Source organism: Sander lucioperca, chromosome 15 (genome assembly GCF_008315115.2).
Source record: "Sander lucioperca isolate FBNREF2018 chromosome 15, SLUC_FBN_1.2, whole genome shotgun sequence".
NCBI lineage: Eukaryota > Metazoa > Chordata > Actinopteri > Perciformes > Percidae > Sander > Sander lucioperca.
The window spans coordinates 31,301,249-31,877,964 of NC_050187.1; the positions used below are offsets into that span (position 1 = coordinate 31,301,249).

Here is a 576,716-nt window from a genome sequence, read left to right on the forward strand (position 1 = left end):
AGTTTAAGTCTTTTTTTTTTCGTTAACTAGTTTTTTGTTGTTGTAATAAACAAGTGTCTTTTAAAATAACTACTAAAATTCCAATCCCCCTCAAATAAAATTATCTAAACCAAACTGAAGCCCTAATCTTTTGTTAATGTGTTAACTGGCACGCAACACGTAACAATGTAACGTCTAATGCAGGGGTCTTCAACATTTTTTAAGCCAAGGACCAGTTAACTGAAAGAGAGATGGAGCAGGGGCCCCCTACTACACATATTGTATAAAATTAAGTTGCATATTAAACTGGGCCTACAATAACGTGTAGGGCATACCTTTTTAGTGCATGGAATACTAAGTTATTAAAATAATAATTGTTGGCATGATTTTATAAATAATGTTTTAATATTAAACATACATGTGGCACAGTGAATCATTTGGAGTTAACTGTATCTGTAGCTGGCTACCTTAGTGACTAGCTTACCTACAGGCCAGTAAGCCTATCATCAATTTTAGGACCTGAGGAGCCCCTAGGGGTCCCGGACCCCCTGTTGAATATCTCTGGTCTAATGTATCAACAATCTACGCAACTAACTTCATGCACTCATAGCAAGATGTTTGAGGTGTGCATGGGTGCATTTAGACAAAAAAAAAAGTGGTACATGATCTTGGTACGCAATTTGACAATATTGTAGTAAATATTTCCGGTGCATTAAAAAGAGTACTCGTTAAGATACCAGCTAATCCAGCACAAATTAGTGCATAAAATGTCACCAAAATTAAGAATTTGAACTTCATGATTAAACACAAGATGAGGGAAAAACTGCAAAGAAGGTCCACTTTTTGAAAATAAAAATAACCCCTCCTTCCACTAGGTTGGCTACGGGCCTGGAAGAGGATAGGGTCATTTGCAAGAGAAGTGACCAAAGGACGTGAGGGAATCAGAAGAGCGCAGGGGAGAGAAATGAAGGCTGTGGAGAGGAATGGAGAACAGGCGATGGGAGGGGAAGGGGAGAACACAATGAAAGAGATCGATGAGCTGTGAGGAGGAAGGAAAGGCTAGCGGAGGAAAGGAGGAATGAAAGACAGACCAGAGGTCACGATGCTAATCCACTAAGATTCCTGGAGGCTCCTGCCAATGTCACTGTCAGAGCACTTGGGGAGAGCAGAGGCTTCGTGTGGAGCCGTAAAAGAGGAAACTCAACTTGCCTGTGTTTGAGGGAACCCCAACCCCTGGTTTAAAAAATAATAAGTACTTAAAAGTAAGAAACTATGTTTGAACCTGAAGATTTGGGTATTCTTTGGGTGAAAGTCCCAAGGTGGCGTTGTCAACATTTTACCTCAAATATAATTTAGCCGACACCCCTCCAAATGTCCGGTTACATCAGCTATTAGCTGACATATGCTAACATAATTAAGAAGACCATTTTACCTGCTAAATATTGCTCCACGCCCTGCTATGCCCTGTTACACCCTGCTACGCTCTGCAGTGCCCTGCTATGCCCTGCTACGTCCTGCTGCGTCCTCCTACGCCCTGCTACGTCCTGCCATGCTCTGCTGTGCCCTGCTACGTCCTGCTGCGTCCTGCTGCGTCCTGCTACGCCCTGCTGCGTCCTGCTACGTCCTGCTGCGTCCTGCTACGTCCTGCTACGCCCTGCTGCGTCCTGCTATGTCCTGCTGCGTCCTGCTATGTCCTGCTACGTCCTGCTGCGTCCTGCTACGCCCTGCTACGTCCTGCTGCGTCCTGCTACGTCCTGCCATGCTCTGCTGTGCCCTGCTACATCCTGTAACGCCCTGCAGTGCCCTGCTATGCCATGAACTACTACAACTTCTGTTTCTGGTCATTGTTCCATTATCTTTATTGTGACTATTATTGCCATTGTTCATCACACCCTCAACCGGCACTGTCAGGCACCGCCTACTAAGAGCCTGGGTCTGTCCCAGGTTTCTTCCTAAAAGGAGTTTTTCCTCACCACTGTCGCACTAAATGCTTGCTCTTGGGGGAATTACTGAAATTTTTGGGTCTTTGTATGGTCTAGACCTACTCTATCTGTAAAGTGTCCTGAAATAACTCTTGTTATGATTTGATACTATAAATAAAATTGAATTGAATTGAATATCGGCATGTTAGCATTGTCACTGTGAGCCATGTTGCCATGTTAGCATGAGCATTTAGCTCAGAACACTGCCCAGCCTAAGTGCAGCCTCCCCGAGCCGCTAGTGTGGCTGTTGTCTTCTTTAAAGAGCAGCTATCATACTACTTTTCTGGTCTTAGTTTTTGATTCAGGACTCCTATATGGCAGCCTGACATGATTCAACTCACAACAAACTATGTAGATCATCGGGAAACTCTTACCCACTTTCTGCAGCTCCTCTGAAATCTTGGTTTAGGTTCCTACATGAATATAATCTTACTTCGTTCAACAATAAAACCATCTAGCCTCAAGTTTTAGCAAAGCATTTTCACTCTGAAACCACTTTAAAAAGACATTGGAAAGATTGTGTGAAACTGACAAAATAAGAATGACATGATATTGTAAGAGGAGGGAGCTTGTCGGAAACTGAATAACAGTTTGTACTGCTCTGAAAAGTTATCGCTGGAGCAAGAATGTGCTCCTCTCTCTTCTCTTGTTTAGAGAAAAGGGATAAAAGAGAGTTAAGCACAACGCCACATGGAAAACATGATACGGAAATCCACTTGGAATGTGCACTTGTTTTTGATCGGTCAAAGTGGTATAAATCGAGGGACAGCGGAGTAGGAGGAAGAGCCCCTTCCGCACCAACACAGAGTTCTCATTGAAATGAATGAGGAAACTGTGATGGTCTGAGAACAGCTATGAAGACAATGGCAAAGAGGAGGAGAAGAAGGGGGAAGTGGAGGCATGCTCAGCTCCAATCTCAAAGCCCAGCATGATTTGAGGGCAGGACATCAGTCTCCTCTGGGGTTTAAAATGGAGGAGAGATGCTGTGACGGAGACTGCTGCTCTGAGAGAGGAAGAGACTATACTGTGTGAGTGTGCGTGAATGCATTCAGTTATAGTCCATGAGTATCTGGGGACCAGCTTTAATTTCACCATGACTCTACTGCCATGACTCTACTGTGCCTAAAGTCTTTTAGCTTTTAAGAACACAGAATGTAATGTTCCACTTAAAGCCGCACACATTTTCACATCAAAATCAATCTGTTCTATCAGGACTGCATTAGAAAAAGAAAGTCTCTTTTCCTTACTGTGATTTCCTGAATGAAACAAGGACTATTCATATTATACACTTCTCTGCCCAGGGAAAGGGGCTACAGGATGAGTAGTATAAACAAGGTTAGGTATGGATGTAGTCTTGTATTGCCAGACCTTCCTCTACAGCCCCAGGTAGTGAAGGAGGCTCTGGCTAGTCCACACAGCATGCCGGGATGGGAGAAAAACGGGCTGTGGTTTATTGGCATTTCTTTAAACCAATCACAATCGTCTTGGGCGGTGCTATGCGCCGGACTGAGCCACGGTGCCACTGCAAAATAGCGTCGGGAAGAACTTGTTTTGGTGGAACGTGTATGTTCACAGGTTGTTTTAGTCGTGCAACAGAAAACTCAGATTGGACAGATAGTCTAGCTAGCTGTCTGGATTTACCCTGCAGAGATCTGAGGAGCAGTTAACCATAGTCCTCATGAATCGACCGGAGTATAAAATTACAACACAAAGAAAGCAGAAGGTAATGGACATCTTGCCGAAAAGAGTGAAATCCGATGGAATTTCCGGCACCGGAGAAGTGGAACGTCGTGGATATAGACTACTGTGGATGTAACATTCGATAGTCAATTTCAAGCATCGTTCAAGTTTCCTTAACACCTTCTATACAAATGACTGTACCAGCCCTTCACCCATTACCACATACTTCAAATATTCTGTGAAAGCTGACACTTAATTTCTCATTTCACACAATGGTGCACTAAAAATACCTCCAGCTGAATGTGGACAAAACTAAATGACTGATCTTCAGCACATCAAACACACCCCACACCTCCAAAAGAAATATATTGTACTCATTATACTCATTATAGACAATAAAGTCAGTTTCGACACATTTTCTTCTATCCACAAACGATCCCAGCAAAGACTCCATTTCGTAGGCAAACACAGAGTAGTCTGTTGCTTCTTTGCCATGTTAACCACCTCCAACAAACACAAACTTCACACCACTAGCATCACACGTACTGCATCCAAAATCATCTGCCTTCTCACACCTAATCTCACAGACATGAAACCACTGAGCCATCACACGCCTCGTGCTCAAAATAGCAAATTACACTCATCATCCCCTCGATCAACACTTTACATCACTGCCGTCTGGCCATAGATGCAGGCCTTTGAAATGGAGAAAAGCTTGCTTTTGGCAGGTGTTTCCTCCCTTCTGCCATAGCAGCCCAGAACAATCTGCCTCGTCGACACTGTTGTATAGATCCAGTCTCACTGTGTGAGTGCATATACAGTATGTTTATCCCCTATAGGTGTGGGTTGGGACACAGGCAGGGGTGGGACTATACACATATAGATGTGACCAAGTGTATATCTCATGTAGATAGATAGATAGATAGATGGATAGATAGATAGATAGATACTTTATTGATCCCCAAGGGGAAATTCAAGGTCCCAGTAGCTTAAAGACATCACACACAACATACACATACATCATAAACAGGATGATAAAATAACAAATCCACATGAATAATATGGACAACAAAAGAAAAGATACTAAATAAAAAATCCACATGAACGTACTAAGGGATGTATAAGCATGAGACGCTTGCAGTGACAGGGCAGGGACTGACCCTGTGATTCAGTATGCATGGTAAGGTGCTCTATGAGAGGGTGAGTCGTGGTGGTAGTGCAAATAAGTCCAATAGTGCAAGGATAAAGTCTAGAGACCAGCATTAAATATGGACAATATAAAAGAATATTGTATTGTATTGTGTATATGTTTCTGTGTGGAATATGAACTGGCTGTGAAAACAGAATTATTTTAGGGGAACTTTATGCTTAGATAGTGATAGTGCAGAGATGAAAATGATGAAAAGAGAAATGCAACAATGTTCCTTGGACGGATTCAAACTGTGGACGTTGCTTAGGACAACCCCTAAGCCACGTCTCACCCAGGTGATTCCAGTGCGTTGAAGGTTGCTATGACAATTGGGGGCGCTGTTGGACCAGATCACCCGGAGAATGGGAGAAACAGCTGCAGAATAAAGAAAATCAGACAGGATTTTATATGTCAAACACCTGGTAATTTCTTGGAGGAAGCTACAGTGACAGTGCCACCCTTGACCTGTCTACGATTGGATTACAAAAGACAAAGTAATCAACGATGGATTAATTCCTCCAACAACACTGGCTTTATATGATGGTCCTTGGGGAATATAATCAACCAAATATATCCAGTAAGCGACATTCTGTGTGCAGTAACCAAGGTGTTAATAGAGGAGGTGAGAACAATGGTAAAAAATCAACGAATTTCATTATGAATGTTTAATATTTATGCCTCATCTGTGTTAAAGTGACGATGCATTAAGAAAACAAATGCCTTGACAACTTATTAAAATTCTTGCCACAGCATGAGGTTTTTTATCCTTATTAGTGAAATAACACATGCATTCTGTGTGATTTACAGTCATCATGTTAAACTTACTCCTTGGTTCTAAAGTTCATATTTTTGTAATAATGCCAAGCTGCCAACATGTTACATTTTCATGTGCAGCTTGAAATAAGCAATGGTATCTTTGAGTCACTTTTCTAAAATACTGTGCTGAGATTTCTGGTCTTTCACAGCAGTCCCATCGGGCGGCATCATCATCAGAGAGACTCAGAGAAAAGAGGAAATCCAGGTGAGACGCTTCTGTCTCAACTTGACTCTCATTGAGTCTAAACTCTCATCATCAGGGATTATTTCAATCGCTTTGAAAACCGGAAAGAGTCAGTGAAATGGATCCAATCCTAATCCTTTCCCATGAATGGTACGAAAATAAGGAAAGGTTATTTAGACTCGCAGTAACAAAACCACTGCTGTTTGTTTGTGTATGTGTGCTTGCTTCTGCATGTACAGTATGTGTGTCAGAAAACCCTTCAGGAAAGTTGATTAAGTGATTTTGTTAGCGGTAGAGCCCGGTCTGCCTGAAGGTGTCCAGTAGGTGATGGGATTCTCCAACCATTAGACTCACTCGCCCAAGAATATTATTATTGATTTTGATCTTGAGCTACGGCCTATTGAATGCACCAACTTGTTTTTTCAACAGCAAACAACAGTAGTGGGAGCTATCGTTCAGCACTAATGACATCATTTTGCAAGGATGCCTTCTCTCTCCTGAACGTGCGCTGTAAATATATTTATTTATATCTTTCACAGGCAAGTTCGAGGGAGGGAGAGGAGATTGCCTGTCGAGATTATGCCCAATGATTAATGTTTGTTTGGGCACCGCGAGATAATGCACATTTGATTTAATGACTAAAATGAATCGCTGCTTTGAAACCTGCAACTTCAAATTGTTATTTTTTTGGAAGCAGGGGAGGTTGGGGGGGCTAAAATGTCTGAATTTCTAAACACAGGGAAGATTAAAAGACTAAGAAATAGGCTAAATAGACTTTTACTTCATGTAGCCTATTGTTGACAGTAATGTCTTGTTCACACTCTCGCCCATGAAAACAATATGACTACGACTAAAACATATAAAGAGAAGAAAATATCCAATGTGAAGTCATATGTGAATTCAGAAGGCTTCTATGTGAGCATGTATGTCCATTTTCATGCATATTTACAGGATTATTATGTTTAATGCTACATGCTAATTTAGTATAATATATAATGTATATATATATATATTATATATAAGTATAATGTTTGTATGTGAATAATCTGTGATGAAATCCATATGAGAGTGGACGTTAGTTGACAAAAACAGCAGCACATTTTGCAGCAAATATATATTGTTTTCAAATCTAAAAAAAAATGCCAGATGTGTATAATTAATAACTATTAATAATGTTGGACTTTGGCTCTCAGCTGGACCTGTTTGAGCTAAAAAAAAGATCTGGGATGTACAGTATTTTGGGATATGGTTCATGTAGAAATCACAACCGCTACACACTTCAGCAGAAGACACAAGCGCTGTTCAGCAAACCACCAACCATTGAGGGGACTATGCTGCAATGACTTTTATTAAAGTGACAGAATTTGTATCAAATATTCACCCCTTACACTCTTGAAAAGGTGGCTTGTTTGCTTATTTTCTTATTGCATTAACTAAAAAGACATCTCTTTAATTGTGGAATTGGCCAGCTGATGGATTGAAACGTAATTCATGTATCCACACAACAGGGAATCCTTTATTGTGCCTCGTACCATAACAGGTTTGCTATAAAATGAAATGGAATGAGATGAGTTTTCGTATAAACAGGAAACACATGCAGATAGTGTTTGTGCCTGCAGCGGAGCCTGAAACTAATTTTCCATCAGTACTCCCATGTTCTTACAACTATTTCCTCTGTGGTGTGTTCCTGCCACATCAGTGGCATTTATATTAAGTGAGCTAAGAGGCTGCAGTTAGCTCAGACAACCAGAAGTGATGGACCACAACCCTGCATCAGGCCTGCAGTTAGTCCCCCCCCCCCACATTAGAGAGAAACTACTAATACATGAGTTACTCCAGCTGGTTTGCTCCATGGTGGCTGTGCAGCAAAATCCACTTTGGATGAAATAGCCTGCCACTGCAATTAACATGTTCCTGCAAAGTGCCAGACAGACCAATCATTGTGTATGTATCTCATGGAAAGATTGTGTCAGGTAGTTAGGTGCATATAATCAAAGCAATTAGAAGAAATGGTTGCAGAAAACTGGCATGGTATTTTAAAATGCTTTTTGTAATTTTTTGTAGCAAAAGGGGAATACAATAGCACAAACCCTCAGGCTATAGACCATATTCATCAGGCTCAGTGTGGATATTGTGTGGCTGAAAAATGTAGTATCTGTGTGGCTGAAGAACGTCTTTCAGTTCATTTCTACAATCTCCACACATAACAACTAAAGTATCAGCCCAGTCTCATGGCAGTTTGTGAAATGTTTACGTAATTGAATCTATTGATTTATGAACATGACACGATTATGTCGTTTTTTACGTGGGGTGATTACGAATTTTAATGTAATGTATTTAAATGGGAAGCATATTTCGTGATCACAACATAACAACGGTAGGGAGTAGTATGAAAAGCAGAGGTTGGTCGGGGTGGTGGATGGGTCAAACAACACAGGACTTTCACCCCGGAGACCGGGGGTCACGTCCGGCGTGTTGCAGTTCCTTTCCGCGTTATTCTCTTCCTAACCACAACTGTCCTGTTGTTGTCAGCGTGTCCTGCGTGTGACGGTTCCTTTCCCAGTTTTTCTTTTCCTAACCTCAACCGTCCCGTTGTTGTGGCGTTTCATGTCCCCGTTGTTGAGTGCCACAGAGACCGCGGATTGTGTCCCTGCGCCCGGGGATCGCGTCTCCGTGTGGCAGTCTGTCCCGTTGTAGTCGCTGGCGTGTGGCATTTAATTTCACCGTTGTGGCTTCGTGTGGCGGTCCGTCCTGTTGTTGTCGCCAGTGTGTGGCATTTAATTTCCTCGTTGTTGCGTCCCCCAGAGCAGCCCAGTGTCGTGGCAGTTCGTGAAATGGTAACGTTCAAAAATTGTGACCTGTACACGAAATAAACGAGAAAATCGTGACCTGTACACGAATCAATAACTAAAAATAACGTGACTATTTACGAACTGGCGTGAGACCGGGTTGAAAGTATTGTGATAGGGTTAGACATTTAAAACAATCTCGTTAAGGTGTTGAAAGTATTGTGATAGGGTTAGACATTTAAAACAATCTCGTTAAGGTGTTGAAAGTATTGTGATAGGGTTAGACATTTAAAATCTCGTTAAGGTGTTTCATCCCTTATACTAGTGATGTCCAAATGAAGCTTTGTGATGCATTTTCTTTATTTTCTGAGCTTAATAGATGGCGCTGTCTGTTCAACAAAGGGTTGAAAGCACACTGAATTCGCATTCCTTGAGCCTTTTCTTTAAACCAATAGTGCCATCTAGTTGGGCCAACAAATACAACTAATGCTTCATGAAGCTTAATTTGGACTTCACTATCTTATACCTTTTTTTACTATGTGAAATAGTTATGAATGCAAATTCTACATAATTAGAGTTGCGCAGCTGGAAGAGAATTGTGAAGTGTAAAGTTGTGGTTTCTGAATGAAAAAAAAGTTTGAATGATCAACCAGAATCAAATACTGAACAAAGCTGTGGAGTAACAAAATACTGGTCCTGCTGGCACAGAGCCGAGCAGTTTGTCAGTGGCATTCGTGTTTCCACTTACTCTGACGACTTCTTACATCAAAGACCCACTGAGCGCAAAGCAAAAATCATTTTCTATGTGATGTCAGCGAATCGCTTTGCAAGGCTTCCGTTGGATTCCAGGCGATGCAGTACTGAGCAGTGTTTGTGAAAGAAGGGAGGGGTTGAAAGGGCACAAACATCAACTATGCAAATTAGGGTGGGCATATTCGCCCAGCTTTTCTTGAAAACATTGACAGCAAAAATGCTGTGCAGAGGTGGGCCAGTAAGATTAGTCTTTACCTCTAGATGAGCATGATGATTATTATACACTGTAAAAAGTGCTTAGTTGTATCAACCTAAAATAACAAGTGAACTAGTTGCATGAATTATCATTATCTTTCTGGATTGTGCTGCCAACAGAATGATAATAGTTGAGGGTACAAAAATAATTTGTCCCTCCAACTAAGTTTTTAAAGCAGCTAATATCAAGTTTTCCTAACAACTACGCTAAGTCTTTACAACTATTATTAAATAGTTTTTATAACAACTAATATCAACTGGCATCATGCAATTATAATAGTCAAAACAACGCAATGTTTCAAGTCCCTTGGACAAAAATATGTTTAGTTGTTGATACAACATTAAATAATATGTATTGCTGACAAAAAAAATGAAAAAAATCTTTTTACAGCAAAAACAAGAAAGTGCAGGTTGATTGTTTATGCAATGTTTGCTAATGAGTGCTCCTCCCTAGTTTGTGAGTGTGACACAGCCACAGCGATGAGTGGGAAGTGCCGGAGGGGATGTCAAATGATTTGTAAGCTTCCAATCGGTCTTCCCTCATACCCACTTTCAAACTCTTGTGTTTGAGGAAAATAGGGCCCACATCCGCAGCTTTTGGATTTGCACGTTAAGTCAAATCAATACCATATGCTACATGATCTTGTTTCCCTCCTCTGTTCTTTGCATGTTTTCACCTCCACCTCCTACTACAGCATATATGTGGATAATTGGATACTTGTATCAAAGTTTAGGAGTCAACACAGGCCAAAAAAGCCCCTATTTAGCACTGTGCAGATGGAATGTTAAGATTGATGCCAACACTGTTATTTCCATCACAACACGTGTGGAAGATGCACTGTATCTGCCCACTTTCTCTTCTTTACTGCACATTCGCAAGACACTATCAGCCTAATTACAAAGTTAATGTTTTATTGCCAATGCTTCCCAAGTGAATAAGCTACATTTTTTTTTAAATGAGGCTGTGTATGGGTGTATTTTATTGTCGTGCAGAAAATGTTAATGCAAAATTCTGTAAAAAAACGTGCAGATTTGAGTGCACCCCTGAGCACATAGGCCTTTGTGTCAGCTCTATTCGGGTTGTCCTGAAAAATGTCTTCCAGAGTGTATATTTACTGCCATTTCACATTTATTTGCAGGTCTACACATTCTATGAATAAGAGAAGATATGAAGTTAAGGTACTAATTTATGATTCTGAAATCCCTCCAGATATCTTGGTTGTTTTCAAATCTATCATTCCTAAACCAAACTGTTATTCAGCTGCATACGAATGATCTTAAAGAACACGCTGTGAATGTCAGTAAATGTCATTAGCCTATAAATAGACATTCACTAAGAAATCGACAGAACAATTAAGGCAGTGACAGTGACTTCAGAAATTTCATACAACAGGGAGGGATCTGCTGCACAAACAGGACCTTTTCAACATATCTTATATGGCCTCGAAGCTGTGGCATTATCCTACATTTCTAATCCCAGTCCACTAACAAGGCCTCTGACTCTAGAGCCTATGAGGCATTCACAGCTGCAACTAAATATAGAAACAATATGTCTTAACTTGGCTTCTTTAGGGTGTTTATTTACACTTCTTTTCTATAAAAGCGTTTGCTTTTCCAGTATTGCTCACTGTAACGCTGCACTGCTCAATACGTTTACAAAAGCTCACACTTGGGAGCAGAACAGTACAAGCCAAGGTATTTTACTGTTGGCCAAAGCTGTTGAGAGATAAATGTAATTTTTATCTTTGCACTTTCCTCACTTTTTCAAGGTGCTTGAGGTTGAATTTGAGTTTTATTTAGCAAAAGTTCAGAACACACAAGCATCAGAATAGCAACATATTGTGTAGGGAGGGGACAGAATGCCTATTCATTACCTGTACCTAAGTAATACAAAACATTATTCACAACATGAAGGTGAGGAAGATGCAGAGATTATTTATAGCAGCACATTGTTTACAACCACAATCAGAAAGTAAGTGTGCCATGAAATATGTGAGCCATTTGCTTATAAAACTATTTCTTCTGGACTAAGTTAACATCTCTGATTGTTATTTAAAGGGCAACTATTATATAGCATTTTCAGGATAATACTTGTATTTTGTGTTTGTACTAGAACATGTTTACATGCAATGTTTCTCATACTGCCCATGGCTGATGCACCTGTATGAGACGCTCTGTAGGAGCGCCTGTCTCTTTAAGTCCCCCTTCCGACAAAGCCCTGTCTGCTCTGATTGGCCAGAGTGTTGCCTGGAATTTGCGCTCTGTTTTGCCGCAGCTTCCGCTGTTGTTTCACTAGTTGAAGCTGGAGCTACTGCAATGGAGAGGCTTTATGGCAGGACTTTGTACCGTGAAAAATCACCAATAAAGGCTTCTAAACCAAATACTACCCAACTGGACACGTCCCAGCAGTAAGGTGACCCGGAATTGGGGAGAATTTAACAACACAGGCAGCCAAGATGACAAATTTTACTGCCGTTAGCATGGAGCTACATCCGACAATGTTTACACCGCAGTAGCTTAAAAAAAAACAAAAACACTCCATTCCTGCCTACCTGGAGCAGATGACCAATCATAGAAGGCCGGCTTAGAGTTGCGTAACACTTAGCCGTGAGTAGAAAAACTGTGGAAACCGGAGCGTTGAGAACAGTTGGAAATCTGTACGTTTTAGTTCACGGGAATCCTCTAAAATACGTTTACCTCATTATTTGTTTTGGCCATGTTTCACATGAAAATCGAACATTGTAACATTGTAGATATGACAGAAAATTCGGAAAAGCATATGTCCACTTTAGTTAAGTGCTTGCAAGTATTCCTAATTTTGAGGTCATATGGGACAGGTTTAATGGTTGTGTGTCGCTTTTTTTAGGGTTAGGGTTTTTTAGATGACTCATGTTTGTCATTTCAATTTGTCATCATCATGAGTAAAGTTTGCCATCGTCACAAGATGTAATGAACAGCAAACAATGATTGTCACGTACAGATTGCAAAATAATCACTTTTTGTCACAGATTGGCCAGGGTGCCAAGCGCGTCTAGCATGGCACCGCTGATTTACTCAGAACTGCTGTCCGACAAGGCCACCTAGTTTTATTAGAGAATAGGAACTCTTTAAAACAATAAAACACAATTTATTCCGAGGCTTAGGTTCTTTTCTTTTTTTTACGAGGGAGAGCAATGCATGGCAACCCAAAGGAACAACAACAAAGACCAGGTATGATAAAACTGGCTGACTTACTTTAATGGTGGTCAGTTTATGTCCTCAAAGAGGTTAATTTTCCACACGGGTGCACTACGGCAGAAACTCAAAAAACGATTATACAAACCAAAACTATCTCAAAGGCAACTAGTAAACATGCAGACAGAAATTGAATCAATAATTAAAGCACAGCAAAAAATGTAATAAAACATGCAAAACACACGACAAAACCAAAACATACTTGCCAAAAACGATAACCAAACACAAATTCTCTGCTGTGTAACATCAGAAAGTTAATATGAGAAGAAAAACACAGGCTCATGTGTGTGGCCACATGGCCTTCAATGAAAAGATGTAGCAACAGGATTCTCCAAAGATTGATTTCTTCTTCTATTTAGTTCAGTAAAAAGTAGATGCTGGACTTTAATTGGCTCCATTCAAATGTTGACTAATGTAAGTTTTTTTTTTACTGCAGCTCTTCAGCTCTAGAAATCTAGATTCTGTCAGCCCCCATTTTATTTACTCTGCTTGTCTATTAAAAATGAAGAACTTTTGAATCATTAAACCCAAAAAGTTGGAGAATATACTGCATACTTCCCCTGCCAAACTGAAACCTTTCTATCATGCTTTGCTGTTTTGAAGCAACTCTTCTGAAGGAAAACTATATCTCCCATGAAAATCCCGTCCTGCCCTCTGGATGTTATTCCAGTTAAACTCCAAAAAAACAGATCACTGGAACAGATGGTCATAATATGAAATCAATCATTTATTATCACTTGGCTTCTGGTTCGTCTTATTTTAAACATGTTGTTCTTGAAACCTCCCTAAAAAAAAGAGAGAAATATGAAAAAGAATTTGCCCCTAGCAATCACAATCCTACAGTAGCTCCAAAATACAGTATTTATCTTATGTTTTGCCTGTCAGTGGGTATATTGTATTAAAAAAAAGCACAACTTTGTGATATTTTATCAGGTATTGGAGCAGTGCAGTGCACAATGGCTATCCTCCTTAAAGCTGAGACATTTTTCTTCTCCTTGCTGCTGCTGCTCTAATACTTTTAGTCTCAGGGTGCAATTTTACACCATAGACAATGGAATCAACTCAATGTCCTGAACAGTGATTTGTTACCAGAGACACAGGTCTCAAACGGTTCAGATCACACCTTGCTGTTAGGTCACTTTCTGTTATTTCAGGGACTCCATCATCCTCTGCAGTCAGTCTGGAGTTTCCCTGTGGGCTGATTTCCACACTGTTGTGAACAAAACTGAACAAAACTTCTTTTGTTTACTCTCCAGATCCACAAAGAAAAAGAACTTCATTATCTGCTTCATCATACGTATAAGTTAGCATCCGAACTCTTGAGGTGACAGTGTTCGTGTCACGCTATATGACCCATGGATGTATTCCCGCTGGGCCTGCCCGCCAGTTCCCGCTCGGCCCATAGACTTTACATTGTTGTGACGTCACAGGCTTTTAAATTGCTTTTCTAATCTCAAGGGACGTTTTTTCAAATATGTAAAGTCCGTGGATTCAAAATTCAGAATAAAAAGAGTCATCACTGACCTTGTCTGCAGTTGGAGGTGTCCTGGCAGCAGTTTTACAGACGTCTCTTTTACAATGCACTGCATGAAAAGTGGGATTTTTGTCCCCGCAAACGCCCGTAAACACCTGTAAATCTCCCAAATTTTTGGCAGTTAACGACAATTTACGTGATTGTTTGGCAGATCACTGCCAACCAATCACTATTGGTCACCCTGGGTCATTATACTGTATATATATAAAAAATATAATATAATATAATATGCTATTATGTTGTATATTCATGTCCTTGTTATGCTATGGACTACACTATATTACCATCAAGGACATGAATTTACTGAGGAAAGGAAAATTTGCCAGGAACATGATGTTTATTCAAGAAAGAGCTTTATTAGCACAAATGCAAACATACAACTACAAAGCTCACGGAGAACCCCAAAATCCTACAGCACCGTGAAGTGTCTGTTTGCTGCCTCGGAGCTGTAGGTAACTGCTGGCATTCTGTCTTAATTCGGTCCATTTTGCAGACGTCTGTGGTGCGTTGTCCTGTACTTTTGAATTGGCTCTAATCTCGACTGCAGTGTGGCACAGAGCTCGGTGAAAGGAAAGAAAGGACGGAGGTCGCACAATCCATCCAGCACATTCTGTCTTGCTTCCAGCAGCTGTAAAAACATCAATAAAGACAATCAGTACTGCACTGCGTATGGACACAACACATCTATTAATGCACCTGAAAAATAGTCACATTGACCAAAAACGGATCTAATCTAATCTTACCCTCTTTCTTCTCGCTCGACTCCGAGCTGAACTCTTCACAGCTTACGTACTGCCTCGTCTTACAGGCAGCTGGAAAACAATTAAATGAGAGTGGTATGAATAAAAAAAAAAAGTTACTTACACACAATGGCGTCATTGTCAGAATCATGTAAATCTGGACTTGCTCCGAGCAAATAGGAGGTCACGGCCTCGTTATGAGGCGAGATTAGTCTGTGTGAACAAAATGTACGGTTAAGATCGGTATAGATCTATTAACGTATCTATTTCCTTATACAGCAGAATGAAAGCATATTCTTTAAATCTTACCCTTGCTCCGGTTCGTAGCGCCTAGCCAGGCACACAGCTGTGCTGCTCGCATTTAAGCTTGCGTGCATGGCGGGGTTTGAAACATTAACTGCCAAAGTCTAAGTAGCCTGCAGTGATGCTTACTCTAATCTGACCACTTTTTTCAGTAACGAGTAATCTAACGCGTTACTATTTCCAAACCAGTAATCTGATTAAAGTTACTTATCCAAGTCACTGTGCGTTACTATTTTTGTCATTTTCCTTAGTAAAAATATATATTGTTTTTACTTTCTTCTTGCATCTCGGGGAGTGAAGTCACGTATGCGACGACAAGTCACGTTTTCAGCATGTGGACAGGTCACGTGTACCACGCAGCGACACAAACGTAAACAACAATGGAGGGAGGAGAGAGATGCGCGTTTTCTAGCTGGAAATACAGTCACTATTTTGAGTTTGTGTCAGCTAAAGATGGCAATATTAAGGTTCGTTGTACACTCTGTGCTGGTAGCGACAAAGTGCTATCTAGCTACAAAAACACTACGTCAAATTTGAAGAAATATTTGGAGTCGCAGCACTGCAGTCAAACTTACAGAGCAAGTCCCCCCAGGTGGTGTGAAGCAGAGAGCAGGAGGTCCCCCACCACCCAAACAACAAAAGCTGGACTTCGGTGCAAAACCAGTAAGTGGGGGAGAGTTGAAGAAGTTGGTCGGGCAGTATGTTGTAGAGGAAATGCTGCCCTTAAACACGGTTGACTCGCCTTCGTTTCGTGCCATAATAAACAAGATCCCTACTACTGTCAATGCCGAGTTGCCTCACAGAACAGCTTTGTCACGGTTGTCATTTTTATGTTGAGGCTGTGGGGGTGTTGTCAGCAGCTGCTGAATGTAACTAATAAAGTAACTTGTAATCTAACTTAGTTACTTTTAAAATCAAGTAATGTGTAAAGTAACTAATTTACTTTTAAAATCAAGTAATCTGTAAAGTAACTAAGTTACTTTTTCAAAGTAACTGTGGCAACACTGGTAGCCTGTTTAACATCCAAACATCATCGTACTTCTCAAGAGTTACTAAACAGTACAGACTAGCTCGCCGTTTCATTAATAATCATATACTTACGTTGTCTTTTCCTTTTCTGTGGGCACATCTTACTCCTGTGTGTCCTTTTTAGGTGCGTGGTTTGTTGTGCTCCCGTGATAAGCAAGTGAAGGCGGGGGGAGGAGGGAGAAGAGAAGAGGATAGCAGATTAACCAGCAGGGCGCACAGGCTGATGTGGAGGTGAATTACAGTGAACCGTTTGAGACGGGAGACCAAAAATAAATAGGGGGTCAATAATAAAACAACACATCGACTACAAAAATTGCCGTCGACTTGGATTACGGACCAGTTTATTCTTTTTGGTGTTTTTCATTTGAGCGTTTTAATGGAATACTGGGAAAGTTTAATAACAACAACAGGACAATTGAAGTCCAGGTTATGAGGCCATTTCAGCAGAGCCAACAGCTTCATATGCCATGGACATGTGAATATGGTGCTGAATTTACCAGTATTTTAAGATGACAAATGGTTGTGGCTTTGTCATGCAATGACAGCTGAAATACTTTATGTGAAACACAGTGTTTTGGTGTCAGCAGAAAGACTTCTCTTAAAAAACTGTACAGTGGTGCCTCTGTCTCCATTCCACCAGACAATCTTGGATGAGCAAGACCAAAGAAAAGGTGACAACTGTGATGTTGTTAGCATGGAATGCATATTTTACCTTTGTGGCAAAGCCTGATTAAAACTAATTGTTGAAATAAATTGTTTTGTGTATCTTTTTTACATAACATTGGCCATTGCTAATGACACAACCCAGTCTCACGGCAGTTCGTGAAATGGTCACGTTATTTAATCTATTGATTCGTGTTCACGGGGACGTTTTTCTGTTTTTTTTCGTGGTGGCCAACACCAAAATGTAAAGTAATGTATTTCAATGGGAAGTATATTTTGTGATCACAGCATGAATACGGTAGGGAGTAGTATGAAAAGCCTAAAAGGAGGTTGGTCGGGGTGGTGGACAGTATTGGGCAAGTTACTTCCAAAATGCAATACATTATAGATTACTAGTTACTGTCATTTGAGAGTAATTAGTTATATTACAATATTACTGTCTCTGAATTGTAATGTGTTACACTACTTTTGCATTACTTTTGAGTTACTTTTACCAAAATAACAGGGGAAGTTTGATTTGGCAGCTAGCTTGTGAATCCACTTTAATACATCATAGATTATTCATATTTTGTATAATTAATATAAATATGCAAAGTAACTAAAGCTATAAAAAATAGATAAGTAAAACGTATAATAGGCAAGTAGGAGAAAATGAAAATACTCAAAAGTACGACATTGTTGTAAAATGTTTGTTTATAGCACTTCAATAAGAAATTCATGTTGTTTAGTTTAAAACACTCTAAAGGAAATGTTCAATTATAGTGTGATTAAAACTCACTATTTACATTATTTACAGTACTTGATTTACAGCTGATTTGTGAAAAGGTAGCCTACACAACCTTATTTAACAGTAATTTAGTTTTACTGCGAACCGTCACAGGAAGTGCTTTTTATTTTGAAGTAAGCTACACGGAAGTTGTCTGTTGTGTAGCCTACTCTTGCTAGCTTACTGAGATGCAACATGTCCGTCAGGCTCAAGTTGTTCACTTTCTTGTTTGTAAAACTGCAACATATTGAACAGTAAATGGTCACAGTAAAAGACAAGCGCTTTTGGTCGTGATTCGAAGCCATTCCACTACGGGCAGAGTTACTTTCCACGGCTGATAAAATGCAATGATATTTACGTGTAGCAAGCCTCAACATTAATTCCCGACATGTTTATATCTGTCAGCCGCTGACGTACCGTCACCTGTTGGGACATACATGCTGTCCGTACCGTCTCTGGTTCTGGCTCTGACCACGGGAACAGAAACAGGACAGCTCACTTCAACGCAGCGTAATAACTCCTGAAAATAATATCCATCTCGCAAATGTATCTGTCTCTGCAGTCATCTCAACCATCGAATACAGCGACAGGCTTTTTTTTTCCTGTGAAGAAATGTGTCGCGGTGTTGGTGAATTCTTAAAAAAAATGCACCACTAAATGTTGCGTTAAAATGCGTTGTAACTCGCGTTACTGAAATTGTAACGAGTATAATATTACCGAAATTTAATTAGTAATGCGTTATATTACTGCGTTACAGCAAAAAGGAATACATTACTGTAATTGCGTTACTTTTGTAACGCGTTACTCCCAACACTGGTGGTGGATGGGTCAAACAATACAGGACTTTCACCCGGCAGACCGAGAATTGCGTCCCGCGTGTGGCGTTTTGTTTCCCCGTTGTTTTCCTAATCAGAACCGTCCCGTTATTGTTGCGCATCCCCCGCGGCCGTCTCCCGGCGTGTGAGGCGTCCTTTCCCCGTTGTTTTCCTAATCACAACCGTCCCGTTCTTGTCGTGCGGCCGCCTCCCGCCGTGTTTCCCCGTTATGTTTTTCCTAAACCCAACCTCCACCATCCCATTATTGTCGCGTGTCCCCGCAGCTGTCTCCCGGCGTGCCGCCGTGTGAGGCGTCCTTTCATGGTTCCCATTTCGTGCTGGGCACCACGAAATAAACTAGATAAACATGTTGTTGTACACGAATCAATAGATTAAAAATAACGTGACAATTACATGAACTGCCGTGAGACCGTGTTGAATGACATACACAGTAATTAATCTAGCATACTTTCATTAAATAAATCAATTCAAGCTAAAATGCAAGAGTCTATAATTAGGCTATACTGAGCCTGATCTATTTATACCAGAGATTTTCTTAAAATGAAGTTAATACCTTTTAGTAAAATGTCACCTGGGGTAAAACTGATTTGCATTTGTACAGCTCACAGCATTTTCATTTACATGTTAAAGCCTCCCCTTGAATTAGGGGGAGGGGGGTTATGGGGGGACAACTGCCAAGCAAGGCCCACATCAATTTCCCACAATTCACGGCAGTTTTTGGTGTTGCCTGTAAATTGCCGTGTGCAGTCGTAAACCTGAACTTCCATGACAACCGCTTACTGACGAAAATCCCACTTTTCATGCAGTGATGGTGGCCTATGAGGAAAATCCTTTCTGGGTCGCAGGGGGATTTTGCCGTTGCAATGTCATGAGTAGCCACTGGACAACGTTGGTAAAAGAAGGATGAGCGCTGTTCCTGGGGGGCCGATATGAACTCCTCAAAAATGTAGACATGTAGGACAGAATCTGTAGGAATATTAAAACTATGTCACACGATGTGAGGGTGTGCCTCATTCAGTTCAAGATTATGCATCGCTTCTATTGGACTCCCTCCAGATTGTTTAGAATTGAAAGACATATCAAATTATTGGAAATGTAAGACGGAGGACGGCCAATTACTTCATGTCCTGTGATAAGGTCCAGGAATTTTGGACCGGGACACATGATAACCTATGTTGGGCTGCATGGACCCAGGTTTGTTTCAGCCCAAGATTATTTGTTCTGGGAGATGGGTCAACCCTAAGCGGGATGAATAAACACATAAGAAGCTGGTTCCGGTCCAGACTAGTTTAATGATAGCCAGACAGATTATTTTAAGAGGATAGAAGAATGAAGGGGTACTGTCAATCGAGGAGTGGGATTGTGAGATGGCTAGGGTGGCGGTGTTTGAAAAAATGTCACATAAACGGTTTGCCAGATTGGAAGTCTACACTAGAAAATGGGGAAAGTACCTGAGCTTTCTGGAGGGCTCCTAGGAATCTTTGTGTTGGGGAGAGACGTGTATGATGGGTTTATGGTGTTGCCATTTATACATATGCTTATTTGGTTTATGGTTTATTGTCTATTTTGTTACTATTTTGTTGAATGGTCTTGAATATTGTAGTGTCATCTTTTCTTGATTTTGTTCTGGATGGGTGGGTGGTGATGGCGAAAAATGAAAATTGTTAATCACAAAAAAAAAAATTTAGACGTGTTCCTAACTTTAAGAAATGGATGGACGGCTGCGTGAACTGATCAGGACAAATAACAGGAAAATAGCAAAGTGAAGAGACAAAACTGGAAATGGAACGAAGAAAAAAGGATAAGGTCAATAGCTGGGGTTAATTCCTGAAGGGAGGGGTTAATGAACACAGTTTGACATCATCTCTTTTAATTTCAGTCTTCCAAACTCATTCAAAAGTGCACCAAGAGACAATGTAACACAACAATGTATTGAACCAAACTAAACTGAGCAAGTGTTGAATGGTGCAAAATGTAAAGAACCAGCTGAAGGAAGAGAGTGACTGAGTGATGAGCAGCTTTTATACCGTGATAATCCAGGTGATCTGCATCAGCTGATTACCCTCCAGAGTCAGCTGAGTTTAACAGCCCACTAGACACAGTAGTATGTACATCACACTCACTGACAGGGAAGCCAGCTCGCTAAGTATTTTTTTAAAGAAAGCTGAAAACGTATAACTTCTCTTTGGGAAATTACTCTGTTACATGCTTGAAACTCTTTTTTTCTGTTGCACTTTGCTTTGCTCTAAAGCACTGCTGCAACTCTTTTACAATGTTGTAATGTACTTGATTTGAGACATTCTGCAGTGTCTATTCTAAAAAGTGATATTAAAAGTGGTATGATTATGTATAACTTAAGTGTGTTAAGTTAAATGTTAAGTTAAGTGGTTAGCGATTAGATTGGAGATAAAAGAAGACATAGGGGAGTTGCTAGTGCGATACTGTCACATAATTGAGTTTTATGTTACACGTTCCACCAAAACAACTTCCTTCCCGAGGCTATTTTGCAGAGGCACCATTGCTCCGTCCGGTGCTTAGCGCCTTTCCGCCGGATGACACTCTTTTCGGCCAGATGTCCGTTACCTTCCGCTTTCTTTGTGTTGTAATTTTACACTCCGGTCGAGTTATGAATACTATGGTTAACTGCTTCTCAGATCTCTGCAGGGTAAATCCAGATAGCTAGCTAGACGATATGAGTTTTCTGTTGCACGAGTAAAACAACCTTTGAACGTACACGTTCCACCAAAACAAGTTCCTTCCCGAGGCTATTTTGCAGCGGCACCGTGGCTCCGTCCGGTACTTAGCGCCACCCATGATGATTGTGATTGGTTTAAAGAAATGTCAATAAACCACAGCACGTTTTTCTCCCATCCTGGAATGCTGTGTGGACTAGCCAGACCCTCCTCCGCAGCGTTGTGGAGGAAGGTCTGGCAATGCAAGACTAGTAATTTGCCCTGGTTAAGCGAGAGGGACTTTTAGGGCTACTTGATTGGGTGTTGTGAGACAGAAGGGAGTTGCCTCTTTAGATTTTAAATCTAAAGGTTAATAGGCAAACAGGAGAATAAATGAATGTACAGAAGCCAAGGGGTGTGGCACAGAGGGCACACTGAATGTAGAAATAGAGGAGCAATAATAAAGTGGTGCTCCTGATTAAACTTTTGCCACGCTCCATTTATTTAGTTGCGTTGCGGACACACAGGATATATGACCATAAAAACAGCAGCGCTGGCAGCTAAACTCATCTAAATTAATGCTTTACAGTTACAATGAGATAGATGAAGCCTAAAGCAGAGAAATCAGACTTTTTCTTATTCGGCTCACAAAACTCAATTAGTCTGGATCAGCACAACCATGGCGGACTGTGTTAAGTTTTCTGCTGGAAATGTGATGATCTGAATCTCTTTATATGTAAATAGACCTGATTAATTCAGTCAATAAATACTGATAAAAAACACTTTCTTTTAGATTGTGCTGACCTTAAAGAAAGTTATCCTGCTTTAATTTACTTTTGCTGAGACAAGGGTAACAATTAAGCGACAGGAGAACATATCATAAATTATATGATGATCTTTTTTTTTGCATGAGTGCTTGTTTTTAGGAAACATTAATTCTACAAAAGGGGGCTCAGCCCCTAATGAGATTATGACACAGATACAGTGCCTTGCAAAAGTGTTACCCCCCCCCTGCTAAATCAGTAATTTCATTAGCCGATAATCCCTGAGCTAGCTACTGAACAACATAAGCTAATGTTTTTTGACACTATGATGGAACTAAACCTGTAACTTCATAAGTCACAGTAATAACGACCAATTTGACACAATGTTCTAACATTCAGCAATTTTAGTTGCTTACGTTTTAATTTGGGTTCTAATCTGCACCATGAAATAACCAACTTCTTCTCTGGGGACAACCCGGTCTCATTCCGAACTTGTAAAATAAGGACGTTGGGACAGTGGCTGTCAGCGTCTGATGCAACAAAAAAAGGCGTCTTTCAGCGTGTTTGTGTAACGCACTGGGGAGAGCAGCAGTTAGAGAGGATTTTGCGAGTAGTATGTAAGGAGGTTGGTTGGGGTGGTGGAGCGGGGTTCGTGTCCCGCTTGTCACGCTTGCTATAGTCGCTTTTTTCTTTCCTCCCGCGTGTCACAGAACCGTACGCCCACCCACGACCTTTTCCTTAACATAACTGCGTCAAAAGGGACGGCAATAGTCCAGACCAAGCGCGTTTACTTATAGCGCTAAAGGGACGGCAATATTCCCGACTGGGGAGTATGGCACAACCTCCTCCAATTAGTCAAAACTATGTTTCTGTTAACCCTTTCCTTGACGGTATTACAGGTACATAGCATTGGCTACAGTGACACAGGATATTAAACCTGTTTCAAGCCCTTTGAACCTGTAATTTTTTTCCTCTGTCACTAACAGACAAGTTTGCAAACTCTAACTTGAAGCACTAAATTTGATTTAAAAAAAGTTTTTTTTTTAAGTTTTATAATTTGTATGGGGGCTGAGATGAAATTTAGGAAAAGGGTCTAAAAATTGCCCTCGCTACAAAGAAATTGTCAATCATTGCAGCCTGTTTCATAAAGTGAAAGACTTTTTCCAAAGCGAGCAATATAGACCGAGAGATTGAATTGTGCAGTCCATTTACCATTGTTGAGACAGGGTTAGCAGCCTGGACATCAGAAGGAGACTGGAGTAGAACTGCTGCTGTGGTTGAGGTGGTTTGGGCATCTCTGAGATTAAATCAAGGATATATATATATATATATATATATATATATATATATATTACATCTGGCCGGGGAGCAAATCATGATCCTCCAGAAGAGGCTACCTACTTAAGAAATTAAGATGAAGTTTACCTGTAGGAAGAAATGTATGTAAGATAATGTTTCCCCGAGGCAATATGCACTCTTTACAGCACTCTTTATGGAAACTAACCATCCAGTCTACCCTTAAAAGTATAATATGCTTCTAGGGAGCGGCGTAAGTGAGAAGAAGAAAGCCGTGAATCAAAGAAATTGAAATGTTGTTCACAGTGGTGAACACCCCCCCACACTCTTGTCGCTGCATGTGTTTGGGTCAAACAAATAAGGAATAAGGTAATAAAAACACACCCTTGCACGCTGTAGGCCTAATTGATGTGAAAGGCTGAACACACTGACCCACTTGACACGCTGCATACTGAAATGTCATAATTAAAGTGCCACACACATGCTCACATTTAAACATTTTGCAAGCATGTTCTATTTGCCCTCCAACCGCTCATTATGGGCTGCTTTATTCCTGAAACCGTGTGAAGATTAGTAGCTCTGCAGATGCAAATGGATTGCTCCTGGCTGATCCTGACACCAGCAAATTTAGCCTGCAAATTAAAGGAAAAAAGAGAATAGTCCGTCTTGAATGACATGCTAATCTTATCGCTCTGTGCATGTTTGTGGGTGTTGGCCTGTAGTTATGTTTTTTTCTTATTTTTTCTCCCTGATATGTTTTGATGTTGTTTTGTTGATGTACTGCAACAACCCTTCCACTGCGACGATTCACGATCATTTGAGAGCTTTTCAGTGAAATGAAAATGGCTATAGATAAGGCCTGCATGGGGTGCTGGGAAGTGGAACATTTTGTTAAAGAAGACAAATTCCTCTGGAGGATAATATCTGGTGAACATACACGCAAACACACACACACACACGCACGCACGCACGCACGCACGCACGCACGCACGCACGCACGCACGCACGCATGCACAATTGGTGCTTGAATTACAAATCCAAAGGTCCAGTATCTTTAACATGGATTAGCTTTTCTTTCACACTACAGATTCCTGCTGTTTCAAATGCTAGCAGATTTTCATCCCCTGTTGTCTTTCTTTTCTCTTTCTCTCTCTCTCTATCTATCCAGTTCAAACAGCATTTGAACGCATTTGTGTGTTTGTTATCTAGATGTGTAGCCTTGCAAGCTGCAGGGTTTTGTGGGAAGACAGGAGGGCATATAGCAGGAACGGTAAAGAAAGATTTGTTGACACGCGAAGCATGCATGCGCGTATGTGTAGAAAATGCATGCACACCAACACACACAAAAGTTTATAGTATCTGGGCCCACCGAATAGAACTGACGTGCAGTTCAGATGAGGTCTGATCGTGGGGTTGCCTGGCCCGGCAGTCCAGCGCTTTTGGAGGATCAAAATGTAGCTCTTATCTCTCTGGCCTGATGGTCTAACCTCTATTTCCTGCCATCAGTCACAGTCTCTCTCACACACACACACACACACACACACACACACACACACACACACACACACACACACACACACACACAGGACAACCTGAAACTTTTTGCCATCTGACTGACTATAGCTGAACGACCATAAATCTGTTCTTTGAAATTGGGGAAGAGAGGTAAATTGAGTGCAGGCAGTCAGATGTTGGAATAGTACACAACCGCATGCCTGCACACACACACACACACACACACACACACACACACACACACACACACACACACACACACACACACACACACACACATAAAACATTCATGCTTTTGATTGGATTTGGTAAATCTCAGTTTAGCTTTTCTAAATACAGTAATACAAAAACAACACTGATAATAGTAGGCAGATAAATTAAAACAGAATTTCAGCCAGATATTTTGTGCCCAAAAGTTGTTATACTTCCTGCTGCAAGGCGTTACTGATCTCTTTGGTTTTTGGTTAAAGAAATAGCCCTCTTGCAACACTGAGAGACTTAGACACAGAGAAAAATAGAGAGGAAGGCAATTGAGCTGTTGATTATACTTTAGTAAATAATAAATGGTTACACTAGAGAGTGCTTGCTCTTTTAAAAGTCCTATTTTTGCCCGAAGGTCTGAATTTCAGCTATCAATGATCAAAATAAAAACAGATAAATTCCCAATTTATTTAAGAATAAAAAATGAAAAATAATTAACTGGACACACACACACACACACACACACACCTCATAATACTTTAAATACAAAATTGGACTATTATGAAGAAAGGCATATATGCTCTATAAATCTGTGACTAATAAAAAGAGAAGGCAATAAGGTTTTTCTACTTTTTCCAACTGCACACCCTCGTTTCTTTATCAATGCTGATTTTGGTCATGTTAAACCAGCAGGATGTGAAGTTCGTTGGTCTGATTGGTTGAAGGACTATCCAATTGCGTACAGAGTCATTTGAACTATTCCCGTTGATCACGCCTCTTGTGCAGTAGAAAATACAGAGCAGACTCCCCAGACTAATGTTCAATCTTAAAAGACTGAGCTTGGTCTGGTGATAGCCAGACTAGTAATAACTCTTACAGGACTGTCATTAAAAAGCAAATGCGGATTTGGCACCTGGTCTTGACTTATGTGTTTATTCCTGCTCTGTGAGGCTGCAGAGCTTTTAGAAAAATGATGTCAATGTTGGGAAATCATGTAGTCAATGAATATTCTAGTTGCAGGGCTCATCTCAGATAAGAAAACAAATCCAGACAATGCTTGCAGACTTTTATCTGTTAAAAGCTCATACACTGATCACAGTTGGTCAGACAAACAAATTCACATTTTTTTTTGCACTGTGTACGTGCACAGAAGCACATCAAGCTCCATAAGTCCCCAGTGTTTGTTCTCGTGAGGACATAAGGGATTCCATGGACATCGGTATCAAATAACCCAAACTGTTGAGGTTCAACAATTTGATATATAAAAAAGCACCTTTAAGGGGTTGAATGGCAGCATGGCAAACTCACTTTTTAAGAAAATAGAAAGAAAGAAAGCTGGGCTGATTTTTGCGTGCTAATGTGAGTTGAATAAGATTTAGCGTCTGAGGCGTTTATATAAAGAAGACGGCAGCTGAAAGGTGTATGTTCCCGAGGATCAGCCATTGTGAGGGATTTGATGAGAACAGGTTGAGAGAGTGTGAATTCTCAGGTACTGTGAACTTATCCAGAGTGTCGATCACACACGTGGGAAAGTGCCACAGAAAGGACTTTGTTGAGTACAAAAGATGATTGGAAGCAGTTTGTTGACAGGAGGCCACATTCACAAAGCTTGAAGGGCGACAGCTTTTAGTGTTCTATGTGAGATTTAGTTCAAATTTAAAACATAAAATATCCAAAAGTCACTCTTATTATTATTATTTTTTTAAAGAGACGTCAAAGAGTAATAAAAGCAACCTGCATGGACACTTTTTCAGTGATTCCGATGGAGACAGAAGCACGGTTTTCACTTTACTATTACAATGAAGTTGGCTTGTTTTTTTCCAAATCAAACACCTTTTGTTCAAATGAATTTCAAATATTCCAATTTAGTTGCAAGGACGTGAATGAATACCAAAACATCCACATTGACATGTTGCAATTTTCTGCCTGAAAAATAAATTCTTTTTTTCCCCTCCCATTGGTAGAATTCCTTAGTAACAAGTTGAGATGTTCTGTGATTTTCATTTAAAAATGACATTATCAACCATATTTGCAGGAGACAGCTGCTCTTACAAAAATGATGCTGGAATAAAAGTAAGAGATGCCGTTTACTAATGAAATTAGAACCTGTCTCATAGGAATTATAACCTTTATAGACACAAAGTTATATGGAATGGAAACATTTCTGTTTTGGATATTTTGACATGTAGGTGTCAAGATTTCATAATAAAACTCTTTCTAGGAGAAAAGAGGGTACTGCCAGGTACTTTTATGGGTAACTTTGTGAATATTGGTCTCAAGGCAGTCTAGACCAGATTGTGTGGAGGATTAGGATTAGTACGGTATATCGATGTAAACCAGACCAATGTTATCCAGCATGCACGTTGGGACAGGGTGCTTTTGAGGAGTCAAAATGTCTTCCAAGCAATCAACCAAAACAACTGTTATTTTGAAAAATCTTTACCAGAATTGCAACAATTTTTTTTAACTTTTTGTCACCAGAGACATTCGGCTGTAAATTCATACAGAGATTCAAAAGCGTCCAATTCATAGGATACAACATAGAGACATTTATTTGTTTCAATACCCCAAACAGAAAGCAGCATTGTTCATTAATAACCAAAAATGAAAAAAAAAAAAAAAAAAAAAAAAGTCAGATTAGCTCCTGTGGTGCCCCTTTAGCCCTCTGTCCTTCCTTTGTCCTTCTGTCCATTCTTATAACCAACCAAAAAAGAATGCACAAGTGAGTGTGTGCGCGCATATGTGTGTGAAAATATAATTTGTAACAAAAACAAAAATAATCTAGATTGGTTTGAAATGGGGAGTCAGCATCTGTGCTGTCTTTAAAATGATGCCCTCCCAAATCTGACCAACTGTAGAAGAAGTTGTTTCCTGTTTTTTCTTCTTCTCTTTCCTCGCTGCACTTCAGCAAAAACACACACACACACACACACACACACACACACACACACACACACACACACACACACACACACACACACACACACTCTGCCAGGGAGTTTTACTTTGTTTGTCGTAATTCCTCAAAGTGTTGTTGGTAACCACAGAGGGCTGTACTGTAATTCGTGGCTGGGTAGACAGGTTTTCAAAAGGCCAGGGGGGAGGGGGGAATAGGTGCGGAGGCTCCATCTTTGTTGTACATTTTGGATTCTGTGCAGGTTCACAGAATCCGACTCTCGGCTTGTGGACGTGCGGCACAACGTTAAATGTTCTTCCATTAAAATTGAGCCAGAACCAAAATGTGACAGTTAATACAAAAAAGGGAGAAGGAAAAAAGAAAGAAAACTAGTTACATCATTCATCATTCTTCAACTTTGTACTTGGTCACTTTTTGAATTCCATATATTTATATCCATATATATTTATATATATATTTATATATTTTTTTTTACAATTAAAAACACCATGGAGTTGACAGACTATTTGGTTTCTTTTTGCCTAAGTAGAAGTGTTTCTCTTGTTTTTGTAAATAAATGCATGTTAATATTTTTTTCTTCTCTTTTTCCATACTTTCAGTCGGTGTAAAGGCGGCCTCTCAACAAGTCTTTGCATGTTTGTATCCGTACAGTATGCATATCATCAGCACATTTTCAGAATTTCCATGACATTAATTTTTTGTTTTTTAAGTTCTGCATTTCCATTCATGTCCCACAGACGCAAGACACCGTAGTCTGTCAAACACTGTCAAACCCGAAAGTGAATGTCCTAAATCGTGTCCTTTCATTGGCTGGTTTGGCCCAGGTCTCTGTGTGATAGGCTAGGGCTGAGTAGCTGGGTCTGCGTGGGTCTGTTACAGCTCAGCGCCCCAGCACTTCCTCCGTTAAGGTTCAGGAAGCAAACAGTTTCTCTGGCCTCCACCAGCGCAGCCGTCGATCCGCTGCTGCTGCTGATCCCGCCTTCTTCCTGCTTCCTGTGAGCCAACGCCAACACCCTGAGGTGCTCCTGCGCCTCCTCCAGCAGCAGCGCCACCTCATCCTGCTGCTGACCAATGGTGGGCGAGCAGGAATAAGAAGACGGCGCGGCGCACGCTGCCTTCTCTCTCCTCGCTTCCTTGCAGGGCAAGGCGCCGCAGGCGGCTGACATCGCTGTGTTTGCCGGTGCGACGCTGGTTTGCATACAAGACACCTCGTTATCGTGGTGACACTGGACGGACGGGATGATTGGGATAGAGCAGGAGCGAAACGGAGGAGGCGGGGAGTGGCTGTGACGGCGTCCAGGCCTGCGCAGGCTGCGGGTGGTGGGATCCGGATTGTTGTGCTCGGACGGGGCGCACGGGACTGAACGCGCTACCTCCACGCGGCCGCTCCAAGGCGATGGCGACGATGTCTCCTTGGAAACAGGTGTTTGCATATGTAGGAAGGCATCTTGTCTGGGGTCGTCGCGTTGGTTCGTGACCTGCATTTGGCAACTGGAGAAGATGGGAAACAGGGAATGAAGACAAAAAGAAGAGAAAAGAGGCAAAGGTTATTGAACTGGAGAAAAACTTCCTCACTTCACCTCGAGAAGAAGTCATTGTGTCTTTCAACTAGATTGCCTTTTTAAACTCCCACACTGAATCCCTGGCTGAATACACAGCAGGACAGCTCTCCGCCCTTTGCCATCTCATAGGCTCACCGATGATAGGGAGAGGGAAGAAAATGGGCCTGACATCTTTCTTTCATCTCTTTATATCTTGAGTCAATGCACACACAAAAAAATCCAAAAAAACTCAACTCCCTTATATAAGCGAAGAGGTAACACAGAGTTCACTTTTATATTATTGATTTAATGACTTTAAGTATGTTGAAAACGAGAAGTGTTTTAAAGTTTAAGGCGTTCGGCTTCGGTCAAGGACAGCTGAGGTATAGTAATAAGGCATCACATGCAGCGATTTCTTTCGATTTTCTTTTTTAGTAGTTTCAGTTTTAGGTCAAGATTATTTGCTTTGTTTGAAAATCCTTTTTGAGTCACTCCTGCTCAGAGATTGTATAGGCTAACTGCACTGATCTTTTTTTTTATCTTAGTCATACATGCGCCTCCTTCATTCCCTCACTCAGAGCATTTTAGTTTGCTTAACTAGACATCTCGTGCTACCCTACGTGTCTCACAGATATCTTCCGTATGTTTTCATGTTTGTTTTTTTTGGTTGCTTCTCAAATCAAGTTATTAACCTATGCCCATTTGTGCATCCTGCCTATTTAGTCTGTCAATCCCTGTTAGTGTCAGCCTGTTTGTTAGCCGTCCTTATGCTCAACCTCATTGATTTCCTGTTTAGATTTTTCCTGACACAAGAAACCAGTTTACAGGGAGAAATCAGAGTTTACATGGGTAAACCCCCAGTTTTTCCTTACAGTGGGAATATAGCTGAACTTTAGTGTTAAGCACATTCTCACTCCCATCGCGTCAAAAAGTGATGCTTGATCAGGTGCCTTTGGCGTTTGTTATTGACACACAAAAAAAAAACGCTCTCGGGATTCGCGTTTAGCCCTTTGGCGTCAGATTTAGTCGCGCTTGGTCGGGACTCTTGCCATCACTTTTTGACGCTCTGGGTCGGGATGTACATTTAACTGACATGCGGCACAAGAAAAGGACAGTTATGTTTAGGAAAAGATTGTGGGTGGGGTTACAAAATGTACGTTTCAGGGACAAGAATTGGACACGAAACACGGTCTCCTGAGTGAAAGTCCTGTGTTGTTTGACCCATCCACCACCCCCAACCAATCTCCTTGCGTGGATTTTCGGTCTTTCATACTACTCGCTACCGTTGTCGCTCTTACAGCGCCGTGGTTGAGCTGCTGCTACGCCCGGTGCGTTCCATACAGATGCTAAAATGTGATTTTTGCGTTGGTATCTGACACTGAGAGCCACTGACCAAGCGCCAGAATTTTACGATATATACGTTAATGTATTAATGTAGTTAATGAAAAAGGCAAATGTGACGTCTTTGACAGAATACAAACTCTGGTCTCTTGCATGAAGTCGGACAACATACTCATCCACCACCTGGACCTGCACACCTTTTACTGTCCACCTCACTACATAAAGGACGCACTACTTCCTGCTTTGGCACTGGATGTAAATCGTAAGGTGCAGAATTGTCCAATATAAAGGTAACTCCTCGGCTACTGGGCTGATGTGTACAGTGCACAGCTTAGAAATTTGGTTTCTCAATCAGAAATCTGGCTCAATAAACGACGTTGGTCCACTCAAACCTGTTTTAAACACCAGGGGCACGTTCAATCTCAAAACGGTGTGCACCGTTTGCTACGTTTTCCTGGTTGAACGCGCAAACTGTAAATATTAACAGTCTATGGTTGAACGACATCTTTCCTCGGAACGGTGTGGAACGGTGGGAAACGGTGTGCAACGGCTTTGAGATATCGTTTGCACATAATGTTTGGTAGGTAAACTCCTATTTTGTCTTTGTCTTGTGTGAATTCAAAAAGTTCAACGGGAAAAGTTCAAGGTGTTGCCACTGTTGATTTGTTAACTGTTTCACTGTGTTTTAGGTTTAATAAATGCAACATATTTCTAAAAGCCATTTAGTAATCATGTTAAATAATTGTGATTTCAATATACAAAATAATTGAAATTATGATTTCTTTCCATTATCGAGCAGCCCTATGGCAAGCTCTGCACATTGTGACTTTAGCCTCTAATATTGTTTTGTGGTGACTTTGCGGTGTGTTCTCTGCATTTGGGTTAAGCAACAGTACAACAAGTCTCTGTTCTGTATCTGGGTCTTGACCTAACTTCACTAAGCCCAGACTTAATCTCTTTCTAAGACTGACCATGCCCTTCAGTGCTATCAGTGTCTAAATCCAGCAGCATTCTAGAGCGGAGCCTCATTTTCTTTGTGTAATAATTCATAATCCTCTGCAAAGGCTAGCTTTTTCTGCCATGTCAAAATCCAGCTCAGATTCCCTCTCCCTTGTAATACCTTATCACCCCCACTTACGCTCTCGATCAAGGCGCACAAAAATAGTGGTAGGAGGAGAAGGTGCCTTTTCAGACTCAAAGGAAATCACATCGTCCTTTTATCGCCGCAGTATTTTTGTGAGACATGAAAACCTCACCAAAAAAACCCACAGTGGAGATTTAGCGGGCCCACAGAGAGGATCCCGCGAGCGATAAGAGAGGATGATGCGAGGGTGCTAATTCCCAAGATAACATTCACAGACAAATCTCTCTTTTGATGTGTTGAAACACAATCAGATTGCAAAAATCTATGAAGCAGAGTTCAAATATAGACCCTGGAGCTACAAGGGAACAGCTAGAGGGGTATTAAAAAAAGATTGTGTGCAAGTGAGGTGAGATAAGTGACTGCTGGGCTTTTATCTCTTATAGGAGTTCATTACATGTACAAGTGTTAACAGTCATTTGTATTAATCCATTCCCCCAACGGATAATTTCTTAATATATCTCATCTGTTTGCTGCTAAAGTCAAAGTAAAATCTTGATGTATTGTGATATAGTGACTTTGTAACACTGACACACACAGAAGCTGTCTCACTGAAGGCTGTGCATATAATAGATTGCCAGACAAACTTAGACAGGGGGGTGGGGTGGGGGGAGAGAAACGAGCTAAAGAAAAAGTATACTGCAAACAGTGAATGGAAATAGAAAAATGCATGCAGTCTCTCCGTCAGCCATTTTGGAGACAGCTTTATCTTAAAATAGTAGTAACAACACAGGACATTCTGTCTCCTTGTCAGCCATTTTGATGAGATAACACAAGGCTTCTCTAACAGGCGTGGAATAGAACGGGCAACCTTTCTTTAAAGCCTTTTCCAACTGTCATGTGCTATCTGCAACCGTCTCTATCACATCCTTTTACTGCCACTGTTTCTTCTCTCACTATATTTTTGAACGCTTTCCATCAGTGTCAGAATGGATTCAAACTGGTTGTCTCTGTATTTCTGTCTCTGTCTCTGCATCCCTCCCTCAGTATCTATGCAGTCATGGTCAAATGTCTCCATAGCAACCCAGACTAGCGTACTATGGGAAAGGGAGTCTGTCGTCTGCCCGTCCATCTGCTGTTATGTGACATCGTACATAAGGGAGTGAGTGAGTAGGTGAGCGAGGGACTTTTTGAGTGAGTGGGTGTGTGTGTGTGTGTGAGAGTAAGCGAGTGGGCATGACCTTTCAGCACAACCTTTCTATCTGTACACCCTAAACGACATCTGATTTTCATGCAGCATATGTGCCTGAGCGTGTTTTTTATGAAAGGGGAGTTTTCATTCTTTGCAATGGCGCGCACAGATACTTTATGGGCAGGGGCAAAAATAAAAAAAGGGGTCTAAGCAGCGCAGTATTTTAGGCAGTAAAGGACAGGTGATCAGAAGGCATTTAGGCAAACCAGAGGACACTCAAGTGACATTTTGGCCAATGGGATTGTTTGGGCCAACGTATGTCACTTCAGCTAACCAGAGGGCCCTCTGGTTGATTAGGGCAGTGGTTCTCATACTTTTTCACACCAAGGACCCCTAAACTGACACAAATTAGACCATGGACCCCCATCTCATAAGACTTTGTCCCAGGGTCCCCTACCTGATAGGATTTTTGCTTTTAGATGTTTTATTACAGAAAGTGAATGGAACCCATGAACAAAATAGTCATACAATCTGGCATTGTGTTACTTATGGATGAAATTATAGTGAAAATAAATGATTCCCCTTTTTGATGGGGACCCCCTGGAACCCCTTCAAGGACCCCTGGGGGATACACTAGAGCTGTAACAATCCCAAATTTTGCTGTGCAATGAATTATCTCAGAAATAATTGCTATTATCAATATAATTGTCTCAGTCAAATAAAAAAAAAAATTGTTAATTTATTACTTTGGCAAACAAATTAAAGTTGTGTGTGAATGAATCCCAGGATACATCTTTTGGTTTTATATCTAACAGTCCACCCCTTGTCATTTATGTTGCTATGAACGTGTCTAGGGTCAAGTGCCAACAACTAACAATTGAAATAACAATACATATATATAGTCCGACCAATAATCACTTATGTAATTACAATTTGGCTAATCTAAACAAAGTCAACAATTACCATTCATACGCCTTAAGCCCTTAGCTAATGTTATCAATCAATTGCGGTTAAACAAAGAAACCGCGATTATGTAAAAAAAGTTATAATTAATAAAAAAGTAATAATTGTTACAGGCCTAGTATACACTACTGTACTTGACAATATGACATATGGACAACCCGGAAGATATTTGGCCCAACCAAAGTGCAATTAGACTGACCAGAAAAAGGTTGGATTAAACCAAGGACATCTGGGCAGACCCAAGAGACTTGGGACAACCAGAGGACACCTTAGCTGACCAGTGAGCCCTCAGGTTCACCAATGGCCACAGGGGCACTTGTGAGGCCTTTGGTCGATCAGAGAGCACTTATTCTGACCCGACCGTCACTTAGGGATTGACTGTGGTTGATCAGAGGGGCAGATGAGAGGAGCACTTGTGTCGAGGATATGCACACTGGAGCAGCTCAAGAGTCCCTCTATAGTGACATTCGGGGAAAAAAGGAAGCATGAAATATCCTGCTTAAATAAAGATTAAAACAAAAGGGAAACTGTAGTGATCGAAGCCAAAAGGCCACTCTATCCCCCTGTGTGCACACCAATGAATTTACTCTATGCATGCTATTTGTTTGTGCTCACTGTATGTGGGAATGTATTTTTGCCCAGCCATGTCTATCTTTCTATTAGTATGCATGTAGGTCATGCGAAGCTTTACCCTGAGCCGCGACCGCGGGGGACCTGAACGCCTGAAGTGAGGCTTTCCAATCCAGGTGGCTAAAGCACTGACTCATGACCCACCAGAAATGGGTTAAAGCACAGCGCCTTTCACACTGAATACATTTCTCGCTAATCATTCACACTGATCATTTGCATTTCCCCCGACTGCCATGCACATGCTGTTTCGCCTGAGAAGTCCAACCCTACTGTGTTACATTAAATGATAGGATTTAATTGGTGTCAAGCCATCGCATTAAAAGAAGCTGAGAATCAGAATATAGTACAGGCTTGACAAGATGTCAGAGAGGGGAAGGGAGAGTGAAGAATCTGGCTGTGGTAGTCTCTGTCGTATCCTTAAAACCACAAGCACCAGACAAAGCATTTTCTTTGAACTCATGCCACCGTACTGCAGGCCACAACATAACGTGACCTTGTCTTTGCTCAGCAGATTGGAAAACAAGAGGATGGGAGAGGGGAAACGCAGTCTTTTTTGCGCGACAAAAAAAAAAAAATCAAAGAATTGGCTTTGAAATATCCACTCTTGAAATGAAATCCGAAGCTTTGTCCATGGAAGTCCTGCATTTTTCAGTTAGTGGATTTTTATTGAAATGACTCAGCACGTGGAGGATACAGCAAAGAAGTAAAGCAGAGACAAGAGAGAAAGAGAGAGAGAGAGAAGAAAGTGAGGATAGAACCATAAAATACTCAGATCAGTGGTTCTCAACCTTTTTTGGGCCAACGCCCCCCTATCCATTATCCAGGTCCCTAACGCCCCCCATCAAATAATATGTAGGCTAATTGCCCCGATTATTAATGATTACGCCCTAATATATTATTGTTGTTACTATTGTTATAAAAAATAATCAAAAAATCATATCATTGAATGACCAACAACACATGTATTTGTTTCCCAGGTATCAAAAAAGACATGTGAATAGAAATTATATATATTTACAGGTTGTTGTTTTTTTAAATGCAACCATTTGACATTCAATTTAAACAACAGCAGCCAATCAGAACGACTAGATATGCAACATTCAAACTATAATTAGGTATTATCAAAAGGCCTGCTGCATGTCCCTGGTGTGAACCTCAGCACATTTATAAGATGACTATAATTTGAATGTCCTTTTTTGTTTGTGAAGTGACCTTGGGTGTCATGAAAGGCACTTTAAATAAAATGTATTATTATTATTATTACAAACACTACCAGTAGCCAGTCAGAAACAGCTAGCAATTTAACATTCAAATCTATTTTTCATTCAAATCTAAATCTATAATCGAATTGTTCCAACGGAAAACAAGCTGGCACTTAAGGGGTAAAAGCAGAAGGATTACACACACACACACACACACACACACACACACACACACACACACACACACACACACACACACACACACACACACACACACACAGAAAAGTATTTTGGTGATGACAAACGACTTGAAGAACGACATCCAACTTGAAGAACGACATCTACTGCAGAATGGAAATAAGTTTACAACCTTTGAAAGTTAGCGAGAGCCCTTTGTTGATGCTTAGAAGAGTATAGGTTAGAAGAGTATAGGTTTGCTATTGGCTGTCTTGCGAGTAAATAGCAGTTTGGAGAAACGCAACCCCATATCGCGCCGCGTTTTGAGGACGTGTGAGAATCCTGTAGCCTGCAGTAAACAGTACAACATGAAGGCAGCACGGAGCTGCGCTAAACAAAGCTGACAGAAGCACAGAAGAGTTATGATACCCGTCTGGTCCAGTCGCAGTGCTGTGAACTGGCAGGTTTTAATGTTGCAGACCACTGTTTTTTAGTAGTTTAAATTGTAAACATGTATTGTTATTGTGAATCTTTGGTTTAAACTAGCTTTCAAACCAACTCCCCCCAAGGGCACCTCAATGCCCCCTTTCCAAAATATTGCTTCCAGCGCCCCCCATCATCTTCTGAACGCCCCCTGGGGGGCGGTACCACCCCCGTTGAGAAACACTGCTCTAGATCTTTACGCTGTAATTACACTGAAAACAATCTGTCAGCATAGTAAGAGCCTGTAAACACAATAAGCTTCAATATAGAGGGCTGCATTGGGATTGGGTCCCGCCGGGTCCCGCGGGACCCAACGCAAATCTCGCGGGAGCGGGCAGTTTTAACTTTGCTGCGGGCGGGAGCGGGCGGCTAAAAAAAACACTGCGGGATCGGGATGTAGCCTGGAACCCCCCCACGCCAGCAGAAACCATAGATATACTGACTGAGTATATACTGTATAGGCCATCTATGAGTAGACACCAGCGTGTCTGAGCCTCCCAGGACGGGGGAGCTCCGAGCCAAGGCTCCGTCCACCCTCATCCTCGGCTCCTTCCTCCCCCTCTCTCTCCCTCATCCTCGGCTCCTTCCTCCCCCTCTCTCCCTATCCTGCTGCTCCTTCCTCCCCGTCTAACAGCAGCAAGCACCTGCCTTCTTTGCCTTCATCTTCTCCCTATTAACCTATAAAATGACGTGTTTTCTCATGCGGGACGGGAGAAGACACAACATCAATGCATCTCTAATATTGTGCGGGCATAAATTCTCAGAGGGAGTGTAACACACACGTTGCGGGTGCGGGCGGTAATGGTCAGAAATTCGCCGGAAGCGGGCGGGAGCGGGATGAAGAAAACTACTTCAATGGTCTGCAATACACAGAAATATCTATCTATATCTATATCTCTATATCTCTATCTATCTATCTATCTATCTATCTATATATATATATATATATATATATATATATATATATATATATCTCAATGCATTGTATACACACAATCAAAGACCAAATGTGACTGAAATGTCTCGCCTGAATCTGAATGATTAGGCTGTCATTCTTCAATTGTAATGTAGGCCTTCAGTACTAACTCCTCACCCTCTTTGTGCTTCAGCCTCCCTCTCAGATGAGTCCACTTCCTGAAGGTGTTGGTAGGCGTGGCCTGAATACTTGGATCCTCCAATCGGATTTAGCCTTCCCCTGGGTATGGGTGGGGTCCTGCGTGGAGCTGACCAGTGGGCTGCCCGGGTTCTCTGATCCGGGCTGTGAGACAAGGAAGCACTTCTAAGAAAAGTAAAAAAAGATTCAGGAGTTATTGTTAAACAAAGTATTTGAAAAACCATGCTGTTAGATTTGTAACTATTAGCATTTTAGCTGGCGTAAGCGGTAGACCTCTTCTCAACACAGGACCCGAGTCGGGCCGGGTCCAAATCATACTTTTAATTGTGTCGGATGAATCTGTTTTATTGCTGGGGGTTTCTGGTCTATGTTTAAATCTGTGCAATACTTGTGTGTGGATTTGACAGGGCTAACAAGCAGCTCTGGTCACATTTTTGGATTGGTCTCTCTTTTTGTTAAGAATGAATTCATGCACATACGGTTTGGGTCGGTTTTCCATTGGTCTGTTTTGACATTTTTCTGGCTTTGCTTTAGGCCTCCTGCACACTGCCTGCGTGGCGTGAGCGTGAGCGTGAGCGTGTCAGCTGCGTGGCGTGTCAGTTTTTATTCCGGCTCCCATGTTAACAGGTTAGAGCTTGCACACTGCCTGTGTGACACGCATGTCTCAGGTGCGGCTCGAGCCACGCCAAAAACGCGCGCATGCTAGAAATAGGATCGACGCCTATTTTTCAGGCGACACGCAAGCGTGTTGGAAGCGTTTCCAGGAAAAAATAGAATACGAAAAGATGTTTATGTCATTTCGACACAAATACATTTAATAAATGACATTTTGATGTTTGAAAGTCTCTAGGTTTTATCGATTTTCAAATATTGCACCTGTCAATACAGAATGAAATATTCTGTAGCCTATTTTGCCGTCAATACTGCCGACGTTGTCTTTGCTGTAATCAAATCAGTATATATTTATGTTTAACATGAAGTATATTACTGCTTGAGTGCAGGGGAAATGGGAAACATACATGTGTACAGACAAGGCTAGCAGCAGCAGCGCCACATCAGACACGTTTCTGGTGTGCAAAGACAGAAAACGCCACGCACCCGCCACGTAACAGAAACGCCATGCTCACACCACGCAGGCAGTATGCAGGAGGCCTAAGACACTACTTTTTTTCTCGCAGTTATTTATTTTTTTTTTCTTCTATGGTCTTTGTTTGACTGTGATGTTGGAGTAGATGTTAAATAGGAAACATAATGTACAGGGATTGAAAGGGAGAATTAAAAGTGGACAAAAATTTCTGAAGTATAGTTCCTGAATTCCCATATTGTCCTCTTTGCTTAGGCTACATACAATCTCTGAAAAGAGTTTTTTTTGAGCCAGAAAATATGTAAGTACATTTTGACTTGCTTTCCTGAAGTAGCAAATGTCCTCTTCAGGCCTTCATTCATATTTAACTGCTGTTTGAAGGAGAGATTTGCCTCTAAAAATGGGTTTCTTAGCCATAACAACTGGAAGCCCTACTTACAGTCTGGCACTTAATAGTGTTGACAGAGTTTTGTATAAAAGCATTCAAACAAGATATTTCCGAAACACAGAATTAGCCTTGGCCAGTTTCTTTTTGGCTAGTTCTGACTGTGGTATCCCAACACATTCTGCTATCCTGACAATAGCGCCCAAGTCTCTGCCTAAGCTGACGAGATTGCAAACATTGCTGATCGAACGCCAAGAATGTCATTTGTGGTAAGAGGAACAGACTGCCAGCCAAGGGATCTTGTGATCGACTCAGCTTTTCACTGAGAGCAAGAAATGGAAAGACAAGGAGAAAGAAAAGTCTTAGCCAAAAGGTTAGAGTGTGGACTTTGTGGTTTGAAGGTTGTCTGATCGTATTACTAGTTTGTGTGGGAAAATCTCTTTTCAACGATACTGCCTCGAAATAAAGCTGAACAACTGCCAGCTGCTTCAGTGGAGTTGGTAAGCAGTTAGAGGTAGAAACCCATGGGTGTACCGAGAGGCTCTCAGGTGTGAATGTCTGTGACTCAACAGCAATGGAGAGTGAAGTCAAAAAAGCGTTTTATGTGCATTGTATTCATTTCTCCCTGCGTCAATGAAAGTTTAAAAAAGGGTTTGTTTCATGTTGAATCCAAACATCACGCTTTCTTTTCACTCTTTCCTAAAACACAAAACTTGTGGCAAAGGGTTACAACTATAGCTCCCTTCTGTGAATGTGTTTGTTCATGTGTATTATAACAGAAAATTCCACCTTGGCAAAGATGTGAATTCTAACTCTGTCAGAGGTTGGCACACACACACACACACACACACACACACACACACACACACACACACACACACACACAATTGTGTGTTGTAGTGTGTGTTGCTGCTGATGAACATGCCAATGCTCTAACACACCACCGAGCAGTGTGAGAAAAAGCTTCCAGGGATTGACAAGGCAGTGCTGGCTCGCGAATGAAAAACCCCGCTTCCCATTTCATCTCTGTCCCATCTCCTTTGTGTTCACGACTGTTGTAGATATGCTTATTAACATGTTTATATCTTTAATTATAATTACTATCATTCTTCCATAAATCAGCAATTAGATTTGGATGTACTGTAATGCGGATAATTCAATTTCTCTCTTCACTGCATCCCTGCTGATTAAAGGAAAGTACACCAACGTATTCTATCCTATGGCTTAATTTGCATTATTACTGTTTCCTGCAGTGAACAGAGGTGGAAGCTTCACCTCGGGTGTAACATTACACCTGTGTGTCACTGTGTGTGCAATTAAATGTCATACCTGTGATGCTTCGCTGTGCCTCTGGAGCTGGTGGACGGCGTAGTGGAGATGTTGCAGTGTGCAAAGCTGGACGCACAAACGTTTCCCTGGCGAGACTGGGAGGACCGTTTGCAGTACTGCAAAGACAAACAAGAACTTGTTGTAGTTAACGTGTAACGAGGAATCCTTCGGATATCCTTCGGATAAATTAATACCAATGATGTTAAGGACGTGCTTTTTACATCACGCGATATAAAGTGTTCCCTCTCAGAATTTAACCTCTCTTCCTTCCTAAGCAAGGTCTCTCTATCTATTTCTGCCTTTTACCACATTCCTCACAATGCATTCCTGTAGTTCAATGGTTCCCAACATTGGGGTGTGAGCCACCAAAAGGTGTCGTGAGATGTTTAACCCTTGTGTTGTCCTTCCGGGTCAAAATTGAAAATTAAAACTTTTTTTTGACACTTGTGTCACTTTTTAAAAAACGTTTTTGTCTTTTTTGTCCAATGTTTTTGCAGCATTTTTCAACGTTCAACTACCACCAGTATACCTTAACTGCGACTTATTACCATTATTTTTTCACTCATTTTTTAAATTTATAGTCAATAAACCTCATTTAGCCTTCATAAAATGATATCAAATTTTTTAGTTAAAGCAGAAAGTATGAATTATTTTGACTAAGATTAAGATCAGAGGATGTTGTTGGATAATCACAGACTACAGAATAATGCTATAAACTTAAATAAAACACCCAAAAGTCCATTTCATGGAACCATCCACGTTATTTTTGGGGCAATTTGGTTTAAAGAAACACAAATTTTGAAAACGGGAGATGACAGGACAGGAAGACGACAGGAGGGTTAAAGGAATATGCTGGAATCATCAAAAAATACTTCTCTAATCATTTCTTCTTTTATGAAATTGTAGGTAGTTATACACTTCCAAGTTTCTCAAAATGATTCAAATAAAACAATTTGAGAAGAGACAATGTCTTTGGTAAGCTGCTTGTGATCTAATCTGTGTTGAGGGATCACATGTTAATGTTGCTTTGTTTTAGGGGAACATAAGCCAAAAAACTTAAAGGTGCTGTAGGTAGGATTGTGAAGATCCAGGCTTTAGCCAAACAATTTGAACATCGACAACTTCTCAGTCCCTCCCCCCTTTCTGCTTAAGCCCAAAACGCTCTCCTAAGCCCCTCCCCCCACAAGGGAGAATGAATGCGTGTGCATGAGCAGTGATTGACACGCAGTTAGACACCCCCCCCTGGCCCTGATTGGTGCATCTGAACAGGGAGCTGTGGATTTTTGCAAATCTCACTACAGGCTGTAGGTGGTGCCAGAGGAGCTGGAATTTTTTTTTTTTAATTACCTGTTTTGTGTAGTTCTACTCAAACATAGGGTCAGTTTCAGCAAATATGACAGAAAGTTAGTTTTAAAAGGCTTACCTACTGCGCCTTTAAGCCAAAAAACTTGGGTGCAATTTATACAGTTGGAACTGCAAAACAATAATGGTTAAATAACTCAAAATATTACTAATAACACTGTGCCTAAGAGCTGAGGATCCTTAAATTATATGAAACATTTAAAAATTGATTTTGTGATAACAGCCTTTATTGCAATGTATACATACACATCATTTGCATATCAACCCATCTCTCTGTCAGATCTCTTCTATACGTCTCATCGTCGAAAAAGACAGAAATGCCATGAAATGAATGATTAATAAGCCCTTCCAATGCCTGGGTTCATCACAGTGGGAACATTGATCAGCAGATCTATGCAATTAAGTTCTCAGTACGTACGATGTAATTGTACAGTGGAATAAAGAAAAATCTAGATAAAATGGAGAATTTAACCCTTGTGTTGCCTTCCCGTCGACCATGCAACTTTTAGTTTTTCTGGGTCAACATTTGAAATAAAAACTTTTTCCCAACGTTTTGGTCGTCTTTTTTTGGACACTTTTGTTGCTTTTCCCAAAGTTTTTGTCAATTTTTTTCTTCTTTTTTTACATTTTTGTCACTTTTCCCAATATTTTGGAAGCTTTCCAGATGTGTTTTTGTCACTTTTTTTCGATTGTTTTGTTGATTTTTTTTCTGCGCTTTGTTTTGTCTTCTCCCCACATTTTTAAAGCTTTTTCCAATATTTTGGTCACTTTTTTCAACGTTCTTGTATCAGTTCTTTTTTAGATGCAATAATTTTAGATGCAATAATTGAATAAAACCCAAATTCAATGAAAGTAGTGAACTGATCATTTATTTTACCTGTGAGGAGCATTGTATGGAACCATCCACGTTATTTTTTTTGACACAATTTGGTATCTGATATTTGGGATATATTTCTGATATAGAAACTTTTTGAAAATGGGTCAAATTTGATCCGAGGACAACAGGAGGGTTAAACATGTACAGAGATGGAGAATTACGTATCGCAAGAAAAGCCAATATGTTTAAGGAAAGATAGCTTTTCACATTACACACGAGCACCTCACTCCTGCAACAAAACTATCATTTGGCTTGTAATATTAAAGTTCTAGAAGTTCACATTCTTCTGTACTCTTAACAAATGTCATGGCTAGTCTTGTCTATTTTGAGCAGAGTCCATACGTCACTATGGCGATATCTGACCAAATTTATCACATGGCCTTCATTTAGTTCAGAAATGCATTCTTTCTATAATACTGCTCTATATCTTCCTCTTTATTGCTTCCGCCCCACTTGAATTTCATTCTCATCTACAATGATCCATCCTTTGTCCCTCTCTCTCTTTGCATTTTTCAAGACAGGATATCTAAACCAGCACTACCATGCTACTATGTAAGTCCCAGGTTCTCCCTTTTAACTCTCTTCATGTTGGTCTTCATGTTGGTCCCCATTACTGGAGAGACAAATATGCAATGAAAAAACAGGTCTTGTTCTTTGTTCTGCACAATCAGTTGGCTGACAAGGCGCACTCCCTCAGTTACACAGCAGTAAAGATCTGCTGTGAACTAGAAGGAACACAGGACAACACAAGAACAGTGTTTTAGGTTTTAATCTCTAAAAGCCTAACAGATGCAAGGAGACAGGTGCTGGTTTGCTTTCTTATCTACTACACAAACCTGTGAAAATCTGTGGTATGCATCTGGCAGTGACAGTTTTCTCTCTCAGCATTATCTCAGCATCGTCTCGACTTTTGTAACATAAGGTAAGAGGGACCTATTTTTGTGCACAAAGTGTTTTTTGATGTCTTTCGACAAAGTTCTGAGTTTGATGTCTGACTAACAAGGTTGTCACTGACGCAATCCCTTTTCCCTCTGCAGGACACCAGCCTCATTAGCGTCATTGTTTCTGCTTTGCTTATGTGACCACTCAAATGTTTGAAGGATTTGTTATTTATAAAACCACGACATACATGCTATCTTTCTTATCTTTTATTCATACTGTATATAACCACCTCCACCGAGGCAGGGTAGATGATTAGAAGGCAGGTTCATGAGGAACTCAGAGTGAGTGACTGAGTTGCACTTTTTCCCACACAAAATGGGACTGGTTTTACCTCATAAGAAACAAGAGCTGACCGTATGTGTTCAAATAGTGCTCGTTCTGTACTAAGGTGGAATCAGTCTGTGTTGGAAGAAGGAAAAAGGGCCTTCAATCTGTTAACGCTGACACTCTGTGGTTCAGTGTCCCTTATGTTTCAGTCTGAAAATAGATCTAGCCTTTAGAAAGACTGTTCAAGGAAAAACCGGAAACTGTGTGCACGTGTCATACAAAAATACTGAGGTCACCAATATAAATGTTATGTTTTCTCGCATAGCTGCAGGCAAAGAAAATCTGCTCTCTATCTCCATAAACACACGCAGATACAACTGAGAAAAAAAAGAGTAATCACTGCTTTGACAGGGACTTCATGCCGAGTCCGGACATTTATGGTGCAAAGGGAGCACATGTTATAGATGTATTTGTGTGTTTGTGTATTGTAATGGATGTTTTAATCTCTGAGATAGGGACTAGCATGTACTTTATGCCTCTGAGTTTTTTTTTGCACTGACAGACCATCCAGAGGGAAGCAGGAGATGTTTTTTATGATTTGTGCAGAGATGCCACCATCAATAATAGCTTTACAGCACACACACACACACACACACACACACACACACACACACACACACACACACACACACACACACACACACACACAGTCTCAGATCTAAGCTTATCAGAGGAAACTCTGAATTGTCTTGTTCATGATAGAGACAGAGCAGTTTCAATCATGTGGCAATGACAGACAGACTCTGCGGAGCACCTGTGCAATTCATGATAGGGTGGTAAAACCTGATTGATAGAGAAAGATTGGCTCACTCAGAGCTGCTCTTCACTTCACTGCTTAATCAAATACTTCCAACAAAGGCCCCTGCGGTGCTAATCAGAAGAGCTCATTTTCTACAACAGGCCACTGCTGGATAGTTCTGCTGCCTTTCTCATGACCTACCCGATAATATGGGATGTTGATCTACACGCACATGTGCTTGAACGCATCAAAATAAATCAAAATCCCTGTTAAAGTTAGATAAGAAAAAGTTAAATCCGGATTTAATTGTGGTGAAGACATGCGACAGAAAATGTAACAAAGAGTGAAAGAAATACAGCGGTGACATCCCGCTGTGTATGACACTGTGCATGCTCCTAAAACACCACTAACCCCGTGCTTGTTGCTCTTTGTTCGGGAATTTGGGTAATTGATTGCCTGCAGACAGAAATCAATGTGAGTCTGGGTGCGTAGGCAAAATAAACACATGCAATTCATTTGCATGGAAGTTCCCCAAAGGCTCTGGTAGAAATTACAAAAAATAAAACAAGATTCAAAAGCAACATTTATACACTGAAGATCAGCCTGGTTTTCCCCTCAACATTACATTCTGAGTCAGTAAACAATAATCAGTAATTCACGAGCCAGTGCTAATAGAGCAATTTGCAAAATAAGAGGCAAAAGACTACTTTTAAATAGTTTTTATTATGTTTCGGTATAATGTGATTTTATTGTTTGATTCAATTGTTTATTATTGTAAATTATAGTCTACTGTTTCTTTTCTATGCATCTTTCCATCATTAATACGCAAAATAACAGAATAATAATTATCATACATATTATTCTTATCATACACATGCAATATTAAAACCGTTCACACCAGTATTTTAAACAAAACTGATTAATTTTATATTATTTGTTCAGAATGTTAGCTGGCCAAATTCACATCCATTATAAAGTCTCTAAAAGAAGCACTATCTACAAAAAAACCTAAACTGTGATTTCTCAGAAAGTACCAAAAAGATATCACACAGCTGAAATGAAATGATAAAGTCCAGTGACCCATTTAAAGTTTGAATGGAGCTCTATAGCTGAAAGAAGGAGTTTAAAGGGCAGTAGTTTTGAACATTCCTCCCTCTGACGTCCATTATAAGAAAAGTTTAAAAAAAAAGATTAGGAAAAATATGAAAGATATTGCAGTGAAAAGTAACAGCTATAATGTCCTAAAAGGGCTAAACATTTGAAGATTTGAATAGAGTTTCAAGTTGAAAGTCTGCACATGCAGTTGAGTGTCTACAATGAAAAACGGAGGTAGAATAATAATGATGAAGAAGAACATGATGTGATTGGTCTTAGTCCATAAAATAGACCTGCCAGGTTGATAAATATACATTAATCAATTTGCATGTGCACATTAGTTTAATGGTTTGTATGTGCATAATAAATCTCTCATTTATTCCTCATTACTTTGACATTTAGGTTGAAACTGAAACGTAATATGATGCACTTCTAATGGTTGAACAACACAAGATCTAAATTCATGAAAAAGGTAGAATCGCTGCCATTCCCTTGATGTTCATGTACACTTGGGAAGCCAGTTGGTCCTTGGCAGAGTACTCAGCTTGAGGGTAATATGTGGTGGCACACCTGACACACCGACTTCACAAACTCCAGATTTTATAGATTACTTTCAAGCTTTGGTTAGCTCTGTCTCCAAGCTATATTTTATCTGAACCCTTTGTGAACTGAAACTCTAGATCCTCAGGCAAGAATGTCCTTGTGTTTCAAAGTCTATAAGCTTTGAGAAGATATATAAGATATATAATAATATATATTAAGATATTATAAGATTAAAGTCGACAGGCCCTCTGTGTGCAGTCCTCCTCCATTCAGACACATTTACTTATTTGACCTGTTGATACAAGTTAGGTTTCTAATCATTTTCTACAGTATATTGTTGCCTTATGCCTGCACTCCATAAGCATTTGTTGACCAGCCTCTCGGTGAAATAAGGTCAACATGTGCATCAGAAAGCTGGATCATGATGCTTGTAAAAAAGGTATAACTATATGATGTAACAATATTGAATTGGCAATCTAAAAAATATGTTCCCATACAACTAAACTGCATTAATTACATTTCAAGGGAAACATATTTTTTCCCGGATGTCCTTGTACCAGTGACAGACGCACGATGTGAAATGGTCACAGTTTTAAAGCTACAGTGCGTAGTTTCTGTCCCTACCATGAGGAATTCTAAGTAATGACAACAACACTGTAGGCTCATCCACATGACACAAGCCTACTGTGATCGCACACCACCTTCACCCCTCCTCCATGCAGTTGCTAGTAGCCAAGGAGGACACGGAGGATAAAAAAAATGATGGACTCTTCAGAAGAGATAGTTATCTTTACTCAAAGCTTCTGCGCACAAAAGTCGCCAGACGACACCAATTTCTAAACATAGCCATACTGAGAAATACAGAGAGTTTTGTGGATAGTCTTAATTAGTCATTTGGCAATGGTTTGAATGTAACGGCCGTTCATTACTATAAAAAAGTTACTCACTAAAGCTTCAAATACATGGTTAACGTTGTTGAAATGAAACTACTTTTGTTAAGTAAGCTAAGTACGTTATGTAAGTTAAAATAAGTCAATGTTAACTTTTGGTTTCACACAGGACAGAGGTCTCCTGGGTGAAAGTCCTGTTTGTTTGAACTATCCGTCCATTCCGACCTCCTCTCTACGCAGACTGTGATTATTAATGCCAGAAACAAACCTTAATTTGAGCGATTGAGATGGAAAATGCAGTTTAGTTGTATGGAAACGTAATTTTAAGGAGACAGGGCTGAATTGCCGTCCAGTTTAGCATAGCATAATTTCATGTCAAACTACTGCTTTAAGGTCTGGATAAGTGGAAGCACCAAAACTTCTGGATAAGGTCTGGATGAGATAAGAGATTGCCTTCATAAGGAACTAGTGTTGACTGTTGGTAGCAGATGGAAAGGGAGGCATGGTCCTCTGTGTCATCTTGACCTCCTCCGTCTGACTTTCCACCAAACTTTAAGAATGCCACATGTATTTTGTTTTAAGCTGTTTTGTCAAATGACCAATGCAGATGTTTTGCTTCAGAAGACAATCTAGTTTTTGCTTTTATGTTGATTGGGCCTAAGGCCAAATCAGGCATAATAGGCCAAGGTCTGACTTGTCAGCTGTATCGTGAACTGCCAGTGTTAATTGTAATTATCTCTACTTTATGCAAACTATGTCTCACATGCAGGATACAACTGTCTGTGCTTCTCCCACGCAGAGATTTTTCCACCTTGTGTATGTTAATGTATTCATGATGGATTGAGAGCCCTGACGTATACAGTACATGTGCTTTGCCTCATTGTAAATTTAAATCATGCCCTTGGAGGAAGCATTCATTTTATCCAATAAAGCTTCATGTCAAACCTATGTAGATTACATAGGTAACTTATATAACAAACATGTAAAAATGGTTAAAGCTAATTCATGCCCAATGGTGCACAAATGCATACATACACTCCCCCAAGGCAATGGAAGTTGTGGATTTGACTGACATTCAAATGAATGTAATGTTTTCCATGCCAGCTACTATGACAGAAACGCACATCTGGGAGAGATGCTATGACAAAGAGCGCTGAGAAGATGATGAATGACATCGCTGGCCAGCACCGTGCTCCCAAACCACTGAACGATTGCTCACTCAAAGACCTGTGAGGCTGATGCAAGTGGCCAGGTGGTGACAGGAACACAAGCTGATTCATAAGCACCAAAGAACTGCACGGGGAGATGAACTCAATGGTAGACGCTAATACTCTGAGGTGTAATATGTACTGTATATGTCTGATTTGTGATTATCTCTTCAGGGCCACTGCTACCATATATCACATGTTGACTGTTTGCAGTCTTTCTGATTCTTAACCATAAGAGGTTCAAGTTAATATAAGCCAAGTTATGCTGTCTTCTAGACATCAGTTCATACATCCAGTCTTTAAAGAAACTGAATTGGAGCACCCTGACTTACACACATTAATATGTTTTCCAGGTGTATGTACATATAGAGTATGGGTGTCCTTATAGAAGGCAGCGACACAAAGTCAAGATGGAAAAAAGGAAAACTGCAGTAGTCACCTCATGCATTTGCAGGTTCGTGTTCGGGGCCCTCATCTTGGCATCCAGGGCATTGAGGGAATTAGCAGTGTAGTTTTTCAAAGTGCGACTTTCCTTAAGGTGTGCCTGGAGCTTCTCTCTGCGCCTCCTGAAGAGAAAAATAAAAAAAGATGATGCAGAAGTGAAATGTATTTCAGGAGAGCTTTGACCACTGTCAGCTAAATTAGGGGTGTTGGGGTAACACTGGCTTTGAGTTGCAAAACTGTACAAAAGTATAAGGATTAAAGAAAACATTCGCTGGTCCAAGTACACCAAATCCAAGTAGCATCCTCACTCAGGCCAGTTGGCTCCATTAGTGATTCCAATAGTTTCCAGAAACTTCAAACACTTAGATACAGTTGAAAGCAAGCCTAAATGATACATTACAGAATACAATATTTACTTTAATTTTCTACATTAACACACAACTAAGTTCAAAGACTAAATGATTGGGCCTTTATCCTTCTTTACTTTTCTAAATATCTAAATATCATGTGTCATTCTTATGAAGGACTCTGTGGAGCAGCTGCTATTTTCACTCATCCACCAACATACTTTTTAAAAATGAGTCAGATGCTAAAGAGTATTGCATTCTACCAGTCTCATGCCATTGAGGATAAAGAAGGGGAATAAAGTGAGCTATTGACCAAAGGAGCTTTCCATCTATACTACTCCTTTTCTCCTTCAGCAGTAAAATACTTTGATAATTGAGTTGAGAATTTGAGTCTGGACTCTTCATTCCTCAGATGTGTTTTTATTAAAGTGGCTGAGAATGCTTTGTAATATGTAGTGCAAAGACACTAAAGGATTGAAGTCATTGACTGGAAAACTAATGAGCTTGGCCCTAATCTTACAGTACACAGCAGCAGACCTGAATCATGACAAGATGTTTAGAGATACATGTTGTACTCTGAGGGTTGTAATCGGATTTCTTTCATTCATCTGAAAGAGACTCTTCTGGTTTGTGTTTCTGACCAGTGTACATCACATGCTCTTAATTATTACGACACCAGTTACCCAAGCTTGTGCAATTACACTGACTGCACTAAACCCTTTTATCACCACTTTGTTGTGCTGAGGCGGAGGTATGCTCATTATCAGATACAGCCGGTGAAGCCTTTACGGTTCCGGTCTCGGAGATTCTCTGCTGAGTGACAGCGATATAATGCAGAGTTTACACAACAGCCTCATGGTAAGCTCCTATTCCTCTCCACCTCCATGTCACTTTAATTAGATTTTCTCAGAAGAAGGGTGTGCCATTTGGTACACACTATTTTTGGAACAGTGTTCACTTAATATAAAAAGTCCATTATCTTTTCAAAAGCCTTTGCACAATCTGTTTGTCTATTTGATGCTTCAGCATGAAAAAAGTTATGCCTGCTCTTTATGATAGAAGCATATGCTTTTGCTGCACAAAAATAACATCAGACTTGAATGTCAGTAAAGCCTCTAACATCCCCAACTTTTTCTAACCAACCTGATCTCCTGTATCTACAGCTAATTACCACGTTGTATTTGGCAGAAAGCTCAATCTCATGTAACATCTCCTTTGTTACCCCGTTTAATTAAAGTTAATTATGCTACACATCACACTGTCTTTAAATTATACTTGTTGGGGATTATGTGGCTTTATTAGATAGTGCCAGTAAAACGACAGGGAATGAGGGAGAGAGATCCAACAAAGGTCCTCAACCACACAAAACAGGGATGTTTGAGTTGCCATCTTAACTCCCTTAAACTACACAGCAGAGATTGGAACTTGAGTTTGCGACTTGGACTTGAGTTGCACGTCGCACACACGGTAGTCTCACATTGCCACACCTACTGTACCTCCACAGCGCTGTGGAGGAAGGTCTGGCTAGTCCACACAACATTCCGGTATGGGAGAAAAACATGCTCTGGTTTATTGGCATTTCTTTAAACCAATCACAATCGTCTTAGGCGGCGCTAAGCGCCGGACGGAGCGATGTTTTGGTCGAACGTGTACATTCAAAAGTTGTTGCTGTCTGGAATTACTCTGCAGAGATCTGATGAGCAGTTAACCATAATCCTCATAAATCCACTTAAGTTTAAAATTCCAATACAAAGAAAGCGGAAGGTAACAGACATCTGGCCGAAAATGAGGGAGATCCGGAAGAATTTCCGGCGGCACCGGCGCAGTCCCGGAAGTGGAACGTAGTGGATATAGACTACACACACAGTGATTTGAGACCTGACTTGAGACTCATCCTCTAGATTTCAGACCTGTCCTCAAAATATCTTGACATTTGAGACTTGTGAACAATCTTGATTATATATATTTTTTATTTTTGTGTTGCTAACGTTACAGCTGGAGTGTGAAACGTTTGTCTCCCCACTCTGGCAGTGAGAGTAAATACACTAACACTGTCAACGTGCTTAAGAAAAGCCTAGGGATTCATGATAACACAGTGCCGTTGTGCTCATCCCCCTTCCTGCCTGTCAAGGTATTGGGTAATACAGGTAGACTGACATACCGTGCAACCAATCAGAGAGCCAGAATAAACAGCTACGCTGTGTAGAACTGAAAGTGAGTGAGCAAGGTTGGCTGACGGCACCATGTGTATTGCTCATCTAACTTTATTGTGGAGACAATAAACTACTCATTCTGAGTACATCCTTCTGATGCTAAGCCAGGTCTTTACTGCAGCTTTTTGCCGTCAGTCTGGTCTTCAGAAAGTGAAACACACAAACAGTTGGATCGAGGTGAAGTGACAGACTTGGACAATCAAGAAAATTTCACCTTTCTGGCCCTAAACCTCTTTGGTTGACTTGTCTGCATGTTTAAGATCATTGTCTTGCTGCTGTGTCCTAAAATTGGGGGACTATGTATAAAAACAGATATGAGTCAACACCCTAAAACACACTTAAAGCTACATTGTGTCAGAATTTCTCCCATCTAGCGGTGAAATTGTATATGACAACCAACTGAATATTACTTTCTAGCCCTTCCCATTCCGAGCACGTTTTAACTTCTACGGTGGCCAAATCCGAAATTAGCTCTTAGTATCTCCATCGTTTACACGCAGCTGTTCTAGCCACTCTAATATTAACTTTGGTCTTGTTGCTTTGCCAGTCGCGTTTTCGTTTTAATTCTCTTTTTCGCTTCCCTGGCGAGTAATCTCCCCTTGGCATTCGTCACGGTGCCACTAGGTGTAAGAGGGCGAAATGCGGAGGTATGTCCCTCTTTGGCTAATGTATTTTAACGATGGAGGCGCTACATGGCGGCCATCACAAAAATTACACAATGTAGGTTTAAAGAAAGCTCAAAGCCAGCACTTTAACGTCATTGTGAAGGTGTCGGAGGAGAGACACAAAGGAGAAAATATGTCACTCTCTAAATTCATTCACACTGCATGTCGCCCTTTGGAGAGCAATGACGACAGCAATATGTTGAAGAATCATTTGTCTTTCATTCAGCTGTATCTTTGTCTGGCTCTTTATTTTCACAGTGTAAGAAAACCTTTGACATTATCTGTATTCAGGTCACTCAGATTTGCATGAACACTTCCCAATCTGTATGCATCTTCTCCATTGAGCAGGGTAGTTTCCTGACTCAATTACGGATTCATTGAAAGTGCCTGTCCATCATGCCTTTATCCGATTATCTAGTTGTCAGGCTGCTCACTCACTCACACCATTATATTACAGAGGGAAGCCTATGGAATTACAGTGCCATCTATCACAGCCTGCTCCACGGTCCATACACTCTCAATGACAGACTGCCGTTACATACTGCATGTTTCACCCATCCTGTTGAGAATATAGAATCTCTCCTGGCAAGCTATGCAAAGTTCTCGCAGCCAGGAACGGATGTAGGCCATTCATATGCCATTTAATGTGCACACACAGGTCATGCACTGCACAAATATGCTGATAGGGAGAGAAGGACAGAAAGAAAAGATGGAGAGAGAGCAAGAGCCACACGAGCTGACCTTTGGGTTATAATGGGATATGAATATGTGTGTGTGCACATAATGAGATTTACAAATTGTTGCAAATACCCAGTCTGGGATTTCATTCAAGATGTTTGATGCCTCAACATGTTCCATCAGCTTTCACTAAATTAACAAAATGTCTCCTTGGGGCATTTTGTCTGCCCACACCCAACTGAGCTTATCACCAAATATTGTCCCATTTTGCTTACTTCAGGACTTATGGCAGATTTTGCCACACATATTATTAATAAAGTAAGTTTGAAAGTTTGTAAATCCTTGGAGCAACTTTCAGATCAAATGAAAGCAAGAAAACTGATGGTTGGGATGAAATTACATGTCACTGCATTTAATTTATCTGCCATCGATTCATGAGAATAATTCCATAGGTCACATTTGTTCATGGCTGGAAAAATGGAATCCATCTACGAGTTGGGTGAAAATGTCCAATTAAAGTCTGTTAACTTTGTGTGTGTGTGTGTGTGTGTGTGTGTGTGTGTGTGTGTGCGCGTGCGTGCGCCTTGCTGTTGTCGTGTCAAAGTCAGTTTGCATATCAATTTGTGTTTCCCCATTACCTTAACCCAAACTTAGCCCTAACTCAGACCAGTCATCTTTGTAACATGTAGCCAACACCTAAAATGTCACAAGTAAAAGTGTGTGAACACATCGACAAATAATATTTTGCTGTGTTTGTTGGCCGTTTGTATAAAATGGATAGGAGTGTCTGATTTGTTGTAGCATTGTCACCATATTCCCCTTCACAATTAACTTGGTGAGCCCAATGTCAACATTATCAATAGGAGTGATGGACAACTACTGGACTGTAGATTGAGTGAAACCGGAACGTGTTCAACAAACTATATGTCTTGAAAATCAATACCAGCTGCATTCAAAACTGTTAATTGACACACTACATACAAACAGGGAATTAATATCTACAGTATACACATGTTTTTGTGTGTTTATCTTCTCACTTGTTGCGGCAGTAGAGGGCCATGCACAGGGTTCCCAGGAGGCTGATCGCCATAGCGATGGATGTGATTGACAGCACCTGTCTCTTGTACACCTCTTTGCTCTCTGTGGGGGCACAAAACAGAGCAAGGCGTCACATTGATGTTTGAACAACACACGTTTCGGATATTCAAGTCATAGATCACATACTCATCTGTCAGCATGTGTGTGAGAGAGACATAGACGAAAGGGAAAAACAGGGAGTGTGTGTGAGTGTGTGTATTTCTGCCGAGACCTCACAGTCAATATTCACAGAGACGGAGTTAATACTAAATTAATTCTATACAGATATCGCACCGTATTACAGAATTAAACACTTTTGAGATTTGTACTTACCCACTTTTAATTTCTAACATCATTATTTACAGCACCCAAACAGCCATTTCAAATCATCAAACAACCAGTTGCGGCGCAACAGCTCTCTGGAGCTTTTTTGTATCTGCCTTGCAGATCCTTTCCCGTACAAGTGTAATTACTCTTGTGATAAATAAACCAAACTGAAATAAAATAAAAACTCTAAGCCCATTTACAATACACAAACAGCTATTACCAATTCTCCAGCAACACCTGCTATTCTTAGTTACCGCACAGCCTTTTCAGCTCATTTTATCAGCTCTACAACATCGAGTAATGGTCCAATAGACGCCGACTGCTTTTGAAATGGATGCCACACGTAATGGAGCTTGAATACACGAAGAGAAGAAGAGTTATGGCGCGGACGGACGCCATTAGTGGAGAAAAATGGAAGCTGTCTTGTTGGCTACGAACAAGTAAATCATAGTTGCCTTCAGATACATTAATAGGCGATCAATCAAGTTTTATTTAGCGAGGCTCAGACCTTGGAAAAGCACAGAGATGACACAAGGTGTTGGGGTTTTACATTGAGGTGATTGAGACAAATTTTTACTGCGGATGGGTTTGAACGGCCACTTCAGTAGAAAAAAGATAAAGTTCTTTACAGCTTCTTTCTCGGTGCGTAAGCTCAGAAAATCGCTGCTGTGGTCTGCAGAATACAACCATAACCTTCTTCTTCTCCTTCTACAGAGCAACACAACTGCAGCCACTGCATCTTGCTCAAGGGCATCCTGACAGCAGTCAACGAGGAAGAGTGTAACTAATTCACAACCACATCAAGATTTTAAAGCCTGTCTGGGAATTCAAACCAGGGAGCTCTCAGCACAAGCTTACTGCTGTAGCCTTTAAGCTACTGATGCCCACACAGATATTGCATAACCAATCATACATGCAGTATGTCATACATAATCCTCGAAATAACTGATGTCACAGAGTCTATTAGTGCATTGTCAGTGCATCTTTCTCTCTCCTTTTTATTTTTGTCTCCCTCCATGCAGTGGTGGAATGTATCTAAGTTCATTTACTCAAGTACTGTACTTAGTACACATTTGAGGTACTTTTACTTTACTTGAGTCTTTTCTTTTAATGCCACTTCCTACTTCGACTCCACTACATGTCAGAGAGAAATATTGTACTTTGTACTCCACTACATTAATCTGGCAGCTTTAGTTACTTCTACTTTACAAATTGAGATTTTTGCGCACAAGCACATGTAGGTTATAAAATAAGATGTTTTATTATAAATAAAACTACCTAACAATATACAGGTCTACAAGTACAGCTGAAATGATAAGGCAACTAAACACTTAGTTAATTAACAGAACTGTTTTGCCTGTTTCCAGTTTCAAAAATGAGGATTTTTCTGCATTGAGTACATTTACTTTTAATACTTCTAAGTACATTTTCCTGACGATACTTACATACTTTTATTTTCAATGCAGGACTTTTACTTGTAACAGAATACTTGTTTTTTTTACAGTGTGGTATTAGTACTTTTACTTAAGTAAAGGATCTATATATTTCTTCCACCACTGCCTCCATCTATCGGAGTTATGTTTGGGGCCAGCGTTGTTTTGCAGCCGCTTATCAGCCTGAGTCATCACATTAGCTCACTGGCTATAATTATATCATTAGAGGGAGCGAGGGGCTGTCCTACGGCAGCACACTGAGGTCGGTTGCAGGGTAGGCAGGGAGACAGACAGGATGGGGAAATATAAACAACATAAGGAGGAATGAGATCTGGATTCAGGATCTTGTAGCATCTTGATACTGATTTTTCTGGTGTACATTCAGAATAGTGGCTGATACCTAAGACTGATACGGACGAGGATTAGGGCCACGTCTGACTTTATTTACATCATTCGGACTTTAAAACATAGCTCCTTCTTTCTGTTTTTTTTTGCTGCTCTCCTTTCACTGTATATGGCATCTTCCTTTATTAAGTTACCAAATATATACATCACTGAGAGAGTGATCACTTTAAAGGAGTACTCCAGCAATATTTATATTTTATATTGCACTTCCATAAAGAGGGGACTCACAATAGTCTTAATAATTTAAAAAGAGGTCAAAACCGGAGCAGAAGAAGCCGAGATATTCTACATTTTTATTTATGGGTCAAGCTCCAAAAACGTTTCCCATAATGCAACCTCTAGCATCTTTTCATTAGACCCTTCCTGCCTGATAAATGTCTCAAACTATGTTTCCAACTTAACGCCCTAGTTTTTTTGAGACTCCAAGCCCCAGCTGAGATATCCTAAACCCAGAAGGGTTAATTTCTCAGATGTAGAGAGCTCTCTGCAGAGCCACACAAACAACAATATACAACTGTTGTGCATCAAGTGCATTTCTGAGCTTCGAATTAATAGTCTGGCAGAATAATCTTTTTTCATCAGCATCTCTCAGTCTTCATTAGTAGACAACAGTTGTTATCAAATGTCTAAAGTTCAACACAGTACTGGTGTGTGGTATTGGAACCTGGGTTGAGATTATTTTGTGAAATTATGCAACCGTTTTTTCACAGGATGAGTAGTCTATATCCCCGACGTTCCACTTCTGGGAATGCTCAGTTGTCAGATGTCCTTCTTTTCGGGACAATGGTCCGAGGACTATGGTTAACTGCTCCTCAGATCTCTGCAGGGTAAATCCAGACAGCTAGCTAGACTATCTGTCCAATCTGAGTTTTCTGTTGCACGACTAAATCAACCTTTGAACGTACACGTTCGACCCAAAACAAGTTCCTTCCCGAGGTTATTTTGCAGCGGCACCGTGGCTCTGTCCGGCGCTTAGCACCGCCCAGGACAATTGTGATTGGTTTAAAGAAATGCCATTAAACCAGAGCATGTTTTTCTTCCATCCCGGAATGTTGTGTGGACTAGCCAGACCCTCCTCCACAGCGCTAGGGAGGAAGGTCTGGCAATGTGAGACTACAGGATGAGTGACAAGTAAACTGACCTTTATTAGAGTTCCCCTTTTGAAGAAGACGCCACTTTTTGTAAATTGTGAGGTTTCTAGGATGCTTTATAATGGTAGAAACAGTAGCCTACTTGTCTCACCTACTTTTTGCTTTCTGTTTCCCACCAACAGTCAATGTACAATTCTATGAACCATGACCTGAATCGTTTCCTAACCTTAGGTAACTCAGGGGTGTTGGATCCAAAAACTCTTACTGTATGTGTGGTTCTGCAGGGCAGTTACAAATGATGAATTTTGTTATTTAAATGCACAGCATCATAATGGGGCTCTAATGTAAGGAGGAAGATGATGGAAGAAAGGGTTGGAGGAGAGGAGTAGAGATAGAAAGTTTTCATCCACGTGCTTTTTTTACAGTAAGTGCAATTTTCTTTTGTGCCAGAAAAGAAAATAAAATCTCAAAAGTGTCTTAGGTTGGCTGAAGTGGAAAAGATGGTACTCTGACACTGTGAACTGAAGGTGACGGAAACAGATTTATTTTTTAAAAGGTGATGCTGTGGATTTCGATGGACAAGGACAAGGATGGAAGAAAACACAATATGAATTTCTAACTTGGTTATTTATCACATACAGTCAGACTTTAAGTTATATATGCACGCAGCATGCTGGGTGTGAGGTCAATCATAAATAGCCTATGTTGCCGAGGTCAAACAGCACTTCAGCCTCGCTCCCACGTCCTTGTTTGGACGCACCTACTGTATGCACAAACACACTCTCTTGATGTGAATAAATCATACGGCTCGAGAGAGGAAAAGCATGTTCATGTTCCATCTGTGGGGCTGTGACGTGAGGTCACATCTTCTATTCATTTCCACTTCAAACCTCCAGTTCTGCCGTGCTGGTTGCTTATTTACAGCAACTTATAATAATATTTTACAATAAGTTGGTATAGCAGCAGCGTTATAGAAGTGTTGCTGTGACCTTTTTGTACGTGTGTGATTATATACATTCAGAAATAAGTTAACAGCAGCCATGTTTCCATACAAGGGAGCTGGCTGGAAGGCGAGAAATCAATAAGTGATGGAGTAAGTGGTGAAATAGCCTTGCCTTATAGCCAATACAGATTAAAGCCTTATCTTTGATTGCCTCTAGTGTGCTATAACTTGTATTGCTTGATGTAATACCCAAACACAAAAATAGTACTTGCTGAATGGCTGATACAATACATGGGCAAAGAAATCTCTCTTTCTGACCAGAGAGCTACATTCATCCAGCTGTCAGACTGTGTTAAAGGGTCTACCAAATGTCAAGTAAAGACGCATTTTACTGATACTTTTTATCCAAACTCAGCTTTTAAAATATCTGTCTCCTGGATTTCAAGTGGTTAGTCTCGCATTGAAAGACCTTCCTCCACAGCTCTGCGGAGGAAGGTCTGGCTAGTCCACACGGCATTCTGGGATGGGAGAGAAACATGCTCTGACATTTACCCTGCAGAGATCTGAGGAGCAGTTAACCATAGTCCTCATAAATCCACCAGAGTTTAAAATTCCAATACAAAGAAAGTGCAAGATCATGGATATAGACAAAGTGGAAGTGAATGGCAATTTTGTTTGCTCAAAGAATATCCATGTTACTCAGGATAACCTACGGACATGACTGGCCAGTTTCTTAGGAACTTCTCTGAGACAAATATCTAACAATCTGGTCAAATAACACTTTCTGCATGGCTAATGCTACTTATAAATATGATTAATGTAATTTTGGGTGAACTGACCTTAAACTACTATCCAGTTTTCCCAACGCCTGTGTTTTTTGAAGGATGTTGTATAATTATTCATTACTATAAATACAGGAATCACCAGCTCTCTATAATAAATGCACACTTGTTCCATCAAGCACACAACGACGAGGAAAACACACAAACACTTGCAAACAAAAAAGTGCAATACAGTCAAATAGTTGGTGACAGCAAACCCACATACAATACACACAGAAACAGAGGTGACTTAAGTTTGGGGACAGGCTGAGAAGGCTTTATGACAGCGTGATTCTCAGGCACTCTGAGCCTTGCTGAGAGGGCTTAAGTCTGCATGGTGTGGTTCATGACATATAAACAGAAACACATGACACCAAACTGCACTTGGCAGTGCTTCAGCACATCTTTTCCATCATTATCAGCTTTTTCCGTATCAGAGTTTGTGAGCTCCACCCTCGAGTTGAGGCTCACATAGTAACGTTGTTTCATCAGGCTTGACTGGGTTGCACTCTTCAGAATCATCCCAAAAAGATCTCAACCATGGCAGTGCCAGTGCCAGGTTTGTGAGTCATTCAAGGATTTTTATCTAATGTTTTGGACATATGGACGAGTCAGACAGCTGGCAGGCACTGACACTGCCAAGGCCTGTTGCACATATTAGGTTAAGGTTTATTAAATTGTGTTGTATTTGTACAATTATGAAATATATTGTGGCCTCTAGTTTGAGTGCAGTAACATTTAATATTTAGTGGCAGTGCTTTGGAATTGGTTCAAAGTTGACGTAGTGGCAGAATTCGGATGATTGATGGTAACGGACATAAAGGTCAGTTTTGGCTAACTGCTACACAAACAATCACAGAGGTATATAAGCTATTGATAGTTAGAACCTTAATCACAGCTAAGCACAATGCAATTTCAGATCAATACGGTTTCAAGTTCTGTTTGGAACCATTCAGACAGCTCAGATATCATCATCCTGAGATGCAGTTCAGTGCTGCTTTTTTTGTCTATTGTATCATATCTCGTGTTCCTAACAGTCTTAATAGTACTTACTCAAAAAGGATTTGTTTTTCCTATACTTATTTATTCTTTAAGTCAGGGGTCTTCAATGTTTTTTAAGCAAAGGACCCCTTAACTGAAACGAAGATGGAGCAGCGACACCCTACTACATATATTGTATAAAATGAAGTTGCATATTAAACTGGGTCTACAATAACGTGTAGGGCAGCCTAAAGCCTTTACACATACTGTACCTTTTTGTGGTGCATACAATACTAAGCTGTTTTAATTATTGACATTCATATATTTATATGTAGCACAGTGAATCCTTCAGCTTAACTGTATCTGTGGATGTGCTACCTTAGTGGCTACATTACCTACAGTCATCAATGTTGTGTCAATTTAAAAAAATAAATCACAAATAGGCAAATTTATTTTTGCTAATAATATGTTGGGCTCATGTTTATGTATATTTTCTGACACATTACCTTTTTAACTTAAAAAAAAGAAAAAAAAAAGATTAAACAATAACTTGGGGGCCCCCCTGTAGTAACTCTGAGGACCCCCTAAGCGTCCCAGACCCCCTGTTGAAGATCTCTGCTGTACTATATATCATATCTGTCAAGAGCAGCTGAGATTGACAGGAATGGATGAACGAGAACATAAAAAGTGTAAGGAGAGATTAGAGGACACAGACAGAGAGGCACAGATTTTCCAGCGGCTGCCTCACATCCCTAAACATTAGCCTTTTCATGTGTCGGAGTGCAGACCGCTGATGGTGGATAAAAACCTGTATTTATGCAGGGTCTGCTGTGCTACAGTAAGCATGCTCTCTTGGCTGGTCACGGTCCTTTCCTCTATTACCCGAATGGCTTTATTCACCCATTTACATACTGAATGTATTTCAGTGACTGGAGCTATTGTTTTCTGGGGCATTTCTTTCTATCTTTCTCTCTTCCACTTGTAACGTGTTCACAGTGCTGTTGCTGGGCCTCCCCAGGGTTCTGGTCATGTGAGGTAAGCTGAACCAAAGCTGTTGGCTGTTCTGTGCTGAAACACAAGGGGTATCAAGCCTTTGCTTTCATGGTCACTGGACTGTGCAGCCACCTTCTTCATACTTTAATATTAGGACTGTCCTGACAATTGAGGCTTGAAAGGCCATATCAATTCTTCAGTTTTTGGACGTGAAGCATTGCCTTTTTATGTCCCAGTGTATGTTCTATATCTGAGTTACTTGTCCTTATACGATTTTTAAACTTGCCATGATACTTTTTATACACTACAACTAAGTAAAAATTATGAAGCCTGATTTTACCAAAAACTGTAAAACCTATTCCCAAGTTAAACTCTTCTTAGGTTTGTTAAAAGAATCTCTGGACAAGTTCTAATTTATTACTATGATACACCTGTTATTCTACACCTTTTTGCACAGAAAGTACTGCATTTTATGTTTCTGTCAGCAGCACTAACAGCTTATTTGAAAAGAACAAAGCTGCACCCCCAGGAATTTAAAACGAATTCACAGAAAAATAAGATAAAAACAGAAATGATGATACTGTTTGATTGAAATGTGATCTCTGGAAAGACACCAGTGTGATTGCTACTCCTCACTCCGGGTTACTTCTGTCTGTCTTTCATCTCTCCTGTTACTCATCTCCTTTTTCTTTGATATTGAGCAGATCAGGACTAATATTTTGCAGTCACGATGTGTGTTAGTCCTTAAGTTGTCAAAGTCGAGCAGAGTGAAATGAAAACTTTTTGTACTTCACCTCCACATGTAAAAGACAACTGAATGACATAAATGTCACCAACTATAGGTATATATATAATGAATATATTGTTGAATGCAAGACACACGCAAACACACACACACACACATATATGTGTGCGTATGTTTGCGTGTGTCTTGCATTCAACACACAAACACAAATGTGTCGACCTAGCTCCATTCATCTTTGCTCTAGTTTGCCAAACTGCTTCCTTCCAGCAGAAACACAAGTTAAACCCTCTGGGTGGATATTGAATATCAACACGACTTACAATCCATTGCACCCCAAAAATAGCTGCCTGTAACATTTTGCTCTTACATTGATTTACTACCAGGTGGAACATCTTGCAGTCAGAGCTCAGTGATCTCTGATGGAAAGGAAATATTGATGTCCACATGACTAACTGACAGTAAAAATGTTCTCCCCTTTTTGCCAAGCGATTTAAAAAAATGTATAAAGAGGAAGTAGGGATCCAAGAATTCTGAAATATATTCTCTGTTTTATTAAGCGCTGTGTGGGTGATGGCCTAGGTGGGAGATCTCAACCTTCAGACACTTCTTTTCTAATTTTAACTTCAGAAACTGACTCTGAAGGAGGGGGGCGGTGCATTCTCTATAAACATGCATAGGGCTTTGGGTTGGCTGTGGAAGATAACTAACATGGGATTAGACTGAGTACTTAGCTTAAACCCAATGTTAAAATAGTGCACATACAGTATGTCTCAGTATCTACACTCAGTAGGTACACCTGTAAAGTACACCTGCATGTTTTTGCTGTTTTGAATTAATTTCAGAGAATTGAATGTCTACAGATGAATGTTATATTAGGACTGCTGTATTGGATAGCATTAGATTGTACCATTCTGCCTAACAAAGTGGAGTGTATATGAATGTGATACACAGGGTTGTTCCTCAGATTCCATTAGACTAACTTAACTGATACGCTTTAGTCAGCAAAACCGAGTGCAATAATATACATAAGTACGGATGGATTCAAATAAATGGTCTTTAATAATTAGGTCTGAATTGAATAAAGCTGAGTCATATGTATATGGCCAATAATTTAGGATTATTCCACCTTGTTACAACTTGGGGTTTATGCCTAGTTAAGATTCACACTAAAATAACTGCTAAGATTTAGAAACACAGTGATGTTGAAACAACAAACTGACTGGGTAAGAAACATGAGCAGTCAGATGACCAGACAGGTTGTAAATAAAACCGAAGCTTTGCCAGATTATCTGAATTTATGTAGCGGTGTACAGTAATAAGGGTCCATTGCAGAAGTAAACTGTGAGCGCACAACTAGAGCAAGTATGATAGGTCAAGGTGATGATAGGGTTTTTGTTTTTAAAAAGTGTCGCACACTCTGGCTTCATATGCATATATCTCTTTTATTCTGATGACGTTCCGGCCCTCAGGCCTTCTTCAAATCACCTCACTACAACCCTTGGAGCGCATTACTTTCCTATATTATGTCTTGACTTCTTTATAGCCATATTGACTTGTGATAGATCTAAGCAATTACCGTTACCAATAGTAATGGTCAAAACTATTATATTATCATCATATAAGAATCACGTTTTCATAAACCAGAATTATCCTTTAAAAGCTCAGTCCACAAATAAATTAAACACTGCATTGGTTCAGGCAGAACACTGATGCCGAGCTTGCATTAGGGGTAATAACAGCTTTATTGCTTCACCATCAGTGGCTCATTTGTCAGTTGATTGACTACCAGCTGACTAGTATTCATACAGGCGCAGACGGTGGACTTTACTACTGACTACTGATGTGTTTATTAAAGGGGGATTCATTTGGCCAACAGAATCCTTGTTGCGGCTTTGATTCTTTGAGAGCTCCCTCCACGAGCAGAGCCTTATCTTATCAGAACCAAATCTACATAACTGTTAAACCATTTGATATGAATGGTCAGATCCTTGAAGTATCTGTGACTAAAATAATATCAATCTGTGGACGATAAGGGCCCTTCCAAATAATGATATCGGATCAGTTGCTATATCAGAAATAGGATGGTGTAGGAAGGAGTGTTTTAAGATTTTTTAAAACCCACACACTTTTTTTATTCATCCTCACACTTGCTTTTCCAAAGTAACCCACTTTGTACAGTATGTGTATACTTAATTGTATTGCATATTGTTTCAGTGCATTGCTATGTAAGCCTTATTCTTTTTTAAAACAGCTTTTAAAGCCACAGACATTGACAAATCAGGCTTGAGTGTGGGAGGTGCTTATCTATCTGTGCACTGCGTGACACAATGCTGGGGAAGACACTGGCAGGACTAGAGATGTTAGGTAGGCAAAGAAAATGTGGCAGCCTGAACAATGTTGCAGAGGCATAAAACCTCTCACTGAATATAAATGGGAAAACCTGCAAGATAGGGCTGTGGAGAAGATCATCTGTCACTGCCAGGTTTGCATTGTCTCAGCAAGTTTCCTGAAAAAAAGCTTTTGTTCGTTTGACTGCAAATGCAGCGGCTGTGCCACAGAAAAAGAAGCACAGTACTGCTTGTTCCTGTGAAATTTTACTTTGAGAATGTCGGAGCAGTTATGTCAAACCAGGGGGAGGCCATTTTCCTTGATGATCCATTGCATGTGGAAAGGGCCCAAATTATCAACTGAGAGAGTGAGGGGCTCCAGTTAACAACAAGCTTCCATGTCATTAACTAGTGCTCCTCAGCTGTGATACCCAACTAAGAAGCTGCAAGCAGAGCCAGGAATAGGAAAGGGGAGCTTGGCAACGACTAGGAGAAGCCGCTGGCATCCGCCCTGCACAGCCTCGCAGCCATGTGCATTGAAAACACACAAACATTCAACACACAATGACTGGAAGACTCTCATCTAACTCGTACAAGTAAAAACTAAGGACTTCAGAAACACACTTTTGAATGTGTGCCATGCATGTGCACACATACACACGCACGCACGTACTAATGAGGATTGCATATGGTAACAGAGCCAACATCATAAAAACTCCCTGACTGTACCCCGCCCGCCTATCTGTTCTCACTGTTTCCAAGGAGACAGCAGCACATTGGAATTCTGAAGGGACACTTCATAAGCAATTGTGTGCGAGAGAAACAGAGGGAGAGCAAGAGAGAAAGAAAGCATAAAGATAGGGATGGTGCAGAATGATATATAATTACATATGTGCAGTGTTGGGGAGTAACAGAATACATGTACCGGCGTTACGTATTCAGAATACAAATTATGAGTACAATTTAAATAGTTGGTATTTAGAATACAGTTACATTGTTGAAATCAATGGATTACATGACGTGATACTTTCACGAGTTTATTCACTCTCTGAATAAATTAAGGCAACTCCATGCATTTCCCAGAAGCCCCAATATGAAAACGAAAAAATTAGCTATTTGCGTGATCAGTCACAATGGAGTCGGAACCGGCACAACAGAGCCAGGGCAGGAATGTGTTTCTATCTTGGATTCAAACAGCATTTCACATTAAAGAAAGAACAGGGAGAACGAAATATAACTGTGCAGTGCAACCTCTGCTTGCCAGCAACCAACCTCCTTTCAGCATCCAAATTACTCCACCTCCAACCTGAAGAAGCATCTTAAAGTAAGTTATTTTTTTTAATTAGCCAGGGGTAGTCGTCTGCTGTAGTTTTACTGGTCACCTTGCTATTTTATAGTTGACCTGCGACTTTACATTCTCCTATGTGCTGATTTACTATCCCCAGAGCCGTTGAAAGACTGACTAGCCCCGTTTGACATGCTAGCTAACGTTAGCTAAAATTAGCTCGTGGTAGCTTAGATTGCGGTTAGATTTTTGTAGTATGCAGTTCGGGACTACAAATACAACAATCTATCTACTTGTTTAGGTACACATACAGCCAGTTGGAATAGAAGAACACACCAGAATAGGCCTGTTTAGTAAGCTGTATGTGATGTGGAAGTGGAAGTAATCCAAGTATTCAGAATACGTTACTCAGATTGAGTAATGTAACGGAATGTGTTACAAATTACATTTATGGGCATGTATTCTGTATTCTGTAACGGAATACATTTTGAAAGTATCCTTCCCAACACTGCATATGTGTAGGGAGAGACGAGAGGGATAAAGACAGTGGCTAATATTTCAAAGACTGTAGAGCATGGTCACAGGGAGAGGTTGTTGGTTGTGAAAATGTGAATGTACATTCATAGGGACGCCATTTGTTTTCAACACATGTCAAATGATATAATGACACCATATGTGATTAGGCATGTCCACGTGTGCTATTTGCTGGGTGTCATGAACAATGCATGTACTGTATGTAAGCAATTACAAAGCGCAATGTTGATCTAATATGAAGCCTGTGATGTTTACAGTCGTGACTCATGCAGATGCGAGATAAGAAAAGCTTCCTTACCCATAAACTCGATGCCCAAGTGGTCTGTTGTTTCAGGCAGCAGGGAGGAGAGGGGGAGGGGAGAGAGATAGAGAGAAAATAAAGTTATTATTAAGAATTGTGTGCGTTAGCATTGTGTCACAGCGTATAGCCAGATCATCACTGACTTGTTGTTCTTTCATGTAAGCTGCTGTATCGGGATTTTATCTGCCGTCACATGGAGTCAGAAGGCACATGCTAGTAATGTTACAAGAAATGACACCCACACACACACACACACACACACACACACACACACACACACACACACACTTGCTCCGCTGTATTTGTGAGGACCATCAGTAATATTTTAATTCCAAACCCTTACATTGACCCAAACAAACAACCCTGAACACTTCGAGCAATGGAATTATTTTACGAAAAGTTGATGTCACGTACTCCCATGCACAAGTCAAGTATTGGCAACATTTGAAGGCAAATCTGATGATAGTTGTGGGGTTGTTCACTCACGTTGCCCGGTCACTGTGAGACAAAATCTGATCACACCCACACAGTCCTGCTGAATCACAGTAGCTGAGATTTTAAGTGATAAATTCTTAAAAGATAATACCTAACAATGTTTTTTTTTCATTTTTTTTTCATTTTATGTTATAGAGAACTACAGTACTTAAAAGAGTACTGCACTGATTAGCAATGCTAAAATATTGTCGGACTCACGATAAACTGTTAAAAAAAGTATCAAAATCAGTGCTTCTTCCTTGTGAAAACCTGGCACCTACATTACCCACAATGCAACTTGATTGCTAAAAGCTGGGTGTGAGATTTTAGGTGTGTTATGCTAGCAGAGGTCCTGACTCTCAAAGCCTAAAACTCTAGTTGGTCCTCACAAAGATATAAGTATAAGAGTATCCACACACTCACACAAACACACACAGCTTGTGTGCATTCTGCTGTGTAAAACATATCGGGAAAACAAGAGGTCATGTAAAGGGCTTGCATTTTGACAGTAAAGCCACAATAAACTTTTTGCAGCAATTTTCCAGCCTAGCATTTCAAGGGGTACAGTGTAGCTGCTGTTAACAGAAACATCTAACCATTGTAGTGCAATGGTTTGCAATTCCATTAATGCATAAATTAAGACTTTTCAGGTTCGAAATTGTTTTATTTTACCTTTCTATATTATATTGTATTTTTCATAATTTCTGTTTTGTATGGTTATATTAAATTTGTTATCATTGTTTCATCTGGCTTTAATGAAAAAGGAAACAAACACAAATTGTTAAATTAAAATGAATGAAAATGAAAGCTGTGGTTTAGAGGGCTGCATTGGGATTGGGTCCCGCCGGGTCCCGCCGGGTCCCGCGGGACCCAACGCAAATCTCGCGGGAGCGGGCGGTTTTAACTTTGCTGCGGGCGGGAGCGGGCGGCTAAAAAAAACACTGCGGGATCGGGATGTAGCCTGGAACCCCCCCCACGCCAGCAGAAACCATAGATATACTGACTGAGTATATACTGTATAGGCCATCTATGAGTAGACACCAGCGTGTCTGAGCCTCCCAGGACGGGGGAGCTCCGAGCCAAGGCTCCGTCCACCGTCCGCTCGCTCCCTCATCCTCGGCTCCATCCTCCCCCTCTCTCTCCCTCATCCTCGGCTCCTTCCTCCCCCTCTCTCCCTATCCTTCTGCTCCTTCCTCCCCGTCTAACAGCAGCAAGCACCTGCCTTCTTTGCCTTCATCTTCTCCCTATTAACCTATAAAATGACGTGTTTTCTCATGCGGGACGGGAGAAGACACAACATCAATGCATCTCTATTATTGTGCGGGCATAAATTCTCAGAGTTTTGCGGGTGCGGGCGGGAGTGGACGTACACATTGCGGGAGCGGGCGGGAGTGTAACACACATGTTGCGGGTGCGGGCGGTAATGGTCAGAAATTCGCCGGGAGCGGGCGGGAGCGGGATGAAGAAAACAGTCCCGCGCAGGGCTCTACTGTGGTTTTCAAAACATAATAATTACTACAGTGTCTTGGATTACAGGTGCTTCTCTGGGCTCTATAGGACTGGAAATGTAACTCTCACTGAGTGTAAGAACATAATCTAGAGGAAGTGCTGATGTCGGTGGTGTCACTGCTGGCTATTACCACACTGACAGTGACTTTATCTCCTGAGTGGCCCTACCCTACATCTTAGAGTGGGTGAGCTGTTCTTTCTAATGCGAAAATCTCTGTCCAATCTGTCCCGAATCTTATCAGGCGATGTTAGCCTGGATGTAAGCGGATCATTTTTCACTTTACCAATGACCCCGAGACCTCTCACCACTGCCTTCTTGATTTCTCCCTTCAAAAACGCCTGCGATGTCGGACAGGAGAAGATGAACAAGATAAACGGTACTCTCACTTGAATGCCTGTGGAAAAATCTACATTTGGTTCGACATATATTTGTCAACCACTGACAGTTTCACTATAGCCCTCAAAGAAAGTTATAACAATGTTAAATTCATTGGATGAGATGAACAGCGGCTGAAAGAACAGCTTAAGGTGGGTTGAATGCAAAGTTTGCAAATCATAACGTTTCTCAAAACAATCAATCAAAATGAATAATCCAACATTTCACAAAGCAAACCAACAAAACCAAGAGAGTAGAATCTAAGGAAAGACATAAGCAGGACTAAAAAATACCACATTTAATAAAGAAACTGCACAAAAAAGAAAATGTAGTCAAATTAAATATGTACTTTTTTTGTATAATATAATATAAAATAAAATAATAAATAAAATAAATAAAAAAAATAATATAAATGCCATTTAATGTATTTGATATGTCCATAAAAAAGCAGACTGAAGTGTAAACCAGGGATGGCTTTTAAAAAAAAATTAAAGTCTGAAAAAAATTTGCCTGAAAACCAAAATATTATTGAACATAATTGCCCCCTAAAATGTGAGATTGAAAACTCAGGAAGAAGCTTGGAATTGGGCCTTGACTTTGTATTATGTTGTCATTTGTTTAAAATTAAAACCTCAATTCTAAAGAAAAACCTAAAATATTAGTTCCAGTTGCAACTTAATTGTTAAGGAATTCACCAAAAATATCAATATGTTTTAATGCTTCAGAGAAAGGGATACAACTTCCATAAGTAAAAAGAAATGAGGATTTAAAAAATAAAAGTATAACGCTAGAGTTAATTCTCAAAACATTTGCAAAATGTTGCTACTTTGTGCACTTGGCTGCCTAATTGAACGATGGGAATGTTCTTCTTAAATTAAATGACCATCCATTATAGTAATTTGATGAAAGTTTTATTAAAATTGCTTAATAATAACACAAGTGCATAAATATTGTTTAGCTTACTGACCTCTATAAAGCCAAAGGAAAATGAGAGTGTGTGATCTGTCCTTGAAATTCTGCAGTTTTGCAGCCCTTTGGGTAGAGCTATAAGTGCCGCTACTGCCAGGGTTAGAAACTCAATTTCCCAAGGAGCTCAATGAGTAGAGCCTAGCACTAAAGCTGCCAAGGTTAGGGATTTCATTTTCTGTGTAGCTTGGTGGGTAGAGCATATATCAGCACCAGCACTGTCAGGATATGAGCTTCAGTTCCCATTGGGGCCACCCATACTCAAGATGTATGCACTCCTGCTACTGTAAACCACTTTAGATGGAAGGGCCACCCAAGTGTCATATGTTAAATGTGCTCTGTGGAAACTGATGGCCTTTGAATCATTAGGTTGGCTGACAGATACCACTGCAGATGTCACATCTGAATCCAAAACAGGCTGGGAACTTTCCAAAATTGTGGGATACATTTTCACAAAAAAAAAAGGATATTGTTTTCCCATCAGAAAAGCTTTACCAAAGAGAGGCACACTAGGAGGAAGCTAGAATTCTGACTCAGAAATGATTAACTACAGTAATAATGTTGAGGTGAAAGACACGCATTAGTATTTGCCTCTGATAACCTGGGCTCAATTCTGAATTTATTCCACACAAATATGTCCTTTAAGAGTGAGGGTTTCCCTTTACTTAAGTATAAGTACAATGTAAAAATACCCAAATACAACTCCTGCATTCAAAAGCTTTACCCACAGAACTTCATTCTGAAATGCTAGAGGAGATCTCAAAGTTTCCAAAGATACCAAATATGAATTTTGGGGAAATGAGGACACACTGATGCACACCCCATCATTTGATGAAATGGTGCAATCACAAAAACACAGAGTCTAACATTTGAATATTTCACTTTGAGTAAATTAACATCACAACAGTGGTGAAGTAGCTGCAATCAAGAGCTAGAACATGCCGAGAATATGTGTGATACTCTCAAACAGAATTCTTTCAAAAGGAAAGATTTGTAAATCCTATTTTTGGATCAATATTACTGATGCATTTACATATAATCAGCATTTTAATGTTGTAGCTGGAGGAGATGGAGCTAATTTGATCTACGTTAAATAATGTTAGGTTGTTTAATCTATTATGCATCATATTTTATTAGATCATTATCGGTCATACAAGTCATAATGCGTTAGATAATTTACTTTAAAGTATAGTATAGAAGGATAAAATGAAAATATTTAGTTCAAGCACTTTGAACAGTCAATGTACTCAAGTACGCTGCCAAGCTTATTTTCAGGTTTTCATATTTAAATACAACCAAAGCCTTTGCCAAATCTTCATTTGCTATTAAACATTATGTTTCATAATGGCTCCATTGGTTGAGAAAATGAGAGTATAATGTATTATACTATTTTATTATTCTAATATTCCAGACTAGTGCTGTTAAAACTGCTGTATATCTCTGCTGTTTGTGGACATTGAAGCTGACATAAATGGACTGTAAAGCCCATTGAAATGTCCTTGACATTTCTAATCCTTCTCATTTGCAATTTTCTTGGCAAATAAACCACACAACATACAGGAACTCAGATGAAGAAACTAAGCAAACCAATAAGGCATTTTATATGAAAGTAGATACTCCTCACTGTGCGTGTGTGTACGTCTGCAGCCTGAAATGGAGGCATTTGTGGGTGGCAGGGAGTCTGAAGCATGTCGCCCTACTTCCCCTCCCTGTGGACCCACACATGGTGATGAGGATAGGCTGGGTGTGTGTGTGTGTGTGTGTGTGTGCTTCCTTCCTCCCACCTCTGGAGTGAGCCTCACAGTGAAAAACAGATTAGCTGACCTCCACTGGGACACAAACCCCACTGATTTACAGACTACACTCATTTGAAAACGCTACTGTATGTATCATATTTTGCCATGAATATATGAGAATAGTGGTGTTGTGATATCATAATGCATTATCAAACTTAATAGTAGCCCTGTGGATTTATCAAAGTTATCAAACCTGGTAAAATCCTGACAGACAAATCAAGTTATTTAAATTCTAACCATGAGGAAAGGACAGGAAATACACCTACACAAAAAAAATGAGTGCGTGCCAAAATGATCTTTTATTCCTGACGGAAACATGGATGTGCTATTCACGGCCAGCTGTGTCTATTCTTCTCTTGTCTTCTCGTCCTCTCTTGTAAAGGCTGTGGCCATGATTGGGGCCTTGCTGCTGTGCTCAAAAAATATTTCTAATGTCACCATATTGTATCAAAGCATGAAAGTGAGAGAAAGGAAGAGTTTTTGAATAAAAAGAGAAAACTCAAAATGAACCCTTTCAGGGTTCCTAATCATCTTCTGATGAATGCATACTGAAAGCGCCAACGCTGTATGACTAAACCACTGTCATCAACACAATTGATTATGTCATTTCAAGTGAAAGATTGAGGCTAGTATCTCTGGGACTACCAATACTACTACAAATTAATATCTCATACATTAGAAACATGTCAGCCTCGTTTGCAAATGATGTTTCTTTAGCATGATTAATTACATGTGGTATGCTGCAAGGCTTAGTGCTCGCTTCATAATATTCTGTTAGTTACTGTTCTTTTGTCATTTAATTAATGTCATACATACAAATGTGTTACGGTTTGGGACATTTCTGTTACCCGTTTGTTCATTTTTGTTGTCTGTATTGTTCATTTGTGTATGTTCTGTTGTTGTATATTTTATTCTGTATATTTATGCCCCTGTTTTGTAGGTTTCCTGTTCTTGTGTTTATTCTGAATTGTGTATGTTTTGTTATTCCTGTGTTCTCTGTCCTCCCTTGTGTTTAGTGTTGTGTCAAGTTTCTGTGTTTACTTGATGTCATGTTTTCTGTCTGTTGTTCCTGTTTCCTGTTTTATTTTGATAGTCTGTTTTCTGTCTTGTCCTGTCTAGTTTTACTCTCTGTGTTTCCCGCCCTTGTCTGATTGTCCTGCCCCGCCCTGATGTGTTTCACCTGTTGTCTCACCTGTTCTTGGTTTGCTCGTTTCCTAGTGTATTTAGCCTCTGTGTTTCCCCTTGTCCTTTGTCAGAGTGTTTTGTGTTTTTGTCCGGTCGGTCGGTCTGTGTCCTCGTGCCGTGAGTTTCTGTTCCTCGTACTTCTTGTTTGGTGTTCAGTCAGTTTATTTCAGCCTTGAGTTTTTTTTGCATTTTTCCCTGGTGTTTTCCAGTCGCTGTACTGCCATTTGTGGTTGAAATAAATCCTCGTGTTCAACCCTCTGCCTGCCTGCCTACTTCTTTCTGCGTTTGGGTCCACTATTCTCTGCCTCCATGCAACAAAATGTCCAGATTATTTGGGATTATTAAACTTTAAATATGATGCTGTAGGGATAAAACAATGGTCTGTTTTTTTTTTTAAAAAAAAGCATACAATTCAATATATAAATTATGCTGCAAAGAATTGTCTGCCACAATCTGCCACATAAATCACAACACAAGTCTTGTATCATTCAACCAGAACAAATCCCCCAGATACTACATTTTAAAAGTATAGCCCTGACATCATCCGATAAAGAGAATCAAAACCAAGAAGATATTTTGTCAGTTTCTTAAAATACCAGAGTCCCTGTGCATTGAAACATGCTGGTGACAGGAACTAGCACTGGAATGCAATGTGCTATGGTATGGGAGCCAATTACTAGGTGGAGGACAGGTGAGGAATGACAGGGAGTCCTGGAGGGAGACTGTGAAGTTAACATCATGAGACACCTGACATTTTAATTGGGAAATACTTCCTGGAATGATGGAAATCCCTGTCCTGTATCATAACTGTCAATCCCACTATATGAAGTGTACAAAATTTATATAGGAACCTTTTTCAAATTTACAAAATAAAAAATATTATTCAAATATGATTTTTTTTTTTTTAGCTATGTAGCCATGTTTTTTGATATCGTCAAATTATTATAGTGGGTTGAGTCATTTCTGACCAATTTCAAAGATTTTTGGTCACATCAGTTTATTAGACACAAATGCATGGGGAAATGTAGCCTGGCTCCGCCCTCCTACGTACTTCCGCTCAATTTTCATTTTCATTCAGTACACAGTCTGGGTTTGGGGTATATTCTTGGGTTTTCTCTGGCCAAATCTTTGGCGGTCCAATCAGCGAACAGAGGGAGTGGCTGAGAACGATGACGTTGAGGTCGTGCGCTAGTTTGACTTGTAGTCACGTAATGGCGACGGAGAAAGATGCGAGCGAAGCCATTCGGTCCATTGTGGCAACGCTGCAGAATATACAGAAGTTAAAGCCTGAGCAAGAACCTTTCTGAGTTGTGTTGGTGGCCATGATGTTGTGGCCCTCCTCCCCACGGGGTTTGGGAAAAGTTTGATTTTCCAGCTTGCTCCGTTAGTGGTGAAGGAGTGGCTAATAGCGATGCTAAGTCGACGTCACGACCAAACGTTAGTGATTGGTTATGGCAGATCTAGAGTGGCTCTGGGCAGATCCAATAGTTTTAAACTTCAACAGAGTACCCGCCTTCAAGGAAGTTAACACTTGTCAGTGGAGAGTGGCCAGACTAGGGGAAATGGGGCCCAGGTTGAAAAAAAAAACGGTAGTTACCCCAATAGGATGTATCTTGTGTTCAAATTCTCCAGTGTCGCCTTGTTAAATACAGATAGTGTGTGTGTCTCCAAGTGCACTGCAATACACACAAACACACATAATCTTCATCTCTTTTATATCACTCCGTCAGATAAAAAAAGGAAGTATTCTACAGATGGGCATGCATCATGTTCAACTCTCAGACTGACTGATAGCTTCGCTCTCCATGTGGGCAGAACAAAGAATGCGCTACATGCTATTTCCAATTAGTGCTCAGCAGCACTCTTTGGAGAGCGGGATTTTTTTGTTTATATTTTGACAGATGGCAGATCTGAGGGGGCAGAGGGGAAAACTAAATGATCTCCCTGCATTGTCCACTGTTCAGCCTTGATGAAATTCAATAGTCACACAATCATGTGATGTAACACAGAGTCTGGGTTTCTCGCTCTGGCTCACTCTTGCTCTGTGTTACACAATATTTTGTTGTTTACTAGGTTTTGTAGGTGCGTGTACACATCCATTGGGATCATAGCTTGATTTTGTGCAATGAAGTAAATAAAAATGTAACAGCATGCACTTATTATTGTTACCATTATCAGAGCTAGCAGTATGTGTATTCAGTAGTCATAATAGTAACATAATGCAATTTAACATTGCCCCCCAAAAGCTGCTTTTTATGTGGTAAGAAGCAAAATAACATATTTGGAACATTTATCTCATCCTACTGACAAAGCTGCAATAACTGCTGTCTCGAGGTTTGCACCCTGCAGAAAACAGACTATACTTAAATGTACCCTCATTTCCAAAAGAAAACAAAACATTGACATGCAAAATGCTCATGAAAAATAAAAAATTCAGCAGCTAGGAAAATAATAAGCATTCAGCCACAAAGTGGTTTAGTTGTTTTTCAAATCTCCTCCATTTTTTCAGGTCATGTCTGTCCTAAGTTGAGAGGAGCATCCAGTAGCACGCTACAGTCTGACAGATTAATGCCTAAGTGTGCGGAGCAGAAATATGTGTTTAAAAATCCCCAAACAATCTATTTGCTGAATGCCAGTATCAGTCATTGTTGAATTTGAATGGCATCTTTCACTGACCCGTTTCATCATTTCATCATTTGTTGTCTCTCCCTTGAACCCCTCTCTTTTTTGTTTTTGCCTGCAGTGGTTGCTATGGCAACACTATCTGTATCTTCTGACCTGACAGAAACTCATGTCTCATCTGAGCTGTCTGCCCTGCATCCATAAATCAGAGTGGTCCAAACAACTGGCCCGGGGAGGATGATCTACTTCTGGCTTACAGTACTTTCCCTAAAAAACCCACTCACAGTAAACTCTACAGGGATGAACAAGAAAACTGCTAACAGACTTTGGAGTCATTTTCATAATGTAGGATGGTGTAACTTTTAGAGAGAGAGAGGTGGAAAAAGCTTTAAAGCTCTGCTGACCAACTTTTTTTACATTAAACGTGTAATTGGAGAGGAGACTTATCACCAACTCTGCAGTTCTTCAAAGCTTTTTAGCCTCTGTCAGTTGTTTGGTTTATTTTTGGGTCCCATTTACTGTTCAGTTTAGTCTCAGCGCTCTAATTATTGTATTCAGCCTGCCCAGCACCAAACAGCAGACAGAAAAAAAGTTAGCAACTAGGGGATGAAAGAAGTGGACCAAAAGAGCTGAAGAGCCAGCTCTTTTTCCAAAAGGAGGAGCTAAAAGGAGAGTGAATTTTGGACTTAGCATGAATCAGGTAGACAGAAACACGATTCTAATTTATCTCTGTTACCAGATATGTAAACAAACTAATTATTGAGTTTTTTACTATCTGAGTAATTTAAAATATGCTAATATCACATTCAAAAATCTTTGCAATATAGAGGTTTACTCCTCGATGCAGCGGGAGTTCGACTCCAACCTGCGGCCCTTTGCTGCATGTCATTCCCCCTCTCTCTCTCTCCCCTTTCATGTCTTCAGCTGTCCTGTCGAAAAAAAAAAAAAGAAATAAAAAAAAAAGAAAAAAAAAGAATATATATATATATATATATATATTTTTTGTAGGGTGGTTTGAGGTTCTGGCAGTATTCCCTTGAGTACCAAACCAGGCGGTGTTGCACCTTTTCACTTTTTTCCCTTTATGCCTAAAGGTGCAACACAGGCTAAACTTGATCATTTTGTGAAAAGAGTTTGGTTTGGTTATACACAAAAAAAACATACATGAATTATGACTTTTGACTTTTTTTGCAGTGCAGAATGAGTATTTCCATTCAGCTCTTATTATAATTGCTTTCTCTATAACCCTCTATCCTCTTTGGATGTGCTATGAACTGCCTTATTTTCAAATTCTCCATGTTCCTCTCCATCTCGCTCTGGGATTCTGCTGCTTCTTTAGTTTGGAAACTTCACTTCATCAGTGTAGATGAAGATAGAAATGAACAACAGTTCAAGAAAATGGCAGCTTCACAGATCCAGTGTTAACCACAAAAAACTTGACACCTTTTTAACCATCACACTTGCCCAAATTATCGTCTCTGGATGCAAATGCTTCTCACATTCCCCTGACCTCACACTGACATTCACAACAATATACAGACAAAAGCAGAATAAATCAAACAAAGGAAGGAATTAAGCAGACTGTTGAGCCGATGTAGAATAACCTTTGAGTCCAATTTATTTAAATCATGCTGAAAACTTCACCTTTCGACAGGGTTCTGTTATACAGTAAACTTCAAAAAGCCTGTTAAAAGGGACTTTGAGACTTTTTATTAATGACTTTTTAAATTTTAATTTCACTCCATCCCTTCATTACAACCTTACCTACTCACCTTCTTTCATTTTGACCATTAGACATCAAAGCAAAAGCGCACACACACACACACACACACACACACACACATGATAACTCACTGCTCTTGTTTTTTTTGTTAGGCAATGAAAATGCAGTCTTCACCTCCATTTGACAGTAACATCCCTCACATTATTTCCTGCTCGCCGCACACAAAAATGAGACAGATAATTCCACCCATAACAAAGCTACTTTAAACTGACTTTGAGTTATTGGGTTCAAATCAATTTCAGTCTTAAATTAAGTGTCTGAGCCTTTTGGTGCTGCACAAGGACACATCTTACATTAGTGATGTTTTTGGGTAGCCTGACAAGCCAGACTCACATCAAGATGTTGGGTCTGGGAACTCACCATTGGCAGGGCTCAATCCGAGGGGCGGGATAAACGGTTGTCTTTCAAATTCCCTCTGCACGCAATAGGATAGCGCTACAACCAAGCAGAGCAATGAAGAAGGTAGCGGAGCTAGTTAATAGATTAAACTTTTGCCGTATCCGGTCGGCAAAACTCCGAACACATCTTCCTTTTTTAAGAATGACTACAGTGCCGTTCTTTGTTCTTTTCTCAAAGAAAAACGTAACTCCAGGTATTCCAGATTCGCGGCCTAAGCAGATTCGAAAGTCCTCTGTTCGCCAGCAGCAGCAGCCATAAGCCCGCCCACCGACTCTATACACAATGTGATTGGCCCGGCCAGAGTTTGGTTCCAGCTCGCAAGCCAACGGAGAGTTGCTAGACTGACCCTGGCTGCAAATTACATTTGCTGCCGCCAGGGTGTGTCTAGATTTCTAGGCTAGTTTTTGGGAGCCTTGAAGTTATATGGGCCTGAAGTATATTCATAATTATGATTGTTTATGAAAGCTGGAAGACAAGTTGTGTACAATCTACAGTAGAGATCACATTTGAAATGTACAGTAATACTAATGAATCAGTCTCCCCGCACCAACACTCTCAGATCTCAAATTAAAGGTGCTCTAAGCGATGTTGGGTGACGTCACTTCTTGTTGACATTCGAAGTATTGAAAAACAAAACGGAGGCTAGCTCACCCATCCCTCTTCCTCATCCCGTCCCCTCCCCCTCCCTTTCGCGCACATACATACGTTTGGGCTTATTTTTACAACTGAATTAATGTTTTTATTAGAGAAAGTCAGCTACAGAAAAAAGGAACTGGTACAGAATTCCAGGTAGTCGTATCAGTCCAAAAGTTGAGAAGGAAAACAGAGAACTCAACTTGAATGTATGTTGCTTAAATGTTGTTGTGGAGCCTGGGCTGTCTACAGAGACCGCGTTTTTTTAACAGTGTGTTCAGCTAGCGGATAGTGAGGAGATGTTTGCTGTATGTGACAAAAAATGTTGTAGCCTAAGCGTGACATCGCTTAGAGCACCTTTAAAGGCCATCCCATGCATCGCAACCACAATAGCACAGGACAACACACACCCACTCAACCGCCATTTCAGTATCCTGCCCTCTGGACGCAGGTACAGGACCCTGAGGTGCAAAAACAGCTCGCTATGGCAAAAGCCTGGTGCCTGCAGGCATAGCAGCCCTAAACAAAAGACCCAGATTAATCACAGCACTGCCACTTTGTCCGTGTTTCCTGTCTGTGTTATTTCCCTGCATATCATTCTGATATGTTTGTACTTTTGTTTCTCTATACGCATGTTGTCCATTATGTTCAGAATTTCCCCTTCGGGACACAAAAGTCTAAGTCTAATGGTGGTTTATCCAAAATTGGAACATTTGGATCGAGATGGGAGTCAGTATTATTTAGACCTGGAACAACTGGTCCAATCTGTTCAACAGGGAGAACAACTTCTGAGTCAACGTGGAAAAACGCCTACAGGGAGCTGTCAATCATCATCAGGGTCGCATCACTAAGAACATGGCCCTCAGCTAAAAACACACACGCATGCATGCACGCACGCTTGCACGCACACACACACACACACACACACACACACACACACACTGGTGTTATTTTGAGTTGATGCAATTTAATGTTTTGATGTACCCACCTTTCCTCAACATGCTTCTACTTTAGCTTGTGCTTTTTCCATAATTAGAATGGCTTTGAAAAATATCAATAAAACAGGTGAGAGCTTGTTGTGTTCAGCTGCAGGCAAAAGTGTAGAAGTAAAAGCTCCAGTTAACCAGCAATAGAATAAAAAGCAAGAGAGTCGTTCAGCTTTAGAAAGAGCACGACCTGGCCCGTTGTTCAAAAAGCATAATGTAGTGTGGATGCATTGCATTCAGGCCTATTTAGGGTCCTGTTGATACAAAATGATTAGATCCTCCTGCCTCTTGTAGAATGGATTTCTCAACCCTGATTCAGACACCAACATCGAACATTTACTGTTCGGTCGAACGCAATTCTGCTACCAAACTTTTTTCAAGCTGGAGCATCTGTCTGCTGAATCAGCGGGTAGGGCACACAGTGATTGACATAAATGAAGAAGCTGCAGAGCCGAGATCAAATGCTCTTATTTCCTGTGGTGTCGAGTTCAAACTAACGTTGTCATCATACAACTTCAGAAACAAAACTCAAAGTTGTGAGGATACCTCTAAGCTGTACGTGTTCCCGTATCAAAAGCTTTTGTGGGGAAATTCAAATTTTGCTCTCATTTCATCAGCTTCCAAGGGTACTGATCTGTCAAAGAGATACATTTAATTTTGATATGATATTTTATGCCCATTAGTCACCATGTAAATTGCAACTCCCTAAATACTCTGTAATTCATCATTACACATCACAAAATCTTCATCACAGAGAATTCAAATAAAAAACGGAATTTACAAGCTAATAATGTTTTTTTAAATAAACTTATAGGCTTAGCTTATACGCTGCATGATGATATGTCATGACGTCAAAGCATACCCGATGATGGCTTGTACGTTTAAGGACTTCATCAGCATCCTGAAGTTTCCCCCCCCTCCAGTGATGAGGTGAAAGTTGACATTTTTTAAAAAAGGTACATAGGACTGACTGAGATGACAATTGCAGAAATGTAAAGGAGAAATTGAGCCAGCCAGACTTTAGATGTAGCAGAGGAAGGTCAGCCAGTGAATCACTGATGCCTCTGGAGCTTTTGGAAACCAGGAGGAATGAAGGAGGGAGACAGAGAGACAGAGAGAGAGAGAGAGAGAGAGAGAGAGAGAGAGAGAGAGAGAGAGAGGAGGGTGGCTCGCCGCAAGGATGAATGAGTAAAAGAGGAGGAGGTAAGAAAGAGTAAACTGTTCCCAAAAGCAATGAAATGAAGAAAGAGGCAGGAGTGAGGAGTATGAGAGAGCGAGGCAGGACATGTCAAAAGAGAGTTTGGGTAGTTCTGGTAAGTGATAAGGAGAGGTTTAGTAAGAAGTGCCTGAAGGGCATGGAGGACTGACAGAAAGATAGAGAAAAGAGACGGAGAGAGTGGAAAGAGACCTGGATGGAGACAGACAGAGGGCAACCCCTGATTCAGCAGGGCAGGGCACATGTCACATTCTTAAGACTCCCCAACTCTCTCATTCTGTCTATCCTTCCTCCTTTCGCTCTCTATTTCATTACCTCGAATAAAGTCGAAATGCCAGATAAATAACCAATTCCACTACTCTCGACTTGGACATTTTAATGTGAGCTGATCTATCCGACATGAGGAGCAACTCATATGGGGCAGAGGCAGTTTAAAGAGCTGGAAGTATTTCTTGCTCTGTAAGTTCCTATTTAAAAGTTTGATTTTAGTATCTTCAATGTTCCTCAACTTAGAAAAGTAGCCAGATAGAATTGCTCCCATATTTCTAAATTTTGTCATTGATTTAAATAGGTCTGGTATTGTGCTAATAGGGGACTACTGCTTGTAAATAACAAAGACATCTTTTTGTGCCACAGCCAGAATCCATTCCAAACAAATATGGCAACAAGAGATGTTCGAGTCACACACACACGTCTCGTCTTTATATCACAAACAAGGAAATGATCAACCCGTTCTCACTCCCGCTTGGTCAGTGGCTCTTAGAGTGCACGTAGGACTGCTGTGGTTGGTTTACTCCTCGACGAAACGGCCGCGGGTTCGACTCCGACCTGCGGCCCTTTGCTGCATGTCATTCCTCCTCTCTCTCCCCTTTCATGTCTTCATCTGTCCTATGAAAATAAAGGCCTAAAATGGCCAAAAAAAAATTATCTAAAAAAAAAAAAAAAAAGATCCAGGTATTTTCTAACAAAATAGTTCATGTTTCATGTCCATCCGAGCCTCAGTCACAACTAGGGATGGGAATTGTTAATTTTTATTGATATTGATACCATTTTGCGAGACTGCTTAACAAGTCTTTATCGATAACATTATCGATACTTTTCTATTATTTGTTGGAAAGACAAGATTGCAAAAAACTGTGAGTCTGTGACTGTTTGATTTCTTCTGTCTCTGTTTGTGTTTTTGTTTTAACGAGCTGATCAAGCGGCCTACAGAGCGGTGCTCTCGGTAGCCAGTCCGACTATGTTTTGTATGATTTGCGGTGGGAAGGCGAGTCTTTACCTATGGTTTTTACGCACACACTGTGGTTGTAATTAATTTTTCCGGTTCGCGCACGTATCTATTTTTAGATATAACGTTATATGATCCAGTAGTCTTGATAACAGTATCGATAAGCTCGGACCTTATCGATTTTCGGGTTTTGAGAAATTTGGAACCGGGTCCTTAATAGAACCGGGTCTTGAGACCCGTCCCCTAGTCACAAGTGCTTCAACTGCCAGTCACCAAACATTTTCTGTTCAGAAATTAAAAGTTGAAACCTGAAGCCTGAACCAACTCATCAGCTTCAACCTCCCTGGTCTATGTGCTATGATTTTATAATTGTATCATACAAAAATGTACACATTTACATTGTATGTTAAACTTTTAATTTGTCAGGGTTGTTTGGTTGGTTGGAGCCTTTAATACGGAGAGTCAAATCACAAATCCAGTATAAATATAGTGCAAGAAAGGTAATCTGGGGATAGCTGGAGTTATATTTTTCTCACCAGCTATAAAGGACCCATGTCCCTCTTCGTGCCATGCAGTTTAATATGGCCATGCAACCCGAGCAGTGATCCCTGGTCAGCTCTCTTGTTCTTAGGGCTTTAATGACTACAGGCCCTGGAGTAGAGCCACAGATAGGTGGAGCAAAGGCAAAGCAGCGTATCTTAATGCACCCAGACACTTGTCTTCATTCAGGGTGAGCTGAGGGGGTGGAAAGCTACACGGTGCGATGAGTTCCGTCATATAACGAGAAATAAAGAGAGGAGACAGAGAAACAAGGGCATGAAGGTTGGCTGGAGACAGAAAGGAAATGGCTGTGAAGTAGAACAGGTCAGTTCAGACGAGAAGTCTGCTGTTTGTACAGAGGGGTGATGATCGACTCTAATAACTTGTCGGGGGACCGCTTTAAAGATGAATTTGAAAATGCAGACTTTTTATTTTTAACTTATATTATAATCAATAAAAGGCTGCATGCATTAACATATTATTTTGCTATTATTTTGAGGTTTAATGTTCCTTTATTCTCTCTTAAATATCACAGAGAGACCGGTGCAATGGGGCTTGGCCTCAATTATTCTTAGTACATATTTCAAGCCTTCTCAGGCCAATATAGATACGTCTGTGGTTTACAATGGGAAGTGCAGTTAGTAATAATTCATGCTATTGATGAATCATTAAATTTAGAAAAGAAATATGAATCAATAGGCAGTGAGAAGCAATAAAAAGATAGTGTGTGTATATAATGGAGAGAAAGAGACGGAGAGAGAGACTAAATTGTCGGACACTCTGGACGCTTCTGTACAGAGATGGTACTTACAGTACTAAGACTCCCATCACTTGCCTCCCATTGACGGACAATGACACTATCCTCAGTTGTCAACTGGTAAAGCTTTAGAAACGAACATTAAAAAACCATTTGGACCGCACACTTTCAAGTCATTTTGCTTCACTACCACTCTCATCCAACTGCTCCATCATAGAGGTCTGCTGGCCATTAACAGGTTTTCCACCTGCGTTCATGGCGAGTGGTCATAATCGCTTAACTCAGTGGGGCTGGTATTTGGAGGTCATTAGATGAGACAGTGGCTTACATTGCTAATGGCGTGAACACACACACACACACACACACACACACACACACACACACACACACACACACACACACACACACACACACACACATCTATATGAATCAAAAGTCAATCTTGGTTATCTAAGAAACGGCAACAGAAAAAAAATATACACATATAAAATAACAAACCAGACGTTAACAGCAGGACAAACCTTGTAGCTAAAGTATATGGGTAGTCTATATCCTTGATGTTCCACTTCTGGGATTGCTGTTTTGCCGGAGGAAAATCCTCCAGATTTCACTCATTTAGGCTGGATATCCGTTGCCTTGGGCTTCCTTTGTTTTGGCATTTTAAACTCTTTTCTACGGAGCTTAGCACCGTCCAAGACGATTGTGATTGGTTTAAAGAAATGCCAATAAACCAGAGCACGTTTTCCTCCCATCCCCGAATGCTATGTGGAGTAGCCAGACTCTCCTCCAGCGTGTTTTGGAGGAGGGTCTGGCAAAGCGAGACTACTATATGGGTATCCCATGTTTTTTTACATTTTGTTGCCCTTCTGTGCAGCAAGAAGTCGCTGAAGTAATGTTTGTTTTAAGATTTTTTCAAATTGTGATGATGTGAACATATTGTTTTATTATTTTAGATAATTCTGTTGCTTGAATTCTAAACAAAATGTAATGTATCTCTTTATTTGTTCTTTTCATACTGTTTGTTCTTTTGTACATTTTCCATATTTGTACATATCACTGAAAGAACAATACTCTTAGAATTGTGAAACTGATTTAGTAGTTGTGTGCAGTTGCGTGAGGGCCTGCTAATAATTTGGATCGCAACATGCATATCTTTAAAGCTAGCTTCATGTGATTATACTTTGCAATACATACAACATATGGTTGGGTTTTGATCAGACATTTATTGCCACAATACTCCACCTTATAATGAAATGCTAATTTTAGAAGATAAAAAGGTTATTGAGCAGTTAAAGGGGCTGTACTCAACATTCAGAACATTAAACAGCAGTAAACACATATTTGCTATTTAAAGATATAGTGGAGTAAAATGTCCTGAGCAGAGAATGAAGTCACACACAGTCTGTCTGTGTTGTAATCATAGGAATTTCACGCACTGGGGAACAGACTGTGAGAGCCGTGTGGAAGCAATCCCAGCCCAGTGTTATTACAGTATTTCGAGTACAGCCCCTTTAACACATTCATACCCACTTGTATCTATCAGTAGTATAAATATTTGTATATATATATTGATGTATACCCTCCTATTTTTACCTCTTATGAGTTTCTCCTAATGTCAGCAATTGCTGCTACAAAGTTAACTCAACCCAAATAGATTTTGCGGTAGTCTGACTTTAAAGTGCTCATAGAGGTTATGAAGGTTATAGAGGTTATAGAATAGGTTTACATAGTTTAATTTTCAGAAAACACCACATGTTGGTTGTACTGCACATTGCTGCAGCTCCTCTTCTCACCCTGTGTGTTGAGTTCTCTGTTTTAGCTACAGAGTGAGACATCACACTTCTATTCCATCTTCGTTGGGAGTCGCACATGCTCAGTAGCTAGGTAAGGACTACTAGCCAGTCAGAAGCAGAGTATGAAGGCATGCCACGCTAGCAGCTAGGCGACCATTATAACGTGTGTTACAAAGTGACCACGTTTGTCTCTGAAGTAAAGGCTGGACTACAATAGAGCTGTTTGGAGCAGTTTGTGAACAGTGTTTTCTGTTGGAGATGGTAAGTCCCTTTGGGGTGGACTTTGGGCTATTATTATTTTGTAAACCTATAACATGCACAAAAAGGATGTATAACACTATGGGCCCTATTTTAACGATCTGAAACGCAAGTATCAAACGCCAATCGCAAGTAGCTTTGTGGGCAGATCTCGGGTGCTGTTGCTATTATACCGGCGGGATAAATGACTCTTGCGCCCGACGCAAATGTGAAATGGGTTGGTCTGAAGTAGCTACAATACTCATAGGTGTGGTTTGGGCGTAACGTGCAATAAACCAATCAGAGAGTTATCTCACATTCCCTTTAAAAGCAGGCACGCTTGTTCCATGGCGGATTGCTATTATAATGGCGGATTTGCTAGGCGCACGCTCTTAATACATCCATGGGTGCACGCCAGGAGCGCTTCACAGCTGAGGAGACCGACGTTTGCTACTACCGACTTGACTTTTCTTTTTGACAAAATGTAAATAACGAAATGTCACAAAAACATACTTTCCGATGTTTGGGGCTCACTCTCACTGAATCACGAGGTTATGAATGCATGGTGATATTTTTGCAATGTAGTCTAACATTAGACCGAGATTACCTCACTATAGACGATGCAGCTCTTCTGTCTCTCCTCTCCCGTGCTGCTGCTGGGGCATTTGGGTTAAGTGGCATCGGCACATGCAGTTCAACATCACATCTCCTTAAGTCCTCTAATATTTCCTCATTTATGTCATCAACATATCCATGATTCATGAATTGTTGTGTAAAACAAGGTCATATTTTTCCTTGTATTTACAGTATGTGTGTTTTGCAAAAATGGGAACTGCTGGGTCTGTGAGATGAGAGAAGCAAAGTGTATGCGCGGTGTGCACACTCTACATTACGGCCAAGCAAGCGCCCTTAAAATAGCATCTGAATAACGCGCCACTGAATTTAGACTAGGTTTTTCCTGGTCTGTAGCGCAATTGTTTTCTGAAACTGCAAAATAGCACTAGGGAATGTTTGCGCCGGAACTCCTCTTTTGCTGAACCGCCCCCGGGAGCGCAAGTTCATTCCCTAAATTACCGATGTGAGTCTGTGAAAGGAAAAGTCCACTGTGCGTCGATTGCAAAATAGGAATGATACATGCGTCGGTGTACAAAGTCAATTGCGCTGGGTGCAAGATAGGGCCCTATAAAGCAAAGGGAAAAGCCAAAAAGCATAATATGAGCACTTAAAGGCATAATGACATTACACTTTTGTCCTGCGAATATTAACTCACTCCCTCATCCGAAGCATGTTACACAAATTGGAGCATGTGTTTCCTGTTTGTTCCAATCTCCAGCTGGCTCCGCTGGACCCGCAGGTCATTCTGATGATGTGTCATCACCTTGTTCTGTACAACATGACACTATCAGACTACAAAGTGCTGCATCTCGCTCTTACATTGTTTACAGTTTGCAATCGTTCTGCTAAATATTTACTTACATTGGGGTTGAGTGTGGGGCAATTTTGGTGATGGTACCTTTAAGTGGAAAAATATGTTTTTTTGCCTATAAATGGTGAGAAGCATGCTTTGCTCTCTGTGGATACATGCCAGTCCCTTATCCGATTGTTCCTCGCTCCTCAAGCGACCTGCAAATCGCTCCAGTCTGCCATCATGAAGGCCATTCCAATGCTTGTGCAGAGATGGTTGAGGTTTGGCATTGACCTCGAATGGTTAGGGTCATTTACCGGTCTGACAAACCTCTTTTATTAGATAATCTGTTACAGATTGGATGCTGCAGCTGATCGGAATACAGAACAGAACCAACCTCAAAACTCACAAGTTTAAGATTTTATTTGTTATCAGATTCCCTATCCAGTTAAAAATAGTGGATCTGTTGGATTGACAAAAGAACCATAGACAACCTTCTTCATTTATTAGAAAGGTTTCTCTCTTTATGAACTGTTATTTCCCCTTTCCATCCATATTATAAATAATATAATCTGGGAGTAGAGGAGAGTCTGTCTCATTCAGCAATAAACGCATTTTACATGTTTATGGTCATTTCCATTTAGTCTCATGTGAGGCTAGAGGCATGTGAGCTATATTTACATAATTTCTTTGTCTAGAACATTTGGGATAATACATCCTTTATACAAAACACAATATATTCAAATCATAAACTGGATTATTGAATAATGAATTTATAAATGCAGATGCAAATAATTATTAAAAAATAAAAACGCTTGCCTTAGAAACGGTTGATGTGCATTTAGTGTCTGATCAGTGAAGTACCTTTACACACTTTGTTTTGACTAATCTGAGCACAGTATAAGTACCGAATGCAGTTTTTTTTAATAAGTGAGACATAAGTGAGGAAAACATGGATGCAATTACGAGAATTCCTTTGTATCTGCGTCTTCCTCCAAAGAGTGAGAGAACCAACCTGAGCTAGCCTGGCACAGAGCCACACCCCCTCACACCCCACATGCAAACTCCTTTGATCATAAATTAATGTAAAAAAAAGCTAAAAAGGACACAAGCTATAAGCAGCTAGTCTATATTCACGACGTTCCACTTCAGGGATTGTTCAGTGTGTGTCTTTCATTTCGGCCGGATGTCTTTCATTTCGGCTGGATGTCTGGTACCTTCCACTTTTTTTTGTTGGCATCTTAAACTCCGGTGGATTTATGAGGACTATGGTTAACTGCTCCTCAGATCTCTGCAGGGTAAATGCAGACAGCTAGCTAGACTATCTGTCCAATCTGAGTTTTCTGTTGCACGACTAAAACAACCTTTGAACACATGTTCCACCAAAACAAGTTCCTTCCTGAGGCTATTTTGCAGAGGCACCGTGCGGCGCTCACCACCGCCCAAGACGATTGTGATTGGTTTAACGAAATGCCAATAAACCAGAGCATCCTATCCCAAAATGCTATGTGGAGTAGCCAGACCCTCCTCCACAGCGCTGTGGAGGAAGGTCTGGCGATGCAAAACTAATAAGCAGCAGACAGAGAGAAAAGGAACCGAAAAGTTGAGACAAACGAAGAATAGACAGAGACAAAGAGAGGAAGCCAGCTATGTGCTACTGTGAGACGAGGCAGGAGAATTGTCTGGCCCTGTCTGCCACCCTTGCCCAGTTAATGACCTGTGACTGGAGGGTGGGTGCAAGCAGTAAGCATACCAGCCTGCACTTCTCTGGGATAATCTGCATCCCACTGCCATATTCTTCACTAAGCACCAGCTGACAAGACCCATCCTTCACTATAAATTGGGCCTTCCAGATCCATTAGGGTCTGTATGTGGGCACAGTCACAAGTCATGCTCAGATGCTCGATGGAAAACAGGACAATAAATAAGAGAAAGCATTGCCAGATAGTGAGGAATAAAACCACAAAGTTATTGTTTTTAATATTTAATCCATTTGCTATTCACTTGTATAAATATTTTTTAGAAAGCCTAGTCACACAGGGGTGCACGCCGGATGAATAGCTGCAATCAATATGAGTTTCCGTTATTTTCTCAACCTCCTCTTTTCTGATTGCATGCTATCCCTGTCCATAGCAATAGATGGGCGGAAGGTAAATTGGCCTCAGCAATCAGGATCCATTAAGCTTTATTGCAAGAGTCATTTTGCGTTTGCTGCTGACTTCACCCGTGGAGGGAGGGGATATCATTTTAGAGGACAATATCTTTCATGTGCTTTTGTCCATTTAAAGAGAGACGAATGCAGAATAGATTATGTTGTTGTAGGCAGAGAGAAATATGAAGAAGAGTATCAGCAACTTATTGACACTGCTAATGCTAGACAGGAAGCACAATGGACCTAATTAACTTTGATCAGGCTATAGACTCAAGCACCAAATCCAATATTTTCAGCGCTGTGTTTTTTTTCCTGTATTCTAAATTCTAAAACTAATTTAATAAATTTAATTTAATTGTGTCTAATGATATGGTCGCAAAAATGGCAGAAATACACTCAGGAATCCACATATGTGCACCCAATGGCACACTATGGGTTAGTGTATAATTTAGTCTTCACTTTCACTAGCTGCAGCTCACAGGAATAGCAGCCACGCTGATGCTGTTCAGTGATACGTCTGTGATTCTTGAAGGAAATTAAACAAGCTGTGCGCTCTAATGTTGTGTGTCGCTGTGGTGAGCCAGGTGGAGACTGAGCATTGGTGGAGACTGAGCATTGGTCGAGATGCATGTGTGACAGGAGCGGCCCAGCTGGTCAATTGGACACACCTGCAGCTAATTAACCTCTGCCTATATGTGTGTGTTTCAATAGAAGCTGACAGGAGAGGGCTATCAGTAGCAAACTGCCAACACCCTGCTGTGCACCTGGAACCAGGAATGGCTGGGTATAAATGACACTGCCACTCTTTGGCCCTGAAAGAGGAATCTTTAATTAGCCTGCCAACCAGGTAAACTGTTCCAAAATCACCGATTCTAGCAGTCTCTCTGCAGTTGTGCAGCCCAATGAATGCAGGTACAAAGAGGGCACACCTTTTTTCATAGGTTAAAGTTAGAATCACACTGAAAGACAAATGAATAAATGCATGCTGGGAATACGAAATCTCCACTGGCAACCGTCCTTTTTCCAGGGGCAGTTCTAAGGGAGTTGCAAGGGTGGACAGTGCCCCTGTAATATCAAACCTCAACCCCCCTCTGGCCCCCTTAAATTGGGCAAGTATTTTCATACATTTTTAACCCCACCTTTATCCTCAAAGAGGGGATGTTATTCATGTGCAGTGATAGATAAAACTTAGGTTAACAGTGAATGAGTATTCTTGAGTTTATTGTTACATGTTTGTTACGTCCCTATCGTGTCTCCAATGTGTATCGTCTTTTGTAGAACCAAACCTATGGAGGGTTGGTGGCATGTAACACTTGTGCTTAATATATTTGGTAACCCTAAAATCACATGTGGCCCCAGCCTGGTCCCTCCATCTGAAATAGTCTAGAACCGCCACTGCCTTTTTCACCTTGTCTTGAGCTTTCCTAAAGTTCTACTGCCACCATCTACAGGAGCAATATTTGACCCATCTTTCCTAGCTCTCGATGGCGAACAAGTAGACGAAGAATGTGATCCTGTACTTGCTAGGTCTCAGCATGGAAAGACATTTGTGACACTTAAAGGTTGATCAAAATGGAAGAAAACAAAGAATTTGAAGTTTTTTGAGGCAACCCACGCCTCAGAAACATTGACTTATTTCTGCAACTTAGACACACACATCTTTGACACTCTATGATCATTCTTTGGTCACTGCAGACCCTGGCAAAGTCAAAGGTTCCTTCCTAATCCTTGTCTCCCCTGCTCCTGATTCTCTCATCTTCACTATATGCTGTATGCAGCATATTGTCTTTCATGTCCTTTCTATCTTCTCATGATCCTCTATCTCCTACCTCTACCCTTTATCTGCAATGTTTGTAGGGTGAAGCTGTGGTGGCCCTGCCGAGGGGCTCCAGCAGCCCCTCCTGTTCTTCGTTTAGGTTTGAGTCATGATGCTGTGAACTATAGTCCCTTTTCACAGCGGCCATTTTGACTTGTCAGGAATAGTACAGGTGGAACTAACACCAATGATGATAACATTTACAAGTGTCCCAGTAAGCCATTAAAGTGAGCCAACGCAATATGTGGAACTGGCAAAACATTATGCAATGCAGCCATTACTAATGCAATTCATGACACCTTTTGTTTTAGACTGCTATGGCATGTAAGTTATGTAACTGCTTGTTACATTTTCAACTTGTAACTCAAGTTATTGCCAGCAATAGGTCCACTTGATTAGATACAACTCCTCCAGCAATTACGTGGTCATAAAATTATGTATTTGTTTAATTTTTGGTGCCATGCCAATGTAAAGTTAGAGACTTACCATACTATTAGATTTGTTAATTAACATTACAAAATCCTTGTCTTGATTATTTTACACATCAGGTATCATTATTGAAAGAACAAGTCATGAACTATAACTAATTCTGTTTTAGCACTGAGGGAAATTACCCTTTAAGTAATCATCAAACTTAGCAGCTCCTATATTGACTCTGGGTGTCTGGTTTTTGTACCTGCCCTACGCCATTATTTAAAATTGCACTTGCAATCTGTGTGTAATTAGCATCTGATTTAGTTCAGTTTAACAGCAGCTTGTGGATTACTTTACTAATTGTAATCCAGTACATTGTCTTGCATGCAAGCACAAACAAATACACAATGTCTGGTGAGAGAGGAGAGGGTGGTGAACACTATGAATGTGTAAGATGGATTTGTTTCATCAGGTTTCAAAGAGACCTGCTGTCAAAGAGTCTTATTTTGTAATTGGTTTTGGGTAATCTTAATGTGAATGTTGCCATTTCCTCAACACGTTCTCACACTCATCTAGTAAAATATGGACGCTTAGTCAGGTGCCTTTGTCGTTCTTATTGACGCTAAAAGTCTCCTTTAGCGCTTTAAGTAAACGCGCCTGGTCGGGACTATCGCCGTCCCTTCTGACGCAGTTATGTTAAGGAAAAGGTTGTGGTTGGGCCTACGGTTCCATGACACGCGGGAACTATGGGACGGTTGGATTTAGGAAAGGGTCGTGGGTGGGCGTACGGTTCCGTTACACGCGGGAAGAACGGGATGGTTGGGTTTAGGAAAAGGTCGTGGGTGGGCGTACGGTTCTGTGACATGCGGGAAGAACGGGATGGTTGGGTTTAGGAAAGGGTCGTGGGTGGGCGTACGGTTCTGTGACACGCAGGAGGTAAGAAAAAAACGACTATAGCAAGCGTGACAAGCGGGACGCGAACCCCACTCTCCTGGGTGAAAGTCCTGTGTTTGACCCATCCACCACCACAACCAACCTCCTTATGCAGAAATTCGCCCTTACATACTACTCGCTAAATCCTATCTACTGCTGCTCTCCTCTGTGCGTTACACAAACATGCTGAAAGACGCCTTTTTCGTTGCATCAGACGCTGACAGCCACTGTCCAAACGTCCTTATTTTACGAGATCGCAATGAGAACGGGTTGATTTCCTTTACCCTGGACGCCAATTTAACTAAAAGTAGTCTGTGCCTCTGCAGCTAGAGCTTCATACAAAGCAAGCGATATTATTTCTAATATTATAAAGTACAATATAGAAAATCTTGATCCTGGATTCAAAGATTTCAATCTGCTCTTGGTGATTGTTAAGCATGGAAGAAACTCCCATCTTTTACATCTTAGACCCCCTCTGGCTTTGGATGTCAAGCACACAGACTTGACAGTTCTTTATCCATATCCTGGTAGGTTGGATTTGCCTTGCCACAATAAGTCAGTATAAGGAGGGCTGATACCACAGCTGATGCCAGAGATGTCAAGTACTTCTGAGCGTTAAGCCAGCTATTTTCCTTCTCATCTTTCAGATGGTGTGAATTCAACAAGATGTCTCCTGAGACGATGCTTTACACTTCCCAACACTGTGTGGGAATGCCAGCATGGAGACGCAACCATGCAGAAACAAAAATGCAAAAATGTAGAGCACAGAAACAACACACACCCTTGCACACACAAAAATATGCAATTTAGGAAATGTGCCAGCATGACTTGAGAAAACTAGACCAAGTGTGTTGGGTACACAAGCTCTGTAGCTGCAACTGCACATTAAGTAATTTTATGTCAAATTCAAAAAGGTTGTATTATTTAATCTACAGCTCCTGTTCTGTACCACCTACTGTGATACTATTTGTGCTGTTTTAAAATAAAGAAAATCTGAATATGTTTGAAAAGTATGACAATGTGTCTTTTCATCAACAAGTCCTATCCTTAAACCCCCTATGTGTACGATTTTAAAATGTCTGACTCTGGCAAATCCTGGTGGTAGTTACTGTCGGTACACGATCCGTTCTGCCTGCACGATCCGTTCTGCACATGCGCAAGATAATACTGTTTTACGTATCCATACGACCTGCACGATCTGTTCCATGCTAGCCTATGGCTAGCCTCCACCGGGAAGCTAACGTTAGTTTAGCTAACAGCTAATTCGGCTAACCGCTAGCTGACAGCTAGATTCAGTCTAAAATAACGTTAACTCAAACATAATGGGAAAAGCAGGCTACAGCTAAATTAAGACTTCACAGTAATAACAATAAAGACAAGTATTGAGTGATTGTATTTTAAATGAGCACAAGTATAAAGTAGAACTGACGTAACAGCTGTTATATATGTTAGGTGTTTGTTATATATGTCAACGTTTATTTTCAAGTTTTATTTTGAGGGTCTTTTAAAGTTATTACATGCTGTCTCAGCTAGCAGTTAGCCGAATTAGCTGTTAGCTAAACTAACGTTAGCTTGCCTGTGGAGGCTAACGGCAGACCGCTACAATCAGCTAGCAGTTAGCCGAATTAGCTGTTAGCTAAACTAACGTTAGCTTGGCTGTCGACCGGAAGCGTGGAACAGATCGTGCAGTGTTGTAAATCCTCGTACAACCGCGCATGCGCGAACATTTTGCGCATGTGCAGAACGGATTGTGCAGGCAGAACGGATCGTGTACCGACAGTTACAAAAAGACACTTTGGCAGACAGCAAAGCACAGTTCCATGTCCTCATTTTTCTACAGCTCTGTGGATTGCCTTATTGCACCAGTGTTGGTGTCCACTCCACTATCTGTGCTTGATATACTGTAACTTTTGGAGCTTTTATTGGCGGCTTTGCACTTTGCTTAGCTGCTTTGCAGTTTGTTCCCAAATACCCACATAATCTATTTGAGCCTTTTTTCTCGTGACTTTGCTAAATGATAAAGATAGATACTACTAAATGAATAGATATGTGTCTGATATTTTATTGATTCCCAATGTGTCTAAAGGTCAGGGGAAGCTACAGAACGTCATCCTCAGAGCTCATACTGTATGCGTTCCCTGTTTTGCCCAAAGACACTTAATTATTACTGTGTTCATTCATACCATGAATTTTCTGTCCTTGTACTCAACTGAATAACATTCTATTGTGAGGATCACTGCAAGGCTTAAGCTGAAATTGAATAATTTGCACAGTTGTGAATAAACAACACGCATCACTCGCTCAGTAGAGCATCCTAGGTGACTCACATTGCCCCTGCCTCAACAGTTGGCCCATGATGAAAGCATAAAGCTTAAAGCAATTGCACATTATATGCTTCCTTTATATCGTATGGATGGAAACATGCAACACGACGTGAAACACAGGCTTGCATTCTCAGTGAAATTGCATGGACTTGCATGATTACCACAGTGTTATCATCTGCGGTGCACACAAACCTGCCGAGCATGAAATCAGATCTCATAAAGATAGCGTGAATTAAATTTGTCTTCAGATTTAAATCTCTAAATCTCTCTCTGTCAATGGGGTGTAACATGATGCATGTCCTGTACTGTAGGTGACAGTATGCTGATTCTGACTCTGCCTTGCATCGTCGTAAAACTAGACTGTCTCGGCTCCCGGGCCTTCCAATCAGAAGGGCTGAATGTGTTTCTATTTGTGACCAAGACAACGATTGCAGCAGGGCTATATAGATAATGAAAGTATTGAAGAAATATATTGATGTAGGGCAGAAGAGAGAGGGAACACTATTCAAAGACAATACATTTAGAGTCTAGTCTATGTTAGTGACTTAATACTGCATTATTCCATGAAAGTTCCTCAGAATGGGTCGTGCCAATCAGCAACCTCCTAGATTCAACAACAAAAGATGTCTCGACAACAAAAGCAGAACTCTGTTTCTTCTGCAATGAAAAGCTCTGACATGCTGTATGTAAGGGTGACAACAAAAAGCCGTTGTTGCTCTTTGACAGATTCGGGGGAAACGTAAACAAATCTTTGTCCCAAACACATTCCATCATTCGAGTTGAGAGACAAACTCGGTATTGGGCCTTGTCAGCATTTTGAGAACTAAACGCACATCGGTGAGTAATGTGTAAACCCGGAGATCCTCTGTTCTGGTTGGAAGTTAGTTTTTACTAATGTTGTCCCAATGAAGCTTCATGAAGGAGGCAGGAGGCTGAGGTCCATCAGGACCAAAACCTCACGTCACATGAACAACTTTTTCCCCTCCACCACTAGCCTTATTAACAAGGCCCGGAAACCACCCTGACTCTCCACCCCTGGCTCTTCATGCCACTGTTCTCTCTCTGCTGTAATGCTCTTTATTTTTTATTTATATCTTTATTTTTTATTTAATACATACTGTGTACATATACTTATAATGTTTATATCTATACTTATATTGTTTAATATTCCATCTAGAGAATGTGTGACGTGCACCAACAACACCAAAACAAATTCCTTGTATGTGTTAAAAAACGTACTTGGCAATAAAACCCTTTCTGATTCTGATGAACTATTAGTTGTATTTGTTGACCCAACTAGATGGCCCTCTTGGTTTAAACAAAAAGGCTCAAATAATGGCAATTCAGCATGCTTTCAACCCTTTGTTGAACAGATAGCGCCTTCTATTGGGCTCAGAAAATAAAGAAAATGCTTCACAAAGCTTTTTGGACATATATTTGGACATCTGTAGTTTATTAGTCTTGCTTTGCCAGTCTTGCTTCCTCCACAACACTGCAAAGGAGGGTTTGGCTAGTCCACCCAGCATTCGTGCTCTGGTTTATTGGCATTTCTTTAAACCAATCACAATCGTCATGGGCGGCGCTGAGCGCCGTATGGAGTTCCGGTGCCGCTACAATATTCATAATATTCAAGCTGTCCATTCTGAATTTTGCATGCTCCCAAAAGAACATTTCTTTCTTCCTTTACTTTTTTAATTTGTTTTTCTTTCTTTATTTCAGCTTTAGTTATTTCGAACCAAAATTAACAATACCATATAAAAACACAATAAGTGCATTGCAACACACCAAAGGGAAAAACAATATCTACTGTATGAAGTATTATATCAATCAATACAATACAATATAATCAATCTGTCTGAAAAGGAACTGGACGAAGCCAAAGCTTATTTTTCTCACCCCTAATTCAACTTTAAATAGTTCCTGTATATATTATATGTTGTATATGTATGTATCATGTATTTTATATTCTATATTCATAGCAACATAACAAATATACATAAAATATTTATAATTTTAAACACCTGCCAAATTTATTTTACATTTTGCACGAAAAAACCCATTACCTAATCACCCACCCCAGTACAGTCAGTATAATAACCCATCCTCACAATCATCTCTCTTATTCATCCAATAAATTGACCGTCAGGCTTTGTTGATTGTGTGGCGAAGACCTTGTAGGTGGAAACATTGCATCAATAAAAAATATTCTGGGAGCTTGCAAAATTCTGTGTGGACAACCTCTCCTACCTTCGTATGCTGTTTTATGTCCTGCACCTGTACACATGTGCACACTATCCACCTTCTTTGCCTTGAAACATTCTCATACCACAGTACTGTTAAGGAATTATGATTCCTCGAGCTTTATTAATTATCATTTGAACATTTTCTATATAGACTGTGTTCAAAACTCTCTCCCTGGTGTTTGAGCTGTGTCATTGAGATGCAGTCAGAGGGCCTTGTAGAGGATTTGTTTACTATTACAGGAGCAGGTATATTCCTGGCCTATAGGCTTGGGACCATCACATAAACTATTTGCAATATATCACCTTGACCATCTCTGTGCATCTCTGTGCTTGGTGTTCGATATTTGAGTATCTATGGAGAGGTGAGTAAATTTCCATTACAGTACTTTGAGATTTATTCTCTTGGTACACCTGGTTGAAGCAGGCTGGGCCAGCAAAATCAATACAACTTTTGCATTTCTCTTTTGTTAATGTGTGTTTTATGTTTGTACCATAGAGTAGCACTTTTAATTACTTACAATGACAATAAAGTCAATTCAGATTCTAAAAGCTGAAACAGCATTTATGTTGAAATGACTAGTCTTTTATCAATGATCAGTCTACATTAGTCTATAATTAAACCCTTAACATTCAAGGTTTCTGCCTTATGTAACTTTAAGGTTGTTTTTCCACACTGACAGTATCACACATACTCTGCATTATTTTGTTCCAACTCTATATTGAAGCCGTATGATGTTTACACTGAATGAAATATTCAAACCCATCAAATGGCAATATTCTAGATGTTTTGTATATCATTTCACACACATTTCCCCTGACGTATTTGGTGTCTTTGGAAACTTTGTGATCTCCATTCGAATTTAAAACAAAGTTCTGTAGGTTTGGATCATGTTTGGCTGTGCAGAATGAGTTTTTAAATGGCCTCCCTGTGGACTAATGCTTTTCAAGGTATACATTGCTTAACTCATCAAACAAAGAGAATTTTACTGCTTTTCTTTGTTTTATATAATAAAGGATTTTGGACCGTTTGTCAGACAAAACAAGAAATCTGAGAGACTTTTTCTCTCAGAACTTGTTATAGGCATTTCCACATTTTTTTTGATATTCTAAATTAAGTCTAAATTATTAATCCATTAATTCATTAGCCACTATCTGGTTTTTCCTTCCTTCCCCTTTACTTTGTCTGTTAAATGCATTATGTACCGTCTGGCATTTATTCAAGTCTTGCATTACCTTATTGATCTTTGAGCCTTTTATTCAGTATTTTTGTGCCGTTAAAAAAAACTGTTCTAACTTGTTTAAATTGTAGGGTATGGTACTATTTGTTTTGTCTAGAAGACAAACATTTCTCTCCCTTTCTGCCTTGCCTCGTATCTCACTCTCATTATGTTTGTACAGACATTGGATCCATGGCTCTCTTTCTCTCCTCTGGGACCCTGAGACTGTGTGATAGCCCTGCTCAGAAGATGTGTCCACTTTCATCCAGCCTCCCCCTTTCCTTTCTTGCGCCCTCCTTTCCTTCCATCGAGACGGCATTGTGCCAGAGGTCCTTGGCAGCGTTTGTCTGCCCTGCTGGTGAACCTTTTTTAGCGGCCACAATTCATTGCCTCAGCCTATCTGAGGCCCGTGCCCCTTTGTCTTAGGAGATGAGTTGGACAGAGAACTGTATAGGCTAGGGAGAAGGTATGAGGTCTGACGCTTGGATGATGTGTGTTGAGGAAAGGATGGCACGGAGTAGGTTAACAAAAGACAGATGGGGGCGAGAGGGGGCTGTCTGGAGGGAAATTTGGATGAGGGAACGAGAATGTCAACACTGAGGCAAGCTTGAGCACGGGAAACAAAGGTAACTCGGGAAATTAGGATTTGATGAGCTGCGAGCAGAGGAGTCAAGGAGAGTGATGCTGTGACAAGATTATCTGAGGGGGTGCGGAAAGAAGAGGGAGGCACAATCTGCCTCTTTTCTTTTCCAACTTTGCACTTACCAACTTTTTTGAAGCAGCAAGTAGTTGAATAAAATGGGGGGAAAAGGAGGAAAGGAAAAGGTGGCGTTACTGAAAAAACAGGCTATACAACACTGTGTTTTGTAGTAGAGATCATAAATGAAGAAATAATAAAGAAATAAAGGCAGTCGAGATGGATGACCTGAAAGTCAGCCAATCAATTCTTAATATCAGAAAAGGAATTGAGGATAGACATTTGGCAGTGTGTTAGAGAAAGTTGGAAAGAAAATATGAATGAGATTAGAAATGAAAGTGATGTGAATTAAAGCTGATACAAACAGAAAGGAGTAGGGGATGTGTGTCAGGAGTTCAACTGGAATGCCAAAAAGTGAAAAGACTCTTTTTCCGAGCCCCCCATTCCTCAGTAATGACTCGGCAACTCCCAGACAAATACAAACAGAAATTTACCTATAGGAGTTACCAATTAATAGAATAATAATCAGTATCTGACTTAGGTGAGAAAACCAATTTCAGGTAATGGTTAAGATTTGGTACTTGGTTTGTTAGAGAACAACTTTGTTTTCTTGTTGTCTTGAACTTAATTCTCTTTACTCCTGGAGTTACATGGAATGAAGGTGCTACAAATAGATCACCAAGCTTGTTTTTGAGAGAGAGAAGCAACTATTCAGCCTGTTCTCATGAACCATTCATTCAAAAAGCTACGAAAGTTAAGCACTGTAATTCGTGAGCATTCCACGTTTTTGTTTTTGCTGTATGCACCACATTGACGGCCGATGTATAAGAACGCAGCAGGCCGTGCATGGAGATGGTCGGGGAGGATAGGTGGGTGTTAACATATAGGACTTTCAAGCCTGGGAGCAGAGTTCGCTTCCCGGGGGAAATTAAAGAGTTTCACCCAGGAATTGCGTGTTTCATGGGAGTGTTTTAATCCAAACCACGATCTTTTTCCTTAATCTTAGGAACGAGCGGCAGCTCGCGGTGCTCTCTACCCAGCTCAAAGTCACCCATTTTTGGCTAAAGACATCTACTAAATGCCTCTGATACGACCAAGCTGTGACGGAGGTCTGTAGTCAGCGTTGCGAAGCTCTGTAGTGGCTTAAACAACTAGCAACTGCTGCTCAGCGTCATGGAGGTCGTAGCCACCCGGCGTCACGTGACCACCCGGTATCATGTGACCACCCGGTGTCATGTGACCAGCCAGCGGTCTCCTAATTTCGTAGGATATCATACGCTTTGGTGTGCATACATTTTCGTACGATATCATACATCATCATTCATGAGAATGCGTTGAACTATTTTCTGTAATTTCCAAGTATAGATTGATTTTGATAAAATGGGTACAGATATGTAAATAGCCCCCCTCCTCCAGCAACAACACATCCCCCCTCATGGCCAGACATGTGGAGGTAAACCATAACTCCAAAATGCTGCTGTTGGTTGAAAAGTGCACCACATATAATGCCAAACATTTATTTTACAGGCGTGTAATTCCCTAGTACTTTTTGAGGAAGTTTACTGGGAAGAACTGAGTTTAATCAGTCGTGTTGAGGTTGTGAGCATATTCTGATTTACAGATGAATTTCCAAGTACTGTTCCTTTTTAAACCAAAGTAAATATGACTTCATGATTCCTTTATCATTAGACATGTTTAATTGTATGTGTATCTATAAAAACAAAGTTGTACATCCTCAGCTGACCGGATGTACTGATTGAAGACATTCCAAGTTACGCTACTTAAGCCCAGTTCAGACCAAAGATTTGCAACGAGACAAGTTGAAATTTGCAACTTCTTGCAAAGAGCCGGTCTGCAGCGTTCTAAAACCTGCCAGTTCACACCAATGAGACGAGACGATACGGTGTATCATCTCCATAGACTCTTTGTACTTCCGTTCTAACTTCCGACTTTTAGGCTTTTTTGTAGTTGGATATATCATTTGTTGCGTTTAAATATGAACGTGGATAACGTTAATGATATTGAGATGCTTGCTACAGTTGCATTTCCAGTGACGAATTGGTGAAAACATGTTTTATTTCGCTGATTCACTGCTTTGTTCTAACGCTGCTGTACATACACACCGTATAACGTTATTGTGCTTTCGGGTGGTCGTTGAGGCTCCGCCTAAAACTCTGCCATTCTACCAGCTGTTTGTAATATAACAATAAAATGGATAATTTTATTGCTATATTTTATAGCTGACTTTACCAGCTGACTTCTCTATTGCCTGTTGAAACAGGTGACGTCCCTTACGTTCTAAAACCAGCCTCTGCGACTTGACCAGCTGAGTCACAGCGAAACCATCAGCTGGTTTGAGTTGAGCTGAGACGGGCCGGTTCAGACCGCTGCAACTTTTCCCTGCGATGTTCTAAAATGGTTTCGTCTTGTCGCGAATCTTTGGTCTAAACTGGGCTTAATTGGGATCAACTGGAAGCGCACCAATTGAACACTCTCTCTATTTTTACTCTCATTAGCACCAAATGATCCAGTACTTTTAGGAACCTTCCTCATTTACAGATACACATCAGTTAACTATAGTATCCATAAAATAAAGCGTTACCCACAATATGTCATACAATAGGCAACCATAACATTTTAATTTTATACAGATTATACCTACAGTATGTTCTAAAGGCATTTATTCTACTGTCAGACATATTTTCATTTATTTACTAATTCTAATTTACAGTAGGCTAAGTATATAAAATATAACAATATTACAATATTACAAGACTCATCGGAACATTAGTTTTGACTGAGCTCTTTGAAATGACAACCCTATGGGCCAGTTAGTCTATATCCTTCACGTTCCACTTCCGGGTTTACTCCGGTGCCACAGGAAATTCCGCCGGATGAATGTCTTTTCTGTTTCCTTCCGCTTTCTTTGTGTTGGAATTTTAAATTTGGTGGATTCATGAGGACTATTGTTGACTGCTCCTCAGATCTCTGCAGGGTAAATTTGAGACAGCTAGCTAGACTATCTGTCCAATCTGAGTTTTCTGTCGCACAACTTTTTTGCAGAGGCACCATGCAGAGCTTGGCACCGCCCATGACGATTGTGATTGGTTTAAATAAATGCTAATAAAACAGAGCACGTTTTTCCCGCAATGCTGTGTGGACTAGCCAGATCCTCCTCCGCTTCGCAGTGTGTGGATGGTCTGGCAAAGCGAGACTATGGGCCAGTTGCCCCCATAGGCCTGTCGGTCAAACTGTTTTCGTCTGACATTTCACAAATTGTTTAAGTAATAAGGATGGTAACAGTTCTTGGGTACCAATGTGTTCAGGTCAGTAGGTTTGGTGTACAAACAAAGCGATGGGTGTCACTTCAGTGAACGGCAATGTTATTCTAGCAAGGACAATTACCCATAGCACTTGCTTGGAATTAAAAACCTCATTAAGGAGACTTAATTAATGATCTGGAAAGTATAGGATGTTAACAAAGATCAAGTGATACCAGTGGCGTTGCATTTGCCACATTTCATCTACATGTCTCATTTAAGGCCCATTCTCCTTTGCAATCAAGTAGGACATATTCATAATGAGAAATTTAAATTGAATAATATTACCACAGAGAGGTTTTTTTTTAGTCTTACATTGGACAATTATGGAGGTAAAAATCCCCAAAGGCACAGTACTGTCCTTCTACGGTAAATGGTGCAATTACAGCATGCGCCTTTTTGGTAGAAAAGTCACAGATAAGCTATTTTACTTCAACAACGTTAGTGCCCCAGTGACAAGGTTGCATATTTTTTTGGAATGAGAGCAACAGGGAAATCAATATGTCATTGATAGCGAGCGGTAAGGATAGAAGTTAGGGCAATTTTCATTCTTTTCTCAGGTATATGACATTTAGAAGACCATGTCTTTGGGAGATAAAGAAATGGGAGAAGTGACATTAGTCTGAGTAGGAGAGGGTATTTGAGAAAGCAGGGAATAGAAGAAAATGAAAAGGTAATATGAGAACAAATCATAAGAAAGGGCAGAACATAAAAAAGACAGAAAAACGATACCGTTGAAATGCTGTAACCCCATACATTATTGGTACTTAAACATCAAAGAAAACTCAGAAATGTTATTTTTATATTCTGCTCTGGTATTTTGCAGCACATTTGGCTTTCTAGCATTGTATTCAATGTTTGTATCTGTATGAAATGAAGAAATTCAGTTAAAGTCATTGTCAGAATTTGTTAAGGAATCATTTTTATTTTTCTGCTTTGCAGTCGTCCTACTTTACTGTGTGTATCAATGCATGTAATAGCATTGGTTTTCAAATTTAGACCCACAGTTTTCTAATCAGGGACTGCGGCTCACCTGGGATGCCAGGTAAATGCAATTAATTTAACCGCAGATCAAAAACCAGCCGTTCTGTGGCTTCTGAGGAACCGCAGATATGATCTGTGCATGTAGGTGCACAATGCACATACAGTAAGAAGTTTAGTTTTGGAGCACTTATATAATTTACTGTGCAGTATGAATTATGGTAGAGAAGAAATCTATGACTGCTTTGCTGCTGCAATGAGAGCATTTCTGAAGAAATACCATCCATGCATATTTCAAGGGAGATAAGCGATTAGAAAAAATGTCTAGATGTGAATAAATACCTTATTATACAGTATATCAACCTGTCTTGTGGGATGTTTGCACAAACAGTAGACATTGGTATGTTTGATTTTACCTAGTGCTTTATTAATGTGGATCAATACTCTTGAGAACTCCAGTTGAACCTCATCAGAATGATCAAGGGAACATGACCCGCTTCGTTTCCCTCATGTCTACTTGTATCAAGAAACTTACTTGGGTCAGACAGGATGGAGTCTGTCTTGGGGAGAAACTGGTCACATCGGATTCCCTGGTAGCCTTCTCGACACCTGGTGGAGAAAAAAAGAGGAATAAACCATCAGTCAATGAATGAATCCATTGAGAACGAATGTCTCTACAACTGATGTTGACAAAAAGCTCCTCCTTGTGTTTCGAGACGGATGTAGGCAAGGATCAGTTCTTGCGGAAGCAAACCGAATTAGCCTGACAAGCCAGACCCACATCAAGATGTTGGGTCTGGGAACTCACCATTGACGGAGCTCAATCCGAGGGGCGGGATAAACGGTTGTCTTTCAAATTCCCTCTGCACGCAATAGGATAGCGCTACAACCAAGCAGAGCAACAAAGAAGGTAGCGAAGCCAGTTGATAGATTAAACTTTTGCCGTATCCGATCGGCAAAACTCCAGTGCCGTTCTTTGTTCTTTTCTCAAAGAAAAGCTTAACTCCAAGTCTTCCAGCAGACCACTGTTCCCAGCAGCAGCAGCAGCCATAAACCCGCCTACCGACTCTATACACGATGTGATTAGCCTGACCAGAGTTTGGTTTTTCCAGCTCGCAAGCCAACGGAGAGTGCCTAGACCCCCCTGGCTGCAAAATAAATTTTCTGCCATTAGGGTGCATCTAGATTTCTAGGCTATAACCGAATGGCAAGAAAGTGAAAAGGAAGGCAAGCTGCCAGGAAGAAATTAATAGAGGTGATTTTTAAGGGTTGAAAACCTGCACTAGACCTTCAGATGTCATCAATTTTCTTGAAGACATCTGTCTTTTCAGCAAAAAAAATCACAAATTGAGCCTGCAGCAGAAAAAGAACATCCAATCCCCATTAAGTGAAACCCTCCAACCTTTCTCTGTGTTGCTGAATGAGTTTCAGGTTCCTTGCTTGGTTGTAGGAAATCTTCACAGAACACACCAAAAGATGAATCAAAATGTAAAACCAAAAAAGGCAAGGAGTAAGAACTGTGTGAAGATGGAGCTGAACTTGTCAATGACGATGCATCTGCTGTAAAAATGTTTTTTTTTTCTTTGCGTTCTTAACCCCTATAAGGAAGAAATGCCGATGAAGAATGCTCAATATATTGAAGAAACATTCCATGGTTTCTGGAAAGTCCTCAAACGTCCAACACATCTCAACAGTTGAATTGGATTGCCACATTCTTGAGAGTGCCAGTAAGTCAATGATCATTAAGCAGCTAATACATTCTAAAATGTGCTTGGGCTGCTCTTCAGAAATATGTCCCAGGAAAAGGGTGTGCAGTGTGAGGATGTGTTTTGAAATAATTTCAGGTCAATAACTACATCCTTAAGTGTAACTGTTTTACAGTGCACAGAGATAGCATGGAGACTAAAATGCCAGTATGCAGTGTAAAGCCTAATTGGGTGCCACAGTTGGTTTGGATATTACTTTTTGCCTCTGGTCATGTTTACCTCGCTTGCTGTGCTGTTTTTCTCTGTCCCTCTTGAGGAAATTGTAAGTCTCATACATGAAAATAAAATAGGAACTTCAGCAAAAGTTTGTGCTACCTCTCTAACATTTGACCCTACTGTATCTATTCAATCTATCGTTTGGTCACCTTCTTAATAATTCTCCTTCACTCTGCATCCCAATTCCTCCTGTTTACCCCTGTGGCTTTGTTTCATTGACACTCCTGGAATTAATCTGTATCTGCTCTGACAAGCTGACAGCAGAGCACATATACATATCCTAGCGGCCCCTGCCCCCAACTGACAGAACATCTACATCCACCCAGACAAAACACCATAGAGATCAAGCTTACAAATGAATGCAGTGTGACATATCCAAGATAATTTGCTCTGTGCATAGTGTATCCTTTTTTGTCTACGATGGGTGATTATCAAATATTAAATGAGTTGCAATAGGTGGGGAAAGATGCACTCAACTGTGCATGCCTGTTAGCTTTAATAGCATCTTCACTGTTGGGAAATACAGCGAGAAGTATGATGAGTCTACAAAAAAATGACAACAAAAATTGTGTTGTGACATTAAATTGAACCTCTGATATTTAAAGGATAAGTACAAAGTGTATCAAACTTTATTTGGCTTCAAAATGGGTGGACCTGCGTCCCAATTCCATATTACATACTAATTAAATCAGGTTAGGGGGTGAACGTGTCCACACTGGAATTTTAATTTTCTTTAAAAATTAGTAGTAGTACAAGAGGGTAAAGTACACTGATTTATTGCAAACTAACAATGAGTATTTAGTACATACATATGCAATTAGTATGCACTATGAATTGGACAACAAAAGTGATCAGCAATCAAGACAAATTATCAACCTTTTTTACAGAAGACTTTTCATGTCACAATAGGAAAAGAACAAGTGTAAATACATTTAATGATGGCTGAATTCCATTTAGCTGCCTAGGTTGTAGAGTACTGGTACAGATCTTTTTCACAGCAGACATGTTGGCATGTCATAGTAGAGAAAGCACAGGTGTGATTGATAACATTAAAAAAAACTGTTTATGTGGGCTAGTTCCAGGGTGCTGGTATTGTGGATACTGGCTCGCTGACATGGCTTACTGGGACGCTTGATGGAACTGAGCCATTCCTGCTATGATACTATAATACTAGTATGCATGCTGGCACACTGCCACTGCCATGGCATATGAGGAAACTTGAATAGAACAGGGCTATATCTTTTTATCCTTCTTATATTTGTATGTGTGACATGCTCCAACAACACCATGACAAATTCCTCGTATGTGCAACGTACTTGGCAATAAAGCCCTTTCTGATTCTGATTCGGATTCTGATTCTAATGTTTTCAGTAACACCTGTGACTATGGTGTCTGCCTTTCTGCAGCTTGACTTTACTACAGGTCAATATAAATTAGCAAATTGGATTTTAAAGCCAACTGACATCCATAGAACAAGTCAGATTTCTGATAAGAATGGAAAAAAAACACCCATTGTCATGGTAACCCAAGGGCATTTTGTCTGTTTGGCATGTATAGCAAACAACTGCGTGTTTTCATTACTATATGCATGCAGGCTTCTTATAGTCACATTCATCACACCACACAGATGGTAATGGCATCAACCATGCTGTCAAGGAGGCCTCAACAATGTCAGCATTTGTCAAGGCGTCCATATTGCTGCCTGTCCTCCAAGTTTGTTGTTCTCAGCTTTTACTGTTGCAAAGTGTGATGCCAAATATGTGTTGTGTGGGAGCAGGAGAACAAAACAAACACAAACAAGCACAGTTGCCTTGTTTTAAAGGTCCCATATTGTGCTCATATATTAAGGTTCAAACTTGTATTTTGGGTCTCTACAAGAACATGTTTTACATTTTTTAATGTTCAAAAAACACTTTATTTTTCTCATACTGTCTGTCTGAATATACCTGTATTCACCCTCTGTCTGAAACACTAGAGCCTGTCGCTTTAAGCTCTTCTCTGATTGGTCAGCGTTTCTGGGTCTTGTAGTGGGAATTTTATTTCAACATTATAGTTTGATATCTTACAAGATTCTCTTATATACTTTACAGGAGTTTCCTAATAATCTTTAGTTTTGTAATAGACTTTCAGACTCCAAGAGAAGAAGCAACTGGCATCATAAAACCTTGAGTCTAGGTGAAGCTATTCTCTGTGAAAGTTATTTATTGTTTTTAGAACTCAGTCACTCCTTTCATGGCAGATAAGGGTGGAAAGGGATCATAACATTTGAACTGTTGTCTCCTTCTGTTTCTTGCTTTAAACAGGTGTTTAGGCTATTAACTAGAGAAGCAGGGTCAGAGGGGAAAAGTAGTAAAGTCATTGTGACTGTTTGTGGTGTTTTTTCATCTGCGTAGCTGCTAAACTTATCCTGGAGGGGGGGTGGTTTAAGTGAGTTCCTACTATATAGACGTATGTTTTGTCTAGATGGTCAGAAGACCCTTTCAGATGTGCCATGAGTACTTGTGGAACTGTTTTCTCTGCATTTGCAAATGTAAATAAATACTCAAAGACCAAACTTTGGTTTCATCCTCAAATCGTCCTTATTTGTTTCATCTGGTGTTTTTGATATGCATTCCTGCTGCTACCAAGAAAAACTTCCACTACAATTTGGCGTTGTCGGGGCGGGATCGGATGAGATAAACAGAGAAAAGAACTCCGTGGGTCGCTGATGACTGGCTATCCAGGGATCAAAAATCGCCTGCCTCATACCTCTAACCTTAAAAAGGTATTTCAGAGAGAAGGGGGTCAGGACCACGGAGAACTCTTGACTGTTTCCACTCCGATCTAAAACGAACAGGAAGAAATTTCAAGCAGCATCGGGTAAAATCAAAATTGATTAAATGCAGTTGGATTGTGAATTCAAGATTTTGAACAAACATTCTAAACAAGCAACAATTGCTAAACAAATTAAGTAATGAAAATGTGCGAAATCATTATTATTTAAGAGGATAAATGAAACAAATACTGACATTTGGAAATTGAGTAATTTGGTACCTTTTTGTTTCTTTTGATTTTGTTTTTGGGGTTCTAGTTAAAACAAAATAGCATTGAATTTATGATTACAAGTGACATTCTCTTGCAGAGACAGGCATATATCTGATTAATTCTCTGATACAGCATGGCAAGGGAATAACAGAAGGGACAGACGTCGGGCTGATCAAGAGTTAGAAGAAGAAAACTAACTAAAATTAGGCAGAAGGCCTAAATACAAATAGACTAACATACTCCAAGGGAGTCCCTGTCTATTTAGAGACAGACTGCAGAAGGAAATAAGATAGTTTAAGAAAAAGTTCTTGACTACTGAAAGGTTTTTGTCTGCAGGGCTGTACCGGGTTTTTACAAGGTTTGCCGAAAAAAGAACCGAGCCTTGTGGTGACGATCACATTGTAAGGAAATAGTATACTAGCTTCTGTTATTATGGGTAATGAAGGCTCAAAGCCGTGCCAGGTATCGGGGCCCATTGTGGGCGAGATGGTTGGAAAAATATGGACCGGACTGCTTGAGATGTTTGTCATATTGGTAAAAATGGAACACTAAGTACAAACAAAGTTAAGAATGCTAAAACTAGATTTAGAAGAAGAGAAAAACCAAAAGGCAAAGAAAAATATTAAAACAAAGGTTTTAAAACAAATTGGGGATAACAAGAAATGTTTTAATGTGTGGATGAAAGAAGCTGATAGCAGAGAGAGAAAACAATTGAAGAACAATTAACTCTGTTGGACATTCATGACACTGATGAAACATAGAAAAGAGGAAAAATACTGATGCAAATCTCCTCTTTGAGTTCTAGTGCCGTGGAATTCCACCTCGACAGCCTTCCACCACAACCATACCACCCGCCGCCGAGAGAGGAAAGGATGCAAGAATGCTGGACAATCGTCTGCCTCAGCATCTCCACAACAAGGAGGACGAAGAGGGGGATTACATGCCGGTGTTCGAAGTACCCATGACAGGAGAAGAGATAGGGGCTGGATACAGACCCTGGACAGACACTGACATATGAACTGCCACCAGCCATTTGCCCACCTACAAAGACTCAGGTGCTCGCCTCACTGAGCTTCTCATTGAGGTTGTTAATGAACAGACAGCTGAAAAAGCTGAGGAACAAGAGGAAAAGACAAAGGAAAAATGATGAGGCCCAGCTGAGACTGCTGAAAACCATGGAACCAAGCGGAATCAGAGGCAGAAGAAGAGAAAAAGGACAATGTCATAAGAACACTCCGGCAGCGAATAAAGACACATGTTTCAACTGCAGAGAGAAGGGACATTGGTCGTATAACTGTCATCATCCCAGGAGGGATTCGTCTGGAAGGGAACACAAAGACCCCCAATAGTATGCAGTCTGAGAGGTGGCGGGGGATGGGGTGGTGGAAGTGCTGAGAGGATGGAAACCACGTTCACAACGACTGAGGACGGTAAAACAGACACACACGTACATACACGTGCTTGCAAACGAAGATATGCTTTCTTGCACGCTACAAACACTCCCCGTACGATAGACAGATACTATTAGACGCAATACAGCACATTGAACAGAAAAAGATATGCCAACTTATTCAATGTATTTTATCTGATGTGTATACAAATTGCCTACCATGGTGGTAATTATACAAGGGAAGGACATTTAATTATTAGTTGATTCAGGAGCAACAGTTTGGATTTTGCTAAAATCTTAGTTTTTCAAATCAGAAGCTCTCTGGTAAACTAGTTTTTTTTCCCCCTTATAGAAATGATTTTGTGGGATGGTTATCTCAGAAAAGTTCACCATTCTTATGATTTGTGTATATTCAGATCATTAGGATCCTGAATTAGACGAGAAAGGAAAGTGCTAATTTTCTTTTTCCTTTCAACTGTGTGTCCTGTAAATTTGTTGGACAGAGATTTGATGTGGATATTTGAATTGGAGTCATCTTTTGCCCACTGGCCTAAGGTTGTGCGTCATGATAAAAATCACTCTGGCTGATATATTTTTGTTACAGCCTAAAAGTACGCATTTTGTTTACAAATTAATGGGACATGTACCATGTCAGTCTGTTAATCTCCTGACTATGGTAAACAAATTATGACACCTGTAGCTGAGCTTAAGGAGTCACAAATATTACATTGCATTTCTTTTGTCACCCTTGACTCTGACGAAGATTATGTTGAAACGTTTTTGAACATTCAAAGGATGAGCTTGAGTTTTCTTTTGTCTACTGGCATATACACACATGTGCAGTGGCTGTTACCTTGACTGATAAACTAAATAAGTTTTTCAGAATTTCTAACTCAAAAGCTCACATTCATGTTTCTTTGTCTCCATCAGAAGAGGAGACAGACTCAGGACACCTTGTGACTACTTGTAAAATTGACTGACTGGACTGACACTGCTGATAAATAGTGTTTTCTTTTTCTCCATCGACGAGGAGATTACAGAAAACCCGTACAACAGTGTATGCTTGTAGTCACAGTGTTTACATATTGAGTGAACCTATGCGTACAAAATACACATATTTGCACGGTAAAAAACAAAAAGACATTTTATCTACTGATGTTTCACCACTTTTTGTCTCAGATACAGCGTCATCTCTGGACAAACACACAAATGTGATGTGGATTGAAAAAATTGTCAACCTGTAGTCATTAAGCTGCGTTCGGACTACAGGCCCCAGAAACATCAGTGCACGCTAAAACAGGAAGCAATTGACAGAATCCAACCGGGTTTTTTTTTTAACTCCTTATTGACGGATGGAGTTATTGTTCCATGTTTAGATTCTCCTGTAATGTACGTACACTTATTTTCTCAGTAAAGATAAATAAGGAGAATCATCTTATTATAAATGTTGAAGTTATGTTTTTGTTCAGGACCTTCAAGCAGTAAATGCAGTGGTCTATGCTCGAGCACCCAAAGTTTCCCAAACCAAAAAATAAATAAATGTTTTATTTCTCTGTTGTTCTGTCTAACGTTTTTCTTTTTCAGCGTTTCAGTGGAAAAGACAGCAAATATTGTTTTATAGTTCTGGTTGATGGTAAGCTGTACACTTTGACACACCTTTGTCAGGGGTACATTGAGTCTTTAATTAATGATGCCATAGAGCAGTTAAAGAATAACAGTGTGTTTACATGTACCCTGGAGAAATCCTTCTTTCTTTGAGAGAGGACAGCTGGAGGAGGAGCTTCCCAGAGAACACACACACACACACACACACACACACACACAGAGATAAGACACAAGCTAAAACAAAACATGAGTTGTACAAGTGGAACTTTGGTTTGAAGAAATGATTTTGGAGACAAGTTTTTGTCATAAATTATAGAATGTGATATGTTTTCCATAACAGGTAACAAATTGGATAAAGAGATGTCAAATTAGAAGTACTTAGTACCTCTATAGGCCTAAAAAACTTTGATTCATAAAGATTCTTAGAACTACCAGATAGTAAATAGTTTTACTTTGGGTTGCAAACTAAAGATAAAAATGAAATAAACAATAACTTTTTGTTTAATTTGTCTTAGTTCAAAGGTTATATTAAATAGAGGTTGATATGAGATTTCATCCTAAAAGCAGTTCATTTAATATCGTACTCTAAATGAGTTTTTGAGTTGCTATATCACAAAATTGTCTAAACTAAATTAGTTGATGTTGACGTTGAAAACACTTTTTTTTCTCTGAAAAAAATACTTTTTGAACTTTTGTGGCTGATAAACAGGGTTTTTGCTGTGTAACACAGGACAGTGTTAATGGCTGAACCATTAAACAGATTATTTATATATGCTGCTTATTGAGTCATGAGTTTTTCATGACTCAAATAGGAGGGATATAGTAGCAATAATAAATAAAGTGTTCACATAATTTTTTGATTTTAAAACTACTCTAAAGAAAGTTTAGTTTTGTTTTGATTGACTTGCACTATTTGCAAAAACACAACCTTTAAAGTAATCTAAGGAGTAAAAGAGAACAGTTTCCAAAAACCAGTTTTCCTTTTCAGCATATTTGTATTGTATGGATTTTATAGAGTTAAACCAGAATGAGGGAAAGAAATGCTGTTTTATAATTATTGATATTGACTAAAATGAGTAGAAGTTTTTCCAAGTGATAATATTGATAAAAGAACAAATAATGCTTTTTGGAGTTCTGTTTTGTGCCACACAGTGCCTCGTGTGTGTCAGTCGGGTCCATCTGAAAAGTTGATAAAAATAACTGTGGTTTTAGGTAAAGCCTGACATAAACATCAGTAAACTATTTTTGGGTAAATACAGGCATAAAAATTCCATTCAAAGACTTCCTAGAAACCAGGTTTGAAAAAGGGAATACCTTAAATTGTATTTTTCTAGTCTTTCACAGTTGCTGCATCTTTTCTGGTGAAGTGTGAAAGTTGGGTGAGGGTTTAGTGCTGAGATGGTTTGAAACCATAATGATTAAAAACCATGTATCAACAACTTTAACACAGAGATTATGATTAAGACTAACATCTAGATGAAAATGTTTAATGTTGATATGAATGCTTAAATGATGTACATTATGAGTAATGTACTGAGACAATGGTATGCACATATTCATTTAATATTTACTCTCATATGCATTGAAGTTAAGAAAAACATTTAATCATTTAAATGTTGTATTTTTGATGATGCAAAATAATACAGGAGAGAAGTTAAAGATAAATCTTATGAACAGTAAAAAAAAATAGTAATATATAATATACTAATTTACTTTTGTATATAAAAGGGATAACAATTCAGTCAGGAAAAGCTTAGAGGAAACAAGAGCTTTAGAGAGATAGAGAAGTACACTGTGTGACAGTCTATGAGAGACTGGCTCAGGTTACAAACAGGCATTTCCAGAGAGGAGGAGTCTGCCACAAGACCTCCTGTCTCTGAGCTTTCAGCACACCAACATAAAAAACTTGAATTGACTCAAATGCATTTTGGGAAAAAGTTTAGAAAAAAAAACCAAGAGGTTGCCTTCCAGTTCAGTTCCTGCTGGTACCAGAGAGCTAAATGTACTTTTGAATTAGGATAAGGGGTTTCCTATTGATGGATTGTATAGGAGTTAAATTTAACAGTCACTTTCACTCAGAAGTTAATTATAGTTGTCCTACTTCTTGCTTTTATCTGAGGGATATTTAAATGATAGTTTTTTTTTATTAATGGAGAAAATATGCTTTTTTCAAAAATGCCAAAAGCTGATGAAAATTGTGAACATACAAAAGTGAAGTGCAGAAAATCTAAAATGCTGTTGATTAGAAGTTTTAAAAAATAAAGCTGACAAAGACTATATATAAAAGTAGTAAAGTCATTGTGACTGTTTGTGGTGTTTTTTCATCTGTGTAGCTGCTAAACTTATCCTGGAGGGGGGGTGGTTTAAGTGAGTTCCTACTATATAGACGTATGTTTTGTCTAGATGGTCAGAAGACCCTTTCAGATGTGCCATGAGTACTTGTGAAACTGTTTTCTCTGCATTTGCAAATGTAAATAAATACTCAAAGACCAAACTTTGGTTTAATCCTCAAATCGTCCTTATTTGTTTCATCTGGTGTTTTTGATACGCATTCCTGCTGCTACCAAGAAAAACTTCCACTACAGTCTTCCGCATCTGCACTTTCTGAGTCTCTGCACAGTCATTGCAGCCGGGAAATGACAGTAGCAGCACTTTCTCTCTCTCTCGCTCTCTCTCTCTCTCTCTCTCTCTCTATACATATGTACTGTACAATACATAGAATAGATGTGACATCACAACTGTACGGAACTCCTGTAGGCTGGTTCGTTTAAAGGAACCATTTCCGAATACAGGCTGTGTTCATTTCTTTGTTGATTGAGCTTTCTGATACTTTCACAGTATTTAAATACCACCTCGAGCTGCTTTATAATAAAAGACTTGGACATCTCGCATTTTACATTATTGCACCTTTAAAGAAACAATTCAAATCGCATTTCAAAACTTCAGTGAAAGTTGTTTAAAGGTTGCTCTTTGGTGTTCAGACTTCGTATTCAAATGGTTCAATTTCGGGATCAAAGTGGAAGATGTCAACAGGTCACTTAAAACACAGGTGGACTTTTCTCTGTGCTAAATCTGTGCTTAACATCTCTCCATGCCATTGTGACCTACGCTGACTACATTTTGACAGGAGGCAACCTTTATCACACCAAGTGGAGAGGAAGAAGATAATTAAAAGAATAGAGGCTTAACATGGTGACACTGTCTGTGTGTCATGCTCATTAGGGGGACTGTGGAAGTGAGAATGAGAATACAGCAGCAACTACATTTAACAGTGTGCCAAAAAAACACTTAGAGGCAGATAGCACCATACAACTATGCACAATGGCATAGACATAGCCTCCTAGTTGTGTGGCCATGAGTGCCACAGAAACTGCTGTAATTTCCTACTTTATCATGTCTAGCTCTGTGCAGTATATGAAGTTATAGTATCCCAAAACCTTTATTTTGCCTATGCTGTTCCCGGAGAGATCAAAACACAGTGTTGCTTCATTAAGCTCGGAGATGTGAATCTAAGAATGGCTGAGAGACAGTCGGAGGGTATTGAAGAGTCACATGCCTTCTAATTAGCACCACAGTCATTAATTAAAAGAAAACAAGACGAGATGGCATGTGCATGTATGTGTGTGTGTGTGTGTGTGTGTGTGTGTGTGTGTGTGAGCACGCATATGTACGTGTGAATCTCTCGCAAATGTAAAAAGCAGCACAAAGCAGGGATAAAGATAAACTTGTCGCCTGGAGTATGATGAATTTCTGCGAAGTGAAGTGTGACAACACACGCGCCGGTGCACAAAGACACACAATAAGGCATAGCAGTTGAAAAATGTCTCCATGTACTGTACAGTTACATGTATATGTGGGAAAACATGCTATTTTTTCCTGTGATGTAAACTTAATGTTCCAGCTGAAGTTAAGATAAGATAATATTAAAACTGAAGCAAACATACTCCCGTTTCTAGAAACCAAGAGCCAACGTTTGGAGGTAAATGTTTGGTTTTATTTTGCCATGAAATGTTTTTCAGTACACTTTCACAGTAACGTTCACACTTTGAAGCTGCTCAGCATCCCTACAGCCTCCTACAGCTCCAGTTGGGGTTAAAATTGCTTTGCTCAGGGGCGCCTCAGGGATTGATCCGGCAAATACAGGATTTGAACTGTCTTGAGGCTACAAATTATACATAATTTAACCTCTAACTGTAAAAGCACTGTTTTAAAGTTTGGTAAAATGTCTGGTTAAAGCTTCTACACTTTTTCTCCTTACTGAATTTGTAATACATGTGTACAGATCGGTAGGAAATCTTGATGCTTAAAAAGGGCCAACACCAAATCACAGTATAAGAATCATCAAGTCAAGCTGACAGAAATTAACAATGGACACTGTCCTCATGTTAAATGTCATGACAGACCATCAGCATGCTCTGCAGTGCTGTACCGCCCTGTTATTTAGAGAATTTGTCCAATCCAGAGAGACTGGAAGCTGAAAAAATTAAGATAGAAATGTTCTTCTCTGTCAATCAAATTGTTACACTGCTCTTCCTAGGTTGGTGCAAAAGAGAAAACATTCATCATGTTCACTGATTCCCCCCTCAAATACTAAAGATGTGAGATAAATAAAATAATGAGTCAATTTGCAGTGTCAAGTATAAAAAGAAATATTAGAGATCCAAACAACTGCTTCTTTCTCCTTGGCAGGGCGACATTTGGACCAATTTAATACAGTGCAGCCACACAGCAGCGTGAGGCTCAATAGTCTATTAAAAGAAAATATGCCACAGTGCATTGGTCAGACTGTGACAGGTTGGTTCAATGATCTTCACATTGTGGGCCATTTTCTCTACATGAAATTCATTTTCGAGCAAAATGGCCGATACACATCCAGTAAACTGGCCAACAAATAACAGAAAATAGCCGAGGAAAAGTGTTGTTGCTGTCACAGTTGAAGCCTCACCTTACAACAATCTGCTCAGTAAGGGTTTCACAATGATCGTTTATACTTATTTTCCTAATCAATCACTGTTTGCCATGAAGAGTAATTCATTATTTTAAGCATGGATTCACTTTTAAAAATGACGCCACAGCAGTCACTCCACATGTGGAAATTTAGTTTTTTTCTAAAGATGCATTGTGATAAATGAGAAGATTCTTATACTGATACAAAGTGTTTGCAAAAGAGAAAGGGAGACATGGCTGTTCTCAAGGGAAACTTTCACAGTAGCTTCATAGCATTGGGAGTAAACATTCACAGCAAGACACTGAGCGAGTCAATGAACCAACTAAATAATGTTCATTTAAGAGAAAGATTTCTTGATTTAATAAGGCACTATCATTGTTACATTCACACAAGTGCTAAGACAATTCTTCACCAAGCTTTGGATGCAGTAATTAAAAACAACAGGACACGAACACATAAGATATTCTTTCATTGTTTTATTTGTAATGAGTTTTTAAGGCAAGATAATGATTTTCAAAAATTGTCGTTGGTGGTTTGTTACAGTGAATACTCAATGAAGTCATATCATTTCATGTATCAAATCCTAACATAATCTAATATGTCTGTTTGGCTTTAATAGCAACTTGCTGCTCTGAAGTTTTTTTAATCAGACCTGCAGGCAACCAAATACAATTGACAGCCCAGACTTTAATGGAGGCTGGGGAAGATTACTTTTCTTCTTTAAAGACATTACGTATCTCTTACCCGTATTTGTTTCCATTTATTCCTCCCTTTCTTGATGGGACAGAAAATTTAAATAAAAATCTAGCTTCGTTGGGTATCAAGGGAAGTCTTTTCTGTCCTTTTTCCCGGGGTGATTGAAATGCATCTGGGGCGCCATGTCTCAGCCTGACAGTTTATAGGAGGCATGATGGGAGTGAACCTGTGTGCATTCCATGTGTTTTTTTATTTATTTATGTCTATGTACATATGTCTTTGTATGTTTGTATTTCACACATAGACAAGGAAAGAGCAAGCTCTCTTGGAAGTACTTGTGAATATGCATATCCTGATGTGTGTATATGAGTGGTGGGGAACACAATCCAACAGGATCTCTCAAAGCCAAACACACGATCCAGTCCAGCTCTTCCCACAGATGGATGAAATACACAAGTGAAAATATAGTAGTAGTATATAATAAATAGTACATAAGTTACAAGAAAATGAGTATGATGGTTAGTGTGTTACAAATGCAATTACAATACCAGGAGCGTATTTGTTAAAGATCTGTTTGACTGCACTCTAACAAATAAATCCAGCTTATTATCCAGCCTTACACGAAGCTGCTCAGATGGTAAACTTCAGAAAAACGTTGAAAAGAACTTCAAAAATCCCGAGAAAAGCGACAAATGTCGAAAACAGCAATAAAAACTTTGTAGAGTGTTAAAGTGACATGGACTTCTTTAATCTCCTAAAACCAACCTGAGTGGCCGCCAAAAGTTGTCGCAGCACAAATTATGCAATTGGAAAGTAAAAAACAAAAATACAACTGTGAATCACGTTCTATAGACAATTTCTGTTAAAATATACAGTCACAACTGTTAATACACAGATATTTCTTAGAGTGTGGTCTCTAGAGTTAGGCTGGTCTTAATTATTCTCTGGGATTTTTATACTTCATTAGATACCAGACAGCAGAGAGATGACTGGGGCAGGCATGCAACAAAGGTCCCTGGCTGAGTATGAACCACAGATGTTGCAGGTCATGGTCGGTGCGTTAACGCCAAGGCCACAGTACCCCGACAAGATAAGTTTACTGGTGGAGTGGACGGACGTGCTACACAGACATGTTCTGGCTGTGATATTTTTACAATTCATCTCGTTACCTCAATCCCCATTTCTTTCCTCTGCTCCTCCACCTCCCCTTTACTTCCCACATCTCTACTTTATGTAAACCAAAGGGAGAATAGGGATAGAAAACAACTATTTGTGGAGGCCAGACAAAGATGTATGGCAGCGCATACATACAACCCCCATGAAAAGACCACAATCATTACATGTACACAAGATTTTACAATTTTTGTTTAACTTATTAGGTCACTGTGAACCCATAAAATGAATTCAAACTGAATAAGAAGAATTCTTAGGGCATTCTAACAAACAGGAGGAACATATGTGCAGCTCAGGATGCTCTTGTGGTCTAATTATGGTCCAATCTAATTCCAATTTAATTTCTGCAAATTGCCTCTATGAAGTTATAATTACTAAAGTACCTTTTTAAGTAGGCCTGAAAATTCCAGGGTGAAGAAGAACATGTTCCTTTTGCAGCAATTTAAAAGTTGGACAAACTGGATATGCACTGTATCTGGGTCTCTTTTCAGGGAAAGTGCAGGCATGACCTTCAGAATGAAATGTAAGGGGAAACTTTAACCAACCTCAATCTTAAAGTTTAAATCTCAACTTGAGTCAAGGCAGGTGTAAAGGCTGAGAAACCAACCCCCCAAAAACCCAATGATGCATATTTTCCCAATTCTGTAAATCAAATTCTGAGCAATCAGTGAGAAGTGTAGCGACTTAAATGTCCTGCCATTAATGTATCTCCCAAGTTCACAATGAGCTATCACATTTCCTGCTATTTTCTCTCTGGATGTTGACAGTTGTCAAGCAAGACTGGCTGCTGAACGTCCTTCGTTTTTAAATAAAACATGACTTCCACTGAATGTTGCATACATGCCATGGTGTTTGAATGTGTACCCTTTCCTCCATCTCAACATGAGTCCTGTGAAACCTCGACTCTATCTCTCAACCCTTTTAACAGAGGCAGGAAGTTACTCAATAATTCACAGCTTGGCCTGGCCGCTGATCCCAAAATTGAAACAATTTCCCTGATGCACCTTATATTTTGTTCTTTCTTTTTACCACTCATCTTTTAACTCACTTTCTATTTCTTTCCTCTGCTCCTCCACCTCTCCCATACATATTCCCTACTCTGTTTACCCAAAGGGACAACTGGGATAGAAGACAACCATTTGTGGAGGCCAGAGGAGGATGTTTGGCACCACATATAATTGTCTTTCACCCAACTCGTTACACATTTGACAGCCAAAAAGAAAGTAAAACTGGATTCATCTCATTATAAGCAATCACTCTTGGGAATACAGTAAAAAAGTCTACATTAGTTCATCCAGCATCTTCCAAGCAGTCAGTTGCACCAGATAGCAGAAATGAAGAGTCACATGACAGACAACAAATAAGAAAGGGTCTCTGGACGTTTGTTTAAACTGCTTAAAAAAAACATGTATTTCCTCCTGGCAAGCAAACCTTCTGTGGTTATGTAAATAATGACTGTCCAGAGAAATCACAGCATTGTCATGTTGTTCGATCAATGTCCGTTAACGTTCACTAGCAAAGGCATATGTCGTGTGAAGTAAAAAAAATAAAATAAACTGTATATTTTAAGTATCAAACATTACAATGTCTCTAAAAAGTTTGTGGCTTGCTCCATCACAGAGGACGAAAGATTAAAGCTGTAGTAGCGTAGTTTCTGTCGCCCCCATGAGGAATTCTAAGTAATGACAACAAAACTGTTGGCGCGTCCACATGATACAAGCCTTCCGTGATTGCGCACCGCCCCCACCCCTTCTTCACACAGTTGCTAGTAACCAAGGAGGACATGGAGGATTAAAAAAACATGATGGACTCTTCAGAAGAGGTCATTATCTTCACTTGAGTTTCTGCGCACAAAAGTCGCCCGACGACCCAATCTTCTGAACATAGCCATACTGAGAAATTCAGAGAGAGTTGTGTGGAGCTGATCTGAGTCTTTAATTAGCCTTGTATCAACTCATTTGGCAAGGGCTTGAATGTAACGGAAGTTCACTAATATCAAAAAGTTACGCACTAAAGCTTTAAGTCATCTTGGAAATACAAAAGGAGTTACAGCGTAGTTATGGAGTCTATGCACATAGCTGCTGTAGTCCCTCTTCAAAAATGTAACAATACACATCGAAGATGCCACATGGAGGCCGGCAAGAACTGTAATTAGTCAACATGTGCTGCTTGTGTTTCCGATGCTGGTGGGGATTGTTGCAACTGAAAGCTACACTAAGGAAGTTAAAAAAAGTAAAGAAAAAGTTAGCACTACCACAGTTAGCTGTCGCACGCAGCTGCATTTTCCTAAGTTGGTTGCGAATGACAACTGTAACTAAAACTAGGTCCCCAATGGAATTCATTACGAACACTGAGTATCAAAGATGGCTGCAGCTGATGTTCTCCATGAAGATCCACCTTTCAAGAGTATTTTCTTTAACCACAATCTTTTCTTAACTAACCATGCCCATGATCAGTGATACAGTGACAGAGAGACAACAGAAAACAAAAGTGAAGTTTCTAGATTCTCTGGCTGCTTAGTGGAGTCCTCCCTGCACACTTCATCTCTCTCTCTAGTTCAGAAGAAGTCACCTAAGTACATTTTTATACTGTAGGAGCCTATCATGTCACACTCTATAAATACATTCCTCTGTCTGCAGCGATCTTGATACGGACTGGAAATACCATTAACGGCGAGATAACACTTAAATCCGAACCCTTATCTCTTCTTCATTCTGTCCCCCTCTCTCTCCATTTCTTTCTCCCTGTCTTTAACTCTCTCCTTGTGAATATTAACACTTTATCACTTCCACTTATCTCTGTGCTTAAAAATTCCCTCTTACTCACTCTGATTACATGCTTTGTTCATTCCATCAGGATTCAGGAAATATCTCTGCATTGCATCTGAATGTTAAAGGGGGCACTGAGGTACTTAGATCAATTAAATTAGCTGTTGCCGGTTACAAGCAACAAGTTCTTACCCCCCCCCCCCCCCCCCCATACACACACACACACACACACACACACACACACTGCTCATCCAAGGAGGATAATGAAGGTGTTTTTATGTCTTAGTCCTTCCAAAGTGCCAAAATGTCCCTTAAAGACTGTAAATCAAAATGTTACTGCGATCTGAATGATTATGGCACCTTCTTCTGGACAGTTTAAATCAAACACTAAAATAATGCAGATTGAAAATGACGTGTGTTTTAAAAACAATATTGATTTCAGTTTTAAGATTCAATGACAATTATTCAGTTATTCATAATTCATACATTCTGTTTAACATCTACATGCTTCCACTGGCTCAGATTATGGAAAACAACAAAATAAGTTACCATAGTTATGCGGATGACACACAAATTTACGTAACCTCATTGTCAGGGGACTATAATCAAATACAACAACTGACTAAGTGCATTGAACAAATTAACGACTGGATGTGCCAGAACTTTCTTAAATTAAATGAAGAAAAAACTGAGGTGGTTGTTTTTGGAGCAAAAGAAGAACGATTAAAAGTCAGCACTCAGCTTCATACGACAATGTTAAAAACAACAGACAAAGCCAGAAATCTTGGCGTTGTCATGGACTCAGACCTGAATTTTAACAGCCACATTAAGACAATTACAAAGTCAGCCTATTACCACCTTAAGATATATATATATCTCAAGGGTTAAAGGACTTATGTCTCAGCAGGATTTGGAAAAACTTGTCCATGCTTTTATCTTCAGTAGACTTGACTACAGAGTCTTTACAGGTCTCCCTAAAAAATCAATCAGACAGCTGCAGCTGATTCAGAACGCTGCTGCTCAAGTCCTCACTAAGACCAAGAAAGTGGATCACATCACTCCAGTAGTGAAGTCTTTACACTGGCTTCCAGTGCCTCAAAGAATTGATTTCAAAATACTTCTACTGGTTTATAAATCACTAAACGGTTTAGGGCCAAAATACATTTCTGATCTGCTACTACACTAGCCTATGACCCACCCAGACCTCTCAGGTCGTCTGGGACAGGTCTGCTTGTTGTCCCCAGAGTCAGAACTAAACAGGGGGAAGCAGCGTTTAGTTTCTATGCTCCACATATCTGGAACAAACTCCCAGAAAACTGCAGGTCCACCACAACTCTGTTCTTTTAAATCAAAGCTGAAGACTTTTCTTTTTGATGTTGCCTTTCTTTAAACAATTGTTCATTTCTTAATTTCTTATACTGCACTGTAACTTTTATTTTCATATTTTATGTTTTTCATTATTTATTTTTTTAAACAATTGTTCTCATCTTTTATCTGTTCTTAATTATTTATTTTTTTTTAATCGTTTATAAATGCTCTTTAATGTTTTATGTAAAGCACTTTGAATTGCCCTGCTACTGAAATGTGCTATACAAATAACGCTGCCTTGCCTTGCCATTCTCATGATATGACAGACCTACTGGTATCACACAGCACTGATCCTCAGGTCAATCAATTGTAAAATGACAGAGTTACATGAAGAATTCAGGCGACCAATACATTTATACATTAGATTCCTCAATAAAGCAGAATGTATTGACTCCAGCTTGACAAAACAATTCACTTGCACTACACCACCTTGGTTTTCTGAGTAGTGTGCACAAACAATCATTATAAGCGACCCGTAGCTTATTAAAGCTTGCCTTTTTAAACTTGACCCACAAGGGGGCAGTGTAAAAAGCATTACAATACGCTCTAAAGAGGTTTATCTCTACAGCATCAGAATACCATGAGAACTTCCTGGCGAGACATGTTCGCTTGTATTCATAACATGCGGCGCTGCCTATACATGTCATTACCATCTGACATTTGACCCGTTAAGATGTGACCCAGATACTTAATTTTACAACAAACAGATAGCACTTGCCCTGAAAGATGAAAAGATAGGAAAATAAGGTCCTTATTCCCTTTCACTCCACAGATCATAAACAACTTTTTGGTATTATATTTCACATCAAATTTAGCACCATAATCAACCCTGAACTCCAGGGTTGATTATGAACTCTGAAATACAGTACTGCTGAAAGACAACAGCCAAGTCATCAGCATACATATGCTTGTTCACTAGCGTGTTACCAATCATACAACATCCTGTTTTACACTGCGTGCAAACACACCAAGAACTTGGTGTTTTTTTTTTTTTTTTTTTAACAATGTTTGTATTCAATTTTTATTGCAGTTACAATTTAAAACACCCCCGTCCCCGTCCCCCCGTCTCAACCCGCAACAACATTTCTCTCTCAACCTCTGCCGTATTACAACAATCAAAATACAAAAAGCAAATTATATGACAGTATCAAATTAGCAACTCCCCTGTCTTCTTCGTTTACAAATCAGTCAACTTGGAGTGTTTTACCCTTTGTTTTCACCCTTTGGCTGTTTAAACAATGGGAAGAGTGGACTTACCTAAATGAAATACCACAGGGGTGGCAGCTTTATCTCGCCCTAATTTCAGATAATATGCCAAAGCTCCCAAATGTCAGAGGAGGATTTATGCAGGAGAGCGTGCAGTTTATGTTGAAAAACAGTAGTCTCACGAAAGCTGTGACCTTTGGATAAAAACTTAAGCAGCAGGGTAATCAGATAATTAAAGTCGCCCCATTTGGCTTCTGTTTCGGATAATGTTGTGTCCCTTCGGAAATATTTTCTCACTGTGAAAGTGTCACTTGCATGTTGCTGCCTGATAGAGGACACAGCTAAGAAGCCATTTGGCAAAGATAATTCTTCACAAAGGAAGTTTAAGTTATAAACCTTATGGAAACTGGCAGCCTCTTCATCTCCCAAAATGGTGATGCTGTGATTTAAATTCTATGCATGTAAAATGTAATTTCACTGCTGGGACAATGTGCCATTGCTCATAGGAAACATCAGCAATGTTACTGAAAGCAGCCGCAAAGACAGTGGATATTAGTATCGAAATAAATCCACCAGAAAAGTTTGAAGGTGGGTGGTCATATTCACTGAGCATGTAGAACTAAACTGATAAGACCAACTTTCATGTGGCCTCAATTTGCATTCACAGGCAGATTGGGAACACAGTTTTTTATATGTCGATAATACATAATTTTATACATAACAATTCATATGATATCCCAAGAAATAGGCGAACGTGGCTGGTCACATGATGAGCGGTCACATAACAGTTAAGTTTAGCGGTCTTTACGGTTACATTTAGCCGATAAAAGGTTACTGGGAGCCAGGTTACTGGGAGCCAGGTTACTGGGAGGCAGGTACCAGTCACCATGAGTGCCAGTCATTTCAGAGGCCAATGCAGTTGAGTTTAGCCGACAAAAAGGGGCTGTGAGCCGAGAACAGTACACCGCAAGTTGACGGTCCTTTAAGCTGCCGATGCAGTCAAGTTTAGCCAACTAAATGTTTCCGTCATGTGTCGACAACAGTTAAGTTTAGGTACCAAAACAACTAGTTAAGATTGGAAAAAAAGATTGTGCTTAGCAGTACTCCCAGGACATGAACACACGTTACCTGAGTGAAAGTGTTTTCCCCTGAACACAAACTCTGCTCCTCCGCCAAGCCCCTGCTTTAAAGCCCTGTGTTTTATGACCCAGCCATCCACCCCAACCACCTCCCCACGTGGCACTTCGTGCTCTTGTACATCAGCAGTTCCTGTGGTGCATACAGTACTAAATATGTGGATTACATACAAATTACAGTGCATTACTTTTCATAGCAATATGTACAAATGGTTCATGAGAACAGCATGGTATATTTATGTTTTCACTCTTTGTCAAACCTTAGTTGTCACAGTTCCATGATGCAGACTTTCATTGCACAGAACAAAGTAGATCAGTCCTTCTGTTTGCAAATGATACAAGAGCCACACAAAGGCAAAAACAAGCTACAGGATCCAGTTTGTCATTATTTCTGACCTGAAGCACTGGAGTGCACGACCAGCTGAATTCGAAACTTCATAACTAGGAAGGAGCTGCTCACACAGAGTGCTTGCAAGCAGCATTACACACACTGCGAGCCAATTAATTTTTAGAGAGAGAGAGAAGTGGTCCGCATGGAACAGAGGAGAAGGCAAAGTAAATGCTGGCAAGTCAACACAGAAGCTGTGATGTTTTACAGCAGAAAACAATAGTTCCTGTCGGAAAGAAAAAAAAACAAAAACTGTGAGTAAAGGTTTAAATTTGGATTTTTTTTTCTGAAATGCACTGTTAAACATGTTGCCAGATCCAATAAAACTGCACTCAAAGTTCTGGAAAATATAAGGTCATCTTAACATTGGAACTATAATTTGTCTTCTGGAAACAGCTCAATGTTTATCTTCTGAAACACCTTTCCTGATGGTTTGTGTCAGTTCTGTAACTTATATTTCGTATCATTTGTATTATGTAACCTAGCTTTAGGCAAGATTGTTGTGATATTTATAATCAATCATAAAAATATCTGAAAATGTTTTTGTCTTTTATCCATATGACGTGCCCAAAACCCCATTACCTCCAGGTTATATGAAAAACTTTGCGTTCAATCAAAACACAACCTGAGGCTACAGGAAGGGATTATATGACAGGGCATTAAAGCGATGATAAGGACTTTGGCATTTACAGTTACCTAAGCCTGAGAGATAGATGCCAAAATCATGATTAAAAACAATTATTATCCCAGCAAAAGCCTATCCAGTTCCTGAGATATCACACTTGACAGGTGCTCATTTCAACTGTTGGATTTGGTTATTCTCCACAGCTAACATGGAAATACAAGAATGCTAAATATCGCTCAGAGAACTAACACCTTTGTTGTTTATTACATTGTAATTATACTATTACTATATTTGATTTTGACGTCTACGTTACATTACATACATTGAACTTTGGTTGTGGATTTTATATAAGTCGTTACAGGTTTCTACCACACCCTCACATGTATTTTTGTATTTCTTCAATGTAATTAGTTTTTTTATGTTCTGTGAAACAAATAAACTAAACTAAAATATAAAGTATAGCCATTTAAAAAAGCAATGATACCATGTGAAAGCAATTCACATGTCAATTCAAAGAAGTTATAGATAACACCAAGGAGAGGAACATTTATTTCTGGCAACTGAGATGTTAGATAACAAATGATCACAAAAGAAAGTTGGCAGGCACAACGGGAGAGAGGGGGATGTGACTTGCATTCATTCACACCTTAAGTGATGGCCTTTGGTGTCCTCTGGAGCTGCCCTCTGAGTGAACTCTCAAAGAAAGCAGGATTGCTTTCATGAACACAGACGTGTTTGATAAAAGTGTCAAGTATATCCTTAGCAGGAAGACGAGAATCAACGGTATTTAACAAAAAGAAGGACTGAGTTTGGGTATGGGATCCTATCTGAAATGAATCCTGATGGCTCTTTTGTGCTGCAGACAACTGAGGGATACGAGCTGGAAAAGTTCAATTTTTGAGTAATTCAACATTTTTGCAAAGTTTAACACATGGCATACTGAAACTGCTACTGAATGTGAAATGAATCACAATAAATGAATGGGTGAAAATAGAATCCCATGCATTTAATAATTATAGCTTCTGCGTCATAAGTCTACATATCACTGGTGCAGTGAAATGGTGCCCTGCAGTGTCTGGTAGTGATCACCAAATGAAGCTTCATGAAGCATTAGTTGTATTTGTTGACGCAACTAGGTGGCGCTCTCGGTATGAATTAAAAAGGCTCAAGGAATGGGAATTTAGTGTGCTTTCAACTCTTTGTTGAACAGAGAACAGTATCTATTCGGTTTAAAAAATGAAGCAAATGCTTGCTGTAGCTTCATTTTGGAATTCACTAATTACAAGCTCCCAAGATGCTTTGGACAAATCGTAAGAACGTTTCATAGTGTTTCAGTCTGTGATAGTATTGTTTTTTAAGAGTGAATCATTGAAATCCATGCTTTACACAACAGCGCTCATGTCAAGAAGCAGGTAGTATGTGACGACGACATTTCATTTTCCCTCATTTTCGGCCGGATGTCCTACACCTTCCTCTTCCTTTGGGTTGGCGTTCTAAACTCCGGTGGATTTCTGAGGACTATGGTTAACTGCTCCTCAGATCTCTGCAGGATAAATCCAGACAGCTAGCTAGACTATCTGTCCAATCTGAGTTTTCTGTTGCACGACTAAAACAACCTTTGAACGTACACATGTTCCACCAAAACAAGTTCCTTCCCGAGGCTACTTTGCAGCGGCACCGTTGTTCCGTCTGTCGCACGAATGCTGTGTGGACTACCCAGACCCTCCTCTGCAGCACTGTGGAGGAAGGTCTGGCAATGCGAGACTAAGGCCACGTCCACAAGTACTAAAAGAATATTTTTTCCCCCGTCTTCCCTGGCATCATTTCAAGAATAGTTGCTTCCAAACAGATCCATTTGTAAATGACTCAACACGCTACTTCATATTCCAGGCCTATAGGTGGCGCTGTTTCTGCTACAGAAATTCACCAAAAATGGAGAAGAAGAGGCGGAGCATGTGCATAAAGCTTGCGGGCTGTATACAAAGAGACAGTAGAAGAAGAAACCAAACACAAGAACAAGACGACGAAAATGGCTAGTGCAAGGAAACCAGAATCGTTTGTGTGGACCGATAGTGAATTGTTGTTGTTGTCGTTATGAGGCATCGTCGCGGGATAAGAGGTCGAAGGGTGTGGCGATGACATAATCAATACGCAAGTATGCGGCTTCGCCGTCCAAACGAAGCCACAAGGGTGGCGTTTTCAAATTTTTTCAAAAAAGGTTTCAAAAAAGTGCGTCTTCAGGCAGCGCGTTTACAGGATTCGCTTGGACGATCGGCCAAAACGATGCAAAACGTGCGTTTATACCAAAAAACGTTTCCGTGTGGAAACAGGTGAGACTCTTGAGCAAATGACATGAGAACTGGAATTTCATCTGGACTAATTCTGCCCTATAGACCAATATATATATATAGACCATATTTCCAAATATGCTAATATGGTGACTGATGTCAACTAGTGTCAAATGAAAAAAAGAACAAGAAAACGATGAACTAAAGAAAACATGAGGTCAGTTCAAGTCTTGAATGAGGTTGGTATTTATCTTAAGAGAAGCAATCAACCTCCAGTCTGACAATGAATCAATGAATAATGACTGGAGTAAGTACAAGAGAAGACAACCCTGCTAATTGGTGCCACTGCTTTTATCCTCATCAATTTTTAATCTTGAACAACAATACATTATACTTCACAAAAGACAGCAAGTGGAAGAAAAGAAGCTGCATGAACGAAAGCAAAAGTGAACCTCCCAAAAAGCTGTTGTCAACAGCATTCTGTAGAGGAGGGAGGAAAAAAAAAAGGAAGAAGAAGCTTTGTTATGAGGACAAGAAAGAGGCGAGAGGAAATAATTACTACATTAGAGAAGAAGCCGTTTACACAAGACTTCCTTCGTGCCGCAGGACTGGCAACATGTGGAGGCTTATGTGACCCAAAAAGACCTGAGAAACACACCCTGTCTACAGATTCATCATTTTTGGGAAGAGGAAGGAAATGAGAGTGAGGCTGCCACTGCTCCCAACAAATCTGTTTTGTTCATACCTCGCCCTAGAGTTGACAAAGAGTCTGCTTTTTTTTGGACTAACTTAGGGGGAGAGAGATAGAGATATAAAATAAAGCTCAAAACAAAGGGACAATTGTGTTTTATGATGCAAAATGTAAAATGTATATTGTGAATTGTAAATAAAATATAAAGATATTCCAGCTTTCAGAGGGTCAGCACTGACCAGTTGCTAATCAGTCATTTGGTAATCTGCAACCAAGTTCTGTAGGTGAGATACAAGCTAATACAGAGCTTTCACATTGCATGTTGTGGGAGTGCAAGGAGGCAGCATGGAAAGGAGGGATCATTACAGTGACAGATAACTCCTTCAATGTACATATGGGTATGTAACTATGGAAATCTGAACCTGTCCTTTTCTTACACAGAAAGCTTCAAAACTTCAAATGCATATCGCATTTGATTAAAGTTGGAAATGAACATCAATGTTTTCAAGTTGGGTTATATGTATTCGTAAAATTCTTTGACTTTTCATTGTATACATTTGTAAATCTTATTTGTATTGGTTTAATCATGAAAGGCAGTTTTGCGACGTATTTCTAGACGTATTGCGATCTATTTCGAGAGAGAGGCTAAGTAGATATAGGTAGACCCTATGTAATATGAACTCATATTTGCATCGCCTCCTGCAATTCTATGCATGCATGCGTGTGTTTGTGTGTGTGTGTGTGTGTGTGTGTGTATGTGTATGTGTGCATCTATGGATGTGTGTGAGTATGACAGAGAGGACAGCAGGGGTGGCAGCTGTAGTATTAATAAGGCAGGTGAGATGGGTGGACTGCAGCACCATTACATCGGCAATTAGAGTGCATTGTATTTGCCTAGCATGCCCCTGGCTCAGAGAGAGAGAGAGAGAGAGAGAGATGCAGAACTAGTTGGAAAACTGAGTGAGAGGGTGAGATGAGGTATAAAGAAGCAGAGAAGCAGGTGAGAGAGCAATTTAAAGTGCCCATATTATGAAAAAAATCACTTTTCTGGGATTTGGGGTGTTATGTTGTGTCTCTGGTGCTTCCACACACATACAAACTTTGAAAAAAATCCACCCATGCTGTTTAGAGTGAGATACAGTTTCTGAATGTGTCCTGCCTTCAGTCTCTGGGTGAGCTGTTCAAAATCGGCACGGCTTGTGACGTCACAAGCCGAAACGAGCAGGCTAACCGCAACCATTAGCTCGTAGCGTTAGCATACTAACGCTAATGCTAATGCTAGCATGCTAATGCTAGCATGCTACCTCGTTCTCAATAGCAAAGCACTGCTACAACACACACAAGTTCACCATAATCTACAAAAGAACTACTTCCATGTGCGCCCTCATTTAGAAGTCTCCCAGCTAATCCTGCCTTGTAACTGACCAAAGTTGTAGAAACAGCCTTTCTTTTACTGTCTATGGAGCTAGCTAGCTGACATGATCTACATCTGAGCTACTGGGCATGTGCGAGTGCAATCAAAGATAGTACAGAAGAAGAAGAAGAAAAGAGGTCTCACTCTGTAGCTAAAACAGAGACCAGCTGAAAAGAGGATCTGCAGCAGTGAGAGAGAGCACTGCAGTACAACAAAAATATGGTGTTTTTTGAAAATTAAACCATGTAAACCTATTCTGGTACAACCTTAAAATACAATTATGAACCTGAAAATGAGCATAATATGGCTGCTTTAAAGGGAGAAGGGATGTTATGTCCCGAGTCATTCAAGGATTTATCGCTAATCCCTCCAGTGATAGTCAGCTTCGGTGATCTCCACCAACGTGCCAGTCAATCACAGAACAATATGATATGTTAATAGAATGCAGCCGGTGTGACACATTTCCTAGATATTTCTTCTCTTTTAGTGCGTTGATGTCGTCTTACAGTTGGGTGATGTATGACTTAAACTCTTAAAGAAATGAGCACATGCCTTTGGATGTAACACCATATTTCAGTGTGCCATTCTTTTCCCCCTCCTGTGTGCACAAACACACTCTATGAAAGACATACGATATCAGCTCCAAGAAAGAAGAAATAAGACCAAGAATAATCTAAAAAGTAGGGCAACCCACTTCAGCTGGTTCAACAAAAACTGAATGTTAAATTTATGCTCAGCATCAACCCTAATCTAAAAACAACTATATTATAAGACATCAAATTTCAACGTAATTAAACATTATTTTAAACAATGCCATTGCTTTGACATGTGAAAGGAAACACTTTTGGATTACAGTTCAAGTTATATCCTGTTTTACATAAAAATGATGATCTACATCTGCAAACTGGCTCCAACTAGAGACAGATTTTCACTATTCTCATTGATTCATGGTCAGGATTGGAAGGAAGGACATGGAAGGAAGGAAAAACCTTTCTTGCTTTCAGTTGAACAGTGTTTAGTGAGGCCACACGTTGCTGGACAGGACAAGAAGCAGGAATTCTAAGGGAAGTGAACTATATGACATGATCAAAAATGACTATAACCCCCAATTTCCAACAACTGCGGAACGGCTGCGGATCCGCTCCGAAATGGCGGCAGAGTCGATAGGTTTCCATTATAGTCAATGTGTGTATTTTCACTGACTGGCTGCGTTCCAACTCCGTCCCAGCTCCAGCGATCCGCAGCCCTCCGGAGCAGATACGCAGAGCTTCTATTTTTGACGGATGCCGGAGAGCCCTGCAGCAATTCAGCACAGGGCAGATTGTGCGGGACAGGAAGTTGAGCACAGAAACAAAATAAAACATCCGGTTAATTTTCAAAATAAAATACAACGTGCTCACGGCGGATCATATTTCCCTGCACTACACCTTGAAAACGTCATAATGGGTGGAGACAGGCCTGAAGTCAAGTTTGTGGTTCTGTTTATAGAAACTACATCCTGTTATATCGCGCGATCATACGTGAATTCGCGTGATCTCGTGAGTCCTCGTGACTTCAGCTGTCAGTCATGGCCGCAGCTGTTCCGCAACAAATCCGCACCTGGTGGGTATTGAAGTACGGCGCAGCACGGAGCCGACATGCAGCGGAGCCGATCCGCAGCCGTTCTGCAGTTGGTGGAAATTGCGGGTGAGTAAAGGAATGACAAGTGGTCATGGTAGGCTATATGTAGCATAATGCCCATTGATGTATACAACTCATGAATTCTCTCTCTTATGTGTTCGTGAAACATAGACCTTGTCAGGTATTATCCTGTCCTTCTTTCATTTTGGAATCCATTTTCAGTGTCAAAGCATTTACAGAGAACATGAAACTCAGCCACAGTGGACATTCCAGTGGGAAAACTGTGGTTGGACACATAACAAGCTTTTTGTCAAGCATTCAGAGGTATTGCAGTCACTCTGAAATGTGTTGGAACAAGCTCCGGTCCTGGGGGGGGTTCCGTGGTTTGGATGAACAGGGTTGTGTCGGTGCTGGCCAGGCAGTACAGTGAGTGGGACAGAGAGCTGGAGGGAGCTAGCCAGGATGACTTTGGCTCTGTCACACCAAGGTCTCCACTCTAACTCCACTATAATGAGCCTGTCAGCACGGTGTGAGCCATAGGAGATAGGCTGCCCCACATCAACCTAGTTTCACAGTCAAGGATGAGTAGGTCTGTGTGTGTGTGTATGTGTGTGTGTGTGTGTGTGTGTGTGTGTGTGTGTGTGTGTGTGTGTGTGTGTGCCGGAATTGTTTTATGGTCAGACTTTTTTCTAAGCGCCAACAGCAAACCTGTTGTCATCCTTGCTGGTGAAGAGTGGACTGAAGTGCTTTTGTCTTTGCACAGGGCTGCTCAAGTGAGCATTATCCGGACCAAGTCCTATCATACAAACACTCTCTTGAATATGCTTTTAGGCAAAGCAACCTATACATATGCACATTACTCCTATTAGTGATCTTGTAAATTAGTGATCTTGGTCAAATAAGAACAACAAAACAAATGGCCAACCCGGAATAAATCTTTCCATCCATCCATCCTTGTCCGCTTATCCAGTTTTGGGTCGCGGGGGGAGCAGCTCCAGCAGGGGACCCCAAACTTCCCTTTCCCGAGCCACATTAACCAGCTCCGACTGGGGCATCCCGAGGCGTTCCCAGGCCAGGTTGGAGATATAGTCCCTCCACCTAGTCCTGGGTCTTCCCCGAGGCCTCCTCCCAGCTGGACGTGCCTGGAACACCTCCCTAGGGAGGCGCCCAGGGGGGCATCCTTACCAGATGCCCGAACCACCTCAACTGGCTCCTTTCGACGCGAAGGAGCAGCGGCTCTACTCCGAGCTCCTCACGGATGACTGAGCTTCTCACCCTATCTCTAAGGGAGACGCCAGCCACCCTCCTGAGGAAACCCATTTGGCCGCTTGTACCCTGCGGTCTTTCCATTTTTACTAATCAGTGTATTTTTTTTACAAATAAAAATAATCTCATTTGGAACATCTTTTAGGAATTAAAAGTGAAAAACAAATTTGCTATTTTTGCACAAAATGTTTAATTGGGATCGCTCCCAATTAAATTAAAATCGCTACTCGAATTGACCATTTTCAAGTTATCTAAACTGAATCATGTTTGGAAGTACTAATAAAAAAAGAAAAGAAAAAAACAGTAACAGAAGCACTGAGAACTGGCTATAGCTGCACAGGCAGGTAGCTGCTAACAGCCATTGCCAATAACAGGTCCTTCCTATGATCTTGTGAGTTTTCCCAACTTATTTTACTCTCACTGGAACATATTACATGTTAATCGCATTTTTCACTAAAACGAATCACGAAATATTTGGCTGCAATAATCACAAGATGCTGGAGAGACTGTTTGCTTAAACATTGCAGCTCTAAAAAAAACTATTTCTTAAAAAAGGGACAGACAACTCCAAACAGTGGGCTTGCTGGCAGTGTGCGTTTTGTTTGCCTGAGCCTGTGCATGTGCGTGCGCGTGGGTATGTGTTTTGCTCTAAATCCTCCCTGATCCAGTGTTAACCGCTGTCATAAACAAGCACCTGCCAGATGTGAGCCTCTGCCCACAAAGGACAACTAGCGTCTGGCTGTGAGTGGAATCCATAACGTGTCCTCCGTGCGTCCTGTTGTCAAAGACAGATAAGGCAAAGTCTAAAGCCAAATACAACTGACCTTTTGCTAAAGCTCAAAATTTACTGTCCACGACAGAAATATTTCTCCACTCCTGGAAAGACAGACATCAAGATAGACAGATATACAGACAGGTTGTGGCAGAAAGTGCTGTCAGGTCTCCACCAGTAAGGATTTGAACAACAGTGGTTGTACATGTATACAGTAAAGGCAAATATATACTCTCTCAAGTTCTGTTTGAAACGTTTAAAAGTGGTATAAAGCTCCTTTGAAATGGTCAGAAAGATTGCCCAGACATGTTTCTGAAAATCGAAAGATTTGATAGCCACGCCCTTTTTCAGCAGCAAATGACTGTTGTTCAAAGATGTAGAAAGGGCAGAACTTTGATTTTCATTGCAAATTTTTCCCTCAATTGTTTCTTTTCTGTAGCCTGATTATTGAGCTCTTGTACCAATAGCTACTTCCACTTGATAGTTTTCTCTCTATACGAGGACAAGCATTTCACAAAACTATGTACAACTTTGCTTTTTGGACATAGTGAAGGACATATCACCCAACCGTATTCTTGCATAATATTTAGGTCCTTGTTTTTGCAGTTTTTTGCCTATTTAGCATAGCAGTCCAATGACAACCATGGAGTGTATCTCCAAATTTGGTGATTTCAAATTTTTCAGATAAACTGAAAAACTAAATGTTCATTCATAGGATGATAAAATCTTCCACTTCTTAAGCTAAATAAGCCATTAAAACCCCATTGGATTGTTTGGTCACAAAGCCATAAACAAACAAAAGTTGATGTTTTAGAGATGCATGCTTTTCGGGGCAGCGGCGATACTATAAAAACTGATATGAAGGATAGACAAATTATTAGGAGAAAGTTTGTAAAGAAAACATGGAATCAATTTTGCTTTTTTTGTTCTGATCTCTCCTTAGTAATCTGACATTTTCCTTAACTTGTGTTTTTGCATTATTCTTTAGAACTGAGGCAGAACTGAGCATTACACTCTCTCACCTCAGTTATATCTCTCACTCCCGCCATAGTGGCATGTTCCCTGTAGCATCTAATAACTACTCTCTAAACATTGTGTGCCTGACTTATATAGCGCAGTAAAATGACAACTGGGACACATGAACATTTCTACATCCTGCTGTAGTGGTTTCAGTATTCAACGACAATTTTCTCTGAAACATGCTGGTGAAACAGACTGTCAGTGTTTCGATTAGTGTGTTTTTCTTTTTGGCGAGACAAGTGATTTCATGTTATTTCATTGACAGCAACCAACGGTGAGAGTACAAAGTGAAGGGGAATGACACATCTGTCAGGAGGAGGAGCATTCCACACACATGCATGCTTAGCTGTCACATGTACACAATAGAACAATACACACACATGCACCTACGATATGACTTCTCCAGCGTGATGTGTAGTTGGAGGATCGTTTGAATACATGCCAAAAATGTAGCTTTGTCAAAGTAACTAATTCAATCTGCTAAAGTCTCAGAAGTGCATATGGCTCTGCTTATAAACATATCACAACATAAACACTATACGCCTGCTATTGTTATTCAGCTTCTGTGAGCTGTTTATGAAACAGTCACAGCCATTTATGACCCTTTGAAAAGCAAGTCACGGCTAATTTAGGGCAGAACGCCCCACACTCATTTGGTTGTAAATGTGTTATTGTGGCATGCATGAACAGATATTCTAATATAATAGGCTGGTTGGTGGAAGGGTGCCAGAGTTGCATGGCGGCTGGGTAAAGTATTCTGGCGGAGCGAATTAGTTTCTCCGTCACACAGCAGCCAGGCAGGTTGTGTTTGAAAAGGCCTGGTGTGTGTGTTTGCTGCTCTTATGAAACAAACACACACACACACACACACACACACACACACACACACACACACACACACACACACACACACACACACACACACACACACACACACACACACACACACACACACACACACACACAGGTTTGTGGCACTATCTTTGTGGGGACCCGTCATTGACATAATGCATTCCCTAGCCCCTTACCCTAACCATAACCATCACAACTAAATACCTAACCTAAACCCTTACCCTAACCCTAACCATAACCTAATTCTATCCCTACTCCTACAACCAAGTCTTAACCCTCAAACAGCCCTTTAAAGTTGTGGGGTCCAGCATTTTGGCCCCACAAAGCTGTCGGGACCCCACAAGTATACTGGACTCCCAGTTTTTGGACCCCACGAATATAGTTAAACAAGCACACACGCACACACACACACACACACACACACACACACGCACTGCACTGGAGCGAGTTAGTGCTCCAAGTCTAGCGAGAGAGGGAGCATCCTTGATTCTTGCCACTTAGATGGCGGTGTGGTGTGTCTACATGTGTATGTGAGTTGGACAAAGACAGATGAATGCAAGAAAGAAAGCAGAGAGAGAAAGATGGAACAAGACCAATATTTGCAGGTCCAACTTTTCCTGAGTGATTGGCACTAAGTGGCATTTACTATTGGGCCCAATAGACTCGTCCTCATGAGCCTCCATTCAGGCCTCAGGACCTGTGTGACACAGTTTACTCCATGTCGATAACCCATTCCTAGGCTGAGTATCGTGCCCCTCAGTATCACAGTTTTAACTCCATGAGAAAAGAGAGAAAGAGAGAGGCAGAAAGAGAGAGAGGAGCTAGGTTTGGTTTCACATTGTCTTCAGGTTTAATTATCATTATTGTTGTGGATGCCAACACGGACTTAGGGAGGATTTTCTCTTCTGAATTCTTGACGCTCAAATCAACTTCTGACCTACAGTAGTCTGCTGGTAATTGGGCTGCTTATCAACGTCGATGTCACGTCAAGCTGCTCCCATGCTCAAACGGATGCTAACATTCAGTAACTGTGTGAAAATACATTTTTTAATAGCAAACAGGGTGAAGGCAGTAAATGTGTTGGCAGTCATTCATTTTTAAGTATTAAAACAAACGTGACTTGAATTGTGGAGGACTTGAACTGAGGTGTCTGTGCTGTAAAGTAAAGGCTAAGAAGAACTTGGTATGGGTGGATTTCCTCTTTTGGAATCAGCCTCTTTTAGATTATGCATAAAATCATATACAGTATAATGAAATGACATTCCTACCAAAAGAACATACAACTCATAAGCATGCCTAATAGGAAGTGCTAATTAGCATTCAAGGGAGTCAAATGAGACATTGCAGTGATAAGTGGCATGTTGACCGCAATCAAAAGCTTCATTAAAAATGTTCACACCAATCTTTCCCTGCCGCCATGTTCTTGAAGGTGAGAGCAGTGTGACAGTTAGTTACCCACATAACAACCGATCCCTGCAAACCTCCCACTTTCTCAATACAGCGTCTTTCTCTCCCTTTAATTGTTTTTGTTTTTTTGACTCTTTAACCTCAACGGACGCACAATCACACACAACTCCTCCGCTCAAACCCTTGGTGTTGTTTTTGATTCATCTCTGTCTCTGCAGCCACACATCAAGGCCACCGCCAGCACAGCTTTTATATTTACCACCTGGGCAGAATTACTGAACTCTGTCCTATTTTATGCAACAAATATCATAATTCCCACAGTTATGTAATTTAAAATTGATTGTTTTTTTTCTCTACATAATGCCTAAATCAGCTACTTTAGAGCATAAATGGACCAAATGTCACATCCAAATTATTTCTTTCTTTTTGACCTCTCTGCACTTGCTGATCCTACCAGGGATTACTTCTAAAGTCCTGCCTTAAATGTATATGTATTGCATGTAATTAATTTAGCCATCATACTGATGCAACATAATTAGCCCATATGTACATGTTCCCAAGCACTGTGCTGTCTCCAGAGTAATTAGGTGGCAGAGCTTTTGCACACTGCTTCAAGGCCAGTTTTCCGGTTGTTATAGCTCCCATTAGTCATTTTGGTGGTCAAACGAGAGCCATTATGATGCAATAATCTGAGCTGCATTCTAGGTTTTATTCTGCTCTGTGAACAGGACATATACAGTATATATACGTATAAGCTACCTCTGGAAAAAAGGGATACGGAATTAAAAGCAAAAGGAATATGCATAAGTCATTCTCTTGCTGCTTGCTTTAGATTTAATGTGTATTGACTGAATTCTAATGATACAGAAAGCAGGAAAAAAAACTGATTCTCTAGTCAGTCTAGTCAGCCCACTGTTTGACAATTTTACGCAATGCCATTTTTATTGACATGATTTTTTAAGAACATTGTAAGATAATGTCGTCTGACTTGTTACCTTATAGGGGGAGCTATTCTTACCTTTAGGGTTTATGCCCCCTTAAAGTCTTACAAGAAATGACAGACATATGTTTCTAGTCGCTTTAATATAAAATTGTTTCCATGGGAATTAAAGGGAGGTCTCACCCTGTTCCCCTTTAAAAGGCACATCTACAGTTACTGTGCGTATGCCATTTCATTATTTCTCTCTCTCTTTTGCAGCTCTTGAAATTCTTTGGATTTTATTACGTGCTCGATGTGCAACATGAAGTGTGTGCTTGAGCTGTTGCTATTGCTAAGCTGAGGTTATTTCTGTAGAAAGTTTTTCCCAATCTGTTCATAGAACATATATCACGTAAGCCCTATTCAGAAATTGCACTGCACACCCTCTGATACAGTCCAAATAGATCTTTCTCAGTGTCTTCAGTTTAATGAGTAAAGGCCATCAACACAGCCAGTCTGTTTTAGCGGGAGGCACAACATGATACTATAATTAGGAATTATAGTTTCAAAATAAGAACAGACAAAATAATGAAACAAGAAATCAATCACTGAATCGATAAATTTCTCTCTGTCTTTCTCAATCTTTTTCTCCCTTTCTTTTCTTGTCTTTACCTTCATCTCTCTGTCTGTCTCTCGGTGTGTCTTCCTCCTTTGAAATAACCTCCATGGCTAATGATCTGCTGTGACCTCAGCCATCTTTAATTGAATAATAAATGAGCAGCTCTTATCCCGGGCTCATCTCCAGCAGACTGAAGAACACACAGAACAAAACAAAACACACCTACACAAACACACAGAACAAACTCCAAGGTTATACATTAAGGACAAAATACTGACTGAGTTTGATCTACATATTGCATATGTGCTATATACGTGGACTAACAAAACATACTGCTCATCAAATGTAAAAAGCTCCACCAATAAATATTTCTTTATTAACAATAAAGGTTATGTGTGTGGAAGGGGTTGCTCGCAATGTCAGCGCTACAGAGAATTACCATTCAACTCTGCAACTCAATAAAGTTATTAGGCTTTTTTAGCTAATGGTTTTGGTTGTATGATCGGAAATTCTGCACTCATTCACAACATTTCCAGGGTACAAGCTCTGATAAAGCCACTGCACGCTACCTGCCTAACAACCAATGGCAGACAGTTAGTAAGCCAACCCAGACTCACGGCAGTTCGTGAAATGGTCACGTTATTTCATCTATTGATTTGTGTACACGGACACGTTTATCTCATTTTTCTAAACTAATGTATTTCAATGGGAAGCATCTTTAGTGATCACAGCACGACTACGGTAGTGAGTAGAATGAAAGGCTGAAAATCCACGTAGGAAGGTTGGTTGGGGTGGTGGATGGGTCAAACAACACAGGACTTTCACCCCGGTTTATTTACCCGGTTTAATTTCCCCATTGTTCTTTTCCTAAACCCAACCTCCGTATAGATGCTTCCCATTACGTGCTGACCACCACAAAAAAAAACGACATAAACATGTCCGTGTACACAAATCAATAGATTAAAAATAACGTGACCATTTCACGAACTGCGGTGAGACCGTGTCGAGTAAGCAACTAGTTGGGGAATAAAGATGGACAAGTAGCAGTAAAAGAGCCACATACTTTTTAGAGACCAAAAGGAAGGGAGTGAATATTGAACTTCAGGTGGACAAAAACACAACTACAAATGAATGCTAATGGTGCTTATAGTTGTGTAAATAGGTAAAACAGGTAATGCATGGACATTTACAGTGCTTCTTCTCCATTAACATTTAGCTCCCTTAACATACCATGCATGATGCCTTGGTAACATGTATCAAACGAAAGCTGCATTTATTGCACATGTATTAATAATCCATTGCTTATTCAATTTCTAAAATGACAAACCCTTGGTAATAAGTTGCAATAAGGGAAATGTCTGTGGAGTGCAATCCAGTTGGCAAAGATATGATAAGATCATCAACTGCCAAAAGCAGGCCTCTTTGAATGTCAGGCAAGAATGGAGACATTACTTAATCCAAAAACAATACCCTCCAACTTGAGTCACTCAATGACATTTATGCGTGAAAAAAAAAACCTTGCCACCACGCTGTGAAATAGTCTTGTGTAGTGTGAAGAGTGCAAATAGAAAAAGGGTGATTAAGTAGTGCTATTTGGGTGCATGGTGGTCCTTTGGTGCATGGTGGGCGTGTTTGCACTGCGACTTGATTTACATAACTTTCTCAGTAAGTAAGATGGAAGCTCTGCTATAAACTTGAGCAACTGAGGAGCAAAGAATTCTCACAAAGAGCAATATTCCTTAGCATCAAGGTCAGAACAACACTGGAGATGTAGGTTTGAATATGGAGAGAGAGAGAGAGAGAGAGAGAGAGAGAGAGAGAGAGAGAGAGTGTGTGGCCACACCAGCACTTGGACGCAGGGACTGGTGGGGAGGAAGCTGTTTTATCAGAGCTGTTCAGAGCTCACATTACAGCCCCATAACCATGCTTCCACTCCCTGATCAACTTAATGATCAGACTGGGGCTTTAGGCCCTCTGCCATTCTCCTGCACTTCCACACATGCATGATCACACATGCACAGATACACACACTGTATGTATGCATATAACTGAATTAAGCAACTGGGAACCAAAGATATCACAGGCGTCCAGGCAAACAGAATGACAGAGAGATGTCTGATAGAATGGGGGGGGGGGGAGAGAGAGAGAGAGAGAGAGAGAGAGAGAGAGAGAGAGAGAGAGAGAGAGAGAGAGAGAGAGAGCGAGAGAGAGAGATCATGAAACAGAGACAGAGAGGAAGAGAGTGAGCAAGTGTGTGTGTGTGTGTGTGTGTGTGTGTGTGTGTGTGTGTGTGGAGGACGAGCTGCCAGCTGCTGCCAGGTTTGGCATTGATATGACAGAGTGAGGCTTGCCATGGGGTGTGACAGCATCAACACTAAGTCCTCATACATACACACTAACACGGAGACATAAACAGACACACAGAGAGACACTAAACACTATTAGCAAGCAAAGCTACATACAACTTGGAAAAAAAGTAGTAAAGCTACTTTGAAGAGTGGCTAATTGCAATGAAGCTTCTTAATAAGAAAACTCTTTAAAATGTTACTCAGTGTCAGAATATTACTGCACAAGCATTTATTTTAAGCTAATGTATGCCAGGACAAGCCCAAAAAACAGCGATCTAAATTCATATATTGTAATGAACGCAAACTAGAGGCATTATCATTCCATATCATTCCTTTTCACGCTCCAAGGAATTTTCACATAAATTATTATTATTGCTGACCAGTATCAACAGCTTTAAAGCTTCCTTTTCTGAACAGTACTGAATTCAAGAGCAATGCTTTCAATTTAGCCCTGTGCATTACCAGGTTTCAACTGTCTATACAGTTATTCTTTCAAGAAGCAAACTAGAGTATTAGCTGTATAAAATGTATGAAAAACACATTTTTAATTAAGTGAAATACATTTTACTTCTAGAGATAAATAGATGTGATAACAGTATTGGACTGGTCCAAACACCAATGACACAATAAAATGATTGGAGCTAAGAGTGGTCATCCTCTCTCCAAAACTAAGTTTTTGTCAGTATAAACTATACAGCTCCTTTTCAACATGGGTTTCAATCATTGACTGTATAAAATATGGACATTGTCTTCGTGACATCACCCATAGGTTTCTGAAGAGCCCAAATTAAGGTCAAAGTGAGCCACTCCTGGTGTCTCCGGCTGTCGCCATCTTAGCAGTGCCTGACATCGCCTTTCTCCTGGCTAATCCAAAAATGGGCAAAGTGGTAGAGCGTGGATGGAGCTGAGGCAGGCTGAATGAAGCCTATAGTCCACGCTCGCCTCCTGTGTCACCACCCACTTGTCACTTAAAGCGGATGCCTTTAATTATGCAAAACTTTAAGCCTGAATATAATGTAAACAGGTCAGTTATGAAAGAATTCAACCCCCAACGGTTGTAAAGAAGGGAGAACTTGGCAATAGAGACCAAAAACGCTTGTTCTGCTAGGCGGTAAACATGTTTAATTCTGCTGTAAAGTTGGGTCTATGGGGATTGACTCCCTTTTGTAGCCAGCCTCAAGGGGCCCTTCGATGAACTGCAGTTTTTTGGCACTTTCAAGTTGAAGAAGAAGAAATGCCTTTATTCATCCCGCAATGGGGAAATTCACAAATTTCACTCTGTTAGAACAGTTGCAAATACATTAATCACAGGCCTATAATTACACACACACTCAGGACCTATTCATGCTATACACACACTAATGGAGAGATGTCAGAGAGAGAGTGCCCAAGCAGGTGAACTGGCACCTTGGTCCGTACGGGTACTTGAACTAGTGACCACCCACTTCCCCACCCAACTCCCTACGGACAGAGCTACCACCACCATTGGCTTCGTTGTTCAGCACCGGAGGTTTCCCCTTGGTTTGAATGCATGTGTGTCTCATGGTGGCTCATTCTTCAGGATTGTTAAGGTTTATTTTTAGTCCTCACTGAAAAAGCGACATCCGTCCTCAGCTGAACAAACATCTGACACAGCACCACAGGTCAGACACTCTGTACACTTTCATTGAACTGGATCCAACTATTCATCCATCAAGGTTATGTTCAATGGAAGCCAGCAGTAAACCCCCACAGTAATTGGTCCATTCAAACTCTCCTTGGTTTTCTCATCTCTAATGGCTTTTCAATTCACCCATTTCCACCATCAGGCAGTGGGCCTTGAAATAAATCACTTCCCTTATAATTCAGTGGGTTTTTTTCTCCAACATCAGCAATGTAGATTGGTCTGATTTATTGGTGCTTTTGCTTCATTTTTGCCTTCACTCTCTCTTTTGTTTTGCTTTCTCTGTTTCTATGTGGCTGTTTGGAACTTAAGTTGAAGAAATGCAAGTCTTTGGGGAACAATATTTTTTTCTTTTCTTTTATATTCTTTCCCTGTCTGTCTCTGTCTGTCTCTACAGTGCAGTAAAACTCCCCAGCCACCTTCGCATTGTTGCCATGGTAACCACCTACCCACCCTCACTTTGTACGTGTGTTTGTGTACGTACTTTCTGGATGCGAGCGCGTGCGTGTGTGTGTGTGTGTGTGTGTGTGTGTGTGTGTGAGAGAGAGAGAGAGCTTTTGAGAGAGTTGCTTGTCTTGCCACCTTGGGGCCTTTCCCTTATCAGGGGCTGTCTATGTCTGCACACGCACACACACACACACACACACACACACACACACACACACACACACACACACACACACACACACACAGTATAAAATGAGGATACGAGGGAGCTGCGCCACAACAGTAAAGAAGGAGGCTTGGTTCCTTATATGGAACTGGGTTACCTAGCTTTTTAGTTTAAATTTATCTTTAGCTGTTTTGTCAAAGCAAATAATTCTATTTGCATGCAAATGAAGCATTTAGTAGACCCAAATGGAAATGTCAAACTTTTAAACAAGCGTTGAATGGAAAATATTTTGGATAATTTTGAATAATAATAATGAAATGACATTGAAAAATGGTTTCTTCTTACTGTGTAAGTGGCTTTGGACATGAAGGAGCAAATATTTGTCAAGCGTGGCCTCTTTTGTATGTTTTTTCTATTAAAGTAAAATGCATTTTTATGTGTATCTGCATATTTCTCCTTGCAAGGCGAAAGGGAAATCCACTTTCTGTCTGTACCTTTTCATAAGAAACATGAAAAACCCGGGGATACACAGGAGACAATGTTCCGCTGGGATTCAATCCAGCACAGTTGAGGTGTTCAAGGCGCCTGAAGCTGATTTTCGCCACTGTCAGTACTAGAATACATTTTACACACTATATAGTGCCACTAAATCAGAAACCACAGCGATGTGTGTGGTTTGTCTGCAGTATAATTTGACATGTCACCATATAATTTATCCAGTGATGGTTGTGAGCTGCAACTTCTTTATGCCTTGTACTGCTTTTTACTACTGTCAGGCTATTCCCTGGCATCAGTATTATCACAAACTGTAAAATTTATATTGTATGTGATGTCACTTGAAATAATATAGTACAATTTGAAGGTTCTAGGTGAAGAAATGAATTATTCAAAGATGTACACTATTTGCAATCAAAGATAATCACCTTGGCACTGTGAGACCGCCACACATCATATCTGATGTGTGGGTGTTCTGCATAAAAAAGCAGGAACTATGAATGTACTTGCATTTAATTCCGATGTAGCCTAAAGCAGGATCAGAGAACCACGTCTGCAATGTAACAAGGCCAATCCTCAAAGGGAATTTCCCTTTGAGAGATAATATGTGTGAAAGAATAAAATACATGTAATTTAAATTGTAATTGTTTCAGTAACACAGGCGGAACAAATGTCGTAATTTACCAAATTAAAAGAAAAACACCCTCTTCTTAATGTTTATCAGCTGCCGATGCTTAAACATGTAATGTGTACGCTTCCCTACCAACCTGGTCTCACAGAATTCCGTGAAATTATCATGAACTGTTAACACCGCATTAGGTGGCACAGAATGTGTGAAAATTCCGTGTGGCCACTACGGAATAGGGATGGGCGTATCGATCCTGTGGTATCGATAGATCGATATACTCACGCTACTCATTTGGCATCGATTTCCTTAAAAAAATATCGATATAAACTAAAAAATAATAATTGGGGGTGCATGCATTACTTTCAGCTGTTTTAGATTACTTACTTAAATGACTATGTGCCGGGACACCCCTGTACCTGGCAGCGTACTGAGCTGGCCCATGTCACGTGACAGGAGACGAGCGAATGAGCGTCAACGTGCGACACAGCCGACAGCGACACAGCCAAGGGCCTGAAAATGTGTATGTTTTTGTTCATATTTAATTTATTTCATTCATATTTATGTTATTTATTTTACTTTTAATTTTATTATGTATTGACCATAATACATTTTGTATAAATGGTCTGTATTTGTCTTGTGATTTGTCTTAAATGTAATAATATTTTTACTGACAAAAATTGGCAATAAGAAATTAACGGTATCGGTATCGGTATCGATATCGATGAAAATGCAAGAAAAAGTATCGGTATCGTATCGAATCCTAAAAGTGTGGTATCGCCCATCCCTACTACCATTACTAGCATTAAGAGTGACTACGGTAGCGAGTAGTATGAAAGCCCGAAAATCTGCGTAGGGAGGTTGGTTGGGGTGGTGGATGGGTCAAACAACACAGGACTTTCACCCAGGAGACCGGGGATCGCGTCCCACATGTCACGTTTACTAAACCCAACCGTAACTGCCCCTTTCTTCTTTTCCTAAACCCAACCGGCAGAATTAAGTACATTTAGCTGCTAAAGGAATTTCTCTGAAGGGTTAGGAATATAATAGGACCGAGAAACAGTGGGCATATGGCACTACATTATATTCACCAAGAAAATGTTCTGAGAGCTCACAGCTTGTTTTCCCACAAGCCCCATATTCCTTAAATCTCCCCATCTCTATTGAAAAACTGTGCTGATCCCGAAGCGAAATGCTTTTGGGCACTCTGAGTCTGAAAGGAGACGTGCGATATTATTTATATGGACAAATGTTCAAGGAGTGCCTCTCTGGGTATTATGCTGAAACTGTGCTCTTTAGCTATCGGGCTTAGGGCTAAAAATCTAAAAAAAGGTTTTAAGGCCTTTGACTTGCAGATGAAACACCCATATATAAAGCAAATGATCTCCTTGTTTGAGCTCTTTTTGTAGGTTTTCCAATAGTGCTTTGAGCTTACTTTTGCATCTCTTTCTGCACAAATCTCTGGATCTCACACAGGTAGAGTTTGGTTCATGTCTTGCTGTTTAAGCTTGCAGGATACAGACTGAGGCAAACCAGAGACAAGCCAGAAACATAAATTAAACACAAAGAATGGATTGTTTTAGATTGTAAGGGATCCATTCCACCTTTGCACCCAAACTTTTCTACCCTCAGGAAGGTGCTATAGAAAGGTAGGAGCCACCGAAAATGTGTACAGCATGTAATTTAATCGAAATTCAATTAGAATACTAAGTGTTTAACCTCCATATGACTCTTTCATTACCTATCTTTTGCATTTTTTTTTTTTAAACGGTGTCTTTTAAAGGTTGTTTGATGTTCTGCTCTTGATGTCTGTTAAAAATTAATTTTGCTGTTTTGCTTTGTTGTTTGGCTGTCAATTCATGCTGTGTGATGAATCCAGAAACGTTTTTTCCCACACTGTGCACAATAGTTTCTAAATGAATAACTTACCAATACTAACTGCATTTATTTTAATCTACAGACACAAAATAATGTAATTTAAATACGTCATACTGTTCTTTGATTTAAATCATTCATGTATTTTTTTGTATTTTGTTGTATAATATGTAATATAAAATGCAGCCACACTGAACTCCATGTTCTGCTTTTGTGCCTTGGCCCCAGAGAGGAATGACATTTCAAACACGTGTTGGGATGAATGACAATACATTTAAGCTTGACTTGCCTTAAAAGAAACAAGTCACATCATACACCAAAACTGCACAATGCATACGTTGTAAGCATCGGTGTGATATCATAGACCTTATCATATCGTGCAGTAATACCAATATCACCTAAGCTTAATACCATCTGCTTCATGCCATTATCATATCACACATGCAATTTTACCTCAAGCATAAATCACACATGCATATATTATTGGATCAAACTCATATCATTGACACAGATTAACATGTTTGCCAGTGGATTTATCCCTTATCCTGTCACACAGACCAGAAACATTAAAGGGCTTCCCTGCTTGGGCCTCAGGAGGCCAAACACAGCCAGCCAATGGGACGATCAAGGAGACATCACGGGACCCCGCAAAAGAGATCATGTTACAGAGATGCAGATCATTAAAATCCTTTCTCTGTGTGTACGTGTTCATGTGTGTGCGTTTTTAAATCCTCTCAGTAGAAGGGGATTATACCATTCAACCGGGGGGGGGGGGGGTTATGCACGTGTCAGGTAGTTAATTACATGCAAATGGAAGAGGGACGGGCTATGCAATGGGGCTACAAACTGTCTCCTCTTCTCTTTACTTGCACTTCAACTCTGCTCATGAACTGCCACAGCCATGAGGCAAGAAACACTGTCATCTGTTTGAATGCATTGACGTGTGTGTGTGTGTGTGTGTGTGTGTGTGTGTGTGTGTGTGTGTGTGTGTGTGTGTGTGTGTGCGCTTGATAATCTTCTAAGATCGTGCAGGGTTGCATCCCCAGGGGATTTGGTGCATTCATACCTAAATCTTGTGTTTACTTAGAGGCTTCTGCCACATGCCAATATGATTCCTCTGTTGTACTGTACTACACATGAGCTCCTATTTTTCTTTCCCTCAGTTACTGTGTCAATCCTGTATTATGTAACTCGAATGCGCCAGCCCCAATTAACCAGGTCAAATTCCTTGTGCATGTGCTCTATCCCACTTGGCAAATTAAAGGACTGCTGTTTCTCCTGCTCAGTAGCCAATGCAGTTCTCTGCACCTAAACAGCAATATGTCTGCCAATAATGATGCATGCAGGCTATACTTTCAGTTTCTTTTAAATGATGTGACCTACAAAGCTGGCCAAGTTTTTGAAATTTTTATTCATAGTTTTTTTATTATAATTTTTCAAAGGAAACCGCTGTTATTGAACTGGATCCAACCCCGCCATTAAACCCAATAATTTATCTTGGAAAATAATCAAGCTGTTTGCTAAATGCAACAGGTTTACCTTCATGACAAAAATGGGTTGTTTGTCTGTGGCTGCCATTTACTACCCTTATGACGTGTGTTACAAAAAGGAGGCGCTTTCTAATCAGCCACATCTATCGTAAGGTATGGTTACGTTTATGTAACTAATCCAAATTAAGGTAAGTTGAGGTTAAGAAAAAAACCTTTTGTCAACTGTCGGGAGAAAAAAAATGACAATCACAGTCTCTGATGTCAAATTGACATGTTGTGTGAACCCACCAATTCATACTGACCTCCCTAAGATCAAGCCTGTAGAAGTCTATATCGACGAGACTAAAGGGCGCCTACACGTGATAGGCGAAATACGTTTTGCGCTGGCCGTTCCATTGATTTCCTATGGGGAGAGCGGTGCCGCCCAACTATGCGCTGTGCTACACCTGGCTCGCGCACCGCTTGGATTTGCCGCTTTGCACTGCGCTCAAAGTTCAAATTATTTCAACTTTGACCTAGTTGCCGCTGACCTTTCGAAAGCGCAACCAATGAGACCAACCAACCAATCACAGAAGATGTCTAAGGTCTTAGGCATGATTATAACACCATCTGACACCATTGTGTTGTACCAACAATCCCACACTGGTTTCTGGTGTCTTCCAGTACAGTGCCATCACAACTGCACTGTTGCACACTGATTTGCACCAAACTGACCTGATTTAAATCATATTTAAGATTTTAACTTAACATTTCGATGGGCCTTCATGTGATTAATTTAAAAAATCAATACCACCAATGGCCCATGGCCAATTGACATGTGGCAGTTGACTTTATGAAAACTCTATAATGAATAAAAGCTTTAATACATTTGCATTCCATATCAATGGGCATCTCATAAATGTGCAAATTAATCCATATTGACTCAAGTCACAGAAGTCGGGACCTCCAATCTCTCACTAATCCAACATATCAGGAGTCAGCAAGATAATCTCAGTTATATCATGTGTGATATCTCTTCCTGGCCTGATCTGGCAGTGTGCATATATTTATGATAAAGAGACAAAATAATCAGTATAATCTGTCAATATGTGTGTGATGCACACATGTGTTGATGTAACCTTTTTCTAGACGATAAGCAGCACATTCACACACTATACACACTGTATACACCAATGAATACTGTGAATAACGAGATTAGGTCATTGTTTGATTAAAGTGTTTACATGGTTCCCACTAACCTGATTTCCCCAATTTTACATGATGTGTGTGATAATCTGGTTAATGTGCAGAAAGATGGGAGATAGCCTGCAGGAATCTGATTAGCATAACAAAATAAGAGAGGGGAAATGGAGGGACTTTGTTGGTGTTTGGTTTTATTGCATTGATGGGTCTTCTTTTTTTATTTTCAACTTTGTTTTCCACTACTGTGCTGCTGTTAATGTATAGAACGCTTGGCATCTACTTCCCTCTGTTTCCTGTTTATGCACAGAATAAATACACTAAAAGGAATCAGAGTAATTGTAAAGGTGCCACTGCAATTCAAAACATTGACATGAGATTTGAATCAGGTTATGTTTACTCTAATTCAAACTTAATCTAAGACTACTTCCCCAGGGTGTTTATGTGGCATCTTAAATAATCAAAGTTTTACCTTCTAATCAAATTATTAGTCTTCATGTTAACACACTGAATGTAATCAACACGTTGATCACTAATATCTGCCTACTTGCAGTCAAAGAGGTTTGCACCACATATAGTATTCAAACAAATAATTATTATAATAGTAAATACATTATTATCTGAAACACAGATAGTTAGCTGTTAAGAAGAAACAGAAGCTTTGAGCACACTGCATCACAGAGCAAGAGGTACTGAAAACTAGTGATGTCCTAATGAAGCTTCATGAAGCATTAGTTGTAGTCGTTGAACCAACTAGATGGCACTCTTGGTTTAAAGAACAAGGCTCAAGTAATGAAGCTCAGCGTAAGTTCATTCTTTTCCTAAACCCAACCGTCCTGTTGTTGTCCCGCGTCCTGTTCTTCTTTTCCTAAACCTAACCGCCCCGTTGTTGGAAATGTAAGCCCACCCACGACCTTTTCCTTAACTTAAGGGGCTGTGTTCATTTCACGGAATTCTTCTGTGGGCCCATCACAGTTTTTTTTTTTGCGATTCCGTGAAACTGCCACAGATTTTGAGTTAAGGGGCCGTGTTCATTTCACCGAATTCTGACCGAGATCAGGTTGACTGTGCTTTCATTCTCCTCTCTTTCTTTCCTAATCTGATCAGCTGATTCTGGGCGTTCACCCTTCAGTTAAACCAACCAGAGTTTGCCATGATTCCATGAGCCAATCACATCATTGCATCCCTGCTTTAAAATCTGTTCTCCTCTCTGCTGCTGTCAATTGTCATTTCTGGCAAATCGAGCAACCCTCCTCCACCCCGTTGATAGCACCCAGGAGTCCTCCACCAGAAGCCCCGCTCCCATAACATCCATCCAGATCGTCAGGCTTCCTTCACCACCACCAGTGTCTAGACTCCATCGGGGGGATATTCCTGCCTAGTCTTGGCCTCTCTACCCCTTGTAAAGAAATTGACATAGCGATGGTACATCCGTACATTTCAACCTTGCGCATCACCAATCAATCAATCAATCAACATTTATTTATATATCACTTTGAAGCAACCAGGAGGTAATCAAAGTGCTTTACATCAAGAATCAAGAATAAAACATAACATACAATAAAAAGAATGAAACATAGAAAACACAAAAGGTTAAATAGAAACAGAAAGAGAAGAGGGAAAACTACGTACTAAAAGCCATTCTAAATAAATAAGTTTGAGTTTTGATCTACAAAGAGCTACATCTGTAATATTGCGAATGTCAGGGGGTAACTTGTTCCAGAGTCTTGGAGCAGCAACAGTGATAGCCCGATCACCCCACCGTTTATATACAGTATATACACTGATATATACACCATGTGATTAATAAAAAAAAATTTGCACCTTTCAACACAGTCTTTCCTGATTGAAATGCCAATTCAGTGTGCTTTCAACCCTTTGTTCCACTGAGACTGCCATCGTTTGGGTTAAGAAAATCAAGAAAAAGGTTTTGCAAAGCTTCATTGTGACATCACCGCTGGAAACTATAAGATGAATGCCAAGAGTAGGAGGAACTATTACTACTAATTTCTATCGTATCGGGAACCTATTATAGAAACCTATTGCTGAGGACATAAGTACATCACTCGATGTTCATACAATGAACATGATCATATTATACGCTTGAGAGCCACACTCAGTGAATCTATAAAACATAGCATGACATCCCTACACAACTATATGCAGGTACATGTCGACATGCAAGGTGGTGACAAATCATACAGCATACTGCATACATAAGTGCAGTAGAGCACTTATAATGTAGGTGAAAGGTGCTTGATGATAAAACGCACCACTTAAGAGTACATACCCTTGTACAGTTTGTCATCTCAACGAGTTGACTTTGGCCGCAAGGATTTTCTGACACGGGAGAGGAATTAGCATATAGAGTCTATGAATCATTAATAAGAAGATTAATTGATGTTTCCATTCATTAATGAGGCAGGGACGATGAACAAGGCTTGACACGTCAGAGTGTCATGGCATGAAAGTGGATTAGTCTTGTCTAAGAAGCCAGGACGCCATTATTCTGTGTACTAAGTCCCATTTAATACTAAGGGAAACATACAGGCTTAACAGTGTGCATATGTGTGTTTGACTTTGTGGATTTGTGTGAGTGTGGCTCAGCATGTGTGTGGTTCATGTTTCGGGTTGGGGTCTTTGGGTGGGCAAGGTTTCTTTCAGTGGTGCCAGAAAGAACTTTCAGCGATTTCAAGATTCAGTATACTTTATTGTCATTGTATGGACACGGCAAAATTACGTTGGTGGCAATCAGTGCAGCAGCAGTAAATAAATAAAAACAAGATAAAAATATGAATAAAAAAAAAAGAAGCTAAGTCTCTGACCAGCAGTGGGCCCCATAACAGACAAAAAAATGTGTTCTTAATAACAATTTGATGGAAGGTTTTAAAAAAGGACATCTAAGAAACAGTCAAGGTAGTTACTGTGTAATAAAAGTCATTTATGGCGATGGTATTCCACTGGTATGTGTCTATGGGTAACACTTTACAATATGGTACGCAAAAATCTGAAAAGTAATTATGGAACGACATAATGATAACTATATGATTTCTTAAGGAGAAGTTCCTTAATAACTCTGATTTGAGCCCAGAACCCTCCTTCATCCATCTGCTCATTCATAAAGCAGAGTCATATTGCATTGATGTCTGTTTGCCTGTAGTCTCATCTTTCCATTGACTTTGTATGCATCCCGCTGCCTTCTAATTTGCTTCATTCTTAACACACCTTTACACCTGTCTCAAACCATCTGTCCTCTGTGTCTAAGATATTAGCATTTTGTCCCGGAAAGTGGTGCATTTTGGCCTTGTGAATGTCACTGCATTTCAGTTGCATAGCCAATATTCTTAGTTGTCCCGACTGACTCATAAGAGCAGAATGAGGTCAAACCCTTAAATCACAAACATAACAGGTAAACACAGTTATTGAGCCCTTTTCCTGTTTGTCAGGATAATCTGCAGCAGGTCTCTGTGAGGATAATTGTCATGCATTGCTGGTGCCACCCTCGTCCATCGGCCTGCAGAGGCGGCAGCAGACCCAGGTGCTTCCTGTAGTCCTGCAGTCTTCCAGTGTTTCAAGGTTCAAGAGAGAGTATGAAGGATGTAACCGCTGAGGTCATGCTTGTCACGTTTCCCTGGCTGACTTCTGTCTCTAACCTCTATCTGCCTTGTCTCTGCCTTCCTCTTCCTCACCATCTTTTTTTTCTCTCAACCAAGCTACTCTCCTTTCAGACATGCCCGGCTGCATAATTCAAGACGGGGAGCAACCTCCGATCAGACAAAAGAAAAGAAAGAGGTAATGAATATTTAAAGCAGGGAAAAGCTGTGTGCCTTGAATTCTTTTGGTTATTTTTTTCTCTCCCAGTGAGTCGTATCATGATGGAAACAAGAGCAGCAGTTTTATTTGTTTTTTTTTTAAACAAATGCATTGTTAACATACTCTTTCTCTCTCTTCTCACCAGTTTCCACCATCAGAGAAAATGCTCAGTGCTCCGCTTGACACATTCAAAAGACTGAGCCGACGCTCTGAAGAGTGATCTACAGAGTGACAACAGAGCAAAGTCTCACAACGTCATACTCAAATCCTGTTTTCATGACAACAAAGGCAAACCCCAAGTCCGTAAGTACATAACATCATAAAAGAAAACAAAAAATTCAGGGGTACACCCTGATATTTAGGGTGTACACCCTGATATTCAACATAAAAACTTTTTTTTTTACTACAATGAATGTATTTTTTTCTTTATCCATATTTTGTTTATCTTAGATGGGGGCTCGACAATGAATTATTTTGGTTAACTGAATCACAAATGCCAACTCACTTTTACCATCTTGGCATTTTCTGTGATTAAAAGTAGCATACCCAAATGTCAACATGATCCTTTGAGACTTAAAGTATATATATATATATATATATATATATATATATATAAAATAGCAGCATTTGAACATAATTCACAGGGAGCATGGCAGTCACAGGGGCATCACAGCAGTACAAAACCTCCCTCTGACAGAAGGGGCCTGTATTGAAAACGTACTTCTCAAAAAGGAATTTTTCTTGATACGGACACTGAATTCTCAAGGCCAAAAGACAAGTTAATATTCTTCAAACTGTCTGGTATGCTCACAAATTTTTTGTATAACCAGTATACAATATGTATGCTAGCACAATGGGATAGCCTTTCATGTCAGACATCAGAATATAGAAATTCTTAGACGAATCTTGACCAATGACACCTAGCATTTATTTTTACTTAGTTTACTAAGTGAGGTGTTGATTGATAAAGTACCTAACATTCAATACATAACCAGACAAAGTTCAATCTTTGGATCAAAATATTGTTTGTAAGTACATTTTGAAATGAAGCCTGGTGTTTACAAAAACTTTATCTTGCAAGACATCTAGACTCAAATTACTGACTGCAAATTATACGAGATCACGCGAGAATTGCGGGATCACATGTCAAATCCATCTTGTCAGGCTACAAGTACTGGGTTTGTGTCCGAACTTCCAGGACTGCAGCTACGGGCGTAGTTTAGGTGTGTGTGACGGCCGCGACTGTTTGTTCAAAGCAACAATGGCGAACATGTTAGACAGCTGGTTCATCCAATCACCTGCCAGGTATTGTAATGAAAGTGCCTGCCATTTTCCAAACTTTCCAATGAAAGTTTCTCATATGGTTTCTGTGTTACCAAACAAAAAGCGGAACAGCATCAGCAACCCACATCCGTAAATTGATTGAAATTGATTTGTGATTGTTGCATTCATTGTGCTTGGAAAAAAAAGCACTGCGTGTCAATCAGCGAGGAGGTGCAGTGTGTTCACGCTGGGGCAAAAGCCTTAGGGAGGTTTGGACGAGAGGCAGCACAGTAGAGCTGAGCTAGACCAATCTCCTTCCCAGCAGGAGTCCTATTACATGGCATTTCGCTTTTTTCTCTTTATGTGCGTGTGTCTATCTAATAGCTTTTACACAGTTGCATAAAAACTCAATCACAACCGGTCCCCCATTCACTTTTGCATAAATCAGTCCAAGCTCACATCACATATCGAATTAGAAATGACTGCATGGCTTGCAGGGAGAAGCTGGAGCAGAGAGTTAGCTAGTAAATGGTTTTGTCACTGTTTATATTTTCAAGTCTGCCTTAGACACAGATAGATCAAATTGTTGGCCTGCAGCAATGGCCCTAACCACTTGTTTATTTCAGACAGCATCTGAACCAAATTGAGAGATAATTCTTTAGATCTGTTGTGCATCTCTTGTCTGCAGTGACATATTAAGACAGCAGCCACTTTGTCCATCACTCAGTCTGACATTGCTTCCTTGTTTTCTTGTTCTGTTCATTGACCATGTGAACCGAAACACAAATCCAAAATTAATGCACCTAGATAGGGAAGTCTTTGTGAACACATTAGCCTAAACAATTTATTGTTATTATGCCCCCTAGTGGCCAAAAAACATTGATTGCAGCTTTAAGCAAGTTTCCAGAGAACAGTGGTGAATACCTTTTAAAAACGTCACGTTATTTTGATTTATTGATTCGTGTACAGGTCACGATTTTCTCGTTTATTTCGTGTACAGGTCACAACTTTTGAACGTGACCATTTCACGAACTGCCATGACACTTGGCTGCTCTGGGGGAAGCAACAACGGGGAAATAAAACACCACAACGGGGAAATTAAACGCCACATGCCAGCAACAACAACGGGACAGACTGCCACACGTGGGGCGCGATCCTCGGGCGCAGGGACACGATCCGCGGTCTCTGTGGCACGCAACAACGGGGAAATGAAATGCCACACGCCGGCCACAACAACGGGACGGTTGTGGTTAAGAAAAGAAGAACGGGGAAAGGAACCTTCACACGCAGGAGACGCCGAAACAACGGGACGGTTGTGGTTAGGAAGAGAATAAGGCGGAAAGGAACTGCAACACGCGGGACGCGATCCCTGGTCTCCGGGGTGAAAGTCCTATATTGACCCATCCACCACCCCGACCAACCTCGCTGCGCAGATTTTCACCTTATCAATACTACTCGCTACCGTAATCGTTCTGTGATCACGACATATACTTCCCATTGAAATACATTACTTTAAAATTCGTGCTCACCACACGAAAATAACAACATTAACATTTAAATAAATAAATTAACATTTACCGTTTTCCAGTTGTGATTCGCACAGAAACTTCAAGATTGTGAGGCGAACAGCTCGTTTTGGATAAAATGGCTTGGATATTCCATTTTCTTGGACTGTTTGCGAGTTATGAAAAAAACGTTTCTGAGACTATATCACCATTGTGGATAAAGGGAGAATGAAAAAGGTATGAACTATCAATTGTTGTGTCGCATGACCGTATATTTTGAAGAGTTAATGCTTTAAAGTTATAACAAAGTTTATGAGTGGAGGTAACAGCGACGCCACAGCGACGCCACAGCAACGCCACAGCAACACCACAGTGACAAAGTGTGCTGTCCACGGTACACTGTTCTTTTAAACAAAAACTATATTGTTGCTGTCCAGTGGAAACCATGTATCTCCAAAATGTGTTTTCATGAGCAATGAAAAACAGCCCTGTTGTTACAATGAATTCTCACATAATCCAGTGGGTTTTAAAATGGTGTATTTAGCATAAGAAGTAGGATTATCATCTCAAAGCAACACATAATTCCTTGAGTTAACCTAAAAATACCAAATAACAACATTTTGAGAATGCATGTTTTTTTTTTACTGGACAGCAATAATTTGCTTGTTAAAAAAAACTATATTCAAGTGTCCTGAGCTGCCTCCACAGACTGTTTTTCTGTACCATAGACACCATAAAACATGAAAAGCACACTAAGAACCAATCCAGCCAAGTTTTGCAACAAGAAATATGACCTTGTTCTTAAGCCTGTCAAACACAGCTGCAGCCTGCGGCTACTCAAGCTGATCTGTCACAGATTGGCCTGGGCTGATTGACCATGAAAGTCAATAATCATCAGGCAATCATGGTATATCTTTGCAGAGACGGGTCGGACTCTCAAAAGTGCGTTGCCAGATTGCGATGCTAATTATATACCAATAATTGGCTGTACTGGTGTGACATACATGCCCACCCACCCATGCACAACCTCTTCTCCTGGCTGCCTCTGGCCCAAGCTTGTCCGTGAACCATGAACCCCCCCCGAAGGACCTCATCAGGTCAGTCAGCTGAGATTTGATTTATTGACCTCTCTGAAGCTATCAAATGCTTGCTGTATCGGCCTCAACGCTTGGGGTCAACTCATCCAGCTGGCTGGGGAGATTGAGCTTATCAGAGAGGCTAACGGTTACGCTGGGGTCACATTGGGCATCTCACACTGCCTGTGTACTGATGGTGGTGATGCTGCGAGGCTATCTTTTATAGAGGGGTTTGAGATATAAATTGCTACAGGCAATCACTGCAATATGACCAACTTGATCGCTCTTATCATGAAGAACATGCACACAAATACCAGTTGAATAAAACACCTCAATGACAGGTAGATGTTGGGACAGGTATGCACAACTGCTTAGATTGATTTCTGAGGAATGTATATGGGGCATTATTTTGCAAACAACCTTGGATGCTCTAAATGAAATTGTAAACCCATGGTAATCTATGGGTCATGCATAGCAGTTGACATTTCAGGGCTGTGTAGATCTCCTTGAAATGGCTGGATTCTTATGGGACGTAAGCCTGTGATTTTGTGAAAGCTGCACTGCCTACAGCTTTTAATCTAATAAAAATGGTTAGCACCAAACTCAATTTCTGCTCCCTGGGCATCTGCTGCTCTTTGGGCTTTACTGCGGTTCTCGGGGCTCCTGGCTGTTTTAATAGCTGTGAGAGTGAATCTGGAGGACAAAGCCTGTTTCAAAGAAATACCATGTTTTTAAGCTCAGCTTTAGAAGTCTTTGCCCAAGCAGCCATTAGACTGGTAATGTCTGATGTGGGTTTAAAAGATGCAATTCTTAATTTATTTGGAAAAAGCCACCACTTTTCTGTCCTCTATATTCCCATGGACAGTGCTTATTTTTCACACATGCTTTTGTGTTGACTTTCTTTGTCATACAACACAATGGCTGAACGGCTAAATGGTCCCTCTCAAAGCCTTGTAATGTACTGTATAGTCAGAGGGGAGTTGGTTTGAGCAGTTGTTTCTGGGTGTGGGTGCTGTAAGGTAGCAGGTTGTAAGGGAGCAGCTGGGGGAATACTCAGCAACAACTGTTGGTCAACAGTAATTTAATCAATGAGTGTCTGAAACTATCACAAGCCTGCCAGATACTTTACATAAACCAGCCTGTGTTGAATAAGACCCAGGCCTCTTCTATATCAGGCATTCTCACAGCTCAGTTGTATGAGGTGCCTGGTACATTTTGTACTAAATAGTCCTCATGACCTTTGTCCACTGCTAATGTTCTCTTTCATGTCACTTTCCATTGTGTAATATCTAATAAAGCAGAAATATGTTTCAAAAATCCCTTCCGTCCCTAATCTTTACACTTGAGCTGGAGCTGTAAATGCAAAAAAAGCTGGCACTTGTGCTAAGTGAAATAGCATATCCTGACTGGTGACACACAACTCAAGCCCAGTACCCTTTTCGTAGTAGTTCAGCTGAGCCATGCAATACTGAGATAAGACGCAGGAAAGAGGAATCCTACCCCACGAATCCTTCATTTGTAAGTGATTTCATTAATTTCAAGGTTTTGTGGAGACATAATTAAACTAAATACAAAGTAAGATAGGAATAGAAAAGAGGGTTACTCCTCAAGAGAGCCACATCGTTGTCCAAGAACCCCACATTTTCCAAATTTTAAATGGTTTCTGTTTTTCATTGCACACCACGCTGCCCAAAAACATCTTTTGCAAGCAGAATAATGACAATTTAAATGGCAAAAGACAAGTATGCACATAATAACTGGAAGAGAAGAGAACATCTGAAACAGAATGGCAAATAAAACAATTATGAGATTTGTCTGATTAGCTCATGTGGAGATGAAACTAATATAGTGGGTTTAGAGTAGTTTAAGCAAGAAAGATACTGTGACACGAGAGAGAGAGGAAATACTGCGCTGATAAGCTGCAGTAAATGTCTTGTTCCCATCGTGCAAATAAAGAATATTTGAATTTGAAAGCAGGAGAGGAAGGAGGGGAGGAGAGCGGTGTTATCAACAGAGAGTGCTACCATTTTTTTGCGAGCTATTATACCATAAACTACTTTTGCATTCCAGGAAGCTCTGCAGACATAAATACAACAAAGAAAAAATAGAACACATTCACACAAAGCTAGGATTTATGCACGTGATACAAAGTCACACATGCACAGATATGCACAGGGCTCAGTTTATATGACTATACGGGAGTGACAGTGAGAGCGAGTGTATAATTGCAGACAACGATAAAGTGTTTCATGAGCAGGGTGATGAAGTGCATATTAAATTAGCCTTAGCTCTATCGATCGCTGCACTGCAGCAGAAATGGATGCGGTGCATATGAGAGAGATTCAATTATACTCATATAATCAGCTTCAATTCCTAACGGCGCGCGAGTCGGACGGGAGGAAAGGGTGAAGGGAAAGGAGGAGTAGAAAAGGAGGCAGAAGGGAGGGAATAATTTGCATAGACTGTATGCAATATTGCTACTTATGTGCAGCATGACAGTTAAAAATACTTATCGGTTTGAAAGAGAATTACAAATTAATAGAAGCAACACTTCCAGTCTCATGATAGAAGACTTCTTTTTCTGCTTCTCTTCCTCTCATTCATGCAGTGGTGTAGTCTATGTGATATGCAGGTACTGGGTACATTAGACTACACCATAGTACAGTATACCCACTACAATACAGTAGACTACACCATAGTACAGTATACCCACTACAATACATTAGACTACACCACTGCATTCATGTCCTTTTCTACCCCCCCGTGCTCTCCATTCCTTCCTGCTGTTCTTAGTATTCATCCCTTTACTTCCCCTCCCCACATTCCTCCTTTCTAAGTCTATTTCCTCTCATTACTAATTCATTAGGCATATTTATTGAAGGGGCTCACTCTGAGGGGGGATCAATGTCTTATTTACACATTTAGACAGTCTATGGACTGAGCTGCGATTAACAGACCTATAAAACCTTTACCAATACCGCCGTAAATCTGCCATCAGGGACATTTGCCTCCTGATAATGTGCATCTCTATGAAAACAAACAAAGAAAAAAGGCATCTTAGGCCCAAATATGCAACAAGGGTGCATTTTACGGAGGCACTTATCCAGCTTTGTAACATTTAATTTGGAACTGGCACAGATACGACAAATATTGGATTTATATAAGGCCATATGATATGATGAGGTCTTCTGTTTTGTCAATTGGGTGATTAGGGCTAATCATAATTGCTGTTTAATATTAGTTGATTTTGTTGTTGCAAAGTTAGGAAAATAACCTTTAAGTGTGTCGTGCTGTCCAATAAGACTCTGCTTTAAATGGTTTATACTTTACTAATGGCGTTATTAGTAGTTAATAAATCATTTATCGATGCTTAGATCAGTTATAAACCATTGTTAAGAGCTAGCTGAAAATGGTACAGCTTGATGTTTTTCTTGTACAGAATTTACAATGTGTTGCTTATGTACGGAAGAGGATCAGTGCCACATGTGAAAAATGTATTTGAGTTCTGAGTTTAAAGTCAGGATTCTGAGAATAAAGTCAGAATTCTGAATTTTCTTAAAAATTAAAAACAATTTTTTTTAGACTTTAAAAAAAGTCAGAATTCTGAGATTGACTTTAATCTCAGATATTCTGACTTTAAACTCAGAACTCAATACATGTTTTTACATGTGGCCCTAATCCTCTTCTGTACTTATGAAAAAAAAAAAAAAAAAAACTCTTTAAAAAATTGCACTTTGAGTGCAGTTACTCATAAGGCAGACCTCACAGGACATTTTACCTAGAGACACCATCTACTTATTTGTTTTGCTCTTGCTGCTATAAAATGGCTGACAGATGATAGAATCTCTACCATGACTGATTAGTGTTAATATGCTGTGATTGTGTGTCACTTTCACGTTATACCATTTTCACATCCATTAAGTGTCACACAAAACATATGACCTAAGACACACTGCATATATTCTGGCATAAAGTACACATCTGTCCATATATTTGTATGCAGCTCATAAACCAGAGGAAGATGACAGAATATTTTGTGCAGACTACTGAGTAATAACATGTTTGTGTTGTTGAACACATAGTAGAATTGCATCATATAGGTTCATTTTCACCTGCTTTGCTGTCTTTTTTGTGTCATGAATCAGCATCTGTTTGGATTGAAATTGAAAATTGAAATAATGAAAAGACCACTGGAAGCTTCTGCTGATATTATGTCCATGCTTTTTTCTTCTTCTTTGTCTTGCCTCCCTTTTCCATCCTTTCTCTTGGTTCTGCAACAGAATTCAATTACTCTGATACTCCCATATAATCACTTTTTATCCCCAAGGCTTGACAGTTTCCGTGGTCTGACAGAAAAAGCCTAATTACTCTCTGACCTTCTCTCTCTCTCTCTCTCTCTCTCTCTCTCTCTCTCTCTCTCTCTCTCTCTCTCTCTCTCTCTCTCTCTCTTCCTGAACAACCAGTCCTTCTCTCTCATTCCTCCTGAACAACCAGTCCTTCTCTCTCATTCCTCCTGAACAACCAGTCCTTCTCTCTCATTCCTCCTGAACAACCAGTCCTTCTCTCTCATTCCTCCTGAACAACCAGTCCTTCTCTCTCACCTTTATTCCGCAACACATAAACACCTTTTCAAACATGTGAACCCTGGACATCCTACATGTTCACTTTTGGCTTGCAAGCCCGCTCTCACAACTGCACAAGAACAGACACACAATGTTTCTGATATCATTCCACTGGTCTAGTGAATCTCTGCCTACCCAGCCTCACCACATAGGCTTTTAACTTCAGGTCTTAATTTCCTTCAATTTCATACCACAGATACCGATGCTCTTAGAGTAATTTAAGTCTTTCATGGTCTCAGGCAGTATAAGAGGCTCATCTTTTTTTAGGGAGACCCGGGCACTTAACCTTGTTGCTGTATGGCTTCAGCTTCCCTGTTAGAACTTAGTGGAGGATAATGTGTGAAAGTTGAGAAAGAATTCAAACAGTGCTGTCACTGCAGTCATGCCTCCTGCTCCCCTTAATTTTCTTTTCCATGTCAAATTAAATGTAGACTAGAGAGCTTGGCAAATGGTTGATTAGTTGTAGAAAGGAAGACTCCTTTCTTCTTGGTGTGGTTGTTTGGCATGAATGCCGTGACGAGCATGACTCATAAACATACCTGTGTCATCATGGAAGGAGAATGAATCATTTCGTTTTTAATAATAGTAAACCACAGTAAACAGCTACAGAAAAAATATGTTGGAAAAAGTCTGAAAAATTGTAAAGATGCATTATGTTATGCTTTTCACCTGTAATGGTTCCATTATAAGAACAAAAATACGTGAAGTGTGGTTCCTAAAGTATTTTAAAATCATTCTTCAGGTACTTTTTTTTGTCTTTGGAATCAACATTGTGCAGCAGTTCGCTGTGCCACATTTCATGGACATTAGATGACTCTTTATCTCACTTTAATTATTGGAAAAAGTGGTAAATGACCCGAAATGCTTGGACATTTCTCTCACTTGTTGCTAATTGTCTTCAATGTTCAACTGGATTTAAAACATTAACCATCTCCTTTAAACCAAAAAAAGTTGCTTGATCCTCATTAGGCACATTCCTACAGGCATTCTAATGCACAAGCATGCATGCAGGCAAAAGAGCAACAAGGTGTGTGTTATTCTGCAAAGGCAGAGAAGTGAGCCCCTCACCGACATATGTGCGGTGAATATCACTGCACAGCCAAACATGGTTCAGTAGATCTAAAGTATTCATAACATCCACTCGTTTCTGTCACTTCTCAGGACATTTTGCTATCTCACATGTTCATTTAAGACTTAGGTACAACATGCACCAGCTGCATCATGTCACATTGTGTCAATTTATGCTAGTCAGTTGACACCTGCAGCACTCACATGATGTGCCTGCTGACATGAGAAATGCTCAAGTCACAGTATTCGTAATGTGCTGGTCTGGGGACTAAATGTGAAAATGGTGTGAGTTGACGCTCATCGATGTCATCGAAATAGGATGGCTGCGTTTCCAAGACGCACACCAAGCCGCAATGACATGCGTCAAGTCGCCACAGGTGTTTGGGCTTACATTGAAAACAATGTGTGTATGTGTCCCCAGGCCCGCCGTCAGGAATCATGGACAGGGGGACAACATTTTTATCAAATTTGGCCTTATCCAACCCACTCCATCATAGACTTTTTGCATGCCCCCCCCTCTGCCTTTGACGAGGGTAATCTGTACCCTTTGACTTGACTCCCTCTGACGGCAGGCCTGTGTGGCCCTACACTACAAATACAACAAGACTAAAACCCAGACCTAAACCTAACACTACTCAATAAAGTCTGCTGGAGCTGCTGCCCCTGTGACCCGACCCCGGATATGCGGCTGAAGATGGATGGATGGGTGGATGGAAGTCTAGGTCTAAAGTCACTAAAATGCAATGGTTAGCTTGTGTGTCCCCAAAATGTGACTGTACAAACAGTTTTTTTGTCTTTAGGCTAAATCATCTAAATTGCCTGTACTTGTCCTACGAACCAAGTCAAGTCTTAACGCTAACATAAATAATTAACCTCACGGGGATCCAGGTCATGTCCATAGGAGGTAGGAAAGTCCCCACAATGTGAGTGGGTGAACTGTTTTTTGTCGTAAGACCTAACCTACTACATTGCCTAACTACCCTAACAACCTTAAGCTTAACCTGAAATACAAGTCCTAACCCTAACATGAATGATTAACCTTATGAGGATCCATTGTATGTCCCCAGAAGGTAGGTGAGTCCCCACAATGTGACTGTGTGAACCACTGCAGGTTATCCCACATTTACAAGGATGGTCTGCAATCAATTCATTTGTTAAGAAACATTTGCTGAGAATCAAGATTTTGGTTTGAGATGAAGACACAAAAGTCAGTGGTCAGCTTCAAAACCTCTGTATGTTTCCGTGTGTAAGAATAGATGTTATGTACACAGAAAGTCAAAGTCTTGCTTGATTGCCTGCAGTGAGGAAAGTTGTTACTCCTCTTCATCCCCTATGGGACATAAGGCTTCAATGAGCACTCTCCATTGCATTCTGTACCTGGCAGCATGTTGGGCCTCTCCCCATGGCAGGTTCATCTGTTCCAGCTCTTGAGTGAGGAAAGTAGCCTACAGTGTGAATAATGGCGATGACTTAATTCACTGTGTAGATTCAAGGCTGGGCAAATTATTTTCCGGAGAGACATTTTTATTCCCTAGTTCACCTAAACTCTAAGAATTCTGATTGAAATGAAAGAAAACAACTAGTAGTATGTGCACCATTCACTACAGGCAGAGTGGGCTTGCACATATTTGACATTATTTTATCACAATCTCTAGAGAGGTGAATAAAGGCAAAACATTGCCGTCTGACTCAATCAGAGGAGACTTACTATACTCTGAAGGGGCCGGCATCAATATTTTCGGGGTGGGGGGATGAGGGGGGGGGCGGAGTAGTCAGATGTGCCTCTGATCTCGCTTTGGGCGTTTTGCTTTATGTCGTGTCAACTTGCTTTGCTGCATGTTTCGCGTAATTTTTGCAAACGACTCCATCTAAGCAAAAACAGTTACTAAGCACACTGATAATTAATGGTGGTACCCCAGAAAAAGTGCCCTTTACAGACTAACCACACACCATTACTGGACTAAATATCTAAATAGCTCTGCAAATAGCTCTCTTGCATATCATGCTATAGTTTGACGTGAACTTCAGATGGTAGCAAAGAAGAGCATGCCATATATGGAAATATATACTATGATGTCCTAAAATACAAACATCTGCTTTGTCTACAATAATAAACTACATTGGCTGGAACCAGCGAACAGTCTGTCTCATCCCCCATGAAATCCATTTTACCATTAAACACTCTCACATAGATATGCATAACACAATATCCTTCAACAAATGTCCTGTTCTTTCCCCTGAGCGCTGCACTTGGCCGAGGTCTTCATTCTTTAATTAGCTCTCTAGGAGTGACCGGCTGACCTGATGTAGGTTTTAAACCCCTCACTTTCTCTCTCACACGCACACACACACACACACACACACACACACACACACACACATATCCACACTCACTGTCTCTGCTGCTCTCCTCTGGATTAAATACTAACCTGATCTCTTTGCACATATTTACCCATATGAATACATATTTATGATTCCCTGCTCTCGTCTGGTCTGAGTTGCTGGACACTGTGAGTTTGCATGTGTGTGAGGGACATTTCTGCGCCGTCAAATGGCTTCACGTTCACATTTGTTAGTTCATTTGTAATGTGTGTGAACACAAAAACTAGAACTAAAAAGAACAATAGTTCCATGTTTATTTGGTCTGGACCATGTGAACCGGCACCTATGCAACTATGAAACAGAAGAAGTAAATGCAGCTGTCTGCCATTTATTTAATAATAGCCTTAGTATAATGGTCTTGAAGACCAAAGTTAAATGGTCTCAAATTCTTTTTCTATGTTCTCTTATTTATATACTCTTATTTGTGAAGATAATTATGAGTGTGAGTATGAACATTTATTTGTTTATTTAGAAAATTATTTTTAAACTCAGCACAAAAGAGATGTGTGATGTGCGTCTATGCTGTTTTTTTATTTTTTATTTCACAGGGACAATGCTCATTGATAAACAGAAAAACAGCTGTAAAGAAACCAGAGGGCATTCATCTGTTGTCCGTGGCCAGCTGTTAAACAAAGGCATCCTAAAACACAATGAAACAACATATCTTATAACAATCATATGTAGAACATAATAAACAAGCACAAAATAGTGCAGTGCGTACCAGTAAATAATGACACAGAATAGCACACAGTTAGCTACGAACCACGTGAAAAAAAGTACAACAATAGATTTGCCTTTGCACAATGCAGCTCAAATGTATCTTCCATTGTTCTTACAGTACAACACAATTAAAAAAACAAAGAGCTACTTCCAGCTGTAGAACTGAAATGTAGAACCAAATTCCTCTGAGAATTTATTAAGGTACAGTAAAGAATCCACCACCCTGCATCATTTGTTTATGTTTCATTTACCATCCCTATAAGCTTTTAGTAATTATATCTCAGTAGTGTACAAAGTTTGAAAATATGCTATAATCTGTTGTGTATGTATATATATATATATATGGATGCATAATTATCTAATGTAAGGCAAGTGGAACGAGCGTCTTAAGTTGCAAAAAATAATGAGCTCACAGTAAATCTCTAAACATCATATGTGAGTGTGTGAGCGTGTGTGCCATTATAACATTATATCAGCAAAGAGATGTTATAGTATCACACAGGGAGACATTAGCAGCCACTCTTGCGAGCTCGGCAGTCGCGATCAGCTGATTTATGACACATATCAAAGCTAATTCCACTGACTCCATCTGTAATGCTGATCGATCTGCCCTTTGTATCTCCATAAGCCAGCCTGCCGTACACTAATAGAGGAGGTATAAAGTTACTTTGTGACCTTAATAAAACCTTCACTTTGTTCTTTAGCTCGCTGCCGCCTCCTGAATCAAGCGGCTCAGCGCCACGTCGACATTGAAGCAAACATCCCGACCGGCTCTGGACACTGTGAATCTGTTCAACACTCAGATCCTTATCCTTCCTACTTTGACATTCGGTTTGCTCTGCATGATGCTGTGTCACATAAAAATGCCAGACCTCTTCTAACTCAGGAGTGTGACAGAGAGTGCGAGAAAGTAAACTAGAGGAAGGAGGAGGAAATCACTCAGTAAAAGGGAGGTAAGGTTGGAAGGTCACACAGGAACTACAATAAATGATTCAGTTTGAGTACTTTTCAATAGCCTTGTTCAAAATGCTGCATGGTCTTTCCCTGGAAGTATATAATGTTCCACCTTAAGAAAAGGGCCAAAGTCAAATGTCAAGTTGTGTCAAGAACACAATTTCTCAGCATGACGTACCGCAGGGAACATTCTAAGTGTTGAATTGTTGCAAGTTCTTTATATTTAGTAACGTTTTTTGAACATTTCGTAATTAGCAAGTTCCACCACTGGGGCCTTCAACAAAAGCCTTAATAGTAAAAGTTATTTCTTTGGCACTTCCCTCATTCCCAAAGCACATCAAAGCGTTTAGGTTGTATTCACCGCTGACTTTTCGGGGGGCTTTGTTTTTGCCGTTTCACAATGCAAAGCCAGTACCGGGGCTCCATTTGAGAATGAAAGTTTGATGAGCACTCTCTTTGCCTTTACAAATTATTCACTTTAAGCCCAATGCAGAAATACATTAAAACAAAATCAGAATGGGGCATGTCAGTGCTGCTAATTAAGTCAGCGTGGATCCCATGTGTGCTCAGTGGGAACCAGCTGGGCATTTGTTTAGCAACACGATAACGCTCGCCTGAGCGGAATTGAAAAACTTCATGCAAAAAACATTTTATTTCTGCAAGGTTAACATGGGAAATGTTGAATCAGTGAGCATGTGTTTGCTTTTCCACTTTTACTATTAGACAAAATATCTTAATTGTGCCTCGGGCATAGACTGGGTAAACCCAGCCTGATCTGCTGCCGATTTGATTTCTCCCTGCAGCTCAGGCTGGAAACCTGTACATTTTTCTAACCTGCTTCCATTACAAATCTGCCGGAACCAATCACAAACTGGCTTATCCACCTGGCGCTATTGGCGGGTTTAACACGATGACGATAGAGAAGCAGTGGCAAGCAGCTTTTTGTTTACATTCAACAAGCCGGCCACCTAAGCGCAGCAACCCGTTGATGCCGCTGTCGCTGCTACGTCACCCGGATCGTTGGTCTGATTGGTTGAAGGACTATCCAATTGCATACAGAGTCATTTGAACTATGCCTGTTGATCACGCCTTTTGTGCAGTAGAAAATACAGAGCAGACTCCCCAGACTAATGTTCAATCTTAAAAGATTGAGCTTGGTCTGGTGATAGCCAGACTACCTCGGGCATGGACTGTAGAAATGAAATCTGTCAATTTTGGATTTTGAACTCAAAGTGGTGTTTTTCTTTTTAAACATGAATCTTGTTTTGAGTGCCTGCAGGAGATAAAAGTCTTTGACCCTCCACCTCATGTTGCTTCAACGTCTTTTCATGTTCTCCTGTTTTACTCTCTCCCGTGGTTCAGTTAGGGATGGGGAGACAAACACAGGTTTTAACAGGTTTAATGTGAATTGGTTGAGCAAAAGGTTAGTTCAGCTTTTGCTAAAAGCACTACAAATGTAGCTATTTACTTCACATGATTGTTTTCTTCAGCGTCGTTATAGTTGGTCAGAAAGGAACCATCACAGGGAAAACTACCTGAAACATGTTCAAATCATCGGCCAATAAAGCTTCAGAAGTCATCTTGTGGAGTACACGATAAAAGGTACAGTGTGTGAAATGTTTTAGAACATCAACAGGAGAGTACTTTTTAACTGTTGTGATATCCAATGAAGTCGCTGCAGCAAAAAGAGAAACACTGTACATATGAAAAAATATGATGCATACGATGCAGGGTAAAGCAAAGTTTAATAGGCCTCTGGTTTCTGTCTCCAAACAGCTTAGGTACACACAGAAAGGAACACAGCCTTGTTAAATAGTCGTAGCGGGGTGTTTTCGGCAGCTGTGTCCCAATTCTATACTACATATTAATTGTCTCCGGGTTTTCAGTTGGCAGAGCATTCCCACTAAGGAACTGACAAAAGGAAGTTACTTAAAGATGTCAGCATGCAGACTAAAGTTGTTTGATTTTTGAAAAGCAGAGTTGATGGATGCTTTTGTCCCATAATTCAATGTGAAACTGAAATGGGGGAGCTAAAATTATAAAGCAATTATGGATGATGGATGACACAAGTATAACGGATGACTTGGTTGGAGTGAAAACATTTTGCAGATTTGTCACCGGAAGCATAGTTCCAAAACTGGTTGACTGAACCTGTACTTCGATTTCTTGCATTCTAACGGCTAGAATGAAGATTAGTAAACAGTGCATCATTATACAGTGTGAAATTAACAGTTAGTACAGTGATGTCACTGTAGGTAAACACCACTCAGTGACATTTAATATACAGTATGTAACACATTTATGCGTGTTGTTTTTGTGTTAGTGTGTTTCTCTTGAACTTCTTTCTTTGTAAAGCGTCAATTGTATACCATTGGAAAGGGACATTTTGGGGGTATAGAGTACACTTTGGCTGATCCTCAGTCCTTATCTCTCTAAGGAGCTTTTGGGGGATTTGGATATAGGTTAAGGTTAAGGTAAGGTCTTAAGGTCTTAGTGAGTCACTGCAACTGAAACACTTACCTAGCATTTGTGTATATTTGTCTATTCCTTCATGTGTACTTTGTGTTGACTTTGGCGCCTGTGTGCATGCATGTTCCTATTTTTCTATAAGTGAATGTTTACAGGATGTGTGCTGGTATATGTTTGTGCCTTTGTGTGTGTGTGTGTGTGTGTGTGTGTGTGTGTGTGTGTGTGTGTGTGTGTGTTTGTGACAGGTTGCGCTCCAATGACATAAGTGCTAGACTTTGTCACAAGAGCTCGTCTGCATCCATCAATATCACTGCCATCATCTCCCCACAGCCCCACACCCATGCACTTCCTCTCCTCTCCTCTCCTCTCCTCTCCTCTCCTCTCCTCTCCTCTCCTCTCCTCTCCTCTCCTCTAGATATGGCAATTGTGCTCTGGAGATACTGTCTCTTTCACTCACATTTGAGAGATGTGCAAAGGCAAACACAAATACACCTACCTCCCTCCCTTCCTCCTTCACTCACTCCATCACTTTTCTCTTACATAACAAGCTGACAACAGACAGACAATCGGATGTCAGGCAGACCTACAGTACATCATGATCTGCTGACAGATGCTGGACTCAACCTATGGCAGGCCCACATGACTGTAGCTGGAAGATGGAAGGACTCTTATATGCTCAGCCTTAAGCAAAGCATTGTGGGGCTGCAACCTTGACATACCTTCGTCACTCTTGGCCAGGCACAAACAGCCCCGCAGTAGACCAAAAAAGAAAGAAAATATTGGCTCCATTATTGGCTATGTTTCTGCAGCACATGATTATCTTTTTATAGCCAGCAGTGTTTATGTACACACATAAACACAACCCCCCACGCTCACACTTAACTCTCACACCCTCATGTACACGTTCTAAGAAACCATTATATGCAATGACAAACATACAATATGCAAATGAGGGAGCACTGATTAGAAATCATTTAGAATGTTTAATTAATTTAAACGATTCAATTGAGACAAATTCTTTCAGCATTCGTCATCATTCCCAGCTAGTAATCATATATATATATATATATATATATATATATATATATATATATATATATATATATATATGAAGCCGACAGGTTTCAGTTTTCATGACTCAAACTTTATTATTACATGTCATTTAGCTGACGCTTTTATCCAAAGCGATTTACAATTGTTATATATATCAGAGGCCACACGCCTCTGGAGCAACTAGGGGTTAAGTGTCTTGCTCAGGGACACATTGGTTGATGTATTGCAGTGGGAATTGAACCCAGATCTCCCACACCAAAGGCATGTGTCATATCCACTGCGCCACCACCACCAAACTCAAATGACATATTTCTTTATTCCTACCGATTCTATAAAAACAATACAATGTTACATGATGTTTTTCTAAAAGTATTGCTGCTATTAATATGTGTTGGAATGTATGCCATTGAATTCCATTTTCTCCCTGCATTGTGAGTAGGCTACAGGAATTTGACTCCTTAAATGAACACATCACCCACACTGTGCACATTTCCTAAGATTATTTGTGGCATACTTTGTAAACACAACATATGTGTTCATTGTTCGTTGCAATTGTGACCAGCAGATTAAAAACTGTTTAATAAGACCCAGTTACGTTTTTGAAATTATAATACAATATAATGATGTCCAAAAGGCAGAATAAGCGTGTATTGTTTCCTGCCTCAGTCTCTTGATACTAATAACCAAAGAAAAATGCAAGTCCTCTACATATTGGCAAACGTATATTTCTGGTTTATTATAACGTCACAAGCATTATAATCTGTGGCAATAACACAGTATTTAAAATGGAAGTCTCAACAGTACACCACGTGAAATTGTGGGATATTAATAGCTCTAAATACCACTCTTTTTGTTAATGGGAGTTTGTGTTACATGACCACTTACACATTAGGTTGTTCAAATAAAATGGACAGCGTGTACTTTTATTTAATTAGAGTTTGGATGGAGACGTTGGGAATAGTAGCTTTTCCCAGAGCTTTCAACCATAAGTCACAACCTTCAACAGTGAATAGAGATTGCTGAAGTTTGACACTTTTCAAACACATCAACAACTATTTTAAGAGCTTTGCAGAAAAAAAGAAATACCTCAAAAGGGATTGAAAGGCGTAGTAAGAACTCATGGAACAAGAGCATTTCAACAGGCGATTTTTGGGCTTCAGGTAAGATTTAATTGTTAGTAATTGGGAAAAGGCAGCCCAATAGGACAACTACGGGGCCTCTAGTTGGAGATGCCGAAATGTCCATCAGCTGAGTGTCAGCATGACAGTAGTCTCGCTTCGCCAGACCTTCCTCCACAGCGCAACGGAGGAGGGTCTGGCTAGTCCACACAACATTCCGGGATGGGAGGAAAACATGCTCTGGTTTATTGGCATTTCTTTAAACCAATCACAAACGTCTTGGGCGGCGCTAAGCACCGGGCAGAGCCGCGGTGCCGCTGCAAAATAGCCTCGGGAAGGAACTTGTTTTGGTGGAACGTGTACGTTCAAAAGTTGTTTTAGTCATACAACAGAAAACTCAGATTAATCTGCAGAGATCTGAGGAGCAGTTAACCATAGTCCTCATAAATCCACCAGAGTTTAGAATTACAACACAAAGAAAGCGGAAGGTGACGGACATCCGGCCGAAACGAAAAATGTGAAACCCGGCGGAAGTTGAATGTCGTGGATATAGACTAACGTGACAGTGACCTTGACCAGATTTTGAATCGGGAAAGCATGAAATATTCATGAACACTTAAGGGAGGAGGAGGTGCACGAGGGAGCGGCTGTATGGAGAGATTGTGTGTGAGCCCTTGTTACATTTGCGAAACATCCATGTGTGGGTGCCTTGCTATCTTGCAAGAGGATACATTCGCTATGTGTGTGATCACGTGTGTGTAATCAAGCCCTGTTCTTCTGAAAACACACTGACGGAGAGCTGCTTCGTGTTAGTCAGAGTGGGAAACATACATGTCTGGGCTCCAGGCGCCGCTGCCATTTCTGAGTGAAGTGCAGTACAGTGAAAAAACAAAACCCATACATCAGTGGGCTGGTATAGCTCCCAGGTAGCACAGGAACTCCAGACCTGCTTAATATTGCAGACACAGCTCGTCTTCAGTTATTCCCCCTCTCTGTCTCTCTCAATCTCTGTCACTCTTCTTTTCTCAGCAATCCTTTATGTAAATATATATTTTACTCTGCGTCTTCCTCTTTTTTTACGGTCACATTTATTTTCCCTCTCATTCTTGCTGAAATTCACCGCTGTGCCAGAGTTCAGTCGCTGGGGAAAGATTCCCGAAGGTAGGCGTCGAAATTTACAGTGTCTTTGTGGCCAGCTTAAAAACGTTTCCTCATTTTTATGTCCTGAAAAAAAAAATAGTGCTTCTCTGTGCGCGCTCTTTGTTTTTATTGAGAGTTCATCATCCTGAAGGAGGGGGCAATGCAAACGCAATGCAAGTCAGAGTTTTGGAGGGAAAAGGAGCGATCATTTGCATACATTTGCATCCTATTAACACATCAAACCTGCTGACTTGAAAGGGATGCCTTGATTAGGAACACCACCAAATTACTGTATGTCTACTTCCTCACTGCTGTCTTCCCCTTTGTCCTCTCCCTATCTCCTTAGCTTACCCTCCTGGGCTTCACCGCTGAGTAATGTTACTGTGCAGTTCACATCCGGTGTGTATTTGTGCATCATCATAGAGAATTATGCTGGAATATAACTCACCCTTTTGATGTGCCAAACACTCCCTATAACACCATCTCTCTCTCTCTCTCTTTTTTTCTGCCTTTCACTTTTGTCTCTCACCATAAGGTCATGCTTCTCCCTCTCTGTTTCCTCAGGGCATTACTGACAGGTTGGGCAAAGCTGTCAAACGTGTGCATGTGTATTATGTCTCCCAGCACACCTCAAAATACTCATGACCAAATGTATTATGAGCATCCTAAAGATGAGCCGACTGTGTGGGTGTTGGAATATAAATGAGCTCCCGTATCACAGCTCACTGATTTGTATCACTGATTTATGTAATAAAGTACATCCTGGCTGTCACTCACTTCAAAAGCATAGCAGGAAGAGAAACGAGCGTTACTAGCCCTACTACCGCTTTCACTGTGTAAAATGATGCACAGAATGAGAATATATATATATATATATATATATAACTATTAACTATATATATATATATATATATATATATATATATATATATATTATGTTTTTGAGCATTTTCTGCCTTTATTTGGATGCTGCTGCGTCGAGGAGTAAACCTCTATATATGGGCGCCCCCTCTACCAACTGAGCTATCTGGGGGCCCACAGAATGAGAATATTGACATTTGATGGCATGGTGCAACCACACAAACATGTAGTCTTGGGTTTTCATATTTCATTCAGACCAAAAGCTTCTTTGTACAGTGAAGTAACACTGCCGACAGTGTGGACTAAGAGGATTTTGTTTTCAAACCTTTGAGGGAAAAAAGAAAAAGTGTATTTCAAGGTGTTAATAAATTCCCGAGGAAATTATAAAGTGCTCATGATCACAATAGGTCTACGTTGATAGTATACTGTCGCTACTATAATTTGCAATATTCAAACACTATTCAATCAAAAGGCGTTTATCAGGAAGTCTACAGCAACGATAACCTTAATACAAAATGGCTGCTGTAGTTTGTTTCTTTTCACAACAAGCACACTAATTCATGTTGCAAGTTAATATAGAAAAAGTAAAAATGTATTTATCTACGGCTTCTCTCGGTACAACAAACTTTGGTTGACATAATACTGTTTGTTTTTTATTTGTATCCAACTTTATTATTTTAATGCAATTTTTATTCTTTGATGGCCACTATTGGTGTTGTGCAAAAGATATTTTTACTGCCAAGAATTAATGCGATCTCTGCTGTAGAATCATAAAGAAACCATAAATTAAAATACTAAAATACTGTATTTTATCTGACTGCTTTAGGATATTCTTTATCAAACAGTCTTTTAGAACCTGCAGTTGGCATAGGCAGGCTCCAAATGCTACAGGCTGTGAGAGTCATTCACAGGAGACCGTCATTGTGAATAATGATCGTAATTAGTCTCAGTACTAATATTCCTATACAGTGTTGAATTTGACAATTCTTTAAAGCTTTCAAGGATTATCACCTGCAGTGCACATCCCAATTATCTATTTCCTGTCACTTTATGTCAAAATCATACTGTGTGCATTGCTACACCTACATAACACCGCAGACTCCAACCACAGACAAAAGCTTCTAGTCCTATACTATGAATTATCATGACGGCTTTGACAGAGCCGTCACACTTTTCCCAAATCAGCATATTTACAACATCATGTTTGTCATAAGGAGAGTTGAGTATTCTTCCACCCACGCACACACGCACACACACACACAGTATACTGTATATGTGTATGTTTGTGAAAGAGCCTTAATCGGATACTCTGTGCTGTTTACCAAACTGAGTGAGCTAATGCAATTGCACGATTAAATCTTGTTAAATCTTGCTAATTAAAACTAACAAAGATGTCAATACAAATCAATGGCAAGCGAGAAGTTGGAGTGCCTAGGAAATGGTGTTGAGAAGTCGGCTTGAGAAAACTCAAACAATTATAGGAAATGACACACTAATTAAATATAAACGCTCCTTTGCGTTTCCATAGAGAGCAAAAAGTCATGCACATACAGCTATAAACTCTGTTTCACACAGGATACTTAAGAATTAAACCCCAAATTGGTGCACAGTCATAGTGCACTGCCCATGAGAGGGTCCACATGATCATATTTTAATTGCTTGAGAGTCCTCATGGTCTGGTTTGGATATACAAAGGGATACATGAGCTACATGCTTTGTGTAATCTGAGAGTTGGATAGAAATATTGGGTTTATGGTTAGCAAACACATGGCTATTTTGACATCAAGCAAAAAATAGCAAGATTAGAATTGGAGTTGTGTTTCTCCAACTAATGAGTGTACTTCTCTCTGCCATTTAGTACTCGGCAGGTAATGTACAGTGGGGTAATCAGAACTATTTTGCTGGAATTGGGTGCATGCTGCTGCTTGACATGAGTTAATGAGAGCAATGAGATGAGCCAAAACGGCAAATGTGAACCAAAAACAATGGGCTAAAAGAGGCCGGCAGCTCTGTCAATGTAGTCTCTGTAGGTTCAGTTAGTCATTCAATTAATTGTAAATACAAAAAACGTATGTTGATTTATATTCAATTCAGTTCAATTCAATTTTAATCATTATGTAAAATCATAACAAAAGTTATCTCAAGACACTTTCCCGATAGAGTAGGTCTAAACCACACTCTATATTTTACAAAGAGCCAACAATTTCCCACGAGCAAGCATTTGGTGTGACAGTGGCGAGGAAAAACTTCCTTTTAGGCTGAAACCTGGGACAGACCCAGGCTCTAGGTGGGCGGCATCTGTCGCTGCCGGTTTGGACACAGACACTTACACAGATACACAGACATAGAGAAATATGATTCATAATAATTATTGCAGTTAGAATGATGAACAGTGGCAGTTCTGAAGGTAAATTATTTTTTATAAGTTATTGTATGTTTACTGTCCGAGTTTGTTTTTGCACAGTATGCTAAGCCACGTCTAAGATGATTTTCTGTCATGACAGACAATAAAGTTTTCTGAATCTGGATCTTTAAAGCAAGATCACAAGCCACTGTTGCATTTTCTTTTCTATTCAAGCACAAGATGTAGCTCAGATAGCTAGAAAAAGAATAGAAAACATTGAGGATGATGAAAAACAGAAAGATGATGGCTGATCTCTCTGTACTGCAATGACTTCCTTTTATGTAACACCCTGACTGAGCTGCCAAGAGATCATTAAGCCTTCATTGTGTGCTAATTAAATCGCCTCAGAGGGACATACTGATGTTTGGCCTCCATCGCTCACACTCAACTTCTCTCAGTCGCCATGTCACCAGAAAAAAGCCCTCTCATCGGCTGTTTCCTGGTTTGTATTCATTTTCCTCCCTCCTTGGCTCTCTCCCAGCGTTTGTTGTCTATTCCCAGGCATGCTAAGTGCTCCTCTTGGTGTCTTGGAGGATTCACTTGCCGAAAGCGGCGCCTTCGTGCCACAATATGCGGTCTCTTATCTATTTAATTTTCTCCCACCTCGAAAGCATGCCACGGCATCAGCCTTGTTTATTACTGTCAGAGAGACACCAGTCAAACTCCCACTGGTGTGCCATTATTATTGCACAGATGGCGATGAGGGTTGAGCGAGATCGATGGAGCAACAGAGATAGAGAAAAAAGAGAGAGGGAGGGAAGGGTAAGGGCGAAAAAAAACAGGAAGAAAGCGAGAGAACGAGTGAAAAAAATAGCTGTTTTCTATTTTAACCACAACCAGATGGTTTTCTAAAAGTAGGCTTGAGTAGATTTTTTTCTTCCTGTAATGATAATACACCTTTACACTGCTGTTTACCACTTTATATAGCATTAGATAGCATTCGACACACCCATCTCAGAGGCTTTTCCCTGTCAAGGTAGATTCCTGCTGTCAGAAACAATAATGCACAGAATGCATTGACCTCTCTATATATTCCTTGACTCCTGTTATGCTCACTGATGGGATGTTGTGGGTCTCTTGGGGTGACAGACACTCACATGTGTGTGTTTTTTGTGTGAGGGGATGCATAGAGTGCCCTTCCAAATGCCCAGAGACTGTTGGAGAATTCAGCACCTTGGAGAGCGACATTTTCTCACTCTTGTTTATTTCTTATTATTTATTAGAATATTAATTATTAGATATTTACATACAGTTTTTCAGTATGTAGTATGTTTACAACCTAATAGCACTAATTTGATGATTTGGCTGTCAAAATATGTCTGGATGTCTTAGTTAAATCTGGGTGAAATTTTGGTTGAAAAGTAGAAGCTTTTCGGACATGGGTTAGACAACCAGCTCTCAGAAGATAGCACAGTCACAGTTCAATGCCCGTTGATGCACAAGTTGTATAATTTTCTTTTCCATTTGTAAAACATATATACTATGGAATATTGTATAGGCTACATATATAATAATATTAAGAATATTTAGTATGGCACTGGGATGCGGTCATTCCCTTCCAGATGCTTCAGGTGCCTGTTCTTTTTAAATCTCCTTGTTTACTGGCAGCTTAGATGTGTGTTATTGCTGCTATGTTTTCAATTGCATGCCTGCTTCTGGTTAATTGGCTCGGCAGTGTGTGTATGTGTGTATGAGCGGGAAAGGCAATGTTATGCTTTCAACTGAGCAGCCGCTCGTTGCACCTGTGAGGCCCAAGTCAGTCTGGTGGCACTAGTACGTGGCTGAACGCTTTGAAAAAGCCTAAGGTCACCCAGGAAAGGAACTGGAGTCCAGCGAGACAGGAAGGAGGATGAGGAGGATAGTGAGTGAGGGAAGGAGGATTACACTTTAGAAATAAGTGGTTTGCTTGCTGCACAACCTCCCCCCACCTTCCTTGTTATTTACCTTGTGCAGGAACCATTGTTGTCAAGTGATTTACTTGATTATCTTTGTTTTTCTAGCTATTTAAGTCACAACACTTGTCTAGCTCTTTCTACTTGGGTTGTTAACCTTTCAATTGAGTTGCCGGGAGACATGTTGACATGTTGTTTTGTAAAATATGACGCTCGTACAGAAGTCCCTATCACTCTAGCAGGAGGAATCTGTGATGAAATAGGTGGATAATGTGAAAGAAGAGGAAGATGGATGAATAGCAAGCAGATAGAGAAGCACACGCTGGGCATGCACAATGTCAGTGAGGGCAGCAGTGCTTTTTGTTTCAAGCCTTTGTTAGACGCTCTCATGAAGCAAAATTGTTAAGCTGTTATTGCTGCTTATCATTTCTACCACAAATATCCTTGAGTCAGATACTGTTGATTAATTTAAGATATGTGTGCAATGAAAGGGTGTAGATTAAACCCACATTTCTCACATGAAGCCTTACAGCAGCAAAAAAAAAACGTCAGCCTTGGACTTGCAGGAGGGTTTAACAATATCCTCCTGAAAAAGACCCTCAGTTGGTGAGAGGTCAACTTTTCGACCTGCAACACAGTCTGGGCCAACATCTTAGCACAGAAACTCTGACACTGTGTGTGTGTGTGTGTGTGTGTGTGTGTGTGTAACCCTATATATCTGTTTCTGCCCTCTAGAGAGTGTCTGTGTCAGACCCAGGTCTCATTTGCGGGGCTTTGCAGGGATCTCCTTCAAACCCCCACTACCTCCACCTGCCAGGTGAGATTGCCTTTCTATTGCTCTGAAATAGCCTCTGACAGAGGCCGATGAGATGGGCTCAGCTAGCCCACGTTTCTAACTAGACCGAGGGAGACCTTTTCTGCCCAGTCACACCGGCAGGAGGAAATGAATAATAAGCGGGCCAGAAATCGAATCCATCGCACCTTTGAAAGACAGACTAAATAAACAGTGTCCAGTAAGAAGAGGTAAAGCTAAATCCCCAGGTCCTTGGGCTCAACAGAGAGACTGAGACAATTAAGAAACTGTGGATTAGTTAGTCAGAGAGCCACCGCAAGACGCAGAATATAAAAGTAAAGATCGAAACGAGAGTAAGAGTATATACTTCATGCAAGTAGTGAAGGGGATATATTTAAGTAGCCATTATTTGAACCAGTAAACTATAATTAGAGTTTCTATTCTTTTTCGGGAAAATCCCACTAAACTTAGGAAGTAATTAATCAAATTCAGCATCACATACTTTTATAACTGAATGCCTTGGCCTCTTGCCATGTTCTGAAAATATTATCTTAGCAGAGTGACTAATTTACTGGTTAGCTGAGCACTAATGATTGAATGCCTGAAAATGTTGCCCGAAGCAGTGAGCACTGGTGTGTGTGCATGTGTGTGCCCGTGCACACACACACACGTGCATGTCTTTTTGTCTGTGTGTGTGAGAGAGAACGAGCAAGCCTTATGACTCACATTGAGTCCTTTCCCTCTCTGCATCCATCCCTGTGGGCTGACAAACACAACCGTCGCACACCGACAGCACTAAACAGCGCTCTGGGGGACATTCGGCGCTTGTTTTACAACTGGTTAGAAAATGGCACTTGATACTTGAGTTAAGACTCTTTGTAAAAAAAGAAGGAAAAAAAATCATTGCAAAAAAGGATCAAGCTTCATCTCGCAAATAAAAAGTGATTAATTTTGTGACAAATAATGCCACAAATGATCACCCTTTTACAACCTGATTTGTCTCAATTTGTTGCAAACACAAATTGAATCAGATTATGCATTGATCCTGTGCCTGGGGTGAAATTTGTCATTCTTTTGTTAATGAGGATAAATTAATGTCTAACAGCATGTCAATTGAAACACAATGTGTCCTCTCTTTTTTCTTTTATGGTTAATTGTAGAAGTTCAGCATTTATTTTCTAGCCTTTAGTCACTTAAGAGCCTCACTCAGAAAGTGCATCAGTTTATAAAATATTCGTACGAAGGATTTGATTCCAAACAGACTGAGTCATTACCTTAGTTCAATTCCTAACTTCCAAACTAGCAAATATTACCCCTTCTAAACTCTAAATGTTATTTTAAAGCGAAAACACACTTCATAGTTTTACAGCATGGTCACACCAGCTGTTATTGGAATTAAGAGCGGATGTCATATTGTTTGATGGTCCATGTCTTTCATTTTGAGAGCTCATTGCCACGCGATTAAGCAGTAGAGATCAACTCGGTGCACATTTTTCTCTCCTCCATACTTCAACACACACATTAACATGCACAGACAGTGTGTTCAAGGCCCTCACAGTGTAAAGTACATCGCAAACCTTCGCTCTTTAACAGCTACGCTTGTCCACAGATTATGTTGTCATAGCGACGGGAGCAAGCATGGGAGGAGGGCAATAGCCCTCCCCCATCTTCGACTCCTCGTCCGCCTACACCTCGCACTTTCTCTGCTGCTCTCTCTCTCTCTCTGTTCTCTGCCTCTCTCATCCTGCCTCCCCTCCTCTCTTTCAACTATCATCACTTTCTGAAATAAAAGAACAGACTGCGTGCCGTGGATTTCGGTTGACTTTTGACTGGATTACACAGCGGACAATATACTGAACACTGCACAAGACAGACAGAGGGCCCTATTTTAATGACCCAAGTGCACGGCGTGAAGCGCATGGCGCAGGTGCGTTTAGGGCTTGTCCAAATCCACTTTTGCTAGTTTGACAGCGGAAAAAAATATGGTTCAAAAAGGTTGTACTTAGTGTCTTCATTACTTCATTAATTCATAGGTGTGTTTTGGGCGTAACATGCAATAAACCAATTAGAGAGTCATCTCCCATTCCCTTTAAAAGCCAGGCGCGTTTGGACCTTGGCGCATTACTGTTATGATGGCGGATTTGCACCGTAATATTTTTATTTGTAATCTTTTGCATGTGTGTGTGCTGCTGCGCTTCCCTGTGTGTGTGTAACAAGCATAGTGTGCGAGCGCTGTGCACGAGCCTAGGAGCATTTTACTAAAATGCTGTTAAAATAACAATGAAATGCTGCGCTATTGACTTTAGACCAGGTTTTTGTTGGTCAATGGGGCGATCACTTGAATGCAAGAATGCACCTGAACACACCTCCCTGTAAGACCAGCACGCCCATGGGCGCAAAGATGGGCGCAGGTGCATTTGCTTTTTAAACGACGTGGGCGCTGGACGGGAAATTGACAACTGCGTCGGTCTTAAACTAGCAAAGACACTTGCGTCGGGCTTTGCGCTGCGTGCAAGATAGGGCCCTAAAGTTGTTGAGTCTTTTAGTGCATTTGCTTAAGGAACCAGTTGTCCGGCCTGATTTGAACAGTAATATGATTTCTTAAATTACATATAAACAAGAGACGGTTTCTATCAGGGTAGGGGATAAGAAAAACCTGCTCAGCGCAGGTAGTTTTCTGGTGCAGAAACCTAATTGTGTTGCCAAATAACCTTTCTTCTCACTGTATTGTCAGTCCACTTGCTCCTACAAAACAAAAACAAAAAATCCACAGGGAGCAGTATCTTGTATCACTAAAGTCCAAATTATACTTTGGCTGCAGACCCACCCAACTGTGTGGATTTTTCATTTGGTCATGTCTATAAGCATAGTCTGTGTGCCGCCCAAACTGTAAGACTGGGTGCACTATAGAGCTGGGCGATATGGGGAAAATCAAATATGATGATATTCTTGACCAAATTCCTTGATGTCGATATTGCGGCGATATTGTAGGGTTGACTATTGGTGTTTTTACAAAATATCTTTACAATTAGATATTTGATAAATAATCATCAGTAATGTGGACATAGTGACTAAGTGGGTAAAGGCAAATAATAGAACGGCTAGAACAGTTCAGAAAATGACATCACTTTACTGTAATGCAGCCTTTAAAACCAGTAAAAGACAAGACTTACCATATTACGACATCCCAAATTAAAGACGATAACTAGTCTCATATCACGATAGCGATATAATATTGAGAAATTGCACATCCCTAGTGCAATATATGCACCTACAACTGCGCTAACTTGTATGCAGATACCCAGTCTGTGTTGGTTTTAGAGCATATCAAGGACTTGATCCAACTCAAACAAATATAGTTCCAAAATAAAGTTAGGGATAGGGAGGAAATCTGATCCTGCAGCATGCAAGTGGATTTCATACCAAACCTAAAAAAGTTTACAGTTAATTAAAAACATCAACACATTTCCTCTGTAACTGGATTTCTTCCAGGATTCTGGTCTCTTGTCTTCATGTAAACTAGGGGTGGGAAAACAAAATTGATACAGCATATTATCGTGATATTTTCCGAGGCATTACTGTGTCAATACAGGGATGCCAACGTATCGATCTTTTATTATATAAATTGCACATTAGAATTTAAGTTTTTGGTATTAGAATAATAAAATCACTTTTTTCAGAGAAATGTATCTTTTTAGATAGCAGATGTTGACAGTAGTCAGTAGTAAAGTTTTCCTTTAGGGACATAATTTGAAGATGGAAAAAAGATAAAAAAAATATATCACAGAATATCGCAATATGTTTAAAATCGCAATAATATCACATTGTGACATAAGTATCGTGATAACACATTGGTTGCCTGTGTGCATGTGTGCACATCATGATTGAATGTGTGTTCACGTGCACTGGCATCATTGCGTCTTGTGTTCAACTTTGTCTCACTTGCATTATTGAGCCAAAACCCAACCCTCATCATCATCATCATCATCATCCACACAATCACACTGTACACACTTGTGCACGTATACAGATGAATACTAGCACCCCAGGGGGGCAAAACAGGCCCTTTGAAAAACAGGTCGGGTGGAAGTCCCGCGGTTAGATTGGGAAGAAGTTGTTCTGGGACTTAATTAGTAAAGGGCCCCACATTTGAAGAGGCTAAGTGCCCATGAGCTCTACTCTCAAATCTGGGACAAAGAAGGCACACACACACACACACACACACACACATACACACAGATTTAGAGCAGTTACTACGGATTCTAACAGTGACGCAGAGTAATGGGAAAAAAAACCTCTCTATGGATCAAAATCTCCATAGAAACATTTCTAACATTATCTGTTTAATCCACCTCTCAGCTGTTGATCCGTATGTTTGGTATGTTCCAAACAAACATTAATTTACTAATACTTTTCCAAATACGCTTCCAGCACAGTTGCAGGATAGCAAAAGATGGAAAAAATGTGTAATGATCTTAGTGGAGAAATTATGATGTTTGAACATGCAGATCAATGGCAGAGAAATAGATTTATTTAGTTTTAAAACTTTGAATTGAATGACTTTTATTGCAATGACTCACTCTTAAAATTCATTGTAACAAAGCTACCCTACTCCCTGAAGGAGCAAGCAAACTTTTTCAGAGCCACCTCACAAACATACAGTGAGTGAGATGAGTGATTGATATTCAAAAGATAGATTTGGGATGAAAAACCACTTAACTAAAGTGTTATTCCTTGATTCATTCACCATTCTTTCATTTTAGCGTGTACTTTTAACACAAATTGTCACATCGAATATACCTAATCTAACAAATGTATACACATGCCATGACCAAAAACAAAAGTACATTTCCCCCCCCCCTTTTTTTTTTTTACAAAGGATAAATGAAAAAAATAAAAAACTTCTTGTGTGAGCACACAGCAAAAACACACATAAAGGTACATTTCATATTGTCCAAATAGCTTTAAACATGTTCTTGAATCGAATAATCATATTCAAACAGCATCCAATCCAAAAAGTCTAACAAGTCTCATCTCGGCGAGATACAAGGCAACCATACCACAACTACTACACAACTACTCTCAGCCCAACACATTCTCACTCCCATTGGATTAAAAAGTGATGCTTGGTCAGGTGCCTTTGGCGTTTGTTAGTGACGCAAAAAGTCTCCTTTGGCGTCATATTTAGACGTGCTTGGTGGGGACTCTTGGCGTCACTTTTTGATGCTCTCAGGGCTCTCGTCTAGCCGTTTGGCGTCATATTTAGACAGGCTTGGTCGGGACTCTTGGCGCCACTTTTTGACTATCTGAGTTGGGATGCTGCACAAGAACTGGACAGTTAGGTTTTAGGAGAAGATCGTGGCTGGGGTTACAAAATGTACGTTTCAGTGACACGCGGGACAAGAACGAGACATGAACCCAGGTCTCTTGGGTGAAAATCCTGTGTTGTTTGACCCATCCACCATCCCAGCCGGGATTTTTGGTCTTTCATACTACTTGCTACCGCTGTTGCTCTTAATACCACGACATCTTACAGCGCTGTGGTTAAGCTGCTGCTTTGCCCTGTGCGTGCCATACAGACACTGAAGGGTGATTTTTGAGTTTGTATCTGACGCTGAATGCCACTGACCAAACGTCAGTATTCAACGAGTTGGGAGTGAGAACGGGTTGCTCAGCCACACCCTGACCATTCCTCTTGGATTCTCTTAGAAAGAGAAAAATAAAGAGCAGGAAGAAACGGAAAACATTCAATAGAAGAGGAGGCATTTAAATAATAAGATCAACAAAAAACGCAGATCGTCACTTACTTGCAATGCTTGTGAGGCCCACTAAGCGTCTCGATGACAAAGCATTCGCCACCGTTCAGGCAGTAAGCCAGGTCCTTCTCATGACAGGGTTTGAAATGCTCCGAGTGCAGCGGAGGGACAGTTGGAGATGCTGCAGGACAAAAAGAAACTCTCATTACTCATAATCAACCCGTAAATAACGTGTTTTTTTTCCATGAATGCATTCGCACTGCAACAATCAGGCTTAGTGACAGCGTTAAGTCTTCTAGCAGCCCTATTACTTCTCAAACTTCAGTATTGTCTTTTTACCCCTACAATTCTGCAAATAAATCATCATATCATCCTAAATTGCAGCAGTAAAAAAAAGTACAGCAAGTCAGTTTTCCAGCAGAGGCTACTCACTCTCCATCCGAGGATCCGTAACGAGTGTCTGCCACTGCCTAATAACATACTGCACATTGTGGACAATACCAACACACTATTGTTTGTTTAGATGCTGCAATGTCACCAGCAAAAGATGGATGGAGGACAGGTAATAATCTGTCCTGCTGTGATTAATACTCCGTGGTCACAGTAGTGCTGTTGGAGAGCTTGACTTCTCCCAGCGATTTATCACAACATGCATGGCTGAATGTGGACAGTTCACACTTCTGAGGGAATCTGCTCAGCGTACCTTAATGGATGATCTTATCATTGAAATTAATAAGTATAGCGCCAGTTGCTTAAGGGGAAATATGGAAATGACGTTAATAACAGTAAAACAATGGTGCAAGTAATGGCATTCGGGGCATTTTTATGTGCTTGTTGAAGATAATTTTGAAAAACAAGAAAGATAAATGAAAATTTAGAGATTGTAGAGAGTTCATGGACAGTCATCCATCTGCAGGGTTTTGAAAGCCTGAGATGCAGTTGGTTGGGGTATGGCTTTCAGACATGTGGAGAAATCAGATCTGCACCACAGATGATGTTCTTATTAATACCAGACCAGACTGCTGACGGCTTCTTTTGTGTGTACAAATGAAAAATGAGTCTGCTAAGGGCTCTCATTAGCCGATCCTCAGCTATGTTTTTTAAAGTAGCAGGATGATGAGCCAGAACTTAATGCCTCAGTGAGTAAAAATCTGTTGTACTCGCAGGATGCTGTTATTACCACTAGTACGGATTGCTGTATTAGGTCGACATTTCATGGTGCGTGGAAGACATCCAAATTAACTGAAGCTTTCTCAATCAAGAAATAATGAGATATTATTATTGAGCAGTGTTTGGGGGGGAATGGATGGGTGAAGAGAGGCGAGTTATTTGAGTTTGCCCTCTCAGATCCTTTAATCAGCAGTATGATGTGTGTGTGTGTGTGTGTGTGTGTGTGTGTGTGTGTGTGTGTGTGTGTGTGTGGTGTGGGTTAGATTATGAGATGCTTGGTGGTGACAGGGCTCCGGGGATCTTATACAACCCTTGGTAATTGGCTGTTGGGGGACTAATTTCCAAGTGAGAGCTAAAGTTAGGTCAGAATTTGAGTAAACAGCGAGACGTGTTTTTATAAGAGGATGTCAACAGGTTGGATATGACGACAAGAGGGTCTTAATCAAAGCGGTAGCTAGTAATGGGTTGTGTAAACAATTCTTCACTCACTTTTCAGCAAGTCAACACTTTTAATTCAAATTCTCTCATTCAAAACAACTGCTGGCGCTGATGATGCGTTTTCTAGCTTTTCTTTCCGCTACAGTAACTGCTTTTCAACAGATGACAGTGAGGCTTTATTCCCATTCAGGTGACTTTACGTTTGGTGATGAATCCCTAACCTGCTCTGGAAACACAAGACAATGTATTGTAGGATAAAGTGCAGATTTGATACAAATGAAATGCATTACTATCCTATTTTTGCTTTCATTGAATTCTTGACCACTAGCCTCGTTTTCCCCTCTGTGGTGTTACACGGGCAGTGGAGCTGATAAGTGACAGGGCAGGCTGTGTGGTCGGTGCGTCATGCTGCCTTTGCTCGCTCCAGACATTTCCAGAAACTGATGATTTGAGTAGAGTTTGCCTCGTGTCACAGAAGAATTGACTTTTTTTCATAACCATAACCACAATGGCTGGCTAATCTCAATCATGCTTTAGTTGCCATGAGCACATAAATGAATCATTTAAATGTCCTTTTGCATTTCATCCAACATCAACAATTGTCTTGCTATAGAGTTGGAATTCTACTACCATAGGTAGTATTATGCAAACATGGTAACGAACGCTAGACAGGAATTACAAAATCAGCTTAGCAGGACAACATTTCAGCATTATGATATATATTTGAAGTGGCCAATATGCCATAATTAAATACTTGAAACACATTTTCAAATGAGAGGAGTACCAGTTCCCTCTTACTTTTCCTAATACATTGAGACAATATTTGATTTTTCTGTGGCTGTATTACCAATACTGCAGAAAGTTCACATTGAATCAGCAACAATGCAACCATCAACTGGCACCTCGACTCAAGCTTTACATATGGATTCACAAGTGATTAATGTCAATTTGAAGAATGAATTGTCGTCCTTAGAACATCTGTCAACTAGAACGAGAAAGAGAAAAAACTTATAATAGAGTAAGAAGGAACTCATAATATAACAATGCCATGTGGTATGTCCTGACATGACACATTTGACTTGCAGAGCCACGCATTCTGCACACAGAGACACTCAAACAAAGGCCAGAATTACAAAGCATTGCTGTGCTTTTAACATAAAGGATTTCCCTCCAGACACGATTTCATGCTTGGACTGGGCTGTGCAGTTTTGTTTGTCCTGGCGCTAATTGACAGAAGTGCCATTTGTCGTCCTCTCCCTTTGTTCTTTGTTGACAGAGTTGTCACAATGCACTTTAGGTTGTTTAGCTTAACATTCGTCAGCTCAGACGGAGTACGCACTCAAACAATTGTGTCATTTTGAGAGGGGAGAGCCAGAGTCGACCGCAAAAAAAATCTTTTCTGTCTGCTGAAAATATCACTGCAAGTTAGAAAATGTTGCTCACAGAAGGCAGACGTCAATCACTGCAGATGAAAACACACAATTTACTCCACCCTACTGTGAAGAGAGAGAGGGAGCGGATCAATAAACCATCTGACGCTGGATAACATAACCCTCCACTTCAATCTCTCTTTTCTCCCTCTCTCTGCTTACAGGAAGAAAATGAGGAAGGAATAATGAATCTGCTGATTTTTACTTTTGCATCAAGGCGCCGCTTGGTTGTACTGGAAAAAAAACACAGCAGGCATTTATGTAACACTTATATGCTAAGGAGATCGACACTGAAATGAATCCAATCACTGCTGGGTGCAGGTGATGCAGTATTCATGATTTAATTATCGTTCTTCCGTTTTGTAAATCCAGATCCGCAGGGGAATATACAGGCTGAATTTAAGCATTTACAAAACAAGTAGCAATCTAAAATTGGGCCAGCTGGGCCGTGACAGGGCCCAGGCTGAGGTAGATGCTAGATCAGATCTGCTAGACGTGTCGATGTCACAGGACGTTCCTCATGGCCCACCTCATTCTGCCTTATTTTGCCTCTGATTGGCTTACCCTGGTGTTCTTACCCTAACCCTAACCAATCCCCACTCCCCATGCCTAAACCTAACTACGTCGACTATTCTAGCTGATTGGATTTAGGATCTACCCCAGGCTGACCCACGGCTGATCCCCGCCAGCTTCCTGCCTGGCCCTTGCCAAAAAATGAAAACCAGCAGCTGATTGGACGAACGCGTCACGTGGGTTTGTTTTCTCCAGAAATTCAAAGCTGAACTGTCATGGCGGCTTGTTCAGAATACAATCTCATATTGTACCAAAATAGTTCACTGAAACGTGTTTCTGAAAACATTTTAAGCGAGAAATAGGCCATGCAGTTGCTGAATCTGTCTTCATTTCAGATCGACAAAGGTCAGTTTAAAAGATTTTCGTCAGACCCCCGACTGCCCTGTCTCCGACTAAGCATGTAAGGTCGGCCAAAATGAAGGCCGACAGCTCCTCCAACGGACGACGGCACGGAACACACCAAACAGACTCGAGTCACTGACCACGCCAGAGTCCGACGGCCGATAATCGGCCCGGTGTGTAACTGCTTTAACCTTAATCTTAACCCTGACCATAACTATTGCCTAATCCTAGTGCCTTCCAGGCAGCGCTGCCTGGAAGGAGACGTTGGGGGCTTAAAACACTGATAAACGTTGCAAGCAGTATAAATACATCTTTCCCCTGTCTTTTCACCAGAGAGCCCTGAGTTTGGCTAACAATGGGTCCCGACTCCCAAAGTATCTCGTCAACAAACACTTTATCAAGCAAGTCAAATATTTCCTTTTAAAATGCTCTACGAGAAGACACTTCCAGAATATTAGTGAATGATTTGCAGTACCCCTCCACAATTCCTTCTACATGCAGAATTTTGGAAACCTTTTGAAAAGTAAAGATCACTTTCAATTGAAAGTCCTTCTCTAAGTTGGCATTAGTAACTTAATGGACTTCTGAAAATATATTTTCACAGATGACATTGCCAATTCCTATTCATAACTCAAATTTCTGTTATTGTTTAACACAGTAATTACTTTGTGTAATCTGTGTCTTACAGGACAATGGTCTCTCTGTGGTTATACCTTTCTTTGTGTTATGCTGAGCTACAAACCAAAGACAATGGCTTGCTGAAACTAACCTGTCTCATTATTTTTCACAGAGAATTTGAATAAATGAATGTTTAAATATGCTTAGTGCAGAAAATGTTGCTGTTGGTCTGTTAGAATTGTGCAGTCTAGCCAAAAAAGAACATCTGCAAATTGGTCCAAATGAGGCCTTTCTTTGCTGACATTGCAATATATATTTTTTAAATTACCTTCAGCAAAATGTGCTTAAGCACAATTCAAGTCATATTTTATCAAGAGCTAACAAAACACTAATTAGGCAATAATCAGTAAATGTTAGAATATTTGTATTAGGATTATCAGATAGGTCACGTCCTCTCTCCCCATCTCTCAGTCACCTCTTCATCTTTGCTTACTTTCCTCCCTACTTTCTTTCCCCCCTACATGCATGTGTACCAATGCACAGATTGGTTTGAGGGGGTTAAAGCGTGACAGTCAAGCCTGTAATGACGTCCTTCACGGATGACATTTCCCCAGAGTGGCAGACCGACCGACAGGCAGCCAGCCAGCCAGCCTGCTAGCCAGCCAAGCAGCCATGCTAACTGCTAGTGAAGGTCTCTGGCAGGATGGTTCTGGCCTGCCTGATTATTGATTGGCCTTGAGAGCAGGAAGAAAGACCAGAGACACAGGGACTAGAGAAGAAAGGATACAAGCAAAACAAGGACAGGGTGTTTTCTGGTGCAGAAAGAAGGGCTATTAGCTGTATCAGGTGGTAGATGTTTGCGATGTAAGTTGTGGTGTAGAGGGGTAGCAGTTCACAAACAGAGAACAGAGACATTTAACCCAGACGAAGGTGGCAGAACTGACTCAAACAGGCAACATTTTTCAGTCAATAGTCCCAAGAGTTGTGTTGGTGCTTTTCAATTTGTAGTGGAAGCACCACCCAAGGAAGAACTTGGCAACTTTAAAATCAAACCTCAGCTGGGACAAAAATTTGCCCAACCATCCAAATATTCGGCCATATAGGTTGACTGTGTGTGTTCTTAAGACCAGTATGAATGTTTACTGTTAAGCAGTGACCTCAGTAGTTATGGCAGGAGCAAAGGAGGAAGTCAAGTGAGAAAGTAAAAAGAGCACCAAAGTCTATTTAGGGAGAAGGGTAGGAGGGTGTGGGAGTGGTGGATAGGTCCAACAAACACAGGACTTTTACCCTGGAGACCGCGGCTTTTGTCCTGTGTGAATCCAATAGTCAACGTTGACTGTTTTGAAGTTAACCAACGTAACTACGTTAGTACGTTATGTAGTTACATCACTAACCCTAACTACATGACAGACTTGCCAAGACCGTCTGTGACAAACTAACCCATTTTAACCCCAACCATGATCTTTTCCTAAACCTAACCAAGTTAGCCTGACAAGCCAGACCCACATCAAGATGTTGGGTCTTACCATTGGCAGGGCTCAATCCGAGGGGGGGGATAAACGATTGTCTTTCAAATTCCCACTGCACTCAATAGGATAGCGCTACAACCAGGCAGAGCAACGAAGAAGGTAGCAGAGCTAGTTGATAGATTAAACTTTTGCCGTATCCGGTCGGCAAAACTCTGAACACATCTTCCTTTTTTAAGAATGACTTCAGTGCCGTTCTTTGTTCTTTTCTCAAAGAAAAGCTTAACTCCAAGTCTTCCAGAGTCGCGGCCTAAGCAGATTCGAAAGAACGCTGTTCGCCAGCAGCAGCAGCAATAAGCCCGCCCACCGACTCTATACACAATGTGATTGGCCAACGGAGAGTTGCTAGACTGACCCTGGCTGCAAATTACATTTGCTGCCGCTAGGGTGCGTCTAGATTTCTTGGCTATAACCAAGTAGTTTTGTTGCCTAAACTATAAACCATGTTTTTAAAACTGCGACCGTTTCACAACGTTAAATAAAACGGTCATATATGTTGTTTTGGGAGTCATTGGCAGCAACCTTGTCTGTCGTTTAGGTATGAGGACGTGTGTCTCATCTGAAAGGAGTTGTCATTAAAAGAACCAACAGCAAACACAGCCTTCAGAAAGGTTGAGTTTAGGGGGCTGTGAAGACAAGTCAAGTTGATCCACACAAAACTTGGAAAAGCATGCCTTTATGGACCTCACTTTGTGCACAGGGGAATTGTCATGTGAAGCCTCTCCAAACTTTGTTGAGTGATTGTACATTTACATTTCTTACGTTGCTAACATTATTTATCCAAGTTTCAGTGCATGAAAGGTAACAGCTGACCTCACCTGGCAGCAAATGTAGTTAAAGAGCTTTAGCTAGTAATCAACTGTGGCTGAATGTAGAAAAATGTTCTTCCTAATTAACTTACTGGTCTGCTGTGTGGCTGCTCCTTCCAGAAGTGTATGACATGTCAAAACACCAGTGCCGATTGTTTTCTGTACACGCCTGCTCAAAATGCTCATTATCGCTTTACAATGAGCCACTGTCCTATTTACCGGCTTCAACACTCCAGAGAGGCAGCAATTTTTTCACATTTGCTGCTTGAATTGGAACTGTGCCTATAGACTGTACCCTGGCTACTGCAACTTGAATACGTCTGCTGCCTGTAAGAAGGCTGTGGAATGTGGCTTGTGTATGTTCCCATTTAAACTAAAGTAAATCTCATTTGAATAGTAGGAAGAGAGTCAAAACCACTTCTCATCTCATTAACCAGCACTCATACTTGGGTTTTTGGATAACCGAGACCACCTAGCCACAAAACGTGGTTAATATACCAACTGTCTCACACCTGTCTGACCGCTATTGTCTCAGCATCCAGTTGTCCCACAAGTTATGAAATAATGTAGATTGATAAAGAGATTTTCTGTTGGCTCTGAAAAACGTTTTAAACAAAACACATGTACTGTAATCAAACTGCAAAATCCATGGGAGGGATAGAACTTGGTTGCGCATTGCGTTCTGACGAGACGCATAATTCTAATACAGTTATATCTCCTTTTCTTTTTATAAATGATGATGCTGGGTTTCCTCGGCGAACAGAGATAGGGAAGCAAACCCTGAAGAGCCTTTTCTTAGCATTTAAAGAATTCTACAGGCTTTTATCTTGGCTGCCAGTTAGATACTTCTGGGTCAGTTCACTCAGTTTGGAGCTTCGCTAATCAAAAAAAGACTTTTCGAAAGCACCACAGGCCTGCTCAGCAAACAATGCCTCTGTAAATAAAAAGGTCAAAAAGCACATATTCCCCTGTTGTCCATCTCATTCTGCCCTTCCTTTCATTTCCTTCCCACTCACTGCTCCAGTATCTTTTAATGCCGCCTGCTGCCCTCCATTGCAACAGCAGGGTCACTAGCAAATTTCCTTTTTTGAAAGCAAGGGCACCTCTTCATTCTTTCTCAACAGAGTAAAATAAATAAATATCTATGGGTGCAACACATGCATACCCTGCTAGATTCTGCATCTATCATATACATCTAAAGGATTTAACATCTTTGTGTGTGTGTGTGTGTGTGTGTGTGTGTGTCTATGTGTGTGTAAGTGAGTGGAAGAAAAAGCACACAACTGCACATTATATTATAGCTGAGAGAGAATCTACATCCATTCCTTTCAGGAGCACAACATGCTGTATGTAGAAGTTGTAGTCAGAACAGACAGGCTCTTCACTTACTGCAGGCATAACGCCTCATTTCTTGTCATCCGAAATGCAATCTTGTCAAGGACTTGCACGGTTATTAACTTGTTTTACACTGTAAATATATTTCTTTTAATTTTGCTGAATTTGTTAAATAGATACCTTTCACTGGACATACTAACTAGTATGATACTATATTAGGCTAGTAATCTAGTTGGACTGAAAAGTGAGACTATGTAACATTTGAGAGAATAAATAACACATTCTTCCTCTTACAATTGAAAGGTTAATTTCATAAGCAATAAAAACTCACCTTTGCTCACATTAACACTTTAATGTAGGATGTTTTTGTTGTTGTCATAGCCTTACTTGGTCTGGTATTAACACTTGTGGTCGCTATAGCAACATGGGTTAGGTTTGGGTTAAAACAGGGTTAGGGTTAACCTAACCAACAAGGTGATGTCGCTGAATAAACGTTTATTGGTGTTTTAAGCCCCCAACGTCTCCTTCCAGGCAGCGCTGCCTGGAAGGAGACGTTGGGGGCTTAAAACACCATCGAGCTGAACAAACTGCATTCAATTCATGAACTTTATGACTCCCCTCGATTTGTGCTACTCTTTTATGTTTTAACATTGACCATTGTCCTGTAATAGTCAATAAAAGATACAGCAGTTTGCCTCAGATCCCTGAACGTAGTATTAAGAACAAATGCTTAATTTTTCTTGAAACTAGTACAGACCTTGTATGTAAGATTTACTGTTGACCGCATCCGTGGTGCATGGGTATGATACGTGGCTACCACTGGCAACCCCTACCTTAACGGAGGAGCGTGTGATGAGAGGTGGTGTGAGCCTTTGTGTGCTTCTTCCTCCTGGTGAAGCTTATTACTGTCATGTGTAAAGAAGCACAATAATTCATGTCATAACTTCTACATTGAACTAAATTAAAAGGCAAACAAAAACCGGACCCTCATTGGCATTCCCTAACCACTAAACCTTAGATGTAACCTAAACTAAACCTCATGTTTAACATTTAAAACCAAGTCTTAACCTTCAAACAGTCCTTTGAAGTAGTGAGTTCCATCCAAAATGTCCTCAAAATGGAGAAACGTCCTCACCATGTTGGCTTGAAACGCAAATTGGTCTTCACAAAGAAAGCCGCCCCCCACCACTGATTTACTGTGACGCTGTCATTCATCCTATTTCTCAAATTCTATTTCTCGTTACTGTTCCTTACAGCCTCACTCAGAGAATCCATGGCAGTTTTCTGAAGCAGGGTTGTAGCTGCAGTAACACACAGGGTGGCTATGGTGGACTGAGGGTATCATTATTGCACAGCATGATCCAATAAAGATAACAGCACACCTCTCTTCTCTGCTGCCCAATAAATATCCACCAAATCACCTTCATAGATACCAGGGCCATTTTGAGAAAAGAGCACCAGTCTATGATGTGATGTCTTTTTAAAATCACTTTGAACACCTCTATTGAATTTCTTTTATTTATTTAATTGACCATGCATCATCAAACAGATGAAAAGCAAGCATTTAAGAATTTGGGGAATTGCACGCAAGCTATAAGTGGAAAGTTTTGGCCACGAACATTTTATCAAAATTGTTCTGCCACCTGCTTACGATGTACGCAGGAAAAGTGAGGGAGAAAGAATGAGCGGCTTGCAGGGAGGCGGCCTGCCTGTCTGCTTTTAGAAACAAATCCTTGTTCTTACACCTTGCTGGGAGATGTGTCTCTCCCATTGAACTCTATATTCAAATCAATGGGAGACAGACAGCATGGCCAAGCTGGTCAATAGAGCGAGGGATGGGTAGGAGAGAAAAGAAAAGCAAGAAAGTGGCTGGGGTTGGGAGGGTTAGGGAAAGAAGATGAGAGAGAGGAGATGGGATTTACTGGAATGATCTCCCCCGTTGAGTAAAGGTGCAGCAGCTGTCCAATTCAATCCAATGCTTGTGTGTGCCTGCATGTGTATGTTTTCTTACATTTGTGTGTGTGTGTGTGTGTGTGTGTGTGTGTGTGTGTGTGTGTGTGTGTGTGTGTGTGTGTGTATGCACATTTCAATCTGTCTCTGTGGACTCAGGGGTGTTGCACAGAGGCAGCAGAGTTAAGCAATGGCAGCCACTGCATTGCAGATACTTGGCCCGGTGTGGCATGGCACAGATAGATGTATGTGAACAGGTCTCTGTGCTCTGACTGTACAGCCAAACAAAAAAGAAAATGTCAGTGTGTCAAGATAGCTCTGCGGGCAACACCGAGCTCATGGAATCATGAATCATGGAAATATGATACTACCTGTTTTCCCTTCCCCTCTCTCTCTCTCTCTCTCTCTCTCCTCATGCACACACACAGGCATGAACACACACACAAAAACATAAACCAGTGGCTCGTTTTAAGCACACCTGCTCGGTGCAGATAGGCACGCTGCCACAGCTAATCTGTCTGTGTGTCGGTCAGCCCAGCCTGGCCCATAAGGTCCCGCCACTCCTTCTTTGCGCAGATCGTATTCGCAAGGCACCTCCAGGGGTCGCCAAATAAATAGCGCTAAGTATTCAGCCTCATCCAGTCCCCTGGCCAGTATAGTGGAGAAATTCATTACTCTAGGTGATAACTCCAGCACGCTCTCTTTGGATTGGCTTTGTATCTCTGCAGGCTCCATTCTGACACTGGAGATCGTAATCAAAAACTGGCTGCTAATGTGAATGTGAATGAGGCTCCTACTAATATTCCATGTCCTGCTAGTATTATAACTACAATTTCTACAAATACTGCAGCACCAAAACCTCATTCTACTTCTACTACAGGACAGTGCTGAAAATACCTTACATCACATGTATTATACATCAGATTACACATTTCACATCACATCTGAATGCAATATCAAATCTGAATCCTTTTGAATGCCTTATCAAATCTGTTTTAATGTATATCATTCAACAGTCTAAAGCTGTAGACAAAAGCTGATAACATCTTATAAGAAAAAGGTTTCGTCGGATTTTTCATGATCTTATAATTTCACATTTTGTGTCTCGTCTCATGGTGTCCATGAGTTTGTATGTTGTCGACTGTACAGGTTGATTGTGCAAGCAGGACTCGTATTTATGTTTGTTAGATTGAGACCACTTGTGGCTGTAGTACTTATCGCGGGAGCAAACGAGGACGCGAGGAAGTGAGGTGACAAAGTATAAAAGTGCCCAATTCCGTTTAAGGATGCAGGTTGGGGTGGTGGATGGGTCAAACAAACACAGGACTTTCACTCAGGAAACCGGGGTTTGTGTCCTGTGTGAAACCAAAAGTCATCATTCACTTTTTGAAATTAACAAACTTTTATGGACCATTGTTCGTGATGCAGTTATGTCATCATTTTAGTAGTTTTACGGGACAAATTTTAAGCCAATCCCTGGTGGTTTACCAACCCTAATTATTTGTGTTGTGTAAACATAACTAGTTCCGCTTCACAACGTTAACGTGTTTAAAACTGAAATTGTTACGTTTAATAGAACGGTCATATTTGTTGTTTTGTGAGTCATTGGAAATCGACCTGTCATTTTGTTACACCTTTCTGTTTAGGCATGAGGACGTGTTGTTTTTGTGTATCATTTCTGACTTAATAACTACTGCTTTTTGAGCTATATAAATAAAGTTTAACAACATATTGGCTTTATTTAATGATGATGTTAAACTGTTTCCTTCTAAGTGTTAGTTACAGCATTTAGAGTCTAGTCAGTATGAGAGACAGAAAAGCCCCACACAAGATTGGATCATTGGGATTGTATTCAGGTCAAGTGACTCACCGTTACTTGATTTTGCAGATGAAGGCACTTCTAAAATGGCACAGCATCATGCCGTATATCATTCTGGATCTTTGCTCTCTCTCCTGCTCTCCTGTGCATGGCAAACGTGCCAGCTAGCAACCATCCACAGACTTATTTCTACTATTTCTTTTAGATTATTGATTTTATGGGCTCCATCCCCAGAAACCAATGCGTAAAGGTTGGCATCTCTCTACTCAGAAGGCAGAAGCTACACCAAAAGGTCTGTGACTTTTTGTTTGACACTTGAGCTGTGTCATGCATTTTGCTAATTTGGCTCGTCAATATAACATTCCAGATGGTTGAGCATGTGCCCCATGTACAAAGGCTCAGTTCTTACAGCAGTGGTCGGGGTTCGATTCCAACCTGCTGCTGCACGTCATTCCCCCTCTTTCTCCCCTTTCCTGTCTTCAGCTGTCTAACCAAAAAAACACATATATAAACAGATATAATCATCTATTCTATCTAGTAATAATGTGGGGACCTAATGGATACCACTGTAATTATCCCTGTTTGTTCTTGCTTCTCTCCTGCGGTCACTCCCATTCCCTCCCATGTCAACAAATCACTTAAAGGTAATTGTTCCGGTCTGCATTCTTTAATGGATATTTTAAGCTACATACAGCATCATACAGTAGATATTATAATAAATGACCTGGCAAAATCCAGATAAACCTCCACAAGTCACATTCATATGCCTTCACAATCTCTTAGGACACAAATCTAAAAGAATATGACAGAATTTAATCCCAAAACCAGTGGTGATGTATAACTGCAGCACTCTATCACAATACTTTCTACCAGCTCAGTCACATTATAGAAATATCTCTTCATCATGTCAGCTGGGCAACATAAGATGCTGTGCATGTACCTATAATAAGACTATATATATGCTGGCACAGTACCCACCTCTGTTGTATCTGGCAGCTTAATCTCAATAATGTTTACATTTATTTAGTGAACTCTTACAGCATGTAGCCACATTTCACGGTCTTTGTCCATGGCACCAGGTGGTAAAATACTTAGTTTACTGCCAATGTCGGAAACAACCACCCCTGCCACTTATTCATCTGTTGTTTTCTCCATCTGTCAGTTTAAATGCTAGTGTCAGTTAAAACACTAGTCATATATTTTATGTCTGTTCCAGCACATACCCATATAAGTATCACTTAATAGGCTTATGAATAATACAGATCAAACAGTACAGTTCACAGGTTACTGATCAGGAAGGGCTTTTGATAGATTTTTTTGTGCTCTGTACACAAATGTGATCTCACTTTGTTTCCCCAGATATATTTTCTATCCCACTTTTAAATTCCTCTATCAATCAAACTCTAAATGATTATTTAAGATCTTGAATCACTGTTTGACTATAAAAGCCACTACAGGTGCAGTCGTCGGAAAAAAATCATATCATTAAAATAATAAATAATTTATAAATCCCGCAATGGAAATTGCACTGTTTTCCACACAGGCCTAAAATACACACACATGCTCAGTACCTATATATGCACTAATGGAGAGATGTCAGCATTCCTGAGCAGTAGGGGGTTCGGTGCCTTGCTCAAGAGCACCTTGACAGTGCCCAGGAGTGGAACTGGCACCTCTCTAGCTACCAGTCCACCACCGTAATTTGGTCCGTATAGGGAATTGAACCAGCAACCCTCCGGTTCCCAACCAAAGTCCCTACAGACTGAGCTACTGTGACCCCCAAATATATAATAAATACAGATATACAGTCTGAAAACTGGTTGGATTTTTACTTCATGCTTACAGGGGATTTAATAGGATCTATTGTCGAGCTGTATTTTAGATCCAACAGTATTGGAACTTTTATTGCATTTCTAGGACATTCAAACAAAGTTGACACATTGAATAGGTTATTGCTCCCAAAGGACACTCTGTCAGGATTTAGAGAAAATACAATTATTGATCTTCCGATGAAGCCTGTGCATATGTGCAGCTCATGGCCTATGGATATAACTAGTTATAGTGCAACATGCAATAGAGAAGGAAAAACACTACACCCAGAGAGTAAATCACTGTACAGTAAGTTAATGTTTACCACTACATCAGCAACTCCAGTATGATCCCTGTGAGCTCCCCTTGAGTAAACCATTTAACCTGTAATGGTTGCAGTGGAGAGCCAACAATTGAGAACTGAAGTAGCACTGGGCAGCTCGAGGTTAAGAGTCTCTCTGACGGTGAAAAGGAGCAGCTTTTCTCAGCAAACACTTTCTATTAAAGTCGTCAAGATTCTTGTCTTTCAACAACTAGCTTTTTACTGTTTACACAAACTTCTTATCTGCCCTTCACATGAGCATCCCCATTTTTCTAGGATGCACAACCTTTCTGTACTTAGTACTTCAGATAGTCTCGTCTCTGGGGATACGGACACGAGTGTTAATACTTTCCAAACAAGGCTTTCACTTTCTCCATTTGGTGCCAGAGTAAGCATAATTTTGAGAATCCCATTTTTCTTCTGATGATCACTCTGTTTATCAAGTGTTTCTCAAGCTCATTACGCAGACCTCGACACAAAGTTAGGTCAACAGTCAAATTACCATTTACAGCTCTAAACTATTCTATACCATCCGACATCTGCAATTCATACCGCTCAACATGCAAGGATATTCAAAGGAGTAGAAAAAACATGTTTTCTTTGGAGACTAAACAGAATTTTTGCAAGATGTTTCCAATCTGTAATCCACAAACAGCAAGACACAGATCTGTGGGCGGCGTGCCACATGTGTACCCACACACAAACTAGCAGAGTCACTTACATGGAGTGCAGAGTGAGTTCTTAATTAAGTCGAGAAGAAGCTATTACTTTTGGGACAGACTCGATTGTCCTCGCACTGTGGCACCAATGGCTCTGGGCTTCTAATCACATCATTCAAAAAGAGAGAGAGAGAGGGAGGAAGCTTGACTGCTTGCCTGACAACAATTAACCCTCTCTCAGTACGAGTCTACTACAGTACATGTCTGTGGATTCTGAGCTCATTTCAGTGTGTGGAGAGCCTGTAATATGTCGTGTAATTACATTAGTGGCACCATTTGCATTGCAGAGCACATATAGGGGCACATATGCTCAACACAAGCAGAAGGCAGGGCTTGCAATGATCAATTTAAACAGTTTTGAATTTTTTTTGTCGCTGGTTAGATGTTATAAGAATCTTCATGGGTTCAAATCCTTGAGTGTGTAGTTTTTGGTCTTTATGTAACAGCAAGTGATGTGCCTTTAACATCTAAATTAAAATGCTAAAGCATTTATCACCAGATTACAATGATGTGGTTCCTCACAACGATGCACATCTTTTATATTTGTAATGGCATTATAATTATTTCTTGACCACTTTTAGGCAGAAGAACTCCCCAACAAACACACATACAAACACACAAGGCTGACATATTGCCGCCTTAAAGTTGTTACCAGCAAACGGTAAAAAAGGCTACTTACACATTGAACAGCAACATCAGCATTCACTTGAAGCTGTGTCTTTATCCACGTCATTCAGTGTTGATTTACTTTGGAATGTAATGCATGCTTAGTATGAAAAAAGGTCCTGAGGTGTGGGCAGAGCTGCAAAGTAATACAATACTGACTCATTAAACCCTTTTAAAGGTACATGAGTATATCCATTTTGTGCTACTGTATACTGTCACTGCAATATATTTCAAACTAAAACATCTTTCCTTTTTATTAAATACATGTATTTAGTCATACATACTATTCACTTTGCTGTAAAAAATTGGAAACATATGATCAATTTGGGAATACTGGTATGCAGTACTTTTGCATTGTGGTATTGCTACTTTTACTGATAAGGACCTGCCTAGAAAATAATCAGATGCCTGAGGTGATGCTAAATTGATGGGACTCTGAAAGTTAAATTATATATGCATTTATTTACTTTCACAAACATATTTTAATCCAGCAACAAACACATTTTTAATATAGAAACAAGCACAGCATGAGCACTAAGCCATGAAGGAAAAAAACTCAAAATACCAGCTGAGGCCATGATAATAACTGTAGGAAAATGACTCAGAAACCAGTAAGGCATACGTCTGAAATAATTGGTTTAGCTCTAAAGTTCACGCTCACACCATAGATTGTTCTCAGCAGTCACAGTGCCTAACTCTTAGATCAAAATAGCTCAGTTTTCATGGAAACAACTTTACATTTCAAACAGGGTTTCCGTCGTCACTTAGCAACAACTAGAAACATGACCAGAACCTTCCCCTGAACAGCTGTTTAGTAGTGCTAGCTATCACTGAGGTTCCCATAGGACACAGCGGCTCAGTTGTGTTACGCTTAGCTCAGGCTGGGGTCACTGAGAGGCCACTATAAGTTCTAAATGTTTATTAGAGGAACAGAAAGTTATCAGAGGACTACAACATTCTGCTTTTACACTGTGATTGTCTATGATAACAAGCTCTAATCCCATTTATTCGGCTTCCTGTGGAGTCGCCACAAAATGCTCAATGTGTTTTTTTTGTGCCACATCTCCATGGATATTAGTCTTGATTCTGAGTCAATCGGCAGTAAATAAACAATATTCATAACAACATCTGTTAACCATGACTTTGTAGTTTCCTCCCGGGCCGGCCTCAGCACAATGCGATGCGAGTGTAAAAACAAACATGACAGCGAGTAAATTGGTTTTCCATATAGAGTTCAAATTCTATAAAACACACCACATGAAAACCTCAAACATTGCAGCGGCATAATGCTGCAGCCTGAGGGCCAAATAAAAGATAGTCAAGCACGATGAAATAAAACACTGTCTTCTCACAGAGCTTCCACCTGCCAGAGCTGCACCATATCTTAAGAAAAAAGCACAAGTTAGAACGTTGATCTCATCTTCCTCTGCTTTGTTTCTTCTTGTTCTCTCCATCTCTTGCTTGTCCTCTTTCTTCTCTATCTTGTTTCTTTATCCAACCCTTGTGCTCTCTCTCTCTCTCTCTCTCTCTCTCTCTCTCTCATTCTCTCTCTGTCCATCTAGCTTTTATTTACTCTTCTTCCTGTGCTTCTCTCTCGGAGAACAGGATTCTAAATCAAAAAGGAGAGGTGCCCAGAGCACACACTTCCACACACTCGCACAGACTCGCACACACTCGCACAATCAATACAAACAACTTCATTGCCAGTGAAGAGGCCGTGTGATACAAAAGCACAAACGTGTACATGAGCATACAAAACAAACAAGACACATATTTGTCTGCTTGTCAGCACATGATAAGAGAACAACCAGGCCAAACATCTGGCAGTGTTGTTGGGTCTTTGTGGCTTTCTACGTTAGGAAGAGCAAGGTTTTGAGGAGAAGCACGAGGTGGTTGCTTCTGTCTGAGGTGTTAAAAATCAGAACAGAAGGAACACAAGTGATAGGATGCAAGAAAGACGGAGAGACAAAACCAAATGTACTTTAAATGTCTGAAAATCATGATCAAAATCATTATCTTTGGCAACCCCATAGGTTTCTTAGTCCAAAGAAAAGATAATGAAGCTGATGTGTCAAATGTAACAAATCCAGCATTATAAAGAGCTTCAACAAGCATCTGTGCATACTGCAAGTGTGAGGCACAGCTAACAATTCAGTTCCAAGTCCTTTTTTGTCTTTTATAAAAGATAGTATTCATAACTTTACACAACATATATTATCTCACGAAGAATTAGCTTTTTAAGACCCGAGTTCAAATCAACCGGACAAAACATTTCATTTGTAACTGGCTGCAAAAACTGTCGTAGTGCAGTCATTATAGCTACTCACAAGCAAGTGTGCTTGTTACTGAGCAGCATGTGAGCACATACTGCTGTTGCATAAAAGTTGTAAAATTCACCTCAAATCTGAACTCGTGCTACTATTGCACCACAGGGGCCACAAAAAATTCAGTTACATATAGGCTGCAAACTAACAGTTTTTTACCGGTAGACAAGTGGTCTATTGTCACTGTTTGCAACAAATTCATTTTCATTACTATTTAAATCCATATTTTATTTCATTTATTTTTATTTAACTTACATTTTTATTACAGTTCATTAAAGGTGCTGTAGGTAGGATTGCGAAGATCCAGGACTTACCCAAAAAAATTCCAATCTCAATCTCTCAATCCCTCCCCCCCTTTCTGCTAAAGCCCAAAACGGTCTCCTAAGCCCCTCCCCCCAGAAGGGAGAATGAATGTGTGTGCATGAGTAGTGATTGACACGCAGTCAGACAACCCCCCTGGCCATGATTGGTGCATTTGAACAGGGAGTGGTGTATTTCTTTTGCCAGAAGAGCCAGATTTTTTTTTGTAATGACCTGCTTCATGTAGTTCTACTGGAACATAGGGTCAGTTTCAGCAAATATGACAGAAAGTTAGTTTTGTAAGTCTTATCTACTGCACCTTTAATGTTTGTGTTGTATCGCATTTCAGGTACATATTAATCTCTTCTGTTGACAAAAGATGCAGGCAGTGACTGTAAAATCTCAATACATTATGCTGTGGTTTACCAACACAAAATGTGTAGACAGCTGAAAGGATTTCAGAATAACTCAGTTGGCTCTGTCTGTCCATATTCTGTCAGTTCAGAGTAGATTTAAATACATCAACTTGGGCTAAACCTATTTAAGTTCCAGGATGTATTTTCCATCTTCTAAATGCATTAGTAACTTTGGGAATGGGGGCACAGATACATTATCTTTACGGTCTATAAAATTCATGAAGCAATAACTCACGATCACTCACTTAGCTCCGACGGCAGACAGATTTCATTTTAGGTATGCTTTACAGGAAATAAGTCGTACAGTACAGTTTGTTTTTCCAATAGCTAGGTATGTCAAATGGTTGTTAATGAGGAGTTTGGAGAGCTGCTGAGTCACGTTCTCCTCTAAACGTCTGCTGATTTGTCTCTTACGTAGACTTGTGGAAGAAAACTGAAGTGTCAAGATGTCTGGCTGGGTGAGTCTTTTTAAAAATTTTGGTGACATCTTGTCTCGTGGGAGAAGCTATCAGACTGTCTTCATTTCCTATTTGTTTCGCTGTGTACCTATCTGTCTCTCTTTCCTTGTCAGCCTCCAGATGCCTTTATGTCTGTCTCACTCTTTTCCCCCTGTCAGTTTGTCAATACGTCTTCTTTTTAATGCTGGGCAAAAGTTCTGCATTCATTGTCTCTCTTTTTCTTCCCTTCCCCATTTTACCAGTCATGCCTGCAAATGCAATGCATGTCAGAGAATCCACATGGACCTCTCCAGAAGCCATAACTTCCTCTTTATCACCCCGACTGCCGTCACACATGCACACAACACACATACACACAAATTGATTAAATTAATGATCTATGCAGAACTATCAATGTATACAAATATCCACCTCATACTCCCTCCCTTTGTCCTCCACCTCTTCACCCCTGTCTTGCTCTTCCTAGTCCCCTTTTCTTGTCTTTATGCTCCTGCACCAAGTATACACACACACACACACACACACACACACACACACACAACACACACACACACACACACACACACACACACACATACACACACCTTGCCTTTGCTCCTTGCCAGCAAAGGGAGATGCCAGGTGGAGGAGATCCATCACAGTGACAGAGGCAGAGTGCTGCTGAACAGCCATGTGTGCCTCGGTCTTTGCGTTTGGAGACAACCTTGTCAGTCAGTCATTCACACAGGCACCATTAACATATGGCGATCACACGGGGCAGATTGATTATTATTAATGTTCCACAAAAGAGGGCAAGGTAAAGTGCAGTTTAGCTGTTGTTACACAATGGACTCTTTAATGTAATTTAGGCGGTAACTTTAAAACATTCAAACGGATTATGTGACACCAGTAGTGGAATGTAACTAAGTACATTTACTCAAGTACTGTACTTAAGTACACATGTGAGGTACTTGTACTTTACCTGAGTCTTTTCTTTTCATGCCACTTTCTACTTCTACTCCTCTAGATATCACTAAATATTGTACTTTTTACTCCACGACTTTCATTTGACAGGTTTAGTTACTAGTTACTTTATAAATTAAGATTTTTGCACACAAAACACATGTAGTTTGTAAGACAAGGTGTTTCATTATGAATTTAACTACCCAACAATAACCCCCTCTGTTATCTAGGGCATTCTCTTCTCCCTTCAGCCAATGGAGTGTTCTAGATTAGATTAGTTGTAAATAAACAACCTGCTCTGCCTCTGAAAAGGTTAATGAGATAATTCAAAATGCAGACAGGTACGGCAGCAGCTTCAGTGCTGGGTCACGTTAACACCGAGCTGTTGTCCGATGGACGTTCCCACAGATGGCATGAAGAATACACTCATCTGCTTGGTGAAGGGAACATGGAGGACGGATTAGATTCATGCTGCATTTAGTTCAGCCACAGAACATTTCAGACCATCCAGTGGACCTCAAACACTATAGGCCAGTTCCACCTCTTTGGCTGAAGTTACCCTAGTCTATATCGACAACATTTCATTTCCAGGACCGTTCCAGTGCCACCGGAAATTCAATAGGATGTCCCTCATTTTCGGCCGGATGTCCGTCACCTTCCGCTTTCTTTAAGTTGGCATTCTAAACTCTGGTGGATTTCTGAGGACTATGGTTAACTGCTCCTCAGATCTCTGCAGGGTAAATCCAGACAGCTAGCTAGACTATCTGTCCAATCTGAGTTTTCTGTCGCACGACTAAAACAATTTTTGAACGTACACGTTCCACCAAAACAAGTTCCTTCCTGAGGCCTCTTTGCAGAAGCACCGTCATTGAGTCCGGCGCTTAGCGCTCCCCATGACGATTGTGATTGGTTTAAAGACATGCCAATAAACCAGAGCACATTTTTCTCCCATCCAGGAATGTTGTGTGGACTAGCCAGACCCTTCTCCGGAGCACTGTGGAGGAAGGTCTGGCAATGTAAGACTAAAGTCACCCCAACCCCTCTTTCCAAAACACACTCACTAAAACACACAAGAAGCAAAATCCTCTTCAAGAAGCCTCTGCTGAAAAAACCCTGTGGATCCCTGAAATGAATATGTCTTGGATCAAGACACCCATACCATTCAGAGAAGAGGGACAGATGGAGGGAAGAAGACCAATGAGTCATTTTCTCTACCCTGATTGAAGTCCAGTGACTCTATATTCATGGATCTTGGAGTTGCAAGGTTGTGAGTCACTTTCTGGATAAATAATCTCCAAATGTCATTGATACGTTTTTCCCCCTTAAGAGAGCATGAAGGGATTTTTTTCTTGAATGATGTGAGTCATAACAGAGTCCAGAGTAATGCAAGTGCATAAGATCAAAAGCTTACACTCAAAGGGACGAAGGCTGGCATCGTGACAAGTGTCTGCCACAGCAGGTGGGGGTTAAGGATTTAAAGGCCACATGGACTGTTCAAGAATTCTAATCCCACATGAAAAAATTATCCTATACCAATGTCAAATGTCTCTTGTTAAACCCTACATATCTGGATCCCTTGATAAAATATTGCCCATCTTTGATGGGAGGTTCTGCAGGAGATAATGAAATCCATTCAGGTGTGTTTAATTTGCATGCCATGAAAGCATCTTCACTGTCTGAAGATTATGTATTTGCTGAGGGCGAGGAGGGGGATCATTTCAGAGGCCACTGCTTGCTGGTGTGGAAAATCACTGTTAGAAATTTCACAACGAGAGGCAAAATAAACACACAGGCATCAATCCATTACATTTTCTTTGGAGGATTCCCCCCCCCCCATCTCTGTCTTTCAGTGAACTGGAGGAATCATTTTTCATAGTATGAGCGAACGCCTCATATTTTCCCCCCCGCATATCATGACTTTGGAACACATTGGATTTCTGGAAAGAATTTGCATCCCATCTTTCTTTCCCTGTCCGTCTGTCTGTCTCTCAGGATCTCTCTCTTCTATCATCCTAAATAATTAAGAGATGAAGACGATGATTGCTATTATTTATAGAGAGGGACACGCTGATGGATGGATCACAGATATATTAAACGTTAACTTGACAAAAGCATGAAAAGCCAAACAAAAAGTATCAAAGTAAAAAACAAGATAGAGTAGAATATTCTGTTGAGCGTGTGAGTATGTTTTTAAGGACAAGTCTTTCAGATATTCAGAAAACATTTGATTTGACCAGGATTAGAAATACTACTAAGGAGACCCAGGTCAGGTCTTCCATGTTTCTTTCATGTCTGTTTCCATTTCTCACACAAAGATGCACTTCTTAAAGAGGTGAATGAATAGATTTTCATATTTTCTAAAATCTAACACTGTTGTAATAATTTCATATAAAGATAGTTATAATGTTTTTTATTTACAATTTTGCAGTTGACAAGAGTTACACAGCATTTACCTTTACTCAAGACCCTTCAGGATTGCCTATGATCTATATTGTTTGGCATGGTTCACTGTAGAGTTTAGATTAGAGTTTTAGATTCAGAACAGCTTTCTGTAGTTCAAACAACTCGGAATTGTAGTTGAGAACATCAGTTATGGCCCACGTATGTAAATTGGGCTCGGGCTCATAATTACAGTTAATGTGTCGGGCCGGGCTCGGACACAACGTGCACGGGCTCGGGTAGGGTCAGGCTTGATTTTTTGGGCCTGATCTAAGCTCTAGTTCACTTGGTACAAAATCCTAATTCTGCACAGAAGGTGATGTTTTTTGTTTATGATGAAGAGAATTAATGACAAAATGTCAATCCATTATCATCTGCAAGAAGCACATGCTTGTTTATTGTTTTTGCAAAAAATAATAAAATAAAATATGAAAGCACAATAAGTGCATAGCAACACACCAAAAGAAAAAAAACAATATCTATAAAGAGTTACAAACAATATGTTCAATGTGTCCGAAAAGAAGTGGGACGAATCTGAAGCTTGTTATTTTTCCCACCCCTCATTCAACTCTATGTAGTTACTGTATATATATTATATATATACACTGTGTAACGTCATCAGAAATGCAAGGTCTGATCATCTCTTAAGGGTGGCGCTATTTTGCCAAGTTATGATAGAGTGGTTCAGGTCGCTTTCACGCCATGATTCAATTGGTCCAAATTAAAGAAAAACATGATATACTGTTACTTTTTAATAAGGGAAAAACAAAAATAAAAGGTGTAAGTGACAGTGATTTGGACTAACACATTAATTTTGTTGACTGTCACCCTGCATCACCAGCACTACATGGACCACAAGTTTATTGTAATGACTGACAGCAAGTCATCCTGCACTTTACGACACCCTAATCATGAAGAAATACATGGTTATGATTATTATTATTCAAGACTGCAACTACACCCCATATGTCACTAATATTGAGAGAAACAGGATGAAAATGAGGTGTATTGTATATAAAATTAGATGTGGGGTACTTGCTGTGTGGTCACCACAGTACATTTTACTGACTTTTTAATGAGTGAAATGTACTGCCAGTGAGGCAGTGTAGCAAAAGCACAGCACACCTTGCATGCTGTCACGCATATGTGTTACCATGGTTGCCATGGTGAATAATTACATGGGAGATGTCTTCCTTGCCACGATTTGCAGAGTAAATCACAATCTTACTGCACTAGAATTTTCTGACCAAATACTGTATATTCTGTGTGAAAGCACTTCTGAGATGACAGCATGTGTACAGTATATTAACTGAATTGTATTATTATGACTAAACTAAAAAAGATCAGTGATTTGAAATCATTCACTGTGGAATTGAGGAATGTTACTGAAGTGACTGTCCCTGTGCATAACAGTGCAGCATGCACATATTATTCCAGGTGGTGCCATCTAACGGAGCTTCTACATCACAAGCTGATAATAATAATAGCTTTTTAATGAGCTCTTTTTGCAGCCATATGAAAGGCACATTATGATGAGACGTTATCAATGAGTGTCTCTTTTGGAACAAAGGCTTGGCTCACATATTCACATTTGCGCACTAAAACCACAAACGCACGAATGCAGGGAGACACGTTGCATGTATGAACACACCACACACACACACACACACACACACACACACACACACACACACACACGCACGCACGCACCCACACACACACACACACACACACACACACATCAAGGCAACCAAAAAGACACCAGAGAGAAAGTGACTTTTTTAGCCTCAGACTTCTCTTACCCCCTCCACATGCACACAACATAATAATTCCCTAGCCTGGAAACCAGCCCAATCTGCCAGCTCATGTTTAATTTGCTCTGGCAGATACGTCTGGCCCCCCTCCCATTCAAACAGATGTCCAGCCCTCCAGAAACAAGACAGACCAATCACAACCGTTTATCTCACATTGGGCGGGTTGATGACAATAACTGACAGAGGATTGTCATGCTTGAATGAAGTACACTAACTGGCATTCCCTCCATAGTGTGTTCCTCCAGCACAACACACCAGGCTCACGAAACTCAGATCAAACTGTCAAACTAGACGATGCTGATCAAATGTAAATCAATCGATCTCTTTTGAATATTTCTCACCCCACATGTTTTCCAAAACACATTCTTGTGTACTGTTTAGCTGCAATTTCAGAAAGTGTGTGACCCGGCCGCCATTTTTTCCTGGTTCAAAACAGACCAAGAACTGCCACAACTTGCATGGGCTGCTCTAAGCCACGTCGTTTCGTTGCTCTGATTGGTTGTAGGTCATGTTTCGTTGCTCTGATTGGTTGTAGGTCTATTGAATTGCATTCTTCATTGATAGCGCCCCTTGAAAATTAAAAATAAACTGAGAGTTTCCAGACTAATATGCATTTGCGAACTAGTCTGGCTATGCCAAGGTAATAATTCCCACATTTCATCTCCAAAGCTATTCAAAAGCATACTACATTTGGACAAGTGCCCCTGTTGTGTTTAGAGTAGAAGAGCTCATTTGATGTTTTGTGTATTCAGTTTCACTTATCATAATCAAAGGTTACCAGCTGATTCAACAGAGTAGAGTGGTGTCCCCTCCCGTCCCCCAAATGGCTATGATTGATTTCCTCTATGTGCTCTCCACTGGCTGTGGTAAAAAATGTGGGAGTAAATCATGTACTATTCTCCGAAGTCAAAGGCCCCTGAGCAGGCTGGAATAGGTCATCAATGGTCCTTGGCAGCGTGGGGGAGTAGATCTAAAATTAATTGTTTCTGTCTGATGCGTTCCTGAAGTATCCGGTCTGACTCTGGAAGGCTGTGTGTGTGAAAGTGTGTCACTTGTCAAGATCAATGATCAATGCCCTGGGACATAGTTGCCCTATTCTGCCATTCACTTTGCCAATCAGCCATTTGATAAACCAGTCAATCATTAAAAATCTATTTCACATGCCGACATAGGAGCAGTAAATCTTCGTCCAACAAAATTGGAAATGTATTTGTGACCCACCATTAGCTTAATTGTGATGGGAGATGGGGTTTATGGATGTTTCAGGGAAAACCTTAGGTTGCGACTGAGTTGACAGGTGCAAGATTTTTAGCTTGCTTGAGTCAGCACCATTCCACTCTGAATGATTTCCTTCTCAGCCGATAAAGGCATTCATTTCTTCCAAGCGACCGTAAAGCAAAGTAGGTGTCTAAGTAATTTGCTGAGGAGAGAAGAAAAGAGAATAGTGCAACAAAAGACAATATATCATACCAGAAAAAAAACATTTTTACAACAAAGCCAAAGAAGATTTTTTTTTTTGCAGTGTCTCATGAAGTCTCATAAAGTCCTCCTTTCAGCCACCTTTGCTTCATGATGACATGCCAAACAGGGATTCCAGCATATTCTTTACAAATTATAAGGTATATGCATAACAAATATTCAAGATGGATGGTCTTGCATGGCCTGGTTGTATAGGGAGACTAAGAATTGACAGTGAATGTTTAAAAAAACATGTAGAAATGCTTTGTTTTTAGTACGGATAATGTAAAGCACTGTGCTACCTGTGTCAAATAAAGGTACTTTATACATTTTGTAAGCTTACTTGTAACTGTAATACCCTAATGTTTTAATATCTAAAATAATGTGCCATGCATGAGCACAAAGAAGCAACTCTTCCAACAACATGGCTTCAGGGGACATACAGTATGTATTGAAAATGTTGGTCGTAGACACATAAGCCACACGCTTAGATTAGAGGCTTCGGGTGTTTGCAGCTGACTCTGTTCTGTATATTGAAAAAGCAGATCTTTAAAGCTCCAACGCCCTGGAGATGGAGAGAAAACACTAATACATTATTCATCTATGTCCACAACAGAGGGATCTGGAGAGCACAAAGCATGATACTAGAGCAAACAAAACCAACACACTAACAATCTGTATAGGATATAATTTCATATTCTATATTTTATGTAGTAATCCACATTCTTAAATTGTAGTCAATGTTTGCAGTTTCCATGCAGGATAGGCCTCTGTGGTGGGGGGTTTTGTGTGCTGTTTGTTATTATCACACCAATTCATTTTATCGCATAATATCAACCCAAAGTAGCGCTTAAAATGCAATTATCTAGCCAACTAGATGTCGATGGACAGTCAATAGCTGCGTAGCTGTGTGTGGTTCACGCACCGTCATCAAGTTTGCTGACGACACAACCGTCATCGGCCTGATCACCGACCGTGACGAGACTGCCGACAGAGAGGAGGCCAGAGCCCTGATATCTCAGTGCCAGGACAACAACCTCCATCTAATGCCCTGTTTACACGTACATGGTTATTTTGAAAAATGGAGACATTTCCCTTCGTTTGTGCCCTTCGTTTACATGCAAACGGAGAATTCGCCTCTGAAAATGAGTCTTTCTAAAACCTCCGGCCAGAGTGGAAATTTTGGAAATATTCGTTTGCACGTTTGCATGTAAACTGAGACAAACGGAGGTTTAGGCAGCCAAGAGAGAGAAAGAGCAAGTGATTCGTTGCTGTTGTTGCTATTTTCGGGATTCTGATTGGCTAACGTGGGCTTGAGCTTCTCGTTACACTGCCACCTACAAGTTTGGCATGCTCTTGACGGCATTGACGGCATATATACGGGTACATGTAAACGAACACTTTTCTGAAAACTGACAGCTGTGCACAATGTTATTTTTGAAAACGGAGCCGGCCACGTGTAAATGTAGTCTAAACCTCAGCAAAACTAAGGAGGTGATAGGGGACCATCTCAACGTCAGCAAAACTAAGGAGGTGATAGGGAATTACAGGAAGCAGCGGAGAGAAGGACACGCCCCCATCTACATCAACAAGACTATTGTGGACAGAGTCCACAGCTTTAGGTTCCACCATCAGTGTGGACCGAATCTGGACTCACAGCATTGACACCATAGTCTTGCATTGCCAGACCTACCTCTACAGCGCTGCGGAGGAAGGTCTGGCTAGTCCACACAGCATTCCGGGATGGGAGAAAAATGTGCTCTGGTTCATTGGCATTTCTTTAAACCAAACACAACTGTCTTGACGGCACCAAGCGCTGGACGGATCAACGGTGCCTCGAGAAGGAACTTGTTTTGGTGGAACGTGTGCTCGTTCAAAAGTTGTTTTAGTCTAGCTAGCTGTCTCTATTTACCCTGCAGAGATCTAAGGAGCAGTAAACCATAGTCCTCATCAATCGACCAGAGTTTAGAATGACAACACAAAGGAAGTGGAAGATGAGGGATATCCAGCAGAAAGTGAGGGACATCCCGCTGATATTCCGGCTGCACCCGAGCAGTCCCGTAAATGAATTGTCGTCGATATAGACTCCTGACACTATCACAAACACTGCAAGACAGCTGCTCTTCTTCCTTTGCAGGCTAAGGAGGTTCAACATGGATCCCAGGATACTCTGGAACTTCTACAGGTGCACCATTGATAGTATACTGAACGGCTGCATCACTGCCTGGTGTGGCAGTTGCACCTCTCTCAACCGTAAGGCTCTACGGAAGGAAGGCTCTCACTGGGACGGAGCCATCCAGGGCGGACCACTAAACCTAGCAATGTAGAAAGAAGGATAAAAGGATTATCAGAGACCCCAATAAGCCCAGCCACAAACTGTTATGCCTGCTGCAGTCCATCAGACCGTACCGCAGTATCCGGTCCCGGCTCAGCTTCACCCCACAGGGCATCTGACTGATCTCTAGAGCTCCTGAGCTCAACACTTGTCAATCTACATTATACCTCCACTTTACCTTTATATACTTCCCTTCATGTTTTACAAACTGCTTTACAAACTCTCTTTTTTATAGATATTTAATGAGCATTGTTGGAGGGAGCATGCGGCCTAAGGTTTTTTAATTGCCAACGACTGCTTCTCTGTTATCATTGCACACATGATAAAAATAAAGAATTTGAACTGGATTTTGTATTTTAAATAGCAAGTTCCTGCCATTCATCATCTGGTTTTGGTATAGCATGTTGATTCATTCAGCATGAGATGTTTTTTTCTTTTTTAGTTGGCCTAAAAATGAAACGCTTTTTCAGATATTTAAACATGAAAACCTCTATCTTGCATTCTCAGAAAAGAAAATGTGCTTCATGAGAGCGCTTCTTTTTCAAAAGGAGAGCAGGCCAACCGGCACCCGTAAGGATATTCGACAGTACACGGTACTCTAAAGCGAGACAGAAACTTAGCAGGGAAAAACACACATCACAGCTGGAGGCAGGATTTGAACCCCTGCAATCGACGAGGATACTCTGCTTCCAGCACATCATTCAATGACAGCTAAGCCCACAGGGGAAGACCATGAAAGCATCTTTAGATACTTGTGATGCTTGGCTTGAAAGTATAAAGCTTTGATACTCGAAATCCCCTGTACAAAATATGAAAACTAACCAAGAGTTGAATTTGCTATAGGGCATTTAAAAGAAGTGCTACAATAGTCCCAGGGAGAAGATTGTATATTTACTGTCCTATAATACTGCTACCAAGAAGTACAAAGGGAACCATAACCAAAACAGCCATTGTTTCTCAATCACCTTATTTCGTTAGCTATGCTTTGCAAAATCTCCCAAAAGAAGGAAATGTTTTAACATCCTTTCTGTCATCCAAACATAGGTTGGGATTAGGATTTGACAGTCTGCAAACTACTTGGGATTGTTAGCTACAGTAGAATATATTCATTGGTTAATAGAAAAGGAAACGCGTCATGTCAAAGGTGTCGCTAACGGAGGTATCACCCAACTCTGCAGCTCTACAGAGCTTTTTAGCTTCTTTTAGCTCATTCTTTTGGTTTAAAAGCACACTTAATTAAGGTTCAGTGTCATCACTCAATCAAAACAATAACAAAAGATGGAGTTTGGTCATGTTGTGAAGTAGCGTGGGATCCTGGGATTTGTTGTCTTCACAACCATTGATGCCATTGCAGTCAGCTTCTCCCGGTTAGGATTCCTTCAGTGTTCATCGTTCAGGTTTTTTTTTTACCGGGAGCCGAATTATCTGCAGAGGTCTCCTCCTCTCCGAAACAAAGAGACCCGGCGATTAAAACTGGTAAAAACATTGAATATAGCTGTGTCACGTAAATATTAGTGTTACTCCGACGCTGTTCGGCGGACACAAGATGTCCCAGAGGGACTGTGAGCTGAACTGCTGGTAACGTTAGCTCAGCTTGTTTCTCTGGTAACTTAAGACGTCTGATGACTAAAATCTTTTATCCGTTTATAGATATAGTTTAAAACGATCAAGTTGTGGCTTGAAACTGGATAAAAAGTAAATTTTTGACAGCTTCTGGCAGACAACCACAATGCTGACGCATGCACAAAGGGGATATGACACCATTGAAAGGCAAACAAATGCAAAAGATTGCTACCTTGAATAAAATGACGAAGATTCTTTTTGGGTTTGAACATTGTTGGAAACATTTGGGATAATCTAAGTATACAACTCAACTAGACTATCTAACATAGCCAAAGTCTCTTTTACTGGAGAAAAGTTACATTTGATAACAGCATCACAGAATTTGAAGTGATTATGTTGAAACCTTCCTTAAAGGGTAACTACCGTTTCTTTCAACCTGCACCCTATTTTCCTATGTTTTTGTGTCTAAGTGACTGATGGGAACAACAATCTTTGAAATTGGTCCAGTATTAAGCAAGATCGCTGCAGTCAGCAGCGGCAAAACAAGCTACAATGTAAGTTAATTGGACAATTGTCCAGCTTGTATTTACCTTCACAAAATTGCTCCTTTTGCCACTGACAGGCTGTCAGACACTGGAAGTATTAGAAGGCATTACTCAATGAAAACAAGGACTATACTGTATTGCCTTGCCTCAAGGTGCTTCTGTACACTTAGGGGCAGAACGATAAAACACAATCTTTTTAAATTGTACAAATATAAAGATTACACACATGATTTATACAAATGGCACATTTTTTATGCAATACATAAAATACATGAAATACCAAGGGACTAAATGTTTTATATTTTAATTAAAAAAAAATAGACACAAAAAGTCAGAAAACAGCACCTAAGCTTTTTTTGTCTGACATCACTCTGTTATCACTCTTCTTCAACCTCGTCTTCATCTATTTTTTCATGCCTTTGTTCTGTGTTTATTTTTCCTGTCTACGAACTCCTCTCTGTGCAAATTACAATTTATTTGTCCACCATTTTTCTTCATCTTCATCTATCCTTGTCTCCATTAACTCTTATTTACGTTTGCTCATTTATCCGTCCCTGCTAAAAATAGGTATCATTCTATCTTCTTTCCTTCTTTTCTTCCAGCTTATTCAGGACATCAAGCTACTCTCTTGTCTTATATATCTCCACTCTCATTATGCTGTCTTCTATTATTAGTCACTACATCCCTATGGTGTCCCTATTTTTCTCATTTCATTCAGCCATCCATCCATCCATCCATCCATCCATCCATTCATCTTCGTCCGCTTATCCGGGGTTGGGTCAAAGGGGCAGCAGCTCCAGCAGGGGACCCCAAACTTCCCTTTCCCAGGCCAGGGTGAGATATAATCCCTCCACCTAGTCCTGGTTCTTCCCGAGGCCTCCTCCCAGCTGGACGTGCCTGAAACACCTCCCTAGGGAGGCGCCCAGGGGGCATCCTTACCAGATGCCCAAACCACCTCAACTGGCTCCTTTTGACGCAAAGGAGCAGCGGCTCTACTCTGAGTTCCTCACGGATGACTGAGCTTCTCACCCTATCTCTAAGGGAGACGCCAGCCACCCTCCTGAGGAAACCCATTTCGGCCGCTTGTACCCTGGATCTCGTTTTTTTGGTCATGACCCAGCCTTCATGACCATAGGTGAAGGTAGGAACAAAAATAGCTTTGCCTTCTGGCTCAGCTCTCGTTTCGTCACAACAGTGCGATAAATTGAATGTAATACCACCCCCGCTACGCCGATTCTCCGACCAATGTCCCACTCCATTGTCCCCTCACTCACAAACAAGAACCCAAGGTACTTGAACTCCTTCACTTGGGGTAAGGACTCATTACCTACCCGGAGTAGGCACCCCATCGGTTTCCTGCTGAGAACCATTGCCTCAGATTTAGAGGTGCTGATCCTCATCCCAGCCACTTCACACTCAGCTGCGAACCGATCCAGTGAGTGCTGAAGGTCACAGGCCGATGATGCCATCAGAACCACATCATTTACATAAAGCAGCGATGAGATCCCCAGCTCACCGAACTGCAACCCCACCCCACCCTGACTACGCCTTGATATCCTGTCCATGAATATCACAGGATTGGTGACAAAGCGCAGCTCTGGCGGAGGCCAACCCTCACCTGAAACAAGTCCGATTTACTGCCGATAACCCGGACACAGCTCTCGCTTTGGTTGTACAGAGATTGGATGGCCCTTTCTTCTGACTTTACATTATTCCTTTAAACTGTTCTCATTCATCCATTCAAACTTCTGCTTTCCCTTCTTCCGTTGAAATGACATACATATCTGTCAACTTTGCTTTATCCAGTGTCATTTTTCTTCTCACGTCCCCTCCCAAACTGCTCTGAAAGTGATTTCTGTGTACTCAACAACAAACGTATCATCCTTAATTACAATGTGCTGCAACAATGAGCAGCACCCAGCCCTTACTGACAAGTGTCATTTTGTTTTTCCCTAATACAATTCTGGTGTTGTAAATTTTTTTTTGGCCTCAAATCACAGCTTAAAAACAACACACAAACTGTGTCTCCATTTACAAAGAGCTGATTTTGGTGCTGTGTTTAATCTGCGTTGACACATCATACAATTTTGGGGGTTGTTGATATCACATTTTACAGTTGTGTGTTGTTGCTTTATTCCAGCCAGCAATACGAGTGTTCTCATGTGCTGCAAAGCATCTTTTTCACAGTGTAAAGCATGTAGTATATTTGACTCTATGCCCATGCCTCTCCAATATGGTAGTTGTAAACTCATGCTAAAAGCGTATAGTTTCACTCCAAAGAGTAAAGGCTTTTACAGCTAGTGGTATCTAGTTGTGTAGGTAGTTTTGGTTTAATTTGCTGAGGCACCACTGAGGCTTCTGCTGCCATACCCAATCCAATGGAGGTGAGTGGAATTTATTTCAGGTGCTGGATGGATGGCTGGATAAAATGGATTTGTGTGTCATGTGTAGTATTGGAACTTTTTCCACTGTCACACATAAAAGCAGTCACAATGAAATCACAGTGTTTTGGATGTGAAAGCTAGTCTATATCGACGACGCTAGTCACACCTTCTAAACTCTGGTCGATTTATGAGGACTATGAGTAACTGCACTCAGATCTCTGCAGGGTAAATCCAGACAGCTAGCTAGACTATCTGTCCAATCTGAATTTTCTGTTGCATGACTAAAACAACCTTTGAACGTACACGTTCCACCAAAACAAGTTCCTTGCTATTTTGCAGAGGCACCGTTATTGTGTCCGGGGCTTAGCGCCGCCCAAGACAATTGTGATTGGTTTAAAGAAATGTCAATAAACCAGAGCATGTTTTTCACCCATCCTGGAATGCTGTGTGAACTAGCCAGACCCTCCTCCGCAGCGCTGTGGAGGAAGGTCTGACAATGCAAGACCATGTGAAAACTAACCTTTAACTGGGATGCAAATTAATCAAATTACTTTCAAAATCAACACAAATCATGAATTAATCAAATCAAATGATGTTAGCAAATCCCACATTGCTGACATACATTTGAAAAGTATGTTTTTACTCCATGGATGCATCAGAGAATGACTTCCCTAATCCACAAACAATAATGTTTTTACAGCTGCTACTTGTTGCTTCCAGGCTTCAATTTGAGTTTGGAGTAGCATGCACGTGTCAATATACAAATCCCCAAAGTCCTTGTTGAAATGGATATTGACAAAAAAGGTCAAGCAAATCTTTCATGGTGCCGTAAACCTGTTCAGCTTTTTCAATTGCTTGGTTTGCTCTGAATATCACCTCTGAAAAAGTAATAACCTTGGCAAGAAAACTCTGTAAACTCCATATTTGTTTAGATGCTTAAGGCTAAACTATTCAGCTGCTCTACTTTAGTTTACTACTCTAAAATTTGTATTTCAAAAAGGTACATACTAAAGATCCAAAAGAAGTGTGATTGCTGTATTTACTTATTCTGACATCTATGAAGAAATGTTCATACATACAGCTTATTCATGTGAATAAAGCAAATTGTTGACTACTGGTTTGTTTGTATACACTCGCTGGCACCAACTTCTGAAAAAACTATGCTTTGTGTAGCTTAGATTATTCGCTCTAAACCAGTTAATGTAAACCAGCCACCGTGATTAACGCACTTTTTGTCACTCACTCCTTCCCCTTGCTCATTAAAGTGCTCATATTATGCTCAGGTTCATAATTGTATTTAGAGATTATATCAGAATAGGTTTACAGGGTTTAATTTTCAAAAAACACCATATTTTTGTTGTACTGCACATTGCTGCAGCTCCTCTTTTCACCCTGTGTGTTGAGCTCTCTGTTTTAGCTACAGAGTGAGACATCTCACTTCTGTTCCATCTTTGTTGGGAGTCGCACATGTGCAGTAGCTAGATAAGCTAGCAGCTAGGCGAGCATTATAACGTGTGTTCCAAAGTGACCACGTTTGTCTCTGAAGTAAAGGCTGGACTACAATAGAGCTATTTGGAGCAGTTTGTGAACAGTGTTTTCTGTTGGAGATGGTAAGTCCCTTTGGGGTGGACTTTGGGCTTTTTCACTTTGGAAGCCTATTACATGCACAAAAAAGATATATAACACAATAAAGGAAAGGGAAAACGCCAAAAAGCATAATATGAGCACTTTAAGCTCCACTCATACTTACTCACTTCCCCCATTCCCCCACTGACAACACCCTCAATTGAATGAAGGCCAGATTTTTCTTCCACTGTATGAGTCTATTCATGTGCTATAATCCTGCAGTCTGAACGGTCATGAGTAAGTCCGACACTCTCACTGCCATTCAGCTCTTCTTCCCATTCACTCCATTTACTGTCCGAGTGTGTCATCCTTCCTCCTTTCCCAATAACAGTGTCTGTTTACTCTACTTCACATTTATCATTTTCATTATTTTTTAACCACACGATATTTGCAGTCCAATTTATTTTGTAATCGATCTACTTTAAATTGCATCCCTCTGCTTTCTCCACAACACCAGATAGACCCACTACTTTGTGTTCTCAAGCAGGAAACAGGAAAAGATCATTGTCTTTTCTAAGGCAACAGAATGCATAAAAATGTATTTTCCTTGCAGTGAACTCAACACAATGACACGCTGATCCTAAAACTGCTGGCTAGCATTTATACCGTGGATCCATGTTGGGCCAATAGCACTGTGAGTGCGTGCCAAAGTGCATTACATACTCAAACACTCCCGAGCATAACGCCCTGGAGGAGCACAGCCAATGTCATTGTGAATTTAAACTGTAGCAATACTGAGGCTGATCTCTGTGGTTACATGTACACGACACTCTAAAACACGTGTCAAACTCAAGGCCCGCTGGCCAAATCTGGCCCCTCGCAGATTTTGATCCAGCCTATCAATTATCAATTTAGGTTCACAATAGATTTTTGGCCCACCTAGTTTTTGTTGCTTTTTCCAATGTTTTTGTCACTTTTTCCAACCTTTTGTGCACTTTTCTTCCATGATGGCTGAGGAACTTTTTTCCTGACTTTTTTAGGACTTTATGTTGACCAAACTGTAAGTGAGAAGACTATATGAGACATGCAATAATACAGTCAAACCTATTTTACATTTCTCTTAAATAAAAGCATGTCAATAAACTCTACATATCTTGCCCTCTCATTTTCCATTGTGGCCCTTAGTGAAAGTGAGTTTGACACTCCTGCTCTAAAAGAAGCAAAAGTTGTAGTCACTTACAACAGGAGCACTTCTACTCCAGGGCTTCTTAGATAAACTTTAGAGAAATTCACCTCCTTTTGCCTCTCTTGCTTTTCTATCCTCGTTTCTCAATTTATTTTCCCTAATCCCATTTTCATTCATCTATTTCATATTTAGTTTTCACCCCTATCCTCTCCGTCTCTCCCTTCCTTACTCATTTCCTATCCACTTTCTTCATTTCCTCACCTCTTTTCTCCACATTTCCTCTATCTACTCCTCTTTTATCCTTATTATCTCTCCTTTCATTTCCCTCTTTGTGTCTTGTTCTCTTCCCTCCTTATCTCATTTGGGCTCTCCTCTCCTCCTCTCTGCAGATCAGGGGCGGATTGGCCATCTGGCAAATCTGGCAAATGCCAGAGGGGCCGGACCAATTTTTTTAATGTGGGCCGGTCAGATTTTTTTTTTTTAAATATACAAATGAATTGTCTTTACAAACCGCATAGGCCGTTTTTTATCGCTTGCGCGATTTCACTATGGTTATAATCATAATAATAATATTAATATCAATAATAATTATTATTATTATTAAGAATTTGGCCAGTCGGAAATGGCCGGCCTGGTCCCGAGATGGGCCGACCGACCCAATCAGAAGTTACTTGGGACGTTGTTCAGTCAAAATCAAGCACTTCACCTTCAATCGGGATCTCCGTTTGCAGGGTTCAGGCTGTACCGGACTCTCCCAGTGATCATAATGTTCTGGGGGACCGGCTGCAGCAATGTGAAGCCGCTGCTGATGGGCGCAGAGCTTCGCCGGAGCTCTGACTGCTGTCGGTCTGCGCGTTTCATTACCGGTTAAAAACGTCTTGTTGTCGCATTAAATAGTAGTCTAATTCAGTGTTTTGGTACAGTTGGTTTTAACACCTGATGCGAAGAGGAGTAGCCTACACATGACAACCCTGAACAAGCAGCGTCGTTCTGCGCTGTCTTTCTGCTGTGCCCCATTCACGTAGTGTCACATTTTACACTTTGTAGGTTTAACTCTGCAATTAATCCGCGGTTCACATGTATGCATGAACTGTGGTGGTCCGTTACACTGTAGTCTCAAAATCCATGCACCATCACTGATCATTTTTGATCAATAGAATGTAGAAAACACACTTCATAACGTTTTGTATCCATAACATGATTGTGTTATTCTACAATTTAGGAGTAAAAGCAGCAGCCTCTGAAAGTCAATCCTACATTTTTCAACTTGGGAGCAAAACGTGCTGTTTGGGGGAAAAAAGTTACCATAAAGCCCATAAAACAACTGGACTTTGTCTGTCTGGCCCATGTCCTGGACGTGAAAGCCCCCTTACTGGACTATTGAATATTATAACATTCCAATAGCCTATATTTTGTATTTTAAATTGTTACCTGTCACCAGAATGTTGTGATTTCCTTGCCATAAATATAGACATTTTTACCATAAATTGGTGCCCAAAATGTATCAGAATGCAGGAATTGGAGTCTTTCACCCTCACAATTTCCAGGGGGAGGACCCCCACAACCCCCTGCTTTATGTGTTCCCCCAAAGGCCAATTCTGAGCAAGGAAAAACCCTGAAGTATAATCACAGACAGCCATAAAAACATTAAAATGGCAGAGTTAGAGAGTTAAAACAGATGAAAAGATGGAGAACCAGACAGACAATATGTACAGTGTCAAAAGAGAGAAACACGGACAATCGAACAGACAGACAGTGACAACAAAGAACAACATACTGTAGAGAATGACAGTAACAGCATACAAACGGCATAAACAGATTTGTTATAAATGTGTGCTCTTTAAAAAGTAGTAAGCATTGTTTGCCAAATACTTACATTAAATGTTTAAAAATCTGTTATAAGGTACTGCTTATATTATTTCACCATCTGTACACAATGTAATTAGTGAATGCCGTGGGTGGGGCTGCATGGTAATGTGGGCTGGTGTGACTACCGTGCCAGGGCTGAATTTTTGTCCCAGTCCGCCCCTGCTTCAGATGTTGCGGTTCTCCCCTACTGGCTATATAACCAGTGTCATGTCTGCTGCCCTTCACTGTCATCCTCAGGACTGACTTCAAACATTCAAGCATTTCAGCCGCCACTTCCAGCCTTCTCTGGGTTTATGTATGTGTGTGAGTGTGTCTTTTTTTCTGTGCCTATTTGTATGCATGACACAGAAGGAGTATCAACTTCAGTTAGTGTTAATCTCCCACTATTACCACTGGACACACACACACACACACACACACACACACACACACACACACACACACACACACACACACTTGTGCTTATTCCATCTTACAAAGAGCTCATTGCATGAGTAGAATATGGTCTCAAATGCATGTCTCCTTTAAAAACAATCCTTTGTTAGCAGAGTATGAGGGAGTGCCACGCTAGCAGCTAGGTGAGCATTATAACACGTGTACAAAGTGACGCACGTTTGTCTCTGAAGTAAAGGCTGGACTACAATAGAGCTGTTTGGAGCAGTTTGTGAACAGTGTTTTCTGTTGGAGATGGTGAGTCCCTTTGGGGTGGACTTTGGGCTTTTTCACTTTGTACACCTATAACATGCACAAAAAGGATATATAACACTACAAAGGAAAAGGAAAAAGCCAAAAAAACATAATATAAGCACTTTAAAGAAAAGATAAAGATTTTATAATATATCAATTTTTAGGTAAACAAGAAGGAATGAAAATCAGCAGTTTGCTTCAATATAGTATTTTGTCTCTAGTAATTTATGGAATTACTGGAAAAAAAATAAAGGTACATAACAGTAACAAAGAATAGTTTGACTAATCCTGCCTCTCTCCAGCATCATGCGGCAAGTTTTCTTCATCACATTGGATGTCTGCATCATCTCTAAATACGAATGTGGTATTTCCATTGCTTTCACCTCCATTACTTTCTGAAAAACAGAAAAAAACGCAGTTTTACTATTGTAAAGGTATAGTGTTTTTCACTTTTTTTTTTTTTATAGCTGTGTATATAACCTCAGACATCTTACAGTACCTGGGCATATTGGTATCTTTGCTGTTTCTCTCAAACAGTACAGTGTATAATTGTCTCATTCTTATTTGGTGTTTGTATACAAAAAAAGGCTTTCTGAGCTTTCTCTATATAAATACCGTATATGTTCACTAACTAGTCTAAAACAAGACATCTGCTTAGGCTTTCAGCTAAAATTGCAATCAGCAGTGTTTGATAGGCACCAGACTGAAATCTGTTCTGTTCTGAATGCGTGGTTAACAGTTTTGACAGCAGTGTGTTAGCATTTAAACAAAGTGCTGTAAATCCACAGTGTTGTGCATGTTGTGGTTAAAGTGATGGGATAAATGTGTAGAGTTTTGAAAACTGTGTTCAAGCAATGAAAAATGAACTAGAGTTTGGTCCACATGAACTGCTGCTGTGCAGACTGTAGTTCGAGTTTTGGACATGTTAATCCAGTTGTGCCCACAATTGTTTAGCAATTGAAAAAAACTGTTATCACTTGGCCATCTTGGTGACCTCCAGGTTAACCCTTGTGTTGTCTTCTTGTCGACCATGAACGTGTTGTCCTTCCAGGTCAAAATTGAAAATGAACTCTCGTTTTTGCTGCTTTTTTTTAAACGTTTCTCACTTTTTTCAAGTTTTTTTTTCAATTCATGGTCAATAAACCTAATTTACATGACATTATACCTTATTTTTGAGTTTAAAAATGCAGAAACGATGAATTATTTTTGACTAATAGTTAAGATCAGAGGAGGTTGCGTGTCAGGATTCTGTTTTAAAATAATTGAAATATTTTTTTCAAATGCTATAAATTTGAATTAAACACCCAAAATTCAATGGAAGTAATCATTAATTTTACATGCAAAGAACGTTGTGGTTCCATACAATGTACATCCATGTTATATTTGGGAAATTTGGTTGAAAGAAATGTATTTCTGATATAAAAAAAAAACTTTGAAAACGGGTCAAATTTGACCTGAGGATAACACAAGAGTTAATCAAGTACTTGTCTATATATGTCTATATTCAGATTCTTCAAGTGTACTTCTATGGGCGGGTGAGCTGCACTAGAATCAATCGAAAAAACTTCATGTAAGAAAATACTTGAGTTTATTTGGATTGTGACATGTATTTTAACCTAGTGGACAAAAAAACTGTTACAAACTAAAAGTACTTTACCCTATTACTTCAAACCTCTAATATTGACTGTTGATTTGTGTCTATCCTACTGTCTACTGTATTCCCTTTTAATGCCCATATTTAATGCTGTCTTTTTAAACTTTATCCTTGCACTGCTATAGTTGTTATATTACTATGTCTACATTATTCTCTTATATTGTCCATATTTAATGCTGGTCTCTAGACTTTATCCTTGCACTAATGGACTTATTTGCACTACCACCACGACACACCCTCTCATAGAGCACCTTACCATGCATACTGAATCACAGGGTCAGTCCCTGCCCTGTCACTGCAAGCGTCTCATGCTTATACATCCCTTAGTACGTTCATGTGGATTTTTTTTTAGTATCTTTTCTTTTGTTGTCCATATTATTCATGTGGATTTGTTATTTTATCATCCTGTTTATGATGTATGTGTATGTTGTGTGTGATGTCTTTAAGCTACTGGGACCTTGAATTTCCCCTTGGGGATCAATAAAGTGTCTATCTATCTACTGTATCTATCTATCTATCTATCTATCTATCTATCTATCTATCTATCTATCTATCTATCTATAAAAAGGCTTTTTTTTTGCAGTGTAGCTGATGTCTTTTCTCAATTTTTTTACTGCCTCTGTCGCTAGTTTGTGGTTATTTGTTTCTCACTATTCCCCCTTGCCACAAAACTCCACTGTGTTATATTTTGATTTCTTTACCATTTCTTGCTGACCTTTTTCCTCTGCCACCTCAATCTGACTAAAATATGCATATTAATTGTATCACCTCTGCATATCTGAGTCAGTGTATTCTGATTATTTTTATCTTCTACAGTATAAAGGAAGTACATGTTATCTTCGTTGTCCCCTCTCTATTTTATTGACTTCTTTTCAGACACTAATACTGCCAGAGGACAGTAGGCCAGATGAGAGCTGCATACAGATGAGAGAAGGAGAGATTAGAGGTCAGAGTATAGACTGCCTACCAAGATAATTAATTGCATTCTTCATGCTGTGGCCGGCTATCTCGAAGCATGCAACTTACAGCCATTTGGGGGGGGGTTCAGCCTGGAAGCAAAGTGAGGGCTTTAGTTTTGACCCTGGCTGCTAAAGCATATTCATCTTCTCAGGTCTTGTGTTGTCCACCTAGCACTGTTCCTATAAGCAGCAGCTGCACCTTTATCAAGTGCTGCATAACAGCTTTTTTAATTACAGTTTTTATTTTTCTGCCAATGATATTTTATTTTTGAATGAATTATTCAATCACATACATGCAGTGAAGAGAGAAAAAAATGTGGAATGTGAAGGTAGACGGCTAGTTTCATTGTTCATATTTAATTTCAGATGGGAAACACTAGATTTACAGCTAGATTTACAGACAAATAATTCAGTTGCAGGCAGTTTGTGCCATCTCATCCAGATACCTGACCCCTGCAGGTAAATGCTTTTCTTGACAACATTGTTCCATTTGTTCTTAATGTAACGTGCAAGACAATCTTTTAAAAGGAAAAGTTCTCAGCTGCAGGAATGCATTTTTTTCTCCTTTTCCTCCACAATTCCAGTTTATATGGAGCTGCAATTTGTATGCGATCAGCATGCATGAAGGCAGTTGTTTTTCTTTTTTTAGGCTTTCTAGCAGAGACGCAATGATACGCCCACGTAAGCAGTGATGTCAATGACAAACTAATGACATAACGCCTGTTGATGTTCATGTCACAAGGTGGAGACTTTCTATACTGCTAAGTCAACCAACCTGTTGCATTTTACTGGCAGCATTTTGAGATTAAAGTCCTCAATAACATGCTCTGTAGGATTACACTTCCAAAACCTTGGGGGACTTGCAAGACACTTCAAAAAAGAAGTTGCAATATCCTGACTTTTAGTCCTAATGGTACACACTCCAGAATACTGGATCCTACATTTCCCATAACGCAACAGTGTATTTTCTTAGGCACTATCTGTCTCACAAAAGCCAATGACTCTCAAATGCCAGTTTTCTGTTTACACTTTTAGTCAAGATAACCCTCATGACATCACGGCGGATATTTTCTAAAACTAAAAGTACAAGTGTGTGTTGTGCTTTACATAGCCATAGACAGTAACATGTAAATTCAGCCTAGTTCCCCTTTAAATTAGCAAAAATACAACATAAGTACTATACTATTGGAGGACTATACTGTAGATTTGTTTCTGTCCATTGCCCTGAGTGAGCTTTTGTTAAGAGGGCCCAGTGTCAACATTGTCCCTCTCTACACACACCTGAGATGGCATTGGTTGTTTGGATGAGATGTGTGTATTTAGCTTTCATGGTCACTTGGTGCTGAGGAGGAAAGAGTTTGAATAGTTGAAGACAGGACAAGGACAAGTGCTGATTGAATACGAACCCGTGACCACTGACAACTACAACACACAGTGTACATGATACAGCCAGCTGTGAGAAGCTGCATCTAAGCCAGGGGTCTTCAACGTTTTTTAAGCCAAAGACCCCTTAACTTAAAGAGATGGATCAGGGGACCCTCAACTACATACATGTATATTGTATACAATTAAGTTGCATATTAAACTGGGCTTACAATAACATGTGGGCTGCTTAAATCCTTTATTATACCTTTTTAGTGCATGGAATACCAAGCTATTAAAATAATAAGTTATTTTATAAATCCTGTTTAATTGTTAAACATGCATGTGGCACAGTGAATCCTCAGGATTAACTGTGTCTGTGGATGGCCTTAGTGACTACCTTACCTATAGGCCAGTAAGCCTATCAGGAATGTTCCCCCCCTCCCCCCACTGCAGTAAGTCTGAGGACCGCATAGGGGTCCCGGACCCCATGTTGAAGATCTCTGGTCCAAGCTCTTAGAGTTTGTGCTTGGAATTTATAAATACAACTCATCATACATGCAAAGTGCTTTTTACTAAGAGGGAAAACATAATAGATTTGTAAAAAATGTAATATTTGTAGTGCTGGTATAATATTTTAACCTTGTTTTTCCATTTTAAAGATCTTGTGCAATTACCATAGTGCTGCACAGCCAGAATGGCAGATCAAGCATCCATGTGTGTGGTCAGCTATCATTTAATGTTATTTCTACCACAGGACAAATCCTAGTTCACACAGGCACACTTTTTTAATCTCATGTTATACTATCAGTATACACTCACCTCAAGGATTATTAGGAACACCTGTAAGATTTCTCGTTAATGCAATTATCTAATCAACCAATCACATGGCAGCTGCTTTAATGCATTTAGGGGTGTTGTCCAGGTCTAGACAATCTCCTGAACTCCAAACTGAATGTCAGAATGGGAAAGAAAGATGATCTAAGCAACGTTGAGCGTGGCATGGTTGTTGGTGCCAGACGGGCTGGTTTGAGTATTTCACAATCTGCTCAGTTACTGGGATTTTCACGCACAACCATTTATAGGGTTTACAAAGAATGGTCTGAAAAAGGAAAACATCCAGTATGCGGCAGTCCTCTGGGCAAAAATGCCTTGATGATGCTAGAGGTCAGAGGAGAATGGGCTGAGTGATTCCAGGTGATAGAAGATCAACTTTGACTCAAAAAACCACTCGTTACAACCAAGGTATGCAGCAAAGCATTTGTGAAGCCACAACACGCACAACCTTGAGGCGGATGGGCTACACCAGCAGAAGACCCCACCGGGTACCACTCATCTCCACTAAAAATAGGAAAATGAGGCTACAATTTGCACGATCTCACCAAAATTGGACAGTTGAAGACTGTAAAAATGTTGCCTGGTCTGATGAGTCTCAATTTCTGTTGAGACATTCAGATGGTAGAGTCAGAATTTGGCGTAAACAGAATGAGAACATGGATCCGTCATGTCTTGTTACCACTGGGCAGGCTGGTGGTGGTGGTGTAATGGTGTGGGGAATGTTTTCTTGGCACACTTTAGGCCCCTTAGTACCAATTGGGCATCGTTTAAATGCCACAGCCTACCTAAGCATTGTTCTGACCATGTCCATCCCTTTATGACCACCATGTACCCATCCTCTGATGGCTACTTCCAGCAGGATAATGCACCATGTCACAAAGCTCAAATCATTTCAAATTGGTTTCTTAAACATGACAATGAGTTCACCATACTAAAATGGCCCCCACAGTCACCAGATCTCAACCCAATAGAACATCTTTGGGATGTGGTGGAACGGGAGCTTCGTGCCCTGGATGTGCATCCCACAAATCTCCATCAACTGCAAGATGCTATCCTCTCAATATGGGCCAACATTTCTAAAGAATGCTTCCAGCACCTTGTTGAATCAATGCCACGAAGAATTAAGACAGTTCTGAAGGCGAAACGGGGTCAAACACGGTATTAGTAGGGTGTTCCTAATAATCCTTTAGGTGAGTGTATATTTGTTGCTGCATCTTGAATTTGCTCTTGCAGCCTAACGGACTAGTGGTTTGGGCATCTGATCATGATACCCCCTACTGTATGCATTCTGGACAAGTACAACTGAAAGGAGACCCTGAGGCCTGAGACCCAGAACAAACTGGAGGGACCACATACACATAAGTATTCCACCTGGCAAGTGAGTGCCTCAGCTGGAGGAGAAAAAACATCAGGACTTTGCTCAACCTGCTGACACCCAGATAAAGAGTGGAAAGTGCAGGGATGGAGAATGGACCATTTACTGGAAAGAAATGTTAAAAATAGGCATTGTTAAAGGTGATTTCTAGCCTGTCTACTAAAAAAGTAACATCTTAACTTAATCTGAACTTTGCACTTATTTTTTCGATTTACTTTCTGTCTTACTCCGCCTATAGTGACTCCTGTCTATGCTGCACTGTCTGCTTGGGTAAGGTCATTCTCAGTGTAATACTGCAGCTATTTTGTCATCTAAAACTCAAGCTGACAGGTTAAAACGCCTTTCATAATGCAGCATTGCATTTGGAGAAGGAGAGATGGAGATGCATGCAGGGGATGTTCCTGGGATTTGAGGACATTAGGGCCTTAGACAGCACCTCTGTTGGGGGATCCGGGCAGAATCGTCCACCGGGAAGGTTTTTGAAAAACAAGCTCTATTTTTGATATTTTTCTATGCACTCTGGCCCCTAATTTGCATTCAAAGTGCTGTCTTAATTATTGAAAAAAAACAAATGCTTACGTTGTTTACTTTCCAAACGAATTGTGAATTGTGATGTTAAAATATTAGTAGTCGTTAGTATTAAGAATTAGTATTGAGTAGAAACCCTTCACACTGTATATACGTAGGCTAACTTCTTACTCTTCCTTCCTTCTCTTTTGGAGAAATCCAAAAAGAACAAGATGGGATTTTTTTTCACCTGGACCTGTACACTCTGAAACAGAGCCGCTAACTGAAATTATTCTGAGCACCAAGTCGCTAAAAGTGTCTATAAACTCAGAGTCTATTCATTAAACATTCAGGGCTGTAGTGTGAGATGCAGCTGGATGCGTGTGCTTTTCTTTGCAACTGTAAGTAACTCATTCTGAAGTTGTGACCTTCGTGTTTCCTGTCAGTTCCTTGTGTTTGTGCGTAATTAGGGTCAATGTTTTATAGATATCATGTTTCTTTGTAATTAGAGTCTCTACATTTTAGATGATGCGTGTTGCTATAAGCATGTGCAAGGAAAAATAAAATGCGAGCTACGCACTTTGTTTTGGGGAAAAAATGGAGGCCGCGCCTGCTGAGCAGTGGGGGCCTGGGCTTGCTCTAGTTAGGTCTGCAGCAATGCATTATTGAGTGTGGTCCTCTGCAGGAGGTACGGCACACACCCTCCAACACAGTCTGGGAGGTGGGGGGGGGCTTGGCAGCCAGGGGTGTGTCTTGTCTGGTATACTGCTGCTTGATAAATTAGTCTGACATCAGTGGAAACGGATTAAAAGGAGAAGAAAAGGGGGAGTAACAGAGAGAAAGAGACAAAACCAGTTGGCAAAAACCTGGAGAATACCGTGGCTAGCAAAGAAAGTAATACTGTGTGTATCTGTTAATCTTAATAAATATTGCTGAAATTCCCCTGAGTGCTACTCAGCAATCATGAGTAGAAAACTGTAGATGCACTGAAAAATGAGGTGGGTTCCTTCTGAAGGATTTGCATATAGATTGTGCATACCTTGGGTAAGTAGGGTTCTAAATGTAAAAAACATATTTAAAATATATACAAAGTGTTGTTTTTTTACCCAAGCATATTGTGTGTATAATTTAAAGCCCACCAGATTGCCAGGGGACATTTTGTGACACCCTATTGCATGCATTGCTGTCTGCCATAGTTTTTTATGATACAAACACATTTTAAATTCTGAACATAGTGGCTTAAGATGTAGGAGATAAATTAGATATTAGATCTATATTTAGATAAATATAGATGGAATCAGCTTAACGGTTTAAGTTAAAAAAAACATGTAATAGAATAACCTCAGCATGGAGAAATAGAGCTAAATAGTTGCCTGATCAAACTTTAATACTGCTACAACCTAAAACCTGCATTTGTACATTTATCTCTGCAGTCACAGAGATTTGTATTGCATCAAGTACTGGTAGATCATAAAATAGAAACAAACTCATCAAAACATTGTTCCACAGTGTCCCTAAACGTTCTTCCACTGCACTGTAACGTTTTATTCATGTATTTCATACCTGTCTTATTCTATTGTAGCTGTTTTTTATATTCTCCTTAATTGTTTTACTTAACCTAATTTTATGTAAAGCACTTTAAAATGTTGCTAAAATGTGCTGTATAAAGAAAACACCCTGGTCTTGCCTTTACAGGATTGGGGGGGATAATAAAAAATCAATTTTACTGCAATTTTATTTTTATGTAATTACATTGTCTTATCTTTTTGATTTCAACATCATATTTAATGTCTGTCTGTTCCGCTGTCTCCTTAGCAAATTTCTTCTTTTCCAAAACCTCCACCCATCCTTCATCATCCCCTCCTCTTTCCAATTCATTTCCACTTGTGCGTTACCTGCTGCCTCCATTTGTTCTGTGTCTCTGCTCCAACCCTTATTTCCTCCTACCACTCCTTAAATCAATCTGCTTTCAATCACATCGCCAGCTGACGATATTCCAACAACCTATCCGGGCTAAAATTATTGACACGAGTGAAGCGAGCTGCACCCTGCGTCCGCTGATAGCAATCTCTGTCTCTGCCTCTGCAGTGCCACTTGTTCTACCTCTGGCACTCACACACTTCGGTGTACACAGACACAAACGCATACTGTACGATCTCGCACACACACTCTCGTTTGCATGTCATCAATCCTAATCATTCTGACCCAAATAGGAAATAAGCACGGATTAAATGCAGCTGCTCGGCAGATCAAAGAGCAAACGAGAAAGATATGGGCTTCCTTGGGAAATAGAAATGACTATGACCATTAGAAAAGACGAGACGTTGGCCAAATGGCCTTCATTATGTGTGCCTGCTTTCTGACATTATGGGCAATTTGGAGTGGCTCTTTTGCCTCATATCGATATTGCTCTGTCCTAAATGCAACAATTACACCTGAGCGTTTAAAAAGCTTAGCTGGCTATTCTGCAGTGAGGAGAAAAAAGAAATCAATGCGTGATGAGGGAGGGGGGGGCGGCAAGATTTTCTACTTTGCTATGAAGCCCGGTAACATTTATTAGTGCTATTGTTAGATCGGTTTTTCTCTTCTGTCTTTGCTGTGCATAGGTCTGCGTGTTAAACAAGGTGCTGCCTGGTCAATGCAGTCTCTTTACCCAAACTGCTTTTCCCATTAGTCGGGCCACTGGTCTCATTTTAACAACATGACAACAAGTGGCATGTTATCTGTATGCATTTTGAGCTATCCGCGTGTATGTCTACGCTGTATACAGCGGACAGCAGTCTGCAACGTCACAGCGTAAACATACACGCCACGTGGCACTTTCTAAAGCCACGTGGAGGCTACGTGTTATTGCGAGGCTACGGTTGAGTTTAGGAAAACGTGACACGTGGGTTGGGTTTAGGAAAAGAAGAACCGGTTGGGATTAGGAAAAGAACAAACGTGGAAAGGAAACGTCACACGCTGGACACCATCCCCGCTCTCCTGGGTGAAAGTCCTGTGTTTTAGCCATCCACCACCCCGTCCAACCTCCTTACGCGGATTTTCGCCCTTTCATACTACTCGCTACGGTGTCAATTCACACGCAATCCCAAGGTTAGTTAGTTAGTTATGTTTTATTTCTGTGTCATGCCAAACATTTTGGCCCATACCATATGGGATTACAAGACACCACAAATTTACTTATTCAACAAACATCTTCCTGTCGCATATACAAATCATTCGGAGAAATACATGAATACAAATATATACATATACACACATATACACATACATATATGTATATACACGTACACACATACACATACACAAACAACAAATTCTCATCTACAATTCATCTCGATAAAGAGCTTTTTTCCTCTTCTCCCAAGCTTTATCTAGATAATTGGCTAATTTATATGTTTCATATGTGAACAGCCATCTCAGTCTTTGAGCATCATCCATATTTACCAAGTCAATCTCTGCTTTTATCCTACGAAAGAAAAAATCACGCTGTTCACAATAAAAAGGACAATAGAAAACAAAATGGAACTCATTTTCTATATCATTCAAACAACACATGGGACAGATCCGTTTTTCCTCTTCTACGTTACCATATCGTCCTGTTTCAACAGTCAAAGGCAAAACACCAGATCTCACTTGAGCACATAAAGATCTTTGCCTTTTTGACAAATTATATACAACATAATTCTCAGTGCCATATTCTGGTTTTATCATTATAAAAATACACAATTTTGGCTTAGCCCATATATCATCAGCCCACTGGTTTTTGTCTTTAGCAAACACAGATTCTTTAAACAAACCAATATTCAGCTTTTCATTATTAAGAAACAACTCACCAAAACCATAATTACAAAACAATTTGCATATGTCGTTAGACCAAGGACCAAGAATGTGTTAATCCCAGAGAAATATTTTCCTTGTCAACCTATTTGCGTCCATATCTAATAGACGATTCCATAACTGGGCCATACATATCTTCCAGCGAGCCTCACATGATTCCCATCCCATGTCTCCCACTATCGCCAATGTAGGGGTATATTTATGCACACCCAGAAAAAAATCTTATGGCACTATTTTGCACTAATTCACGATTAGATATATTCCTAAGTCCTCTAACACCCACAATATAATCAAGTATAGGGCACACACAAGCTTGAAACAATTTAGAATAAGTTTGAAAACTTATGTCTTTCAGATTCTTGCTTTTACCAATGATTCCTCCCAAAGCTCTACGTGCTGAATCAGCAAGAACCTTAACACCATTTCTGAAATTCATATGTTCATCAATATAGAAACCTAGATATTTATATGAGTCTACAAAGTTCAGCTTGTGTGACCCAATTTTAAACTCATAAGTGCTGCGAGTAGTTAAAGGTTTTTTAAAGTGAATTATTTCTGTTTTCTTGCTATTGATAAACAATCTCCATTTATTACACCAATCATCAATATAGGAGAGCATCCGCTGCAAATTATCTTCAGATGGAGACAGTAGTACTATGTCATCCACGTACAAAAGAATATTTATCATTTCATTTCCACATCTTATCCCACAATTCAATGCTTTAATTCCCTTAGCCAAATCATTTATATAAATTGCAAATAATGTGGGAGACAAAGCATCACCAAGGTAATGTAAGTCAATGGAGGCCAAACGGTGTTAATAAACACGCTAAAAAGCGAGCATGCGTCTTGATAACGCGCCAATAATGGCATACGAATTGGCGTGTTATACATACGCCACTTCATCAGTCTGATTTTAAACAGCTTCAGACAATTGATTTGGGTGTTATCTCTGTGCTATAACGCAACAACACACCTAGGCCATGCATCATTCTAACTTGTTATTGATCCCTGAGGGTTTGTAGTAGAAACATGCTCCTGAGCTATCCAAACTGTCAGAATATAGCTTGTTTTAAACACATAGTCCCAGGAACTGAACACAGGAACTAAATCAGCGCTAAAGGAGCCTTTTAACACTTGTTTCTGTCCACCACATCTGAAGATTTGGGGAGATTAGGGAAAATTAGAAAGTAAGGATATGAGAAGCAATGTTGTTGTCTGGTCTTTGGATGAATGTTGAAAAGAAGATATGCAGAGGTGGAAAGGGGGATTGAAAACATCCCCAAAACTGGTGTTTTACTCCATAAGGTATTCTATATATCACAATGTGTGTTACTATGCAATATATAAGGACATGTTTCTACAAAACATTTTGATTCAACAAAATAACCCAAATAAAATAGTCTAAAATTTACAAAAAAGTAAAATGTGGACACTAAGTATTGAGGTCCAATGCCAAGCTCTATAGCCTACAACAATGACCAGTGCTTTAATACAGTCCCGGTAAATACATCCGAACACGGTAGCAGTCATAAGGCTGGGTTTTGGCCAGCCCAGCAAGTCAGAACAGGAAACTTCACCTAGAAATGTTTCTTGGTAATTAGAATATTCCACCATGGGATTTTATTTGGCCCATGTGTGAAAACTAAAACTAGACTATTTTGGTCGACATGCAGACAACATTCCTTTTTCTTTCTTTAAGCGGTTCCTGGAAAAGTTCCTGCAGTGAAAAAGGGCCACCAGTTGGCACCTTGTCAAGAAAGGTATAATGCACTCTCCGTCCCTGTGTTTCATCTTCTCATCCTTGTTATCTCGGAACATTTTAGTTATGGTGAGACAGACGCAATGGCAGCATAACTGAACACAGACACAAACCTCAGCACAGACTGAGTGAATGTGGATGAGATATAAAAGGGGAAGAAAGTAAAAAAGACACAGTGAGGCAGCAGAGACACGCTGAGCTGTGAGTCTATTACACACCATGCTGCTGTCCAAATAAAAGCCTAATGGTACATCAGCACACTTTGGCTAGAAGGGTCTGAGCAGATCTGACAGCATGGGAGAGCAGCACCTTAGTTAATCTCATACACACTCCTCGCTGTCTCACTCTGTGATACACACATATTGCACTGTACACACACGTATGAATGCATGCAGACGTAGCTCAATGTCGGGAGTATATTCACTATAATAAAGGCTATCAACAGTAGCCAAAGGTTAAAGTTTGGTCAGAACATGAATCTGAATCAGAATCGATTTTTCCTCTGAATAAACAATAAAATGTAATTTTCCTTGCTGACATATTGGACACATGCAACCTTTAATCCACATAATAGCCAGCAAAGGTTAGGACAGGGTTAATGGACTTGAGATGTAGTCAGAGGCCTGAAATAGCTGAGATGTAAAGTAGTCATGAATCGCTTGTGTACTAGCAAAGAAAAGCAATGAGAAAGAAATTCTCTGATATTGCTCCAGATGGTAAACAATTTCACATTATGTCTGGGATACTTATATGTCGTAACTAACTTTCCTTTATTCTTCATTGGATCTTCTATAGATTGTGAAGTGGGTAATTATGCAAAGCTGCTGAAGCTCAGGAAGGACTCCCATAAAGCTAATTAGTCATAGTATCATCCACATAATTAGCAATGTTAGTGTTGTGATAACCTTTGTGGGCAGAGGGGTTGGTGGATGTGTGTTCTGTATATGTTTGTGTGTGATTAATTGTGTCCACTGAGAGTTCCAGCATGGCTCCACAACAGACTTCCCCAATAATCAAGCTCCCAGAATCCCCAGTGTCTAACACTAAGGGTCCATAGGCCTTAAAAAAAAACCCTAACACACATAAACACATCTCCGCTGTCTCTTGCTTTCCCTATCACGTACACTTTCCCCTATTCACATTGCTTTAAAACATGCCTACCCCAAGCCTAAATGTCTGTGTTTGCCCAGCCAACATACTTTGTAAGCTCTTTTCAGTGCAACCTTCTGTACAGATACTCTGTCATTGCTTTTCACATTCACACCCAAAGTGCACTTGCTCCATTGCAAGCTGTTAAGGTCAGAAAATGTAAGAAAGACACATTCATTTAGGACAATAAAAGCAACGTGGCCCATCAAAATGAAAAAGCAAAGCTTCTATTCAGCACCGTAGAGGCGCTGAACATTTCAGCACCAAGGACAGCGCCACTGCATTGACTCATTATTGCCTTCCCTTTTACTGAAATTGAGAAAGAATTACATTACAGCGGTACTTGTTTTAATAAATAAATAAATATAACATGTAATGTGGCTGTAGAAGAGAAATATGAAAAGTGCGAGCGAAAAGAGGGCAGTTACTGGAATAGAGAATTGCTGGTTGAAAAAAAACTGTTTTGAAAATGCTAGCTTGAACTTGTACTTCTCCTTCGAGTGTAGAGCTTTTTCTCATGAGGACCCTAATGAACATGGTGCCTAAAGGGTGAGTTCACCTAATATAAAAGAGTTCTCTTTACTCACTCACCTGTAGTGTTAACATGTTCTGCTTTCATGTGCTGAGGTTTTCAAATATTTGTCTTTGACACTTCTGCCTTATGAATGGGCTAGATAAAGTTCAAGGTGAGTGAAAAGAAGTTGCGATTTGGGTGAACTAACGCTCAACAAATCTGCATGTGAACTAACTTTCTAACGAAGAAAGAGAAAAGCTTTATTGACTCGTCACATACAATGTAGGATTATTTAATCTCTGTTTAACCCAGTGGTTCTCAACCTTTTTTGGGCCAGCACCCCCATATCCATTATCCAGGTCCCTAACCGCCCCCAATCAAACAAGATGTAGGCTAATTGCCCCGAATATTAATGATTACGCACTAATATTAGGCCTATTAAAACTATTGTTGTTACTATTGTTATCAAAAATAATCACAAAATCATATCATTGACTGACAAACAACAGATGTATTAGTTTCCCAGAGATAAAAAAAAAACATGTGAATAGAAATTATATTTTCATGTGTTTAAAAAAATGCAACCATCTGACATTCAATTTAAATTAGGTAACAACAGCCAATCAGAACGACTAGATATGCAACATTCAAACTTTAATTAGGTATTACAAACACTACCAGTAGCCAGTCAGAAACAGCTAGTAATTTAACATTCAAATCTATTTTTCATTCAAATCTAAATCTATAATCGAATGGTTCCAACGGAAAACAAGCTGGCACTTAAGGGGTAAAAGCAGAAGGATTTACAACCTTTCAAAGTTAGTGAGAGCCCTGCTTCAATTAGTTTTGCACAGAACTCTTACTCAGCAATGATTTGAAGGACTGTCAAATTGATGATTGAAACCATAATTTGAATTAGACTACTGAATAACAGAGAAATGCAGGGAAACATAATTTGTCTCCATCAAGGTGACATAAACAAGCGCACCCAGTGAAAAGAGATAATAAAGAATACATGACAGGACTTCATATGATAACATTCTCAACTTGGATACATTTTTCGGTGGATCATTACGGACTAAAGGAATATAAATAACTGAGGAATCAACAATTATTCAGACTTAATGATGCTTCAAAGTTATGAAGCTGTCACTTTTTTTGGTCTCATGTAGTAGTAGTTATCTGAACGCAGCTTCACGCTGAAGTATGGAGCTCATATAAGATGATGCTCTGACGTCCCGTTTCCATGAAGGCAGCACGGAGCTGCGCCAAACAAAGCTGACAGAAGCACAGAAGAGAAGAGTTATGATCCACTGTCTCAACCAGCTGCAGTGCCGTAAACTGTTTTAATGTTGCAGACCACTGTTTTTTGCAAGTAGTTTAAAGTGTAAACATGTATTGTTATTATGAATCTTTGGTTTAAACTAGCCTTCAAACAAACGCCCCCCAAGGGCACCTCAACGCCCCCCTTTCCAAAATATTGCTTTAAGCGCCCCCCGTCGTCTTCTGAACGCCCCTTGAGGGGGCAGTACGACCTCTGTTGAGAAACATTGGTTTAACCCATCCTAAGCATTAGGAGCAGTGAGAAACCTCATGTAGCGCCCGGGGAGCAACGTGGGGTTCAGTGTCTTGCTCCAGAGTACTTTGCAAAGGGGAGCTGGGAATCGAACCACCAATCTTTTGAAAAACCCACTCTACATCTGAGCCACAGCTGCCACAACAAGTCCATGTGACCACACACATTCATATACATGAACAGAAAAACACACACCTGTGACCAGTGGTGTATTGCTATTTGTTTAAATACTGGAACGCACCTATGACGTGCAAGTTGTGGCTCAATTCAAAAGTTATTTAACCCTGTTCCTACAGTGGTACATTGACATACGGTAGTCAACAATAACTATAAAATTAAAAGATGTTTTGATGCCTGGTCATTTTTACAAGTTAACAGTAAGCTATGACTGAGAACAAAAGGGAATTCACTGTGCTACTCAAAGGCTGCTGCAGGCAGGTATTGGAAACTTTTAAGGCGAAAGATTTTCTTGCATGTTACTCAATGAATGAGTTGGCGTCGTGAATCAACACACCTTAAACATCAATATGACAACTTTGACCATTCCTTTTGTTGGAATTGTCTCTTTTGTATGACATACACTTCAGTGATTATTGGATCTGGAAAAATATGAATTTCAACCGGATTATGCAAACTAAGAAAATTCTATGTCCTCACTTGGAGAACAAAGGTGGCGGAGCGTCGTTCCGGTGCGCTCCAAGAGCACTACACCCCTGCCTGTGACTATCATCTAGCTACACAGGCAAACACACATGTCATGGGGCTTTTAAAAATAGAGGTGGCTCAATGCTAAAATGTCAAATCACATCCTTCACTCCAGTTCAAAAACCGTAAAGGTAGCTCTGACCTTCTCCATTTTGAAGCTGCTCTTCGTTCTCCCGTCATTTCCCTCTTACCCTCTCCCTTTCTGTATTTTTCATTGCCTTCCCTCTCCCCCTATCCTTCGCTCGGTGGGATGGCATTTCAAACAGGAGCAGTGATCTCTTCCAATGACTGTTTGCTGCCTTTTCTAAGAAAAGTAGGCCTTTATGTTATGCGCTTACTCGGAGAAGGAATCTTACAGTGCCATTCTGTACATCCCAGGCTTTGGTTGCCTATCTCTCTGACTGTAATTACTGCATGCTCTTTGACCACAACACATACTGTACTCTATGCAGCTCCCCAGAGACTCTGTCAATCTCTTTAGTTACAGTCAACTCAGGAATGCAGCCATACTTTACCAGTCGCCTCAGTGCTGGGTTTTTCCACAGCTAAATACAACAAAAGTGACCACAAAGAATTATGCTGTTTATGGTTTTTATTTTTTATAAAATACATAAATGATAAAAAAAAACACCTGCTAACTGAATTGATGTTGCTTATCACATGGTAAATAACCCCCTCCTTAGTAACGAGAAATAAGGTGTTATGTTACCAAATGCTTTGTATAGAAATCAAAAATAAACTATTTTTATTTTTCACACTTGTCATGTGGTTCCCAGTGGGATCCGGAGGAGACAGATGTTTATTCTCATTAAAAATGTCGTAGCCTCTTGGGTAAAACAAATTTAGCCATGAGTCCATCATTCGGAACCCTTTATTAATACAGTGTAAAGTTTAGTTGTCTTTGTTCCCTGGCAGTTGGTATTTTTGTTGTGCAAAGTTTGTGTTGCATATACAATTATTGGCTGGATTTTGCATTTGTAGTTGCTGGATTTGAAAAATAAAACTGAGAACAGGCATCACTCTGAAGCAAACTGAAATGGGTTGAATGTGTGCATGAATAGGGATGCACACATGGGTGTGCTCATAGTATATGACAGTTGTAAATGAAGCTACATAAGGCATTGCTAGCTGAGATTAGAGACTACTGAGTGAGACAATTCTAATACTCCGATTGCACATCCATCGAAATTGGTTAGGGGAAATGCTAATAGACTGTTAGCCTGCCCATTTAGATAAGCTGATAACAATACTAAATCCAATGATAGCGAGACTGGCAAATGTGACTGTAGAAAATGACTCTGCTAATATTATGTCTGTTTAATGTGGCTGTCAAAAAAGCGTCAAGCCTTTTCTCCAATATCCTGACAGGGACAATCACATCACTCTAATATAACATGCTTGTACATCAGTATTATTCACAGGATCTGGAAACCTGGACGTTATTGTGATTTAACGCTTTGCTGTTTATATGTACTAAAGGTTCACACAGGGATTAGTTTTGAGTTTTACATTTAATCTGTGCTATATAGAAATCAGACTAAACAGAATTTTAAAGGAGAATTCTGGTCGATTTCAACACGTAGGTCTGTTGTTTGTAAATTTGGAGTGCTGTCAGTAGCGAGAAAAATGAAAACATTCGGTGTTGCCTACACCGTGTTATCCTCCTGCTACAGTTTGCACCCAGGAGACTGAAACAGGGCAAGTTTTAAATGTGCTTTTAGCCTCTTAACATGTTTGAAATGTCATTAGAAGTGCCTACCCATGTGAAGTGATTCCTTCTGAGTGAACACAGTGAATCTGACTGCAGTAGATGTGAAAGAAATGCATGAAAGTTGTGCTTATTCACAAACAAAAATATTTACTAATTTAATGATTAAATAAGGTAGTGTCTCCAAACTTACCTTAATTATAACTTGTCTCGTGCTAGTTGTACTACAGTACTTTTAAAAAATAAAAATATGCCTATTTTTGAAAATATTTTTATTGTATCTCTTTTCGGTGTTGTAGTTTGTAGACGGTCCCGAAACACTTGCCGGCTCAACACCGGAACTAAACAGAGGTATGAATAAGCACAACTTTCATGCATTTCTTTCACATCTACTGCAGTCAGATTCACTGTGTTCACTCAGAAGGAATCACTTCACATGGGTAGGCACTTTTAATGACATTTCAAACATGTTAAAAGGCTAAAAGCACGTTTAAAACTTGCCCTGTTTCAGTCTCCTGGGTGCAAACTGTCAGCCCGGTCTCACGGCAGTTTGTGTAAATGTCACGTTATTTTTAATCTATTGATACGTGTTCACAGGGACGTTTTTCTCGTTTTTTACGTGGTGGCCAGCACGAAAATGTGAAGTAATGTATTTCAATGGGAAGCATATTTCGTGGTCACAGCACGAAAATGGTAGGGAGTAGTATAAAGAGCCGAAAATCCGAGTAGGGAGGTTGGTCGTGGTGGTGGATGGGTCAAACAACACAGGACTTTCACCCGGGCGAGCGGGGATCGCGTCACGCGTGTGGCGTTTTGTTTCCCGTAGTCTTTCTAATCACAACCGTCCCGTTATTGTCGCGCGTCCCCAGCAGCCGTCTCCCGGCGTGTGAGGCGCCCTTTCCCTGTAGTGTTTTTCCTAAACCCAACCTATGCCATCCCATTATTGTCGCGCGTCCCCCGCCTCCCGGCATATGTGGCGTCCTTTTCGGCTGTCTCCCGGCGTGTGAGGCATCTTTCCCCGTAGGGTATTTCGTGCTGGCCACCACGTAAAAAAACGAGAAAAACGTCCCCGTGAACACGTATCAATACATTAAAAATAACGTGACATTTACACGAACTGCCGTGAGAATGGGTTGAAACTGTAGCAGGAGGATAACTCGGTGTAGGCAACACCGATTGTTTTCATTTTTCTCCCTACTGACAGCACTCCAAATTTACAAACAACAGAGCTACGTGTTGAAATCAACCGAAATTCTCCTTTAACTATGAAGTGGGGAAGGTATACTAAGGAAAATATTGTAGCAGAGTTGAAGGATTTAAGAACTGAGTTTGCTAAATAATTTATTTAATATATGAATTGTTTTTTTTCAGTGTATCTGTTTACTCATACGGAGATTCTATACATCCAGTTGAATGTAATACATTGGAAATATTATTATGTTCAGCCAAGGTTTGTGTTATGCAGTACTTATTTCATCAACCCCATCCCCTTATATCCTGCCAGCAGGCTATAGGCGTGGGCTGAACGGTGAGTTTGGCTGTGTTAGAAAATTGACTTCCAGTCCCTTGTTTCGTTTTGGATCCAGTCCCATTTTCAGGTTCACCAAACAACCACTGGATGTTTTCTTTACGGTTCGACAGTTCAGCTTCCACTAGTTTTCTGGTACACTAAGCATGTTTTTCCTTCTTATTCCACATATGTTTCAGCCCCAATTGCTGCAGTTTCCCAAAAGCCGAATGGATGATTTGGCAAGGATAACCAAGAAAAGAGACATGTACAGTGGTCCTTTTGAGCTATTTGACATATTTCATAGCCATAGCCCTTTTATTTGGCATGATTCCTTTTAATTTCCATACTGGGCCGTTGTTTATGCTGCCATTTGCATCGACGCTCTGAAGACGTTAGATATGTCTTCAGTATGAGAGAGTTCATATGTTTAGTACTGTAATAATCTGTTAGAAAAATGATGCTTAGAACGGTTTTGCTTTGTTTCTTTGTTAAACCATTTGCATCCAAACTGCTGTTTTAGTATTTCTGTTTTAGTATTTCTGTCTTTCATATGTTAATCATGAAAGCTGAGTGACCTTGCAAAGAGCACATGATGTATCCCTGAGGGCAGAGCGCATAATGTGGAGGAGATGTCGGGCATGACCGGAGATAAGAAGAAAAGCTACTGATTGCATGAACCGAATAACTAACTTGACTCCCAACTCCTTTAAAAAGACACTGTTGTGAACAACCGTCAGTCATTTTCTGTACTTATGCTGTGAGTGCTTTAAACTGACTCTTCTTGCAAGTAAACAAGCTTTTAAGAGAACTCCAGTGATTTTGTCCATTCTTTGATAAATAATTATCCTAACACAATCTGCCTCCAACCGGTTATATATATATATATATATATATATATATTATAAGGTTGAACTCTCAGGCAGCTACAAAGGGAAAGAAACTGATGGAAGCAGTTCAAAGAGTATTTCAAGTGCTGTTACAATGTGAAGTAATGTACAACTTTGCTAGGATCAAACTGATTTGCAGCAAAGCCATTCCACACAGAGATCTAATTACTGGCAGAGAGGGAGTATGAGTGAAAGACTGAAAGACAGTGAAAAAAAAAAGGCTATCTACAACTACCAATTAAAAGATGCCCTGTCAGGACGAGAAGCACTCGCTTATAGCCATGCACTTGTCTAATTTGATGATGAAATGGAGGACTCACACCACCTGATCGGGGTCTGGAGCCAACTACTGGCTGACGTTCCACTGTGAGGGTTGAATGGAGGATGGATGAACTGAGCAGTTATCTACTGTCAAAGAAGAGCACATATAAACCAGTCTATACTGGTATATTTTGTTTTGTTTTGAACTTGGTTGTGTATTAGTCTGCCATTGTTTCACCATTTCTTTCTGGAGTATTCGTAAAATGGAGGTACAACTGCAGGTTTCATACCCACTGGGCATGGCTAAAATATTCACTGCATATTTGGTGAGCAATAATTTCTGACTTCATTTTCCAAACGTCACTGTGACCTTTTCATCTCTTCCACGTCTTTCGGCTTCTTGTCATGTTTGGATGATACATTGCGCGTTGCTCAAATTTATATGTTTTAAATACCATTTTGTTTTCCCTGGTACTGTGCAAAGAATAAAACATTTCTTACAAGAATTTGTGTGGAAAATGAAAGTGTTCGCTGGCATGAGGGAAGCAGCTTTCCAAAGCGATTCAAACAATTCCACCTGCCCAATTTACTGTTTAAGAAAAAATGAAGATGAACGTGAAAGGTCTGACTCAATCCCTCAAACAAAGACAGCACTCACATAAACACAGCAAGGCGAAGTTGGCGAGATTAGATGGGACAGTATTTTGCGCAGTAGTAGGCAGGTGTAAGAGCATGCTTGGATATTCTGTGTGCGTGTCTGTCTGTGAAGCATTGTCCTCGAGACACACTGCATTAGCAAAGAGCCTAAATGCCACATTAATGCTGATGCTTCAATGAGTGTAATGGTGCTGTGTGGTTTAAATGACAGAATATTAGATTTGGATATGGTCTAATAGCCTGCTAGATCATCTCAGAGGTTTACTGAATGGTTCTTTACTATTTTCACCCTGGCAGAAGGTTGAATTTATTTTTAGGTTTATTTTGTTTTGTTTTGAACTTAGTTGTATATTAGTCTGCCATTGTTTCACCATTTCTTTCTGTCTTAATAGTGTTATTGGAATTTTTAGTAGCCTGTAAAGCATTTTGAACTGTAATAATCTCTTATAAAAGGTGCTTTACATGACACAAAGACAAAAAATAGGGAGAGATATGTAAATACTGGCATACTGCATGTACGTAAATCCCCCAATGCTTGTAAGAGAAAAACCAACATTTCAGTATTCACATAATTGCCAGACCTATCTCCACAGCGCTGCGGAGGAAAGTCTGGCTGGTCCACACAAACATTCCTGGATAGGACAATAAACGGACAGGGGTTGTTTGCATTTCTTTAAACAAATCACAGTCGTCTAGGGTGGCGCTAAGCTCCTGACGCAGCGAGCGTGGCTCTGCAAATTTAGTCTCTGGAAAAACCTTATTTAGGTGGAACATTTTTACTCCACAAAAGAAAACGCCACATGCAATATTAAATGAACGTGACTGTTGACACAAAATACATCACAGCATGGTTTGGAAACCGCAGTGTTCAGCTGAAAACCCAGATTGCCCGGCTAACACAAAGAGCCATGAAAATCATGAGAGTCAGGCTGTCTTTGACAATACCATCCTCAGGCAGGCCCAGAAGATAATTTCCGACCCCAGCCGCGTCCTCCACAATGAGTACCAGCTTCTCCCTTGAGGCAGACGCTTCAGAGTCCCTCGGTGCAGACTCAACCACTTTAAGAACTCATTTGTCCCCCTGTCCATCAAAGCTCTGAATGGCAAGCCAACCTAACCCCTGAAATGTTGTTGTTATCTTAAACACACACATGTACATTTTAACTTTTCTTTTTATCAGGATTTTATGTTGATAAGGCGGCTTACCCTTACTGCACATCACATGACGACTATTATGTGTTTTGTTTGCTGGCTATAATTTTGTCGGCTATTGGCAGTTTCTGCATGCAACATGAGCATGTCCAAATTTCCTTCGGGGTAATACAGTCTATCTTAATCTACTTGCCACCATTGTTGCTCTTAATGCTAAGCATCTTACAGTGCCGTGGTCGAGATACTGCTATGCCTGGTGTGTTCCATACAGACGCTAAAGGGTGGTTTTTGCGTCGTATCTGACGCTGAGAGCCACTGAACAAACGTCAGTTAAAAAGTTGAACTTCCATAGCTGTGGAAATGTCAATTTTAATTCACTTTCAATTTAAACGAGGTCATTAGCAGGACTTTGAGCTCACATTTAAATACCACATTCTGCACAAAAAGTCTCCTAAATGTGGGCACAGTTGCCTCGCCAAACTGACTCAGCGAGAGAGTAAAAGGCAATAATTAACCACTTTCTCACATCAATCAAGTTAATAGCAGCAACAAGAATGACTAGAAGCAATCCAGCAAATGAAAGACATTAAATACGACTCAACATGTATCCACAAGCTTGTAGGCCCACAGCAGGCCACAGCCAGTGCCATTAAATACTAAGCTTGGGAAGTATGCTTTGAGCCACGCTGCATGGAATGCAGATCTCCATCCTGTGTCCCTGAGTACTTTCAGAGCTCATTAAGGCCATGATTAATCATACTTGTATATGTTGTGGCGGTAATGTTCTTGATTAATACATTGACGCTTTAGATGAATGTGTTCTCAGTTGCTGTACTTATTCTCATTGTTTGCCTTTTTTCTTTGAGCCGTTCTTGTTGTCTTCTTGTTTCTTCATTGTGTTCTTTCCAAATGTTAATAAAGGCTACATTAATAGTATTATTAATATATAAACAACTAACTAAAAATGAATTACAGAATAATGCTGGCAATATACACAATTCCATGAAAAGATCAAAATCAACAATACATTGATACCAAGTAAGTATTGCCTGTGTGACGAAACCCTGATATAGATTATTCCTCTGCAGGAATACATGTGCCATAGAGCTCCATTGTTGTCCAAAAACTATGAAAAACACATTAAGGAGCCACACTATTGCTCGCAGCAAACCCAGTGACATGTTTCCTTTATTACAAGGAACATGGGGACTGTAGTTTATTTTGACTCAATTCCACATACACCTGATGCTGAAAACACTAGGTTACCAAAATGTGTGTGAATCCGCTGCAAAAGATAGTCCCCAATAAATGCACTATTCATTCCTGATTGAGTAAATAACTGCTAAAAACTACGGTGCTCAGCTAATTTAGGACGAGAATGAGGATTTTTAAAATACTGTCTTGAGTAGGAACCAAGAGGGTTGGTGCTGAGTGCTACAGACATTGTAGTTGGAAAGTATCGAGAGTCAAACTAACACATTTTTAGTTAAAGGTCTTTTCCTGAGAGTTGTTCAGAGTAAAGCCAAACAACAAAATATTTAAATTACTGAATATCCAAGTCTGTTATTCATGTTTTAGCCTTTTTATTTCTTAAATTAACCAGAGAGAATCAAGCACTCACAATCCATTATGTAGACAGGAAACAATACTCAGTAATTGAGGTGGAAGTTGTGGTCAGCATACACAGCCTAATGGTCATCAATGTGTAGGAAGACAGAACCATAAAACCAACAATGCATATTAGAGAAGAAGTACAGTCACTTTTTTACTTGTCAGTGGTTTGATCTTTGACAATGATTTGTTTGCCCAGCACCGGTGATACTTTCATTTTGAATTGCAAATTTCAAGTTTTCATTCACCTTTCCGTTTAGATGTATTGCACTGCAGAGGCAGCAGTTTTCTGAAATGAAGGGGATTTACCAGATGAATACGGTGTTTATTGATACAGTATGTCTGCTGCACACACTTCAACACAAACACAGCTCATAACAAAAGGTGATACAAGAGCATCCCAAATCCCTTGCCAACCTAATAGAAAAGCATCAATAACAACCTGGCGGGAGGAAACCCTTTTATGAGCCGATCAATCTATGAGCCTTTTATTACCACAACGAGAAAAAGAAGTCAAAGCACTTGAGACAATGAATGGAAATCTACTTACTTTTTGGACAAAGAACAAGAAGAAATGGGCAGGTGAGCGCAATGTTAAATGACTTCACAAAGATAATAAAATAGAAAAATACAGAGGAAAATCTTGTCCAATGGGATTCACTGAAGTAGTCATGGACTCAAACTTTCTGCGTGTGCAGGAAAGTTCAGTGTTTCTTCCAGATTAGTCTTGCATTGCCAGATGGGAGAAAAACGAGCTCTGGTTTATTGGCATTTCTTCAAACCAATCACAATCTCTTGGGCGGCGCTAAGCCTCAAGAAGGAACTTGTTTTGGTGGAATGGAATTCAGATTGGACAGATTTTCTGGATTTACCCTGCAGAGATCTGAGGAGCAGTAAACCATAGTCCTCATAAATCCACTGGAGTTTCGAACGCCAACACCAAGAAAGCAGAAGGTGACGGACATCCGGCCTAAAAAGGGAGACATCCGGCAGAATTTGTGGCGGCACCTGAACAATCCCAGAAATGGAACTTCGTCGAGACTACTTCCAGATTAACATTATACAGCAACCCCAGCACATGCTCATTACAACAAAGATTTAAGAAATTGTTTGTTTGATGGAGTACAGCCTTTTCGCATCCTAAAGTTGCCCATTAATCAAACTATCCAGCTCTCAATGGTTCACATCACATAGGCTCCCGTTAGTCATGCCATGTGCACATCTTAAGCAAGTGTTTTACCATTTACCAATTGTCGACAGCCCAATTCCCCAGATTGTTGCAGCAGAGCTCCTTCACTGATGGAGCTGTCAACCTTCAGGAAGTTTCAACTGGCCTTTTTCCTTTGCGAAATTAGCCCCTGCAAACAGCAGGAATGCTGTGAGGATGTGCCAACACTCTCATATTCGTTGCAGACATCATTATTGGATGGAGGGACTTTGATATGTATTTGTAGATTTAATAGCAAACAACATCAGTATTCATTCATAATTTAATTAACAATTATTATAATTAATAATTAATACATTCCTAGGGTTAGGTAAAGTACTTGTTTTCGTCTCTATGTCCACTATTGGATTTTCAGATTGTCCAATTTTGGTGCAAACAGGGCTGCCCTAGTCACCATTTACTCTAAACTGGAATCAAGGACATCGCTGCCAATTTACCCTTGATGTACGTATGACATCAGAGATATTCAATGACCAATTTGTAACACCTTGCTCATTTAAGTCTTTTATTTTATCAATTATTTTGGTTTTGTTTGCAGATTTTTTTCTCTTTTCATTTCAAGAACTTAACATAAACTGCAGTGTCATTCCAAAATTACGCTTTAATTAATGTCGAAGTAACACTCTAACCCCTGTGCATACGTTTTAAAAAAAAATATGATCCTTGATCCGAACCACCATCTGTTGTGTCTAAAAGTAGAATATCAGGATTGATTTTGATTTGTCGCATTCCGATAATGCCTGGTCCCCTCACTGTGATGTCAAGCATGACATTCAGAGATGAGTTTAGACATGATCCGTCCCTAAAGGGGGCTCCAATTTGGACAACACAAGAGCAGGGGCTGGGTGGTGGGTGTGTGGGGCGAGTGGTTGGGGGGCAGCGGATTAGTGAGCCAACGGATTGAGATTTAAGCTAAAGGGCAAAACAGCAGAGCACTCTGGTACTTTTTCAAACGTAGAAAAAACAACTCAGCCTGAAATTTTAAAAGTCGTATTCCTTTCTTCATCTTCCACTGTGGCTGCTCTCCAGCTCTGGGAAAAGATCTGTGTGTGCGTTTTCTATTTCATCTGCCACTCCCTTGATTCCCAGTCCCAAAGAGGCATTTGTGTGTTTGCCTCTTGAGTAGCACTGTCAGGGTCTCTCATCATCACCACACCCTCAGAGTACAGTACGTACCCTGTCCCAGGCATGCACTGACACACATACATATACACATAACACCTGCACCATAAACTTGTACAGTATATACATAGATCTCACAGTCTAGCACAAACCCTTTTTACCCTGTCAAAGAGCTGCAGAGCTGCTGTATAACTCAGAGCCACGTGTGCTGACGGCACCAGGAGAGAGAAATATGTAAAATAACATCACTATCAGAATGTGTTAAAAATAATATATAAAACTCACTGTCTGCATTAACAGTAACAGTATGAACTTGTAGGGTAAATGTAGTCTTTCAAACACAGCCCACAGTTTTTGCTTTACTCTCTGTGGTCTGGCAAGGAACAGTATGGATTGGATAGAACAGCAGGCGTCATTTTAAGTGGGCTGTGACAAGTGCTCTCCTTACATGATCCCTTCCAACTTCTGAACAAATTATATATTTTCTGTCATTGTTGTATGCTGCAGGTTTTGAACTGGAAAAATATGACACTGCTTCTATAAAAGACTCTCTGATTAAATTTCCGGTGGGAAATAGTTCCATGCAGTTACCTTCTAATACTTATTTTATAGCTACAGTTTGGTTGAAGTGGTTTTGTTCACAAGTTTTAAAATGCAGAGACTGGTCTAAATGAGTCCCTGCAGTCTGTCCATCGATCAGGCTTCAGGCTGCAGAGCTCAACTAACTCACAGTAGGTGTTTTATGACCAAAATGTTAATGTGAAAACTGAGCTAAAGGCAGTTAATGTGAAATGTAGTTCATGTAAGTTCCAATAACGAGATAACTTAGATTTTAGAAAGCTCTGTTCAACCACAGATGATGTTATTTAACTTTTGACAGGGTGTGCAGCATCCTTCATGGGCAGTTAACTGATCTTCATGTGTGAAATTGGTGGAATTCCCCTTTAACGCTCAGTCATCCCTATCACAAATTGTAAAAAAAAGAAACAAAAAAAAAAGAAGAAAAAAAAAAGGATTTACTATCCCTTTTAATTTTCATTCCAGATGAAACTATCCTCCTCCGAAAAAGAGAGATGAAAAGGGGAGGAAGAGGTGGTACTGACGGGGGACTTTCATCAGGGATGAAGAGTGAAGATTAATCTTGTTGTCAGGGATGGGTGGAAATGTGAGGCACACAGCACTTCCATCTATCTCTGCTTTGGCCCTGATGCCCTCCCCACAGAGGGAGAGACAGTCAAAGGGAAATAGGAAGCTTCCAGGTTGATTTCCCGCCTGTGATCCCCACTTGCAGGATTTCCTCCGGACAGAGCAACAGAGTCTGCTGTTTCAACGGTGGAGATAAACAGAGAATACAGCAGAGATGAAAGAGGGATGGTTTGAAGAGCATAGTGTGCTATCTAATGTGAACCCAAATTCTGTATCCAGTTGGCTACGAGATCAGCCCGTCCTCACCCAGAAAACAACCATATGGGTCGATTATATAAGCAGCTCATTACGACGACAATTACATTTCTCGTTAGGCGGCGACCTCTTATTGCTGTTATTATCGCAAGAGCAAACGAGGAGTGTAAGTTGGGGTGGTGGATGGGTCAAACTCACACTAGTCTATATCGACGACGTTTCATTTCCGGGATTGTTTAGGTGCCTATGACTTACTATGGTTAACTGCTCCTCAGATCTCTGCAGGGTAAATCCAGACAGCTAGCTAGACTATCTGTCCATAGCGCCATAACCCTAACCATTATATAATAAACCAGAGCTAAAGATTTTCTCCCATGCTGTAATGTTGTGTGGACTCTCCAGACCCCTACTCCGCAGCGCTGTGGAGGAAGGTCTGACAATGCGAGACTAAACAAACAAAGGACTTTCACTTAGGAGACCAAGGAGAACCATTTCATTTTGAAATGAACAGAGTTTTACGGACCTTAGTCTGTGACGTAATGACGTCCGTGGCGTCATGTTACATTCTCATTTTAATAGTTTTACATGACTAATTTTAAGCCAATCCCCAATGTTTTATTAAACTTATTTATTGTATTTCTGATGACTAAACTTAACTAGTTCCGTTTCACAACGTTAACTATGCATTTATAAAACTGCGCCCATTAGGTTAAATAGAACGGTCAGATGATTACGGCCCCATGACAAAACTGTGCAGCAGTAAATAGAACGGCCGTATGTGTTGTTCTGGGAGGCTTTGAAAATCGACCTATAATGTCGTTTAGGTATGAGGAAGTGTTGGCACAACTTATTTAGCCATCCGTGACAAGCCCTTTCTTTGCCTTCATCCATGTATCCAGCAACCTTTTCTCTCATCTTTTCTATCCTTCCATTTCAACCTATCCAACCGTTTCCACCTCTTAATCATTCTCTTGCTTTCTTGTCCTCTGTCTCTCTCGCTCTTCTCTCATTTAATATTCATAGGATGTGGTGTGTGGTCACCATGAAATCCCTTGACACTCTTGTTAAAGTGTCAATCTGAAAAGTGATTTGTTTTGCATATAGAGAGAAGTAATCTAATGTTAAGAGACGTATAGACGAAAAAGACACCAGGATGGCCCCAGGCAAGTTTTTGTTTACCAAAAGGTAGAACTAATTCTACTTTTTGAAAAACAAAAACACATAAAACACATCATATTTGTCCATATTGGGAGGGATCATGTTGTTTTTGCAGCACAAGTGGCTCCTACTGGTTCTTGTGCTCTTCCCTAGGTACATTTTGATCAATGGAAAGTGCTTCTGAAGGGACACATTTTGAGATACAAAAATGTGCATAGAAAATGAGTATTTTGAACTGCCTTGGTGAACTCTTTTTATGTTGAAAGTTTTATCCATTGCTCTGTTTTATCAGTAAGCATTCACTGGTGATATAGCACAAAGCAGAAACAGTGATGAAACTGTTCAATGATGTTGTGACACATAATTTATACAGACACCTGCCAACCAATCAGAAACAAGTACTTAATGTGGCCAAGGTCTGAGGTTTACTTCACTTGTATGAGAATTCAACCATCATTGTGTTCTGTTACTGCCAACACGATCAAAGAAATGCTGTGCAAAAGCTGAAAAGCAAAGTGTATATTGCAGTCTGGCGTGTGGGAGTCTTGCAGGTTGAATGACATGGAAACCAATGTTCTACATTCCTGTATGTCAAAGATCTATTGATATACACAAGCATGTTGTGTATTTTAATGTTGACTTTGACTTTATTAAAAGCAGTGCTGTAATGTGGGAAAAAAAGAAGAAACTGAATAAATCTGAAAGACTAAATGTGTTTTCTTGTTTCCACCAAATGATGACAGGAAAAATGGTCACATGCCACACCCTCTTTTTAATATTTGTTTCCTCTGTGGTTTTATAAACTAAACACACACACACACACACACACACACACACACACAGACAAAATTAGTGTTCTCAAGTGTATCTTGTCAAATGAAATCATAAAAGGATTCCTTGTTTACATCCCGCTATCAAAGTCCATTCTGCTTCCTCCCTGTGAGTTCTTTGTATTTTCAATATCATTTTTACTGGTCAATGTGTTTTTTGAGAGTTGAAAAGCAGTCATTTAATCTTTAAAAGGGACCATGTCAAAGTCTGTCATTCACTTGATCACATCAAACTGTATTTGACAATTTAACCTGACAGTTGCAGGAAGTATTTACATTTTGTGGATTTCAGTAGCCAGAAATGACATAATGTAATATTGCTTAACTGAACTCTCTCTCTCTCTTATTTTTTTAAGTAGAAGATTGACATACAGTTGTTCCAGCTATTGTTGGTAAGACCAGCAATCTGCAGTCATTTTGCTTTATTGTTCCTTTTTAGGTTTTGTATTTAACTAAAATATTTTTCCTTCACATCCTCCACACAAAAGGGTTCCCACTGGCAACACCGAATTAAGAAACAAGGCTGAGCTGCTGTGTCGGGATGTATATTTTTACACTACTTTTTTTTTTTTAAGTTTGTAATGACAGTTCTCTTTAAGTTATGAGGCAAAGACCATAGTCTTAATTGCTTAATTGCTGTAAGATGACATAGTATAAAGAGGTATTAACGGTATTAGTATTAATAGTATTAACGGTAGCGAGTAGTACGAAAGACTAAAAATCTGTGTAAGGAGGTTGGTTGGGGTGGTGAATGGGTCAAATAACATAGGACTTTCATCCAGGATATCAGGGTTCTTGTCCTGCGTGTCACTGAAATGTACATTTTGTAACCCCACCCAAGATCTTTTCCTAAACCTAACTCTCAAACATACATCCTGACCCGGAGTGTCAAAAAGTGACGCCAAGAGTCATGACCAAGCGCGTCTACATATGACGCCAAAGCAGCCTGGTCGCACAGAATTCCGTGAAATGATCGCGAATTGTTAACAGCGCATTACGTGGTGGTGGCACGGAATGTGTGAAAAATCCGTGTGGCCACCACGGAAAACAATGCCAATGTAAAGTCAATGAGAAGATTACATAGCATTAAGAGCGACTACGGTAGCGAGTACTATGTAAGGCCGAAATTCCGCATAAGGAGGTTGGTTGGGGTGGTGGATGGGTCAAACACAGGACTTTCACCCAGGAGACCGAGGTTCGTGTCCCGCATGTCAAGTTTCTTAAAGTCGTTTTCTTCTTTTCCGTGCCGTTCTTCCCGCGTGTCACGGAACCGTAAGCCCACCCACGACCTTTTCCTGAACCCAACCGTCCTGTTCTTCCCGCGTGTCACGGAACCATAAGCCCACCTTTTCCTTATCTTAAGGGGCCATGTTTATTTAATGGAATTCTTCCGTGGGCCCATCACGGAATGTTCGGCGATCCGTGTTCATTTTACGGAATTCTTCCGTGGGCCCATCACGGAATGTTTTGCGATTCCGTGAAACTGCCAACGATTTTGAGTTAAGGGGCCGTGTTCATTTCACGGAATTCTGTGAGATCAGGTTGGCCAAAGGGCTAGACGTGAGTCTTGAGAGTGTCAAAAAGTGACACCAAGAGTCCCGACCAAGCATGTCTAAATACGATGCTAAAGAAGACTTTTGCGTCAGTAAGAAACACCAAAGGCACCTGACCAAGCATCACTTTTTGAAGCGATGGGAGTGAGAGTGTGTTGAATTCTCAAATGCTAAGTTTTGGACCCATGCTTCACCAACACAGTTGTTTGCACTTGTTTCTTATTAGGACTCTGCTCAGGGCTGTGTGAACTGTGCTTGATTGACACCTCCATTGATGTCCCCTTAGTGTTGTTGCACCTTAGTGGGGGACAACTTACACTTTTATCATTCTTACTAGTTCATTAAGTTGAACAACCTTATGTAATTACATGTGTAAATCCACCCAACCTCAACCTGAGTTCTAATTATCCAGAATAACTGAACACACCTCTGTTCCCATGCAGGCCTTTTGCCTTTTGCCTTTTTTCCTACTTTTCCATGCATTAGAATGCAGATGCTTTTCTCTGTTGAAGATGCACTTTGTGATCTAGGCTGCAAAATAATGCTGTGTATATATTGCAGTTGAATAAAATATAAGTCAGCAGAGAAGCCTCCTGTTTGCCCATCATGCTGCATACCTTGTCCCTATTTAATTAATGAGATTTGCATCACCTCCCCAATGGATAAAAAAGAATAATTTAAAGATGCAAACATCATCAGCAATGAGGGAGGTCTGCTGGCTGAAGAGGGATGAGGGGGGAGACAATGACAGACAGGGAGGAGTGTTTATCTGAAGTAAAAAATAAATGGGGTTGAATAATAGGAGAGAATCTAAGCATCCTTCAAGATCATTTTCTCTCGATTTTTATCCAGTGCTGAGTCTTAATCACTTCTGGACTCATTCATTTCATTTTTTTTTTTTTATCTCTGTAGTTGATCTAGATTCTCACTCTCTTGGTTTTGCATCCTTCCTCTTTAAATCTTCTTCTTTTTGCCTCTTCTTGCCGTCCTGCACCCCCTCCTTCCTCCCTTTATGGCCATCACTCTTCGTGACTCCTTGGTGAGCGAGGAGGAGTAGAAGTCGACGCACAGCCCCATCCATAAAGATGTCTCCCACAGCGAGGGAACAGAAAATGCCATTAGGCTGCATTTCAGTCCTACAATCACAGTGGGCAGTTGGCTTGGGCCGCACACACATGCTCGCAGGGCAGCACACAGCAGCTTGCAGCAGGTGCACACACATTCTTGGAGATGCAGTGTGCCACTGGCAGATACTCATGCACACACTGTTGAAGGCTCTCTGGAGTCAGTTTAAATTGCACACTGAGAGACAAGTTAGTGCTTGAGAATAAGAGCCCTTGGGGGATTAAGACAGTATGCATCTTCACATAATACATTTTTTACTAGAAACAGTGTCTGAATGTTAATTCAGTGTGTTTGTAGTGTGTGCACATGTGCACACTGGCATGTATCTGCGTCACCCTCGTATCTGATTCAGTCATTCGAATCGGGATGAGATGTTGACAAAAACAGCACAGAAACAGAGTGTTGCCATAGCAGGGTGCAATTTCCAGCTCATTGGTGCTCAATGATGCCTTTCTGGAGTACAACATGTTGAAACCTTGACTGCTATTCTGCTAGCTCATCTGAACGTTTACCTGCCTTTTTAAACTAGCAGAAAAAGTCTTAAATGGTTGAGTGTACTGTACAACCATTAGCCGTAGAGGTAGCAGGTAGCAAAACACTCCCATCAATCATTCTTTGAATAACTATAAGGGTTTTTAAAGAATTATGTAATGACAAACCCCCTCTTCTGTCATTTAGATTCAAGGACTCGTTGATGAGTTTTCCCTGCATGCCATACTGTACAGTATAGTTGAAGCTAGACAAGAGGTCTGTTACTGTCAGTTCACAGAAATGACTGTTCAATCGGAGACCAAATTTGAGCAACAAATATAAATGAGAGATTAAGAGCAACAGGGTATGAATATACAAATATATTCAGACATCAAAAACCCTCTGAAACTCTTAAATTAAACTAGTAATGAAGACACAAACAACAATTAGGGAAAATTTGCTTTGGGAGAAAACAGCCATTTATGATTTTTTTTCTGTTGTTTTCCCATTTGATCCCGTTTGCGTGGTTGTACAACCGTCCACCCAAACAGAATTGTCTTAATGCAGCAACGTCTCGATCTCTAGCTGAAACGTAGCCACCAGCATGGTACCAAGAGCCCATAAACTGACATCCCTGTTTTGTAAATATAAGATTATTAAAAGACAAATGCTCCATCATTTAAGAGCTGCCATGACTGTATTTTGATATGTTACTTCCATCATTCTCATGATAAGGGAGCTGAAGATATTTTCATACAATGGAAGGAATAAAGGACTGGCAGCCAAAAACACTGGTGACTTGTTGGGCAGCACTTTTAAAGGTGTATTCTAGCATCTGGCTACTTGTAGCTCAGCTACTGAGCTAAGCTACTACTGACAGTATTAAATACACAAAAGAAATGATTTATGCACAGTTGAAGTGTGCTACGCTTTTTGTGCATACAATATTTTGCATTGTTCCCTTGCTTTCAATGTCAGGTACTCAACTAATATAGTTTGATATTACGCCAGTGACACACGCTCATGTGAGAGACTCCACAAAAAGTCAAGTTGCACTTCATATTGTTGCAGAGTGCTCACTGTCCTAAATTTGTTGTCTCATACTTCCTTCAATAAAATAATAATGCCATCCTGTACAGTATCTCAGTCGTCTAAAAGTCTTCTGATGCTCCATTTCTTTTCATCTCTTTAAAAATATGATACTACGCTGTTGTCACAGAAATCTTACAGTATTCAGAAATCTTCCCTTGATATATCTGTATACCCCCAAAACTTCTTTTGTGCTCCATCATCGCTTCTGTGCCCTCTGACATTGTTTTGACGATCAATGTGAGACATCATCCTTCATCCAGAAAAATGCACTGACTGTTTGACTGTTTGATCTGTTTCCTTTCTGCTAAAATGTCAGAAACCATCTTAATTCCCCATTCTAGGGTATGCTTGACAATATGTTTGAGGTATTTACAACTAAGATCCTGGCTGCTACATGGAAAATAAACACTCTGAATGTCACAAAACATCACTGTAGACACAAGTCGGATTCACCTTCAACTTTTCAGGTTTTCACACATGGTTGGTCCTGGTTTAAAATGGCCATTTTCTATCAAATAGTCCCAGGAACTAAGGAGCCCCATACAATAAAGTCCCTTTTGCACAATCGTTTTTTGTGTTTCCTCCCCATTGAAACAAACATGAGGATTAGGTAGATTAGACCAATAAGTGATTAACAAGCAGCTTTGAACAATACGAGAAACAATGTGTTATTGAAACAATGACACAGATATCATGTGGTTCTTTGCTGTGAGAATGTCCTGTTTGATTAGATGTTCAAAAGAGATGTGCAGGGGTGAAAAGAGACTGAAAATGCTGGAAAGATTAGTTGCCAATTATAAATTGGCTGCAATGTGCTGAATGTTCTTGGATTATTTTTCTGCTTTACTAAAGGTATGTTACCGTATTGAAACTAAACAAATTAGTTTTTGTGCACCATGTTAACTACATATCATTGTTTTGACATCAATAATTATTACATGAGATTCCTATCCCTAGCCCTTATTTTGTCCCAACTGGCAACCAGTGATTGCTTATTCTGTGAATGAACACTGTACACAAGTTGTAGCAACCTCAAGGCTTGTGTTTAACCAATCATTGACAATCAGTTTAGCAAGCTTTATCCTAGTGTTCTAGCGAGACAGGTACTGAAATGTAAACCCAGGTTCCTTTAGTAGACACATACAAACATGTTGAGTTCTTAAAGTTCAGTGCAGTGGAAAAAGACATTTGAGTTTAAAGGTTGTCTTGAGTTAGCAGTTTGAGTTAAACAAGAGATCCCATTATACTATTACAGACTTTTTATCTGCACCGAAGTTGGCAGTTTGCTGCTCTGTATGATGTCTTGAACCCTGTAACATAATTATCCATCATATTTTAATTTATCATGTTGGTTGTTACAGCACTTAAAATTGCAACTCTTTTCTCCCTACACTGCATTGAGTTGTAGTCAAAGGGCAACAGCTTGTATTTTCTCCCTATAAATCATACAAGAGATTTGTTGCTTTAACCCCAAAGGCAGAGAAAATATGAGCAAGATGCATCAGTAGGCTGATTCATGCACACAGATTTGAAGATCCCTGAATCAATATGGCATCATTCCAGGAATGCAGTAATGAGAAAAAAAAACATCACGCATATGTCCTGCATTCTAATAATCTATAGGAAAATATGAAAAGAATATGACTCATTCCAACTTTACTTCTCACCTGCATCATCTCTTTTCCTAATACCTCAGATGTGATATCATTGTACGCCCCTGAAAGGCTTCACATCAGCCTGATATGTCACATCTCGCTTTGATTTCTCATTAATCATACTGTTACTACTCTTCAGGTCACTTTGACATCACCCTCATCATTTAAGGTAACACTGTAAAGCTCAGCTGCACAATCCACAATCTTTTCTCCCACTGGGGCTCTTTGCAAAATAACTCTGTGCTTTAGATTTGTATGGAAAAGCTTTCCTTTCTGCTCACTTTAAAGCTTAGAGTAAAGGATTAGGTGTTTAAGTCTGTAACGATAACCGTGCTAAAATACTCCGGATGTGTTTCTTCTTCAGATGAGACACGCATCAGCCAAATAAGGTCACTACAACTCGGCGTCCCTAAAGCCACTTTAGCAAAGCTGTGAAAATAGACACTGTGACACCAAATATTTTCTTCTCCACATCAGTGACCACAGCTCCTGTTCAGCAGCATGTACAAGAGATCCATAACCTATCCCTCTGTCGGGTAACGCCAGGTAACTCAGAGTACACAGCACTAAATAATACTGTGCGAGGCGAGCCAATCGCATGAGTCTATAAATATGATGTGATCAAACAAACTTACCTGTTGGGCAGCCAGGAGAAATACAGTGTTTGGAGGGAGAGACACCATCCACCCAAGGCCCAGTAGAGCAGAAGGAAGGGAGAGAGTGAGAGAGGGGGGGGGAAAGAAGAAGAGGAACAGTCAGGCAGAGCTTACAACCTTTGGAAATAAATAATTGAATATGTTCTTTTTACCCCTTGGGCTCAACAAAGATGGCTCTTAAAAATACCATTTGGTCAGGAATATTGAAATGAAAGAAACACTTCTCGGTATACATTATTGAAGGAGTGTGTGATTGTCAGCAGTGGTGAGGGCAAGAGGCAAGCCGGGACTAGCCCTCCTCACCCAGGCAGAATTGCCAAGCAGGAATTGGCTGCCACAGTGTTAGACGCAGTGCTGAGGTGTGTGAGGAGTTCAGATGCTTCATTGCCTGAACACATGCAAAATCTGTCAAAAATATTGCTTCATTATGACCCCGCACAAGGCCGAGGTATGACCAGCTGCATGCAAAGCAGCTTGCCACAGTGGCATACATCAAGTTAACCAGCCATTCATTATGTATGCTGGTTCCTGGAGAGCTGGAATTACCTTTATATTCAGGGCTCTCTACTGTGCAAATGAAATACAGATCAGGCCAGTTGCATTAAAGTGGTGGCTTGGTTTGATGTTATTACTTTTTCATTAGCTAAACTTAATCACATTTCCTTTTACCGATCCCACTGTGTGCATTTTTATTCTGTATGGACCCACCGACATTTACCTTTGCTGATTGTGAACATTGGGCAAGTGTTGGACTGTCAGATGAAAATACCGGAGCTAAACTGGACCACAACCGTTCACAAGCTTCACTTGACATGCTAGCGGTATACACGCATTCATTAATGCTCGGAATTAAGTAAGCAATAAAAATGAAAGGACAAACGCTGATTTCTTGTTTCCAATTAGTCTTTATGTTGACATGACTCGGTGTTCAGCGGACCCAATGTGTTGGATAAAAAAGTATTTGTACAAAATATTTCAAGGGCTATACAAGTGTTTTTTTTTGCAAGTTGTAGCTTCTGTATTAGGTAGATTTAGATATATGTATTTATTTGGTCTATCATTCCAGGTCTTCATTGGTTTATATCTTGTCCTGCATGTGTGTAACCCTGTGCAATCTGACCAGCAGCTAAACACCTTCCACCATCAAGCACTGGAGACTTGGATCAACGTAACTCAGTTTATTGACAGAGAAAGGGTGAAACTGGGAAATGAAACTCAATGACCAGCTACTTCCATATTAATGAGTCACAAATATACAATGATAATAGTCTAAGGAAATAACAGAAAATATAACTACATGTCGCTGTAATGCGGTATACTGTAGCTAACATGTAAGCTAACGTAGCTAGCGTAAGACGATACGGTACCGCAGTTTTATACAGTGTTAGATAACCTATATCGTTTATCTATATGAACTGAAATTGACTTGGGCACAACCCAAGATAAAAGTAGCCAACTATCTGCTGACATTCTAATATGAGCTATCAATCATCAAAAGTATTAATATTTCACATCAAACTTGGTGACAACAATTAACAAAGATATGAGAACAGTATGTCAACATATATTTTATATACCGACAATGCTACCAAAGGCATGATCAATCCAAATACTGATAATATCCATACCAACGTTGGTATTGATATTGATCAATTCCAGTGTAATGAGATCGATACTTTAGTTTTAGTTTCTCTCCAGTATGCACTGCTGCGGTTTCATCAAAGAGGCGAGCTGGCTGTCTGTGTCTGTGTAAGTGCCGCTGCTTTCAAATGTCGCTCCTGTCACAGCACAGAGCAGGCACACTTTGCTCCTCCTCCCCCTTCTTGTGATTTGATGTTGTACCGTGACGTGACTCAGCGGCGCCAGGCAAACACGCAAGCAAGCAGCCAGGCCCGGCAGCAGCCAGCAGCACACACGCACACAAGCAGAAGAATGGCAGAGAGGAAGAGGAGCGCCGTGTGGCTATATTTTCAGGCCAAAAATGAAACAACAGCAAGCTGTATAATTTGTAAAAAGGCTGTAAGATACAGTGGTAACACAACAAATTTATATAAGCAAATGAAAACTCTGTCCCGGGATTGAACTTATTAGGGACCGTTTGGTATTTATGGAATGGACCACCGGAGGAAAATAGGGGAGGGTCATGTCTTTTTATTCTTTGTTGAGGGGAGGGTCACCCAATGGTTTTTAGTCGTTTGGGGTGAGGACGAGTCCGTAGTGACCAGTTCATGTGTTGAATTTGTTATTACCCAGTGTCCTTTGCTGAATGGTCTCAATGTTTTATTGTTTTATTTCACATGAATACTATTTACTAGAGGAGTAACTTAGTATTTGAAGTAATGCAGTAATGCAGGAAGTGTGCATTTAGTTTCCATGCTTATTGTGTTTCCACAACAATGTTAATGACTAAATCTACTGAAATGGCTACTATAACAGTGGAGTGTGATGTGTAAGATGAGAAAGCAGAGGTTAAGTCACGTTTGTCATGGTTGTAAAAAAATGTATCTGTACATCTTTGCCAAGCGTAAACCAGTACAGAAGGCATCAATAAATTATTGGGGAGGGTTATGCCTCTTTACCCAATCATTTTGGAGGGTCATAGAAAAATGTATTGTTGGCGAAGGGAGGGTCAAGTCTATTTTGACTAAAGATCCCAAAACTCCTCTGGTAGCCCCTTAAATAAATAACGAACAGTCCCTTAATAATCCAAAGGAAAAATCACGAAACCACTTAAAGGTCATGACAAATTCAGATTTAGTAATTTGATCATGCATCCACCTTAATTATTAAAAAATATCCGTATCGTATTGGTATCGGCAATAATGGCCCTGTGTTTACTTGGTATCGGATCAATACCAAATTTTGCTGGATCGCACACCACTAACAGAAACCATGAGGCTGTCCTGCTCGCGAAATTATGAATCCCACTATGGCCATGCCAAGACCCGACCTTCAATAGCATTTATTAGCCAGGCGTCCATGTTTACGCAAGGTAACATAACCCCATTTGTTCAGGTCCTATCCCCTGACCAATCGGCTATACTAACCTTAACCACTCAAGGTCAAATGCCTAACCCCAACCAATCAAGCTGCTTCGTAGGGCGGGTCTTGGCGTGGCCATAGTGGGAGTCGTAAATTTGCGTCCTGCTCACAATCAACTTCCTGACTAAGTCCCATGATGCAAAGGTCCTACAGTTCTTAAAGGCACTCACACGCATGTGGAACAAACTACTGCCAGCAATGGGAGAAGAAACACATTTAAGTAAAATAATGTCCTGATGGGGACGGAACAGTTTATACATATTTCTGTACATTGTTACAGCGCTCAAACTGCTTTACCACACAGTGGTGTGATTTTGACAAAATGTAATGCAGATTTACTATTCACTGATGAATGACACCACTCAGGAAAGTTTCAAAAGTCTGCTGACTGATTTTACAATACGGAAATAAATGGAAGCCAATGGAATGGCAGAGAAAATACCTCTAAAAAGCCCCAAACAGAAGCGTTTTTTGCTGAATGGCTAATTTGATTTGTAAGGTAGACATGATCAGTAGTAAATGGGCCAAAGATTTTCCTTTAAATCTATAACGATCAAAGTGTTAAGAAACCACAACATGCTTTATTGTTATTACTTTCTTAACAATATATCTCTGTTTTATACATGTTTGAGTTGTTTTGTGCTTGATTGTTGCTCGTCATTATGGTGGTGATGTGATCTTTACATGGGAATTGTGTGATCATCCTTAAGAGATGAAGCTGGGCATACTGGCTTCTGAGCAATTATCCAACTGCACAGTGATATTGAGATGGTTCGCCACTAATTGTCTATACGTATATTTATATCCTCAGCTTTACAAGAGGATGAACAGGAGTCAGTCGTGAAGGAATAGGATTGAGAACAAAGAAGAAAGCTGTGTGCTGATGGAATATTAATACAGCTGGTTTATATCGTCAGTTAACCTTCTAAGCTAAATATTTGAATTGAAATCCAACAGCTGACTTTGCTATTATAGATCATGTATTCTCATATTTTAGAGACCACAAAGAAATACAGCGGAAACTTAAGTTCAACTTGTTCAAAACTAAAAGTGAACTGGAGCCAGGCCTCCATCTGACAAGCTTCCACCTACAAGACAGATAATACATCAGGGTAGCCACAGTACAGGCCAAGTCTGTCTGTGCAAAGACAGACTATACAACATTAACAGCATACACCCAGCACAACCTCATCTGCTCTGCCACATCTGAAAAAAACATATTCCACTTCTGAGCGGGCACCTTGTTCGGCAGCGCTCCAGGCCCCTGATCAATGAAAGTATGTCCAGGGATGCTTTTTAGGAGAGTTGAAGCAGTGCTGGTGATAGAAACGTGTGCCTTACTCTCTCAGCAACTATAATTTATAAAGCCCTGAGGCAAATGGCCAGCCAGATAATCAGGACAGACTCTGTAACTTATCTGATGTTGTGTGTGTATCAAGGTGCCCAAAGGGACAAAAATAACGGTAACACTTTGTAATAATGGTACCTGAGTTATCATGAATTAATGCATGACTTCATGCATGAAAAAGCATGCATTAATTCATGTAGTACTTCATGAACTATCAGTAATGTACAAGGATTAATACTATCTCATGCATGACTTAATGCAGACAAAATACATTAATTAATGCATCAATTAAGGTATTTGGATCATCATGATTTTCTGATTTCTGATAAGATATGATTAATGGTGGCATAAAATTAAATGTATTAAGAATTAAAGTACTGGGTTGGCAAAATGATACTGAGGTCACTACATTGACACAAAACACAGTATACTGCAGAGGCATTTTATAGTTGCTTTATTCACAACAACATAAGGCACTTGAACAGTAATGCCTGAGAACAATGCTCACGGATGTAGGATATTTATGAACACTTAGAATGAACTTCTAAGTGTCTGAACACCAGAAATGTCTTGATTTTTTTATTTGAGGGGTCACAAAGATGATTGATTCATATGCCACCATTAATCATATCTTATTTATCAATTTTAAAGATGGAACAGGTCAGAACTTTATTCGAAGGGCCCCAAACATGATGAAGTAATGAAGAAGTAATGTGTAGTTAATCATAATTACAACAACTTCACTTTCTTTAGCCTGTCACTTTAACTACTGATTTACCTATGAAGAAGACATGAACATCAATAATGAATCAGAAATCCTGATGATTGAAATACCTTAATTGATGCATTCATTTATGTATTGTTCCTGCACTAAGCCATGCATAAGATACTATTAATTATGGCACATTACTGACAGTTCATGGAGTACTACATGAAGTACTACATGAATGAATTCATGCTTTTTAATGCTTGAAGTCATGCATGAATTCATGATTATTCATGTACCATTATTATAAAGTGTTACCAAAATAACATTTGATAGAGGGCTATGGAGCAATTCCAGACTCATTATGAAACTCTAATCACTAAAAGATGCAAACAGATAAAGTTACGACTTCCTTAAATTTGTTCTTACTAGGGTGAAAACAACTTTCCTTTATATATTTTAATAAATACATTTCATTTGGTGAAATTAAAAAAAGTGGGTGTCATCCACTTTTTCCAAAATCAAAAATGAATCCAGCATTTAATTAAAATGCACCTGGTAAATGAAGGGAGTCGGTAATGAGAGATTATGTATCCAACAGCACAGTTGATTCATTTTCAAAAATAAAAGCCAACACATTGAAGTTTTAATTTGTCATTCACTCAGCACAAAGTTTCAGGCATTAGTCAACTGCTCTTAAAGCAACACTACGTAACTTTTTCCGCTTCAGTCCATCTACAGGTTGTCTCATTGGAACTACAGCTGCAGCTAAAAGTTACATAGTGTTGCTTAAAGTTAAAAAAATAAAAATAAAATATAATAAGACATCTCATTTTCAAATCTCTATGTGTCAAATCTGCCCCCAGGCAAGGAGGACGGAGATAAGATTGGCTTGCATTCAAGATACTTGATTTACATAGTTTGTGTCCTGGACTTATTAAAGTTGATAAGCACATGGATTAGATTGCATACTTTAAAAAAATCGATAGAAACATGAAAACCATTGGCGCTTCTAGAGTTCTAAATATACATTTTTCTCAATATTCATCACCATAAAATGGATCACTAATTGCAGCTTTGTTTTCTCTGTCCTGCTACAAGTTGATCTCAGTAACATGTCATGACTTGTAGTTAACCCGCTGTTTGTAACTACATAGGAAATTCAGGATTTCAGACATGTATTTTTTTATTTTACACTCTTGTTTGAACAGTGCAATCCAATAGCAGTATCCTGTTCTTGCACATTTTTTATTTGTTTTGACGTCCATTTACCACTCCTATCCAAAACCCTGAATTGTCAGGAGCGAACAACAGCAAGGATGACCAATGCATTCATTCTGAACAAATTATAATATATCAGCTTTACCTTAAAGCCAAGTGTTTGAAGAAAAAATAACAAGTAAAATCATATTCTCACCAGCCAGTCAAAAGTAAATTTTCAACAGAGCGATTGTATGAGTTTGAAAAATTCATAAATTCATGAACTGTTGGAGAATGGATTTTCTTGTGACTGTTGCTGATTTACTGCTCTTGAGAGTGATGGCGGTTGGTTCTGTGTGTGTGTGTGTGTGTGTGTGTGTGTAAAAAGAGAAGGGGACTTGTTTACTCCATTTCATCACTTCTGTCCCTCCCACACTGATTGCCTCTTTGAAATCGTTTCCCCTCATCTGAATGCTTCCAGTTCATTTGCCAGTATTTGGGGCAGACTTTGTGAGACCGTCGCATACAGATGATTGATGCCAACGTTCGGGTGAGTACACATCACACCCGAGGTAAACACAACAAACAGATCAGTTTTGCGTACCATGACAACCCATCTTTTAGCCTGTTGGACATTCAGTTAGCCACTCAGTCAACCAGCCTGCCAATCAGCCATTCAATCAACCAACCAGCCAACCAGTTAGACATTGTCTCTGCCAATCAGTAAAAGAGTCAGTAGTCAGTCAACTAGATGCTATGTCCGCCAGTCAGCCATCAGCCATCAACCATACACTCAACCTGTCTTGTTTATTCTTGCCCGGTGAGATATACAAACTTCAAGCTGTGTCCCTAATGCCTGTCCCCATGTATCTGAATCCCAAACAGTGGTAGAAGATTTGATTAAACGGAATAACAGAGGGGAAGATATAGCCTACAAGCTCATTCTAAGCATGGAAGATCTTGAGGTCATGCTCTCAATATTCTGGAGGATGTTGTTGGGGTAATGTGGAACTTTCAGTTTTGGTGGTAATAACAATCAGTGACAGCATCAACTTAAGGCTGCTCTAATCAATGTCTTTTTGATTTCATTACATCATATTGTGTGTAATGTGAAAAGTGCTGGTCATAGTGACAAACCCACAGAAAATGATCACCAACTCAACGCTCTGCTAGGCTTTTTAGCCGATTTTATAGTTCATTGTATTGGAAACAGACTCCACGCTCATCAAGCCAATTTCCAGCAGAGCAAAAAAGCTTGATTACCTGACTGTATGCAACCTGCCAGGCAGCAAACTGCACTGACAAAGTAAGTGATTAGCTGGTGAAGAAGGTAGAAAATCTAGTAGCTTCGGAGGCAGATATTTTTCATAAGAGTAGGTGGGGACCAAACCAAGCTAAACATACAGTAAAAATCTAAATAATAATTATAAGGTGCCAACAAACATGACTCCAAATAAAGTCTGATGTTGTTCTGTCTCTGCTATATGTGTTAAAAGACAACTTAACATTGTAATAAAAAGGTGATATGAAAGTTATTGTGTTTTCAGCTTGTTCTGCTGCCTCTTAAAGTTTTTATAATTGAATTCAAGCAATTCAGCTTTACATTTTTCTGTTTATTTTTAGGTGGTGGTGGCCTTCATAACCGTAATTACCCAGTGGTTTTTGGTGCGGTTTAAAGAGCCAGCTGCTCCATCTCTACTAAGCACGTTATTTGTAACTTTTACGCGCATTTTACGAAGTGTGTATGAAAATAATCATAATTGCTCAACAAAACCAGAAAAACATGTCTTTCACACAAAGGCTGCATGCAGGACTCATGACCTCAATAGTTCTTAAATCCTTGCTACAACCCTGCTCCCAAAATCTGCTCTAATAATGGATTGAGATGAGTTTGCTGAGGAAAAACAATAAAAACATTGCACTGAAAATAATTTGGTTTGCTGTTTTTTTTAGCCTCCATCTGGCTAGACTTCATATTCCTCTTTTCTTCGTCACTCTTCTTTCTTAGTCATCTTATCATAGCCCAGCTATGGCCCATAAAACATTAATTTCATTATTCCACCAATATGGCTGTTAGCTAGACCCTGAGTGGGTGGTGAGTAGGGAGGGATGGGGTAACAGATTAGTTGGACAGTAAAATCAAACAGGCCGATGAGACTCAGACTTTCCAAACCATGGTTTCCTCCCATCAAACTATGAAACAATAATTAGCTACGCAGAGCTTGTCGCTGTTGTCAAATCAGTGTAATTGAATTCAAATAACTGTATCTTTCCATTTTGCCGGATACGCTTGAAAAACAAAGAGCTTCTGAAGGCTTAATGGAAAAGTGCAATGATAACACAGCGATCAAAGCGAATATTTAATGCAGTTTTTTACTCATGATGTTTCCTTATAGCCTGTTTGATGAAACTTGATGAGGAGCAAAATTGCTGATGTTAAAAGGTCGCTCAGGACACATGAGTTGTTGTGATGCGAGACACATGATAGCGCTGCTGCAGGGAATTTGGATTGTTAGGCTTTGCTCTGAAACTAGACTTCAAAGCGTAATGTTTAGTGCAGTACAGGACAGAAAGTGCGCTCAGCTCGTGCCTTGGGGAGAAGTAGAGACAGAGAAAGGTTTCTCACATTTAGAGCACAAACAGGGAGAGCTAATTAGAGCTTACCTTATTGTATAGAGCCGCCTGTCATCACACACATTTTACAGTGAAGGAATGCAAACGCTGCCAAACTAATTCCAGAGGTGTTATTTAAGGATCTGAAGGTAGTTCTCATTCACACGTGTCCACATTAATGAGTGCGAGTGTGTTACATATTTACACGTGCTATTATGTAATCATGCACTCTGACAACAATGTATGCACTTTCAAAAGATGTGTCATTGCAAACCAAAAGGTGAGGTTTTAGATTGTCTAGCTATTGATAGCTATTGTGTGGCTGTTTCATACTTGATTGTTCCCTTTGTTTCTACAGCATTAATTAGATGCAAGTCAGAATTCTCTGAGGAAGAACACCCATGTGATAAATCCATTGGCATACTGATGGCATAACTGACATAACCAAGCCATTTTCTTCCTCCACCATGTGCTCAGTACAAGGACAAGATCAAGCAGCATGATTCTCAGTGATTATAGGTGTAATTGGATTTCTAATTGGTTTTCTCAGCTCTCTCTATAGTTACACTTCACCACCTTGAATTCCAACACAATCAACACATCAGAACCAAATCAATGGTGCAAACACTGAATCCCACAAATGGATGCAGGCTTACTTGTGTCACACACAAACAGATCCACACACACACAAACACACACACACACACACACACACACACACACACACACACACACACACACACACACACACACACACACACACGTAAACATGTCTAACTAGGCTTTATGGATGATAAGGGGAAACACACATGCAGTGCTATGATATGAAAAAGGTTGAATAAATAAATATTATACAAACTATTTTCTGAAGGATATTGATATAGCCCTCAGGATGCAGAGTTGATTACTGCACTGAGAAGGTGTCTGTCTGGCTGCAGATAACAGATAAAATGTGAGTTTTAAGGGTCAGTGAAAATCCACTTGCAAACCGTAAAAAGGTTAGCCTGGAAACCATGCAGACACATCTGCAAGCTCGTGTTTCATTTGCTTTGGCAGATACGTCTGACTCCCCTCCCGTTCAGAAAGATTTCCACCTAGCCCTGGACGGACCAATCACAATCCTTTATTATCATATGGAGCAGGTTCAAGACAATGACTGAAACAGGAGCCTCACCATCCTGTAGGTCTGTCCAGCACAACGCACCAGGCTCTTGAAACTTAGATCAAACTGTCAAACCAGGCGGTTTCAGCTGATCAAATGAATCAAGATTCTGTTACTGTAACGTACCGAGCACCTCCCCAACTTGCATGCAATCAGTAAATAATACTCATTTGTGAATTAGTCTTGCGATGCCAGGCTAGGAAAAAGGTGCAGGCAGGTACAGATTCCAGAGGCACGAGCAACATTGCAACTATGACTAAGTGGCAAGGGGTGAGTGTATAAAGGTCTGCTTAAATATCTGCATGGCCAATGAGGAACGTGGAAACAGGTGGGCAGAGGAAGGCCAAGGGACTGGGATTGGAGTGAAAAGGGAACCTCTCAGTAATATTGCAGAGCAGGACGGAGTGGCTGGATGTGTGTGGTGAGAAGGAGAAAGGAGAAAAAGACAGAGGACATCAGGTGGACAGAAAGAGAGCATTTGTAGAATTACTTTCTGCTCATATCATAGTGTACATTTGATTGTACCTTATGGTTTTATGTCAAGTGTGACTGTCAGTGGTGTGGCATTACCAGACCTTCGTCCACAGCTCTGCAGAGGAAAGTCTGGCTAGTCCACACAGCATTCCGGGATGGGAGAAAAACGTGCTCTGGTTTATTGGCAATTCTTTAAACCAATCACAATCGTCTTGGGCGGCGCTAAGCACCGAACACAATGACGGTGCCTCTGTAAAATAGCCTCGGGAAGGAACTTCTTTTGGTGGATTGTGTACATTCAAAAGTTGTCCATCCATCTTCGTCCGCTTATCCGGTCTCGGGTCGCAGGCGTAGCAGCTCCAGCAGGGGACCCCAAACTTCCCTTTCCCGAGCCACATTAACCAGCTCCGACTGGGGGATCCCGAGGCGTTCCCAGGCCAGGTTGGAGATATAATCCCTCCACCTAGTCCTGGGTCTTCCCAGAGGCCTCCTCCCAGCTGGACGTGACTGGAACACCTCCCTAGGGAGGCGCCCAGGGGGCATCCTTACCAGATGCCCGAACCACCTCAACTGGCTCCTTTCGACTTGAAGGAGCAGCGGCTCTACTCCGAGCTCCTCACGGATGACTGAGCTTCTCACCCTATCTCTAAGGGAGACGCCAGCCACCCTCCTGAGGAAACACATTTCGGCTGCTTGTACCCTGGATCTTGTTCTTTCGGTCATGACCCAGCCTTCATGACAATAGGTGAGGGTAGGAACGAAAACTGACCGGTAGATTGAGAGCTTTGCCTTCTGGCTCAGCTCTCTTTTTGTCACAACGGTGGGCAACCACCTGTGGGAGGAACCGCTGGGGTCGGGTGCGCTGCTACACGGGTGGCAGTGAAGGTCAGGGGCCTCGACAGACATTCAAAAGTTGTGCAACAGAAAACTCAGATAGGACTGATGTCTGGATTTACCCTGCAGAGATCTGAGGAGCAGTAAACCATAGTAAATAAATAAATAAACCAGAGTTTAGAATGCCAACACAAAGAAAGCGGAACCCGAAAATGAGGGACATCCGGCGGAATTTCTAGTGGCACCTGAACAATCCCGGAAATGCAACGTTGTGGATATAGACTAGACTGTTAGTAATATGCTGCAGATAGTCTACGGCACATCTTAAGAAGTAGATGTACATGTTAAACTGATTTTATTCTTACTTTATTACTTCAAGTGTCTTCATCTGTACATGTACCTAACATATTTTATACCCTTAAGTATGCTTAGCAGAAATGTATTAATGTCTATATTTTAAATTACAGTAACTAGTCTAAAGTCATGTTCTTCCATTGTATATACTTTATGTATATCTATCTCTCTGGACTGAGGAGGCCAAGAGTGTGTGTGTAATGGTTGATGAGGCGTGTGATGGTGGCAGGTGTGGTATGAAATGTGGAAATGGTAGCAGGTGTGGTAAGAAATGTGGTGACTGCTAGAGTACAGTTTTCCTGTATTTGGAGCAGAGACTCTCATGGATGTATTTTGAGAAGTGGATGCTGGACCCGATTCGAGATGGCACCTATAAATGCCAATGGAAGTTGTTCACCCTGCATGAATACAGGAAAATATACATTCTTTCTTCCTGGTTTGCTTCTGTGTTGTGCACCCGAAGACATACACTCAGTGGCCACTTTATTAAGTACACCTGTAAAATCTACTGTAATCCAATACAACACCTTAGCCGTAAATTGTACTTTTAACAAGATAATTATGTTTTTAAATCAGATTCAGATTGGTATTGTTATTGAGGTTGTGGTTTGCAGCGGTGTTGAACTGTAATTATATCCAATATTTTGCCTAACACATTTAGAAACATGAGGGGGGATATTAGAAACACATTTCAATAGCCTAGCCTAACTTAACCCTAATAAACATAGTGAATTCACATCTATCTGACAGTGTTAACACAAACTGAACATTATAATCTTACTAAATGTAAAATTTGTGGTAGATCTCATGTATTGGATTGCATTCAATTCTATAGGCGTACCTAATAAAGTGGTAAAGTGTCTCCTTCCCTAACCCCTGCGCCCTTGTATCATAGACTTTACACAGATATGATATCAGACGCAAGATGGACTTACAAACGTCTCTTTTATGATGGTAGTTTATGGGGAAAATGTTTCGGGTCGCAGGGGATTTTTATTAGTTGCAGCACCACAGTGAACCCCTGGGAATAAACTTGATTACACAGGATTATAACAAGAAAATAAAGCGCAATAGAGTAGAAGAGTAGGTTATAACCTACAGCCTGCGAGCCTTGTTGTCCTTCCATGAAGAAGGTTTGTGCAGGTCGTGATACAGCTAAGGTACTAAAGTGGGCAGCCTCTCCCGAAAACATGCTCCCGGCAAAGATCTCAAGCCTTTCTGCTTTAGTCATTTTTTCCACCTCTGTTCTGTTCCCCTCTCTTCCGTCTCTCTCGCTCCCTCTCTCTGTTAATTTAGCCTGTTATGTTTTCTTCTTTCTCTCTCTTTTGTTACATGTGTACAGCACATTCCAATAACATACTCTAGTAAAGCCAGAGACTAGACTATGTTTAGTTCCTGCTCTGTATGGCTGGGCTGCCCTTTTGCTTGTCTCTCAGCTCATATATCACAGCCAGCCAGGCCCTGCGACAAGCCCGAGCCCTGCATTTGAAAACACATTACTTTTTAAGACCCCCTGAGAAATTGTGAAAAGTGGAAGAGTAATAGAGCTTCCCAACTCATTCTTGTAAAGCACCCGCTGTGCACATTTGAGATTGTGTGTCACTGTGTGTTGGTTGTGTGTGTCTAATTTGTGTAGCCGTCAGTGTTTGTGTGTTGGATGATATTTGGATTGGAGGCTGGAACAGACAATAACAACAAGCAGTAATGTCAGCCAGGTCTGTATTGTTCTTGAATTATTGAGAAATCAACACTGTAGAATTTTTTAATAGGTTTTGTGGAAAGTCAGTGTTTCTCGCTACCACATTCACCAACAAATTATATTGTTTTGGCATTTTGGTATGGCTATTCATTTCTGGGTTTATCATGGGACCACATTGAAAACATGCATTCTGACTTTAGTTAGCCCTTGGATTCTGTAGATTCGCAAATACTTCTTATAAAACAAAATATTCACGAGTTGAAGTCTTGGAGCTTATGATGAAGCGTTGAATGATCTGAACATCATTTACTAAACTGATTAATTTAAGATCATTAAGAGGCATTAGTAGCTAATATAGATAATTGTTATTATGTTCTCTCCTTTCTTCTAATGTGTTGTTCTTTTTGTTTGTGTGTGTGTGTGTGTATCTATTAACCTTTTGTGTAGGCTAATAAAGAAAAAAGATTCAGAATGCACGTATTAAGGTTAAAGTTTAGTAGAAACTGGTCTTCTAGTTAAAGAAGAATTACATGATGGTGGCTTGTTATGAGATGAGTCTTGTTATTAATATAATAGAACACATTAAGCAAACTTTAATCCCTAACCCCAAGCCTAAAGCTCTTCGGTTGCTTTTTCATCTTTCAAGTTATTCTGAGGCATATGTTTTTGACAATCTCTCGGAAAACTCTGAAAAATATAAAATAGTCCAGCTAAGGAACAAACTAAACAAACTATTTAATGCTAGTTCAGTTAACTCGATTATGAGGTTTGTTATTTCAACTTAAAGTGCCCATATTATGCTGATTTTCAGGTTCATAATTGTATTTAGAGGTTGTACCAGAATAGGTTTACATGGTTTACATTTCAAAAAACACCATATATTTGTTGTACTGCACATTGCTGCAGCTCCTCTTTTCACCCTGTGTGTTGAGCTCTCTCTTTTAGCTACAGAGTGAGACATCTCACTTCTGTTCCATCTTTGTTGGGAGTCACACATGCGCAGTACCTAGGTAAGGACTACTAGCCAGTCAGAAGCAGAGTATGAGGGCGTGTCACGCTAGCAGTTAGGTGAGCATTATAACGTGTTACAAAGTGACCACGTTTGTCTCTGAAGTAAAGGCTGGACTACAATAGAGCTGTTTGGAGCAGTTTGTGAAAAGTGTTTTCTGTTGGAGATGGTAAGTCCCTTTGGGGTGGACTTTGGGCTTTTTCATTTTGTTAACCTAATACATGTACAAAAAAGATATATAACACTATAAAGGAAAGGGAAAAAGCCAAAAAGCATAATATGAATGAACACTGTAAAAACCATCACCGTTTTACGGTGGATTTGCGTTGATTGTGCAGTGTCTGTAAAGCATTTTTCAAATAAGTAGAAAAGATGATTTTATGATCCTTTTAGAGATCTTTCAACGTTTAACATTTCTGACATTACTGAAAAGGAAGTAAACCTTGGGAGCAGTAATATCTCCCCCTATTGGCCTCTAAACAGCCTTTTAATGCCGTTAAAAACTTGCAGGTCTACATCATGAGGTTCTGCAGGGGAACGTGTCACATCAAGTTTAATATGTATAACCAATTAACTGATATTCTGTGAATATACTACTAGGGGGTATACACGGAGTACCAAGAACTGACCCCTCCGGAACAACAGAGGCCTAAAGATGTACCCCAGTGAAAAAGCCCTTTATTACCACATTGAATGTGTTTGACAGATAAAGGTGATTTTTATCCTCTCAGAGTGTCACACAGGGAAGGGAAGACACCGATCTTCCAGCGAGGCACCTCTGCTGCACCAACATTTCATTTTTACCACCAGATCTAAGATACTCAAAGAGATCTCTAACGGGTATATCTGTCTCTGGAGTGCTCTCTCTCTCTCACGAAATACTATTTTTCCTCCCTGCTCTTAATGCTCCCTCTTGTCTCCCTCTCTTCATTTCTGCAAGGGACATACGACAAAAATCATCGGTGTGGCTGGAGGAAACTCAGAGGGTGTAAAGAGACAGACTACAGCAGAGAGACGAAGAAGTCTGCAGGGATGACTTGATGAATTGAAAGCCAGGGAAAGAGGACAGACACTTAGCAGGTACACTGTCATCCACTGATCATATCTTTGCTCTAGGTTTTTAGTTGGAGGCCAAAGAATGTTAAGTGTCCAACTGTTCATAGAAAACAGTTGAAGCTTTGCAACATAGAACCATCAGTGGTGCCAGTGCTATGCACATTGCCACAAGGCAATGTTTGTTTTATCGTGAATCACATTTGAGTTACATGTTTTGATTACACCCCACAGGACATCATTAAACGATTTGTTTTACAAAAATAATAGATATATATATATATATATATATATATATATATATATATATATATATATATATATATATAAATATGATGTAAAAGATTGAACATGTATTTTAGGTTGAGGTTTTAGGTTGCCCATGTTTGTTTTGATTGGATCAAACTATTATTTCTCTGAGTTTTGTGTCGTCCGAGGCTTCTCCTGTGAGCTGGCGGTCATAAACCCGACCTTAACTGTCTTCACTAAAACAGTAGTGGAGCTTGTTGGTGGTAGTACGTAGTCTGGGAGGGAGTACTGCTAGAAGTCTACAGGCAACACTTCTTTTCAAGTCTCATTGTCATGAAGTGTTAAATAGTAAGCAAGTCAAATATAAAAGATCAAGTAAAAAGAGAGACAGTACAGTACATGCAACTAATTGAACATCATCACATTCATGCATCTCATGGAAGAGATTATAATGAACACGGAATATGTACAGAGTTAATATTTTTCTTCCAGGCTCTGACATCAATCCCCACACAAAGATACATCAACCTCAGTACAGAGATTGGGAAGAGACGCTGATTAACTTCCTTCAGGGCGCAACTTAAACTTAGCCTACAAGTGGATTGGGTCTGGATGCAGGGCATATGAATGGCTGTATGAACAGTGAAGAGATATTGATCAAAATAAATACATAAATTGATCAAAATAAAACATTTGTTTAAGGTGGAAAAATAATGGCCAGTGTTGAATATTGAAATAAAAAGCCAACATTAACAGGTCTGTGGTCTCCAGCATCAAGGCTGGATGTGTTGAATGCCCATCCACCATGGTAGCCTCTACACCTTGCTCTTTGTTGCATGTACTCCAAAAAAGTCAAATGTCAATGTTGGGTGGCATTTGTTGGGAAATTGGGCCTCTGAGCTTGAAAATGAAAGATCACTAGTAGGTCTTCATAACAGGTAATTGTATTTAATTCAAACAGCTATAGTGGCTACTACTGAGTCATTAAAGGTGCTGTAGGTAGGATTGTGAAGATCCAGGACTTAGCCAAAAAATTTGAACATCGACAACTTCTCAGTCCCTCCCCCCTTTCTGCTAAAGCCCAAAACAGTCTCCTAAGCCCCTCCCCCCACAAGGGAGAATGAATGTGTGTGCATGAGCAGTGATTGACACGCAGTTAGACACCCATCTTGGCCCTGATTGGTGCATCTGAACAGGGAGCTGTGGATTTTTTGCTAATCGCACTACAGGCTGTAGGTGGTGCCAGAAGAGCCAGATTTTTTTTTTAAATTACCTGCTTCATGTAGTTCTACTGGAACATAGGATCAGTTTCAGCAAATATGACAGAAAGTTAGTTTTATAAGTCTTACCTACTGCACCTTTAATACTGTATGCCTACCAAAGCATGTGAGTGGTGTGCAAGCAAAAGGATTTTGGATGGAGTTGGAGCGTCACCTTATCTCCCGCTCCAGTTTCGCACCAGGATTGCTCACACCAAGAGATCGAAGCATGCCTGAGTCTGTCTCTTTGTTACTGCAGCGCAAGCAGTAAATGCAAATGAACGGCGCCGGCCCCCCCTCCAAATCTCCAATGCGCATCGTCCGGCTGACTTTTGTGCTAGTGGACCTCCAGGCGCTGGCGACATGGACGATGGGCAGGTGCCGTTCATCAATTTATTCCTTTTTGTTGGAGTGAGCGATTTGAGTGGAGCGGGGTGAAATCTGAGTTGAGCATGAAGCAATATTGAGCAACTTTAAGTGGCGGAGCGGAGGGAACGAACAGCTCCATGAGCAACTAGCAGAAATTCTCACAGCTCCACTCCACTCACATGCTCTGAAGCCTACAGTGAGACTAAAATAAAGAGACAGATCTGCTGATGTTACATACATAATTAGTTTTTTTTTAGACTGCCTTTGACGAAAGAAGGAGACAGGCCTACTGGAGGGAGGGTCGGTAAAAAAAGGATTGGCAACGGAAGATAGAAGTCCAGAGAAAATGTCACCAGCCCCCGTGGAGGCCTACTTATGGTCTCAGTATGATCCGACAGACATGCGCAGATGCACACACTCAGGTATAGCAGTGATGTTGGGGAATTGAATAACCTGAAGGTTAATTAGTCGCCATGGGGTTAAACTCAAAGGGTGTCAGCTCAGCCTGTCTCCGGGTCTCAGATCCCTGCTGAGTTTTTTTTTTTATTCCAGGCTGAAAGGAAAAGACCACTTGTGATCTAAATTAAGAAGAAGAAGAAAAAAATATTGGGTTGGCTCATTACTGTGAAAGGAGGAAAATCGATGCCTGGAAACTACATATGGAGAGATTTAAATCAGTCCTTGATATGACAAATCCAAAGAAGCGGGATGTGCTCACAGCATGGGAGCAGGTCTGAGGCTTACATACACATGTATTTAAGCAGTAGTTAAGCAACACCAAAGCACTTTTCCTCTTCGGTCCCCCTACAGGTTGGAAGTGGAATTGTCCATTACCATTATCATTCGAACTACAGATCCGCTACCCGATCTGGCAAACTTGCATAGTGTGGTTATAGCCGATAGAGGGCTGCAAAGCGAATGCAGAAGTGCCGTTCACCCTGTTACGAGTTGATGAACCACTGAAACGATTTTGGAAACATTATTTTAAGATACAAAAAGAATCTTTGGTGTTGCTTTAATGATGTATAGTACTACTCGCTGTTCCCAACCCACCAATCAGTCTCGTTTGAAGTAGAAATGAGTAGTTCATAAATTTCTAAATGGGGTGGTTTTCTCTAACTAAAACAGGCTAGGAGGATAGAATGTGGGCAGATTAAGACAGATTCCTAAATTAGACATTGAGGTAGATGTGTCTTTTGACCATTGACCAATCTCCACATGTAATGTGCTATAATTAACAGGTACAAAGGATTGTTCTTCACATTTGATGTCCTGGACAGCACTGGTCCAATTATGATTAAGCTGTTTATTGTGACAGTGTTCTGACATTTAAAGAATACGTATACTGATTGGCCTAATGGGAACTCTATAATTAAAGGTCAAAAGTTAAAAGAAAAATCTCAAAGACCATAAGAGCTAAAGGATTGGTCCAGTTTTAATGAAACTTTAACAGATGAAGCATCTTGCTGCCACAACATAGCACACAATCACTGCAGCAGCAAAAGTGTCAGTGCTGCAAAATCTTCAAAACTGAGAGCTAGAGAGCATCATATTATTGCCATCTCCCACAAGACAAAAATGAGGCGTCAACAAAAACCTGAAGGACGTCAAAATATGATTAAGAAGTCCAACTTTTCTGGGTTTCTTTTCAGTTGTTCTCTAATTCAGAAAAAGCACATTTGTTGATCGTCTCATGAGCTTTTAGAGATCTTAAGTAAATAGCGGATACTTTTTCAGCCTATTAAGGAGCATGCAAACCTTAAAAGTAGACTGAATGAAACCCGGATTGCACCAACCAGTGGGTTGTCATAACCAGTACAACAGTACATAAAACCCACACTTGAAAAATGTGGGAAAAATATACTAAGGGTCCTGGGGCAAGGCCTTACAGTAAGGAATGAAGTGCAGATATTGAAAATGTTGTTGATAATACTGGGGATTACCGCTGAGTCAACATATTAAGACAGGGACAGCCCATAGAAAATTACATACTGTTATTTATGCCTGTACTCCACAGTAGCGAGACATACATATATTCTAATGGCTGATAACTTTACTCTTGGCTTCAAAATACAGTCTTAGGCCATTAAAGTAAAGTAAAGTTTCTTGATCAAATCTTAAGAAACTATCTTATCTCTCTTACTGTATCGTATGAAGATTCTTAAGATAGTTGATGTTAATGTAGCACACAGAGACATCCAACCAATCGACAAAGATAGAGGTCCAACCAGTCGACAAAGATAGAAAGCTGAAAATATTTAACATATTTTGCTGAAAGTAATATCTAATTCTAAATCAATTATCATTATTGCCAGTATGTGTGTGTGTGTGTGTGTGTGTGTGTGTCTGTGTGTGAGTGCGTATGGTTTGGTTTCCTGTAATCCATCTTTGAAATGAGCAGTAACATAAAGAAACAGCCATTGCTTTATAGCATTACATGTAAGGTAGAATGATTGATAATCAGTCCAGACAGCTTAAGTATCAGTCAACAGCAGACGTGTTCCCAGAAATCCCTTTCTAACCAGTTCAGACCTCTGTGAAGAATACTAAAATAAAATAGCTTCAGATGTATTCACATTGTCTTCTAAAGGAAAAAAAGGCTTCCTTTGGTCCACTGTGGCTCTGACTCAAGTGCAGTGCCATTAGGGATTAACACAGGGATGTCTTATCACACACTTCTCACAGGATTGAAAGATTGGTTCCAATGAAGTAAAACGCTGCAACAAATCACTGCCGCAGAATTTTCTATACGAATAATCCTAATTTATGATGTATATGCGTAGAAGCCACAATGAAAGCTTCTTCTTTACTCTGGTTAGTCTGACCCAACAGCGGTGCTCACTGCTTTGTACAGCTGAAAATAGAACGACAGTGATGGAATACATTTCTCTGTCTCTTTCTCAGTCTCTCACCCTTCTGAAAACTTGCTTCACTGTCAAGATGAGGCTCACATGCACACCCAGGCAAATAAACAAGATAAAAAAAGCTCGACCCTTGTTAAAATTTCACATATGGGCTTAATTTATTTTTCTAATGAACCAGTTCAGTTTACTTTGGGCTTAAGCCCATAGACTATGCAGCGTTGCACAGCCTCCTTAAAGGAGAATGCCACAAAAAAAAAAAAATTCACAACTTAGTCCCTCTACAAACTCACTTTCTCTTTCAGCTGTTGTTTTTTTCTTTGTGTTTTAAAGAAACTCTGTCCCAATGGTTGTCTGCTCTGCCTTTCATTATCAGAGAAGACGGAGCGTCTGAATCCAGACACCAGGCCATTAATCTGTGACTGGATCTGAGAGATGAGGGACCCTTCAGTGGCGACCCACAGGGATTTATCTGCTCGCTTCAGCCTGCCGCAGAGACCTACTGCTGGGCTCAGACTACAGCATGAGAAACACACTCACCAATGGCCACCTGGGGCAATGACTGTAGACACTGATGTGGAAAGAAACTCAACTGATGCAACACACACTTTCTGAATTTAATTGAGTTTTGAACCCCTGTTTCTTACAAGTGTGGACTTCAAACACACAAAAATGCATGAAGAAAACTTGAGTAATAAGCAAACTAATCGCAACAGCTTTTACTGAAGAAAGAAAGAGTTGACTAACATTGACTTGTGATGTCACAAGTAAGTGTCAGTGATCTTCAACAAACATAAGAAAGATATTAGTGGTTTGCCATTTACTTCAATACAGGTTGGCGGTTCAATCCCCACGCTTCTCCGGCCACATGTCAAAATGTCCCTGTGCAATAGCATTCCACTGCTCCTAATACTATGATGGGTTAAGAATGCAGAAATAAAATGTCACTACAATATACTGTGTGTATGTGCATATTAAAAATAAGATTTTATTTTTATTTTTTTTTTTTTTTATTGGAGCCACCATCTAGTGGCCATTAGAAGTGCTACACAAGAAGGCACTGGTAAGATTAAGCTATGCTGATTGTTGAATCAAAACAAGGCAGATAAAGAAAAAAAATGCTGTCAGGTGATCTTTAGGTTATTTTAACATCTGCACAATACATATTATTTTGTCACTTTTTCTTTCATGGACTACTTTTACCCATTTTTCTCAAGCATATTTTTTATTCTTTATTCATATTCTGTATTGTATTTTTTATTTTAGCATAGAAGTTTGATCTTAACATTTGTTCACTAAATGTACATTAACTTTGATACTATTCCTTTAAAATCCAACTAACCATCCAGTGTTTTAACCAAGTTAACCTTACAGTTTCTGAGGTCGATGAAGGGATGTCCACAGAAAGATAAAAGACTTGACCCATTAGACCATAATTATAAATGTTTTTATCCTCTTAATGCTGGGGTTGGGAGAGTTCTCTTCTCTCCTTTGCTCCTGCTGATCCATTAAATGCATCATCTCATTTGAAGGCACACATCATTTTTCTTGATGTTGGCTCAATTTTCTTTTCTCCTAAACTGAGCTAAGGTTGTTTGTATAAGGGCTGTTAGCTGTTGATGGAGGAAGTCATCACTGTCCTCACATGCACACAAGAAACCAAGCTATTGGGAAAATGACGTTAAGGCAGGGATTGGGACATGTTTACCTTGATTGCTGATGACTCCAAAACCAAAAAAGTGTTTAAATGCAGCTGGGTGTTATCAGATTTATGTGAAAGAATTCACAGCCAACAGTTCAGCTGTGGAACCCAACTTATTTATTTCCGTTTCAGTTCTAGCCAGAGTTTGGATGGAATTATTTTGGACACAGTTGGAAGTAATGCTCTCTTCCTGCTACTACAGTGAAACTTTCCAAGAAGACTAAAAACGCATGGTGGCAAACATCAAACCATCGTTGCAGGGATCTTAGTGGTTGTGACTGTAAAAAGCTTCTGTGAAAGTATTCTCATATTCTTATTCCTAACCGTTGCGTTGCGATCCATGTCATGTATGCATATGCAAGTGTAAGCTATTTCAGGGTATGGGTAATGCTTTTATTTTCAGCTTATGTCGACTTTACTCACAATCCTGTGTATTGTGTGGGAAGCAAACAAATATTGCCACTAAAATAAGGATAAAGTCATGACAAGGGAAATGTATGAATATTATTAATTAGTATTTTATATTAATGGGATGGGACTCTAAATCAATATTCTTATAATAGAAATACATTTGCATATATATTAAGTATTATTTCAATAAATACATGAATGAATTAATTAATTGTTACTTAAAGAGTTATATATATACATATTTCTTAAGCGGTTATTGCAAATGTTATTGATATAGGCAAACTCGTTATAGCATCACAAAACATTTGAACTTAGATGTCAGTGTTTTAAGTCTTTGTATTAAATATTTCTTAATCAATATTAGAGTAGCTACCCTTTTGTTTACCTTTTGATCAATGATAAAGTCTTTATAGCCAAAATCATCTTGCATGTTGTTGCTATTTACTGTACAGTAGAGACAGATTGATCTTTAAACTACAGCAAACCTGGCATAGTTGTTATGGAAGTCTGCTGTTTATGTGAATCCTCCAATATTGCAAAACATAAACCATGCGCCAGCTAAACAAAGTGTGATACTACAGGGCTTGGTCTGTTGATTTTTGTATGTGTGAAAATACAAATATGGCAAGTAAGCAGACTTTATTGGCATCGTCGGCGTGGACAGGTGCAAAGGGCTAATCAACATTTGCATAGAAAAGAGTGGAATTTGTCATTTGCAAGTCCTCCCTCTCCTTCCAGTATGTCTGCCGGCTTTGTTCATGTTTTCTGTGTCTGTCTTATCCTACTTTTCTCTGGGTCGTCATTCTCCTGGAGACTCAGTCAGTGTTTTTTCTGAGTCTTTGTTCCGAACTCTTTTAGCACCATGTGTTCTCTATGACTAACAACAGCACCCACTCTCATCAACTTTGGTCTCTTTCTTCTCTTTCTGTGTGAATGATAAGCTGGAGTTTGCCTCTTTCTACAGTATGTATGTGTATTGTTCTATCTTTCCATGGCACGGAGCTGGTTTTTGTAGTAGAGACTGTAACAGCTTTTGACAATATCTTAAAGTTGTCTGATGTCTACTCAAACCACGCACATTTTTGATTCTGATTCAAACCATTTAACTTAAAACACTTTCAAGTGAATGTGCAGTACTGCATGTAAAACTCAGCTTTAGTTTCCATGCATAGCTTCCATTGGTGCATTGGGACATAGTCAAAAAGGTTGTCTAAGGCCCCTTCTCTTGGCATTTGATGGATGAAGCAATGTAAAAAAAACAGGAGGGGGAAATAAAACACTGCAACAGTGAAAATGTATTTTTTACTTCAATTTTGCATTCCAATGATTTGAAATTGTTTCCCTCCCCAGTGTGTCGATCCCTGCTACCTATTCACCCGATGAGCGAGCACTATCTGAGGAGAGAATTTATGCCTGCATCATTTGGCAGTTTGTCTTTGTGATAGCAAAGTTGTGAGAAATGTGTTGCTGTGAGAGAGCAATTTATAATTATTTTTCCAGTAGGTTTCCTGGAGAAACACTCCTGATGGAGGAGACAGAGAAAATGATAATTAGATAAATAAATATGTGTGACACGTTCAACACTCTCCCTCAATTTCTCTCAGCCAGCCACACACACAGGTCTGGGGCCATGCTCCTTGCACAGTGAATTGTGTTCTCATGCACATTTCACCATGCATTTTCGACAAAATTAATGAGCCACGCCAACTTCATGTTCAAAAAACCTACCTATGTATGGTTTTCTTTCCCCTTCTGCACCCCTGCACATTACATCTAGCTTAATTAGGAGACTTCTCTCCTTATCTCCCCTCTCCTGAGATGCACATATACGTTTTCCCCTTTCGCCACAGAGGTCAATGGGCACAGTTGCTCTTTGAAGGGGCAGGTAGGGGTTCAGAGTCAAGCTCAAGGACACCAATGCATGAGCACTCAAATAGTTAGAAAATGCATTATATTTCCCTCTTCCCTTTTGTGGTACGTAATGTCCCTCTCCTTGGCCTTGCCTGCAGCCCTTCAGGGCAGGAGTGAGGCCACAATTGCCAGCCAATGTAATATAATTATTCTCCTCCCTTAGCAATTACAGAGCAGAAAGACACACACAGACAAAGAAAAAGGGAAACAGTGAAATCTAATACAATCTCATATGAATTGTGAACTGTGGACCTCTGCACCACCGCAGCTAACGCTTTCGATGAATTGTCCTCGGAGATGGTTGGAGTTCCTATTTTTAGTGTCTGCACCATATGGTTAAAAGCATGTGGACACCCTTGTTTCAATATTTATGCACATATTCATCATAAATATATATATATGTGTGTGTGTAATGTGTGTAATGTCCAGGTGTCCACACATGGTTGTCCATCCATCCATCCATCCATCCATCCATCCATCCTATCTGTACACTACACTAAGTTCATTAACATTTTCTCCTCTCCGTTTCTTTTTAGATTTAATCAATGGACTTGTAATTGCAATCAGCATATTGATTGATAATTCATACATGAAGTTTGGTTCAGAGTAATATAGTAATATAGTAATATATAAACAACCAATCCAACCAATAATAAATATAATAAATATATAATAAAAAGGGCATCCAGCATCAGACCTTGAACGGAGCGCGTACACAACCCAACATGAAGTCGAGTCTCTCAGGTTGAGTGTGGGGTTCAATAAACTTTGTAATTAAAGAAGTCACCGATGACGCTGATTATGGCTGAGATTTGTCTTGTGCTGCTGCTGCCGAGCTTTATTATTAAACCGTGATGAATTTGCTGAGAGTGCTTGTACAACTTCTCTAATTTCAGCCTACTTGGTATTCCACACTCGTGTGATATGAGAAGCGGCAGGGAAAACAAGATGATTGTTTTGTTGCCACAACTTAGGAATTACTTGTATTCACATCCAAAATGTGACGTATGAACTTATGAATTAGTCATAGATAATTATTATTTGAAAGTTGGGTTGACTATTAGAATGGAAAGGAATCTAATCATTTTAATATGTGTTGCCTTTGAGTGGATTCACATGTTTACTGCCTGTGTTCATGATGCCAAATAGGAGATAGAGTCTACAAAAATCCCCATATGTCCTATTTGTAATTACGACTAGCATCCTGCCGTTTTTTGCCCCACCTACAGCTTTTAACAGTAAACCCAACATGACATATATGCAGCATTAGGCCTCAGTTGGAGTATGATGATTTGTAGCATTTGGTATGATACTGCATTTGGTGTACTGTTAGAGGTAATTCCTAACATATGGGTGGGGTTTGCTGAACAAATATTTTTTTTAATCTAAATTTCTGGCATTTGTGGCAATAGAATGCACTCGTGTAACAGTACAGCCATCTGGAATATAAAAGAAATAATGCTACATAAAATATACAGTAGTTCTACCACAGCTCGCCTGACTCAAACGTCTGGTGACATCCTGGAGAAAGTTACAGAGCTGATTAGGATACAAATTGACATTCTTCTGCAGCTGTGGCAGAGAGAATTCAGATGCCAATAGAAAATGCGGCCAGTGTGTTTATTATGTGAAACTCTTGAGTTCTTTTTCAGCCTTGCTCCCTGAGTCTTGCTCACTGTACATCTGGTCTGAGCTGGAACAAAAGGGCAAGACGCTAACCCAACAGGCAGAACGCGCATTAGCACACTGATTACCATCCCACGCATGCCCACACGCTCACACACACTCACACACATGCTAGCCACAAAGCCTAGTGTCTTGATCGTGACTGAGATGCAGAGAGATGGAAGGAGCAAAATGAAGATAGGGAGAGAGAGAAAGAGAGGAGAGAGGCGAATGGAAAAAAACGAAAAAAAAGAAGTGGGGACGGCAGCTGGTGCTTCCCACCAACCTCCTGCTGTCTGATTTCTCTCTATGTCTTCTCTCTTTATCCTGGTCTTTCACAGCCTCATTTCCACCAGCCATTGCCCCCGCACTTAAGACTTTCATTCACCATTAAGATTTATTGTCATTGTACAAAGAATGTTGTTGTTCATTTTTGTACAATGACAATAAATCTTCTGATTCTGAAAACTCTATCTATCCATCCATCCATCCATCCATCCATCCATCTATCTATCTATCTATCTATCTATCTATCTATCTATCTATCTATCTATCTATCTATCTATCTATCTATCTATCTATCAATCATCCATCCATCCACCCATCCATCCATCCATCTATCTATCTATCTATCTATCTGAAATATATCAGATCTACATCTATCAGATATCTATCTATCTATCTGAAATCTACCAGATCTATATCTATCAGATATCTATCTATCTATCTGAAATCTACCAGATCTATATCTATCAGATATCTATCTATCTATCTATCTATCTATCTATCTATCTATCTATCTATCTATCTGAAATATATCAGGTCTATATCTATCAGATATCTATCTATCTATCTGAAATCTATCAGATCTATATCTATCAGATATCTATCTATCTATCTATCTATCTATCTATCTATCTATCCATCCATCCATCCATCTTCTTCCGCTTATCCGGTAACGGGTCGCGGGGGTAGCAGCTCCAGCAGGGGACCCCAAACTTCCCTTTCCCGAGCCACATTAACCAGCTCCGACTGGGGGATCCCGAGGCGTTCCCAGGCCAGGTTGGAGATATAATCCCTCCACCTAGTCCTGGGTCTTCCCCGAGGCCTCCTCCCAGCTGGACGTGCCTGGAAAACCTCCCTAGGGAGGCGCCCAGGGGGCATCCTTACCAGATGCCCGAACCACCTCAACTGGCTCCTTTCGACGCGAAGGAGCAGCGGCTCTACTCCGAGCTCCTCACGGATGACTGAGCTTCTCACCCTATCTCTAAGGGAGACGCCAGCCACCCTCCTGAGGAAACCCATTTCGGCCGCTTGTACCCTGGATCTTGTTCTTTCGGTCATGACCCAGCCTTCATGACCATAGGTGAGGGTAGGAACGAAAACTGACCGGTAGATTGAGAGCTTTGCCTTCTGGCTCAGCTCTCTTTTCGTCACAACGGTGCGATAAATTGAGTGTAATACCGCACCCGCTGCGCCGATTCTCCGACCAATCTCCCGCTCCATTGTTCCCTCACTCGCGAACAAGACTCCAAGGTACTTGAACTCCTTCACTTGGGGTAAAGACTCATTCCCTACCTGGAGAAGGCACTCCATCGGTTTCCTGCTGAGAACCATGGCCTCAGATTTAGAGGTGCTGATCCTCATCCCAGCCGCTTCACACTCGGCTGCGAACCGATCCAGTGAGTGCTGAAGGTCACAGGCCGACGATGCTATCAGGACCACATCATCTGCAAAAAGCAGCGATGAGATCCCCAGCTCACCAAACTGCAACCCCTCTCCACCCCGACTACGCCTCGATATCCTGTCCATAAATACTACAAACAGGATTGGTGACAAAGCGCAGCCCTGGCAGAGGCCAACTCTCACCTGAAACGAGTCCGACTTACTGCCGAGAACCCGGACACAGCTCTCGCTTTGGTCGTACAGAGATTGGATGGCCCTGAGAAGGGACCCCCTCACCCCATACTCCCGCAGCACATCCCACAGTGTCTCCCGGGGGACCCGGTCATACGCCTTCTCCAGATCCACAAAGCACATGTAGACCGGTTGGGCATACTCCCAGGCTCCCTCCAGGATCCTTGCGAGAGTAAAGATCTGGTCCGTTGTTCCATGACCAGGACGGAATCCGCATTGTTCCTCTTCAACCTGAGGTTCGACTATCGACCGAACCCTCCTTTCCAGCACCTTGGAGTAGACTTTACCGGGGAGGCTGAGAAGTGTGATACCCCTGTAATTGGCACACACCCTCTGGTCCCCCTTTTTGAAAAGGGGAACCACCACCCCGGTCTGCCACTCCTTAGGCACCGTCCCCGACTTCCACGCAATGTTGAAGAGGCGTGTCAACCAAGACAACCCCTCCACACCCAGAGCTTTAAGCATTTCTGGACGGATCTCATCAATCCCTGGGGCTTTGCCACTGTGGAGTTGTTTAACTACCTCAGCAACTTCCACCAGGGAAATTGACGACAATCCCCCATCATCCTCCAGCTCTGCCTCTACCATAGAGGGCGTATTAGTCGGATTTAGGAGTTCCTCAAAGTGCTCCTTCCACCGCCCTATTACCTCCTCAGTTGAGGTCAGCAGCGTCCCATCCTTACTGTACACAGCTTGGATGGTTCCCCGCTTCCCCCTCCTGAGGTGGCGAACGGTTTTCCAGAAGCACCTTGGTGCCGACCGAAAGTCCTTCTCCATGTCTTCTCCGAACTTCTCCCACACCCGCTGCTTTGCCTCTTTCACGGCAGAGGCTGCAGCCCTTCGGGCCCTTCGGTACCTTGCAACTGCCTCCGGAGTCCCCTGGGATAACATATCCCAGAAAGACTCCTTCTTCAGTCAGACGGCTTCCCTGACCACCGGTGTCCACCACGGTGTTCGTGGGTTGCCGCCCCTTGAGGCACCTAAGACCCTAAGACCACAGCTCCCCGCCGCAGCTTCAGCAATGGAAACTTTGAACATTGTCCACTCGGGTTCAATGCCCCCAGCCTCCACAGGGATGAACGAAAAGCTCCGCCGGAGGTGTGAGTTGAAAGTCTGTCGGACAGGGGCCTCCTCCAGACGTTCCCAGTTCACCCGCACTACCCGTTTGGGTTTACCAGGTCTGTCCAGAGTCTTCCCCCACCCTCTGACCCAACTCACCACCAGATGGTGATCAGTTGACAGCTCTGCCCCTCTCTTCACCCGAGTGTCCAAAACATACGGCCTCAGATCAGATGAAACGATTATAAAATCGATCATTGACCTTTGGCCTAGGGTGCTCTGGTACTAAGTACACTTATGAGCATCCCTATGTTCGAACATGGTGTTCGTTATAGACAATCCATGACTAGCACAGAAGTCCAACAACAAACAACCACTCTGGTTTAGATCAGGGAGGCCGTTCCTCCCAATCACGCCTCTCCATGTGTCTCCATCATTGCCCCATACAGGACTCCATTCAAGGTCTCCAAGAAGGCCGAATACTCCGAGCTCTTGTTTGGTGCATACGCACAAACAACAGTCAGAGTTTTCCCCCCCACAACCCGCAGGCGTAGGGAGGCGACCCTCTCGTCCACCGGGGTAAACTCCAACGTAGCGGCGCTCAGCCGGGGGCTTGTGAGTATCCCCACACCCGCCCGGCGCCTCACACCCTGGGCAACTCCGGAGAAGAAAAGAGTCCAACCCCTATCCAGGAGTATGGTTCCAGAACCGAGACTGTGCGTAGAGGTAAGCCCCACCAGATCCAACTGGTAGCGCTCCACCTCCCGCACAAGTTCCGGTTCCTTCCCCCACAGAGAGGTGACGTTCCACGTCCCCAGAGCCAGCGTCTGCTGCCCGGGTTTGGTCCGTCGAGGCCCCTGACCTTCACTGCCACCCATGTGGCAGCGCACCCGACCCCAGCGGTTCCTCCCACCGGTGGTGGGGCCATGGGTTGGAGAGAGAGGTGCCACGTAGCTTTTTCGGGCTGTGCCCGGCCGGGCTCCGTGGCAAACCCGGCCACCAGGCGCTCGCTGACGGGCCCTCCATCTGGGCCTGGCTCCAGACGGGGGCCCCGGGCTTCCTCCGGGCAGGGTCACATCATCTCTACCTCGTTTTTTCATAGGGTTTTTGAACCATTCTTTGTCTGGCCCCTCACCTGAGACCACTTTGCCTTGGGAGACCATACCAGGAGCACAAAGCTCTAGACAACACAGCCCTCAGGTTCATAGGGACACACAAACCTCTCCACCACGATAAGGTGATGGTTCCCGGAGAAGATCTATCTATCTATCTATCTGAAATATATCAGGTCTATATCTATCAGATATCTATCTATCTGAAATCTATCAGCTCTATATCTATCAGATATCTATCTATCTATCTATCTATCTATCTATCTATCTATCTATCTATCTATCTATCTATCTATCTATCTGAAATCTATCAGATCTATATCTATCAGATATCTATCTATCTATCTATCTATCTATCTGAAATATATCAGGTCTATATCTATCAGATATCTATCTATCTATCTATCTGAAATCTATCAGATCTATATCTATCAGATATCTATCTATCTATCTATCTATCTATCAGAAATCTATCAGAAATCTATCTGATATCTATCTATCTATCAGATATCTATATCTATCTATCTACCTACCTACCTACCTATCTACCTATCTATCTATCTATCTATCTATCTATCTATCTATCTATATACAGTATTTATCTGGCAAGTGAGCAGAATGAAAGTGAAGTACTCATACTCCTGTCAGAGTCAACTCTAATTTTAGCTCCCGCTGCAATGCAGGTGACAACCCGTAGCCAGCAGCAACACACACACACTCACTCACTCACACACGCATGCACTAACCCTAGCCACCAGCAGAGTGAAAAGAAAGCATCCCAGCTGTTTCTGGAGCAAAATGAAAAGGCACTTTAATCTGCCAGTCTACCCCACCCTGGCAGCCATTTTACCTCCTTTTTCTCTCCTCTACTCTGAAAAAGGTTACAGGTGCCATAGGACTCAAGGGCAGCCATCATGCTTCATTTCCTTTCAGATTTATCTTATTTCCTTCTCGATGTTGTTTGCCTGTATGGATTTATGACATGCCCTGATGCCCTTTGGGTAACATGATGAAATAAGGAAAAAATAAATAAAGGGATTGTGTGACTGGATTATTAATCCAATATATTTGTATTGCTCTGCCACATTACCCAGCTGCCTGCTGAGATTTTTTTGGAGTACTCACTTCTCTCCCTTTCTGCTCCCCTGTCTCTTCATCTCTCTCTATTTCTCTTTGACTCTGTCACTGTGCCAGATTAGTGACTGAAAAGGTACAATGTTCAGTGTGCCCACAATGAGAAGGAGGTAAGAGGATCTGATGAATGCACATTGCCTCTTTATATATTCATGACTATTTCCTGGAGTCTATTAGAGAGACATGACTTATTCAAGTGTAGGTTTTGATTGAAGTTCTCTCTGTCTCGGCGGTTGACTTTCCATCTTTCATTTTCCAATATACTCCTCCCCTTCCTTCTCTATCTTTTTCAGCGGGTCTGATCTCTGTCCTCCCTATTTCCTTCACTTTGTTCTTTAACCCAACCCTGCTCTCTTTTCATTCTGGAGTGCTTCATTTGATTGGATGTGACACATTATATCCAATCCGGCTCCACTTAGCTCAGTCTGGTTGTATGCGAGTGAGGGTTTTGACCCTCTATGAACTGGTGATGAGTGACGGCTTGGTTGTGACTCTCATCTATTATGGATCCCAAGGGAAATGGTGTTGTGATGATTTTAGTCCAGTGGTCGCCTGCCTGACTGCCTTTCTGTGAGGTCTTCATTATGCATTCACGGCACTGCAGGACTATTTTGGGGAGCCGAATCGCTCTGCACAAATCGAGAAGTTATGATTCTGTGCAGCTAAAAAAGTGCCCAGAACGTTATACATCACGACAGTTCTGTTCTCTATCACTACAGTTCTGTTCTCTGTGCATTATTCTCAACTGTGGCTTAGAATGCAAATGCAAAGATACAGTTTTTAGTTTAGTTTAGTTTAGTTCAATCAATCAATCAATCACATAAATACACAACATCACTTATATAACATAAATGGTAAAAAAAAACAAAAAAAAACAAAGTGTCACCTTAGTTCATGCAGTGTTCTATTAACTCGTTTAGGATCAATACTGATTGAAAAGATGTAGGTTGAAGCATTTGCTTATTACACCTACCCTTTTTACATTCTATTTTATTCTTAATTTGTTCTTAGGTCCCTCAGGATATTATCAATTTTATAAAATGTATTATCATTAAATTCTGTATTTTATATACATATTATCACACATATGTGCAGAAGTAAAAAAAAACAAAACAAAATACATTCCCATTCATATACACATTGCCATTCATGCCTCGCTTTTATATTTGTTAATCATCTTATATTTTAGTATTTTCTTTGTAGCCTGTAACACATTTTTACTTCCTCATCTAAAAGATTCCACACGTTTACTCCTTTTTCTGATATACATCTTTGTTTTACATTTGTTCTAATCGTTATCTTTGTGAACACGCACATTCATCACAGCTTTAAATCGACTCACTGAAAGTCTTAATGGTTCATGATTATATTGACATGATTCTCTTCACTTTTCACTCAACTATCCTATAGAAAGCAAATCATTTAACCCCAAACGTTTACTTGTGGCACAGCTGTTGTTTTATGCGGTCTCTTAATCCTGACTGTAGAGCATCTACAGTGAGAAGTAGGACAAGTTGTTTTCATTCAATCTATCTCCGTTTTTACTTTCTTTCTCTGTACACTTATGAGTCATAAAGCTTTAGCGCAAATTTGTCAGTGAAGTTAAAACATTTTCAACTTACATATTTGCCTAAATTTGTGCTGCCCTGCAAGTTTTTTAATTAAATTAAATGTAGTCATACGACTCTAAAACGCACTTCACATTAGTCCTGCAGTATTATTAAATGATCCAGTAGGCTCCCTGTTTCAAATGTAGAGTAAATATATTCGTATATGAGCTCAGTGCAAGAGAAAGGACAATTAGAGCTGCCTCAATAGTTCAAAATTAAAAAGGAAACATACTTGTGAAACACCAACAGGTTAAAGTACATTCCATGCAATATCTCCTATGGTGCAAATTAAAGTCTCTATATTTGTTTGCCAACAGTATGTATTGAAAGCTGTCCTAAACAAGTCTGATCAAGATGTGTTTTCTCTCCAAATTGAAAGAAAGGAAGCCTTTGTAACAGCGAGTATGTGATATGCCCTTAAGCCAAAAACTATACCTCTAGCAGCTCCCATGAGGCTTTCGGTGTTCTACAGGTGAAATGAGAACTCCCCTCAGAAACAAATGTTACACAAACCATCAGTAATATTTGGACTCTTAGTACTCAACATCCTATAGGTTGTGAACTAGACAGGCAGTATTTCTAAGCCCCGTCCCTCGATTGTGCAAAAGAGGAATTACTTAGCTCCAGACAGCCCTGAAGATGACCCGGTAAATGAAATGTCTGGTAAATGCACATCCCACTGTCAGGAGAGCTTGCTAATGAGGATGATACACTTCTTTCTTCTTTGAAACCTGGAGTGAAATTATCTTTTTTCAGTTGGACTTTGCCATCGGATTAAGATCTGATAGGCTTAATTGCCACGCTGCTTGGCAGCAGGGAGTCTTTTCTCAGCAAGAATATCACTATAAAGCCGGTATTTCATAGGATGTGCATCACAATTCTCCCATTTCAGCCATAGGAATCCCTTTACACAAAGTATATGTAGATGAACGGTGTCAGTGGACCACTTTCAGGCCTCATTCTGAGAAAATAATTTCCTGGTGCATGCTCAGGCCCTTAGATAGACCTATATGACTTAAAATGATTAGATTAGGTTCTGTGCTCTATCTTGAGACATTTTGCAGCAAAATACAGTTAAATGTGAATAAATTAACTAAATGCCAGCCTACTTTCTCCCAACTTCTTCCAAGGAAACAAAGTTGTCTCTATCTCTCTCTAGCTGCCAAGGCTGCTGGGAGCCTTTAGGGACCGTGGACAGTCTGTGGGCAGCACAGGGAGGCAGATGGCCCACAATCCTATTACACAGCTCCTTACACAATCTTTCTATTACACACTCTCTCATTTACACATTCACACACATGACGTACAGCATGTAAGTACACGGAATGCAGCTTTCCTTTGTTCTTCTCACTGCTAACATTAAGACTGCCCTGGCCAGGAATAAAAGCAACAGTATAGATCCCGTTTTTTCAAACACTTAAAACAACTTATGTTTACGATGTGTGGTGTTTTGACACTGGGAACCGCATTTCTCATCCTGTCTCCTACTCCTACAACAGTTGGTGTATTTTACCCGTGACCACAACCTTAACTAATCTTAATCAAACCAGATTTATAACTCTGTGAGTCAATTTTGGATGGCACTGGAAAAAGCAACCCAATATGATAATATTAGCTTGAGATCTGCAAGTATGGAGAGCAAGAGAGAGCTGCAACGGTTGCAATTTTGATAGCTTGAGTCTTAAAATATAGACTGAATCCTCCGAAAAAATCACTCACCAACTATAGAGCTCAGTGTTGTCACTGCCGGCTGGAAGCTTTATATAGCTTTCTATTTCCATCTTTCTTTTCATAACCAATTATACAAATGCCTGAATTACTGGATCATTATGCATCATATATGGGTCCTGGATCAGGGCTAGGCACTGAAGTTACAGTAAGTCAAAGATCCATTGCTTTATTGCCTTGTCTTCCTTTCTGCTCACTGTATATATTTCAGTTCCTTCTGTTTGCAAAAATAAATACAGACATTAACACCCCGCATTCAACAGAAGGCATGTTGTCCTGTTAAACACGTATGAGTAAAGAGTCAACACAATCATAATGAGTCATATAGAGAGGGAATGTAGTTAGTGTTGATTGAGCATGTACATGTACTCAGCGCACAACTGTTTGACTCTGTTGAACAAGTGTTGCCCATCAATTTGAGGAGAGGCGATATGTGAACACAGCTGTACTCATACGATAGCCTCTTATGCTTGTGAGCCCAGAAGCTGGAGTACTTAGACGCCCACTCAAACATACACACATTATGCCTAGGCAAGTAAACATGAAAACAGCTTTCAGCCTCTAAATGCTCCTATTCAAATATTCCATGAACAAATAACAGTAGTTGTTTTAATGGCCCCTCCTTAACAAGTCCAAAACTATAGTAGCAACACACCCAAACTGACAAATGGTTCTGTACAGTTTTTTTTCTCTTTCAGTTTCTTCAAAAGTTAATTTGTTGTACCTTCCTCTAATTAAACAGGCTGTCATTAGTCATGATCCATTAAACTGATTGATCGGTCCTGTTCTCCTCCCTTGATATACCGTTTCTACGACCAGGTTTACAAAGGTGATTCAGATCATAATTATCTAAATTAATCACTGCAAATCATAAGTTTTTTCAGCTGTTATTACACATTAAGGTGCAGCTTACAGTGGCTGCATAAAATTGTACAATTTAATGTCAACTTTCTGGTCAAAAAGTAGGTACTGCAGTGAGGAGTAGCTACTTCATGCATATAAATAACACTACTATACCTGTGACATCCACCCTAAGCTTCGTCTGACATGTAAACAAGGAAAGGTTTAAGGTCGAGTAGGCATTACATTGTACCTGTCAGTATGTGGCTCATGAATTGGCACAGCAAGAGCAAATGTACTTTTGGGCAGTGGTGTGTCAGTGCAAACATAGGCAGCAACAGACAGCAGTGCATCAAACACAAGCTAAAGCTAAAGAGTAGGCAGATTCACGTGAACTTTGCAACTTGAAGGGCAACTACCATTTTTTTCAACCTGTTATCCTATGTTTCTGTGTCTAAATGACTGATGGGAACAACAATCTTTGACATTGGTCCAGTATTAAGCACAATTGTGTTTTACAAGTGTAAAAACACATTTTTTCCCAACGTTTTTGACGCCTTTTTTTCACAGTTTGTTTTTGCTTTTTCCAACGTTTTAAAATGTAAAATTTTTCTTCTACACATTTTCAGCGCTTATTTCTACGTCCCATATTTTCTGATATAAAACAAAAATTGAAAACGGGTCAATTTGACCCGAAGTCAACACAAGGGTTTTTAATAGGGCAATTGTCCAGCTTGTATTTACGATCATAAAAGTGCTTGTTTTGCCACTGACAGGCTCAGATTGATATTTCAAGTGTCTGACAACATTATGGAAAGGATTTCTAACGAGGTCTTTCTGTTAAAGAGTAAGATTCTTTTTTTAAACATAAAAACATCCGCGAAATTGACTTTGCTAAACCCACCAGACTCCATGTAAATAAACAGTAATTTTAGCATCATAAAATATACTTCATTCAAAGTCGACAGAAAAAAAAATAAAACTATGAAAAGCCGTTTTAGGGTCGTCTTTCCACTTTTCCAACCATCACAACTCTAGTTTTGGTTGAATTAAACACATAGTTTACCTATTTACATGTGAAAATATGTTGGCTCTATACATGCTAAAAGCATTGCTTTTCAAATGGAGTCTGGTGGGATTAGCGCTAGCGACTTCAGAGCTGTTTCTGTTTAAACAGAAAGGTCTCAAAGAGCCACTTCAGACACTTATGACACTTAGAATATTAATCTGTGCATGACGAGCACTTTTGTGAAGGTAAATACAAGCTGGACAATTGCCCTATTAACTTACATTGTAGCTTGTTTCGCCGATGTTGACTGCAGCGATCTCGCTTAATACTGGACCAATGTCAAAGATTGTTGTTCCAATTAGTCACTTAGACACAAAAACATAGGAAAATAGGGTTGAAAAACCCCGTAGAAAAGCTGTCTTTCAGTTCATATAATTGGGGCATGCAAAAAAAAACACAACATACAGTATGTATTAACATCCACAGTGCTAACATTGTAAATACCACCAGTGGATGGTCTAAAGAGTTACTCTTCTATACATGTCAGTCTCATTCCCCTCCTTTAAATTTATCTTTTTCTGTCTTGTCTTTTTCCACCCCTCCTCTTTCCGCCTCCCCCTCCCGCCTCTCCATCCTAGATCTAGTGAGGAGTCATGCTGGTTCAAGACCGTCAGGAGAACAGACTGATCCTTGTTTTACTCCTTGCTCTAACTGGGGAAAGAGAAGAACAGTTGGGACTAAGAAGGAATTAAGGAGCAGTAGAAGGTAAGACCATGCCATTCCACCCACTCCACACGCAGAGGACTTAACTTTGGGAGATGGTGTCCAGAACACCTGCTATTACTGAGGCAACAAGAGACCACTGGACTATAGTCACAGAGGCACCAGTGGATCAACATCAATGTGAAACATTATGTTCCATTAAAGGATAATTCCGGCGCAAAATTAACCTAGGGGTTAATATCATATGTGTTCCGAGTCGACCGTTCTCTGGGATACAGACAATTTATTAAAAAAGATAGATTATGAAGACAGTAGCGCTCATGTTTACGAACGCCGTGTAAACAGTAACATAGCTCAAGCAGGGCGTTCGTGGTTCGACTGTTTTCCAAGATGGCGACCGCATGTAAACATGAACGCTACTGTCTTTATAATCTATCTTTTTAATAAACTGTCTGTACACTTACAAAGTTCTCAATGCTTCAGTTTACATGTAGGGACCCTCATTATGCTACCGTTGAAGTGTGGTGCTATTTTGAGCCTTGTTAGTGGTGTAGAAATAGCGATTTACCCTCTGCCCCGACTACTAGCGTTACAAGCTAATCAACGGTTTGCGATAGCTTGTTTCAAGCTAAAGACACATTCGATTAGCATGAAAACATGTCCCAGAGAACGGTCGACTCGGTACACATATATTATTAACCCCTAGGTTCGTTTTGCGCCGGAATTGTCTTTTAATGTTCCACCAAACCATGCCATGAATTATGTTTTTTAGTCCGTTTTTCATACCATATTTAGGAAGGTTAAACATTTAAGGCAATATTGTTCAGTTTTATCCGTTCTGGATTAGTGGTTGCATGTGTAACAGTACTAACTAAAACCCCACACATATTGCCTTTTTATTGGAAACACACATTAACCATGTTAAAGTTTAATGCAGTTATGTCTAAGGATTATTTATTTTTATTTCTTTGGGTTTCTAATGTTTGGTAAAACAAAAAGAAGACATTTCTTTTCATAACATTAATGCAAGTCACGTGGAGATGCAATTGACTGTTACATGATTGATGCAAACCTCACTAGGAGGAAAAGGTCACATTAATAATGGTCCTAATGATGGAACTGTCTGTTTCACTGTGAGGTGTACTCAGGTGTTTATCCAGGGCAAAGGCTAATGGCACAGCGTCTAGCACAAATACCTGTCTGCCAAATATAGGACTATAACTCTCTACGCTCTCTCACACACACACACACACACACACACACACACACACACACACACTCAGCAAACTCCATCAACCCGCCAATCACTACCGACCCAGTTGTCTGGGACCTGGTGGAAGTTGCCTATCCTCTGCACATTTATATTGTAGGTTTAAAGGAGGGATGTTATGTTTGGGTAGCAAAGGGAAGTCCATGCATGGTTGTCAAGCCTTTACACGTCAAGGACCACTTAACTGACACAAATTAGACCACGGATCACGGAAGATTTTATACAATGGTCCCTCACCTGGTAGGATTTTTGCTTTTATTACAGAAAGTGTATAAAAATCGATGACCAAATTAGTCAAACATTGTGTCATTGTGTTACTTACGGATGGAATTCTAGTTAAAAAATAAATGATTCCCTTTTTGCTGGCGACACCCTGGAACCCCCCCTAACGGACCCCTGGGGCTCCCTGGATGACACTTTGAGAACCACTGCTATAAGGCATTTAAATGTTAAGCTGCATGCCATGTATCTCTGGGCAGCAGTGTGCAGAGGGAAGCCGGGGTTAATGTCTCTGAAATGGATGCAGTAACCCTACTGACAGGGTCAGAGATGGGTCATGACATAGACACAGACCCTCGACGAGCTCCTGACGGGAGAACCTGCAGATGGTGTGCAGCAGGTAACCTCAGCCTACCGTTAGTCAGCTAGTAGCTGGCTTAAATACGGTTGAAACGCTGACAGCATGTGGCTGTATTTCACTGGAAAGGATTCCAACACCGGGACAATTGTGCACTTATTTTTTTGTTTTAAGTTTCGCTTTAGGAACTGTTTAAGCACCTGCACCGTTTTAAAAGTATCGTTTTATCACCGTTTTGGAAAAAACCCAAACGATATCCAACCTTAGTGCTATAGCCACTTCTTTTCATCTGCTGTGCCCTGACCAAGCAATAGTAGTAGCTATACTGTAACCACACAAATGTGATCCCTCAAAGGCTTCTTACTTCATGAACACTGCCAGTTGTGTTGACTGGACTACACAAACAAGATGGACATACTGGGAATCAGGCCCGGGTCTTTGTGGTAGTGGATGAGAACTTAACCCCTGTGCAAATATTATTTAAAAATAACTTAAATGGAAAGGTTTTTCACTTTTTTTGTCAAGCCTCAAGTTTAGTCAACCATGGAATGTATGTCTGTCTTAGAGCTTAGATCGGGCCCAAAAATATCAAGCCTGACCCTACCCGAGCCCATGCACGTTGTGTCCGAGCCCCGCCCGGCCCGACACATTAACTGTAATTATGAGCCCGAGACCGATTTAAACCCGACAACGGTGGGCCGTTATAACTGACGTTCTCAATACAATTCCGTTGTTTGAACTACAGAAATCTGTTCAGAATTATCTTAATGAATAATGTAACAAGGACGAAGCATGTAAACTGCGTTGTTCGTTTATTCAGAATGGAATGGATCGCAAATAGACGCATAGTGTGGGTAACAGATTAAGGCAGCAACATAATCAAAGCCCTGGAACCACATAGGAGACTTTCTTGTCTCGATCACCTAATTAATACTGTCCTTCGCCACGGTCTGCATGTCGACGCACTGGCCGACAACGCGCCGGATATAGGAGAGACCATATCTGCTGCTAAAGGATTCGTGAGATATCTAAAACAATCTGGCCTGGTTGCGCAATTATCGAAGACAGATGGGGGAGACACGATTTAGCACAGGTTACCTCACACTCAAGTCAGTGCGGGACATATACCCAGAGCTACGGGAGAAGCTGGAGAGGCATAGCTTTCTTCCCACCCAATTAGGCTAATAAAGTAATGATTAAAAAAACACAAATGCTTAATCAAGGGCCCGGCCTGGCCCGAGGATAGTGGCGGGAAATATCGGCCTGACCCGGCCCGTGGGTTCGGGCTCGGGCTCAGGCTCGGGCAGAGAATCTAAACTCTAGTCTGTCTGCAATATGTTCTTGGTTTGACCCAGTGGATTACCTTAGACATTATATCGACCCACACATTGTGGAGGGATTTGAGCTTACTCGAGCACTAAACAGATCAAAGCCAGATAATTCAGTATTTCCAAGGTTTCACCTGAACATCCCCCAGACACAGTGAAGAGAGCAGTACTACAGTATGTAACACCTTGGAAGTTTTTGTGGCCTTCGGGAAGAGCTGCTGCACCACTTGATGCAGTACAGCTCAGAAAATAATGTAGTAGCTTTTCAACATCCTTCCCGTCCCCCTGGTCCCTTATAGTAAAAATGTGCTATATTGCTTATTCCTGAACAGAGAGCAAACCTGTATAGCCTTACCTGCTGGTGCATTTTCACATTTGGATGATAACACATTCTGGTGAGAATGAATCCTTCTTTTTCGGTTAGTTAGGAAGTACAAGTTTGAAAACTCAGTATGAGTTGATAACTCTACACACAGCAGACCAAGAAGCGTTCGTTTCATTAAGCAAGTATTTGAGTGGGGCAAGGTTGCTATGGTTACCGTCTGTCACCTCAGCATGGGGAGGAACATGTTTCTCTACTTCTCAGTGGTTTGCAGTCTGTTTCTCATTTTCTTCTCCTGTACTCCCTCTCTTTCACACAACACACACCGTTTAGAAAGACACATGCACTTGCTAAAAACAGAATATATGTGAGAGAGAGGGACTGAAATAAGTTGTCACACTGTGACAGGATGTAAGAAGTGAAACTAAATAAACATGGAGCATTATGGGAGGAATGCCTCATTCTGTTTGTGGTACAACACAATTTGCTAATCTTATTGTGCATCATTCTTCCTGGCTGCTATGATCTTCAAGACACACACACACACACACACACACACACACACACACACACACACACACACACACACACTCCACATCACCAAAACAATATTTATTTTAAAAAGCTTAAGATAAAAAAGGACACTGCTACATTAAAGCTGAGCATCCTGGTGTTCTCCACATCGACAGACACAAATGGCAGCCACTCTGTTACTACACACACACACACACACACACACACACACACACACACACACACACTTAAACACTCATGTTCACTCGTTTCATTCTTTGAGCCTGCCTTTCTCTCTTTATTCACATACTCCTCTCCTCTTTCAGTTGCCTCTCTTGTGGGAGTTGAAGAACAATAGATGATGAATGAGAGGAGCCATGTAGGCTATGTGAATCAGACAGCTCTGCATTTAGTGGCAACCCACTCTCTCCATCACCAGGTACTCCACATTGTCTAGTGTGGTGATCAACGTTTAGCCAAAGTGGTATTACTCTGCCTCGAGCACATACAGTCAATATTTTACGTGTATAGAGGGATTAAAACCACAGAGGGTGACAGCAACTCATCCCTGCAGTTGTAAGAGGTCATGAACTTTCTATGTGGTGTTGACATGTCACATAGGAGTGAAGGCGAGCTAACTTCATGAACCTCACAGTTAAATATGTTGTTCCCCTCCAGAGTGACACAAAAAATATTGTAAAAAGTTAGATTTCCATGTTTTTTTTTTTATTATAAAGCAGGTCAAGATGCATATAAATACTGTGAAAGTATCAAAACGCTCCATCCACAGAGAAATGCATACAGCCTGTTTTCAGAAAACTGTGCCTTTAAATGAGCCCTCAGGACTAGGTAAAAGTGTCGCTACAGTGCAGTCACAGTCATTCCCTGGCTGCAATGACAGTGGTGTAGCGACTCCAAGAGAGCAGATTCAGAAGACCTAGAAACACCGACCAATCAGAGCATATTAGGCTTTTTTGGAAGTGAGGTCTTAAAGAGACAGGCGCTAAAAAGGAGCATTTCAGACAGTGGGTGAATACAGCTATATTCAGATAAGCAGGATGAGAAAAATAAAGTGTTTTTGAAGATTAAAGCTTGCAAACATGTTCACGTAGAAACCCCAAATACAAGTATGAACCTGAAAATGAGTATAATATGGGAACCTTTAGGTAATGGAGCGATCGTAGTCAGGGAGCAATGTTGACGTCAGTAGGAAACGGGAAGTAAACAGCACTCTACTGTCTTTAAGATGATTGAAATGTCAAACTGACCAACTGCAGTGCTGTTAAACAGTATGCCTGCCAACCAAAAAAAAAATATTTCGTAGTAGATGGATAGATGAACAGACAGAGAGACAGACAGACTCTCTCTCTCTCTCTCTCTTTCTCTCTCTCTCACACACAAATGGAATGGGAACTTCGGTAGAATCAATTTCCCAGCTGAGAGTGTGACTGAGTGTTTCAGCTGGGCTGAGAAGGCCCATTACTGCTGGACAGGGGGAGCAGGCCAGGCACTTCACCCTGCCCTGTGTGTGTGTGTGTGTGTGTGTGTGTGTGTGTGTGTGTGTGTGTGTGTAGTTCTGTTGCAACTGTTGTCGAAAGTACTTTCATGCTCTTTCTGTCTGTAAGACATGCACACACACACTCTAGGTCACATACACATCAAGGCCCAGGGCAGTGTCACCAGGTAAATTGGTTCCGTTAGGTTGCGGAGTCCAATCACCCAAAGAAGCCTGCCCTGAGGAGTCAACTGGATTCACACCATCAAACTTGATAGGAGCTGATTTCATGACCAAGGACTCCATGATGCAGTCAGTCAATGATGGTATGTGGATCTTGTCTAAATCCGGGGTGTGAGGGCTGCTAGATACAGCAGCTTTGTCACAGGCTGAGTGCATCCAAGAACTTCAGCTAGAACGACAAGAGTGGCATTTTAAGTGTAATGCATCAAATTAATTAAGTTTGATCCTTCTTTCTACATCATAACCAAAATGTACAAAAGACTGAAAAGCAGGCTTTCATATTATTTATTTCAGTCTTTCAAGTAAAAGTCTGCACTACATCCTCTACTGGCTCGGTCTTGTAGAAATCCTGTAAAATATGATGTCTGGTCCTTACAAAAACACAGTGCTCTGCCAGTGTTTTGTATTAAATGCTAGATACCCACACAGTACAGGTTATATAATTCGTATAATACAAGTCAAACAAAGGTATTGGTGCTCCTACAGGGCAGACACTGCTACTAATCCTCTTTTTTGTTTGCGAAAATACCAATGTAATCCTTTCAGAGGTGTATTTTGTATATTCTTTGTATGAGGTGATCATTTCAGGCTCAAGTACAGATTTCTTTTTGGAGCAATTCCATATAGCCTTATAGTAGCAACATGTCCTCTGCTTAATGTTGTTCTGGACATATGCTCTTTAACTTTACAGCCCTTTTTGAAAAGAAATCTAGAAACACTTCGCCAAAGGCAATTGAATTTTATGATTTTAAGATGGTTGGCCACTTATACAAAATAATTTAATTCTACTGATTTTGGGGAAGCGAATGTCTGGACAATGCTTTCCTTCAAATTCGTTACCAGTCAGGAGAACTGACAAGGCCTTAAGGATAAGTAGTAAAAAAAAAACTCTTGAATACACAAAAAGCTAACTTAGTTTTCCTTTCCTTAGTGAATCTAGGTATTGTTTGAATAAAGAAAGAAGCTGAGGTGGGTTGCAGCTGGTGAAACCCTTCGCTTTCACAAATGCAAACAGTGCTAGCAAGCCATCTTTAGAGAAGCTCGTGGGTAACTTTAGTCCCTGTGCTGTGGCTGTGCTGAAGAAAAATCACAATGTTGAGATGTTCCTTTCAGGCAGACACTTCAGGGGCCTGACTTGCTGCTGTTGCTCTAATTCCACGACCAAAAGCTCCATGGAAAATTCTTCTTTACTGCAATGACTGCACTTTCTCTGGTGATTTGTGGATTTCATGCCAGTCCTACACTTTGGTGCCAAGTGCCTCCAGCAAAGGCTGCCGTTCATATTTCGTGATATGCTCTACCTGAGAATTAAATCTTACTCTACTTAGCTCAACTTTGCTTGCTCTTTCTTAACCACCACAAAGTTAATCAAAGCACCGGCTTGTCTAGTGGAGATTTAAATGATCTAATTTCAGCACTGACTTAGAAACTGCTTAAGTGTTGACATCTTTTAAAAGGTAATTATGAATGACCTCTGCATTTGTGTGGCAAAGATTTTCTGCACAGTGATTGTAGCAGCAAAACGACAGAACTTCATTAAGAGTATATCATAGATTGGTAGTCTGTGTTTGTCATGCAATTCTCTGTCCATTCTCCGATCCATTCCTATAACCTGTGGTAGCATAATCCCCCCAGAGGAGCTCTAGCCCCTGAGACAGAGCACACATGGAGTACTCCAGAGACAAAATCAATTTTTTATCAGCCTGTCCAGACCCAGGCTTGAAAATAATGAAAAAAGAATAAATAGGGCTGTTAAAATCGTATGGCTTTTCTCTTAAACTACAACAAATAGACAAAGCTATAAAAGGAGAACTACAGAGAAATTGTGAAATTGCTCGAAACCTTTGTGGGACATTCTCAGGACATTCTGCTGATTGATAAAACACCATCATGTTTTCTGCTTGTCAAACTTGTCTCCTTATATCACTTATAGAAGTCTGTGCGCGCTTGTGCCTCTGTTTGCCTGTGGCTTTATTTCCTCACGTCAAACTACTCTCTCATGTCCCCCTTCAAAATGTGTGATTTTGTCTGTGCGCGCACATGTGCTTATGTAAGTGTACAGCTGACATGGAAAGTGTGGATGGGAGCGGATTGATAGAACATTTCTGCTGCTGACCTCTCAATGCTGTTTGTGCTCTCCTGTGAGCCTCCAGCTCTTTCTCTCGTTCCTTGTCTTTCCGGTTCTGTCAAACCGCTCCCATCAGGACACCAGTCACTATGTGAAGGGGTTAAGTGGGATTAATGCCTTTGCGGAGGCTCCACGCAAAGCTTTTGCCGTAGCCTTTGTAAGTGGCCTGAAGTTTATACTTGTGCATTGGTGTCTGCAACGATCTCTTTAAGAGAATAGCAGGGCTGGCATGTGTTTGTGCATGAGGAGTGTGTGGTAGAGCGAGTGAGAGAGTGACGGGGATTAGCTGTGGAGCGAGTACCGACTCTGGAGGCATAGTGGAAGAGAAAGAAAGTGTCTCCCCTGTGCTTTCTGACCACAGTGGGAAATCTCTAGCAGGAAAAGTTAACCCTCTCCTTGATTTCATGATGTTTACGGAGAAGGAGAACCCTGAAATGAGTAGGAGGAAATGCAACGCTACCAAGCCATGGCCAATCGGACCAATCACCGTTGTTGCGCTCTGTGTCGCGACGACGTGTAGTTACATGTTTTGGTGCACGTCAGGCTACTGCGTACGGTCCAGTGTAGGGTCTGTATCTCCACGTACCTACGTATGTACACTACCTGTCAAAAGTTTGGGGTCACTTAGAAATTTCCATTCCACTCCATTACAGACAGAATACCAGCTGATATCAGTTGGATTGTTTTTTTAATCGGGGCAGCAGTTTTCAGATTACATTATGTGCTTACATAATTGCAAAAGGGTTCTCGACTGTTGTAGACAGAAGTGGCTGATCTTTAATGCAATATCTACATAGCACATTATCAGCAACCATTCATCCAATGTTCTATGACGACGCATGATGCGGTAATAAAGGAATGATTCACATCGTATGAACAGTGCGATTTACTCAGGTGTTTTTTTTACAGCCTGGTCTCACAGAATTCCGTGAAATGATCACAAACTGTTAACACCGCATTATGTGGTGGTGGCACGGAATGTGTGAAAATTCCGTGTGGCCACCACGGAAAACTGCTAATGTAACGTCAATGAGAAGATGATGTAGCATTAGGAGCGACTACGGTAGCGAGTAGTATGAAAGCCCGAAAATCTGCGTAGGGAGGTTGGTTGGGGGGGTGGATCGGTCAAACAACACAGGACTTTCACCCAGGAGAGCGGGGATTGTGTCCCGCGTGTCACGTTTCCTAAACCCAACCGTCCGGTTCTTCTTTTCCTAAACCCAACCGTCCCATTGTTGTCCCGCGTGTCATCGAAACGTAAGCCCACCCATGACCTTTTCCTTAACTTAAGGGGCGGTGTTCATTTCACGGAATTCTTCTGTGGGCCCATCACGGAATTTTCGGCGATCCGTGTTCATTTCACGGAATTCTTCCGTGGGCCCATCACGGAATTTTTTGCGATTCCATGAAACTGCCACAGATTTTGAGTTAAGGAGCCGTGTTCATGTCACAGAATTCTGTGCGATCAGGTTGTTTTTTTTAAAGGGTGTTTTGTGACTTGTACTGTAACCAAATATCATGTTGCAATATTATGTGATTCAAAAAATTGATGATACATATCTGGAGCTGGAAAATGGAACGCAATATCAACTAAATCTTATCAGGTGGCTCTCAGCACTGCAGAGCTGGAGGAGAATGCTGTGAAGACAGACTGATTTTCAAATTTACATAGAACAGTTTCTCTTTTATGTTGCTGCAGACTCTGTCCTTTCTTCTCCATTGTCTGCACATAAACACTCAATAGAACTCAAATAAATTAATTTTACAGTTGAAACATCTTCCACTTAATGCCTGGCACCTAGAGCCAATATGAATCTATTTGTTTCTTCTTTGTCTCGACTTTGTCTGCATTTATGCTGCCTCTAAATATCACTTGCATTAGAAAGTAGAACAGCTGCATCCACTATATGCTTCGCAGATTTGATATTTGGAACTAAGCTCTTTGGAAAATAATAGTCTCACCAAATTTGTTTTTGAGGACATTGTTATTTCGGCATTTTCAATTCATATTCTCTTGTTCATTTTTATGGAGATTAGGATCTGCAAAAATCTATAATAAAAAAATATTCTTATTGAAGTTTATTTTCATTCAAGCTTTCTGAAAAGTATCATGGATCAACTGTCAACACTGAATCACAAATAAAAGCAAACTGTAATGTATTGCTGTGACAAATAGGTCAGGTCTCACGTCCATCACATAGAATTCACACACATTCACATTCACAGTTTGAAATGAAACTATGAAATATTTATGACTACACTTGAGGATTATAAAATGCACGTTAGTGCAGAGCTCCCCAGAGGCGAAAAATAAATAAATATGTGTTTTATTAATATTGCAAAGCACTGATATAAATGCTGTGGTATTCACAATTTAACACCAGTATTATTTTTTTCTTTCCAAATTGCAGGCTATGAACAAGGTGGTTGTAATGGGCTTACTACTTCAGTAGAATGCACAAGTCTATCAGTGTGACGGCAATTTAATGCAGCATCATTCTATTATGAATTTTTTTCACAGGCAGCCATTTTGAAATTACAATAACAGCAATTAAGTGCCATATTTATGCATGCACCAAGAGCAGGCTGTCCCAAGGGAGTCATAAAGAGGAAGGTGTAGTGAGGGTGGGGGCTCATACTTGAAATAAAGGCCTAATACTTCACAGACCACCAGCATTACCATCCTTTGCTCTTATTGAACACCTGTTGTGATTCAGTGTATAAAATGTGATTTTATCAAAGGTATCCTTGTATAGTTTCTCGAACAAAGATGAGCACATACACAAATACATGTATATACAACATTATTTTGCAATAAGCTATGAAGGAGAATAATGGTATACCCATTTGTGAATGAAGCACTTTACATTTGTAAGCAGAAGGGGTGGAGTTGACACAAAAAAAAATGCTGATGATGAAATTAATCCTAATTATCATTTGTTTACTTCCCAGCACATCCGGGCCTTTACAGATTATTTACATTAAAAAGCGAGCCACGCTTTATATTCTATATATAGACAGGAAACTCTGTGATAATGAGGGAGTGCAACAGCACTGGCGCTGTGTGTGTGTGTGTGTGTGTGTGTGTCTGTTAATCTCTTCCACAGTTCAGTGTGCCTGTGAAGCATCAACACTGTGTCATCACATTTTTTTTTTTTGTGTGAGGTGGGATGAGAAAGACTGAGAAGATAAAGAGGAGAGGAACTGGAAAAAAAAGAAAGAAGTGAAGCACGAGAAGAAAAGTATATGAGTTACTGTTGCCATGTGATGCACAGCCGCCTCGCACTGAATTTTCACTGTGAAGATGGAAAGGTGTGCTTGTGTTTCTTTGTCAGGGAAATTGTGTGTGATGCTGTGAACATGCAAAACAGTTAAACTGAGTTTGTCAGCAGATGTTTTAAATGGTTAAAGAGGAATTTCAGTATTGTTCAACCTGGACCCTATTTTTCCATGTTTTTGTGTCCAAGTGGCTAATGGAAACAATTTTTGTCATTGGTCCTGTAGTGAGAGCGATGCAGCCAGCAGCCGCAAAACAAGCTGCAAATTAATCGTACGGGACAATTGTGCACCATCAATGTATGTATTAATGTATGTGATAATGAGGGGGTGAGCTTTGGTGCAACATCACTGGCACTGTGTGTGTGTGTGTGTGTGTGTGTGTGTGTGTGTGTGTGTGTGTGTGTGTGTGTGTGTGAGTGACATCTGGGCGCAGGAGAAAGAGTGAAGAGCTAAATTAATCACCGTGTGGGCAACTTTCAGCGACGCACACTATCGCTCTCTCTCACGCACACAGACAGTCAGACACGCCTCTTTCAAGTCTTCTCTCTGAGTCACATCATGGCTTTCTCAGCGTCGGTTCAGTCAGCAGAGATAAAAGTATTGAGAAAGCTTTTGTTGTGTTTGCATGTAAAATGGATTTGGTGTCAGAGGGTGAATACGAGGTGAAAGAAGAAGCTGCCTGATTTTTCTGCTTGGATTTGTCTGTGTCATTGTCTATGTTCATATCACTCAAATTAAAATGCCGACACTGGCAAGATATGCTTTGAGTCACTGTTTAATTAACCCCAACAAACCCTTCTACTTGAGCAACACATCCATTGTCTTGTCAGTGAATTTCAAAGCAACAAAAATGGTTGTTTTCTGACCTACTACCCAGATTACTGAGATCTGGTGAAGTTTAAATCCACCCACTCATTTACAGAGTGAATGATTTAAGTTGGGATCTGGATGACTCAAGTCAAATTGTCAGAATAAACAATTTGTTGAAAGAACATTAATGCCTCACTACATCCAAATCAGAATCAGAAAAGGGTTTATTGCCACAATAAGTTACACTTACATTGAATTTACCTTGGTAAATGGTGCATACATAAACAAACAAACAAACATATTAAAGCTATTGTGCGTAGTTTATGTCTTCCCCATAAGGAATTCTAAGTAATGACTTAACAGCAAAACTGTTGGGGCGTCCACATGACACAAGCCTTCCGTGACCGTGCTGATAGTCTTTAATTAGCTTTGTAGCAACTCATTTGGCAATGGCTTGAATGTAACAGACGTTCATTAATATCAATAAGCTTTAAACATTAATATGAAATAAACAATAAATATAGTACATATATATATATATATATATATATATATATATATATATATATATATATACAAAATAACTGTTGCATAAGAAAAAAAGAGGAAGAATGGCAATACGTATGGAAAAATTCCACCTGAACCAAACAATAGTACATGCTTCTTGATCATACATGTATACCTAGTAAGTAGAAAAGATGTTTCAGTTGTTGAAGCTATGGCTAAGTGTATGGAGCTAAACCATGTGCCACCCATACAGGTGTTTTCACTTATTTGCCTTATTAGCCTCTCTCCTGACGCAAGTGGACTTAACCTGAGCAGAGTTCAGCCAGAATGATTGAAAACACCTGTATGGATGTACAGGGCTTTTAGCTGACTGTTGGTGAAAGTCGCTGCATCTCATGTTGCTTAAATTGCCTCCTTGAGTCGAGGTAAATCAAGACAGCTAGCTAGACTATCTGTCCAATCTGAGTTTTCTGTTGCACGACTAAAACAACCTTTGAACGTACACACGTTCCACCAAAACAAGTTCCTTCCTGAGGCTATTTTACAGAGGCACCGTCATTGTGTCGGGGGCTTAGCGCCGCCCAAAATGATTGTGATTGGTTTAAAGAAATGCCAATAAACCAGAGCCGGAATGCTGTGTGGACTAGCCAGACCCTTCTCCGGAGCGCTGTGGAAGCTGACATTGCAGTGAGTAATTAAGATATATTTGTTTGTATTGTAACAGCAACCTAGAATATGTAGTGTTCATTATCAAATAAGCCTGCCCATGTTAAGTATTTGTTCTTGAACCAGTGCAAACTAGTTACAGTAAACATCTTGGTAGCTTTTCAGCTCTGCAGTTAAAATAATTTATTTAGTGAAATGAAGAGCAAGATCACTTTCTTGAATGAGAAAACATCAGCACCCCCGTCACACACTGCTGTGGGATGGCATCCCATTCTTCAACCAGCAGTCCTGACCTCAACCCCATTGAACACTTGTGGGATCAGCTTGGGCGTGCTGTTCGTGCCAGAGTGACCAACACAACCACGTTGGCTGACTTGCGACAAATGCTGGTTGAAGAATGGGATGCCATCTCACAGCAGTGTGTGACCAGGCTGGTGACCAGCATGAGGAGGAGGTTCCAGGCTGTTGTGGCTGTGTATGGTTCTTCCACATGCTACTGAGGCTCCTGTTTGTGAAATGAATAAATTGCTCAATTGCCAATATGTCTTGTTTCTTCAAACTTCAATCATCCAATCCACCAAACACCAAACAAGTCAATGGCAGAATAAGCTGTTTGGCATTGGCAGAGAAGATTTGGCAAATTTTTCATGGGCGCAACCCACATACTCCGCGCTGCTGCTAATCCCACAAATGCATGTTCCTTACAAATGGGGCACCATTTGAAAGGGAACTAAACAGGCTTTCCAACGGTATAAGATGTATTGCCAAAAAGCATTGTTACCACAGAGAAATAATCTACCAAACACAAATTTCCTTACTTTTTGTGCTAAGTTTCTATTACTACCTTGCAATTATTAACCAACATCCTTCCTTATTCTACCTTCCCCATTTCAGCAAAGTTTTATGGGGAGCAATGGAAAGACAACATTTGTGTCTCTTTGTCTTTTTTAGGACAATACAGGAGGGACAGCATTTTTCACATGCTGTCAGTGCGAGAAAAATCGACCTCCTACTGTTTTAGATGGACCGCTGTGTGACGCAAGAATTTACTATCAGCCATACAAGCCCCTGGCTTAATCATTGAATTTTGAATCAGCATTAGGTCACACGGGAAAAGCATACCAATGTAGGTTCTCACTATTGTCTCCCACTGATGCTGAATAGAAAGGATCAATACTGCATTTCTGCAAGTGCTGGAGCCAGCGCGTGGGAAATCGGATGAATAAAATACATAACAAACCAGGATGTCGGGAGCATTTCAGACAGCATTTAAAAACTATTCATATTTAGATGACATAAACTGTCAAAAATGGATTAAAAGCTGCTGGAATCAAAATGAAAATAACAATATTTCAAAGTGCACAAAGTGTTCACACTTATAAAAAAGGGATTGACTCTTACTGGCAGAAAAAAGGATGTAAGCATTTGTGTTCCCAGTGACACAGGAAGACAAACATAAAGCCGCCCCACAAGTGCTGTCAAGACAATTCCACAGCTCTACAGCTGTGTAGCTACATCTCCAGGGTAAACATTGTGGTCTGCCTCTGCTGCAAACTAAGGGAAGCAAATGAAGAGAGGATGCAATAGCTCCACACTGAGACGCACTTAAGAGAAGCTAGCCTTGATCTTTAAATTCCTGCGCAGCTCTGTACTAACAGAAAAATCGAGGTCACGACATCCAGAGTTTGTTTCCTGGCGCTGTTAATGCCATTCGTTATGTAACGTATGTAGGGGACGTTGCGTCTCCTAAGTGCCCGTAGCGCTGCTGCAGATGCAGGAGCACTGCACATATCAGAAAACGTGGCTACAGGCACAAAACAACATCGGAAATATAGAATCCAACATAGAATCATCCACAGCTTTATCTGCAGCTGATCGGGAATTTTTTATGAACAAAGCAAAGGCAGAATAGCAGACAGACTTGCAGCTGTGGGATGTAAAAGTGTTTTGTGTGTATGTGAGAGAGCGAGACACAGAGAGATGTGTACTGTAACCAACCAGAGTTCATTACCTCTCCACTTTGCACAAAAAAAAAAAAAAACACAAATGGATGTGGACACAAAAATACAGTATTCACTCACTCAGTCCCACAATCCCCCTCTCTCTCTCATTTTATCTACGTAACTCTCTCTCCTCTCCTCTCACCCCTCTGCTGACAGGGCTCATAAATAAAGCAGGGTAAGATTGCAGCGCTTGCAGCGATAAGGGCTGCTGGCTGGGAAAGCATGGGAGCTAGTCTACCACATGGGGAGAGGGCAGAAACAGGCAGAAAGTTTGTGTGTGTATTGTGTGGATGGTGCTTTTCAGCTATGTAGTGTTTTAGGGCCCATATTCTGCATTCAAACCAAGTTATGTATTCGGGGACAACATTTTGAATGTACTGCGGTTGCCACCATCCTGCGTCAGTTCTAACACCACATGCTGCTCTTAAGAGTGTATGAACACTTTTTTTTTAACCTTTATTTACTCAGGGAAGGATCACTGAGAGGAAGCCTCTCTTTTGCAGGAATGCCTTGATCGCCCCCACACATTCACACATTCATACCTGGAAGCTGCCCAGGTCAACCTGCCCAGTCTGATCTGCTGGCTACTGAGTCTCTCCACTGGAGCATTTTGGGTTAAGGGCCTTGCTCAAGGGCACCTCAGTGCTGGTTATGAGAGAGGCACAAGTGCTGTTCTTTCACTGTCAACACTTATGTCGGTCTGTGACATGACAACGACATCCCGGTCACAAGCTCGCTTCTCTAACCTTTAGGCCAGAGATATTCAACAGGGGGTCTGCACCCTTAGGGGGTCCTCAGAGTTAGTGCATGGCGGGCTGCCAAATTATGTTAAAAAATAATTTAGTTTCTTTTTTCAAAAATGTAAATGTCAGATAATATCCAATAATATGAATCCAGCATATTATAGCAAATATAACTTGGCCTATTTGTAAAAAAAAAAAAAAAAAGGAAGATAAACTTACTATAGGTAAAGTTCCACATATATCTTTAACATTAAAACATGATGTATAAATAATATAATAATATCCATTCATGTTCATCCATCCGGCCCAGTTTAACATGAAACTTTATTGTATACAATATATGTACAGTAGTAGGGAGTCCCTACTCCAGCTCTTTTTCAGCTAAGGGGTTGAAATGTCCAGCTTCTGCCACTCCAAGTGGTGGTACAGTACAAATGTAAACTTAACCAAAACCAAGAAAGAAAACAAGCCACAAAAGACCATGACTACACATCAACAATTCCAGGATGACAATGTCTCGTATGAAAAAAAATTTTTGTAGCATTATCTATTTATAAATAGTATCAAATCACATGCAGTGAACCACATATTCACCAGTTGCAATCTTACAATGCTGCTTCCATGTTAACGCAGTAAGTCAGCAATAATGCATGATGAGTTTTACTGCTTGAGTGCATTTTGCTCATAATCTTTACTGTTACTTACAATTTCATTTGTATTGTACTATTGTATCATTGTGGTTTTGCTACTTCAGTAAAGATCTTACGTAACTACTTAAAGCTTTAGTGCATAACATTTTGATATTAATGAACGTTGTGAATGTAATGAATGCTTATATTTCTATTGATATTGATGATATACGCATGGTAAAACAACAGTGAGTATTTAATAGGTCTGTCCTCGACTAAGACTTATGTAATTTTGTGTTGATTGGTTGATTTAATAGACAGATCTGTAAAACTGAGTTTCTCCGCAAAGAATCATGCAAAAGCACCACTTTAAAACGTGTGAGATGTGCTCATAAGTTTCTTTGAAATAAGTCATTCAGCATGAAAAACACTTTAAAAAATAACTAATAGACTAAAGAAATCTTAGTTGACTAAGACCAAAATGACAGATTATTCGACTAATAAACTAAAAGGGGACAGCTCTAGTCTTTAAACTAGAGCTGCAAAGATTGATAGATCAGTTGTCAACTATTGGATTAATCGCCAACTATTTTAATAATCGATTAATTGGTTTGAGTCATTAAAGCTTTAGTGCGTAATGTTTTGATATTAATGAACGTCCGTTACATTCAAGCCATTGCCAAATGAGTTGCTACAAAGCTAATGAAGACTATCAGCTCCACACAACTCTCTCTGTATCTCTCAGTATGACTATGTTCAGAAGATTGTGGTGTCCGGAGACTTTCCCGCGCAGAAGCTCAAGTGAAGATAATGACCTCTTCTGAAGAGTCTATCATGTTTTTTTAATCCTCCGTGTCCTCCTTGGCTTGGCGCGGTCACGGAAGGCTTGTATCATGTGGACGGGCCAACAGTTTTTTTGTCATTACTTAAAATTCCTCATGGGGGCAACAGAAACGTTGCCCCCACTACAGCTTTAAGTAAAATCAAGGATCCACATGGGGATTTAGGTCCAACGTTTAGGACCTGCACTTCACAGTTCACAATCTTAATCTTGACCCATAACACATTTTATCCACTGATGACAACAATGTGATCAGAGCTGATAGCAGGCCACCTGGATCTTTTCAGGTTTAGACAAATTGACAGACACGCTCAAGATCTGTGGCAGCTTTTAGGAAACAGGTACAAAAAAAAACATCTTAAAGGAGAATACCAGTCAATTTCAACACCTAGCTCTGTTGTTTGGAAATTTGGAGTGCTGGCAGTAGCAAAAACAACGAAAACAATCGGTGCTACCTACACCGTCTTATCCCCCTGCTAGCGTTAGCACCCAACAGGCTTAAATAGGGCAAGTTTTAAAAGTGTTTTAAGCCTCTAAACATGCTCGGAATGTCATTACAAGTGCCTACCCATGTGCAGTGATTCCTTCCGAGTGGTGGAATGTAACTAAGTGCATTTACTCAAGTGCTGTACTTAAGTACAAATTTGAGGTACTTGTACTTTACTTGAGTCTTTTCTTATCATGCTACTTTCTACTTCTACTCTGCTACATTGAAAACATTGTATTTTTTACTCCACTTCACTAATCTGACAGATTTAGTCACTAGTTACTTTACTAATTAAGATTTTTGCACACAAAACACATGTAGTTTATAAAATACGATGTTTTATTATAAATTAAACCCAACACTACCCAACAATATAACGGCCTACAAGTATAGCTGAAATGATTAACGTTAGACGATTACACACGGAACGCTTTAAGTCGTTTCCATTTTCTAAAATGTGAGGATTTTTCAGCATTGAGTACTTTTCCTTTTAATACTTGAAGTACGTTTTCCAGATGATACTTACATACTTTTACTTCAGTAACATTTTCAATGCAGGGCTTTTACTTGTAACATGTTATTTTTAGTGTGATATTAGTACTTTTACTTAAGTAAAGGATGTGAATACTTCTTCCACCACTGTATGTATTCTTGTATAGTGTTCCCGTGGTCCTGTTTTTTGTAAGGGATGTTTTCGTCAATTTGACAAATTGAAAGTTCAATATGCTAAGTGTAGGAGTTGATCCCTTTTTTAGTTGATGCGTGGGATTTTAAGAGCTTAGGTTAAAAAGACAGCGGGGATGTTACGGTGACATTATCGACACTGTGTCATAACAGCTGAAAAGCGAGTATGTCGTCAATCAAGCAACTGAGTGACCCAGTTTGCACAGCTGAAACTTTCTCCGGCAAATAAGATCAGCCCCTCTCTGTGTGCAACCCCTCCAAGGCTGTCTCCCCAAGGACAACACAACCCAACACAAGTCCTCTGTCCACAAAAGGGACAGATCTCTTTCAAGGCTTCAACACCCCTGTGCATAAAGTCTGCTATGCCTATGTTTTCTCTCTCTTTGATCTCTCGCTTGCTCCCTCTATGAGTCCAGTGAGGGATCCTCTGGGGCAAGATCCCCTAGAAATTTTCCCCCATAGCTATTTTAAAACCGTATCGGACGGGCTGGCTCGGCCACTGGCTCATTTCCGCCCTTATAACTCCCTCATTATGTGACACAAATCAATTATGGATGAAAAAAAATAAATAAAAAATATGCACAGAGGCTCTTTCGTGTGTCAAACCCCACAGACCGCCAGAAGAACACAAAGAAAAGATGAGGATGAGAAGGAGAAAAAAAGAAGAATGTGGTTAGCAAGATTGTGTGTGTGCTTGCTTGTTTTTTCCTGTCTATTTCTCAGTGGTTCACATGTTGGAACTATTTATTAATGGACGCAATTCATGCATTCATTCATGAGTTGCCCATTACATTTGTGCAGCATCTCTGCTGTTGGTTTTAGTCTGTGTACAGGCATGATGTTCTAAGTCCTGACAGCGCTTAACTCACATACTGTGCACACTTTGCACACAAACATTCTTATCTCACTTTCAAAAAAGACCTCCTCAAATGACCTATTCCTTTAGGCCGCAGATCTTCTCTCACCCATCTTGTTTGAACCAAATTCTCTCCTTCACTCTTCCCACTTTTGCATCTGTTCCTTCTCTGCTGAGCTATTTTTGTCCTCTCTCCTTCTTTCTCTGTCTCTGTTTCTCACTTCTCTGCCTTCTCATACACCCTCCCGTAACCTACTGTTCCTGGTGTCTGTTCTGCCCTTCCATTTTCACACATCTGCACCTCCTGTTGGGCTCTGCTTGTCTCCGTCTACTTGCACTCTTTGCACATATTCGCTCTCAAGTCACCAAGGTTAGAAAGAGTAAATTACTGACTACTGAAATTCTCCTTGAGGATGACTCCTAACCTTCGCCGCATGTTTCCGGCTCTGCTGATCTCATGCTCTAACCTCTGCGGTGACATTTTTGCGAGTTGGGATGTTTATGCATGTCTCAGAGCGGATATGCAAAATAATTAAATTCCTGTTCCAGTGTGTGATGGCCCTGCTTGCTCAGTCTCTCCAAAGAAAAAAGAAAAAAAATCACTTTCCCTTCATCTTCCCTCATCGCCTCTCTCTCCACCAATTCCCCTCTCTTCCTCTTGCTTCAGAAGTTGTGATTGTATTCGGGGTAAAGTGGAGCAAGGGCGAGGCAAGGCCTCTTCCTCGGAGGCGGCAGCGGCTGCTGGCCATTTAGACAGCGTGGAGCATAAAACACACAGGCCTTGGCATATCGCTGGGTCCCTGCACGCTAGAGTAGCAACACCATCGATATATTATTACACTGGCTGAACATAGCGCTGAGCACAGATTTATGCTCAGTCAGAAGAGGGAAGTGTGTCCATGGGCAATAATCATGTAAAACTTCAATAGATGGATGGATGTAAGGACAGATGGATGGAAGGATGGATAGATATCACATATAGAAAATCATCACTTACCTGCTCGGTAGAAAATTAGATGTATCCAGGACCGGAAAGCAAAAGAAAGAAAAGTCAACATTAGAACAACATTAGGCATTAAATACATCCAAACAGTTTTATTTAGTGTATGTTAAGTTAGCATTGCCGGGAATTCAGTTCTGTTTAGTTGACCTCTTCTATGAGCATAGACCATTACATAATTAGTAAGTTGTTTGCTTCATTTTTTTTAGGTAAATCCGCCTTTGACTCCTCATGCCTGCCGACTGGGGTCCCTCACAATACCAATACAAATATTTTTCAAATATTAATATCACAATATGGCAAATCTAGGGTACAAACACTTACAATATGACCAAATTAGTGCCAATGATATGCCATTTCCTTCCAAAATAGCATCTGAAAAAAATACTGCTGGCATTCTACTGTGAGTTATAATAACCATGAGATGTTTTGGGATTATTGCCTTCCAAAACAAAAATAGCCTATGATCAGGTATGTTTCTGAAATATTGTACAAGGAACACCAAGGAGTGATTTCAAGCGTTAAAGGGTGTCACCTTTTTAAACACTCCTGATGTCTCCACTGATCCACTGATTTAAGTTTGTGTAGCTGCATTGAAGGAGAAAATGCCTGCACATTTTTTGCAGCATACAACCCTTTTGTTTGATAAGAAAGAAGCCGTGTGAACGGAGACCAAACAAGGCAAATGTAATGTTTTGATAATAAAATACTGGGGTGGATTTGAACTTAATTGATGCACACAAATGAAGTGTATGTGTTTCTAATCACGTTGTTTGGTTTAATGGATAAGATATGTGTGTGCATGTTTTACACACACACTGTAGCGTCCTTGTGTAGAGCAGCAGCAGGGAAAACATCAGGAATTAGGGTGGTGGTAGGATTAGACAAGGATTGTCTGTTTTTTTTTCATTTTCTGTGTGTGTATGTGCGAATGAAGACTGCACAAATCCAAAAATACAACTTTCAACCGATTTAAACACTGTAGTAGGCGTATATCTATTGGGCTGTCATGGCAAACATGCACTCCACACACACAGACACAAAGAGAGGTCCAGTTACACAGACCCAGACATAGTAAGAAGAGAAAAAAAGAGAGAATCAGGCAGCGAGAAACTTTAGAACGTGTGTATTTGCATAATATCTTCTTTGCAAAGTATCTAGGGGAGAAATACTAAGCTTGAGAAAGCTATCACACAGTGTTGAGCAAACCCTTATGTGTGCAAATGCAGCTTGTAAGAAATACAGTGGCGCTCACTATTGCTTTGCTCAATTGAATGTCCAATCTTATTCAGTTTGTGTGGGCGTCAGACATCCTGTATTTGATCTATCCGCAAATGGACATTAAAGAAAATAGCAGACTGACAATTGTATCCCTGAATATCCATTTACTCTGATCTCTTAGCTACTGCAATTTAGACTAATCCAACAGCAAGCTCTTCTCTTACTCGCTATCAAATTTACCTGCTAAACCAGCCTAATGTACTGTTTGTGTGGATCTAAATTGCCATTGCAATTTCAATCATACGGATGTTTCCCTTGGGAACGACAGAAGAGGAAACGCTGCTGTGTTTATATTAATTGACGGACATCAGTTGTCACAAAATGATAGGAGGTGAGCTTTCAGTAAAATGATTTCATGTAGGGCATACACTTTAATGTGAACAATGAAGTTTGAAGGCTGGATTACCAACAAAGCAAAATGGGCATCTCCACCCAGGGGGGCCCTGAAGGCACCAGGCTTCCTGTCTGGTGGTATTTCAATTATTTTCAGTTTAAATTAAACTGAATAAATGTATTCATTGCCAGCATTGTGGTCAAATAAAATGGTGCAAATTTAGTTTGGTAATAGGGACCACTAAAGCAGACACTTGCATTGCACCTAATTCTGAGAAACCTTCCAACATTAATACCTTGATTATTTCAGTTGATACACACATGGTGCACATTCCTAAATACAGGTTGGTTTCTGGGGGTTTTGGGCAACACATTGTAACACTTCTATGTGTAGTCTGCAGTGATGGATGCTTAAAGGTAACAGGATGCCTAAATAATGTATGCATGAGACTTAAAACTACCAATGTATGTTTGCCTTTTATGCCATAGCAAGAAGAAGAAAGATATATTCACAACGCAGCAAAAAGTCATATCCCATCCTATTGATTCTGATCCTGTCTCCAACCAGCATTACAAGTTGGCTTCTTTTGACTATGGCATGATTTCTCTCTATCTTGACCTAGACATTTTAGTAATTGTAAGTATGTGTAAATATGCCTTAACTGTAGATGCAGGCGATTTCAACCGCTGGTCACAAAAAAGGCTCATATTGGATCATTTTAGATATGAGGACTTCTTACAGATTGCATAAAGAGTGCAAAATGGCACTAGCTGCTTTAAAGATGTCCCCAGTGTCCAAAGATCCTACATCCAAGGGCAGTGTGTTGGAGCCACAACATTAGAGGCAAAGACTCCTTTAGTTCGCCGAGATTTAAAAGTGATCACACAGATCTTGAACTGGATTATGAATTTCTTGGGAAGGCAGTTTTAAAGTATGAAATCATGAAAGCTTTTTAGAATATCTGGCCATAGTTTAATTTTTTTACGGTCAAATTCAGGATCAAAAACAATTTTATTATCTTCAAAAGGCCTCTGTCAATACAAGAGCTCTTTTCTACCCATCAAAATGAGCCGGGATAGAAAAAAATTCATCATTTGATAGATTTTTCTGCAGAACACCGCTGACCATCTGGCATCTACCCAGCAGCCAGCAAGAAGGAGTCCAAAAACAGAAATAACTGGACAGAACATGATGGACAAGGACAATTAAAGGCATGCATACTGTGTCACTAATTGGTCGCTAAGTGGAAGGCTCATTAATTGTGACTGACTTCACATGGACTTGGTGAAAGGAGGAGAGGCAAATTGAGTGATATTTGAAATTAACTTGAGCTGGTGCAATGTTTAACAGATAGCTTGCAAATGAAGATTAAATCTTGGCCTTGTTTCTGGAGTTCAGCTCACTTGCTGCTCTATGATTCGGATGTCTTGTTCTGCACCCCCAGGGCCCCGAGGCAGAGCGGATGCTGCAATCCTTTGAAATCAACCGAAAAAATGGGGAATGGAGTGATATCATTGGCTCGTTGGTGTGCAGGGAGCGTATCCTAGTTTCCGTTTAGCAGATTGCTGGGTTATCTGACAGAAACCACCCTCACGAGTGCATGAAGATAGTAACACACACACATACAAACACACACACGTTTGTATTACAAAGCTTGTGACGATCTAGTGTGCATTCTCTGTACCATGAACTAAACCACTACAACTACGTTCCTAGCATTCAACCTAACCTCAATTTAAAGCGTTAACTCGCGCCAAAATGCAACCTAGGGTCTTTTTGTGAATGTACAGGAGTCAAACCTTCGTTTAAAAGCATATTTAGGATGGAATTGCCATTTTTAAGATTTACCTTATTTTCATTTTTCGGTCAAATGGCCTTTTGAATGGGAGTGCTAGGGGCACTTTTATGCTAGCCTCAAAATAGCTATTTTTAAAACACTAAGAAGGCTCGACACAACATGAAACTTTGCTCCAAGTATCACCAGGGGCTCTACACCTTAACGAAAGCATTGACAACATTGTTTGTGTACCCAGAGTTTACTAAAAAGAAAGGTTTTGATCAACTCACGTTGTTGTTGTTTACACTATCCGCCATTTCCCAGTCAAAAATAGGCGATCTCCGAATGAGAATGAACGGACTCCATAGGAGGAAATGTCACTCCTATATGAGGCTCCTTTTTCAACTACAAGGTCAATATTGTGTTTCACTAACAACAAATCAACGAATTATCTTCGTTCATCTTTACTCTCCTCCCTCGACTATTTTTGACTGGCTCGATAGACGGCGACCGGAAGAACAACAGCTACAGTTTTATGCACATTAGGAAATTCGAAAAAAAACTTTTTTCCGCTTGCTTGAGGTGGTTTTTGCTTATTTTGAAAAACAGTTAATGCGCAAAATGGGAGATGGAAACAGCTTTGATGAATAAGTTCTGACGTTGCAAATATGTAACTCACATGACTATAGTCCCGGTATCCATCGGATGGGGTAAGGATCGCGTGCGCCAAGCCAGTGCGCCGTACACTTGTGGCACAAGGTGCGTAGTGGAGTTGTGGTGCGCTATAGCCTGTGCCTCAGCCACGTCGGGTATATTGAGGAATTGGTTCAACAGCTTGAATCGTATGGCCCTGCACACCACGTATACACGGTATACAGCGGTGAACGGTTGTCCTGCTGACATCAAATGTCTCTGCCACAACCCTGTATTCTACGCGTAATGTCAACTTGTGATGAAAATACCATTTGCGTAGTGTAGTTTATTCGCTCTAAACCAGTTGATGGAAACGCTTCTAAGTTGCCTTGTTTTTCTTTTTTTCTTTTTTGCGTCATTTTAAAAGTTCAGCAAAATTCGCTTCACAATTAGATGGAAACCTGACTATTGAGACTGGGGAAAATTCCCCAGTATCTAATTTGGCCTTAAACCTCATCTGTCAAGCAGACTCCAACTGGTCATAATGGTTATGTGACGTGTGTTTAAAGAGCAAACTGGTCCCATAGGGGTGACTGTGAAGGTCATTAAACTGTATGAGGCTGTCTGTGTATGATGCTACCTTTCTAATGTTCTTTGCTTTTCTCTCTCTCTCTCTCTCTCTCTCTCTCTCTCTCTCTCTCGGTCTCGGTCTCGGTCTCTCTCTCTCTCTCTCTCTCTCTCTCTCTCTCTCTGTCTCTCTGTCTCTCTGTCTCTCTCTCTCTCTCTCTCTCTCTGTCTCTCTGTCTCTCTCTCTCTCTCTCTCTCTCTCTCTCTCTCTCTCTCTCTCTCTCTCTCTCTCTCTCTCTCTCTCTGAGCCTCTGTCTTCATCTTTAATCATGTGCGGAGATCAACAGATCAGCAGTGGTGGGGAAAAAGGGAGGGAATGCAGACGTAGGCAGGTTTATTCCACAGATGGTACACACACACACACACACACACACACACACACACACACACACACACAGACAAAAAAGCGCACACATGCAGATAAATATACATACAATAATTACAATCTTCAATTCTTCTTTCAGCTGCATGCATGCGCAGATACATGTAAACACACACACACAAACAAACATCTAAATCCCAAACCACAGTGGGTCAGTGCACTCGTCTACAACAGGAGAGTAAATAAAGTTTTGCTCATTTTATCCCAGTCTCTTACGTGTGTGTGTGTGTGTGTGTGTGTGTGTGTGTGTGTGTGTGTGTGTGTGTGTGTGTGTGCTTTCCTAAAGGACAGTGTTAATAGCCACTGTGTTGCTATCAGCTACAAAATCAAAGTGGTTGTTCACATGAAACCACACTGCAACACTTATTTCTACTCTAAACAGCAGCAACAGTCACAGTGCAGCACGACACATTATTATTTTTTACTACTCTCATATCTACTCGCCAGTATTCAAGATAATAATTCTAGTGTCTTGGTCGCATTTATATCAGTCTGCCTCAGAAAGCATAACAACAAATCCATCCAGATCTGCACCTCAATACAAACAACAGAGGGAATGGTGATTCATGTTGCAGCGTACACACCTATGTTGCAAATTGGACTCTATTGCAGCTTCATAATGCAGACACAATGTAAGGGAGGTATGTTTATGTAAATGCAAACATAAAAACCCACATTAACTCAATCTCAGCACCAATTTGCTCGCTTGCTGGTTAAGCAGTACAAAGGTAGTAATCATATAATATACAGTTAGACTAAGGCTAGAATTATACCTCTGCAACGATACATGTGCATGTCACTGCAGACCATAGGTTGCAGAAGCTCACAGAGAAGCTAACGCGCCCACATCCTTACATCTCAACTAGTAATGTGGACCTGCACGTCAATCAAGATGATTGGTTTATTCAACTCCTGTCGAGGGGCGAGTTTGAACATTGAAAGACTAAGGCTGCGTTCAGATAGCATGCGGCGGCTCCGAATTTCGCCACAGGGTTGTGAGGCAATATGGGAGTGTTGAAACATCCTGTTGTGTTTTTAACCCTCCAATGTAGCAGTACTATAGCCTGGAAATCCAGACCTAAATCCGAAAGATTAAAGGTCTGGCAATGATTAATGAAAATGGCCCAACTCGAGGGGCAGCACCAAGCATGCATTTGAAAATCTCACTGCACGCAATTGGATAAGACTACGACCAATCACAACAATACACGGGGTGACGTATCCAGAGACCCACACGCTTAGCTACCAGCAGAGCTAACTGGTAGATCAAACTGTCGTCATCTGTATAGCTCGCCTCTGGCCCGCCTATATCAGATACACAGATGTGATACAAGGGCATAGTTAATGAGCATCATTACTCAATGCCAGAGTGACTCGCTGAGCAAATTCAAATTGGGCTCTCGCGAGAACTCTGGATTTCCAGGGTTGCACTACTAGACTTTATATTTCACAATTATTGCTTTCTGTCAAAGCGTTTTAATGATCTTGGTATTTCCGACCGCGCTTAACGGCTGCTACCTTTTTATGGAGAAAGGCAGAAAGAGAGGAAGAAAAGAGACAGAGCGTCTTGTGTTTCATTTTTTACCCTCATAGTTTTTCAAAACAGCGATAGAGGCAGGGATGTTTCCTGTTTACTGTACGAGACTCTCACACCGCCTCAAAACTGACAAGTCTGATCGGCATTTACATGATTGGCCACCGCAGCGATTTGTCGAGTTAGGTTTCTCCAAATGTTGAATGTGTCTCAACTTTTCACCGCAGGTCGCTGCGTTTTTTTTCTTCTTCCCTGCGGCCGTGATCAGACCAATGATGTCCCCTATTTAAGATAAATAAAAAATGGCTGACTGGAAATCTTCATTGTCATATACAGTAAGTAATCATAGCAATTCTAGATTGAATACATTTTATCATTTTATCAAGTTACTTCTGATACCTATGTACAAATTCATACCCGTTTTAGAATGAACTACATGCATCCATACATATTGACCCCTTTGACTGATCTAATAGTTTTCTGGAGATCACTGCAAGTTATGAATGTGTATAAAACTATAAGGATCTATTTTTTCCACATATGAGTAAACACAGCAAAGAGTTTGATAATCAAAGGATTTAAGTGAATGGGAAATGATGATGGTACTTGATGGTATATTCCTTCCTAAACCCAAGTATTCATGCAGAACATGAGTTCATTCAGAATGCTAGAAAACATGACATCCTTTGCGTGACTGGGAGCTGCAAGAACACACGCATTCTAACATACACATGCTCGTATATCTGGTTGTGTTTAAAAATAAATGTCCCCAGAATCTGTGAGAGTGATACTCTTAAGTGCATCCATTACACACAGATACAGGTAGGGGATCACGTCTCTGGAAAGTGCTCAGACAAGACCTTGTCACGGCATGGGAAGGATGTCACAGAGCTCCCACTTTATGATAACAACAAGAACATACAAATGCAGTAAAACAGACATGCCCTCTGATGAAATACACACCCAGATAAACACACACACACACACACACACACACACACACACACACACAGAACCAGATTGGTTTGGATGCTCATCCCAATTGAGAGGGCCTTTGATCACACATCAAACAGATAACAACCTGGAAGACAACACGCATGCATGAACTCACACGCCGAACACACACACACACACACACACACACACACACACACAGAAACACTCACAGCCGAGTGTGAGGGTTCGTGTGCAGAACAGGTTGTTCCTGAGAATGAGTGAGAAGAGGGGTAAGAGCAGATGAATGTCGAGGAGAGATCTGAGAACAGATGGATTGAAAACATGCGAGGAGGGACAGAGCGACAGAGAGATAGAAAGAAAGGGAGAAAGAGAGAGAGAGAAAAAGAAACTGCAATTTGGCTAGGAGTGAAGAACAAGTCCCCTAGTCACACTGGGGACATGTTGGTCGTCATTTCTGGCTTTGAATACTTATCCTTGTATTTGGGGTTTTATTGTATTTTTCATGACATACATGTAGTTCCTGTTAAATGTAAATAAAAGGTGTAAAACATGACTTAACACTGGCTGCAAATTCTGTTTTTGCAGAGCCTTACTTGCTGCGGTGATGTAGACGTGTTCCCAGGGTGTGTTCAGTACATTGTGACATCACTGTTGGGTGTGGTTACAGGTTTTGAATGTATGTGAATGTAAATTCTCAAACCTTTTTTCACTTGAGTTCCAATTATACTTTGAGTCATACAAACAGAAGGTTTACTGTAATATTGCTTCAATGTGAGTTAGCTTAGGACTAAACCTAAACCAAAGTCCATATTATTTAGCCTATATTTCTTTATATTTTGCAGATTGTGCACCACAAAAAGGCTAACTCATTAGCAACTAGCAGTTCCTGTCACTGTTCACATTGACTACGTTAACATGCACATAATATTCCGGTTTTTGCCCTTATTAAAAAGACGATATTCCAACTAAGCTGTTTACAAGGCTAATGAAAGTGAATATTCCATTAGATAGATAGATAGATAGATAGATAGATAGATAGATAGATAGATAGATAGATAGCACTTTTTGTCCGTAGACACGGAAATTGTCTATAATTGTATATTCCCGTATGTAACGTTACTTTAGCTGTGCAAAATACGATTTCTTTAATTTACCAGCGGTGGCGGACTTGTTGGACCGTGTGAACACAGCGTAACCTCTTTCATTCCTTCAACCAGCTTCTTGAAAAGGTCGGCGTAGCGATGTGTGCACATATCCAAAAACCTGTCTTTGATAATGTCTAAAAGTAGCTGTGTTTCTCCTTCTTATCGGGTCTGCAGCCTTGCAAACTGTTGGCTGGTTGGTTTGTGTACAGCAACCATAGCAACGCACAGAGCTGACCATAAGCAGTAAACAGGGGCCGTAAACTGCGGTATAAACCCAGAATCGGAAAATGCTATTTTTTCGGAAAAAAGGGGCTGATTCGGAATATCCAACCAGAATATGCTGTTTACATGACCTGTATCAAATTTGGAATATTGTCATATTCGGAATAAGAGTGGAATATTGGTGTGCATGTAAATGTACTCAATGAAGTACATACACCAATGAACTAGATTCAAAATTTGATCATGATCGAAGTTATGAGTAAATAACTTATGAGTAATAAAGAATAAAGTTCTTTATTATGATGAGACAAACTGATATCACTAAAAAGAGTAAGTTCCACCTATGAGAGTGTAAAATGCATCCACCTGCTATGAAGGGTTAAACTAATCTGTTTCTCTTTTTAAAAAGTCTGGGTATTTTTCAGTGAAAGTCAATATGAAAACGATGAACCCTAGATATCCAATGGAGCTATTCACAGGGAGGCATTCAGCTTTATTTTCTATCAGAGGCTTATGGCACCGAGCTTATACCGCAGCTGCCGAGCTCTCCCACACACAGATTTGAAGAGAAGGAACTCGCTGTAACTACATCATGCCCATATTCAAAGGATTTTATTCATATCTGATTTGCATAAGCAAACATTTTCCTGAATATCAACAAACAAGCATGGACAAAGACATACTGTACATGCACATTAAGGATACAGAATTATGCACACACACACTCGCAAATTGGCATGAATGCACCCACATATTATGCACACACACAAACACTCCAGAAACAGCTCTCTAATATGAAAGCATCTGAGTCTTTAATGAGCGGGATAATGTAGGCGGCTGTTTTTGAAATTCTCGTCTGTACCAATCTCCAATTCCTCACCTCCCTCTCTACCTCCCTCTCTCCTTCGAAATCCCTTTCTTCTACCTCCCCGCTCTCCTCCTCTGCCTCCTTCTCTGTCTAGCAGCAGCAATTCAGTTTTAATTGCTTTTCTGAGTCACATAATTCCTCTGAGGAAAGACAGAGAATGTGAAGGAGAGAGCTGGAGAAAGAGACAGAAAAAGGTGGTCTTTTTAAACATTTAAAGAGTCAAAAACACACTTTGCCTCTCCCTCCCCTCCCATCTTTCCCTTCTCTTCCACCTTCCAAATGTCTGACAGCTCGAAACTTTCTTACTCAAAAACTAAGCTTCTCTTTTCCTTAAAAGTTCAGAAGCACTCTTTGGAATTGGGAAAACATCACTTTTTACCTTGACGTCTAGTACTCTTTCCGGTGCTTGAATTTGACACCCCTCGCTGACTTCTGATTCGGATTCTGAACAATTCAGCTGAAAATTGGGGATGAAACCTATACCATCCACAGTCGGAGACATGCATCCTTTTTGGTTTCAATGTGACAAGCCATTTGCATCCTTCTAGGAAAAAAAGAAACATAACCTTACTCCACCAAAGCACTTGTTTTAATGAATAATTAAGGAGACAAATGGCCCTTTCTTTAATTTCAGATTAATTTAAAATCAGCTGGCTTCTAGTTCAAAAGTCCCTAAGGTAGTCTTTTCAAATGAAACTGCAGCAGCAGCATTTCTGTGGTTGTATATTACATTGTTTAGTCCCAGCAGAGTGGCCAATTAGCCAGTCACACCCTGATTATGTCACGGATAGCCTCGTCTATCCTGTTCTCCACTTAGAGTGAAAGGCATGTAGTTCATTCTAAATATTATCTTCACTGGCAACTGCACTGCAAAAAAGATTACGTCTTATTAGTATATTCTGTCTACAAGTACATGTAGGTCCTAAAACATTATTTCCTTAAAGAAATAATTCAACATTTTGTGAAATATAGTTATTGATTTGCCGAGAGTTTGATGAGAACATCGGTACCATTCCAAATGATGGCATCAATCTAATTCTTTGCAAGAAAGTAAATGAGCACATTTTCCCAAAATGTCGAACCACTTTAAAAAGGTGAAAAAGCTAGTTGCCAGGGCGATTAGAATGATTCAACCTGTTTCCAACTGAGGTAAATAGTTAGAAAAACAAGACCAGGTTGCTGCACTACAAGTCAGGAAATAAAAATGTATTTTAGAAAATATATTTTAGGCCCACTTTAAAACCAACTAGTCCTTCAACCCATATGACAATATCGGTCGTTTATTCCTACCCTCCAAACCGACCCGCAGGAACGTTTATAAATTAGCGCCTCTAGCAGGAAATACGACCTTATATCTAAACCAGAGAACGAAGTCGTTATATGCTGTGAAATTGAAATAGAGAGGCGAAGTCCCTCACCTTCCGGTGGACCTCATGTGACTAGCCTGTGAAAACCTTGACGAACTTCCGGCAAATTTGAGATTTGCTCTGCAAGACCGTCTGGCCAAGAGCCCATTCAAGCCCATTTCCAATTTTTCCAAATTGAGGCACCAATCACAACCGTTGAGGCGGGCTTTACACGATGACGATAGCGCAGCGACGTTGAAGCGTCATCTTCTTCATCGCTCTGGTTCGTTTTAGGTCTATCCAATTGCGCCCAGAGGCATTTGAGCGCCGTCCGTTGGTCCTTTGAAAATGGGCTGTGAATGAACCTTCCCCAGACCCGCTCTCAGTTACAACTGAGAAGGGTCTGGTGTCAACCAGGCTATCATGGGACCTTAATTCGGAAAAAATATGAACGGTAGTGAACGGGGAGAGACAAATTATGTTTTGATCCCAGGATTTTTGAGCCATGGATTACAAATATGATGTTCATCAATTTAAAAGATAATTTTTCAACTGAAGAAAGTCTCAGTTTGTCATAGGTTCGTCATAGGACCACTTCACTGCTCAGTGAACTACATCTCTCGCCTCTCACGAAATACGTCACCTAGCTTGATGCTCAGCTTGCTGGCTAGCTAGCTAGCTTAGCGCTCTTTGACAACACATGTACCGTTATTTACCTGATGTGTTTTATCCAGTGAAGTTTTATCAGCAGAGAAGCGAAAGAACAAGTGAGATCCTCTGCTTTCTTGACTTGCAAAACTATCTTTTAAACTGACAAACATCATGTGTGTTATTCATTGCTCAATTCAAAAGGGATCAAAAATAATCCACCGTTCACTACCGTCCACCGGAAGGGGAGGGACTTTACCTCTCTATTATGATATGATGGATTAAACGTGTGGACTTGAACCAAACCTGAAGACTGTGTTGATGGTGTTTTAGAGGTGCCATGTCATTTCTCCGACGCTCCATTGTTCCGACCTCTCAATAACCTGAAAAATCCCTTTGGTCCTACAAAACAAAAGCCCTAACCCCTAACCCTAACCCTTTTAGATTATGGGAGGTGATCCAAAAAAGCCTATATGGTCAGAACAATGGGATGTCGGAGCAGAAGGTTTATTTTTTTTCTAAACAAAGGGACGTCGGACTAGTGGGCTGTAGGACTAAAGGGAAGTTTTCGGGTTGTTGAGAGGTCGGAACAATGGAGCGTCAGAGAAATGGGCAGTCCCCATTTTAGATTCAGTAAGACTTCACCAGAGTACAGTGCAGCCAATAACTAAGTACTTACAAAAAAAGGCATAAAAGAACTTCCAGAGAGGAAACCTGGCTGAGGTGTCTGATAAAAAGATAAAGAGGCAATAATGTAAAAAGGCAGATATGCAGTGAAGATTAGGTAAAAAGCTCAATAAAGCCGGTGCAATCCTTTCAACTGTCTTTGACTGTTTCAATCTCTCGTACTTTCTCATTTAGGCTTTGAAGTTGAAACCAAGGTCCTCCGTTCATACAGCGGTCACCAGACAGAATTGATTAGGTGTTGATGGAAGCGGGCCTTTAATGTGTCTTTGTAGATATGTGTGTGTCTGTGGATTTGTCTGCCTGTGCACAGTGATGCATCTATAAAGTCAATATGTAATATATTTTTCACAAAGGTTTTTACCTTTTTTATTAGAATACCCCAGAATTCCCTTATCAGCACTATGTATCATCATTTGGAAATCCATGCAGACAGTATGATATACATGAGAGGAAGATCTGATCATGAAGAAAAATATCTTCAGCATTTGTCCTATAGGGATTAAACTTCCGCTCAGAAAGTTCAACTTGTGCACTTTAGCCTTAATAACAAGGCAAAAAGTACCTACTTTCTGCTTTTCTTTGTCTCTAAAATGTTTGAATATTAATGTGATCATATCACCGGTGCTCCTTTCTTCTTCTCTTGCCATTTCTGCCTTGCTTTTATTCTCCACACTTCCATTTTCATTTTCATTGCATAATATCTTTGAACTCTGGCTGCTTTTAGTTCCCTGTGTATATCTTCCAGTGAAGCATTTACTCTTGTTTCCGTCCATCCGGCTTGGACAGACGCTACTGTACATAGCAGCTTCATGGCACATTAGCGAACCACTGATTCAGTCATTATGTGTGTTTATAAGGTGTTTATCACAACTGTGTCTTAAGCAGCTGTCACTTTAAATTAAAACAAATCTGACTAAATGTTTTACTAAAGCCTTAAAACTTTGCTCTCCAGAGGACATAAAAGCAGCCCTAAATTACTGATGGTCCTATGTTTTGCTGAGTCAGCCTGATCCTGTGGATGTGTGTGTTTGAATTAAGTCTGCACACATGCATGCTTCTATGTGGGTGCCTTCAGACATATAGGCTACTCCATATTCTTTTTATTGCCTGTTGGATTAAACATTATCTCTATGATCGAGCAAGGAGATTGAGTAGAAATTAAAAAAATGTCACTTCCAACACTGCTGCATAACACAGTCAATTTTTTTCATCTGAAAGCATTGCGTAAACAGCCAGACGGACGGATTTCCATCTCAATGTTATGCTGGTTCTGTCATCTGTGCACCTGTTCATCTCCCTCTGCTCTCTTCTTCCTTTTAGTCATCTTTCTCTCCTTTGTATTTTACTGAGCTGTATATCAGAAGATGTATTGTTCATTCTTCTTTGAAGTTTATGTGCGTACATGTGTGTCTGCTGGAGGATGCAGGGTAATGCCAGGCAGAGAGCCTCAAACTCAAGCTATGTTTACACATCTTCCCTTTTTTTCACTTCTTTGAGTCTTATTCTCTTACAAATTATCCTTGTAAGTGTTTTTTTTTTTAATTTCTTTGTTTTTTTTGCCCAGACACCGGCACTACTTTTTTTTCTCTGTAACATACATTTGCAGAATATTTAGATGCATGATGCAGAAGTTGAAACGTGTTCTGAGATATGTTGGCTATCCCTGATGATATCATCTGCTCACTTTCATGTTCCTGGAGACAAACTGTAAATCCTATTTATAACACATATAAGAATGTAATGTTGTTTTAAAGAAAGTAAAAATGTACGGTTAAAGGAAAATAGTTTTAAATGCAAGAACTGACATGTCTCTATGGAAATTAAAGGACATTTATCTGCACAGTCATATCAGGTAATGCCCTGAAATACATGTTTTGCTATCTCATAGCAACAATGTATGTCCTGTCAACTTTTCCACAAATATCAACTATCACCACAAATGACTGCGTGGCATTTGGAGCACACTGCTCTCCATCTGACTGATTAACTTCACATAAAGACCTGCTTAAGTAGCCACAGGTGTGCTGTCATGACCTCATCAACAGGAAATGATGGATCAACACCATCTGCCCCAAGTAAACACACACACACACACACACACACACACACACACACACACACACACACACACACACACACCCCCTTTGAGAAATGACAAAACACAAGGTATTTAAAATTAAACTATGCTACTGCCTTTTTCATGCATGGACACCACATACGGCGAAAACAAATTGGGACCTTTATGTGTACTTTCAGCATCCCCTGCATAGCCAAAAGTATGTGGACATATGGACAAAGCATGTTGCAGATTACTGCAATGTTGTTACTGTCGGGTGAAAACCTTGTATGTCCAAGACAAAAGTTGTTTTTCAGGCAATGAAAAAAGGTAAAATTAAAAACATTTCCTTGAGCTATTTTCCTCAGACGAAGTCCGATTAAAATGTCTCGTCACTGTTTAAATATTTGTAAAATCCACAGACAGACTAAAGGGTGACCAATGTGATTTTTGAAAAAAAAATTTAAATGTCGAAATATCAAAATATAAGGTTTCAGCCCATCATTGCCGAATTATGTGATTGACCGGGAACACATTGCCGTAAAGCGTAGATTCATGTCCGATCGCGTGCCTGGACGGTCATAAAGCGACCCTTCTCCTCTCCACTCTACACAACGTCTCTCTCTCTCTCTCTCTCTCTCTCTCTCTCTGTGTGAGTGTTTGGTTGTGTGTATGTGTGTGTGTGTCACTCTGTCTGTCTCTACGTCCCTCGGTCTCTCTCTCCGTGTGCCTGATTGCGTGTCTCGCTGTAGACACAGCTGAGAAGTCAAGACAGCAAAATCACCACAAACCTGGATGTTTTATTTTGAAATTTGTTTTATTTTGTAAAGTACCCAGCTTTATTGTGGCCTTCCTGTATGTGATTACCTTCCTGGCTTGACATATTGGCTCATGGCTTGCGGAAGAAATAGAGGAGATGCCGAAACGATCGGGGGTTAAGGTAACGTGATGATGAAAGGGCCTTCCCTAAACTGTTGCCACCATGTTGGAAGAGCAAAAATGATACAAAATGTATTCATATCTCATAGAAACTCAAAATCTAGCTTGTTATTTCTTAGCGTTTATACATATAGGGCTATGAACCGTGTATGTGCATGTGGACGTCATCAAGATAACTTAAAAAGATGCAAACTGAAAATAAACCATTTCAAACACATCACCTTCTGTCTCTGTCTCTCTCGTTGAGCCAGTCTTTGAAGAATCAGAGTGTGATAATAGTCAGCATGCCAGCAGTAGGGATTACTAAATGAATGCAAAGCTCCCCATGCATCTCTTCCCCAATACACAGCACAGGTGACTCGTCCAAAGGCGCAGAGAGCTCATCATCGTATAGCTTGAGGCCACGCTAACTTATCTCCTCTATCCTCACTCTGTTTACTATCTCTGCAAATAACAGGCGCCAGTGTAAAGGTCTGCAAAGCACCTTTTTCTGTTGTCTTCAAAACCAAAATAATGGGAAATGACACCAATCAACTCCATGGCTTTCTTTCTGCTTGAAGGAGAATTAAGATGCAGGAGGCACACGCTATAACACAAAACACACGGCACTCTAACAAAGTTAGTAGGACTTAAATTGCTCGTGCAATTAGTGGTTCATGTTTCTTAAGTAAGTCAGAAGAAATGCCACTTTGATATTCATTTATGTGCATGAGTGTTTCCAAATGTGCTGCTTTTTGTTTTTTTCATCCAACACATATTTAATCTTCTTTGCATGGATGCAGATCAACAGAATTTGGGCTTTCAGGGATAATATAGATGAAATCCTCTTCCTTTTTACCCCTCTGACTACTCCTTCTCTCCAATCTCCCTCTCTTTTCCCCTTCATCTGTAGACTTTCCTAGCATCTACCCTCCTTCCTGTCCTCTTTGTTTCCAAATTCATTTTCTTGCATTATAGCTATTCCTGTCTTTTATTTTAGGAGGGACGGAAATAAAACATAGACAAGAAAGAAATATATATTTTTTGGGCAATCTTACAATCCCCAATGCTTGATTCTAGCCAGAGGAAGTTCAAAGCACAGCCATAGTTTAGCATTCCAGCTGGTTGGGTAGGCAGCAGCCTTCACTGGTTTGTTAAATTGTGTATTCACACATCCTGAGTTACCATAAACTAGAACAGCACAGTGCCTGCTTCAGTTCACTTCCCTGGAGTAAAATGGGCTTTCACGGGTGAGGGAGAAAGATGGTGTGTGTGTGTGTGTGTGTATGTGCTCAAACGACCCTGCACTTGACTTTATATGTAAATTTTGATGCATGTGACACTTCCCCACATCCACAGAAAGACTAGAGGACATAGAGGAGAGAGAGAGAGCTGCACCTACACCTGTCAGGTGACTCTCGAACAGATGGTCAAATCCAAATACAGCACCACAGGCACCAAAGACAGCGGGCTGACGCTATGCGTGTGTGTTCACACGCTGGTGTACTTTGTTTGTCCATGTAAATGTGCATGTGGATGAGGTTAGCGATGAGCTCAGAGGTGGAGCGCGGCCAGCAGCCCAGCGGCAGACAGCTGGCTGCAGGTTCGAGTCCTGAGGTCTAGCCCCTACGGGTCTCGTGCATATGCCCATGCATTGTTAGCAGCAGACCTTGTTTTAATGTAAATCACTTTGAACCCAGGGCGGCTGCAAATGTGGTCATCCTTCACATTTGTATATAAGTGAACTTTGCATTGGCGGTGATAACCACCCTGGCTGAACAGACGAAAAAGCACCAACTGGAAAGTTAAAAAAACAAAAAAACAGATATTATTATTAATAATAATAATAATAATAATAATAATAATAATAATAATAATTTATACTTTATTAATCCTGCAAGGGAAATTACAACTCACAGCTTGCTTTGTGCTGTCTGAAAGTTGATACCTTAGCATCAGTCTCACAGCTGTGAAGAAGACAAAAAAGAGGCTAAACTGCTAAAATCACATGGCAGCCATTCTGTGTCAAAGCCTTGTCAGGACAAGTACCTGGCAATGTTCAGTAATATGCAAGAGTTGTTGAAGGAGTTGTCAGTGCTTTAAATCCTGCGCAAATCTGCCACGGCTGCCGGGGTATAGGCTAGTCACACTGTGACAGCGGTGGGTGCGGTGAAACTCCTGATCACACGCTAATCCTACACTAAATTTGTCCAAGGCACTTTTATACTGCAGTGTGAGAAGTGCTAACAGCATGGGGGGGTTCTATGATGGAGCATTCCTTTTGAAATGAAAAAAAGAGACGATCAAAAAAGATTTTGTTGACGAAAGTTCCGTGTTTTTAAGGAAACGCACAAAAAAGCATTACCTTGAATTTGAAAATCAAGATCACTGATTGGTCAGATGATCCCTCGCCCCACTGAATCTGCCGCTGAAAGGTTTTTCTGTAATAGTCACAATTTATTACAACAAACTTGATAAGTGATTAATCATTTAAGCAAAAATGCCAAACATCTGGTTTCCAGTCTCTGAATTGTGAGGATTTGCTGCTTTTTCAGTTTAATACTGTTGTAAAATCAATATTTTGAGTTGTGGACTGCTGGTTTAGCAAAATCAAGCAATTTCAATTTCATCACTTTGGGCTCTAGTAACTTTTGATGAACATTTTACACTACTATATAAGTATGTTATTTTACAGACCACATGATTATTTCATATATCAGGAAAATAAATCACCAGCAGCGTAAAAAGTTTTATTTTCAAATTTTGACATTTCTATCAACATTTTCTAAAGCGATACTTCAAAATGCGCATAAAAATACGTTGATGGAAACATGACTATTGTAAGTCATCAAGGTCTCCCGAATCTTCTTTACGTAGGTGAAATGAGTTGTGCTGCTCTTGCATTTTTTCCTAACAGTTCCTAAACAGGATACTATGAAAATCCCAGATTAAAAACATACTGTACATCATCCACTTTCTTTGAAATCACGAGGACTCATCAAATACATGATTTCAGTAAGAAAGTAAGTGTTTTCATCTCCTGCATTCACGACGCAGCATGTCTGAGGGGTCACATGATTGTGCGGGTTATTATCTTACACATTGTTCTGTAAGTTCATGCGGTTTACCTCAGCTGATAGTTTACAGGCTGTCGACACGCTGTCTGCCCTTCCAAATCTGTGGCTTGGAATGGAATATACAATCACTGTAATGGTAATTGAATATGACTCAGTGGTCATTTATCCGGGAAAGCATCAGCGCCCCACACACACACACACACACACACACACACACACACACACGCACAGTTTAAATGTGAAGTTATCCTCTCTAATTTTCTTCCCAGCATCAATTGTGTGTATATTCAGTATACACAGTATGTTCTTGTCCACCTAAAGACCAAAGCACAGATTCATTACAGCAATGTGCCATGTCATCAAAATAAAATAAATCCTAATGCCTAAGTCCCAATCAAACGATGAAGCTACTTTGGGCTCGTCATGCATATGCAAATTCTATGTTAAACTATTATCATAGCAAGCATGGCCGGCAAATCACCATGCATATGAATTTGTTTCTGAATCAGACAAAAATTAGTCCCTAATCTGTAAAAAATACACAGATTTAGATTGTATTCCTGCTTGGATGAAATGTTTGCTTTCATGTTTTCTGCCACTAATGCAGCAAAATGTCCCCGTACGGACAATGAAGAAGCTAAAGCGTAGTCTGATGTAGTTCAATCTTGGTGAATCTGGATCTGAAAGTCGTCAGCCTAAGAGATGCTGATTCTTCTGTGAATAGCAGCAGCAACAATAAAGACAACCCCGCCCCCCCACACTCACACACACACACACACACACACACACACACACACGCACACACACACACACTTTAGAAGAATAAAGTGGTTTGGGAAACAGTCAATTTGAGCACTTCCTTCTTTTCCCCCACAGACTCAAACAAACAACTTGTCACAAACCCTGTTATTGGTGCTTTGCTTTCAATCTCAAATGTACCTTTTAGCTGGATTGACACACACACACACACACACACACACACACACGCACGCACACACGCACACACACACACACGCACACACGCACACACACACACACACACACACACGCACGCACGCACACGCACACACACAACCACGTACGCACGCACGCACACGTGCACACACACACCCACACACTTGTGGTCAGTGACAACAGTTCCTGTACTTTCAGCTCAGTGTGGGATATTTTGTCTGCTAACATTAAAACAGCCTCACTATCCATAGCAAGCGCTGCACCAAAAGTCCCAACCAATCAACAAGCCCAAATTAACACTGGGGCCAGCATGGGTGCACTTAGTTTGCATTAATAAAACGTTGTCATCCTTGGATCATGATTTTGGCAGTTCTTCTTGATTTAGTTTAGTTTTGTATTGTGTTCTTTCCTCATGTCATTTTCTCTGTCAGAAACAAAAAGGGATGACAAATGTTTGGCAAATCAGTGTGACAAGCAAACAGGCAGAGCTTGTTTTCTTCCAGTCTCATCTTCCTAACGGCTCCCTCCCTCCTCCCCTGCCTTTCACCTCCGTCTCCATCTGTCCGTTGAAGGGAGTCTCCCGATTTTTGCAGGAAAACAGCAGGTGGAACCCAAAGGAGCTAACAAGTTACCGATAAATGAGTTCAAGTAGAGCTGTTTATCTATTTATTTCTGTATAATTTCCTATCTCTGCCTCCATTGCATTCACTTCCTGGCTGTGTGTGCTGTTTGTTATCCTCTCTCTCATCAGATATTCAGTGTTCTGCCTAAGATATTTTCTAAATTCTGCTTAGAGTACACAAAGTAAAGATACAGGAAATACATTATCAAAAATGCACCCTCACTGTTAATAATGACTACATAAAAGAATGAGTTTTTAGTGGCCTGGAGCTAACATCAATGGCAATCCACACTGACAGTGTTTTTTGAGACATTTCTAGAGCCATTAGAGCCAAATTAAGTATAATCCTCATAGGCAGCCATTCAAATCACAGAAATATACTTACATTAGTATATGCGGTGATTTGTGTAGGTTTTTAGTTTCACTATGGGCGTATTGACAGAGCAAATCAACCACAGTTATACTCTTGCATATTTCTCATGTTGCCTACTTGAAAACATTTTTTTGTGCATTTTCGAACTGATTGTTTTGGCTGTATTTCTGCCTTATTTTGGCTGTATTTCTAATTCAGCCATCAAAAGCAGATACACCAGCCATTGATACAAGCTTCTGTATTGTTTAAATGCCACTATATTTTTCTGGTATGACTTTAGATTGCAGATACTATCCTACTTGAATTTCCAAAAGAACATTTTAGCTCCAAGATTTAATTAATAATAGTCCAAATCCCTACAGCTAGAAACCCAGCATGAGTAGTGAATGAGAAACATTCCTTTTGAGTTACCTTTGAAGGGGACTTTTAACCCAAAGTAGCTCCAGTAACACTGCTAAAAGGCCACTTAAAGTGAACATGCAGCACTTGAGATATTCTTTTCTTTGAGGTTGCAGTACATAATAATGACTTTTTAAACTCATTCACCTCATTAACAATGCCCAACAATCATTTGGGGCTGAGGTGATTTAATTGAATTAAGTATGGTTTAAATTCAACAGTCCTGTCGAAAGAATGTTAGTGCTAGGCTCACAATTGGCTCAGAAGGTAAATGTGATTCCAGCATACATACATACCCAGGGTGTGATTTGCCGGGGGAGGGGGATGCATGGGATTGCCCCCTTTCTGGTCTTCATATCCCTACCTCTGCTGAATTATTTGTATCCCCGCGGACAAAATGTATCCCTCCCTCAAAGTGATCAATGCTATTTCACCAATAGACCATTATATACCTAAACTAAGTAAAGCGCTTTAAGGTGAAGAGCGGCAGTTGATGTTGTATTTGGCTGCTACAGAGCTCCGGGACACCAGCTACCAGCGGCAGTTGTTTAGCCGCCAATAGGTGACTGTGAGCAGACACAGACACAGATACAGAAACCGCCAGATGACGGTCCTTTCAGGGGTCATGGCAGTTGAGGTTAGCCAGAAAAGATGAGCATCATGCGGGCATATGAGTTAACTTTAGGCACCAAAACGACTAGTTAAGTTTAGGAAAAAGATTGTAGTTTGGATTAAGACGTTCCCGAAGAGCGTTTCCTGGGGGAAAGTATTATGTTTTCGCCGCGAAATGAACTCCGCTCTCCAGCTTGAAAGCGTTGTATTTTCCATTGAATATTGAAGTACATCTTTAAGTGTTTGGCATGTATGGTACTATATCCATAGTATTGCAAGGGGAATTTAATATATGCATGTTTTGTTTTGTTGTGCATGATCAAACCAAATGGCACCCTGTAAATACCTGAGATAAGACGGCTAACAGATCTATAACAGCAACTTGTCTTTGCGTTATTATTCTGTATTTCAACACTCCAGTGTCAGATCAAGTGACACCTTCTCTAGTTGCATAATATAGATGTGCAGGGAGAAAGAGAAAAAAGAGGCAGAGAAAGAGAAAGAGAGCATTTCAGGAAGCATCAAAAAGACAAGATGAAAGTATACGCCAGATGGGACATACAAGGAAGGAGAGATTGTTGGACCAATTTGTCTTTATTTCACTGCAGCGTCTGCAAAATAGACCACGCTGAAAGACTTGTGCTTTTTGCGCTGTCATTACCCCCCCTCCCCCCCCCGCAGGACAGCAGCTCTCAGTGTGGCCTGCTCACTATACTGTAGTTCTCCTCTCTCTCTGCTTCCACTCCTTATCCCTGTGGATGCATACACAGTCGCACAGATGGCCTTTTTTTGACTGTAAGTTTGGTGAATGAGACTGCGTGTGACATATATAGACACATTGATGCTGTCTGCTGCTTGGTATGACTAAAAAGAGAATACAAAACTATCAAAAAATGTTGGACTGGATGTGAAGCTGTAACAAGGCTGCAATCTGTTTCGGATGTAAAACAAATTGTGTGTGGGTGCACCACAGCAGATTACTTTCCTAGAAGTAGTTATACCACAATGTAAAAGTACTATCGCAAAACTTCCAGTTACGCATGTGTCGCAGAATGTGATGTAGTTTTGTTTGTTCTGCAAAGTAAAAAAAAAAAAAAAACTCGCCGTTTACTTTTATTTTCAAACGGTAACGGTCCTGTATTCATTTGACCCAACCTGCATAATGTGGCGCTCTTATTTAGATATCCTATAATTGAAAACTACTAATACAACAAAAACAACAAAAACCTGACATCAATATTTTCTATCACAAAGCACAGATCTGGTTTGTAGAAAAGCGTGAATATTCATTATCTAACAGTGACAGAACCTACCCACATTTCCTCATTGATTCTCCATGGGTTTTCATAAGCTAATGCACAAAGTCAACTGTACCTCATCAACAATGGATCATACACTCTTTGAAATAGCTCTACATTTTCCATAATGATGAGCTTTGAATTATGTATGAGGGGTTTGTATGTATGAAATTGATGTAATGTGGCATAATATGTGAAATATGAAATGAAGTGCAGTGAAGTGTGTGACGTCTTCATCAGAGGGAGAGAGAGTCTGCTTTTCACACAGAGTGAAAACTAATATAATGATGGTGCCATCTGACAGTTTTCTTCATAAATATATCACTATTAATGAATTAAATATCAAGATGTATATACTGTGCTATATTCTTTGGCACTTTGACACTCCTTTCTTAATTGTGTCTGTATCTTTTAGCTAATACATCTGCTGCAGTCTATTTCCTGGAGGCTGCCCTTTTTTTTTTTTACCAAATTGGACCCATTGAAACCACCAAGGCTGTTGTGTGAAAGTGGCGGTCACACTTTCTAACATTACAATGAGTCTTCGGATCTAATTTCACGGCAGTATATTTATGAGAAAATAGCACTGACTGCTTAATTAACCCGTGATAGTTTAAAAAATATTTTCCTGAAATCAAATCAAGTTTTGCATGATCAAAGATTGTTTGTTCTACGAACACACTGACTCTTGCTTGCCTCCATTTCCCTCAAACTGTGACTGATAATATTTGAATGCACATTATATACACTTTGCATGGACCAGTGCCTTTGTTGGCCCATTATTAATCATTACATCATCCATCATGACGTGGCCTATTTTAAGGAATGCATAACGCTCCAACATTTACCTGAACAGCAACATTCAAATTACCGGTCCACTAGCCACCAGGAGGTTGGTACCAAGCTACTGTTGGCTTTCAGCATATTATGTGTCCAGGTGTGTGTGTGTGTGTGTGTGTGTGTGTGTGTGTGTGTGTGCATGTGTCTGTGTGTCTGTGCATGTGTATGCACATTACTACGGAGACACGCTGTCACCTTCCGGAGCCCAGGTGGCCAGGGTCACATGAGTTGCCGTATGCCATCGAGCTGGTGTAGAGCGTCCATCTGGTCTCTTTATACACAGTGTGTGTATGTGTGTGTGTGTGTGTGTGTGTGTGTGTGTGTGTGTATGTGTGTGTGTGTGTGTGTTTAAAAGTGACCTTGCTTGCATTCCAGGGCAATACTTAGAAGCTGTAACATCTCAGGCTTTAATTATAACCAAGGTGTATGTTAAAAAGTTGAATCATGCCAGAACAGACTGATCACATCCAAAGCAGACAAGCAGTATGTCTGGCTTCTTCTGTTCCATCTGCCTTTTTGTGGACTTCAATTATTCAATTTTGAAAGTTTGATGGCGATTGCTTCTGTAACTAGCCTGGGAAAACCCTGATGAATTTCTGGCAAATTTGAGATTTGCTCTGCAAGTCAGTCTGTCCAATTGCCCATTCAAGCCCATTTACAATTTTTCCAAATCGAGCTTAACACGATGACGATAGCGCAGCGACGGCAAGCAGCTTTTTGTTTACATTCAACATGACGGCCACCGAAGCGCAGCAACCCGTTGATGCTGCTGTTGCTGCTACGTCACCCGGATCGTTGGTCAGATTGGTTGAAGGGCTATCCAATTGCGCCCAGAGGCATTTGAGCGGCGTCTGTTGGTGACGCCCCTTTGGAAATGAGCTGTGAATCAACGTTCCCCAGATCCACTCTCAGTTACAACTGAGAAGGGTCTGGTGTCAACCAGGCTATTCTCTAAGTATTGCGGTTTAATCAGGCTGCGCATTTCTTATGTACACTGTCTCTTTAGTTTTAGAGACAGGGATTATCCCACGCTGTCACTTTTTTTTCAGTTTCCTTTCTTTTTGTCCCACTATGTTATTTCCTGCTTTCTTAGATAACACTAAATTTAACCTGTCAGATCTTTCCACATTTTCTGGGAGCAAGTTATCAAAGTGATGGCAAATTTAGAACTCCTCCTGTGAATATCCTGCGACTATATTAATCTAGTTTTGTCTAGTCTTCTAAAGCCTTTTTCTTCCAGTTGGGAATGTCTGATTTCCAATGCATTTAAGACTTTATCATTGCTAACTCCTTAGTTGGCCTGAGAGTTTAGACGTGTGCCTTCTCTGTCAGCGCAGCTTTACCAGGAGAGCATGACATGTCTTCCCACAAAAGCCCCCACAAACAGCTAGAAATACACAATCTCTCACTGGCTTCCCACAACACTTGGAGGGCTGAGCAAAGTACCGACGATAGGGATTGATTTCATCATCCAGCATGCAGCTCACCACCCTCTGAAAAAACATTTACGTACATGACGGGGTCTATATCACATATATCTGTGACTCAGTTGAGCAATAAACATTTATGCTTTCCATTATTTTCTTCTGATTGAAATACCATTATATTGACTAAAAGACATCAATAAGTAATTTTTTTCACTGCCAGATCCTTGAAAACATTCCAATCGCTGCTGAAAAATGTATTAGGTCAAGTAGCAGCAGGTCCATCTGGAAACATCAGCATGTCAATATCAAAGTACTTTATGTGTTAACATCCACCTATAAAAAGCAGGTAACATTTCCCCAGTGCAGCTCTCTGTCAGCAGCATATGTTGTGCTGCAGTACCTCCTACAGCCAGCCACCAGTGGACATATTAACATGCAGAATGATACCAATGATAAGTGTCTATTCTCCAAACACTGACAAGTCCAGGAAGGTTTCCTTTCTTCCATGTGCACGTGTGTGTGCTTTTTGTCCTTATTTGTAAAAATGTCTTCTTTCACTTTACTCATCCATCTGTTTATTTCAGTGTCCCAGAATTCTTTCATTTGTCAAACTTATGAATGTCGGCCTCCTCTTTATTTTATTGTGAGATCCATTTCGCATATACTTTTTTTGTTCTTAATTGCCTGTCCCTTCACTTCTGGGTTCGTGACGTGGATCTGCTACAGATGCTGCTGCCACAGACTTGAACTCCAGCAGAAACTCACACTGCATGTGCGCACAGTCATAAGACAGAGACACATACAGCACTTTACACCAAAATCATTACAACTAAACTGGGTTCATTCGGTCAGATCAGAATAAAAAAAAGAAGAAAAAGAGTGTTTTCTTTCTAATCCTTGGCAATCCAATCTGATTCCCTTGACAACAAACATCTTGCTAACAAGCTAAATGCTAATGTTGAAAACTTGGCACAGCACTGGCTGGCTAAATCCTCCCTGAGTCATGCTCAGATATTCGAATATTCACTGTTGATAAGTACTGACGCTCCAAAGACCAAAAGATGGTATTCGGGACAGCCCTAGGGATCGGTCCTCGTTTTGCCTTGTAAACCACTGATTTGTTTGGATAGCGCGTTGAGAAAAATTTCGAAAATATTGGTCATGTAAATGGTTGTGTGGTGGTTGCGTGACAGATGGAGGGGACGGAGGTAGAGGGTGGTTGGGGGGACTCTATGACAGACTGGCCTACAGCATCATTAGCATTTGGCTGACGGGGTCAGTATGGATTAGGGGTGGCCCTGGCTGCCCAGAAGTGCTGATGTAAGGGAATAGAGCCCAACAGCTTGCTGATAAATACATGAACATGAAGTGAGCATGCTTCAACGCTTACAAACAGGCTTGCGACACACACACACACACACACGCACGCACGCACACACACACACACACACACCTTGTTCCCATTATAACACTGGATGTATTCCAACAAGTCCTAATACTGTACCTACACAATAACAGGTGACATATAGCCTCTGTGGCAGTGGTGTAATGTAACTAAGTACATTTACTCAAGTACTGCACTTAAGTACAAATTTGAGCTACTTGTACTTTACTTGAGTCTTTCCTTTCCATGCCACTTTCTACTTAATTAATTACTTAATGAATTAAGATTTTTGCACACAAAACACATGTAGTTCATAAAATGCAATGTTTTATTAAAAATTAAACTGCCCAACAATATACAGGCCGTTGTACAACTGAAATGATAAGCTGATTAAATAATAAAAATAATAATAATGATTTATACTTTATTCATCCCGCAAGGGAAATTACAATGTTTTCACTCTGTTGTTAGGATACACATTACACACAGGCTTGAAATACACACACATGCTTAACGGAGAGATGTCAGCATGAGAGAGCTGCAGCTGTCAAAGGGGGGTTTGGTGCCTTTGCTTAAGAGCACTTTGGCAGTGCCCAACTTGGCAGCACCCATCCTTTGGTCCGACTTGAACCAGCGACCCTCTGGTTCCCAACCCAACTCCCTACAGACTGAGCTACTGCCACCCCAAACACTTAGTGGATTGACAGAACTGTTTCGATCTTTTCCAGGTTCTATACGTGAGGATGATTCTGCATTGAGTACTTTTACTTTTAATACTTTAAGTACATTTTCTTGATGATACTTACATACTTTTACTTAAGTAATATTTTAATTTTACTTTTAGAAAGAGTATTTTGGTATTGGTGTGGTATTAGTACTTTTAATTAAAGGTGCTCTAAGCGATGTTGGGTGACGTCACTTCTTGTTGACGTTCGAAGTATTGTCAAACATAACGGAGACTAGCTCGCCCCTCCCTCCTCCTCATCCTGTCCCCTCTCCCTCTCTTCCGTGCTTCCTTAAAACAGTCATGAAAGTGCATTGTGGAAGTAGCCTACGTGCTAACGCTGCTGCAGTGAGGGCTCAACCAACTCCTTGTCGGTTATTGGCTGGAACACTGTTTTTATGTTTCGTGGTGCAGGTTGGCGCAGTTTGTTTTTGTTGTTGTTTGTGGAGCCTGGGCTGTCTACAGAGACAGTGTGTTCAGTGGACAGGCAGCTCGCAGATAGTTAGGAGATGTTTGCTGTATGTGACAAAAAATGTTGTTGCCTAAAAAACGGATGACATCGCTTTAAGCACCTTTAAGGAAAGGATCTGACTTTCCAACTCTGGTCTGTGGTTGTGGTCTGGGTAGGTTTACTAGGCAGTTAAAACTACTTGGTTAAGGTTAGAGCGAGGATGTAGCAAAGTCTGCCTGACACTTCAGGTGACAACATAGCCGTCCAAGTTATTCTCTGCAGCCTCACTGCACAGTAGCTCTGCCATCATAACGTCTGTTGTTGGATTAGAATTTAAATCCAAATGAATGTTTTGATTCTAGTCTTTCTCAGAGGAAGTGTCATTTCTCTGGTGAAGACAGTGTCCCTTACTCGTGTAAACTTCTTAGGTTCCGCCATGTACGATTCCAGACAGATGTAGGTGTTTGTGTCTTTTCTCTGTTGTGTGGAGGGTAGACATGTTCCCTCTTTCTCTCGCTCTCTGTTTTTGTCTCTTCCTGATTACATATGTTTCTCTGCAGGTTCACTGTGGCCAATTACTGCCACTGTTCCTCTCCTTTCTGGCTTCTCACGTACAGCCAGAGGCCCCTGCGGCAACACCACTGGTAATTACACCTCAGGAGAGGGATACACACATGCACACACAATGACAGCCACAGGAACACACACACACACACACACACACACACATACACACACACACACACACACAAACACAGACAGTGACTTCAGGCTTCCCTGACAGGTTGTCTAATTGCATCTCAACAATTCATCATTGAACTGGAGAAGTTCTGGTGCTATCAAAGATGTGTGTTAATGTGTGTGAACATATGCACGTCTTTATGTTTTTTTATGTGCAAAACCTCCGGAGAGTTCGTTTCATAGCTACATACATTAAAAGGCACTGAAGGAAATAGAACAGTTCCTTATTCTTTCCTACAGAAAGATATTAATTATGTAAAGTCCACGAAAAACAATTTTCCATTTTCCAACTACTGGGTGGATTCCCATGAAATGTTAGTGTCCAGAGGATGAATCCTGCCAATTTAGCTTATTCCCTGACTGCCACCATCACTGACTCATTTGACTCTGTCCAATACTAAGCCTATTCTTAACCCTAACCCTTAACCCTAGTTTACAACCTAATAATGACATCCCCATGTTTTTATTAATGACTGTAGCAGATGGTAGCGCGCAAAATCAAATGAAATTGGTGAACATAACTATTAGCATGTTAATATTTTCATGGTGAGCAAATTAGCATGCTGACATTAGCATATAGAACAGCCTCTGGGTTAGACACAAAGTGTTAAGTGTTACATCTTAATTTATGACAAAGGTTGTTTTTTCTAACTTTAACTTTGATAGTTTGTTATGTAATTTACATAATGTAAAGTTAAAACATGGGTTTCAAGACTTTCTCAACAACATGTTTTCATGTGTTAACATGAAAGCAAATTGCCAAGGCATGCAATGCTAGTATGCCTTATAGGGTTAACAAAAACGATGATGTTGAAGCCTTATAATTATTCCTACCAGCGAGAGAGCGAAAAACACAGAGACAGCCAGAGATAGAGAGACAGATAAATGAAATAGAATAAAGGATGCAAAGCGACAGAGACATTGTGTTTTCAGTTTTTCCTTGGTGCCCTTTTGTTTTTAGATCACACATGTCAAATGTAAATGTAATCAAATATGCAGCACAGTCATGCTATTTAAAAGACTATTTGTTTGATTAAAACAGAATAAGCTTGGAGCAACTTTACGATACATAAATTTTTCACATGAATCTTAAGTCTTAATTTAGTATCATTAACCTGGTTTCTACCAGCAAACCAAACAGAGGTAGCCAGGGCTGATTCATTATGGATGGCAGTCAAAGGATTTCTATAGCATCTTGGTGCTGCCATAAATGATTATTACTATACTTACCGGCAATTTCCACTGGATGCGGAACGTCTGCGGAACGTCTCCCGAACGTCGACGGAGTCATTAGGTTTCCATTAAAGTCAATGTGTGTATTTCCACTGACTGCGGAACGTCTGCGTCCCGACTCCGTCCCAGTTCCGTCAGTCCGCAGCCCTCCGGAGCAGATACGCAGAGCTTCTATTTTTGACGGACGACGGAGAGCTCTGCAGCAATTCAGCACAATTCAGATTGTGCGGGACGGGAAGTCGAGCACAGAAACAAAATAAAACATCGTTACTTTTCAAAATAAAATACACCGTGCTCACGGCGGGTCATATTTTCCTGCACTACACCTTGAAAACAGAGCACAGAGTTGTTTCCCCTCTACTCCGTAGATACATGATACGTGAACTCGCGAGATCTCGTGGTCGGCTGGCCGCAGCCGATACGCAACAAAGCCGGACCTGGTGGGTATTGATGGACGGCGCAGCACGTAGCCGTTCCGCAGCGGAGCCGGTCCACAGACGTTCTGTATCCTGTGGAAATCCACGGTTACTGTAGCTGTAACCACAACTCCTGGGTTTCCAACATGTCAACTTTCTATACACTGCATGGTGGCCTGAGTCATTTCAGGACAAAGTCTGGCCTTAAGCTGTCGGCTTTGTGTTACACTATGTTGTGCCTTTTCATGTGATATTTTAAATGTGTTATGTCAGCCTCGCTCATGCCTCTGTCGCTAAAGACTTTCTGACAACGTCCTGATAGCAAAGTATAAATTTAAGTCTTATCACTCCGTCAGATTTAAAATTGTGGAAGTGAACAGACACATGCTTGTGTACACACACATGCACACACGCACACACACACACACACACACACACACACACACACACAAAAGCATTTTCTGCAGTTTGTATACACAAACTAACAGCTCAGTCAAATATGTATGAGTTATGAGATGGGCGTATGAAACAAAATGGTGATATTTGGATTTATGGATTGTTTGCTTTTTGATAAGAGGGGAATTAGAAATGAGGGGAAGGAGAGAGTGAAAGGTGTGGGTGTGAGTGTGTGTTTTGTGTCTGCAGCAACAGTGTAGCAGAGCAGAGTGACACACACATACACACACACACAATGTTTCCAGCACACAGCCTCAAGCCACAGCTGAAATGTCACAGAGAGGCAGCCCATTGAGGATGTTGTTGGCTGTGCTTTTTTAGTCTCTTTGGTACTGCCCATTTCAGCTCTGTCCAAGCAGCCAAGCTACTGCTCTAGGGAAAGAGCAGCGGGGCCTGGTGTTGTGAGTGTTGCTGCACTGACTTTGTCATCTTTTAAATAGGGAAAACATGGGTATTTTTCTCCCTTTTTGTCTTTCCTCTATTGCAGTTGCTCTTCAATTCAGTGAACCAGGCTGAATTCAGATTTGTTCAACTTAAATTCTCCTCATGTCGAAGACATTTAGCTTTCACTGCCAATATAAAATGTTTTCATCCATGGATGATTTGAGTCAGAGACAAGCATATAACACACCATCCAAGTAATATTTTTGCTTGCTGGCTGGCTAAGTGTGGTTTTATTTTACAGAAATTGAATCAGTGCCCAAGTGTTTTAGACTAGAATTAGCACATGTAGCATGACTTGCTCACTTATAAAACATTAAAGAGAAGAGGCTAAATCCTTTGGCGCAACAGCCATAAACTGTGACTAGATTTCACAATTAACCATTGGTTCATTCCTCTCCCTGCAAGATTTTGACTCTATCATCTATCATAATAAACATCATATATTATAAATCCCAGCAATTTGGTTCCTTAGTGAACTCATCTTGATGTTCATTTGTCAAAAGCCATGTTAATTGGTGCACTCCATCTTGTCTTCCTTGATGGTAAAAACTAATTTATCACAGAGGGCAGCCCTCCCTCTGAAAGTGCCAGCTGAATAAAGTGCACACAGAGCGAATCACAAGGAAACCACACACAATAAAAGAGTTTCAAAAGTTTTTTATTTTGTTAGTTTTTTTGCACTCACTCAATATCTCTATGTAGGATCTATTTGCAACATCCCAATGTAGAGTATTATATAATATTTCCACATTTATAGTGTTACTTATATACACACAACACTATCTGTCTATGCATGTATATATGTGTGTCTGTACTGTGGAATTGTGTGCTGTGTCTCACAGACGACAGTTTGAGGATGAAAATTAAGATATACTGTAGATGTGAAATTACACTGGTTGCCCTCTTTCTCTCTCTCTCTCTCTCTCGCTCTCTCTCTCTCTCTCTCTCTCTCCATCCCTTCCTCTCACTTTCTCACAAAGTCATCTGTCAGCAGTAAATCCCATCAGTTGTCACAGTGACCCCCTGACAGCATCCAGGCTCCAAAGGACCTGCTTCACGCCAGGAATATTCATGCGGACCCAGACAAACCAGCAACACACTCTGACAAATCACTCAATCAGCCAATCAAATAGAGCGCGAGTGAGAGTGCCAACAAGAGACAGAACCACACACCATGCAACAATGTATCCTGTATACCGACAGAAGAACGATATTTACCAAAATAAAACTCTCAGACCAAAAGCCTATGCTAATTTCACCAGTGGAGCAAAATATAAAACTACACTTAGCATCTTCCAAATCTTTTTTTCTTCTTCTTTTAAACACATTGTCTCTTTTTTTCATTCAGAATTAACACACATCATTAACTTTGAAAACCTGCTTTGGCAATGATGTACTCAATTAGGGGAATGCAAATAAAGTCAATTAAAATGCAAGATGGCAAATTGAGGTGTCGATTATCAGCAAGAAGGACGAACAAAACCCACCACAATAATATAATAATATAAAAGATATTCCTTGGTTTGTTATTATGTATCAGAAAACAATAGTTATTACAATAGTTTATGCATTTTATTCTTACGTTTTGCCTACTGCCAACCTGTCCACAATCTTTCCACACAAATGAGGTAAAAACAAACTGCTTCAGTCAATACCAGAGCAAGCTGCAACTTTTTTAGAGGTCACATCCCTAAAAGCTTTCAGCTTCATACTTTTCTGACCCCATCTCTGTCTAGTTCTCCCATCTTTCTTTCTCCGTGGTGATGATAGGATTTACCAGCAAGCTTCTGAAATCTTACCTCTTTGACTTTTTCATAGCTTTTATGCAGTGTTTTAATGTAACAAAGTACAAATACTTCGCTACTGTACTTAAGTAGAATTTTCACGTCTCTGTACTTTACATTTCTGGAAACTTTTACTCCACTACATTCCCTAAATGCAATGTATACTTTTACTCCTCTACATTTCACCTAAGCATGTTAGTTACTCGTTACTACAAAATAAAATCAGATGACACTGGTTACACTGGGAAAAAGCAGTTTGGTGAATCATTGCTCCTGAATCGCCAAGATAATGCACCCTCCATTCCAGTTGGTGACCTAATGCCTGTTTGTTGCCAAGCGACAAAAAAAAACAACCATAGGCCAAAACTAAAGAAGAAGAGGAGGAAGCATAATGACTGATAGTGTCATAGAAGCACCTGCTGCAGGCTCTGCCGCCATGGTAACAGAGGATAAACACGCCGACAACAGTGGTGATGAAGATAACGTAACACACCTTTGGCCATGAAGTTCATAATCAAAGGGTTTTTTTAACTTTTACTTTTACTTCTAATACTTAAAGGACAATTCTGGCGCAAAACGAACCTAGGGGTTAATAACAGATGTGTACCCACTTGATCGCTCTCTGGGACATGTTTTCATGCTAATCGAATGTGTTTGTAGCTTGAAACAAGATAGCGCGGACCGCTGATTAGCTTACAATGCTAGTATTCGGGGCACAGGGAAAGTAAAAACAAATCGCTATTTTATACCACTAAAAAGGCACCACACTTCAACGGTTGCATAATGAGGGTCCCTAAATGTTAACCAAAGCATTGAGAACATTGTAAGTGTACAGACAGTTTATTAAAAAGATAATTTAGAAAGACAGTAGCTCCCAAGACGGCGGCTGCCTGTATACGAAAAGGCGACTGTCTTTATAATCTATCTTTTTAATAAACTGTACACTTACAAAGTTCTCAATGCTTCGGTTAACATTTAGGGCCCTCATTTTTAGTGGTATAAATAGCGATTTGTTTTTACTTTCCTGTGCCCCGAATACTAGCATTGTAAGCTAATCAGCGGTCCGCGCTAGCATGTTTCAAGCTACAAACACATTTGATTAGCATGAAAACATGTCCCAGAGAATGATCGAGTGGGGACACATCTGTTATTAACCCCTAGGTTCGTTTTGCGCCGGAATTGTCCTTTAATTACATTTACAATCAGAAAATTACTTTTGATACTTAAGTACAGTAAATATCAGATACTTTAAGACTTTACTTTACTCAAGTAATATTCTAAATGGAGACTTTAACTTCTACCAAAGTCCTTTTCTGGTAAGACACTTGTACTTTTACTCAAGTATTGCTTTCAAGTACTTTAAACAAGATTGCTTTCATGCAGTCCATGATGTGCACAGTCAATGGCGATGATGCTGAAATTGCTTTTTTGGTGATTTTCTTTCCTCTCATAAATTCTTGCCATTTTTATCCGACTCTTCTTTGCTTGAAAGAGACTCACTTGCACCATTCTCATTTGGACATTTTCCTCAATGTTTAAACGGTTAATCAATTTTGTAGAAGCTCTGTGAAAGATGTTTGAAATTCAATTCCATGTTGCTCTGTGTTTTTTGTAATGCCACATCCCTATACTCAAGCTAGCATGAAAGCTTCTGCAACTCCATCTGACACCAATTTCTGCCATTCTCCCCATCAATTCTTCTCTTCACTGTGTGAGCAGAAAGAAGGATTTGATGAATGCATATTTCCTCTTTATATATTCATGGCCATTTCCTGAAGTCTATTAGAGAGACATAATTTATTCAGGTAGAGGTTTTAATTGAAATTCCCTCCATTTTTGCCTCGCGCTGTCTCCCTAGTCCCATGATTTTCGACACAAACAAAGCCCTGTGGTCGACAGTAGGATCACCCTCTGTGCTTTCTTCCTAATGAAAGCATTATTCAGGAAGCCAATGCCAGGGCATGTACTGGCAAGAAGTTGGACAAGGTGAACCCTGTAGGAAAAATGGCTAAGAGGAGAAAATAAGTGCTTAGCTAGTCGTTTAGATAGTTTAAGAAGTACAGCAAGGAACTAGGGGAAGGCTAGTTGTAGTGGAACACAATTCTTTAGAGTAGAGAGCTAGGGAATTTGTCTTTTATTCGTCTGTTTTGAAGTGGAAGAGGCAAAGCCTTTGACATCGCTGCATCTGAACCATACCCAGTTCAAAGATGGGAGTGAAATGTTATAATAGACATCGAAGCAGCTTGAATGCACAAGAGTGATTCTTCTGGGCTGACTGGTTTCCAGTTGTCTGAGTTTGCCCTGAGTACAGAAACATCTTCATCAACCCTAGCTTGCTGGAGCCCAACCCGTCGAAGGAAACCTGTTCACTTTGAACATAAGAGTTATAAGCAAGCAGTACGGCTGCCATTTGTAGCGATGCTATCTTCAAGGCCATCCCTTTCTGTAACGGCCACATTCATCCTCACCGCTGATATCCCTCCTTTTGTCTGGTGGATTTGACAACATTAAGATTGTATCGGTCACCTCGCCCAGCTCCCTGAAGTCTGCCTTCATTATTCTTCATTCAAAGCCAGACTTTCAGTAATAGGCCCAAACAGCCGGTGGGGATTTAGCTGATCGTACTGTACACAGAGAACCTTCAATGTTTAGGCTGTGTGGCTTAAAAACTGACTAGACTGTCTGATTCATACTTAAGTCTTTCAAAGGATTCATACATATTCTAATTGAGAGGACTGTTAATCTTTTCATATGCTGTTTGTTTTGTATATTTGGAAGATAGACTTGGCCAGTGTTTGGAATTTTAATCTGTGAGACATAGGGTTTATGTAACAGTAGCCATTGAAGGTGAGACAAGGGTCAACACTACATTGAAAGTGAAAAAGTAACATACAAGTTTGGATACGTAAAAATGTACACTGGAAAGTATTAAGAGAAAAAAGTAGAGGAAACTAAAGTAACAGGGGTAAATGACAACAACAACAGATTGACAAGCGGTAATGAGCAGGTTGAAAAGTCTTCATCAAATCAGTCAAGCTGTGTTTAAGTCCTAATCGACAACAACAGTCATACACACGTGTACATAAACACTTGTGAACACACACAAGCTACAATGGCACGACCCTCGGTGGCTGCCTGAGGGTCTGGCTTCAGAAAATGCCATCACAAATTGAGATCGCTAACAATTTACGCCACACTGACATTTTCCAGCTGGCCGCTCACAAAGGTCAGGCCGCCCACCTGAAGGCAAAAGCAGAGGAAGATGGTCGTGGAGCTGTGGTCACTACTGAGATTTGGCAGCCTCACAGTCAGCTACCAGTGCATTATTAACTCTGAGTGTTGGGTGCTCAGGAAGCGGTGTTATGAGCTCAAACTGAGGCCGTTGGCAGCTTTGTGCTCACTCAGTGCCAAAGGAAATAGGTGGTGTTTGCCACTGAGATTGACAATCACGCAAATGTTGTAATTACTGCTTTTAACAAGGATTTGATGGACAGTGTGGCGCCAGAGAAAGGACCTCAAACTTGTTGCATCCCCATTAAAGCTTTATATTTAAAAAAAAGCACATGCTCACATGGACAACAATATGTTGTAAGTCTGTAAATGAAAAGAAACATGACTCCCAGAAAGCTAGGGTAACTCCATTGCTTCAAATCAATATGAAATGCAGCTTGTCATTCATCATCCTTCAGATTATTGGTTGCAGACACACTTTGCAATCAACACATGATGAAACGATTAAAAAACTACAATTAACAAACTATGATAAATTGCACTATAAAATGTGGCCATGTGTGCTCAAGAGACTTGATAATTTAAGGATCCATGGCAAATAGTGTGGTTATTAGAAAATGACACACATCACAGACACGATTAAGGCAGTTGCCTCTGCGGTCTGTTATTTTGGTCAGTTATCTTGCTTTTCATATTCAATTAATGTTTGCTTTGGCACTGTCTTTGTCTTTCCTATTACAATACTGTATGAAGGAAAAGTGTTAAGGTAGTAGGAAGTAAAAGGGATGGTATTAAGGATCCGTATAACTCTATTTATGGTGTGGATACACTATTTAGGCAAAAATGTAACGTCGTAATTAACCATGCAGACATGTACATGTAGTGTGTTTACAGGCAAACAGGGACTGACCTTGTCATGGCTCATGCTCATCCAGAACAGCAATAGCTGCGGTGCCATGATTAAATGCCATGGATAGTTTCCCTCTCACATACTGCAAATGTTACCTGATTCAAGAGGGGTGGTATAAATTCACTGCATACGTGCAAGAGTACACACACTTTGCAAATTTGCAAATCTGCATGCTACAGACATGATGTGCAGACACACACACCTGCACCCACCCACCCACACACACACACACACACACACACACAGGGTTGATGGTGTATAGCGTTTGAAGGGCACCACCAGTGTCTCTGTCTCTCAGGTATCAAGTAGATAGCAGGGTAGCTAGAATGTCATTTATCTCGCTGACGGGGACAAGCCTCTGTGACAGCAACAGTCAGTCGAGCAGCACGGCAGCAAGGCTCTCTCTCGGTAATACAACCACCCCACCAACTGCACACAACAGCAATCCATTACATTAAGCATACTGTAACATGGTAGATTTTACCGGGATAAAATTTTTTTCGCTAGTCCAATATTTCATTCAAGGCACATACCGTCTTTCTCCTTAGTTTGCTGTTGCTCTGACCTCAAACTGTCTGATAAAGCAGCAATAACCAAATGTGAAACCGTTGTACTATTCCGTTAAGCAGACAGTTTTATTCAAAGCACCTGTGAGTATACTGCTTTCATATTTGTATTGGTGCCTCCAAGAAAAATGCTATACCCACTGTTTACTCTTACCATGCTTACTCTCATCATAAAGGTTTGGCCATGTATTGAAGCTGAATATGATTTTCCAAGCACTCAATGTACAATCCAAGCACGTATTCTAAAAATTGCTTAATGGTCAGGGTGGAATTGTGATGGCTGCTGTGACAATATGGTTGCAAATACTTGTTGCCATGTTGTGCACAGGAGATTGCTGGAGTGCCTAATGAATGTAGCTGAAACATGCAGAAGCAGTCATGTTTCTCAAAGTAACTACTGTACTTTAAATCTGGTGATGCTGACTAAAATCATATTATCCATTACTGATTATTGCCTACTGCCCACAAACACCTAACAGTTGTTTTTTTATTTGTCAAATACTCAAAAGGTTGGTAAAACCCCTGGTACAGCCTTTCTTTTTTGTGATTTACAGTTTTTATTTTTTTAACAACATACAAAACATACAATTTGCAAAATGAACACCCCTCCCCCATCATCATCACCACCCACCCAGACAAAAATTAAGAAAAGATGCAAGTAACTACAATATTTTAAACCATTCAACAAATAGTAAAATAGTCAGTAAACCATAAACCAAATAATACATACATATGTATAAATAACAACACCTTAGGCCCATCATATACGTCTCTCCCCAACACAAAGCTTCCTAGGAGCCCTCCAGAAAGCTCAGGTACTTTCCCCATTTTCTAGTGTAGACATGTAATCTGGCAAACCGTTTATATGACATTTTTTCAAACACTGCCACCCTAGCCATCTCACAGTCCCACTCCTGGATTGACAGCACCCCTTCATTATTCCATCCTCTTAAAATAATCGTTAAACTAGTCTGGACCGGAACCAGATTCTTATGTGCTTATTCATCCCGCTTAGGATTGACCCATCTTGGTACAACCTTTCTAAAGGTGAATATTGAATATGAAAGGTTAACTAGCAGGTTGTTGGGCTAATCACCTAGCAAGCTAAGAAGTTTGCAGGTAACCTATCTATAGGTAGCCAGCGGCTTCAGCTACTCAACCTTAGACTTACGTGGTTTATGTCCATAAATACAGGCTAACCTACACCATTACATTGTTGAAAAGTCTGTCATGTGCTGCTATTCCCTTTGTCTCTGAAGAAACATGAGTCTGACTGTGAAGTGAAGTTATTACTGTGCAGGCAGACAAAATAAAGCTGACAGGAAAAAGCTAAATAGGTAAAGTAACCAAAATGCATGACAATTTAAACACGGTGAAACACAAACAAAAAGGGTTTGGAAACAAAGACTCAGTGATGTAGGTGTACATTTTAGTAGAACTTATACTATTTAGTTCCTGTGTCCAAACTGTGCCATATTTAGATTGGGATAAATTGCAAAAACAGCAGTATAGCAATAAGGCCTACGAAAGATCCCAACTCTCTTGTGCAAAACATATGCCCAGTATTTTCCTCTTATCTTCTGTCTTTATAGTTACAGATCCTCTGAGAGATGCATACCACTGCACTAAGGGATAGGAACAAAAGCATTTAAAAATGTTTTCATTTTGTTGCACAATTATGGGAATTTGGGAATGTAGAAGTATATGTTGTCGTTCTTCAGTGATCACGTAAAAGTAAACAGATTTGAGTTGACTTTCAAATCCCACGTGCAGTTATTTTCACATGAGCAACAATTTTGTGCTGGAAAAATGTCTTATGGTCCAAGAGTGTGCTGCTGTACTAGATAAAGTTGTTTGCCTTCAATCAATAAATTAGCTTACACAGAAAATGATAATTAAATGTAAAATATTGACAACAAAGGATATTATGAAATTTTAAACAGTGGTCTTCAACAAACTCCATGATCAATGTGTCAACTGTGACACTTTGTGTACCATTTTTTAGGTGAAAAAAAAGGTACACAAATTGTTTATAGTTTTGGGTAAGAGTTTTATTGTCTTAACATAATACACTAGCCATGTATGTGTGATGAAAGACACTGGTATCCAGAGAAGCAGGTTGAAGGAGAGGTGGTCCAGTCCTGCCTTATAATCAGCTTTCTCTCTCTGCACACTAAATCAGGTTCAGGATTACAGTCCTCATGCTGACCTTGACACTGATACGGCTGCTCGCAACCCTTCTCACCTAATGAAGTGGATGCATTAGTGTTGGTGTACAGGATGTCTGAGCAAATAAAAAAAAACCATGTTCACAGAAGCATTTTTGCAATTGTATTCTTGCAGATGATTACAAATGTAGAGATTATGGTGCAGCAACAAAAAAAAAACGTTTTACCCTGAGTCAACATATATTTGAAATTATGTTTTAATTATTTTATTATTTGTTTTTAAACTATGTTATGCCTTTATAAAATGTGTTTGTCTTCTCATGTATCTCAATTATATATTTTTGTTGTTGTCTCTGCCTGTAAAGCAGCTTGAATGGCCTCTGTGTATGAGAAAGTGCTCTATAAATACATGTGCCGTGCCTTGACTTGCCTTACTTACAACTACAGCTTTGAATGCAATTTAAGTTGGAATATGTGTTTGTTTTTTATGTGTGTCTGGTGGCCAAACCATTTGCAAGAGAAGAGGAAAGACCTAGGACTTGGATGTTGGCTGAAATTCAAGGCAACTCTCACCTATCCATCTGGCATATACATCTGTACTCAGACTATGTAACTGCCCTGCTAGGCTTTATGTAAGGGGGGATGATGAAGGAAAGATGGAGGAGGAAAAGAAGAGAGATGGAGAGAAACAGGAATGACGAAGGAAAAAATGAGAATGTTGAAAAGATGGATTGAGGAAACCAAATCGAGAGAGTAAAGAGGTTAAGGAGTAAGTTGTGATCTGTTAGGAGTCAACGACTCCTGCTCCGTCAGGCAATAATCAATGAGCCAGCACCACGACCAGTTATCATTTCATCACTTCATCATAGAAAATAACAATAGAATTCATGAATAAACATGCCCCTGGGCGCCTGGGTAGCTCACCTGGTAGAGCATGGGCCCATATACGACGCAGCAGTCATGGGTTCAATTCCGACCTGCGGCCCTTTGCTGCATGTCGTTCCCCCTCTCTCTCCCCTTTCATATCTAAAGCCCTTAAAATGCCACACACAAAAAAAATATCTTAAAATAAATAAATAAACATGCCCAACCTATAGGAAACGGGTTTGACTTTGCTGTTGCATTTGCCTAAATGAACTGACAGCCTGGCACTTTTCACCAAATGCTCCGGTACTTCCATGAGAGTGAGCAAATATTGCCAACATTGGTCACTTGATTTATTCACAGATATGTTAATTTTAGGCTGAATAGCCACAGAGCCGTGAACACCAATATTGGCAAGCAAAAAAGAAAATAGAAAAACAATTTCCATGTGATAATTGCATTTCATTATTCTGTGGGCTTGTCTCAGGAGAGCAGCGGACACGAGTAGTGACACATATATTTGCCCGACTGGCTGTAAAACCATCATTTTACCTACAGCCACTATCAAGAGGCTTTACCCCAAGAAGTCTGAATCATAGATAAATACAACGCCATTTGTTCTGCTATACAGTTTGAAGCGTAAATTACGTTCATCTCTCATGGGAAAGAAAAGAAAAAGGAAGCAAAGAGTTGCAGGGGAAAGACAGTGTGTCTAAGATAAAGCAAACATTCTATGCTGTTAAATAAAAGAATGAATAAGTGAGGCTGGGCTTCCCTCAACACAGTGAACGAAAGCCGCTACCAAACAGAAAAGTGCATTGGGTTGCAGTATAAATCAGTTGGGATTACATAACGGGCTCTTCCCATCACTGGTTAAGAGCTTGTTTCTGTCATAGTTAATCTCATCCAGGAACTAAAGGAAATCTATGGTCTCATATTCATCTAAGGTCATGCTGCTATCTGGAATTCTATTTGTTTTTCAAATGTTTTTTGAGGGCTCAGGGGATGTGAATTTGTGAGTTTAAGTATATGCATGTTTTAAAGGAAAACAGAAAATTGGCAAGGCAAGGCAAGGCAGCTTTATTTGTATAGCACATTTCAGCAACAGGGCAATTCAAAGTGCTTTACATGAAAACAGAATAAAAAATTTAAAACAGATAAAATACAAGAATAAAAGTTACAGTGCAGTATAAGAAATGAAACATTGAAGAGCAATTAAAACAGTTAAATATATAAAAGCAGATAAAATAGGAATTTCTCTTTATATGCTTATATAGATTGTCATACAGTGTCAACAATGCAACTTCAGTATAACAAATGAACAGTTTTTTAAAGAAAGGCAACATCAAATAGATAGGTCTTCAGCCTTGATTTAAAAGAACTGAGAGTTGCGGCAGACCTGCAGTTTTCTGGGAGTTTGTTCCAGATATGTGGAGCATAGAAACTAAACGCTGCTTCCCCCTGTTTAGTTCTGACTCTGGGGACAACAAGCAGACCTGTCCCAGATGACCTGAGAGGTCTGGGTGGTTCATAGTGTACTAGCAGATCAGAAATGTATTTTGGCCCTAAACCGTTTAGTGATTTATAAACCAACAAAAGTATTTTGAAATCAATTCTTTGAGGCACTGGAAGCCAGTGTAGAGACTTCAGTACTGGCGTGATGTGATCCACTTTCTTGGTCTTAGTGAGGACTCGAGCAGCAGCGTTCTGAATCAGCTGCAGCTGTCTGATTGATTTTTTAGGGAGACCTGTAAAGACTCCGTTACAGTAGTCAAGTCTACTGAAGATAAAAGCATGGACAAGTTTTTCCAAGTCCTGCTGAGACATAAGTCCTTTAACCCTTGATATATTTTTAAGGTGGTAATAGGCTGACTTTGTAATTGTCTTAATGTGGCTGTTAAAATTCAGGTCTGAGTCCATGACTACACCAAGATTTCTGGCTTTGTCTTTTGTTGTTAACATTATCGTTTGAAGCTGAGTGCTGACTTTTAATCGTTCCTCTTTTGCTCCAAAAACAACCACCTCAGTTTTTTCTTCATTTAATTTAAGAAAGTTCTGACACATCCAGTCATTAATTTGTTCAATGCACTTAGTCAGTTGTTGTATTGGACTATAGTCCCCTGGCGATAAGGTTATATAAAGTTGTGTGTCATCCGCATAACTATGGTAACTTATTTTGTTGTTTTCCATAATTCGAGCCAGTGGAAGCATGTAGATGTTAAACAGGAGAGGCCCCAGAACGGAGCCTTGGGGAACTCCGCACGTCATTGTATGCTCAGATGTATAATTCCCTATAGACACAAAGTAGTCCCTATTCTTTAAATAAGACTTAAACCACTTTAGTACTGAGCCAGAAATGCCAACCCAGTTTTCCAGTCGGTCTAGTAATATGTCATGGTCGACCGTATCAAATGCAGCACTGAGATCAAGTAATACCAAGACTGAAATTTTGCCACTATCTGTGTTTAAGTGGACGTCATTAAAGACTTTAACAAGAGCTGTCTCAGTGCTGTGGTGTGGTCGAAAACCCGACTGGAAGGCATCAAAACTGTTGTTTAGTGACAAGAAAAGGTTCAGTTGTTGAGAAACCGTTTTTTCAATGATTTTACTTAAAAATGGAAGGTTTGATATCGGCCTATAGTGTGTAGTAGTGGCAAACAATAGATGGCAATTATGACTTATGATATGTAAAGACTGGGGATCTTGCAGAGTCACACATTGCAAGACTACAACTTGATTCGTTTTGAAAGATTTAACCAAGCTAGCTAGCTACCGCTAGCATTAGCTGGTAATTTAAAGTGCTCATATTATGTTCATTTTCAGGTTCATACAGTAATTGTATTTAGAGGTTATATAAGGATATAAGAATAAGAATACATATAAGAATAGGTTTACATGGTTTAATTTTCAAAAAACACCATATTTTTGTTGTACTGCACATTGCTGCAGCTCCTCTTTTCACCCTGTGCGTTGAGCTCTCTGTTTTAGCTACAGAGTGAGACATCTCACTTCTGTTCCATCTTTGTTGGGAGTCGCACATGTGCAGTAGCTAGGTAAGGACTACTAGCCAGTCCGAAGCAGAGTATGAGGGTGTGCCACGCTAGCAGCTAGGGGAGCATTATAACGTGTGTTACAAAGTGACCACGTTTGTCTCTGAAGTAAAGGCTGGACTACAATAGAGCTGTTTGGAGCAGTTTGTGAACAGTGTTTTCTGTTGGAGATGGTGAGTCCCTTTGGGATGAACTTTGGGCTTTTTCACTTTGTAAACCTATAACATGTACAGAAAAGATATATAACACAATAAAGGAAAGGGAAAAAGCCAAAAAGCATAATATGAGCACTTTAAGGGAAGATTTGCAGATTTTCTGTACTGCCATACATGCAGATAAATGGCGGCAGTACCTAGAGGTCAGCGTTTATCTGCCGGTAAATCTCCCGTTGGATGACGCGCTTCAGAAGGGTTGAAAATTGGCAGATTTCCCTATGTAGCATTTAGCGCAGCGCAGCGCCGTAGCAACCATAAACAACACTGGCTCTAACAGTTTTCTGCTTCCTGTTTGGTGCTGGAGGGAGCGCACCCATTGGTTGTTGACAATCTTCATGTGATTTTACTTCACTGCCAAGACTTAAAACTTAAGATAATATCAAACACGTTTGATTTTGTCGGAACATCAAGATGGGAAAACGACAGACTATCGAGGCGACGGGAGCACGGCCAACTCTAGGAATACTCTAGCAAGACTCCGATATTGGAAATTAGTCTGCGACAGTGGAATTGCTTGAAAGTCGTTTGGTGTAAGGTCAGCATAAGCCTGATAATCAGACTAAATTGCCATTCGGTTCTGACGGGGCTGTTTTGTTAAGTTTTGCCCTAACCAACCAATTGTAATCAACGTATCAATTCTGCCAAGATTTATCTGTTGCTATTTTTAATAAATGAAGCATATCTTCATAGGAAGACCTTCATGTTCTTAATCCTGCCTACTAAGCTATGATTGGTCCATTGTTTCTCTCACCAGGAAAAACAGCATTTAGCAGCCCGTTGGACAAATCCTCTTCATGGCAAATCTGGCTTAAATCATCTGGCCAAAGGACAGTGGGAAATTAGCCAGCTGGCTAACACTGACACATCTACAGAAATGTTAATTAATGTGTGTTGTCCTTCATAAAAATAAAAATACATGCACACTATTTGCTTTTCTTGAATGTATATGCTGCAGTCAAAGTCAGGCAAGATCACAGAAAAAAACTAACACCTTGCGGTTTTTGAATCCAACCCCTAAGTAAGAAAAAAAGTGTTAACAAGGTGCTGGCTGAACTTTCTTAAGGATTACACTACATTATGTTAACATAGTACATGTTTGCCATCTCTCCAATGAAGATCTTTGGTGATTATGAATTTAAAAAGAGTGAGCGCACTAGGTCAGTCCTCTCTTGGACGAAAAATAGCTAAACATAATTGTTACACATTTGTTACATAACTGTAACAAATGTGCAGAATTTTTCAAATTCTGCTTTTATTGACATGATCCATGTGATTGCCTGTGGCAAATATAGCCTAGACATTATCTGTAGTTGCCACAGACTAAAATCCAAGGAAATGAAAATATAATTGATTTATGCAGGGGGAAATGACATCCTTGCACAGCCATCCACCTCTGGGATTGGTCCTTTCAAAAATCACAGTAAATTGTGCTGAATTAAAAACCTAATCACATAAGACATGCAGGATGCACGTTGAGCGCCTATTGCGAAGACAACTAGACAAAGCATGTGATACATTAACAATATTTAGAAGATTAGATGCGACTGTGAAGATGACAAAATGTACAGTTTTCCATACATCTACTTTGCTGTATTAAAACATGCAGAGAACAGGACACTAAAGCTGACATAAATCAAAAGCTTGTATTTCATGCATATGCTTAATAACACTTCCAGTGGACTGTAGAATCGATGTCAATGCGACGCAGAGCAGCTTTGACAAGGGTCTTCTGGCTGAACATGTCCACTTGGCATTCGTAAACACGTCTTAGTCTGATGCTACTTTGGGTTCAATACCATTGCTTAGCTGCAAACTGACTTGTATTTAAAAGTGAGACGTTCAACTTGTTGTTTACATTTCTCCGTAAACCAACAGAAACAAAGGTGAAGGGTGATTTTAGCAGATGGATGGGTTTGAGAAAAGAGTGCATGGGGAATTCATGTTCAGAAAATAAATCTACATCATATTTGCCAAGGCTAATTCGCAGAGCACATACATAACGAAGATTGTATTACCGTATCCAAAATAAATGACCACACATCTGTGCAGAGTTGCTAAGGTGTATGCTCAAGGCCAACGAAATTCTCTACCAGGTGTTGGGATGTCTAGATGTCAAAGCTCACTGTCTGGCTGGAATTCTCCAATGGTCAACATAACTTCCTGTTGCCAAATGAAACATGAACATAACACCTGCTCGCAAATTTTAGCCGTTTAGTGAGGACGAATGCAATGGGCGATGGACGGGCGTATCAAAGTCATTCTACAGCAAAGGCTAACAGGGTTTATCCACTTACATGATCAGCAGTACCATCTTAATTTTTCATACATTATTTCCCTTTTCATCAGTAGTTGTTGATTTCTATCTATCATTGATCGATCGATCTATCTAAGAAATCAGAACATAGTATCATATTATGTAAATACATATATACATATTTAACACATTTCTCACATATTGCGTGTGGCTGTTGCTATTAAAGGTTAAACTGTGTATGGGAGCTATTCTGGTCTGATATTCCATTGATAATTACCTCAGCCAAGGAAGGTATGTTTTCGGCTTGGTTTGTTCTCAGCCGGATTACAGAAAAGCTACTGGCCCGATCTCCATGAAACTCGATGGAAGGGTGTAGCGTAGGCGAAGGAAGAACCCATTCAATTTTGGAGCGGATCCAAATCACAAAAATCTTTTTCCCCTTCTAACGAAATAGGATATTTGTGCTGCACTCATGGTGGTGTCTGAATCATCAGAAAAATGACATTACATGTCAGTAACATTGGATAGGGATATAGGGCAGGGCTTGGCTGAGGTATGCATTCTCCAAGTTCCCTTCTAGTTTAGCAATGTTATAAATTTATCCTTCACCGTCATGTAATCCAACCACAACGCACTTATGGCTCCTCGTCCTTGCCTGTGTTGTGCATTTTGTAGCCCTTTATGCATATTGTATGCACTATTGTAAAGCTCTAGCTCTATCAACATCTCAAGTTCAACCACAGAGTTGTACAGAGGCCTAAGTGATTGCTGGAGTGTCACAAAGACCCATTTGGAGCGATCTCATGGTCTATAATGAGCTTCTTAGTTGGTCCTTTTTCACTTCTTTACTGGTTGGTGGAGAACAGAAAGCAGCCAACAGTCCTGCAGGGTCTGTTTACCTCCCAACACGGTGACGCCACGTACTTGAATCCGTATACATGAGATGCATAAATGTCATTATATAGGGAAGCCTCTTTAATGAGAGAGAGAGAGAGCATATCAAAATGAAAGCACTAACACTCGCTTGCATGTGATCTAGTTGCATCTGCTGTGTATTATGGACCCACGGGACACCACTGTCTGCTGGAATTTGCATTGCAAATAGGCCATATATTTCTTTTTTTTTTCTTCCTTTTTTTAACCAATATACTGTGTAATTTCTTCCACGGTGTGTATTTGAGTGTCTCTGCAAAGGAGGTGGCACGTGTCTGCAGAAAGCGCCATGCTGAGGGCGATGCTAACACAGACGTGTTTGCGTGTGTGTGTGTCTGTGTGTATAAACCTCAGCCATCAGTTAAAATGTAAAGCAAAAATGTGTAGATTTGGCTCGCATGAGTGTCACATGGATCTGGTTTGATTTCTATCTTATTTTCTGAAGCAGGCTGCACAAAAACCATAAATTACTGAATGTAATAATATTCATACTTTTTGTGAGTGACAGAATCAGCAACAGCAACAACAACACAATCAACATTCCTGGGCAGAAAATAGCCACATTTTGGAGAGCCCTCGCTATGTTTATCACCAAACAATGTGCTTGTCTGGAAATAATTGCCCTGGTATCTGGTTCGCGTGGCATGAATGGCGGATCTGTGGAGACAGATAAGTCAGAGAGGATGAAAAGGAGAGGATAGCCTCTTTCTCAAGGACCTCAGGATCAGGGATGGGTCAAGTCCTCTTCACAGCGCCGTCTCTAAGAGATGCCCACTCAGTTCCGTTTCAATTAACTGCATCATTTTGAGAAGAAATAAAAAATATTGTTAAATTCATATTTTTAATGGGATTTTTTTTTTTTTTTAATTGGTGAACCACTTCAAAAATTGCTTGGTCTTGGTCATACTTAAACATACTTTTGCTCCTTGAAACTAATTAGAAAAATAGAAGATACAAAGCATTCTACAATGTGCATTTATGAACATTAGTGTTTATATATTCTTCTCTGTCAGTGCATTTTAGTGCAGAGCTTACTTACATGTTGGGGCTTGAATAAGGCTTTTGTACAGTATACACAATCTAACTTATTATAATTTACATTACATGTTCTTAAAATTATATCGACCCTGTTCACTGTATGATCTCGTACAACTATTATTGCTTACAGAATACAGTTTACAGAATGAAAAGTATCCCATGGTTGGAAGATGAAAAAGCTAATTAGGCTTCTTCTAATTTCTTGGTCCACTGGCATAGTCAAAACAATTGCATGAGTATCCTCCTATAATACGCCAGATTAATCAATTCCATATTGCTCCCACAAACATATCTCATAGGCTAGTAATGGATGGGGACCATTCATATTGGTTGGTGTATAGTGACACTACAGGGCCATTTCTGTTCTGGACATGACCTTGTGTTGAACAGGCTGGAAGCAAGACTCTAAATTATTTCTCGACAAAGTGCTTTAGCAAACAATGGAGGAGTAATGGTGTGTTTCACAGAGACAGGACTAGCACCTCTCTTTTTCACAGGGGTGAATGCTCTGGATGCTATTTAGTGCTCATAAAAATGGCTTTTGGCTGCTGGCACAAGTCTGGGCTCCTCCACTGGGTGGGACCAAAAATAGACATATGTGCTTCCTAAAACATATGTAAATAATTAACTATACCTGCTGCCGTCAAAAAAAAACAACAAAAAAAAAAAACTTGACGTCTCTTTTTTTTCTAACCTGGCATCAAACCAGCACTGCAAACTGAATCACACAGCAGATGCTCAGCTTTTCTGAACAGTTTAACGCTCAGGGTTCTAGTTGGAAGATGAATATTATATTTCTTACCAGATCTATGTCATAATTGCGATGATTCTTTTTACCCTAAGTGATAGAAAAAAAAGATGTCGGGGGGGGGGGGGGATATGGGTGGAGGGAATATAGAAACGAGAAAAAGGGAATGGAGGAGAGAGAAGAGGAAGAAAGGGAGCAGCACAGATGCCAAGGTTTTCCAGATCAGTGCACTGAAACATGAGCCAACACCACAATTAGGATGTCCGGGGAGATTGTTAAATAAGACATTTATCAGAGAAAACACTGTTGCTTTCAGGACCCTGCAAACTTTAATAAGATTCTGCCTTTATTGCATCTGTGTGCAGGGAGCAGCTACATGAAAAAAATTAGGCCAAGTAAACCAAGTAAACCACCCAGAGAGTCCAGGTTTGTGTGTTTGTGCACGCAAATGTTTGCATGTGGTAACCCTATACACACCCTGACCCTGTGGAAATCAATTCCATATCCTTGCACTACCTTGAACTGACCTTATGCTGTTACAGCTCATGAAATATCTTCAGCATGTTCGTGCGAGTGCACACCTAATAATAACACAAGAAAATGCATAAATAGTAATATTAATCAAATTATAGAACATATATTAACATACCATATGCTCTCACAACCTTTCTTTACATCAACTACAGAGAGAAACAGAAAAAGCAGAGACAGAATATTTTGTTCTTTTAGTAACAGGCTTTTTTTTTGTTTCATATCCGCTCCCTTTTTAATTTGCTGTCCATGCTGTTTACTTTTAATGTAGTCTATATACACGACGTTACACTTCCGGGATTGCTCTCGTTCTGCCGAAACTTTCGCCGGATGTTACTCTTTTCGGATGTCCATTTTCGGATGTACCTTCCGTTTTCTTAGTGTTGTAATTTTAAACTCTGGTGGATTTCTGAGGACTATGGTTTACTGCTCCTCAGATCTCTGCAGGGTAAATCCAGACTATCTGCTAGACTATCTGTCCAATCTGAGTTTTCTCTCGCACGACTAAAACAACTTTTGAACGTACACATGCTCCACCAAAACAAATTCCTTCTGCACTAAGCACCGCTCAAGACGATTGTGATTGGTTTAAAGAAATGCCAATAAACCAGAGCACAGTTTTCTCCCATCCCGGAATGCTGTGTGGACTAGCCAGACCCTCCTCCACAGCGCTGTGGTGGAAGGTCTGGCAATGCGAGACTACTTTTAATGCAAACTCAAGAGTTTGTTCATATTTACTTGTTATCTTGCTACATTTGGGATGATGTACATTTTTTACAGCAAAGTCATATCCTTCCTACCAAACTGAATCTATTTTTTTAAAAGAAATGCAGTCGGTTCTACGTTGCTGTTCTTTTGATCAGTGTTAAGCTACTGTCAATGAAACTCAACACATGCTCCATAGTTATTTTACATTAAAAGCCTTCCAGTGGCTGAAAGAGCATTATGCCTCTATGTCCAGTAAGTTAAAGTGTGAAACAGCTGCAGGAAGTGTTGAGTGACAAAGACCAGCAACGTAGGATGACCATTTTTGGTCCATATTTAAAAAAAATATATATATTATTATTTTTATTATTGATGTAAGAATTTACATCAAATCATTTATTACTTTTACTTATAATTTCTTCTATTGGCGCTGGAGCACTAGCCTGGTCCTACCAGACTCTGGTACATTTCATTTGTACAGAGAGTCTGGCCTCTCTCCATTGACAAGTGTTAACTTCCTTGAAGGTGGGTACTCTGTTGAAGTTTAAAACTATTGGATCTGCCCAGAGCCACTCTGGATCTGCCATAACCAATCGCTAACGTTTGGTCGTGACGTATGCCATGCGCATGTGCAACAAGAGGGGAGACTTTCAAGGCTATTAGCATTAGCACCGCTAGCGATAGCTTTAGCCAACTACTTCACCACTAACGGAGCGAGCTGGAAAATCAAACTTTTCCCGAACCCTGTGGAGAGGAGGGCCACAACATCATGGCCACCAACACAACTCAGCAAAGATTGTTCTTGCTCGGGCTTTAACTTCTGGATATTCGGCGGCGTTGCCACAACGGACCGAATGGCTGCGCTCGCATCTTTCTAGCACACGTCCTCAATGTCATCGTTCTCAGCCACTCCCTCTGTTCGCTGATTGGACCACCAAAAACCGTCGGTCGAGAAAACCCAAGACTATACCGCGAACCCAGACGGAGTACTGAAGCAAAATGAAAATTGAGCAGAAGTACATAGGAGGGCGGAGCCAGGCTACTGGAGCACTGTAAAACTAAACTTTTAATGTCAGCAATCACCAAAACAGCCAAGCCCAATGCTGTTTCTATGGAAATGGATGTTAACGAAGGACATACTGTAAGGTGTCTCTTCCAGGATTACCGTGGCAACTGCAGGACTTGTGAGGAATTGTGATGCGGCGAAGCATCAATTCTGCTTCATCCTTACAACTTCCACTGTTTAAAAAAACAAAAGTCCTTGGATTGACTGCTGCAGGTGCAACACTTGTACGTATTTGTTCTTCTGTTCTGTGTTAGCTCACGCTCCCTTGCTGTTTGCAAGCATTTCCTCTGCAGTCAGAAAATAGAAAATTATATTTGTGCAGTTAAGATGTCAGACCTTCATGAGTCTTACATACACTCTTTTTTTAAAACATATATATATATATATATATATATATATATATATATATATATATTGTTGTTGCTTTGTTGCGTCTCTGTGCATGGGAACATAGTAGGGACAAAGTAGAAACAGATGAGAGATGAATATCTTTTTCTGTCTTTTCTCTCTCCCTCTATCTCTTTAATCTTTGTTTCAATTCATGTCATTGATGCATTATGTTTATGTGGGAATTCACCATCTGGCACACTGGTTTTGAGGCCATTTAAATACATTTAAAAGAAGAAAAAAGTCTCACGAATTGCCGTGGCACATGATGTTGTGTTAGATTTGTCATGTAACTCTAGTTCACTGATATAACAATTTAATTGATTCAATCTCAAAGCACAGGAACTCTGTATTTGAAATGTGTCGGGGGATACAGATGGTCCTAAGGGAAGCTTCTGAACTGTTCAGGCATGACGGTTGGACTTCACCTTTCAGCTGTATTTCTATTTCTAACAGCTCAAGGTGAGAGCTGGAGGCCAAGTATAAGGGAGGCAGAGGCAGAAAGCAACATATACTGTAAACATAAAATTGATTCCTTATCTAATGGTGAAACATTGGCTCTTCTCGGCTGTAATGGTTCAATCCATTAGCTCCCAGTCAAGCTGCCTCTTGCCACTGCGGGAGTAATGGCCTGCAGTTTCACATATCTCTTATCGAAATAGGTTTGTCAGTGTGTATGTGTGTGTGTGTCTGTGCAAGTGTGTGGGTGCGTTTTATTTTTCTCTATTTATCATAATCCAGCTATTTTCATTCATTACATTTATGTTGTATTTCCCTTTGCTTCCTCACTTTGCAAAATGTTGCTCTTTAGACAGCAAAACAGGCATATTTATAGCTGACTGTTTTCAAATGCCTGCATGAGGTTTTGTGGATGAATGTTTACATTTGAGTTAAAATAATGTCCATACCATATTAAAACAATGCTTTCTGGTGTGCATACATGAAGAAAAACAAAAGGTAGACAGCAAAAGATAGACATCAGAGTGTCTGTACCATAACATGTAGGTAGTAGAACCTGCAAAACCACGTGGTAGGGTCCCTTAATAATATCTTTCAATCATCCATTCAGTCTCTGACAACTTATCTGTGATGTCATGCTACATTTGCATTGCAGACATGTCCCAATCAAATGCAACATGATTATCAGTTATTGTCCCATTAATAAACAAGCAGGCAGACTCACACACACACACACACACACACACACACACACACACACGCATCCTCTTTCACATTGATACACAACCCATGTAAGTACTAAACCAATATTTCTGAAAATGCATATGCTGCATAACTTTGTTTGACGGCTAAGTAATTAAACCCATCCAAGCACAGGCTGCATATCAAATGGCGGTCTCTGCATAACACATGGCGCGGGCCTAAATTAAATGAATTAAAAGGGAATCTGTTTTGAGAGGGGTGCTCTCAAGCGAATCGCACACTAGAGTTTTTTTTTGAGCAGGATATGTATGCAATGTTAATATCGGTACACAAGGATACACAGGCTCATACACGTTCACCCAGACAACACACACATACACACACACACACACACACACACACACACACACACACACTGTGTACACATTCCTTGTGTACTGAAAATGAACACGATTCAGTGAGTCCCATTAGCTGCCCACTGTGTGGTGGTTTTTGCAGCCACACAGCCAAGCACACACAGATGTGTCAGCCGAGCATGAAGCAGAGCCACGGATGCAAAACTCACCAGCAGATAACTTTGAAAGGGTAGCGTGCCTATGTTCCCACAGCCCTATGTTCCCACAGTTCCCACATTTCAAAGATTTATTTCCAAAATTAGGCCCTATGTTCACACATTTCCTTTTTCATACATTTGTATCATATTTTATTCCCCTAACCCTAACCCCTAACCCTAACCCTAAAAAATGTGGGAGGATAGGGCTTAAATTAAAGGGAAATGTAGGAACACAAGACCTAATTTTGAAAATGTCCTAGAAATGTGGGAACATAGGGCCTAATCTTCAGTGAAAAATAAATTCTTAGAAATGTGGGAACATAGGGCTGTGGGGCCATTGGGCTTTGGGGACATAGGGCTGTGGGACCATTGGGCTTTGGGGACATAGGGCTGTGGGACCATTGGGCTGTGGAAACATAGGGCTGACCCCCTTTGAAAGATGGTGTCAAAGCTTTGCGACAGTGGAGTGAATCTCTTTAAGATTTTATAAAGTGCTTTAACTGTCAATGAATAGATTTTTTTATTTACCTTCCCTCCAGATGCACTGGTTAAAAGTTAATTCACACAAATACCTTACATAAGTACTTGTGTCTTAGTATTGCAGAAACTCTGAGTATATCTGAGTACTGCAGTAGCATTGCATGCTACGTTAAACTTCTACTCATCAATGCCGTTTCCAGCATCAGCATGCAGCAGCTTTCATTAAACAATCTCCCTTTAACCTACTGTACATACACTGTATCCTTTCAACCCCACATCAATAACATTACCCGGTCTGCCTACTTCCACCTACGAAACATCAGTCGCCTCTGCCCCTCCCTGACCCCCCACACTGCCGCCATCCTTGTCCACAGTCTCGACACTTCCCGTCTGGATTACTGTAACTCTCTCCTCTTTGGCTTCCCTCACAAATCCTTCAAATCCATCCACAACCTCAACCCCCCCCATATTTGTCTGATCTCCTCCAGGTTCCCACTCCCTCCCGCTCCCTCAGATCCTCTTCCTCCATACACCTGTCTGTCCCCTCTGCCCGTCTTACCACCACGGGGAGCAGAGCATTCAGCCGCTCTGCTCCTCGTCTCTGGAATTCATTACCACCCCAACTCAGAAACATTGATTCATTCCCCCATTTCAAATTGCAACTCAAAACACATCTGTTTAAAACTGCCTATTCCACATGATGTCAATCGCTCTGCCTCTTTCTGTTGTTTCTATTTTATTCTTTATTTATATATTTTTTGCTGCTTTTAAATGTCTTATGTATCCCTGTACGGTGTCCTTGAGTGCCAAGAAAGGCGCCTTTAAATAAAATGTATTATCATTATTATTATTATTATTATTATTATTATTATTATTACATGCCCAGCACCAAATAGCAAACAGACAAAGTCAGAAACTGGTGAAGGAATTTAAACGTTTTAGGCTAGAAGGTAGTCTAGTAGTAAAAGAGCCAGACTTGTTTCTCAGTAGTTAGAGACCAAAACCAAAGTTAAACGAACTGGACAGAAACATGACTCCAAATAATGATAATGTTGCTCCACATTTGTTGGATGAGTCAACACATGAGTTCACATGCTAACCAAAACCAAACGCATTTCAGGCTGTTCTTATGAACCATTCTTACATATAGCTATGAAAAGTAAAGCACTAAAGCAGTAATTTGTAGCATTCCACGTATTTTTGGCTGTATGCACCACATTGACTGCTGCTGTATACTCCTGCACACTGCCTGCGTGGCGTGTCCGTTTTTATTTTGGCTCCCATGTTAACAGGTTAGAGCTTGCACACTGCCTGCGTGACACACACGTCTCAGCCGCGCCGAAAACGTGTGTGCATGCTAGAAATAGGACCGACGCCTGTTTTTCACACGACACGCAAGCGTGTTCCAGGCATCAGCTTGGCATGGTTTTATTTCAGTTAGCCTAATAGCTGGTTTGATTTGCATTGATATGGATTTTATCTCAGTTAGCTATTAGGCTAACTGAAATAAAACCATGCCAATCTCTAGGTATGGTGAAGGGTATGTGATGATGTGGGGCTATTTTAATTCCAAAGGCCAAGGGAACTTTATCAGGATGCATAGTATCCTGGATCCATGAAATAACTGGCCTTTAAAAATAAAAATCTGCCTTCCTCTATGGGAATTTAACATAGGGGTATGTATAACTATGGCCCCTGTATTTCAAGGAAGAACATTTATTTATTTACAATAAATTATTCATTCACAAAAAAATTGTCCTTAAAAGGTCGGCTTTTTCCTAATTTTTTTAATTAAGGCATTAAGATCAATTTCCAAAAGATGATTTTTTTATTCCTATTTTTAGTCAACTTTAGCATGGGTATCAATACTTATGAGCAGCACTGTATATATATATATATATATATATATATACATATTGGGAGCATTGTGATGTTCTTCTGCCTCAAATGTACAGATAAGGAGTAGGTTTTCATCAAGCTGGCAACATTTTACAGTACTTCAAGAAAAATATCAATCATACTTCAACCACTGACTAAATAGTCTCGTAAGAAAAGGCAGACAGGACCCAACTGTGCATACAGGTCGCTATTATTGCAAATTACAGGGAGTGCGTTTCAACATCCTCTCCTCAAATGCACCACAGTACTCCAGTCAGTTGCAGTTAAGAATTATCTACTAAATTTCAGATGAAAACTGAGTTGAAGAATCAGCTACAGGGGGAGCATCTGGCTGCCTGCCTCAGGCTGTCCATCAGTGCCACCCCAGCTGAGGAGAGAGCTGGAGAACTCAGAACAGAACAAGGCTCAGATACCCAACACCTGCTGCACAATACGCAAGCCAGCATACAGCTAATTTGTCATTTGTGCTTTGCTTCTATTTCTTTTTCATTGAAGCAGTAAGGTTGACATACTATCTAAGAAATATGGCAGTATTCCTCGGACTTAATCATAATGCTATTTGAAGGAAATCTGATTTCATCAAAACAATGTCATTCCATGAAGCACCCTACATGAATAGCCTTTGTGTTTTCTGACACTGCAATTAAAACATTGGTACAGCACATGCAGCAATGTCTGTACAAACGCAATTCTGTCCTCTAGAGTAAAAAAAAATCTGTGATATAATTATGTGATGTAAAACCACAGTAATTGGCAATTAAATCACAATATGTTCTTATGCCGGACGGTCATAGTGCATTTCACAAAGTTTGTAATTGATTATGAATACTGTCTCTGGGTATTAGTATTAGTGTTACATTGCCTGATTGGGTATTGCTGAAACACAGTGAGCATGCTTCTTGTAACTAAAAACATTTTCAAAATGAGTCATTTTATCAGTCAAATACAAAACATTCCTACAGTAAAAGCTTAAGACACCCTCCCAAACCTGAACAAAGCCCATCTGATTCCCAAATTCACAGGCTAGTTTGCAAACTAAAAATAAGCCTAATTTGGAGATACCTGAAAGCATATTGCACCTCTTTAGACAGAGGCTAGCCACCTTCCCCACCTCGAGCACCAGTGCAAGGTAATGTGTTCTTAAACTGGCTTTCCACTGAACAAAGGTATGACATTGTGTTGCCAGGTCTGTGGTTTTCCTGCGGAATTGGGCTACTTTTAAAGTGTTGCCAGAGATTAAATTTTTTTGTCCGCTGGTTGTGTAGACATATTTTGCATGCAAATTATATAAAAAAATATCCATAAATACAAATCTATATTTTAAATGAAATCATCTATATATACCTAAATCCTATCAAACTGACTCTAGATCAGCACGTGCAGACGTATATGGGACACGTCACACGCTGAACGGTTGAAAACTGAAAACTGCTTTGAATACTGGCACACAGTAGCTTCCTGCTACTCCAATGCTGCCTCACACCGCTGCTGCTGGCAAAGCTTGCCTTCACCAGCCCAGCCTCCACTTTACTGGTTTTGTGTGTCATCATAACTATGTCTTGGATTGGGTCTACTCTTGTTTACACGGGGGTCTCAGCAGCATGCTCCCTGTGTCATCTTAGCATGCAGCTTGGCTGATCCAGGGAGCATCATCAGAACAGAGCCTTCTTCGCCAAGTATAACTGTATTTCCATTTGTTGCAATAAATGGTTAAATTTATGGCGAGAGTATTCCTGACTGAACTGGTGTTACTGTAGATATCGCAATACCTTGCAATGATGAATGGTAATGCTAGCAATGCTGTTGGACTGCAAAACCAGTGTATATGGTTTGGCAGGGGCATATTTTGAGTTCTGGTACTGGGCTGGTGTTATTGGGAGTTGGGCTGAATTTGTCACACAGACCTGGCAATCCTGTTGATATTGACTCTCCTTCCAATAAGGGAGTGGATACACTAACATTTATAACAGCAACATTATCGACCAAAAGCATTTCATTTTAATGGTGTTCCCGAAATCAGTGGAGTGCAAAGTGTAAAAAATGGAGGAAGTAATGATGTTAGCTGTGTCTCACATCCAGTTTGATATATCTCTACTCTCTATTCCAATACACGTTTTGTCTTTATATCTATTTTTCAATGAACAAATCTAACCAACGGTAGCTGGCCACTACCCGATCAGGGCATCACCATACATTTTGCTGGGCAAGTACTACGACTGGGCTATACATCAAACAAGCACACCTCCCAAAAGCACAATGTAACACAGTTTTACTGGAATTACCATCATAACCTAAAACATTGTTTACATCGTAATCCACACTTCACTATTTAAAGCAGCCATATTATGCTCATTTTCAGGTTCATAATTGTATTTTAAGGTTGTACCAGAATAGGTTTACATGGTTTAATTTTCAAAAAACACCATATTTTTGTTGTACTGCAGTGCTCTCTCTCACTGCTGCAGATCCTCTTTTCAGCTGGTCTCTGTTTTAGCTACAGAGTGAGACCTCTTTTCTTCTTCTTCTTCTGTACTATCTTTGATTGCACTGCACATGCCCAGTAGCTCAGATGTAGATCATGTCAGCTAGCTAGCTCCATAGACAGTAAAAGAAAGGCTGTTTCTACAACTTCGGTCAGTTACAAGGCAGGATTAGCTGGGAGACTTCTAAAGTAAGTAGTAAGTAGTTCTTTTGTAGATTATGGTGAACTTGTGTGTGTGAGCAGTGCTTTGCTACTGAGAACGAGGTAGCATGCTAGCGTTAGCATGCTAGCGTTAGCATTATCGTTAGCGTTAGCATGCTAACGCTACGAGCTAATGGTTGCGGTTAGCCTGCTCGTTTCGGCTTGTGTCATCACAAGCCTTGCCGATTTTGAACAGCTCACCCAGAGACTGAAGGCAGGACACATTCAGAAACCGTATCTCACTCTAAACACCATGGATGGATTTTTTTCAAAGTTTGTATGTGTGTGGAAGCACCAGAGACACAACATAACACCCCAAATTCCAGAAAAAGTGATTTTTCCATAATATGGGCACTTTAAAAAGTAATCACCTCACTGTAACACTTTACTGAGTAGGCTGCCCAATGCGTTATTACAACATTGTGCAATACACGTACACTTTTGTCCCTAGTCGCACTTTGTTTGCTTTTATCTATCCACCTTTAAGGCTAAGACACCACAGAGTCAGACCCACAAAGCATTAGGGGAATTCCCAAACATGTATTATTGAACTCCTCTTCCTGTACCCTGTCTCATCTGTTAGTCTGAGTCATCTCGCCCTTCTATTTTCTCCTTCCTTTGCACTGTTGCGCCATCAGTGCTGTCTCACTTGCCCACCCTTTACTCTGGCTTCTGTGCTTGTGTTCTGTGTCCTTCCACTCCCTCCCTCTCTTGCTCTCCCAGTAAAGTACAGCCCTCTTCTCATTTTCTCCCCCTGTATCCTACAGTGTGCTCTGCTTTGCTTCCACGTCCTCTTTGTTCCACTGATAGAGGGGTGGAGAGAGGAGATATACGTGGGAAGCACATCTGGGTTACTCATGTGAAGCAGCGATAGGAGTGTGTGTGGGCGGATGGGTGTCAGTGTGTGTCTTTACGTGCATATGTTTGTGTGTGTATCTATGGGTGCGGAGGTGTGTTTAAGTGGAGCAGAGATACGGGGTAGCAGCAGCCATTTGGGCTTTAGATGAGCCTCCCCCTCCACATTGTCTTAAAGCTGCTTAGCACTGGATCGCTCGTTATTTTTTATTTTTTTTTATCTTCTTCTCTTCCTCTGCTTCTCTCACTTTGTGTCGGTGTCTTTCACTGGCTCATTGTTGCATGACCATTTCTTACCACCACAGTCCAGAGAGAGTTGGGAGAGATCCTATATCCTGGGGAGTTGAAGGCTGCGTGTGTGTGTGTGTGTTTGTGTGTGTGTGTGTGTGTGTGTTTAGAGTATATAGCAGCAGTTTGCTTGTCAGTCTATCCAATCTACAGGCAGGTGCTCTTGTATGTGTGTGTGTGTGTGTGTGTGTGTGTGTGTGTGTGTGTGTGGGGGGGGGGGAGACAGAAGTAATTTATGTTTTTGCAATTTGTTAGGATGTGTAAGAGGAGAGATATTGGTTTTAGAATAAAATTGCCCCAAGCTATACTACAGTACCTCATTAAGACAGGTCATACATATTTAAGGCTTTAAGATTCAGGACCTGCAGTGATCTGGTTTGCAGCTTAGTAGGGATGCAAACTCATAAAGCAAGGCAAATAAAAAACTATAGGCGGGTAAGGTAGCTAGCAAAACAATTTCCAAAATGCCCCACTGCTTCTTCAGCACATCGATCTTGGTTAAAATTAGGCTGAATGAACATGTTTTTGTAAGATTTCTTTCAAACACAACTGTTTTTTTATACATTGGGTTGGTATATTTGTTGCCTGTAATCAGTTGACATAAAGCATCTGGATAGCCTGTGATGGCCCTATAAATGACAATGACTACAATCTGATTAAAATGAGTGAAAGCAGTTGAACGATAAAGCGCAAAATAGAGATTGTGAGGCACCATTTATTATAAATGCCAACATGGAAAAAATATTTCAGTTATCTGTGTGGAAGGTGGGAGGATAGCTTTGCAGAACTATGTACAGAGACTTGAAAGAACTGCCATTATCATATAAAAACACATCATTATCACTTGGCCCCTGTGTGACTTCAGCATCAGTATTTCACGCATGTCTAATGACGCTTACCCACTGCTAGTAGCATATCTACTCGGCTCGGCTCAACTTGACCGCGGTGCCCCGTCCTCCTTTTGCCATTGCAGATTTAGTACCTAACTTAGTACTAAATTACTGAAAAATGGCAGGTTTGTTCAGGACACTCCCGTCTGTCGCTAGCAATGATGACGCAGTGATTAGTGCTGACTCCCTCCGACCAATCAGTAGTCTGCAGGTTTTCACGTCACCTTTTGGTATCGCCTCAGCTCGTTTGGAACCTCGACGGAGGTGATACTAAAAAAAGTACCTGTTAGCAGGTACCAGGGACTTTTTTCATAATGACAAACCAAAAAAGGCGCATAGAGTCGATACCATGTAATGGAAAAATGCCATAACAGTCCAGATTGATGCCGCAGCTAGTGTTCCATTTAAAAAAAAAAAAGTCTGGAATGTTATTTTATTGGCTGATTATACATTATACAACCAGAGAGATGACATAAATATGTTTTACTGGGTCATCTGGAGATAGACATGGTCATTTTCACATAGATACATATATTAAAACATATGAAAAATACATAATACAGGTTAATTGTACTGTATCTACAATACTGTAATGATGTAATGATAAGTAGATAGCAGCTATCTATGCATTATCTTTGGAAATACACATCAAGAACATAAATGGAAATACATTTTAAGTTAATAAAACTCTGTTAGATTAAACTGAATGTATGCATTTATTTTTTATTTTTGTTACATATCAAGGTTGCCACAAAAGTCCTCCAAACTTTTAAATGGTCCAATTAGATTCTAACATTTGCCAAGCTTCTGTGCACAAACTTCTTTGAGTTTATTGTCTTTGCCATCCACATGTCAGCAAAGTGGGTTTTGTGCTTTGCTAGAGTGAACCAGCCCTAGTTCAGGCCTGGAGTGACACAATAGAGATGCCGCTTCAGTCGAGAAGCTTATTAGTGCAATGTCTTTACTCAAACAGGAAACCAAACTGACAGCGCAGCCTACGTCTTTGCACTGTGTGTTTTCCCACCAGAATAGCTGTGTTCGATCATTTGATTGGCTGTGTGTGGTCGTACGTTCATATTTCCATCCATGTATGCAGTCCAGAGTGCACATGCATGTGAGAATGTGAGCCGTGTTGAAAACTCAGGCTAGCTGATGTTGAGTGGGAGCGATTGGTCTCGGCAGATTGCGTGTACAGCTAGTGGGGTTCTGAGGTAAATGCTGCCGGCTGGTAAGCTAACAGGCTTTGGTGCATGGATTTGAGGAATGAAGACAAGCATGCGGTCAGGTTGGGTTAAAAGGTGAGATGTTGGTTTGCTGATAGCAGTGGTGCTTCTACAGTCTGTAGCTGTGGCTAGCTCATTATATAAGCCTGGACAAGAAGGTGAAATGTTTTTAAACCACTTTAAACGTTACTTTGCAGTTCCCTATGTGCTGTTAGACAGCTCATGGTACCCTTGTCAGAGCTGCAGTCTACTCTTTTTTTCTTTATTGAAGTTGGTCACTTTTACCTGCGTTACTGCCCTATGCACCCCCACAAACAAACCTGTTTAATTGAGTTGCCTTGACACATACTGTATATGTAGGAAGTGACAAAAACTAAACACAACTGTAGTTGTAGCAAAAACACGTTTCACAATGCAGCACCGTAGTAGAATCAGAATCAGTTATTGTAAATGAGGCCGACTGCAGTCAGGAAGAAACTGTTTTTGCGGCGTGAGGTTTTGGTCCTGATGGACCGCAGCCTCCTGCCAGAAGGGAGAGGTTCAAAAAGATATGCATGCTAGATATTTATTTAGCTTAGTCCAGAAGCATGTTTCAGCTTTTCAGAAACACTGATGCTAGCAACTCTGTCTAAGGAAGTTCATTGAGTTACAGAAGCTAGTGGAAGAGAGGAGGTAGGACTATGCATCTCTCTTCATTTTCTGCAACCATTTCACACTGGCCAGCATTTTGAAAAACTCTTAGGTTTGGTATTTTTAGAAACACAAATTAATACAAATTTAAATCCAAACGTGCAACTCAGATCAATGTTCTGTTGTATTGTGATGCACTTTATATCCCACTTGAAGCCTGGATGATGGATGTACAGTACATGGTCGCAGAGGGAGGAGGAAGGTCAGGCCACATCACAACAAACAGCACACATGCACTGCCTCATGCTAAGAGATCTAATAAAAAATAAATTCCTTTGACCAAACACCCAGTTACACACAGACACAAGCATTTACAGGACCACATAAAGTACCGTAACACGGTGTGTACACACCGACACATGCGGTGGTAAGTGCCTGTCCTGGCCTTCAACCTTTAGTGTGGAGCATCCTACCCAGGTGGCCAGCCCCTGCTCTCTGGCTGACTAATGTCCCCGGTGGAGCAGCACAGGGGTCCATCCATCACAGCTATGCTGCTGTGAACGTTACATAAACAGGTGAATGCACACACAAATTCAAACAGATTCTTTCACACCCATGCATGCCGAATGTATATACAACCGTGACCTCGCCATAAGGCAAATGCATACGCGAGCAAGTTTTGGTATTCCAGTCCTGTTTGGGTAACAAGAACAGAAAAGTGGGTCACATTAGGGGAGAACACGCAAACTGCATGTCATGTCAGTGTTTATCTGCTGTGATTGGTTCTATTCCTAGCCCTGTGTGTTCATTTGTCAGCTGGCATAGGAGTCATTTATTACCATTTGCCTTGTCAGTCAAGCCCCTGATCCCCTCCATCCATCTCCCAGAGCCGGCAGCACTGTCCCCCTCCAGCTCCTCCCTCTTTGCGAGCCCTCACCGCTTGCATAACTCTGTGTTTAGCATTCACACCCGCAGCTGAGGAGACACACACATTCAATATGTGCCATGCCCGCACCATAAGCCAGGCTAGCATGATATGAGATGAATGGCGATAGAGAGACCGAGAGGGAGAATTGGAAGTGAGAACAGGGAGAAAAGGAGAAAAGGGTTATCGGAAGGCAAGACAGATAAGAAAAAGAGGAGGCTGGGAGGAGCAAGATCAAAGGAGTAAGATGAGAGACGAGGCGACGACGGGAGGGAAAGATTCCGGTAGAGGAGCAAAATGGGATAGAAGAAAGATAGACTGAAAGAACAAGGCAGTGGAGGCTGGTGGTGGAGAGCTAAACATACTGAGATGGATAGAACTGAAGTTGTCAAAAAGCAACACTAATTGGAGAGGAGTTTGACATGAGACAGGCGTTTACAATCGTGTGCATCTGCAGTTTGGCATTGTGAAGAGCGAGAACGACAGAGATAGAGACAGGAGAGGGGGAAACGGAGGGGATTAAACATGAAAGTGCAAGCTAAGCAGACATCACACGAGTGAAATCGTGTCCAGACAAAGTCAACGTTCTTTGACGTGCTCCTTCTGGGATCTTATTAGCTAAATCCACAGCAGCCTAATTGGAGCAAATTTCAAGGTTCAGCTTTGATATCTCTCTGCAAAACAGTATTGCCATCACATTGAAATGCAGGATTTTATCAAGTCATCGCAAGTATTTGCCTTGGGTGGTTGTTGATGTTCGTGCTTATTGACGTGGAATTAGCCATGACACAATTAACAGCTTTTTTGCTTAATGCAAAATAACAAATCTATAATCTACTTCTAAATGACATAAATTAGGACTAAACATCATCTTTGGTGGTTGCTGGGCATCATCATTTCATTTTCTGCAGTCAGTGCTGAAGAAAAGCAAAAATCTTATCCATTTAGCTACCCAGATTGGCATGTCCCGGCTACCAAACCTCGACTATCTTTTATATGTGTACGTGTACCAAGTTGTTTGTAACTTTTCTTCTAATAGGCGCCGGATGCATGTGCATTGTCACTCACTGTGAGACAACGCAAACACTGATGTGTTATTATGGACGTGTTCGTATGATATCTTACGAAAACGTATGCACAACAATTTGTATGATATCCTACAAAATTAGCTTGCCGGCTGGTCGCGTGACGACCGGTCACATGACAGTTAAGTTTAGTGGTCTTCGCAGTAAATGTAGCCGAGAAAAGGTCAATGTGAGTCGGGTACAGGGCACCGAGAGATGGCAGTCGTTTCAGAGGCCATTGCAGTTGAGTTTAGCCGACAAACGGTGGTAGTCATGCAGCTACAACAGCAAAACCACTGGTATGGTCCCTTAAAGTGCTCATATTATGCTTTTTGGCTTTTACCCTTTCCTTTATTGTGTTATATATCTTTTTTGTGCATGTTATAGGTTTACAAAGTGAAAAAGCCCAAAGTAACTTACCATCTCCAACAGAAAACACTGTTCACAAACTGCTCCAAACAGCTCTATTGTAGTCCAGCCTTTACTTCTGTGACAACACTTGTCACTTAGTAACACAAGTTATAATGCTCGCCTAGCTGCTATATATAGCGTGGCACGCCCTCAAACTCTGCTTCTGACTGGCTGGAAGTCCTTACCTAGGTACTGCGCATATGCGACTCCCAACAAAGTGCGATGCCTCACTCTGTAGCTAAAACAGACAGCTCAACACACAGCAGCAATGTGTAGTACAACAAAAATATGGTGTTTTTTGAATATTAACCTATTCTGATATAACCTCTTAATACAATTATGAACCTGAAAATGAGCATAATATGAGCACTTTAATAATATATTCATAATATCCATAATATATATCATCCATTCAGTCTCTGGCAGCTTATCTGTGATATCATGCCAAATTTGCATTGCAGACATGTCCCAATCAAATGCAACATGATCATCAGTTATTGTCCCATAAATACGCAGGCAGACTCACACATACACACACACACACACACACACACACACACACACACACACAGGCACACTACACTACATGCTCTAGACTCTATTTGAGGGCTGAGTGCTAGTCATGCAATACCATCGGGTGAGAAATGATCCCAGAGTGAATCACGCTGAGAGGTAAGGCCAGGTGTTCAGGCTCTGCATCTCTCATCGGTAATTAAGACTGGAACCCTCGGGCCTTCACACCCCATAGAGGAAAAGATAGAGAGGGAAAAAGAGAGAGAGGGAGTGGAGGCCCCGGTCTGCTCTTGCTCAGCTCAGAGATTTGTGAAGCGTGACTCACACCATCCTCTTGTCCCATTTATACTTATCTCTGAAATGCATAGTCACTTGCTCCTCTCTCGAGCTCGCCCCACTCCTGGAATCCATAACACTTACGTCCCTGAAAGTCACATCCAATGCAGTTTGGGCTATATTCTAAACCCTATTTCATTAGATGGCAAATAGACACTCAATTGTCACTGCTCCATTACCGCCAATTTCTTTTGAATGCTGGTGGAACAACTGGATGTTCTTGGCTATCTTTGAGAATGACTGAATGATTGAGTGTGTCAACGCTGGAAGCGACTTAGGTGTATTCTTAGATGGTGGTGGAATGTAACTAAGTACATTTACTTAAGTACAAATTTGAGGTAGTTGACCATTTTACAAATTAAGATTTTTGCACAGTAAACACATGTAGTTTATAAAATACAATGTTTTATTACAAATGAAACTACCCAACAATAAATGATTAGCCGATTAATTTGAGATTTCTAAAATGTGGGGATTTTTCTGCATTGAGTACTTTTAATACTTTAAGTACATTTTCCTGATGATACTTACATACTTTTACTTTAGTAACATTTTCAATGCAGGACTTTTACTTGTAACAGAGTATTTTTACAATGTGGTATTAGTACCTTTACTTAAGGCTCTAAATACTTCTTCCAACACTGTTCTTACAGTAGATATGGCAATACACATGCAACCCCTTTTCTGTTAATCACTGAAAACATTCTTCTCTTCAGCATATGTTGTATAAAAATCATGCTTTTCTTGCTCTTCTTCATCCTTGCCTGCCCAGTTTTGCTTGCTTTGTTATTTAGGTCCCTAAGTGAAACATGGACGAAAAATAGAGCACAGCAAGAACGTGATGTGCACAATTCACACAAGGTTCCTGCTGTATAGTGCAAAGCTTTCCCATAGCATATGATTTTCCTAAAGCTCACACCTGCTATGGGGACTGCATTACAGTTATACTAAGCACTTGTGTTTTTTTATTCAACTGCTTGGAAAAGCAAATTGCATTACAAGAAGGAAAGAGTGGAAAGAGAGCACTCGTAAACTGTAATCAATGCGTAAAAAAGCCTAAAGAGTGGAAAAAATTGTTGTGCACACACATTGATGCACTTCCTAATTCTTCTCCCAAAGGACAGTGGGGCCTGGATCACCTCATGCAGATGGTGCACAGTCAAAACACTGTAAATTTACTCTATTACACATGTGCTCGCATTTCATATGTGTATTGGCTTTGCTTACATCTCTGACACTTATATCCTAAGAAACTCTCACCATCTTTCCAACTTAGTGATCCCTTTTCCTCTTGATGAGAGAAATCGAAGAGGTTGGGCAGAGGAGACGCCTGCTGTCCATCTTCCAAGAGGTACTTATTAAATTATTGAGCCATTCAGGGTATTTAAAGTTTCATGGCCAGGCCAGCCATTAGCATCCAAGCCAGCAGAAGTAGACTGGAAAAGGCAGCGTGCTGCACTGGCTAGTGGATGAACAATATGGGGAGATGGGGGGGATTGAGAGAGAGAAAAGGGAGGGAGTAGCAGCAGGAGGAGGAGACTAGTGAGGATAAAGATATAGATGACCTAGATAAACACGTCTTGCACGAAGTTTTCTCTCCTCCTCTGCCTCCTCTTTCTGTACATCCTCGTGCTTTTCGTCATGTTGCCTCACCTCCTACTCTTCATTGTCATCATTGCTATACTCCTCTGCTGCCCTACCCCACTTCCTCCTCCTCCTTCTCTGGATGAGTAAAAGTGAACGCCGCGTGGTCTCACAGAATAGAATATAACATCAGTTTGGCTGCACGTGGCAGTGCTATACACAGTACCTGCCATCCTCATGCTACAGGCCAGTATAATGGGAGGGAAAAAGAAAAAGTGGAGGGATGGAGGTTTGAGGTAGAGGGGAGATGTTAAGATACTTTCCATTGAATAACTTGTGATTCATCGTGAAATGTGGTTGTGTGCATGATTGGGGGGGGGGACGTATGTTTAACTGACGTGCGGCACAAGAACGGGACAGTTTGGTTTAGGAAAAGATTGTGGGTGGGGTTATAAAATATACATTTCAGTGACATGCGGGACAAGAACGGGACATGAATCCCGGTCTCCTGGGTGAAAGTCCTGTGTTGTTTGACCCATCAACCAACCCAACCTACGTCCTTACACGTTTTTTCTGTGTTTCATACTACTTGCTACCGTTGTCGCTCTTAAAACTGTCATTTTACAGAGCCACGGTCGAGCTGCTGCTATGCCCAGTGCGTTCCATACAGATGCTAAAGGGTGATTTTTGACTCAGTTTCTGACGCTGAGAGCCACTGACCAAACATCAGTATTTGATGACTTGTGATGTAATAGTGTGAATAGTGTAATGTGAGTAATGAGACCGGGTTGGCAGTATAGATGGTGTGTTTTTTATTGTGGATTTGAATCATGCCTGCTTTAGGTGGTGTGCACCTTGCTTCACACGCAATTTCAGCCTGACTTAATACTGATGCAGTATTAGGACTGCCCTTGTCATTACTTATAAAGATACACACACGGACATACATACACATACAAACCACACTTCAAGCTGAATTAACATCACAGGCCTATCCACAGTTTCTACTTCCTCTTCCTCCTTCGTTCTTCATGTAATAATAATGGACTGTGTCAGAATTTAAAATCTAACCTCAGTTTAGCTTTTTACCCTTGCATCTTCTGCTTTTCTGGCTTTTTCTGACATATACTTATACTTATACATATACCCATCAATTTACAATTGTATGCCCTTTATACTGACCTTTCACTATTCAGTTCCGTTCAAAATGTTGATCTTTGCAAGGTTTGCGTAATGCATGTGATGCTGTATAGCACCCATTTTCCTTCTCTAATACCTTTTCTTTTAAATCCTCCAATCCATTGCATGGATGGACATCAGATGTTGAATATTCAGAAAGTACCGCCATGGAGGTCAAAAGGCTGTGGCCTCCTCTGATACCAATCAAAACAGATGTGACTTGCTGTACCGTAGCTTAGGCTTAAGCTTTTGCCTTACAGCTTAATACGTCTGACAATATGTTAGCTATATGTTAGCACTCCACCACGTTTCCTCATGGTGGTGTTGGCATGCCATCACTTCATCCGTAAGCTTGATTTACTGCATCATCCTATGGTGACTTACTGAAACCAATATTTATACAGTATAGGGGAGATTTATGAGCAATGGATATGAGCAGTGTCACTCAGTTTTACATCATCGTCTTATCATATTTACATGAATCATGTAGGCAATTAGCTGAGCCGGTTTGGGTATCTTGTATGAATGGTCATCACACTTTTAACCTGTTAACATCCACCGGGTCGCCGGCGCAAGTGTCCACAGATCTAAAGGATAACAAGGGTTTTTCAAAAGAATTAATCCAGGTTATGAATATTGTCCTGTAGAGTCCATGCTAATTGTCTGCTAACTGTCTGCTAACTTCATTTGCCGATCTTGTTCCATCTGAAATAATATATTTCTCCATGCCCTGCACCGTGTTGGGTATATCTGTTTTCTTCAGGCTGCTGCCTACACAATGAAACTATCCCCAACTTTTTCTGTTCAGTTTTCACCCAGGGACAGCCCCCGATGGAGCATCAATACGCTGTGTCATCTCTCTGAGCAGCCATCTTAGAAAAAGCTGTCATTGGCTAGCAACACGTCAATCATGGCAATTGTAGCCAATCACATTCCCTTTCCAACGGTATATAGCATGATAGGAACATCCAATGGGAGCCAGTCCAAATGACAAAAGAAGAGGTGGATTTAAACAGACTTTTAAGGTTGCATGGTAGAGTCTGCTGTAGGAGTTCTATCTCTCAGCTGATCTGGGGGTGTTTGGAATCCGCCAGGAAGAGCTGTAGAAAGTTGCATAGAAAAAGGACATGTAGGCTATACTCTGCTGGCCATTTTACCACCATGACTCTAACCACAACTAGCGTCTGAAAATGCATCTTTATATGTATGCATAGATGGATGGCTTGGAGCAATATCTTACAGTCCATGAAGATAAAATAAGGCTACCTAGTTGACTAAATACTAACTACTGAATATATATCTATTCTAAACCCTATTCAAGAACTGAATATTTGGTAGACCTTCATCAGGTAAGTTTCAAGAACAGAGTCTAACGGTAGATCTTTTATCAGGTAAGATTCAAGAACTGAATCTTTGATTGACTTCATCAGAATGAAATGGAAAGTGTAAAGTGAACCAGATAGTTTTCTGACCTATCCACATTTAAATCCCTCAGATGACCCGTGAATCAAATGGGCACACTAATCTAAATCCTAAACCTGTCAATGACAACAAACTACAGTTTGGTTTTGAGCAAATCATGCAACTAAAAAGGGTTCAAAGGTTAAAAATATAACAATATACAGTATATACAATATATTAAAATTAAGAATCTTCAGTTTGTGGACAGCAGATCACACAGCTCGGCAGCAGTGTTTTAAATTAACCCCTGGAGGTTGCAGGCCGTGACCTTTGACATTCATGATTACACTGTATGATTTACAGGGCTTTACAGTTCAATTATTTGCAGACTGTGGCCCATGTAATCTATAGCCTGTCCCTAGGATTGAGTGCAAAACTTTGACCTAAATCCTATTAGTTTGATTTGTTTTCATAAACCGTCAATGTTATGAGCCTACACAGTTAGCACCTTTAACCCCGTAATCCATCCATCCATCATCAACCACAGCAAAGTGATGTTTGACAGTCTGGAAGAGCTCCTCCAGAAAGTTAGTACACTGGTATGTTTAAAGTGGGTACAATGACCCCACAACAGTATTCATCTAATGGAATTTAACTGAAAAAGTGCAGATACAACATACAAAAACAAAGAAATTGATATGCAATAAAAATCGTAGCTGTACGCAATCTTTATAACACTGTTGGTGGTTCAGGCAGGCTCAGAAGTCACTTAATACGGAATATATATACTTACAATATATACTGATGCTGCCTTTATTTAAATAAGTGTTCCTTTCTTATACTACACTCTACCTTTTATTCTTGTATTTCATATCTGTCTTATTCTATTTTAGCTGCTGTAGTTTTTAACTGTTTTTAACTGCTCTTTAACGTTACTTCGAATTGGCTTGTTGCTGAAATGTGCTATACAAATACAACTGTCTTGCCTACTCTATACACACATACAGAAAACTACTACCAGTTTTTAAGTGTGCATCTATTTTTGCATATTTTGTGTGTGTGTGTGTGTTTCAGAGAGACAGAGAGGGAGATAATGATAAAAGCATGTTTGCAAAAAAAAAACACAAAACTGTTTGGCATCTATGTGTGTTTGCGTGTTTAGTTTGATGTTACTAGTATCTGTTTCCTGTGAGCTCTTTGCCTCTATTGCAGACAGCTTCTCGGCCCGAGCTGCCATACTAATTATTATTTACTGATTTGTAATTGCTTGTTGAGTCTCACAGGGCAGCATGTAATCACACTCATTCCCCTATAAAGTAATTGTTTCTGTTCAAACTAAGGTTGAATGCACTGACTGCAGTGGTAACACATCGTGCTTTGGTTTCAAATTGTTATGAGGTTATATTTTGGGTGCTGCACTGTGTCCTGTTGTGTTGAAGGGAATCACTATATTGATTTACATTGTTTTAGAGAATATTCTAGTGCTTGGCACTACAACATGCACCAACTCTGCATCCTAAAAAAAATCTTCATATACTGTATAACTATTTTGCAGTAGCACATGTGTTTGCCACCTGGATTATGTTCTTTTTTAAAACAACATACAGTAATAAGAAGAGAGTTATAGCAAACATGTCTGATAACGGTTCAATGCCTATATATTTGTTTAGATTTAGTTTAACTCTCCCTGGTGAGGGTTAGGTGGGGAAATATTGTTGTCTTGGTTATTGATTATTTAAACAAGTCAAGCCTTAAAACCCAAACCAGGAAGCACTGCCTTTAAAAAAAATGTAAGTGTTCAAGTAGCCTAAACCAGGACTGTAGCCAGGGTTTTTGAGATAGTAATGCAACGCATTCTCATGAATGGGTTCGTATAATATTGTACAAAAAGTTATGCATGCTAAAACGAATGATATCATACGAAAACTAGGAGACTGCTGGCTGGTCACGTGAAATCGGCTAAAGAGCTCTGTGACGCCGAGCAAAAGTTGCTAGCTGTTTAAGCGCTACAGAGCTTCATCCTGCCGGCTACAGACCTCCGTCACAGCTCGGTCGCATCAGCGGCAGTAAGTAGATGTGTTTAGTCGCTTCAGAACTCTGCGACACCAGCTTCAATGCTCCGTCAGGTCAGCGGTAGTTGGTGGTTCAGTTACCCGAGAATAGGTGACTGTGAGCCGGGTACGGAGCACCGCTAGCTGCCGGCGGAAATTACGGTTAAATTTAGGCAAGAAAAAGTGAGCGTTATGCGGAGACAAAAGTTAAGTTTGGTGGTTTGGATTAAAACACTCCCAAGGAACACACATTTCCTTGGTGAAAGTCTTTTGTTTTTCCTGGGAAGCAAACTCCACTCCCTGGCTTTAAAGTCTGGTGTTTTAAAGCCCACCCATCCACCCCGACAAAATTGAAATCACACCAATTACAGTGCTCAACTTTTTGTAGCTTTCCGAACGTATGGTTCATATGAACAGACTGACCAATGTCATACTGTAAGTGCCTTGTCCAGGTCCCCCCCAATTTTGATCAGACAGAAAGTCTAAAAAATGTCTTAAATGTTTGGATTATTAATATTTAACCTAATAAATTCTTTGAAAATATAACATAAAGGTCCAAATGCTCTTTCAAAACCTTGTCTTAACTGCCAGGAGTAAAAATTATGAAATCCTGAAGCACTGACTGAATGATTAATTTGTCGATTGGCCTAAAAGTAATAAAATTTAGGCTAGCCAATAAATTACCCGCCCATGTTTTGTTTTTATTGTTGAATGTTAACTCTCACCAGTTTGCTAAAACCTACCAAGGACTAGACCTTGAGCTAAACCTAAAACTGTGTGAAGCAGGAGGTGATCATCCCTTTGACTCCAATGCAGTAGGAACTCCCACTTCCTGGACTGTGAAAAGGTTTGCCAGTAAACACTATCCATTATCCAGGCAGCACTTATGTTTCATCCAAAATGTAATTGGCAAACAGATAACATAGGAATGTATCTTTATATATACATTTCATGTCTTTCTGCATCACAATAACGCTGATTTGTTTCTGACCCAAAACTGCCCCGTCCTCAAAAATGAGCATAACATCTGCTGTTGATAATTACTGTACTGTAGTCGTTGAGCAAGAGACAGAAGGAAAATGGATGAGGGAGCGAGAAAAAGAGAAAACAGCCAATAAGAAAGAGAGAAAATGCCTTTTAATGGCCTGTCAGCAAATGCTAAAAGATGGCTATTAGCGAAATACCACTTTGCAACTTCATCAATATTTCACCAGCATGTCAAAGGCTCAGCACCAGCCAGCTCCCTCTCTCCCACAGCTCCTCTATCTTCCTCTCTCCGTTCGTCACTTTCACTGGAGGGGGGTATGAAGAGTAAGATCTAACCATGAGGGTAAACAGCTGAATGCTGTCAGGAGTCGCTTGGTTGAGTCTGTTTTTTCAATGTGTATGCAACGGTTTCTGTGCACAAATGAACACACGGACAAAAACACAAAAAAACAGTCTTCCCCTTTGCTGAACGCTCTCCCAGCTTTGATTAGCCTCAGGACAACCTGCCATGACTCACTCCTGACCAGTCCTCTGTGCTCCATGTGCCCTATCCCAAAATGTGCACCTTCATGTTGTAAACAAAACTGAATCCTCTATGCTCCTTTCACCTCTATACTGAAATCACACTCTTTGACCTTTACTCCCTCAATCTTCAGACTTTGTTCTACTGTGCTGCTGAACACACTGCAGAATCTCCGCCTAACTTGTTTTAGGGTCTCTTATATTCTTAATCCTTATCGATTTGCCTGCAGCCACTTTGGGACCAGGCTGCCCCAAGTGAATGAGAGAAATTACCTGCAACACTGAACAAATTAAACAGTAATTTGCTTCGAGCTGAAGCCAGGCTCAGTACAGCAACCAAGCAGCAAATCCAAAAAATCCTGGTTAGCCTAGGACACAAGCCCTCTCCCATCACACTACCATCTCTCTCTCTCTCTCCCCCTCAGAAGACAGATAAGCCCTCCATTGGTAGGCCTTATTTAAGATGTATTTACGATGGCTTGTCTCATAGGGATTGGGGATGAAAGCGTCAATCCTCTCTAATTGGTCACACCTATGCTGAGAGGGATGTGGCAGGTATTATTGAATAGGCAAGGGGCCTTTCATCAAATCAAATTATTGAATGGACTGAACTCAATCAGTGGGACAGTGAGGGGAATAATCATGGCTTTTGATGGGGATGAAATGCACACACATGCATCAAACACTACCAATCAAATGTACTTTGAGCTTGCACACATATACGGTACACATTCTCTTAATTACAGAGATGTACAAACACGAACAAAAAGGAGCACACATGCACAGTCAAAGGTGCTCAATTGAATTTTTTTCAGGTAAGTATGTAAACGAGGCAATATACAACTAAAACTTACAATTTATACCTTCTTTACCTGTCAGCTTTGTTAAAAAGTAAGAGGTTAATGGCAGGGTTTCTCTTAATGTTTTTTAACCAATCATGGAGAACTTTCATTTTATTTATACCATATATCTGTTTTTCTCACTCGATTATTGTATTTGGGAATAACTTTGCAAGAGTGGTTTACAAGGGAGTGGACACCATGCATGCATTACGTATTTGCACTTTGATTTGAAATATCTTTTTTTTTTTTTAAATCATCATCACACATTGTATATTTGTTGGGGCAATAAATAGTCTAGGAAACATTTCATTGTATTCGGTGACAGAAAGAAGCCAATGCTGCCAGTAATAATCTTCCTAATTTCAATTTATTCACAAATCAATTAAGCTAAACTAGTGTTAAAGCACATCATGCAGCTTTAAACGTCATTATAATAATGTAGCTGGATACAATTTTAAGACTTCCCATTATACAAATAAGAATGAGCTAAGAAAAATATGGAATTTTTTGAGTAACTGATGAAACAAATCCACATTGTATAATTCATATACAAGACTCAGACCTTCCCACCAGGAGAAAGTACGTTCCAGGTATCATTATAATTTCAAAAGACAGGCTTGGAAGCCACACATAATATGCAGTGAGACAGTGCTCAGCCAATAAGGAGCGCTGCCTCGGTTTGGAATCATCGCTTCAGCACCACACAAAGTGGACAGCTGCAGTGGAGTATAAGCACTCTGGACTGCTCCCTAAATGTTGCAGAACACCACAGCTGTCCCTTCACTAATTACAGGGGACTGAAACAGCAATATTTTGCTAACACGCAACAAAGCAACAGCACAGAAAGAGACACTTAACTGGATTCGACTTGAGTCTGCCCTTTAAGAGCCAGCTGAACATGGTGTTGCCATGAGACATGCAAACAGTATCAACAACAAGCAACGCAAAAGCATGCTGATGTGTAGAATCCCAGTCAGTTTCACATAGGACTAAAGTCTGAAGGCCCCCAAGCAGCCTTGGCAGGCCACATTGTCCACTGCAGTGTCATAAATGATGGGGCAACAACATACTCTGCCTATTATTAGGGCCTTGCAAATGTGGGATCAAGGTAATAAAAAACATTCAGGTTCATTCCCTGAAATTTAAAGGGTTCATCCTTGAGCCTGGAAAGTTCAGCAAACCTCGCAATCTGCTCATTACTATCACATTTCTTTGGTTTGTAATTGGACATTTTGATATTACAGTTGGGCAACACTGACAGCCAGCATATCACACAGCAAACTTTTTAATGTATTTAACCAAAATCTTTCTCTGAACTACACTGCTGGATGTAGAGACAGACTAAACAACTAATATCCTCTGACCTTGACACTTGCAGGTCATACATATTAGCACTTGGCTCGCTTTTCAAACACTCAAACAAAACTACAAAACGGATGTACAAAACGGATGTACAAAACGGATGTACAAAACGGATGTACGAAACATCAACGCCTTCTCATGAACGGGGTTCGTACTGTGATGCCCCTTTGGTGTCATTTTGAGTGTTTTTTGCTGTCTACATTGTGGAGCTGTGTTCTAACTTGTGCCTCCTGTTTGCAGGTTACTAATTAGGGTTAATCAGCTCACCTGGGTCTGGTGTGCTGAGGCCTCTTATGCTACGTTTACACGTGGCCAGCTGTTTTCATAAACGGACATTTCAACCTCTCCGTTTCAAAAATGACATTGTGCACAGCTGTCAGTTTTCAGAAAAGTGTTCGTTTACACGTACCCGTGTATAAATGCCGTCAATGCCGTCAAGAGCATGCCAAACCTGTAGGTGGTAGTGTAACGAGAAGCTCAAGCCCACGTTAGCCGATCAGAATCCCGAAAATAGCAACAACAGCAACTAATCACTTCCTCTCTCTTCGCTTCCTCACTTCCTCGGCTGCCTAAACCTCCGTTTGTCTCAGTTTACATGCAAACGTGCAAACAAAGTTTTCCAAAATCTCCACTCTGGCCAGAGTTTTTAGAAAGAATCGTTTTCAGAGGCGAATTCTCCGTTTGCGTGTAAACGAAGGGCACAAACGAAGGGAAATGTCTCCGTTTTTCAAAATAACCATGTACGTGTAAACGGGGTATTAAGCTGCAGTATCCTCTGGCTCTTCCTGCTGTCTCCAGAGACACACCAAGGTTTGGTTAGGGTATGTTTGGTTATGTTGTCCTAGGTTTGCCTTTTGCTGAGTTTACACTTTAAAACACGCACTCACCTCTGTCACTCATGCACACCCTACACCACTAACTCCACTGATTTCCACATCGCATTCCATATATAGTCAATTTGGTCTAATTTGGTTCAATTTGATTTAATAAAGTATTGTTTAAACATTTAACATGGTGTCCCCTCCCTCTTTGTTATGACCATTTGAGCCAGGTCATGAGAAGTGGGGGCTCGTCCGGGATCTGAACCCGGGACCTCTCGCACCCAAAGCGAGAATCATACACCTAGACCGTACGAAATTAAGGCGACCTCCGGCCACTCACATGACAACCGGTCACATGACGGTTAAGTTTAGCGGCCTTTACAGTTACATCTAGACGAGAAAAAGGGTACAGAGCACAAAAAATGTCAAATGTGCAGGGAGTGGTAAAAGACAAAATTGCACAACTGAAGACAAATACAAAAGGCAGAAAGGGTGGAGATCCACGAAGAGATTTACTATCAGAGGAAGGTGGGAAGAGAGAAAGTGAAGGAGAGGCAGTGTTAGTCAGAGGAGACTTGGGCAGTGGTGGAGAGTTGTGTGTGGGGAAAGGACTGGACCTTGAGGAACGGTCAGGTGGTGCGGAAGGCTGGAGAGGGGCAGAGGACGAGCTGGGAGAGCTGTTTAATCGTCCATTGAAACAAGGCTTGCTCACCCTCTTGACAGCGCTGCCCTGGGCCTCCCCCAGCTTGCTAAGCACCTACAGGACAGCTTACACACACACACACACACACCCAGCAGCTCTGGGCAATCTTTCTCAGTATTTAGAAGTTTATATCTTCCTCCTCATCTCTCTTTATCTTGCCTGCGTAAGGTTGGAAATGTTCCAGTACCACTTTACATCTTCAGTTCTCTTAGTTCTGTGAACAGGAATAAACAAACCACGTTCCAGCCAATCACAGACAAGATGGTTGGGGGAGGGGGTGGGGGTTAGTGCACATGCACATAATGGGGGGAGGGGGGGGCAGTGAGCAGATTTGATTGAGTAGCGTGAGTTGTTAATTGGCTGGAACGTGGTTTGTTGTATTTTGGTGCACAGCCTGTGCCCCTAGTGTTTGTTTGACGTTTACGCCCCTGTATTGTCCCCTGAGACCGGGTTTTTTTTCACAGTGTATTCAGGGGGCAGGCAGCTAGCGGATCAAGGAGAGATGCCTACGATTTGAGACAAAAATGAAATTGCGCTAAAACCATGCAGGAACTCATAGTGCACCTTTAAAGTGAAAGAATTAAAACACTTGTAAAGGCTTGAGAGCAATGTGAGAAGCAGTTTTATTCAAAATATTGCAAATGTGTGGAAGATTTTAACCACATTTATATATAATTAGGCATATCATTTACTGGGGATGTGTTTCATCCCCCCCCCCAGATGATTCAGCATGCATTTAGATTAAATTAGAAATGATCAGTTTGATGCAAAAACACAAGATACATTTGTAGCAAATATGATAATGCAACTCAAATCAGATTGGATATAGCTGAGAGTTAAAGGTACAATATGTAACATTTCTGCATTAAAATGTCTAAAAACAACCATACCTATGTTATATATTTTTTTGAGTTGTGTTCTTATACTATCCCAAATGTTTCCACCAAATGGCAAACCCAGAGAAATCTGTTATTTTATTTTCAGACACGTCACGTTTTATTTAGTCGCCCGTCAGTGGCGTCGTATAACCTTTCACCCTCTAGTTACTCGTAACTTCCGTCAAAACACAGCACCCAGATGATATGTTCAGGAGTAATTGTAAGGCATCATTTTATGGTTAACTACATGCCACTTTGCAACACAGTAATACAACAGAAACCTTATTTATTGATACATATCAATATTGATCAAGCTTAACGTTACTACAATGTGATGGTTGACAAGTAGCTAACGTTAATGCTAATACTTGGTGGATAACATTATAGGGTTACAACATCGTTCAACATGCTCATAAAGTTATTTTTAGTATGATTGTTTTGACCACGGATAAAAGCAGCTACCCACGAATAAGTTCACTAGTAACATTAACGTTAGCTGTATAGATAGATGGCTAATATAATGCTAATTTAGCCAGCTAGCTAGCACACCCCGGTCTTTCTGCCTCACTCCCCCCTGGCGCAAAGACACATTCGGGATAAGTGCTGACAACACCCCCGGGACATATATAGCTAGTTACCGTTAGCCCCTAACCAGCCAACAGCCACCCAATATTACAGCAGTCCTTATCTGGCCAGCACTTAACTTCAGTGCCAGATGCTAACGATGCTAACAGCAGTTTAATGAAGCATCGGGAAACAGGCCATATCAGAGCCAGACATCCAGTCACAACAGCAGCCATCCACAACGTTAGCTGCGTCTCCGTTAGCGCTACCGGTGTTTGTGCCAAAAATCTCCTCCCTGCCGAATTTCTCCCCCCTTCGCGTTTGGCTGTCTTTACAGTTAGCTAAATTATCCCGAAAAAAGGTGGGTTAAGCACCAAAACGAATAGTTAAGATTACAGAAACGTGAAGGGGGAGATCGTTCTGGGCAGCTTGGAGATGTTCTGCTGCTGCACTGCTGGCTAATGTTAGCTTGCTGGCTCACTAGCTAACTGGTCAGCTAGCTACCAATACAGATCAAATCAATAAAAACGTAATTATGTTGGGGACAATGCAGCTATTTTCTTAGAATGACATGAATAAATAAAATAAACTGCAACAATAAATGAATAAACTTGAATGGGTGCACTCGCCCGTGAACAGATGCATTCTAACCAGCGATGTGTTTAACAATAAAAACTCCCATAATTCCACGCAACTTCCCAACGTCATCAAATGTCTGTGTTTACAATCCATTGTTTTGGTTGAGAGACCCCTAGTGGCAGAAAGTTACATATTGTACGTTTAATACAGACTTTAGATTCAATTGTATTTGGGGATTTATTAACAAAAGAAAGTGAATTAGTTTTGAACAAACAATTTGCCAAAAGGAACATAAAAATTTCTTCCATTTTATTTCAAGTATTAGAAATGATACACCAACAATATTTTGGCCTGCCCCCAATGAGGGAGATTTTCTCTTTCAAATGCAATGTTGCATGTTGTAATTAAAACACCTAACTTGGGTTATTTCAACCAGGCGGAGTAAGCGTACTGGCACTGTAATTTGAAAGTAGCATTAGCTGCTAATGTTATGGGTTGACTTTTTAGTGATTGTAACTTTGTCCTAAATGATAAACGAAGTTTGTGGTGCTGCTGGCATATTATATGTTGGCGGATAAATACAAACGATTTTAGGCAACATCTGACACTGTAGAATCCTACAGTACCCTTCTTTCTTTTTTTAGGAAGGGACTATTGTTCTGGAAGTGATGGTTACATGTTATGTAACCAAGGGGGTAAGCTTCGCTTCAGAACGCGAACCTCCTATGGCGCCATTTTGATGCTACCAAACGCTCACCCGACGTTAGCATTCCATTGACTGCCATTCATTTTGACGTCACTTTGACAGCAAATAACTTTACATCTGAAGCGTTTAAATACTTTTTTTGTCCATTGTTTATTTCTAAAAAAATACGACAGTGTATAAAAGGCTCCATTACCTTGTGTCTCACGTTATGGCCCCTTAGTAGACGTTTTTATAAAAATAGGCTAACGATTGTGTCATAACCCTGCGACTTACTGTCGCACAGTAGACAAATTACCGTATAGTACAGGAGAAGCTTGCAGGCAGTTTCGACTTACATTAGCTGTTTAAGTTTACTTACTAATGTTAACTAGCATTTTAGTTAGCAATAATTAGCCTGTGTTATCTCGTTACATATACCTACGCTCTCTGTCTCTGCAAGATTGGGAATGATTGAGATTTCTCTTGGCACAGCTACCAGAAGACTTACAACTTTCAGACAGGTTGCGCACATCACATTTACGTCGTCTCTCTCAGTTGGAGGCTGCGCAGTAACGCTCAGCAATCACCGGAAAAGTGCTTATATCCTTCACTGGTCTCCATCCAGAGCAACGGGATCTGTTGGTCCAGTTTATATACTGCCTATGTATGTAACTGGAGAACAAGCTTGCAAAAGAAGGCTGGGTTCACACAATCACACATACACACCGTTGATGCCCAGGATCACAAAGAGAGAACACATACTACAGTATCAGTTTGTCACTGGGTGTGATTTGAGTCAGTATTCTGGCTGTGAAGGAATGTAGCTATGTCTCTTTTTCTTGTAGTGTATTATTTAGCTTTTCACCACTAGAATAAAGCTTTACAAGTTAGGAAAGTACAGGTTACATGGTAAAAAGCAATGTCATTTTTTAACCAGAATGTGAGCCTTCTTACTAGGGAGTGGTATCACACACACCCACACACAACACACACACACACACACACACACACACACACACACACACACACACACACACACACAGCAGCATTGCATAATTGTGCCCCACTGAGTAAACGATGTGAGAAATTATATAAGCATTGGATTAACCTCCCTCTGCCACACTTGGCTCTTCAATGGGGAAATCTGCTCTGTATGTGTTCAGTTGAAGGCATGTGAAGGCAGAAACATGATGTGTTGTACTGTACACTTGATGGTATGTTTGTGAATGTTTTTAATCAATATAAGGGTTTATATGTCAGTAGCGTTTTTGAGGTTAATTTAATAAGATCCTTAAGAGAAACACAATGCTTAGCTACTTGGCCTGTAAGGTTTCTCACAACCTGGGTATACATATTTAAGGAAATGCATGAGTTAAACTCATGTGCCTGTTAGAACCTTGCAGTGTTCCAACACAGTAGCAAGGTAAGAAACTTTGAAAGATTTCACCTCTGAGTTCAGTGTGCGAATGAGACACGCCGCCACCCCCGCTCTCTACGTCCCTCCTCCACTTCTCTCTGCTGCCGACAACATGACATTTGACTTTGTGCCACTGTTCTCACACTGCAGCCATTCTTTGTACACCGACATGCTCCACTCTCTGTCCTCCTAGTCCTTTCTAAGTGCTTCCATTACCATTCCTCTTTCAATTAGAAAGTGGTGAAAACACTCTCTCTTTAGAACATACTGTGAAATGGATGCCTGCTTGTATAGACGCCTACAAACGCACTCACATGCATGTAGGGTTTGACTTTGTTAATGGATGAAATGTGTTGGTCATTTACTTTGGTGTGAATGAAGCATTCCTTTAATGGACTTTTTTTGTCACTTAATTTTCAGTGGACAGCGTTTTCTTGCATGTGCTTTATTGTGAGCATTGACATTTGGTATCCATCAAAATGCCCTCCAACTGCTTCCCTCAAACCTTTGGGTTTCATATCTAAGCTTTCACAGTTTTGCCCTCCGTCTCTCTGCATTAGTCATTCATTTCATCCATCACTAAGACAACCACTCAGTTTTTCTGTTTTCTCTAGTTTTCTCTTTTAATCTCAGTTTACCCTGGCAGCCCTTCAATAGGTAAAGTACCATAGTGCTTTACATATGTTATATATTGGCACTGTATATATATATGGTGCCTTACATAAATGTGTTTTGCTTTTCAAATTATTTAATTATTCAGTTCATTAACCATTTGTACATAAAGCTATGACATGTAATGCACTGTAATTCTTAAGCAGTCCACATATTTTTTGCTGTATGCACCACAGTATGCAGTAACCCTAACCCTAACCCTACCCCTAAACGCTGTGGACCATGTAAGGAGGAGATCGGAGTTGATGTGTGTGTGTCATAAAAAACAGCGCTTTAACCCTTGTGTTGTTTTCCATTGGACCATGCACTTGTCGATGCTTTTGTCCCTATTTTCTTGCCACTTTTTTCAATGTTTTTGGCATTTTTTTTGCCATTTAACACTTCTTTTCGCTACTATGTATAAACATCACTAACACCAACTCACTACTAGTTTTACACTTTTTGGATTTCATGGTCAATAAACCTCATTTATTAAGGAAATAATACCTAATCCTTGAGTTAAAAAAGCTGAAATTATGAATTATTTAGACTAAATATTAAAGGAAAGACAATCACAGAAGGGTCAACGTTCAGTCAGGATACTGTTTCGAAACATTTCAATTTCTTTTTCAAATGCTAAAAACTTTTACAAAACACCCCAAATTCAATGAAAGTAGAGATCTAGTAGAGATTTAGAAAGCGGGTCAAATTTGACCCGAAGACAGCACAAGGGCTAAAGCTGTGGAGCTGAGTTCAATTCCCATGGAAAACAAAAGACTTTTACCCAGTCAAAGAAAAACGATTTCTTAAGCAAGTATGATTCTACTTAATATTCTACTACTTGTGAATCTACAATAACCTGGAGCATGGGAGAAAAAAAAACTAGAGAATATCATTATATCTCACATCCATCATATTTTTTTAAAGCTGTGGTCCTGCAGCAAGCAGCAAAGCAAATATTCTTGATGGAAGCTGAACAAACCACTCCAGCATCTCATCTTATTGGCTGAGCTTCCCTCGTGTAGATTAGTGTAACAGGCCTGAGGAAGCCATTGGCTATGCAGTGGCTAGGTGAACACAGAGCTTCTGTACAAATCCGACACACTTGTGTTAGCGCAGAGAAACGGATGTGAAGCCAGGCAAACATTTCAATTCATCTCCGTTGTTTAAACGTTTCAATGCAGACCTGATCCCAGATGTGACAATAGGAAAGCAGTATCTGTACTTACTAGTTTGTATAACTTCATTTAGTGCTATTTATTGTAAAGCGACAACCAAATCCTACAGATGACTCAAAATGTCTCAGACTGAGAGCGAAAGTAGTCTGCTGACATGTCTGAGTACGTCTGCACCGTCTCCACTTCTTCTCTGCTGTTTTCCACCTCGAGGGTTAGTCAGTGAAATCTTCCAACTCCTTTGAAGGTTTGCTTTAGCCTGCCGAGACCAGGAGATGAGAACACGGTTTGGCATTTTTGGGAAAATTCATTATGCCAGGCAAAGTCTGTAAACATCAAATAGGTATTTAGACACTAATACGCTGTCAAAACATGCTCAGCCATGAAAGCATGCTATCTATCCTCATTTCCACTCACACTCTACCGGCTTACGTGCAGGGGTTGGACAAAATATTTTGAACAGCTGTAATTTACTGAACTCAATATACTGTACCTACAATAGCCAAATAACTCTGCTTATGAAAACTAATTTAACTTTTTTTTTAGCCATAAAATGTCATATTCTTATGTGTACCATGTAACAATATACCCGCTTCTATACTAGCCAGAGACCTTTTTTGCATATCACACACCCCTCTCTCTCTCCCCTCCTTTTTTAGTCTCTCTCCCAACTGTTCAGAAAAGGCAAACTTCCAAAAATATAAGTGGAAGAACAATACTTGGTGGGGTGAAAATGAGTTTTCACAAAGTTTCTATATTAAAAATGTGGGTTTTTTTCAACAAAATTGTACAAAAATTACACGGATGGTTCCATAGAAACACTCTTTGAGTACAATTAGTGATCACTTCACCGCTTTCATTTAATTTTGGGTGTTTTATTCAATTTTATCCTGACTAAACTTTGACATAAACCAGTCTGGGATTCTCTCAACATATGTTCCTCTGATTTAAAATATTAGTCAAAATAATTCATAATTTCACCTTTTTGTAACTCAAAAAAATAGGTATAATGTCATATGAATGAGGTTTATTGGTCATGAATTCCAAACATAAGTGTAAAAATAACAACACTAACAACACACATTAAACACTAACATGAGTTGGTGTTATTGGTGAATCCGGTGGTAAAAAACCTTGAAAAAAGTGACAGAAACTTCAAAAAAGCATCAAGAATGGTGAAAAAACAACCTAAAAAAAAGGGTTACTTTTCGATTTTTACCCTTTAACAAGGGTTACGATTAAAAAAGTGAAAAAGTGTTTTTCACTGCGAAAGAGGTGCTATTTCAACTTCACAATGGCATTGTTCAGTCAAACAAGAGCAACTGCATTATATTAGCAGAAGATAAGAATCTTGCAGAAAAACCTTTAAAACAAAATAAGAAAACTATTTGCTGAACACCACAAAACTACTGTAGCTCTAACACTTTAAATTTACTTGAACTTCAATTTATATATTATATATATATATATATATATATATATATATATATATATATATATATGGGCCAGAATGGGACATTGGGGGGGGCATATCATATTGGGGGGTCTGGGTGGAAAGTTTGAGCGTCAAAGACTTAATTTCCTGCATTCTGATACACTTTTATGAATCAATTTACTGTGGAAATACCTTTATTTAGCCTATGCAAAGATTAAAAAAAACACAGATGACAATTCGAAATATGTCAAAAATATAATGGAAATGCTGTTATGAGCTGATAGAGGATGTAAAGCATGGATAGATGGATGGTTAGATGCATAGAAGGATCTTTGGATATTTTATTTTATTTATTTTTATCATCAATATTTTCTTTAGAAATGTATCCCTCCTGTTGTCCTCTTGGCACGTTTGACCTTTTTGAGAAATATGGGTTTCTTTTAAAGGTCCCATGGCATGAAAATTTTACTTTTTGAGGTTTTTTAACATTAATGTTCCCCCAGCCTGCCTATGGTCCCACACTGGCTAGAAATGGTGATAGGTGTAAAGCTCAGATGGGCCAATCTGGAATCTTCCCTTTATGATGTCATAAGGGGAAATGTTACCTCCCCTTTCTCTGCTTTGCCCGCCCAGAGAATTTGGCCCGCCCATGAGAAAGAGAGAGACATCATGGCTTGCAAACGAGCGAAGCATGGCAGTTGGTCAAGGCCACACCCCCACCCTCCACCTTGCCCCCCCTCTCTCCTCCTCAATAGCATTTAAAGCTACAGACACAGAAATGGCACATCCTAAGGAAAGCTCATTGTGGGACTGGCTCTAGTGGCTGTAATTCTGCACCAAGGCTGAATTTCGGGAAAGAGCCTTCAGATACAGTATTAGGGGACCACTAAGGCCTATATATAAGAGACTTCAGATACAGTATTAGGGGACTAGTAAGGCCTATATAAAAGCATCCAAAAAGCAGCATATCATAGGACCTTTAACCAAATTGCACAAAAACAACTGAATGAAGTTGGCTAGAAACCTAGGTTCAGCACAGAATTGGTTGATCATTTACAAACAGGCAAGCCAAGAAGGACAACAGGTTTGATTATGTGCTGCCATTAAAAAAAAAAAGGAATGATTTTAAAACAGTACCCTGACTAAACATTGATATAAACACATCTTTGATTATCCATTAACAAACGTTCCACTGATCTTAACCAATAGTCAAAATATTTCATAATTTCTGCTTTTTTTAACTCAAATATTATGTATACATTAATGGAAATTAGGTTTATTGACCATGAATTCCGAAAAGAAGTTTAAGAACCAGTGGTAATAAGTTGGAATGAAGTTGCCTAAAAAGGTGTATAACATGATCATTTATACTTTATGCTTTGTAAGCAGGCAAAACAGAGGAGGAAAACTGTATCATGTGGCTTTTTGCAGTTGGAGAGTAGGCTTTGCCTTCTGTGAAAGCACAAGAAAGATAAAATAGTCATATCAAGGTAAAATTGTCATTGTGGAGATGTGGAAGTGTACCATGTGTTTGCGTGTGTGTGTGTGTGTGTGTGTGTGTGTGTGCTCTCCCATCACACAGTGCAGTACACATGGAAGGTCAATACAAATACAGGAGATTGAGCTGACAAACAGAAACTTAGTCAACGGTGCAATATGATGAGTGAAAAACACTAAACCCAGTTATATCCACAATCCGCAATTTACTTAGCCGGACAAGAATCATAATTGATTATGTATCAATGATTTTTGCTATAAAATCCTATACATTTGTGAAAAAACAACAACATCTGTGAAAATTAATTTTGTGCATGGTCATGTAAGCAGTTTAGAATATAAGAAAAAAGTGTAGCACACTCTTGCTCAATATGCATATCTCTTTTTATTATTCACAAATAAAAAGAGAGCGTGCAACATGTTTTTTTCTTATTTTCAATTTTATCTCCGGTGATCAGCACCTCACTACAACCCTTGGTGGGTTAGGGTTAGTTGTTGTTGTTTCTTGTTCATTCTTAGTTTAAAAAAAGTGAAAATGAATTAACAAAACTCAAGTAGCGTGGTTGATTATAATTATGTTTATGGTCAGGGTGTCTCTAGGCTAGTCAGGCTTTAAAAAAAAGTGTTGAAAAATACAAAAAAATGATTTGCAAAGTGGAATCTTAAAATAGCTGCAGCACACCATTTGGCCATATTGACATACTGATTGTTACTTTGAAAACCTATTGCTGCATTGATTATAAGTGGCTATAGTTTGGATGGAGAATCTCAATCAACTGATAATCAAACAGCAGCAGGTAGTAGAGATCCTGTGGGGAAATTCCATTTCATTATTTCACAGCTTTTAAGTGTTAGTTGAGACAGTATGTCATTTTTCCATTTGGATTCAGCCATGACGATATGTGGAACATTTGTTTATTAGTCTGTGTTGTTCACAATGCTGTGCTGCTGACACACATTTTCTTTACTTGCTACACAAAATAAATAAAAAAATGTTTTTGCATAAGCAGAAACCAAACTGTCACTGTGCCAGTCGAGTTTAGGAGTGCACCCATTTTAAATCCTGCATATGTAATACAGTGAATTAAATGATTGCTGTAGCAGTCTTCTTCTTTGTTGCCTTTTGCTGGAGCATTGCTGTTTCTTGGTTTGCGTCATGTGCCTGTAGGAATCCAGGGTCTTAATAACTTCTAACTCCACTCCATGTAGTCATAGTTCACGAATAGTTGCTCTGGTTCTAATCCTTCCAGCATCAAAGAAACACAAAAGAGATGGCACTGATGCAGTTCCTCTAACTTCTCTTTCCAAATCTGGCAGAAGTGAGCCCGCAAGATGTTTTACACCCCATAAATCCTAGATGGAGATGGAGAGTTAGCCCACTACTGCATCCTGCAGGGAGGTGGGGAGATTTGTGTGTTGTGTTTCCTCACCTGGGAGCCAGGAGACATGATAAATTGTCCTGCAAGAACAAACTGAGTCCAAATACATCAAAAGACTCACTATCACGTGCGCACAGAGTCAAACACACAAAACTTGGCTATGTAGGATACTGTACATACTAGGAAACACGGAAAGAGCTGGTGATATGATTGACATGCTTTGGTGTGACTGATGAAACTTTAAAAAATGATGTCTTGGCATCATCAACTAAATCAGCCATTTGGTTGATGAGACATGTGTCTTAACACTTAACACTCTGATTTTAATTAATGAACCCACGACGACATGCTTCGCTGCTGCTCACCCGTCCACATTACGATCAATCTCAATAGCAGACAATTCTTAAGATAGCCATTGTCAGTTGCTGGACTTTGACACTTTAGCCAAATAACAAAACACATATTGTATTCTGTGTGTGTATTTATACTGCATAAGTACACATGCATGTATGCATGTAAAGGTTCTGCACAGAAAACGCACTAAAACTGAGGTGCTCATACTCAGAGGGATTGCCGTGGGTTGCAGTGTTGTGGTTCTCAAGATCGGTCTGAGTCTCGAGACCGTTGTCGAGACCACTTCTTGAAGGTCTCGGTTTTGGAATCAACTGCATCATTTTTACTTGGTCGTGCCTCTGTCTCAGATAAAGAGGACTCTGGGTTTTATTTCAAGACCGGTCAAGACTAGACCGATCTGCTGGCGATTTGATTTCGCCCTGCAGCTCAGGCTGAAAACCTATACATTATTCTATCCTGCTTCCTTTACAAATCTACGGGGACCAATCACAAACTGGCTTATCCACCTGGCGCGCTATTGGCGGGTTTAACGCTCGATGGTGTTTTTTGCCCCCAGCGGCTCCTTCCAGGCAGCACTGCGACTGCTGCCTCCAAGGCACCTAATCCTAACCTTAACCCTCACCCTAACCATAACCATAACCATTGCCTAATTGACTTCAAGGCAGCGCTGCGACCATTGACTTCAAGGCACCTAACCCTAACATTAACCCTAACCATAACCAGTGCCTAATCCTAGTGTCTTCCAGGCAGCGCTGCCTGGAAGGAGCCGATGGGGGGAAAAAACACCGATAAATGGGTTTAACATGATGACGATAGAGAAGCGACGGCAAGCAGCTTTTTGTTTACATTCAACATGGCGGCCACCGAAGCTCAGTAACCCGTTGATGAAAGTACAGAGCAGACTCCCCATTCATAACTGGTGGCCTGTTTAAGGTAGAGTCTTGTGTGAGGTATCATTGAACTCAGCAGGGAGTTTCCTTTTCATTGGTGACGATTTGCGGTGTCTGAGTGCCGCGCAAATGCACGGTCGCAAGGAGCGTCGTCCACCAGTAACCCCAACGCGCGCAGAGGAGCGAAGGCCCATCCAACGCTGCTTGCAGCTTTAATTTATGTTGATTTTATTTGATTTCTTTAATTTTTTTGTTAACTACTTATGGACCTCTGTAGTTTTTTTTGTTTGTATGTAATTGCGTGTTTTGATAAAGCTGATAAATAATTGGTTAAAACAATGTCTTTTTAATGAGTCATTGACTTTCAGTTAGGAAGCACCATTATTAAGCACAGCAGTCTACAGCTGTTTTACTGTCTTCTGTTTTATACTGTGTGTGTATGTTAAAACACAGTGTGTGCTCGACTGTTGCCTGCATGCTTTCTTTCTGCTATTCTTTCATCTGCTCTTGGGGACTCTGGACTTGTGTTTCATAAAGAGGCCTAAAGCCCTAAAGTTGCCATCATAGTTAATTAAAAAATATATATATACCACATTTTTCCACCAGAAGAAATGGTGAGAATTAACTAACTAATGAATATGCAGCACCCAGCTCTTAAAAGAGGCTAAAAATACACCTGTCTTCTCGAGCAGAAACACAAATAGAACAGCAAATGCTGTACATGCTGTACCCACTCATTGAGACCCTGTAGATCTGCCCTATTTGCAAGTGACAAACACAAATTGTGTCCCAAGAAGCAAGCGGTCTCTACATCCAGAAATACTAGCGTTACAGTAGATCCGCTGGCTCTCTCATCCCTTCCGGTTCTCTTAATCACAGAGCAGCCAGGGTGATAAACATGAGCAGGCTGTGTGCATTTTACTGATACCACAACAGTGATATCACTGACTTCTGGGAATTTCAGATCAGATAGTGCAGCTTTAATATGCATTATTATCAATTAATGATCTTGATGAATACATCAACTATGTATTTGCATATACATTTCCGTTGCCATGCAAAGTTTACTTTTCTGTTGGCTGATTTGACAAATAATCTGCATTTTCTGCAGTTTGTCGCCCTTTGGGCTCCATACATATACATAAAGAAACTTTCCAGTCTAATACACTCTCATATTCCCTTTGATTTCATCTGTCACCCCAGGTCAACTTAATTTCATGTCAGAAATGTGTGTTTTAATTCAAACTTTAATTAATTTGTCTGCAACAGGAAAGCAGGCAAACAGCAGACCAGTTACCCCAACCCTAACCCCTAACCCAACACCATTGTTGACCTCTTAAAAGATTACGAATAAAAATAGAAGCATTTTGATTTGTATCTTAGCTAAAAGCAGAGAAAGACAATTTTTATCAATCTCCTCCATGACCCTTTTACTGTAGATCTTTTACATTTGTCTGAAGTGGCTAAGGATCCAAAGGATAGCAAAGAGGATCCACGACCAGTTAATACAGGAACTAAATGAAGAAAAATAATCGGGGGCCAAACAAGCAGGAAATGGGAAAGAGAGATGAAAAAAAAAAGATAAAAGAACATTATTATTATTTGAACATTACTGTAGCCTACATGACCATTTCAATTCCTTTAAGGAGAAGTTCATTCATCGGTTTTGTCTAAAGATACATTAGAAGATGCTAAATGAATAACAACATTCAATCTTTCGAAAGGGATGAGAATTAAAGAGGTAAGATGGTGGAGGGCAGAAGAAGACATGCATCCATTAGAGCAGTGGTTTCAAGTACAGCTCTAATCATTTTTGGCAGAAAGAAAAGTCTATATAAAGAGGAACAGTACAGCGCTGTCAGCGATAGATTTACTAAACAAGAGCCTTGTAACTGAAAAAAAACATTTAAATACTAATGAGAAAAGGAGACAAAAACTGTAAAAAAAATAAAATAAAAAAGACAAAACCTTGGAAAAAGATGGTAGAAGGAAGGAAGGAAGTAAGGCAAGAATAGGTCGAAAATAGTATCAAAAACTTCAAAAACAGTGACATAACTTCGAAAAAAGCGAGAAACTTGTAAAAAGTAGGAGGACAGTAGAAGGAAGGAAGGCAAGAATAGGTCCAAAGAAGGCGACACAAATGTCACATTTTTAGTAGGAAAAAAAAAAGTCTACATAAAGAGGAACAATGTTCTGGACAACAGCCTTGTAACTATTAAACATTTTGTTAAATAGCTCACATACCCCTTGTAGTCCTCCAGAGTACCCCTAGGGGAACACATACCCCAATTTGAGAAGCACTGCATTAGAGTGTGTGATGTGGATTGTTCATTGTTCCATTCCACAGCTCTGTGTAGTGTGCTACTCTGATGTCTATATACTGTACATTTACAATATAGCTCCTCTCCGGCCCATGCAATTACTACCTCATAACTGTAGCTATACGCTCTGTGTGTGTGTGTGTGTGTGTACTGTAGTGTTTGTTCTGTTGCAGCCTCATGTTGCCAGCTGTGAAGAGGTCGACACCTCAGGGAGAGCCAGCTTCTGACGTTGATGGGTGCCAGCATAATGTAGCTGTAAACCGAGTGCAAAATCAATGGGATGTCTCTGGAAGATGCTGCTTAAAGTTGAGATGCTATTTTGAAAAATAAATTGAAACCTAAAAGTCCACTTTGTGCAGCTTTGTGTTAGCATTTTAACAACATCTAAGACCAGTAAAGTTTACTTGAAGCATACTGATAAAGAATTAAAAAAACAGTTTGAGATGTAATTTTTCACCAGACCACATTACATTTCGTAAAGGACAATTCCGGCACAAAATGAACCTAGGGGTTAATAACACATGTGTACCTAGTCGACTGTTCTCTGGAATATGTTTTCATGGTAATCGAATGTTTCTCTAGCTTGAAACAAGCTAGCGCGAACTGCTGATTAGCTTAATGCTAGGCATTCGGGGCACTGGTAGAGTAAAAATATATCGCTATTTCTATACCACTAACAAGGCTCAAAATAGCACCACACTTCCACGGTAGCATAATGAGGGTCCCTACATGTAAACCGAAGCATTGAGAACTTTGTAAGTGTGCAGACAGCTTATTAAAAAGAGTTTATAAAGACATTAACTTCGGGTATACAGGCAATCGCCATCTTGGGAAAACAGACATGACCAGTTGAACCACGAACGCCCTGCCTGAGCTATGTTACTGGTTACTGGTTGCATGGCTGTATTAAATCGGATGTGGAAAGAATTAGCAACTATTGACCACTAATTACTAGTTACGCCAAACATATCTTAAATTTGCTATCCTATAAGTGTATTAGTTCAAAATATCTGCAAAAACTTCACTAAGAATTTGAATGTCGTCAGAACAATTTGAAAGATGCAATTAGCACCTAACAATTCTACACATAGTGGCTTTTGGCAAGGTGATGCTTCATACATGTTCGTTTTGTTGATGACAAATGTTGAAGTGTACACACTGAAGATTTTTGTGGACAGATTGTGGTGCAAAGGCCTTTGGGTGGAGCTTTGCCAGGAAATAGATTTCATTGCCATCCACTACGAGCAATTTCAGAAAACAGAATCAATATTTGGCCCCACGAGACTTGCTGCACTGTACGTTTTTGTTCCCAGTGCAGATGGCTTGCCAACGGGACATGAAGTTATGTGTGTCCGTGCGTGTGCCCCCGAAGGAGCACAGTGCAGATGTGTAGGGGGAGGGAAGGAACAGATGTGCTGTAGTGAGGGCCTCCGTTCAGGCTGATCAGACCCGGCTCTGCTGAGGCAAGTGGCCGCTCATGTTAAGCCTCTTAGTACTGATTCAAATGACACTGGGCAAGAGCTTCTGCCCCGTATCACACAGCAACACTTGTGTGTGTGTGTGTGTGCACACGCGTGTGTGCATCTGCATCTGCTTAGCTGTACAGCATGCCTGCAAAAGCAAAGCAATGAAGCGATAAAAGAAAAGACTAAGAATGCATGTGCACATGTTCATGTAAAGTGGGTGCGCATTTTTTGTCATCTTAATATATGTGCATTCCAAGCGTTAGACAGGCATTAGCAGAAATACAGTATAGAGCATTACCAGGCATGGCTGGTACATCGTCCTGGATCAGCACCATATGCTGGAAACTGATGCTTGTGATCAGGTAAGATGGACCCGCTATTGATGGTCTGCTCATATGGATTAGAAGCTACTAATAGTAGGTAGTGGAGATGCAGCTTTCAGTATGTGGATTTAGACAGAGATGGGATGTGATGATATAGTTATATGAGTCATGTATATGTATAATTCAAGTGACTAGTGCAAAGCCTTAGAAACTGCTATAGGAATGGACATGAAAGCAGCATGATTTGTAAAATAATGCAGATCATTGGGTCCCTCATGGAATGGAGAAATATATGTAACATAAATAGTCAATTAATTGACTAGTGACCAATTATTTCTATTTTCGACTTAATGAAAAGTGTTTTCTCCTCATTTTCCTACCTGTGTATCTGTGTTTTCTCCTCATTTTCCTACCTGTGTACCTGTGTTTTCTCCTCATTTTCCTACCTGTGTACCTGTGTTTTCTCCTCATTTTCCTGTGACATTTGTCAAAAATTTTGAAAGCAACACAGAGGGATTTCAGATTGTGGTTATTTGTTGACTATAATACATGTAAATGCCACATTCTTTGTGTGGGGTTTATTGTATGTACATTACAGACATTCACACGTCATGGCATCATCCAGTGAGGTTGGACACTACAATAACACACAACTGAGTCAATTACACAATAACATAAGCACATACACTCAGACAAGCAAAGTGACAGAATGGCCATCCGTGTGGGAGAGACGTTGGTGTATTTGTTCAGCTGCCAATTTACTTGTCTTTGTCAGCTTTCTATTGTTCAGACAGACACTCCAGCTGAGCCTCCTTCAGCTCCACTCGGCTGCCCGCTCTCCTCGCCCTTGTTAACAAACCGTTCGCTCATTTATTTATTCCCGTCTTCTGCTGGTGGTCGCAGCCGGCAGCAAACTGCTATTGAGCCCCTCTGACCTGACAGAGCAAGGATGTCGCACAGCAAAGGAAAGAGGGCAAACCTGTTTTCATTAAAGGAGTTGTTTAAAGGATCACACCTCCAAGTTCTGAGTTAGTATTTTTTGCTGATAAGCGCAGGGATATGTAAATATACTGTATATGTCAGTGCAACCACACCAACAACTTGCTGATCAAAGACAGAAATGACTGATTATCAATTCAGTTTGATACTTTCAATGAATTCTATGTCTATGAAAAGTCTAAGAAGACACAAAAATAGTGCCAATCACAATTTCAAAAAGCCCGAGGCGATGTGTCCCAATTGTTTGTTTTGCTCGACCAACAATCCAAAGCTGGAAACAATAAAAATAAACTCAAACAATTGATTGTCAAACTTGGTGTTGTTTAATGAGGAGCAAGTCAGAAAAAAGCTGGTCACTATTTCAGAAATAACACTACTGTGCAAAATCACACAATTCCCAAGACCGTTATTAACGAAAATCCTTGTTCATCTCATGTCTGGATTCTACAGCCTCCTCGGTGCTTTTCTTCCAAATAATCAAAAGAAAAAATGATTCAGACTACAATTTTGGCTCCCGTTATTGTAAACTAGCAGGGCTCATTTTGTTTGGAAATTGCTTGAAAGAAGCATTTGGAGTAAGCAACATAATGCATGCAGAAAATTGACAGTTACTAACTCCCTAAGACATCGTGACACATGAATTCTTCATCTGATTGGACGAACACACTGAGCTTACATTGTGTTTTTCTTCTGATTTTCAAATTGGACAATGACAGCTGTTCTGAAAACAAATGCAAAGCACACCTGAATCATTTTCTGAATACATTACATACATTAAGAAATATATAATAGGCCAACACCTGATATATATAGCTGAGTATTAGTTCAGGAGATTTACATGTTTAAATAAGGCCTTCTTGCATTCTTTGTTGTAACGCTGTAACCTGTTTGCCACCCTCACAGAGGTATTTCTTGTCATTCTGGTGAGATCTCTGCTCAGGGTGAAGGAGATTCTAATAACTACTGAATATGAGGTAATTAAGCTGTATGTACAAGAGTGAGGAAGATGTCAATCAATACGCCCACATAGTCCTAAGAAGAGGTCCAATCAGACGACATAATGCCTACTATACACTATAAACTTTGAACAGACTTTGAAAATGACTAAAGGTTGACACCATCTCACATCTAAAGACAATCATCTCACATTTAACGTTAAAGACTGTCATAATATGTAAAGACTGGGGATCTTGCAGGGTCACAGATTGCAAGACTGCAACTAGATTCGTTTTAAAAAATTTAACCTAGCTATCAAGCTACCGCTAGTGTTAGCTGATAACTTAAGGAAAAGTTGGTCGATTTTCTATCCTGCCATACATGCAGATGAATGGCAACAGTACTCGGAGGTCTGCGCCGGTAAACTCCCATTGGTGACATGCTTCAGAAGGGTTAACTTTCGGCAACTTTCCCTATTTAGCATTTATCTTAGCGCAGCGCAATAGCAACCATAAACAACACTGTCTCTAGCCGTTTGCTGCTACCTGTTTGGTGCTGGAGGGAGCGCACCCATTGGTTGTTGACAATGTTCACATGATTTAATGTCACAACCAAGACTTAAAACTTACGATAATATAAAACACGTTTGTTTTTGTCAGAATGTCAAGACGGAAAGAAGACTGACTCGGATTGAGTTTTGTGACCACCTTAGCCCAAACGATTGAGACAACGGGAGCGCGCCCAACTCTAGGAATACTCTAGCAAGACTCTCATGATTTCATTCCGATATTAGAAATGAGTCCGCAACAGTGGAATCACTTGAAAAGTCGTTTGGTGTAAGGTCAGCATAAGTGGAGACACCTGTGTAGGTGTGCCACAGAATTTTCCAATTAGAAGCTTACATGCTTCACCTGGCAAAATGAAAGATTGTGACATGTGCTCTGGCTTTCAGAGGGCACATAGCTGCTTCTTATTGTAGCAGTAAAGGTTGAGGCTTACCTCTTTAAGATTTTGGTTCATTTTCAAGTATGTGTTTTTTCACCTCCTAGAGAAATAGGATTATACACACACACACACACAGCATCATTGTTCTATCTTAGCTCTTATCTATGGCTTGCACTATGTACTCACTGCTTATAATAAAACAATAATTTGCTGGTACTACTAAATAAGTAAAGGTGATAATTCAAAAAGATTAACTCACAGTTCATGCCGGGATTTTATTGCTAGTTTTAAGATTAATGAGGCTACATGGTTATTGTATGACTGCTAAAAGCTTTTATATGAAACCAACTGGTAAGATGTCAACACAGTTTTCTCTATGGATGTACTATTTGATTTATTGAGGCAACACAGAGAAACAGTATGTAGTTGAAGATTATGTTTATTTTATGTTTCCCATTTACAGTAATGGATGTAAAAACCTAAAATAAATAAATCAAGAGGGGAAAGATGTTGACTGCACCCATTTTATACATATTTTATTCATTTTTCCTCCTTTGTGTCATCCCTTGCTTCTCCCTCAGACTGATTCTTGGTGCACTGTCTCCCCCCCACCTGTCCCAGCCTTCCACAATGTAAATCAGCTCACTGCAGAAGCTCTCTCTGCTTCAGCCTGTCAGATTGAGGCTTTACTCTGGCCGGCTAGGGGACTCCATCCCTCTCCCTCAGCAAATACTGGGTTAGACTCATATCATGTTTCAAGCCATTACCAGCAAATCCGAGCCCCGGGAAGGCAATGAGAGCAGAGCGGTCAGGGAATGGAAAGGAGAGGGCCAGAGGAACGGCCATCCATCACTCCCTGGCCCCCTGGTCCTCTCACTGCCACTCCACTGAAACACTCACCAATAAGGCTGGGATGGAGACAGAAGGCTGCCACGCCCAGGTGGGGGGTCCAAGCAACCAGACAGAAGAGATGGTCTAGTGGATTTTATGTCAATAGAGCCCGGTGTGACAGCTTCATCTCCCCCAGCAACAGGCAAAGAGAAAAATGAATATGGGATGTGGGATGGTGTTAGTTGAAGAGGCAGACAAAAGAGGAGGAGAGAGCAATGTCATGTATGTAATGTAAAATAAAAGAACTCAAAGAACAGGAAAGTTAGATAACTAGAAAAAGAGGCTGAGCATTAGCCCTAGTGCCTGATTGCCACATTTTGTGTCAAAACACACCCCTTTTTTCTCAGTGTCATCAAATATGGGCTTTCTTCAGTACTCAAACATGCTCTAGTGGATCGTTGTACATCTATGGTTACAATGCAATCAGGAATGAAAGCAGCATTACTTGGTGATGACATGATTTGCTAAAATATAATGTTAGCCATAAAATCTGCAGCTTAGCCAGTGCAACACTCTTGTTTACATCTCTCAAAGCATGATGGGAACTGTACTGTCAAAACTTAAAACACGTATACATATCTCAAATAGAAATAAGAAAAAAAGAACAGTGGCAACATTCATGGAAGTTCATTCCAATTGCTGGCGACCACTGTGTGGTACGATCAAAAGCTCCAAAACAGCATCATTTTGTTAAACGCTGTTTCCGAGGCAAAGAATAAACTTTGACGCTCAACTTTTAAGCCAACACACGAGCACTTTACCTCAAAATAAATGTGGTGTGCTTGTACAGAAACCTGGATGTAAAGGGAGTAAAAAACAAGCAAATGGGATTCAAAAGGGTTAAGTAGAGTGAGAGACATTCAGTGAGACATAGGTAAAATAAACTGCAAAAACTGAGTATGAAGCTTGTTGAAATATTTACCAAACACCCAGAAGTGACAGCACCTGAAGTAACGGAGCTGTTCACTTTGACAGGAACGCACAGCGGTGCATTAGTGAGATATGCTGAACCCCCGAAGTACTCCACAAACAGCCTTCACATTCTCCACTCTCAAATTTAAAGTCAGCTAGCATGCATCCACCCTGTTGTAATTAAATCCCACTTCCTTCAGGCAAGTTGACAATTTACTCTTGTAAACAGGTTGTACATACTGTAGTATTTTAGACAGTGCGAGTCCTTTGCTAAATTGCTTCCGACATATCTTAAAGGAATTAGTCGAGGCAGGTTGTTAATTGGCCCCGTCCAATCATCGCCTCAATGAAACACGACCAGTATGAACAATGACTTTGGGAAATGAGAAGCATTTATCTCCTCCAGATGTGGAGCGTAGGTCTCAATTTGGCTGCCACAAGAAATGATGATGGACCTATAACAGTGCAAAGGCAAATAATGACTATCATGCTTGTGCATATCACACATCCACTAAGAAGTTTGGGAATTCAAATCAAAGAATTTAAGTATTTCAAATGTCAAACAGATTATTGTAATGGAGGGACAGAAATTATCTTCTTACAACACATACTCTCAGCGCGTCAAAAAGCGATGCTTGGTCAGCTGCCTTTGGCATTTGTTTCTGACGCAAAAAGTCTCCTTTAGCGTCTAGCCCTTTGGCGTCATATTTAGACGGGCTTGGTCGAAACTCTTGCCATAATTTTTTGACGCTCTGAGTCGGAACGTATGTTTACCTGACACGCGGCACAATAACAGGACAGTTAGGTTTAGGAAAAGATCGTGGGTGAGGTTACAAAATGTATGTTTCAGTGACATGCAGGACAAGAACGGGACACGAACCCCATTCTCCTGGGTGAAAGTCCTGTGTTGTTTGCCTCCTTACGCAGATTTTCGGTCTTTCGCTACCATTGTCATTCTTAATACTACATCATCCTACAGCGCCGCAGTCAAGCTGCTGCTATGCCCGGTGCATTCCATACAGACGCTAAAGTGTGTTTTTTTTTTGCGTTGGTATCTGACGCTGAGAGCCACTTGACCAAGCGTCAGTATTTGATTAGTTGGTAGTGCTAAAGGGTTGCTTCTTAACTGCACTGCATCAATGTACAGTATGCATCACTGAAAACAACCTGATTGACTTAATTTAGACAACTGTTCCACTTTTTCTTTTCTTTTTAAACTTGAGACAGAATTGTTCCACTGGGGTTTAACAGACATTACTTGTATAGCCTGCAGGTAAGACACTCTTTGAGACTCTCTTGCGACAAGAATGTCAGGAAGACAACCAGCTAAGTATGATTCTAATTCATCTTGTAACCCTTCAATGAGCCTCTCTCTGTGGCTGTCACAGGATCATGATTTCACAGGGACTTATTGTACTGTAGTGCTGCTTCGTATCCACCTGGGCCTTAAAAACAGTAGATATCAAACAAGTGAATCCAAACGACTTTCAGAACAACAAACTAAGAACGCTACAGGAATGTCTGTTTGCTATTTTATACATTGGACACACCTGTAAAATGAGTGCTGTGTCTTTTACTGTACTCCTGTGTAGTAAATTTTTTTTATCCAGTTAAAACAGCAGAGCTAAAACAAACAACCAATATGATGCTAACACATCCTGCAGGGATGAAAGACAAATATTTGCTGGCTCAGAGAAGGCCTCTCGACATGCCCCGCAATCTGTGGCCCAAAACTGGAAGGATGGAGAGCAAATATTAGCTAAATTATAACATGCCCTGCAGTAGGATGCCCCACACAGATTGAAACCTGTCTCTTTAATGTTCTCTTACTTTGTTTTCAGTCACAGAAAACTGTCCGTCGTACACACCGGTATATCTCCATAAACCACAGTAGCCTCATTGTTTATTAATGCAGAGCCACAAAGGTTTCAAAGCAATGTAGTTCTCTTTCCTCGCTTTGCCGCAAAGGAGCAGTAACTGCCACAGCTGGACCAGTCTTCGCATGCAAGCCATACATCAACGCAGCTGCTGCCCAAAATCCCCCAAATGATCCTATCTGGTGCCAAATAGGATGTGGAGGAGTGACTGGGAGGGAGGGGGCTGATTCAGCAAATTAAAGACTCAGCAAGAGAGAGAAAACGAGAAGAAAGCATGAGAAGAATGAGGGGAGAAAAAAAGCATTTCTGTAAAGGTTAATGTGTGTTTGGATGTTGGTTGCCTGAGGGTATCTGGCACTAATGAGTGTGAGAGAAAGTTCCAGAAGCAAGATGGCATTTGCCCTTATTTCTAATGCCGGAGGAGAGAAGGAGGCATGTTGGAAATGAAGGAAAGACTGAAGGCTGGACTTTGGAAGGAAAGAAATACATAAGTAAATGGAAAAATTGATTTTCACACAGCTGTCCTTAGACAGTGGATTTGTCTGAACTGCTTGTATATTCTACACATTACATCTAGACATGCGAAAGTAAGTGACCGTTCATAGCAGTGGACACAGACACTGATATCGTTTGCTCTGCTACAACACATTTTTTCTTGAAATGATGTTTAAGTATACATAGTATTTGTATTTTTCCAATACAAGTTGGTCTTGCTCCTCTTTGTTATATTTCTTTAGAAAAATTGCCTTGACTTATGACTTCAGATTGCAGGTTACACACTTTGTCCCAGGAAGACTTCAAATACAGTAAAGGTTTGGGTATTCCATACATTCAGAATTGCTGTATGTGCCCGGTGAGCAACTTGGATTTCTTTATTGGTCCATTGTTTAGGGACAGTGCACAATTTTAACATCAGTAATGTCAGAAAGTCATTCATAGTCATTGGAAATAATGGAGCCATCTCGGAACACTAAATGTAGTACTTGTAATACACTTACGCACTGGTGTATTTAAAGGCAGAGACACATCAATATTGACCATTTGTAACAAATGGTTATAAAATTTAATTTGGCGGAAAAGGCTCTGCTCTTCGAGGGAGCTCTTAAAATATCTACATACTGTATGTACTGTGAGCTCAGCTGGTAAAGTGGTTTTGAAAATCTTGGTTAAGGTCCTGTGTAGTCTTATGGTTCTGACCATTACGTCAGGTTTCACATTTCAATCTCAAATGGTTGTAGGGGATTAGAAAAACAACACATCATTGCATGCAAATGTTCCTCCACATTGTTATTATCGCACCACTGCTGCATTCAATTTGCCCGTTTGCGTCAGAATAGAAGGAAATTAAAGCCATTACCACAAACAATTACAATCAGGTTTATGTGATTCTGAGTCTCACATCCATGCCAATATGCCTGCTGCATTGTTGCAATGAAATAGCAACACTCTATCTGCGGGAGTAACAAGGACAGAAATTACACTGTACCATTTGACAAATTATAGAATTGACAGCAATTACTTAACATGAATCACAATATATGTGTAGATTTTGAATTAAGGGCACCATTTATACAGGAAAACCTTTTATTTGTACATGAGAACCCTTTACCCTTTTACATAGCCAGCTCAACGAGCACTTTGCAGTGTGTAACACATGGTCCAACCACAGTAGTTGGAAAGGTTGTGTGGTTAATAAAGAGAGACTCAAAGGACTAAGACAACATAAAAAATAAAAAACAACACTTTGATACAAAACTGGACGCTTTAAAGAAGTTATGAATTTATTTATTTCAGGTTTATTTATCAAGGACAATGCACACTAGTAATACATAAAGAAATGTAAAATGTGCCAGAATTAGCCTGGGTTGGGTATCTGAAACCCAGTGCCAACATGGCAGGACCTAATGCTGCATTCACTTGCACCTCATAAGCTCATGGTGCATTTAAGTGCACCTCGAGAAACTCAAGCTGTTGTTGTTAAGTACCGTTCTGAGCCGTCTAGTGGTTCTTTGTTCAGTTGTTTAACAGCAATTAACTTGTGAAATAAGTTATTGTTTTTTCATTTTAAATGCATTATTTAAATTTGACCACATGGCCTTAGCACTTAACAAACTTTCGTTTTGTGCTCTTCTTTCTTTAGTAGTATTGGTTCAGGCACACACATTTTAAAAGTATGTTTTCAGCAGTATCAGAAAACAAACAAATGATACCCAATCTTAGTTATGAATATTTCTTAAAAGTGTAACATTGAGATTGCGTGTTGTAAACTACTGGCATTATTTACTTTGGATTGGTACACTTAAAAAGAACGCAATCTCACAAGGCTCGGTATGCATGACGAAGCAGATTGAGGTCCAGTGTCACTGACGAGGCAGTGGAAAGCCTTTCGTAACTGGGAACAAACATCTGTAACATGTCGCACATGTGCTGATTTTACAACCGAGAGCGGGAGGCTTAATGGTGAGTTTTGTTGTTACTAAGAGCATAAGGGAGGAGGGGCAAGAGATCGAGAGAGATGGAGAGATGGAGAGATGGAGAGAGGCAGAGAGGGAACAGGGTCAGTAGTGAAGTCACATTAATCCCATTGAAGCCCTGTTCAGGAGGTTAATGGTCTCTCAGTGCAGTGTGACGTCTGCATAAGTGAGCCGGTAGACATTTTTAAGACCGTAATACTCAACCATACCTCATTGCTCTGACACTCAAACCGGATGACGTTTCATTTGCTTTACATACAGCTTATTTGGAATGAGATGTAGTATGGCTGGCTCAGATACAAACTGACACAGAGCCATACATGTAATCTCCTCACATCCAATTCAATTCAATTCAATTTCAATTCAATTCAATTCAATTCAATTTTATTTATAGTATCAAATCATAACAAGAGTTATCTCGAGACACTTTACAGATAGAGTAGGTCTAGACCACACTCTATAAAGCCCCAACAATTCCAATAGTTCCCCCAAGAGCAAGCATTAGCAGTGGCTATTGCGACAGTGGCGAGGAAAAACTCCCTTATAGGAAGAAACCACACAGTTCCACACAGTTCAAACCATCATGACATCAACTGGTGTCCTTGAACTCTGATTACTGTATGAGATACAAAGGCCGGGAGAAAACGTGCAGCAGGTGTGTTTCTATTTAAATAAATATTTTGAAGAGTGAATTTCAAGACGATGTGGCAAGATTACATCATTAAGCCAGCTCTGGTTATTCAAATATACCATGGCATTTCACTGATGCTTCTCATCTAAGACATAAAGGGTATTTCTGATTCAAGATGACTTAGAAATATCTGGCTATATCAGTCTGTATTGCATTCTCTTTTTTTTAATCATGCCAACTTTTGCACCAAGCATAAACACTTTTTAATGATATACTACCATTTTGTGATGTGCAAATGGAGAAAAACAAGTGATTGAAAACATAATAAAAGGGGATTAGAAGCGTACATACTGATATAGAAACGCACAAGTTTTGCTGTGAATTTTTCAGAGCGAGAGAGAATCAGAATAAAAGAACACGTGAAATATATATATATGTGTACCATATGTGGATAACCATTTCACATGTAAAAAAAATTCAGATGTGGTCAAAATGCGGTTTACAAATTATTTTTTATTATTATTAAGAATTAGAGGAGCCCTGAAAGTACTCTTGAATTAGAGGAAAACCCTGAGAATACTATTTTGTTTATTTTTCTTGGTTGACAGAATACAAAAATTTGTAGCAAAAATGCACATACTGTTGTCTGGCAAACCCACATACATACCTCCAGAAGAGTGAGAGAGAAATACTATAACAACATGTAGGCCACAGGCCAAAGATGTAGAATGAACATCTTTACAAATGAGTGGGAAGGTTATCGTTCATGTTCTCTACTCAAACGTAACCGCACGTGACATTCTCATGTGTATAGCTCCCTGTTACAGTGCACTAACAGGCCTACTGTGTCTCATTGTAGAGAAGTGAGACTTCTATGATTAATTTTGCGGTGTCGATGTAGAGTTAAAAGGCTTATGAGTAGGTTTACTCAATGTACTTTGGAATAGATGTTATACAATATATAGAAGAGCATACGCATGTGCAAGTACTACAGTGATGCGAGCTGCCAAATGTCAAAGGGAGCGCTAATGGGATTGAGACAGACACAAAACAGAGCTGACGTTCATGTAGGTCATTCGCGGTTCAGTTGACGCGCCCTCTTACACGTTTCAGAGAGAGAGACAGAGTGGTTGAGGCAGACTAAAAATGACAATTGAGAAAAGACTAAACAAGTAATGAATGCAATCTGAAGCATTAAAGCTTTAGTGCGTAACTTTTTGATATTATTGAACATCCGTCACATTCAAGCCATTGCCAAATGAGTTGATACAAGTCTAATTCAGACTATCAGCTCCACACAACTCTCTGCATTTCTCAGTATTACTATGTTCAGAAGATTGTGTCGTCCGGTGACTTTCGCGCGCAGAAGCTTGAGTGAAGATAAAGACCTGTTCTGAAGAGTCCATCATGTTTTTTAATCCTCTGTGTTCTCTCTGGCTACTAGCAACTGTGTGGAGGAGGGGAGAGGTGGAGAATTCCTCATGGGGCCAAAATTAGGCACTATAGCTTTAAGGTTATTCATGCAGATTTTTTTAATTGTTTGTTTAAATGCATTAATTATTATTTTATTCAAGGCATGCATCAAATGCAAATTCTTCCATCCTTTATGGTTGGCAGAGAAAAATATCTGACTTCTACAAAAAGTATTTTGGAAGCAATTTCTTAAAATCCTATCCCATTTAAAGTAATTTGTTTCTCTTCCCATTTAATTTTATGTGGGAAATCTGGCAATGACGTGTTTATCGTCATAGTAATACTGTTCTTCTTTGTAGATTTGTAGATCAGGTCAATATGAGATGTTAAACTCTTGAGTATCATAAACAACAATCTGTCCAGTTGCGGTCCACAGCACTACACTGGGCTGAGCAGACACCGGAACAAACTGTCTACTCTAAAGTCAGATATGACATAAAAACATATAGGTCATGTAGGTTCAGCTATTTGGGACATGAAGAGCAAACACAGTTATATGCGGATATTAAGTATTAAACAAGTGCCAGTTTTGTTTGCAATTGCATTTTTTAGCAGTCCCAAATCCATTCTACTCAGCAAACCAAAGATGTTTCCCTGAACCTGACATAACACAGTTTTGTTTCCTTTTACATACCAGAGTGAAATTAAAAATGTATGATAAAAAAGTGACAGTAGCTTTCCACAAAGTAGCACAGACAAGTCATATGAGAGAAACAATTTGAAATTTAAGTGAAAGATTCAGTGCACCTCAATGCAGACACAGGTTTGGTTAAAAAAGAAAAGGGAAAGATACAGTCACAGATTTTGTTTTTGAACCCAGATGCTCCCAAATTTTCTCTTAGCTCACTGTTGATTTTTTTCTAAATTAAGCAAGATACGTTTTTCCAGGCAAGGTGGGTGTCACTGCTCAGGATAACTGCAATTCGACAATAACTGATTTCACAAATTTGAAATGCATACTTTTCTCTACACCAGTGGATTTTTTTCAGTAGAAGCTTTCATGTACCGGGAAAAAGTTGAATTGCTTTAGAGTGATATTATCTTAGCCTGGCTCCGCCCTCCTACGTACTTCCGCTCAATTTTCATTTCCCTTCAGTACTCCGTCTGGGTTTGCGATATATTCTTGGGTTTTCTCTGGCCAAATATTTGGCGGTCCAATCAGCGAACAGAGGGAGTGGCTGAGCACAATGACGTTGAGGACGTGCGCTAGAAAGATGCGAGCGAAGCCATTCGGTCCGTTGTGGCAACACTGCCGAATATCCAGAAGTTAAAGCCCGAGCAAGAACAATCTTTGCTGAGTTGTGTTGGTGGCCATGATGTTGTGGCCCTCCTCCCCACAGGGTTCGGGAAAAGTTAGATTTTCCAGCTCGCTCCGTTAGTGGTGAAGGAGTTGGCTAAGGCTAACGCTAGCGATGCTAATGCTAAATATAAGCCGATAGTTGTTGTCGGTCTACCCTCTTGTTGTCATGCGCATGACATACGTTACGACCAAACGTTAGTGATTGGTTATGGCAGATCTAGAGTGGCTCTGGGCAGATCCAATAGTTTTAAACTTCAACAGAGTACCCGCCTTCAAGGAAGTTAACACTTGGAGAGGTCAATGGAGAGTGGCCAGACTCTCTGTACAAATGAAATGTACCAGAGTCTGGTAGGACCAGGCTAATATTATCTGGCAATACGATAACAAAACAGAAAGGTATTTAAATAGACTGTAGAACTGTTGTCGCTTTGCATGGCTTACCAAAAAACAAAACTCAACCAGTTTCAGCCAGTCATGGTCAAAAAAAGATTTATTTATGCAGGAAGAAAAAAGTAGGAAAGTAGGAATTAACTAAACTCCACAGCGCCTTCAAAACATCTATCTCTCCCTTTTATTTCACTCAACATCCTCCAGCATTTCACACCCTGATTAGGATGAGTGACTTGTGCTGAGATAATTATCATCCGATCTAATTGCAGCCGAGTTGACACTTCGCATGTGGTTCATTATTCGAAGTGAGAAGGCGACTCGGTGTCCCTGCGTCCTAACTGACAGCTCCCTCCTGTCCAACCTCCTTCTGTGTTCCTCTCAGGGTGCCAAGCCAGGAGAGTGACGTCCTGGCTGTCTGTGTGTGGGAGGGGGGTGTGTATGTGTGTGTGTGTTTGTGATTTGCAAAACAGAGAGAATACAAGAGAGAGAGAGAGAGAGAGAGAGAGAGAGAGCGGGCATTGGACATCAGTCACTGCTGACAGGTGGCGGATGGAGTGTTGACAGCTCATGGCTCTGACGTTTTCATCTCTGCAGGAGTGAAGAACATCTGAACTTGATACTACAATTGACTTCTAACAGGCGAAAAAAAGCCATATTTTTATGAAAGAAAACAAAAACATGAATACTAATATTAATGAATTTTGCAGCTAACTGTTGCAGCACTGCATCACTTAAGGCAGTGCGCTAAAGTCTTTAACTGTGTCACTGATGTGGCTAAAACATCAGCTGACCGGCTACTAGACTATTCACATTCAATTAGGGCTGCACAATATAAGGGAAATATCTAATTGCGATTATTTTTACCTATATTGCAATTGCGAATATGAATGGAATTTTTGTGCCTCCCTGCAATTTGGAAAATGCTCTAGTCCATATTGCGATTTCGATACAGTTTTATGACTAGGTCTAAGGGCGTTTTCACACATACCTCATTTGGTCCGGACTTTCGGACTTTTCAGTTTGATCCGAACCAAAATTACAGGTGTGAAACCTCCCCCGGACCACGGTCCGGATCAAAAGACCAAATTTTGGTCCGACCAAAAGAGGTGGTCTCGGTCCGGATTCGTTTACAGTGTGAAAGCATTTTTTGGATGGTTCGGACTTTCGGACCAAATACAAGAAGCTCTGGCAGGCTCTCCTTGTGTTACAAGACCGGGGAATAGCTCCTTTAAGGAATAGCTCGGTGCTTAGTGTGTAGGCTACATGAGAGTGTGACGGTGAATGCGCTCAGAGCAGACAGCTGTCGGCTATCAGAGCAGAGAATACATCAGCAGTTTATTATTATTATTAGCAGTTTATATTAAGTTGTAGTAAATGTACAGTGTAGGTTTCCGTTTGTCTCTGAATAAATTCTCCAGAAAGTTCCAGTGTCTTGCTTCTCAACATCACAACAAAACAAAAAGAGCCGCGGCCGTATGGGAGAGCAGCAGTCAGATGAAAAAACCCGAAGCCCGTCTACAAACCAATCAATTATAAGTATCTGGCGACGCAGCTCACGTATGTGATGACGGCAGGACGTAGTTTTGTCACGTTTAGATCTTTAGTACGCTTACATAACTGCAGTGTGAAACCAAATGTATACAATGTAACAAAAACATGAACCTTGGTCCGGACCTTGGTTCGGACTTTCATGTGTGAAAACGCCCTAAATCTCAATCTGAATGTGTTTTTCCCCTGAGCTGCCTAGTGTGTGTCCTATGCTGGGATCCACATCAGCCCCCTGCAACCCAGGACAGGATATGATCTAGAAAAAGGATGGATTGATGCAGGGGCGGGGCTAGAAAGGGGGCACGGGGTGGCACCTGCCCCCCCTGAAATATGATTTGCCCGCCCTGGTGCCCCGCCACCAATCCATTGGGCTAGAGTGCTGTCAATCTGACAATTGAGATTTCCATTGGATCAGAGCACCGTCACTTTGTTGCCTGTTCTGCCAATCTTCCCAACCCTTGTCACATGACCAATTCATGTTTCCATGATGATGAATTCTGATACCATGGAACCAGCACTGGAATTGTTTGTTTTTTTAAGGCAGACTGAGCCTATAGAAAATGTGTATTGTGTAAGGGTTAATGCCCGACGAGGTGTCCATTGCTGGATATTAATGGACGATGGCGAGGCGTGAACCGTCCGACGTGCAGGTCGTTAACCTGACAATGAACACCTTGAAGGGCACCCGCTTATACCATGGTCACTTGCCAGATTAAATTTTTTTTAAAACATGAATTCATATTTTAATACGTTTTACAATCGAAATCAAAACTTTTTCCAAACAATAACTCTGTTTCCCTGGTTACGCCTGAGGGTTTGACTAATACCTAGAACAATCATTCCCATCCCATAACACTGCTCTAGGGAATAGAACGGACCTTAGATACAACTTGCCACTCTTAGCAACCAGAGATATTTATACAGTCCACTCAACTCGTAGAACCCTTCAGCTCAGCTACGAGCCAGAAAGCTAACGCTTTGCTAGCAAGATTCAAAGTCAATAACATTGTGTACAGTTGGCAATCAGTATAAATAATTTGACCGTATGTTGAACATCAAGACAAGCTAGCTATCCAGCCATGTCATTGTCTCCAAAACAATATAAACGACTTTTACGAACAATTTGAGCTGCGATGTGTAACGTTACTGTCAGCCGCAACCTGAAGTAGCGACCTGAACAGTGACTGTGAAGTAACGTTATTCGCTGTGAAACAAAGTCAGTTTAGAGGGGCAGGGTAACTTACTTCTTGCAGCTTGTGTGTTAGTGCCATCCTGTGGTGTTAAGAGGACGAGGCACTGAAGCACCACTCTGGGTTGGAAATAACAGATTCACATTTCCTTTTTGTTTTAATGTAGCACATTCATTTAGAAGAGTAAACAGTCACTTTCAGTGGAACTCCTTTAGTAGGTGTCCTTTAACACTTTTTTATGGACACCCTGCAGCCAATCAGAATTGAGTATTCACCCCAGACCATGGTATAAATTTGGATATACAATAACATTGTGTTGTTCTATCCTATCCAATATTTTCTATATTTCTAAGCAGATTTTCAATGCTGTATTCTGATAAAATGGTCTCCCCCGTGCCACCCCACTTAATAAATCCTGGAATCGCCCCTAGATTGATGGACTTTTTTAGGCATACTCTGCTCTCTGTTCCCGCTGTTTCCTTTTATTAATACATTTTTGCCCTCTCTCTACAGCGCCGTCACACTGCATCTTCCACAGTCCTTCGTCTTCATTTACTTGACGCATACAGAATACTTTAGCAACAACCTGTGTGTGTGTGTGTGTGTGGATATGGTGTGTTTTTGATGCCAGTGTACATACTGTAGAGTGTATGCTACACATACATGTATACTGTAGGTTGGGAGGAGTTTTACCCAGACAGCAATATCTTACCACTTTACAAGTTGTCTGCTCAATAATGGCTGAATCTGTGAGAAAAACCTGTGTTTTTTATGTTTAATGGCTGCAGATCTGTTGCAAACAAAAAACAGTTTTGCTGATACTGTACTGCCAATAAAAAAGTAAAAATGATTGCTATACTGTACATGCTAACAACCATACTGACCACAACTGTATAGGTGAGTGGGAAACCACAAATAAAAATGACAAGGACTAACAAATACACTTTTTTAGTCAGCTGTTCAAGTACAACGATACAAAGTGAACCAAACTGTCCAGTAACAATGTGTTACATTTGTGTGGCAAGTGGATTGTCTGGGGTCTGAGCAGTGATCCAAGGGAGAACACAGATAATTCCTTTTTTTTATTTTTATTTATTTATTTATTTATTTTTTTTTAGAATGAACGGCCATCTGGTATTACACACAAAAACCCTGTTTTGACAGCATTGCTTTCTACAGGGTAGGTTGGGTCATTTGTATGTGTCACAGATGCACCCAGTGATATTAATCCTGCCTGGATCAGCCATGTCTGGCTTTCACACACCGACTCTGTGTGAATTACAGAGTGAGTACCGCTAACTTATGAATTGAAGGATTTTAATGAAACGTATAGTTATCAGATATCATAAACCTATTTTTATAATTATTATAACAATCAAATTATAAGGTACACTATCATATAAATTCCAATATGACATGCCGAAGTTCCAGGAACTAATCCTGTCATGGGGAATGAAAATGACTTCCCTCTGTAAAACTATTGCAGGTCAAATAGAGCTTTAGAAAAAGTCTATCCGCGGTATTATGGAACCCACGCAACTTCTAGGAATAGCATTCCTAGATTCAATAGCATTCACACACTACTATTGGCCAGGTGTCCATACTTACACAAGGTAACGTAACCAGATTTGTTCAGGTCCTATCCCCTGACCAATTGCCTATCCTAACCTTAACCACTCAAGGTTAATGCCTAACCCCAACCAATCGAGCTGCTTCATAGGGCGGGCCTTTCCTAGAAGTTACGTGGGTTCCATAATAACGCGTAAACACCTGCAGGCCATTCTGTTACATTGTCAGACTAATGCTGTATGTGCTAACTACTGTAGCTAGTAACCTTTAAATACACATTCCACCGCTGCAGCTAGCAGTTTAGTTGATAACAAGCAAACCATATTGTATCAGACTCGCAAACAGCTGACACCGCTAACCCCCTGAGCCCATTTCTATAAACAGCATTAGAAACTGGCCATCCATCACTCGCCACCAAATCAACTCCAGCTGGGTGTAATGTAAATGTAAATGAACTGAGTAGGCAGAGAGGAGAAGATGGAGGAGAATGCTGCTTGATGGATGAAAGAGTCTGCTTTCCTTTTGCCTTCATTTTGCCCAGTGGAAAAGGTTTCCTCCAGCTTATTCTCATCCTAACCCCTCGATACATTCCTTCCTCCCTATTATTCTGTTTTTGCACTGGAAAAAAAGGCCACTTTAAAAATAAGTTAAAAACAATAACTACTAGGTGTTTCTTGCTAGTGATAAGTGTAAAAACAAAACACATCTGTGAATGGAAAAGTGAAAATTGAAACTTTACAAATAATGCTTTTTGCAGCTTTAAAACCTTAAGAGATGTCAGAAAAAGCTTGTTTACTTTGAGATGCGACTCTTACACTTAACAAGATATTTACGATGCATCGTCTAAAAACCAGTCCCTGTATCTCACTGAAATATCACTTGTTAGGTGGTTGTGTCTTATATTAAGTGTTATTAGATATTTTTGCTAAAAATTAGATGAAAATACTTGGTAAGGTTTTGCTTTTTTGCAATGTATTTCCCCCTCTCCTCCATTTTTGGCTCTGCTCATACCCTCCTCACCTTTTTACTCAAACTTCACAATTCTACATCCTTCCATCAGTCTGCTTACTGACCTGTGTTGCTTATAGGTTGGTTGTACAATACTTTTTTTTTTTTTCTTTCTGGTATCTTCCTTTGTCCCCCAAATCCTGAGTCAAAAAGCCTGGAGAGAGAAAGCAAGTCCACCTGTCGTCTGTTGATCTGTCTCTTTCTACAACACATATACAGGCAGACAACCCACCAGTTCACCAGGCTTGTCACAGAACGTCTCTCTGAGACAGCTGTCAGGAGTGTCCCATGGCTCAGAGAGGAAAAAGCAAGAGAACAGGTAGAGTAGTGATGAAGAACATCGGGTCATAAACGATTATGTGATTGATAGAAAACTAATCGACAATGATTTTGACGAACGTTGTAGTCATTGCTCTTAGGAAGATGCCAAATATTTTTGTTCCAGCTTGTGGAAATGTGATTGTGTTATGTGTTTTATGACACTGTAAGTGGAATATATTTGTGAAATTTGTTATTTGTTGGACAAAACAATTTGAAGATGTCACCACAGGCTCTGGAACTTGCGATGCGCTTTTTGTCACCCAGCGCTTTATAGATCAAAAATAATAATCGATTAATCCAAAACATTACTGACAGTTCAATAATGAAAATAATTTTAATTACAGCCCAAAAAATATATAGTATATATATATAGACATATAAAGTGCAACAATTGGTTACAGCTTACAATTGCCTAAACTTTTACACTCCTGACAGATGGAATCGTTTCCATGGAGATGTTCAGGGTGATGCTTGAAGATGCGTTACATAGGGACTGCTCTTGTTTTTAATAGCCCTCTTATTAGCCTACATCTGTGATCCTCATTTCATTTTATTGTTTAGATAATTGTTTTATCATTAGTTTGTTTTTATTTCTTTTTATTTGCGCTGTAATCGGGGCGTCATTGGAAAACAGGGCATGCTCTCAATGGCCCCCTCTGAATAAATAAAGGTTAGAATAACATGTTGACAGAATAGTGAATATTTTTCTCTAACTCAGTCTACTGACACCATCTAGACAAACACGTATAAACCACACAACACATGTCAGGCTCCAAAAGAGAAATGGTGTAACCATCTGGCCCAAGGACAGAGCTGAGAGGACCAACATGTTTATGTGTGCATGTGATTGAGGTGTGTTTTCCATCAAGGTGAAAATGACTTTCAGGAAAGCTTCCCGTTTCCTCTGGAAACCTCCTGTGTGGTAACATAATAAGTGATGCGGGTTTAGCTCTGATTTCCTGAAAAATAGCCTCCTACATCTTCAGACTCGCAGTATTAAGGCCTCCAATTGCTGTTATGTAGCATAATAAGATGGCAATAACAATAACAATGGCAGCATCCCCAAAACAAACAACACAGGAAATCATTTTTTCACTGAGCTTAACATCCTAAATCCTCCCCTAACTGTAATGTTTCCAAAATAAAACCATCTTCCACTGACACTAAAGTATCTGTCTCGACCGTCTCCGTTGTGCCTCTTTGTTCTATTTCCTCCAGTGCTGTCAGCTCAAAGGCCTCCACCAGAAAAAGAGCCAGCTCCACGTAGCCTCCCAGAGAGAAGCTGGCAACAATCTTTGAAGCTAAAAATAACTGCAGCAAAAAATGCAGCGAGCTCGGGATAATCAGAACCCACGCCCAAATGCAGGCCCGCTCGCTCACAGGGCCGCCTGCTAAACTGCTGAGTGGCAAAAGACCAGGATACAATCACATTGGGATCAATATTGTTTACATCTCTTACAGGGCAGAGGATGGCTGAGGTAGCACATATAATGTGCATGAAAAATGTGCCACCAGACGCTGACACACTCACAAACAAAGAACCATTATCTATAACAAACTGAGAGGGAGGATCTCTTGCTGTGACTGATATCAAAATTAATGGCCAGGAAAACGGATTTATTAGAATAGCTTGAGGTACTTAAAGCTTTAGTGGGTAACTTTTTGATATTAATGAACGTCCGTTACATTCAAGCCCTTGCCAAATTAGTTGCTAATTAAGACTATCAGCTCCACACAACTCTCTCTGTATCTCTCAGTATGACTATGTTCAGAAGATTGTGGTGTCCGGAAATTTTAGTTTAATGATCTCTTCTGAAGAGTCCATCATGTTTTTTTAATCCTCCGTGTCCTCCTTGGCTACTAGTAACTGCGTGGAAGAAGGGTGGGGGGTGGTGCGCGGTCACGGAAGGCTTTGAGTGCGTGAACAGTTTTGTTGTCATTACTTAGAATTCCTCATGGGGAGAAACTACGCACTATAGCTTTAACCCTCATGTTGAACTATTTTGTCAGCATTGGGTAGTTTAGTGTAAAACATCCACATGTATAAGCTGATCATAATGTATGTAAAATCTTAACCTGGAAAACAGTTGTGAGGTAAAAAAAAAAAAAAGCCTATGTCTTCCTCTGTAAACTATTGGGACAAAGGTATGACGAACCATAGAAATACAAAAGCATCTCTACATTGTACCTCTACATTTTACTTGAGTACTTAAGTAAATTATGCATTTCCACCAATGCACAATATCACTTGTATTCTGACTGAGCATGTTGAAAGGGAACCACTGCAATCAATGAACAGGGGTAGTTCATTTCACTTAATGTATTTATTGAATTAATACAAATGCAAATGTTGGAAAAGATTTCTGAGAGTCCCCTTGTATACAACCACTCTTAATGACACTCCACCAGTGGTGGAATGTTACTAACTACATTTACTCAAGTACTGTACTTAAGTACAAATTTGAGATACTTGTACTTTACTTGAGTCTTTTCCACTCCACTACAGTTCAGGGCGATACATTGTACTTTTTACTCCACTACATTACTCTGGCAGCTTTAATTACTAGTTACTTTACAAATTACAAAAAGACATGTCTATATAAAATACGTTTATCATAAATTAAACTACCCAACATTTAAACGGCCTACATGTCCAGCTGAAATGATTAGCTGATTTGTTTCCAGTTCCTAAAATGTTTCTGCCTTGATTACTTTTACTTTTAATACTTTAAGTACATTTTCCGAATTATACTTACATACTTTTACTTAAGTACCATTTTCAATGCAGGGCTTTTAAAACAGAGCAGTTTTACAGTGTGGTATTAGAACTTAAACTTAAGTAAAGGATCTGAATACTTCTTCCACCGCTGCACTCCACCCAGTCCAGGGAACATCAGCAGCAGGAGGAATGGTAATATGAATCAGACAAGCTGACCTTGAGAGACAGGCAGTGAGAGACATGAGGAGAGAGAGAGGGAGAAAGAGAGAAGGGGGGATAGCAGGGTAGAGGAGGAGAAAATTCAATCATACGGCTCGGCCATTGAATGGAATCATGTCGGACTAGAACTGGTTCAGGCCTAAATTGTTGGGCTGCCTGCTAGCTCTGTTTACACGGAGGTTAAATAATCACTGTCTAAGCATTTTATGTACGCTAATAGCATTGTTTACTGCCAGGTGCCAGCAGTATAATAAGCAGAAGGCGGTCATTCAGACCAATGGATCACTGCTTGAGGAATACAACTAGGAGAGGGTCAAACTGTGTCATTTGGCTCATAAAATCTAATGTTGATGTTTACATATGTTAGTTAGGCAAATTTTGCATAGTATGACAACTGTCTGAGGACCTAAAAAAAAAAAAAAAAAAGTAAGTATGGACAAATAAATAACGGAGCTAAATGAGATACAACATACTGATTTTTTTCAATATTGTGTCTCTGTCCTTAACAGTAGTATTAAAATTGTTTAAGGTAGGAGAGGATGGTGGTCTTGGTTACAATGAACTAGGGTTAACTGTTGGAAGGAGACAGGACACCAACAGCAATCTCCAGTGTCAAAGTAAGAAACTTTGTACACCACGCTGAGCTCCTCCCAAAGAGGTTTCATGCAATAACAACTAGAGATGCAATGAATCTGGTTAAGATTCTGCCGAATCCGAAACCGAATACCAAATCCTACTCCCATCCTCAGTCCATTAACACGGTAAACACATTAATGAAGTAAACAAATGGTTAACACAAGTTTTTAGCTGTGACTGTCCTTCCTTTGCCGTACCTGAAGTTGCTGCATTTTGGCTGCTGTCTGTAGATTCCTTCATGCACAACTCGTATTCTTTTGGATGTTTCATACGCAAATGTTTTAACGACAGAGATGTTGTGTATTGCCACCACGAGACAAAACGGCATTGCAAAGTGAACGTGTAGCTTGGAATTCTTTTGACTGAAAGTACTGCCAAACTACACTTTTTCTGCTCACGAGTTCCATTTTCACTTTCCCACACCCTACTGCATTGAACGGTCAAACACCTCCCCGTTATCAACGGCGGCATCATTACGTCGACCAACGTAGTGCGCATAGTGCAAGCGTAGGGTTCAAAAAGCCCAATATTCGGCCGAATCCAAATTCTGGATTCGGTGCATCCCTAATAACGACATCATGTTACTTGACGTGACAGTGTCGTAATTTCCCATCAACAAGTTGCTTGTCTTGAAAATGCAAACACATGTCATTCTAAGAATTTGAAGAAATGACCAATGTTTTTCTAATGGTAAATGTACAGGTCAGTTGGGCAGTTGGAGTTTCTTGGCCCCATTTGTCACGGCCCACATTCCTCCTCTGAAATAACAACAGAGAAACAAACTGCAACACTAGCTGTTGGCTATGGTTGAACTTATAACAGTGTAATATTTATTTGCTTACTTGTGTTAAATGGTTTGCTGCTGTAAGGCAGCTGACAGATTTAATTAAGAGAGTGAGCCAAAGGTGGGCTGTGGGAGAAGGGGCTGTGGATTATTGCCTTTTTGGAAACCTCTCTTATTCAATAACCCACAAAAATATGCTTTTTGTATATGCTATCCCTGATTATAATCATACAATTTGGAAACAGAATATTAGGTTTAAAGCTTATGGAGTCTAAAGAAAGACAAGACATTTATAGATTTGTTGCCGCTCAAAACAGGTGTTTTTAACCTTCATATCAAATGAATGTGCACAAAAGAGATTGAGGAATATCTTTATATTCATAATATTTTTTTACCCCATGAGATGATGAATGTATGCCTGACAGCTGTCTGTTAAATGCCAAGTAAGTTAAGAAATCTTTGAAAAGGTTAATGCTGAACATGAATGATTTGGCATACAGTATAAGCTGTTAATGACGTCATAAGTCAGGTAGGGGCGTCGTTCTGGGTTACTACTGCTGCTGTATGGCTACACTGTTACTATGTCCCATAATTAATATGAACTGCCCTCCTTGTTGTACTAAAACTGTCTAAACAGCCAAAGCAGTCTTTATTGTCTCAACAAGAACCTCATTCCCCATGGGCAGTCAGAAACAAACACCTCCAAGAACGGGGATAGTGGAGCAGTTAGCTGGCAGGTGGCAGCCTTCCCTGGAGAGCTGAAGCAGGGCAGGTGAATCCCAAAAAAGGAATTAACTCCTCTAAGATCTTGTCAGCTGCTACTTTCCCCACCACTGGCTCCAATGAAATTGAGCAAGCCTCATCTAATCAAGACAGCTTAAACCTGAATTCATTATTAAAAGCCCCTCTGAAATTAGCCGCAGCATTTAACCACTTTGTACTTTATCATCATCTGCACCGGGCTGATAGATGTGCTCGGGAGGGGAGGGAAAACAGCAGAGTAAAAGGAGAGAAAGGCAGATGGAGAATTTTCCACATTGGCAGTCATGATTTCCTGAAAAATCTAAACATAATAACACATTTGGACTTAGTTTTCCACCGACCAAAGACAATCTCACCTAGTGTGGGGAATGAAGCCCCCCTGAACACCTTCATTCACTGAAGTAGTGCCCAAGTACGGGGAATTCCTCGGATTCCTCGGCGTTGGATAATTCGTCAAAGGGACATCTTCAATTATTTACACTTTCTGCCACATATTGAAGATGTTTCTCTTCCGCGTCGTTAATATTTCATCACTTTTCCCTCCGCAAGACATTTCATCAGAATGAATGAAGTGGCGTTAAGCTTTATTCTCACAGCATCTTCGCCAAATTAAAACTCTAATCGGGACTGCATGACAGGTTTTGATGCATTCTTGTAGTGGCCAGGCACAGCAGTCTCAAACACTGCACCAGAGATAAACCGACCGAAGTGTGTTGTCAATTAGAAAATGCCTTGATCTTTTAGGAACAACTCATGCGATTGGTTATAAGTTATCTTGGCACTCAGATGATGTGGAACATGAGGAAAGCATGGGCATTTATCATTTAGATGAGTGGAAATACTAACGCTAGGTCCCCAGACATTTTGATTATAAGAGCCTTGAGATGGGTATGTGTTACACGACATGCGTTTGGAATTCATCCAGAACCCTATACCTGTGCATCAAGGTTGACCAAAGAATTTCAGAACTGGTTGGAAATTGGAAGAGAAGAATTCACTGTAAACATTTTTAATAAGAAGTAATTTAGTCTATTATGAAGCTCTAAAATCATGGACTGTGCTAAGTTTGGAGAACCATGTGCATCATGCCATCCCTTTAAAACAGGGCTTCCTGATTGCATAATAATGCAGGATACATCTTACTGAAACTGTATTGGTGCAGATTCCAAAACAAAATTAACAGATGGCTCAGACTTTGGGGGCCATTGCCAATCACAAAGACCAATCAGTTGACGCCTTTCATATTTCTCTTGCTTTGCCTGCTGTAACAACCTGATGTATCTCATCCCATTGGCAGAACTGTTTTACTTTTTTCTTTTTTTCAAGATTCTTTTTTTGGCATTTAGGCCTTTATTTTTGTGACAGCTTAGACATGAAAGGGGAGAGAGGGGGGAAATAACATGCACGACTTGTAAGGTAGACATTTTTAAGACACTGATCAAAAGACTCATGCATTATGTCAAGATCCTGAGGGTCAGTAACCCCTCTCTAGCAGCCATTATGTTTGGGGCATTTTGGCCTTTAATTGAGAGAGCAGTTGAAGATTGGAAGACATGCAGCAAAGGGCCGCAGGAACGGAATCGAACCCTGGGCCACAGCAGTAAGGACTGAGCCTTGGTACAAGGGGCGCACGCTCTACCAGGTGAGATACCGGGCGCCCACTCTAGCAGCCACTTGACAGAGATACAATCCCAGATCTATCTTGAGAAAATATGACATGTTTTTTACAGAGCACAGAACAATATTCACACTACCGATATCAAGTGTTACAATTGAGACATGTCACATTTCGGTTACCATTTCTTCCACATATTGCTACCCCCCAAAAGCTATACTTAAGTCCTAATAAGCTCTTTTAGCTGAAAGGAAGCAATCAGAATTCAATGATGGTGCTGATTTCAGTTCTCATTCATTCACACACAAGAGGTCACAGCTGGGTCACACACATTTGATACATATAGACACACTTGCTGCTGTGGACACAAGAGTGTGTACTTGTGGGTAAGCGTGCACAGACATACACACAAATGCAAAACAAAAACAAAAAAACCCCATAGGGAACTGGTTACCAAGCAGCTCACAGAGAATTAATCCAAGTGCAATGATTGTGAACTCTACAATCTCGTTTATAAACTAAAATCTGGTTTAAAACCTAAAATCTCTCCCTGTGAGATGATCAGTGCAACACAACCATGTACACAGATGCCCTCAGTGTTGGCCAGCGTTGATAAAAGCCAACTTAAATTTTTGGTTAATTTGGTGGTATTTTTTGCCTGAGTAGATGAACTGAAATGATAAAACTAAGAAGATATGTTTTCAAGACACATTTCCAATTAAACACAAGTACAAGCAACTCGTTGAGATTATTCAATAATGGTGGGTTCAGTAATAACTTCAATAAGAATACTCTATATCTATACTTTTGCTGAGGAAATATGTCAACCGTAGTTGGGTCAAAGAATCTTGGGTATAATTATGCCAGGATCAATTATCACAACATCTGTTTCTTTCCAGTTGGTCAGATTGGGAGATCATGGCCATAATTGAGCTCAGAGACATGTCCACTACACATTAAAACCCATCCAAACATAACTTGCATTCATACTTGTGCTAAGGTGACTGGAAGGAAGGGGTCGAGACAGACTTTTGGTAGTAGGAATGTCAACAATAATGGCATCCAAAGTGTCACAGAGCGGAGCATACACGTTATTAAACTAGCTAGAGAAGGCTTATTTTCATAATGAATCCTCAAAATGTGTATTAAGATACACAAAATGCGGTGCCCAATGCTTTTTATTCCAAAAAACCTGAAGTCTGTTGGATCAGAGCATTTTGCTGATATCCGCCCCAAGTCATAATAGCTTTTTGCAGAGTTTGAGCTATATACTGATCATAAAGAATAATATCCTCATAAAGAGTTTTGGCTGAAGCAAATACCACATTTTTGGCAGAGTTGAGAAACATTTATTCATGTCATCCAAAACTTGTTTTGCTGGAAACCAAGTTTTAGATACTTTATGCTTCACCTGGTACATTTCTTCTTTGGTATCTTTTTAAGGAATTTTGCCACAAGTGAAGTTTGGTGAAGTGCATGACTCAGCATAATATGCCAAACTTGCTAGGAAACGATACAACTTCCCTACACAATACTGATGCCACAAACAGCAGCATTAAGCACCACTTTTTGTGTGTAATTTTGTTAATATATGGCTAAAACATTTCCCCAGGCACCCCTGAGGGATCCTGAAACACAGCTAATAGAAAATATTCCCTTAAACATGTCACCTTAGCATAAATCAATGAAAAACATCCTGCGACAGACCATCTATCAAAACAATCCTTCAGCAGTCATGCTTGAGTGTGTGTGTGACTGATAGGTGGGCTAATGTAATTCTGTTGCTTCCACCGTCATGGTGATGGCCTGTTAATCTGGATTTAGGTTTCGGGGCCACTGTCTGACTGAAACCTAATCCCACTGAGTGGCTCATGGAGACAAAGACCTCACAGTGCACCAGAACATATTCTGAAGCACGGACCTGGAAATCATGTAATGATCCACAATCACAGACCAGAATCTATTGGCCATAATCATACGACAAATACAGTCCCAGTGCCATCTCATCATCGAATGAACCTTTGTAGGGATTTACCCATCAGTACATTGACTCATCCGGTTCATATTTTCTTTTTTTCCAACTGACATTGTCGCTGAGGGATCACCTGACATTTTGTCCAGCAGTGCAGAGGCCACTTGGCTCCCTATAATGGTATCAGATCTCGACTTCATTCTGCATCTTATGGCACGGGGACAGTTTAAGATTTTGTAATGTCCAACCGATTTAGATATGTCAATCATGTTTTCAAAGTGACATTTGCTAGAAGTAAGACTTCTCAACTATGACATCTTCCTATAGTTGTCAGATCTTGACTTTTTGACAGTTAGACAAGCTAGAATGTCACCAAATGCCACCAGAGCTACACTACACCAGGGGTTGTGGAGGTATAAAAGTGCCATTCACTTTCTGCATAGAAAATGAGAGCTGACTAGCAGTTGGAGCACTTCCAAGGTTTGGATGACTAGGAGGTTGAGTCATTATGACAAAAGAGTATAAACTGTGTTAGGAAATACTTACAATTTCCAATAGCAAAACATACTAATGGAATCAGCGGCTCATTTCACTTTTCAACAGCATAGCCCAGTGTGAGATAGAAATCTATGTCCATCTCATTTTGTGATCCACAAAGACAGGGACGGCATCAATAAGAGCACACAGATGGCCTACTATACTTAAATTAATAGAATTTTCTCTGTTTCTGAGCACAGGCCAACACAGGCAATTCAGTAATACCGCATAACACATTCACACATAATGGATAGTTAATGTGAAAATGATGGCCTTTTCAAATCAAAGCAGCATGTGGGTGGTAGAATAGAGGGGGTGGGAGGGTGAAGGGTGTTTAGGATTATCGAACGAGTCGGCTATTCTGCAGTGGCAGAACTTTCTCAGGCGAGCTGGAGAAGGAGTGGCATTTTCCCTTGGATATCTATCAACGAGGCTTAATGGTTTTCATGAGCATTTGCTGGAGAAATTACATTCTTTTTTTAATGGTTAATTAATAAATGAAAGGCCAATGATGAATGGCCCCCATTTTTCCTCCTGGTAATGAAATGATACACACTTTTCGCCCTATATGTTTCTAATTATCAGGGGGAACATCCCCTGGTCTCTGGTGTAATCTGGGAACGTTTTCATTATCATGGACACAAAAGAAGCGGCTGCACCTTTGCAGTCAAGCAGGCAAGCCACAGCAGGTGGGATGTGATTTAGTTCCTGCCATCATGTAACTATAAATAATTCAACAAAAATAGGTAGCCATCGTGTATATCACACGTTACAACAGACTATATGATGAGAAAAATAGCAACAATAGCCAAGCTTGAATGCCATAACAGAGCCATTTAGGTCAGAACACATTAATTCATAACATACAGCAAATGCATCTACCATATCTAATTGGTCCATACCTTGACACTAAGTGGTGTAACAGTATAGCAATGTGACTGCATTTGCAATATTAAACTCCAAGAAGATATTGACAGTATAGGAGATGCCTGTAGCACCTGTTTTCATCAATAGCTTCCTGACTTGTGAGCTTTTTTTCCACTGCAGACATGGGAAAGAGCATGACGTCCCACTGTTAAAAAATATAAGCCACTCCTGTCACTCTGAAAATTGTCTGTATGTGTGTGCCCAAGCCAGGATCAGAGAAACGAACATCACAAGCAGAGAGAAGTCCAGTACATAATGTGACACCATTTTGAGAGGAGAGAGATTTATCATGGAGGAAGCTGTGTTTATACTGTGTGTGTGTGTGTGTGTGTGTGTGTGTGTGTGCGTGTGTTATTGATCGCTGCAACAAAATCCCCATAGCATTGATCAATAGCATGTGTGCTTATCATGACTTACGTCAAGGACAGAGATGGTGAAAACAGAAGTACACGAGTCAGCATCCATTAACGGATGGATAAGAACACTTTTCTTTTCAAGTCATTTTAGATGTAACAAATAAGCAGTTTACCTGGGCCACAGTTAGCTTGTTAATGTCCCAACATTATAAACATCAAGTACGTTTAAAGTTTTACAGGAACAAAACAACAACTCAATACTTCAACTTTAATGCTTCGAGGTTGCAGCAAGTTGTCAAAACCACTTAGTGTACATATTTCCATACTCTGTCTATGTTATTGTTTTTACCTAACTTAACTTATTCTACCTCATCACAAAAAAAAGATCACCTTGATTATTGAATTGCACTAATTATACAGTATTGCAAATTGTTATCTGAAAAAACAACACGTGACTGACGCTTTGTAGCAATCCTTCACGTCCAGGTTGTGTGATGGTAACTTACTATCAACAAATACCAAACAACTATTTTCTACTTTCTAAGCCAAAGTCATAGCTTACTGAATGTACTGTACCACCATTTTAAACTCATTCTATGTTGCTGAAGAGGACGTTGCAGTGCTGCTTACTATCCCTTCAGGACATGATGCACCAAAGAAGATAGCCTTACTATACCGATCAATGCTATTGATCACTCTTCTGCAATTCCCAGCCTACAGGAGTGTCAAATACACAATTTCCAAAACAGAATGGTAGTACAGAAATAAATTGCTGCTCAAATATCAACCTTCACACTTCAGTCTGTGATAAAGGAAACACACCTGTGGAATGTAATTTGTGAATATGCCCATTAATCTCTTCAACTAAGCCAACTCACAAGTTGTCATAGACCAAAGATGTTGTCCTTCTCCATTGATGTTTCAAGCCAGAAAACAAAATTGCTCTTTACATTCTGAATGTACAAGAACCTGGGCAAGCCTTTACTGATGCAAGTGACTTACGTGTCTTGCGGTGGCCGTGTGTACGCGTGGTGAGCGTGGTGGAGATCGTCTCAGTAGTAGTATGCTCCAGGGTCCACATCTGCGTAGAGTCATGGAGTACAGTTGGATTGGACGGTGAGGGGCTAGATGTTGCTGCTCCAATTATGAAGGTCGTCCGTGGCACTGCCGTAGTAGTAAAACCCGAAGGTCCTCGTCCATTACGATTTACAGGATTCCGAGGGGTGACTTGGCTACCCGAGGCTCCACCCCCTCTTGGGTTTATAGTTGTGGTAGTAGCAGTGGAACGAGTTCTTCCTTTCGCAAAAGTTCCAGTTCGAGGTGTGGGGTTCCCACCATCAACTGTCGGAGTAGTTGTGGTTGTTGTAGTATCGGGACTTTTGGGAATCCCGCTTGGCTTGGAGAGGAAGATAGGATCCTGGCCTATCCGATTAGCATCCACCAGGTCTGTTGGCACGTAATCCCGCACTGTACCAACAACAATCCATTTCAGCAGCATCAGGCTCAATCCAAGGCCAATGAAACCGATAAGTAAGGGGACCACACACAGCCATGTCTGCTGGCGTGGCCAAACGGCACAGCGAAGGGGACCCTGATCCTGGGCCTGGCCCTCACCACGGCCCCCTGAAGCCCCCGAACCCTCAGGCTCCTCCAGGATCACCGCCCCTGAAACAGCTGCCCCAGAACACTCACTCATCCTTTCTTTCCGTCCTTTATGGCTCATTGAGGATTAACCCTGTGATAAGCATCGGTAGCACATGGCAGAAAGGTTCCCAACAATGCAGAACAATGAGAACAGACAAAGGGAAAGGTGATATAATGGATACTAAGGGACCTCACGGGAATGGGACGCTCAATAACATGTACACATATATGTAATCCAAGGATAAAGAGAAAGGGAGGGGTGCAGGAGATACATGCAGACACGCTATCACAAACACACAAGCACACACATTCACACGTAGAGACACCCAGTGAAAAATGGGAGAGCTGGCGTAGACGGATAATCGCCCGATTAGTCCGTGTTTAGTCCGGCACAACTCCCGATGTCCAACTGAAGTAACAGTGAACTTCAAGAACGTTCACAGCAGGGTAAGCCAGAGGAGAAGAAGTAGTGTTCTAACAAGGAGAAAGAGGGACAGGAGGGAGAGATGGGTGGGAAGGAACAGCTTCACATCTATGAGGAATCTGTGGCATCAGTGTTCAGATGTCACTGCAGCAAAAATCCACAGCTTTTTCTACTTAACATGCATATGCGTCCCCTCCAAGCAGAATCCACGACGGGACAGTATCGTCTAACGAGGGGAGGGAAACTTGCAGGGTGGGTCTTGTTGCCTCCCCACCTTGTGCAGGACCACAAAAAATAAAGATGTTTCCCAATGCAGCCTGTTCTAAGAGCTTTAGCCGAGTCAGCGTCCCCTCAGCTCCCAAAATTGGTCTCTTTTGTAACTGAAAGAGAGCGAGAGATCTGTCGTTTATGCATCCGTCAAACACTTTCCTTGTATTATCCGCGTTTCTTTTCAACAAGCGTCTCTTTTTATTTAAAGACTTCTTTTCTTTTTTTTCCACTCTTTGGCTCCAAACCCACTTTGCTTCCTTTATGTGTGCTCTGAATCCCAGTCAGGCTGAAAATAAAGCAGTAGAATCCAAGTAATTCTCTTGATCCAGTCACAAAGCAACACTTTAGATGAGAACAGAGAGAGGGAGGAGAAGAAAAAAAAAAGAATGAGGGGTGTTGTCGTGCAGTGGTATCACAGGGCGGATAAATCTGCAACTGCGACGCGTGATCCTGCTCCTTCTCCAGTCGGCTATAATGGATCAGATTTACCCAAGCTGTCCGCTCAGTGCCCTGCTGTCTCAGTATACTGTCCGTTAATACTGCAGCAACCGCTCAGAAAGACTCTTCTCATCTATTTGCAGGGGACATTCCGCCACAGAAGGATGAAATGAGAGAGGAAGTGGATGGGATGCAGGGAGTGGATGAAATGATTAATGCAGAAAGAGCAGAAAGCAAGAGATAAGAGCAAAAAAACACAAACAGGAGGCTACAATGTTTAAAAATATCCCACTGATGCTCTCTTGTCTCTCTCTGAGTGGTGTTTTTTCCTCAGTCCGTGAAAGCCTGTGCTCTTTTAAGTCAGCTTGTGATTTGTTGGTCGGGTTGCTGGGATCCTCTGCTTGTCCTTCCCTCCAGGATGCTTTCCAGAAGATGATTGGAAATGTGCGCTCCGTGCTGGGATGAGAACTTGCAACCGCAGCAGCAAAACCCCTTGTGGGGTTGGCAACATCCGACGATGCAGATGTCTTTACCTGTGGCAATTGTTATGCAGACGCACATACAGCTGCCTCCCTGAGCTGCTGCTGCTGAGAGACAGAGACCGAATGAGAAAGGGGAGAAAAAAAAATGCAGGCACAGACAGAGTCAAGTGTGCACACTGGTTGAGCAAGGGAAGAGAGAGAGAGAGAGAGAGAGAGAGAGAGGAAGAGGGAGGGAGGAGGAGAGAGAGGCTGCACCTGCTAGATGCACCAGCACTGGGAAGCTTGCCCACCTCTGTTAACAGAGAGGGGAGTGAGTAAAGATGCAGAATGCATACAGAAAACTAGGAAAAAAAAAGAAAGAAAGGGAAAAGGGGAGTGGAGGTGTGTGTACAGATAAAGATAATGAGTGTGGGAGGGGGGGAGAGGAAGGAAGAGAAAGCTCTGCAGCGGCAGATGAGGCAGTTACGAGCGAGAAGCCTGAGTCCCAGACGGATCAGAGCAGAGGCACAATGCAGGAGCCGTCCCTCACACGGCCCCGCCCACTGCACAGCATCAGAGAAGAGACTGGGGAAAAAATAAATGAGGAAGGAGAGATGGATTATCAAACCAAAGACCAAACTTAAGAATTTATTTAATGCCATGTTTAGTATTCATGCGGATACACTGGAAATTGGTCAGAATTGCATAAAAACTATCAAACTTATATTTGGGTGAAATCATGTAGTCTTTCCAAAGATAGCTCTACACATATGAATAAATGTAGTTTTTTTTATATAATAGTCTCCTTATTTATTATGTTGTTTGAGGCCCTCATTGTATGCAATTACTATAATCGTGCAACCATCAAGTGTCAGGATGTGACTGTAGGCAGCTTTTCATTTCGTTCCCAAAGTTGCATGTTTTGGTTAATTGCCCAGTTTGAGTTTTAGCAGTGTGTATTTTTCATTTGGTTTTAGTGGTAGATGTGTTGCATGTTTTAAAGAGGCGCTATGCAGTTTTGGCCATTTCTTTGCCGTTTTCTCTCTTTTTGCTCTCAGGTTTCTCTATAGAGCTATACGCATTTTTTTCCGGCTCAGCCATGATGATAGTGTGAAAAAGTCCATCGCTACCTTGTTAGCCGGTTCCTGAATGGGCGTATGTGTGCAGTGCCGTGAAACAATTTTATACAACGCCGGCTGAAAGTTGCAAGGGTGTTTTTTCATCTCACAGGAGCTAGGGGGGAGCGAGACGACCACCATTAAACTCAAAAAAAGTGATATAACCATTCCAATGACTCCAAAGCTGTTCAGTTAAGGTAAATTAAGCTAAAAAAGCTGCATAGTTCTCCTTTAACAGTTGTTATTTGCATGGTTTTGGGATTTGCTGTGTTTTTATAATTGTTTGTTGGACTGGGAATTAGGATTATGAGAAGCAGCTGTGTTTGCCTGGACCCCCCCCCCACAGCTCATGATTGGCCGCAGGATCTAATGATGTACTTGTTAAAGGTGGACGCAAAACAGATGCAGGGGGGAAGAAAAAGGGAAAAGGAGGACAAAGAAAGAGAATCCCTCATGTGACCTGCCAGAGGAGAGTTGTGTTTTTAAGTTTTTTTGTCATATGTGCAGAAGTAACCAGTTTTTAAATAAATACATTAAAGAAACCATTCTGTGGAACTTAAGTTTTTTTAACAGTGGAAAAGAATTGTGTTGCTGGTAACAACGGACCTCACACAACCATGTGACACAAGCATTATCTTTTTTTTTTAAACTGGGGATATCTTTTGTCCTTTTTTAACCTTTATCTTAATTGAATAGTCTGCTCTTTTAATAATGTTTTAAAAGACATATTTATGGAGTAATGGACAACAAAGTTGGAAGAAATGCAGAGATAAAATACAATAATTAATAGACCCACAAGTCAAGAGGAAATAGTGTGGAGAACAATATTTTCAGTCTTGCATCACTGCTTCCTTGACTAGTATGTCAATCAGCCAGTTTGAATGGTTGAGCCTCAGTAAATCCAGCGTGGGTTCAAATCAATTTAACAGTGTACATCAGTATGTAAAACAACCTTAAAGCTGCTTGTTGTAAGCCAGTTTTCTCTGATGTACTGTGACTTTATCTTTGTGTGCATGACCGTGTTGTGAAGTGTGTCTACAAGGATGTGATAGCATCACAGGAGGACGGGCACACACATACAGTCATGCAGATAGCCATCTGCCTGTACTATAGGAGAATCCCTCAACTGGTCCCACGGGGAAACTCAAGGGATGTTGTGGATTTCCACACCTCTTTCTCTCGTCTTCTGACATTTAAATATATGGCAGCACAAGTCTGTTAAAGCAGCCATCATGACACTGTTGTGGTTTGAAAGAATCATCAATAATCACATTGGCAAACAGCCACAGGGACGCAAATTAAATGCTAACCTATCTGCACTTCTACTTATTGAAGAAAACCCTGCTACAGAACCAGAAGATCCAAGTCTCTCTTCATCTTTTAAATCAGATATAATATCCAATAGTGGAAACTTAAATTTGGATTGTTAATAGGCCTATGTATTCTTTTTTGTGTGTGGCATTTTAGGCCCTCATTTGATAGGACAGCTCAGACATGATAGGTGAGAGAGAGGGGGAACGATATGCAGCAAAGGAATCAAACCCACTGACGCTGCAGTGAGGACTGAGCATCTGTACATGGGGTACACGCTCCCATCACCCAGGTGCATAGGCCTATGTATTCTATGTATAGATAAGTAAGTAGTGAATCAAAGTATGTAAAAAGGCTTTCTTAGATGCCTGGAGTTGCAAAATAAACTGCTTTCCCTCTGAAGTAGAACAGTTTGTAATTGACTACAGAAAAAAATCTGCCGACAAGACAAACCTTAACTGTGCTTAATTAGAATATATCATGGCCTGTGCTGGGTTATGGATTAATTACTTGTCCTTACCTACAGTGAGAATAGCGCCTGTGCAGTGGAATCCAATGGTGAACAAGATCAGTACATCTTTGCACTGCACTCATGTTGACTTTGTCTGAGTGTGGCGCAGTTTTGAACAACTACATTGTCAAAATCTGAGGACTGTAACACATCGTTTGTGGAAGAAAAATGTCTAGAAAATTCAACAAAATATAATTATGCCAATGTGAATTTCTTAGAGCCCAAAGTGACATTATCAAATGGCTTGTGTTGTCCAACTGAGAATGCAATATCCAAAGATATTTCGTTTACAATAATATAACAAAGAAAATCTGAAGATGGAATTAAAGAACGTTCACCATAAAGCTTTTGTCTCCTTTGTAACATTGTAAGCATTTACATTATGTAAATAGTGTATTTGTTTTATAATCCTGCCGTCAGTTTGAACTGTCCACAATGTCACAATGCAGGGATTATATTTAGACATGTAGTTTTATTTTTAAGCTTTTGTTCTGTGACACTTAAAGTTGGAAAATACTCACTTTCAGTGCTGATATTTCCTACATCCCCATGCCATCTGTTGTTTACCACCATGCAATATAATCCTATTATATCTCATAAAATAGGTCTAGTGTTAGATTAGAGTGATGTGTTCATCATCAGTTCAACAATCCCAAAGCTTCAAACCTGGCTCAAACATATAGATTAGAATATTGTCATCCTTTTCAGTGGCCCAAAGACAGTCTGCATTTCCCCCCCATTGCAATTCCATGCAAGCACTGATATCCAGCCAGCACTGAGAAAGCACATTTGTTACTATAGTCCACTTCCCGTTCCATTACCAGTGTTGGGAAGCCCTCTCATCATCTGCTGATTCACCAGACAGAGATGTGGACTAATGTCACTTATTATCTTTTTTTTTAGAGAGGCATGCATAATTTGTATGCGTCAGATTTAAGATACCACTCTACTGGGCAGCAATAACTCACTCACAGACCAATGTCGGGAAGGATGCAGCTTCATTGACCTGCACCAAAAACGTACATTCATGTGCACAGAGCAAAACAAAGTCTGCTGACGCCTGCATGCTTTTTGATGATTTCTGTTTGGATATTATTGCTCTTCCCCATTATTAGTCCTCCCACACTGCAACCTGCTTTTTAATTAAAGGGCAAAACAAATGTATTTCCTACCAATCACAAGAAGACAACAAACAACAAATCAGCCCTATTTCAAAAGGTCAAAGTTGTAGTCATTTGTCCACAGAAAAAATGTGTGCATGAGAGAGGGATCTCAGCTTAATAAGTCCCTCCAGGAATTTTCAAACGCAAACAGCACAAATTCAATCAATCCCTGTATTATTTGCCACAGCTTGCGGCCATATTTTCCAAGTGTCATCTTCAATCATCCAATTGCAAGTGGAATATATTTTAGGAAATGGAAAGGATTTTTTTTGCTGCATTTCACATTTGTTATGTACATTTTTTCTTTTAAAACTATTAATGTCCAGATTATGTTAATTGTGCTAATTCATGGAACGCAGAAAGAATAGCGACTCTGCTAGTGGAAGATAATGGGACACTATGAACAATAGGGTTCATTATGATAAATAATTCATTATGAATATGAAATTATTGGAAGTTAAGCCTTTGCAAATGGCTTAACTATCTGTATGTGTGTTCATGATTATCTCCATTTAGAGATGTTATGTGCAATGTATGCCTCTCTAACTGAAGGTCAAAATAAGCAACCTAGTGACAGAGGATACAGACTAGTAAATATAGTTTCTAACATGTTTTATGTGTCAGGGGCCTGAGGATCAGGCAGCCATCCAACGTTTTATCTTTGTCCTAATGTCATCCATCTTACATTGAAATGGCAGTGGTGTCTGCTGGGTCAGGCAGGGTCAAGCCCCCAGGGGTTTGGAGAGGAGACCTATTGGTCACATACACACACCTGCACATGTACACAGAGATTTTCTCACTGTTGAGGTCCTGCATGGCTCCTGACAGTTTACATAGGATTCACACACAAGATTTATGGAGGCAGAGAAAAATGACTTTCAGTGCTCCCCCTAGCGCTGTAGTCTGTCTCCGTCCCATTATTCAGAGGTTAGGGTTAGCCTAACCCTAACACACTGTTTACTGTTAGTATGCTAAGAAACTTGTCTTATTCTTTACAAAATTAAAGAGGAGACTTTTTGTTTCCCCTTTTACAGCAATAACAATTTGTAACTTTTTTGGTCTCCTCCTCTAGTCAGGTAACTTCAAAAAGAACCGCTATGAGTGAAAGGTGACACATTTTCCTCAATCAAACCAATGTGGCATATATTGTAAATACTGTCTGCAACTGTAAATATTTACCAGTGGTATGACAGTTTAATAATTAGATAATCAATGGATTAAAACTCACTTGTTAGCCTTTTTTCCCCCTTCTTTCTGCTTATTCTACCGGAGACAGCAGTTTTCTCCATTACCACTCTGGCATTGAATGGAAATTTCTGCTGAATCAGTGCAAACGCAGCTCAGTGATTTTGTCAGAGCTCACAACCTGGAGACCCAATGATAAGCTCCCAAAGGCATACATTAACTCCAGTAGGGTCAGAGGTCAGTACAAACCTCATTCGGCCATTAAAAGACGTATTTGTGTTTAAAGTTTAATCAATTATTGTGTCTCACTGCCCTAAAATTGGTTGTCCCAGGTAGAATGTGCTACTAAGCCTTTAGGGCCATGTATGGTGTTAGGGTCTGTCAATCTAACAAAGGGTGGTGGAATATGAGACAAAGGGTTACCTGGGAGATTCAAGTCAGGGCAAACGACGAAGACAAATCTCCTGTGCGCCCTCCTCCATGGTGTACCTTGTTAGCTGGGCGCAACAGCTGTCAGCAGTCACATACAGTACTGATTGGAGGTTCTGTTACAGTCTTGTTAAAATCTATTCACAGGGGTCTATCATCATGCAAGAATCAATGAACAAATACATGGTGAGGTACACCCCATTGGTCAATTAGTGAAATTGTTAAAATACACATTGATTGATTGTGGAAATATGCATTGATACACTTGTTAAATGTTGAGTACATTTGCTTTGTTGAGATTCATTACACAGTTTAGGCTTAGATCAGAGGATCTCTACCTTACAAATTGATTTGGTTGATTTTCAGGATCTGGACATCAGCAGGGTCACGATTGTCTTGTCTCCCCTGTGTTGGTATTAAGTCGGCACACACTGGTTTAATTGCCATCCAGTGGTCCCAGCCTCGTCTGTGAGGCCCTGATCATTATCAAACATGTTCAATAGTTTCCCTGGCAGTCTTGTAGTGTGAGCAATCGAAGGAGCCAAACTGTCAATCAGGCCAACCCAAAGGACAAAAGTCTCAGGACATCTCAATTAACTGACTGGTAAACTATGTCCGCAGACGAAGCGAAAAGTGGACTAGTTTGAATGAATCTAATCTGAAGTTTCTATTGGGCAGTATGTCACTCTCTCAGGTATACAGTTGTTTTAAGGATTTAAGGGTGTTAGGGTTAGGGTTATGGTTATTCCAATTTTTTTTTTCATTTGTTTAACTGAGCAAATAAAATAACACATTTGAAATCGTCTTCTTTAATGGGCTTCATTACCAATGTGTAACAGCTCCCAGTCAGGACACAGGTCTAAATGTGTGAGGATTGAGAGAGGAAAAGTCTATCTCCCTACCAGAGAAATATGCTGTTCATCAGTCATCACTTACTACGTAAAAGGAATCTTACTGTGACATCTAAAATTTAAGCATGACATTAAGAAAGAATTTCATTTAATCATGTGTTTAAAAAGCTCAACAGAGCATTCATAACACATCATTTTCAGGCATAGCATTGTGTGGATTAATGATGATTCAAAGGTGCTTAGCAGGGAAAAATAAAATAACAATAAGGAATTCCACCAAAGATAACAATGATGTATTTTAAAATAACTTAAAGCTGGATTCATATATTTATTTTTGGCCACTCATGGCAGCACAACAAGCCATACATTCCACAATCTCCTGAGAAAAATATCTCTCTTTAGCATGACTGTGATCATCATTTAGCTCCTGTCTGTCTGCCATTTGATGCTGGGCAAGTAGTGTGAAGTCAGTTTATCAGATCTTTATTGCTAAAAACATGTTCTTGATGATGACAACAAGGTCCAAATAATTGAGGGAACTGTAAGTTAGTTGATAATTATCTGTGGGTCCGACACTATGAGCAACTGAATTTTGTTTTGTGAAGATTGGTACCAATTTATCTTTATGTCTCTGGCAGCTATTTGTTTGAGAATAAAGAACTGTTTTATTTTATCATGTGAATAAATTAATTATCTAATTAACTCTAAATCTTCAAAGTCCATTACAAATTGGCAGTGCAAACAAGTTTAATAATTGTATGATAACCAATTATAACCAATGTAATATTGTTTGCTTGTCTTGATTTTGGCAACACCTTGTTGATGATAAAAATTGGTCATTGTTGTCGTGTTTTGCATGCAATGAAGGTGATGAAGATGTTCAATGACACTGTGGCTTACAAATGTTGGGCAAACAAACCATTTTTTAATTAAAATGAGACACATCTGCTTCGCTCTTACGTATTTTTCACTTTGCAATCTACTTAAAAGTCAAAAACATTTCTGTTTTCGAATGAGATGGTTTAGTTTGACATCTTTTCTGCATGTGATTGATAAAACGTCTCTGAATTCCAAATCAGTCAGAGGCCACACACATCCCAAAACCTGGCTTATGGTTGATTATGCAAACAAATCAACCTCAAAATGAATTTCCCTTGCCCTCATTTTATTTGTTTGTTTTCGCCCCCCATTTCCGTCTTTTTCTCTTCTCTGAAAATGACGTGGTGTTGTTTGTGCATAGATCCTCTGTTATCTCATTATGCCCTCCAAACACTCAAGCTGCCTGACGCCTCCATTATTCCTTTTTATCTCTGATTAGGGATTCTATTAAAAAAGTAAATGAGGTCAGTGGGGTCCTTGTTTTCGCCGTCTTTTTTACCTAACAAAATGTGTCGTAACCACATTTTTAGGATTTGTAAATGTACATGGATGTAGAGAGGTTCACCTCACTGAATGAAACTATTGGCAACTAATGTCCATTCATATCAGTTTTCATCTAAGGGGTGGGCTGGTGAGGCATCGCAAATAATATTGGCATCAAACAATTTTGGACTGATTTTCAAAGCCCTTTAACGTGCAGTGAGCAGCTATACCCAAAGCTTCAATAACTGGAATCTCAGTGTGCATATTGTCTGTGAATCCAGTATGTCAGATTTATTTTAAGCCAATCACACCTATGTTGTTCACCATGGTGCAGCGTGACTAAAAAACAAACTAAATATCAAAAGAGCATATGGTTGCATGGAGGCAAAGACAAAGAGCTGTAGTGTGAGAGGGATGAGGGGGCTAAAATGGAAGGAAACAGGACATGTAGAGTTTGCAGCAGATGTAGCACTTACAGGGAAATGACAGGCATTAAAGCAGTCATTGAGCTACAGTATGACTAAATCCACAATAAGCTACAGAAAGCATATGGAAGGTATACTAACACAATGCAGCCCACACAGTGGCTTGTGGTTTTGCTTTGGAATGGTACGCTAAAGACAATGTTTATTTAATGCTAAGAAGGAAAATTTCAACAGTGCTGTAATTTCTGTCACTAACGTAATTTGACTCTTATACAAAATACACCTTCTTACGCATAAAAGAAAATGTACTGTATGTAAAGCTAAGGAAATCAGGACTGGTGATGCTTTCCCTACAATTCCACTCGCAGCAACTGAGGCATGATTAACATTTTCATGGTTATCTTTAGGCAACTTGGTTAAGATTAGGGAAAAATTCTGGTTAAATATGGATAAAGTCCTCAGTGACACTATATAGGACGTGTTTTCTTTTCCAGTATTTAATTTCTCCCAAAATCTGCAAATGTGAATAGTGTGTAGTCACAAAGAAGTCTCAAGTCTTAGCATTTAGTCCCAAGTCTTAAACATTGAGTTTTGATTCCTCAACTAACTTTATTGATTTATTTCCACTCTAGCCCCAAAGAATTTGTCACAGGATGCGTGATGGCTACATGACGATTTTGCCCTAACCAATTTAAAGCATCCACTGAAATGACACAGTAAAGCATGGTACAGCCCATCCATCCATCCATCCATCTTCGTCCGCTTATCCGGTATCGGGGTAGCAGCTCCAGCAGGGGACCCCAAACTTCCCTTTCCCGAGCCACATTAACCAGCTCCGACTGGGGGATCCCGAGGCGTTCCCATGCCAGGTTGGAGATATAATCCCTCCACCTAGTCCTGGGTCTTCCCCGAGGCCTCCTCCCAGCTGGACGTGCCTGGACCACCTCCCTAGGGAGGCGCCCAGGGGGCATCCTTACCAGATGCCCGAACCACCTCAACTGGCTCCTTTCGACGCGAAGGAGCAGCGGCTCTACTCCGAGCTCCTCACGGATGACTGAGCTTCTCACCCTATCTCTAAGGGAGACGCCAGCCACCCTCCTGAGGAAACCCATTTCGGCCGCTTGTACCCTGGATCTTGTTCTTTCGGTCATGACCCAGCCTTCATGACCATAGGTGAGGGTAGGAACGAAAATTGACCGGTAGATCGAGAGCTTTGCCTTCTGGCTCAGCTCTCTTTTCGTCACAACGGTGCGATAAATTGAATGTAATACCGCACCCGCTGCGCCGATTCTCCGACCAATCTCCCGCTCCATTGTCCCCTCACTTGCGGACAAGGACTCATTCCCTACCTGGAGAAGGCACTCCATCGGTTTCCTGCTGAGAACCATGGCCTCCGATTTAGAGGTGCTGATCCTCATCCCAGCCGCTTCACACTCGGCTGCGAACCGATCCAGTGAGTGCTGAAGGTCACAGGCCGATGATGCCATCAGGACCACATCATCCGCAAAAAGCAGCGATGAGATCCCCAGCTCACCAAACTGCAACCCCTCTCCACCCCGACTACGCCTCGATATCCTGTCCATAAATACTACAAACAGGATTGGTGACAAAGCGCAGCCCTGGCGGAGGCCAACCCTCACCTGAAACAAATCCGACTTACTGCCGAGAACCCGGACACAGCTTTCGCTTTGTTCGTACAGAGATTGGATGCTCCCGCAGCACCTCCCACAGTATCTCCCGGGGGACCCGGTCATACGCCTTCTCCAGATCCACAAAGCACATGTAGACCGGTTGGGCATACTCCCAGGCTCCCTCCAGGATCCTTGCGAGAGTAAAGATCTGGTCCGTTGTTCCACGACCAGGACGGAATCCGCATTGTTCCTCTTCAACCTGAGGTTTGACTATCGACCGAACCCTCCTTTCCAGCACCTTGGAGTAGACTTTACCGGGGAGGCTGAGAAGTGTGATACCCCTGTAATTGGCACATACCCTCTGGTCCCCCTTTTTGAAAAGGGGTACCACCACCCCGGTCTGCCACTCCTTAGGCACCGTCCCCGACTTCCACGCAATGTTGAAGAGGCGTGTCAACCAAGACAACCCCTCCACACCCAGAGCTTTAAGCATTTCTGGATGGATCTCATCAATCCCTGGAGCTTTGCCACTGTGGAGTTGTTTAACTACCTCAGCAACTTCCACCAGGGAAATTGATGACAATCCCCCATCATCCTCCAGCTCTGCCTCTACCATAGAGGGCGTATTAGTCGGATTTAGGAGTTCCTTAAAGTGCTCCTTCCACCGCCCTATTACCTCCTCAGTTGAGGTCAACAGCATCCCATCCTTACTCTACACAGCTTGGATGGTTCCCCGCTTCCCCCTCCTGAGGTGGCGAACGGTTTTCCAGAAGCACCTTGGTGCCGACCGAAAGTCCTTCTCCATGTCTTCTCCGAACTTTTCCCACACCCACTGCTTTGCCTCTTTCACGGCAGAGGCTGCAGCCCTTCGGGCCCTTCGGTACCTTGCAACTGCCTCCGGAGTCCTCTGGGATAACATATCCCGGAAAGACTCCTTCTTCAGTCGGACGGCTTCCCTGACCACCGGTGTCCACCACGGTGTTCGTGGGTTACCGCCCCTTGAGGCACCTAAGACCCTAAGACCACAGCTCCCCACTGCAGCTTCAGCATTGGAAACTTTGAACATTGTCCACTCGGGTTCAATGCCCCCAGCCTCCACAGGGATGCACGAAAAGCTCCGCCGGAGGTGCGAGTTGAAAGTCTGTCGGACAGGGGCCTCCTCCAGACGTTCCCAATTTACCCGCACTACCCGTTTGGGCTTACCAGGTCTGTCCAGAGTCTTCCCCCACCCTCTAACCCAACTCACCAGCAGATGGTGATCGGTTGACAGCTCTGCCCCTCTCTTCACCCGAGTGTCCAAAACATACGGCCTCAGATCAGATGAAACGATTATAAAATCGATCATTGACCTTTGGCCTAGGGTGCTCTGGTACCAAGTACACTTATGAGCATCCCTATGTTCGAACATGGTGTTCGTTATAGACAATCCATGACTAGCACAGAAGTCCAACAACAAACAACCACTCTGGTTTAGATCAGGGAGGCTGTTCCTCCCAATCACGCCTCTCCATGTGTCTCCATCATTGCCCACGTGCGCGTTGAAGTCCCCCAGCAGAACTATGGAGATCCCCACTGGAGCCCCATACAGAACTCCATTCAAGGTCTCCAAGAAGGCCGAATACTCCGAGCTCTTGTTTGGTGCATACGCACAAACAACAGTCAGAGTTTTCCCCCCCCACAACCCGCAGGCGTAGGGAGGCGACCCTCTCGTCCACCGGGGTAAACTCCAACGTAGCGGCGCTCAGCCGGGGGCTTGTGAGTATCCCCACACCCGCCCGGCGCCTCACACCCTGGGCAACTCCGGAGAAGAAAAGAGTCCAACCCTTATCCAGGAGTATGGTTCCAGAACCGAGACTGTGCGTAGAGGTAAGCCCCACCAGATCCAACTGGTAGCGCTCCAACTCCCGCACAAGTTCCGTCTCCTTCCCCCACAGAGAGGTGACGTTCCACGTCCCCAGAGCCAGCGTCTGCTGCCCGGGTCTGGTCCGTCGAGGCCCCTGCCCTTCACTGCCACCCATGTGGCAGCGCACCCGACCCCAGCGGTTCCTCCCACAGGTGGTGGGCCCATGGGTTGGAGAGAGAGGTGCCACGTAGCTTTTTCGGGCTGTGCCCGGCCGGGCTCCGTGGCAAACCCGGCCACCAGGCGCTCGCTGACGGGCCCTCCATCTGGGCCTGGCTCCAGACGGGGGCCCCGGGCTTCCTCCGGGCAGGGTCACTCCATCTCTACCTCGTTTTTTCATAGGGTTTTTGAACCATTCTTTGTCTGGCCCCTCACCTGAGACCACTTTGCCTTGGGAGACCCTACCAGGAGCACAAAGCTCCAGACAACACAGCCCTCAGGTTCATAGGGACACACAAACCTCTCCACCACGATAAGGTGATGGTTCCCGGAGAGGAATTAAAGTGCAATAAACATAAAAATATTTAAAAATCTATCTCTCCCCAGTACTCAATAACCTGTTGTCCTAATAGGTAGGTAAAACAGAAAACAGTGGCTGCAGTCAGCTTGATTTCATGACAATATACAATGTACCCCACAGGTAACACAAAGGTAGCAGCAGAGTAACAATCCAATCATTCATACAAACTTATTAAACCACTTATGCTCACAATTTGACTTCAAAAATCCCACCGATTCAAGGCAATTATCAAGGACTGCAGAAAATTGCAGATCGGGAGCGACAAGTTAATGATCTGGGACATTATTCTTACATGGATAATGACTTCAAACTTCCACCAAGGCTATGGCCTGGCACTTAATGTACTTAAAGTCCCTATGAAAAGGAACCTAGAGCGTCTTTAGCTTCTGTACTGTAACGTATTTCTCAGTGAAAAAGAATATTTGAGCGGTGTACAATTACAGTAGGGATTTAAATCAAATTGGTTGCATTTGACTGGACCTCTAAAATGTGGGCAGGCTTAGGTTGGCTTGAGTTCAACGCAATACAAAGCTACAGAGGACTGTTGGCTCCAAACACATCTCCCTCACCTGTTGTTAGATAAGGAGGAGGATGAGGGAGAGATGAAAGGGAAACTTTGCAGACTTTCATGTGGGCAGCACATGCAGATGAATAGTACCCGACCTCCCAGTCCCTCTATGCTGCCAGCACCCGGAGTTCTCTGCAGCGACACAGAGTCGGCTGACAGGATTAAAACTGGGAATATTTTTTTTTTTTCAGTCACTGGTACTTTACCTTTGAGAGTAAAAATGTGACCGTTTTTAAGGACTGTGATGTACCCAAACCAGTATCTAACTAGGAAGAATGCCAATGGAGCCAGCAAGACATGTATAAAGCAAAAAATGAATCAGAGTGTTAAGTCATTAGTGTTAAAAATCAACATTTTATTTCAAGTCTTGAGGTAATCAGATCTGTAGTTTATATCAATAACGTTTCTTTTCCAGGATTGTTTAGGTGCCGCCGGAAATTCCGCCAGATGTCCCTCATTGTCCTTCAGTGTTGGCGTTCTAAACTCCAGTGGGTTTATGAGGACTATGGTTAACTGCTCCTCAGATCTCTGCAGGGTAAATCCAGACAGCTAGCTAGACTATCTGTCCAATCTGCACGACTAAAACAACCTTTAAACGTACATCAAAACAAGTTCCATCCCGAGGCTATTTAGCAGAGGCACTGTTGCTCTGTCCGCTGCCCATGACGATTGTGATTGGTTTAAAGAAATGCCAATAAACCAGACGTTTTTTTCCCATCCCAGAATGCTGTGTGGACTAGCCAGACCCTCCTCCGCAGCGCTGTGGAGGAAGGTCTGGCTCTGACTCAAGTCCAAGTCATGTTACGCTTCTGACATTCACATTTACATACACTATTTTGCCTCTTATGAAATTACTGAATTTCACAACATTTCAAATCAGTTTTCCAGCTTAGTAAAGGACACACTATGATGGTCCAGAACCGTGTTACAGTGTTTCGTAAAACAAATACTGTAGCCTATTAACTTAAAATTAGCATTGGCCTTCAATTTTGCTTTTGTCCTTTTTTCTCAGTTATCTCAAAATAATGCACTGATACTCCTGACTCCCCATCAACAGTTAATTGAGCAATAAGACAAAGGAAGATCTGTGGGCTACTTAACAGGAGATAACCACCCACTCACATACATACACACACACACACACACACACACACACACACACACACACACACACACATACACAAATGTACATATACATACAACACATACAGATGTATACACACAAATGTCTTACACTGGGGATCCTTCTCTTTTCTTGCTCATGTCACACAGCCGCTGCGGCTGTTCTGAGGTGGTTGCCATGGTTTCTTCTCATGTCATGGTTTTACTAATGAAGGGAAGAAACAGTTGGTGTCTGTTCATTGACATGGGTAGCCCGCCTACTCAATTACCCTCAGCGATGACCAAAAGGGGCTTTATTAAAAGGTTACACAAGGAGGTCCTGGTTAGTGAACAGAGGAGGAGATGGAGATGCATCTGAGACATGATGGAGAGAAAAAGGAGAGAAAGCGGGTGGGACGGCATGTAAGTGGAGGTGGTGAAGAAGATAAATGGAAAGACTTGAAGAGAGCTGTAATATTACACAGTTCAAAAATAGATTAATGAAAAAAATACTTGACCCATACAGAAAGGAGGAGACCTGAATATAGTGAATTGAAATGCATTGTAAGTATATATGTATATGTTGTTGTATTGTTGTATGTGTAAGTGTTGTATGACCTACAATTCGGTATGCTGTATATGCATATCTATTTGCTTTTTCCTGTAATAACGTATGATAATTTGATATTATGAAGTAGAGGCAGGACTATATAAGCATTATGTTGCTCCTTCTCCAACTCATCCTTTTTTGTTCTTTGGTAAAAGCTGATTTGTTTATCTTTGTGTTTTTCTTTTTTTTTTCTTGTACAACACACTGTTAGAGATTTAAAAAAAGATCAATCAATCAATCAGTCAATCAAAGAGGAGTGAATGAAAGGGAAAGAAGAAGCAGGACAGAATGAGAGAAAGTCACAGTGACTATATGAGGACAAAAAAGCAACGTAAACAGGCAAATGCACCGCTTGGGAATAGGCATTTTTATCAATGTATCTATACTACATTTCAACTTGAGTCTGAGCCCTGCTTTATACTGGAGGCTAATTCCAGAAATTCATCCCGTCCTCACCCAGAAAACGACCATATGGGTTGATAATACAAGCAGTTCATAACGACCTACAATTGCGTTTCTTGTTACATCAGAAACACGCCTCACGCTGATGCACAGCGAATAGCCGCAAAGCACCGTGAAGCGTAGCTATTTTCATTTTGGCACCCCCACACACCAGCGTGTGGAGAGTGGAGAGGTGAAGGAATCGCTTTGTGACCGGCGCAGAGAAACTGCACATCTGGAATGAACAGCCAGGTGCGCGATCAGGCACAAATCTACGCTTCACGGCTATTCGCGGCGCTTCGGCGTGCTGTGTTCTGTGTTAGGAATCAAGTTTGGGTGGTGAATGGTTTAAACAAACACAGGACTTTCATTCAGGTGACTTTTTTGTGTTACGTGTCCTGTGTGAAACCAAATGTCAACTGTCATTTAGAAATGAACAGAGTTTTACGGACCTTCCGTGACGTCACGTTACGTCCTCATTTTAGTAGTTTTGCGTGACTCGTTTTGAGCCAATACCTGATGTTTTACCAACCCCTAATCTATATCGACGACGATTCATTTCCGGGATTGCTCCAGTGCCCTCTGGAGATCCGCCGGATGTCCCTCATTTTGGGCCGGATGTCCGTCACCTTCCGCTTTCTTTGTGTTGGCATTTTACTATGGTTAACTGCTCCTCAGATCTCTGCAGGGTAAATCCAGACAGCTAGCTAGACTATCTGTTCAATCGGAGTTTTCTGTTGCACGACTAAAACAACTTTTGAACAAACATGTTCCACCAAAACAAGTTCCTTCCTGAGGCTATTTTGCAGAGTCACCATTATTGCACCCGGTGTAAGCGCTGCCCAAGAATACTGTGATTGGTTGAAAGAAATGCCAATAAACCAGATCATGTTTTTCTCCCATCCCGGAATGTTGTGTGGACTAGCCAGACCCTCCTCTGCAGCGCTGTGGAGGAAGGTCTGGCAATGCGAGACTATACCAACCCTAACTAATTATTTTTGTTGCCTAAACTTTACTAGTTAGAATGTTTATAATGTCGTTTGGATATGAGGATGTGTTGACAAATTGTAATAGAAGGAAGTGAGGAGGAGCCCAAGCACACAAGCTCAGAAGACTCACACAGCTATATCTGCTAAATATCCCCCCCAATATCCACTCCTGTTTCGAAACACACTCCGGAATCAAGTTCATTTAAATGAAAACTCTTTCAAGTCAAAGCTAGTCTATGTGGTAAATGAAGAAATTGGAGTATTCCATCAAACACATTTACCCACTTTGATCTTCCTGACAGCTTTTGGCAGCAGAGTAAGAAATAGCAGGACTGTGTGTCTATGAGCATGTGTGAAAAACCCAAATGGCAGGGACTGTTCAGAGAAGATGAACATAGCAGCTCCCTGTGCAACGTTGAACATTATGTGAAAAGTTCATATGGAAATCTGGACATAATGGGCATTTTTTTAACTTTTAATCATATTATTAGTATATTTATTATACATTTTTATATATTATTTGTTTATGTTTCTGTATTCCTTGTTTATGCTTATTAATGTTTAATATGTTTGTGTATGTATGCACCAATCACCAAGGCAAATTCCACTTAGGGTAACTACTGTGGTAGTCTCGCATTGCCAGACCTTCCTTCTTCAGCGTACGCTCAAAAGTTGTTTTTGTTGTGCAACAGAAAACTCAGATTGGACAGATAGTCTGGATTTACACTTTAGAGATTTGAGGAGCAGTTAGCTATTGTCCTCATGAATCAACCGGAGTTTAAAATGACAACACAAAGAAAGCGGAAGGTAACGGGACATCCGGCCGAAAAGAGGGACATCCGGAGGAATTTCATTGAACATTGTGGATATAGACTGCTGCTGTAGCAATAAACTCCTCTTTACACCTGAAGCCCAGGAAACCTCATTGTCTCCCGTCCCGCTGGCCTTCCTTCCTCCTCTTCTTTCATGCATCTCAGTCCTTCCTTCATCTCCTCTCCTTCCTGTCTCCCTTGGTTCATTAAGCTGTGAGCAGTATACAGCTTTAATGAGGCGCCCTCTGTAGAAAGTGTTGTAACACGAGGTCTAAACGGGCCAAAATGTGAGGGGCACACTGATTCTACAGGCACTGTCCGTAGGGAATGATACTGACTACCTTACTTCACTTACCACTTACTTCATTTGGGTGTTTGGCCTTAACTGGTCAGAATGATGTATGTGCAGAGTTTGCTGAAGGGGAAAGTCTCCCTGTGTTCACCATAAATCTCAGTTTAAGACATGTGCCTTCAAACATGTTTTTTTCTGACATCAAAACTAGTTTGGAGGTCAGCTGTAATCCAATATGGAACCTATACAAATGTGTCATGGACACCTGAAACCTCCAGTGCACGTACACTGAGAAGTAGGAGACATCTTGTGTCCAGCCATTAAGCAGAAAAGGTGTGCAGATACCAGTGTGTATGCCATCTTTTTTGGAACACTAAAAGTATTAAATATGTAATGGAGTTTGAGAGACAGATGTCACTAGAGTTGATCCTATCTGTTCCTCAGTTTCAGACAGGGTAACCCAAAAAGTCACTGTCTTAATGTAAAACACGTAGAAAGAAAAAAGAAAATCCTGTTATGAGATTTGGGTTTGATTTAGAAGGAGTGATTAAGCACTTGACCTGGATTTAGATAAGATATCACACTTTAAGATTCTCAGTGAAAACAGACAGTCATCCAAAATATTCTACAAGTACATGACTTACTTTTTAATGAAAGTAGTAGTAGTAGTCGGAAAAGAAATGTTTAATTTCTGCATTTATCTAGCTTACAATCCAGACTGTCTCTTACTGATATGCCCAGTGATGCTTAGGAAAAGGTGTTTAATAACGTCATGGACATGATACTATATGTATATAGGGCCAATTAGCCACATCATGTCCAACAGATTAGTTTAATAGACATCACTTTTTTTCTGGAAAATTCGAGCAACAGCTGCCTGAGCACGGAGACACACATACATGTGAGCTGTCTGGCTGCAAGTTCATGAGTTGCTCGAAAAATAAATACGTATAAATGTATAAGGTGATTTTTTTTTTTTATTAATGGTAATGAGAAAAGTCATGTTTTAGGAAGGTTATATAAGAAAATATATACTGAATGAAGTAAACTCAAGAGCAAGTGCACACATAAAACTGCATATTGTGCATATTGGCTGTCAAAAGGAATGCCCCGAAGTTAAAACCAACCACTTGTGTACCAAGGCTCATAAGGTATAAGAAGAAACAAGATGGTTCTAGACCATTTCAAATGGAGGGGCCAGGCTGCGGCCACATGCATTTTTAGGGTTACCAAATATATTTAGCACAAGTGTTACATACCACCAACCCTCCATAGGTTTGGTTCTACAAAAGACTAACGATACACATAACAATAAACACAATAATTATCATTCAGTGTTAACCTACATTTAGTTATCAATGCACATGAATAATATTCCCTCTTTGGGAATAAATATGGGGTTAAAAATGTCAAATATTTGTCACAGTTAGGGGGGCCAGAGGGGGGTCGAGGCTTAATATTAGGGAGGTACTGGCCACCCAGAACCGCCACTGAATATGGCAAAACACTTTCATAAAACTGGAATTGGAATGGACACAAACTAACAGAGCATGATAAATCCAAAGCTATCACTGTTCACAACACTAGCACGTCAATGAATGTTCTCCAGCTATTGTTCAAGCCAGTTCATTTTCGGGTTCACACGTTGCACGATCTTTTCAGAGGTGACAGGAGCCATGATGGTGTACGGTATATGAACTTATGCTTCAATGCACATTAAATCTCCATTTGAGGGAGCATGGCTTCAATACAGAAGAAAATTGGCTTTCAGACATAATTCATTTGACCAGTCTGTCCAGACAGAGATCATATCACAAGTGCTCGATTTATGGACAAGCTATGATGGACCAACTCATGTCTGTGTAATGGAGCAATTTCCACACAACAGGCAGATAAAACACCTATTATTGTGTATTTTTTTCTTTATTACAATCTGACAGCAGTAGAATTAAGCTCAACATCCCCAACGACACGACTTTAAGGAGTGACAGACTAAAAGAATAGGATGTAAGAAGTAATGTTCCTCAGTTTGGATCCTGTAACATCTCCATACCCTGCTGACATTAACTTATTTAAGTCGATAGAAAATAATCTACACTTGTTTTGTTTTCAACAAACCAATTGACAGATTTCTTTCATGTTCCTGCTTTTCTCTAGCCTATAATGTTTGGGCCCAGTTCAAATTGGGTAAAATTATGCAGCTCTTATGCAGATTGAAATCCGCACATTAAGCTTTTCAGACTTAGACAATGCAATGTATGCATTGCAAATTTTGGATTTGCCTGTCTTTGCGTACAGATTTATTCAAGTCTGTCTGTTTATGACCTAAGAATTGATGTAAAGTAATAACATTTTCAAGTGGCATACCGTTATGCAGAGAAACTGCAACACAGTTTGCCAACATTACAATATACTACAGTACATTTTTGCTCATAATACCACGGACTACTTGAATGTACAAGACTGAAAAGGTATAGACTGTTCTTTTGGGGGATTTGTACAATGTGAGTATCACCTGAAAGTGTCTTTATACTTAGACCTTTTAGTGACTGCAGTAAAATGTCCTCACTGGACTATCCAAAATAAACCATGTCACCAATCATATGCCCACGCCTGTGTGCAAGTACCAATTAGAAAGCTATAATGTTGTCTTTTCATGCTTTTATTAATCCGTCCTTGTGCCTTAATTACCGTGATAGCCGTGCAACTGTCAACTCTAGCAACTATGCAGTGTTACAGAAACTAAGGGCCAATGGCGCACTTCTTCACGGCAGTATTGCAGAATCTCGGTGTAAAAAAAGGCTTAAGTCAAAGTGGCTTTGTGTTAGATGTTTTGCATATGCATTTTTTCCTATTGCCAAAGTGGCATGGTAAGCATACACTATCATGCATCAGCAGAAGTTGACATACACTGCCAAACCAAGGCTAATTGTGACAAAGAGTCTCAAATACTGTAGGGCTTGAAAATGAAACCAACAAAAGTGAATGAAAAGGAACAACAGAGTGAATTTAACAAAAATAAAATTACAGATTGCAAAATGACAAAATAATAAAAGGTTAGGCACAGGATACCAAGAATGTTTCAATTAAGATAGCTCAAGTGAATGTAAGACATATTTTATATCATGAGGACGGTCTGTGTGCAGCATAGCATCTGAATTCAGCATCACTGCTTGTTTTGTAGTCTACAGGTAACAGCTAGCTGACTGCTTCTGAAGATCAAAGGGGCCTACTGGGTTCATATTCTGCAAGCATATCCAAAATTGTATTGTGGCCCTGTGCCACTATGTGATTTATAAATCAGTAGCAGCACTTTAACATCTCTTTGGAGCCAGTGAGAAGATTTAAGGCCCATCCAAATTAAATTCTGTTTTTCTGCCACAGCATACAGATGTGATCCATAAATTAAATGTAGTGTACCCTCTTAATAAATGTAAGTTATAATAAATATTAGTTATTAAATAAATATATTTAATTAATTTATAAGGAGAATTTATTTAATTTCATATTTCTAAATAGGCTACCAGTTGACATGCCTTTAATTATCAGTGCACTAAGACAGAGAGCCTTTTTGCAGAGTGATGTCCAAATTATCCCTTGTGAAGCATCTTTCTTTTCAATTGAAAAAAAAAACAATCAATGATAACTTTTGAAAATAACTTTTGACAAGATTTTTGACTGCAAAAAGCAACGAAATGGGGTGATCTTTGTCATCACCATGTTCATTTGTACTAATTTAGTCAGTTTGTGTGGTTCCAGTTTGAACTCCAGCAGCATCTGAATATTCTGCAGTTCTTTCCCCAACAGTTCACAATGCTTGAGACAAAGGCATAATTGGGTGTCTCTAAATCCTGTATAGAACAATATGCAGTAGTCAGTTCACTTATAGAGTCATAATCTCCTATTGTTTTCGAAAAAACATTTGTCAGAAAACATAATGCATTGGGGCATAACTGACGAGTGTAATCCATCATTTTAAATATCATTACTGCATAACATTCCATTATTTAAGTTGCATTTTGTCTACAGTAGTTTAATTGAACCAGAATTGAATCTGAGGACATTAGTCAATGTCTCCAGCAAGTCTTTGGCTCAACACAGTAGGGTCAAAGGTAATGAAAAAGTGAAACAAAAGTTTAATCAACCGTGGTAATTAGTGCATAGTACACTTGTGTTAGAAATAATACTGCCATACATGCACTATTTAACAGATGTATTATGATGATACTGTTAGTTAAAGGAACCTTTTACCGCTCATTATGTGGATATGCAATTTGTGCTGGTGACTGGTCACCTGTGTAATCCATTAAGGCAATAAAACAAAACAGTTTAAACAAAAGCCATGGATGAATTTATATATATAATTATATATCAACCATGTATCTTCATTTTACCTGGCAGCGAAGGAGGTTGGAATGTACTGTATGCTTTTTCTCTTTGGTCCACGGGGAATTGTTGGCATTGAGGAAAAGTATCGCCCCCTGCTGGTATAGCACCTTCATACATGCGTGTAATGTCCATGCCTCGGTGAGGCAAAATGTGACACTGACACGCCAAACCCAATGGACCAGCAGGTGTATTACACGCTTAGTCGTGATCAACCTGATCTCACAGAATTCCGTGAAATGAACACGGCACCTTAACTCAAAATCTGTGGCAGTTTCACGGAATCGCCGAAAATTCCGTGATGGGCTCACGGAAGAATTCCGTGAAATGAACACGGCCCCTTAAAATTCTGTGATGGGCCCAGGCTGGGCGCGATACTGGGTTGCAATACGGTGCCATTCATATCCCACGCTTTAAGCCTCCTAGAGGTCACGTTACTCTCCTGAAAATTACTTCCCATACCACCAGACAGTGATGGAAATATTACTCATTTTTATCTATTCACCAATACATTATGTAGACTTATTTTACTAGAAGGTTTTTCTTTGATAAATCTCTCCAGTCCCAAATAACATACTTGGATTTATTTTATTATTTAAAGAAAACTGAGATTATTGGAACAGTGTTAGGAAGCGGGCGTAGTCAGTGGTGTGTACATCAATGAATCATCTCTCAAGTCTCTGACTGAAATCAGTTCTGTCAACTTGAGATATTTGTAATATAGACCGAGAGATCAGTGAAATCCTTCTCAGAGAGCATGCATTAATGTGCCCATTTGCACCAGTAGGCTTTGAAACACAATTGTCAGTGAATCCTCTTCTACTCAAAAAGTCTGGTGGTTTTGGTATAAAACGATGTTTAAAATTGTGATGCATGGAACTGTTATATAAACCAAAGACTGAAAGCTGATTCAAAAGATAGAGTGTATGCACAGCCAAGCCTAAGGGATAATTGAGATTTGTTCATGTCTTTGTATTGGTATTTTTATAGTTTGCTAAAATAAAAATATTCAAATTAAGAAAGTTTGCCAATGAGCTGTTATTAAAGTCTCATGATTAACCATGAGCCACTCTTCACCCAGCATAGTGACATAAAGCAGTATAATGTTCATAACAATGCATAACATTTCATATAGGCTACAATGGGTAAAACTCGTATCAGTAATTATGACACTTAACCTTGTATTAGGTGTTACTATCATACTTTAAAAGTCGTATGAATGTTGTTATAAGACATTATGAAGATAAAAAGGAAATACACGTTCTACTGTAGTTTGTGTTCACTTTTTGAAAATGCATTGGGACTTAACATAAAGCATCCTTCTTTCCTTTATATTCCTCTTGTATTATTGATTGTGTTGTGTGCTGTTCTGTATACATTTTCTTGTTGTGTTTTAAAGGCCCATCTTTGAATGGGCATTAAGGTGTCCCTATTAATATTAACATAAAAAAAAAATGCTGAACCTAATGCCTCAAGTTTAGGGCCTCTTGTGTTCTGTTGTACAATATACCTGTATACAATATACTTGAAGAGCCCCTATTATACTCCTTTTCGGCTCATATTTGTACTCTTGAGGTCTACTAGAATAGGTTTACATGCTTTGATGTTCAAAAAACATCTCATACTCTCAAACTGCCCATGCTTCAGCTCCTCTGTCTGAAACACTGTCTGAGCTCTTGCCCCTCCTTCCTGAAAAGCCCAGTCTGCTCTGATTGGTCAGCCGGCTCACTCTGTAGTGGTTGGTCAACCAAATTCAAACAAGCCACTGGGCGGGCTGTGCTTGCTCAGGCAGCACCTATGTGCAGCACATACGAACAACTGGGCTGGCATTCTCAATCAGTGGCATCACTAATTGAGTCATTTCAAACAGGAATGTGGGCGAGGCATTTCAGGCGGTTGAGAAAAAGTGCTTTAAGTGGGAGAGAAAGCTCCATTTGGAGTGAAATGTGTTTTTTTTGTACTTTTTACATCTATTACATACACATACAACTATGTAACACAGTAAAAGATGGTTAAAAAAAAAAAAAAAAAAAAAAAAGCACAATAGGGGCTCTTTAATGCCTATTGCCACTCATTAGGTGGTGATGGACGCTAGCTACTATTCTTATATTTTATATGTACTGTATATATATTTCATTTATTTTTTGGATTTTCCCAATCTACAGTCCTTAGAAGGTGCCAGAAACTTAGGACCCTGTTGTTAGTGATGCAATTCATCTCAAAGTGGGTGAAAAGAACTAACAGGCAAGACGTGTGGAAGAATAACGAGATCCATAACCTGCTTTTAATAACAGGAGGACATAAGTTTCATTACAGTTACCATGGTTATAGGAGAAAAAAATGTGTCACTAAAATCTATGAGAATACTTATGTTTCCATGTAACCATAGTAATAAGTCCAAACCAGCAAACATTTTTGTTTCTTGGACTTTCCGTGGGTTGTATGCAAGACTCTGTAAAGAAGCTAAGCTAAGATAGTCATCACAGTGACAGTGGGAGACAGCTGACATTTTTTCCATGTACAGTACATGACTGAACATGTAACAAATTGAAACTTTTAGGCTGTGATAGATGGTCAAATCAGCCAGATGTTACTTGTTCAGTTAGTTAGATGCCTAAGGGAGAAAAAAATACAATACACCATGGACACTGAAACAAAAACTTTCCAATTACTTTTGAAAAGTTATCACTGAGAAGCCCACGGGCGTCTCTAACCTTAACCATGTGTTTTAGTAGCCTAATTCTGACATAATGTACGGTAAAGGGGCACCAACACTTCTGCTCAACCATGCACTTTGACAACCTCCCTACCCCTTTTATAGCATATACAGTAAAGACAACAGATTTGTTGGACTGAAAGAAAAAACAAAGGTAAAAAACATTGCTATTTAATGTAGTTGAGGCAATTGTGTTTCCTCCCAAACTGTTTTGGCAAAGCATATTAGCAGTATGTGAAAATATTTTATAGGAAGATAGGGTTGCTTGAAAGGTGGACCTTCCTTGTCATTGTGAGCACGACAATTGCACTTCACAAACTGATGGGCAGTTTGTTAAAAAAAACACAATACAGACAAGCTTCCCAACCATCTTCTAAACTTCACTACCCACTACAATCCTTATTCATGCCAGTTGTAGATTTAGAAGTCTGTGCACACATGTACCACAAACACACACATTCACACATACTCACACAATGCTTAACAACAGTAGTTGGTCCACTTGTGATTGGCAGATCATCCAGAGGCGACATAAAGCCTTTCTTCTACCCTCAAACTGAGCTGTCAGTCAAACTGGAACAGGGCAGCACTGCAATATGGGTGCTGAAAATAGCCTGTCCTCACCTCAGGCCCTTCAGGGGACACAGTGGGAACATTATGTTTAAGTCAGCCACAGAACTGAGAGGCCACATTCACCTGCACAGTCTGTGGTAATGTGGGGCTTGCCACTCCTAATTTTTGTTCAGACCCTGTAAGATATATGTCTATATCTATCTTTTCCCAGGAATGTAATCTTTTACAGGGTCTGAACAAAAATATATTACAGGAATTCCAATGGGATATAATGTCTGTACCAAAAGACATTTAGTTTTTTTTTTATACAATTTAGTCTGCATGTGTTGGACTTTCACAAATAGCCTGCTCTATAACTGTGAAAACTAACTTTTGGAATCAAACTTTTCAGGTAATAACTGAACAATCAATCCAGTTTTGGGGGGGTCAAGTGTGTATTAAATCATTTTGAATAGCAACCCACAACTGCACTCCTTCCTCAGTTATACTTACATGTGAACACATTGTTATCAGGTGCTTATAAAAAAAAACTACCTTTAAAATGCTAATGATGTATTGATCTAAAAATGTACTGTACATTGCATAAATAAACCAGGCCAAGATCAAATACCACATAGGCAAAGAAAGTCAAATCAAAAGCAGGTTGGCACACAACAAGGTAGCCCAGGGACAAAAACCTCTTTGTATTGTTTACCGGTAATCTTACCAGTTATCTCTCTCTACACTTAAAAGGCTGCCTCTTTGCTGACAACCCTTGCCCTCTTTCTGAAACACCTCCCTGACAACAAGTGGGCCATTCAGGCTGATTAAGTGGATGTTTGAAGGTTCATAATAGTTTCCATTTGTCAGCTCTGCTGCTTCCTCTTTCCTCTGCTCCGCAGTCACATTTATCTCACTGCTTTGTGTTTCGAACTAATGCTTTATTTATTTTTCTGGATAGCTCCCATTCTATGTTTGTTGTGTCATTTCTTTTAAATCCCCTTTCCTGCTCACTCTCCCTCTTACCTGCCCTGATCTTGTGCTTTGTTTACTTCCAGCTCAGGTGAAGCCTGAATGCTGTTCAAGGCAACCATGCTGAAAATCTCTTCTGATGCACAACAGAGTTGAGAATGCACCCTGCTTACTGCTTTGTAAAACATGCTTCGAATTCAAATTAGCAATGCATTACAAGCGCTTGTTATATTAGGTCGACACTCTGTGCTCTTCTGGATGTCAAGTAAAACCTTTGCATGCATTCCCTTCCCAGTTGTTTGCCATAAAATAAGGATGCTTGAGTTCAGAGTTTTCTTTCATATATTAATGTGTGGCTAAGTTCCTCCACCTTCAGCCTATTTACAGTATCTATAGAGTGTTTGAAAACCTCAGCTGCTTTTCGTCCTTTCTGCCAATCTTCCCTTTAAATGCGGGAAAGAAAATCACGAAAGCACTCAGCAGTTAGTTGCAGCAAACACAGAACACACCAGGCAAGGGATTGTGCCAACACATCCTCATACCTGAACAGAATAAGTTGATTTTCAAAGACACATACGACATAGATCTATTTACTGCCGCATGGTGGTGGTTAAGTCATGTGACCATTCTATGTAATGGAACGGGCACAGTTTTAAATACGTAGTAAATGTTGTGAAATGGAACTAGTTAAATTTAGGCAACAAAAATACATATTTGGGGTTAGGGTTAGTAAAATATCAGGTATTGGCTTAAAATTAGTCTGTTAGGTTCAGGGAAGTTGAGGACCTAAAGGCAGAGAGCAGGCAGGCAGGCAGGAGAAAGTTTGAGGTGGGAGATTTTAGTCCATTAAAACAAAGTGCAAATAAACAAAGGGAGTCCTGAAAGCGGCAGGCAAAAACTAATCCATAGTGCAGAAAACAAAAACAGGGAATCCAGAAAAACAAGAGGAGAAACAAACCAGAAACTTGAGAACAAAGGAATCCAGGGAGCAAAGAACCAGACACAAACTGACACTGGGCGACACGACACACACGCGCAATCACAAAAACACACAATGATCTGACGCAGGACAAGGGGGAACACAAAGACTAAATACAGAGGGTAACGCGGTAACAAGAGGCAGGTGACACAAGGACTGGGAAACAGGTGGAAAACATCAGGCAATCACAAGAGCGGGAAAACACAGGACATGAAGTAAAACCAGACAAGACAAGACAGAAAACCAGACTATCAAAATAAAACAGGAAACAGAACATAAAACATTACAAGACCAAAAATCACACAATAACAAGGAGACAAGACATGACAGAAAACCAGGCTACCAAAATAAGACAGGACAAAACACCATACAACCGTATTTTCGGTCAAATGGCCTTTTGAATGGGAGTGCTAAGGGCACTACTATGATTGCAACAAAATAGCTATTTTTAAAACACTAAGAAGGCTCGACATAACATGAAACTTTGCTCGAAGTATCAGCAGGGGCTCTACACGTGAACTCCAGCATTGAGAACATTGTTTGTGTACACAGAGTTTACTAAAAAGAAAGGTTTTGAACAACTCACTTTAGCAGTTGGTTTTTCCGCTCGCCGCCATCTTGCCTGTCAAAAAGTTGAACATGAAATACACACGACTCAGTATTTCATACAATAGAATACAATAGTGCACCTGCTGAAAACAAGAAACAACTTACAGATACCAACAACAACAAAATTACTCAGTATTTCATATAATATTACTACACTAAAAACTGATATATTGTTTTTCTCTTTGGTGAATGCAATGCACTTCTACAATAAACAATAGACAGTGACGTCCCCATCTGTTTATTGTATCTGTAAGTTGTTTGTCATTTTCAGCAGATGCAATATTGTATTATTTGGACTAGTTACAACTTTGTTGGATATCTTCTTTCCATTGTGAAAGAGAATACATGCAAATGTATGTAATGTATTTTTCAAAAATTATAATTAAAACTCAAAATGTGTCATTTTGGAAAACCTGTTAAGATGTCCCGCAAACCATGATATATTACTATTTCTGTTTAGCATTCTCGTGAATTGCAGTATGTGTTTCTTGATTCCCATCAGATGTTCACAGGAAGCTCATAAAAGCTTTGCAGAGCAGAATTGGTTATGATTATGGCCATTTAAATTCTGCAATGATTTTCTCCAGAGTTGCAATGACAAGAACAGTTACACTTGGGAAAGCAAAGCATTGCTGCAAGTTACTTGGATGATACATTGCAATGTAAGACAACAAAGACAATATTTTATTTTAAGTAGGATGGAAATACTGTACATTGTAACAGGCCAACAAACAACGGCTGAAATCCAGATTGGAAATTGCACTTTTCAGAGGTTACTTTTCAGATAAAGGACTTGTGTCTGTGGTAAACAAATCGCAATAGAAAATAACCTTGAACTATTTCACTTTTACTGAGAAGATAAGACAACTGCGGATCACACCTATCCATTTGGATCCCAACAGCAGGCGTTCACTCATATTTAAATGGTATATGTTTGCAGTGTGATTTCCATTCAATATCTACACTAAAGTTTACTTAATTTGTTGTTTGTGCAAAACCTCCATCTCTACTGGCGAGAACCTTGCTCCTGTTTTGCCAGAAAGGCTCTTTGGAGGGCTGAAACAATTAAACTCTATATGTAGTTAAGCTCTATATGATTTGCTCCTGCTCATAACATTTGTGGTTAGCAATTCTAACGGATTATGCACATCTGTGTGGATTTGCATGCTGAGTCTTGCAAATGGCTTTAGTATTTTCTGCTGTGCTTTATTTTGCAACAACATACTGTAAGTGGATCCCTGATGATCCCTCATTATTTTATTTTTTCAAACAGCAATCATCACAAAAACCTTTTACCAGCTGCGTAAATGACACTGAACCCATTCTTGTAAGTGTTGGTTCAGTATGTTCAGGTTATGTTGTGTGTGCTCTCTCTTCATAGGTACAGTGTATTTTCATCTGGCTCTTCTCAAATGTTTGTTTTGTGTTAAGAGTTCCTTGTTGTGTGATGACATGATAGATTTTGTTTCATGTTAATAAAAATAGGTTTTCACCCTGTTAAACTTGTGGCATCACAACACACCACTTTGCCAGCTGGATTGTATGTGTCTGTGTTGATGCAATGCAAAACGTCATCATGTATCATCGATGAAATGAAGAGAAAATTCTGCAGCAACATTTCAGTGAGCTGGTTCTGAGTTCAGAAATAGCATCTCTGATTAGGTCTGGGTGGGAGCAAAGCATTTCTCCACAGCATAATTGTACTAGTATGAAGTGAAACCCAGCCCACTGTATCTCTGCCCTTTTTCACTCACTTTAAATACTTGAAACGAAAAAAAAAGGGTTACACTTTACGTGAAGGTATCTACATAAGAGTGACATGAAACTGTCATGAACGTAAACGTCGTAAACATTATAAACAAGTCATAAACGTTTATGACATAACGCTTCTTTTAGTAAGTGTCATTCGGTTTTTGTCATGATAAGTTATAGTTAGGGTTTGGGTTAGGGTTAGGTTTAGAGTTCATGTGTCATGACTGTGTCATGACTGTGTCATGTCACTCTTCTGTAGATACCTTCAAGTAAAATGTTACCAAAAAAACGTTATGCTGTTTTTAAATACAGGTGCAGGATGGTTTTAAGGGATAATATTTTTTTTTACTCTACTGTAAGCCTGCAAGTATTAGAGCCATTTTGACTTTCCAGATACAGATCTCTCCAATCCAAACTACTCCATCTGTCATTCTGCAACGCATTTCAATCAGGAGAGCCTTTCTTGCAGATATACAAAGATTTATTGTACGTATGCATGATATGAAATGTACAGTCTTTGGAGATTAGACTCAATCGTTATGAAATGATATTTTTTAAAGGGGTAGAAAGCCAAAAAATAATCCCCCGATGGAGTCTAGACACTGATGGTGGCGTGAGGAGCCCGAAGACCGAACCGGGGAGCCGACGGCAGTGGCCTGCCGGAGGAGGAACCAGGAGCCATGCATGATGAAGACCGGAGGAGCAAGGGGAGGAGGAGGAGGGTTGTGCTCTTAGCCTGAAATGACAACTGCGCAGCAGAGAGAGACAGATTTAAAACAGGGATGTCATGCTGTGATTGGCTTGTGAAATTCATGGGCGCTTCTGATTGGTTAAAATAAAAGTGAACGCCTCTAACAGCTGTTCAGTTTAGAGAGAGAGAGAAAAGTGATTCAGTTTAGAAGTCTTCCTGAAAGAATTTACGCTGAGCTCCATTCTCATGAACCGGTTTGTATGGTATCCCGCAAAATTACAGGGACTGCCGACCCGTATTCTGCCTTCATCTCAAACTCATTTTCTGTATTACGACATGTTTTTAAGCCATTATTTGACATACATTTTTCCGCTGCAGTACAATTAACATTAGCATTACCAACCAGCGTGAGTGGACAAATTACCTGATCAGAGGCAGATGGCAGACAGATGGATCCATTCCCCAGATATTGGTTCACCTTGTCATTGCTCCATGGAGGTTGTACATGTACTTTGAGATAACAAGAGAATAACTGTTGTTTTTGACACCTAAATCAAAGTGATCTAATCTACAACCTATTTAGTGGAAGCAATGATTGGAAATGGTTTCCCCGGGGTGATTTTTTGAATGTCAGTTCAATATATGAATATGAATATACAAGCTCTGACTGTGTTTGGAGCAATTTGCTGACATGATTAAATGAATCTAAAGTATTACTAATGACGGAATATCCTCAAAATTCAAGACAAATTGAAAGAAAAAAAATGAGCATTAAATGATATAACTGCCTTTGACTTTGCACCAGTTTTAATTATGACCCCTATTTTATGGGTTGGTTACATATGTGACCCAAACCACGATCTTTCCCTAAACCTGACCAAGTAGTTTTGTTTCAATTTACAACGTGAACCACTTGCTGCGGCCATTTCACAATGTGCGTCTGTCGCTGGTATGAGGACGTGTTGAAACAAACGTAATCCGAGAGAAAATACATCTCCCTCTAAACATTGAGAATGCAGTTTGGTTGTATAGGCGCGTTTTTTAATTCTATATTTTTAATGTGTGATTAACATATCACATTCAACAAATCACAGTTTCAAATGTGTGGAGATGGCTTTTGCATTTGGTGTGCACTCCAGCAGTTTGCTTGAAAAGAACCTGTCGCAGTTTAACAGCATTCACACAAACTTAACTGGAAAAAAAAACCCAACCTTCTAATCAGCTCAAGAGTAAAGAACCTTGACATTTTTTTCTCTCCACCTACCTTCACTTTGGCAACTTTAATGCAGCACACTCATTTCCTGAAGAAGGCTGGATGTATGTGAGGGAAGGTTTTGTCAAGGATTTTCTTTGTAGGAAGATAAATCCCTTTACTGTCACCAAGTGGGAGGAAGCCTTAGCATGCTCATTCTTCCCCAAGTGGATATTATTTATGCACAGTTGTGTTCAAACACCAAACATATGTCAAGTGGAAAGATTGATATATTGACGCACTTGACTAAACTTTATAACACTACATGACTGTGTGGTATCTTTGTAGTTTTCTATAGTTAACTGTTCCAAGCTTCATTTTAAATTCAGCTGTTATTACCATCATTGCTTCCCATCAAACACATGATGATGATTTTATTTTCTTGAATGCACAAGAGACAAAATGAAGGACTTCTTGCTGTGACAAATAATAAAGCATATATACTGTGCATTGCAATAAGCTTTGTTGATAGATAATAAAGGTGATAGCTGCACAATTTTCACTAGACGTACACCAAAAAAACAAATAATACAATAGGTTGTCATACTAATGTAGCAAGCATCAAACAAGTTTGACTGCCAGTTCCTTCCAGGGAAAACCTGGGGTCAGGACCTCTGAAGAGATCGCAAGACAAATCTAAAGTGAGCACGAGATGACATGAGATAGAAATTAAAATCTTTGATTTTTTTTGTGATACTTTTACCCCTTCATGCCTGCAAAATGTTCAAGCCTGCAAAAAGTTCTATGGCACTGTGTTCACATTACAGCACTTTACTTAGTTTAAAATACTTCTATTATAGGTAAATAATGGTCTATTGGTGAAATAGCATTGATTCCTTCGAGGGGGGGATACATTTTGTCCCCATTGATAAAAATAATTCAGCAGAGGCAGCGATCTATAGACCACAAAGGGGGAAATCCTACGCATCCCCCCCCCCGGCAAATCGCGCCCTGCAAATATAGATATGAGGCGGTATGGCCCTCCTCTACCTCCTAGTTCGCTCAGTAAGCTGTTATCATCTATTATTAAGCTGGATCACACATTCTCGTCAATATTAGATGCTCAGAGCAACTGCTTGACCATGGTAACATTAGTTTTGTTTGAATTCTTAACTGGACTTCCAGAGAGTTTAAAAAGTGATGCCAAAGGTGTAATGACTACGCAAACGGCTACCATGATCATGTGAATAGATGATAACGGCCTTCTGAATCTATGGTGTAGCAGGCCCCTTCTAACCCATATCTATGAGGCTGATAAGCACTGTCAACATTCAAAACATGTTAAAACCCTTCAAAATCAAGCAATCTGAGAAATAAATGTGACTCTTTGGTTGAACTGCTCACAGCTCATGTCCACAAATAGCTGGGAGGAGGGCTCACAAGTAGTTATTGCTATGTTTTAAAGGGTCCGGAGCAGAAAATTGTTGGGAATCACTGCCCTAATACATGCTATTTTTCTTCATTCTATCTAATATACTTAGCTTCTGTCTAACTGTCATTAACATAAATTACACCTGCCCTGTACCAGTTACTCATCGCTAGTGACTCCAACAAGCTTCTTATCTTTTTTTGTCTTCTTTATGTCAATTTCTTTTTCTTTCTTTCTTTCTTTCTCTTTCTTTCTTTCTTTCTTTCTTTCTTTCTTGGTACTTTGCCATCTCACTTGCAATGTTGTAATCTGATTAGTAGCCAGCTGGCACAAATGAAACAAAGACTGGGTGCAGGATTTTAAACAGTTCAAACTGTGCCATAGGATTAAATGCTTCAGATTGCCCACTAAGGGGATGTAGCTTAGTTAGTTACCAATGTCACATGTCATGACAGCATCAAAGTGGTTTCTGAGGTCAATACTGCTGCTGCTGCTGCTCCTGTTCTTTTTCTGCACCAGACTCAATAATGAATATACTAGTTAAAGTTGGCATCGAAGGACCAGTGCTTCCTCTCAGTGGTTCCCACCAGGAAACTTGTGTTTTCTACTGCCCTATTTCTAAAAGAGATAAGGCGGGTGAAATCCCATGCCACAACCAACTGTGATTCAAGTTGATCTCAGTGATACAGAAAGAAAGCATGCTGTCTCGTAAGCAGCATGTGTTATTTTCAGAAGAAATAAAAATGCACTGAATCTGGCTCAGAAATTCAGATATGAAAGAGTTTAAAAGAGAGGACTTTTGGTACCATATTGCCTTCACAGCGGGAAGTAGGGACAACTGAGGAAAACTGCCACTGTCCTCTGAGTAAAACAGTGGTCAAACAAGTAAAATGACAGACACAGATTGGGCGATTTTATTGATGAGAAGGCAAGAATCAGAGAAAATGAGAGACAGAAAAAGAATATCTAATGAATAAGGCTGAGTCAGCGATGGTTTAAAATGATGCAGGTGCAGAAGCAACCTGTTCTCACCCCCAACTCGTCGAATACTGACGCTTGGTCAGTGTCTCTCAGCGTCAGATAACGACAAAAAAAAATCACCATTTAGCATCCGTACCGCTTGCAGATAACTTTAGGGAAAGTATGCAGATTTTCTGTTCTGCCGTACATGCAGATAAATGTCTCCAGTACCCGGAGGTCTGTCTTTATCTGCTGGTAAATCTCCTGTTGGATGTCAAGCTTCAGAAGGGTTGAAAATCGGCAACTTTCCCTCTTTAGCTTTTAGTTTCGCACGGCGCCATAGCAACCATAAACAACACTGGCTCTAGTGTTTTGCTGCTTCCTGTTTGGTGCTGGAGGGGGTGCACCCATTGGTTGTTGACGATGTTTACATGATTTTTCTTCACTACCAAGATTTTGTTGGAACGTCAAGACGGGAAGTGTTTTTGACACTTTCAGGATCATCTGTTTGAAATGCAAACAGTTAAAAAGTAACTACCACAATGAGTTATTTAACTAAAACAGTGAAATTGCTCTTCCTATTGTACAGTGAACAGGCCGAGCAGCCAGATGGAGTCTGACTGAAAGAATAAATCGCGTCCAGAGAAAGTGGAAGTCTCAAAGATTGTGTTAACATGCAGCTAAATGATATATTAAGAAGAATAATGTACTCTTACTTAAGTAACCCCACATCAATATACAATAACAAACACACTACACCCAATCTCACTGAAACTTCAAAGTAAGAGCAATATTCTTATGCATATTAATGGTTAATTCAATTCAACAGTTTCACTACTTTTCACTGAAGCGGTGTGGATAATTCAAAAGCAGTTTGCATGGAAATGTCATCACTATCTCAGAGGCTGTCATGAGATAAGACAGACTTGTTCTAGTCATTTTTACATTTTAATAAGGGATTTAATAGGTGGCATCATTAAATAAAATAGTGCCAGACACATCATAAAACAACATTTATTTTTTCTTTTATGAGCCATTCAAAACAAAAGACATGGAGAATATGAAATAATGAAACTATAGCAGTAGATTGGCAGAAGGAGTGGGCGGGCACTGCAGTGGAGAGCCAGAGTAGATGCGTGACTGCCAGCATTGTTGCATTGTGCTCAAACTATTTTTACCTTTTTGCATATAACGTAAAATGTTAGTATCATGTGGACTTAACATGAAACTGAAGGGCAGTGTTTCAGATCCCTCTCCGGTTGAAAGCTTCAACTCTCCATTGCACTTGTAACTGCACCCATCAGTGATGTCACAGTGTGTATATATGTACATAACTGCAGCAAGGCTAGGAGGTAAACCACTGAAGGCCAGCAAAAAAAAATGATAATGGAACTACCACAGCGCTATAAATTAAAACTCATGAATGGACCCCAGCAGGCAACCTGTTCTCACTCCCAACTCATGAAATACTGACGCTTGGTCAGTGGCTCCAAGTGTCAGATACCGATGCAAAAATCACCCTTTAGCGTCTGTGTGGAACACGGCAGGCATTGCAGCAGCTCGACCACAGCGCTGTAAGATGACATAGTATTAAGAGAGACAACGGTAGTGAATAGTATGAAGGGAGGTTGGTTGGGGTGGTGGATGGGTCAAACAACACAGGACTTTCCCCCAGGAGTCCGGGATTTGTGTCCCATTTTTGTCCCTTGTGTCACTGAAACGTACATTTTGTAACCCATCCATCCATCCATCTTCTTTCACTTATCCGGGGTCGGGTCGCAGGGGCAGCAGCTCCAGCAGGGGACCCCAAATCCCTTTCCCGAGCCACATTAACCAGCTCCGACTGGGGGATCCCGAGGCGTTCCCAGGCCAGGTTGGAGATATAATCCCTCCACCTAGTCCTGGGTCTTCCCCGAGGCCTCCTCCCAGCTGGACGTGTCTGGAACACTTCCCTAGGGAGGGGCCCAGGGGGCATCCTTACCTATGTCCAAACCACCTCAACTGGCTCCTTTCGATGCAAAGGAGTAGCGGCTCTACTCCGAGTTCCTCACGGATGACTGAGCTTCTCACCCTATCTCTAAGGAAGACACCAGCCACCCTCCTGAGGAAACCCATTTCGGCCGCTTGTACCCTGGATCTCGTTCTTTCGGTCATGACCCAGCCTTCATGACCATAGGTGAGGGTAGGAACGAAAATTGACCGGTAGATCGAGAGCTTTGCCTTCTGGCTCAGCTCTCTTTTCATCACAATGGTGTGATAAATTGAATGTAATACTGCCCCCACTGCGCCGATTCTCCGACCAATATCCCGTTCCATTGTCCCCTCACTCACGAACAAGACCCCAAGGTACTTGAACTCCTTCACACACCCTCTGGTCCCCCTTTTTGAACAGGGGAACCACCACCCCTGTCTGCCACTCCTTAGGTACTGTCCCAAACTTCCACGCAATGTTGAAGAGGCGTGTCAACCAAGACAGCCCCTCCACACCCAGAGCTTTCAGCATTTCTGGACGGATCTCATCAATCCCTGGGACTTTGCCACTGTGGAGTTGTTTGACTACCTCAGCGACTTCCACTAGGGAAATTGACGACAATCCCCCATCATCCTCCAGCTCTGCCTCTGACATAGAGGGCGTATTAGTTGGATTTAGGAGTTCCTCAAAGTGCTCCTTCCACCGCCCTATTACCTCCTCAGTTGAGGTCAACAGTGTCCCATCCTTACTGTACACAGCTTGGGTGGTTCCCCGCTTCCCACTCCTGAGGAGGCGAATGGTAATCCAGAAGCACCTTGGTGCCGACCGAAAGTTCTTCTCCATGTCTTCTCCGAACCTCTCCCACACCCGCTGCTTTGCCTCTTTCATGGCAGAGGCTGCAGCTCTTCGGGCCCTTTGGTACCTTGCAACTGCCTCTGGAGTCCTCCGGGATAACATATCCTGGAAAGACTCCATCTTCAGTCGGACGGCTTCCCTGACCACCGATGTGTCCACCACGGTGTTCGTGGGTTACCGCCCTTTGAGGCACCTAAGACCCTAAAACCATTGCTCCTCGCCGCAGCTTCAGCAATGGAAACTTTGAACATCGTCCACTCGGATTCAATGCCCCCAGCCTCCACAGAAAGTCTGTCAGACAGGGGCCTCCTCCAGACGTTCCCAATTTACCCGCACTACCCGTTTGGGCTTCCAGAGTCTTCCCCCACCCCCTGACCCAACTCACCAACAGATGGTGATCGGTTGACAGCTCTGCCCCTCTTCACCCGAGTGTCCAAAACATACGGCCTCAAACCAGATGAAACAATTATAAAATCAATCATTGACCTTTGGCCTAGGGTGCTCTGGTACCAAGTACACTTATGAGCATCCCTATGTTCGAACATGGTGTTCGTTATAGACAATCCATGACTAGCACAGAAGTCCAACAACAAACAACCACTCGGATTTAGATCAGGGAGGCCGTTCCTCCCAATCATGCCTCTCCATGTGTCTCCATCATTGCCCACGTGCGTGTTGAAGTCCCCCAGCAGAACTATGGAGTCCCCCCCTGGAGCCCCATGCAGGACTCCATTCAAGGTCTCCAAGAAGCCTCACACCCTGGGCAACTCCGGAGAAGAAAAGAGTCCAACCCCTATCCAGGAGTATGGTTCCAGAACCGAGACTGTGCATAGAGGTAATCCCCACCAGATCTAATTGGTAGCGCTCCACCTCCACAAGTTCCGGCTCCTTCCCCCACAGAGAGGTGATGTTTCATGTCCCCAGAGCCAGCCTCTGCCGCCCGGGTCTGGTCCGTCGAGGCCCCTGACCTTCACTGCCACCCGTGTGGCAGCGCACCCGCCCCCCAGCGGTTCCTCCCACAGGCCCATTTTGTAACACCACCCAAAATATTTTCCTAAACCTAACTGTGCTGTTCTTGTGCCGCATGTGAGTTAAACGTACATCCCAACCCAGAGCGTCAAAAAGTGACGCGTAAAGTCCTGACCAAGGGCATCTCAATATGACGCTAAAGGAGACTTTTTGCGTCAGTAACAAACGCCAAAGGCACCTGACCAAGTGTCGCTTTTTGATACACTGGGAGTGAGAATGTGTTGTGATATACAATAGGAGACAAGTTTGTTTGGTCCAAACTTTTATGTCATTGTGTTTTCTTATTACACACAAGAAAGAGGTGAACATTAAACAGCTGATATACATAACATACCAATGTTTAAACTGGGGGTTATGCTTTCCAAAGCCACAGTTGCTCTTGTCAAACTGGAATGCTTCCAAATGTATGCACTATTTGTTTAAAATATAAAATAGCAGATAACTTTAGCTACCTGTAGTGCGGTAGCAATTGACTAGGGTTGGGCTTTGTTTGGATTTTAACGATTCTGATTCCAATTGCGATTCTTCCTTTCGATTCTGGATCTTATCGATTCCTGATTCCGATTCTTTGAGGGGTGGAGTTGAAACGGGTCACATGCTTATTTCACAAATAAGAGGAAAGTTTTATTTTGATTCAATGGTGGATTGCAGTTTTATTATTTCAGTTCTTTTTTAACGTAAAATGAAGCCACACTGGAGTGCTGCTTACTATGCTCCAAGGCTGCAACACAACAAACGCCTGGCTGCTACAGAAACCAAAACTTTTGCATGTTAAATTTGGAACCCATGATCAGATATGAAACCAAACCCTCCAAATGATTCCAATAAAGAAATGATTCTACTAGAATCCAAATTTTTGAAACGATTCCAAGTAGGAATCGGTTCTTGATGCCCAACCCTACAATTGACTCCCCTTTATTTTACCACGTCAACTCCTGAGTCTGCTCATCTTGAGCTTCTCCTGAGTTTGATTCAGAGTTTTCATCAATTTTAGCTAACGTGAATCAAACCCAGGGGTAGCTACAGAGGAGTAGATTCAGGAGATGACGGCTTCAAATATGAGTCAGAGGCCGGGTGTGTTATTATGATGGAAACTGTCTGGGGAAGCTTTGAGAGGAAATAACGGACACAACCACAACAGCAAGCAACACAATTATAGATTCCCAAAGCATCATGTATCAGCAAGGGCTAATCACTGAGCATCTCTGCAGAGTTCATGTCCTCAAATACAGTATTTTTAGGTATCACGTAACATAATCATAGAACTTGCACTCCATAGGCAAAGCACATAACCATATTTCACTAATCTGGTGCATGGAATCAATTCAATCTCTGAGCTTTCAGGCTACGTTTCGCCAGATAGCCAGTCAAAGTCAACAGAAGTCTTGGTCCTGGTTGGTACCAAACTGTAGGTTGTCCAAAGGTAGGTATGGTGTGCTACATATAATCAGCTGTTTCCACCATCTTTGTTTTTTTAATGTTGTTGAACATCTCTTCCTTAGCTCTTGTTGAGTATAATTGAAAGACCTGATTGATGGTTGTAATTTCAAAAAGCTTGGTTTCATTCATCCAGCAATAATAGAACATTTCATCAAGGGTGACTTAAGGGACAGTTGTGTGCAAGGTTAACATGAGAGAGGTGGAATTAGGGGAAGTTTCCATATATTTGCAGATTGTATGAGTTCATTCATACAATAGAACAGAAAAAGTCACAATGCCAATATTTACTTGTGCATACCCACAATTTTCTCTGCCTTTGTTATTGTCCCCTGGGAGACCTGATGGCAAGAGTTAGAATGATGGAGAAGAGAAGGAGAATGGAAAAGAATCAGTCAGTGAACACTGTCTGCTCTCTTCAGGGGAAAGGGGACGTTCAGTACTGCAAACATTCAGGCAGATCAATTTGACAAGGAGACTGGAAATCAGTAGAGAGGCACGCATGTCACAGCCAGAAAAAAATCACATCCAACACATACAGTACGTACTCACACATTCACACAAACAAATACACAAGCCTTCTTCTACCCACTCACTCTCATATTGCAGATTAACAAGCACACAGAGACACAAACAAAACTGAACTTTCCAAGTTAGAACAAGAATAGTTGTGTTTCTACCAATTTAATGAGGGCAGAAAACATGTCTATGTGCACATGTGCAAGCATGTTAATTTTTCCAGTGCTGTGCCGTATTATTGAGACAGATGGGGGAAAATGGAATTGCAAGATGTAAAAAAAAAAACCTGCCTATTAATGCCAATTCTTCAAACGTCGTCAAGGCATTCTAGTAAAAATGTCGTAATCAACTTATGAGAAACGTTTTCCATGTACTCACTCTACTCCACTCTACTCTACTCACTGTAGCTCTTGTTGTTTCCGGCCACTACCACCTCGGCAGTCAAAACGAGTTGATATCCGAATGCGAATGAACGAACTCCATATGAGGCTCCTTTTTCAACTACGAGGTCAATATTGTTTTTGAATAACGACAAAATAAGAAATAATCCATGCACTCATATGGAACTAAGCTTTAGGAGCTTTCCATCTTTACTCTCCTCCCTGTTACGTTGCATTCGGAAATCGATGTTTTTGGCTGCAGCCAGAAACAACAAGAGCTACGGTGAGTTGTTCAAAACCTTTCTTTTTAGTAAACTCTGTGTACACAAACAATGTTGTCAATGCTTTCGTTAAGGTGTAGAGCCCCTGGTGATACTTGGAGCAAAGTTTAATGTTGTGTCGAGCCTTCTTAGTGTTTTAAAAATAGCTATTTTGAGGCTAGCATAAAAGTGCCCCTAGCACTCCCATTCAAAAGGCTATTTGACCGAAAAACGTAAATACGGTAAATCTTAATCGTTGCGATTCCGTCCTAAATATGCTTTTAAACAAAAGTTTGACTCGGGTACATTCACAAAAAGACCCTAGGTTGCATTTTGGCGAGAGTTACGCTTTAAGTTGTGTGGGAAACCGGAACACCCAGAGAAAACCCTATGCAGACACAGGGAGAACATGCACACTCCACACTGAAACGACCGGGATGACCTGGGTTCGAACCCAGCACCTTCTTAACATGTGGCCACAGTGCTCAGCATTGGGCCAATGTGCTGCACTTCTTTAAAAAAATTCACTACACTGCACCAACCTCCTCTTCATGCTACTCCAATCTATCAGTTAATGTCACAGTATCCTTCAAAGGGAAGTATGTGGCAGACACTATATCAGTCCTACCAAGTAGAATTGAATTTAGTTCCATTCAATTGTATCACATAATGGTGTAAAACGTACGCAGAATTAATTCCCCACAGCTCATTCATTCAGACGTCTATGACCTCTTTGAATGATCCTTTGGTCTGTCCTTTCCTTCCCTGGCTCTTCACCTTTGCATTTGTTGTGCAGATTGTTACAAAATATAGGCTGTTATATATTAAATATGTCAATTTAATATATGACTATGCATTTGAGACCCTTTATTCAGTTGATAAAGTACAAATAAAATAGAAATGTCTCACCAACCTCACCTTGTATTCCTGACAATTTCTTCAATACTTCTCCTACCACACTCCATTTCTCTCCCTATCTTCTGAGTACCTGTCTTGTTCTGCAGTGTGTTGCTCTGCTCAGAATTCACATCATGTTCTACCTTTGAGTGACGGCTGACTGACAGTCCATAACCTCTTCCTGGAGTTACCAATTTAACAAACATGCTGTAATACATTGAGATGCAAAAATACCAAACCAAATGCACACAGGTATACACACAAACACACATATACATGCACATTCACTCATATACACATGCAATGGCACAGTTGACATTGTAAATGCACACTTGAGATAAAACACGAAATATGCAGATGAAAATACACATGCAAATAAATGAAACAATGTACCCACACAGGCAAGCCAATATGTTATTCATTACTGTCAGTGGAGTAGTGAGTATACAGTAAGATAAATGTAATAACAGAGGAATCTTCTCCACCTGCCATTCATCTGCAGCTGATAGCTGTGAGTCAGTTGGACAAACAAAACAACTTAATGTTGTATCATTTTGGTGGAGATGTAGAGAAAACACTATTTTAGCTTCAGGCAAACGGCATTTTTGAAAGTATGCATGGTTCACAGTTAAGTTTCAAAACATCCCTGAGATTAGAGGTGAGTTTGTGCTTTGTGTGCTTGTGTTTAAAGCCCCCAACGTCTCCTTCCAGGCGACCGTTGACTTCAAGGCACCTAACCCTAACCTTAACCCTAACCCTAACCATAACCATAACCATAACCATAACCATTGCCTAATCCTAGTGCCGTTGGGGGCTTAAAACACTGATAAACTGATTTTGTAATATTAGAGCATCATTGGGAAAAATGAACTGTCACATACTGGCTACTGCGTGGGTCCGGTGTCAATGCTGAGAACCAAATATCTATTGATGCAATAAGAAAGCAGTTATAGTGTCATTGGCCTAGGTCCTTGCACAACTGCTTCCTTCCATGTTTATATTTTCAATAGGGCTGCACGATATGATGTAAATATGCGATAAAGTTGTTGAATATCGCAACGACGATATTTCTTGCGATAAATAAACATGTTAAAATGTACTCAGTTCTGCATTTCTGCTGCTTTCAGTATTAATACAACAAATCGCTTGTCAAATTTAAAACAAATGAAAGGAAATCATTTCCAACATTGTTTTTTTGAACAAATTGAACATTGAATCAAACATAAAAGGCATCACTGAAAAAAAGAGACATTTTAATCTGCAGTTTTCTTATTTTCTTTAAACTAGCACAAAAAAAACGCGATATGTTGCAGCCTTTTGTGATATATTGCGCCAGTTGCTATTGAGATAACAATAAAAAAAAAAAAAAACGATATATTGTGCAGCCCTATTTCTAGTCCTATTCAATGAATTTAGGCTACTGTTTATGTCTGTAAATATAAACTGAAGTTTTGACAGAGTAGAGAAATGTTAGAAACAGGCTGTAACAATGGTTTGGCCTTTTAAAGTCACTCATAAGTGCCTAATGTCATTTTATGGCACCAGCTGCCTGTAGACTTGTGACCTTTGACTGCTCTGCCATCCACCATGACATAATTCTTCAGGGATGAGATTGGCCTCTGGTCTTTGGAGCTGACATGTCAAGAAGCACTATAAGTAATGGAAGTGTGTTTGTGCGTGTGTGTGTGTGTGTGTGTGTGTGTGTTTTACCCCGTTTTTTACAGTTTCAAGGTTTTTTTTGTCCCTGTAATACTTGTGTCATCTTATCCTAGCTTGCTAAGCTAACAGGTGACATGTTAGCAGGGTCTCTCTCGTGGGCTCAAGTTTTACATCAAACACAATGGGCCAATCTTGCACCCGGCGCAGCGCAAAGCCTGATGCAAGTGTCTTTGCTAGTTTAAGACCAACGCATTTGTCAATTTTGCCGTCTAGCGCCCACGTCGTTTAAATAGCAAATGCACCTGCGCCCATCTGTACGCCCATGGGCATGCTGGTCTTACAGGGAGGTGTGTTCAGGTGAATTCTTGTCGTATTGCTATCTTGATGCAGCGGAAAGTGATCGCGCCATTGACCAAAAAAAATCTGGTCTAAAGTCAATAGCGCAGCATTTCATTGTTATTTTAACAGCAAATTAGTAAAATGCGCCTACGCTCGTGCACAGCGAGTACATACTATGCTTGTTATACACGCAGGTTTTCGCCCAAAACACACCTATGATTAATTAAGACACTAAGTACAACCCTTTTGAACCATGCGCCTGGCGCACGAACCCTTTTTTCCGCCGTTAAACTAGCAAAAGTGGATTCGTACACTCACTAAATGCACCTGCGCCAGGCGCTTCACACCGTGTGCTTAGATCATTACAATAGGGCCCAATATGTTTCACTTAAACCCCCCAGTAGTCAGGGTTCAGGATAGCCTATCCTGAGGCCACAAGTTTCAGAACACATAAAGTAAAACACCACTGCCTGAGCTCTGTGTGAATCTGAAATTCCATCCTATACAAAGATCAAATGTCTCTTAGGTAAATGCCATAAGAACCACTGCATATCCATCATATATGTTTACGATCTACCTATAATTCTGTCTAATTGTTCATGCTGTAATTTTACTATGTTGGTTCATCCCCTTCTATTGCTCCTCCCGAAGTTTCTTCAATTTGTTTTCTTCCTGTTAACTGAATTTTTGGGGACGTTTTTCCTTCCCAATCGAGGGTCTAAGGAAAGAGACTGTCATACACTGTCGACGTGCTTATTAAAAGCAGTATGATTTATAATAACGCTGTGTTGTGGTGGTCTCTCCCCTCTTCCTGCTTCTCAAGGTATTAGGTAATACAGGTAGACTGACATACAATTTAACCAGTCAGAGAGCCAGAATAAGCAGCTACGCTGTGAAGAAGTGAGCAAAGTTGGTTGACGGCACTTTCATAGCCTACTGCACATGTACAGTAAAATTGTTGTTGTGGACTTAATAAACTACTTGTTCTGAGCACAAATAAGCTGTATCTGCATCCTTCCAGTGCACCAGATACTCAGGAATGTCGCCACAGACACTAGACACCACAACTCTGGTATACTGAGAAATACTGAGAGCTTTCCCTCGGGTGACAGGCTTAATCAGCATTGTGTGAACTGTTTTGGCAAGGGATGCAATGTAACAGAAGTTCTGCACTCTAGCTTCAATGTATGGTATATTTTTGGCATTATGAGTTAAGTGGAAAAACTGTAATATCCTCTTCCATTTCAAAACATGTAAGACATTTTATTTTGGCATCCTGTCATAAATGTTGTTTCCCGTCTTTCCTGAAAGGGGTTGTTTCCTTTTGTGCACTACTCTGATACTGACTTTGCTTCCCCCCTGACCTTTTTCTTTCCCTGCTGTCAAATGCAAAGTGAAAACACTTTGAGGTACAACATTTTAGACCAGAGTATAATATTCCAGTCAATTCCCATCATGTGGTGTTCTAAAGAGGTAATTTGTCATCTGGAAGTACACACAACCTCCAGTGTTAGAAAAGTAATTACAATTAATTAGATTAATTAAAGTAATTCAATTTAGAGTCATGTTGCAAATCTTGCAATTGTCCTGCACAATCAACTTGTTTGTATGTATACATACATACACTATAGGTGAGTAAGACAAGTAATCAGGATTTTTCCTTTGATTTGACTCCTCCTCCTCCCTGAGCATTCTTCTCATCCTCCTTTTAGTTAAGGTAAAATAAAATCCTGCTATCCACTGCTACTCCCTCTTTTAAAAGGAGGATGGGATAGTTTAAAGTATTAATAGGTTTTTAAAGGACAGGTAGACTGTCATCCTCCTGTGCTTTAGTAGGATTTGTAGATAACCTTTACCCTGAAGACTTCCAAATGCGCAGATATCGCTGTTGAAGAAATAGGGACATGCTTTATCTGGCCCGCAGCTACACTCACACTCCTCAGACATTTAGTTTTTTCAATAACAGCTTACCTGAGTGGATTCAAAGCATGCCCCTGACCCAAAAGAACAGGTTTTGGTGTTGACGTCAGTTTGAGCATTAGAGAGGGTCAGAGAGAGAGAGCAAGCCTTTTAAAATACTCCTCTGGCTTTCCCCGAGGCATTGAATGTATAAGAAAGTATAAAATGTGGCACGCCAACAAAGCCAGCAAGGCCTGTAGACATTTAGACTACATTTGATTAAAATATCATTGCTGACTCATTTTGGCCACAGGCCTTCTTCAAAGCATTAATGGTGTTAACGGTCCTTTCAATAGGCAGACAGACCATGTTGTTATGGCACTGCTAAATATCTTAATACTAACAATAATAATAATTGTATTCATATAGCACACACTTTTCAAGTTAAAGAGGAGGCCAATGTGGATTGTGGGCATACAAAGCCTGTGACTTTGACACGAAAGGCCGTGGTTCAGATACCGACACAAAAATCACTCTATAGCGTCTGTATGGAACCATAGACTGTATAATATTAATGGACAAAGCATCCGGTTCAGTGAAGTGCTGCAAATGCGGAAGTGCCTTAAACCTGCCTTCTATCTGAATTCCAGCGTTTGCAAAAGGTTGGTTTCTGTAGAAGTCTATGAGAAAGTGACCCACTTCTCACTTGATTTATTACCTCAGTAAACATTTTCATAATGAGTTTATGGGCTCAATTGCTAGTTTTAAGTCTTCTGCAACACAGAATGATGTTCATTTTTTTAATTAGGGTCTCTTTGATTGATTGATTGACTTTTACGGAGAAACGTAAAAGTGCTGATAACTCCTCTATATCAAAAAAGAAAGTAAGGCTCTATCTCAAGAGTAACCTCAACTTCGGTTTCAGGGGGGGGCTCAGCTTTTCTTAGACATGAGTAGGGGGGCGCCAAGGAAAAAAGGTTGGGAACCACTGTTTTAGGGCGTGGCTATGATGTGACTGCCAATGAAAGTGTGTAACGTAACGTAGAGTGTGAGCAGCTCCTCCCTCACTCCTCCCTCTCGTCTAAAATCGTCACATCCGCAACTAGGATGGTTGCGCCCGTAACGGCAAACTCGACGACTCATAGCAGATCTCCACAAACTAATGGGTGACGTCACACATGCACTGTCCATTAATATTATACAGTCTATGTATGGAAAGCACCATGTGTAGCAGCAGCTTGACCACAGCGCTGTAAGATGCGGTAGTATTTAGAGCGACAACGGTAGCGAGCAGTATAAAAGATCAAAAATCAGCTTAAGAGGGTTGGTTCAGCTGGTGGATGGGTCAGACAACACAGGACTTTCACCTAGGAGAGCAGGGTTTGTGTCCCGTTCTTGTTCCGCGTGTCACTGAAATGTACATGTTGTAACCCCACCCACGATCTTTTCCTAAACCTAACTGTACCGTTCTTGTGCCGCATGTCAGTTAAATGTACATCCCGACCCAGAACGTCAAAAAGTGAAACCAAGAGTCCTGACCAAGCACGTCTAAATATGATGCCAAAGGGCAAGACGCAAGTCCTGACAGCGTCAAATAGTGACGGCAAGAGTCCCCACCAAGCGCATTTAAATATGACGCTAAAGGAGACTTTTTGTGTCAATAACAAACGCCAAGACACTTGACCAAGCGTCGCTTTTTGACACAATGGGAGTGAATATGTGTTGACTAAACCTGACCTCACCCATACAAGTGACAGCTCATAACTCTAATGAGGGATTGTCTCAACATTCATATGGGTTGTTTTGCAGCACTGACATCGAAATCACCTAATATGTCACCTAGGTATAAGGGCTTATTGAAACAGGAGTTCATGTGAATTGTGGTTTTCTGAGTGAAGAGACTAGCTCTCTTACCAGTAAGAAGTCAAATCTGTGTCTGAGGCATCATTACAGTAGTTGGCAACGGCTTTTTACTGTCACACAAGCATTACATCTCCATAATACAAGCAAATATACTCTGCAATCAAAATCATCCGTGAGCATTGGGCCCACAGGTGCTTTAATGCTGTGTGCAGCCAAATCACAGATTGCAGGCAAATCCGATTAGCTTTTCAATTCAGATTCGTAAGACAGACAGTCCACATTGTTATTTGCAAGTGATCAGATTGGATCCAGATGTGTCCAAACATCACCAACCTATCTGCATAGGTTGCTGTGGCGACAACGTAGGTGTCTAATTCTGAATCTGAATCTGATATGAGTGTCCAGAGCGTCCGGACTGAAGAAATCTGATTGGATATGCATTTCAAACCACCTTTAAATGTGGTTTGTATCTGATTTGATGTGGTTTTTTGGCTGATTTCCTAAAATCAATCTGGATACAATGTGGACATGCCAAATATGGATTTGGGCTGGCAGTCTGAACAAAACCTAAGTGTCCCAGTAAGCGATTTCAGGGAGCCAGCATGCACACCAAGGACTCCCTGAAGTGGAATGCAGTTATTATTAATGTTATTCAAAACACCTTTGCTTTTCCTACTATGTCAAGTCAAACTTTCTGCCGTGGAAAAGGTAGAGAACTGTCTTTTAATTTCATTATGATGCCATGGTTGTAAGCGAGGTTTGGTGTCGCTAAATAAAGGTCTTGGGCTCTTCTGCTCTGAGTTGGATCCGTGCCTCTGTTACCCAAATCTGATGTACATAAACTAATAAAGACCCATTCTGAAAGTGACCTAGGGCTAATTACATCCATTTTAACCTGAGCCAAAGGACAGTCGAGCGATTAGGTCTGGCCCTATTACACCAAACTGCTGTGAGCAAGAGAGATAAATGAAGACGCTGTAATAAGAGATTAAGATGATATAAAGCTCGACCTGCTGCTGCTCAACCTGTACCACCTGTCAACAGTAAATTATTACTTACGGTACCGTGATGATGAGTGATTCGTATTATCAATTAGACCATTAGTATAAAATCACATTAGGAATTTAAATTAAGTAATCTTCAGTGTTAAAGTATTCTTGGTAAAGACCTCATCACAGTTCATTTATGAAGCAGTTACAGCAGTGATGTAATCAAAATGTATCTACATTACTTACTTTTTTTTTAAACAGTTGAGTGTGAAGCTACCAGCTCATCACTTGCTTGGATAGGTGTTGAAGAAGGGCATGTGTGCTTGTTTGTGTGAATATTCCAGTCTGTTGTCTATCTACATTTCAGTCAGACTGCAGGATGTAGAATGAGGCCCTAAGGGCCAAACTTCCTCAGGTAGGAAGTCCATAGTTGTGTTGCTGCATACCAATGTCAACCATAAGCAAACATTAAGCGTACTGAATGAAATGTGTGGCTGTTTTAGGAATTGTCTTTGGCTTATAACTTGGATGAACATGCATTTTATTTTTTTTTAAGATTCTTTTGTGGGGCTTTTTAGGCCTTTATTTCCACAGGACAGATGAAGACATGAAAGGGGAAAGAGAGGGGGAATGACATGCAGCAAAGGGCTACAGGTCGGTGTCAAACCCGCGGCTGCTGCGTCGAGGAGTAAACCTCTATATATGTGCGCCTGCTCTACCAACTGAGCTATCCCGGCCACGCATTTGATTTGATTTGATTAGGATCCCCATTAGCTGAACATCAGCTACTCTTCCTGGGGTCCACACAAAACATAAAACGTGACAACAAATAAGACACTTTCAGACAAAACAACCACATGAAATAAAAATAAGAAAAGTATAACTAACAATATTCTTTCTCGCAAACATAATTATACATATTCCTCTTCATATACACTTATATACACTATATTACACAAAATTCATAAGCACTGAATATACAAAAGTGAAATCTTTCAACATAATCATATATATATATACATCTACATGATTCCTATACTTAAAAAGTACATAATGTAGTTACAAAAATATGGTTATAGGCATAGGGCCATTACTGGACAAAATGAGTGCATACTCCAATTACTGCCTAAACATTTTGTTTGCCATTTTGAATGGTTGGGGCATTTTTTTTTTTTTTAAATCAGCCATCCTTGATGTTGAGGTGGTGGTGAATGGTTTGTTTCATGTAAAAAAGTGATACCGATGCATACCCTTTAATTTATGTTACCATATAATTACACTGCCACTGCCAGTTTTTTAACACCCCCTTATTCTTATTTATCCACTGATGGAACTACTGTTTACATGTTTTACCATAAATGGGAAACGTGGCACTACCAGTGCACTTTGAGCTACTAATTCACCCTGAAATCAAATGTTCAGTCTTCTGATGGAATTCTCAGCAGGCATCAGGAGAGGCAAATGTCAACCCATGACAGACAAAAGGCAAGCTAGTATTACTTTGAGGCACGAAAGAGTTATTCAGAGATGTTGCCAACAAAAATTACACTTTCAGAAGGCATCTGGATACGGGGTAGCATTGTCACTGAAAAAAGGTCTAGCAGATCAAGGCTGACAACTAAATCAGACAAGGTTGTCTGGTGGAACAGGAAGCTGACAGCATCCCACGTCAATGTTGAGTAAGTCGACAAAAGCACAGAAAGTAAGTGCCCCTTCGGATGTATACTGAATGTATCAGAAAACAGAACTGTGGTGAGATGTAGCAGCTCAGAAAACTTTAGAAAAATGTCAGAACAAGTAAGATTCAAGGGCCGAGGAATACAATACAACAGGGACCAGAATTTTTCTAAGCAGACACTCCGGGGGCTGGACTTTCAAATAAAGAAAATAAAATGTATTTATACCTAAAACGCTTATTCTTGTTCGATATTTTCACTTTCTTACTGAATTAATTCTATATTTTTTACATCTATTAGTGTGAGCAACTCTTAAAAACACATGGAAACTCCATAATAACTGGCTCTTTAATTAGAAAAAGATCTCAGACTAGGAGGCAGTTCACTGAGGAGTGATGGTTAAAGTCTGTGATGGTTGCTGTAATATGCAGTGTCCTGAAAGCAGAAAGAAAGGCCTGTTGTCAGGTAAAAATGTCAATGTCAAAGAGCCTGAAGCGAAAAGTCGACGTGGAAAAGCAGACTATGCATTAGTCATGCATGCCTCATTTGCAATGAAACGATGCTGTTGCAAAAGAATACAACCGGCATCATCAAGAACGAAGAACGCGAACATAACGATCGCGTCATTCATTTGTATATTAAGGAGCCACCTGCATATGTTTAACCCTTGTGTTGACTTCGGGTCACATTGTCCCGTTTTAAATTTTTGTTTTATATCAGAAAATATTGGACGTAGAAATAAGCGCTGAAAATGTGTAGAAGAAAAATTTTAAAATTTAAAACGTTGGAAAAAAGTAAAAAGAAAAAGTTTATAAGAATTTGTCCAAATTTCAAGATTCCCTGCAAGCTAAGATAAACAGTTAGGCTACAAACCCACAGCCTTGGTTCTAGCTTGTTTGTAAAAAAAATGTATTTGCAGAGTAGAGCTGTGTTTGTGTTAGTGTTGTTTTTGGCAGCCTGTTTTAATTTTAGTTTGAGTCTAGTCTTTGTGTCAAGCTGTCATTTTAGTTTGTATTAGTTTTAGTCACGTTGATAATCTTTTTAGTCTAGTCAAATTTCAGTCGACGAAAACTGACATTTTAGTCAATGAAAATTGTTTTTTAGTCTCTTTTTAGTAATGCAATTCTATTTAACCCAGTCAACATAGTATACGTACCTAGTAGTATAGACAAAACCAACATTTTCTTTTAGCCAAACCCATTTCAAACAAGGTTATCTTATTATATTATTGTTACCTTATAGACTCAAGAATGCATCCATTCCAGACACGGAAGACGTTCTGATTTGAATTTACAACATATTTATTTTACCAACTAAACATGTTAGAAGTACACAAACAAATAAAATAAAATAGCATCACATGACAATGCCAGAAAAAAATTAATACATTCAAGTTGTACCTCCTTGAGGCAAAGAAGTCCTGAGCACTTGTTGGCTTGTCCATCTTCTTGGGTGGGACTTGCTTCACTGGTGCTATTTCTGGAATCTAGCACAGGAATAGATACAATGTCAGGACAGATGCAGCCTCTGGGAAATCTAACTGTTGTAAATATTAAGTAGCATAAATCCTTGCTATGATTTTTACCATAGTAAATCAACCTCTGAGTGAGTGACATGACTGTTCGTAAAAAAGAAAAAAAAAAGTCTACATAATCAAAACAGAAGTAGTCTAAGCAGTAGTCTCAGGAGGCATGTTAATGCCAATACCATTTGTTTAAATGTATGTATTGGTCTGGAATAAAGTATTCAAAGTCATGTTGTTGATGCCAAATTCAGTTCAGTGTGATTGCTATGTGAATGACAAAACTAGCTACAGTATTTGGCCAACAAGGTCAGTCAGGTAGGAATTAAGAACCCACTTTACACTCTCTCATGCAAACACACACACACACACACACACACACACACACACACACACACACACACACACACACACACACACACACACACACATACTCACACACACTAACCCACTTTATGCTCTCTCACAAACAAATATACACACACACGGTTTTCACACACGTTTGTCTCAGTTGTTTTCAGCTCCAGTGGCTAACATTTAAAGCTAACGTTGAAATGAGACACATTAACCACAGCCTCATGAGTTGGCATGAGCTTTCTAAAATAGAAAGTAATGTTACGTTAATGTCTTGACTTACCTCAATTTCTTTCTTTCTAAATGTCGTTTCTTCTTTTTCTCCCAAAGACGAACCCCGGCTGGCCGGCCATTGGTCACTTTTTCTGTGTCAGTCCTCATTTTGTTTGTTGTCGTTTACGCTAGCTAACTCACTGCAGCTGCATCTTCTAAATAATGCTGCGTGTGGGGCTTGAGAAAGTAACGTTGCATGTGTCTGCGCAGTGCGACCTGACACAGGAAATAGAATACTGCAAAATAATGAGACGAAATAACGTTATAACATTTTGTCTCGTCTCGTTTTGGTCAACGAAAATGAAGAGACATTTTAACATAGTTTTTATTTTGTAAACCACATTTAGTCTCGTTTTTATTCGTCAACAATATTGCATTATACATTTAACTATAGTCATCGTCACATGACCAGCATTTACGTTGAGTCTCGTCTCGTTTTTGTCACGTGATAAAGGTTCATTGACGACGATATTTCGTCATCATTTTTGTTGACGAAATCAACACTAGTTTGCGTAAAACAGCGCGGTGGACTGGGTAATCCTCTCTGTATCGTTCCCAGTAATGTACTGCGTGTACACCTCTCGGCAGGGGCACGGGAAGTAGGGGTGCTGGAGGTGCTGCAGCACCCCCTGTTAGCAAACTGCGATGACAATAAAATGATAGCTTATAAATATCTCTGGTTGTTGTTTCTGTTCCACGACATTTTGTATGTCATGTATGGGGTGTGGGATGAAGAGAGGGATAATTTTAGTAACAAGAGGGCTTTTCAACGGGGTGGAACAGCTGATCTCTTCACCGTGGAACAGCTGATCCACTTGTGCCTCTGTTTACCAGTGTCTACTGCTGGCTCCGAAAGGTCTTTCTCAGCTCTTCGCCGCCTGAAAACCTGGCTCCGTAGCACTATCACTCAGAGTAGACTTTCACACATGGTACTGCTTCACGTCCACAAAGACATTTTGGATGATCTGATATTCAGGGTATCATGGCAGAGTTTATCAGCCAAACTCCAGAGCGCAAATCTTTTTAGAATTTGTCACATACTTCGCTGTTTGTTGTTCTGAGTTCGCTGTGCAGTATGCACTGTCAGCTCAGCTGTACTTCATGGAGGGGAGGGGAGAGACAGAGGTAGAGTGGTCATTGTAGTTTCTCCCATGAGGACACAGACTTGCTCTTAACAGCTTCATTTATACATTTTTACTTTGTTCCAGAAATAAGTATCTGTTTCTAATCTCTTCATATCATCAAGTTCCTAATTAACAATGTTTGCATACTTTGTTTTTGCTGGCCACTGATGTTTTCCTGAGGCAGGCACTGTTTCAGTTGTGTGTCTGTGATTATGCTTTCTCTTTCCTTTCCTTAATCAATCAATAAATGAGGAATAGGGCGGATTCTGTATCTCTATTCAGATTTCGGTAACACTGCAATTTGTTTTGGTTTTTATCTCTAGCCAGTGCCTATCACTAAACAGTTCACTGGCAATGCCCATCCGATTTCTCTCTCTTTCTTGCAGTTTCTCACACACAGAATGGTGCAGCAGTGGGGCGGTTGGAGTCAGCCGATTGAATGGAAATGACCTCACTGGTCCCTGCTGTTACCGAGGGTCCTTTGGGTCGTACCAGCATGCCCTGCAGCAGCAGAGTTAATGGGATAGCAGCAGGACTGCTGATCAAGCACACTGCTGGCACACACTACACAACACACTCTCTCAGACACACAAACACACACACACACACACACACACACACACACACACACACACACACATATAGCAGCAGAAGCAGTACCGGCATATTCAGTGACACATTCACAGAGACACACCTAGACAAGAAACCCACACAGCCATCATTATTAAAGGGAGATAGACACAAAAGAAAGATGTGAAAAATCCCACAACTCCCACAGGACCTTTCTGGACAGGTCTGTCCCACAAAGCTTCTGCCGCATAGCTTTACTACACACAGGACACTTGTATCAATGCACTTGAGCAGACATTTCTCCCCAAGCCACAGCAGTAAATGATCAACACTACTATTGTACCATCCAAATTGAACGCCAACAGAGTGCAGCATTGTGAAGATAGATGGACATATCACTGTTCTTAACCCATGAATGAATGATGACCTCAGACGTCCTGTCAAACACTCAGAGGAAAAAAAGGAAAAGCTGTCAGTACTTGGAGGAAAGTTGGAAAGTTGGGTCTAATTGTTGCTGTGTTGTTGTGTTTTTATCTATTTCTCCGCATGTGTGAGCAATTATGAGTGAGCAAATCCTGCTTTATGTTAATGAAAAGCCAGCTATAAAGCTTTTGAAATGGAAATGCCTGTGAGTAGAAAGGCGAAGTGGGTTTACAGCTACCAACAGCACACAGGGTCAACAAAAAAATGTGCATTTCTGGCTGAATAAAAAACAGGCATGACTAGAATAAGTTGGTGTGATGGAAACAAAATTTGCTCAAGGAACTCATCTGTGTCTGATGGTTTAAAAGTGACAATCGTGTTCTGCGATTTGGAATTCTTTGCCCTAAACTAGAAATGCTTTTATTGAATCTTTATGAATGACATTTATTTGTATGCGTGGCAAGAGAAGAAAATAATAAAAAATTTTATAATTACATTTTTTATGATTGACTTTAATCCAATTTTTAGACATTCTAGTCTTGATTTTTGTTTTGTGAAGAAAATATAGTAACATTATTGATATTTATGTGCGTAGATGATGGATAACATCTGCTTGTATCCCCTCCTTTGCATGGTGATGATTATTATGACCTAATAATACAAGCTTGAATTACAGGCATTCCTTTAAACCAATCACAATCATCTTTGGCGGCGCTAAATGCTCCACTAGCATCGGAGACACAATGCTGATCAATCACAGTTCTAACCGTCCCCATGCGCTATCTCTCTTGCCCCGGTGTGTATTTACAGTTTTGAAGAGGCGTACAACACCTATGGCGTAGCTACAGAGCCAACGCACATACGGTAGCTACCCCTTCACAAACAAAAAAAAGTCAGTGCCTGCCCCTCTTCAGATTTGTTAGCCTGTGTTACTGATCTCCCGGTTTTGACCCTGCCTGAACTCTTTATTAAACTGAACTTTCCTTAAAAACTCTGAAAGTCCAAGTACCAGTGAATATTACATATAAATCGACTTGGCATGTTTTGTAACTGCCTACGTCTCACATTCTATCATGTTTAAAGGCCATTTGGAAACCTAGATACCTTTGGTTTTGTCCGAAATATTAGTTGATTTTTCTATGGGCGCAACCCGGAAGGTTAAAGCAGTTTATGCCGGGGAATTGTTCTCTTCCCTATGTGCCTGTATACTTTCTTCTCAGTTTTATTGTTGAGATACCAAGAGATGAACACATACAAAACAAGTTCAATATAATGTAATAGTAAAGGCATAGCAACAATAGGCTCATGGCCACTGTTAAATCTGCCACATGACAGCAATTTACATAATTGGTTTGGAAAAGGGCTCTCTCTTAGTGCTGCAAACATTCAAACTCTGGTTCTCAATGTCTGGACGAGTTTAAATCAGCATCAAGCTGTTTTAGGAAAAACACAAATTAACAAAAAACAACAGATGTGAAAACCAAATTGAGAGAACTCTATTTGGCAGCTTCTATGGATACAACATGTTTACTATCTGAATGTGTTTCTGAAGATGCTGTTCACCTGCTGGATATACACTGAACAGCCAAACTCCCCTCGCAGCTCTGTCCCCTTTGTCATTAGCCAGAGACAGAGAGAGTGAAAGCATATCATGCAGGGTGAATAGACAACTTATTAGTCCCTCTGTACTCCTCTCTTCTCAGCAGCTGTCATCAATGCCCATGTGACTTCACACATCCACATCTGCCTGATTTTGTGTAGCCCTGCTTCAATTCCCCAAGTCCCACAGAAAAAAAGATAGGGGATCACATAATCAATTTTCAAATGAATTGGAAACAATGGACAGAGACAGGATTTGGAGCAACTTTTGAAAATAGCTGCTTTTAATTGGGAGTACTATTACAGATTTAGTCACATTCCTCGAGCCTAACAGCCTAAACGGGGCCATCGGCTAGTTTTATTTTAGTATTTTTAGGCTGTGCAACCCTTTTAACAATTTGTATTATTCTTTCTCTTTTAAGAACATCATCAAAAAACATGTACTAGGTTCTCCAGTCAGTGCCCTTGATCAAGGCACTGGCTCAGATCTGGAGTTGGTCCCCGGGACCTGTAAATGGCTGCCCACTGCTCCCTTGAAGGATGGCTTAAATGCAGAGAATGAATTTTGATACATGTATGTGTATGTGGCAATAAAGTACCTTATCTGCACTAGAGAGGAAATATTCTGTACTGGGATGGAATGTCAATTTGGACTTGAATACTGTTATGAGACAGGGATTGTATTTTCTCAGTTAATGCTACAAATCAAAACGCTCATCGAGGCACACCTCAGCAAGGTCTGCACTTTACATTTTAAAAACACATGCATCCAAAAGGCAAAAGCAAGCCGGCTGCAGTCACGGAGAGCGAGTTGGTTTGTTGAAACATAGCAGCTACACAAAGCTGTCTCCGAGCTACGCTATGTGAAAAATTGAGGAAACAGCTTGTGAATCACTAATTGCCACTTGATCAGCGGGAATTTTTGAATCTGCGCCTTAATCTGCGTTTGTACATCCCATGTTAAAGTGAGTTTGCCAGATTCCATGTACCCCCACCTCTCTGACAGCATGACACACAGGATATAATGTGATTAGACGTGACCCTGAACAGTATGTAATGGCATTAGTGGATGGCAGAGGATACAGCACAGGTGGGACTGACAGGTATGAAGAAGTGTGATGTGTGTTCAGACCATGGCTGGATGTTGGAGGTCTAACAGTTGATTTGCTCCTTATTTGTGATGTACCTTCAAAAGACTTTGGGAAGCGGCCTGTGGCCAGGTGGTTTTTGAATTTGAACATGCTCTCCTCCCTGTATTTGAATGTCTCACTATTCCTGAGTCTCATGTAAGTTAAACTTGTCAACAGCAATTTAACGTATCAACTCATTCTCATGAACAGGTTCGTATGACATCGTACGAAAAATATATACACCAAACGTAAGATGTCATAAAAATCTAGGAGACCGCCGGCTGGTCACGTGACTCCGGCTACAGTGGCCGGTTACAAGCTCCATAACGCCAAGCGGCAGATGCTAGTTGTTTTAAGCAGCTACAGAGCTTTGTGACGCCGGTTACAGACCTCCGTCACAGCTCGTCATAACAGCAGCAGTTAGTAGATGTGTTTAGCCTCTAGAGAGCTCTGCGACTGCAGATACTGTGCTCCGTATGGCGCTCCGCATGGTGCTCTGTTGTATCAGAGGTAGTTAGTAGTTGAGCTACCTGTCGTTTCGGCGGACATTACAGTTAAGTTTAAGCTGCAAAAAGTGAGCATTATGCGGCGATGACAGTTGTGTTTAGGCACCAAAACGACTAGTTAAGTTTAGGAAAAAGATCATGGTTTGGATTAAAACACTCCCAAGGAACATCCATTTCCCCGAGAAGTAAACTCCGCTCTCAGGCATGAAAATCCCGTGTTTTAACGCCAACCCATCCACCTCAACCTCCTTCCTACGAGGCCAGTAGTGATGGCCAAATGAAGCTTCGTGAAGCATTGTCTTTATTTTCTGAGCCCACTAGATGGAGCTCTCTGTTCAACAAAGGGTTGAGAATACACTGAATTGCAATGCCTTAGGCCTTTCTCTTAAAACCAAGAGCGCCATCTAGTGGGCTCATTAAATAAAGAAAATGGTTCATGAAGCCTCATTTGGCCATCAGTGGAGGCCAGCCGCGTAATCATACAGCAGCAGTCAATGTGGTGCATACAGCGGGAAAAAAGATTGAATACCTATGAATTATAGTGCTTAACTTTTTGTAGCTTTTTGAACGTATGGTTTACTGTTTTTGTTCACAGAGTAAGATGTATATAGCTTTGTATGGGTATGTGTACATATAGAAAATGTGTTTTGGCATTTTTGGCACACTTCTACCTCAACCTATACTGCATACAGACACAACACCTTTGACTGGAAGGCCCGTGTTCAAAGTGTGTGTTATCATTTAGAGCAGACTCATGGTGAATCAGAGGGTTGATGTTATACAAGGCTGCATTACAGAGCATTTTAATATGTCAGCATGGTAATATCTAAAAACATCTCATTTAAAGCTTGCTTGTTAGGTAACTGTCTCTCCAGGCAAGCACAGAGAATATGGTCTGATCTATCTTTATTCTCCATGCCAGATGAGCTCTTATCCTCTGGCAGAAGAAATAGGGTACCCCAATGTAAACTAAATATTTCTAAACTATAGGCCTAATTTGGACCTACCTCAATTCAAACTTTAAATAATGTTGCTTGAGGCTGCAGGGGTTTTACAATAGCTTCATGATATAGGGCTGTGTGTTGGTTGCTCTTGTCATTGTTTGTGAAAGATGAGCAATAGATTGTGGCTGGGATGTGCTTCAGTCTGGCTACATATCACTTTCTTTATGTTGTTTTTTATTGTAAGTATATGTCAGCTGTATGATAAAACAATATGTCAAGTGTTATGTGTGAAGCATTTGAACTCAAGGCAAATATCCCTCTGGGGACAATAAAGTATCGCCTGCAAATTGGTCTCTATGATATGTAAAAATTAAAACTTTGTCATAGGACTATAGCAAAGACATCGTTGGAAAGGTCTCAACCTGGAGCATAACAAATGTCAGTCTGAAGAGGATACATCACTCCTGCATTGAAATATTGACCTCTGAACCTTGAACCCAGTACATGTTTGAAGGCTTGTCATTTAGCAACAGAAGGACCACCTGTTATAGAAAGCTCTGGACCTCAGCTGTCACGTAGATATGGTCTCCCAAGGAACATGCATTTCCCCGGGAAGTGAACTCTCGCTCTCAGGCATGAAAATCCCGTGTTTTAACGCCAACCCATCCACCTCAACCTCCTTCCTACGAGGCCAGTAGTGATGGCCAAATGAAGCTTCGTGAAGCATTTTCTTTATTTTCTGAGCCCACTAGATGGAGCTCTCTGTTCAACAAAGGGTTGAGAATACACTGAATTGCAATGCCTTAGGCCTTTCTCTTAAAACCAAGAGCGCCATCTAGTGGGCTCATAAAATAAAGAAGATGGTTCATGAAGCCTCATTTGGCCATCATTGGAGGCCAGCCGCGTTTTAATACAGCAGCAGTCAATGTGGTGCATACAGCGGGAAAAAAAGGTTGAATATTTATGAATTACAGTGCTTAACTTTTCGTAGCTTTTTGAACATATGGTTTACTGAGAACAGGCCGAACATATTAACTCTGTTAATATCAAGCCATCCTCCTTTTTCCAAACATTTGAAAGATTTGAAAGCTGAAAGGTCAGGTGGAGTTATTGTATGCCTAGTTACTTACCTAGATTTTAATTAACAAAGGTAAGTAACTATAAAGAAATAATGTCGTTAGGAATGAAATGAGAAGCATTAGAGAAACATTCCAGACCACAGAGGCATTTATGATCCTTAAAGAGGTTTGGGATTCATTCAGCGAGTAAATGAATAGATCTAATTTCATGAGGTACTTGGAGAACCAATTTTAAGTATTGATCATCTTGACTATATAGCATTACATTAGGCCTTTCTGTTGTGTAGAAAATGAAAGAGGCTATATTACTTTTTTACTCAACCCCCTTCTAAAATATGTTTCTGTCCTGACTTCTTTGAGGGTCTGTTTAAGACTTAACTGTTGTGATTAAGTTAAAATTCAGTTGAGCTCCAGGTTAAGGTAAGGGTTGGGTTTTGACATTCGAAAGTTAGAGTGTGTGTGTTTGTTTACATGTCAGTAGACATAAGCAGACCTACACTTTTTTTAACACTGCAGCTGACAGGTTTTCAAACTGTTGAATACTTACTGTACATTCAACCCTGTCTCACGGCAGTTTGTGATATGGTCACGTAATTTAATCTATTGATTCATGTACACGGACACGTTTATCTCGTTTTTTTCGTGATGCTCAGCACGTTATTTAAACTAATGTATTTCAATGGGAAGCAGCTTTCGTGATCACAGCATGATTCTTTCTGCCAATTGGGCTGCAGCAGAGAAGCTGTATACAGCTTTGCTATTATTGGTATTTTTAGCCCAATAACCGCTGTTTTAATCAACATGTATTCACCAGATCTTATCATGGTTCATATGCATTTCTTTTAATGTTATTATTTATGTCTATTTCGGTCAGGGAAGCTGGATTGCTTTGTTATTTATATTTTTAAAACTATAACGCTACATCCATCAACAATTATTTAGATGTTATCATGGTATTCATTTCTTTATGTTAATAATATTATTTCGGTCCCATTACCGGTGAAATATTATAGTATACTGTAGTAGCCTACGATACGAGCCGAGCTGGACGCATTCAAAGCCGATATCCCACAATGCAATGCGGGCATTCATATCAGAGAATCGGACAGCGATCAGCGGGTCTTTAACAACAATATCGCTTCAATGTACATATTTAATCAGTGGTTTTGTCACAAGCAACAACACATTGCTCTGTTTTGTTCCAGTAAGTTATGCACCGTAATAATGTTTTTTTTAATATTCCGGAAGTGACGTAGTAATTACCGCTCCGCGTCTGTGAAAGATTGCTGCATGCTGTATGTGAGAATTTATACAATAAATATACCAATACTGAAAAAATAGTGTTTTATGCTAAGCACTTTGATTTCTCTTATATATACTATATAAAAAAAACTGCAGTTGAGTGTTTAGAAATACAGCCTAATGGCTTGTTTGACTAATGGGCTAGCTAATTTGACTTGTACTGTTGTGAAAAACAAAAAATTAACTATTTACAAAGAGAAGCATTTTTTATTTTATTTTATATGCATCGTTATTTAAAAATGCAATTTTCTAATTTTGCAGTTGATGTTAATAGCAAAAGACTAAAGGGAAAGAAATATGAGCATATTTATGCGTGGGACTTAGTTTGATTTAAAATCACACTGCATTATTAGTTGTTTTAAATACATAACTTTTATAAAATAATTTATGGTAGGCCTAACATATTAATTATTATATTCAGAAGATGATCCTCATATCAATCACCGTGGTTACAGCTTGTAGCCATCCTAACCTTTGTAGCCTTTACTTTCAAAATTAAGAAGGGACTAGTTTTGGGAAGCATTTTAGGGAAATTAAAAGGATGAGCAGATTGTTGACGAGGTTTTTGTTCACAGAGTAAGATGTGTATATGCTTTGTATGGGTATATGTACATATACAAAATGTGTTTTGGCATTTTTGGCACACTTCTACCTCAGCCTATACTGCACACAGACACAACACCTTTGGTTGGAAGGCCCGTGTTCAAAGTGTGTGTTATCATTTAGAGCAGACTCATGGTGAATCAGAGGGTTTATGTTATACAAGGCTGCATTACAGAGCATTTTAATATGTCAGCATGGTAATATCTAAAAACATCTCATTTAAAGCTTGCTTGTTAGGTAACTGTCTCTCCAGGCAAGCACAGAGAATATGGTCTGATCTATCTTTATTCTCCATGCCAGATGAGCTCTTATCTGGCATCTTATCTCTGGCAGAAGAAATAGGGTACCCTAATGTAAACTAAATATTTCTAAACTATAGGCCTAATTTGGACCTACCTCAATTCAAACTTTAAATAATGTTGCTTGAGGCTGCAGGGGTTTTACAATAGCTTCATGATATAGGGCTGTGTGTTGGTTGCTCTTGTCATTGTTTGTGAAAGATGAGCAATAGATTGTGGCTGGGATGTGCTTCAGTCTGGCTACATATCACTTTCTTTATGTTGTTTTTTATTGTAAGTATATGTCAGCTGTATGATAAAACAATATGTCAAGTGTTATGTGTGAAGCATTTGAACTCAAGGCAAATATCCCTCTGGGGACAATAAAGTATCGCCTGCAAATTGGTCTCCATGATATGTAAAAATTAAAACTTTGTCATAGGACTATAGCAAAGACATCGTTGGAAAGGTCTCAACCTGGAGCGTAACAAATGTCAGTCTGAAGAGGATACATCACTCCTGCATTGAAATATTGACCTCTGAACCTTGAACCCAGTACATGTTTGAAGGCTTGTCATTTAGCAACAGAAGGACCACCTGTTATAGAAAGCTCCTGACCTCAGCTGTCATGCAGTTATGGTCTCCAAAGTTTACCCACTGTAAGCACTGTCAAATATGGTAATAATCTATTTTCACCTATTTAACGGTTTGATTTTTAAAATCTGATGACACCAGTTTGTTCCCCATCCCAAAAAAACCCAGGGTGTATCCAAAATTCTACACTGCTATCTTCTACTTATAAGAAATATACCAATATATTTAAAAACTACAACGCACCCCAGAACCTGTTACAAAGCTAGTTTACTAGTAGTTCATCCAGGGTGGGTGGCTGGACTTGTTCGACTCCTGTGTTTCTGCTGACTGCCGTGAATGGGCTTCATTCCAATTCAGATTGCCGCCGCCGGCTGGCCGAGCAAACAGTCATGAGACAAATACATGAAACTGTGTTTTATTATTATTATTGTTATCTTCATTGTTTAAATCCTCAAATACAACGTTAGACAAAAACAACAATATTATGAATATTATGTATTTATATCTTTTCTTATCCGACAAGCGGTAATTACTACGTCACTTCCGGAATATTATAATTTAATATATATATATATATATATATACAGCTTCTCTGCTGCAGCCGACTGGCAGAAAGAATTGTGCTGTGATCACAAAAGATGCTTCTCATTGAAATACATTAGTTTAAATAACATGCTTAGCATCACAAAAAAAACTAGATAAATGTGTCTGTGTACACATATCAATAGATTAAATTACGTGACCATATCACAAACTGCCGTGAGACTGGGTTGGTATATTCCACTCTGGTGGGATTAATGTCAGCAGTGACATGGCATTTTGGAAGCACAAAGATCCTACAAAATAATCATATGAGGCATCTAGACCAGGCTTGGTTATGAGTGTCTCTCAATTCTCATGCCTACTGATATAGGCTGCTCTACTGACTGTAACTAGTCTAGTCTGATTACAAGCTGATTTATAAACACTGTCTGTACAAGTCTTCTGTTTCTTTTGCAGAGAAGTCATAAAGATCCTCTAAATGCAGTTACATTAATGAAATCTTCTGAAAATAAAAGCATTTGCTGTTGTTTGAATTACATTATTGACACACTACAGAGATTGACAGAGTTTGCTGAAAAAAAACAACTCAAACAGTAATTTTAACAGAGATTATACACACCTGCTGACACAAATCTGGTGACAGTCGTACAATGGGACAATTGAAAGAGAAAGGTATTGAAATTTAAAGTATATCGCTATACAATTTAAAACACATTTTTTTCTTATTTTCATAGTGCACTCATTTCTTTTCATTACTGCTTTACATTTGTCTTCATTTCCAAGTCCATACCAACCTTATGCAACCAGCTTCAGCAATACTATAACAGTCATGCTAATAAAGCAGTTTTGCACTTTTTAATGGAGGATTGAGAGACATAAAGATGTTTTAGCACCAACTGTGTTCTGCATTGCACTGCGCGTGTGTGTGTGAGTGTGTGTGTGTGTGTGTGTGTGTGTGTGTGTGTGTGTGTGTGTGTGTGTGTGTGTGTGCTGTGTGCATCCATAGTGGCTCATTTACACAGAGACCTACCAACAGTTGACACACCCATGAAAAACCCCAGCTGAACTGCCATATAATCTAATAAATCTTTGCTGAGTCTCCGTCACTGAACACACAGGCGGTAATAATATATAATATACATTAAGAACGGCCTGTCTAGGATGAGAGCATTAGCGTCCCCACCCGGCTCGGTGGCATTAGCATTAGCATAGTTGGGAGGGCACGGTTCCACGGAGCAGACCCTGCAATAAGAAGATAAGGATTGTACAGACGGCACACAGCAAAGGTCTGCTCAGTTCTCCCTACACCACGTGCTAATATTTCCGCCTTCTCCAAACTCGCTGACTCTGAAACATCCAGCTGGCCCGGGGAGAGGAGGTATTAAAAATATCTCTACCATTACGAGCAATATAAAACATACACATGGGGGTACTTGCACATGCACGAACACATTTTTCAAATGTGTTTCTGCATACACACACACTCCCCCAAACACCATTACTCTGCATAATGACTGTGAATGAACTGTGTGAATCAATTGGAGGAAAAGGGGCTGCAGGGATCTTAATATGTTTTATTACTGTGTTTGTGTCTGTTAAAGGGGCACATACAGCGGCATCATATTTTCATTAGGTTATCTGCTATTACAAGAAAGGACCCCGCCATATGGGTTAATTGTTTGGCTAATCACTGATCTGTTTTCTATTGCCTTCCATATTAGCATTTACTTATGTACAATTACGTTTACACGCAAGTATTTTGCAGGAAACTTATAATGTAAAAAAAAGGAACTGATGACGTTAGAACACTTGACAAAACTGTCATAGTGGTGTATGTTTGTTTCCTGTTTTATTTTGTAGTCTGTTTTTCTCCCTTGTCATGTCTTGTTTTACTTCCTGTCTTGTGTTTCCCTGTCTTTGTGATTGTCTGCCCCACCCTGATGTGTTTCACCTGTTCCTGTGTCACCTGTCTCTTGTTTCACCTTATTACCTCTTGTATTTAGTCTCTGTGTGGTCTTTGTCTAGTGTTGGATTATTGTAGAGTTTTGGGTGTTTGTGTGTGCTTGCATTTTCCTGTCACTGGGTTCCTTGTGGTTTTGATGTCTTGTTGAGTTTCTTGGAACTTGTTTTATCTGCCTGCTTGCCTCAGGACTTCCTTTGTTGTTTGCACCAGTTATTTTATTAAATCCTCAAGCTATCCACTGTCTACTCGTCTCTGCATTTGGATCCGTTATTCTCTGAAACCCTGACAAAAACTGAGACAATATCATTATTAATTGGTGGACACATTTTGGCATCGCCATCTCCATGTAGGTCCATTAGCATTTGTGCTGTTGATCTCATTGAGATTAAAGGTAACATGATTGCCCCTGTGATAACTTTTTAGAGTTGGACAATCTTATCTCAAAGTGTTATAACTTTACAATATGTTTAAAATATATAACACGGGGCAGTGTTTAGGTGTTTGATAAACCTTCAACCTCATTGATCTCAAACTGATCTTCCTGGATTGCATTTCACAATGTCAGAGATCCTTGAACTAACATGCCCACACCAATGCACACAGGGCTGTTTTTGATCTGAATATTGGATACTTTTCAAATCCAGGGAAAATGATGCATAAAGACATAATTTTTTTTTTGGTAAAATCATAACACACAATTCTGTCCCAGTTCTTTGATTCACACAACCAGGAATAGCCAAATTGGCAGCACAGGCATCCGTTACAGTGCTACCATGATATTTTCTATATTTACTAAAAACATCTAAATTACACATTTTATCCATCTGCCTGAGAGGTATGATCATCTGATAAGTTTTGTCTGACAATTTGACTGACATGATGAATGGTTCTTGTATCCATATGGCCCTGCTCCGCATATTTGACTAAAAGAAAGATATTGTTCAGAGGTTGGGGTGGTTGATTGGTCAAACAAACACAGGATTTTCACTCAGGAGATCGGGGTTCGTGTTCCATGTGAAACTAAAAGTCAACTGTCATTTTCAATCGAGTTTTAGGGACCTTAGTCTGTGATGAAATGACGTTTTTATTTTAAGCCAATCCCTGATGATTTCCTACCCCTAACTTAACTAGTTCCATTTCACAATGTTTACTATGTGAAATGTAATTTCCCCTTGTGGAATTAATAAAGTTCGTCGTTATCTAAAACTGCGGTCGTAACGTTAAATATAACGGTCATATGAATACAGTCACATAATTTCAACCGCCACCGTGCGGCAGCGTGAATGGTCGTATGTGTCATTTCAACACATTCTCACTCCCAGCGCGTCAAAAAGCGATGTTTGTAAGGTGTCTTCAGCGTTTGCTATTGACACAAAAAGTCTCCTTTAGCGTCATATTTAGACGCCCTTGGTCGGGTCTCTTGGCGTCACTATTTGACGCTTTCGGGACTTTCGTCTAGCCCTTTGGCGTCATATTGAGACATGCTTGGTCGGGACTCTTGGCGTCACTTTTTTTACACTCTGGATCAGGACTATTGGTGTCACTCTGGGTCGTGATGTACATTTAACTGACATGCGTCAGAAGAACGGGACAGTTAGGTTTAGGAAAAGATTGTGGGTGGGGTTACAAAATGTATGTTTAAGTGATGCGGGGGACAAGAATGGGATAGGAATCCTGGTATCCTGGGTGAAAGTCCTGTGTTGTTTGCTACATCCATCACCCCAACCAACCTCCATATGTGTTACGTTCGCATAAAATAGTGGACCCAAAATGCAGAGAGCAGGCAGGTAGGCAGGCAGCAGGTTAGAGCTCGAGGATTTATTTAAACCAAAAGTCGACACAACAAAAGGAGTACAAAAATGCAGCAGGCAAAACAAAAACTCACGGACGAGAAGCCTGGAGTGAACCCGGTTGGAAAACTGACATGCTTGACAAAGTCCAGAAGCAAAGACACACAAACTGACCGGAACGAACACAACACACAAACAATGATCTGACACTGGACAGAGGAAAGACAAAGACTAAATACACAGGGTAACGAGGAAACACAAGACAGGTGACACAAGGCTGGGAAACAGGTGAAACACATTAGGGCAATCACAAGGGCAGGAAAAACACAGAGAGTAAAACTAGACAAGACAAGACAGAGAACAGACTATCAAAATAAAACAGGAAACAGAACATAGACCCGTCTCCCTTCTTCCATTTCTATCTAAAACTCTTGAGCGTGCCATTTATAATCAACTCTCTACCTATCTCCACCAGAACAACCTTCTTGATCCCCACCAGTCTGGCTTCAAGGCTGGCCACTCAACAGAAACTGCCCTCCTTGCTGTCACTGAGCAGCTTCACATCGCTAGAACAACCTCTCTCTCTTCCATTATCATCCTTCTGGATCTTTCTGCTGCCTTTGACACAGTGAACCACCAGATCCTCATTTCGACACTCCGAAATCTGGGTGTCTCAGGCTCTGCGCTCTCATTACTCACATCTTACCTGGCAGACCGAACCTACCGGGTAACCTGGAGAGGGTCTAGCTCAGAACCTTGCCCACTTAAAACTGGGGTTCCTCAGGGATCAGTCCTGGGTCCCCTCCTCTTCTCTCTGTACACCAACTCTCTCGGGTCTGTCATTCAGTCGCACGGCTTTTCTTATCACAGCTACGCAGATGACACCCAACTAATTCTCTCCTTTCCTGAGTCTGAAACTCAGGTAGCATCACGTATCTCGGCCTGTCTGACTGACATCTCTTCTTGGATGTCCACACACCATCTGAAACTCAACCTCGACAAGACTGAGCTCCTTTTCCTTCCAGGGAAGGGCTCTCCTACCCAAGACCTGACTATAACAATTGACAACTCTGTGGTAGTCCCCACCAAGACTGCTAGAAACCTGGGTGTAACACTTGACGACCAACTCTCCTTCACTGCTAACATTGCTGCAACCACCCGATCGTGTAGATACATGCTGCATAACATCAGAAGGATACGTCCCCTTCTAACGCAGAAGGCGGCTCAGGTCCTGGTTCAGGCTCTAGTCATCTCACGTCTAGACTACTGCAACTCCCTCCTGATTGGCCTGCCTGCATGTGCCATCCAACCCCTGCAGCTCATTCAGAATGCAGCGGCTCGACTTGTCTTCAACCTCCCCAAGTTCTCTCACACCACACCTCTCCTCCGCTCTCTTCACTGGCTACCAATTGCGGCCCGCATCCGCTTCAAGACACTAGTACTGACGTACAGGGCTACGAATGGATCAGCACCCGCTTACATCCAGAACATGGTCAAACCATATACCCCAACCCGCCCACTTCGTTCTGCATCAGCCAAACTGCTGGCTGCTCCCTCACAGCGAGGGAGAACTAATCACTCAACCAAATCCCGACTGTTCAATGTCCTGGCTCCCAAATGGTGGAACGAGCTCCCCATCGATATCAGGATGGCCGAAAGCCTACACATCTTCCGCCGAAGGCTAAAAACGCATCTCTTCCGACTACACCTCGGATAAAATCTTGAACTTGCACTTTCGAACCTGCACTTTCATATGTCTCTTTGTAGCTTTGCCTATTTAAAGCTAATGTATTTGCACTTACTACTTGTGGTCTGGAGTTTGAACCTTCACAGTTGAAAGCACTTAATTGTAAGTCGCTTTGGATAAAAGCGTCAGCTAAATGACATGTAATGTAATGTAATGTAAAACAAGACAAGACAGAGAACAGACTATCAAAATAAAACAGGAAACAGAACATAAAACAAGACAAGACCAAAAATCACACAAACAGAAGGAAACAAGACATGACAAAAACCAGGCTACAAAAAATGACAGACACAACACCAAAACCATAACACTATGTGGATTTTAGGTCTTTCATACTACTTGCTACTGTTGTCGCTCTTATTACTACGTCATCTGGGTGCCCAGATAGCTCAGTTGGTCGCGCGGGCGCCCATATATAGAGCTTTACTCCTCGATGCAGCAGGCCCGGGCTCGACTCCAACCTGTGGCCATTTGCTGCATGTCATTCCCTCTCTCTCTCCCCTTTCATGTCTTCAGCTGTCCTGTCAAAAATAAAGGCTGAAAATGGCAAAAAAAATAAAATACTACGTCATCTTACAGCACTGCGGCCGAGTTGCTTCTCTGCCCGGTGCATTCCATACACACGCTAAAGGGTGATTTTTGCGTCGGTATTTGACCAAGCGTCAGTATTTTACGAGTCATTACGTCATTTTGGCAGTCTTTGGAAATCAACTGTTAATGTCGTTTAGGTATGAGGATGTTCATGAGTTCATTTGAGCTATTTCAGGGTCCATTGTGCAAACGCAGCACCCTAGTTTGTCTAATGTGAATTTAAAACATCTGCAATTCAATGTAATTATTATTCATAATGGAACTGTATTGAGTTTTGTTATTGCTTTGGTCTCAGTGTAATATAACCATGTTTCTTTATTATGAAAGGGTTTCTTTATACTTACTTTTCTGTATCCATTTTGTTCATACTGGGAAATGAAAATTGTTACAGCCAACATCTAGATTTGCATTGGAACAAGTTTAATGGTGGAGTCAGACCAAAATTATGCTTACCATTCATTACTTTGTAGAATGGAGCGAGACATATTCACTTCCAGTTGCGACCTGACCCTACTCCTTCAACGTTGACATGCAAAATTGGGACGTTCTCCAATGTTCTCCCCAGTTCTCTCCGCTCCAGTTTGGGACAGGGGATGGGATAATGTCTCAATCAGGAAATACTATTTGTATTCTTTGTAAATGCACGGTGAAATAATACAAGCAGCAGGGAAAGAGGGTTGCTGTTTGGCTGCAGTGAGTTTAAGGATGGTGCCAGAGGTTAATGACAAATGTAAACGTAAAATGTTAGATAAAGCACTGTATAACCTACAACTTTATGGAGTGCTGTTGTTAGCACGCTAGCTTCTGCAGTTTATGTGTACAACCTTACCAACGCTATTTACTATCCCCTGCTTTTGGCCTCACCACGCCAGAGAAGTATAAATGTATGTATGTCCTTATTATCATCACCTAGAATGTTTTACAATGGATGTTGGAGTGACCAAAGAAAAACCTCTAATCTAATCTAAATTGAAACCATACATACTGCAGTTCATTATGACAACTTTCAAAGCATTTTTCCAGTCAACACATTTTTCATAAGCCAATTTAACATTTTCTCCCACTCTGTTTTGGTTTTAACGTGACATTTTTTTAATATGTGTAGTTTATTTGGCTTTGATCCACTATTTGTGTTTAGTCTGACAACAGCCAGATCCTGCTGTGGTCAGATATGGGTGTTAAGGGATTGTCTGTGCCCTGAAATGTGCTTAACCTGTCTCTGTCGTAATCGTTGTAATTTGTGCTCCTGTCAAATTGCAAATGTGATCTCTCTCAATGTAAATCTCCCAGATGAGTCCCATCTTGGCCTTCCGCTACCACATCCAATCCCACAACATGCTGTGTGAAAACATTTGGTGCAAATAAATACTTTATAGCCAAGGTACAACATAGCAGGCATCCTGCCAGTACTGAGTTCAGACCCTGTGAGAACACAAATTCTCACGTGCCTGTAACAAAACAGAAATGGACTCCTGACAGTAAACAGCCATTGTTCATTTTTTGCTGCATGAAAAAGGCAAATATCAGACAAAAAAGTAGAATTAATGTGGAATGGTGAATAGAGAGAATTTGGAAACAAGACCGATAAACTCTACAGGGAGCTTGAAAAGTTTGTTAACAGTCTAAATCTATCATAATGATCATCAATCTTAATAACTATTTCTCTAATTCACACCCGTTGCGTCAACTGCCCTGCTTCAAAACATTTTTAAACCAATCTTTATGAAAATGACTGCCAGTGACTGGACCAGGTGGCAAACTGTCAGAATTCTTAAAGGCATAATGAAATGGCACCTCAACTAAATATGTTGTTTATCATTGCCTTCCAGAATGGCATATTGGCAGGACACTATCATTTATCAGTGTCTGTTTGGAAATATGCACTAAAGCACAATAAATGACATGATAAAGGCCTGAGTTTAAGTGTTATTACCTAATCTTGACAAGTCCTCACTTTATCTAATTTTAAGATCTTTTTTATAGTTTTGTGCTTGCATGTTGCACATTTCTTAATAAATATTTCAAACCAAACTACCACTCAGCGCATCTGGGGCCAGGTAGTATTCTACTACACAAAGACTGTACACATTGCACACACAACTTGTTGTTGATAATATGGACCCAGCAGCTCATTTTTGAGGTGCGCCCTAGAAGGTTTATCAAGCCATGGCCTAAATTCAACTCCTTAAGATGTTACCTGGACTTTTTGCCTGCCGCGATGCTTCCAGAGGACTGGCTCCATCCTGGTTGGAGGCCATTCTTGTGCGGTCGTACATCCAGCCACAGCCTAGCAAACCAACCAGCATCCATCACACAGAGAAAGCCTGTGACAGTCAGAACTCTTAGGCTACATTTACATTGCTACGTTTTGGTTAAAAAACGAATATCTTTTGCTACTTTTTGCACCTCCCATTCACACTGCTCTGGCGTTTCAGAGCCCCTAAACCGGAGACATTTGAAAACACTTCTGACTCCATTTTGGTTTGGAATCTGTGGGGTTGTGTTGCAGTCTCAACAGCCGCATACAGAGACCTTTGACAACACCGACACTGACGCCAATGTTTCCCCGCCTGATTGAGATTGAGATATGCAGTTTGGGCGTGTTAGTTTAAACAGAGATTAGAGCTCCTGCACACTACCTGCGTGGTGTGAGTGTGTCAGCTGCGTGGCGTGTCCGTTTTTATTTCAGCTCCCATGTTAATGTGTTAGAGCTTGCACACTGCCCACGTGCATGCTAGAAATAGGATCGACGCCTATTTTTCACGCGACAGGCAAGCGTGTTGGAAGCGTTTCGAGGCAAAATAAAATACGAAAAGATGTTCACACAAATACATTTAATAAATTACATTTTGATGTTTGAAAGTCTCTAGGTTTTGACATAAATGCAGATATTATGTAATTAAAAAAAAAAAAAAATAATTATCGATTTTCAAATATTGCACCTGTCAATAGAGAACAAAATATTCTGTAGCCTATTTTGCGGTCAATACTGCCAACGTTGTCTTTGCTGTAATCAAATCTTTATGGGAAACATACATGTGTACAGACAAGGCTAGCAGCAGCAGTACCGCATCAGACACGTTTCTGGTGTGCAAAGAATAGAAAACGCCACGCAGCCGCCACGCAACTGACACGCAACAGAAACGCCACGCTCAGGCCACGCAGGCAATGTGCAGGAGGCCTTAGTTCTTCTACTGGAGCTAAAAACACTTGTGTGCAAGTTTGCTTTTGGCTTAAAACTCCGCTTCAAAACCTTTGCTCAGAGTAGCTACGAAATGCAAGACTTTCCTGCGTGCAGAAACCCGAGACTCTATCTGCTGAGTTTGTGCAATTTTTGCTTACTTGGTTCATTGTCTGATGTTTTGCAATTTGAATTTTGCCCAAATGGCTTAAACAGTTACAACAATCAGGTTTGTCTTATCCATTTAAGTAGAAATGATCTTCAAGTGTAGCCACAACACACATCTTATTTCAGAAGCATATACATGTGAATATGAGATACATGCTAAATGGATGACTGATAATAATAAACTGATGATAATAAACTGTGTCATGAAAAGTAACACGTTCAAGAGCTATTTATGAACTGAAAAGATGTAAATGTGACGTCTTCTCCACCTGGTTTTGCCCACATTCCCTTACAGAATGAATCAGCTGTTAAATTTAGTGTATGTGGTCTCACATGTGATCGCGTGCACACACACACACACACACACACACACACACACACACACACACATATATATATATATATATATATATTGTATTATTATACTTGATCCACACACAGTGTGTGTGTGTGTGTGTGTGTGGATCAAGTATAATAATACAATTTAGGGTGACAAATTATTCTATATTTGGGGCCTGACTTTTTTCTATCTTTTCTTATTTTATTACACCAACAATTATACAAAAACAAACAAAAACATACAATCTATACATATATCTACATACATCATTAACATACATGTTACAGATATATATAATGTCAACACAACAAACATCTTTGGAGCATGACTTAATGACCAAGGAGAAGTGTAGATGCTGATGCTGGACCAGTTGAGCTGTTGAGCAGCGGTTCGCATGACTACACACACAAACACATGGCAGCAGTTAATGTTTTACAGTCTCAAAGAAAGTAATCTGTCCTACACATGATGTAAAGGAGTGGTGCATTGTTTTTAATGTGCTCCAGAGGGCCAGCTGGATAAAAGCTGCCTTGTGAGAAAAGGGAGAAGAATTTTAACTTCAAACCGAAGCACAGGGATGAGTACCGACAGCCGGAGGAAGAGAACAGTGGCAATCTAGTAAACATAAAGGCATGACAATCTCCTGTGTGAGAGTGTGGCTACATGTGTGGACATGTGTGGTGTGAAGAGTGTTTCTATGAGCATGCAGGTCAACCCATTGTATCATTTGTTAATTAGCAGAACACACACACACACACACACCTTATGTATCCTACCTGCCACTGCATACACATGCTAATGAACAAAGATGCACGTAGATTTGTTGTGACACGTCCTGTGATTTGCTTTCTCTTGAAGCTCATTTCTGGCTCCAAAAGATAATTAGTTAGCCTTCATGTCCGGTGGATAACTGTCCTAACGGATGCAGAACAGGAAGCGCTTGAAGTGGTTCCTGTCCCCTCTATGACACTTTGGTTACATGTGTAGCAGTATGAGTTTAACTGGTAACTACATGGCGTTCTTTTGGCCAATCACTGCCACAGGGCCTCCTATAAAAACAGGTAGTAGTCCTCCTGACTGCTCTCTTGCTCGTTGGTGACGGAAGTGCGTCATACTTCCGGGTTGCTCACTCTGTGTTTGTCGCTCTACTGTCTGTGCACTTATTCCACTGTTATCAGCTGCCATTATGTTTACTATGTATTGAACGCTCGTAGCTCTCCGGTTCGTTCAACGCGTGCAAATAGCGGATCTCACCGGTAAGTTGCCCTTCCTCTGGGTGCCCAAATGTTTGGCTGAAAATGTGCTAACAAACTGTTCTGTCATAGATAATTGCTGTGCGGCTTGCACGCTTTACGCTGCCTCCTTTGGGTCCACGCAAACGCTGCTTGATCGGTATGTAGGCTAAATGGTGTAGGATTTATTCTTTATTATTATTTTGTGTTAACTACCATTTTCTATAAATAACAGGAACCTGGCTGGTTCAGCTGGAGATCGTCTTCAGCCACATATAGCGGTCATCCACTGGCTGCTGTTTTGCCTAGGCTGCTGTATTTGCCTAGGCTGCTGTTTGACTTAGAGTGCTGTTTGGCTTGAGTGACTGTTCTGAATACTTACCTTCATGGCCACTGAGCAACAATGGCACGGTCATACGGTCGGTACTTGTATACGGTGAAACTTGTGAGCCACTTCTTTTATGTGGGTCTAGTGTTTTAAATGTTCGAATGTAGTGGAATGGATTAGCTCCGTACATTATAATTTGGTTGATTAAGTATTTTTCCTTTTGTTATTTTGTTTTCAATTCAGTTAAAAGTTGCACTTACATTTTGTTTGGTTTTTCATTCGTGAGTTTAGTTTTCTACCTACAAATTTGAGTTTCTTTGGTTAAGTTCCCATCGTCTGTGTTCAAATTATAATTAGTATTTTGTTTTCTTAGTTTATTGTTTAAGTTGTCTCCTGTGAGGTCTCACAGATTGAGTGGTTTCCTTATTTTCTTTGAATTAATATTGACAAGTGTTTTCTTTTGAATGTATATTATTTTGTTTTGCACTGCCTCCCTGGAACTCCCTGGTGGTTCTGGCAGTTTATATTGTGATAAGCTTCTTCCAGTTTGTTATTTTTTATTATATTTCATATATTGATTTTCTTTCTGTTGAGTGAATCCCCCTTAATCGTATGTGGGTCCCTTTTTGTCCCCATTTCATTTATTGAGAGCCGAAGGTGGTGGTGCTGGTGTCCGGATGGTGGTATCCCCTTCCTGTGTGCTGTGCTGTCTACCCCGTTTTCTTTGCTGTGTTCACTGTTGTGTGTGTTCACGGGTGACTCTCCCTGGGATCCCTCACTACTCTTGTGACCCCCTTCTCCTCCACTGGTAAGCCTCAGTGGCAATAATACTTTTCCTCTCCCCTAGGTATGAATGTGTTTTAAATTGTTTTGAAATTATCTAAATAAATTTGTTGTTCTTATTTAAATTGAACCTGGTCTCTGGCTAATTGTATACGTACCTGTGTGTCCGTATCGATTACATTGCAATTAGGAGGAAAGTTCGTGCCAGGCTCCAGTATTGTCACTGGCTGCAACTCAGGGCAGCCAATGGGTTGGCCATTCCCTACATTGGCTACTTGGAGCTCGACATTGAGCATTGTAATAAATGTATGCAGCGGTGTGGGTTGCTGGTAGTCAAAGATCCCTCTGGTAGTGTGTCTTCTCAGGTCCCTGGTGTTTTGGGGATGAATGTGATTCGCAGATGCTACAGAGAGCTTTTCAGTCGGCATGGCTTGGCCATGTTTGACTTACCTGTGGTTGCCAACAGCCCAGAATCTGTTGTGAAGGCGTTGCAAAAGTGCCAACAGGCCAGCACTCCTTCCCCTGATGAATCGCATGCCCTTTGGGCTCTGTAACGCCCCTGGCACCTTTCAGAGATTGATGCAACGGCTGTTTGGTGACCAACAAAACCTCCTTGTTGCTTTACCTTGACGACATTGTGGTTTTCTCCTCCACAGTCCAGCAGCATTTGGAGAGGTTGGAAGTGGTGCTGGGCCAGCTTCAACAGGAGAATCTAAAGGCAAAGCTCACCAAATGTGCCTTTTTCCAGCAAGAGGTGCGCTACTTGGGGCATGTGATCTCCAGCAATGGGGTTGCCACAGATCCAAGCAAGGTAGAGGTGGTAGCCAACTGGCAGCCTCCCACTACAGTTTCAGAACTGCGGTCATTTCTATTGTTGTCAGAGTGCAATTAATAATACAGAAAACAAAATAGAATAATTGTAACCCATGCTTAAAACATTGTTGATTATGTTATTTAATAAGTGTGGTGCAGTTGTTGGTAAAACATTTCACTTATGTTCGTGGTGTTCACACCCAATTATCAACCCGAGCCACAAATAGAGGGTGGATAATAAAATGTGGTTGCCAGCTTTGAGAAGCTGAAGACACTTTACAAAAGGTGCTAACAATGGAGACCATTGGTATTCAAATTTATAATAAAGGCAACCTATGCAGTACACAAAAGAGGACCCAAAAAGACCTGCACATGAGGAGACAGGGAAACCTTTTCATACTGCTCTAACTCTACAATCATTGAATGGCCATTATTTATCGTTTGCAGGCTTTACTTTGACCAGACATTAATCACCCTGGACTGTAGTGGGTAAAATGTTGTTCTGATAGGCTAATAATGGATTAGGCACTAAAGGCCTATTCACATCTACAACAATGCAAGATAACCAGAAACTATAATGATGCCTGTGCTGTGCTGCATTTCGCACAGTACTTACACTTCTTTCTTAGAACTTAACAACTTAACAAAAAAAAGTTTTATTGACATGCTGCCTTTAAATGGAACTCACAAGGTTGTAGTTTTGATATGTGTAGCCTTCAAGTGGTGTAACTTGTTAGCGTGCAGTTGACTGACAACAAAATATGTGCATTGCCTCTTGTTCCCATTTACAAAATGGTGAATGCATTCCAAACTCATGGGTGCAAAAGTGCGCAACTAAAATGACAACTAGTGATGTCCAAATGAAGCTTTACAAACCATTAGTAGTATTTGTTGACCCAACTAGATGGCGCTCTTGGTTTAAATAAAAAGGCTCAAGGGATGGCAATTCAGCATGCTTTCAACCCTGAACAGATCTATAGGGCTCAGAAAATGCTTCACAAAGCTTTTTCTAATGACAACCAAACTAGAACGTCACATTCCCAGTTCACCTTTGAGCTATCTTGACTTGGCGTTGAAATAGCCTAGTAAGTAGCCTAAAGTCAAGAATAGCCAGTCACACTTTTAAACTTTAGAATTGTGTGGTCTCGTTTAAAAAATCCACCCATCCAAGTTATGCTTTTTATTTCATTTTTCTGGGACTGAAGAAAACATTGATGTCATGGAATAGGATGTCCACCGCACTTGAAGAACTAACAAGTCAGCATGGGCCGAGGCCCCAGCATGGTGTTTGCTTTTTGCTTTGAAGAAATGAAGGTGTTCTAGAGACAAAACAAGTTATACCAATTACTAGTGACCTATAATTGCAGCAGCCTAATGTGTAATTGCAGCAGCAGCTGACAGCAACTACATCTGTTAATACTCGTGTGCAAAATGGCAGAGGTCAACTTTTGTAGTTTGTTAAATTAACTGTACCGCAAAAACTGATTCAATCACTGGCTTGGAACAAGTGGTATGATTATTCAGACAGAATAATCTTCTGAAGTATAATAATCAGGCAAAATCAATAAGGCCTACTGGCTCAACACTATTGCACCAAACCGCCTTCTGGGCGGTAAAATTGGGTTATTTGGTCTCATTTCCTGGAGTGATGAACATGATGCATCCCAGAGACATTTGTTTTGGCATGCTCCTTAAAACTTGTGAGGTCAGAACTATCTGTTGTCATGACAACCCATCCTCTGATACACTTACAGTAGCTGCCCCTCCTTTCGCTGCCTTCCTCTGCATCTCTGTGTCACTCACCTATTCACCAGCCGGCCTGGGTGAAGAGCTGCATTGGTTGCTGAGTGAAATGATAATGAAGACAGGCTAAGAGTCTTATTCCATCCCCAATATACGCTCTTACTATTACACTCATTCTCTCTCTCTCTCTCTCTCTCTCTCTCTCTCTCTCTCTCTCTCTCCTTTTACCCCCAGCACCCCCCTCCCACCTTTTCTCAGTAAATCTGTCCAAACATTCCAGCTGTAACCTTCGGACGCTCAAGAACACTGACTCAATCTGTATACATGAATTCCTTATTGTTACCAAGAAATCAAATCATTCTACAGGAAAATTGCCACCTTGAATGCCACACACACACACACACACACACACACACACACACACACACACACACACACACACACACACATGCATTTCTTCTTATTTGCCTCTCACAAGCTATTCAGGTAATATTTTTTTCCTTGAAAAGCCTTTATTAAAAACAGTGCAACTGCAATTTAGCCCACTCACCTGCTTGTTTCTCACATTAATATGTTTTCATTTTCCAAGGTTAAATGACTCAGCCAGCTGACAAACTGACAAACACACCAGCATACTGAAAGGCAACCATGACAACCAAATACCTATGATTATGTATCAAAATACCAAATCGAATCTCATTTATTTTTCACACAGAAAACTTTTACAGTCCAGCTAACAAATGTAGACCATAAGGCCTTTCTAAGGACATACCTGGTTGAATTTACAACTAGAAGGGCACTCGGAGAGTACAGACCTCCGCCAAGGCCAATAGTCCAGTCTTCTATGATATGCATGTCTGCAAGCGCAACCACTTTATATATCTGGATAGTTTTTCCAAAACTATTAGAATTAGTACTACAAAGCTAAGACGAGTGTACTGAATACTGAAAAGATTGAACACAAAAAACATTTGCAGATTTAAAAGGTACGTCCACATTAAAAAGTATCAATCCATGTCTCAAATGCATGGTCTTATTACAGCTTATGACTCATACAGCACAATTAAAAAACAAATCCAGGATGACGAAAGTCCTTAAAGTTACTAGCAGACCCTCACACGCTCATTCACAACTCACAAATCGGCAGGGGACTGAACAACCAATGGAAAAAGAATGATTGATGATGGTGACTAATGATTCAAAGCTCTCCAGGCTCTGTCCCTGCTGTAGTGTGTCTGTAGACATCAGCAACAACACAACACAGCTTAAGTGTACAGGCAAACCAAGCACAGCACATCATATGACTAACAACTGTTGGGTACTCGTAGGTGTACAGATCAGATTATTGGCATATTATCAAAGATGTTTATCAATATTAATAAAGTTATGAATATCGTTATTAATAACTTAATTAACTTATCAAATCAACAAACAATCAAAACAGGGCACCACCCTGAAACTTCAGGGGCCAATACTGAACTGTGGAATAGTCTCATTTGTCAGTGGAAGGGTGAAATCCGAGCACTGACCTGTGTTTAACCAGCAATTAATACAATAATTATACAAATAATCACAAACAACTGCTAATTAAAGTATAGTAGAATTTATTAACTTCAAAATTATCAATCGCCAATTAATAATCCTTTGATCCATTAAAACCAATATACGTTTCTTTTAAGTACAACAAAACAAAGCAAAAACAAACCAGCATGTGGGGAGACCCTCTCTGTGTGTGTGTGTGTGTGTGTGTGTGTGTGTGTGTGTGTATGTGTGTGTGAGTGAGAGAGAGTGAGTGTGAAAGAGTAGGGGGGGTGACGAGGTGTAGTCTAGCCAAAGACTACAAAAATGGCTACTCCTGTGAGCTGCACAAAACCGTTTCACCCCAAGAGGGCGGTATTGCTAGGCTAGGCCCAAGATTAGCCGTTAGCTCATTCAGGCTACCGTGTGGTTGACACAAAGGGACACCCTGAGGAGCGCAGTTGTTAAGCAGTGTGCGTTCTGTAGCTAGCTACTTGACTAGCTGTTGGCCAGCTGTTCACCTTAGCACGTGTGTGTAACTAGCTATGTGTTCATATATAGCCTACGTGTGTGAGAGGGAGATTAGAGAACGAGGAAAGAAAGAGATATACACTTAGAAAAACCAGATTTTCTCACTCAGTACAATAACTAAAAACTCTGTGAAAGGGGAGTTAGCAATGTAGCATTATGGTTACCCTAGCTACATTAATCAACAACATATCAACAATGCACCGTGATCAGAGTACATTCACAGAATAGATTTGACTCAGCGGTCACAATCCTAGATTAATACATTACACGCGCAGCAGTAGCGCTGTATTAATCAGATCACATTAATGGTAACACAAAATAGCAGCAATAGCCAATTACTCATTAATAAAACACACTATTTATCTCTGCCCAGACGTAAGCCTTCTTACTGTGTGTTCAGTCCGTTTGTCCGTAGGTTTCCACGAAAGAAACAGGGGTCCGTGTCTGCTCGTCAGCAGATCACGGAGGAAAACTTGTCTTTCTTCACGGGCAGTGAAAGACAAGCTAGAGTCGACTTTGAAGAAACCATGTCCGATTTCCTTCTAGAGAACGTGTTGTTCTCTCTGCAGTTCTGAAACATGATGTGTGTTACAGAATCCAGTAGTGTTCTTTCAGAACACCGAGAGATAAATCCACTTTCGCCAGAAAGTAGAAGTTTTGGCACAAGCTTGCGTGCTTCCTGCAGCAACGGGGTTGCTATGAAAGACTGAGATTTCTGTGTGTCATGCTGTAGTGACGAAAGTCACAGGGCAAAGACGAGAAGTGGGGGTTTACGTGAGGTTTTATAGCTCAGGTCACCAGACCTGGCTCCATGCTGGTTTTATGGTACCTCTGAACCAATGGGAGAATCAAAGTGAAGCTGAAGGTGTTGAACCTTATCTGCAGGCCCCTCCCTGACGCCATTTTACTCTTCCTATCTCCTTTTCTTCATTTAGGAGTTTGGAGCAAGGGATGTGGACTCTACCGTAGGCCAAGATCCTTTGTCTTTGAGTCACATGTTGGCTGAAAACCCTTTGCTGGAAAAAGATAATGTTTAACCTCCTCGATGGTCCCAACAAACATTAAATAAGAAAATATTTTATTTGAGGGTGATGCTGTGTAACTCAAATACTATAAATATAACCTGATTATCAATCATACAAACAAACTCACCATATAAACGTCGCTGCTGACACGGTGTCTGTCTGCTGCGTCCCGGGTTGCAGCTGCAAACATTATACGACGGCCAAAATAAACAGCTACATATAAAGCTGTAGCTTAGAGTTTCTTAGAGATTCTCTGGCCGAGCCCGAGCCTGAACCGGGCCCGACCCGACCCACAGGCCGGGCCGACATTTTACACCGCTATGATCAGGCCGGGCCCTTAAACAAGCATTTGCGTTTTTTAAATCATTACTTTATTAGCCTTATTCGGTGGGGAGAAAGCTATGTCTCTCCAGCTTCTCCCGTAGCTCTGGGTGTATGTCCTGCACTGACTTGAGTGTGAGGTAAACTGTGCTACATTGCGTCTTCCCCCCTCTGCAGCACTGTTGTCGGCCAATTAGGTGATCTAGACAAGAAAGTCTACTATATGGTTCCAGGGCTTTGATTATGTTGCTGCCTTGATCTGTTGCCTACACTATTTGGCTGAGGGAGCAGCTAGGGTCGAGGTTTTGTTTTAAGTTTCTTCATTCGGATCCATTTGCGATCTGTTCCATTCTGAATAAACAAACAGCAGTTTACATGCTACATCCTTGTTGCATTACTTGTATTTATTAAGAACGTCAGTTATAACGGCCCAAATATTAAAAAACTGTCAGGTTTAAATCGGGCTCAAGCTCATAATTACAGTTTGTGTGTCGTGCCGGGCCGGGCTCGGACACAATGTGCATGGTCTCGGGTAGGGTCGGGCTTGATTTTTTGGGCCCGATCTAAGCTCTACTGTAGCTCCATCTAGTGAAAAGGTCAATCCATTGGTTACTGATGCCTGTGACAAATTACTTGTGTATCGGCCCCGTGATTCAGATCCGCTCCAAAATTTAATTTTTTTCTTCAATGGCCCTTGCTACACCTTCCCACAAAATTTCTTGAAAATTGGGTCAGTAGGTTTCCCTTAATCCTGCTGACAGACAAACAAAATAACTAACCGAGCCAGAAACATGGGCTTCTTGGTGGAGATTAGACAGCTTTAGAGTTTGGCATAAACCAAAACACAGTAAGAGTTTAGAATACTTTTTGCAGATTAATACAAAGAAATTTGTTGGTAGATAATGTCTGGGGGAGCTATGGTTTACCTAACATATTTTTAACATTTCAAAAGTAAATATGTTGGCAGTTTTACATGTTGGTCTCATATCTAATAAGCGGCTGACTCACTTGTCATCTGACAAGGATCTGACTAGGGCTTGTGACTTTGCTTAGCTTCCGTGTTGATACTCCTGCCTGAGTCTCCAAACTGGGGGCATATAAAAATATGAATCTTATACAAACCCACTTCAAAAGATCTAAACTATCGGGCACCCAGATAGCTCAGCTGGTAGAGTGGGCGCCCAAATATATAGAGGAGGTTTACTCCTCGAAGCAGCGGGCCTGGGTTTGACTCCGACCTGCGGCCCTTTGCTGCATGTCATTCCCCCTCTCTCTCCCCTTTAATGTCTTCAGCTGTCCTATCAAAATAAAGGCCTATGGGACTGTTCGTCATTTATTTAAGAGGCCACCGGAGGAGTTTTGGGACCTTTAGCCAAAAAAGACATGACCCTCCCCTTGCCAGTAAAAAAATTTCTATGACCCTCCAAAACAATGTTGAAAAAAGGAATGACCCTCCCCCAACAATTCACACATACCTTCTGTACTGGTTTGCACTAGGCAAATATATACAGATTCCCATTGTTTTCTTTTTCTTTACAGCCATAACATACTAAACCTCTGCATTCTCATCTGACGCATCACTCTCCTCTGTTATGGTGTGGTGGCCATTTCAGTAGATTTACTCACTAACATTGTTGTGGAAACACAATAAACATGGAAACTAAATGCACACTTCCTGCATTACTTCAAATATAAGTTACTCCTCTTAATCTAGTATTCACATGAAATAAAACAATAAAACATTGAGACCATTCAGCAAGGCACTCTGGGTAGCCTAACATTCAACACACAAACTGGTTGCTATGGACTCGTCACTAGGCTTTCTCCACTTTGCTGTTTAAACAAAGTGGAATAAACGTATAAAAGTCCAAATCTACACAAAACCCGCAATCAATTAGTAAGCTGACATCAAATGTGGCATTTAGGAAACCTTTATTGCAAGGTTGGCACGGCAAGATGTCCAGACTAGTGCAACAGTCATTTTCGTTTTTTGCGTCCTGCTGCTCCCATCGTCAGCCAGGTAATATTTTTTTTACTAAAGCAGTATATGAAATCTGATGTATTACCTACCACCATTTAGTTGTTTTGTTTTATATAAGATATTTATAAAATATCTGATCATGCCAGATGTTATAATTCCACTCATTTTTTAAACAATGCAATTATCCATTTCAGCCTCCAGGAGGGCAGCTCCCCCTGCCCCACAGCAAACTCATGGGTCAGACCATCTGGTAGCGAAGGAGGGCCGAGACTGAGAAAGCTACATGGAGCTACATGGAAAAATATGCACCAAACAAGCCACTTTGAAATTTTGCTGTTTCATGAATACAAAAGTTGGGTGACCCCCCCACCCCCTGGACTGAAAAATGTTGGATGACCCTCCCCTCAGCATAAAATAAAAAGACATGACCCTCCCCTATTTTCCTCCGGTGGTCCATTCCATAAATACCGAACGGTCCCTAAAATGCCCAAAAAATAATCTTTAAAAAAGATCCAAACTATCCCTTTAAGGGTCAATCAGGCACTGAACACCTCTATTGTCCAGGAGATTCCTGTGTTTCTGTTGAGTAAAAATGAGGATGTGTCATGGTTGTGGTTTTCTGTTGTGATTTTTCCTGTTTATTTTAGTAATTAATTCCCTGTTTCCTTGTTGTACTGCCTCGTGTGTCTCTGTAGTCCTTACCTGCTTGTCTCACCCTTGTCAGCCTGTCATTGTGTTATCAGTCCTTGTAGCATTGTTCCCACTGTCTTGTCATTCAGTTTCCTGTTTTACTTTGTAGAGGGTTGGTTTCTCCTGTGTCATGTCTTGTTTTACTTCCTGCTTTGTGTTCTCCCCACCTCTGTGATTGTCTGCCCTGAATTGTTCCACCTGTTCATCAGCCTTCATGTCACCTGTCCCTCGTTACTACCCTCGTTACCTTGTGTATTTAGTCTCTGTTCTTTCTTTGTCTCTTGTCGGTTCATCGTCTGATGCATTGGTGTGCCATGGACAGTACACAGAAATGGTCCCAGCTGAGCCAGCATGGTCCTTACAGTGACCCAGCATGTTAAAGCCTGCACTACATAAGGAAGATCAAATGTCATATATAAAAGTGACAACAAATGCTTGAGCTACTGAATGGGCTTCTCTGCTCCCATAGTGGTTGCAGCTGGGGCGCTCCTCTGGGGCTGATCTGGGGTCAGGTGCAGACAGCTTCGTGTCATTGTGTTCATGTTGTGCTGCTCTGACAGATGATCGCTGTCTGGGGTCCTGAAGGGGGTTCACACTATCTTCTCACACGGTTCTGGAGCAGCACTGATACAGCAGAGGTCAGCTTTAAATACAGTGACTATTCCTTTAATATTGCTGATTATTAACACAATACGTTGGGAATATATGTGTGACATGTTTTCTTTAGTAAAACATGAAACAATTACTTTAAATACATCTAAAATATTGTTGTGTTACTCGTAGTAATGAGTGCAGAAGCAAGTTGAATCACTTAATGGTAGGTTTAAAAAAATAATTCATGTGTTCGGGTTGTTTTGTTTTTCAAATAAAGGACTTAATAAGCTACATGTATTTCCTCTGGCATGTTGCTCAGGGTTTGTTGCTCAGATTTTAAGAGTTCTGATTGCAGGAGCTTAATTGTTGTCTTTTGTCTACATGATTTGTGTGTAGATCTAGATGGTTTTGATATTGATGTTTCCGAAAATAGGCTAGTGTTGAGTCATGTGTCTCTAATTGAAGTATGTAATGTAATTGTAACTTTAAAATCTATAATCTGACTGGCAGCCACACAGATTATCCTGAAAAAAATAACCAGTAAATGTAAATTAAATAGAAGAAAATAAAGTAATAAAGGGTAACTATCTGTAGGATAGTTACCCTTGTTGGATGTATTTTAGGAGCTATATTCAGCAATCATTTTCAGACTAATATTTAATGCCTGCTTTTTTGAATATAAATTTTTAAAATGTTCGTTTGTTTATGGAAAAAGGCTGAGACGTAGAAATGTGTTTCCTGTAATTAGTCTGGGGAAGACAAACTGTGGACGAAACAATACAAATGTCTTACTGTAACTGAGTATACAATAAGGCTACATTTACATTGCTATGTTTTGGTTTTAGTTGTGAGCCAAAAGCGTACTCTGTGCACACAAGTGTTTTTAGCTCCAGTAGAAGAACTAATCTCCATTTAGATGAACATTCTCATATACTGGACATGAACAGGAGGCAGCATGTATATTCTCAGAGAACGAGACGTCATGACAGATAAGACCCAATCAGGTGGCGAAACAGTGGCGTCTGTGTTGCCAAAGGTCTCCGTTTGTGGCCGTTGAGACTGCAACACAACCCCTCGGATTCCAAACCTAAACGGGTCAGAAGTGTTTTCAAATTTAAGTCTCTAAAGTCATTCCCACTCCCTATTGTACTTTCAGTCAACCTGAACAAACTGGAACTTTCCTGCATATGGTCTGGGAGTGTGAACAGGTGCATGAGTTTTGGAATAAAACAACATCAATAATATCTGATGTGATAGGATGTTGATTTCCTACTGACCCGATTGTTTTGTTACTTAATGACAACTCTAAGTTACACCTGCTTGGCTCAACTGCAACCAAGAAAATGATAGCTCAACGCTGGCTCCCTCCTCACTCGCTTTGTATAAAACAGTGGGTGGAGTATTTTCTGGACATAGTTATGCTTGAGCTCTCTACAGCTAACAAAGCCAAATCATCAACTATCAACCAATGGAAAAGCACAGCAGCACTAATATCAGACTTAATGACCTCAGCCCCACAAGAACTAGAGGAGAGTGTATAGGTAAGGTGTGGTTTCTGTTTGTTTGTTTTGTTTTGTTTTCCTTGAGACCACAGAGGGTGGGGGGTGGGAGAGGGTCTTTGTTCTTGTTCACTTTGTGTTTCTTTGTTCTGTGTGCCATCTGACCTGTCACACATTGTGGAATTTGTTTTGTATGTCTGAAGGTGCTAATAAAAAATTGATCAAAAAAAATTGAGCGGAAGTACATAGGGGGGCGGAGCAAGGCTATGTAAACGTAGCCTAAGTGTACAAAACAATGTAAAGAAAATAGAAAGGAACACAGAGAGTTTAAGGAAGTGACTCAATAAAAAAAAAAGACTGGAGAGATAGTTTTGGCAGTTGTGAAGTGACTTGCAGTGTACAGGCCATACATCTGTCTAATGGCTGGAACTGTGACTCTGTGTAAATGGCTGGATGTGTCACACAGCTGATTTAGAGGCTGGGCCGTAGTAAATGAAGCGTGGCACTAATGGTCCTTCCCGCCACAGCTTTAATAGACATACCTGCAAAGCACCGGGCACAGAGCACCAGCCTGCCAACATGCTGGGGCTAGGAGGTAGTGAGGTGGTGGGGATGGAGGACAAAATCAAATAACAGAGGAAGAGGTGATTAAGAGGAGGTGATGTGGAGAAGAGAAAAGTGTGGTGAGTCTAGTGCAGGGGGCTTTATAGGCCAAGGACCCCTTAAGGCAGTGACACACCAACCCGATAAACGGCTGTCTGACAGTCTGGCGAGGTCAGTGACTCAAGTCTGTTCGATGTGTTCCGTGCCGTCGTCCATCCAAGGAGTTGTCGGCCTTCATTTTGGCCAACCTGACATGTTGCGTCGGAGGGCGGGCAGTCGGACTCCATGACCAATCTGATTGGTGGAGTGCTAACCCGAGCGGGATGAGTGTGATTAAGCCTCTCAAAATCTGACGAACATCTTTTAAACTGACCTTTGTCGATCTGAAATGAAGACAGATTCAGCAACTGCATGGCCTATTTCTTGCTTAAAATGTTTTCAGAAACATGTTTCTGTGAACTATATTCGTAAAATATGAAATTGTATTCTGAACGAGCCGCCATCATGCCCGGTTAAAAAATCCGGGAGCAGCCAGACCCACGTGATGCATTCGTCCAATCAGCTGCCGGTTTTCATTTTTTGGGCGACAATACAGATTAGCACCGCCTGCTATTATGGAGACGTATTACACGCTCAAGTCGGCGTTGCTTCGGTGTGTTCTGAGGCACTTTTTGGACCTCGGGGAGCCGACTGATCAGTCCGACTGCCTTTTCTGCCAACGTTCGGCCATCAGGTTAGTGTGTCAGGGGCTTTAGCTGAAAAAGAGACAGAGTAGCGATCTCCTACTACATGTACTGTATAAATGAAGTTGCCTTCAACTGGGCCGGATGGATGAAAATGAATGGCGGTGAATGCTTAAGCTTAACTGTACAGCTACCATAGTGGCTACCTTACCTATAGTAAGCTTATATTCAATGTGTAAATGTAAAGTGTGTGTTTTTTCCACAAATAGGCCAATTTATCTTTGCTATTAAAATGTTGGATTGATTTTATTGTATCTTTTCAGACATATTAGCCCTAACACTAACACCCTAACCCTAACCCCATTTTCGAAAAAATAAACTTTCAACACATTATTTTTTAAACAACTTGGGCCCCCCCTGCACTAACTCTGAGGACCCCCTAGGGGTCACAGACCCCCTGTTGAATATCTCTGGTCTAGAGCCTATCGTCCTTTGTGCAGAAGATGGCAAAACATGGGGCGATGTCCATATCTCAACAGGAGAATAATGTTACAGATTAGTTTTACTCAACTCAGCCCTAATTTACTTACCTCATTCTCATTCGCTCTTCCCCTCTGTCCTCCTCCTCCCTCCTCCCTGATCACCACTGACCTCTAGGAAAGCATTTTGAGCACCCGGGAGGGTTTTCCTTTGACAGATACCATTAATCCTCACTCGGAATCTAATTCAAGTCAACTTTTTGAGTCTTACCTTCAGTGGTAGGTGGCTTTCCCAGATGGATTTAATTAATGATTACTGATTAAGGTTTGATTACTCCTGATTGCATGAGGTGGTAGAGTAGACTGGGTAAACCCAGCCCGATCTGCAGGCGATTTGATTTTGCCCTGCAGCTCAGGCTGGAAACCTGTACATTATTCTATCCTACTTCCTGTTACAAATCTGCAGGGACCAATCACAAACTGGCTTATCCACCTGGCGCTCTATTGGCGGATTTAACACGATGACAATAGGGAAGCGACGGCAAGCAGCTTTTTGTTTACATTCAACATGGTGGCCACCGAAGCACAGTTCTCTTAATACATCCATGGCAGCCACCCGTTGATGCCGCTGCCGCTGCTACGTCACCCGGATCGTTGGTCTTGGTCTTGCTCTTGTGCAGTAGAAAATACAGAGCAGACTCCTCAGACTAATGTTCAAGCTTAAAATATTGAGCTTGGTCTGGTGATAGCTAGACTAGTGGTAGAGTTTACCTGCAAACACTGAAGGCTTACACATACTCAATGTACAAACATATGAGGGCAACATTTTTTTTTGTTTGTTTAGTTTTGAGCCAAATCATTACATCTAGCATTCAGCACTGCTCGCTAATGAAAAACGAAGGTACATTATGGACATTGGACGTACCAGTTTGAAAATAAAAGTCTTAACGCAAGGCCCACTGACTGGAAACTTTTTGAAGCTTTCTCACTTGTAAGTGGACCTTATGCTAAGAATATATTTGCTTTTTTAAACATGTTTTATGATTTTGTATTTGTATTGGTATCAAATATTTTATTGATTGTATTTTTTGTCTTTGATCTATAATAAACTTATAAAAGCTGTTTTGTGAAGCTCATGCAGTCGAGGGCAAAAAACAAACAAAAAATATTCACTTGTTGATAGTTTCCACATTATGTTTGACAGGTCTAAGCTGCAGGCTAGCTGGCTACAACTCCATTTCCATCCTTGGTAACACATGTGTAGAAGTTGCTAATGATGCCCAGTGTTTGTTTGTCTTTGGCTTTGTTTTGTAGCCCAAAGTCCAACATTCATAGGATTCTGTGGATGTTTTGCTTCCGCTTTAATGCCTCTGAGACCTGTTGGACTGTTTACATGGCTTTTGCTAATTACAATTTTAATGCTGTTTCCCTGCCTGTCTGCTTAGGTTGCACTCAGCTGCATTCATGTATGAGTTGTTTGTGTGCATGTGGGTGTGTGTGTGCACGCCATCATGCCCTCAGAGGACACTGGCCCACCTCAGACGCTCCTATTATTCATGTCCATTGTGCAGGAAGCAGCCAGTGACTTTCCTGATGGGAGTTTTGTAAGTTAACAAGCTATGCAACGTGCAGCGCCATCACTGCACTCTTCCTGCAATGAAATAACTTTCATTGAAATCCCCCTAAAGGTAATTTACTCCAACAATGTCAAACTGAAAGTTATTAAAATGAACATGAAAGGGTAACGGTATCCCTATATTCCGCCCTGCGTCCCAACGAGTTTGACGAATACAACAGAAAGGAGATGACGAGAATGACATAGTCATATCAATTACATTTTACAGAGGTTCAAGTCTCAAGTTAGTCGCAACGAAGATGTTCCTTAGTTTGACATCTAACCTCACCAAACTGTTGGATAGATTTCCTGTACAATTAATCTTAATGACTTTGGTTTATGATCAAAAACCTGCAATTAATGACATTCCCATCAGCTTCAGTTGTAATTTGTTTTTTTAATAACCTTATTTAATTTGGGTCAGCATGTGTGCATATGTACTGTATGTGTGTATACAGCCTGGTTTATGCATGTATAATATACATATGTAACATTTTTTCAGTCACTTTTTCCCTTTTGCCCTTGTGAAGCCTTTTGCAATCTTTGATTTAAATGAGTGCTGTATAAATAAACGATAATATTAATGAATAAGGTGTGTGTTTTAGGTGAAAGGCGAGTAGCATTTTCCTGATGATACTTACAGACTTTTACTGAAGTAACATTTTGACTGCAGAACTTTTACTTGTAACGGAGTATTTTTACAGTGTGGTAAGTACTTCTCCGCCAGACTCACCGTGGCCAGCGTAAACCTCTTTGTGGATGTCACTGGAGTTGAACCTGATCTCGCGGATGTAGAAGGGAAGCTTGCCGTGTTCCTCCGAGTTCACGATTCCTTCGTCCGGTCCCAGAAACGTGATGATGCCCTGAAATTCCCTTCTTTAATAGCATCAGCTTCGTTTAGTTACGTACAATCCACTAGGGTGGGCACCTAAAGCGGACCAAACGAGCGGGGTATGCTTTCAAACCAACACGTGAGAACCTGATCCGACACTTTTGTCCACATTTTTTTTAAATCCTTTTCCATCGTTTTTTTTACTTTTTAATGCTTTTTTGTCGCTATTTTTTTCACCGCTTTTTACACTTCGTAAGTAGTACACATTTTGGTCGCTTCTTTCGACGTTTTTCAGCTAAAAGAGCCTTAGGGTGCTTTCCCCACCACCTCCTTTAGTTGTGTTGAATGTCTCTAGAGTTGGTTTTCCCTCTTGGGGCGGTTCAAACAAACACAACATTATATGTGTTAGCTTAACCTACAGACATATAGTTAGCCTAAAACTGTCTATCTCTGTACGGATCCTTTCCATAATGTCAGACGCTTGGATTTGATCATGGTCATGATTAAAAAAAATCAAGTGGGGGTCTGAGGAGGGACACAAAAGAAAGTCTCAAATGAAAGTCAGACGCGCTACACATCCACACATTACTTTACACAACAGCACTGAATGTGGCCAATAGATTTATAAATCATGTGTTGCAGACATCCAAAATCAGAATCAGAATACTTTATTGATCCCCTCGGGGAAAATGTTCAGTTGCAGTTGCTCACAGTCAGATTCAAGGTATAAGTAAGAGTAAGAAAAGAGCTAGTCAGTAAGTGTACAAAGAGTAACAGCTACAGTGCAAGAAATAAAAAGTTAAGTAGAAGTAAAGTAAGATTAGGTTTAAATATAAGATTGGGTTAAAATATTATGTTGCTGAAACAATGGATTGTGCAAATGCTATTGTAGTGCAGTGTGAACATAAATAAGTACATGAACAATAATAAAGTAACATGGCACAGTTCAGCAGTACATATGGACGGACATCATAGTGTGGACAGATCAATATATGTTTTACACAAATAAATTCAAGGAATACAGACTAATTTATATTTTCAATACCCACAGGCAACTGTCATTCCTAAAGGCGTTTCCATTTAAAGGCATACTATGTAACTTTTCCCTCTTCGGTACCCCTACAGGTTGTCTCAATGGAACGACAGCCGCGCGAGCTGTAGTTCCAATGAGACAACCTGTAGGGGGACCGAAGAGGGAAAAGTTACATAGTATGCCTTTAACTTTTTCATTTTCCATCTTCTATCAAAGGATTAGGAACGTGACTGTGGATTAATGAGGAAATAGATTCTGAAGCTGTCGTGTTATTTAAATATCCATTTTGCCTTGCCGAGACACATTAAAGTCTTTGAAAAGGTTCGCTACCTTCCATATTTCCCATGCGGTGTCAGAGGGCTTGCTCATGTGTGAACACAATGTGCATTTTGTTCTGTGTCAGTGTGGTTGTATAGTGTGCTGACACATTTAGCATCCATAAATTATGCATTCAGCCATCTTGACTAGTTAATGTGAAAAATGCTTCTCGGTGCTTCCTTTAGAACTGCTGTACGCTAACAGTGTTAACACAGTGCAGATTCTGGTTAAGGTTGTATCTATAAAAGACTTTTTAACAAAGACCCAAGGTAAATAAATAGTCAGCATGACACGATTATGGCTGCTGGCAGCTCAGCATGCAGGCAGATGGAAATGGGGAAAAAATAAGAATTATTTCTGTGGGAGGGTACTCAAAGCGCATCATTGGCACTTGTTATATTCACTTAAGGAGAGGATCTGTCACATGCATTCTGCCATCCACAATTTGTGTCCTGCACTTGCTGAATATATTTATTCACTTACTCTTCGTTCGTATTTATTTTCATATTGCTTCATCCCTTCATTCAGCCAGACTCTGTCTCTGGAGGTTGACAGGGGGATAGGAAGTGGGATGACAGGTGGGGTGTTATAGAAGTGCCACTGTCATTAGCAGCAACACTGAAAATTGTCATCTCAAAAATTGAAAAAAGAATTGCCGTACTGCGCACACTGCAAGATAATTTTTGTCATGTTCACATGCAACCCTGTCTCCTGTAAATTAAGTTGATATAGTACTAGATTGCTTTAGTCATCACGCTGTGGTGATAAATGTAGAGGCAACACTTTTCTTGAGTAAATGAAGAATGAATGTATGTATGTATCTATGTAGCATTGGGGGGGATCGGGGTTAGGCAAGCAAGTGTGGTCTGGGTTCAGGCAATAAAATCCCTTTGGCTAAGGTTAGGGGAGGATCATGGTTTCGGATAATTGTCTCAAGTCTATTCTGTTTTGTACCGGACCAAGAATATTCCTAAACATAACCACAACAAGGTTTTTTTAATGCTTTAGTCAGCAGATGTTGAATTGCAAGAGCAGATCATTTGGCAGAAACCAACAACATATTCATTGACATTTTATTTGACACGTTCAGTATCAACATTTTTGCAATTTGCTAGATACGTTAATATGGTGATTGTGAGCCGCTGTTTGAATTCAGGAGAAAAAAAGGAAATGGGTGCTATAAAAACACTTAAAAGACAGATGTCGGTCGGGTGGCAGAAGCGTTGAAAGCTCTCTGCTGTGTTCATGATTCGACTTCAAACATACTCAAACCAGCCTAACTGAGTAGCTGCAGATCAGCAATAGTCTCTATGAATGGTAAAAATGAAGCTTGTATCTGCTTAAGCAAAAAAAAAAAAGAAATTGGCAGGTGATAATTGAGCAGAGTTATACCAGTCTTACGTAATCGTTAATGCAAAACGTTAATGCTGCAAAATGTAAATGGTGGCATTAACTGTCTAACTGGGACGTTTTGGGACTGGCGGGATTTGCTATAGCAAATGAAGTTTAACCATGTGTTCAGCTAATTTACATAGCTTACGTAACTGGATTGTGTGAACATTTAACTTAATTTGATATTGTATGTGGCGTTTTCTTTTGTGGGGTGCAAATGTTCCACTAAAACAAGTTCCTTCCTGAGACTATTTTGCAGAGCCAAGCTCGCTGCGTCCGAAGCTTAGCGCCACCCAAGACGATTGTGTTTGGTTTAAAGAAATGCAAACAACCCAGATCGTTCTTTTCTCATATCCAGGAGTGTACATGTGGAGGGGCCAGACCTTATGCCACAGCGCTAACCCTAACCCCTAACCTTAACCCTATTAGGTCTGGCAATGCGAGACTATGTACATGGTGCTTCTCATGTCGCTTAAATTGCCTCCCTAACTCCTCCACTTGCCTCCCTTCCTCGCGTCTTAGTCCCTCCCACCTAGGAGGCACGGGAGAGACGCGAGGAAATCATGGGAGGAGAGAGGCAACAAGAAAATGTGTTTTAGAGAGATGAGACGTCCTTTACTCTGAAGCGTCACATGAATACGTCACATGAAGCTGTTTGGGCGGAAGTAGCAACTCCTTCAGCTGCTCGGCTTCCAGGAAGGCTGCTCTCGTGTTTCCTCAGCTATAGCTCCTTTATGATCCCTCCTTCATGCACGCTCCTAGAGGCAGAAATAAAAGCTTTAAGACGGCCTTTACCGAGGAGGGAAAGAAAAACTTCTGGTTCAGCCGAGGACCGAGGAGTCGAGGCGCCATCAAATAAGCAACATGAGAGCACCCATAGACTATGTACAGCGTTGACGTTTGGTGTCTCTGACCTCAGGACTTCCCACAAGTAAACAACAAGCTCAGCACAGCGGGGAAGTGATGATAATAACCCCGTCCAACACCTACTGTAAACCGAACTGAACTGGAGCGCCAACTGCGAGCCGGTACTTTTTGGCTATCAGTGTCCAACCACATTAATGGTGACAATTTGGAAAAAAACAGTAGACAGTAGAAACAAACGAACCAAAAATAGCAATGACATTAACATATATAATACTGTTATGGCCTTTCCTAGAGAGTTATCTTTTCAGCTCTCTTCCATTGGTGTTCTTTACTGTCAGAACATTTCAATTTTCTTTCTGCTGTCACCGCCATGTATACTTGATAACCTGTGATTGTCTCTCTCCAGTGTGAGGGCATATGTTTAAGCTTGACAGCTATCATTATGTGGTTGTCGACAAAATGAAATCAGAACAGTGTTAACTGTGAGGAAAGTCAATTTCCTACCAAACTGTCATTCATGATGGAAGAATTAAAGGGAAAGAAACAGAAATGTCCTGAAATGACTGTAACAGAGATTCAGAATGCAGAGAACACTTTGAGCCGTTTTTCCCCGGCCAAACAGATCGGTAGTCCACCCAAGGGGATGCCAAACATTTAGAGCAGGGAGGGATGGACCATATTTATCGATGCCAGTTAGAGCATCTCACTGAAATATGAAGCCAGGGGACTTAGAACAATCAACAGTTTAAATAGGGTTGTTATTGCATACAGTATTAAACAGTATGTTATTGGATAACCTTTATTGGTAGAACACTTGTTTTTCTTGGGTACAAAATGCATCAACAACCTAACTCGTAAAATACTGACACGGTCAGTGGCTCCCAGCGTCAGATACCGACACAAAAATCACCCTTTAGTATCTGTATGGAATGCACCGGGCGTAGCATCAGCTTGACCGCGGCACTGTAAGATGACGTATTATTAAGAGAGACAAGGGTCCAATCAAATTCGCCTAAGGAGGCAGGTTGGGGTACAACACAGGACTTTCACCCAGGAGGCCTGGGTTTGTGTCCCGCGTGTCACTGAAATGTACATTTTGTAACCCCACCAACGATCTTTTCCTAAACCATTCTTGTGCCGCATGTCAGTTAAACTGCGTCCCAACCTAGAGCATCAAAAAGTGACGAAAAGAGTCCCGACCCAGGGCGTCTAAAAATTACACCAAAGGGCTAGACTCTGAAGGAGACTTGTTGCGTCACCGACAAACGCCAAAGGCACCTGACCAAGCATCGCTTTTTGATGCACTGGGAGTGAGAATGTGTTGGCATCCGACACAGTGTTTAGATTAATTGAATCACCCTTTTAACTGGCTTTTTATATTTTAATTCCTTTGCCCAGTGAAAGTGTTACAAACGTCACTATTATAGTAGAAACAGGTAATGGTTTAAAAATGCTTCACTCTGAGAACATATTTCCACATTTGCTACTTCAAGTACCACCTAAATAAATAATACAGCTAATTTGCTGTTATTTTGTATCTATTTTTAATATTTATCCTGTAGAACAATAGGACAAACAAGACTAAGGCTATTTAAACAATTTCAAGTTTGATGTCCACAGCTTTATTGTGTTTCTGTTTCTGTGTCTTTTCTTCTACTATTAGGCACACAGTGTCCTGAGTACAAACAGATCCCTTCATGATTGCACAAAGTGGAGCCAGACCACATAACTCCTCCATTTCCCTACTTTATGCAGTGGAATTGATGAAATTATTTCACTTTGTCAATGTAGCGCTAAGATTTGTATTGACAGGACCTCTCAGTCCAGAGTAGCAGTGCTTGGCCCGCTATTCAAAAATCAATACCTGGCAGAGGGATAATCACCAAGCTACAGACCACTGCCAAAAAACTGAAAGCTAGTGGCTTTCCTCATTGCAACCTATTGTCTGTTGAGTGTATCCCATGTGTGCACGCCTCTATTTGTACATATTACAGTTCTGTACAGCAGGGTCAGTGCATGTGTTCTTGGGAGTCTAAATAACACCTTGATACCCAAAAAGACTTCTTACTGTACCTGACACAACTGGGAATCTGCATTGCTTGTAAAAGGAAACATGAATTGCATTTAAACAGAAGGCTTTTTTAGTACATTTTTTGAGAATGACCCTTCCTTATGTTACTGTACATCCTGCTGCTAACACAAACTCCTCTCCACGAAATCGACAGCATCAGTTGTTTGTTCAAACAGAAATCCAAAGGTTTGTTCTTAGTGCCAATATAGTGGAAATTAGTGTAGCATCCTCATAGTGCAGGGAACTACAACTACAACTGCAATCTGTGCACTTTTAAAGAATTCAGACTATAACGATGGGGTCAAGGCAAACTTTCTTTCTAATAACATATTCCTTACTTCTGCCGGTAAGTTTCTTTTATTTTTGGCGTATTACTGCCGCAAGTTGTCGATTAGTGGAAGAGTGAAAAACCCTCAGCAGTAATGTGTATGCATGTGAGCATGCACAAACCAAATGGAGGCCCGCTCATACAAACATTGCTCAATAGAGCTACAAGTGGCCAAATACTCCTTAACAATTACATTGCATGCAATCAAATGGAATCTAAAACAAGACCTCGATCTTAAAACTGATAACTGGAAGTTGGAATGAAAAACCTCTTTGACTGACTGCCAACTAGAATTAATTAAGAATTTAAGTTTCACAAGAGAGTATTTAGAAGACTGTTCTCCTTTGTACAGGGTTTTCTACTTTTCTGGTCCTTCTGTGTAATCCTGTTTGTCTTTACCTAAACAGCCACTGAGACACCAGATAGATAAGTAACACTTGAACAAATAAAACTGACAAATACAGTTGTTGTGTTACAGAATAACTCAAGGCAAGCCACTGAACGGCCTGTCCAGCCCTTCGAACTCAGCTCCCCCAAACATTTCATTAGATGAACGATTCCCTTGCACCGCTTTAGAGGAGCAGTTTGTAGCACCTGGCCAAGGTGAGAGCCAGCTCTGGATTTATAGTGGAACGTGCATAACCTCAAGGTAAACTAGCTAGTAATGACACTATTTCTGGGCTCAGAGTCCCTCTCCCTCATCCTCCCCCCCATTCACATTGAAAAGCCTGTGATGTTGTTGAATCATTCTACGAGTCTTTCATTCTTTCGATACCTTTAAATCTAACAGGGGAATAGCGAGCCTGGAGCATCCGGGACGTAATGGGGGTGAGTTATTGATAAGACAGAATCACATAAAATAGACAGATGACTGGTCATCAAAACTGAGCTGGAAGATAAAGGGGGAACATAAAATAGATTTTGTGGATTATAGGACACAGGCTTTAAAGTTGTTTGTAATGTGTGTGCATGCATAGATGCATGTAGCTCTGTTAATGCATATTTTTGCCCATCATATAGCTGACCGGTGATGTACTGTAGGTTTTAAAAGTAAGAAAGATATTAAAAGTCATACGATCATCACCTTGTCCTTTATTACCTTTACAATATGACAGTCATAGACTTACTATTTCATTCTCTGATGACTTTCTCTCAGACCGACAATGTTCTCAGGAGAGCTTCAGGAATAATGTTTGCTTTCATCTTTGTATACATGCACAGTGCATGCTGGGAACACACTGAAAGCCCTTCTAAAGCAGTTCTTCTTCATGTTTTGAGTATTAAATAATCACCTTCTCTAGGCTAGAACAGCAAAGTGCACTTCTTTGCTGTCCACACATATGTTAAGCATATTCCAGACACTTCATGATAGTATGCCAAAAAATGGCTAGTACAGTTAACTTTATATTTGCTTATGTCACTTGCGACCAACATAAGCAGACATATAACCCTTTTCCACCAAAATTAACACATATATGCAGGTTGATGTTTATTTATTTTATTTAATTATCCATGGAATCATTCTAGTTATTGGATTGATAATTGCATGTCCCCACCATTGCTGCGTTGTTGATGTTGTCGTTGTTTATGTTCTGTTTTTCTGTTTTCCAGACTTTATTGTTGTCAGATGTTTGGTGTGGTTTTTATTGTTTTTATTGTTTATGGTTATTTACTGTTTACTGTTGTATGTGCTTAATGTTTAATGTTTAATGTGGCTCCCTTGAGTGCAAAACAAATTCCCCTCAGGGCAATAAAGGTTTAATTCATTCAATTCATGTTGGAAAATCCGCTTAAAGCAATAGACTCCTTTCCCATTTCCAGTAGACAAGTATGTGTAAATAATCTGTTTTTTTGGTGTTTCACATTCAATGTCACACACAGTAAAACAGGCAGTAGAAAGCAGCATGGGGGCCAGTGAAAATGTTATGGTGGTTTACCTCTTTTTTTATATTTGTTACTTATTTAGTTTCTCTTTTAAATGCCAAAGAGTCCCAGAAGTTACAGAAGTCATAGTCGCAGCAGTGCGCATATAAAGGGGCTAAAAATGTGCGTCTCCACCTGGGTGTCATGTTAGCATCACTGCCGATCGGAGCTGTAACCGAAAAATACCTGTGACTTTTTCATAATGCCGATTGTTACCTTTCCCACTGCAGACAAAAGCCAGATGTTCATGGATGTTAGTGTGTTTTTAGCCAGTGGAAAAGAAGTGACTGTAGTAAAGGTAAACAGCTGATAACAGTAGCCTCAAAAGCCGGCTGTGTATTACGCTGTTTGCCAAAAAATATGGTATATAGTTTTTCAAACTAAGCTGTTACTGTAAATGATCAAGGTAATGGATGGGGGAATTACTCTTAATGTTCAATCTCTTGACCCTTGACGTGTTACCGATGCCAGGCTCTGTATTCATTTGGGAACTTGCTCTATCCAGCATGATATCCACATTAATAGTATGTGGATTGCTATGCACTGCAAGAGAACAAAAGGAAATTACACAAAATGAGAATTTTGTCACATCTTTGGCTGATGATCATCCAGTCAGTGCTGTGCAGTCTTAAGAAAGGTTGACGCTGAGATGGTTGTACTGAGGACATGTGTTCCCAACTCATTATCCCCTTCCCGTTGTTAATTTGTAGAATTAAGATAACTGTTACGTCCCTAATATGTCTAGGGGTGGAGGACGCAAACAATTTAAAATAATAAACCCGGGAGGTCTGAACAAAGAAAAGATAATTTATTATACAAAAAAAACACAAGACAATCTTCAGAAGGAAGACGATTACAGGCTCTTAGTCACTGGCTTGATTTAGCTTCTCACAGCAGCACTCCTCAGCAGCACTCCTCAGCTCACTCTGCTCAAAACACGGCTGGCTTTCACTGCAGCTTCCCCACTCTTTCACTCTCTGGCTTCCACTGAAGCCACACCTCACTCTGGCTTGGCACAGCCATTTAACACCTTCCCTCATCAGCTGATCAGCTGCAGCTGCAGGAGTCTCATCACCAGAACACACCTGAAGAGAATCTCTCACACACACACACACACTCACACACACACACACACACACACACACACACACACACACACACACACAGAACACAGCAAAACAAAACACGGCACGTAACACCCCCACCCATAAAAGGAAACCCCTCCCCTATATGCATGTCATCACGAAATTATGACGTCACTAACATGGTTCACCGTTAATTCCACGTCACCAATACCGACCCACTAGTGTAATCAGAATCTCACTTATGTTTCTCAAACTTGTCTCACCCACGGGACAGTGCGTCAGCCACAATGTTGTCGGCTCCCTTCTTATGTTTGATGCAGATGTTGTAACCCTGGGCCAGGAGTGCCCAGCGCATCAAGCGCTGATTGCTGTTGTACATCTGGGCTAAAAAGACAAGCGGGTTATGGTCAGTGTAAACAGTGACTGGATATGAACTGCATCCTACATACACTTCAAAGTGCTGTAGGGCAAGGAGCATGGCTAAGGTCTCCTTCTCGATGGTAGAGTAGTTAAGCTGATGGCGTTTGAACTTGGTGGAGAAGAAACAAACAGGATGACACACATCCCCATCACCGTCCTGCAACAGCACTGCACCAGCTCCAGTGGCGCTGGCATCCACCTCAAGCTGGAAAGGTCGAGTAATGTCAGGCGCAGCCAGCACAGGAGCACTACAGAGGAGAGACTTAGCAGAGTTAAAAGCATGGTCACACTCATCATTCCACACAAAAGGAACCACAGGACTACACAACTTAGTCAGAGGAGCAACTACTACCGAGAAGTTCTTACAGAAACAGCGATAGTAACCTGCCATGCCTAAGAAACGCCTCAGTTCTCGCCTAGTGCTGGGCACTGGTAGTGATACAACAGCAGCCACCTTAGCGTCCACTGGCCGGACCTGCCCCTGACCAACCTGCTTACCAAGGTAGGTAACAGTAGCCTTACCAAACTCACACTTGGCCAAGTTAAGGGTAAGAGAGGCGTCCGCCAGCCGCCGGAATACAGTTTCCAGACTGGACATGTGACTCTCCCACTCACTGGAGTAGACCACCACATCGTCAAGATACACACTGCAGTTAGGTACATCTCCTAATACACGCTGCATTAGGCGCTGAAAGGTGGCAGGCGCGTTCTTCATGCCGAAAGGCATCACGGTGTACTGCATAAATGCATCAGGAGTGACAAAGGCTGATACCTCAGAAGCTTGCTGTGTCAAAGGAACCTGCCAGTATCCTTTAAGTAGATCAAGCTTTGTGATACACACTGCTGGTCCAACCCTGTCAACACAATCATCCATGCGGGGCAAAGGGAAAGAGTCCGACACAGTAACAGCATTCACTTTGCGAAAATCAGTACAGAAGCGAGGACTACCGTCAGACTTAAGCGCCAACAAGCACGGAGAACTCCAGGGACTATAGCTGGGCTTGGCAAGGCCATTCTCTACCAGATAGCTAACCTCTCTTTTCATGGTTTCCCTTTTAGCGAGCGGACAGCGATAGGCATGCTGTTTAATGGGAGCGGCATCGCCCACATTAATGTCATGCTCCAGCACACTTGTACGTGATGGTACATCTTGTAGAATACCAGGGTACCTGCCAAGCAACCTAATCACATCTTGTCTGTGAAGCGCGGAGAGATAGGACAGCTGCTGGTCGATTGTAGACAAGAACTCAGAGTTAGCTAGCCTACCACACAGATAACCTTCACAGGGCGTCAACAAGTCAACCTCCAACTCAGGCTGAGTACCGACGAGAGAAGAAACCCCTACCACCACAATGTCTGAGGTCTTCTCTGGTCCTCTCAGGTCAGCTTCTCTGGGATGAAAAGATTTCAGCATGTTAATATGACATAAACGTGTCTTACGTCTACGCTCAGGCGTACGGATAACATAATCTGTGTCTGAAACTTTACCTTCCACCACGTACGGACCTGAGAACTGGGCAGCAAGAGCAGAGCCAGGTGTGGGCAGCAAGACCAGCACTTTATCACCTGCGTCGAACTGCCGCTCGACTGCCTTCTTGTCAAAACGTCTCTTCGTGTTGGACTGAGATGAAGACAGTGACTCCGTAGCCAACCGTGTAGCATGGTGCAGACGCTCTCTACAGCGGGATACAAAGTCCAACACGTTATTTTCACAAGAGTTATCCCCTACTAGCTTCTCCTTCAACACTTTCAACGGGCCACGCACATTGTGACCGAACACTAGCTCTGCTGGACTAAACCCTAGAGACTCCTGTTTTGCATCACGGATAGCAAAGAGAACAAAAGGCACACCTTCATCCCAGTCATTCCCAGTCTCATAACAATACTTTTTCAGCATTGACTTCAAAGTCTGGTGCCAGCGCTCAAGAGCACCCTGAGACTCAGGATGATAGGCACTAGACACAGAGTGGGAGATACCCAGAGACTGGAGAGTCTGCTTGAAAATCCTGGACAGGAAGTTTGTTCCCTGATCAGTCTGTATGGTCTTCGGCAGACCATAAGTCGTAAAGAACTTAATCAATGCTTTAGTAACCGCCTTAGCGGTTATCTTGCGCAAAGGAATGGCCTCAGGAAAACGGGTAGAAATACACATCATGGTGAGCAAAAACTGATTCCCAGACTTGGCTTTGGGCAATGGACCCACACAGTCGACCAGAACATGCTCAAATGGCTCACCAACTGCGGGGACAGGCCGCAGCGGAGCAGGGGGCACAGGCTGATTAGGCTTACCTACCATCTGGCAAGTACTGCAAGTTCTACAAAAACGCACTACATCTGCCTTCATTCCTGGCCAAAAGAACTGCTGGAGAACACGATCATAGGTTTTGCTGATGCCCAAGTGACCTGACCATAAGTGCTCATGCGCCAGCGCCAAGACATGCTGCCGACAGTTGACAGGGATCACTACCTGCATAACTACCCCCCAATCCTCCTCTGAGTCGGTCGCCACCCACCCTGACCGTGAGACCCATCTACGCATCAACACACCATTCTCCACAAAGAATGGCAGTTTTCCATTACACTCTGTCTTGTTGACAACTGACCTCTAACACTTGTCTAGTGAGGGATCATTTTTCTGAGCTTTAATGAGAACCTCCCGTGTAAGCGGCAAGGGTGCAGCAGCGTCAGGCACCAAAACTGTATCTATAACCTTTTCACCAGGCTCACCTGAAGTACAGCTTACGGGTCCACCACCAGAGGGCACACTTTCCCCAGAAAGTACAGAAGCAAACAAGGAGTCAGACAAATTAACCTCTTGGGCCCGCTTACGACCCTGCGCTCTAGTGGTCACACTAGCTACAAACACATGAGGGTGTTTTATGGCTAGCTCATCGCGTTCCGACTCAGGAATGGGGGTGCACACCACATCAGGAACAGGATACACTTTCCCCCCTGCAATATCATTCCCCATGATAAAGTCAACGCCGTCAATAGGGAATCCTGACCGGGCGCCCACTGTGAAATACCCTGTTACTAGGCCAGACTGTACATGAATCTGATACAGTGGCGCCTGCACAAAACCCATTTCAATGCCCCTTACAACTGCACTCACACTTGAGCTGGGACCTAACGGCAGAATGTCAGACAGGATCAGTGACTGTGAACAAGCCGTGTCTCGCAGTATCCTCACTGGACGCTGATCCTCAGATTTACCTGAAAGAGACACAAAACCATCAAAAATGAACGGGTTAAAACAGTCATCAGGCACGTCAGGATGTAGAGACTCCAAGGATTGGACCCTAGGAGAAGTCTTAATCAATCCCACACCCTTAGGCTGTTTCTGAAACGACCCCTGCTGCTTCCGCTTCCAAGCGTCACAGCTAGCCACCAAGTGACCGGACTTACGGCAGAAGAAGCATAGTTTCTCCGACTTTGGACGCGAGACAGCGCTGTCGTAACGCACCGGAGGATCTGATTTTTGGGGAGCTTCACGTAGAGAAGTATCACGTTTATTAAAAACGGCCTTATGCGTCAGCATAAACTCATCAGCAAGAGTGGCAGCTTGCTGCAGGGTGGAAACTTTCTGCTCGTTTAAATACACTGTAGTACGCTCAGGCACACAGTTTTTAAACTCCTCCAACAACATCAGCTCACGCAAAGAAGACAGATCGGCAACCTTACACGCTGCACACCACCTGTCAAAAAGGATCCCTTTCTCCCGCGCAAAATCAACATATGACTGGCTCTGCGCTTTTCTAAGACTGCGGAAACGCTGTCTGTAGGCCTCAGGCACTAACTCATATGCCTGCAAAATGGCACCTTTAACTTTGTCATAGGTGAGCCCATCCTCCACAGACAAAGAGGAGCAGGCCTCTTGAGCCTTACCCACCAGCTTACACTGCAACAAGATGGCCCACACGTCTTTAGGCCACTGTAAAGCAGCAGCAATCCGCTCAAATGCACCGAAGTAAGCTTCCACCTCTGACTCACGGAAAACAGGCACCAGTGAAATGTGCTTACTCACGTCAAAACTGACAGAACTGGGAGAATGCGCGCCAGCAGTGGTAACATTACGGGCACACACACACACAGAACACAGCAAAACAAAACACGGCACGTAACAATAACACTCCCTATAAATTCTACTTCACTGTAAACTCAGCTCTGACTGCCTCTCGTGGACTTTGCTCTTTGACTACATCTGTGATCCTCACACACCACAGGAAGCAGCCAGGCATCGAGCGGTAAACACCAAACATTTGATATGATCGGAGTGACTTTTATCTTTCAGCGAGTCCATCACTGGGGTGAGATAACATTTAGAAGCATTTCACATTACTAGATAATCTGAGCAGGCCATCAGTCCAGATCAAGAGGATGAGGGGACTTCCTCTCAGTTGTCATGGTGTCCAAATATGCTGTTAATTGAACCAATAAGCCTCTAGACTGCCCTTCCTAGCCTAAACTACAATGCACACGTTAACACCTTAGTCCGTGTTTGGATGTGTGCTGCACATTTCAGTAAGCATCTGACAAATCATGTTGAGTGGCATGCAACCAAAACGGAACTGCGAGAGGCTGCTAAGAAGATGAGGCTTAATGTGTTTGTGGAATGGAAACAAACTAATCAGCTTTAGGAGTGCACTTATTGGAGCACTGGAAACTAATCAAAGTGAAGAATAGGGCTATTCCAGTCCAGGGACAAAGCATTCAGTCTCCCTGAGAGGACAAAAGAAGACATATTAAAGAATTACAGCAATAACAGACAGCCACACCCCTTATTTCTGTTTTATTTCCAGCCCACTAAATATCGTCATCATGTCATTTGTTCAATAAAACATCAATTATAAAGACGTGTCTTTAAATTCATTAAAGTACGGATTCAATTTACAATCTGGACACAATAACAAAACATTCAGCAGGATGCAAATTATTTATAATTGAACCAACTGGACAACACGACATAACCACCTCTAATGTAACCTTAGGACTCAAGATAAATGAAATTTGCACACAGCAGATTATGTTGATGTATTTGCTGGTGATTTTGTCAGATACTTTTGGCAGTTATATTGTTCTAACATTAGGAAGGTTATGAAAATGTGACCTATTTGTACTGTTTTGTGACTCAAGAGCTTTTTCCCTTTTTTGACATCCACCAGATGACATTAAATGCATCGTTTCACAAGCAGCAGAGATCTGGCATTATCTATGGCCTGCATTTCCATAATCTTTGTGTTCATGCCTCTGGGGAAGGGAAAGAACACTCTGAAATCAGAACAGTAAGAAATCACATCTTTATGGTCCCACAGTAGTCACGGACAGAGACAGAAAATCCCTCTTCCTACTTTTCAGCATGAGAAGTGTTTATCCTTGACCTCAAACATTTCTAGTCAAATCAGTTTTAAACAGCTTAGGATCACATACAATGTCTCAGTGGCCCACAACAGCAGTGGTTTCCAACTCAGGCCAATCTCTGAGAAAACAAGAGATTGGGGGTAAACTCTCCCAAAAACCTCAGTACTCAGATGGAAATAGGAAGAAACCTCAGGAGACAATATTCAAAGAGTGTGTTCTCTCTCTCTGTGTGTTCTCAGAGAGCTGGGATTCTGTATGGCAGTAACGTCTAAACAATAGATTTGGTTTTTGTAAAAATGCAAGGCACAGTGATTGGGTTATAGTTGAACAATACGACTAGGATAGGTCCAAAATAATTCCTGTTAATTGTTAAAAGACATTTTAGGACATTTTACTCTAACGCAGATTGAGGGGATTGATACAATATGAAGCTACTGCGAGCAGTCGTTTAGCTTAGCTTCGCACAAAGACTACTAGGGGGAAAAGCTAGCCTGTCTCTGTTCAACAGTAACAAATTCCACCTCCCAGTACCTCTAAAGAGTACTAATGAATGACATGGATTTACATTAATAGCCAGACTAGCTTTCCCCCCGTTTCCAGTCTTGTGCTAAGCTAAGCTAAACTAACCAACTGCTCATTATAGCTTCATATTTACCTCACAGAAATGAGAGTAAAATCAATCTTCATATCTAACTCTTGGTAAGAAAGTGAATAAGTGTATTTCCCAAAATGTGGAACTTTTCCTTTAAACATTTAAGTATTTCCATACCACAAAAGGTGAAAGAAGCTGTTTGAATCCATATTTATGCTAAGACATCTTTCTGCTATCTTATTAGCTTGCTAGTCGTGGAAGATAGCTAACATGGATATCATAACTATTGATATAATTAAAGCAACTTAACAACGAAAAATGGCTACTAGAAATGTCAGTCAAAACAATGAATTTTCCCATAATAGTTGTGCTAATAGCTTGACGCTACATGACTAGCTGTCAGAGGACTTTGCATGCTGTTCTGATGTCTCATTCAGTGCGTTTACATGCACACCAATATTCCACTATTATTCCGAATATGACAATATTCCTAATTTAATACAGGTCATGTAAACAGCATATTCCGGTTGGATATTCTGAATGAGGCCTTTTTCCGTATACAGCGCATTCGGAATATGCGTCTCAATCAGGGTTTTTACTGCAGTTTACGCCCAGTTTACAGCCTCTTGCCTGTTTACGGCTTATGGTCAGCTCTGTGCATTGCTATGGTTGCTGTATACAAACCAACCAGCCAACAGTTTCCAAGGTTGCAGACCCGATAAGAAAGAGAAACACATTTACTTTTAAACATTATCAGACTTGGATATCAACAGGTTTTTGGATATGCGCACACATTGTTACGTTGACCTTTTCGAGAAGCTGGTTGAAGGAATGAAAGAGAGATGCTGCGTTCGCACGGTCCAACAACGCCATCGTCGGAATATCATCTTTTTCGGAATAAGGGCAAAAACCAGAATATTATGTGCATGTAAACGTACTGATGGTTTGCTCTTTTACATTTTTTAATAGTTGTTTGGTCACACATCAGGAATTTAAGCAATGATAAAATATGAGCATGCAAGTTCAAAGCCAAACCTATTTTCTACGTCTACCTCAGAATGAACCAAAACCCAAATTTTCCTGTCAGCTTGTATAATCTACTTTTTCAACAGTCTGCTACGGAGGGCTCCTCACTGTGTTCCCCGAGAAGTCCAATGACAGCAGTAATAAATGATCTTTTTGTATGCTGGCTCTTTAATACGCATATAAAGCCCCCTTCTCCTCTAGAACGGTTTCGGTGTCTGAGTGCAAGTATGGGCCACAGCTGCCGAAAGAGCAAACATAAAAAGGTGTGAGTGACTTGATAAAAGCGAGACAGCGGGAGGTAATGAGAGGAGAATTTCATTAAATCGAAGGCCTTTTTTTACCTAACTGAAGGAGGAAAACCACAGTCCCATTCTTATCGTCAAATAACATCAAAAGAAAAAGCTTTTTGTGCTTTAGTGACTGATTTGCTGTGTGCATTTCACCTCTATTTCCAAACACCGTTGACACTTTGCACAACTCCTACAGTGGTGATAAGAGGAAAACAATTACAATTCCTGCACTTTGCCTAAAGGCGCACACACACACAAAAGCATTTTTCTGCAGTTTGAACACACAAACTAACAGCTCAGTCATATATGTATGAGTTATGAGATGGGCGTATGGAACAAAATGGTCGTATTTGGATTTATGGATTGTTTGCATTTTGATAAGAGGGGAATTAGAAATGAGGGGTAAGAGAGAGTGAAAGGTGTGGGTGTGAGTGTGTGTTTTGTGTCAGCAGCAATGGTGTAGCAGAGCAGAGTGACAATGAAGGTGGAGAAAAAGAGAACATGATTGAGTGGGACATTTTGTCAGCCGCAGACGTGAGCTGGAGCCTGGATTGTGTGTGTGTGTGTGTGTGTGTGCGTGCGTGCGTGCGTGCGTGCGTGCGTGCGTGTGTGTGTGTGTGTGTGTGTGTGTGTGTGTGTTTAGGGGTATACCAAAGTCTGAGTCACCCTGAACCTATTCTTTACTGCTTTATTGGTATTCTAAAGCAACCATCTCTGTGCTAACCTGAGCAGTGCCACGGTTGTTGATAGGGCTGCCAGTGCCCATGTTCTTTCTCATTGTTTGTGTGGTTAGATGTGTGTGACAGTGGTTGTGTGTGTGTGTGTGTGTGTGTGTGTGTGTGTGTGTGTCTGAACTTAGCCACATCTGTGCACGGATTCAAACCAGCTGATAATGGCCACCGAGTATACTTGTGCACATAATTGGTAGCTTGAGTTTAGTTTCAATGCATCATGCATAAGATATGATCTAGATATGATGGTCTGTCTGTGGTTAGGTTACAGGAGCATGTTACATTCATTAATGTCTATAACATTTTTCTTCTTCTATATCTCATAATCACGCCTTAAAATCTCATAATGTGAATTATGACACCGTCTCCTCAGTCTCCTTCACATTCAACACAAGACCGTCAAGATTGGTTAGAAAATGTTAACATAAAAGGATTAACACCCATCTGTTTCAGTTTCTGAATACACATGTGAGGTTGTAGTGTATTAAAAGCTAAGCTAAAATAACAACCAAAAGTAGGCATATATAAGCCTTGGGGTCTTTTAGGTGTTAAGATATCAGGTGTGTGATGCTATCAACTGCATCATCTGTGCTATGCTCTGGCTTGTAAGCAAACTGGAAGGGTCTAATAATACATCTACCTCTTTCCTGAGCCGAGAAACTATGATCCTCTCAAAAAATTTCATGATAATGGATGTCAATGCAACATGCCTGAAACAAGCCTCATTGTTTACCTTTGGATAAGGTTTTTTTTTTAGGGAAAAACAGTGGGCTGTTGGATGATGTCACTTTGTATTGCAGCAAAAGTTGAGTCTGGTTTTACTTTTTGCTGGACAGCCTTGTGCATTTTTGCTATACATTAGCCCTCTGCATCAACATATTTGTTGTCCACCACAGTGGTGTTATTGAAATGACTACGGGGCATGCAAGATTAGTTTTTCATGCGGAGCTAAAGTTTTTATTAACATTGCCTTGTGGTTCTTGGTTTTTGTGTCGTATCAACTCAGTGGATAGTCCTCACAACAACAGAAATACACCGATGTACTTGTGTGTGCTTATAGTTTGTAATGGTTGCTTTCAAAGAGAAGTGGACACAAACCAATGGTTAATGTAAGAGTGTTTGTGTGAGACAAAGCCGATTTTTCTCCTAAATGGTCTACTTAGGCACCCGTATAAAAAGGATTATAGTATGACAGGGATTAAAGGCCTTTTGTGACAACAAATTAAACATCACGCATGAATGTTGGAACACAACTTTTGTATGCACATGCACACACAGAGACACATGCAAGGCCTCTGGAGTGAACTGCACAGCTGGAGTACAGAGTCACAGAAACAGACTGGTTTCCTTTCAGAGGACAGATGGCTGTCAGGAATACACATCCCCCAAAACCAATGATGTAATATTAATTAATCTCACTAACAGTGAGACTGAACTCAGTCATCAGGCTGCAGTACGGTATTTTGGTTCATGTGTACAGATGGTTATGACTAGTGCATATTGAACCTGGTTGATCTCTAAAGGAGATAATACTCTTTGTTTAGCATGAATAGCACCTTTAAGCTGCAGTATTAAATTGGTGGCCACTGTTGAGCAGAATAACTCTAAAACAAGCTGACACACGAACACAGGCACGCTTTACAAAGAGTGCAACATGAAGTCACCGCCAAATCCTTTTGCATTTTCATTTTTTAGCTCCTAGATGTTCAACTTCCCTCACCAGCCGGTAGTCCTGTGTGGAAACCATTTGATGTAGTGTACGAGTGGGTTAATCAGAGAATGTTTGGTCAAAAAAAAACGGTCACCGAGGTTGATGAGAATATCTAGACTGCCCCAGGTTATATTTTAGACTAAGTCCAGTGACGTGTAAGAGATGCTTATAGTGTTAACATCACTTTAGTCATAAGAACACTGCTGCTGGTGACCGAGACAATAACAATGAGTTGCATTTTCAAAAATTGTTAATGATTTTTTTTTTTTTTTCTGCCTTTCATGCCAAGAACAAGGATATGGTAAATAACAAACATTACTATATGTCACACCTAGAGAAGTCCGAGCTTTCAGAAAATTCCCACTCACAAATTTGGGAATAATACATCATTGGGTTAATCAAATAGATTCCACTTGAAGGTGTCACAAACCGACACTTGAAGGTGTCACAAACTGAGGGGAGACCAGACAGGTTAAAGTGCCAATTAATTGTTTATTGTTAAATGAACAAAATAACTATTAACAAAAGAATCATAACATGTGTCGAATCAATGGTATCAGTAGTGTGTGAGGTGTGTGGGTGAGTGAAGGATGTGTGGATAAATGACGACTGCAACAGGTGACACAAACCCAAACCAGGAGATGTGGAGCCTAGGAGAAGGAGAAGGCAGAGACACAACAATGAGCCATGACTTGCTTAAATAGTCTTGGTTGAGGCCTACCCAGGTGTCCACCAATTAACTAGCGAACCCTCCCAAACTACCAACTCGGTCAGGAAAACCAGAGAAGCCAACAGCAGGCAGAAAATCCATTCAGCCTCAGTGTTGGGTGATTTTCTGTGGAGTTGTTACTTGATGGCATTTTAGCATCTGTACATGGATTCAATGTCTTTACATCAATGGCATTATAGATTTTTCACAAATTAGATATTGAAGCTTTTTAAAAAACAATGTTCTTAATTTTTATATTTATTTGAGAAAAATATAGGTATCCATATAATTTTAGCAGGATCTTCCACATTTGTTATACTCAGTAAAAAGCTTAAGCCAAATCACATGGCTGGGGTTTCTGTTGTAGATGTGTACGAGGACATAATAGGGTTGAAAAATAGAGCTCGGAGCCATTCACTGGATGTGTTGAAATCTAACTAGACAAGCGTATGTGGCATTGTTTCCTGACTTCTTTTTCTCTCTTCATCCCTGAGCATCTGTTTGCATCCCCTCACGCAGGCTTCCTGTATCTCCTTCTATCTTTTTTATTCTGTTCCCTGGATACCATGGGGGCACAGTGTAAGATGTGTTTGTTTGTCTCCTTCGGCAGGCACTTGCAACACAGCATGCATACACATTTGGGCACACACATGCACTGATGAAAGTGTGTTGGTGTTAAAGATGCCTCCAGCTCCTGAGAGAAGATTGATATATAAATATAAATCTCAGGTTTGGAACAGAATAGAAAGGGAGAAGTCGTAGAGAGAAAAATGCTGGCAGTCTACTAACAACTAACTATTGATACAAACAGTAGATGTACAAAAGGTGTGAAGTTGTTCATCATGTTTGTTTTCTGCTGTGGAGAAAGGTTTGCTTAAAAATATGAAGCTCATCATTTACACAATGCATATCAACGGAACACTAACTACACTTTCATAAAACATACTTACAGTAAATGCCTGACTCCATAGTGTGAAAGAGCAGTTAAAAGGGGCACTACAGCTGACAACGCAACACCCATCAAGCCAGCCATTCTGTATTTGTTTAAGGCTGATTCAGGGACTTTTTATAATCTTGCACTTATACAGTATCTGTACAGTCACATTTTAAAGCAGGGAGAATGACTATGTATTAATAGTAAACTCAGATGAGAAAGTTTTTATTAACATGCATATTCTCAGACCGCCCTCACCAAGAAAACAGCCTTATAGGTTGATTGTAAAAGCAGCTTATAAGGACCCATATTTACATTTACCCTTGTAGTAGTCTTGCATTGCCAGACCTTCCTCCACAGCGCTCTGGAGGAGTCTGGCTAGTCCACACAGCATTCTGGAATGGAAGAAAAACGTGCTCTGGTTTGTTGACATTTCTTTAAACCAATCACAATGTCTTGGGCGGTGCTAAAAACCGGATACAATGACGGTGCCTCTGCAAAATAGCCTTGGGAAAGAACTTTTGATAGAACATGTACATAAAGTTGTTTTAGTCGTGCAACAGAAAACTCAGATTGGACAAATAGTCTAGCTAGCTGTCTGGATTTACCCTGCAGAGATCTGAGGAGCAGTTAACCATAGTCCTCATAAATCGACCGGCGTTTAGAATGAAAGAGAGACAAAGAAAGAGGAAGGTGATGTACATCCGGCCGAAAATGAGGGACATCCGGCGGAATTTCCGACGGCACCTGAACAATCCCAAGACTTCTAGTGGCAGTAGTAATAATCGTGGGAGCCAATGAGAAAGTAAGGTAACAGAGTATAAGTGCAAATATCTGTATAAGGAAGTATTTGGGGTGATGGAAGCGTCTAACAACCACAGGACTTTCACCCAGGATACCGGAGTTAGGGTCCTGTGTGAAACCAAAAGTAAATGGTGACTTTGTTTAAATTAACTGGTATGTAACAGACATAAGCCTGTGACACAGTTACTGTACATTTGTGACGTAGTTCGGTCCATGACTCATTACGTCCGTGACTCATTAGGTCCATGATCTTCTTGATCATAACCAAGGTTTTGTTGCCTAAACCTAATCATGCCATTTAATTCCTTAAACAGGGCTCTCAAGTTTTGAAGACAGGCAAGAGTGACATTCTATCCGCATGTTGACTAATGATGCAGGGGGTCTGGAGGTCCCCCCCCAGAAACTTTTGAGCATTAAACACTTCATTTCCTGCATTCTGGTGAATTTGTATGCACTTATTTCTACCTTTTTCTGAATCAATTTATGCTGGAAATATCATTATGTAAAGGGAAACAGATTACAATCCAAATATAAAAACATAATGGAATATATTGCAATAAGGCTCTCAGGCATTCTGTATTGCTTTCATCTATTTATTCTCCTGTAGATCGACCTTTCTAATTATATCTGAGTCACCACACACGTCGCCTAGGCATAATGTACTCTTCCCTTCTCTTTTGCATCTTTTGTTGAGGAAGTAACCTCCTTAAATGTGCATATGACAATTATTCACCTCAATGATACATTCATTCATTTTAATTTATTAATAAACCCCTGGACTGTAATATTGTTAAGTTTGAGCAAGATTTCTGCTTATGTTCAAAACTTTGTGCACATTCAAAATATATCTGTGTTCTCTGAGATTTGGAGGAGTTGTGATATTTTGAGAAAAATAAAGCTATATTTCAGAAAATAATCCACCTGCACCATAGTCTGCTGTGCATTACGTGATTGCTCTGCTGATATGGTAGATCTCAGACCTTCTGACAGACACAGAGCCCCGTTTGGGTCTCTGGTCTCTGAATGAGCGAACGTTTAGGGAAGCATCGCTGCTCTATGCTTTTTTTTTTCATTGGTTGTTGCGTTAAATCTTACCCAGATACAATAGTGCTATTTTCTGATTGGCTATTGTGTAGCCCTTTCTTTTTTTTGATTGGCTGATAAGTGGCAGGCTCAACTAAGAACTCCAGGGGAGACGTGCTTGATATCTGCCGGTTCCATAGCGAGAGCGGCGCGCCAGAGGAATTTTGGGCGCTGCGGCATATTAAATACATTATAAATAGTTTTTCCACGTGAGAAATACAATGTGTGGCGGGAGTGCGTGAAAAAAGACCGAAATGAGTGACTGTCTTGCGTGACACTTGAGAACCCTGCTTAAACAACATAGTTTTGTTGCCTAAACTTAACTAGTTTAGGCAAACTCAACTAGGTGACGTGTTACAGTCATATGATTAGATGTATAAAAGTGTTCGGTTTGAACACTTACCAAGCACTTGAAATTAAAAAGAAACCAGATCCAAAACGACCTATTTCTCAAAAAGAGCCTACTTCTCAAAATAATAGTAATGATGCTGCTTGAATTTTTCATTTTATTCTATATCTTGCCGCTGTTGGTTGAGAAGATTTTATGATCTTTGTCTTTTGTCTTTATCCTCAAAGAAACTTCTAAAGGGTCTATTTGACTTAATATTTGGTAAGAACAACTAAAAACATGTATTGAATTAGAATCACAATGAGCAAAAAGATAATGCTACCTTTAACATTTTCCAAATAGCATTCAAACATGACCCAACATGATTTGTTTATTTTGATTGTTTGTGTTTGCAGATGACTCAGAGGGCAAATTCATCAAACATCAATCAGTGTCAAACTAAATAAAAAATATTCTAAACAATAAACACACAAACCTATCATGCATGCATTAGCATTACCAGCACTACACTGTAAACACATTAACCTATGCATGTTTTGATTCAATGCACACCACAAACAGCATATACCAATACAAAAACAGAACTACTCATGCATTCAGAGCAGAACATCCCTCATTTCCTTTTTTCTTTATTTGAAAGGAGATAACACAATGGCATGTGCAAGGATGTGACATGGGAAAATATGTTTTAATGCATGAAGAAGTACCACTTGTAATAGTACAATTGGTTTGAAGTGTGGATGTCAGATTAGAATATAAGCAGTTGTGCATTCCTGAAGAAATAAGAGAAAAGGTGTGCTGTCATTATAATAAAATAAAAAACAAAAAATAAAAAATAAAAAATAAAAAATAAAAAATAAAAAATAAAAAATAAAAAATAAAAAATAAAAAATGCAGTTTTGATCAACTGAAGCAAAGGCAAATACACTGCTTGTCATGTTCTGTAGCAGGGCTTTGTACTCATGAATGAGATGTAACTGCAACCTTTCCTGCTGGTGCTGTTTCACATTAGAAGCTTACTAGTGGATGTTTTTATTGTGAAGAGGTTACTGGAAATGCAATGTGTTAGTGGAGGTTAATTATCAGTACTATTCTTCAATAAAACTGGTCTAACCAATCAAATAAGGGACATATTCTGTGCAATGTGGGCAGCAGATACATTTAAAAAAAAAAACTGCAGGGAGGAATGGTACAAACACAAACAGCCACAGTGAAAAGTGTTGAAGACGACAGGCTTTCACTGTGGTTTGTCACCGGGACACATCCAACACGTCATCCAGGTAAACATCTGTACCTTGCTGTGCGGCAGTTTTGTAGTCAAGACCACCTAAACCAAGACCAAGTCATCACTAAGACCAGAGTGTATCTAGGCCGAGACAAGACCAAGACCAAGGCAGGCCGAGTCGCACACTGCATCCCACGACGAAATGTGGAAACTGCTTACCATGGCATTCCCATAAAAAAAAACACCAGCAGAAAACAAATTAAGATTATTCTTCATTCACCTATTTTATTGCCATAAGTGTATCATGAGAAATGCCTCGATAAAATAATCAAAAGGCAGACAGATAGATACGTAGATAGATGGACTTATATATCCCAAACTGGGAAATTACTCTGTTACAGAAGGACATACACACATACTTACTCACACACAGACAGAAAACACATGAACTACACTAGAAGTAATAAATAATAACAATAATAATAATAATAATAATAATAATACTTTTGATTTATATAGCGCTTTACATGGTACTCAAAGACACTTAAACCAGCACATATAGCACATTAAAAACAGACACATAAAACAAGCATATTAAAAGCAATTAAAAACAATAAAACCAGTAACTATATAAGACTATTGTTTGTGGAAAGCTAATCTGAAGAGGTGTGTTTTAATTAGTGTTTTGAATGTGTCCAGGTCAGTACAGTGTATGAGTAGGGAGTTCCAGAGGGAGGGGGCTGCAATAGTGAAAGCTCTGTCACCCCAGGTACGGTGCGTGGTCCTGAGTGGTGGGGAGACGAGGTTTGCGTCAGAGGAGCGGAGGTTACAGGGGGGGGATTGTGGCGGTGGAGCAGGTCTGTGAGGTAGGAAGGAGCCTGGCTATGGAGGGCTTTGTGGGTAAGGAGGAAGACTTTAAAGTGGATGCGTTGGGAAACAGGGAGCCAGTGGAGGTTCTGAAGGATGGGAGTGATGTGGTCACGGTAACGGGTGTGGGTGAGGAGACGGGCAGCAGAATTTTGGATGTGTTGGAGTTTATTTAAGGCTTTTGCAGGTGAACCATAGAGGATGCTGTTGCAGTAGTCAATTCTGGAAGTGATGAAGGCGTGAATCAAAGTTTCGGCAGCAGAGAAGGTGAGTGATGGGCAGAGACGGGCAATGTTTTTGAGGTGAAAGAAGGCAGTTCTGGTTATTTGGTTGATGTGGACTGACCTATCTGGGTGTGTTTTGAGATGCCTGATGAAGTTTGACGTTGTTGATCCGGCATAATTTATCTTGGTGCCACACACCTTGCATGTAGCTGTTCACTTACTGCCACTGTTTACAAAGTTATTGAAAGCAAAACTAATGACAAAAGGCACAACTCTGGGAGGACTTGGTGTCACCATCGGCAATGCATTTCTGTGAGTGCGCACACATAGGCATAGCGCATGCGTTATGTTGCACATTATGGCAAAGGGCAGGGGACATGCAGCTCGTCATACGTTTCCCCAACGTATATGCGGCAATAAAAGAAAATAGAAATACATGAGTAAATTTAGATTTAAAAAGCAATAATTGCATGAAAACAGGTTGTTGACGAGTCTCGAAGCTTGGGTCCGAGTCAAGTCTGAAGTCTTTTGGGTCGAGTCACAAGTCAATTCTGAAGTCACTGTTTGTCAGACTTAAGATAAAATAAGATAACAAAAGATCAAAATACCAGAACACCTACTGAAAAAATATATACTTAGAGGAATGAAAAGAATGTACATGTATACACGTGTAGAATTCAATATACAACCTACATACATACATACAGTATATGTAACAAAATGTGTATAATATTAAATATGATGTAAACAGTGTGGAAGTAGCATAATAATAATAGCGCAATATCGTAATGTGTGAGGAAGTGAGAGAGTTATTTCACACACAGCTGTGAATGGTTATACAGTTTTATGGATTGTGGCAGGAAAGATTTCCTGTAGGGGTCCGTGCGACATCGATGCTGTCAGAGCCTCTAAAAGGCAAGGCAAGGCAAGGCAAGGCAAGGCAAGGCAAGGCAAGGCAAGGCAGCTTTATTTGTATAGCACATTTCAGCAACAGGGCAATTCAAAGTGCTTTACATAAAACATTAAAGAGCAGTTAGAAAACAATAAAAAAAAAAAAAAAAAGCAAATTAAAACATCAAAGTGCAGGCAAAAATGATTTAAAAAAAAAAAAAAAAAACATTTCTCCAACCACAGATCCTTATCTATGTCACACCCGCGTTGGAGAAATTCTCAGAAATATGTCCGTTACCTGTTCAAAAATACCATTAGATAAAAGACAAGAATAAAATTGACAGTGCAGTATAAGAAATTAAAAGAACTGAGAGATAAAATACGTGAATAAAACTTACAGTGCAGTATAAGAAAATAAACATTAAAGAGCAGTTATAGAATGTCATACAGTGTCATCAATGCAACTTCAGTATAACAAATGAACAGTTATTTAAAGAAAGGCAACATCAAAAAGATAGGTCTTTAGCTTTGATTTAAAAGAACTGAGAGTTGCTGCGGACCTGCAGTTTTCTGGGAGTTTGTTCCAGATATGTGGAGCGTAAAAACTGAACGCTGCTTCCCCCTGTTTAGTTCTGACTCTGGGGACAACAAGTAGACCTGTCCCAGACGACCTGAGAGGTCTGGGTGGGTCATAAAAGAAAGGTGTTCCGCTGTTGGACCAGTGTGGGATGGAGAGGGTGGTCAGGAGGACAGCTGTGGTCTTGACCGGTCTTGTAATAAGAGATAAAATAAGACAAGATAAGATAGACTTTATTAATCCCACACTGGGGAAATTCCTGTGCTACAGCAGCTCAAAGAAGAAAAAAAAATGTACACACATCAGAATAACACAAATATACATTAAGTAGAAATGGAAATGGAAAAATAGAATAGAATTAGTTAATAATAATAATAGTAATAAAACAACCGTATTTACACAATAAACAACCTTATATAAACGGACAGTATATAAACACAGATGAGTACGGTGCAGATGAATAGAGATGACATATTGCACAGTTGGAGGTAGCAAAGAGTGATAAATAGATAAATGTGCATAGTGCAGGATATTGTCCAGTGATGGCTCATATTGCAGAAACAGCTAGCACCATTAAAGGGTCTGACTGCTGCTGGAATGAAGGACCTGCGGTAGCGCTCCTTCTTGCAGTGAGGGTGCAGCAGTCTGCTGCTGAAGGAGCTACTCAGGGAACTATATGTTCTCTCATGAACTCTCATGTAGGGGGTGAGAGGTGTTGCCCATGATTGATGCCAGCCTGGCTAACATCCTCCTCTCCCCCACCTCCTCTATGGTGTCCAGAGGGCAGACCACAACAGAGCTAGCCCTCTTCACCAATCTGTTTAGCCTTTTTCTGTCCCTCTCTGTGCTCCCAGCTCCCCAGCAGGCTACTGCATAAAAGATTGCAGACACAACCACAGAGTCATAAAAAGTTTTTAACAGAGTCCTGCACACACCATAGGACCTCAGCCTCCTCAGCAGGTGGAAACGGCTTTGGCCCTTTTTGTACAGGACGTCTGTGTTTTTGGACCAGTCCAGTTTATTGTTGAGGTGAACACCCAGGTATTTGTATGTCTCCACCATCTCGATGTCGACACCCTGGATGTTCACTGGTCACCACCATCTCCTTTGTCTTGCTGGCGTTTATGTGAAGGTGATTTAACTCAGACCAGTTGACAAAGTCCCCGATGACCTCCCGGTATTCCTGATCATTCTCCTCTGATACCCTCCCAACAATGGCAGTATCATCAGACAACTTCTGCATGTGACAGCTGCTTGTGTTGTGCCTGAAGTCCGCTGTATACAGGGTGAAGAGAAATGGGGCGAGCACTGTACCCTGTACTGCTCCTGTGCTGCTGATCACCACATCAGACACACAGTCCTGGAACCTCACATATACTGTAGTCTGTCAGTGAGGTAACTGATGGTCCATGCAGACAGGTGGGGGTCAACTCCAGCTCCCCATAGCTTCCCCCAGAGCAGTGATGTTGAATTGTATTGAAAGCACTGGAGAAATCAAAAACATGACCCTCACAGTGCTCCCAGTGTTCTCCAGATGTGACAGTGATCTGTGTGATAGATAGATAATGGCATCCTCCACCCCTATGCCTGGTTGGTAAGCATAGGGGGTCCAGTTCTGAGCTCACCAGGGTTCTCAGGTGTTGCAATACAATCCTCTCCAAGGTCTTCATCAGGTGAGAAGTTAAGGCCACCGGTCTGAAGTGGTTGGGCTCCCTGGGATGCGCAGTTTTAGGAACTGGGACCACACACAAAGTCTTCCACAGGACTGGAACTCGCTCCAGACTCAGGCTCAGGTTGATGATGTGCAGGATGACCTCACTGAGCTGATCTGCACACTCTTTAAGCAGTCTAGAGCAGTTTCCATCCAGGCCTTCCTTGCCTTGATATTTTTTATCTCCTTCTTCACCTGATTGACTGTCAGAGAGAGACTGCTGGAGGGAGGTGTAGGTGCTCCCTGGAGAGAAGGATGGGGGGAGGGGTGTGAAACATCCATGAATGAAGAATCAAAAGCAGTGGACAGGTGTGAAGTGGGGGATGCTGATGTCTCACAAGCCCTGAGAGGGGATGAGGTGGTCCGCAGTGGCCAGAGAGGAAAAGGTTGAGTCACCAACAGGTCTGAGGTGTGGTTGGAGGGGGGAGGAGAGGGGGTAGAATCAAATCTATTGAAAAAAAGATTTAATTCATTTGCCCTGTCACGGTCACCAGAAGCAAAGCCTCTACCACTGTCTTTGTTTTGACCAGAGATGGTTTTCAGTCCCCTCCAGACCTCTCTTATGTTGTTTTGTTAAAGGCATACCTCCAACTTCTTCCTGTAGCTGTCTTTTCCTAATACAATCCCGAGTCCTCTTTATCTGACAAGACCGAGTAAAAATGCGGTCGGTTCCCAGACAAAACCTTCAAAAAGTGTTTTTGTGACCGGTCTCGAGATCAAAACCGATCTCTGGTACTACAACTCTTGTGCGGTGCAGTGGAGAAACACTTGCACCATACCAGCGCCAAGCCTAACCCCTCCACTATGGAAAAACCCTACACTACTCCAACTGTACATACTCATCCAGTGCTTCCACAAACACACACACGATGCAATTAGTGATTGATTACAGCTCTAATCAGCAGATGAGTCGCAGCTGCTTCACTGGTTTTAGGAGCAAGCCGACAGATGTTAAAAGAGCGATAGGGTATTAGGCTCCGACTCTCTCTCCATCCATCCATCTCTCCTTCTCTCTCTCGTCTTTTGTCCTCCCCTCTTCTCTGCTTTCCTCCGTACAGTTGCCTCACCTTCATGTAACCGGCCTTAATAAGATTCCCCCTGCTATTCAGATACAAGGTGATTCTCTTGATTCAACATTTTGCTGTTGGGTGCTCTATTCGTACTCTGCATGAAACATGACCTTCCTATTCAGGCCGTCTATTCTGCTTCATTTAAGTGCGTTATCTCAGCAAGGCCAACCCTTGCTGTCAGAGTTTCTGTACAGTGCAGATAAATGATGATATTTGCTTACTTCAAAATATAACTTGATTGACATGATTGTGTCGAACTTGACTTGACTTGATTAGTGGACAGATATTTATTACAAATGTAAGTGTTACACTTGTGTTTTTCACGCTAAAAATAGCATACAATACAACCATTTTCTCAAATGTGAGGATTTTCAGCTTGTCTCGGTTTCAAATCATTGTAAATGTAATGTTTTAGAGTTTTGGACTGATCTGCCATCAAATCTTATAATGAAATTTACACTGTCATCAAAAAAGGTTAAATATTAGGTGATTTATTTTGACCAACGCTATTCAAGATTGAAAGCTATAGTGATAGTGAAATAGCTTTTTAAGGTTCAGTATAGTTTGTGATTCCAGCTAACCACTTCACCAGTGCTTTCACTGATTAGTTTCTACTCCCTGGAAACGTGTGCTAATCAATAAACTCATCTCACCCGGGCGCCTGGATGGCTCGGTTGGTAGAGCGGGCGCCCATATATAGAGGTTTTGCTCCTCGACGCAGCAGGCCCGGGTTCGGCTCCGACCTGCGGCCCTTTGCTGCGTGTCGTTTCCCCTCTCTCTCCCCTTTCATGTCTTCTGCTGTCCTATCGAAATAAAGGCTGAAAATGCCCAAAAAATTATCTTAAAAAAAAAAAAACTCTTCTCACCCAAGAGTTTGGTTGGGAAGAGAACCTGTTTAGTCTTTGACAGCATAGGTTTGAGAATATATGTCACCAGGGATTTGTTGGCCGGCCCCATTCTTGTGGTGTCATCATGTGCCTGCTGTATCAAACACAAGAGACAATCACTGTCAACTGCTCGAGGGAGTTTTGTTGTCTTGAAGCTGAAAATGCATAGGCCATGTTGGAATAGATTGCACATTCCATTTCAGATTACTTACTTTGTTCAGTCTTGCTCAGATTGATGTGCGAGCCATCCCACATGTTTTTTAATGGGTTTAAAGTCTGGGCAGTTAACTTTCAGATTCCTGAAGCCATCTGTTAATTTGGCTGTACGCTTCAGGCTCCTGTCCAATTTACATCACTTGACTTGTTTTTGTGGCACACTGGAGCAAGTTATCATCATTGGCAATAACTTTCCTCTACCTTTTACAAATGTCCTATTCCCTCCTGCTAAAAACAGTATAATGCTGCCATCACCATGTGTTAGAGCAACGCATTCTCATGAAACATTTTTACATATAGCCTTCGAAAAGTAAGGCACTGAAATTCGTGTATAGATTCCACATCAGTGATGTGATGTTAGGCAGGATGCTTTCTATGATGCAGTAGTAGAAATTGCTCAGTATTTGAGGGGATACCTGGAATTTCCTCAAGCGTCTGAGGTGAAACAGCCTCTGCCTTGCCTTTCTCCCCACTGAGTCAGTTTGCAGCATTCAGGTCAGACCCTCGGTAATGTAGTACCCAAGGTACTTGGGTCAGGGTTCCAGTCTCTCCATCGAGGATTCGTTGATATTAAGGGGGGCAAAGTTCCTTCCCTGCTTCTTCCCAAAGTCGATAATCATCGCTTTAGTCTAGCTGATATTCATAATTAGGTTGTTAACCTGACCCATGTATGGCTGTGAGAACAGGCAGCTCAAAACTGTTAATTTTTTACTTTCTCTCTCACTTCTGTGTCAGTTTAATGAATTCCTAGAACAGTTTCTCTGACATGAAATATCCTTTGTGTGGGCTACACTATGTAGTTATAAATCATGATAATTGCATTGGCCACAAGTAGAGTCACATTCGACTTATCAAAGACGTTCAAGATTGTGCTGCATAACTCAGTTTATCATGATACAGAAATACTTAAATACTTATTTTCTGAGTTTAACTTTGATCTATTCACTAAATAAAAAATGAACTTTGACAGTGATATCTGGATCCAATCTGAATCCCCTGTTGGTTGTAACGGCAGACAGTATTGGAAATTCCACATGGCTTTAAATGCTTTCTGAAGACACTTTATGTGCCGTTGCTAGGACAACACAAATGATGGTAAGCAACTTAACTCTGACTGATTGACCATCCTTTCTGGAAATTGGTTCAATCAACAAGAAACCTCTCAGGGGCTCATGTGAGTTCTGCTCATCTACAGCATACAAGTGTGTACCTCCTGTGTGTTAAAATGTAACCTCTGCACAGATTTGAAAGTATGCGTGCTCATGAATGAAACCTGTGGGGCCAACAGGGTACCAAGATGCCTCTGTGGTATCTTTCCATGGATCAGTGGGTTTGTGTGTTCTGATTTGTTAATGTTCATGTACAGTATACACACAGATATACAGTTGATGGGTTAAGGTGAAGATTGAACCATACACACATTTCCCGCTTGAGCAGTTACTAACAGTTACTGTGTTTCAACTCAAACACACACAAAAGAAAACACACCTTTATGTCATCTGTCTTCTTCATCTAAAAAGGGTTGTTGAAGCAGTTTTCATGTCAGTCCTGGACTATGGTGATGTGATTTATAGACACGCATCCTCTTCAACTCTCTCAAATCTCTGGACTGAGTCTATACCTCTGCCTTGAGATTCATAACTGGTCATATGGTACACATCATTGTATTTTATATGAAAGTGTTGGGTGATCCTCTCTCCAAGAGAGACGTGGTACTCACTGGTATCTCTTTATCTATAAAGAGTTGGGTATACTCGAGCACGACACCGTGCGCGGGCCGCCGTAGATGGCGCGCGCTACGAGCATGCACGGAGACATGCTCAACACATGTCTCCGCATTGTTCGTTGCAGTAGTCTCCCAAACACCAGAGGGCGTACAGACAAAATAATCTGTAAATAAGCAAGAAGTAGTAGAGAAGAAGAGACCGGAAGTAAAGGAAAGCAGGCTGCCTGGCAACAGTAGTAAACAAATCCATGTTAAACACACACGTACTGCAAAACATTACATTTATCTACTCTAATCATTAACGTGACTGTTGTTTATCTCCAAATCGAAATGACTGTCTGCCTGTAACACTGTTAAGAACACTCTTTCCACGAAGCTGTTTTTTAGCTTTGACAAAACGATCTCTCATGTTTTTGCACACTCTCCAGCAAAATGTTTCTTCCTTTCCCAGTATGGTGTCTCTCTCTGACCACATATTTAAAGCAGAATTCCGGTCAATTTCAACACGTAGCTCTGTTGTTTGGAAATTTGGAGTGCTGTCAGTAGCAAGAAAAACTAAAACAATCGGTGCTGCCTACACCGTGTTATCCCCCTGCTAAATGTAGGACATGTCCCATAAAAGGCAGGGAGGAAGTTAAGGTTTCAAAGCATTATTTTCATATGACATCTACACTTGTTTGTAAGGCCTTAAAGCTGCATAAATTGATTTATAGCTGGCTAAGAGGCAGAACAAATAGAGACAAGTTCATAGATACACAGCAACCATGACAGCTACTAATTGGCAAAAGCGTGACCACAAAATTTTCCTTCATATCCAGCAAACAAGAAAAAACTTTGCCAAAAAAAAAGTGTAGCTGCTCTTACGCTACATTGGAACTGTTGACAGAACATAATGTAGAAATGCTCTCAGGTCATGGACAGCTATTCTATGTCTGTGTGGAGCTACCAATTAGGGAGTCAAACTGTAAGCTAACAGCAGGCCAATATGCACATTAAATATGTAACATTTTATTCTAAATATTGTCTGGCAACTGCTCAATGTCAGTGGTGGGCGGCTGCCAATGAGCAGAGTGAGCAGCTCACTACAGAAGCACAAGCTATTGATTGAATGCTTTGTATACATCATGCTATGCCCTCAAGGTTTAAAAAAAGAAATAGATGTTATAATAAACAATACAATAAAACAGGACCACTTTGATCTATAAGTTATTCTGTTTCTTTCTAAAAGGCTTGAACTGTGGGTGAAATCGTTGAACATGTTGCATGGAGCCCTTTTCATTTTTCTGTTTCTGCACCAGTGGACGCTGAATGCACTATTATGTTAATAAGACAAGTGAAACAAAGAATTAGTTGAATGGAGGGATGAAGGACCAAATGTCTGGAAGGGTCACAATGGCTTGTGGGCTGGTAATAGAGTCATTGCTGTTCACATTTAACAACAATGTGGATGAACAACAAAGCAATTTGCATATTTATGTGTATGTGTTATGTAACGTGTGTGTGTGTGTATGTGTGAGAAAAATGCCTGTGTGTGTGTTCAGAGCCTTAAAATACCCTTTCCATTTACACCTAGCATGTATTGTTTAACCAGATCGCAAATGTGATTCCATGTCTTGCGTTTCCGTAGACACAATTCATGATAGGTCCTACTCTAGTTCAGACTCTGCTTTTACTAATCTCTCCACTGTCACTTTACCTTGCAATTTTTGTCTCTTTATGCTCTTGTATCTTATAGTTTTCTATTATTTTTTTGTTTACAGTATATTGAATATACCTCTTATTTTTTCCTTTCTCTATTTTTTACTGTACTATTGCTGTCCTTGTGCTGCTGCCACAACCAAATATCCTCTCTGGGGATCAATAAAGGCTTATCTTATCTTATTATACAGCTTACTATGCTGCAGACGAACATCCATAAGGACCTAGGCTTGCTTTAACACATACAGTATTACTTTTAAATCAAAGCTACAAACATATATGTACAATGCATATATGCCTGGCCATACAGTTGTTGTTTTTTTCCTTTTAAAATATCATCCTCTCTTAAAATGGTCATGGCCCGCTCAAAGGGCCATGGCAAATACAGGGCAAGACGCCAGATAATATATTGATTTTGAAAAAAAATGAATGATTTAAATCACAAAAAAACGTGGATAACAGCAAAGTCAGTAGTGTCACTGAGTGGTTGTGTGGGAAATAGGATGTGTAGGTGACAACAAACCCAAACAAAGCACATGGAGAGTGTCTTTCCAATAGGACTATAAGGTGCCATCTTTAATAGTGACTGGGACCATTGGGTCCAGGTGCTCCCAGTCAGCCCTGCAATAGAAGAGAAAACAAGGCACTTCCAAATAGTCCAGAAGGCCATCACAAAACATATATTGTTCTCATGCAAATATTCTTCATTGCTTTTCAACCTCAGAGGGATACTTAAAAGTGAATTCAAAGTGAAGTTCAGCGTGGACTGAGCCCGATACATTTACACTCTGCCTGTAGATGGCTGTATGTACGCGTGGGTGGATGTTGTGTGTGCCACTATTTTTGGAGTGAAGGATTCATCTAACTTTGTCATCACCTTATGCTCTGATCGAAAAAAATCAGCCTACATGGCTGCCATGGCAACTTCTAATAGCCTGAGCTAGGAAAATCTTTGATTTAAAGACGTGTGATTATTTAAAAATAAATAAAGTACATTTACCAAATGAGGCAAAGAAACGTGCGAGTGTAATGTGCCAATATTTTCCCAAATAAAAAGCAGACAAAAAAAAAAAGTTTGTAAACAAACACTGTTAATCATCAAAGAATTACATAGCCAGTGTTTTCTGCCTCCATAATTTTGTATCACAACAAAAGGGAAAAAGCTCAGAAAATATTATCTTTTCAAAAACTGACAGTTTGAGAGGAGAGAAGATGTTTTTTTGCATTTTGCTGACAAATGATTGTCTTTTTTTTCTTTTTTGTTGGGCGTCAGATAAATTGTAGAGGCTGCATTTAAATACTGATGAATACCTTGATGAGCGCATGAGCGCAGCATCAGCTAGGGGCTTTTCTCTCGTGGCCCGAGATACAAAAGCATGACAGACGCCATGTGCCACCCTAAAGGGCTCAAGCCGGTACTTCACATGATGGAGGAAGACCGGTCTGTGCTGGAGGCGGATGATAACGTGTGCACTCGCACAGGCAATTGTGTCAAACTCACGCATCAGGTCATTCAATCACAATTTCCCAATCTGTCAACGCACACAGTCCTCAGCACACACACTCTCCTATTCTCTGCTAGACTTTTCTACAGAGTAATGTCTTCATAACACCGAGCCTTTTGACTCAAACGCGCTGAGATTCCTCCTGACAGATTGCTGCTCGTCAGCTGGAGAGAAAGAGAAAAGGTCAGCTAACATGGAGTGCATTATCACTCAATTCCTCCGTCCTCTCCTTCCTCTCAACCTCCTTGCCTCTAGACCTGGACACAGAGACGCACCCAAGATAGTGTGTATATTAAAAAAAAAAAAAAAATGTGTCCATTATATTTCATTAACATTTTGATAGTCTGTATCGAGGAAGTTTCACGGGATTGCTCCGGTGCCGTTGTAAATCCCGCCGGATGTCCCTCATTTTCGGCTGAATGTCCGTCACCTTCCGCTTTCTTTGTGCTTGTATTTTAAACTCCGGTGGATTTCTGAGGACTATGGTTAACTGCTCCTCAGATCTCTGCAGGGTAAATCCAGACAGCTAGCTAGACTATCTGTCCAATCTGAGTTTTCTCTTGCACGACTAAAACAGCTGTTATTGAGTCCGGCCCTTAGCATGTCCCATGATGATTGTGATTGGTTTAAAGAAATGCCAATTAACCAGAGCCCTTTTTTCTCCAATACCTGAATGTTATGTGGACCAGCCAGACCCTCCTCCGCAGCATTTTGATGACTCAAGGAGAGCTCCCCTGTGCCACCTAGTTCCCTTGTGTGTGTATGTGATGGATGGGGTGTTGATGTGTTGTGTGGTCTAACCTCATTCTGTCTCTGTCTTTCTGTCCCTTTGTTCCTCTTCCTTCCTCGTCTACATGCAATCCACAGATTGACAGTTGAAGCAGACAAAGTTTATATTCCTTCTTTAATCCTTAATGAGACTCTGCCTGGAAAGTTTTTCTGGGAGTTACTGTAATGTCAGACTTCTTGATTTACACTTTCTGAGGCCTGTCAGGGGCCAGCAACTGGACTTGTAATTACTTGAAGTGATATATATAATGTTTATATATAATGTTAGAACACTTTGAAATGCTGTTTTGCTAAAGTGGGGCAAAGACTTACTGCTACTGTATTGACACATGAACAATTGGAAAGCTCCCAGCAAGCTGTGGCTTGCCAAACCAAATTTAACAGTAGCAAACTGGGTCAAGCTAACAAAAATATTTTAAACAATGGAGCAGAAATTGTTAAAAAAAACATTTACAATAGAGGAAGACAATTTATGCATTCTGCAGTAAGCACTGATTTGGTGATTTGTAGGTCAACAGACTTCAAACCGATTAAATTAGCTAAAAAGTTGCATGTATTCATTACTTCAAAAGCATTCCACTGACTATATTTTAATGTAATGCAGGTCAAAATCACATTTTCAGATGTAATTGACAATTATATGTAACATACTGTAGATGCCATTTGGTACTACGCCAAATTGCTCCAAATGAGCAGACCTGCACTTACAGGTGTGTGTGTGTGTGTGTGTGTGTGTGTGTGTGTGTGTGTGTGTGTGTGTGTGTGTGTGTGTGTGTGTGTGTGCCCGTGCAGTGCAGTGCAATACATTGCAGTCTATATACCGGTATTTAAAATTAGACTCTTGCTGGCTTGAAAGGTTTACAGATCAAAACATAATTTTAATCGACTCATAGGTCAACAAACAGCATGTGAAAAGATCCATTTGTCGCTTAATAATAATAATATCACACAGAGGCCATATACTATCAGATATCTCCTTCCCTCTTCATTGTCTGCATTCTGTTCTTGTCACCTACCTCTATCGAACACATAACTGTTGGTGAGGACACATTTCAATTTCTTCCCTTTAATGTTCATATATCAACTTCCGTCACACCACTGAAGTAATACTCAACATTTATGACTTTATTATTAATGACAGATATTATTATTATAAGAATAGTTGTGCTATTATAGATTTGACCCTGTCACCTATAATAATAGGCAGCAGTCTCTGTTTAAGAGAAAAGGTGCCAGTAGCAAGAAATTGATGCAGCTTTTTCTGTGCAGACGGCAAGGTTAAGAATTGCCAACATAAATATGAACGAGAGCAAGACTGAAGTCATGAGACTGAAATGTGGGTGTTTCTGTGTTATATTATTCATTAAAAGGAAATATTAACTGTCTATTAAAGGGATATTTTTAAGGATATTATTAGATTTGGAATGTTTTATAACTGCTAGATCTTTATGATCATACTCTGGGGCGGCTGTGGCTCAGTGGTAGAGCAGTCGCCTGCCAATCGGAAGGTTGGTAGTTCAATCTCTGGCCCTGCAGTCCCATGTCGAAGTGTCCTTGGGCAAGACACTGAACCTGAACTGAGTTTTTATCTGATGAGCAGGTGGCACCTTGTACAGCAGCCTTGGCCACAGTATGTGAATGGTGAATTGTTCCTGTACTATGTAAAAGGGCTTTGACTACAAAAGACTACAAAAGCGTTATATAAAAACAGTCCATTTACTCCCACATATCTTCTTCACAATCAGTGGGCAGCAGCGTATACCAGCATGCATCGGGCAAAAGGCAGTTGAAACCTTGGGCCTTGGGCACAAGATATAACAATATAACAACAACCAAGTTAGACCCGCAGTAGCAGTGAAGACTGCAATGTGTCGATACATTATTGTTCATTGAAAATTCCAATATTTTAAAATCTGATTTGACAGTGAAAACCACCCTGTCTTTGCTTTACAGACATGCGTAATAAATGATTCACATTGCAAAATTGAAATGGCTCAACAAAAAAGCTATTATTTCTTAGACATGGAGTTTTGCTACTGGCACCTTTTCTCTTAAATGTGGGTTAATTTCTCCTGGGGCAAAGCACTCTGTCTGAAGTAATCCCTGGAAAAATAAAGGTTAACAGACCCTTGTGTTTTTGCCTCTAAAAGAAGAAACTTTCACTTGTGACTTGAAGACCATTAGTATAATGAGCAGGCTGAGAATAACAATCATTGACTAAGGATTCATCTTCAAAATGAAGGACACTTCTTCTTACACAGTATCACATTTTGGAGGACAGCAGCAGGACCTTTAATGCCTCCATTGGTGAGTCATGTGCCTTTTCTAGCTTTCTTGGTAAACTTAATTGCACTGTATCATGACTGAGAGAACATAATGTCTAACTTGGGCATCATTATTAGTAGCAGACAGGTCAGGAGTACTTTTTTCACAATTGGACTAACCCTCCTGTTGTCTTTGGGTCAAAGTTGACACATTTTCAATAAGTTTCTGTATCAGAAATTTGGGTTTTACTTTTATCAAATTGTTCAAAACAATAAGGTGAATGGTTCCATTCAAGGCTCTTCACATGTAAAATAAATGATCCGTTCACTACTTTTATTGAATTTGGGTGTTTTATTGAATTTTATAGTATATGAAGGGGAAAAAAACGATAAAAAACGTTGAAAAAAGGTTAAAAAAACGTGGAAAAAAAACAACACAAACGTCAAAAAACAAGCGCAGGAATAATCAACAGACAGAATAAGTGACGTCTAGCTTTTTGTGTGCTTGCCGTCCTTTTACATCATTATTTTTGTCTTTTTCAAAGAAATACAAAATATTTTCTGATGGGCCTCTGTTCATTCCGCCTTAAGCTTTTTGCATTAGAAGCACCAGTGCCATTACAGCTCCGTGAAGAAGTAAAAAAAAATGAGATGCTGACATGGTGTTGATTGGTCTGAATAACTGGACTTCTATTTAATACAGTTTGACAACGTTCTAAGCTGAGCGGTCCTGTCATGATGTGTCCTGCTATTCCAGAGTTTTGTGGGACTTCCAAAGAAGAAACCATCCGCGCCGAGTGCCAAGAAATGTTTAAATGTGTTAAAGTGCCGTACAGCTTATGGCTGCAGTTTCCACATGAGTAGAGGTGTGGATGGGGATCATTGAGTTGTGTCACTGCTGATCAGTTTTCATACAGCCTGAGCATGAATGCTTCCAGTGTCGCCTAATGTAACAGTGTGTGTCCTCCCTCTCCTGGTGACAGGTGTTGCCTCCATCAGCCCGACGGCATGTTTGGGAATGTGGGAAAAGTCAACGCTCTGTCTCCTGCTGCTAAATGAATAGCTGCACCAAGATATGCATAACATATATCAGGATGCATTGGTGGTGTGTGAACATCTGCACTATGGGCCTATTAGGATTCATGGATTTGTGTATCATGGCTATATGATCTGCAAGTGATTGTCAGAAAATTGCATCGTCCTTCCCTTAACTTGGTGTTGGGCTTAGCCAGTTGTGTCTGTTTGAACACCTGCATACACATGAGGGGAAATATCAACTTGAGAGAGAAAATACCACAAGTCTGTACAAATGAAATAGTTAATTGCCTAACAGTTGTCTTGTTTTCGAGATTAAATCTTTACTTTCTTATTGTAAATACTGACCTGATGATGGTGCTAGATGAGAAGATAAGGATCACAAAAGTGATTACAATTCATCCTCAAGGGAACATGAATGCTGGCTTGGCTAAAAATGACCCACCCTTTTTGGGGCTGTTCAACCAGAAAGTACCCTGACATGCACCTTTATAGTTTCACCATAGCTTTTACCCAATCAGTTAATTTCCTTATTTATGTAAATGTACAAACGTATGTTCCAATGACAGCTTCATGTAGGCAATATATTTCCAAAGGTAATTTAAAGGTAGTTGTGTTTGCTTTTGTTTTAGATTTTTTTTTTTTTACAAATGTATGTGTAGATTTATTGCCATTATTGACTTTTAATTTTGAAGAAACGTAGAAGGGCTTAGGGGTACTGTTAATATGTTGACAAGAAACGTGTCAGGAAATTTGTCAGGAAGTTGTCAGCATTTAAAAGAGGCTTGTAGCCATAGTACTTCCAAGGCATTTGCTGAACACCATGAAAGAAGGCCAAATAAACTGTTCACCTCTGCATACTTGGTTGCCGAAAGGCTAGTCTATATCCTTGACGTCCACATCCAGGATTGCTCTGGTGCCGCAGGTAATTCCGCCGGATGCATGTATTTTATGTTTCCTTCCGCTTTCTTTGTGTTGGAATTTTAAATTCGATGGATTTATGAGGACTATTTTTGACTGCTCCTCAGATCTCTGCATGGTAAATAGACCTTTTTCACAGCAGCCATGTTGACATGTCATAGTAGGAAAAGCACAGGTGTATTCAAAACCATTAATGATGGCTGCATTCCACTTAGGAGAGGCCCTGGTATTGTACATGTTGACTCACTGAAATAGCTTACTGGGACACTTGATGGAATTGAGCCATCATTAAGGTTATCAATTTCAGCTGTGCTTATCCTACTATGACAAGTCAACATGTCTGCTGTGAAAAAGGTCCATTCAGACAGAGTTTTCTCTTGCACAACTATTTTGCAGCAGCTCTGTGCGGAGCTTAGCGATTGTGATTGGTTTAAAGAAATGCCATTAAACCAGAGCACGTTTTTCTCCCATCCCCGAATGCTATACGGAGTAGCCAGACCATCCTTCAGCACTCATTGGAGTAGGGTCTGGCAAAGCGAGACTGACTATTTCAAGCTATTTCAAAGGCTTGTGAAATACTTGGCTGAAACCAGTCAATAAATCTTCTCAAGTGGACGTTCTAGTGACTTTAATATCAAAGTCAAACTGCGTGCATCTGGAAAGTATCTTAATTCACGAGACTTAGCATGACGGTCTAGCTGTAGCTCCTTACTGGTCAGGTGGAAAGAAGAAGGTACAGTACCCAGAACCTGCCAGGGGACAAGTAAAAGCCACTCTTGATGAATGCCTACCCATTGCTCATAGCAGACCACATAACCAATTTGAAACCCCAGCATGGTGCCATGATACATCAGGTTAATTTGACGTAACCAATTTAAAGTGTCATTGTGGTGGAGTGATGGATGGCACCCATCTTGACATGGCGGGTGAAAACGGTGAAATACACACATCATTTATCTCACCTTCCTGCAGAGTCCCATCCTGCCCTTTATACCGGAGAAACTCCCCTAGATCAGACCAGCTGTGTAAAAGTAAAGATGCTGTGTGTCAAAGAGACACTGGTCAGATAACCTCAGCATGTCTGACTGAATCTGCTGTCTTGCTTGAGATATGTAGTTTATTGAACTGAAGTTACATTTAATGTGGTTTTAGATGTACACGATTTGCAGTTAAAATGTTTCCTCCCTCCACACAAAAGAAAATCAAGAGATGTGAAATAAAGGTTTGGCCAGGCATTCACTTGTATGATTTTAAGAGACTTCATAAATCTCTGTGGAAATGTGGAGGGTATTGAATTTTTGGAGCAGTCTATCAGAGGTGTTGACCGTCTTAAAAATTACTTCAGAGAGAGACTTCTTGGATCTTTAACTGTGATTCTATGGGGAAATAGATTTCAGACCTTTTTATGGAAACTGCTTAGTCCTACAAATATTGCTGTCATTGAGAATTCATTTCATGTGATTTCAGTGTTGAAATAGGACAAGCAGGGCACCTGGCTAAGTCCTTGACGCAGCAGCCGTGTGTTCGACTCCAACCTGCATGTCATTCCCCCTCTCTCTCCCCTTTCAAGTCTAAGCTCAAGTCAAAAATAAAGGCCTAAAATGCCCCCACAAAAAAAGAAACATCAAGGGGGAGGCAAAACTTGTTTGCATATGAACTGGGTGACCAACTTGCATTGACATTTTGACACAAACGTGATTGTTTGGAAGTGATGACTGTGGTAGAAAACATATTTGGATATGAAGAAATGTTATGGTATGCGTTGTCCTTTCTGCCCTACAGTAGTCTATATCCACAAGGTTCCACTTGCGGGATTGCTCCGTTGCCGGATTGAAATTGATTGGAATTCCGCCGGATTTCATTCATTTAGGCCGGATATCCGTTGCCTTGGGCTTCCTTTGTGTTGGCATGTTAAACTCCGGTGAATTTCTGAGGACTATGGTTAACTGCTCCTCAGATCTCTGCAGGGTAAATCCAGACAGCTAGCTAGACTATCTGTCCAATCTGAGTTTTCTGTTGCAAGACTAAAACAACCTTTGAATGTATACGTTCCACCAAAACAAGTTCCTTCCTGAGGCAATTTTGCAGAGGTGCCGTGGCTCCGCCTGGCTCTTAGCACCACCCAAGACGATTGTGATTGGTTTAAAGAAATGCCAATAAACCAGAGCACATTTTTCTCCCATCCTGGAATGCTGTGTGGACTAGCCAGATCCTCCTCTGCAGCACTGTGAAGGAGGGTCTGGCAATGCAAGACTAGCCCTACAGCAACCCCTTTCCCACCATTTCCATCCGCTGACCTTCCTCCTTACCCCCCTTATCAGCCCTGCAGTATATATACCGGCCCATTTCCACTCATTCCCTGCCAGATTGTGTATTGGGCTTACATCTTAGCTTTCCAGCCTTTTGTTCTGCTGCCTGACCTTACCTGCATGATTCCCCTGCCTGATGCCTGCTTCTGATCTTTGCTTGTTTTTGACTACAAGTAAACACTTTTTTTTTAAGATTATTTTTTCTGCATTTTAGGCCTTTATTTCCGACAGGACAGCTCAGTCTTGAAATGGGAGAGAGAGGGGAATTGATATGCAGCAAAGGGCCGCAGGTCAGAGTTGAACCAGCGGCTGCTGCGTTGAGGACTAAGCCTCTTTATATGGGCGCACGCTCTACCAGGTGAGCTACCCAGGCGCCCAGTAAACACAAACTTTTACCGAACATGCCTGTCTTTGAGTCTTCCTGTTTAAGCCTGTGATTCTATGAGCCTTCACAAAACAGCCTTTAAGGCATAACAGTTACAGAGTATGTCTTTAATCGTAAGCAATCATTTGAAAATCCCCATTTTTGTTTAAATAACGTTTTATTAACAGGACTAAATTAACTTAGTAATCATTTGTCTGACTTTGTACGGTGTTCACCTGCTAAATTTACAATCACCTCAGTTGCAAAATTGTTTTTGTAATTAATGGACTATTCCATTATTCCATCTATTTTCATTTGAGTTTTAAGCTCTCTCTTATTATTGCGGTTACTCGTTGGTGTTAGTTAGGCCCAATATTTATGGTATAAAGTTTTCTTTGCTTCCCCTATTACAAGGCTAACTTCATTTTGTTGCATTGTTTGTCTAAATCAGCCTCAGTCCAAGGCGAGCTGCCAATTTAATTGGTGGCTAAATAACATAACACTTTTTTTTCTTCCCAGAATGTAATTAAGATACTGACAGAGCACAAAAGTTTGTAACAAATCTGATGCTAAATGTGTATACTACTGATTGGCCTTGAAGAAAGAATTCAAAAGTTAGCCACACTTGGTAAAAAAGATCCCTTATCCTGTTTCATCTACGCAGTTTTTTTTGTAAATAGACTGATCAGAGCAGACAGTCATAATCTCCAAGATAATGACTGACAGCATGACTGACAGCCATTTTCTTCGCGAAAAAGAGACAATAACATCTCGTTTCCGCAGGTCAGCAGTGTTAAGTGTTTTCGTTTTTATAGCTACAGCCTAGTAAGCCCCTTAATGTGTTGATTGACAGTTTTAACGTTGACAATGGTTTCATGGACAACCTATTGCAGGATGAGACAGGAGAAGAGAGAGAGTGGGTGAGCCATGAACAAAAACAAAACTGTGAATGGTTAACTTAAAGACAATGCTTATACATGCATGGTTAAGCCCACTAATAATAATAGCCTCTCATATTTTCATACACAAAATTGCTGCACTCATCTCACAACATTGATTGAGTATCTCACCCCCGCCATATTAAGTTTGGCTGCAGCAGGATCGACTTAAGCCCTGTAGTCCAGATCTGTCTGCCCGAGGACATACATACATACATACATACATACATACATACATACATACATACATATAACCAGCTAATATGAGGGCTAACATCTCCCATTGAAATCGGGCTGAACAATATGGGAAAATAATCTAGTTGTGATATCTTTAGCCCAATGTTGCGATTGTAGTTTAGTATGGAATTTCTTTATCGTCTGTATTATTCAGTATATACAAGCAATACATAATTCATTCTGTAGTATGACCAACACAGCATTGGATATGCTCAACATATAAACTGCTCTTTTTATGTAGGCCAAGCCTATGTGTTATGATGAAATGAGATGAATCGATGCATGAATCAATATGAATAACATATCTTTATTGGGCGGCATAGTGGCTAAGTGGTTAACACTGCAGCCTAACAGCAAGTAGGCACTGCAAAGTTTGATCCCCGGTCTGGTTCTGTGTGGACTTTGCATGTTCTCCCCATGTTTGTGTGGGTTTCCTCCAGGTGCTCCAGTTTCCTCCCACCGTAAAGACATGCATGCTAACTAGGACTACAGTTGAAAATTATGGAGACACATAAACTTAACTGTCTTTCTGTCTGGCAGTGTTTGGATGATGCTCCTGGCTTTTATTATTGTGAAATTAGCATATTTAACACATCTGCATTTACAGCATGTTAATTAGAATGTCCTTATACACACATAATCACACATACACACCTGTATTACATTTAGATGTATATATCTTTGGCCAGTCATGCCTTTCATATGCATTTGCTAACATCTCCCTTATGCATTTGCAGCCCACTCACTGCTATTTCTGCTCTCATTTCTTTATGTGGATACCCATTAGCTGATCCCTTAATAGCCCTTCATCTCCTTAGGATTCACCCCAAAAGCTCATTTTGAAGGAACGACACACAAGACAGTATACCATAAATGAATTATGATCACATGTGAGTCATAAAAAAAAAACTAAATCCATTTAAGGTAAAGCTGTAATAAAAAAATATATCTAGAGGTGCCAGGTGACTAAGACAAAGTTTAAACAAACTGAACTTTTGCCAGTTCACAGCGCTACATATATAACTGGGTTGTGATAGAGTGCCATGTTGTTTTGCCATGTTGTTTTGTCTTTCTTCCTGCCATTCTCAGCTGAGCTAAACCTTGAGCTTTACCCTATTATAAGGATACACTGAATGGAGAAATGTAAGCCTCCTAGATATAGAAGCAGCAAACAAGCAGCAAACAAAATAGTGTGAGACATAAAAACAGAGGAATCGATCCAAAGTTCTGAAAGGTGTCACTACAAATGTGGAAAGGGAGTAATGCTATCAACTAAGGCTACCTGGGATGTCAAGGTGGATGTAGCTCTAATCTTATCCCTCTATGTCTATATCCTTCTAACATGTCTAGAGTGCTGGACAATAAAAAGTTGTACTTTACTTTCCGGGGACAACATACTGGTTACTCATGGGACCTTTCTGTCAACAGTGCCTATGAGTTTGTTTTTTTTAGTACAAAGGAGTTTGAATAAAAACTCAGAGAGCGATCAATACTCAATCAATAGGAAGTTGTCTCTATGTGGTCATGGATCACATACAGTACAGGAGGCGTATCGCCTGAGAGGAAAGAGGAGACCAATGCACATTCCTTGTAAGTGTTACCTATTTGGCAATTAATCCTTTTCTCATTGTGAGACAAAACCACAAACGATAAATGAAGGGAAAGGAAATCAAGATTGAAATAACTAAACTACAGGAAACACAGCTACAGTGGTGATTCATATTAGGGTACCATGCCAAGTGGCAACATTTTCTCACCTCTTAAAATACATAATATGTTTGTCTGTCATAAGCCCTATTCGTACGGGATTAGTATTACCTGGGGACCTGTAGTAATTTGTAATTATTGCGGAGGTTGTCTGTAATCTTTATCCCGTGCAAATCGGCCATGTCTGTAATTTGTAGTAAGTAAGTAAAAATTGTGCCAAACGAAACTCAGATGTGATGTGGGGGGGGTCATTTATAAATCATACGAGGTCCCCATATGACACTTATCCTGTGCTAATAGGGCTACAGCCTGTTAAATAGTATCAAAATCTGACTAGTGTTGCTCATAATTGATTGTTCTCTTGCCTTAGGCCCTATTCACACGGGACTAGTATTACCTGGGGTCCCCTGGTAATTTGTAATAATTGCGGAGGTCATCTGTGATCTTAATTCCATGCAAATCAGCCATGTCAGTAATTTGTAAGTTGTTTACTGTAAGTAAAAATTACTCCGCAAAATACCTACCACATTTCGCCAAACACAGAGGTTGTGTGATGATATGAGTTTGTGCGAATCGGCATCTCTGTGATTTGGGGTTGTATTGGCTAGTTGGCAATTATAAATGAAAGTATGTGGGGGATAATGTCAGTAAATTTGAGTAAAAAAAACAGACTTCACTTATCCTGTGTGAATGTGCCACATGAAACACAGACGTGGGGGGGGGGCAATTTTTAAATCACAAGAGATCCCCTGGCAACACTAGAACCGTGAGAATGTATAGTCCTTTGCTTTTGTTAACTTATGAATGCAGATTTTACTTTGCTATAATCTTAAAATAATACTTATTTGATTTCAGTCAGTGTTCAACATGTGAACTGACACTTGACACTTTAACTGACGCACGTCTTTCAGCACTTAAACACTTCAACTGACATTTCAACTCCTTTCAGTGTTTACACTACCTCTTACACTTTACCTAATGCGTCAAATGCTTTCAGCACTTTCAGTTTAATTCACACTTAATCTACAGTATTACCTAGAGTAACTAAGTATCTAAACATTCACTGACATTTCAACTCCTTTCAGCACTTGCACTTCAACTGACACTCCACTTCAAGTCCTTTCAATTTTACTTTAACATCTTTCAAAACTTCAACTTAAGCTTCCGATTTTCTCCAGTGCTTCAACTTAACTTTACATTTGAACAAATCAGCTATTTGTGTGTGTTTACCGTCTTTCCGTTCCTTTTATAATGCATTTTTGTGTAAACAGGCACATTTAAAAAATTATCATTTAATTGTGATTAAGATACTTAGCAGTTCAAGTGTTTTTCCATGATGTGTTTACAACTTAATGTTCCCAAGCCAGATTGCGAGTGATGATGTTGCCATTTTACATTTCATTACACACAACCATGGCATGTTATCTCGTCCCATTTGCCACCAAGTTTTACTTTAATTCAACTGAAATCCTTGTTGTTTTCAAAGTTAAGTAAAGCAACCATCAGAAGCTGGAGGAACTGCATAACTGACATTGAAAGATTAAATTAAAGCATCCAATTCTTCCAACACAGGCAATGATATGTGCAAAGAATTGTGTGATCCTTATAGATTAAATATTCCCCCATCAAAGTCAATGTTGCTCTATGTCCTTTAACCTGTCCTTTCATTTTCATGCTGAAAGTAAAGATATTTATTCCTTTACTCTCCTGCCACCCTCAACGAACAGCCAATGTCAGCACCTATTACAAATCCCCACAAAGGCTTTACCACAGGAAAGGTGATTAATTAAAGCAATTAGGGCAATGACGGTTTCAATTAAGTCAGTTATGAGCTTCGAGTTGAGTGGTGTAGGAAGGGCCTTTGGGCAAGAGAGGTGGCAGAATGAGAGAATATGAGCAGCTGAATGTAATGAAAGGAATGAGGATGGCTACCTGGAGAGAGATAGGGAGATAGAGAGGGAGGGAGACGGGGATAGAGCGAGAAAAAACCGAAACATTAATTAGTTCTCAGTTCATCTGTTACCTCCTCCCTACAGCTGGGGTTGTGATTATTCTATCAAACAACAGTTGTTTTTTTTTCCCAGACTACGTGTGTGTGTGTGTGTGTGTGTGTGTGTGTGTGTGTGTGTATCCACACAGGTGGTCATGTTCATCTGCGTGTGCATGTTTTAGTGAGTCTTGGTGCTTTACATAATTTATTGCCTTTCCTGACTTTAGAATAATGTTTCTGTCTGTTAATGTACACTCTGACTCTGCCTATGATAATATGAACATAATGCAACAGTTGCCAATACTGCAATACTGTGATTAAGGTAATAGTCTGATTAAAGCACATACCTAATTATATAAATTGACATATCCCCATCATAATTATCTTTGGATGATTTAGGCACACTACCTGAAAGGGCTGTGGAGGAAAATGAGGTGACGTTTCTTTTTATTTTATATTATATTTATTGTATACTCATGCTCATATGGGATCAGTTAGTCAATCATGCAGCCACAAGTTAATTAAAATCTTAAAATCTTTTCTGAAATGCACAACTAACAAAAACTAAAAATACTAAAATAAGTACCTACTAGGCTATTAAAAAAAAACAACAAAAAACACCTTAACCTATGATAATGGATTAAGATTTATCTGGCTGTCTGTATTATGAACATGGAAAAAATATGATGCTGTATGGGGTGTATGGGAACACAAAAAGCCCTGTTGGAAAGAAAAACCTAATATATGCCCACACCAAGTTTACA

General features: G+C 40.6%; 1 protein-coding gene and 2 long non-coding RNA genes across 4 annotated transcripts; all 3 read right to left on the reverse strand.

Annotated features, from left to right (window-relative positions):
- Window positions 1-14,786: 14,786 nt before the first annotated feature.
- On the reverse strand, window positions 14,787-15,452 carry LOC116061614. Its single transcript, XR_004107751.2, has 3 exons — window positions 15,260-15,452; window positions 15,139-15,207; window positions 14,787-15,023 (listed from the first exon to the last, which is right to left on the reverse strand). It is a non-coding gene; the product is annotated as an uncharacterized LOC116061614 (long non-coding RNA).
- A 13,346-nt stretch (window positions 15,453-28,798) lies between these two features.
- Window positions 28,799-438,845, reverse strand: LOC116061637 (pro-neuregulin-3, membrane-bound isoform). 2 transcript variants are annotated; one of them, XM_035992124.1, is made up of 10 exons: window positions 436,418-438,845; window positions 182,620-182,749; window positions 102,750-102,823; window positions 97,982-97,984; window positions 66,210-66,233; window positions 53,987-54,089; window positions 49,042-49,168; window positions 40,620-40,735; window positions 37,801-37,986; window positions 28,799-29,588 (listed from the first exon to the last, which is right to left on the reverse strand). In XM_035992124.1, the coding sequence occupies exons 1-10, from the start codon at window positions 437,136-437,138 to the stop codon at window positions 28,901-28,903; spliced, it is 2,172 nt and encodes a 723-aa protein (XP_035848017.1). In that variant the 5' UTR covers window positions 437,139-438,845; the 3' UTR covers window positions 28,799-28,900. The 2 variants fall into 2 exon arrangements, with proteins under 2 accessions (XP_035848017.1, XP_031171808.1); XM_031315948.2 differs by lacking the exon at window positions 97,982-97,984 and having other exon boundaries at window positions 436,418-438,843.
- Window positions 438,846-547,476: 108,631 nt separating this feature from the next.
- On the reverse strand, window positions 547,477-571,346 carry LOC116061645. Its single transcript, XR_004107760.2, has 3 exons — window positions 571,336-571,346; window positions 564,085-564,097; window positions 547,477-547,613 (listed from the first exon to the last, which is right to left on the reverse strand). It is a non-coding gene; the product is annotated as an uncharacterized LOC116061645 (long non-coding RNA).
- Between the last annotated feature and the right edge of the window lie 5,370 nt (window positions 571,347-576,716).

Bases quoted from the DNA above. Each gene is read 5' to 3' on its own strand.
- LOC116061637 (XM_035992124.1), bottom strand. From the start codon at position 437,138: ATGAGCCATAAAGGACGGAAAGAAAGGATGAGTGAGTGTTCTGGGGCA. The intron at 49,169-53,986 runs GTGAGAAGATAA...TTTTCTCTTCAG, and splicing joins GCCCTCTACTGCCGCAACAA to GAGGCGCAGAGAGAAGCTCC. The intron at 29,589-37,800 runs GTGAGGAGTTAG...CATCTTCTCCAG, and splicing joins GAGGCTGAAGCACAAAGAGG to TTGCCAAATGCAGGTCACGA.